We start from the raw sequence: 576,716 nt of genomic DNA, 5'->3' as shown, positions 1-576,716 counted from the left end.
TATTTGCAAGGTTATTTCCCTGAACATTCTCTTCTAAGGCAAAACATGACTGGATAATGTCAATGCATGGATTTAAATAAGAAGACATTTTGTGCTTCTGATTTCAGGATCTTCACCTGCAGTAAATCCTCTGAAGGAAGGTATCCATGATCTCAGATTGGCTGTCTATGACCTGCTACAATTGTACTTGAGTTCATTTAGCAACAGCTCAGATGCCTCTGGGAATCTGCCACAGAGTACAAAGTGCACAAAAGAAGCACGGACTGCATTAGAACATCTGCAATTCACGCTGTTTGCAGCACATAGAATCCCAGGGATATGGGTCAGCAGGTGAGTGTTGAGGAAAGTTTGAAAGATGATCTCAGTCATCCTTTCAAGTCTGATCAGTTCAGAAATGCTTATAAAAATTAAATGAACATGTAAATAATATGAAAGATATGAAACAGGTTACCTCAGTTGCTTCTTAATTTTCTGCCTTTTAGTACAGAAATTTGACCTTGATTTTGAAATCCCTTTTGTGCATTCTCCGCCAAAAAAAATAAAATGACTATAAAAGTCTGGAACAGAAAATTATGGCAAGAGCCATATGTGTAATGGAGATTGGCCTGTTTGAAATGAGGCCTGAAAGCAGTGAAGTAAATTTACAGCTTCTCCTCAATGCATTCTTTTAGATTGATGTATATTTAAAACATCACCATGCAGTGAGATGATTTAAAACCATCATTGAAACATATTTATCATTTAAAATAATGATCATATCTGAGAATTATAAGCATTACAAAATTTAATTTAAGTTTATTTTTTCTTTTCTTTGGCTTGGCTTCGCGGACGAAGATTTATGGAGGGGGTAAATGTCCACGTCAGCTGCAGAAATGTTGTTTCTATTTTGTATGAGTCTCTCTGGGAATTTCTGTCCCCAACCCCATCACTATTATTATTATGTTTTTCACCAAGCAGGAAGAGGCAGGATAGTCAATACAGTGCATGTTTCCAAGGCACTTTAAAAGTGTGAATTATTATAACACTGCAGATGTTCTCTTATCATGGACTGAGTGCTTTGCCACATGACACTGATCATTTTTCAGACCAGAAACCTGAATCAGAATATATTGTCATGAACATGTCACAATATTTGTTGTATTGCAGTACCATAACAGTACAAATGTTGCTATAAATTGCATTTCAAAAATAAATACTGCAAGAAAATAGGATAAAATGAGGTGGTGTCTGTGGTTCATTGTCCATTCAGAAATCTGATGACAGAGGGGATTGTGCCACTGATTGCTCGTCTGCAGGCTCTTCTATCTTTTTTCTGATGGAAGTCGAGCGAAGAGGGCATGGCCTGGGTGGTGGTGATAATTGAGGATAGAGGCTGCTTTCTTAAGACACAACCACCTCTCGATGAACTCGGTGGAGTGGATTGATGCCTATGATATCGCTGGCCGAGTTCTTCCCCACTGCCATCAGATTCCTGTACAATCAATGAGCCAAAGACCCTCCCTTAGTTTGACTTTTCGTGCACTATTTTTAAAACATTTTTTGTAAGGTGGTATATGAAGGTTTGCATTGTGACGCTGCCACAAAACATCGGATTTCGTGACTTGTTCGTGATCATAAATTCTGATTCTGATATCAGTGAGCGAATAGGTGAAGAACAAAATTTGAAATGGGAGATTTTTTTTTGTGAGTGTAGAGGAGTGGAATTAATCACAAAATAATTGTTCAACCACTGAAACATGGTAGCCAAGCTTTTGTTTTACTTTTGTTTCTTAGTTATGGGGCTATTTTTGTAATAAAATGTGATTCCTTTTCATGTTTGGCCTTTAAGAGATTGAGAGGCTCAGTTTACTCGTTAATCGATATCTGTGTTTGTATATGTAAACCATTGTTAATACAATCCTGATCTCTTTGTATCATTCTTGTGTTTAGTAATCTGAAACGTAATAAAAAGATTGAAAAAGAAAAAAGATTTTAAAAAAACATGATCTTATCCAATAATAGTTTTTCATTCATAAATGATCAAATATTTGGATATAATTCACTCTCTCAGTAATATTGTACTGGAATTAGGAATTGATTCCATTCATCACTATTGAAATTTGATTTATTATCCTTTTGAATTTTATTCCCCAGCCTGTAATCAGAATATGCTTCAGTTAAATGTAATTTTTCTGATCTTTGGTGCATTTTTCTCCTTAGTTTTGAGAAATACTTTCTGATGTGTTCATTGACACACAATGGGAAGGATCTCTTCAAACCAGTACAATCCAAGAAGGTTGGGACATATCGCAGTTTTTTCTACCGCATCAAATGGGATGAATTGTGAGTACAGAGTATTTTCTGCTTCGCTTGCACAAAACAGGCCTTGAAATGGTGAGAATTTGTATCAATAGTCAGTAGCCTTTACAGAAAGAGAAGTAATAATGCTTCAGGGCACTGAACTTTGACAAGTCATTGACATAAAATATTAATTGTTTACTCTCACAATTTGTGTTGCCTGATTTGTGAGGCATTTACTGCATTTTCTCTTGTATTACTTTGACCTGTTGATCGTATCGACTGATTTTTAAAAAAAAAAATATTAACCCTCTTAGAAATGCAGGCAAGTTTAATATTTTTGCATTTGCTATTCAATCTCCTGATAGTCCTATTAATTAAAAAATCAGTTTTTGTCTTGTCCAACTGTTAACTACTGGATCTGTAACTTAACATTCTTTATATGCCGTGACATCTTTGGAGTTGTTGGTGACCAGTTTTAAAAGTTGTTGTTTTAAATGATGATACGCAATTTTGCAATTCTGTATCTTGTGTTAGAAAGTGCATTATCAGCATTTTGGATGAGGACTGGTTTGATTGCAATCTATGTTCATTGATTATCTTGTTGACAACCCTGGTTTAAGCATGGAATAGAGAAATCTGAAAACTGGAGATGCTGGAGTCTTAAGCGAACAAAGAGAAGCTGGAGCAACTCAGCAGGTCAGGCAGAATCCATGGATAGAAATAGTCAGTCAAATGTTTGAGTGGTCACCTTGAGAAACACCTGAATTGTTGACTGACCATTTCAATCTATGGATTCTGCCTGACCCATTGAGTCCCTCCATATTTTAGTTCAAGCATGAAGAATGATTGTTTGGATAAGGTACCAGAACCTGATTTGATTGTGTCAAATCGTATTGGTACTATGCTTACTTCCTGCAGGATAAATAGGATCAGATAGGAAGAGGAGCTAGGGCAACAGATATTGACAAGGGAGAGATGTGGTGGGGGAAGATGGAAGAAAAGATTAATATTCCACTTTGGTTCTACTTGTATAAAGATTAACTGGAACACGATGATGAATTTCAAGTTCTTGATTCCTGAACTTTGTTAGAATGCCATGAGCAGTGATTTTAGTTTCCCTTTCATACAACAATGTATGGTTGCAGTATGAATATCAATGTTACAAAGGTTGTTTTTTCCTTTCTAATTTTAATTTAATCTTGCCATCCACATTTAATTTTTCCAAACATGGGATTCTTTACTGGTTGACCAGTTACATAACTCTTGAATTTCAAATCTTTCTGAAAAAGGAATTATTTCAATATTTGTCATTTTCTCTCCTATTAAGTTTTGCAATCTTTAAGATTGGCATGTTTAATTTGTATTAATAATAACTACCTCTGAGTGATTAAAATAATGACAGGAATGGGAATGATAGGAGAGGAACACCTTAATGGAAGAGATAACATTAAGAAATTAAGTCAACATGGATTTCCAGTAGAATAGAAATGAGTTCACTCAAGTTGACTACATTTACAAAATGGTCAAATGCTTGCATAATTGTCAGCAAGGAACAAAGTTAGTGGAAGTCAATTTTTTAAATGCTCTGAGCTTCCCATAGCTATCTTTTGCATTGACCTGTAGAGATGTTGAGCAAATAAAAGATTTGAAAGAGCTGCAAAGAGTGATTTGTGGCTTTCAATTTGATCTATCATTGTTAACTACTGAGTAAATTTCCACCCAGGTCTTCAGCAGGACCAAATCAGTTGTTTCCTTTTGATATTGTCAGCTTTCTCTCCTTGCAGTTTGAGTCAACCTGCAGGGAGATGGAGCTGTCAGTGAGTATAATAACCAAGGACTTGCTGTTAAGCACTAAAAGTTTATTTTCACATGTACCAAGGTATAGTGAGAATCTTGCAGGTTGTCCAGCTAGACATCCCAGACATGGTACAACAAGCAAGACACACTGCACAAGTGCAGTTACAGTCAAAGATAAGTTGGCACAGAGCAAAGGCAACATAATTTTACCAGCGTGACATTCGTTCAGGTGTCTGATGGAGGAAAAGAAGCTGTAATTGAATTTAGTGATGCATCATCTCACACTTGTGAATCTTTTTCCCAACGGGAAGGGGGTAAAGAGAGTGTGGGAAGGGCCTTTTAATAATTGGTTGTTTTTACAAAGCAGCAGGGAGTGTCGATGGAGAGGCAGCAGTTTTGTGTCGTGACCTGAGCCAGAGAGTGTTGATGGAGGGGCAGCAGTTTTGTGTCGTGGCCAGAGCCAGAGAGTGTCGATGGAGGGGCAGCAGTTTTGTGTCGTGGCCTGAGCCAGGGAATGTCGATGGAGGGGCAGCAGTTTTGTGTCGTGGCCTGAGCCAGGGAGTGTCGATGGAGGGACAGCAGTTTTGTGTCGTGGCCTGAGCCAGGGAGTGTCGATGGAGGGGCAGCAGTTTTGTGTCGTGGCCTGAGCCAGGGAGTGTCGATGGAGGGGCAGCAGTTTTGTGTCGTGGCCTGAGCCACGTTCACAACCCTCTGCAGATTCTTGTGGTCTGACACCTTAACAGTTCCTATACATGCAGTGACGCACCCGACAAGATGCTTCGCGATGGCACTCCATGATTGTTCATTTTAATGTTGGAGAGAATATAATGTATTTCTTTATTATAAAGAGGCGTAAACATCTTTTTTTTAAATTTGAAGATTAGCAAATTTAAAAAATATATATATTCTCATTGTGCTAAATTTCGATGACCCCCAATGAATAATCCAAGTAATATACAACTATTGGATTGATGGAGTTAGGGTTTTCACTACTCTTGAGTAGGAGCAACTTGAATGTTCATGATTCTGAGACAAGGTCAGAATTTGGTCGTAAAAGCAGAGCTGAAGTTTCCCATTAAAACTGGTGAAACCTTATTTACTTTTGAATTTTTTTTGTTCTATTCAATGCACCGTTTGACATTTTTCCAAATGTCCCTCAGTTTAAGTTAGTCCATAGAGTTGCTTTGAAGGCCTTGACATTATCAATGTAAGTTTGTCTAGTTTCCAGCCTGACAGGTCAAGTAAGCATTGCCTTACCAGAAATTTATTGCCATTGCCTTCCAGAATCAGCTTTCCTGTTCAGATTTCACAGTTGGCCCTTGAATCAATGCTGAGTCTTAGGTTGTACGGAGTTCCAAATCCCTCAGCAGCTGGCTCACCAGACTCTAACAAACAAAGAAAAGGACCCGAATACCTTGGCCGAGTCTCGATGCCTCTCTTTGACTTTAATCGGTAATAATCTATTCCTTTTCATCTTCTTGATGCAACGTGATAAAGTGGGTGACTATCCAGTTTCTCCATTATTTTTCAGGATTGTGCTGATCTTCAGCGAGGCAGATCCATAGGGAATTACTAGGTTTCTGTCGTTCTGCACTATCAGGATATCCACATTTGACCACCTGGCTGAATCCAGTGGCAGTTCCTGACGGCACTGAGGCAAAGGGCCAAATTCATTTTGTATCTGGCTGTTCACCTCTATGCCCAGTCACAGATGGAATGTTCCCCATTTAGAGTTAACCACCTTCAGTTAAAACTAAGGAGAAGCCAAGTCGATTGTTTTATTTTCCTTATGTTTATCTTGGATATGTTCAGAACACATTTATTTTGAACATTTCATATTGTTTTATTGAAATGTAGTTCAACTATTTTTGTATATTTCTGATTATTGGAAATGTGCAGAAACAATAAGAAATTCTTTCTTTCTGACCAGATGAACTGAAGGAAGACCATTGAGGTGGTCTTGCTGCCTGAGGTCTTGCTACTTGTAGACTGTTCCACAGTGTGGGGTTACCTCAACAGTGACTCCTCCAAGACCTTGGGACTCAGGTCGCTACACCTGTAAGGTGCAGTTGGATCAAGCTCAATTTGACCTATTATGTTTAATGAAAACAGGTTTGTCCTTTGCCTTCCTATCTGTTTAACAGTGTGTTGACAAGTGGAAGGAAGTTACTTTGTCTCTGGACATTAGACTTCGCTAATCCAAGTGGTGGGAACAAAAAGGGGAGCTCAATGGAGAGAGTTTTGTTGCAGGTGAGTTTAGCTCAGAGTGGAAGAAATTTAATCTGTAAAATTGTTCTCTGGCAATATTTTTGACTCCATGCACTTGTACTTATCTGGTTTGACTTTTTGCAATTAATAACTTAAAATGACACTTTGTTAGCAAAGGGAGGAATCTACCATTTTTAGAGACTGATTAAGCCGATTTTATTTAACTGAGTAAAGTTTGATAATGAGCTTGTCATAAGTAAGTGAAAAACGTACATATGAAATTTTCCTTGTTGCAGCCAAACAGATTACAAATGAATGACCAAAACTGAGGACTATTTCAGTTAAACTTGGTAATGCTGACTTGAAAATTTAAGAGGATAACAATAAACTTCAATGATACCCCCAATACCATAACAAAGTTTCATTTAATATCAAGCTGGCTTACACTGTTTTCTCTCAGAAATGTAGCTGTATGAGCTTCTTTTTAGATTGAAACAAGTACCCATATTTCCTTGCAAGCAAGTCATTACACCTTACGGTTCATTTAATAATCACCAAAGACCTTTGCTTTAATAATTTGAAACGTAAAAATAAATAAATAGATATATATATATAATATTTCTAATTGCAGCTATAAATTTAATTTAATATATCACGGTTTTACTTTGTGTATATTTTGTTGTATGCAGCAAGGAGCACAAGACGGCAGACTCTAAACTTTACCTTCATTTTTAACTCAGGTGGATTTTCCATCATTCGCATTTGACATTGTCTACTATCCTCCAGAGTCCAGTCGAATTGTTGAGCTTGGATTTGAAACACTAGATCAATGTTTCCAGAAACAACTTCTTGGTGTGTTTGCTAAAGACTTGACATTTGAGTACGTTCAGTTTTATATTTGATTTTGCTATATATTCAAGACTCCATTTATTGCAAGGTTTTTAAAGTGTAGCTTATAAAGTTCATAGTGATTTGGATGTTAAATCATTAAGTTTTTAAAATATTTTTATTAATTTTCAGCAATCATAAGTTTGTAGAGTACAATTATGGAATGTGTTGCAGAGAAAAGATGAAGAAAACCACTACAAAAGTAATCATACATACAACCACAATAATAAAGAATGGACAGAATAAATTTAAATTTTCCAAAACCACTACCCCTAAACAAGGATGAAAGTTAATATTGATAAAACAAAGTAGCTCACTCCTGAAGTGAGACAACACTGTGCCAAAATTCTGTATTAACACTGAGCCTAGAGATTATGGTACTTGTCCATGAACAGGCCCCATAACATTAGGAATCTAATGTTTTAATTGCACACCTAATTTTTTTTTTACAAGTTTAAACAGGACATAATGTCCCTTAGCCATTGTGCATGAATAGATGGGGTATTATCTTTCCACTTAATCAAAATAGCATGTCTGGCCAACAACGAAGTAAAAGATAAAATGCAACATTTAGCTGGAGTTAGTAAATCATCAGTTATGGATAAATGAAATGATCATCCTATAAATCTTTTCTTTCTTTGGCTTGGCTTCGCGGACAAAGATTTATAGAGGGGGTAAAAAGTCCACGTCAGCTGCAGGCTCGTTTGTGGCTGACAAGTCCGATGCGGGACAGTCAGACACGGTTGCAGCGGCTGCAGGGGAAAATTGGTTGGTTGGGGTTGGGTGTTGGGTTTTTCCTCCTTTGCCTTTTGTCAGTAAGGTGGGCTCTGCGGTCTTCTTCAAAGGAGGTTGCTGCCCGCCAAACTGTGAGGCGCCAAGATGCACGGTTTGAGGCGATATCAGCCCACTGGCAGTGGTCAATGTGGCAGGCACCAAGAGATTTCTTTAGGCAGTCCTTGTACCTTTTCTTTGGTGCACCTCTGTCACGGTGGCCAGTGGAGAGCTCGCCATATAACATGATCTTGGGAAGGCGATGGTCCTCCATTCTGGAGACGTGACCCACCCAGCGCAGCTGGATCTTCAGCAGCGTGGACTTGATGCTGTCGACCTCTGCCATCTCGAGTACTTCGACGTTAGGGATGAAAGCGCTCCAATGGATGTTGAGGATGGAGCGGAGACAACGCTGGTGGAAGCGTTCTAGGAGCCGTAGGTGATGCCGGTAGAGGACCCATGATTCGGAGCCGAACAGGAGTGTGGGTATGACAACGGCTCTGTATACGCTTATCTTTGTGAGGTTTTTCAGTTGGTTGTTTTTCCAGACTCTTTTGTGTAGTCTTCCAAAGGCGCTATTTGCCTTGGTGAGTCTGTTGTCGATCTCATTGTCGATCCTTGCATCTGATGAAATGGTGCAGCTGAGATAGGTAAACTGGTTGACCGTTTTGAGTTTTGTGTGCCGAATGGAGATGTGGGGGGGCTGGTAGTCATGGTGGGGAGCTGGCTGATGGAGGACCTCAGTTTTCTTCAGGCTGACTTCCAGGCCAAACATTTTGGCAGTTTCCGCAAAGCAGGACGTCAAGCGCTGAAGAGCTGGCTCTGAATGGGCAACTAAAGCGGCATCGTCTGCAAAGAGTAGTTCACGGACAAGTTTCTCTTGTGTCTTGGTGTGAGCTTGCAGGCGCCTCAGATTGAAGAGACTGCCATCCGTGCGGTACCGGATGTAAACAGCGTCTTCATTGTTGAGGTCTTTCATGGCTTGGTTCAGCATCATGCTGAAGAAGATTGAAAAGCTTCAGTGAATTAGTTGACTTTAAAAAGAGCTGAAACAATGCCAAGTTGTAATAACCCAAGTTTTGAAAATGAGTTCTTGGCTCATGGTCTGGCATTCATTGCACAATGACAGATGGCATTTTTTTTTTAAATTGAGACTGAAAAGATTAATTCTGAATCTGAAAAACAGAATGTCTGATTGAATCAGTCCTCCATCAAGACTGAAAATATCTTGCTCTCCTGCCATTTGTTGGTGAAAACAAGATGTCATTTAACCAAACAGACCAAAATAACCGAAGTTCAACATCCACTCTGCTGAGTTAGTTGATCAGAGCTGAATTGTTTATGCAACAAAAACTGGCTTCTTGGCAGGATGAAATGTGGGTGGAGCCAGGATCAAGTTGTTAGAGGTCAAATGCTTGTAACAGATGTACACAATATGTATCTATTTATTTCCTTCCTTTATCTTTTCCAATATTGTCATTTTTGTGTAGATATTGGTAGACAGTTCAAATAACTGAAGTGCCACATCTTGAAGATCACTTTCATTCTTTACCACCATACATAGATACAAATTGAATAGGACTAAAAATATAATTGAGCAGCACATTAGGTGCTTGCAATTTAGCTCCAAATAATACATTGTCTGAATTTCTGTGGTGCAAGCAGACTGGTGCAATGCAGGTGAGTGCAATATCTCTCGTTACTGTCCTAAATAGTAATTCCTCCGAGCATGTGCCTGGATAAAATGTCAGTACGTGTACATAACTATGAACCTATATCACAACTGAGGCTCATAGTGCAAAAAGGAAAACTGCTGGAGGAATGCAGTGGGCCAGGCAGTATCTGTGGAGGGAGAGGAAAAGTCAGCATTTTAAACTAGTCCTTGTATTATGTCCTTGCAGTAACCTCCCATCTGTGGCCATTTTATAACAATATGCAGTCAAGGGAGGGGGCTTTGCAGGCTGATCCAGTATTTCTTTAACCAGCCCTAATTGCCCTTGAAAATGTGGTAATGAGCTGCCTTCTTGAACCACTGAAGTCTTTGAGGTGTGCTTATGTTCACAAGGCTGTTAGTGAGAAAGTTCCAGAATCTTGACGTTGCGATGAAGGAACAGCAATGTATTTCCTAAGCAGGATGGTTTGCGGCTTGGAGGCCAACTTCCAGATGGTGGTGCTTCCATGCTTTTGCTGACCTTGTCTTTCAAGCCGATAGAGGTCACGGGTTTGGAATTTGCTGAGCTACCCGAGGAGTCTTGGTGAGTTGCTGCAGTGCATCCTACATTGATGCAAATTGATGCAACTGCGCTTCGGTGGTGGAGTGAGTGAGGGATTGTGGATGGGATGCCTACCAAGCGATCCGTTCTGTCTTGTATGATGTCAAGCTTCTCGAGCACTGTTGAAGCTGCACTCATCAATGCAGCTCTTGTGTAAAATACATCCCTCTTGGACAAATACTGGAGGAAGGGCTTGTGACTTAAGAATATCCTTGGGGGGGGGGGGGGTGTGGCGAGATGGCGTAGAGACTAGACGTGTAATTCCTGCCCTCTCTCATCAGACTTTTAAGTACCTGTTTTTTAACCCTTTATTTTAAATTTTTTAATTTTAATTTTTAGTTTGATATTTTGGTGAGCCATTATGGCTACTAACGTAAAAAAAAAACTAAGTCTCAGTTACAAAAGAAAATATAGTTTCTGGGTACAGAAGATTTGGGGCCTAAATGACCTGAAACAGCCTCGGGCTCGATTTCAGCGATCCCCAAGCTTCAGCGATCGCCTGTGGGGACAAAAGTTAAAGTAACAGCCACTCACCAGTCTCAAGATGGCGCTGCTTCGACCCGTTTTGTGGAAGAAGGAACGCGCTCCCAAGAAGTTGGGCACGAACCTGGGGGCTTGCCACAAAGAATAACCCTTTTGGAAGAGATGGAAGTGCGGAGGAAGAGAGCTGTGACGTTAGACACACAATCTATAGCGACTGGGGGTTTGAGTAGCGCTGCTAATTATGGAGGATTCCGTAATTTTATTAAAAAATGGTCTGTGGGGGGAGAACAGCGATGACCCCCTGAGGAAGTTGGGGGGGGTCGTCATTAGGTGTCCAAACTCACAGCAAAACGATTAGAATGCTGCCTTTTGAAGTACAACCAGAAGAGGACTTACCTTACTCTACCACTATACAGGAAATGGAAGAAGAGCTGGAAGAAAGTGAGTTACAAATTGTGGAACCGGATCCTGCATTGCAAATTGCATCTCAACCTGTTTACACGATGTTTGAAGGTATTGCTTCTTATTTGGATATCATTACTGGTCAATTCAATCAGCTGGTTCAAATGAATACTGATATGAGTTCAGACTTAACTGTGGTTAAGGCAGAAGTTAAAAAAAATTGGGAAAACTTTTTTAAAAATTTGAAGCTTCCTTTTCTGAATGTAAACAACAGGTACAATCCAATACAGAAACAATAATAAAGGTGGAAAAATCAGTTAAAGATTTAGAAGCCATGGAAAGAGAATTAACAAAAAAAATAGACTATTTGGAAAATCAAAACAGAAGAAATAACGTGAAAATTGTGGGTTTACCAGAAGGTATAGAAGGTCAAGATCCTGTCAAATTTTAAAAAAAATTGGATTCCCCAGATGTTAGGGAAAGAGTCTTTTCCTGATGGATTGGTATTGGAAAGAGCACATAGAGCTTTATGAAGAATACCTTTACCTGGTCAACCTCCAAGAGCTGTGATAGTTCGCTGTTTGAACTGTTTGGATAGAGAGACAATTCTTCGACTTGCAGTTCAAAATGCAAGACAAAGGCAAGCTCCATGATGGTTCAGAATAGTAGAGTTTTCTTCTACCCTGATTTGAGTCAAGATGTTATCAGACGTCAACATGAATTTAATCCACTTAAAGACGTTTTATGGCGTAAAGGTTACAAATTTGCTTTTCGTTACCCTGCTGTGTTGAAAGTGTTTTATGGAAACTATCAGTCTCAATTCTTTGAGAATGAACATGAGGCAATGGTTTTTGCTAATTCGCTACCAGATGTCAGAGGACAAAGAAGAAGTGCACCATTATCTCCTGAAAAAAAATCTGATGGTCTTGGAAATGGGAAAAATGGCAGAAATGGAAAGAACGGGAATGGAAAGAGTTGATCTACTCTTGAAATGAGTTCACCATCTAGACTGGAATCTCAAGGCTGAAATTTTTTTTTTGTAATATGTTAATATTTTTGATTGGCTAGCTGGGGAGGAGGGGATTGCACTCATTTCTTTTTTAGTCATCAGTCACTAGTGGGTAATCCACACCCAGTTTTTTTTAGGGAGTTACTACCTTTTGGTAGTTTTTGGGATTTTTTAAAATTTTTTTTTCTTTATATTAATGAATATTATTTTTATTTGGAGGGCCTATATATTTTAATTTGGGGGTTCTATATATAATTTTTTTTCTTTGTTGTTATTAATTTTGTGATTATTTTTGGTATTTAGTAATTGTATTAGATATGTCAAGTTTGAAGTTTGCTACTTTTAATGTTCAGGGATTAAACAACCCAATCAAGCATAAGAGAGTTTTGGCATATATCAAAAAGATGAAAATTGATATTGCTTTTTTACAAGAGACACATTTGAATGAAAAATAAAGTATGAAATTGAAGAGGGACAAGGTTGGACATTTCTTTTTTTGACTTCATTTAACTCTAAAGCTAAGGGAGTAGCAATTTTAATACATAAAAATTTATCTTTTGAATTACAATCAATGGAAATGAATGCAGGACGTATTCTTAAATTGAGTTGTAAGATTTTTAATGAATTTTGGACTTTACTTAACATTTATGCACCGAATGTAGATGATGAAGCATTTATTTCGGATGCATTTTTGCTTCTGGGACAAGCTAATGAAAATGTTTTGGTTGGAGGAGATTTCAACTGTGTTTTGGAACCTTTATTAGATAAATTTCCAAAAAATGTTAAAAAATCCAAAATGGCAATTTAAATTCGAGCTTTGATGAAAGATCTTAATTTAGTGGACATTTGGCGACGTCTCAACCCAACAGAGAAGGATTTCTCATCGGCACATTTACAAGGGAAAATATTTCAAGCAGAATATAAAAGTAGGGCAATTTCAGATCACTCCTTGTTGTATTTTACTTATGAGAGTTCTGAAAAAATTCATGCAGCTTCTTGTTGGAGATTCAATACGATGTTGTTTAAAAAAAACCGGATTTATTGAATTTTTTTAAAAACTAATCAATTTTTTCTTGGAAGAGAATGTTAATTCTGTTCAATTATTTGACCGAGAGCCTTGAATTAGAGAAACAGATTGATGAATTAGAAAAGGAATTTCAGAGAGATGTGACAGAAAATCAGAAGATAGAGTTATCTAAATTGAAATTGAAATACAATATGTTGCAATCTTATCAATTTGAATGCTTGATTAATAGATCTAAACAACGATATTATGAATGGGGTGAGAAAGCACATAAAGTACTTGCATGGCAGTTAAAGAAAGAACAGGTATCAAGGGTTATTAATGCAGTCAGACAAAATTCAACTGTTACTTATAAACCTCGTGAGATTAATGATGAGTTTTACTCATTTTATAAGAAACTATGTACTTCTGAGGAAAAAACAGGAGAGTCGATCGATTGATTCCTTTTTATCAATGTTGAAATTACCGGTATTAGAAGAAGAAGACATATTGGAGCTGGAGGCTCCTTTTACTGATTTAGAAATTAAATTGGCTATGATGGAAATGCCGAATGGAAAATCACCTGGTGCTGACTGGTTTTCGGTTGAATTTTATAAGGTATTTTATGATGATTTATCTACAGTGTTTGGAGATGTGATACGACAGATTAATGAACATTATGATTTACCTGAATCATGCTCTAGTGCTTTAATTACTGTAATTCCTAAGAAGGATAGAGATCCGTTGAAGGTGTCTTCACATAGACCAATTTCTTTGTTAAATGTAGACTATAAAATAATAGCTAAAGTATTAGCGAATCAATTGGGTAAAATTTTACCTAAGTTGATACATGTTGATCAAACAGGTTTCATAAAGAATAGATATGCTTCAGATAATATTCTTCGAGTGATTAGTTTGATTAATAAATATCGACAGTGCCCTGACCATCCGATGGTGATATCTCTCGATGCAGAAAAGGCCTTTGATAGAGTTGAGTGGAATTTTTTATTTAAAGTTTTAGAGAAATTTAAGTTTGGTCCTTTTTTTATTGGTTGGATTAAAGCTTTATATTAATAAACCAATAGCCAGGGTATTGACAAATGGTCAGATCTCGGAACCTTTTAAATTAACCCATTCAACTCGACAAGGTTGTCCTTTGTCTTCAGCTTTGTTTACGTTAGTAATTGAACCTTTAGCACAGCTGATACGACAAAATGTACAGATACAAGGTATGAGAGTTTTAGTTGAGGAGTATAAAATTAATTTATTTGCTGACAATGTATTGGTGTATTTAACAAAACCAGCTCAGTCACTTTTACACTTGAAGGAGTGTTTAACTCAACATGGATCTTTATATGGATATAAAGTTAATTGGGGAAAAAGTGAAATTTTACCGATAGGTGAAGGAGATTATTCAGTTTATAAGAATATTATTAATTTGAAGTGGACTGATCGAATTAAATATTTGGGTATAAATGTGGATGTTGATTATCAATCTTTTATATAAATTAAATTTTATACCGTTAATGAAAAAGATCAAAGCTGATTTGATTAGATGGAAGGCTCTTACTATAAATTTAATTGGAAGAATAAATACAATTAAAATGAATATCCTTCCACGTATACAATATTTGTTTCAGTCAATTCCGTGTTTACTTAATAAGAATTTTTTCCGAGATTTAAATAAAATGGTTAGGGAATTTTTATGGAAGGGTAAATTTCCGAGAGTAGCTTTGAATAAATTAACTTGGAAATATGCATTAGGAGGATTACGTTTACCTCGTTTTCAAAATTATTATGAGGCAGCTCAATTTAAATTTATTAGTTCTTTAATGGATTTGGAACGGCCCCCTAGTTGGGCTAAAATTGAAATGGTGAACATTTTTGAATTTGAAATGCATCAATTTTTGTTTCGGTGGAATTTAAATTTATTACAACAATATAATGTGCCCATACTAAAGCATTTAATGAAGTTATGGATGAGGAAAAATAGAATGATAAGAATTAAGGGTAAATTATTGACTTTAACACCGTTATATAACAATCAACTTATTCCTTTTTCAATGCATAATCAATGTTTATTACATTGGAAATCTAAAGGTATAAAAAATTTGGGGGATTGTTTTAAAGAAGGTAAATTTTTATCTTTTAATCAAATGAGGTAAGATTTTGGTATTAATGAGAATTCTTTATTCGTTTATTATCAACTTCGATCTTTTGTAAAACAAATATTTGGTAGAGATATGATTTTACCTAAATTGACTAAATTTGAATCTTTTCTTGTGATTGTACCAAAGAAGGGATATATTTCATTGATGTATCAAATATTACAGGAGAGTGTGGAAAAAAAGGGATGGGATAGATCTAAGATTAAATGGGAAAAGGATATTAATTTTATTTTTTCTGAGGATGACTGGTAAGATATCTGTCATGATAGTGTTACTAGATTGATAAATCTTCGTTATGCAATGATTAATTACAATTTTTTACATCAATTGTATTTAACACCTGAAAAGTTATTTAAAAAAAAATGGTTTTAGTGAATCAGACTCTTGTTTTTTGGAAAGCAATTCAATTGTTTTTGGAACATTTGTATTAGATTAAAATACTTTTAGACCCGGCAATATTTTTGTTAGATAAGTTGAAGCCTTTGAAAAATTTGGGATTAGATAAATTTCAGTTTGCTTTTATATATTTAGCTTTATCTGTAGCAAAAAAATGTATAGCAAGTACATGGAAAAATGCTAATGTGATTGATATTAATAGATGGCAAAATGAGATGAAAACTTGTTTGGTAATGGAAAAAAATCACGTTTTACATGATAATTATTCATTTTTTCTTAATAAGTGGTCTTTATATTCAGAATATTTACATTTAAATTTACTTTGATTAGATTTTAGTAAATATATTTTAGTTTTTTTTTCTTTTTGGCTCTCCTAAAGAGAGCTGGCTGAGAGGGGGGGAGTTCTTTTTTTTCCCTTTTTTTATATATTTTTTTTTATTGTTCACAATATGTACTTTTTTTACTGTATGTAATAACCTTGTTGAATGAATAAATAAAATTGTGATATGGTGAACAGTGAAAAAAAAAGAATATCCTTGGAGGAAAAAGAATCAAATAGCAGTTATAATTTTTCAGAGGAAATTGTTTATCCTTTACAATAAGCATAATGGATATTATTGTTTTAACAAGCATTTCTATTCATCTATAGACTGTCCAAGGCAGATAAAGAACTTTTGTGGGACAAGAGGCAGTACTGCTTTTCCCATGCTAACAGCCTTCCCAAGATACTGGCCAGTGCACCAAGTTGGGATTGGGATGCCCTCCCAGAGATCTACTCTCTTCTCCATCAGTGGACACCACTACCTCCCATCTCTGCTCTGGAGTTACTAGATTCCAAGTAAGATTTCTGACTTTTGTCCCAATTACCACTGTAAATAGAACCTTGGTATGACTATGTACCATTTCATAGATATATTCTCTGTTGACGTTTTGGGCTTGAGCCCTTCATCAAGGTATGGAAAAATGTTGGCAGGTGTCTGAATAAAAGGGTAAGGGGGAGATGTGATCTCAAAGGGAGGAGGTAATAGTGGAGAAGGGAGGGAGGGCGCAGCAGCAAGCAAGGGGAGGAGGGATAACTAGGTGATTGGAGAGGGAAAGGGGTGGAGAACTGACGGAGGGCAGGGAAGGGAGGGGGAAAGGAGAGCAGGTTAGCAGAAACCGGAAAACTAGGTTAATGCCGTCAGGCTGCTAACCTGATGGTGATTGTGATCAAAGGACTCCCACCAGGCTGAGGACTGCTGGAGATTGGCTGAACAGGTACCAGGTGTCAGAACAGGGATGTGAGAGGGTGTCGAGGGGCCTCAGGTGCTGAAGGCTTCCTGATCGTGTCAATTTGGATCCGGAGCTCAGGTTGCCAATGGTTTGGACTGAAGTCTATGCAGTGCTGTAGCCACAGGAGCGCTGGAGGCAAATTGGCGGACACTCTGAAGGATCTCCCTTTTCCTCCTCTTTCTCTGACTGTAAGGGACTCCAGGCAATTTCTGCTGATGGTGAATCTTTGCCTTATGACAAACTAAAGGCAATTTTGTATTATGGTACATCTATTTTATTACATGACAATAAAAGAGTCTTGTGGCTCTTCATACTGCAGCCAGTTATGGGATTTTACGATCATTGACCACTTGTACTTCAGAGTACAATTGAATTTCACTTTCTGAATAAAAGGGTAAGGGGGAGGCATGATCACAATAGTGGAGGAGGGAGGGAGGGCCCAGCAGGAGGAGGGATAACTAGGTGATTAGAGAGGGAAAGGGATGGAGGGGGGAGTGGGGTGGGGGGGGAGGGAAGGGAGGGGGAAAGGAAAAGGAGAGCAGGTTAGGCTTTCAGTTCTGTCCAAAGTCCCTTAAATTCTGAAGGTCCTTTCATGTATCCCCACTATTTTGTAAAACCAATAATAACAATCATTAATTTACATACAACCTTCATTACCAAATTATTTAAAAAAAATGCAAGGCAATTAACTACTTGTTCACCCTTTAACCTTGTGACATCTTCCTATCATACCTGTCTGCAGTGAATACAAGCCAAAGTATAATTACCAAAAAAACTTTACATTAAGTCGATGGACATCAGAAATCTTCATATTCAAATTTTTCCTATCCATCAATTTTTTTTGTAAAGCTGTAGGATGTAGTTGTAACCAGACAAAGAAATGTTGAGTGTGCATTGGAGTTTAATGATCTTTGATGCTTAATGTGCTATTTGAGGAAATCCACTTTTATTTACTTCAAAGCTAAGATATTCTTTTTGCGCCCATCTGAGCAATATTTCCCATCCCCAAAGTTTTGGATTCCTTTCATTTTCCTGGTCCACTTTTCTAGGCAATGTTTTCCCTGTCTTTAGCCCACTTTTCCCTCTGCAGGACCATACTGAAACTTGTAACATATTGGGAAAAAATGGCAAAATCTACATGCATTCTAACTTTCTCAACACTGAATTTTTAATAGAACGTATCAATGTACCATAAGGAACAATGGAAGAATGTAAGAATCCTTATGAGATTCATCTGTGTCTGGGACCTGCTCAATCTGCAATTCAACTGTAAACAACTGAGATTATATATTGTATATTTATTTTATTGGAACTGGACGGTTGAAGATTCTAATTCAAAATTCATAGTGTCATATAGCATGGAAACTGGTCTTTCAGCTCATCAAGTTGGTGCCAATTGTCAAGCACCCATTTACGCCAACTCTGCACTCATGCCATTTCATTCCCATACCTTTCCATTAAATAGATGTTCAATAATTTGCAAGTGGTCTCAGTCTGGCATTGCATTAGACCATAGACATAGCAGCATGGGAATGGGGCGGAGAATTGAAGTGGCTGGCCACTGGACGATCCATGCTATTGCAGTGGACAGAGTGAAGGTGCACAACAAAACAATCTCCTAGTCTGTGGCCAGTCTTTTCGATGGAGAGGGCACCACAATGGGAGCATCAAACGCAGTTGACGATCCCTGCACATTCACAAGTAAAGTGTTACTTCACTTGGAAGGACTGTTTTGGACCCCCTAATGGTGGGGAGGTGCCATACTTATGCCCACACCTCCTCCCTTTGTTGGTTAATTGGTGTATTTGGGTAGCATAGTCTCGTGGGCCAAAATGGCCTGTATCTCTATGCTGTATCTCTAAATTAACCTAAAAAGATTAATTTGTCTGAATCTTAAAGTAGCATGCTTTGAGTATTTGGTCATGAAGGTTCTTTACAGATTTGCAGACAAGGAAGTGAGAAGTATAGCAGTGAATTGGATTGAACGAATGACTAACGATGAACTGGTTGATTATCTGCCTCAGTTTGTTGAGGTATGTTATTTTCTTATTCATAATCTGAAAACACTTGAATGATTATGATGTAAATTCTGTCATCTACTGGAATTTTTTTATTGGAGTTTTTATATTACCTCAGAGGAGATTATAATTAGACTAAATCAGATGGGGGTTATATCCAAATTGAAACATTCTGAGTAGTGATAAAGTTATAATCCTTTAATATTTATTTATTCTGCTAAGAAGCCGTATGGCTTAAAAATAGTTACTATTCAAATTAATTAATTGTTCTGTGGGGAAAAAAGATAATTTATAAGAAGCATGAACATTTTTCTGCAGATCACACCTACACCTAGAATATATAACACTATAGCACAGTACAGGCCTTTCGACCCTCGATGTTGTGCCGACCCATAAATTCCTTATTTTAAAAAAGTACTAAACCCTCTCTACCCTGTAACCCTTTATTTTTCTCCCATCCATGTGCCTGTCTACAAGTTTCTTAAATGCCCTTAATGTTTCAGCCTCCACCACCATCCCTGGCAAGCCATTCCAGGCATCCATATCTCTCTGTGTTTATTTTTTTAAAAACATCCTTGATGTCTTTCCTAAACTTCCCTCTCTTCACTTTGTACGCATATCCTCTGGTGTTTGCTATTCCTACCCTAGTGAACAGGTGCTGGCTGTTCACCCTATATATGTCTCTTGTAATCTTGTGGACTCGATTAAGATTCCTCTCATTTTTTTGCACTCTAAAGGGAAAAGTCCCAGTTTTGCTAACGTTGCCTCATAAGACTTATTTTCCAATCCAGGCAACCTCCTGGTAATTTTCCTCTGCACCCTCTTCATAGTTTCCACATCCTTCCTGTAATGAGGTAACTAGCACTGAACACAATACTCTAAATGTGGTCTCACTAGAGCTTTGTAGAGTTGCAACATGACCTGTCTACTCTTGAATGCAATTCCCTATAAATTAACTCAATGCCCCAAGTACCTCTGAACATTTGCAATTTTTGTTTCAGACTTCCAGCATCTGATTAATTTTGCTTTTGAGTTTTAAAAAAAAAACTTCTCCATATATTTCTGATTTAAAATCATTTAGAAGAAAACATCTATACAGTTTTAAATCAGAAATATATGCAGGAGGCGGCATGGTTAGCGTGGCGGTTAGTGAAATGTTGTTACAGCACCAGAGATCAGGAGCGGGGTTTGATTCTCACGCTAAAGAATTTGTACATTTTCCCCGGGGATCTGGTTTCCTCCTACTGTTCAAAACTTACTGGGGCTTGTAGGTTAATTGGGTGTAATTGGGCGGCATGGGCTTGTGGGCCAAAATGGCCTGTTATCGTGCTGTATGTCTAAATTTTAAATTAAAAAAAAATATTAAATCTCCTGAAAAATGCTCATCACTTACAGAACATAATTTTTAAAAAAAAATTAATTGCATGCATTCCTACTGTTTCAGAAATTGCTTTATTTTAAGATCTAGAATTTAATGTTTTCCCTAAGATAGTGTGATTTACATTGTTGCTGTATATTTGATTTATAGGCTATAAAGCATGAGTGTCATCTGGACAATGCCTTAGTGAAATTTCTTTTATCTCGAGCTCTCGGAAATGTTTGTGTTGCACACCACTTGTACTGGTAAGATGATAACATTTGACCATGAATTTTGTGTGCCTAATAAATGTTACATTATCAGCTGACTTGCTTGGAAAAAGCAAGTCCTGGTAGTGGATGATTCATTTTTTGCTAAAGTTGCTTTCTCATTGTACTGAAACAAATAGAAAGGTTATGTAATGGTATTCAGTTCAATTAGATATCTGTATGCAGTTAAATCCCTGGTATCTGGCACCTATGAGGATTAGTAGGTGTTGGATAAATGAATTTTCCGGTTGCTTGAGATTGCATGTTGCGAGGTTGGTGAACTAACTGCTAGGGGTACCAATTTTAAACTTCTGTTTTTTTACCGATTTATTTTCTGCGATTTCTCTGCCATTTGTTTGATGCTGCTGGTTGCTTGAATTCTGGATAACGGGTTTTACTGTATATATTTTATTTCAAGGGACTGTGACTTCTCTGTAAGCTAATTAAAGACTGACACAAACCTCGGTTAACGTTCACTTATGCAGGAATGATTTATAGCACAGCAAGAATGTAGGTGGATATCAGAGGCCACAATGAAAATCACAAAAACTTACAGTGGCATCCAGATATATCATCGTAAAATCATAAATTTTGCTGTTCTCTTCGCAAGTGTTTACAATTTCACAATGAACTCCAGATATTGGTGTTGGTATTGTCCAAGGCCAAGTGTTCTCTTTATGTTGGAGACTACAGGTGCTGGAATCTGAAGCTAAACACTTCCTCACAACTTGAAGCAGGCTGACATTTCAGGTGTCCTGCAACGCAAGGCCTCATCTTGAGAGCTGATGCAGTGAACAGGATGGCATCTTTATAGGAGTTTCCCCCCCCCCCATCCCTTTTTGTTTCCCTTTCCCTACTCACACACTCTCCTACCTATTCTCATTCCCCCCCCCCCCCCTCTTTGGTTCTAACCCATCTCCCCACTGCATTCTTCCATGATACCACCCCTCCTCCAGCCCTCCCACTTTGGTTCTATCTCTTCTCTCTTTGTACCACCATTCTCACCTTATGTACTTGCCAGATTCCAGTACTGACAGCCTTTGTCTTCCACTCACCCACTTCACTCTGTACAATCATCTTCCTCCTTATCAATCTTATGCCCATGTCTGTCATGTTTCACCACAATTCCATGTGCCCCCTCTCCTACCATTTCCACCCTGCCCTCTTAAAACCGCTTCTCCACAATATCTCCCCAATCCAAACAAAAGGGCTTTGGCTGCAATTGTCACCCTTTCAGTTTTCAGCCTCTATCCTCGAAGACCCCCACCACCCAGGCCAGGCCCGTTTCACTCTGCTACTATTGGGGGGGAGCCTAAAGACGAGCACTCAACAGCACAAGGACAGATTCTTCCCCGCTCTCCTCAAATTCCTGAATAATCAATGAATCCAAGACCCTGCCTTACTTTTTGTGCACCACTATTTTTTTTTCTAGTGAGGTTGTAAGATGGTGATGATGTGAACGTTTGCTCTATGACGCTGCCACAAAACACCAAATTTCATGACTTGTTCATGACAATAAATTCTGATTCTAAGTGATCAACACCTCTCTCACTTCTTTCACTGATTCAGTCTGATGACCCATTCTTGAAAACGTTCCTCTGATAAACAAGCAAAATGACTTGAGCTTGTGTAGACTGTAGGACTAAGAGCAGAATGAGTCCATTCAGTACATCGTTTGCTCCACCATTCAAATGACGACTGATGTACTTTTACCTTTTCTTTTCACACCCATTCTCCACCTTCTCCCCGTAACCTTTGCCATAACTAATCAATAATCTTTCAATGTCTGCTTTAAATCTACCCAAATGACTTGGTCTGCAGAGCCATCTGTAGCAATGAATTCCACTGAATCATCACCCTCTGACTGAAGAAACCTAATCCCTGTTCTAAAAAGACATCCTCTTATTCAGGTGCTCTTACTCTGGTCCATTCTCTGCCCTCTGGTCTGTTACTCTCCCATTTCTAGAAACAGTTTCTCCACATCCACTCTATCTAGCCCTTTCAATACAGTGTTTTATTGAGTTTTCTTCCCCCTTATCCCTATAAACTCCAAGTCCAGATGCTGAGCTATCAAACACTGCTCGTATGTTAACCTTCTTATCCCTGGGATGATTCCTGTAAAACTCCTCTGGGGCACTCTCCAATGACAGCACATCCTTCCTGAGATGTGGGGCACAAAATTGCTCACAATCGTCCAAATGTGATCTGACCAGTGCTTTGTAAAGCCTTTGTAGTTTCATTTTTGCTTTTCTATTCTAGCCCTCTCAATGAATTCTAACATTGCAAGTATCCTCCTTACTATTAACTCAACCTGCACGTAAACCTTTTGAGAATCCTGCCAAGTGAAGTCAATTCGGACATCTGGTTTCTGAATTCTCCCCCACCCCCCATTTAGAAAATAATCTACTTTATTCCTTCTTTTAAAGTACATGACCATACACTTCCCAATGCCATCTGCCACTTCTTTGTCCATTCTGTCAACCTATCCTAGTTCTTCTGCAGACTGCCTACTTCCTTAGTATTACCTACCCACTCCTCCACCTATATTCTTACCATCTGCAAACATGGCCATAAAGCTATCAATTCCAACATGCAAATCATTTACGTACAACGTGGAAAGTAGCAGACCTAGCACAGACCCTGGCGGAATACCTCTAGTCATCATCAACCAGAAAAGGCCTCCTGTAATCCACTCTTTGACTTGTGCCAGTTATCCCCAATCTTCTCTCCATGCTGGTACTTTTCCTGTAATACCATGGGATCCTATCTTGTTTAACAGTCCCATGTCAAAGGCCTTCTGAAAATGCATGTGAGCAACCTGTACTCCTTTGTCTGTCCTACGTGCTAATTCTTCAAAGAACTCCAAAGGATTTGTCGGGCATCATCTCCCCTGAAGGAAACCATGTGCTTCCAAGCATTCGAAACCTCATCCTTAATAATGGACTCTAAAATTTTGCCAACCACTGAAATTAGGCTCACTGGCCTACAATTTCCTGTCTTTTGTCTCTCTCCCTTCTTAAAACAGTGTAGTAACATTTACAATTCTCCTGTCGTCTGGAACCACTCTTGACTGAAAAATCACTGTTAATGCAGACAGTCTCTTCAGCTACCTCTTTTGGGCTCTTAGGTATAGTCCATCTGGATGAAGTGATTTATCCACCTTCAGCCTCCCAAGCACCTTCTCCTTAGTAATAGTGACAACACTCACTTCTGACCCCTGACACTCTTGAATTTCTGGTATGTCATGTTTCTGACTCAGCCATTCTTCTTCATGGGTTAATATTGCAAGCAAATTAGATGATTGTTCCAGTTGCATTGCCTTGGCAGATGGTAAGCATTATTGAACCTTGTTATTTAGGTTTTTTTTTGATATTTAATGATCCTCTAACTTTACAGGCTGTTAAATGATGCGCTTCATGACCCATATTTTGGGCTGCGATATGAGCTCCTTTTGGGTGCCCTACTTTGTGTCTGTGGGAAGGGCTTGAGACAAGAGTTTGAAATGCAGACCAGACTTGTATGGAAACTGGCAGTGGTTGCAGAGAAAGTTCGTCAAGCCAGTGGATCAGCAAGGCAGGTATGGCATCAAAGTGAATAGATTCACAGCACTACATGTCTCTGCACGCTTGAGTATCGAACTGATCAAGGTTTGATAAACATAAAGTATGAGTTGGCAACAGCTTTAACTGTAGATCCACTTTGTTTTTTCAACCAGTCATGTGCTCTGCCTGTTTTCCCTTTCTCCCCTTTGTTTAATCTCTCATCCATATAGAATGACATCAGATTATTTTTTTTCAAAGAACATTCCTCTCCTGTACTTGTATACCAGCATATACTCTGCAAGCCTGAGTAGATGTGCTGTTTTTTTTTCGAAAGTGAAATGTCAGATTGCTCCCTATCTTAAAATTTAGGTAATTGAGCAATTGAAGCTTGATCTACTCTTGGAAGGTTTGCTTATATGTTTAACTGTTGAGTGCTGTTGTTCTATTTCTTCTCCATTTGTTACAATATTTTCTTCCTACTGCCTTAAGGACCTTGCGAACCCATGCTACGGTTCAGTGCTGGATGAACTCAGCAGGTGATGCAGCATCCACGATGGGAAGTGGATAATCATTGCCCATCCCTCCCCTTCCCCCACCTCTGGCCCAATGGCATTTTCTGCTGCAAACATAGGAGATGTATCACCTGTATGAGGCCTCTCCCAAGTTCCTCCCACATTGCCCTCTCACCTCCATCCAGGGATGGAAGTCTTTCCAAGTGAGGTAGAGTTTAATATGTGCCTCCTCCAATCGGAGTCCTCGATGAAACCAAGTGTGGACTAGACAACATCTTAAGCACTGTGTCTTAACACATCAGCTGAAGCTTCTGATTGCTACCAATTTTAAATCCTCCTACTATTCCCACACCAACCTGTTTGTCCCTCATTGCCAGAGTGAGGCCGCACAGCGCCTTATATTTTGCTTGGGTGGTTTACAAACCAACGACATTGAACTCTCCAAGTAACCTGCTCTCCTTCAGTCCTTTTCTCTCTCCTCTTCATTCTCCCAGGTCCTCCAGTTTATTTTCCTAACCCCACCTTCTCCACCATCCAAACACACATCCTCTCCTCCATTTCTCCCATCTGTCCTCCATCCCTCCCTGATACAAGTTCACCCAATCTCCTTCCTTCGGCAGCTGTCTCCACTTTCACTCTCTCTGTCTCTCAACTCTACCCCACCCCCACCTCCTCCTATATGGTTCCATCTGCTTGTCATCCTTCACCCCTTCTCAGCCCAAGATCACCTGCTGACCCCTTCCCTTTCTCTCTTTAACTCTGCCCTTCTTCCCTCTCCTTTCTCACTGCTGAAGCTGGTTTTTGACTCGATGTCAATAGTCTATTTCCCTCCAGTGATGCTGCCTGATCTGCTAAATTCCTCAGCAATGCTTTTTTTTGCTTTGGATTCCAGCATCCGCAGTCTCTTCTGTCCAAAATACAAAATGGTTGGCTTTTATCTATTGTCATGCATTATGAGCTTCACCATCCAGTGGGGGGGGGGGGAGCATTTTATCTTAGCCAAATGCACTTGTACTTTGATTTGCATTAAGACTGTAAAATAAATAGACCCTGTCTGCATCGAGAGCCTCCTTTTTAGTTTTGCTTATCCTTGTACTTATCATCTGTACATTGCAATGTAAAGGACACTATTTTACCTGCTAAGTTTCTCCAGCACTGTGTGTGTTTTACCTATACCTTTGCCTTGCTTCTAGAAATCAATACCATTGTTAAATTTGACAGATATTTAGCAAAGCTAATTTACTTGTAAAATGCAAGTGTTGATATATATAGGCAAAATCTACACTGGATCCTACGTTTTGGCTAACAAACAAAGCAAAATATCTTGCTGCTTGTAGTTGATGTAAAATTTCTAAACCAATAATGGTATTATATTGTAAACACGTAGGGTAATATGAACGAGTAAGGGTAGAATAACTTTACAATGTGGCTAAAATACCAGTGTTGTTGTTTTCTCTTAAAAGGCTGTCCTTCAGGAAGGCCTGGAGCGTGTGCAGGCATTCTTCGAAAATAAGTGTCGTTTGCCCCTCAATCCAAGCCTAGTAGCAAAAGAACTAAATGTTAAGGTATCTTAAACCTCATCAAAACTTGGTTAAAATGCAGATTAAACATTGACTTATCTCCTTGTTATGGGCCATCTTTTATTTTGGTAAACCATTCCAAAAATGCCTATTTATTTTGTATTTTTTGTTACTACTATATGCGATTACAATGCGCTGTGTATGTGTGTGCACTTGTGGTTCAGAACAAGGCTGTTTTGACTGATTGTATATGTACAATCTTTGTGAGGTTTTTCAGTTGGTTGTTTTTCCAGACTCTTTTGCGTAGTCTTCCAAAGGCGCTATTTGCCTTGGCGAGTCTGTTGTCTATCTCGTTGTCGATCCTTGCATCTGATGAAATGGTGCAGCTGAGATAGGTAAACTGGTTGACCGTTTTGAGTTTTGTGTGCCCGATGGAGATGTGGGGGGGCTGGTAGTCATGGTGGGGAGCCGGCCGATGGAAAACCTCACAAAGATAAGCGTATACAGAGCCGTTGTCATACCCACACTCCTGTTCGGCTCCGAATCATGGGTCCTCTACCGGCATCACCTACGGCTCCTAGAACGCTTCCACCAGCGTTGTCTCCGCTCCATCCTCAACATTCATTGAGTGCTTTCATCCCTAACGTCGAAGTACTCGAGACGGCAGAGGTCGACAGCATCGAGTCCACGCTGCTGAAGATCCAGCTGCGCTGGGTGGGTCACGTCTCCAGAATGGAGGACCATCGCCTTCCCAAGATCGTGTTATATGGCGAGCTCTCCACTGGCCACCGTGACAGAGGTGCACCAAAGAAAAGGTACAAAGACTGCCTAAAGAAATCTCTTGGTGCCTGCCACATTGACCACCGCCAGTGGGCTGATATCGCCGCAAACCGTGCATCTTGGCGCCTCACAGTTCGGCGGGCAGCAACCTCCTTTGAAGAAGACCGCAGAGCCCACCTCACTGACAAAAGGCAAAGGAGGAAAAACCCAACACCCAACCCCAACCAACCAATTTTCCCCTGCAACCGTGTCTGCCTGTCCCGCATCGGACTTGTCAGCCACAAACGAGCCTGCAGCTGACGTGGACATTTACCCCCTCCATAAATCTTCGTCTGTGAAGCCAAGCCAAAGAGAGAGATATGTACAATCAGATGATAACGAACTCAAATTTCATTACCTCCTCTGGTACCTAATTATTCAGTGGCTCTAATTGGAATTCTTTAGATTTTTGATCTTGGTAGTTTTAGAATGTTTTTTGTTGCTTTCAACTTTCAAATTGGGCTAGGATATGGGCATTTTGATTTGCATGATGAATTCTCTCAAGCAAATGTTGTACTTCTACACCTGTAAAAGTAGAATTTCTAAAATTGTGTATTTTTTTTCTTAATTTACCACAATAAAAGTTCATTTTAATGCAGACATACTGCAGAGTTAATAGATACTTTAGGGATAATTGTGCCAAAGTGCATCTCACTGGAAATCCTACATTCAAACCACATGCCCCCTTGGGGATCTTGCTGATCAGCAAAGTAGTGCAATGCACACAAATATATTTTTGTTTGCAACTAGTGGTTTTTTTTTACAATCGAAACTTGAACTGCATATTGGGCCCGATCATGCTTTATCTGGGCTGCTCTTCACTCTCCCCCACCCTCAAGCTACTCATGTCGCCATGCTTTCTGCAATGGCAATTAGTGGTGGGACCTGAGGTCCCCTTTCTGGACAGTCAAATAACTTTTTTTTAACCCTTTGCTGCTGTCAAGTCCAACTGCTGAGTGGAAGGTCAGTGTGCCAGCATGTGACCAGACTTCTGAATTACATTGCGCAGTTGCAGAAATCATGAAAGCATTGACCCATGCAGTTAACTTTCATTTTTCAAAAAACTGTCACTGGCGATCAGACTGATCTTGCTCATCAATCAGCATCAACTGTATTTAGTTCTCATTCCGGAGATCTTATGTGTATCATGCTACAGTTTATTTTTTTATAATTTTCATACATTCCAGAAAATTTATCCCCCACATTCCCTCCACCATAAACTCAGCACATCAGATTTCTTCGACTCATTTGGGGGTTGGTTTGTGTTTAGCAAAATGCTGAAATTTCGACCTCTGATACTTACAATTATTAGCGCAACTTCCTCTTTTCTAGTTATATATGTCTCCTGTTTGTTCATAGGCTTGCTCGTTCTTCAACTCCAATGCAGTTCCTCTGAAGCTAACTCTGGTGAATGCTGATCCACTGGGGGATGAAATCAATGTTATGTTTAAGGTATGTTAACGTTTGTAGTCAAACCTAAACATACCAAATTTGTGAGTGAAGGACAGAGAAGGTTAAGTAATTTTAGTTCAGATGTCCAAGTCAGCTATGGTCTTGCTCTTTCACCCTTTACTTGATCAAGCATTATTTTTCTTTCCCAACCCTTTTGAACTTTAACTATTGCTTCCACATTTTACGTTCTATATCTTGCTGACGTTTCTTCCTAACCTTCGAGTGTAAAAGGCAATTTCCATAAGAATTAGTTTAATTCACAGTTTGGCGGGCAGCAACCTCCTTTGAAGAAGACCGCAGAGCCCACCTCACTGACAAAAGGCAAAGGAGGAAAAACCCAACACCCAACCCCAACCAACCAATTTTCCCCTGCAACCGCTGCAATCGTGTCTGCCTGTCCCGCATCGGACTTGTCAGCCACAAACGAGCCTGCAGCTGACGTGGACTTTTTTTACCCCCTCCATAAATCTTCGTCCGCGAAGCCAAGCCAAAGAGTTTAATAGATTCTACACCATCAGATAATTGGGGTGAAATTTATGAATATGTTAGATGATATGCCATGTTCACAAACCAGCTTTCCAATAAGATCTGTGCAGCTGTTTGACAGTCATTGGAAAATGTTTTTTTTTACAACTTGCATTGACAATATTTCTTCTTGATCACAGATTGGGGAAGATTTGCGGCAAGACATGCTGGCACTGCAGATGATCAAGATTATGGACAAAATCTGGCTTCAGGAGGGATTGGACTTGCGCATGGTCATCTTCAAATGCCTTTCCACAGGAAAGGATAGAGGTGTGTTAGATTTAGATGTGTGCAAGTCTTAAAACTGCATATTTTTGCAACAAATTGTACACATCTTCTCTGCACTTAATTACAACCGATAATCATGTAAATGTTTTGCCCTTGCACGGTTGATGGTGGGGGGGAAATAAAAGATAAAATTTGCCCAAATTTAAATCCTAGTTAAATAGTTTGGCAAAAAATAAAAACACAGATCTTGTATGTAAATTCTGTTGCCATGTCCATTGTTCACCAATCTACTGGCAGAAATACAGATTTTTTTGGTCAGGTTTGTTGCTTTCAGATCTCCTGCCCCCAGCTACCACCACGAAGGCCACTGATTCGTGGAAACTTGTTGCCTTCTGTAAGCTGCTCAAGATGAGGCCAGATATTGAAATTATTAAATGAAAATCGATTGTGACAGAAGTTAAATGATGAAAGAATAATGGAGGAGTCACGTGATGGAGTAGTGGCCGGACGGTGAACTCCAGCCCTCTCCAGAAAAGTCAGAAAAAACAAAGCAAAACACAAAGGCACAGAAATAAAAATCAAAGTAAAGTGAATATAAAGGTGGAAAGAAGATGGCGACGAAAAAAGAAAAGTCGAAACCAACGATAAGAAGAGAGGAAGAGAAGACAACGGAAGATGAAGGAAAAGGCCTTACCTGTTCGAAGAGGCCCGCGGTGGAGAGAGAAACCTGCTCCCTCAGGTCGGTAGAAAGTGGACTACAAAAATGGCTCGCTGAGCCGAGTAAAAGTGCGCAACCGCGCATGCGCATGAAAAAAAACACACCGACGGGAGGGGTGACCAGCTGGGGAGTCGATCTCCACAGCCGGCAACGACAGCTGCAGAACACCTGCAGCAAGAGGAGAACACAGAAGACAATGAAAACAAGAAAGAAGAGAAGAAAAGGGCAACAAAGAAACAGCAGATGGCCAACCCAGAGGAAGAAGAGGAAGAGGAAGAGTACAGTGAAATAGAAGAAGAAGGGAAAGGCAAGATAAAGGATATACTTTCTCTTATTAAAGAATATATGGAGTCATTTAAAGAATGGCAAGCGCAAGAATTTAATGATTTAAGAAGAAGAATAAACAATACAGAAGAGAAAATGAATAAAATAGATATGACCTTATCAGAAGTGGGAAAAAGAATGGACAAGGTGCAAGAACGAGAAGCAGCAGTAGAAATGGAGGTAGAGGACTTAAAAAAGAAATTAGAGGAATCTAATAAAAAAGTTAAAGAGACACAAGAACTGTTAGCTCAGAAAATAGATATAATGGAAAATTATAACAGAAGAAATTACATAAAGATAGTGGGCCTTAAGGAAGATGAAGAAGGCAAGAATATGAGAGTTTATAAAAGATTGGATCCCTAGGATCCTAGGATGTCCAGAACTACAGCAAGAAATGGAAATAGAAAGGGCACATAGAGCATTGACCTTTAAACCACAATCACAACAAAAGCCAAGATCTGTTTTAGTAAAATTCCTAAGATATACTACAAGAGAAAAGGTACTGGAGAAAACAATGGAAAAAGTAAGAGAGGACAATAAGCCACTGGAGTACAAAGGGCAAAAAATCTTCATTTATCCAGATATAAGTTTTGAACTCCTGAAGAAGAGAAAGGAGTTCAATACAGCAAAGGCGATTTTATGGAAGAAAGGGTATAAATTTATACTAAAGCATCCAGCGGTATTGAAAATATTTATTCCAGGACAACAAAACAGACTATTCTCAGATCCAGAGGAAGCACGAAAATTTGCAGAACAATTACTAAATAGACTGAGAGATGAAGACGTGTAACGAGAGTACAAAAGACTGCAAACTAAAAAGACATAAGTTTTGAACTCCTGAAGAGGAGGAGGGAGTTCAAAACATCGAAAACGATCTTATGGAAAAAAAACTATTCTCAGATCCAGAGGAAGCAAGGAAATCTGCAGAACAACTACAAAACAAACAGAGAGATGAAGACATGTCTTTCTGTCTTTGGCTTGGCTTCGCGGACGAAGATTTATGGAGGGGGTAAAAAGTCCACGTCAGCTGCAGGCTCGTTTGTGGCTGACAAGTCCGATGCGGGACAGGCAGACACGGTTGCAGCGGTTGCAGGAGAAAATTGGTTGGTTGGGGTTGGGTGTTGGGTTTTTCCTCCTTTGCCTTTTGTCAGTGAGGTGGGCTCTGCGGTCTTCTTCAAAGGAGGTTGCTGCCCGCCAAACTGTGAGGCGCCAAGATGCACAGTTTGAAGCGTTATCAGCCCACTGGCGGTGGTCAATGTGGCAGTAAATGACCACGATTTATATGTATGTGGGTAAAGAGGTATATGTGTGTATATGTATAATGTGCATACATGAATGTAACTGTATTTAGAGGAAAATATAAATAGTATAGACAAGAATTAATAAGGGAAGGAAAAGGAATAGAGGGAATAAGGAGGGAATTAAAAGAGTGACCTTTGTCACATATGAAAAGTGAAATCTTTTCTGGGGGGTGCTGGGTGGGGGGGTGTTACGGTCACTGCAAAATCAGCTGACGCTTGCGAGTGAATTCGCAAATCCAAATGGAGAGGGGAGATGTGGTTGTCCGACAAGGGATAAAGGACAACTCAGGAGGGGAAGGGGGGATTGGGGCTAAAGAAGTTTTAAATAGGAGAATAAAGAAAATGTTTGATGTTTTAGGAATGTTGTCTTATAAAGGATTCAAAACAAGAAAACAGAAATGGATAAGAAGGAAAAGTAATGATGGAGAAACGGAAAGGGAAGATAAACAAAGTATAAAATGGCTATGTTGAACTATATGACTTTAAATATTAATGGAATACATAACCAAATTAAAAGGAAGAAACTGCTAAATTTACTGAAAAAAGAAAAAAATGATATAGCATTTGTGCAAGAAACACATTTAACTGAATTAGAGCATAAGAAATTAAAGAGAGATTGGGTAGGACACGTAACAGCAGCATCGTATAATTCAAAAGCAAGAGGAGTAGCTATATTAATTAGTAAAAATGTGCCATTTAAAATAGAAGAGGAAATAATAGATCCAGCAGGGAGATATGTAATGATAAAATGTCAGATATATTCGGAGTTTTGGAATCTATTCAATGTATATTCACCTAACGAAGAAGATCAAAAGTTTATGCAAGATATCTTTTTGAAGATAGCAGATACGCAAGGGAACATATTTATAGGAGGGGATTTCAACCTGAATTTGGATTCAAATATGGACAAAACTGGGAAAAAAAATTAACAGAAAGAACAAAGTAACCAAATTTATAATTAAATCGATGGAAGAAATGCAACTTTTGGATATATGGAGGAAACAACACCCAAAGGAAAAGGAATATTCATATTACTCGGCTAGACATAAAACATTCTCAAGAATAGACCTATTTTTGTTATCAGCTCGTATGCAAGATAGAGTAAAAAAAACAGAATATAAAGCTAGAATACTATCGGACCATTCACCCTTAATATTGACAGTAAAGTTAGAGGACATCCCTCCAAGAATGTATAGATGGAGATTAAACCCCATGTTACTTAAAAGGCAGGATTTTAGAGAATTTATTGAAAAACAAATTAAAATGTATTTTGAAATAATTACGGAATCAGTGGAAGAAAAGTTTATACTATGGGATGCAATGAAAGCATTCATTAGAGGGCAAATAATAAGTTATGTAACTAAGATGAAGAAGGACTATAATCAGGAAACAGAGCAGTTGGAAAGGGAAATAGTAAATATAGAAAAAGAATTAGTAATGAAGGAAGATATTACTAAAAGAAGAGAATTGGCGGATAAAAAAATAAAATATGAAACACTACAAACATATAAGGTGGAGAAAAATATAATGAAGACAAAACAGAAATATTATGAACTAGGTGAAAAAACGCACAAAATCCTAGCATGGCAGCTTAAGACAGAACAAGCTAAGAAAATGGTATTGGCATCAAGGAAAAAAGACAAACAAATTACATATAATCCAAAAGAAATTAAGGAAAACTTTAGAGAATTCTATGAACAATTATACCGAACTGAAAACGAAGGGAAAGAAGGGAAAATAGATGAATTTCTGACTAAAATTGAACTACCAAAACTACAAATAGAGGAACAAAATAAATTAACAGAGCCATTTGGAATAGTAGAAATACAAGAGATAATAAAAAAAAATTACCAAATAATGAAAGAATAATGGAGGAAAAGCAGCTTTAGCTTCAAATGTTTAGCATATTTATATAGATGCAAACAGAACTGTTCATGATCCAGTTCAGAGCAAGATAGAATAATTAAAGGAATTAGATCAGATGGGTTGAAGTATTGTTTCTCACTCGGATGTTATTCTCCCCTCTAGGAATGGTTGAACTTGTTCCATCGTCAGAAACTCTTAGAAAAATCCAAGTTGAGTACGGAGTAACTGGATCCTTTAAGGATAAACCACTAGCTGATTGGCTTAGGAAATACAATCCCACAGAAGAAGAATATGAGAAGGTGCGATGCTGCTTGCAGGAGTGGGGAGGGATATTTTTTCAACATGTGTGCACTGCTCAGAATCCTAGTAGGAAGTTCCTCAGTAAAAGAGGACTTGCTTTAGCTCCAGTTCTGGAGAGCCATGTCTTGCAACATCACATCACATGGATTTGAAGTGATATTTAGGGCCCAAGATAATGAAGTCCAAAACAATTGGAGACCAGGGTTTGCTGCACAGGCTTGGTGTGTGCACACGTGCATGGAGACAAAAAACATGCCCTGCATTTGCGCAGATGCACACATTCACTCCGTCTCACTTGCATTCTCCCTTCCAAATAGGCAAGTAACCGGGCAAGATTCCAAAAATGTTATTTTAATTGTTCGACCTGCAGGCATCTGAAAACTTCATCTACTCATGTGCGGGATGCTGCGTCGCTACCTACGTGCTGGGGATATGTGATCGCCACAATGACAACATCATGCTCAGGTCGACCGGCCACATGTTCCATATAGATTTTGGGAAATTTCTTGGACATGCACAGATGTTTGGAAGTTTTAAAAGGTACTCTTCCTCAGAATTTTAATCTGGGCGGCACGGTTAGCGCAATACCTTTATCTCGCCAGCGATCGGGACCAGACCAAGGTTTGAGTCCCACACTGTCTATAAGGAGTTTGTACCTTCTTCCCATGTCTGTGTGGGTTTTCTCCAGGGGCTCCGGTTTCCCCACCGTTCAAAATGTACCAGGGATGTAGGTTAATGGGGTGTAATTTGGGCACTATGGACTCGTGCTGAAATGGCCTGTTAATGTGCTGTACATCTAAATATATGAACTCCAATCAGTAATTTTTTTCATCTGTTCATTACCTCTAGACTTGGCTATTACCATGCACTGCTAGCTCTTCTGCTTCCCTTTACTCTTTTTAAAACTGTGTCATCCGAAATTCTCCATATCATAGTTCCATTATCTATCTAGCAACTCTATAGTTGCATTATAATTTTACAAAGATTTAAAAACAAGGAGCTAAAGACTAAAATGAGATGTGCAGGGAAATTGCATCATGGAATACTCTGGGTTTTTTCCTTTTGACTGGGAATGTAACCTGTTCATGGATCATGCTTATTTCCACTAAAATATTTTGTATGGTGTGAAACAGTGGGGAGGGAATCTAACGAGAGGCCACAAGTTGAAATTTGAAAGATTACGATAAATATTATACCCGAGAGAAGTTAATAAAGCAATCACATGGTTCATAATGAGTCTTTTGTTTTAAATTTTGAGTATTGGCTGTTTAAATTTAATTTTTTTTTTAAACAGTTTGGAATTTTGATGACAGAGTGGCTGCTTGTTTTGGATTCGAACTAATTTTGTCTCCCAATTCGAAAAACCTGTGGTTTGGTGTGTCAGCTAAAGAAGCTGGTACAATGACTGAAAGTGGGTGGGGATAGGGAAACATATCAGTTGGTTCCCACTCCTTGATCCGCAGCAGTGTTTATTGTTGGAATGTGCACTTGTGCTCAGGTTAAAGCAAGATCTTGTTTTAGAGTTGTATTGTGCAATGAAGCAGCAAAGGAAAAAGTATAAGGATTGTATTAGTTTGTGAATAAAACAGTCTTCTTTCTCCTTCAGAGATCGAGCTCCTTTTGTGCTGACGTCTGACATGGCTTATGTAATTAATGGTGGAGAGAAGCCAACCAGCCGATTTCAGTTATTTGTGGACTTGTGCTGTCAGTCGTATAATCTTCTCCGCAAGCATGCCAACCACTTCCTGAATCTCCTGTCATTGGTAATGCATACTCTGAATGATTTGGCCATCTGTCTTTGCTCAGGCAGGACTTTGGGAAAATGAAGTAGCCATTGCAATTAAATGATGCAAGTTGCAGGGGGAGCATAGCACAGTCTCTTCAACAGACCATGCCATGTTTTGGCTCCAGACTGCGTGTCAATGCACACAAGCCATTGTTTCTTAATGGGACCTAGCCATAAATAAGTTAAAATATCGAGCACTGCATTAACCTTTTGAGGATCGAGTAACTGTATTTGTTTTTGTAAGAACAAAACAGTAAATATTACTTTTTTAATTGGAAAAATACATCTCTCTGTTTTACTCTTCTATTTTGACAATTTGCTCCACATTCTTTTTCTTTGTTTTTGTGTGTCTGTGATACCATGATTCCACACTTTAAATACAGATCACTTCTGTATTGAACATCTGGTTTTTTTTTAAAGTCTTTCCACTGGTGTTTATCATGTTTTAACTTTGTTTTTCCAGATGCTCTCTTCAGGATTACCTGAACTCACCAACATGCAGGATCTGAAATATGTCCAAGATGCTCTGCAGCCCCAGACCAGTGATGCTGAAGCCACCATCTTTTTCACCAGGTAAAGTGACTACTCAAACTCTCCAAACTAAAACAAAATGAAGGTGAAGAGACCATGTAAGGTCTTGCTCCTCTGCTAAAGTACTAAATTGCACTTGGAGGAGTAATCCTCCAGCAGATCACATCCTGGAATTGTGGAGTTCAATAATCCTGGAGTACGCTGAGCACCAAAGATTTGTCCAAGGTGCGGTAAAACCTTTGGTGTTCAGATAGATGCCAGATAAATGTATTTTCCAGTTGCTTGAGACTTAGTCTTACAATGCCAATACAGCTGCACTCAGAATAAAGTGTTTTTAAAAAAAAACAAAATACTTTTTTTGTACTGACATTGAACAAACTTCACTTACGTGAATATATAAACCTTTAAGCATTTTACTTTATTTTCAGCCACATTCTTTGAAAACGTTTAACCATCACTGCACCTGCAGGTTCCTCCCCCTCCACAGAACTGCCTGAAAGATAACCAATAACATTTAAACTCTTCACCCTTTTCTACCCCCCCCCCCCTTCCAATACCCCAAGTTTACAGATAAAGCCTCTGAACAGGGTGACTCTTAGTAAACACGGATAAGCAGACACTTAAAGAGAGTCACCCCAAATGTGAGGGGCATTAACCAGTTCTTCATCCTGGGTGACACCATTGCTTTTCACCAACTTGATTCAAACAGCTGCTATGAGCAAAGCACAACCAAGCCACTCCACGAGCTGAATATTTGCTCTCATCTTCACCAAAGATTTATGTGTTAATTCAGAGAACATATTCTTTTACAATGTAAAACTTACATATTTTTACCTATTATTTAAATTTTTTAAATTAATTTTCCTCATTTTTTTGCTGGTTGCTTGAGGCTTCCAGTTGCTTGAATTTCGAATACCAGGGGTTTTACTGTATTCTGAGTAATTGAAACAAATGCAATATAATTTTTGGGTTTTTTTTTAATCTTTTTTCCCTTCAGGTTGATAGAATCCAGTTTGGGCAGCATGGCCACCAAGTTTAACTTCCTCATACACAACCTGGCCCAGCTGCGGTTTTCAGGGTTACCATCCAATGAGCAAGCCATCCTTTCGTTCTCTCCTAAAACCTATTCTCTGAAACAAGATGGGCGAATCAAAGAAGTGACTGTTTACACCTATCAGAAGAGGTACAACCCTGACAAATATTATGTAAGTACAAGGCAGCTGAGATGCTGTATATTCTACAAATGCACACAACTGCCTCACCCTCAAGTCAGCCCCCAATGGGCTTCTGTCATTCAAATAGCAGCTTTTATCTTGAGAGTGATGGAAGCAAGGGGGAGGGGGGGTATGCATGTGACTTCCCATACAGCTCTGGATGTGATGCTGTATTAGGGACATCAGGAAAAGAAATTTTTTTTGGTGAGGGAAACTGTAGATTCCTTTGGGCTGTGCACATCCAAGAACATTTAAAGATGAGCTTTTGTCATTTCAGTCAAGACCTTTGGAAAGGAAAACTCTTCTGTGCAAAAAGTATGGTAAGCAGTTCTGAGTGTTTGCACAGAAAATGGGGTGGGCAAAGGAGTTACACAATTAGCTGAGTGGACCACAGCACTACAATGAGGTTTCAAATAAATGTAATAATTTTCACTAGAATTGTGATTTGCAACCAGCAGAGATATGGTTGGAAAGCAATTCATTTCCTTAAAGCCCACCTAGAATGAATAATATCTTGGCCTCAGAAATTGCTACATTGATGTATTGAAGTCTGGGGTTCTGATTTTCAGTAGATCTGCTGTGTCCAGCAATGTCAAATCATAGATTGTTTTTATTGTGAAATCATGATTTTCTTTAAGACATTTGGCCCAATGTTTCACAGCAGATTATATTCAAGATGCAAGAAATATTATTGCCATATTGTTTTAAACAAAAGAAGCACTTGAATTTCCAGTTGGATTCTTCTGACAAAACTGCATCATGAGATGTTTAATTGACAGCACGTGTAACAGAGGGGCGAAAATAAAACTTTGGGAATGTGCTGACCTGATTGGAGAGCAGGGAAACTGCTACCAATTGAGCTGCAAAATGTTTCCCAATCAAAGTAAGATGAAGATTGAATTGGGCTTGAGTTCCCATTTGCATTTAACAGACTTGCCAGTAGAATTGCAATCAAGTGACTATTGATCAGAGTTTAGGTTTAGACCTTTGTTGTCTTAACTTGATTAATGAGGTCTTCTTATTTGGCCAGAACCTGTAAGTCTACACCTAGAAGCTATTATAACAGTACTGTTTGTTGTTGAGTCTATCAAAAGATGGCTAATTTCTATCACTCTTCCTGCCCAGATATATGTGGTAAGAATATTGCGGGAAGGACAGATTGCTCCATTGTTCATCTTCAGAACATTTGATGAATTCCAAGAGCTCCATAACAAACTGGGTATCCTCTTCCCACTGTGGAAGCTTCCAGGGTAGGTGTTGAAAATGCAGGAGAAAAATTTTAAGTGATGAACTTTTTTTGTTGATGGGAATTTAAACTAAAGCCTTTGTTTTTCCAGCTTCCCCAGCAAAGTGGTCCTTGGCCGAACACACATTAAGGATGTCGCTTCCAAACGGAAGGTGGAGCTGAACAATTATGTGCAGTGTCTGATGAATGGCTCAACTGAAGTAGCTGAGGTAAGAGTTGAAATGAATTGGGATTAAAAATTAAGACTCTTTAACACCTGATTGGATATGCTTGAGGATTCTTGGGTGCATTAGCCTTATAATTTTAAAAGAAAATCAGTAATGGTATCTTTTCATTCGTGCTCTAACACGCACTATTATTCACTAGATAAAGCTTTCAAACTGAACTACAAAAAAAATATTTTTGTTTACATTTTTCAGTGTGATCTCGTCTACACATTTTTCCACCCACTAGGTCGGGATGAAAAGGCTGAAGGAATAGATGGAATTGTCAAGCCCTCAGGTATTGCAAATGAAATTTTGTTTGCCTGGCAAATACTGTTTTGCAGTGAACTTGTGATGCCATCAATTCATATTTGTTGATCCAATATTTAGCCACTGAAAATTTAACATGTTGAGGCATGCTATTAGAAAAATTCCGTACAAGTTGTTACCATGTTTACTAACATGTTATAACCTGTTAGACAGTTTGGTGTTTCTCAAAATCCAATTTGCAGTCTTGATTTGTGCGAAAAGATGCAGGTGTGCAAGTTTCTCGTGAGTGGAACTTCTGATCAAGCTGCCAATCCTGGATCAGTTGTTAAGATTGCTATCAGACTTGTCTGCTAAAATTGTCAGAAACTGCTTCAGTCAGCAGTTTGTGGTCATGTGGCTGCTTCATTATGGTTTTTGTTCTGAAAACTTTAATCAGCATTATTTTATTACTTGGTCATTATTTTGTTGTGGAATTTACTCAGGGATATTCTGATTTTTGAGCAGGGTTTGGTCCTAAATAAGGAAATTGGACTTTCAAAGACCACCAGTATATCAGTCAATAATCAGGACTGAATGTTAGGCTTCAAAAATGATTGGTGTTGGCCGTTATAAATTTAATTTAGATGTACAGTATGATAACAGGTCCTTCTGACCCACAAGCCCGTGCTCCTCCAGTACACCAATTGACCTACAACCCCCCCATTTGTTTTGGAGGGTGAGAGGAAACCAGAGCACCTGAAGGAAACCCACACAGGCATAGGGAGCACGAACAAACTCCTTACAGACAGCACTACTAAGAGTTCACCATCATTTCATTGGACCCAAGTCTGGTGCTATAATAAACGTTGCACTACCGTGTAATATTGTACACTGCAACATTTTTGATGAATCTTGCTTCACTTGGCGTATGAGTAATCTGCATGAACTTGCATGACTCTAAGTTCATAAACTGGCACCTCCTCTCCTACCCAGACATTGTTCAGTTCAGGATTAAGTTTCTCGACTTGAATGTTTAATCCCTCTGATTTTAGTTACTTTTCATAGATTGTCAGAAACTTACAGGGTTAAAGGGGAAACATAGCTATGGCATAAATACATTTATATTATGAATAATTAAAGAATTAAATAATATTCAGGCACAGAGCCCTTGAAAAACAAACACTGAAGCATTTAACTGAAGATGAAGTTGAGGAAACATTTTCCACTTTTATTTATTTTAAGTTCTGACTCTTTTAATTTGAGCAGGCAGTATAAGGCAACATGTTGTCGTCTGAACAGCTGAGAAGGCATTGTAATGTGAACATTGGGGAACCTATTCCTTTTCTAACCCAGAATGGTATTAAATCTGTACGTAACATCTTAGCCTGACTTTTTAATCAATAGTCTCTCCACTGGAAACTCAAGAGCTTGAACTTACAGAATTCAAATGAAAACGTTTTGGTCGGTATGGAATATTAACTGGGGAGATGATATTCCCTCATTAGCTCGACTACCATTTAGATAAATGCGATGAGATAGAACAAAATGGAAATTAGAAATAGAATTGTGAATTTTTTTCCCATATTTTAGTTATTTTGGACCAATCTATTACTGTTTCCTTATCTAGGAATAGATTTTCATGCTGAGTACTGACAACCACTGAGAGTTCACCATCATCTCATTAAACTTGTTAACTCTGTCAATCCAAACTGTGGCATGTAAAATATAGCAAAATGTTTCCCTTTGTTATCCAATAGTATTACCAGCACAATCCAGGGCAAGTTACTGAAGGCATCAGGAATCGGATCTGTGACTAACTTTTTCCTGTTTTCACTTTGCACGTTCTCTCACTTTCACCATTTCCTCAGGATGCTACACTGTCTTTGCACTCTTCCTACCTTGGCTGAATGAGTTTGGGAGAATTTGGAATTTCCAAGGTTGTATGATTCATTTTAGGTTGCTGAGAAAAATTACTTAAAAATATTACTCTAAATTGAACAAAATTAAAGCAGAAGAGAGTTTGTGGTAGAAATAATTAATCTTGTAGTTGGTGTACAGTGGAGACAGCAAAGAATCACTCAAACAGAGGGAGTTGCAATTGAGTGTGTTGAGTGCAGAGTCATTACGTGAAAATGTTTATCTTGGTGGGATTACATTATCCCTGAAGGAATTTGACTTGAGCAAGGAAATTAATGTTTTATAATTCATTATCAATGGGTAATTTTAATTTTTTTATATCTTCACAGAAATTGCTTCATCTGCCAATGCAGGCCAAGTAGGTGGAGAAGTCAAACTATCCATTTCGTACAGGAACAGCACACTATTCATCATGGTAATGCACATACGAGACCTGGTAAGTACATGTCTGACAATTGCACTCTCAGTTTTTGCTCCCAAGCCATTCCCTTAATTTGTGTACAACCATAGACTGTTTTTTGTGTCCATTAGATGCAATCAAATGAAAATTGGAGTTCAAATTTCCTATTTGCTTACTCTTTTCCCCCCTTCTCTTGCCTGCACCACCTAATAGGTCATTCTCACCTCATGCACATGGGCACCCTGCCTTTCATGGACTCCTTCAATTTTTTGCCTTGTGTGTGCGCTCCCTTTTTCATTTTTTTTAATGTATTTTCTCCTGTCCTCTGATGCAAGAATTTTTGATTTTCCTCCATTACTAATTTTCAAAATGTTACATAAACTTGAGCGTTGGGAGTAACATAATACGCATTTTTTATCAGGCAGGATACCATGTCAGAAACCCTCTGTGTAATGACATTATAAGCATTTGTTGTGCAATTTTATGCAAGTTTTTAAACTGATAAAACACAAAATTTTGATCTTTTTTTTTTAAACCTTGGATATTTTGGCTATAGGTTACTGAGGATGGGGCAGATCCAAATCCTTATGTAAAAACCTACCTAATTCCTGATCCACATAAAGTAACCAAGCACAAAACGAAGGTTTCGAGGAAAACACAAAACCCAACCTATAATGAAATGGTAAGCATTGGTGTTTTGACTTCTGCTAATTCCCACAGTTTCAGTTTTTAACTTTTAGCCTAATGCTCCTTCAGGAAGTGTACCTTTTGACTTGTGAGGAAATGTTTAAAATGGGTAGATTCTGAAGAACAGTAATTGCAATGCTTTTTCTGAATGGCTGAAGTATAAAATCAATCTGTGCAAGAAGGAGAATTCCACTTAATTAAGACAAATTACTGACATAAAATGCTGTGAATTCATTGTAAACTGAGTGAGGTCTCCAGTTTTATCTGGAAATAATAGATCATCTTAACTGCTGCAGATTAAAATATTAGCTTCCGAGGAATTCGATTTACCAAGCAATGGTTTTCTTTCCCATTTTAATATTAGTGAACCAATTGGAATTTTTGATTCCACAGCTTCATAGCCTCTATTACCAATGATTTTTCCATTATTTTCAAATACCAGTTGATAGTTGAAACAATTCTCTCCCAGATTAGCGATTACAGATCTAGTCACTAAATCCTCAAAACAAAATCTGACCAGCTCCAGTTTGTAGTGGTATCCTGAGCTTATAAACACATCTACTGGAGAAAATGTTTAGTCCTGGTGTACTTTAGTGACCTTAGCACTATTAAGAATTAGAACACGTATAACAGCAACCCAAAAATCTATTGGTGTTCCTTTTTTTTGAATACCAGAAAACTTTGTGGCCACTTTATGGCCAGAGTGGTCAGTTGACAGTACAGACTAACCTAGCAGTGTGAATACAGTGTGGTCCCCTCCTTATCCATGGGGGATATGTTTCAAGACACCACCCCCCCAGCAGATTTCTGAAACCGTGGATAGTACTAAATCCTATACAGGGTATACGCCATTTAATGTCCATGCTGCGTTCTGTGAAATTAGGCATTATGCAAACACCATATCATATACTTAGCAAACATATATAGGATACTATAGTGTACTTGTAAACTTTTTATTTGTAAGTGGGGATCAGTGTGGGGACTGACACAGGGATCTGGGGAGAGAGAGAGAGGACAGTGGGATCAGTGTGGGGACTGATACAGGGCAGTGAGATTAGTTGGGACTGATACAGGAGAGAGCGGGGCAGATGGATCGGTTTCGGACCACGGTTGACCTCAGAAAAGCAAAACTGCGGATGGGGGTGGGGGGAGAAACCACTATATTAATTACCCATCCCATAGTTGGGATTGAGTTCCATTCCCTTCTAGCTAGACAGCCTTGGATTTTCGCTCTCATTCAAGTCATCCTTGGGCAATTCCTATCCTCCCTGAATATTTTTTTTTAATATCCTGGTTACTTTTAGCCAAAAGACATGATCTAATTAGATAATGTTCATTCCAAATACCTCATTCCAAATGAAGATTTGAAAACTATGTAAGATCCCTGTCTTTTCTATTAAGCAAACCACTGGTCAATTGCAACAAAATTAATAGATTGCTTGCTATGCAAAATAATACGGAACATACACACCAATTCAAAGGCTGTGTGGATCACTTACCAGAAGTTATCATAATAAACGTCTAATGTAAAGAAAAAAAATGTATATTTTTATAAAGGTTTTTCAGCTAATATTGCAGTGACTTGATGGGGAAAAAAATCTTTTTTTTTCTCAATTGTAAGATTTCTCAACTGCCAACTTGAAGCTCCTGCAAGTCATAGTAGACCGAAATTTACTTTATTTTTTTCTCTTGTAGTTGGTGTACAGTGGATACAGCAAAGAATCACTCAAACAGAGGGAGTTGCAACTGAGTGTGCTGAGTGCAGAGTCATTACGTGAAAATGTTTATCTTGGTGGGATTACATTAACTCTGAAGGAATTTGACTTGAGCAAGGAAACAGTTAACTGGTACAAATTGACTGCTGCATCCAGTAGATAACTGACCACTCCTCTCCCTATCACACCTTGCACAAAGTATGTGAGAAGTAGAACAGCAAGAGAAATCCAACCAGATTCCTGCAATTTACTTGAAAGAAGACTTTAACTGTGGATGAACAGTGATTCCAGCTGATGCACATCACCTATGGGACCAATCATTCTGAAATCACAAAGAAAATAGTTGCATGCACTTAATATCACCTTCATCTTATTTTTTTTTAAATCTCAGATTAAATGGTGGTAGGAAATTGTGTGTGCCAAAAGAAACATGGAAGCACTTCACTATTTGCAACATGATACAATGTCTTTCTCTTTTATGGCTCCTAACTCTCAGTTAAATTCATGGTGCTAAATTCACTGGCTTACTCAGAGAGACACAATATTTTCCAGGGAACAGCACAAGTCAGACCAAGCACAAAGATATTTTTGCTTTAACTTCAAAAGAATACAAGTGTTACTGCCCGAAGATTTATCTCTTTAAAAGCACAGGTAGAATATATGCTTCCAAGAAGGAGACCTATCATCTGTGATAGTAGCATCCCCATGCTTTCTGTGGTTAATGACATTGGAGAAGATTCAGGTCGAATGACCACTGCTGGCAAGCATGATGTAGTAGTTCAAAAATGAACAAAATGAGTACAAAGATGGGCTTGCACAACCATTCACTGTCTCAAACATATCATTAAATAACAATTACATGAAGCTGCAGAGATACTAACCAGAAAACACCAAAGTATGGTATAAGGGTGAAGTTATGAATTCAATTGCAGATCCTTTACTATTCTACTTGGGTCCAAAATCTAAGGTGAAAGATTCTGTGACATTGCAGTCACATAAAAAAGTATTGCTAATAGCAAAATTCAAAAGATTACAACTATTGAATGAAATGTGGATTTCTTGGATGTATTTTCTCTATCGCTTTATTGTTACAGTCCCCGACTTGCATGCAGAACAGCAAATTGTAAAACTGAAGAGGCACATCAAATATGAATGCACGGGTTTCTGTGATTTATATTTTTGTTGCTCCAATTCTTGCAAAGAAGCACCAGGAAGAGCTATTATATAAGCTGCAGTTGACTTTCTAACAACCTCAGTGGCCTGGACTCTGGGGTTAAAATCAATATGTTTGCCAGGGAAAGAAAAATCTTAAAGGGTGACAAGACTCCTAGGAAAGTGCAATGAAGATAATGTATGCAAAGATTTTTCTTTGAGAGTTGTGCATGTGTTTGTTTCTAAGATTTTGAATGACCTGGGGAAAGGTTGCTAACGTTTTCGACTGTACCACAGTGGTTGATTGTACTTGCCTTTGAACATCTTCCCTGAGTCATGGCCCTGCAAATTGACACTCTGTTGATGTACCACTGGCCTGCTATCAGTCTTTTTTTTTGCTGCTTTGTGCAAGATTTGGCAGTTAACTATGGAAATGTGGAATTGTTTGTGACAATAAAATGGAAGGGAGTTGGATTTCCTCAACTCGTCTCACAGTGGAGCTGAAGTCGTCCGTGAAGCTGTTGGACTTAACGTTTGCCTCACCCTGTACATAACTGCAGAAACCCACAGTTGCTGCCTGTGCAACCATGGGTACCTCTGAATGATGGATTTGCACAAACTGACCAAATAGTATTTTGTTTCTTTAAAATATCTTGCTGACCTTGACTGAATCAAGAGCAGAATAGCTTAGTTCATCTGTGCTCATCTTGGAGGTTTACAATTCTTTTGTTGATTTTCTTTTTCTCCACCCCACTTCAATCCAAATATTGATTTGTTGCATATATCACAGCTTACTTTGTACCAGGTAAATGTAATATCTTTGTTGCAAATCTATGTAAGATCTCTCTAACCAACCAAATTCACATCTGCACCTTAGCACATTTTGGTTTCCAATGTGTTAACATCACCTTGGGTTTTCAAGTTTCATTTTTTAATGCTTGCATATGTCCCACTGAAAATACTCTACTTTCAGCGTCACAACGACAGAGGCGAAAAATATAAGTTGAGGTTTGTCTTACGATGTGGTCCAGATGAAAATGTTGCACCTGTGTTTTTTTTTAAAAAAACAAAATCATTTTTGTGCCTTGCTCAACTTTTCTAGCTGAGGGCACACACAGCACACTAATTATTAAACATAACTTTTGTATACATTAATGAAATTTAGCTGCTCTTATCTATTGTAATGTAAATGTCCATAACATTTTAAATGTATAAATCTTCACCCTTAATGAAGATGAGTAAATAACTTTGAAAAGTAATTGATGATTTCTCAACTTGACAGGAGCTGAATGATGAAACAAAAGCATTAATTTTCACTACACTAAATTTAATTTAGAACTCTTTGAGAAAAGGTAAATTTAAGCATTAAATGGTAATAAACTGCCTTTATGTATAACTTTTTCTCTCATTAGAAAAAGATTTGCAGTGATTTTGACAAGCCTTTGCAAAGAAGTTCTTGTGGGAAACTGAAATTTTGCATTTTGCATATGACTTGTGTTGGGGACAGGAGGCCCCCCCCCCTCCCTTATGGTCATTTGATGACATTTCATTTTGCCACCACTTGATGGTATGTTATTAATTGCAACTGGAGCAAAAACATAAACCACAGTGGGGAGCAAAGTTGTTGCCTTGACTGATCTTCATCGCTTTTAGATCTAAGAACCAAATGTATGTCCTGATGATATTTGATCTTTGACTAAGTGAAGATGTACAGTATTTCTATCCAAATCCTGTCCACATCCTAATGGACTAAATGTGACTCCATAACTGGTAAATATATAACTTGTTTTTAATAAAGTTTCAAAAACCACATGTTTTTGTGTCTTCTGACTTGGTTTGCTCTTAATGTCCAGTTGATATTAGACGTATATGCGGGAAATTGGTTCCATTTTAAAATGTAATTTATCAGGCAAATGTTAGTGGAGTGAGGACTTGAAAGACGATTTTTGCAAAGAAATGGGTATGTGTGAAAAGACCTTCCGAGGATACATGGTACAAAAAAGAAATTTAAGAAGATAAGTGGAATTGTATCCCTTAGCTCAAGATAGACTACAAATTAATAGGTTGGATGGTCCTTCCACTGATGCTCAATAACCTGTGGGAAAACTGCAGCTTCAGTTCTGTCAGGAAGGACGGACTGATGTTTTAAGGAGAAGGTGTGTTGATAATTGAAGCCAAGCACTTAAAATCAAGTATTAAAAAGTGGGTTACACAAAAACCTATATTTCCTCTCCTGATAAACCTGGGCACTTTAGTCCCAGCAACTTTGTGATATCTTCCCATAGCTGGGTGACCAGAACGACACACTGTGCGCCAAGTATTGTCTGATCAATGCTTTGCACAACTGTATCATGAGGTCCCAACATTTGTATTTAGTACTTCTTCCAATGAAGGCAAGCATGCCAAATGCTTCTTCACCATTCTGTCCACTTGGGTGGCTATTATCAAGGAAATTTTCACCTATACCCTGTTCCACTTTACCATTTAATGTCCAAGTCCTACCCTGGTTTGACTTGCCAAAGTCAAACACTTCTGCTTTGAGTCAAATTCCATTCCTGCTGTATGGCTTTTATTTAGCTGAGTGATTTGGCTATCTTGATTAGCTACGCCACTGGAAAACCAAAGGCTGTTGAGATTTTAATTTGCTTATTCTAGTCTAAAAGACTCACTGACATATGATGGACACTGAGCTATCAAAAAAAATGGTGACACTGGTGCAGAGATGTGGTGCTCCTCTGTGGGATCCTAATGACGAGTCCTACTGTAACAGCTTCAAACAGTCTTTAAACTGCCAATTAAATGAGCCAATTTTATTTAAAATCCAGTGTGCACTTGGTCTGGGCCTAAGATGATGGGCACCCATGTTCGGCAGCAGCCTTGAGGTGCTGCAGATTCTAGGGGAGCAGTAGACTGTGACAGGGCACCAGTAATGGGGAGTACACCTCATTCTCAACCCCTCCCCCCAAGAATGAGAAGCAGAGGAGATGACCTTAAGGATGGTGACCACAGTGGCAGACTAGCAAAGGGCTCTGCAGCTAACGATTACACAGGTGGCAAGTTGTAGACGAGTTGCTTGTAGGCAAGGGACCCAGATTGGCTCTGGGCTGCTGGTGATGAGGTCAAAGGACTCTCCCCAGGCTGCAGGCCACTGGACATTGGCTCAGAAGAACCAGGTAGTGGAACTGTGATTCAAGAGAGTGCTGAAGGCCTCCTCATCATGTTGGAGGATTGGATCTGGACCCAAGTTGCAGATGGTTTGAACTGAACTGGAATCATATGGGGATGCAGAGGTTATGGGAATGCTGGAGTCAACTCCATGAATACTTTGTGACTTGGAGTGGGGGCTCTCGTTTACTACTTCGTCAGACTGTAAGGGGTGCCAGGCAATGCCATTGCCAATGGCAAAGCTTTGTCAGCCTTGTGCCAGACAAAGGCAATTTTGTGTAATAACATTTCTGTTTTATTACATGGCAATAAATAGTAACTGATTCTTCTTTGTCAAATTCCTTCTAAATTATCTATTGCCATCTTAGGAGTCTTGCCATTACTGCTTTAAATCAAAGACATTTTCATTCCAGTCATTCCATTCTTTCTTCTGCAGACGGCCCTTGGAACGATGCCTACAAATGATAAAATCGAACTTCAGAAAAATAGTCTGCATGATCAAAGAAATCCCTCAAAATATAAAGTTGCAAAAGTAGTGTCCAAATCAACTTGGCGTAATGGTCTCTGAACTAAGTGCTGGTCAGTGATGAGGGAATAAGTCAAAAGGAAAATTAAAACGAGATTATTCAGACCCAGAAATTTATATTCTCCTTTCCCCCCCCCCCCCCCCAATCCTGTAAATGGGAAATAATAGAGAATGTTTCCATGAGCCAAAATTCTGCTCGTGCTCTTGGTTCTTCTTGCTCTCCAACTTTCTCACCTTCCAATATCCCACCTTAGTGCAATTACCACTTTCAGACAATCATAATTTTACTCGATGCTGCACACTCAGCTGTAGCCACCACAATCAAAGTTACCATGTTCCTTCCATGATAGTCTCCAAAGCCACTCCTTCACTGCTCGCTCTTTCCTGAACTGTGTGTATCTCGGATTGTGGACATTCTTGATCAGTTTGGTTCTGCTTGATATGTATTCTTTTTTCCATTCAATGCACTAAACAAGTATTTGCTCAACTTCCTTCAAGACAAATGGCACAGAGGGGATGGGATAGGGTAATATTTGAGAACAGGCAGAGATGGAACAGATCAGGATGGTAGGCAGAGAGGGTACCAAAAGCTAGAAAATTCAACATATGATTGGATTTTAGGCGACCCACATGGAAAGTGGGATGCTGCTCCAAAGGACATGTCTGTGTGGAAATGGTGAGGGGAATTAAAACGATTGAAGGAGGAGAGGACGCAGGAGTCAAGGAGGAGTGGTTCTGCGGAAGGCTAAGAGAGGGGAGGAGAAAGGAAGATGTTAGCTGATGGTGGGATCAGTTCAAATTGGACTAACCTGTTTCAAGTTTGAGCAATGCACGAAGACAACAGGTAAATGCTTACATGTTGATTACAATAAAACAACCCATTGTTGTTACATGCTATCAAATAAATAATGTACACAGGAATGGCTGACGATATACATTGACCGATACATTGATTGCAGATGCAGGAATCTGAAGCTAAACTTGCAGGGTGTGTCCAGATACAGTAACCCACTTCTGATGCTTTGAAAGAAATGCTAAACATGACATTCAGCTTTTTTTCCCTTGGGTTTACTCAAGGTATGGAAAAATGTCGCAGGTGGCTGTGACAAGAGGTCAGAGAGGAGGAGAATGGTCCCAAAGGCAGGAGGTCATAGGTGGAGCAGGAACGGAGGGCACAGCAGCAAGCAAGGGAGGAGGGATGGCCAGATGGTATTAATGCCGACTTCTCCAGTTTCTGCCACCTACCTTCCCCATCTTCTTACCCTCAGCTCTCCACCCCTTTCGCTATTCACTGAGCTATCCCTCCTCCCCTGCTTGCTGCTGTGCTCCCCTTCCTCCACCTATTACCTCCGGCCTACGACCATGCCTCCCCCTTACCCATTTATTTGGATGCCTGTCAACATTTTTCCATACCTTGATGAAGGACTCAATCCCGAAATGTTGGTTATGTACCTTTATTTTTGCTATATACAATGTTTGACCTGATGAGTTTCTCCAGTATTGTGTTTTCACTTGATTGAATGTTATGTTTCTTTTCCACCTTTTCAAATAGTCACAGTTCACGTGAGACCAGCAGCCACAAAATGTAGGAGTGCACGACCAGGGATATCCCAACTTAACCCATTATCATAACATTCTTAATCAGTAAGATAAGGAGTTGAAACTTGTACTGATTCAATAATCCTCCATCTTGAACGAAGTAATCCCAAAGTTTTTGCTCTGGCCATATAACAAAAAAAACCTCAAAAGATCAGAAAGTAAATGAAATTTCACTTTTGTTTAACAAATGCTGTTGTTTTAACATTTTACTGAAAGTTTCAGATTTTTCTTTTACAATTGTATTTATGGCCACCGATTCCACTGACTATTCAGAGTGCTCATTTCCCAGTGTGGCTCAGGTTCGGATAAATAAGCACTCCCTGCTGGACATTTGCTGCAGAACTGTCAAAGAAAGGCGAACCTCGGCAGAATATCACAGGGCGTGGCAGTAGAGGGCAGTAGCAGTGAGCTCAAGAAATGTGAGCCTAAAACTTGCAGCATTGCACCATTCCTCGGTAGTGCTTTGGTTATTAGGATGGCATGGCAGCGGGGAAGAAGTTGTCCTTGTGCGCTGAGTGCTGGTCTGGTCTGGATGGAGATGATGGGGTCTTTTTAATGGTCCCAAATTTTTCTTCTTGTTGGACTTCCCTTAAAAAAGGTTTCTAAAAAGACTGCGTCCCACTGTATTGGGCAGGCTGCACTGCAGCGCCTATTCACAGGCACGATCCCATTACAGATCAGCACGGGGGCTTTGACCTGCTCCGTTTCCGACCTGGGCCGTTTCACCCCTCTTTATCGCACCTGGTGGTTCTAGGTTCCCCTGGAAGCACCATATGGATACTGAACTTAATGCGGATGCCCGATCGGCATAGCCCGCAGCAGCCCAGAACTCCTGGCCTCAAGCAGTCCTACAGCCTCAGCCTCCGAGTAGCCGGATAACAGGCGCACGCCACTACGCCCGGCGAGGGATTCGGTCATCGACGTTCCCCTTCAGTCTTCGCAGTCCGTGACGTCACGATAGAAAGAGGGGGGGTTTGCGTGAGTGTGCGGTCTGACGTACAACGTGGGGTACAAAACCGGCGCAGGCGCAGAGCGGGCCTTCTCGTTCCTTCCTGCCACCGCCGTCATGGGTCGTATGCACGCTCCCGGGTAATTGTTAGCGGCGGGACGGCGCGGGCAGCCGGTCACCGCTCGGGATTGGGCGAGTCTCGGCGGTTCTGCCTCCTCCCTTCTCCCGCCGGGGCCGGGCCTGGAGCCTGGGCCTCGCCGGGCGACCGCCGCCACGTTGGTGCAAGGCCCTGTCCGTTCTGGGCGGACGGGCGACTAGGCCCGCGAATCTCACACGAGGCCCCTGCAGCCTTGGGTGGGAGCTGCTGGGAGACGGTGACCCTGGTGGCGGCGTGTTTCCTGTCTGTCGTGGGCAGACCTCGTCTCCGCTCCCAGTTCACGTTCGAGCAGAAGGTCCTTGAATAGTTTGCGCTAAGTTGTTGTCTTTTCCTTCCAGCAAAGGCTTGTCCCAGTCAGCTTTGCCGTACAGACGCAGTGTGCCCACGGTGAGTGAACGGTCTTGTAGCCTTGGCTGTTAAAGGCAACAGATTATATTCTGAAAACTTCAATTATCTGTTCTGACTCTCCTTCACTTTCGTTTTATCCATACCTACCCAGTCGTTTGTACCCCCTCGTTTAAAGCCCCCCCCATTCCAGTTCGTTTAAATCCCCCCCATTCCAGTTCGTTTAAAGCCCCCCCATTCCAGTTCGTTTAAATCCCCCCATTCCAGTTCGTTTAAAGCCTCCCCCAGTCCTATTTATTTGACTGTTCAGGTGGACCCCATCCCTTCGTCACAGCGCTTTCCCCACTACTACTGCCAATATCCCATGAATTCACATCCATACTGAGCCATGCATTGACCAACACTGTCAATTTGCACGTGGCTCGTGTAGCAATCAGATTATTACCTTTTTGCTTCTGGTTTTCAAGTAGCAGGTGTGAAAGAGAAACCAGATCAGGATTCCTTCCCAGCAAGAGTGGGTCTTGTGTTTTCTTCCCCCCCCCCCCATATGCTTTGAACATTATAAACTGTACTTGCACCCCCACAGAACAGTTGTAAGATGAAACAGGATCCTTGTTAGTCAGTGGACTGACCTTGTTTGAATAGTTTTTTCCAATGGGACCACTTGATTGCCAGTATCATGTGTTCTAATTGAAGCTTCTTGCAACCATTGCGATTGCTGCAAGTCTCATGCCACTTTCCTTTTACCCCTCCATGGAGATGAGGAATTGTGAACACTCGTTCATGTGAATCATTAATGTTTTAAACTGTCAAGCTATGTTGTATTTATATTTATTTTTTTTAGTGGCTTAAACTCACATCTGATGATGTAAAAGAACAAATTTACAAGCTGGCAAAGAAGGGATTGACCCCATCACAGATTGGTAAGTGCAGTTTTTATAAATAGCTTTGATTTGAGCAAGGTTTCACCACTATGGCTTGTCACAGTTGCATCCTGAGAAACCAGGTCAATCATGAGTACGCCTGTCCTTTATGGAGTTTAGAAGAATGAGAGATCTCAATGAAGTGTACAAAATCTTAATGGGCTTTCCAGACAAGATGCAGTAAATATGTCCATTTTGTAAGAAAAATATAAATATCAGTTGAAAGGATTGGAAGGAGTCTTCAGAGAAGTAGCTTCCCAACTTGATTGATACCCCACAGGTAGTTAAGTCTTTTTGAAGCTTGCAGTGTTGGCAATTATAATGGTTATATAATTGTGACCATTTGGAATAATTTATCTTTGGCTGCTCACTGTGATGATTGTTTTTCCAACCATTCGCAGTTTCCCCCAGAAAGACCTGGTCTATGTGTTGGTTTAACCTTCCTTGGATGTCTGAGTGAGCATTCAAATATAATTGCCTTGCAATGCAGAAGGCCCTTGAGTCCATCAACATGACACAAGCTCTCAAAGCCATCCCTTCCCTCGTATTTTCTCTGTAACTGGTTTTCCTTCGTGTGCCTACAGACCATCATGATTCTCCTTCTACCCACTTATATGAGGGCTAATATATAGCAGCCAAATTTGTTTGGGGCATTTGGAAGGGAGGGACATTACCTGGGGCAATTCCTGGCAGTCAGAGGTAGCAGGCAAGCTCCACACAGGTAAGAGAAGAATTTGGAATTTAGTGCTATGAGGCACCTATACTTACTATCCTTGTATTCTCAAGCAACCTGATTTTTTTTTCAGTATTTGTATTGTGATAGGTTAGGAACAATGTTGTCTTTGGGGTTCCAAATATGATGTCAAATGAATATATTTTTATTCAGGTGTGATCTTGAGGGATTCCCATGGTGTTGCCCAGGTGCGTTTTGTGACTGGGAACAAAATCCTTCGGATCCTGAAGTCCAAGGGTCTCGCTCCTGACCTTCCAGAGGATTTGTACCATTTGATCAAGACTGCTGTAGCTGTTCGTAAACATTTGGAGAGGAATAGGAAGGTAGCAGATTTTGCATATATAATGTTTATAATTGATACATTTGTGGTGATTACTTGATAGAGTTTATCTTGGTCATTGGGTATTTTTGAACTTGAAGCTTCAATGGTCTCAAACCATGCTTGTTAGGCAGTTATTGGGTTGGACTTGATCTCTAGAAGAATCCTCCTGATGTATGCGGTGTAAGAAATGTCTTCTTGCAAATCTGTGGAATTGAGTCTTTGCATTCCAAAGTAAATTTATGCGCATCTTCATTGTTGAAGATCTGCTTATCAGTTGTCCAGGGGACAAGTAGGTTGGGAGATTTGAACTTTAAATTTGTAGATAATAGATGTTAGTTGTCTGAAAATCAAGCTGCAGGACTTTAATTTTTCATTTTGAGAGTGATTTCTGTGGATTTGGCTCACAATGATGAATGTTTTATCCACCATTCGCAGTTTCCTCCAGACAGGTTACTCTCTTATGTGTTGGCAAATCCTTCCTTGGCTAATATGCCAATTCTTGATATCTGTTGATGACTAATGCAACCAAATGTTTCTGTTCATGTATTTTAAAATTGTTCTGAATTATATTTTCATTGCAGGACAAAGATGCCAAGTTCCGTTTGATTCTCATTGAGAGCAGAATCCACAGGCTGGCTCGTTATTACAAGTCAAAGAGAGTACTCCCACCCAACTGGAAGTAGTAAGTATTCACCTGCAGAGTACAGTAAAACTCCTGTTATCCAGAATGCAAGCAACTGGCAAAAAATAGGAAAATGGATCAATTAAATTAAATAAGAATAAATTAAAAATGTAAATATTCTCTGAAACTTACACAGACTTCGGTGAAGATAAGTAAAATTTCAGCCAGTGGAGTTGCCTTTGTCATGTTTTGCTTGTAGCAACTGTTTGAATAAAGTGGTGTCACTCAGGTTGACGCTGCTCATCATTGGGGTGATTCGATCAAAGTGTTCCTTATCCTTGCTTAGTAAGAGTTTATTAAGGGGAAGTGAATTTTTCGTGTTTTCACATTTTTAAAATCCACCTCCGTGTTTTATCAGTGTCCTTTGGGTGCCTTGTTTCCTGCAGGATAGCAGTGGGGGTGCATCCCCATGCACCACCCCTCCACCCTCAGTTACAAAGCATTTCTGACTTGTTGCAATGCCATGCCTTTTATGCCAGTAGCGCCCCCTTGTGTTTTAACCCACATCTCAAAACCATGTGTACAGAAATGATTGGGAAAGACTAATTGCTGAAGAAAACCCCGCGTAATAGATAACCAAAGAAATGGTTACATATTTAGGAAGTAACTTTCTGGGGAGAATAATATTTTGTGTAAATTGCTTTGCTTAGCCATTGCATGTATTAAAATAAGTTTGATCCACTGAAAACTGCAGGTGTACATTGGTTGAGTAATTTATCTCGAGTTATTATTGGATGCAAGTTGGACAAGGGTACTGCTATAAACTTGGGGGAGGGGGGGGAGGTTACAGGAATCACCTGATTAAAGTGAACTTTATATAATTAAGGACTCCAATACTTTTTCCAAATTACTTTACATTTTGCATTCTTTTGTTTCATTAAACTCTTTATTCTTAATGTGGATGTATTAGTTAGGCATTGTAAGACTCAAGCAACTGGAAAACTTGCTTATCTGGTATCTACGCATCACGGTACATGCTGAATGCTAAGGTTTTAATGAACTGTGAATCCATTGAATAGAGCAAGTGTTAACTAATTGTTTTACTCACAATGATGATTGTTTTGTCCCACTGGCATCACTTGAGGGGTGTGGACTCTGTCAGAGGGGGTCACACCAAAATGACTGTCTAAAAATTTTTGTGTAGTGCTTCAACAGAAGTTTATCAATTTTTTTGTCAAAATATCCCTGGAGTTATTTATAACAAAAAAAAAAATTTCATAAGCCTAAAACTCTATGCTAATTTACTTTTTGAACCTTCTAATGCGCTCCGGTCAGAGCTGTAATTATTACCCAATTACAATGACACTTCAAATCATGTGGCTATGTCTCTACGCGCTACAGCACTCGCTGTTGTTTTTGTTGCTGCTGGTTTTTATTGTCGCTGCTTTTGTCAGATTTTCTGTTTTTTTTAGCTGCAATGTTGTGGTAATTAGTGTCTTTAAAGTTTAATGATAAAATCATTAAGTTTGTAATATCAAGTTCTATTGTTTTCTTACTGAATTTTCTCTTTAACCACATGAAACTATGTAAATTCATTTAGGCTGTGTATATGATATTGTAATTTAAAGGTGTAATTTTCATTTTACTAGTTTATTTCACTACTGTTGCGATTATATTCAATGATATATGGGATTTACAAGTAACATTAGTACAAAAAAAGCTAGGGATTCAGTATGGTCTGGTACAGGAGGAAGTCCATTGTGGGGGGTGACACCATGAGTTACCACCTTGGGTGACACCAACCCTAGTAATGCCACTGTTTTGTCCAACAATTCTGTCTCTACCAGATAGGTGTATTCCTTTTAGCATTTGCAATATGTCTGAGGTAAGAAGCGTGAGCTTGCTGGCTAGTAATTTTCATCTGAGTGAATCAATTGAAATGGGTGCCAAATAGTATTTTGGGTAAGAGGCAGTCCTTTATGCAGACCTTTGAATGATTGATCCTTTGTGATTTGACTGCTGTTCTCTGGTGTTCTATCAATTTTGTTGTCCTTTGCCCAACACCTTTACAGATTTATGTTTGGGGAAATCTTTTATTTGCTAATTTTTAGCTGCTGATGGCATGAACTAATTCTTTTCTCTCTCTGCAGTGAATCCTCCACAGCTTCAGCGCTTGTTGCCTGAGGAATTTGAGCCTCTGCTCTTCCAATGGGTCTTTGAGAAAATAAAATAATTCTATTTGCTGACAGAATCTGAGTTTTGATTGTCTCTCTTCCCCATGTCACCTGTGTTCACCCATAACCTGCCAACCTGTGCCCTCTGCCCCACCCTTTTATTCGGGTGTTTGCCAGTTTTTTACTTTTCCTCATGAAGGGTTTTGGCTCAATGTTGACTGGGTTTCTTGAAATGTCAAATGGCCTGCTGAGTTCCTCCAATACTTTGTATTGTGCATGTTAATTTGTCTTATTTTTAAATTGCTGGATATTTAATCTTCTTTGCAAGAGAAGGTGCAAATTTTATAAGTTGAAGTTGAGAGAACTGAAAGATGCTATTGGGAACTTTGAGCTAGAAAACTGAATATTAAAGTTCCCAGATATCTTCTGATAAACAAAAGTACTGGGGAATCTCAGCAGGTCATGTACATCGTCCATAGGATGTAAAAGTTGGTCAGCATTTCAGCTTTAGGCTTTAATTGGGAAATGTTAACTCTCTTACTTCCTATGGATGCTGTTTGATCTCAGTTTCTCCAGCACTTTTGTGTATTGCTTTAGACCCAAGTGTCTGCAGATTTTCTTGTGTACCTGGATGCCTTTCACAGTGTTTAGTATAAATAACAATATTTTGGCTCATTTCCTGTTGCTGCCAAGATGATCACCAATAGTTTAGTGTAAACCATGGTTTGAATGGAAAGTTGTATACTTAACATGAGAATTGATGAGAGGCCCACGGTCCTTCATACTGGATCTTTTGCTTTACACTTGAAGTTTAAGACCAAGGGTCCATTTATTCTCTGGTTGTGGGGATTTCACACTTCAGTCTCCTTCCTGACAGGATGGGGGAAGCCAGGGTGGGACGAGGCCTTTGGTATGTTCCCTGCTTGTCTGAACTATCAGGTCATGTAGTCAATGGAGATTTGTTACTCCTGTCATTCAGTCTTTCCACCCCAGGTCTTTTAAGTTTGCTCTGGTTTCAATCTCCTAATTCTCTCTTAGACATTTAAAATGCTGTTTTTGGAGTTTTTAGTCTGCTTCAAACTAATTGATATTGTTAATTACAAATTTCAGAATAATGAAAAGAAGGAATGTTCATCCAGTGGCGTCAATGGTGATATAATGGGTTCAAGTTTATAAAGCATAGATAGGAAGTTGATTTTAAATTGGGAGATTTGTGGTGGGGTGGAAGGAGAAGGGAATAAAGAGCTAACTGAAAAGATGGGCAGAAAGAAGGAATGTCAATAACATTACAACCCAAAACCTGGGTCAATAAGGAATTGTAAATGGAGAAGAAAGGAACCAAATCGCTAAATGCTGGAAATTTTTAAATCAGCTCTTACCTGTGGAAAGATAAACAACCGTTTGGGCTTTGTGACTGTTCATATTTCAACGATGTGGAATATGGAATTTAGAGCTTTGATAGAAAAAAAAATCTTAAAGTGGTATTGGATGTAAACAGAAATGCTGGAGGAACTTGGGTCTTGCAGCATCCATAAGAGGTTAAGATTGAATCTGAATTTATTGCATGAACGTGTGTGGTGAAATTTGTCTTGCAGCAGCATCACTGGTGCAAAATTGCTATGAATTACATTTTCCAAAATAATGTGCAAAAGAAGAGGGGGAAAAGGTAGTTTCTGGTTCATTGTCCATTCAGAAATTTGGTGGTGGAGGGGGAAGAAGCTGTTTTTGTACTATTGGGTGTTCCCTTTCATGCTTCTTCCCCAGCCAATTCCTTGGTGGAGTATTCCTGGGTCAGCCGCGCATCCCCATCTGACCATGCATCACCCTCCTTCCTGCGCATGATGATGGTTATGAGTACGATAGGATCAATCTGCGCTTTGACTACCTGGCAGGTAGCTTCAGTGTACCTAGCCTCCAAGCTGCTGATACGTGCCCTGGGAGGGTCCAATGCCTCCTGCAGGAACCTGTGCTGGAGTTCTAACAATCCAATTTGCTCATCTTTCTGAGTGCCCTGACTGCTTAAATTGGACATGATACCCCACTGGTGCCTCAGTAGGGATATCACTGGCTCCCCTTGGTTTTTGGGGATACCCCAATCCCTCCAGGAGGGAGATATTGTGGTGCACTATCTTCCTTCTGTGGGAGTCCACCGTGCTGCCAAACGGCTGAACCCTTGACTGACGGTCATTGGTCCACCTGGAGATTTTATATTCCAGCACTGGGGTTCCTTTCCTATCTGTGGGTTGCCGCTGTTGGTGAGCAAGAACACAGTAACACCTGCACATACACTCTAGAACAATCTCCCACATAGTTAGGACTCCACGTGTGTCCAGTGAAAATTTGAATCCTGCTTGCAGTGCCAATTGTTAAGAAGAGTTTCAGTCTAGGCACAAATGTTACAACCACAAGTAACTTTAATGAAAACTGGAGAAAAAAAAACAATTACCATGTTACCAAACAACTATGTAGTTGAACTCTGATAGCAGTGGCTGTCTATACTCTACACCAGGTGTGTCAAACTCAAATTCACGGAGGGCCAAAATTAAAAACTTGGACTAAGTCAAGGGCCGAACTAAATATTTATTGAAAATTTTCACCAACATCTGCATGTTTTCTCTTCTTTCAACATATGTAATGTTAAACTTTAGGATATAACTTTAGAAGGATAATGTTACAGGTCAGGAGTAGGTAGCTCAAGTTCACCCTTTGACCTAAGGGAAACATTTGGTCCCTGTGGAGATGTAGTCAGCATTCACAGGCTGTGTCCATTTTGGCCTGCATCAGGACTCAGCATTTCCTGCTCACTCCTCAGGCTCTAAGCCTCTATTCACCCTCAACCCACCATCCCTCTACCTGACCAGTCCTTTACCCAACCTCTACTCACTCCACTCGCTCTGCCTCTACCCACCCCATCCTATACACGCCCCTCTACTGCCTCTCCCCTCAACCTGTTCCTCCCTCTACCTATCTCTCACCCTCTAATCACCCCTCCCCTACTCGCCCTGCCCCTTCCCTTTTATCTTCCCTATCCACCCCTCCTACTCATCCCTCCCTCTAACTGCTCCTCGCACCACCATAACTTCCCCTGCCCATTACTCCTCACCTACACCCTCTGCCCATCCCTGCTTGCCCACCCACTCGGGCCCAGCGCACTGCCGATCAGCCTTTGCGGAACTGCGGGGGCTGTGCGCAGCCTGCCATGTCCGTCGTGCCGACAGGAAATCACAGGCGCTCACCAATCCGCCGCACCGCTCGACAGGTTGGAGAAGTGACTTGTGCGGGGAGCCTTCCAACTGGCTTGCCGGCTGATGACATCGACAGATACCTCGTTTTACAATTTTGTTTTCCCCGTTCTCAAAGTTTGCACGGTCAACCTGCAACACTCTTGCTCCCTCCGTGTCCCATGGATCTGATGCCCGGGTGTTGTTAGGATTCCCAGCAGAAGGTTTGTGGAACTTTACCATTCTGGATTCCTTTTTGAGAATATTCTGGCCATCTTTTAAAGGGGGTGGGGAAGGATGTGCAATGAAGGGGGAGGATGGTGGGGGTGACATTACCAAAAAACAGCATCGGCTCTCGCTGCAGGGCGGGCCACCTCTAATACATTTTTGAAATGATCTTGCGGGCCAAATTTGGCCTGCGGGCCAGAGTTTGACATGTATGCTCTATACGCTCACTCACGTGTACTTGCTCTTCAGATGGACTTTCATACACACTCCTGGTTCCCTGTATCAATGGGATGCAGCTCTCTGCAAGGTCTGATCTATTGCAGTACTATGGCTCAGCTTAAGTGTAGTGCACACCTTGCCCACAATACTACCAGTGATGTCCACAGTCGTTACCTGGCATGGAGTGATGTCTGGGGCTTGAACCACAATGCTATGCATTGTTGCTGTATACAGCTCTGATCTGGGTGTCGAAACAATAATGACTAGGTAATTTTAATGAGCTAATGGGTAGCTGGAGTCCAACCTTGATTGACAGGTGATGTGACTTCTGAATAAGTTTCAGACAGGGAAGACATGTGACCACCTAATTAAATAGTTCTGATTTCAACATTATCTTGTGCAGAGGTATCAACTCCAAAGCATGCCTCAAACTTCGAATCAAATTCATTTCACTGTGGCAGTCTTCTCACCAAATTCCAAAATACTGTCTAACATGAGTGACTTGGTGGCCCCAGTATCTCAAAAGGATTTTTGCTGTCATCTGTGTGGTGACCCTTCCCCCAATGAATGCTTACCTTCTGACACAAAATATTTGAATTCCTTCCTAATTTTACCAGCAGGTCCAGAACCTTTTTAAAAATTTCAATGTGTTTCATATCTTTGAATACAGGCATCTGGTATCCTTCTTTCTTTGTCCTGAAAACATGACCAGGTTTCATACAATACTGGCAAAGTGGACCCTGTTTTTATTCCTTTTCTTGCTTCCCTTCTTCTTTACTCCTAACACTACTTCTCCATTTATTTTCTAACTTAATGGAATATTCCACAGCTTCCTCTACAGTATCCTAATTAGAACTTTATGGATGGTAAGGACAGAATAAGCCTGTTGAGCCTTCCCTCTGATCATGAGAGACCAATGGTTTCTTGGTCATTTTAACGTCTCACCAACTTTTTTTAAAATGCTGAAAGTATTTTTTATCAATCTCAGCCTCATTAAATGGAGGAATTAACTTCACCTCCCTACTAGACATAAAACTCGCAAGAACCAGAGATTGATCTCCTCTCTTCCTTTCAAACTGTTTTTCAGATTCCTGTTTCTAGTTCTATCAAAAACTGCTTTTGCCTTTCAGCTTCCTCTCTTTGTTTCTCTGCCTCATTCACCTCCAATCTACTTTTTTCTAACCCCCAAATCCATTGCAGGTAGCTCAAGTTTCTTTTGTTTTCAACTTTCTCTGCCTCAAATCTTTTTTCTCTGTGTTTCTCAAATTGAAGTTTTTCTAACTCAAACTGTTCCAACTGCTGCCCATGAGATTTACCCTGAAGAAATCTATTTCACCTTCTCCTCTCTAATCTTCCCTTTTATTACATAATATTCACTTATAACTTCCTGGATCTCTTTTTTTTTTACCACTGCAAGTTCCAAATTTTGGGCAGTAGTGAACAATTCATGCTTTTTCAGCCCCTGCAAATCTGCAAAGATTGGCGATGGCAAAACATCTGCTTTTCCACACACACACACACACACAAGCCTTTTAATTGGCTTTCAAAAAAATTAATTGATCAATAAGCTCCAATTTTAGTTAAATCCTGAACGAATCCCCAATTTGTTAAAACCTAGATCAGCAGCAATAGAAATTCACAAAACAATGGTATCTTCAAATAATCATTTTTAATTAATAATTTAATATTATAAAGTGTGAGAAACAGAAGTACCTTCACAGAATTTGCTCGAGACAAAAATTGAGAACAAAGAACTTTTATTATAACAACAATGCAAAGTTGGGTGCTTCCCCTTACCCTGGGAATACACACAGATACTGGGGCTGACCCAACTTTTATACATTTCATTTCAGTACAGAGATACCTTCCCCCCCAACATTCTTCTGCCTCCTGGATTGGTTTAGCATTAGGTAATTCTGCCCACGTGGATTCTAACTTCTTATCAGTTTATGTGTCTTCCTGCAAACTTGTTAGCCAGAGAAGTATCATGTCTTTGTTCTTCACTCATTAATCAATCCCTAAGACTTGCTAAAGCTATCTACTTGTTATCCTGTTTTGAAGATCCTTAGTATATTACACTTTTACAACCCTTCCTCTTATTCCAGCATCCCTTCACCCTGATTTCACCCATAATACTTCATCTCTAATGAGCACTTGCTTGACTCCTCACATTCCAGTATCCCTTCACCTTAAGTTAACCCATAATACTTTATTCTTAATTGGCACTTGCTTCCAGTATCTCTGGACTCCTAACATTCCAGTATCCCTCACAATCCACCCTTTTTCTTTAGCTACGCTTAGTAAATCCCCATTCGGTAGTGTTCTGTTAAGCTTGGTCCTTTTCCCAGCGTGTGAGTAAACGAACTGCGGCCTCAGCATCATCAGACGGAGTTTGGGAAGCATACATCATTTGGGTTGTAGTGACCTGCCGAAGGGCCCGTTGGATTAAACACTGCACACAAGTCTTTAGGCAGGGGAGCACCATAATGGCCAGAATAGTGAGTCCAGCTGCTATAAGGGCAATGGATATCAGTCTCCAGTTACCAATAAAAAGTCTAGTTCATCCCACACCGGACCAAGTTTGCCCCGTCTGAACCTGGGCATGGGAAGATTTTCGAACTCCTGAAGAAGTGTCTTTAACCGCCTGACCGTTGTGAGCATTGTCCTTAACCAGTCTTTCACAAATGCTGCCTTCAGCAGCCAACGAGTAATCAAGAGCCAGACGGTTTTGTTGAACTGTGGCTCGTATCTGTTGTCTTTCTTCAGCCCATAAATTCAGGGCCATTGCTGTCTGTTCGGTGATGATCTCCAAGGCTGCCTGGAGTCTGATTAAACGATTCAAATGCCAAGCAGCTTTAGTATTCTGGAGCAGCTTACTTCGTTTACAGCTGGAACTCCCCTTACAGTGGTGGTTTTTTTAACATTCCGAATGTCTGTGTGACCCAAAGGATGATTTACAGGAGACCAAGTTGGGGTGGGGCGTTTCTTGTCACTTAACCTGAGAGTTGCAGCTTGTCTGCGAACATTAGCATAAGTATCACTGAGCCTGTGAGTTGCAGCCTGTCTGTGAACATTAGCATATGTATTAACTCTATCTCTGCCACATGTACAATCCTGACTACCATTCTCTCTGTCTTTGTCCCACCATCTCCTTTGTGCTATCCCTTTAAAACTCCTCTCTTTAATACCTGTAGAGGCCTAAATACAAATCAAATCTACTCCTCTAGAGCCATTCTGTTCCCCTGGTCCATGTTGGGATCCTATATTAACCCATACCCCACTATGACTATACTTTATATCTATGCCCTGTCTATATTCTAAAGGTAAATAATTGTCACCTCTGCTGCCCCTATTCCAGGAGGACTTAATACATCGTGAGTAATTTAGGGATGTCCCAAAAACGGGGAACCAACAAGTAAACAATACAGTAAATGGTAAAAGCAACATTACAGCACTTTTTCCCGGTGTAGTGTAACTTTCAGATCAGAAGGATGAAGGACAGCACGCCCGGTGGAGGGTAGATTATCAATGTCTTTAGTCCATGGATCAGCAGCTTGTTTAATTCGTTGTATTTGAGTTCACCCCTTTTCTTTCATTCACACTGCAGTGTCTGTAATCAAAAGTACACAATAGGGGCCATCCCAGACAGGTTTTAGTTGGTGATCTTGCCATGCTTTTACATATACCCAATCACCAGGTTTAATAGAATGAATAGGATACTCCAGGGGTGGGCAGTAACAGCTGCATGTCTATTATCCCCGTGAGCGCAGCCTGTTTGGCAGCTGCATCTGCCTGTCTGTTCCCCTGTGCTTCAGGACTGTCACCACTTTGATGGCTCCGTACATGAACTACAGCTATTTCCTCAGGTAATGTAAGAGCATCTAGAGATTGGACAATTAAGTTTTCATGGATCAACTTTTGTTCTTTTCCAGTTATCATTCCCCGCTCTTTCCAGATCTCCCCAAAGGTGTGCACTACACCAAAAGCATACTCTGAGTCTGTGTAGATCGTGCCCACCTTGTTCTCTAGACCCTGGAGAGCTCTACAGAGGGCATACAATTTACAAGATTGTGCTAACCAATGACCGGGAAGGTGACCGGCTTCAATCACCACTCCTTTCCCATCCACTACACTATACCCGCTATAGCGAGTGCCATCAATGCAACGAGAAGATCCATCAATAAACCACCTTTCACTCTCCTGTAAAGGCTCATCACTTAAATCATCTCTAATTTTGGTCTGTAAATCTATTACCTCTAAACATACATGCTCTAACTAATTTATGGTATTGTCAGAATTTGGAGAAACCAAGAAAGCTGCTGGATTGTGTTCTTTATTCGTAATCGGGGTCAAATCATCCCTATCCATTAGGATCACTTCATATTTTAAAATTCTAGAGTCTGTGAGTCACCTTCCAGCATGTTGTAAGAGAATATTGCGGACTGTGTGAGGGGTGTGAACTATCATCGGGGCACCAAACATAATATTTTGTCCTTCCTCATCTAAAATAGCAGTGGCTGCGATGGCTTGCACACACTCTGGCCAACCACGACAAACAGGGTCTAAAACTTTTGACAGAAAAGCAACTGGCTGTCTACAGCCTGCCCTCTCTTGTGTTAGTACTCCGGTGGCTACACCTCCTTTCGCATTGGTATATAGGTCAAATGGCTTATTTAGGTTGGGTAAAGCCAACACTGGGGCACTAATAAGGCACTGTTTCACCAAGTTAAAATCTTTAATCTCTTCCTCTGTCCAGACAACAGCTTCGCCCCCTAGAATTGTGAGTTTATCATAGAGAAATCTGACCAGACTAGAATAATTTTCAATCCAGATTCTACAGTATCCCACGAAACCAAGGAATTTCCTAAATTCTTGGGCATTCTGGGGGGGGATCTGTAATATACCACGTATCCTCTCTGGACTTATTTTCCTAGTTCCCTGACTTACCAGATGACCTAAGTATTTAACTTCTGATTGAACAAATTGTAATTTGGATTTGCTCACCTTGAGACCCTTATTCTCCAGAAAATTCAAAAGTCCAACAGTATACTGTTTAGCTAATTCATATGTTTTTCCCGTAATTAACAAATCATCAACATATTGTATCAACTGACAATTCTCTCTCCGAGGAGCCTCATCTAGTATTTGTTCTAAGACCTGACCGAATAAATTTGGTGATTCTGTAAAGCCCTGGGGAAGGACCGTCCACCGATATTGATTCTTGCGTCCAGTAAAAGGATTTTCCCATTCAAAGGCAAACATGTCTCTGCTCTCTGTTGCTAACAGACAGGTCCAGAGAGCATCTTTGAGGTCAATCACACTAAACCATTTACTATGTGGATCGATTTTACCCATTATTGTATAGGGATTAGGTACAACCGGGTGACGGGTGAGAATAATTTTGTTCAGCTCCCTCAAGTCCTGCACTAATCGATAGGTACCGTCTGGTTTTTGGACAGGTAAAATTGGAGTATTAAAAGGTGACATACAAGGTTCGAGTATACCATCTTTCACCAACTGGTCAATTACTGGCTGCAGCCCCTTTCGGCCAGCCATAGGAATTGGATACTGTTTTCGTCTAATTACTTGTTCAGAATCTTTTAAAGTAACTTGCAGGGGAGGAACATCTAACCCTCCTCTATTTCCTTTTTTTTTCACCCATACTCTAGGATTTATTATTTTCTGATCCTCCTCTGTCAGCACATAAAATTGAACCCCGATACCTGATCCCTGTGGTCTGGTACCGATAGCCAATTGGTCCTGTAAATCACGTCCCATCAAGCAAACCCCAGCTTGGGGAACTAGTAAAATATCCTCTGTTATTATCTTTTCTCCCATTTGCATTCTTACATCTCTTAATACAGGGACTGTAAAGTCTCTTCCTCCTACTCCCGAAATCATCACTGTCCCCTCTATCTTAACACCCTCGGGTGGTTGTAAAATACTAGACCGGGCTGCCCCAGAATCTACTAAAAAAAGGTCATCTTGTCACTGTGGAGTTCTATGCTTAAATTTACCAATGGTTCTCCGTGCAGCCCCACGGTGTGTATTGACTGAGAACCATGACGCCCCCCTATTCATAATCTGCTTCCATCTGTCTGACTCTGGCTTTACCCTACCCTTAATTTAGTCTATGTGTCGTCTGAGTCCAGCATGTTCATTAAATGAAGTGAAAGGAGAATCAGTTTATTTCACAGCATAAGAATAAAGTTTAACAGAGCTCTGGTTCAGTCATTAGTTCATAGGTCACCTGCACAGTGAGCTATTCCCCAAGACTGACCTCCACTGACCGGTCTCTACAGTTTATATAGATCAACCTTATACAGAACAAAAGTTGGCTTCCTTTGCTAGATTTCTTGCGTAAGATTTATCACAAGTAATTTCCTGCTCTGCAGTTATCTGGGGTGTAGATCTCCCATTTTTTTTAATCCTCAAGGTCAGAATATCCTGTTGTTTTGATCAGAAATCAATTCATACCCCATATATTTCTAATTATTTCTTTGTTCTCATCTGGCCATATTCTTCTGTTCTACTAAACACCTCCTTCTGTCTTAGCTTCTTACTGATTCCATTCTCTTTGTTTCTGACAGTCTCTGTCAGGATTCTTTTTGTTTATGCTAATCAACACCTCCTTTTGCCTTAACCTTCCTACTAAATTGTTTCATACATATCCTCTCTTTTGTATTTTGGGAGCAGGCAATTCTAAACCTACTGTAATCAGCCAACTTTGCTACATACTGTGGCTGCCTCTTACTTACATTACTCTTTCCCTTCACCATGAGGTAAATATTAAATTGTTACATAGTACTGAATTCATGTATACAAACTGAATAGTACATAAGCATATATTCTACATATTTTCTATGATTAATTAACCCCTATATCCAATCCCAACCCCAACCAACCAATTTTCCCTTGCAACCGTTGCAATTGTGTCTGCCTGTCCCGCATCGGACTTGTCAGCCACAAACGAGCCTGCAGCTGACGTGGACTTTTTACCCCCTCCATAAATCTTCGTCCGCGAAGCCAAGCCAAAGAATATTCCAACACATCAGTGCGTAAGGTCGCGTCTCCCTGGCTTGCATTGGGCATTCTCTCTTAAAATAACGCACCTCCGGACTAGTCAGGGGCACATTTACAAAACCGAGACCCCCCTCCCATGGGAACTTCCCGTAAAGGTCTCATCCAATTAGTTTCTGGCTTATCCTCTCCTTTATAATGTCTAGGTTGCTGCTCTCTGGGAAATGAATCAAAGGGTTCTGCCCTTTCTTCCCTGAGGGTCTCGCACTGCTCTCAATTAAAGTCGCCTCTCTCTCTTGTCAATAGAGGTGGTAATCGAGTACTTTGTGAAGGGTCATCATACCACCCCTACTTTCTTCTCCTTTCTTTAGCTGTGGGAGAGGAGGGGAAGGTGCAGAAGGGTAGAGCATAGGAGGGGGGGGGGAAGATAGGAGCTGGCATAGCAGGAGCATAAGGTGGAGGAAGGAAATGTAACACATCCCATCCTTGTGTTTCAGGGACAAAAGGTTCCTTATCTTTCTTGCATTCCTTTTCATTCAAAACCAGTTGATCAAACTATCCCCTGAGCCAGCAGGCTGCATATTCTCTGCTCTCAATATTATCTCTTTGATTTTGATAGAGCCAGATGTTCAGTGCCTGACACATCCAGTCATCCTCGGATCCGAGCTTTGGCCAATATACCGAATTCCCTTTTATCGGGTTTTTTAACCCATTCCAGACAGCAATACCTGACCATGGTCTGTTTGTCTTTCCCATGGGTTTTCCCCGCACCCCAATCAGATAGCATTAATCCTAACGGACTTTGCTTAGTTATCTGATTGTCCCGTCCTTCCTTAGGACTATTTCCCTTGCTACTCACACCTCCCATACTAACAAGTAAGTAAAATTTATCTTACCGGGATCCAGTAGCTATTCCTAGCGCGCTTCCTTAACATCCTCCCGTCGTTTGTTCTCAATGCCTCTTCTCGGATATCACTCGCTTCATCCACTGACAAGTCACCCGCCGTCCATGAGTCCAGCTGAATCAGCCGGGGTGCACCTACCCTCGTCGTCGGGCACTCTGTCAGTGGAGGGAGTGGGATCCCGGACGAGCCCCCATTTGTGAGAAACAGAAGTACCTTCACAGAATTTGCTCGAGACAAAAATTGAGAACAAAGAACTTTTATTATACTATTACAACAATGCAAAGTTGGGTGCTTCCCCTTACCCTGGGAATACACACAGATACTGGGGCTGACCCAACTTTTATACATTTCATTTCAGTACAGAGATACCTTCCCCCCAACATTCTTCTGCCTCCTGGATTGGTTTAGCATTAGGTAATTCTGCCCACGTGGATTCTAACTTCTTATCAGTTTATGTGTCTTCCTGCAAACTTGTTAGCCAGAGAAGTATCATGTCTTTGTTCTTCACTCATTAATCAATCCCTAAGACTTGCTAAAGCTATCTACTTGTTATCCTGTTTTGAAGACCCTTAGTTTATTACACTTTTACAACCCTTCCTCTTATTCCAGCATCCCTTCACCCTGATTTCACCCATAATACTTCATCTCTAATGAGCACTTGCTTGACTCCTCACATTCCAGTATCCCTTCACCTTAAGTTAACCCATAATACTTTATTCTTAATTGGCACTTGCTTCCAGTATCTCTGGACTCCTAACATTCCAGTATCCCTCACATAAAGTTTCTTACTTAACGACACACGATGGGGAAAAGGGGCAGCTTGAGTGTGAATAATTGTCTATAAACGTTAACATTGAGTCACTGGAAAAATCTGAGCGAACCAATGACAATTTCGCTCACACAGGGAGGGCTGGGATTCTGAGAAGGGGACTTTTTGTTTTGAATTGGACTGGTAAATGTACAAATGTCCCCGAAAAGGAAGCGCGATTTCCACCACGGGTGAATTAACCGCATGTATCGTTGTGTAGGGCGGGAAGGGGTTCATCCGGGGTGACCCGTTTGCTGTGATCTCTTGCTCTGGTTGGACTTTCCCATTTGACATTATGGAAACTGCGGCGCTTGACCATTTTGCTGATGTTTGCGTGTGATATTTCTGTAGGCGGCGGGGAGAGGGAGGGGGACTTCCCCGATGGCGGCAGACGAGAAATGCCATCTTCATTCTTTCTCAGTGTTCCAGCTTTGATGGTCGAATACAGGGCACGGCAGAGCCGACGTTCTGTTGTCCGCGGTGTTACTCCGGCCGAGTGAAAGAACCCGCCCGCGACCGTGGATTAACGGGGCGAAGCTGCATCCGTGACATGGTCCTCGCCCAGCACCTCTGCCACCGGGAGTCGGCCGCCTTCCTGGCCCGGTTGAGCCGCTCGCTCTCCGCGCTGTGGCGGGGTGCCCTGGTTCTGTGGCAACAGTGCAGGCTCCTCCTTCTCGGCGCCTTCATGAAGCTCCACACCGGGCAGCGGGAACCAGCGACGAGCAGCGGTAATCTCACCGTTTCCCACTCCATCCAGCTTTTTTTCTGTGCATTGCACTCGACACCAGCACCTGCAGTTGTGGAACTCGACGTTGGAAAGTGTTGGCGGGGTCTTCTCTCATGCTGTGCAGCGGGTGGTGGGAGAGGACCGCCGCGTTGTTCGTGGCATCGCCTGGGTTCTCGCTCCGACTGCATTGCTCGTCTGCCAGTTCTATTTTACGTTGGCAGGCTGTTCAAGACCCTGGAAAGAGATCGTGGAAGACAATCCGGCCACCTTTCAGTCTTGATGAGGGGTTGCGACCTAAAGCAATCTTCCCTCCTTCCCTCCTGTGATGCACTGCTGCAGCAGTAAACAGACAGAAAACTCAAGAAAGACTTTATTCAGTTAAAGTCTCTGTTACAGTGGCAGCTGTAGCTCGCGAGTGACTGGCTCAGGATTATATCCCGGATGGTTGATTGACAGCCGGCCAGGTGGAGTTATGTCTATTCAGGTCAGGTGATTGACAGCCGGCCAGTTGTGGCTTGTCCTCCTGTAATCTTCCCTGCAGGTACAGAGATCGCCCCCTGCAGTGGGCTAGTGATGTATCACCCCCACCCCAACTGACCTGTTGCGTTCCTCCAAGAGTTGCTTGATTTGTGCCGGAGTTATGTTTGTTAGTAATTTTCATAAAATTAGCTTACCATGGAATTAAATACCGTTGCTTGCTATTCTTGGGCAATCTATTCCTGACAATAGTTTTTTTTAAATATATTTGAGTTGCCATGAATTTGTGGAGGTAGAGGGTCCTGAGGATTTGGAAGTTCTGCTTTGCCTTTGTGGTGGTATGTATCTACTGTTCAGTGTATAAGTGGCTGTCCCTCCCACTTATGACTCAATGCCCTGTAACCCCTCCCCCTGTGACCTGGCCATAAAGGTTGACCACCCTACCCCTTTCCATTCATTGGAGCACATGGAGTTGGGCCAGATGAAATGTGTATTGAAGCCTATGGCTCCTCACATAGCCTTTGGAATCATTGATACTGCGTATCAGCCTTATCTCTCCCTCACAACTGTCCCTCTGACTCTATATTAGTTGGAGAAGATTTAAGGCAACACTGCTTCTCCCAGAGAGTAGTGAATCTGTGAAATTCTCTGCTCAACACAGCAGAAGAATCAGCCTCATTTGAATGTATTTAAGACGCAGATAGATTATTGAGTCACAGAAGAATTAGTTTGTGGGGAACAGGCAGGTAAGTGGAGCTGAGCCTCCAGCCAGATCAGCCACGAGCAAGCTCCGAGAACCAGATGGGCAGACTCGTGCTCTTATTTCTTGTGTATAAACATCTACGACTTTCAAGTTAGCAAAAAGGGCATGTAATGGCAATATTGAAATAGTTCTGTCTTCAGATTTTATTTGAAACTGACGTTATTTATATTCTACTATTTCTTCCATTGAATCTGGTCAGCATCAAGGTGTGCACATTGGTGGCATTAGTATAAGCTGTATTATTAGGAAGGGGGAAGGAGGGGTTTTGCTGGAAGATCCTAGTTGTGATAATTTACCTCAGGCTTGGACAGTCCTCACCATACTGTATTCAGGCTTACATCATTTAGTTTCAGATCTGGAAAATTGATTCATTTAATAAACATTTGAGATTGAATATATTAAATGTTTCCAATCCTTTAGGATGAATATTAAAGTTATAGCCTTTAGTTTTAATGTTTGATTGGGCCACTTCCCTTTTGAACATTTTTTTGGGGAAAAAAGTCAAAATAATTTTGAAGACTTTTTGAATGGTCTCATTTTCAGTTTGTTTCCAGCCTAATCTTTTGTACAAATTAGTCATCAAAATTTGTCACAGTCAATTTCATCTTAATCTTGTTTTGCAGATCTTCTGCTGCCCAGTTTATTGCATCTGAAGCTTACAGAAAATACACCATCAAACAATGGACAAGTGGTTGCAGCCAAAAAAGAGGGTAAAAACTTACTGAACTGGTATTGCAGTACCATTGATGCAGGTAATCTGCAGTATGGATCCATACCACCAGTCAGAGGAATTAAATCACAGTTGACCTTGAATGAATATAGTTTAAATGGTCACAAAAGAAGCTCTATGACTCCATTTATATTAGAAAATATTGCACTGCCTAGTACAAAAAATGACTGCAGGCAATATTATCTGAATGATAAATTCAACCAAGATCTCTGGATGACTGATGGCAACTATATGGATGACAGACACATTTTCAATCAATACACAATTACGAAAAAAGCAATGAGAGAATGGAACATTATAGTGGCTGATCAGGAAGAGTGCAGTTTCACTGATAATGAAGAATGGGGTGACTCTGAGGAAGAGTCTGATACCCAGTGCAACAGTGATGAATCACTTAGTGATGAGGATCAGAATGGAATCATCTGGAAATCTTTCTTTACATCAGACATTTACCATCCACTGAACTTCACAGCTCATTTCACCAGTTCTTCCTCAAAAATAGTGGGTGAAGAGCTCAAGGAACAGTGTTTAGAAGAAAATGAGAAGAACCACAGTCTAACTAAAGTAACTTTATCAACTGCACAGAATCCAATCTTATCACAGAGAGATTTGCAATATTTCTGTACTCTGAGCATGAGAGAAAATGTCAAATTATGTGTATGGAAAAAGTCATCAAAATGCAGTAAATCCGAAGAAAGCAGCAAGGCAGTGCATAAACCAGCCAGTAAAAAGGTGAGCCCTTCTCAATTAATTCTTCCTTCCTGCCATTCTGTGACCAGTCACAGGTTTTGGGCCTATCTTTAATTTCTATTAAAAAAACATATTGAAAATGCTGGAACCCTTAAGAAGTTGCATTTATAGAGATTTTCTACCATGCTTTCTGTAAAATTGGAGAATTCCAACCTTCCACACTGTTGTGAATTCAAAATGTTGATAAAGCAAGTTTATCTCTTCTGGAATCTCCTCTTTTTTGTTTGATATATTTTAATGTTTTCACATTTAGTTGGGATTTAAATACAGTGCCAATAGATTGAAGGAGAGGAGAAAATAAAGGATAAATGGTTAATATCAATTAAATTCTTGTACTCCTCAAGGAGAAGATCACAGCACAACATAAAGTGGTGAGGGGAGTGTGGGAGAAGGTGGGAATGGGAGACAGGTGTGTTCTTTGTTTAATTCCTAAAATAAGAGCAATGCCTAAAAAGATGTTCATTAAAGGCACACTTTTGTCCTACAATATTTGCATCACTCATAAGTCTCAGTTACAATAGCAAAGTAGTGGTTACCATTCTAACAGTTAGGAATGGCCTATGATTTTTGAAGGCACTATAGGTGGATGTGAAAGTTTATGGAGAGTAAGCTGTCGCTTAGGGGTATAAAAATGGGTAGGATTTAATAAATATTTAACAAAGCTTACTACAAGTTATATTTTGAATGAAACACATCACAATGAGAAATTTTTTTAAAAACTTTATTTAAGATTTTATAACATGAATAACATACAGGATTGCATTAAAAAAAATTAAGAATAAAATAATAAAATTACAATACAGTATCAGTAATCTAAATAAACTATACCCTCCCCAATAATTATTACACATTAATAACCCAACTCAAATTAGTCCAACCCCCCTTTCCCCCCCAAAATAAAGAGTGAAGAATTAATAAAGTTAATAATATATGTGAGAAAAAAAAACCCACTTACCAAAAAAAACAAAAACATAACCGATTAAAATACTAACAAAAAGAAAAGTAATTAATACTAAGATATCAGACTTAAAAAACATATTTAAATCAAACTTAAATGCATATATTTAACAAACGGAGTTAAGATGAAACATATATTTAACTCAAACTTAATATAAAAAATTAGTAAAGTTAGTAACATTATCTATCAAAAATTCTTAAACAATAATCAATTCTTAAAAAAATTGTTCTATAACTAAAATAGCAAAATAATATACACCAGAATTACCACTCCTTTCACCTTAAAGTTAAAGTTAAAGTTAAAGAAAAAATATATAAAAAAACTTATCCATCCCATTCACATTTAAATTTCAGATATTCCTTATCTACTGAATAAACTTTACAAAAAAAATCACATCAATTTTTAGTTTTTTAAACAATCAAATACTTTATGCTTTTTTTTTAATATTTAAAAAAAAACCTTCACTCTTTAATCTAATAATACAAAAAAAAGGAAAAAAAACGGGTAGGAGGTTAAAAATACCCCCTCCCGTCTAAACCTCGCAATGCGGTAACTCCCAAAATAAAATGGGTATGAGATAACTCACACGTAGCAGATGACTTTCAGGAAATAGTGCCTATCCAGTTCTCTCCCCCAACTCTCACTTCATCTTAAACTAACATCATCATTATTTAATATCCCTTTTTTTAAAAAAAAACATTAGAAAAAAAAGGACAACTCTTCTTTTAATCAGCTCCAACTGCCGAGTCACCATTACAACCATTCCTTCTTGGAGCACGACTCTTTTCTTCCATCTCTTGTCTCCTTAGAGATCGCGGCGGACTACGTCTCTGTTGAAACTGAGTAATTGGCAGCTCTTGAGCAAATGCTATAGCTTCCTTTGGAGAATCAAAGAACTTTGGTTGGTAACCATCTTGAAAAACCTTCAAAACAGCTGGATATCTAAAGGTTGCCTTGTAACCTTTCTTCCACAACAACTCTTTAGCAGGATTGAATTCCCGTCGTTGGAACATAACTTCTTGACTCAAATCCGCATAAAAGAAAACTCGATTATTTTGAATCATCAAGGGTGATTTTCTCTGTTGTGCATTTCTAATAGCCACTCGTAAAATTATTTCTCTGTCGTAATAATTCAAGCAACGAACCAAAACAGGTCTTGGACTTTGACCTGAAATAGGTCTTCTACGCAAAGCTCTGTGAGCACGTTCCAGTATTATACCTTCCGGGAAATGTTCTTGACCCAGCACCTGCGGAATCCATTCAGTAAAAAATTTTCTTGGGTCTGGTCCCTCCATACCTTCCGGCAAACCAATAATCTTTATATTGTTCCGTCTGGATTGGTTTTCCAAATAATCAATCTTTTTCACCAAATTTTTATTTTGAGTTTGTAAGTCTTCGACCATTTTGGTCACATCAAAAACTTGATCCCGTATTTTGTCTATATCTTCTTCACATGAATTAAATTTATCTCTCACTTCAAGCTTAAAAGCTCCAAACTCAGCCATCTGTTGAGAATGTATTTTCACCAGGGTATTAAACCTAGTACCAAGTTCAGTCATAATCTTAGATAATCCCTGCATTGTATAAGATAATTTAGATTCAAGATTCACAAGAATCTTTTCAATTGGAAGAGATTCTGGCTCAACAGATTTCTGCTTCTTCTGCATAACCAAAGGATCTTCTGTTCCTTCCTTCATTCTGTTTGCCTTCCTTGTAGTATGACTGCATGTGGAAACCCCAGCCACAGCCTCTCCAGCAATAACTGGAGGACGCTGGCCGGGGTTTCCCCAGTCCATAATGCATTAAGTTCTCCCAGTACATCAAGTTGTATAGGTTCTTTTATCTCAAGAGATGCAGTTTGCAGCGCCATCTCTACAGTTAACAAATGCCTTTGAGTAACTCTTTGTTCTAAAGGCTGTTTGGCACCCTCTTTAGGGGGCTCTACCAATGTAACATAGAGTTCTACATCTGAACACTGTACCTCTCTCCTGGGATCCATTTCACGCTGAGTCCCGGTGTCTTTCCTGTAGGTAGGCTCCAAAACTTGAACTTTTGGAAAATGTAGTTTTTTGATGATCTGTTGTCGTTTTTTTTGCTCTTTTCCACCAATTGTACCATCATAAGTTAAATTAACAGCACTGAAATTATCTAAACTTTTAAAGAATTTTAACGGGCATTTCTAGACAAAACAATAAGATAGAGTCAGGAGAGGACTGGAAGGCACGTCTGATCCTTACGCCATCTTGCCACGCCCCCCCATCACAACGAGAATTTGATTGTGTAAGTTTTGAGTCAGGCATTTTTAGCAGATACAGGTGTTTGGAAGCAGAAGCATTAGGCATTTAATACTGAGGGCTTGTGAGGAATATTTAATCAATGTTAACTAATTTAATTAATCAGTTAAAAAGCAAGTGGTAATTACAAAACCTATGATAAAATGTACAAAGCTCAATTTATAATAGGGTATGGGAGGTGTGCTCTATCTGTAGAATTTGTCAGCTAATGACAGGAGAAGGAAAATTAGGATGATTTAGCATTTTATCAGAGAACTACATTTGTACTTATTATTTTGAACAAGTACAAATTGGGAGAAGGAGGAGAGAAGGGGACAAGCACAGGCTTACAGTTAAGAGGTAATAGGTGAATACAGGTGGGAGGGAAGAAGAGAGCGGCTGGGAGTGACATGGCAGTAGGGCTCTCCGATTGGATAGGGAAAGGGGTGGGGAGCTGGAGTAAAGGAGACAGTGGGGTAAGGAAAGAGAGAGACCAGGGTAGAGGAATGATGCAAATTGGAGGTTAATATTGATGCCATCTAGTTGGAGACTGCCAAGAATATAAGGTTTTGTTCCTCCTAGTTGTGAGTGGCCTCAGTTTGGCAGCACACAAGACCAAGGAATGACATATTAGTGTGGCAGTAGTTCATATGATCATCATCAGACAATGAAGTATGGTAGTAACATTGATAAGGTCATGATATTTTGAGGGAGTTCCGCAGCCAGCAGAATGGGTGGTTTGTGGTGCCAGCTGAAGGTGTTGTACTTTCTTATTTTTAATCTATTCTGAAGGACTTAACCTGGCTCCTGGCACTGGTATCTTGCTAATAGATTGACTGAATTGTTGGTTTGATGCTGTCATTGCTGTACTTTCAGAGACAAGTAGTTTTAAGCATACAGTTACGAGCCCAGAGGACTCCAAAACCCAGCAGCAATAGAAATTCATCAAGACGATGGTTACTTAAACAAAAGTTCCTTTTAATTTTCTTTAAACATAACAATAGGTTCAATCTTAAACTTATTACAATTAACTGAACTTAACCTAACTTAACCCCCTTCTAATTCTAAGCGCATGTGTATGTTCAGGAAAGTTATCTGTTTCACTGTCCAATCATTCACTTTTCAGTTCTCTAAGTTCACCAGTATCAGGTAATTCTCATACTGTGCACAGAATTTAACATTTATGAATTTTCACCTGCCTATGGTGCTTAAAGTTAAATGGTTACCCCTCAGGAAGGTTCTTGTTGGTTTCAGAGAGAAATTTGTTCTTTGTTAGACACGTACAAACTGATTTCCTCCAATCAGTCACTTCTGAAGAAATGTGCCCCATCATGGGTTTTCCAGATGATAACCTCTTCTTCCAGGTCACCACAGAGTTGCTCTTGTTTCCCTTATTTCAGGAAAAACACTCTAGCCAGACATTTTCTCTTGTAAGGACAACAAGGGTTTTGAACAGGCTGAACTCAGAACTCCCAACCCATCTTCAAAATGGGGTATTCATCAAGCCAGCTTGCCATCCTGCAGCCTCAACTGCTACTGCTACTATAGAAATCATCTGTTTGTTTTTTTCTTCTCTCTGCTTGTAAAAACCATATGACTTCTTACAGGGCTCCAAACCCAATCTTTGAAAGATCTTATCAGCCTCTCTGAGCCTGGACTTTATTTCCCATACACAATAGATCAGCCTTCTTCATTGCTTCTGCAAAGTTAACTGGAGCCTCAATGTCTAGCTTCAGCAAAGCTCTTGCATTTTAAATGAGATGTCTTTTGTGGTGGTACTCTGTTTGTGAAGTATAACCTACACTAAATCCCCACAATCTATCTCTTTTAAAGACACATTTTACCCATAACTATTCTAACATCCCCTGTAACAATACACTGTTAGACTGTGACCAGGAACACAGCCCTGATCTTTATTAATCTTCCATATGGCTGTCAGGTGTTCAAATCAAATTGGTCTGACATGGTTTTCATTTTCAATATTTGTTTATGGGTCGCATGTGGGGGAAGGAAAGGAGCTATCAGAGAGGAAACTTCTTTAAGCATCTTTCATTAGTGTCGTCATTGGTGAAAATCTAGAGCCATCTTCCACAAATGCTGCAATTGCAGTTAATGAAAATTTTCACCAGGATATCTGATAATTTTTTGTTGGGCAAAGATGTGAAGCAATAAGAATTAGAATAGTCAAAGTATAAATCTATCACTGTCTGACTGATAGACTTGAAAGGGTGAATAGTACACCTTTGTTCCAGCACTGTCTCTCTGCTGGACACTACTGCAAGCATTACAATCACTCTGTAAACCAAGAACTTTCATTTTGTTTACATTTCAAATACTTTTGATTATTGTGTCTTTCAGCTGCGATTTTCTCCGATTGTTAAAGTTCACACGATGGTTGCATGGTCCTTTGCATTGCGTGAAGCTCGGAAAGGCCATTGGATGCAAATGGCTCATGACAGAGTCAGATTTATGCACAGGATTCAGAACACAGAAATGGCAATTGCTTATTGTCTCCAGAAGGATCACCGGATGAAAATTTGGGAAAAAATTCAGAGTAGAATTATGTAGTGTTTTCCACTATCTGTGACTCCAGGAAGGACTTGATAGACTCTGGTACTCCCTCCCTTCTACCATTTTACCATACAACATACAGTTGTAAAGTTGCAGTAGCAATCATGTCCTGCTGACAAGTGACATGGATGGATCTTTCCAAACTGACCTTGAGAAGATTGCCAAATATATGTAGGCCAAATGCTGAGATTTCAGGAATTTTTAATTGACAATGGTTTCCAATCTTTCTTTTGCACTGTAAACTGAGTAGATTCTCTTTCATATGGCTAAATTGCAAACAAAATGTATAATTTAACATGGGGGATGCTTTGTTTGTCATATTTTATAATATAAGATTTATTTCTTAATTTATGATAAATGTTGAAACATTTATGAAGATGTATTTTGATTCCCATGAAGTCAATGCAATGCATGAGTTTTTTTTGTTGGACCTGGTATTACACTTTGCTGGATGCATTAATATTGATACAGTGTTGCCGAAAAGTTCCTTTTATTACAACAAAGCTGTGTGTGCAGATCCACATGGTTTTGATGCGGATAAAAAAATAATCTGAACAAGTAAAACTATCTTAAAACTTAAGTCGGTAAATGTTTTAATTTTGTCTTCCGATGAGAGATTTCCCCAAGTTTTCCAAGGTAAGAGAAATAATAGAAGTGTGAAATAAGCTTTTTCTTTTTAATTTTCTTTATTGAGTTTAACATATAAATCCTACATACAAAGTCTTCTAATTACACAAATAACAGGTCATATCATCTACAGATTACAAATGAATATAAATGTAAATCAAATATCTATCCATATTATTTATTTAACAATATTTCTTAAAAATAATTTTGGATTTAAAAAAAAGTAAAACTCCATTAGACAATCTCTAGATCTAAACAAAGGGTAAATTCTGTCTAATTTAATGATATGATCTATGACAATCCATATTTAACAAGTTAATCTTAAGTAAAAAAAAGAAAATAAAAAAAACCTAAATCTAATCTATCCCCACCCTCTAATCAAGGTTACCTTGCATAAAAGGATGTAAAGATGTCGATCAAATAGCGACCTTCAGAAACTAGACAGAGAATCACTGGAACATCCAAAGTTCTAAAATCTTCCAATCGTGATCGTATTTTATGAATGGGGCCCCACATCTTCTCAAAATGAAACTTTCTATCTTTAATGTGTTACAGATTTCTGTGTTGTGTATTGACCTATGTGTTGTGTGGTTTTATGTTAAAAAGTGACAGTTTGCCTTTGAGAGCCAAGGTGAAGGTGGACTGCTGGGAGTGAGAGAGAGAGTGGGAGATGGACTGGGCATGTGCAGAAGATGATCAAGAAATTTCTGGACTTGGAAGACAAACCACCACTGGGTGTGGTTGTGGAGTGGAAGGGGTCCCAAGCAAGAGTCAGTGTCTGGGAGGCAGTTTAGAATGTTGGGCATTTTAAAAGGGAGGAACATCCCAAAGGCAGCCAGAAGGATCCGGACCAAGCCATTGTTCCTCTCTCAGCAAGCAACACAAGAAGGCCACTTCGAATTTTGTGCTCTCTCTCTCTCTCTCTCTCTCTCTCTCTCTCTCTCTCTAAAAGATCTTTTGGCTTCAGTTTATCAAACAAACTGAATTTTGTTTATGATCTTTATTTCGATTGTAATCGAAGTTTTGTGAGTCTTACGTGTTTTGTGTCTAAGTTTTTATCTGTGGGCTGGTTGGAAATATAACAGACTTTGATTAAGTATGTTATATTTAGTCTGGGGAATTTATTAGTTTTACACTGTTATAGAAATCTGTATAATAACCAGTGGGAATTGTTTTATAAAAGGGGGGATTTTGAATTAAAGTTTGAAGGTGAAATTTTGTTAATAAAGTAATTGTTCATCTTTACCCCTGTGTGATATGCCTTCTTTGTGGTTGCTGGTTTGATCTTGTAACAAACGTTGTATCTAATTTTCTCCAACCTTAAATAGGACACAACATGATGTAATGACTGTGTACGAGTCGGTGAAAAGTCATCTTTCCATTTCATTGAAATTGCTCGTCTGGCTATCAACATGATAAATCTAACATTTTCTCCTGGGAGGCAGGCAGAGGTATATTTAGTTCACGAGAAAAAACAAACAAGACAATTAAAGGCCGTGATTCTACTTTAATCTTAAAAATCATTGATAAAGTTTGGAAAATGTTTTCCCAAAATCTTCCTAAGTTCCTGCTGACCAATCAATATCACTGTTGGAGACAATTTAGGGCCCTTTCAGATAGAAAAATCAACTGCATTTCAGGAGTTTCCATATTTTAGTTTATTGAATTTGGTTAGCAGTTGTGATTTCCATTGGATCTGTTAGACTTTGACAAGGTTCACATGGTAGACTCATTCAGAAAAATCACAAGGCATGGGATCCATGGAATGTTAATTCAGAATTAGCTGCCTGCAGAAAACAGGGGGTAGTAGTAGATGGACTATATTCTGCCTGGAGGTCAGTGATGAGTTGAATTCTGCAGCAATCTGTCTGGGACAAATCTTTATGATTTTTATAAATGCCCTGGACAAAGAGGCAGAAGGATGAGTCAGTAAATTTGCAGATGACAAAGATTAGAGGTGTTGTGGATAGTGCAGAAGATTGTTGGAGGTTACAATAGGATATAAACAGGATGCAGAGTTGGGTAGATAAATGGCAGTTGGAGTTCAATCCAAAAAAGTGTGAAGTGATGCATCTGGCAGGTTGAATTTGAAGGAGGAATGCATGGTTAATGGCAGGACTCTTAGCAGTGTGGAAGAACAGAGGGACCTTGGTGCCCAGATAGATCTCTGAAGGTTACTGTGCAGATTGGTAAGGTAGTTAAGAGGGCTTATGGTCTGCTGGCCTTCATTAGACAGGGGATTGAGTTGAAGAGCCATGAGGTAATGTTCCAGCTCTGTAAAACTGTGGTTAGACCACACTTGGAATATTGTGTTCAGCTCTGATTGGCTCCTTACAGAAAGGATGTGAAAGTTTGAAGAAGTTTCAGAGGGGATTGACCAAGATATTGCTCAGATTGCAGAATGTGTCTTGAGGCAAAGTTCACAGAGCGAGGACTTTTCTGTTTGGAATGAAGAAGGATGAGAGATGAATTAATAGAAATTTACTAGATTCTGAGAGGCATAGACTGGGTGGACAGCCAGAACTTTTTCCCCAGAGGAACAGAAGCAAATACAAGAGGACATAGAAACATAGAAGATAGGAGCAGGAGTTGGTCATTCGACCCTTCGAGCCTGCTCCGCCATTCAACGAGATCATGGCTGATCTTAAAGTTCAGTACCACGTCCCCACCTTCTCTCCGTAACCTTTAATACCCTTACACTGAAGAAATATATCTAATTCCCTCTTAAATATATTTAATGAACCTGCCTCTACTGCCCTCTGTGGCAATGAATTCCACAGATTCACCACCCTCTGGGTAAAGAAATTCCTCCTCATCTCGGTCCTAAATGGTTTGCCTATTATCCTCAAACCATGGCCCCGGGTTCTGGATTTTCCCATCATTGGAAACATCCCATCTGCATCCACTCTGTCCAGTCCTGCCAGAATTTTATATGTCTCTATGAGATCCCCTCTCAATCTTCTAAACTCCAGCGAGTACAATCCCAATTTGCGCAATCTTTCCTCATAAGTCATTCCTGCCATTCCAGGTATCAGCCTGGTGAATTGCCTCTGCACTCCCTCCATTGCAAGAACATCCTTCCCTAGATAAGGTGACCAAAACTGCACACAATACTCCAGGTGTGGTCTCACCAAGGCCCTGTGCAGCTGCAGTAAGGTATCCTTGTTCCTATACTCAAACCCTCTTGATATGAAGGCCAACATACCATTTGCCTTTTTAACCGCCTGCTGTACCTGCATGCTCGCCTTCAGAGACTGATGTACAAGTACCCCTAGGTCTCTCTGCACTTCCCCATCTCTTAATCTATTGCCATTCAAATAGTAATCTGCCCTCCGGTTTGTATTACCAAAGTGGATAACCTCACATTTATCCATATTGTAGTGCATTTACCATGTATCTGCCCAGTCCCTCAATTTATCCAAATCACACTGGAGCTTCCTGATCCCCTCTTCCATGCACACAACCCCTCCTAGCTTAGTGTCATCTGCAAATTTGGAGATATTGCATCCAATCGCCTCATCCAGATCATTAATGTAAATTGTGAACAGCTGGGGTCCCAGTACAGATCCCTGTGGCACCCCACTGGTCACTGCCTGCCACTCAGAAAATGAGCCATTTATCCCAACTCTCTGTCTTCTACCTGCCAGCCAGTTCTCAATCCACATCAATACTTTGCCCCCAATCCCATGAGCCTTGATTTTGGAAGCCAGTCGTTTATGCGGGACCTTATCGAAGGCCTTTTGGAAGTCCAGGTAAACCACATCCACTGGCTCTCCCCCATCTATTTTACCTGTCACCATCTCAAAGAATTCCAATAGATTTGTCAAGCACGATTTACCTTTTGTAAATCCATGTTGACTCTGTCCGATTCCTTCTCTGCTAGTCATATGCTCCGCTATTACATCCTTAATAATGGATTCCATCATTTTGCCCACTACTGATGTAAGGCTCATCGGCCGATAATTCCCCGCTTTTTCTCTACCCCCCTTTTTAAATAGTGGGGTAACATTAGCTACCCTCCAATCCGTGGGTACTGATCCTGAGTCTATCGAGTTCTGGAAAATAATTCTTAAAGCATCTGCTATCTGAATGGCCACTTCCTTGAGTACCCTAGGATGTAGATTATCAGGCCCTTGGGATTTATCTGCCTTCAATCCCATCAATTTCCCCAAGACCATGTCCTTAGAGATGCTGATTTCTTTCAGTTCCTCCCTTGCATTAGTCTCTATGTTTCCCAACATCCTTGGGAGGTTATTTGTATCCTCTCTTGTAAAAACAGAACTAAAGTAAGAATTTAATTGGTCTGCCATTTCCTTATTCCCCATTATATATTCCCCTGATTCCGACTGCAAAGGACCTACTCTGGATTTCACCAATTTTTTCCTCTTGACATATTTATAAAAGCTTTTCAGTTGGTTTTTATATTTGCCGCAAGCTTACTTTCGTAATTTATTTTTGCTCTCTTGATCAATCCCTTTGTCCTCCTTTGCTGCATCTTGAACTGCTCCCAGTCTTCGGTTGCGGTACTTTTTTTGGCCAATTGATATGCTCTCTCTTTGGACCCAATGCTGTCTCTAATTTCCCTTATTATCCATGGTTGAGTCACCTTTTTTGGTTTATTTTTATGCCAAACCGGTATAAACGATTTTTGCAATTTCTCTATTAGATCTGTGAATGCTTTCCATTGTCTATCCACAGTCAACTCCCCCATAACACCACCCAATCAATCTTACTCAACTCCCGTCTCATACCATCATAATTCCCTTTATTTAAATTCAGGACCTTAGTCTCGATTTTAATTTCATCACTCTCCATGTCGAGTGAGAATTTGATCATATTGTGATCGCGCCTACCCAAAGGGCCTCGCACAACAAGATTGCTGATTAGCCCCTTATCATTGCGTAATACCCAATCTAAAATGGCCTGCTCCCGAGTTGGTTCCTCGACATATTGGTCTAGATAACCGTCCCGTAAACATTCAAGGAATTCCTCCTCCTCAGTATTGTTACTAATTTGGTTAGTCCAATCTATATGCAAATTAAAGTCTCCCATGATGACAGCTGTTCCCTTATTGCACGCTTTTCTAATTTCTCTTTTAATGCCTTCCCTCACCTCTACACTACTATTTGGAGGCCTATATACCACCCCCACTAACGTTTTCTGCCCCTTGCTATTCCTCAGTTCTACCCATATAGATTCCGCATCTTCTGAGTTAATATCCTTCCTGTCAATCGTGTCGGTCCCTTCTCTCACCATCAATACTACCCCACCCCCTTTTCTTTCTTGCCGATCCCTCCTAAATATCATATACCCCGGGATGTTAAGTTCCCAGGCTTGCCCACCCTGCAGCCATGTTTCTGTAATCCCAATCAAATCATATTTGTTTATCTCAATTTCCACATCTAATTCATCTACCTAGTTCCGAATGCTTCTTGCATTAAGATATAAAGCCTTCAGATTTGCTTTTTTCACCCTCCTTGCTCTTTCTGATTTTTTACTTTCGCTGCCTAACCTAACTTTTCCTGTTTTATCTTTTCTGTCCTTTGCCCTATCATACAGATTCCCACCCCCCTGCCAAATTAGTTTAAACCGCACCCGACGGCTGTACCAAACCTAGCTGCCAATATATTGACCCCTTTTGGGTTTAGGTGTAACCCATCTTTCTTGTAGAGGTCATGCCTTCCCCAAAAGAGATCCCAATGATCCAAGAAGCCCAAACCCTGTCTTTTACACCAGCCCCTCAGCCACACATTCATTTTTATTAACCTTCCATTTTTGTCCTCAGTTGCACTTGGCACAGGTAGCAAACCAAAGATCACCACCCTGGCTGTCCTATTTCTTAGTTTCTGTCCTAGCTCTCTATAATCCGTTTTCAGTACTTCCTCCTTTTTATCTATGTCATTGGTACCCACATGTACCAAGACATCAAGCTGTTTGCCTTCCCCTTTTAGAATACCCTGGACCCGATTTGAGATATCCCGCACCCTCGCACCAGGGAGGCAGAACACCATGCGGGCATACCTATCTGGCTCACAGAATCTCCTGTCTGTATTTCTGACAATGGAATCCCCAATGACCACTGCATTCCTCTTTACCTTTTGGTCCACCATGCCAGGCTCAGTGCCAGCGACCTGGTCACTGCTGCCAGCTTCTGTCAGGTCATCTCCCTCAACAGCATCCAACAAAATATACCTGTTACTGAGAGGGATATTCACAGGTGTGCTCTCCATTTTCCTGGTATTTTTCTTCCCACCCCTGACAGTTACCCACTTACCTGACACATCTGGTCTTGGGGTAACTATGTCCCTGAAAGTTGAATCTATCAACTCCTCACTCTCCCTCACCAGCCGTAGGTCCTCAAGTTGCAGCTCCAGTTCCCCAACTCGGTCCTTAAGGAACTGCATCTCGGTGCACCTGACACAGATGTGGCTATTTGGGAGGGTGGGACTCACCCATGGTTCCCATATCTGACATCCAGTACAAAGCACTAACCCCATGGGCATGACTGAGCTAAAATAATGCCACTTACCTTTCTCCTCGCCTGCTTTTGCCTAAGCCTGTTGAGCCAAAGGCTGGAAGTCCCACTCCTTCAGTGCCCCACTCACTCAGTGCGCCGCTCCTCGCTGGCCGCTCCCTCCCCTTTTACTCCTTTTACTGGCCCCTTGACCAATTAACCTTTGACCAATTAACCCAGTCACTCTCTCCAAGCTCCTGCTCCTCTGACTCACAGCTCAAACTCCAGCTGCTGCTGCCTGCTCAGACTCCCAGCCTGATTTGAGTAGGCCCAAGCCCCAGTAAGCCCTTGTATTTAACTGCTTACCTCCACGTCACTCTCTCCGAGCTTCTCCTCCTTCGACTCCCAGCTCGAATTTACATATAGATTGGACTAGCCAAATTATTTATTCTACTCACCCTCTGATGCTGTCTCTTGGCTCCTCCTCCTCTCACCCAACACCAGGCACTGACTCACTGTCTCCCCCGACCCCGAGTCTGACCTTTCTGTATAAGGTGAGGGGAGGAAAATTGAGGGGAGGAATCAGGGGTAAGAGTAGTGGATGCCTGGAATTCATTCACGGGTTGTGTTAGAGGCTGGTACAATAGGGAAATTCAAAAGACTCTTCCACAGGCAAATGGATGCAATGCAAAAGAGTTATGGGTAAGAGATAGGGAAGGTTTAGATAGTTGAGTAGGTTTATGTAGGTCAGCACAATATTGTGGCCTGAAGGGCCTGTACTGTGCTGTAATGTTCTATGATCATTTCAGCACGGTCATCCATCTGGTCTTCCCAAATAGAAGGCATTATTGACAGAATACAAGGTTAAAATGGCTTATTTGAAGTGAAAAATCCAGTTTGCTTTAACTTCTAAATCAATTTCAAGAATGTTATTACTTTACTTCTTTCCAACTGAACAGATTCTGCATCATGAGGGGTGCACTGAGCAGTATGTGGATGACGAGGATGCCATTTCCCCTCACAGTGGAGGAGAAATTGTGTTATTTTGTTGGATGACTGTGTGGGTAATGGAGCATCCTTTCAACAAGTTTTATTTAATTGCAAATTTATCATAAATTGCTCTAAGGTATTTCCTGGGAGAATTCCAAATATTATGTAAACTTTGAAATATTGGGGAAGGCAGCAGTCACACAAGTAGATTTTTGAGCAGAAGTGTAGAGAGAGGATGAGGGTAAGGAAGATGATTTCAGGGTTTCAAGCTGCAGCAGCTGAAGATACAGCTGCTAATAGTGAAGCATTCCATAATCTGGGAATGATGAGAGGGTGGAGTTAGAGGATAGCTGGATTCGATAATGGGGTTTGACAAGGATGTGGTTTTTTTTTAAGAGCGAAGCACTGAGGTAGCCTAATAAAGGATTGCACATTTTGAGAATTCTTTGCAATGTCTTTGGTATCTGAATACATACTCATATTGAAATGATGGTGGCACCTCTGATCGGCAGCAGCCATGAGAAGTTGCAGACTTTGGCAGGGCCGGATTGAGGCTGACTGATGCCCTAAGCACAGCCCAACAATGGTTCCCCCTTGACTCTTCCATTGTCTAACTGACAAGACATGAAGATTATTGGGATAAAAGTGAAATTTTGCCCTGAATGAAAGGTGATTATATTTAAAGTCAAAGGGATAGTCAGTTTCAAATGGCCAAAAGAGGGTATTAAATATCAATGTATACTTATGGACACAATTTGAAGAATTTTTATAAATTGAATTAGTTGTCTTTACTTGAAAAGATTGATTTGAAAAAATGGATACATTTACCAATAACTTAGTTGGTCAGTTAACTATTAAAATGAACATATTTCCAAGATTGCAATATCTTTTTCAAACATTACCTATTTTAATGCCTCCATTTTTTTTCAAGAATTAAAAAAAACAAGTCAGGAAATTTTATGGCAAGATAAAATGTCAAGAGCCTCTATAAAGAAATTAACATGAAAATATGAACTTGGAGGTCTACAGCTTCCTAATTTTAGAAATTATTATTGAGCAGTGCAAATGAGATTTCTTGCTTCCTTTTTTTTTGAGAATGAAAAGTCAGCATGGATTAACATAGAAACTGAATAAGGTAGGGGAGAGGAGAGCAGAAGAATTTGTATATAAGTGGCAACCGAAATTGATGGTTGCAGATAAGGAGACACCATTACTGAAACATTTGCTTAATATTTGGAATAAAATAAATGATGAAATTGGTGTAAGAGGGTCTACATCACCTAAGATGCCATTGATTCAAAATCCCCTTGTAGCCTTTTCAAGGAATAATCAGTTTTTGAATATTTGGTCTCATAAAGGGATTGTAAACATTGAAGATTGTTATGAAAGGGGTCATTTGAGGAATTGAAGAATAAATTTGCTATACCACATAATAATCTTTATTTATATTTTAAGTTAAGGGCATATTTAAGGGATCAGCTTGGACCAAGTTTTTACCAAGTTGTACCAAAATAGAACTTATTATTACGAGATGAATTGTTAAAATAATTACTTCTATGATATATTCATTTTTACAAGCAGGAATTCCCAAACAAGGACTTCATAAATCTAGACAGAGATGGGAAATAGATTTGAATATTATAATTGATCAACAAATATGAGATATATAAAGATTTTATGACTAAACACTATTAATGTTAGATATAGATTCGTTCAATATAATTTTTACACCAGTTATAATCTTACACCTCAGAAATTGAATAGATTGAAATCAGATTTATCTGATCGATGTTTTAGATGTGGCGTAGATATAGGTTTTTTACATTCAACTTGGTCTGGTCCTAATGTAGGGCCTTTTTGGACAGATGTACAAAAATTTTGGAACAAGTTACAGGATTTGATTTTCCATAAAGTCTTGATTTATATTTTTATTAGATAATATTGAAGGAATAAGACCTAATTTAAAATGATCAGTTTATTAATTGAAATTTGTTAAATTAGCTTTAGCAGTAGCAAGGAAATGTATGCAGTTACTTGGAAGTTCAACACATCTTTGGGTACGTTAGGTGGCATGCAGAGATTCAAAGCTGTATTCCTTTGGAAAAAAATTACATATAATTTGAGAATCTATACCATACAAAGTTGGCACCCGTACGCCCAAATAATAAGATTAAATTCCTATGTACCTCGACCCACGAGATTCTCCTAAGTAGTTATGAAAAATTTTGAGATATGTGCCAGATATTGCTTCTCTAGGCAATCCAAAAACTCTTTCCACTTCTTTCTTTTTTTTCTCTTCATTTTATACTTAGAGTTTTATAGCATCTATATTACATATTTTTTTGAGGGGGAGGTTGGGTGGGGTGGGGTTTGTGGGATGGGGTAAAAACCCTCATGTATGTAACCCTATTTTGGTTATTTGAAATCTTTATTATTATATAAATATTATTACTATATGTATGGACAATTTTTAAATGTTAAAAAAAGACCTGAAGATGCAGTAAGTACCAAATGTAAAATAATACATTAAAAATTCAGTTTTCTTCCAGGGTCAGACCCCACAACTATATTAAATGTAACCTGTATATATATGGTTTTTTTTCATCTATTGCAGGACTCTAGTTCAGCTGCACCATGGCAAATCCAGCACTGGAAAAAAAAACTCTGTGGTTTCCTTTCCCTAAGTACATGTTTATTTTACTTAATGGTTAATCCGGGCTTAGACTCTGAGGAAATAGAGGATTGGCGCAAGGTACCAAAAAGTGGAGAGACCTCTCCCTGTTTGAAAAGGAGAAGCAGAGGAGTTGACCCACAGGACAGTGACCAAGGTGGAGAACCATTGAGGGGCTCTGAGGCTGATGAACACACAGGAGCCAGCCTGTTGGCGACTCAAGGCGAAGTACTGTTGGCGACTGCAGACAAAGGGCTCATACCAGGCTGTGAACTGCTGGGGACTGGCTCGCGACTGGCAGAAGGAGTACCAGGAATTGGTACTTGTCTGTGAGAGGGTGCTGGAGGCTTCCTAATGTCAGAGATGTGCATCTGGACCTCTGGTTGCTGATGGCTCAGGCTGAAGGCTGTGCGACTGCGAGAGCATTGGAGGTGAATCCATGAACACACAGTGATCCTGGGTGATTCTCTTTTGCTTCTCTTTCTCTGACTGTAAGGGCCACTGGGCCATTTTTGCTGACAGCAAATCCTTGTCTGCCTTAAAGAAATTTTGTGTTGTATCACATTTTCTGTTTTATTACATGACAATAAAATAATCTTGAATCTATTTGTTATTGCTGCAAGAGCTGGAGGTCATTTGGCCCATCAAGCCCATGCCAGCTCTCATAAATATCCTGCCCTCCAATTTATTTTCCTTTAACCTTCACCGTCTCACGTACCAATCTAATTTGGAGCAATTTAAATTAAATATTAATCAGAATGTCTTTTGGATATGGGACGAAACCAGAGAGGAAGCCACGTGGTCTCGGTGAGAAGGTTCAAACTCCATTTTCTGTGTCTTTTTCCTTCCTGTTTTAAATCTAACTGTCTCCATAAGGACAGGTTTTGGCACACAGTGAACAGGCTGAGGCAGCTGATTGCAATTATTAACTAATCCACACGGCGGTGCTGTGCATTAAAAGATTGGACTTTTGAACCAATTTCTTCCACTTTGGATTCACAACAGAATCTACAGTCCCAGAATTGGTTGTTCATCCAATTACAAGATTATTGTCAGTTCGCCTTGAACTGTTGCAGTCTTTGCGATGAGTGCTGAAGTACAAAGGGAATAGTTTGCATTTGTATAATTACAGTTTCAGAGTCTTCAGCTCATTAACTGTTTCTTTGAGCAAGTTTTATTTTGTTGTAGAAAAAAAAGTAGCAGGCAACTTCCACAATAACCTCAATGTGATGCATTTAACAGTGTGGGTGAGAGCTAATCTGCTCCTTGTACTCTGAGAAATTAAACTTTCACCTGAAATGATAGATGAGGTTCTCATCTAAAATCTGGTGCTACATTCTCTGTGACTTTACTATCTTGATCCAAATTCATTTGCATTTTTCTGTGTTGCCTTTCTTAATTCCATTTGATATCAGCTGCAGAAATGCAAAATTGGGTGCTTGAATACCATTATAAATGGTAATGGCTCATGGTAATGGGAAAAATACTCTTTTTTTTTGCATTTTGTTTTCATTTCCATAAGTTGTGTTAGGAGACAATTTTGCAGTGAATCAGAATATTTTTAATAATTTTGAAATTCAAAAGACATTAGGACAAATTTATGGATAAGAAGCATTTGGACCAAATGTAGGAAAACGTGACTAGCCCAGAATGTCGAGTCAGCATAGGCGGGTTGGGCCAAAGGGCATGTTTGTTGCTGTAATTGATTCGACAGATTAATAATCTGTCCAATAATCATGGAGAAGAAATAAAGCAATAGTGAGTATATACTGAGTTCAAAGCACATTCTGTAAGAACAGGCTATTTATTTTGTTATTCCAATGAGCTAGTTTGCATAAATTACTTTTCTTTGTGGAAGATGAAAAGATTTATTTTGATTAGATCAGCCTGACCATGTAATAGGACACATGTGACACCAGAAAATGCATCAGATGAATTATTGCAGAGATTGCCTCAATTGTATTCTTGCCAAGGACAGGATGCAATGCTACTTGATGAGGAAGAGATAGTTCATTCTCCTGGAGGAAGCAGATGTGAGCTGCAGTTTAGGTAGTCTAGTGGCAGAGGCACAACACAATATTTTGAAATAATCAGTTGACAGCAAAGCAAGTAAGTATTCCTGTATTTAAATGGAACAGGTTACTTGTAGAACTGTTGTGTTTTAATAACATGAAAAGGTAGCACTGTTTGAAATTTGTATTTGCAAATGTAATTTGGAGAAGGAACATCTAGGATTGATGGAAATTTGAATTCTATCTGTGTGATGGAAGTCTTCAATAGGAAATGCGCCAAAATGTATGTTATTTTGAGTTGTTCCTTTCTTGTCTTGTAATCTCATTAGTCCAGTTAATACATTTAAGAACTCAGCATGTTAAAACATCACCAGCTAATAAGTCACACCCTTCCCACTGGTTTCAGCTCTTCAGATGGCATTGACTTGTGGGTTGAAGTCTTCTTCTTGTGATTACAACATAAAATCTAACCTGGCACTCCAGTGGGGAATGGGCTAGGTCTGTACTTCTGGTGTCCCTGGCTTTGAATGGAATGTTAAAACAAAACCATAGCTTCATGACAGTTGACGGTTGGTCACTGTGACTGGTCGAATTGAAAGGAAAAAGGAGGAAAGATTCATGGGCGTGTGGGGACTCTGATTAAGGGGGCAGTGGGTTGATTTGCCCGAACTTTTACACAGATAAAAACACAAGTACCATTTTCTCATAAAAAAAATATTTTTAAATCAATTGACAATACATAGTTAGCACAAATCACATCACATGCAACCTAAAAGAAATATTGTTTTCCTCACTGTTTTGTCTGAATTTTTTTTGGGGGGGGGGGCAGGTGGCGGTTGTCCCCCTGCCCCCTGAGTCATATTCTCATGGAAAGAATAATGACATTTTCTTGGAATGTGATGGGAAATATCTTGCAGCCTTTCTACAGTGATTTATCATTTCAGCTTTATTATGACCTGAGGCCTGAATGTTCAATGGATTTTTTTAAAAAACAGATAAAACTACCTTAAACTTGACCAAATCATTTAAGGCCCTGGCACAGATACCTTCCACATTTTAGAGACTTGCTGATTTTAATAGGTTTGAAGCGACCTTTTGTGGAGACCCAATCAGTGAGAGGTTGTGATGAGGGAAGTGATGACATTCATAGTATGTCCAGAGCAGAAGTATCAGAGTGGAGGCAGATTTTATTTGGTTAGAGACCTGATTTCAGTGGCAGGATGATGGATGGCATCTGCAAACTGCTGGGTAATGTGGGGGGCAGGGGGAGGGAGGGTGAAGATGAAGACAGCAAGAAGGATTATATCCAAGTGTGAAGAAATTAAAATTAACTGGCTGCATTGTGGCTCTAATGTATGATATACAGTTTCGAATGATTGAAATAGCAATGACAGTAAGATGTAATTAAGAGTTATTGATGAGAATGGCATGGATTTGCATGACATCCAATATATCATTGTGGTTGGCTGCTACTTAACAGAAATGCTTGGAACAAAATTACAACATTCAAATTAAATAACTGAATACTTCTGAAACCATATCTTTTTTGGTCAAATAAAGCCCATTAGCAGGAATCCATTGTTGGAATTTATATTAAATTTATCTTCTCAAGGATAAATTAATTAACAAACTCCAGTTTCTCTTATCTTCACGTTGAAATACAATGAAATAAATCTTCATTGTGAAACATGTATGCTTATTTAAAATACTACGGTGTGACAGATTCCCAGTACAGAATGGTACTAAATTCAATGTAATATAATTTTATGCAGGGAATTAAAGATGCAACATGTTCTGTTTAGAAGTTCATGCAACTAGCAGAGATTTCTGGGTTGATGTATACTGTATTTAATATGGCATGATTTAACCTGTGATTTCCAAGTTTACCTGTTAAAACTTGTGTTAATGAACTTGATATCTGGTCCTAGATCATAGCTGAGCCCAGATTCGGGAAGGACTCTTGGATCCTTAGCTACATGAATTATTTTCATTGTTCAATGGCCTCAATGATCTTCACTCAAATCCATCATCCACACCCTGATCCTGTGCTAATCCCGTAGCCCCATTTACTGTAGTAGCATGCACAGGATGGACCATGCTGGAGATGTCCACACTGAAGCAGGCTGAGCAAAGAGTGGCAGTGACACTGAGACCTGCCACCAATCTGGCATTCGATAGCCTGTTGCTGTCAAATACATTTCCACTATCATTTAAAATCATTAATATTCACAAACATTTAAAAATTGTAGAAAATTATTTAAATAATTGGACTTTTATTATTGAGGATAACAGCGCAGTAAACTAATTAATTGGAAGTATTCAATGAAATAAAGAAACTAAAACATGACTTAATATCTCATTTTAAGGTACAGATTTAACCAGCCGCTCAGCTCAGACTATTCAACAGCTATTGAAGACTCACTGTTTATCAATCTGGTGGCAGAAGGGATAGTTCTGATCTAGAAATAAGACAACACATCCAGCACTCCATTGTATGATTAATGCATCTTATAGGAAGGATTTGATTGTTGCTTTGGTGGATTTTTTAGGAAATGACATCTCCTTTGTCTCCTTTTTGAATTTAAAGACATGGATGGTTGGAAGTTCAGATTGTGGTGATCAAGAGGATCCTAGATGTGTGTGAAATAACCTTCGTATTCACTTTTCCTAATTCTTAGGCCTCACCATCTATTCCTCTTTTCAGAATGATGTGTAGGTTTGGATGTTGCCTGATCATCCAAGTGAATATTGAATGCTGATTTCCACCGTCTAGAATAGTGAACACTAATAATGTTCACATAGAACTACTTTCATAGGATTAATGACCTAGAAACAGGCCATTTGGCTTGACTAGTCCATGTGAGCACTTGAATTCATTTAAATTACTTTTCCTCTTGATTGTAGGCCATTACATCCAACAAGGCAACAAGGCTGAACACCATAAATGGCTGTGATGTTGAGCTCAACATTTTTTATGCTCACTTTGAGAAGGAGAACTCAATGATTCCTTTGAGAATCCCTGCAGAAGCTGAAGTCCCTGTGATATCTGTCATTGAGGCTAACATTTGAACATCCTTCAAGAGGGTGAACCCTCGAAAGACATCAGGGCCTAATGATGTACCTGGCAGGGTACTGAAAATCTGTGGCAACCAACTAGCTGAGGTACTCATAGACTTTTTTAACATCTCATTGCTGCAGTCCAAGGTTCCCACCTGCTTCAGAAGGGCATCAATCATCCTGGTTCCCAAGAAGAGTAGTTTGAGCTGCCTCAGTGACTATCGCCAAATAGCAGTTACATCTGCTGTGATGAAATGCTTTACGAGGTTTGCATGGCCAGAATTAACTCGAACCTAAGTAAAGATCTGAACCCTCTGCATTCCACCTCGTGTTACAATCGCTCCACTTCACTGGCTCTCAACACAGCCCTAGAACACCTAGACAACAGTGACTCATACATCAGCCGACTCTTCGACTACTGCTCAACTTTCAACACCATCATATCTTCAGTACTAGCCAATAAGCTCCAAAGCATGGATCTCTGCCCCCCACCCCCCCCCCCCCCCCCACACACAACTGGATCCTTGACTTGCTCATTGGAAGATGACAGTCAGTATGAATTGGAAACGTCTCTTTCTCACTGATGATTAACACAGGTGCACCTCAAGGATATGTTCTTAGCCCACTGCCCTACTCACTATACAATGGCTGTGTGTCCAGGCACAATTCAAATACTGTCTACTATTTTGCCAAAGACACCATGGTTGTTGGCAGAATCACGGGCGGCAATGAGGAAATGTATAGGAGTGAGATAGATCAGCTAGTTGAGAGATCCCACAATAACAACGTTGCACTCAAAGACAGCAAAACCAAGGAGCTGATTGTGGATTTCAGGAAGGGGAAATCAGTTGAACACAAACCAGTCTTCATTGATGGCTCAGCATTTGAAAGGGTTAAGAACTTCAAGTTCCTGGATGTCAATATCTCTGAGGATATGTTCTGGTGCCTCCATGTCAATGCAATCATGTAGAAGGCTTGCCAGGAGCTATACCTCATGAGAAGATTGAGGAGATTTGGTGTAGCAGCAGAGACTTTTCCAAATTTCTGCAGGTGTTCTGTGGAGAGCATTCTGTCTGGTTGACTGTCTGGTATAGAAGTGCCAATGCACAGAGGTTGTTAACTTAGCATCTGTCTCCACTCTATTGAGGACATCTACATGAGGAGATGCCTTAAGGAAGTAGCCTCTATCCTCAGGCATCTTCATCACACAAGCCATGCCCTCTTCACACTGCTACCATCGGGAAGTAGGTACAGGAGCCTGAAAATGAATACCAAATAGCACATTTGCCATCAGATTTCTGAATGGAAAATGAACTACAGACACTATCTCACTTTCTTTTATTTTTGTACTAATTTATTGTTCTTAACTGTAATTTAATGGCAATATTTTCACTGCAACCCTGCCGCAATACAACAAATTTTGTGACATGTTCATGACAATAAAATCTGATTCTAAATGTATTATCAACTCCCCCTCCCTCACCCCACTGAGTGCATCCATGTTATTTGCCTTAATTGCTCATATGGTAGAGTGTTTCACATTCTTGTCGCTCTTTGGGTAAAGAGGTTTCATTTGGATTTCCCATTGATGTTATGGACCTAGTGGAAATAATTGCACAATTTAAGGGAAAATTGGCCTATGTATCCAAATGACTGTGTTCCTGTAAAATATGTTTTGGTGGAGTTATCATTCTTTCATGCTATTATTTTCTTCAATACCTTTAATAGTTTTGCATTCATGTCTTCAGGCCTTTATGCCTAATTTATTGCTTCCTCTTTGGGATGTTATGCAAATTATCCTATTCCTCTATTTTTAAATCTGGACACAAAGTAATCATCCAACATTCCCAGCAATCCTTCCTTTCATTAACAATGTATTGATAATGATGTTTCAAGGGGACACTGTTGTCTTGAACATCTCATTTAATGGTATGTGTTGATATTGATATTGCTTGTGTTTTTAAAATATATATTTTTTATGATTTAAATTTTATCGAGTTCTTAAAAAAATTCCCAAACCCTTGAGTCAGTGTTAAAGATACAAAATATAAACTTATCCATAAAATAGAAATAAACATAGCAGCAAAAAATGTCAATATAATAATCATATGTGTCTATTTAGACCGCTAATAACAGAGAAAAAACTGCTGTTCATTAATATGCTTCGTCACTACATCCACTACCACCCAGGAAACCTAGATATTCGCTCTGTTTTTGTGTAGCTATCAAATTTATCAAGCTGTAAAACATGCGTTCAACACACTGCCAGTTTGACCATCCTGAAATGATGGTCCCCCCAAATTCTTCCAACCTCTGTCTTCCTACCATTATAGTTGTTTGAATCCAATTTTGAGAGTATTTATCCCCAAATGACCCAAGTGTGTCTCCCAAGACAAAGTGTCTGAGGAAAAAAGGAATTTGAATACTTGAAACTTCACCAATGTACTTGTGTATCATAATCCATAAATGCTTGAATTATGGCCCTCTCTATCCACCTCACAGCTCCAGTATTCAAGGGTATTTTTCAGCCCTAATCTATATAACCTTGCTGGAGTCCAATTGTGCAGAATCTTAACCTGAATGAGGTGCACTCTCCGGTCTCTTGACGTTATTTTGATATTTTTTACAAATTTTGTCCCTTTCTTTCATCTCAAACACCACACAGGTCTATATCCCATGCTCTTTTAAGACCCAACAGAAGTTTATCCCCTGAGACTTGAATTAAGGCTGAATATTAAAAAAGGAGCCTTCGTGACCTTTACCATATGTAGCCAGTACAATAGACAGAATCGCAACAACTTGTGGGGGGATTGATGTTTAGAACCAAAAGTTGTGTGTAGCACATGACACAGTTGAAGATATCTCCAAAATTGTGACCTAGATATATCATACTGTTGGATTAATTGATTAAAAGATTTTAAACTGTCACCATTATAAAAGTCTTCCAATTTTTAATTTTAACATTCCCTCCAGAAAAAAAAGGGGACTTATCAATACACAACTTTGGATTCATCCAAATACTCGAATATGAATTAAATCTGGCTAACTATTCCAGAACAAATGCACATGCAATATAATTGGGTGAAATCTTGCCTCAGGAGGTAACTTGATAGACAAACATTGTAATGGAGGGATAGGAGGAAAACCAGAACACTCAATATGATCTTTTTAATTGTGCTTGTTCCATTAAATTCAAGTATCTATGCTTATTTCTGCTTTAATTTTGCTTTTCATTGTTTTCCTTGCCCCTTTTGTCTTACATGGCGTTCATTTGCTTATCAAATTCTTGATCTGTCACAAGATTTCCCCATTAACAATGGATGGGTTCAGTTTCATTCCTAAAAAAAAATCAGTTTTACTTAAAATAAAAAACAATTAAATCATGTCCCTTCATTCTCAGCAGTTTGCACTGAGAATGAGTCTCTTGTGGACTTTTTGGGTAAAATCACAGCTTGAGTGCCATCATGAGACACAAGATGGAGACAAATTTCTGCAGGCAAAACCAAACCTGCAAATAACCACTAGCATATCTTGATTGCTAGAGACAAAGGCTTTGTGAGGTCAATAAAAATAATGATGTTAATGCTGCACTTTTCTTTGCTCTTTGAATTTACCCTTGGTGAAGAATGAGTCCCTTTTACTTCTGGATGACAAAATTCCATGCTGTGATTTGGGAAGCAGTTCTTCAGCTAGGAGGGAGAGGAAATTGGCAATGACTCTTCCACTGCGAGACTCCTTTCTAGTAACCACAGAAAAAGTTCTCTCATTGAAATTATTTTGATCACAGCTATTGGTTAGTTACCATTTTGTCAGGTTTATTTCTTTAACTAAGTCTCATGAATACAAATGTTGCTTTTCTTTATTGTGCATTTTGTCCTCTTTGATCACTCTTAAATGTAAAAAACAATTGCTAGCTCCCTTGTACTTGTATCAAAGTGTTCTAGGTTCACATCACTCAGAGACCTGCATGTACTCGACCGCATTACCCAAAATGATGCTTTATTACTGTGTGAGATGTCAAACTGAGGCCGGTTGTGGTCTTGCAAGTGGAAGTGAAGGATCCCATAAAATCATGGCTATGGTAGTGGCTGAGATTGTGATCTGGCAGTCAGAGTCCTGCACTTATTGATGAGGAGAGTCCTGCAAGGTAGTTGGGAAACTTAAATTCAAGTAATTAAATAAAACTGGAATAAAAGCATAATTTAAAGCCATTAAGAAATGTGCAGAAAAGGTGGCTATAGAATTTGGTTAGATATTAGTTATAATCTCATTAAATTAGGGTTTGAAGATTGAAAAAAGTCCACTTCCATTCATTTGTTGGAAACAATCAAACCACCTTAATATATATATATATATTTTTTTTCTTTTTTTTCTTTGGCTTGGCTTCGCGGACGAAGATTTATGGAGGGGGTAAAAAAGTCCACGTCAGCTGCAGGCTCGTTTGTGGCTGACCAGTCCGATGCGGGACAGGCAGACACGATTGCAGCGGTTGCAAGGGAAAATTGGTTGGTTGGGGTTGGGTGTTGGGTTTTTCCTCCTTTGCCTTTTGTCAGTGAGGTGGGCTCTGCGGTCTTCTTCAAAGGAGGCTGCTGCCCGCCAAACTGTGAGGCGCCAAGATGCACGGTTTGAGGCGTTATCAGCCCACTGGCGGTGGTCAATGTGGCAGGCACCAAGAGATTTCTTTAGGCAGTCCTTGTACCTTTTCTTTGGTGCACCTCTGTCATGGTGGCCAGTGGAGAGCTCGCCATATAATACGATCTTGGGAAGGCGATGGTCCTCCATTCTGGAGACGTGACCCATCCAGCGCAGCTGGATCTTCAGCAGCGTGGACTCGATGCTGTCGACCTCTGCCATCTCGAGTACCTCGACGTTAGGGGTGTGAGCGCTCCAATGGATGTTGAGGATGGAGCGGAGACAACGCTGGTGGAAGCGTTCTAGGAGCCGTAGGTGGTGCCGGTAGAGGACCCATGATTCGGAGCCGAACAGGAGTGTGGGTATGACAACGGCTCTGTATACGCTTATCTTTGTGAGGTTTTTCAGTTGGTTGTTTTTCCAGACTCTTTTGTGTAGTCTTCCAAAGGCGCTATTTGCCTTGGCGAGTCTGTTGTCTATCTCATTGTCGATCCTTGCATCTGATGAAATGGTGCAGCCGAGATAGGTAAACTGGTTGACCGTTTTGAGTTTTGTGTGCCCGATGGAGATGTGGGGGGGCTGGTAGTCATGGTGGGGAGCTGGCTGATGGAGGACCTCAGTTTTCTTCAGGCTGACTTCCAGGCCAAACATTTTGGCAGTTTCCGCAAAGCAGGACGTCAAGCGCTGAAGAGCTGGCTCTGAATGGGCAACTAAAGCGGCATCATCTGCAAAGAGTAGTTCACGGACAAGTTTCTCTTGTGTCTTGGTGTGAGCTTGCAGGCGCCTCAGATTGAAGAGACTGCCATCCGTGCGGTACCGGATGTAAACAGCGTCTTCATTGTTGGGGTCTTTCATGGCTTGGTTCAGCATCATGCTGAAGAAGATTGAAAAGAGGGTTGGTGCGAGAACACAGCCTTGCTTCACGCCATTGTTAATGGAGAAGGGTTCAGAGAGCTCATTGCTGTATCTGACCCGACCTTGTTGGTTTTCGTGCAGTTGGATAATCATGTTGAGGAACTTTGGGGGACATCCGATGCGCTCTAGTATTTGCCAAAGCCCTTTCCTGCTCACGGTGTCTTGCTGCCAAACCATTCTTGCTCAATAAATCTGCAAGTGGCTTAAAATATTCTTGGGCTGGATTTGAGTTTAGTATTCTATTAATTTTGACAGTGAAGCTCTGACCTGGAGGTTATGTGTACAAAGACAATGATATTATTCTAGGAACTGATTGATGCTATTGGTTTGAACAGACAATCTTTTTTTTTTACTGTATTTGCAAGAATTTGATGTGAATTATTTTTTTTTTGTGGCAGGTTTTGCTTCTGCCTTGGTATCCTGTTTTTTTTTAATGGCATGGGGATTGTTGTGCCTGTTCAGGAGTAAATTCAATGTTAATCAAAAAATGTATTTAGCAACTCTTGTCAGGGGAAGGAGGTGAAAGAAAAGTAAACAAACAATTGAGGAAAGGCAATGAAAGGGGGTCTAGTCAGTCAGATGTCTGAAAAGTTTTATCCTATAACGTTGGTTCCAGCTGCACACACACACACAAAGGGTTTTAAGATTGTCTCCGCAATTCAGGGCTTGCCAGCTCACATAGTTTTTCAGGTTTAATTTTTCTTTGGGTTGCAAGTATTGTGGGCGATGTTTGGCTGGGTGCAAGTAATGGATTGAACATCCCCAACCTGCAATAACTGAAATAACATCCACTTGGATAGCACCAGCGATCAGAGGCGGAGGCCTCCCCACCAATGAGAACATCTGCAGGGAATCCTGCTCTGGGAGAGCAGCAGCCACCATCAAGGATCCACACCACCCAGCACACGCTCTGCTCTGGACAGGATAGAGGTAGGGGGGTGCCCCACCAGGTTCAGGAACAGCTGCTCCCCCCACCACCACCACCATCCGACTCCTCACCAACAAACTCAAGCAGGGACTCATGTAAGGACTTTTCTACTTGATTGATGTCCCCCCCCTCTGTTTTGCACAATCAATTTGGTGCTTTTGTGTACAGTTTTTTTTTGCACTATTAACAAGTGGTAATTCTACCTGGCCCGCAAATATATATATATATATATATATATATATATATATATATAAATTGGCATCACATACAACCCTGAGATTCTGCGGGCCAGGCAGAATATATGCAATCAATCTGAAATCAGATACGAATTCTATTACAATTCATGCAGTAAAGGCAAGTCATGGAATTTGGCTGCAGCCTGTTTGATACAATGACAGGTGGAGATAGTGGGCAACAATAAACCTGACAGAATGGGTGTGATAGCTGCTCGCTATCAGTTAAATGTTTCCGCCCCCTTTTCTCCGCTGACAGCTGACGTGTTAATTCTCCCTTTAAAGGGGATTTGCCGGGGTGTTTTCACTCTCTCTCTGGCAATTGTCATTTTCCGTCGGCGGAAACCAACCTGTCCTGTCCCTTTAACACTGGGCCGTCCCTTGATCGAGGGCTGATAATCCGGGAGACGGAGCAGTTCATGGCGGCTGAGTTGAGGCGGGAGATGCTCCCCGACCGCTGGTCTTTCGGGGTTTGCAGGGACGGCCGCATCTTTTTCATTGAGTACGTTGCACACCCACCCCCACCGGCGCCAACTTTCACGCCGCCCCGCCGAGTCCCCCGCGCTTGACGTGAACCGACCCCCCCCCCCCCCCCTTTTAGTTTTAATCTGTCTGTGCCTTGTCCTCTCTCTTTGTTTCCTTCTCCCCGCAGCGATCAAACGCGGACCACCACTTGGTTACATCCCCGGACGGCTCGACCTGTCAACTCCGGCCACATGATCCGCTCAGGTGGGAGAGTTTGCCCAACTTTTTTTGTCGGGTTAGGGGTGACCTGCCTCCACCTGCTCCCTTTGTTGCGGTCTGCGACGAGTTGCGGCTGCTTGACCCGTGTCCTTCTCGCTCCTTTGCAGATCTTCCCGAAGGCTGGGAGGAAGGGTTCAGCGAAGAAGGGGCCAGCTACTTCATCAAGTGAGTTGTGTTGTTGAAGCTTTTTTTTTCTTGCAAACTTTGCAAGTTGATGATATCCCCCCCCCCCCAAGTTCTCAGGTGCGCGGAATAGACTCCGCTCCTGCTGCCAACCCACCCCTCCGACTTCAGTTCGCCCAATCTGCTTTTTTTTAAAGAAAAGCCTTTTTGTTCAAAAGTTGGATGCAGCAGGTGACATTCACTCCCGCTTCCACCCCGTGGAGAAGCGTGTAAATATCTAAGGACCCCCGCCGCCGTCCATCTGATCGTGGAATTTCAGCAACAGGTCGTCACGTGGAAGTTGCAGCCTGTGAGATCGATGTGGGGCGTTTGAACTTGGAATTGTCTCTCTTTCTCCCCCCCCCCCCCCCCCCCTCTCGCTCCCAACAGCAGCACATTTATTAGTGGCATTTCCTGGTGTGGTGCGTTTACCTTTCTTTATATGCACGTTGTAGTCCTGGGGAGGGAGGGAGGCAGGTAAAATCATTGCCCGTCAGGCTGATGTGGTAGCGTTTTGAACTTGGCATTGCCTCTTCCGAGCAGCGCATTCATTGATTTGTGGCCTTTTTTTTCTTTTCTCTGATACGTATTGAGGAAAGAAGGTAGGTAAATTCCCATTTTCCTGTTCTAATGCAAATTGGATTCCAGTTTGTGCCCCCCCCCCCCCCCCGGGTGCACGAAAGACAGCCACAATGTGCAAATTCCTTGCCTTGCGATCAAGTGGATGGGGTTGGCATGGTGGGTCACAGAAGGAGCTGGGAAATGTGTGGGCTGCTCCAGTGTACGACTAATCTTGGCTTTGTCGTTGTACAAGGAAGGTGGGGGGGTGGGGGGGAGCGTTGCAATGGCAAAATATTTTCCACTTTGCAATTTGGGAATTTGTTTAGTTGCTATGGTGATAAATAGCCCTTCATAGTGAAGTGTTCACAGGCGAATTTTAAAATGCTTTCTTCTCGCTCTTTACTCAAAGTGATGATTTTTTTGGGGGGGGGGGCATTATTTCGGGTAATCTGTGTTTGGCCGTCTTCGTGAAACCCATGGGGGTGGACTTGAAATTGTTTCACAGATGAGAGTCTGATTATGTAACCTGTCGAAACACTTACAATGGAGAAGCCCATTTATGTTCCGTCCCTGAATTTTTAGCAGCCTGGGTTTGAAAAGAATTAAGGCACTAGGTAGACTGTGATGTTCATAAAGGTTTAAACTGAGTGATTTTTTAAAAAAAAAAGTGACTTGAGACTTTCTTCTTGCTTGGCAAATAGCAAATTCTTTGGAAGAAGATGTGTTGATGCGTTATTTTTGAAGAAACCGTGTATAATCTCACTGTTGTGCCCAGGCATATCTTGTAATGGGTGGGTCTAGTTACTGTGCAATGAAAGCAGACCACACACAAGAAATTATGTCTGCTTCTCAAACTTGCCTTGAGTGAGCGAGGCAATGGAATTGGACCACACACCATGATTACACGTGCCCCGAGTGAGCGAGTTAAAGAAAAATGCACGTAGACAAAAACATATGCCATTATCTTTGTCAATGATTTCAGAATGACCTGGTTGGCTGGCATTTTCACTTTAGAAACATAAACTGCAATTTTTGGACAAAGTTGATTATTCAAGAGCTTGAGATGACTTCTACATGATGAAAGGACGCAGACAAGCCTTGAGAGGATGCTACCAGGACCAGAGGATGTGAGTTGTGAGGAGAAGCTGGACAGGCTGAGATGCTCGGGAGGCTGAGGGGTGATCTCCGACAAGTACCGTGAAACAAAATTATGAGTGGCAAGGATACGGTGAATGTCTTTTTTCTCGAAGGCCAGGGATATTTAAAATGAGAGGGGAATTATTTAAAAAGAAACCTGAGGAGCAGCTTTTTCCTCAGTGTGGTGGATATAAAGAATAAATTGCTGGTGGAAGATGTAGAGGCAGATACAATGGTGGTATGTAAAATACATTTAAACAAGTACTCGAAGAGGAAATAATCCATGGGATGTGTGCCCATGTCGAGTTGCACAAATGTTTTGTACTCACACACACAGCCTGTCGCTGCCAATTGACTGTGCCTGTTTCTGTAGGGATTCCAGGCACCTGGAATCTTTTCCTGACTTCACTTTTTGGGCAATCAAAAACCTTTTATTTGGATGCTATCAGCTTAAATGTTATCAGTTCCCCAAGTTCACAAGAATTCATTTGAATAAAGCAAACCACAAATAGATATCTGCCTATTGTTGCACCTTTCAAATCTCCTAATTTGTATTGAAAGGATGCAAATTACTCGTGTAGATTGATATTGGAGCAAATAATTGATCACCAGTTGACATGATTTTCTTTCTTTAATAAAGAAAGCTAATCTAGTGGCAGGAGTAATCCATTTAGCCCTTGAGACTGTGCCATCGTTAAATAAAAACCTGGCTGATCTGATATTGGCTTCAGTTCCACATTCTGACAGTGTGCCTCATTGCCTTGAATATATTCATTTAATGCAGTATCCACATTTCTTTTGAGAATTTGAAAGACTTAAGACCCACATCAAAAGAAATGTTCTCGTCGTCAGATTCTTTATCCCCTAGGAATGCCTGGCCCTCCAATCTCTCCGCACTAATCCCAACTTTTGTAGTCAAGGGGGTGTCTCTTTCTGGCCAAAGCCAGGTGACAACTCTCATACACTTCTTTCCACTTACCCCTCCAACAGGACCCCACCAAAACTCATCGGACCACTATCTCGCACCATCTCTGAACCCATAATTTCTGGTCATCTCCTTAGCGCGGCCTCAACTTTCTTGCTTTCCAACACTGCACTGCCCCTCTCTATCTCCTACCTAAGATTCACAAACCCAATTGTTCCAGCAGACCTATCATGTCCATGTGCTCCTGTCTCCACCTATATCTGGGTCATTTTGCATACCCTCCATCACTTCAACAACTTCCACTTCCCTGAACCTGATTGCCTCAAGTTTACCATGAACATCCAATCACTGCACACCTCCATCCTCCATACTGAAGGCCTGAAAGGCCTTTTTTTTTCTAGACAACAGACCTAACCAGTCCCCGTCCACCACCACCCTCCTCTGGCTGGCAGAACTTTTCCTCTCCCTCAATAATTTCTCCTTTGACTCATCCCACTTTCTCCAAGTCAAAGGGGTAGCAATGGGCTCCAGCTGTGCCTGTCTTTTTGTTGGCTATCTGGAAAAATCCATGCTGCAAGTCAAAGCCTATCAACTCTTCCTCTTTTACATTGCTGTATATTCTGGTGCTGCCTCGTGGACTTCATCCACTTTGCTCCCAACTTTCACCCCGACCTTAAATTTATCTCTAGAAATGCTCTCCCTTTCCTTGATCTCTCTGTTTCTACCTTGGGAGACAAGCGCTTGTCAGACATCTTCTATAGATGTGTGCAGGGTGGAAGGGTCCTCAATGATCTTGCATGCCCTCTTCAGACAACAATCCTGGTAGATCATGGCAGTAGGGGGAGGGAGACTCCAGTGACCCTCTCTGCTACACATGGTCCTGTGGATTGACCTCCGATCCATTTCTCTGCAGGAACTGTACCACACTATGATGCAGCTGGCCAGAATGCTCTCGGTAGAGCTATAGAAGGTTGACGTAATGGTGGCTGGTAGCCTTGCCTGGTTCAGTCTTCTCAGAAAATGCAGTCACTGTTGTGCCTTCCTGATGTGAGGAGATGTTGAGTGTCCACAATAAGTCACTAGTTCAGTGAACTCCATGGAACTTGGTGCTCTCCACTCTTTCTATGATGGTTGTTGATGTGTGGTGGAGGGTGGTTGTTTCTGGTCCTCCTGAAGTTCATGATGATCTTCTTTGTCTTGCCCACTTTGAGACTCCGGTTGTCTCTCTCACAATATTTCACAAGATTTTCCACCTCTTCATCGGTGTTAGTGAGGTCATCTACTGTTGTATCATCTGCAAACTTGATGACACTGTCAGAGCTGGATCTGGCATTGCAGTCATGGGTCAGTAGCATGAACAGGGCTGAGCACACAATCCTAGAATGCACCAGTGTTCAGAGTGATGGTGCTCGATATTTTGCTAATGACCCAGACAGACTGTGGTCTTTCTGTGAGGAAGTTCAGGATTCAATCCCAGAGAGGGCTATTGAATCCCATCGAGGACAGCTTCCCCACCAGCCTCTGGGGAATGATCATATTAAATGCCGAGCTGAAGTTGATGAAGAACAGTCTGGCTTATGAGGCATTGTTCTCCAGGTGGGCCAGGATGGAGTGAAGCGACAAGGCTATTAGCATCATCTGTGGAATGATTTCTTCTATAGGCAAATTGAAATGAATACAGCATCGCTGGGAGGTGCGCTTTGATGCATTCTATTACCAGACAGTCGAAGCATTTCATAATTGTGGTCAGTGCTACAGGGTGGTAGTCACTGATGCCTGTTATTTGACACCCTCTTGTGTACCGGGATGATGGTAACTGTCTTGAAGCCTGTGAAAATGATGGACTCCTGCAGTGAGGTGTTGAAGATGTCTCTGAAGACCCGTCAATTGGTTTGTGCAGTCTTTCAGTACCCGCCTAGGCATGTTGTCTGGTCCTGCTGCCTTGTGTGGGTTCACCTGCCTTCTGCTGAGCCTCTTCTGAATGGTCTATAATTCAAGTGCATCTCTGCCCCACCCATTGAAACTGCGTGCAGAACCCCCAGCTTCCCAAATTAGAGATGTGGCAAAATGTTCTTCCTTTTAAACTTTGCATTAAGGGATGTTGTTCCATTTGCCTTCAGAAGTAGTTGCTTAACTGCAGGCTAATTTTTGTTTCATGAATAAGGTTATCCAGATCCCTATAGTCCACAGCATTATATAGTCTGTTTTCACTTGAACAATATTCTGTTTTCAATTTTTAAATGGATTTAGTTACTCACCCTTGAATTATATACCTAGCAAATTTTCCCATTTGTTTCACCCGAGTTTTCCTTTGCAACCTCTGTATCCTTTGCAACTCCTATATCCTTCCAGTAACATGTTTGTAATATGAACAATTTTAGCTACAAATCAATTGATCCCTTCATCTTGGTTGTTCACATATGCTGTAAATAAAGGCAAAGCACCAATACCGACATGGCAGTCAGCGAGTTACAACTCGTCAACCTGAAAATGATCTATTTATCCTTGCTCTCAACTATTGGAATCGATGAAGAATTTGCTTCCAATAGTAGCTTTTATTGTGCAGAATCTCGTGAATATTCAAATGGATTAGTTCTCCTCTATCCCACTGTAAATGATGAATGCAAGGTCTCCACTCAATTTGTATTTGAACCAAGTGTCTGTCTCACTTTTTTTTTGACGGTGCATAAGAATTATTGCCCTCCTCTTTGCTAGTTTGGTGTTATTTCTTCAGATGGGTGGGCTATCTTAACCATGTATGGAATCTTGCAAAATCATAGAACCAGCACGTGGCCTACAGCATCAAGGACTGCAGTGCTAATTTTTTTGGTGCTGGGGCCGTGAGACCTGGACTTGGTGGCTGTCGTGTTATATTTGGCATTGTATAATTGAGAGAGAACAGTATGATGATTGAAGACTAATATACCAGTCATGGAAAAAACAGGTTCCTTGTATGTCCAGAATAGTGCTCAGCAAAAGGGTGGGGGTGGGGGTGCAGAGTGGCCCCCAACTGCTTCATGATGACAAGCACTCATCTACTCTATTAGGTTTTGCGCTCGTTGCCAACATTTTCCCCACCTCTGCCCTCTATCCCCAACCCTTCAGATTCTCCTGCCATCTGCCAGTTCATGGGACAATTTGACCCATGTTAACCATGAAGGGGGAGCACTTGAGCAAAATGCAAATTCCAAAAGCACTGCACCCAAGGTTGGGATCAAACCAATGTCTTTAGAGCTGTAAAGCAGCAGCACCAACTGCTGCATCTCAAGTTATATTTTGTGTTTGACAATTCAGGCACTGCAGAGTTTTTTCCAGTTTTTGTTCCACTGACATAGATGGGATGACTGGTATGTCTCGGTGCTGTCTTCTTTCTTTTCTTTCTTTGGCTTGGCTTCGCGGATGAAGATTTATGGAGGGGTAAATGTCCACGTCAGCTGCAGGCTCGTTTGTGGCTGACAAGTCCGATGCGGGACAGGCAGACACGGTTGCAGTGGTTGCAGGGGAAAATTGGTTGGTTGGGTGTTGGGTTTTTCCTCTTTTGTCAGTGAGGTTGGCTCTGCGGTCTTCTTCAAAGGAGGTTGCTGCCTGCCGAACTGTGAGGCGCCAAGATGCACGGTTTGAGGCGATATCAGCCCACTGGTGGTGGTCAATGTGGCAGGCACCAAGAGATTTCTTTGGTGCACCTCTGACACGATGGCCAGTGGAGAGCTCGCCATATAACACGATCTTGGGAAGGCGATGGTCCTCCATTCTGGAGGTGTGACCTACCCAGCGCAGTTGGATCTTCAACAGCGTGGATTCGATGCTGTCGGCCTCTGCCATCTCGAGTACTTCGATGTTAGGGATGAAGTCACTCCAATGAATGTTGAGGATGGAGCGGAGACAACGCTGGTGGAAGTGTTCTAGGAGCCATAGGTGATACCAGTAGAGGACCCATGATTCGGAGCCGAACAGGAGTGTGGTATGACAACGGCTCTGTATACGCTTATCTTTGTGAGGTTTTTCAGTTGGTTGTTTTTCCAGACTCTTTTGTGTAGTCTTCCAAAGGTGCTATTTGCCTTGGCGAGTCTGTTGTCTATCTCATTGTCGATCCTTGCATCTGATGAAATGGTGCAGCCGAAATAGGTAAACTGGTTGACCGTTTTGAGTTTGTGTGCCCGATGGAGATGTGGGGGGGCTGGTAGTCATGGTGGGGAGCTGGCTGATGGAGGACCTCAGTTTTCTTCAGGCTGACTTCCAGGCCAAACATTTTGGCAGTTTCCGCAAAACAGGACGTCAAGCGCTGAAGAGCTGGCTCTGAATGGACAACTAAAGCGGCATCGTCTGCAAAGAGTAGTTCATAGACAAGTTGCTCTTGTGTCTTGGTGTGAGCTTGCAGGCGCCTCAGATTGAAGAGACTGCCATCCGTGCGGTACCGGATGTAAACAGCGTCTTCATTGTTGAGGTCTTTCATGGCTTGGTTCAGCATCATGCTGAAGAAGATTGAAAAGAGGGTCGGTGCGAGAACGCAGCCTTGCTTCACGCCATTGTTAATGGAGAAGGGTTCAGAGAGCTCATTGCTGTATCTGACCCGACCTTGTTGGTTTTCGTGCAGTTGGATAACCATGTTGAGGAACTTTGGAGGGCATCCGATGCGCTCTAGTATTTGCCAAAGCCCTTTCCTGCTCACGGTGTCGAAGGCTTTGGTGAGGTCAACAAAGGTGATGTAGAGTCCTTTGTTTTGTTCTCTGCACTTTTCTTGGAGCTGTCTGAGGGCAAAGACCATGTCAGTAGTTCCTCTGTTTGCGCGAAAGCCGCACTGTGATTCTGGGAGAACATTCTCGGCGACACTAGGTATTATTCTATTTAGGAGAATCCTAGCGAAGATTTTGCCTGCAATGGAGAGCAGCGTGATTCCCCTGTAGTTTGAGCAGTCTGATTTCTCGCCTTTGTTTTTGTACAGGGTGATGATGATGGCATCACAAAGGTCCTGAGGCAATTTTCCTTGGTCCCAGCAAAGCTTGAAAAACTCATGCAGTTTGGCATGCAGAGTAATATTCATTAAAAGACATGAAAAAAAAATTACACAAATTGGAAGAACACCACCTTGTATTCTGTTAGGGCAGTCTTCAGTTAGAATCCACTTATCCAATTCTTGTTAACTCCCTGCCCTGGTTTGTCTCTCTCTTTGCCCTACCCCTTTCCTTCTCTCTCCTAAGAGAGATCTTCCCTTCTTGACCCTCTGCCTTCTCGCCTTGATCTACGTACTATTAGCCTGCGTTCCTCCTTCCACCCCCACCTAATTTGGTTATCTATCTGTTTTTCCGCATTACTGACAAAGGATTCAGGCCTGACCTGTTGGTTCCCTTTTATTTCCTTTGAATGCTGAGTTTCTCCAACACATCTACCCCAGCATCTTCATATTTTTTTGTTTACCTTCATGAACTAAAGTCAACTTGATTTTTTTTGTTCAGCACAATTTAAAGTAAATTGCTATTTGGGGTGTATTTAAGAGAATATAATCAAATATTTGACTATTGAATAGCTTCACACTTTACATAAATGATCAGCCTTTATCTTGAGTAAATAGCAACATTTGAATGGCAAGTTGCAAAGAGATAGGAATATCCTAGCTAAGTTGCTCCATGTGTGTTCACTGCTTCAGGGGATAAAATAGTCTTTGTTAACCACAGAAAGTTTTAGTTGGACTTTATTGAAATTGATCAGCACAGTAGGATAAAATGTGAAGGTCTCTGGATGATTATCTTTGGCATAAATACAATGAGGCATTGAAGTTTTAGGTTGCCCCTGCTGGAATGTTTTGGCTGGTCAGCAGTGTTTGAGCTAAAACAGAATATCCCCTTAGTTATGAAGATGCTGCAGTCGTAGAGAGCTGGCTTTATCTGTCACAAGAAGACTTGCATCAAATAAATTTTTCTCCTCTGCTTCCAAAAACCAACACAACCAACTTCATAAACCATTTTACCTCCACCATCATTCAGTCTGAACTTATAATCTTTTGTATAAAACATTGGAAGTATTGGTCCAACGTCAAATGAATTCTGGATTTAACTTTTCTATCCAGCACATTTTTCGCTCTTCAAAATTACCCACAAAAATATTTCATGCTCATTGTTTCTGTACTTTTAAATCAGATCACAGTGGTGGGGTTGGTGTCACTACTCCATGGACCTCCTCCTGTGCCAGCCTTGCAGAATCCTTAGTAATTTTTTTGCACTAATCCCTGCTCTCTCCATCCAGAATGAAGATCATTCCAAACCCAGTCATCAAGTTCCAGATACCTTCAACTTTGACTTTTAAATGACAAAGTTGACCATGCTCATTCCCAAGGGACCTGATTGGTCGTAAATTGTAATTGCTGTATATCACTGAATATAATAGCAATAGCAGTGAGATAAATTATATCCTTAAATTACAATATCATGCACAAACCCTAAATGTATTTACATTTATAGAGTTTCATGTGGTTATAGTGAAAATTGGATAAGAAAACAATAGAATTTGAAATAAATGTTTAAGAACTACATCAAAATTATGTTGATTTTTAATATTAAGAGAAACATTCATGGATTAGCTTTTTTTTATTTTCTCCTTTTCCTTTAATTACTGGTTCATTCTCAAAAATTATTGATAACGATTCACAAGTACTAATTACTGCACTATTGTAGCTAAAACACCAGAAAATTTGACAAAAGAAACAACTATAACAACACCAGCAGCAACAAAAACAACAGCGTGTGCTTGTAGTGTGTACAGACTAAACTGTGATTCGATGTGTCATTTTAATTGGGTAATAATGTCAGCTCTGACCAGAGCGCATTAGAAGGTTCAAAAGTAAATTGACATAGTTTTAGCCTTGTAGGTATATTGATGTAAGCCGGGCTTACGAAAAAATGTTTTTGTGTTCTAACTAAGTACAGGGATATTTTTACATTTAAAAAAAAAAAAAAAAAATTCTGCTGAAATACTGCACAAAAATTTGTGGACAGTCAATTTGGTGTCACTTGTGTAGTCTGCACCCTCTAGTAATGTCGGTGTCCAATCACAAACCCATGTATTTAAATATACAGAAACAATCAACGCTTTTCCTATTTTCACTTTGACTTGTAGAGCCTAAAAGTTTAAAAAAAAAGTTTGTGTCAGGAAAATGGGACCAATCAGGTCCCTTGGGAACGAGCATGGTCAACTTTGTCATTTAAAAGTCAAAGTTGACGGTATCTGGAACTTGATGACTGGGTTTGGAATGATCTTCATTCTGGATGGAGAGAGCAGGGATCAGTTTCCCATTCATCCTGTAAAGTGACTCCACTCTAGAAAAGCTTATATTTTGTGATATCCCATGCTTCAGAGAAAAAAATTGTTTTGGAGCACAATACAGCTTTCCTTGGGTGTGCTTTCCTTCCAGAGCATTCGGGATTTTACTGTGTGGTTAAGGCAATTGGGATTGTCTCCTTAGTCAAGATTAGAATGTTTGCAGTTATAGATCATGTTGTTGTTTTTCTCTTTCCCAGCTGAGCTGAGGAACTTCTCACAAATTTGCAAAGATTTAAATTCCAATTGCTCCAGTTTTCATATGAATTAGAAACTTTGCAATCTTTATTTTTAAATTTTTTTAAAATTTAAAACTTTTAAGAACAATGTAAAATCAATAGCAATAACAGAAAAAAAAAGGCTTGTATACAACATAGTAAACCCCCCACTCAGCCAGCCCCCTCAAGGGGAGCCAAAAAAGAAAACCTAAAACCTATGCAATATTTTAAGATATTTCCAAACCCATATATTCTAAATAAGATGATCACATTTTAACAAAAAATAATTATCATGTAAATTGTTATTTTCTCCATATAAATACAAGATCTCAATTTATTATGCCAACGAGCTATATTAATCTCTACATTGTCTTTCCAAGTAATTGCTACACATTTTCGTGCCACAGATAACACCAAACATACAAATGTTATTTGAACCTTATCCAACCCCCAAACCAGTCAAAGAAACCATATAACCCAACAAAAAAATCTCTGGATATAATGGTAATTTGATGTTAAATAATTTGTCCAAAACCAACCTAACTTTTTCCCAAAATGGTTGTACCCTATCACAGGACCAAACTACATAAAAAAAAAGTTCCAGTACTTAACCCACATCTAAAACAAAGATCCGAATTACTAAATCCGTATTTTTTTCAATTTCTCAGGAGTCAAGTATAACTGATGCAAAAAAAAATTATAATTAACCAAACCATATCTTGCATTAGTCAAGTTAGTTACCCCTTCATTGACACATAACCTCCCAATCCTCTTGAGGTATAGCACAAGTTAAGTCGCTTTCCCATTTATTTCTAGATTTCTCCAAATTTGTTTTTTTCAGTTTCCTGTAACAATCGATACATATCTGAAATAAAACCTCTCTTTGGTATAAAGGAAATCACAGATTTTGCAATCTTTTCTCAGTTTGGGAGGGCATATGACTGGACCTGACAGTGTGCTGGATCTACTTGAGAATAGAGAGATCTTGGCAGTAAAGAATGAAAGTTGATCTGTCATGTCAACCCTGGGACATCACTGGTGTTGTTCCTGACACTGAGGCCAATCTGCCTTAGGCTGCCTCATTGATGTCTGCCTTCCTATCATGAGGGCAGAGATGGGGATGGTTGCTGATTTAAAAAAAAAATTAGGCATATAGTAATGGGACCTTCCAGCCCATAAGCCCGTGCCACCCAAATATCCTAATTGACCTACAACCCCGTACCTTTTTAAAGGTGGGAGAAAACCGAAGCACCTAGAGGAAACCCATGCAGGGAGAACGACAAACGTGTTGCAGACAGTGCTGCTTTCGAACCTGGGTCGCTGGCACAGTAATAGCGTTGCATTCACTAACTGTGCCGCCCAATGTTGTAATGACGATCTTGCAATTCAGCTCATGCCTGATTTGACCAACACATCTGACTACAGGTACAACTGGATCAGCCACCTAAATGCTATAAAGATCAGGGGCCAGAGACTGGGTATATTGCAGTAGGCAACTCTCCTCTAGTCACCCAAAACTTTTGTTATTCCAACAAGGCATTGGTCAGGAACGTGGTGAAATTTTTCTCCACATTGCTGAATGAATGCATCGCTAAAAATACTTGAGCAGCTCTGAATCATCCAGGACAAAGCAACCTCCTTGATTTGGTACTCTAATAAACCATGCTTAACATTCGTTCTCCCTCGACCACCAATGTTCATTTGGCAATTATATGTGAAATCAACAAGACTATTGTTCCTATGCCTGACAGCATTGTCCAAACCTGCAACCTCTTATGAAGAAGCAAAGCTGCACGAGACCACCATCACACATGCAGGTTCATCTTGATCCTGATTTGGAAACCTTTCTGATTCTTCATTGTTTTTTTGTCTAAACTCTGCAAAACCAGTTAGGTAGTAACTTCATCAGAAGTACTGCAATGTTGAGAAATCAGCTTGTCAGTACATTTGAGGGCGGTTGGGAATGGACAATGAGTCCTGGCTTTGCAATCACAATGCAGATTCCGAAGAATGCTAAAAGCCCAATCTGCAACATTTGCACGCTGTTCTCGTGACTGAAGCTTGCATTAATAGCAAGTGCGGAGAATATGCAAATCCACCAATGATGCAGCCATAGCTTTTTAAAATCACTTGTAAATGACCAAGTATAACTGTTGTGATAATACTAATTTGCAGGTTTCCAACTGGTATGAAAGGCTAGAAAGCCACTGGGATCAAAGCAGACATTTGTGTTAACACCTCAATCAGCTGATGAATCAGTGTTTGAATTTCTGATTAACAGAAGAGAAATTCAAATCCTCGAAAACGTGACACAGCAAAAAAAAATTAAACCTTCAATTTATGGTGAGCTCTTGCTGATTTGAGTAGATTGTTTAGAATGGAAACCATGTTTTTTCTACAATTGCTCAGCCTATGCAATTACTTAATTGTATGCTAATCAGCTATAAATTGGTATGAATTGAAACTTTTTTTCCTGGTCTGGAACTAATGTTGCAGATAATATTCTGGATTTGATCTCTGTCTCATTCTTGTGTTTATAAAACACAACTTGCTTGTTCACTCAGCCAAGCCTTTGCATGTTTGACATTTATCCACTTTTTTTTGGTGAACTTTACTCCAAGTTAACATGTATGGGCCTTGCTGCTCTGCATTTTTTTTGAGAGTTAGCATTTTAGCTAATTCTATGAACTGTTACCCATTGGAATCATGATGTGCTGCCATCTGAAATAGTTTACCACTATAAGAGCTTTCAAATTGTGGTACATGTATTTGTGTACACAAGTAATCCTTCCCTCAATCACCCTTTTAAATTGCAGCACCTGGGTAGCCCTCCTGAGACCCTGGTGCGATTACTGGGGCAAAGGTGCTGGAAGCACCTTTCAAATTGCAGGCAGATCTACCCATTAAATCACCAACCTGGCAATTTAAGTGGGATCTCGCCCCTGCAATGACACATCATGAACTCATCGGAAGTACTGCTGGATGTTCTGATGCTGGCTGCCCGGTGACGCACTCCTTTAGCCACTGATGTCAGCGGAATAAGTGGGTCAGCCATTTTGCTTTTCAAATCGGCCGTGGATGAGACCTAGTTAAGCTTAATTGGGTTCCCTGACTACCGGTTGGGTTCCCTGACTACCGGTTGGGTTCCCTGACTACCGGTTGGGTTCCCTGACTACCGGTTGGGTTCCCTGACTACCGGTTGGGTTCCCTGACTACCGGTTGGGTTCCCTGACTACCGGTTGGGTTCCCTGACTACCGGTTGGGTTCCCTGACTACCGGTTGGGTTCCCTGACTACCGGTTGGGTTCCCTGACTACCGGTTGGGTTCCCTGACTACCGGTTGGGTTCCCTGACTACCGGTTGGGTTCCCTGACTACCGGTTGGGTTCCCTGACTACCGGTTGGGTTCCCTGACTACCGGTTGGGTTCCCTGACTACCGGTTGGGTTCCCTGACTACCGGTTGGGTTCCCTGACTACCGGTTGGGTTCCCTGACTACCGGTTGGGTTCCCTGACTACCGGTTGGGTTCCCTGACTACCGGTTGGGTTCCCTGACTACCGGTTGGGTTCCCTGACTACCGGTTGGGTTCCCTGACTACCGGTTGGGTTCCCTGACTACCGGTTGGGTTCCCTGACTACCGGTTGGGTTCCCTGACTACCGGTTGGGTTCCCTGACTACCGGTTGGGTTCCCTGACTACCGGTTGGGTTCCCTGACTACCGGTTGGGTTCCCTGACTACCGGTTGGGTTCCCTGACTACCGGTTGGGTTCCCTGACTACCGGTTGGGTTCCCTGACTACCGGTTGGGTTCCCTGACTACCGGTTGGGTTCCCTGACTACCGGTTGGGTTCCCTGACTACCGGTTGGGTTCCCTGACTACCGGTTGGGTTCCCTGACTACCGGTTGGGTTCCCTGACTACCGGTTGGGTTCCCTGACTACCGGTTGGGTTCCCTGACTACCGGTTGGGTTCCCTGACTACCGGTTGGGTTCCCTGACTACCGGTTGGGTTCCCTGACTACCGGTTGGGTTCCCTGACTACCGGTTGGGTTCCCTGACTACCGGTTGGGTTCCCTGACTACCGGTTGGGTTCCCTGACTACCGGTTGGGTTCCCTGACTACCGGTTGGGTTCCCTGACTACCGGTTGGGTTCCCTGACTACCGGTTGGGTTCCCTGACTACCGGTTGGGTTCCCTGACTACCGGTTGGGTTCCCTGACTACCGGTTGGGTTCCCTGACTACCGGTTGGGTTCCCTGACTACCGGTTGGGTTCCCTGACTACCGGTTGGGTTCCCTGACTACCGGTTGGGTTCCCTGACTACCGGTTGGGTTCCCTGACTACCGGTTGGGTTCCCTGACTACCGGTTGGGTTCCCTGACTACCGGTTGGGTTCCCTGACTACCGGTTGGGTTCCCTGACTACCGGTTGGGTTCCCTGACTACCGGTTGGGTTCCCTGACTACCGGTTGGGTTCCCTGACTACCGGTTGGGTTCCCTGACTACCGGTTGGGTTCCCTGACTACCGGTTGGGTTCCCTGACTACCGGTTGGGTTCCCTGACTACCGGTTGGGTTCCCTGACTACCGGTTGGGTTCCCTGACTACCGGTTGGGTTCCCTGACTACCGGTTGGGTTCCCTGACTACCGGTTGGGTTCCCTGACTACCGGTTGGGTTCCCTGACTACCGGTTGGGTTCCCTGACTACCGGTTGGGTTCCCTGACTACCGGTTGGGTTCCCTGACTACCGGTTGGGTTCCCTGACTACCGGTTGGGTTCCCTGACTACCGGTTGGGTTCCCTGACTACCGGTTGGGTTCCCTGACTACCGGTTGGGTTCCCTGACTACCGGTTGGGTTCCCTGACTACCGGTTGGGTTCCCTGACTACCGGTTGGGTTCCCTGACTACCGGTTGGGTTCCCTGACTACCGGTTGGGTTCCCTGACTACCGGTTGGGTTCCCTGACTACCGGTTGGGTTCCCTGACTACCGGTTGGGTTCCCTGACTACCGGTTGGGTTCCCTGACTACCGGTTGGGTTCCCTGACTACCGGTTGGGTTCCCTGACTACCGGTTGGGTTCCCTGACTACCGGTTGGGTTCCCTGACTACCGGTTGGGTTCCCTGACTACCGGTTGGGTTCCCTGACTACCGGTTGGGTTCCCTGACTACCGGTTGGGTTCCCTGACTACCGGTTGGGTTCCCTGACTACCGGTTGGGTTCCCTGACTACCGGTTGGGTTCCCTGACTACCGGTTGGGTTCCCTGACTACCGGTTGGGTTCCCTGACTACCGGTTGGGTTCCCTGACTACCGGTTGGGTTCCCTGACTACCGGTTGGGTTCCCTGACTACCGGTTGGGTTCCCTGACTACCGGTTGGGTTCCCTGACTACCGGTTGGGTTCCCTGACTACCGGTTGGGTTCCCTGACTACCGGTTGGGTTCCCTGACTACCGGTTGGGTTCCCTGACTACCGGTTGGGCCCTTTCAAACTGCTGCATAACTGGGGTGCTCACCCTGCAAATTGCCTGGTTAACCCCATTTTACATGGCAGTTTGAAAGGGTCTACTGGAACCTGCCACCTTTCATTTCGGTAGTTCTTGGCACATGCTTCAACAATCTGCCAAAACTGAAAGTTTCCTCAAATGTCTATCACTTGTGTTGTACAGAGGGAATCAATAACCTTGCCATTACTTGCTTCTTTTGATTGGGATAATAGGCTACATACACAACCATATTGTGTATAACCATCTTCCTCCCTGACTTCACAATGATCACAGAAGTCAGGCATCAGCTCATTTGCTTTGGTTAATGAAATGTTGAGCCACTGTACTCTTGCTGTGAAATGTTTGCTGTGATTGTAGTAAATAGACAAAATTGCTGGAGAAACCTGGGTCCTGTAGTGTCCATAGGTGTTTTGGACTTGAGCCTACTGTCCACATCTAGCTGTGGTTCAAGGCAGGGTCTAGCTTCCAGACAATTGTACTTGTGTCAAAGAAGTCGTCTGTGTCCTGCCTCAACGATTACTGCCCCGTTGCACTCGTATCCATCGTCATGAAGTGCTTTGAGAGGCACATCGTGGGGCACATCAAGCACCTGCTGCCCCCCCTCCCCCGCCCCACACTGGACCCCCTGCAGTTCGCATATAGATCCAACCATTCCACAGACAGTTCTATCACCACTGCCCTTCATCTAGCCCTCACCCACGACTAAATTAAAGACACCTCTGTTTGAATGTTGTTTATTGACTTCAGTTTGGCATTTAACATGATCATACCTCAGTTGGGCCTGCTGGGTTCAAATGCCTCCCGATTCTCAACTAAAGGGGAGACCTCGGGCCATCCGGATTGGAAACAGCACCTCCAAGACCATCGCACTGAGCACGAAGCCCCCATGGCTGTGTGCTTATTCCACTGCTGTTCACTCTACTAACTCACAACTGTGCAGCCAAACACAGCTCGAATCACATCAAGTTTGGTGACAACACAACAGTGTTGGGCCTGATTCGTAAGAACGAGGCAGCACCATACAGAGACGAAGTGCAGACATTAATGGACTGGCGCAGAGCAAACAACCTGAATATAAACGTTTTTAAAAAAAAGTTAAAATGGTTGTTGACTGGGATGGCGTGACTGAGATCACGCTCCCCTGACTATTGATGGCTCTACCATTGTGGTTGTCAAGTGTATCAAGTTCCTTGGAGTGCACTTGGCAGAGAATCTCACCTGATCCTTTAACACCTGCTCCATAGCCAAGAAAGCTCAGCAGTGCCTCTACTTCCTGCGAAAGCTGAAGGAAGTCAATCTCCCACCTGCCATCCTCACAATGTTCTACAGAGGATGTATTGAGAGCATTCTGTGCATCTGTATCATCTGGTTTGGAAGCTGCATCACCTTGGACCACAAGACCCTACAGAGGATAGTGAAGTCAGCGGAAAAGACCATTGGGGAACCTCTTCCTACCATAAAGGACATTTACAACACAATGCAGGGGGAGGCAATAAACATTTGTGAAAGACTTCACACATCCTGCATGTAAACTGGCAGGAGGTACTGAAGCGCTTGATCCCTTGTGTCCAGAGTAGGAAACAACTCTTTTGCCCCCCCCAAGCCATCAGGCTCCTGAACTCCTGGTACAAAGGTGGATAGTGCGCTGTGCACGTTCAGTGTATATGTCTTAATACCTTGATATTTTAACTGCTTTCCTAACTTGTATCAATGTAAATGTGTTCTGTGGTCCTGGAGACACGCTATCACATCCTCCCGTGTGAACATGTTATGATTGTTAAATAAAGTTGACTTTAATGTAGAATGTTTCCTGGGTACAGCTTGTTTACAAAAAGTAGGACACCTTCAATTGAGCACATTACCACCCAGTCATCGGTATAATAGAAGCTGTCACTGACAATTGCCCACAAACTATTGACTGAGTTTTATTTCGGGACTACATAGCCCATTCCTTAACATCCCTGGACTAAAGGGCTGAATTCTAGAGACAAAGTGGTGGTGCCTGTTCTTGGTAAGACCAGAACCTCAAATGAAACTGCCTCAAGTATTCTGTCAATAGGAACATGGCAGAGGATGGGTATCGTGGAAAATGACTTCTGTTTGACACCCAGGCATTCCCATCAGTTAGAAAACTGAAGACCGAGTGTGACGGAACACTACATTTGTTTGGCTCATCAAAGTTCCAACAACACTTTAAAGCTGCTTGAATGACGAAACTGCCACCATCAAAATCTTCATTCCCTCCACCACTGATACAGTATGCACCTTCTACAAAATCAGCTGTAATTTCTCACCTGGTGAACACTGACCTAAATCTATTTCCCAAACCTATTATCTAGAACAGGAGTGGGCAACCCTTTTATATATAAAAAAAAACCTCACATTCCACCTTGAGTAATCCCTATGCCATAAGTGCTCTGTGATTAGTAAGGGATTGGTTAAGGTGAAATGTGCATGGACAGAAAGAAGGTTTCAAAACCACTATTTTAATTGTACCTAATTGACTCATTTTCTCAAGCAAAATATTTCAGTAACAATTGGGTCTAGAGCAGTGATTCTCAACTTTCCCTTCTGACTTGCATACAACCCTGAGCAATCCCTCACAGAGCACTTGTGGCATAGGAAATATTTAAGGTGGAATGTGAGTTTTTTAAAAAAAAGGTGTTCACTCCCAATCTAGAACTACCATTCTCAACCATTTTTTGGCTATAGCCCCCTTGGGATTCTGCTCAAAGTTCATGGGCACCTTCCTTGTGAAGCAGTCAAGTTTAGTTGTTTCTGTTGTATTACTGACTACATAAAAATATGATTTCAATCCATGGCACTCCTTAAATGTACTGGGGCCTCTGTTGAGTGGCTAATCTAGAAGAACAAGAGAAAAATTAGAATCAAAAATTTATTGCCAAGAACAAGTCATGAAATTTGTTTTGCATCAGCAGCTTGGTGGAAACACTCATATATAATCATCTCAAACACAACCTGTAACTTTCTTACCAAATGATACACTTTCCTGATTTGGGGAACCACTGGTATTTGTCATCCTTAACTGGGCCAAAACCCAGGACCTCCCACTTCAGCAGTACTTGGGTGGTTCCTTTACCATGAGGCCAACCTTACAACAAGTTGGCTCAACATCATTATATTGAGACTGAGGGAAGTTCGAGATGGTCAATAAATACTGGCCTTACCACTAAAGTCCAGATCTTGGAAAAAGGAAGAATTAATAATGAAAATAAAATTGATACTATTAAACAATTTTATGAGTAGCTATTTAAAGTATTTGATGCAAAAAGATAACTGCTTTGAAAATCAATTTTAAAGCAAAGCACCATAATTAAGAGATTGCCTAGTATATGTCATACCTGCATCTGACAAACAATGTCCTATCATTTTCACTATTGTTTTCTTGTGGACTTGCACGTTATTGTGGAGAATCAGTCCTGTTCATTTGAAAGTGTTTTGCACATTTGCTCTTCTGTCATACTGTTCCCTTTAAGGATGGTACACATATACTTCACATTTATTTAAAAAAAAATGATTTCCCTGTTCACATTTTCCCTTTTTTGAGGGAAACCGGAGTGCGACAAATGTAAATTATCATTAATACTGACATCTGAATTAAAAGTAAAAGAATATAGAAATGCTCCAGGTGACATAGCATCTGTAAAGAGGGAGAAGCAGCTGGTTTTTTAAAAAATATTGTAAATATTGCTACAAAAATTGGAGACTGAGAATTAAGATAATGGCAGTAAAATATCAGCAGGGGTGACATTGCCAAACCATATTGCATTATAGGAGAATAGTGGATAAATCCTCAGGGCCTGACATGGCATCATCCAGAATTCACGGTGGGACATGGCAGGAGACTGCTGGGAAGTGAGCTATATGTTGTCAAATGCTTTGGAGAACAGCAAAGGTGGTTCCTTTTGTGTGTAAAGTATGTAATGATAGTGATCATGTTTGCATGGCCACTAGCAAGGCCTTGATTATAGTTCCTGTATGATTAGACTTGGCTGCCAGCAGGGGGCTGACACAGAGCAAGACGCAGTATGTAAGATCTGTAATGGAGACTTGCAGCCTCATAGTGCTGTTTACAACTTTAAAATAAAAAACCCTTTCCTTCATCCATGTGTTGTCTAAGAACACACACACACACACACACACACACACACACACACACACACACACACACACACACACACACACACACACACACACACACACACACACACACACGATGAAACATGGTGTCAGAAGTGGAACGAAAGAAATACTTCAAAAGAAAAATCTAAAGTCAGCAACTGATCAGTGAAGAGAAGCTAACACAGTGAAAAATGGAAGGATTACATCCACCAGCGAAATTTCAGCTGGCAGGTCATGTGGCTGAAAATTGGAACGGATTTAAACAGCATTTTGGATTGTATTTAGTGGCAGTCGGAGCTGACGAGAAAAGTGATAAAGCATCAGTTTTATTACATGTCATTGATGATAAAGCCCAGGAGGTATATATAACTTCACATTTTCTGCTGAAGGAGACAAAATAAAACTGGTAAAAATAATGGAACAGTTTGAGGCATACTGCATACCTAAGTGTAATGTGACATTTGAGAGGCACAGATTTTTCACGTGTACAGAAAACGGAATGAAAGCATTGATCATTATGTGACTAAATTGAGAAACAGGCAAAATGTGTGATTTGGTGGGCAGACTGACTTGCTGATAAAAGACAGACTTGTGTGTGGAATTCCTAATAATAGCCTAAGGAAAGACTGCCAAGAGAGCAAAATCTAGACCTGGAAAAAGCTATAGCACTCGATAGGGCTACAGAAACTGTAAAAACAGCAAAAGAGCTGTTCAGTGAAACTATCTGCAATGTGGATGCAGTAAGCAAGAATTGACATAACCTGTTTAACAAAAAGCATGCCAAAAATGGAAAGAGAGGAGTAGCCAGCGAACCAAAATGAAAGGGACAATGGAGAGCCATGGTGTTGAGGCAGTACATAACACCTACCAAAAAAGTACCCAGCATATGGTAAAACATGCTATATGTGCAACAAAAGCAACCATTATGCCCGTTGCTGTAGGAACCAAGTGCAACAAAGTAAGGTTCATGCAGAAGATGAAAGGGAGATAGAGGAATTCTATGTAGATGTTGTGACTGAAAACAAGAAAGAAAACAGAGATTGGGTGTTGAAATTAAAAGTGAATGGATACTGAAGCACAAATTAATGTAATATCAGAGACTGATTTTTAAGAAGATTAGACCGCGACCAAAGATGTATGGAACAAAACTAAAGGTAACATGATATTCAGGTACTGATATACCAGTGTAAGGAGAATGCATAGTCAAAGTGAAACTCAAGGACAAAGAGCACATCCTATCATTCATCGTGGTACATACTAGATTTAACAGCCTGTGAGAAACTGAACCTGGTAAAAAGAGTTCTCATTGTGGAAAGTGAAGGAGAGATAGTCTATGATGAACCTTCCAGGAGAACACATGATCAGAGTTGATAAGTGTATGCCACCAATAATACATCCATACAGAAAAGTTCCATTTGTGCTTCAGAAGTAACTAAAGGCAGAGTTAGACAAGATGGAAAGCCTGAACGTGATTCCAAAGATAGATGAACCAACAGAGTTGGTGAGTTCACTTGTCATTGTGTACAAAAAGAATGGAAAGCTTAGAATTTGCTTGGATCCAAGAGATCTAAACAGAACAATAAAGAGAGAACACTTTAAACTTTCAACGGTGAAGAAATCATGTCACGGTTTGCATAAGTAAAGTTTTTCAGCAAGTTAGATGCATTATCAGGATTTTGGCAGTTAAAATTGGATGAAGCAAGTTCAAGACTAGTCCATTTGGCAGATACAGATTCCTAAGGTTACCATTCGGAATTTCCTCAGCTCCTGAAGTGTATCACAAAACTATCCATATGGTCTATGAGCACCTGGACGGAGTTGAGAACTCAATGGATGACATCATATATGGGGAACCACGAGAGTGGAACATGATGAGAGATTAAGGAAAGTGCTTGAAGTAACAAGGAAAACAAACCTGAAGCTGAATAGAGAGAAATGCCATCTTGGGGTGACAGAATTAATATTTGTATGAGATATTATTGGCAGTGAGGGCATCAGACCAGATCCCAGAAAGGTGTCTGCCATTGGGAACATGCCAAGACCACAATGCAAAAAGGATATACAGATGTTTAGTGGAATGGTAAACTATATGGGTAAATTCATATCCAACCTCTCAGAAAAGGTGGCTTCATTGAGAAGACCAACAGAAAAGAATATTGAATAGGAGTGGAATATTGAGCATGAAAAATCATGGAGCGAACTAAAGAAATTGCTCACAGAGGAACCAGTTCTGAGGTTTTACGACCCAACGAGACCCATCAAGATATCATTAGATGCATCAAATAGTGGGCTCGGTGCAGTTCTTCAGCAAAAATATGATGACCGGCAACCCATTGCATATGCATCACGCTCAATGACACCCTCAAATTATACCCTCAAATTGTAAAGGAGCTGCTCAGGATCACATAAGCCTGTGAAAGATTTCATCAGTTTGTGACAGGACAAGTAATCAGTGTAGAGACTGACCTTAAGCCCTTGATTGCATGGTTCCAAAAACCATTAAATGAATGTCCACTTAGAATACAAAGACTGATGATTAGGCTGCAACGCTATACACTGAATGTAGCGTACCCTCGGGTAAGCTAATGTACACAGCAGACACATTGTCTAGAGCTGTTGACAAGAGAGAGCCTGCAAACACCAAAATGGATGAAAATGTGAATGGCTTTGTGGACATGATCACAAATGCACTACCCATATCAGATGCAAAAATGGAGCTCACAAAGTCAGAGACAAACTAAGATGAAACATTGAGACAACTGAGAAAAAACATCGTGGATGGATGGCCCAACATGAAGCAGGACTGCTCACCTGATGTTTCAGAGTACTGGAACCTCAGGGCAGAATGATCAGTGGTTGAAGACATCATCTACAAAGCAAGCAAAATCCTTATCCCAAAGATTCTGAGTAAAGAGAAGCTAAAAAGGATCCATGAAGGACATCTCAGAATTTAAAAGTGTAAGAAAAGAGCACAAGAGGTGATATACTGGCCAAGAATCAATAATGATATAACAAATGAAGTGTCAAACTGCACAATTTGCTGGAAATATCAAGCAAGCAATCCTGCAGAACCACTAAAGCCACAACCAGCACCATTCAGACCTTACCAGAAGGTAGGCGCTGACCTATTCGAATGTCAAGGGAAGAACTATCTTGTAGTCACAGACTAATACTCCCTGTATCCAGAGGTGTGTAAACTGAACACCACCACTACAGATGCTGTAATAACAGGTATGAAAGCCATATTCTCCAGTCATGGCATGGCAAGCGAGGTCTTCATAGATGATGGACCCCAGTTTTTCAATTTAAAGTTCCAACCCTTTGCCAAAGAGTTGGACTTTGTACGCACCATGTCAAGTCCTCATTTTTAACGTCCAATGGACTAGTGGAAAAATCGGTACAGACAGTGAAAAGACTGAAGAAAAAGGTAAAAGACAGTGGAGCAGACTTCTACTAGAACATGCTACTATACCGCACAATGCCTTTTGAATGTGGTATGTCACCAGCACAACTCCTTATGGGACGTAGGCTAAGATCAAACCCACCAATTCAGGAGAACCTCCTAAAAACAAAAGAGGGGGAGAAGGTGAGGAAATTCAAAGAACAAAAGAAAGAAAAGCAAAGTATTATTTTGACAGAGGAACAAAAAAAACCTACCGGAACTCTACACTGGTGACCAAGTAAAGCTAAAAGACAAAACAAACTTATGGACTCAGAAGGGAACTATCCTTGGCGAAGTCCAACCAAGATCATACACCATTCAGACAGGTGAAGGTGCTGTTCTGTGAAGAAATGGTTGACATCTTCAAATGGGACTAGTCACAGTAGATGGAAAGACTGATACTGTTGAACAACCTGAATACACAGCTGAGAAGACATCATCTGAGGCAACAACTCAGATTCAAGGACAATCCATCAGGAGATTGTCAAGAGACGTGAATCCTCCTAAGAGACTCATTCAGCAAATTTAAAGACTCCTGTTAAAGAATGAAGTAGTGCTATCTTATTCGCTCTTCAAGTTTTAGTTTATGTAAATGAAACAAAGGGCAGCGGGGATAAGCCAGGTACTTGCAGGTTATTGAAGCAAGTTTTAAAATGAAGAAGTGAGGGGAAAGTAAATGGGAAGATTGGTGATAATGGAAGGTGAGAAGGTAAAATGCAAGAAATTAAAGTGGAAGATGGTCATAATCATGAACTGAAGCCTTGATGTCTTTTTTTTTGGGGGGGGGAAAGGAAATGATGTAGAATAATCAGAAGTTACTAGCACAAGTATTAGCACAAGTATTAACAGGAAATGTGTATTGGGGTTCGGTGGAAGAGATAGCATTTTAGGAGCTGGTGTTCATGTTCAAATCTTGTTTGATCTCCTATGCTATGATATTTTAATGTTGCAAAGCAAATCCCCAAGACCTTTGTCAGTTGTTGGATAGACTGTTGGGGGTTGGTGCCAGAAAAAACTGGAGGCCTAGGTTGAGGATGGTTGTAAAAAATAAGGAAAAGTGCAGAGAAATTCCTAGTGACAATTCTGGAGATGTACATGTTTTCTGGTGGCGGGAAGCACAGAATTGGAGAAAAACCAGTATTTTGGGGTGGAGAGTCAGCGGTATGTGGGAGGGAGGCTGTGATCTGAAATGTTAGACTCCTTGATTTTTAAGTTCTAATCCTAACATTGCTTGCCTCTACCATTTTGGGTAAGGAGCAGAAGGCATTTGAAAGGATTTTTAACATGGGAGGGGGTTTGAATCTGTGGCCTGTGAATGGGTTCTATTATGGGGGTGGAAGAAAATAGCTTTGTTCCAGTGTTTTTGATTGAGATTATGTATAGTAAACAGAGAGTCTGGGGGGTGGGGGGGGGGGTGGTTAAGAGACTGATTAAAACTTGTGGAATATTCTAAGACTGACTCCATATATTGTTTGAAAAAAATAATAATCTTGTTTCAGACATAATAATCAGAAATTTTATGGATTTCTAAATAGCATAATACAAATGTTTTTCTCTCAACAAGAAGGCAATCTGCTGCACGTGAAGCAGATGGACCTCATTCCGGACCCACCAATGTGGTTGATGCTTACCTTCCCTTCGAAATGGTGGAGCAAAACTGCTAAGTTCCAAGGCCATTTGGACATGGGCAATGTGTTAGTTAGCCTTGTCGGTGAAATTTGTAAATTAGAGAGAAATTATCTTGCAAGACGTGCTTATAAAAGGAAGGTAAAATGAGCTGGCAATACCTCCAGGTGTTCATAATTATTGAGCTGTCTGCTGAAGATGGTGGGTTACAGTTTGATGTCAGTAAAAACAGTAACTTTTCATTGGGAAAACCAATGAAAGGAGCTTGCAACTTAAAAATCTATAAATATTCTAGCTTTTCCAAGGGACTTCTAGCTGTGGCTTGATCCTGTCCTCTGTTGTGGCTTGATGCATTGTAATGGAACTAATGAAGCTTACTAGTGCCACTTAAAAAGAAAATTAGTCTCTGTGGATGAGTTACTTAAGTTTGTGAATGATAATGGCCCTTGTTGAGACTTCATTGCTGTTGACTGATGGATTCCGTTGCAATTTCAAACTGAAGCTATAAATTACTGATCAATGGTTCAGTGCAACATTTATTTAAGACAAGAACTAATCTCATATTTAAGTTTGAGAGAAACACTTGAGCCGCTTTCAGACCTGTGGAATTGGCCACCTGAAAGGGACATCTGCATGGGAGGCATCTCGGAGCGCATTCCGGCTCCTGTCCCTTTGGGATGTCAGGGTTTGGACAGCCCGCGCCGGCCGCCCTGCCCTGACAATCAGGTGCTCGCCAGCTAATTGTCATCCCCTTAGTAGCTGCTTTCGGGTAGCTGCATTCAGGTGCCGGGGGGGGGGGGGTAACTTGAGTGCTCCAGTGTTTTTTTTTTTCTTTCTTTCCCCCCCCCCCCCCCCCCCGGAGGAGGGTTACAAAGTGTGCCTCACAGGCGTCTCCTGAGCTTTCAGGTGGCCTCCTGACAGCTGGATAGGGGTATAATATGCGACTTTACAGCGGGGTATTTTGGCCATTTGAAAGTGACTTAAGATTTACTTGCAGGGTTTGCTGGATGGAAGCTTAAAGGTGGGCAGATAAGTCATACTTGCCCACATTTTACTTGCTTTGCAAAGCTTCTTTGCACTCAGCAGAATAATTTATTTTCTCAAAATGCTGTGTTTAAAGAGTAATTGAAGTCTTTCAATTCTGATAAAAATAAAGTGGAAATCAATAACATCTAGAAAGAATGTAGGATGGTGTTTCAAAAATATTGATTCTTTTCCCTTTTCAGCATTAGTAAACTTGAATGTTTGCATTTTTCTGATTTGATAAACAATTTGCACTAAAATGAATCCAATGTTATTCTCTCATAACAGTAGTAATTTAAATGTGTGGAGGAAACTGATTTGATCCTTTTTCAATAAATAGAAATGTTGACTTCAATTCATTTCACCATGCCTTCTAAATTTTCTCAGTAGAAATGGGATGGGGTTTCATTGGTAAAGTCAGTATTTTATATCTATGCTGAATTGCCCTTAAAAATGGAGTTGAACTTGCTCATTTAAACGACTTGCAATCCTTCATGTAAGAAGAGGTACTTACACAGTTGACAATTCCAGAATTTTGACTTAACAATCTTCTTTTCAACTCATGATTATTTCTGACTCCTGCAGCTCGCCAGCAGAACTGAAATGTTATGTAAAATATCAATGGCATCCGAGACAGTGAATAAGTGAACAATTTAATTATAGAAATGGGATGGAAGATTAGTTTGGTATCTCTGGAGCAGTTGGAAAGAGAAATCGAACACTTTGAGCTGAGTTCATAAATGCCAGAAAGCAAAGTAACCTTTCCTGATTTTGTACTTGAAGCATCATGGAATATTTGCTCACCCTATTTTAGAAATACAGTAAAACCCCTGTTATCCGGCACCTATGGGAATTGATAGATGCCGAATAAGTGAATTTGCTGGTTGTTTGAAATTGCGTGTTGCGTGGTTGGCAAACTGACCATTAAGGGGTGCCAGATTTAAACTTTTTTTTAAAAAACCTATTTATTTTCTGTGATTTTTTTTCACTGGTTGCTTGAGGCTGTCGGTTGCTTGAATTCTAGATGATGAGGATTTTACTGGATATCATTAATTTTGATGAGGGAGTGTATGATGACATTGAATTGAAACATTTGCCTCTTGTAATGGTATTGTGATGTTATGTGAACATTTAAATCTGCTGTTTGATTCTCTATGTATTACCGTATTTACATTCATATGGCATGCACCCACATATAATGCGTAGAAAAATTTGAAATCGTGTTTAAAAAATTCTCATATAGTGTGCACACACATATACTGCTTGGATGGACACCTACATAATATGTCCTATAAAAGTCACAAAAAAACAGTGATATATGTGCAGACACCATTGTCAGCCTGCATAGCGATCACCTGTATTCAATTTAGCCTCATCACCCATAATCCAAACATTTGAATAAAAGGCCCTTGCATTTTGTGCTCCACACGTTACGTTTGAGATCTAGAGTCGTTTTGGCAATGCAAGGAATCAAACACAAATTTTACACCATTATCTTCAAACTGAAAGTAGTTATGGAGCAGAATAAACTGGCAACAGAGCGACAGCAAGAAATTCAAAGTTGGCAAACCATCCATTTGCGAATGGAGGAAAGAGAAAGATGAGCTTGAGAGGATGAATCCATGAAAACACGCATGTTGTGGCCCCTGTTAAAGTTTGACTTGAAGGAGTGGGTTTTTAATCGAAGAAGGAAAATCAGGCTGTATTTACAGTCATCATCCAGATGAAAGCAAGGCTATTGGTATGTTAAAGAGGCATCCTAGATTTAAAGGCGAGTTTTCCATGGATATCAAAGTTTATGAAGCAAAATCTTCTGTTGGTAAGAATGAGAAGAACTGTAGGTCAGCGACTTCCAGATGATGAGGAACAAAAAAACCCATTGATTTTTGCCGCTTTGTCGCCAATGAAATTTATGAACTTAGATTCACACCTTCGGACATTATTAACATGGATGAAGTCCCAATGGCCTTTGACATCCCTGCCACAAGAACTGTGGGGGTTTCTGGAACAAAAACTGTGGCCATAACCACCACTGGACATTAACTTTACTGTGCTGTAGTCTTTGGCTGCACTACAAGTGGTGCTAAATTGAAATCAATTATAGTTAAAAGAGTAACATTGCTGTGGGAAAACTGCCAAATACTGTACTGAGCCCCCTGCTCTACTTACTTTACAGCTACAACTGTGGGGCTCGGTACGATAACAACACCATCTACAAATTTGCTGACTCTACCAAGGTAGTGGGTTTGATAAAAAGGGGCAATAAGTCAACATAAAGGACAGAGATTGAAAAAAATGGCGCATCAACAACAAACCCACATTCAATGTTCCCAAAACTAAGGAGCTAATTGTTGCCTTCAGGAAGGGAAAACCAGTGGTGTACAATTCAGTGATCATTGGGGTATCAGATGTGGAGAGGGTAAGCAAATTTAAGTTCTTGGGAGTCACTACCTTGAAGGACCTTTCCTGGACCTGACACACTAATGGCATCATGAAGAAAGCACATCAGCACCTTTACTTCCTCAGGAGTTTGTAAAGATTTGGTATTACACCAGAATTCCTGGCAACTTTCTACAAATGTGTGATGGAAAGTGTGCTGACCGGCTGCATCATGGTCTGATATGAGGACGCCAATACCGCAAGTGCAAAGCCCTGCAAAAGGGAGATGACACAGCCCAGGACATTACAGGCAAAACCGTTCCCCACCATTGAGAACATCTACAGGGAATGCTGTTGTCTTAGAGCAGCAGCGATCATTGAGGATCTACACCATGCAGTACACATTCTGCTCTCACTCTACCATTGGGGGAAAAAGGTACGGGTGCCACAGGACTCGCACCATCAGGTTCAGGAACAACTGCCACCCCTTCACTGTCAGACTCCTCAACAACAAACTCAATCAGGGACTAATTTTAAGGACTCTTACTTGTGCACTTTATCATTTTTCTCTCTGTATTGCAGAGTCAGTTTGTTTACAATTCATTATTTTTTTTACCGATGTACCTTGTGTACAGTTTTTTTGCACTACCAATAAGTGATAATTCTAACTCAGCTGCATTTGTATGTAATCTGACAATAAATCTGAAACTGAATACCCAGAAAGAAATGACATACAACTGTCTGAATGGGGCTTCCTTGTGTTTGATGCATTTGGGAAATGAGGAAAATTAAATAATCAGAAAAATGGGTAAGAGGTGAGCATTGGTGAAATGCTGGAAAATTTGAATTAGGAACCAACTCTGGAGAATTAGTCCCTCTGGATGGAGAACAACTACTGCAATTCTGAAATGATGGGTGAGACGTGCAGAATGTCACAATTGGAACAGGAAGCATTTGATGGCGTCGGAGGTGGGGGATTGTACTTTTCTCCTATCTACTTGTGGAACGATTCTTTTGTTAGCCACCTAGAATGGTCTTTAGTGTCAAACAAGTTTGGACTACAGATTCTGACAGGAATATAGATTTGGTTTGAATTTTTATCAGTCCACTTTACAATCTATTGCAACAGGACACTGAATGTTACTGGTTTCTTTGGTTGGCTAGTTGGGCAAATGAGCCACATGGGCCTGCTTGTGAGAGCCATGGGGGCTTCAAAACCAAGGATATTGGCCTGGGAGGGGACACTTTTTAAAATCTCATTCCAGTGGATTTGGTGAGTGTATTGGTGATTATCCCCAATCCTTCAGATGTACCTGCTTTTGGTAGGAGGCTGAAGATCACTGCTGCCCTGCAGACTGTCAACTTTGGACTAGGTTTGAGGTCCTGGCTTTAAAAATCCATTTTGCATGAGATGGCCAAAGGTGCTGGTACACCACAGGCGGTGGTGAATTTTGTCATCAATGCCTGCAGACCTGTGGAAACAGGCACCTTTGTAATGAGTGGCTGAAGATGTAGGAATCTTTCTGCATCTCTGTTTCTTGATCCCTTGCATTTGTAACATTGGGGCCACGTGGAGTGTGCCAGGATACCAAATTGGAATTCCTTGGAGACGGCAGATGCTGGAACCTGAAGCCACATGCAGTCTGCAGGAGGAATTCAGTGGGCTAGGGAACATCAGTGGGAGAAAATAAAATGGTCGACAAATCAAGCCGGAACCCTTCATCAAGACTTGGGTTACAGAGAAGTCTGTACATAGAGTACAGGGTGGATAAATTTGGGAGCAAAATAATGTCAAGCAATTCCAAAAAAAAAAATTTTGAATGCTTTGTTGTCAAGTTGCTTTTAATTGAACTGAAGGGAGCTAAAGGCAGTATTTTAGTTGGAACCACAAAGCAACCTTCTTTTTAGCTGTTTCAGTCATTTTCTTGTTAATTCTTTCATGTTGGCCCAGGGAAGTGAAATACATCTTCTGAGCTATTATGAAATGCCATAGGGTAATTTTGAAAGTCACTGATCTGTCTTTGATGGATGTGACGTGCTAACTAAAGAAAAACAACACAGTCTTTTGCTGAGATGCAAGGAGTCTAATTGAGATTTCTCAAGCCTGATTCATTATGGATGGCAATTAATGTTTGGATTCCAAACTTGTTGCTTGACTAAGTCAAAATTGCTTTCAGTATTTTGTCCCTTTGGATTTAAAAAGCCTGTTTTGAAGATGTTAACTTGTGTTGGAGAAATAGTTATTGTTCTAACATTGTGCTCAAAATTAAATCTCATTCCTTAAAACCCTTTCAATTCTTTTGGAATTGAATCCTGTAAATAGCTGCCACCTACTTGCAGCTCCACTTGAGACATTTAAAAAAAAAATCCTGGACTCTTGGTCCTCTAATTCAGACATTTGAAATTTATCCTGCATTCTCAGAAATGTGATACACTGTGCAGGATGTAATGGAAAACCCTGATCCTCAACCACTGCAAATTTTCAATCACCCCATCTTGAAACAAAAAGTTCTTTGTCCCATAAGTTCATTTCGACTTAATGCACAAATTAAAACATGGCTTTTATAAACATCATCTCTAAATAAAATTGAAGAATTTATCTTTATCCTGTCAGTTAATCAACTGGTCATTTTGTTGTCTTGGATAGCTGTTATTTAGTATTCCCAAACCCATATAATATTGCCCAATATTTAATGCTTAGCATTAAATGCTTAGCATTTAATAAAATTATAATTTTTATATTTTCATCAAAATATCCTGCTCTCCAAACACTGAATCAAAGTGTTTGGTAAATGTTCTTTTCAATTTCTGCTTGAATTGAAACATATTGGGAGTCAGACTTCCTATTAGCAAATATGAATTTCCATTTTTTTTTGGGTAGAAAACCTTATAATTACATGAAGTTGTGCCCATATCATTCCAACTTTTAAAATGTCTTTATGTCCTGAACACCTTTTGGTGCTTCTGCTTTCACTTGGAAGACTTTTTTAAACCCCATTCAAGACCTGCTGAAACATGAAATAGCTTTTTTAAAAATAGTTTGTTCTGCACTTTTATCATCCTGTTGTTTCAAAGTACCCCTCTGTTGTTGTGCAATCTGTATCCTATCTGTATCCGTCATTGCTTCAGTTTTGTTAAGCTCAGCTTTAAACGTAAGATCTACAATGTATTTTTACTAGTGCAAGCTCAATAAATTTGGTACCTGTTAAATTGATTACTGTATGCCTCTGAGCTCAGTTAATTTTCCGCAAAAGGGATGAAACAGCAAGTCCTTTACCTCAATTTCACAACCACATTCTGGGACAGGAAGAGGGAGAAATAGAGAAGATTGCCTGCTCACTCACTCCTGTTGTGAAATGTATTATTGGGTGGGAGCAGAATGGAAGAAGCTTTGTGTGAGTTATACGCATATTGACAAGAACTATGTTGGTGTCAGGATTACAGTTAGAGTCTTATGTTAAATGGTGTCAGGAATTGCTTCCACCTCTCTCTCAAATAATGTATTGCAGGAGTTTTCTACTCTGTGTGGTAACAGGTTCTCCTCCAATCCCTTGTATCAGTTGTTGGGGAGGTTGCTAGAGAAGTTTCTGAGGGACCATGTTTGTGTCAATTGGAACAGCAGGGATTGATTTGGAGGAGTTGGCATGGTTTAATGTAAGGAAAATCATATATTACAGATTGAGGTTTTTGATGAGGTAAGAAAGAAAATTGGTGGAGACACTGATGGAAAGTGGTTTATGTGGACCATTAACGCTTTTGACAAGTTTCTATGTAATAGGCTGGTTTGGTAGGCATGTGATCCGGGATTATGGATTCGACAGTTGGCTTGGTGATAGGAGACCGAGCGTAGTGGCAGCTGGATATTTATCTCACTGAAAGTCTGCAATTGTGGTATCCCAGACGATTGGTACTGGAATTTTTACTTATCTATGATTTGGATGAGAATACAGGGAGTCTGATGAGAAAGTTTGCAGCTAACATCAAAATTAGTTGAATCACTGATGACAAATAAAGGTTTTCTAAGAATACAGAGAGAGGAAGATCAGTTGGCTGGAGCGATGGCAGATGGAATTTAAGACAGACCAGGGTGAGGTAGTGCACTTTCTGATGAGATGTATCAAATAAATAGTAGGGAGGTAAGGAGTGTTGATGTTCAGAGAGGCCTTGGGGTGTAAGTCTATAGCTCCCTGAAAGTGGTGATACAGATGATAGGGTAGTGAAGAAGGCATTTGTTATTCTTGCCTTCATTAGCAAAGGCATTGGGTATGAGAATTGGGATGGACTGCATTTGGAGTATTGTGTACAGTTCTAGGAAGGATGTGATAGCATTGACAGTGGACAGGAGATTTACCAAGATATTGCCTGGATGAACACAGCATTGGCTGTGTTTATTCTTAATGCAACATGGAAAGCTGAGGGCTGACCTTCATAAGATTATATAATATTATAAAAGCTTTTCAAACTATGAAGGTGATAGAAGTAGCTTTAATGTATTTTTGCCTCAGCTGTGGAGTCTATACCTAGGATATACAGGTAGAAGGTGAGAGGAAATAATTGTAGAAGATCTGGATGCTAAGTTATAACCCTTTAGTCTGAGAGATCAATATCAACAAATTCATCAGTCTTTGTGTCATCTCACTGATCATGCCTCCTGCATCCAAATCGTTGATTTGTAATACAAACAGTAATGGCCCCATTAAAATAGAATATGACTGAGGTTGGAGATAGTTTTTTAAAAAAATATAGGTTGAATAAATTAAGTTGTATCTCAGTTGTTCATTTCTGGTTAGAGAGAGACCAGGTTTCTCTTGATCTCGTTCGGTTAGTTGTCCAAATGCGGGAAATCATGGTCAATGAATTGAGAGGTTCTCCCCACCAAGGCCATTGTTCTGACATCCGTGGACCCCCGCAGACCCAACAATTGGTTACATTAAAAGTTCCTGCAATTTTAGTTGCCAGATCTACAAAAAGGTTATCTCCCCCAATTGCATTACCGAAACTTACATGGTTATTTGGATGGACTCGAACTAAGTCCGGCTGTCTTAAAGGGACAGGCAATTTCGAGTGTGGAGTGTAACTTCTCATTGGAACAGTACGTTGGTGTATGCAAAACCAGAGTCCATCAGGGCATGGTGGGCTTGAGTCACCTTTCCAACCGTTAAGAGGGAAAGGAGTGGTATTAGGAATCTGTATATAATGACCCATATTATTTCCTTCTTTTTCCACACAAGGGGTATATGGATGTTGGGTGGTATTTTCTGCCCAGCATTTCTCAGGAACTGAGGTATGGGAAATGAAATTACCTTCCTTTCTTCCCCAAATGTGGTCCTGAAACAGGACCACTGTATCTCTGCATTTCTTACATTTCACACCTGATAAAGACATAGGCAAACTAAGAAAAATCAAAGAACATAACAATAACATTGTGAATTAAGTCTTTTTGCGAAATCGTAAGGTAAGAGGTTTTTCTCCAGGAATACAAGTCCAATCTGAGTTCGTATCAGGGTCCTGTGGCGCCTCTACAGGTCCCTTAAATCTGGATGCGTGTATCCTCCCCTTCTCTCTTGTTCGTGCTGCAGCTTCTGTAGTTAAGAGAACTTGGTATGGACCTTCTCACTGGGGCTGGAGTTTTTCAGTCTTCCAGGTCTTGATAAGAATCCAGTCTCCTGGTTCCACTTTGTGTAAAGAAAAGTCTAGAGGCGGTGTTTGTGCCAATAGTCCTCTCTTTCGTAAATCTGTAAGAGAGCGTGATAGTGCCTGTAAATAGTTCCTAACAAATATATCCCCTTCCCCCAAGGTGGGACACCCCTCAACTGTACTCCAGAAGGGAAGCCCAAACATCATTTCATAAGGGGACAGCCCTACATCTTTTCGTGGGGCAGTACGAATTCTCAATAAGGCTAGGGGCAGACACTTTATCCAAGGCATTTTAGTTTCCACCATTAACTTTGTCAATTGGATTTTTAGTGTTCCATTCATACACTCGACCTTCCCTGAGCTTTGTGGATGCCAAGGGGTATGTAATTTCCAAGAGACCTGTAATGCATCACAAATCAATTGCTGGATTTTTGAAGAAAAATGTGGACCCCTGTCTGAGTCTATAGAATCCATTATACCATATCTGGGGATTATCTGCTCTAGGAGGAGGCGAGCTACTGTAGAGGCTGTAGTATTTATTGTTGGGAAGGCTTCTACCCATCGGGTAAAGTGATCTATTATCACCAACAGATATTTCCATCTTTGAACTTGAGGTAACTCTGTGAAGTCGATCTGGATACGTTGAAAAGGGCGTATGGCTAATGGTTGACCTCCCATGGTCCCTGTCCTCATTATCTTCTTATTAATTTTTGTGCATAGGTAACAATTTTGCACCTCTTGTTGGGCCAAGGTGTAGATTCCCTTACACACATATTCTCGAAGCACTGTGTCACATAAGGCTTGGGTGCCCCAGTGGCTCTGTTGATGCAGGTGTTTTAAAATATTGCGAGTTATTTCTTTATTTAGAACAATTCTTCCATCTGGTGTTTTCCATGTTCCATCAGGTAACTGGCTTGCGCCCAGCTGATCCATGTTCTTTTCTTCCTTAGCAGTGAAAATGGGAGCTGTCTTTATGCCTTGCCTTATTGGGATTAAAGTCAGCAAACGGACTTCTTGTTGCATGGCTGCTCTTTTGGCTTCTTCATCAGCCAGTCTGTTTCCAATTGCTGTCGGGTTATCTCCCCTTTGATGGCTTGGTATGTAGACCACTGCTATTTCTTGGGGTAATGTTAAGGCTTCTAGAGTCAGAGTAATCATCTGTTCGTGTGCCAATTCCTTTCCTCTTGATGTAATTAGACCACGCTCCTTCCAGATCTTACCAAAGGTATGCACTACCCCGTATGCGTATTTGGAATCTGTGTAAATTGTTCCAATTTTCTTTGCCAGTATTCTGAGGGCTCTCTGCAAGGCATATAGTTCACAGGATTGTGCTGACCAGCTTCCGGGTAGTCTCGTGGATTCTACTACTTTCCAAGTATTTCCTTCTATTATAGCATACCCATTTCTTCTCATTCCGTCAACACATCTGGCGGAGCCGTCAATGTAGAATTCATATCCTTCTCCCAGCGGAGTATCGCAAAGGTCTTCTCGGGTCTTGGTCTGAAGATCTGTCAACTCGACACAGTCATGCTCCACCTCTTTCTCTGTTTCACTGCCGTATAAAAATTGAGCTGGGTTGCAGCTATTAATTTTTGCAAACTGTAAATCTTCTCCAACCATTAAAATGGTTTCATACTTTAATATGCGAGAATCAGTCAGCCATCGATGGGCAGTTTGTGTTAATAAAACACTCACAGAATGGGAGGTGTACACAGTCATCTTTCCTCCAAAAGTAAGTTTACGTGCTTCCTCTACCAACAGAGCAGCAGCCGCTACTCCCTGGATACACGTCGGCCATCCGCGAGACACTGGGTCCATCATTTTGGAAAGGAAAGCTACTGGGTGTCGCTGACCGCCTTTTTCCTGTGTTAAAACTCCCACAGCTGTTCCTTGGTTATGAGTGACAAATAGCTGGAAGGGCTGTTTTAAAGAGGGCAGAGTGAGCACTGGGGCTCGTGTTAGGCGATGTTTCAAGTCCTCGAACCATCCCTCCTCCTCCTCCTGGGTCCATTTCAATGGATAGTCATTTTCATTTGTCAGTTTATCATACATAAACTTCACCAAAGCTGAGTAGTCCTCTATCCATAACCTACAGTATCCTAAGAGTCCCAGGAATTGTCTTATTTCCTTCTTATTACGGGGTAAAGGCATTCTAGTGATTCCCGCAATTCGTTCAGGGGTAATCCGTTTCTGTCCTTTACTTATCTGGTGTCCCAGATATATCACAGTTTTCTCAACAAACTGTAACTTGTTTCTGGACACTCGTAGACCCTTTTTCCCCAAATAATTCAAGAGTCTAATGGTCTCTCTCCTCATTTCTTGTTCCTTGGGTCCTGATAATAGTAAATCATCCACATACTGCATTAGTTGGGAATCATCAGATTGTGGATAGTCCATCAGGATTTGTTCTAGCATTTGTCCAAACAGGTTTGGAGATTCAGTGAACCCTTGGGGCAATACAGTCCACCGAAACTGTCTCCGTCTACCTGTCCATGGATTTTCCCATTCAAACGCAAACATATCTCTACTTTCCTCTTCTAACGGACAAGTCCAGAAGGCATCCTTCAAGTCGATAACACTAAACCACTCATGGTCTGGGGGAATCCGACTCATAATAGTATAGGGATTAGGCACCACTGGGTGGCGGGTCTGAACAATAGCATTCAAACTTCTTAGATCCTGAACTAGGCGATAGGATCCATCTGACTTTTTTACTGGGAGTATAGGGGTGTTATAAGGTGACATGCATTCTTCTAATAGTCCGTCTCGTATTAAAGTCTCAATTACCGGCTGTAGCCCTTTTCTCCCTTCCAAAGAAATAGGATACTGACGTTTCCTTACCGGCTGATGACCTGGTATTAATGTAACATGTAAAGGTGGGATGTCCAGACCTCCTCGATTTCCCTCCTTATACCAGACTCTCTCGTCAATCTGCCGTTCATCCTCTTCCTTTAAAGCGCAGAGGTGGACTCGCACTTCTCCGTCCACAGGGAGAGCACCCAAACCTAGGAGAGCCTGTAAGTCCCTTCCTAGGAGGTTAAATCCAGTCGAAGGTAATAACAGGAGGTCTTGTACCCCTTCTCTTTCTTCCAGTTTCACTGTTACTTGGGGAATTATTGATACCATTCTGGGAGCCCCTTCTATCCCAGAAATTGTCAAATTACTTTTTATAGGCTCAGTTCCGATTGGCACAGTTATTACACTACTTCGTTCCGCTCCTGTGTCCACCATAAACACTACCTCTTCTCCCTTGGGACCAATTTTTAGTTTTACCAGGGGTTCCCTCTTATATTTGGTCCCTAACATTTGGACCCCCTGACACCCCTAATCTTCTTCCATAAGTTCGAGGGCACGCAATTCCCTCTTGTATCGGGGGCATTCCCTCTTAAAGTGTCCTTCCTCATTGGAGTAATAGCACTTAACGAACCTCCGGGGTCTTCCCTCTCTTGGATATTTTGGATTGTTTAGAGGAAGGTTTTGTTTTCTTTCCCCTCTGGATTCAGCATTCATCTGTCGGATAGTCTGTACCATAACCTTTGTCGCCTTCTTTTGATCTTCTTCTTCTCTCTGCACATATACTTTTTGTGCCTTTTTTAACAGTTCACTTAGGGGTTTTTCACTCCAGTCCTCCTCCTTTTCTAGTTTCTTTCTAATGTCTTGCCATGATTTGGAAACAAATTCAATTCGAATAAGCTGTTCACCCATTGGTGTACTAGGGTCCACACCAGCATACTGTTGGACATTCTTTCTCACCCTCTCCAAAAAATCAGTAGGGGACTCGTCTTTCCCCTGGTGGTTCCCAAATGCCTTGGTAAAATTGTGACCCTTTGGCACAGCCTCCTGTATCCCTTTAATTGTCCACTCTCTATATTGTCTCATACTTGCCAATCCCTCGGGTGTTCGTTTGTCCCACCTGGGTTCATTTAAGGGATATTTTTGTTCATGGGGTCTAGGGTCCCCAGGTTGTTCATATTCCCACATGAGGAGGACAGCCCGTCGAATCATCTGCCTCTCCTGGGGTGAAAATAATGTTCCCATTATTGCCTGCATCTCTTCCCACGTATATGTGTTTGGTCCCAAGAATTGGTCAAGCTGTTCAGCCAGTCCTATAGGATCTTCCAATAACTTTTTCATTTCTTTCTTAAATCCCCGCACCTCTGTACTAGTTAGGGGAACATTCACATATCCCGTTCCCCCTCCCGGTCCTCCCATAGGAACTTCTCTCAGGGGATTTAGGTTTATTGAAAACTTTGATGGTCCTGGACCAGTCTGGGATCTTGTCCAGGGTCGGTTTACCGGTGGAAGTTTAGGGTCCGACTCCCTTAATTCATCCTTTTTATCCCGGCCCCCTTCGGGGCAATCAGATTCATCACCTTTCCCCTCCGGTAATAAGCTTTCCTCGGGCGCAGTAGGCACCGGGGGAATATAAGGAGGGGGAAGGTTGTCCAGAGGTTCCCATTTCTTTTCTCCTGCCACTCTCAATTTAAAACATTCTGTTAAGGATCCTGGCCAGGGAACCCAACAAAATGCATATGCTGACTCTTCTTGATTCACCTTTGGTCTCGAATTTACATATATGTTTAATGCTTGTCTAACCCAATCCTCATCAGATCCAAATTTCGGCCACCAGACCGAGGAACCTTTAATAGGTTGTTTTGACCAAAGGAGACAATATTGGACCATCTTTTTCTTGTTTTTGTCCCGATATCTTTTACTATCCCAATTTTCAAACATTCTCCCCAAAGGGCTGTCAAGGGGTACTCCCAGGAATTGTCCTGAATTTTCAGACGAGCCCTTAGATTTTGATCCTCCCATTTTCCCACCTAGATCTGTTTATTGTTGCTGAGGACCCTCTCGCTCTGGACCCTACTCCCTTCCTCTCAGACGCCTCGTCGGAGGTGCTGTCCCTCCTTCGGTTACCGCTGAGGTTTTCCTGGGGTTGACCCCTCTCTTCTCGGCACTTCGTCGGAGGTGCTGTCCCTCCTTCAGTTACTGCCGAGGTTTCCCTGGGGTCTATCCTAGAGTCCCGCGACAGGGTCCTCACACAACGACAAAAGATCTATACTTAATCTATTCCGTTAGGTTTTTATCCAAACAGGTGTATCCCGTTACACCTGTTACCCAATCCCCACACCACAATCGTAAGTCGTCACTTACCGGTGTCTTCCCGGGGATTGAACCGTCACCCTTTTCCTCTCCGTCTTGTCGTGTCACCCTGTCCGGATACCACTCGCTCAAGCCGCCCGAAGCGACGAGCAAGGGACTAGGAGCCGCTGAACTCAGCGGGGTGCACCACCTCCGATGTCCCTCTTCTCGCCTCCCCTCACGGCCGGAGTGTAGATCCCGGACGAGCCCCCATTTGTCAGAAATAAAACTTCTCACACATGAGTCTCTTTAAAACTGATGACACGACAAGCTTTATTTACAAGTCTGCAGAGTTGGACTCAACTGGTTTCTCACCAGTTAAGCCCCGATACATACAGTGCATTGATTTTTATACCTTTATTATTTGCCCTTCCCCTTCTTATTAATACTGTTTTAATTGGTTAGTATTACAAAAACATTCTAAGTATAACTGCATTATTAATTATCACGTTCGTTACGTACGCTGTGAACTCTACATTCACTGAATTCTGTTTCTCACACTTCTTATCAATCCTTTGTCTCCTGCATGTCTCTCACTATGACCATGAAAAGATAGGTTTAAAAAAAACATATTCAGCAGCTCCTTCTGTCCTTGACTGCTAGTAAACTCTCTGTCCGTTCTGGCTTCCCTGCTTATGATTAATCATCACATTTTAACTTAAGTCTTTTTAACCTAAATTCTCTATATCACATTCTCCCTCATTTGTTATTGGAGAATGCAGTACTTGGTAATTTCCCCCTGCTTTTTCAGAAGGTAAGTGATGAGTGTTCCAGAAATTACTTTGACATTTTATTACATTCAAAATGGTAAATGCCACACTTGGCTCCTAATTGAGCTGCAGAGTGAAATGCATCCAATGAGAAAAGTTTATTTTCTGTTTATTCGAGGATTTCCATTCTGTTTAGGATTTGGTGCCTTTTTTTTTAAGGCCAGCATTAATAGGTTTTCTCATTATTCCGTCTGGGTCTGTTGATGTGGAACAGCTCAAACTTTGAATTTGAGTGCATACCAATAAGGATCTTTTAGGTCACGTACTTCTATTTCTGCCATTGTCCATTTTGTGTATTCTTTGCCTTTATTCATGTCTGTGTTCCTGGCTGCCCTTTCTCATTCTGTCCTCAAAGTTGAGCCATGTCCTTTCAACAAAACCTCTCCACCAACTTGGACAAAGGCATCTGATGCCTGGCTATACCAGAACTTGCAGGTTCCCGTCCTGACCTAATGTACCCCTCATCATTGGGCTTAAGTATCCAACCCAACAGCATTGGCAGAGTCGGCAGGAGGAAGGCTGTGGTAGTTCAGGAAGGCTGGTCACCTTGTCCTGCAGGAGAATTTGAGTTGGCTAATAAATTCTGATCTAACCATTGATACTCACATCCTCTAAACAAATAAATAATGAAGCCATATGAAATCTGACCTCTGATTCCAGTTATGGGGAAACTACTTCAGCTAAAAGGATGCTAAACCCGAGAATTTTAAAAAAAATTTCTTGTTTTTCCATTATCCGACATTGACCTTTGCATTAATGTGGTTTGGTGCCAGATTATATTTGTAAAGGAAAATATTGCTTGGAATTGTTAGCAGGCCAGGAAGCACCTGTGAGGTGGGGGGAGGGTTGTGGAGGGAGAGAGTTGATGTGTTAGTTGATGATCTTCTATCAGTATATGGAACCAGGGCCAGTGCTAGGAATTGTTGGGCCCAATTAGAAAATTGATAGCGGGGCCTCTACTCTACAAAAGTCGAAATTGATGTTTTATATTTCGTGTAGTATGCCAGTCTTAGCCAAAAAGCATTAAATGCTTGATATACTAAATATTGAAAGGCCATATGAAAGTTTAAATTTTTTAATACAAAGTTAAGACAATTACAGACAAACTGTTTGTGCACAGGTCTTTTAGAAACAGACTTTTCTGGCTTTTGTATTTGTAAAATCTTTCAAAATAATTTCAAAGTCAATGGTTTTAGTAATGTCATTTTCTATAGATAGCATTGCCAAATTGTTTAGTCTCGCTTGTGAAATTGTTGACTGTAAGTATGTTTTAATCAGTTTTAGTTTTGAAAAACTTCTTTCGCCCAATGCGACTGTTACAGGCATTGTTAAGTAAACCCTCAAAGCAATAAAAACATTAGGAAATCGATTGTTAATGTCCAGGTATTCAAACAGAGCTTGAGGCTTAACGACACTGAAGGGAAGAAAAGTTTTCAGAGCTTCAAGTTCTTCGGCCAACAGGTAACCATCCTCGTCTTTAGTTGTTTCAGTAACTACCCCTCCATCAGTGCTCTGTTTCAGTATGGTGTCAGTTAAAGCTGCTTCAAGGACTGCTGTGTGTTTCCTTTTGTTATTTAAAAATCCAAATAATTTTACATGGCTTTTAAGCTGCTTAAATCTAGACTCTAAAGATTGAATAGTTTTGTCTAGCACTAAGCTGAAGCACTGAACTCTGTGCTTCTTTTGGATCATCTAAAGCTTGATCTTTTGCCTCATATGAAAACATTCTCTTCCTTCTACGTAGTTTTTTTTCTTGAAATTGTCTAAACTCCAATGGTAATTCAACAGCTTCAGCCAATTTATTTGCGCCTATTAGGACATCATTAAAACTGCCCTCTCTATAAATTTTTAGCCATGATAATAGTTTTTCAAATGACTCCATGCCTTCATCAATGTCCTTTGTTTCACCTTGTAGTTCCTTGTTTACATAGTTAACTTTAAAAAGTACTTCAAGCCAAAATATCAAGAAACTAAAAATTTGTAGTCTTTTAGCTGGTTTGCTGAAGATTCAGCTTTTACTTTTACCTTGGGCTCATCTGTTATCTCTGATATTTCCACAAGTGCATCATATACTTCTCCAACCTGATAACGAATAGCTTTAACACTATCAATCTGACACTCACACTTTGTGTCTCAAGGGTTTCACTGATAACTGCTCACCTCTAAGTTGATGCTGAGAACAATATGTAGATCCTTTGCAAGATCCCAAAAAATATAATAGCTTCCGGACAACACTTGGCTACATCTCTGAGTAAAAGGTTATAATTGTGATATGCACAGGGTACAAAGAAAGCTCTTGAATTATCCTTCCAACAGTCATGCTTGTACTCCAGATGTGTGACCTTTCATGTTGCTACCGTTGTCATAGCCTTGGCTTTGAATGTCTTTCACCTCTAAATTTAATTCCTTCAGTGTGTTTAATAATGTTTTATATAAATCTTCTCCTGTGCTACTTTCAATCTGCATAAACTTTATGAAATGTTCATAAACACCTGAAGGAGCCAAGTTACCATCAGACACATACCTAATCGTTAGAGGCATTTGTTCTTGGTGACTCATGAGGAGTGAAGTCTAAAATTATGGCGTAGTACTGAGCTGCTTTTACTCGTTTCAGTATCTCATTCAAAACAGTTGTAGCCATAATGTCTCTTAGTTCATTCTGAGTATCTTTTCCTAAATAGTGATTATGAATTTTGTGGGTTTTGACTTTTCGTAAATGTTCTTTAAGAACAGGGTCAAACTTTCCAAACAGCTCAAAAAGACCTGAAAAGTTTCCATTGTGTACACTTTCATTATCAACTTTTTCCTCTGTTCCTCTAAATGCTAGATTTCTGTCAGCAAGAAACTGCGCTATTGCTACTAGCTTTTTGGATACTTTCTGCCAGTGCTTTGCATGTTCATTGACGATTATTTCAAGTTCTTTGTCAATTGTCTGTCCACTACCAAGTCTTTGGTGTAACTCCCAGAAACTTCATGTGGCTTCCAAAAGGTTTTTTAGAATTTTCATGCTCACACAACCTTGTATGAAGATTAGACCAGTTGTTGAATCCACTTGTTGATAATGGACTGGTTGTGTTCTTACTAAAAAGTTTACAATAAAAACAATAAATTCTATCAGCAGACAGAATATATAATCCAAGATCTTTCAACACACTCCCCATTTGAAAGTTTCCTCTTACAGTGAAACTTTGAAAAACACAATCCTTTTTCATTTCATGGAAAGTTGTTCACTGGAATAGGAGGACCTTTCATTGTTAAATAATCTCTTACATTTTGATCTATATATGCTGGCCAGTTGGCTGGGTCATCATAAATGTTAATTACAACTGTACTCATGGATGATCCATCATTGTGTGATGTTTGGGCTTGGTCTTTTTTGGCTATAAATGAACTTTCAGCTTTGGGACTGTCTTCTGGTGTATTGAGATCATCTTCAATTTGATTCACAGCTGCGTCATCCTTTTCTAACTTGTTATCAATTTCATCATTGTATTCATCAACTGTAATTGGACTCAAGGCTGATTTGTCATTTTCTGAGTTGTTTTTGTTCATCCTCAATACATGGACGCTTCAAAGATGGAGTGACAAGGAATTTTGTGATAGCACCTCTGTTTTTCATTTTCAGCTACCTTAGCCTTGGCCAGTGCTCATTTCTGGTTGCCGCTTAAATACTTACACCCTTTGTCTCTATCTCTGCTTGTGCTTGCCATGTAAAATGACATACAAATTTTAAGCTGCTAATTCTCTGGGCTATATTTTTAAGGTAAAAGAGGAAAAAGAAGTATGTTTTAAAATGTTTAGACTTAAAATAACACAAAAAACTTGATGTTAGCAATTTGTTATAAAATTGGACTCGACATCCCTGATAACATGTCTACGTTGTTCTAACAGTGGAACAATGTTGTTACTGTTGTTGGTACAACATAAGAAACCAACGTCATACCCACGTCATTTTGCTTGTTGGCTTTACGTTGTTCCAAAGTCAGCTGCTGATCTTGGAACAACGCACCCAACTCTCAACTTGTGAATGTCACTGAACAGCAAAACAAGCAATCGATTCTGGATTTGTTGAATGACGACAACTTCGAATAAGGTAAGGATTACCTCTATTTAGTAATGGTTAGGTTATGTTAGTTAAGGATACATTCCAGAACGGGGTGAGGGGGGGGGAAAGACGCACTTTAATTTTGCTGTTTTTTTAGCTGATTTTCTAGTCAAATGTCTAGCGCTAGTTTGTCACTAGATATTTGGCTAGAAAAACGTCAGAAAAACTGATGCGTGTAACGGATGAAATTCGCCCCGAAGAAAACAATTTCTGCATGGTCAAGCTAAACTGCACCTGTTCCAAATCACCAAAAACATGAAATAGGCTATATTAAGCCCTACCAGTGCAATAGCATAGTTAGTAACAGTAGCCTAGTACTATTTTGATACTAAATGAAACCACTGCAAAATTATGAAACAATGATAGAGGCAGCCTTGCTAAGAATATCTGGATCTTGTAAAGATGAATAACCCCAAGATGTACAGTACATACCCCTATAGCTGAATAACCTTGTAAACCAGCTCGTAAAGATGTAGCCTATAACCCCCACAGTGACCTAGCCTAGTAAAGATCAACTAAACTAACCTAACTTCGGGGTTATTCAACTTTTCAAGGCCCGAATATCCTCACCAATTCCATCTACGATTGCTAACATTGTCAGAAATTCTACGCTTAGGGCCTAGGCTATTTATGTTCAGACTAACTGCTTAAGCCTGGGCTATAGGCTAGGCCCTAGGCTAGCATGACGCTATCTCAATCTCATAGTTCTCTTGTTGATTAGCCTATAGTCTGTCTTGATCTTGAATATTAAGAGATGCTTCATCAGCTCCAGAACACATCTATCTTACTGGGTCAAATGAATTCAAAACTTGAAATTTTTGGCTAGGGAGACAAAGGAGGCCTATAGCCAGTAGTTTAATTGAAGACATATTTCCTAAAAATATTTCACTGAGATAAAATGTTCAATTAAGGGCAATAACTTCACGAGTTCACTGACAAATCCCTCAGTTTATAAGGCCTATAGTATTATTATTTTCTTACCAGTTTAAATGAAGTTCGTCACAGTGTTCTCTGCTCAAGGCCTGGGCTCAAACACGTGCGCGGGGCCCAATTTGATCAAATTGGTCGAATAGGCTTAAAACCGGCCCGGTATGGAACAATGCATGAGGTTAAATGTGTCGTTGAGATCAGCTGCTGGTGGGTCATAATCTTATCAGAGTGGAATTTTAATCTTTTGTTAATAATTCTGTAAAATTGACATAACTTCAAGTGAAAATTTCCCATGAGGAATACTTGTTATCAAAAATAAAAATGCAGAAGGCTTGACTCCCTTCAATAAATGTAACTTGATAGTATAATTTTTGAATTGGGCCCTCTGCAAGTAGAAGGAAATTGCTTAAAATGTATTCCATTCTTATTCACAACTTGATTAACTTCAGAATATCATCATCCCCAACACCTCTGTAGGCACTGTATAATCTATTGATAATTGAAAGCCACACTGCATCCAAACCTATCATTATAAATCGTTAGATTAATCTGAAGGTTCTTTTGTCGAGTGGGTGAGTGCCTTAACAAGATTATAGTTTGTTGGCATAGAGGCAAATTTACGCATTTATTTTAGAATGCTCTGATCTTCAAAGGGAAATTGAATAAATGTTTGGAAGGGGAAATATTTATGAACTTGGTGAGAGAAAAAGGATGATGTGGTAAGTGTCGCAGTCGAGCACGGTGCTATTACAGTGCCAGGTTCGAATCCGGTGCTGTCTGTAAGGAGTTGGCACATGCCCATGTAGGTTTCCGCTTTCCTCCCACGTTCAAAAAACTGTACAGGGTTAGTAGGTGGATCACGTGAGTGTATTTGAATGGCACAGATTCGTGGGTCAGATGGGTTTGATGCTACGATGTTTATAAATTTAAACAAAATAAGGCCAATGGATGGGGACCGAAGAGCCTGGAATATCATAATGGGTACCGTGGCTTTCCTTCCATTATTCTGTGTTGAAGTTTTATATTGTGAGGGCTTAAATTACATATATATGTTTTAAAATTTTTAAAAAAATTTTCACACTATGAACCAAACTGACCAAAATACACACAAACATTTCCCTCTTGAATATACACAGTGTCATTTTCTCCCCTTTTCCCCCCCTCCCTTCCCCCCTTCTTCAGTCCCCCCTCCCCACTCACTCAACGTTCAACAAATATGATACATTAAACCCATTAAACAATGTTATCACACAATGAAAATAAACAAGAAATTTGTGCCTTCTACTTTTACATACCGGGTCAGTTCATTTCGTCTTCTCCTTCTGTCATTTTAGGTGGTGGAGGTCCGCGGTAGGACTTCTCTGTTGTGTTCCATGTACGGTTCCCAAATTTGTTTGAATACTGTGATGTTATTTCTTAAATTATATGTTATTTTTTTTCCAATGGAATACATTTATTCATTTCTATGTACCATTGCTACATTCTCATGCTATACTCTAATTTCCAGGTTGACATAATACATTTGTTTGGTACAGCTAAGGCTATCATAATAAATCATTTTTGTGCTTCATCCAGTTTGAGGCCTAATTCTTTATTTCTTACATTACTTAGAAGAAAGATCTCTGGATTTTTTGGTATGTTGCTATTTGCGATCTTCCCAAAACCTTTCCACTTTCTCACATGCCCAAATTGCTTGTACTGTTGTTCCCGTTTCCTTCTTACAGCAAAAACATCTGTCTGATACTGTTGGGTCCCATTTGTTTAACTTTTGGGGCGTGGTGTATAGCCTGTGTAACCAATCATATTGTATCATGCGTAACCTCGTGTTTATTGTATTTCTCATAGTTCCGGAGTATAGCTTTTCCCATGTTTCATTCTTTATCTTTATGTTTAGATCTTGTTCCCATTTTTGTTTGGGTTTACAGCTTGTTTCCTCGTTCTCTTTCTCTTGCAATTTGATGTAGATGTTTGTTATAAATCTTTTAATTATCATTGTGTCTGTAATCACATATTCAAAATTGCTTCCTTCTGATAACCTCAGACTGTTTCCCAATTTGTCCTTCAAGTAGGTTTTCAGTTGGTGGTATGTAAACATTGTACCGTGAGTTATACCATATTTGTCCTTCATTTGTTCAAAAGATAATAATTTATTTTCCGAAAAACAATTTTCTATTCTTTTGATCCCTTTTCTCTCCCATTCTCTAAAGGAAAGGTTATCTATTGTGAAAGGGATTAGTTGATTTTGCGTCAATATTAGTTTGGCAGTTGATAATTTGTTTTATTCCTTTCTACGTGAATCTTCTTCTAAATGTTGAGCAGATGGTGCAGTACTGGTGAATTCCTATGTTGCACCAGCTTTTCATCCCACTTATATAGTATATGTTCAGGTACCTTCTCCCCTATTTTAACTAGCTCTAATCTGGTCCAATCTGGTTTTTCACTTGTTTGATAAAAATCTGATAGGTATCTTAATTGTGCTGCTCTATGATAATTCTTAAAGTTTGGTAGCTGTAAGCCCCCTTGTTTGTACCATTCTATTAATTTATCTAGCACTATCCTCAGTTTCTCCCCTTTCCATAAGAATTTCCTTATTATTTTCTTTAGCTCCTTGAAGAATTTCTCTGTTTAGGGAATTGGTAACTATTGAAATAGGTATTGTATCCTTGGGAAGATATTCATTTTAATGCAATTTACCCTTCCTATCAGTGTTAGTGGTAAGTCTTTCCAATGTTCTAAGTCGTCTTGTAATTTCTTCATTAATGGCTGATAATTTAAGTTGTATAGATGGCCTAGATCGGGGTGTCAAACTCAAATTCACGGAGGGCCAAAATTAAAAACTTGGACTAAGTCGAGGGCCGAACTAAATATTTATTGAAAATTTTCAACAACATCTGCATGTTTTCTCTTCTTTCAACATATGTAATGTTAAACTTTTTCTTATTAAAATAAATGTTTAATAATAGTTTTGGATAAACTCTTTCCAGAAGCATTAACAAATGAGAAATAAAATATTCAATAAATAATATTTCTCTATAGAGGATTTGTCAAATGTTGCTAGTGTGCTGTCGAATAGTAAAATCTGAGGGCTATTGAGAATGTGGGAGAATAACATGATTCCTGAAACAATCAAATGGGTGACTGATTGTGGGCATGAACTCTAGCAGGGTTATTTGCCATGCCCTTTTTCCATTGATATAGATATCCTTTGATTGACACACTTTTCAAGTTTTATGCCTAATGAGATTGTATCCAGGTGCAGGACCATTTTTAACCAGGAATACATTTATCACTGTGACGTGAAACTATTGGAAGATCGTTTTATCCTGAGATTAAAGTTCATAATCTTTACTCAGGCCTGTGTGCGGGAGGGCGGGGGTTTGCGGGCGATCGGGTTGGACAACGACAGTGCGGGGGCATCGGCTCTCGCTGCAGGGCGGCATCTCGGCGGATCAGCGGCCCTGTCACCGTGAGTCACCTGTCGGCCTGCGGAAGGGAGGGGGAGTGGGCAACGGTCCTGGCGAGGTCAGGCCCCCCCTGAGTTTCTGCCGGACCCCCCTTGACCTGCTGAGTTTCTCCCGGACCCCCCTTGACCTGCTGAGTTTCTCCCGGACCTCCCTTGACCTGCTGAGTTTCTCCCGGACCCCCCTTGACCTGCTGAGTTTCTCCCGGACTCCCTCCCCTTGACCTTCTGAGTTTCTTCCGGACCCCTCCCCCTTGACCTGCTGAGTTTCTCCCGGATCCCCCTTTGACCTGCTGAGTTTCTCCCGGACCCAATTTGACCTGCTGAGTTTCTCCCTTCTGGTGTTTTTACAAGAACCACAGACTTTTGCTCATACATTGATGAGGGGGATCAAGGGCCAAACATTGTCAGGTACCTCTCTGCTGGATATAGCATACGGTTTAACCCGCTGAGTTTCTCCAGTGTTGGGTTTTCACGAGGTAGAGCAGGCCTGTTTCTGATCTGTAATGTTCTACGGACCCTGCTCTTCTTTCCGTGCCAGTGTCCCAGGACCTTTCCAGGGCAGTCTCCGCGCTCAGGACCGCGCTGGGATCCCGGTCAGCGGTGGAGGAGCAGGAGAGCGCGGCTAATCCCGATCTAGCCCACGTCACTCCCGAGATTGGCGGGGGGTTCCACCCTACCTGCCCGTCCAGCCTCGCTCTCCACGTGTACTCCGGGCACCCGCCATTGGTCCGGTGGGAAGGCGCAGGGCGGCCGGCGGCCGGCGCCCCCATCGCCTGGCGGGGAACCCCAATCTTCTCTCCGGTGTCCCGACTCCATCTGCAGCTCCAAGATACGCTGTGCCACTGGGGTTCCGGGTGCTGGGAAGTGGCCTTGGCTTCCCCTGACACCGGCCAGGCCGCGCTGCGGTGGGGGGGTGGGTGGGGGGACACAACAGCATGTTTATAAAACCACCCACCACTACTTTTCAAGGACCAGGATTTTTCTCTCTCTCTCTCACTCTGGGACACAGCGGTTACTGTGCATGTGCTATACTGGCGCGGCGGCCAGCGGGCCACCTCTAATACATTTTTGATATGATCTTGTGGGCCAAATATAATTGGCCCGCGGGCCAGAGTTTGACATGTGTGGCCTAGATTATTATCTAATTGTATACCAAGGTATCGAATTGCTTGTGTTTACCATTTAAATGGTGATTCTTTCTTAAACTTTGTGAAATCCACATTATTCATTGGCATTGCTTCACTTTTATTTGCATTGACCTTGTACCCTGATACTTCTCCATATTCCTTCAATTTCTTGTGTAATTCTTTTATTGATATTTCTGGTTCTGTTAAGTATACTATGATGCCATCTGCAAATAGAGTGATTTTATATTCCTTCTATTTTATTTTTATCCATCTTATTTTATTTTCTGTTCTTATCAGTTCTGCTAGTGGTTCTTTCGCTAAAGCGAACAGTGAGGGAGATAGTGGACATCCCTGCCTAGTTGACCTGCTTAATTTAAATTGGTTTGATATATATCCATTTACTGTCACCTTCGCCAATGGTCCCTTATATAATGGTTTAATCCAATTAATATATTTCTCAGGTAGGTTGAACCTCTGTAGTACTTTGAATAAATAATTCCATTCTACTCTGTCAAAGGCTTTCTCTGCGTCTAAGGCAACCGCCACTGTTGGCGTCTTGTTTCCTTGTACTGCATGGATTAAGTTAATGAACTTACAGATATTGTCTATTGTTCGTCTTTTCTTAATAAATACAGTTTGATCTAGTTTTACTATTTTTGATACACAGTCGGCTAATCTGTTTGCTAATAGTTTAGCTATTATCTTATAATCTGTGTTAAGTAGAGATATCGGTCTATAGATGCTGGTGTTAGTGGATCTTTCCCCGTCTTTGGTATTACTGTAATTATTGCTGTTTTGCATGAATCTGGCATGTTTTGTGTTTCTTCAATCTGGTTCATTACTTCCAGGAGAGGAGGAATTAATAAGTCTTTAAATGTTTTATAGAATTCTATTGGGAGTCCATTCTCTCCCGGCATTTTATTGTTCAGTAATTTTTTTAATATATCCTGTATTTCCTCTATTTCAAATGGTTTTATTAATTTGTTTTGCTCTTCTTGCAATTTTGGTAGTTAAATTTTAGCTAGAAACTTACTTATTTTGTCTTCTTTCCCTTCATTCTCAGTTCGATATAGTTGCTCGTAGAATTCCCTGAAGCTTTCGTTGATCTCCGTTGGGTTATATGTAATTTGTTTGTCCTTTTTCCTTGATGCCAATACTGTTCTTTTAGTTTGTTCTCTCTTAAGCTGCCAAGCTAGTATTTTGTGCGTTTTTTTTCTCCTAGCTCATAATACTTCTGTTTTGTCTTCATTATGTTCTCCTCCACCTTGTATGTTTGTAGTGTTTCATTTTATTTTTTTGTCCGCCAATTCTCTTCTTTTTGTTGTATCTTCCCTTGTTGCTAGTTCTTTTTCTGTACTTAGTACTTCCCTTTCCAACTGTTCTATTTCCCGATTGTAGTCTTTCTTCATCTTAGTTACATAACTTATTATGTGCCCTCTGATGAAGGCATTCATTGCATCCCATAGTATAAACTTATCTTTCACTGATTCCGTATTTCTTTCAAAGTACCTTTTAATTTGTCGCTCAATTAATTCTCTAAAATCCTGTCTTTTAAGTAGCATGGAGTTTAATCTCCATCTATACGTTCTCGATGGGATGTCCTCCAGCTCTATTGCCAATAACAGGGGTGAGTGATCCGATAACAATCTAGCTTTATATTCCGTTTTCCTAACTCTCCCTTGGATGTGGGCTGACAACAGGAACAGGTGGGCTTAAATTATATTAATGCCGAAAAGAATGGTAAAACATGATAGTCAAAACTCAGAATCGGAATTTGTAATGAAAAGTCAGAAAATTTGTTGTTTTGTAACAGCATCACAGTGGAAACATTCATATAAAACCACCTTATAAAAATAGTGCACGAAAAGTCAAAGTAAAACAGAGTCTTTCGTTCGATATTCATTCAGGAATTTGATGGCAGCAGGGAAGAAGCTGTCCTTGTGCCAGTGAGTGCTCATCTTCAGGTTACTGTACCATTTTCCTGATGGTAGCAGAGTGAAGAGGGCATGTCCTGGGTGGTGATGGTCATTGAGGATAGAGGCCTCTTTCTGAAGACACCATCTCTTGATGGAGTGGTCTGGTGCCTGTGATGTCACAGTCTGAGTTAACAACCCTCTGGAGTTTTTTTCTTGTCTTGGGTGTTGGCACATCTATGCCAACAGAGATTCAACCAGCCGGAAAACGCTACGGTACACCTGTGGAAGTTTTCAGGAGTCTTTGGTGACATACTGAATCTCTTCAAGCTTTTGTCATGACTGCCTTGAAGTGGAGGCTCCAGGACAGATCCTCGGAGATGTTGACACCCAGGAATTTGAGGTTCTTGACCCTCTCCACTACTGATGAGGACTGGATTATGTTCTCCTGACTTCCTCCTGAAATCTACAATCATCTCCTTTGTTTTGCTAATGTTGAGTGCAAGGTTGTTGGTGTGACATCACTCAATGAGCTGATCTCTCCCCATCCTGTACACTTCCTCATTGCTGCTTATTGTAAAGGTTAAAACCTTGTGTTTTTGATTCTTGTTAATTTTGTGCCTATCTCTTTAAGAAAACTATTATTTGTAGTGTTACTGTAGTGATTATGATATACTATGTCATAATATCTGCCCAGGCTAAGTGCTTGCTCTTTTTCTACAAGATGTGAAGGAAGCATGAGCATGAGAAATTTTTCTTTAAATTTTGTATCTTTATATACCTTTTGTATCTCTGTATCTTTGTATTTTTATAGCAATCTTTAGCTATTGCTTTTGTTATGACAACTTTTCACTTATGATTCTGCTGTCAACCATGGTGTCATCAGTAAATTTGTAGATAGCATCCTCAATATTCATTGGAATGACTTCATCACCAACATCAAAGTACTCGCGCTGGCAGAGTCCGCAAGCATCGAATCCACGCTGCTGAAGACCCAACTGTGCAGGGTGGGTCACGTCTCCAGAATGGAGGACCATCGCCTTCCGAAGATCATGTTCTATGGTGAGTTCTCCACTGGCCACCGAGACAGAGGTGCACCAAAGAAGAGGTACAAGGACTGCTTAAAGAAATCTCTTGGTGCCTGCCCCATTGACCACTGCCAGTGGGCTGATATCGCCTCCAACTGTGCATCTTGGCGCCTCACAGTTCGGCGGGCAGCAACCTCCTTTGAAGAAGACCGCAGAGCCCACCTCACTGACAAAAGACAAAGGAGGAAAAACCCAACACCTAACCCAAACCAACCAATTTTCCCTTGCAACCGCTGCAACCGTGCCTGCCTGTCCCGCATTGGACTTGTTAGTCACCAACGAGCATGCAGCAGACGTGGACATACCCCTCCATAAATCTTCGTCCGCGAAGCCAAGCCAAAGAAAAAAGATAGCATTGGAATTATGCCTGGCCACACACTCATAGGTGTATAATGAGTTGAGTGTGAGTAATGAGTAAAGGGGGGCAGAAGGCCAAGGTTTGAAGCTTGTTGTCCAGCACTGAGGGAACAATGTTGAAGGCTGAGCTGTAGTCGATGAAGAGCAGCTCTATGTATAAGTTACTGTTTTCGAGGTGATCCAGAGCTGAGTGGAGAGCCAGTGATATTGTATCTGCTGTGGAGTGATTGTAATTTTTCTCACTATTTAGTATTTCAGGATAACTCTCTAATGTGAACTCATTCGCTGCATGCCTGTTGTATTCTGTAACATTTAATTTATTCAAGTATTTGTGTTGTTTTTCAGAAGTCCATATTGTATTTGTTTGTATGGTTTCTGTGAGTTAATTTTGTATTCCCACAGTACTGTGTTTTAAAAAAAAAAAAAAAAAAAATTCTTTGTCAATAACTTAGAATGAAAACCCTTTGGCAGATTGTGCAAAGAGTGGGTTGTTCCCTTATTCACTTTAATTCTTTAATTCTGATATGGATAACTGTTCATCTCTGGGAAGTCAAGTCCACACATTAATCTGAATGCATTTATTTACCATGTCATCCCAGTAAATTTGGATTTGGAATTCCCTAATGGGTACTTTGGGGAACCAAAATTGGAAGTTTTCTCTCTGTGATTCTGACTAGAGTGCACCAAAATTAATACTACTTTCTTGTACATTTTGCATCTCTTTACAGTGAACCCCTGGCATCACATGAACCTTTCTGATGCTTTTTGCATAGGCAAGTTGGTTACTCCATTGACTTTCTCCATGCCTTTCTTCAATAATTTTACCCATGATTCCTTCTTTTGATTATATTAGCATTTCTTGTGTTCAAAATATGTCTTGTTTTATACTTTCTCCAGTCTATTGTTCACAGTTTTGTGAATGCACAAACTATGTTGTCATCTTTTCATAAATATTGTCAAATTCAATCATTGAAATGTCGTGCAAGGTGGGGTGGGGGGGGGGGGGTTGAAATGAAGCCAAATGTTTCGATGTTATTCTATAAGAGTTAGAGTCTACGAGAATTGGGGGGTGGGGAAGGATAAATACAGACTCTGTATGTTACATGTATGTTAAAAATATATTGTTTGAATCTTGTGAGTCTATGAAAATCAAAATATTCAAAAAAAAGAGTTGGAGTGTAGTTGGTGGTACTTGCTTGTTGATCTGTTTGCTTTCTGTTTGAGACATTTTTGTTTGTTGGTCAGAATCCTCACAATTAAACATAAGCCACATTGGAGGCTTGTTAATGAAGTTGTGTGAGTGAGTGTGTGTGTGAGTAACCCCATTTCCATATAAATATCCAGAGAGTGGAACAGTTACTTGTCATTTGGAGCCTTGATACTATTTGCAGATCAGTCAATTAAATTCAGGTAATCTCAGCAGTGATCTGCAGAGTGCGGGCAGTCGTAAATGGGGGTAAAAGTGAGTGTGGGCAGTAGGAATAAGTCAACAATGACGTTGATGCAGTTGCAAGCCAGGCACAGATTTTCAGTAACTGGGGTGTTTCTTTTCTGTCAAATCTTTGCTTTATATGCTTTCAGTAAAAATGAGTATAGGTTTCAGTCATTCTGGGATTTGGTGAAAGAAGTTAGCTCTGAATCTGGTAAGTAATTAAAATGAATTCTATTCCTAACATTGAAATGGAGGACCATCGCCTTCCCAAGATCGTATTATATGGCGAGCTCTCCACTGGCCACCGTGACAGAGGTGCACCAAAGAAAAGGTACAAGGACTGCCTAAAGAAATCTCTTGGTGCCTGCCACATTGACCACCGCCAGTGGGCTAATATCGCCTCAAACCGTGCATCTTGGTGCCTCACAGTTTGGCGGGCAGCAACCTCCTTTGAAGATGACCGCAGAGCTCACCTCACTGACAAAAGGCAAAGGAGGAAAAACCCAACCCCAACCAACCAATTTTCCGCTGCAACCGTGTCTGCCTGTCCCGCATCGGACTTGTCAGCCACCAACGAGCCTGCAGCTGACGTGGACATTTACCCCCTCCATAAATCTTCGTTCGCGAAGCCAAGCCAAAGAGAAAAATAACCACTTACAGCACAGAACAGGCCAGTTCGGCCCTACTAGTCCATGCCGTAGCAAATCCCCACCCTCCTAGTCCCACTGACCAGCACCCAGTCCATACCCCTCTAGTCCCCTCCTATCCATGTAACGATCCAGTCTTTCCTTAAATGTAACCAATGATCCCGCCTCGACCACATCTGCCGGAAGCTCATTCCACATCCCCACCACCCTCTGCGTAAAGAAATTTCCCCTCATGTTCCCCTTATAATTTTCCCCCTTCAATCTTAAACCATGTCCTTTAGTTTGAATCTCCCCCTTTCTTAATTGAAAAAGCCTATCCACATTTACTCTGTCTGTCCCTTTTAAAATCTTAAACACCTCTATCAAGTCCCCTCTCAATCTTCTACGCTCCAGAGAAAAAATCCCCAGTCTACACAACCTTTCCCTGTAACTCAGACCCTGAAATCCTGTCAACATTCTCGTGAACCTTCTTTGCACTCTCTCTATTTTGTTTATATCTTTCCTATAATTTGGTGACCAAAACTGTACACAGTACTCCAAATTTGGCCTCACCAATGCCTTGTACAATTTCATCATAACCTCCCTACTCTTGAATTCAATACTCTGATTTATGAAGGCCAACATTCCAAATGCCTTCTTCACCACACCATCTACCTGAGTATCAGCCTTGAGGGTACTATTTACCATCACTCCTAAATTCCTTTGTTGCTCTGCACATCTCAATACCCTACCATTTAATGCACATGACCTATTTAGATTTGCCTTTCCAAAATGTAACACCTCACAGTTATCTGTATTAAATTCCATCAGCCATTTCTCAGCCCACACCTCCAGCCTTCCTAAATCACCTTTTAATCTACGGTAATCTTCCTCACTGCCCACAACACCACCAATCTTTGTATCATCCACAAACTTGCTTGTCCAATTCTCCACCCCTTCTTCCATATCATTAATATATATAACAAACAATAGTGGACCCAGGACCGAACCCTGAGGAACTCCACTCGTCACTGGCCTCCAATTGGACAAACAATTTTCTACTACTACTCTCTGACACCTCCCATCCAACCACTGCTGAATCCATTTCACTACCTCTTTATTTATACCTAATGCCTCCACCTTTTTTCCTAACCTCCTGTGGGGAACTTTGTCAAAAGCTTTACTAAAGTCCAAATAGACAACATCCACAGCTTTCCCTTCATCAACCTTTTTTGTAACCCCCTCGAAGAACTCAATCAGGTTTGTCAAGCATGATCTACCCCTGACAAAACCATGCTGATTACTCCCTATTAATCCCTGTACCTCCAAAAATTTGTAAATAGCATCCCTCAGAACACTTTCCATCAACTTGCCCACCACGGATGTCAGACTTATAGGCCTATCATTCCCAGGTTTGCATTTGGACCCTTTCTTAAACAGAGGAACCACATGCGCCACCCTCCAATCCTTTGGCCAGTGACATCCTAAATATCTCTGTTAATGGCCCCACTAACTGTCCACTAGCCTCCCTGAGTGTCCTAGGGAATATTTTGTCCGGTCCGGGAGATTTATCCACCTTTATCTTTTTTAACACAGCCATCACTACCTCCTCGGTTATCCTTGTATGCTTCATGACCTCCCCACTATTTTTCTTTACTTCAACTGGTTCAACATTTTTTTTCCCTAGTGAATACCGAGGCAAAGAAATCATTCAAAATTTCCCCCATTTCCTCTGACTTCTCACTCAGCCTACCCTCGTTATCTACAAGGGGGTCCAATTTTTTCTCTCACTAATCTTTTACTTTTAATGTACTTATAGAAACCCTTTGGATTTATTTTTACTCTGTCAGCCAAAGCCTCTTCATGCCTTTTTTTGGCCTTTCTAATTTCTTTCTTAAGATTCCTTCTACACTCCTTGTAGTCCTCCTTCAACTTCTCAGCTCCCTGCTCTTTATACCTCTTGTACACCTCCCTTTTTCTCCTAATCAAATTTCCAATATTCCTCGAAAATCAAGCCTCCCTATGACTTCCAGCCTTTCCTTTGATCCACACTGGGACATAAATACTCTGTACCCTCAAAATTTCTTTTTTGAATATCCTCCATTTTTCATTAACATCCTTACCTGAATTGGTAAGGAATTGGTTGAAGGTAGTAAAAATCTAAAAAGATCATTTAAATTGTAATGACAGTGGTATGTAGGAACTCCTGCACATCAGTGTTATCCAGGACACATGTCTTCAGTAAATGTTGTTTGTGGTACATGAGCTTTGACCCTCCATCATTGAGCTGGCAACCAAGCAGTAGATACTGACAAATTAGGAAGTGGAAAATTATGTTCTGTTAGGAAGCACTGGTATCCCATGAAATGGGTTTTTAGATTTGGTCAAGGACAGGTGAGTGCCAGGGACCGTAGAGGGGAGGCAGTGCAGAAGCTTTTGGCTTTGTTCATTGTCAGCATTTCAATGAGAATGAGGACTGTGGGGTGAATGAGGTAACTGAGAATAATACTGTCATACTGGGATTCACTCATGTGGGGGAGAGATGAATAATGCAGAGATGGTTGTGGGAACTAAGGCAAGGAGGATTAATAAATATGTCTTGCAACAAGGAACAAATCAGATATTGGTTGAAAAGCCTGCTGAAGGGCTTTGTAACTCAAAAGGTTCAAGAAGTTGAGACCTATTGTTCAGATATTGGATAACTGGATAGTTTGAGGCAGTGTGCTGTTTCCACAGCACTTGGGGGTTGTGCTTGTGCTTCCAGTGCATGGAAATTATATTCTTGTTATGCTGCTTCTCCATTTTGAGTACTCATAGATCAAAGGCTCGCAGGAGAACAGTGAGGAAGCTGAATTTATTCAAGGAGGCTTTGAGTGCTTACAAAAAAAAAATCTTTCCTTCTACCTGGTCATCTCTTCCACCCTCAAGAGTAGAGTTTCTGGTTGGGAAGTCTGGTGTCAGGCATGAAAACGCCATGGCCTACCATTGCAGCTGACTGGTAACCGGGCTCTTAATACTGAGAGATCTTGTTCTGGGAAGAAATTCTTCTGGTGGTTCACTCTTCCCCCCCACCCCACAGTGAAATTGGAGGACTTTGTATCATTACAGTTTGTATGCAATCCGTGTATGAGAGACGTGTACAAAAGACAGGGATGCTACTTTCTGCAGTTCAGGTTTTCAACTTCATTGGACTGGCTTACAGTTTGTTATATTTATCCGACCCATTTAAAAATCTTTCTCTATCCACAGCCTTGCAGCTCCTCAAGAGACCAAGGCCCTGCTAAAAGGCTTATCAAACTTGATGAACTTGGCACAATTTAAGTGCTGGATCAGTCTCATTTGTGCTAAGCTTTAATTCATTCTTAACAAGGTGAGGCTGTTCCTCACAAAACCAGTATATGATCCCCCTGAGCAGGTGGTAGTGAGAAAAATTTCAGCTACAGTCATTCGAATGATTAGGCTCTCCTGATGTTGCGCTTTTGAAAGTGTTCATGGTTTGCAAGCATGAGGATTTCTAAATTCATGTTTCAAGGTGTCCAATTAAATTGTGTTTCTTGACTCTTTCCTCTTCCCACAAGATTGTACTCACAAAGGCATTACTACTTCATTGGACAAGTATGCTCAATTCATGATCTAAACTTGAAATGCTGTGGAAATTCAATAATTTGGTAATGTGCAGTACAATCATCGGGCACTCTCTGGAAGCACATTTAATGTGCTAAATGAAGGCTTCAAACACTATTCTCTTCCAAAGATGTACATTGTTAATGATGCTTCCAAAAAGTATGCATGCTTACTGACGTAATGGTATTGGCATGAAACTACGTGGAAAATGTTGAGGTAGTACTGTAATGGTCTTTGAATAGAAAATCTAAATGAGAACTGGACCAAGAGATGCAAAGAAATGTGAAATTGCCCAAGGCAACAAAAGAGGTCCATTTGTACAGATGTCTGTAAGTCGGAAATTGCACAAAACTCACTCCATGGTTACCATTGCCTCCAATGCATTGTGATGAATGGCATCAACAGCACATATGAGTGATAAGGAAGAACAACTTCTGAGTGGAAAGAGAGGAAACTAGTTCTGCCATTCACACGAACAAACCTGTGTACATTCATGAGACTTGTGATTTTAATAATATTATGGGAACTTGTTTACAGACGTGAGTGTCCATGTCGGATGTATGCAACTCGAGGGCATCTACACTTTGATTTTGTTCAAATGCTAAGAACGTGGAAGAAATGGAAGCAATATTTAGTGTTACCTAAATAATGGATAAGTAGGTCTCTGGTGGTGGTGGTGATGGAGAAGCAGTGCACGTTATACAGACTAGTTATGGAGTACTCAAATACTGTGAACAAGACCATAAATTGTAATTGGTGTGTACTTGATCACCATCACCCCACCCCCACCACTCCCTAACTAATATAACTTTGAGAGGATGGCTTTGGGGGAGGTTGGGGAGTGACTGTAAAAATAACATTTTAAAATTTCTATAGAGTGGTGTAAGAGACCAGAGATGCCAATCACCAAGGTCCAAGTGCAAAGATCGTTAGAAACCTTGTTAGCTACTTTCCATTCTTATGCAGAGTGAATGGAAAGTACAAGAGCAAAGATGCTGAAATCTGTGCACAGTACTGATTTGGTTAATTTTGAAATGTGATGTGCAGTTTTTAGAACCTGATAAATGAGGGTGGTGGGGGGCGGGGGGGGGGAAGAATCGGGGCAAGGAGGAAATGTCTGACTGAGGGTTGTGGCACACATGAGAAGATGTTGGGAAACTTGGTCTGTACTTTCTATCAGCATTGAAGCTGGATTGAAATCATTAAAGAGATTTAAAAGCTTGTCAGCAGTTGTTGAATTTTTAATGAACGAGCATGGATTTCGGATTTGGTAGCTGGAGAAAAGAGGCAAGATTGTTTTAATAAACATTTCTCTATACATGGCTTTTGAGATCGGATCACCACGTTGAAATTAACTGGCTACAGGGAATATATTCCAGATTCATCTGTGCAGGAAGATGGGAAAGAATATCGAGGAACTTAGCCCTAATTGGCAAACTTGGCTGAAGTTGCACATAATTTGTCTAATTTCATGATCAGCACCAAACAATTTTGTGTGTTTGAACATGCAGCTATGCAGTAGCTGAAGTGAATTCATTGCTCATGCACAACGTAGAGAACTTGGCTTTTGGTTATTAGCTCTATTAAATGAAATGTTGTTTGGAAACTTTTTGTTGGTGTGTGAAGATCTAATTAGGATATTTTTAGAAACAATTATAACTGTTATCCAATTAGTGTAAAGAGTTTTTTTTATTGAGATGACATTTTCTGAAAGGTGTTCTTTCAGTGATGAATCCCTCAGTACTAATAAAAGTATAATGAATGGACAGGGGTAGAATTCAATTTTAAATTTGGCTTATAATACCATTTACTACCTCAACATTTAAGTTTATTTATAAAAAAAGTACTTAGTACAGTGAAAAGGATTCTTCTCTGAACCAATCATCAATTTATCTCTAGCATTATGTTTAGCTGTATAGAACACAATTTACAGGATATAGGATTACAATTAAAAGGAAGATCATTTGATGCCACGCAAGACAGCATGTTATTGGATTCCTTCAGGAGCCTGATGGCTGCAGTTAAGTAACTGTCTTTAAGCCTGTTGGTGTGCGCTTTCACACTTTTAAGCCTTCTCCCCAATGGGAGGAGGGAGATGAATGTGTGTTCAGTGTGTGATTTGTCTTTTGTTATGTTGGCTCCCTTTCCTCAACAGCAGGAGATGTCAAAGGAGTCCATGGAGGGAAGTGGGGTGGGAGAAGGGGGTTTTATTGTTCTGAGCTGCATTCACTCCCTTCCATAGCTTCATCTAAAAGAATAGCTCCCATACCATGCTATGATGCCTCCAGCAATTCCACTTTTGATGGTTCACCTGGAGAAGTTGTTCAGGGGCAAGGTGTGATAGTACAGATTCTATCACCAATGTGTATATGTACAGATGACAGTGTAGGATGACTGTGTAGCCACACCTGCTGGCAGGTCTTAAAGGATTGCTCCTAGCCAGACCAGATCATTCTGGACTGGTCGACCTGCTTGTGATATGCTCCAGTCTTTTAGTTAATAAAAGCCTTGGTTTGGATCAACAAGTCTTTGGTTCTTTCGACGCGCATTACACAGGGGTAACGCATTGAACTCCTTTAATTCCCTGAGAAAGGAGAGGCAATGGTGTGCTTTCATGACCATGCCAATGTGCTTGCCTGTGGTCAAGTAATTGAAGATATTTATTCTTTTTTTTTTAAACTTTATTTAAGATTTTATAACATGAATAACATATAGGATTACATTAAAAAAAATTAAGAATAAAATAATAAAATTACAATACAATATCAGTAATCTAAATAAACTATACCCTCCAAAGAAGATATTTATTCTTAAGAACTTCACTCTTTTAACTTCAGTGCCATTAATGTGGAGGGTGTAGACTCTGTCCCTCTCAAGTTAATGATCATCTTTTTCATCTTGTTGACATTGAGAGTTTGCTGGACAATGCCACTTTCAATCATTTTTCTGTAACTTCTCTCATCATTATTTGATGCCCAGACCACAGCAAACTGTGAATATTAGTGTCTGCCTGTCCATCTTCTCATCCTTTTGATATCCATTGTCTTGCTGCAGCAAGTAAGACTTGCATTGCATTTGTTCATTATGTTTATGCCTGACAATAAACAAGACAATAAGTGATTTGTATTCATCCTAGCAGCTCAGAAATTAAATTGGAGTTGAAAAGTTGATAAAATGCTGGATGCAAAATCAGGGAAAGCCATTCATTCCCTTGTTCTAATGGTGTCCGATAATTTTGGCTGCACTTTGTCCATTGATTTTTCCAAACTGTTAAATATATTTTGATCTCTGATTTGAATGCAATTATTGGCTGAGCTTGAACAGCCCTCCAGGGTGGAGAAAGGCAAGCATTCACTATTTCTTCCAGAAATATCTTTGCACTTTGGTCTTAATTGGCCTACCCTTGGTACAAGACTCTGACCCTGTTGTAGCAGCAGAGTTCATTGATTTTGCACTACAGAAAAATCCAGCAATTTTTTTTGAGACCTAGAGCACAGTAACAAGCCATTATGGTCCATGAGCCCATGTCACCTAATTACACCCAAATAACCAACAATCCCGATACGTTTTGAACAGTGAGAGGAAACCCATGCAGACATGGGGAAAATGTACAAACTCCTTACAGACAGCTTGTTGGATAACTATTCAAGAGTAAAAGGGAAAAATGGTGGAAGAGTACTAAAATTGAATTGTACAATGCTTAATGAGGTTTGAATTTTGTTTTAAGATGGTGGTTTATGTGACTAATATGATGATGGATGTGAAGTTAGTTGATATTTGGTGAAGGTTTATCTCTATAGAGAAAGTTTTTTTTCATTTTTTTTCATGCTACAATTTTTTTAAAGAATTGATTATTGTTTAAGAATTTTTGATAGATAATGTTACTAACTTTACTAATTTTTTCTATTAAGTTTGAGTTAAATATATGTTTCATCTTAACTCCGTTTGTTAAATATATGCATTTAAATTTGATTTAAATATGTTTTTTAAGTCTGATATCTTAGTATTAATTACTTTTCTTTTTGTTAGATTTTAATCGGTTATGTTTTTGTTTTTTTTTGTAAGTGGGTTTTTTTTCTCACATATTATTAACTTTATTAATTCTTCACTCTTTATTTTGGTGGGGAAAGGGGGGGTTGGACTAATTTGAGATGGGTTATTAATGTATAATAATTATTGGGGAGGGTATAGTTTATTTAGATTACTGATACTGTATTGTAATTTTATTATTTTATTCTTAATTTTTTTAATGTAATCCTATATGTTATTCATGTTATAAAATCTTAAATAAAGTTTATTAAAAAAAAAGACAGCTCAGGATTAGAGTCCCAGTCACCGGCACTGTACTGGCATTGCGATAACTGCCGCACCAACCATGCTGCCCCACGGGTTTTAGGTTGGTTGCAAAGATGGAATAGTATCTGAAGATCACATGCAGGCATCAGTTTTTCCAACAGATGAAGCAGGCTCAAAGACCCTCGAGCCAAATATAATTTTATTACATTGATTTTATTCTGGAGGGACAATATGCTTCTTTTTTAATCAATAATCCTCATCTATAATAAAGTATTAATGGGAAATCTCAACACTTTGTGGGCAAAGGATAAACATTGCTGTTAAAATGGATAAAAGCAGCTGTCTAGCAAAACAATTACCACTAGATTAAAGTGATATTATAATATTAATATGCTTTACTAATAACCTGTGTGTATGATGAGTTTACATTTGGCAAAGGGATAATGCTAAGACTTTTTGAAGGAAAAATACAGAGGATCACACTCCCACTTCACCGATGATTTTGCACAATCTTTTGCATATGCATCAGAGAATTTGGCCTCATCTGCTTTATCCAGACCATACCTTTGACCATAGCACTTCTGTAGTATTGCACTTGTGTCAAATGAAAAGATTTTTTTTGCTGCTTTCCTGAAATAGCCTTTGAAGTTGAAATCTGATTCAAATGAACTAAAACCAACAACTGATAGTGAAGATCAAGATTCCTCTATTGTCATGTACACAAAGTGCAATGTTTGTTTGTAGACCATCACCCCTGTCAAGAATAGCATGAGATGCAAAGTGAGTTTCAGAGTTGTGAAGGTGGATTCTGCCCCTTCCTCGGATTCCGCTGTCACCAGCGTTTCCATAACTTCCTTAGCGGCATGGCTTCCTGCCATGGTGAACCCATTCTGTAGCAATAGGAACAAAATATTACAATAGATGAACAGTGGCAAATGGAAAATTTAAAATCCAAAATAATGCAACTGCAGCAATTTTTTTTGATTATGCAAAACATTCCATGATACTTCATGGGAGCAGAAATTTATTACTGTTGAGGTTTGCAGGTGTTTGAGGAACAGCAGTTTAAAAATAGTTATTTCTGGTAGAGTCCGGAAAAAAATAAATGACGAGGCAATTAAATATTACATTCTCTTTTTAAGCGTGAAATATTGGTTTGTAATCTGTGCAGTTTTGGTGATAAAGTAACAGCCCTGGATATTGGTAATGATCAAAAGATCACAAGGTAAAGGAACCATTTGGCCCATCGAGTCTGCTTTGTTACTCTATCATGAACTAAACCATTCTCACATTTGGTTCCAATTTCCAGACTTTTCCCCATATTTCTTGATACCTATCAATCTCCTCCTTAAATTCCCCCCAAGAATTGGGTCTCCACAGCTATATGTGGGAACAAATTTCACAAATCCACAACCTTCTGGCTAAAGAAATTTCTCCTCATCTCCGTTTTAAATGGGTACCTTCTAATTCTAAGACTGTGCCCTCTTGCCCTGGACTCACCCACCAAGGGAAACATCTTATTCACATCTACTCTGTTCAATCCTTTCAGCATTCAAAATATTTCTATGAGATCCCCTTTCATTCTTTACGTCAATGAATACATGTTCAAGAGCCAATAAACGTTCCTCATATGTAAGCCCCTGCATTTCAGGAAAAATCCTCGTAAATTTTCTCTGAACTCTCTCCAACAGCATTACATCCCTTCTAAGACCCAAAACTGCACACAGATCTCCAAATGAGGTCTCATCAGTGCCCCATAGAGCTTCATCAACACCTCCTTACTCTTCTACACTATTCCTCTTGAAATGAATGCCAACATAGCATTTGCTTTCTCTACTGCTAATCTAACTTGGTGGCTAACCTTCAGGATATACTGCACGAGAAACCCAAGTCCCTACGCACTTCCGAATTTTGAATTTTCTCCTTATCTAAATAATAATCTTTCTGTTTATTTTTTAAAAAAATGTACATTTCTCAACATTGTATCTCATCTGCATTTCTTTGCCGACTCTCCTAAGCTGTCCAAGTCTCTCTGCAACCTTTTGGTTTCTTCAACACTTCCTACTCCACCACCTATCTTGGTGTCATCTGCAAACTTAGCCACAAAACCATTCAATCCAAATCTAAATCTCATCAATATAGTGAAGTGGTCCCAACACCGACCCCTGTGGAACACCACTAGTAACTGGCAACTGACTGGAACAGGATCCCTTTATTCCCACCCTTTTCCTTCTGCCTGTCAGCCAATGCTCCACCCAATCTAATATCTTTCAGGCAATTCTATGGGTTCTCACCTTATTAAACAGCCTCTAGGCAGCACATTATTGAAGGCCTTTTGAAATTCCAAATACACAACATCCTCAGCCTCTCCCTTGTGAGATTACCTCAAAAAATTTAAATAGGTTAGTCAGGCAGGATTTTCCCTTCATGAAACCATGCTGGATTGAACCTATCATGTCATGAACCTTGAGGTATTTCATAACCTCGTCCTTGAGCATCCAATAATTTTCCACCTACTGGTGTCAGTCTAATAGGCAGGTAATTTTCTTTTTTTCTGCCTCCCTCCTTTCTTAAACAGTGGAACTACATTTGCAACCTTCCAATCCTCAGGAACCATGCCAGAGTCTATTGATTTCTGGAAAATTATTTCCAATGCCTCCACAATCTCTAAAGCCAAATCCATCAGGACCTGTGGGTGCACCTCATCCGGTCTGGGAGACTTATCTATCTTTAGTCCATTTAGCTTACCAAGCACTTTCTCTCGAGTGATCTTGATGGTACTTAATTCTATTCCCTGAGGCCTCTGACTATCAGATATATTGGTATTGTCTTCATCACTGAAGACTGATGCAAAATACTCATTTAGGTCTTCTGTCATCTTCTTGTTACCCATTATAATTTCTCCAGCAATACTTCCATTTGGTCCTATATCTGCCCATGTCTCTTTTACTCTTCATATATTAAAAAAAATCTTTGTATTCTTTTGTATGCTATTTGCCAACTTCCTTTCATTTTTCATCTTTTCTTTCCTAATGACTTTTTTAGTATCTTTCTGTAAGTTTTTAAGTTTAAGTTTACCAGTCCTCTGTTTTCAAAATTATCAAATATTGACAAAATGTCAGCTTCTCTTTTTCCACTTTGAAACTGAACTTAAACCTTATTATGATCACCACTTCCCAAAGGTTCCATTACCTTTAGTTTTCCTAATCACTTCAGGTTCATTACGCAGCACCCAATCCAAAACAGCTGATCCCCTGGTGGCCTTATCGATAAGCTGCTCCAAAATGCCATGCCGTAGGCATTCTAAACTCTTTCTCCTGAGATCCAGTACCTTCCCGACTTTCCCAATCCTTTTTCATGTTTAAAATCCCCCATAATAATTGTGACATTCTCCTTCTGACGCGCTTTTTCTATTTCCAGCTGTAACTTGTAGTCCACCTTCCGGCTCCTGTTTGGGAGCCTGATATAACTGCCAATAGGGTCCTTTTACCCTTGCCATTTCTTAACTCAACCCATAAGGATTCTACCACTTGTGACCCTGGTGATTTAATATCATTGCTTACTATCAGGGCCACACCAACCCCTCTACCAACCTGCCTATCTTTCCAGTACACTGTATACCCTTGGACATTTGCGATCCAATCACATCCATCATTAAGCCACGTCTTGGTGAAGGCCACAATGTCATATCTTTTAATCTGTAAATATGCAAGGTCAATTACTTTATTTCTAATGCTACGTGCATTTAAGTAAGTACACTTACACCTGTATCTGTTACTGATTTTGCTGTATTTCTATTCCACAGCAAATTATCCTGTTTCTTTTTCACCTGCCTGTCCTTTTTGTCACCTTTTCTGCACAGTATCTTTGACCTTTTTCTATTTTCCTCTTTCTCAACCCGAACACCCTGGTTCCCTTCCCCCTGCCAACTTAGTTTAAACCCTCCCTAATATTAATATTAAACATCCATGTCAGGATATTGGTACCCTTTGAGTTTAGTGTATCCCATCCTTTTGGTAAAGTCATACCTCCCCCAAAATAGATCCCAGTGATCCGAGAATTTGAAACTCTGTCCCCTGCACCAGTCTCTCAGCCATGCATTCATCTGCTTAATTCTGCTATTCTTGCCTTCATTAGCAGTGGAGGTCCTGCTTTTCAATTTTCTTCCTAACACCTGTCTCTTTTTCTGTTTATGTCATTGGTACTAACATGTACCATGAGTTCTGGCTGGTCATCCTCTCCCTTCAGAATACATTGGACCTGATCTGAGACATCCTGCACCCTGATGCCAGGGAGGCAACACACCGTCCGGATATCCCTATCATGCTCACAGAATCTCTTTTCTATTATCCTCATTATGGAATCCCCTATAACCACTGCATTTCTCCTTTCTTTCTTGACCACGGTGGCAGAGCCCCATTTGCCGTGTCCTTTCTCTTTCAGGTCAACCTCAGCAACAGTATCTAAAACGATACACTGATTTCTGAGGGGGACTGTTGCAAAGGTGCTCTCTACACTCTCTTTATAAGCTATCAATCACTTCCTCGCTTACCCTAATTAAGTGAAGGCTATCAAGCTCCAGCTACAGATCCCTAACATTGTCCTCAGGCAGCTGCATCTCAATGCTCCTGGTGCAGATGTAGTCCTTTGGGAGGCTGGGTAGTCTCCCAGGGTCCCCACATCTGGCATCCAAGCACAACACTAATCCGTGATGCATACTGCCCTTGCTTCTGTCTGATATTACTAAATAAATGTATCTTTAACTTACCCATTTATTTCTGTCATTCCATCATGTTCATCAGTTGTAAGACATTGAAAGAACGACATCCTCAATAAATTTTAAGAATTTTCAGAAAGAGGATTTTGTGTCTGTAACTGAGTGTAAATGTGCAGCTTGTCTGTTAGTTCATTCTGATATGTTGTGCTTGTTGGAGTGATGCAATAGTAAACCAGTTCAGTTAAATAACCTGACCAACATGCAAGTCAGTGAGAAAAGTAAGATTTCATTTGTGCAGTTGCAGGAAATAGCAATGTGCGCACAGTGCAAATTTGAAGTTGTTATGAAGAACAAAATATAATGTGGAGCTGTGGCAGTTGGGATAAGAGCGAGTTAAGGTGGCTCAGATTGGGAGAAAATCCTTGAGCACTGAAATGAAGGTTCTCTCCTGCTGGTTGCTTTGTTTTTCTCTCCCATGGTGAGGCACTTCTCTCTGCACGTTCCTGACATTGTGACCAATTTCGTGAGTTTTGACTATAGGGGCACACTATTTTAATGAGCCTTTACAGCAGAGACCAAACTTGTCCTCCTTTAAGCAAGGTTCCTATGGAAAAAAAATCATGAAGAACATCTGACTCACCCCTGATCCTACAACAGGAACTTTGCCACCCTGCCTGCTGTCCTGAGAGAAGTTATTTCAATACAGAAAGAGGATTGAACTGGGCTATTTTATGATGTGTGGCCATCAATAAAAGTACATTGTTTCATTGAATCATTTTGTTCATTAATTTTGTGTGTTTCTGAAAATTGATCTGATGGCAATGTGCCTGTATTTTGTTTCCTTTGTAATGAATCGTGATGTAATATGAATTATTTAATACTATGACTAGTTCATGTTTAAATAATGATCCACAAGTTCTGTTTGTGGAGATAATATTTGTCACATTGGCTGGTGGTTGAGAGTACAGGAGAGAAGTTTTCTGATGTTTACTGGTAGTCAACAGTTTAAGACAGGATTTTTAATGATTTAATTAAAAATTGTCTTTGTACAGTTTAATCGCATGGAATATTTTTCATGGCTTCACTATGGTGCTTTTTTATATAGATCATTAATTTATTCTGAAAGCCTAGTTACCTCACTATTAATTGATAGCATAGAATGATGCTATTTTATTGTGTTGTTTTATTGAATCTGAAAATCTGTTATTTAATAAAAGAACAATCAACAATGTTTTTCAATCTTTAAAATTATGGTTTTGTTAGTGACGGGTACAAATCCTGCGCTCTCCGTGTTCTTGCAGGCTCTGGTTTCCTCCCACCATTTGAAATGTAGCGGGGTTGTATGTCAATTGGGTATAAATTGGGTGGCACGAACTTGAAATGGCTTGTTACCATGCTGTATGTCTAAAATTTAAAATATTTTTTTAAATTTAAAAAAAATTAAAATTTGAATAGAATCACTACAAAAGAAACCATTCCGATCATGGATCTTGTATTCTGTCAAAATCCTTCATCTGTCCAATGTTTTTCCTGCATTAAAACTAAATAGTAGAAGTGAAATCAAGAACTTGTGGGGATCTGGAATTTGCTTTGAGAAGGCACCTGGTTGCCAAGTCAATTGATACAGTAAAAATTGAGAGTGTTTCATTAGACAAGGCCCAAAGGATATGAACAAAGAGTGAAATCGAGTTGAGTGCAGATCAGTTCTGAACGATTAGATTCATGGAAAAGGATCAAGCAATTGAAAGGCTTATTCCTGTTGTGGGCTCTGGTTAAGTGTCTTCCAACACATTCAGAGTTGGAAGATTGAATGGAGGGCTTTCAAACATTGAACTTTATTTTAATCTTCCATCAAAACATGAACTCTCTCCTCTCCTAGGTTAGCAACTAATGATTTTTTAAAAGTGCCTGCATTGAATGTGTTGCCTGGATTTGGTTGCTTACTTAGCTGTGGGTTTGTGCTGATGCTGGAGGGTGTTTGATTGTCAGTGGTCCTAAGTCACAGTTGTATCTGCCTATTTCAGAAGTTTGGGTGGACATTTAACACATAATGAAAGGGATCTTTATTCTTAAGGTAGTGAATTTGGCTACTTGCACCCAACTAGAAAGCCACCTCGACCAATATAAATTTGGGGATGTTAGAAGGTGGGTGCCTCCCTCAATTGTTCTTCATAGTGTCTGGTGATTCTTTGTCCCAGAACCAATAAAAAAAATGGTAACACATTGCTTTCATGTAATAATTTGTGTGGTTAATAGTGATAATCTGATAATTTTAAGTTGTGTTTGAAGTACCGATGTTTTAATGTGATGAGTGTATAATTCAAGTATTTGTATGTAAGGAGAGATGTGAATTTTATGACAAGTTCATATTTTGTTTAGTTTTAAATGTTTTTTCAATTACATGTACTCCGATTTAATTGTGTATTCCAGTATGATGACCTGGCATGTGATGGTAGAACAGTGGCATGATGCATGAGCCTTCCTCTGGAAGAGTAGGAAGCGATTTCACTTTGTTTGTGCGATGCACTGAAGGCTTGGCACAAATGTACAAAACTAATGGAAATGAACAATTGCTATTTATAAAGTGGTTTGACCTTGGGATATCCATCCTTTTGGCCTGATATTCTTTAATTTCCCCTGTTAAATAATGATTGCTTCTGATTATATTGTAGCTTTCCATTAAAAGATGTTCCAGAGCATGCTGCACTTCAAACACTTAACGGCTGCAGTTATAGTAATGGAGGAAACACAGCTGCGAGTTTGGGAAATGTGCGGTCCTGCAGAATGCAGTACAGTAACAAGATCTAGTTAGTAATCATATTTGATAAGGAATGTGTGTTACCCAAAATACAGTTGGTAACTTTTGCTCTTCAAACAAAAATAATGGAAACTCATACACTTGTTAGAGATGGCAGACAGAGCCTTAGTTTAGCTTCTTTGCAAGCTCCATGAGTACTTTAGGAAAGTAACCAATGTATGAAAGACACACTCACTCCAGTCACACCCCCTTCTTCCCTCGTCCTACCTGGCCAAAGATGCATGAGAGTTAAAATTTGCCACCAGATTCAAGCACAGGTTCTTCCTTAAACTATTGAATGGACTCTCATCAGTCAAACGGTACTGTCCTTGTACTATTTTAATGGAATAGTAAAATAAAACCTGTCTGTTTTATTTTCTTATACCTGCTCCACTCAAAGAAAAGTGGACCTTTCTGGATAATGCAAAACAGCTTTTCACTGCATCTTGGTACACGTGACAATAATTCAATTCAGTTGATGTTAACAATGCTGAAATGTTTGCTCATTGAACTTGGCATTTGAAAATTGTTTATATGGAAGTAAGAAGTTAATTTCAATGTGTAACTTAATATCTGTAACTAAATTCTGCATTTAATGTACAGCAGAGGATAAACTTCAATCTCCACATTTCTATTGGTACAGTTTAATTTTTAAAAAAATTTGGACATCCCGCACCATAACAGGCCCTTTTTGGCTTACAAGCCCATGCCACCCAATTGACCTATAACCGAATGCTTTGAACGATAGGAAGAAACTCGAGCACCCAGAGGAAACACGGGATTCGAACTCTGGTCCCCATCGCTGGCTATATAACGGCGTGCACTAGCTGCTGTGCTAACAATGCTCCCCTTCTAAACTGTGGCTAACAAAACGACCTTGCCACTGAAAGCCACAACCGTCTTAATCTGGGACAGGAGTTGCATGTGACATTTAATCTTTAAATACACCTTTGTGGAACTGTTGGCTGCATTGGCAGAGCATCATATGTCTTGATCTCATCCTTGGTTGAGAATGTGTTGGAGAGATTACGGGAAAGAAGAAAACATTTGGTGTATAGAAGAATACTGCTGAGAGATGGAGTTGCTGACCAAAATGGACGAACCATTTTCTGTCCAGGAATGTTGTTGACTGGAGCTCTGAAGTGGCTGATTTCAGCTAGAGATGCACCAACATTATTTCAGTCACATAACTGGGGGCTAGGAATGGTGACCTTGACCAATCAGTTGACCACAGAGGTTCTTCTCAAGTGAGATGTTATTCCCTATTTTACAATATTTTTTGTAACGTTGTATGGAAATTCCAGTCCTTATGACGATCTATGGAGAATACACGAGGGAGATTGATAGAAGGAATGATATGGGTCACCACAGCAAGTTTTGTGGAATGATATTGCAGGAATTTGTAGATTGGAGCAAACAAATTTGGGCATTGTTTTTGTACGATCAAAGTAGAATTAACTAGGTAAGTTGAGAAAGGCAGATTATGCTTTTTGTGAGGTGAGGGGTGGATTGGTGGTGATCAAAATATATTAAATGGTCAGCAAAGCAAGCAAAGATGGGTGCTTAAGTAACAGGTAGGTATTTTGGAGGAGGAACTAGAAGAAGTAGCTTGAAGTTGAACTTTCACATCAAGCTTGAATGCTGAGCTGAGATGTGTCATCTTGAACGTGCAACATTGTTCAGGGAGTGGGTTAGTTAGTAGATACCACTGAAGATGGTGTTCTTTGGTTTTTCGAAGGGTTTTAACAGGAGAATATTGCAGCTTATTTGCCTTGAATGTTGAACAAGTTGGTTCACAACTCCATGGCAGTCAGACAGCATCTTGTCAAGAGTTGAAAACCTAACTGCATCTTGTTCTGATGTTGTAAAGTAGCTGAATTCTAAGGGTGAACATCAGTGTGATGGTGAAAATGGTATGGGGTTGGGAAGAGACCTAATCAGCTCCAAGTAGCTTTCTCATGTGACACAGGACTATGCTTCATTGGCGTGCTATGGGTTACATTGGCGTGCTATGGGTTACATTGGCGTGCTATGGGTTACATTGGCGTGCTATGGGTTACATTGGCGTGCTATGGGTTACATTGGCGTGCTATGGGTTACATTGGCGTGCTATGGGTTACATTGGCGTGCTATGGGTTACATTGGCGTGCTATGGGTTACATTGGCGTGCTATGGGTTACATTGGCGTGCTATGGGTTACATTGGCGTGCTATGGGTTACATTGGCGTGCTATGGGTTACATTGGCGTGCTATGGGTTACATTGGCGTGCTATGGGTTACATTGCTGAATTTTGTGCTGTAACAGAAGTGGAGGTTTTTCAATTCTACAGCCCTAACAGAGTCCCTTGGTTACATCTATATGTGTACTCAAGGTAATTAAAAAAAAATGGTTGCTGGACTCTTGAGTAAACAATGAGAAACTGAAGGGACTCCGCAGTCAGACGCATCCATGGAAAGAAATAATCAGTTATTGTTTTTACTCAGGAAAAGCCCCCCATTTCCTTCTTTGAGTACACCATTCTCTGGGATGATGTTCTTCTTAGATCAGCTCACATCAACAGTATATCTGCCTGGATATTGAATGAGACTTTAGTTTTGTACACTCAACTAGTCATTGGGCAAACTTGCCAGTCATTTGTTTTCCAGAAAACAGCTTGTTCCAAAACTGAGAATGATGGGCTAATCATGAATGTGTTTGGTTGTTGGTTCTTGTGTTCAATTCAATCTCAGAATTTACATATAGATGCAGTCTGCTTGTTATTGCTAGAGTCCAGACCTCTATATTTGTCTATTAGATTGACAGGTACTACTTGCTAGATGTCACTGTGATCTGCATGTTTTCCTTAATGCAGTTTGTTTCATTCTGCAAAAACTGGTCAGATTGTCAGCAGATGGCTTTTGTCACATTTGAAAGCTTTGTCAAGTCAGAGAAGAGGTGAGAGTAAATTAAAATCTAAGCCTGTCACTGTTCAGTAAAAACTTGAAAGCACTATTCACCTTTTGTCTCTTTATATTAAAAAAAAACCTTTTTATTGCACCTGTCATGTACAAGCATGAAAAGCTGCTTACATTTTACTGGGCATAAGTTAAGCTTCCAGTGAGCTGATTTTATTTTCAGAATGTCAGTATTGCTATTTCCCCACCCCCCCCCCCCCCCCACCCCCCAACTTGAAACTTGTGTGCAGATTCAGGAGACTGGGAGGGAGGGTACAATGTTTGAAAACATTATTAATGGTAAACAACAGAGCTACTTCATAGGTCTCATTTTGACAAGAAGTGGGAAGGACTTGCCTGGCGACAAGTACATGTGAAGAGAGACAAAGTTTTGGGGTGGTTCATTGCATCATAACTGAGAAATTACGTGGTTGACATTTGATCTTGTGGTATGCATGTTATTAAATTAAAACCTAAACTGGCCCTTGGGCAATCTCATCCTGAGTGCCAGTGTATGCGGTGCTTTATACATCTGAAACAACCAGGAGGCCCTTGAAGAAAAATGGAAGAAAGGCTTCGTCTGTTGCAAAAATTCAGAACCAAGGATGTTTAGTGCTGCATTAAACTAATTATTCTAATGTCTAACATGCTGACTTAGCACAATATTATCTGATCTGATCTAAATGGTATGGTTAGGTGAGGGGGGACATGATTGAGGTATACAAAATTATCAGGGGGATAGACGTGAAGTCGGATTACTTGTTCCCAATGAGGGCATAGTTTAAGAATACAGGGTAGGCCCTTTAGGACGGAGATGAGAAAACATTTTTTTACCCAGAGAAGTGTGAATCTGTGGAATGCTCTGCCACAGAGGGTGGTAGAGGCAGATTGGCTGATTATGTTCAAAAGAGAGTTAGATAAGACTCTAGTGGGCAAAGGAGTTAAGGGATAAGGCTGGAAAGGGGTACTGATGGTAGTGATCAGCCATGATCTGTAAAATGGCGGTGCTGGCTCGACAGGCCGAAGGGCCTACTCCAGCTCCTATTGTCTATTGTCTATTGTTAGCGTGACACTATTACAGCACCAGTGACCCGGGTTAAAATCTGGTGCTATCTGTATGGAGTTTGTATCTTCTCCCCATGTCTGCGTGATTTTTCTCTGGGTGCTCTGGTTTCCACCCCCCCTCCAAAACGTATGGAACATAGGCTAATTTGGTTGTAATTGGAGGCCATGGGTGTAAATGGCCAGAATCCGCTTCTACCATGCTGTAAATAACATTTAAGAACATTTAATTTAAATTCTAATGTTTTAAGGATGTAGTTTTGACCTGTCCTGAATTTGTGTCTCTGGGAACTGTGATTCCATAAAGCTATTAATATAGTGAAGCTAGTTAGTGGGTAGAACTGAACGTAAGCCACTTTTCAACAAGGTATTCTCATAAGGATACCTTGATGAAGGGGTTGGGGCCTGAAACATTGGTTACTTTTTACTTCTGATCAATGCTGTGTTAACTGCTGAGTTTCTCCAGCATTTCTTTGCATTGTACTAGTTGATTGTCACATTAGTAAAACATGACACCATGCTTGAAGTAAAAACTCAGTGCTGGAGAAACGCAGCAGGTCAGAGTAAATTTTGTATAGCAAAGATAAAGATACATAACCAAAGTTTAAGGCTTGAGCCCTTCGTCAAAGTACGTAAAAAAAGCCAACAGGCATCCAAATAAAATGATGGAGGGGAGGGGTAGGGTGAGGAGCAGGAGGTAGTAGGTGGATAAGGGAGGGAGGGCTCACCAGCAAGCATGAGGAGGAGGGGTGGCTCTATGAATAGAGAGGGAAGGGGGTGGACAACTAAGGGAAAGAAGACAATGGGAAAGGGAGGGAGAATTGAATGTAGGTTAACCAGAGAAGTCGATGTTAATGCCACCCAGTTGGAGACTTCCCAGATGGAAAATTGAGTGCTGTTCCTCCAGTTTACCGGTGGTCTTGGTGGGATAATATATGAGCCCATGGACTGACCTGTATGGGTGTGGGATGCAGAATTGAAACTATCACAAAGTTGAGAAGGAACTTGCTGTCTTTAAATTAGCTGCCAGGCTTTTTGCTGTATTACACCAACAAATTTCAACCAAAAGGTTTGGGGCAGTTAGTGCAACACTATTAAAGCACCAGCATCTGGCCACGTCTGTAAGGAGTTTGTATGTTTCTCCCCCCCCCCCCCCAAAATTTTTTTAAAAACAGCTAAAAAGAAAACAATCACGATGTCTTGTGCCATGTTCCATTTCCAGTAGGTGGTGTAACTTGTGCACTTTTTTGGCTCAAGCAAGTATGAATTCCGCTGTATATATACACACTGCACTTGTTTGACAAAAAACATTATTATTGGGCCACAATTATTTACAATATACAATAAAACTTTGATAATCCACTTTTTCTTTAAATGTCCAGAAATCCCAATGGCTTGGTATCTGGCCCACCCATTACAGATTTCTACCCTCCATTTGAACTAAGGAGGGGCCCAAAACCAGTCCTCCCTCAAACTCATCAGTTTCAATGAAAACTATTATATTGCAGTGTAAAATCTAATTTTTTAAAAGAGCAAATTAAAAGACATGCTGGATATTAATTAGATAAACATCGAACAGTCCAGAAGACCTGCCAATCGATCACCGAAGTCGAGTGTGCAAGACAGGAAAGAGTTGGAGAAACTCAGCAGGTCATGCAGCAGTTTCTCCAGCACTTCTACTATGTATTGCAAAGTCAAGTGTCCCTGATTAAAATGTCATACTGTACATCAATGATTTAACTTTAGGATCTATTCTACAATTTAAAAGGAAAAACCTTCAACACTTAAATTACAGACCAGAGAACCCTAATAATTAAAGGCATGTCTTGAAATCGTGCATTTACTTCATTACACAAAGTCTTGTATTTTATTAATGACACACTGAATTTGAAAGCATCATACATTTTTAATCAACAAGTTATCTGAATACAATGATTATCAACTCAAAAATGGTAAAATTCTAACAAAAACAATGCAGGACGATTGATGTATTTATAACAGCTTCACATTTGCTATGAGCCCCAATCATGTCGTCTGACAAACTTGTAGTGCCTTTTCTCCATTTAAGCTCTCAGATCCACGCTGGATTGAAAAGTGGTGCATTTTTTTGCAGTCGTGATCTCCCAAGATCTTTAAATGTGTTTCATCTTGATTTGCTGTAAGAACATTTCTTAAATGTTCCAATCTTTAGCTTTTTAAGAAAGGAAGCTTTACCATTTAGTATTTTTTGAAAAGGAAGTGTCATATGTTCTAAAGATGAGTCTTTTAAAGTAAATAATTTGATGCTTTTATATTCTTCAATGCCGACAAAATAATAGAAAGAAAATCCAACAATGAGATATTACCTTCACAAATAGCATAAATAGATGATGAAACTTTTGACTTCAATAGGAGCACAGAAACAGTGGCTGTCAATTTTGGCTATCATGCAGGGTCTTGTGTGTGATTTGTTGAAGTGCAGTTGTAACCACAAAATTGGATGGATATGTTTAGAAAACAGGGTATGGCCTGGGAGCAGCAAGAACATGAGATGCCCATGGATTTGTTAACTTCCTTTCTGTCAAATGTACATTGACGGATAAATTAAATGAGGCAGATCAGTCACATTAGTTGTCCGAGGAGACCATTTAAAAAAAAATATTTTGAGCTTAACATACAAATCCTACATACACTGTAATTACACAAATAAGTCATATATACATATCACATATTAATATAAATGTGAATTGAAAACTCATCCACATTTGTTTATATGACAATCTTTCTTTAAAAATAATGCTGGATAGAAAATAAGTCAAACTATATTAGACAATCCCTAGATCTAAACAAAAGGAAATTTCTGTCTAATTTAATGATATGATCTATGACAACCATATTTAAACCCATATTTAACAAGTTCATCTAAAAAAAAGAAAAGAAAACAAAAAAAACAAAATCTAATCTATCCCCTCCCTCAAATCAAGGTTACCTTGCATAAAAGGATGTAAAGATATGGATCAAATTGTGACCTTCAGAGACTAGACAGTGAATCACGGGAGCATCCAAATTTCTTAAATGTTCCAATCATGATCGTATTTTATGAATCTTTTCAAAATGAAACTTTCTATCTTTAATGTTGTATCTAATTTTCTCCAAACTTAAATAGGAGATAACATCACGTAACCACTGTGCATGAGTAGGCGAAGTCCTCTTTCCAGTTCATTAAAATTGCTTGTCTGGCAATCAACATGATAAAACCTAAAAATTTCTCCTGGGATGCAGGCGGAGGTATATCCAGTTCACGAGAAAAACCAAACAAGGCAATTAAAGGGCATGGTTCTATTTTGATCTTTAAAAATCGTTGATAGAGGAGGCCATTTTTTTTTTTTAAAATTTTTATTTTTCACACCATACATCACATTAGCCATGAATACACTTTTTCTTTTTCACACATATACAGTGACTTTTTCTCCCCCCCCTCCCTCCTCCCAGGCCACCCCCCCACCCCCCCTCTCATCCATTTTAGGTATACAATCTAGGTTGCATTAAATCAGTCAGACAATGTTGTCATTCAACAAAAATACACCAGAAATTCTACTGAGTCCATTCTTTTCTTTCCTTCTCCTTCCATCAACTTAGGTAATGTTTGTCCCCGGTAGGTTTTCGCTATTGTATTTAATGTAAGGCTCCCATATTTGTTCGAATATTTCAATATTATTTCTTAAACTATATGTTATTTTTTCTAATGGAATACATTTATTCATTTCTATATACCATTGTTGTATTTTCAAATTATCTTCCAATTTCCAGGTTGACATAATACATTTTTTTGCTACGGCTAGGGCTATCTTAACAAATCTTTTTTGTGCATCCTCCAAATCAATTCCAAATTCTTTGTTTTTTATGTTACTTACCTATCTCGGCTGCACCATTTCATCAGATGCAAGGATCGACAATGAGATAGACAACAGACTCGCCAAGGCAAATAGCGCCTTTGGAAGACTACACAAAAGAGTCTGGAAAAACAACCAACTGAAAAACCTCACAAAGATAAGCGTATACAGAGCCGTTGTCATACCCACACTCCTGTTCGGCTCCGAATCATGGGTCCTCTACCGGCACCCCTACGGCTCCTAGAACGCTTCCACCAGCGTTGTCTCCGCTCCATCCTCAACATCCATTGGAGCGCTCACACCCCTAACGTCGAGGTACTCGAGATGGCAGAGGTCGACAGCATCGAGTCCACGCTGCTGAAGATCCAGCTGCGCTGGATGCGTCACGTCTCCAGAATGGAGGACCATCGCCTTCCCAAGATCGTATTATATGGCGAGCTCTCCACTGGCCACCGTGACAGAGGTGCACCAAAGAAAAGGTACAAGGACTGCCTAAAGAAATCTCTTGGTGCCTGCCACATTGACCACCGCCAGTGGGCTGATAACGCCTCAAACCGTGCATCTTGGCGCCTCACAGTTTGGCGGGCAGCAGCCTCCTTTGAAGAAGACCGCAGAGCCCACCTCACTGACAAAAGGCAAAGGAGGAAAAACCCAACACCCAACCCCAACCAACCAATTTTCCCTTGCAACCGCTGCAATCGTGTCTGCCTGTCCCGCATCGGACTGGTCAGCCACAAACGAGCCTGCAGCTGACGTGGACTTTTTACCCCCTCCATAAATCTTCGTCCGCGAAGCCAAGCCAAAGAGGAGAAAGATCTCTGGATTCTTTGGTATATTGTTTTCTTTTATTTTATTTAATATCTGATTGAGATCATCCCAAAATTTTTCTACTCTCTCACATGTCCAGATTGCATGAATTGTTGTTCCCATTTCTTTTTTACATCGAAAACATCTATCAGATACTGTTGGATCCCATTTATTTAACTTTTGCGGTGTAATGTATAGTCTGTGTAACCGATTATATTGTATCATACGTAGCCTCGTATTTATTGTATTTCTCATCGTTCCAGAACATAATTTCTCCCATGTTTCCTTTTTTATCTTTATATTTAAATCTTGTTCCCATTTTTGTTTAGTTTTACCATTTGTTTCCTCATTCTCCTTTTCTTGCAGTTTAATATACATATTTGTTATAAATCTTTTGATTAACATTGTATCTGTAATCACATATTCAAGGTTACTTCCCTCTGGTAAACTCAAATTGCTTCCTAATTTATCCTTCAAGTAGGATCTCAGTTGGTAATATGCCAGCGCTGTATCTCCAGTTATATTGTACTTATCTCTCATTTGTTCAAAGGATAAGAATCTACTTTCTGAAAAACAATTTTCTATTCTTTTAATCCCTTTTTTTTCCCATTCTCTAAAGGAAAGGTTATCTATTGTAAAAGGGAGTAGCTTATTTTGCGTCAATATTAGTTTTGGTAATTGATAATTTGTTTTATTTCTTTCTACATGAATCTTCTTCCAAATATTGAGGAGATGATGTAGTACTGGAGAAGTTCTATGTTGTACCAATTTTTCGTCCCATTTATATAATATGTGTTCAGGTATCTTTTCCCCTATTTTATCTAATTCTAATCTCGTCCAGTCTGGTTTTTCCCTTGTTTGATAAAAATCTGATAGGTATCTTAATTGTGCGGCTCTATAATAATTTTTGAAGTTTGGCAATTGTAAGCCTAGAGGAGGCCATTTTTGATGATAATAATTGACCTCTGTTTCTCTCTGATTGTAGGTTATTCAAACAGTTGACCTAGGCTGAGGGAAAAAAAAATCAAGTTTCTTCCCAATTGTTTGTAAAATGTTGAGACATAATCTAGATATAACATTCTAATCTTTATTTTTCTGTTTTTTATTTCTGTCTTGTGATTTTTAGTTCTCCATTTGGATCAAAATGTAGCCGATTTTTTTTTATATACACACATATATATATATATATATATATATATATAAAGGCCAAAAATGTAGCTTCCAGAATGGACACTTTGATCTTTATTTGGAGACCCATAAAAGAATGAAATACTGAAGTCCGCCATTATTTTTATGGGATGAGATGGCAATTTTGCTGGAGGATAATACCTCATTTGTTCAGAAATAAACATGTTTTTGGAATGTGTTTCAAAGGCTGACATTTCTGGACATTGGTTATAAATACTCAAACAACAATATTTCATTCAGTTGCACAAAGAGAGCACAGTATTGAGTTTCATGTTCAGTGGGCGTTGCTTCAGGATTGATGGAGTTGTATTTTTTTTTGGTGACCAGTAAATCTCGCCTTTTGTGGGTTTTGATAATGAATAAATAAGCCCTGTTTTCAGAAGTGCTTATTCCAAATATATACACTGTGCAAGATGGATCATTCTTTTAAGCAACAGCCAAAAAGAAAAGGTAGAGCACAAATTTATAGAAAGCACGCACGGTACAGAATGGAATCATATTGTAATTGTCTGCCAATTAGGCAAATGAGGACCAAAATCATCTATAGATGGGGCATTTTTGGTACAGGTAAACGGATGAAGACTTTTTACAACTCTACATTATTGGGGTAAGATTTGAAACTTTGTCAAATTTCTTCAGTGAAATGTTGGACGTGTGAATTTTTTTTAACTTGTTTAAATGCATACATTGTGAAGTAAAGTTCTAATTTTTGGGTGAGGAACTGGCAGAAGCAATTGTCAGAGAAGAAATTTGTTTACTCAAAATCAAGAAACTGGCTTTATGGTATCTGTTATTGTGTGACTAGTAAATGAGCAAGTGCTAAATCTTTTCAACCACTGATACATGGAAGCTATACAGATCAATAATGAAGATTTGTCAATGGTAATAGAGCTTTAAGTTTATAGCCAGACTGGAGGTTATTAAATTTATTTCATTTAAATTTTGGAAATTTTAAATTTAGACATACAACATGCCAGCAGGCCATTTTGGCCCACAAGCCGATGCTGCCCAATTACACCCGATTAACCTACAACCCTGGTACGTTTAGAATGGAGGAAGGACTGGAGCTCCCGAGGTAAACCCATGCATACATGAGGAGAATGTACCAACTCCTTATTGACAATGTGGGATTTGAACCCCTGTCCTGATCGCTGGCGCTGTTATGACATTGTGCTAACCGCGATGCCAACTGTGGGAAAACTAAATGAGCATCAGTTGGTGTCATGGTTAGCATAATGCCTTTACAGCGCCAGCTACATACTTACTTGATCTTCAACTCTGGCCAATGGTACAGGGACACATTTATGTTGTGAGTTGTTTGAAAGAAGGCTATTGTATTGACAAGCCAGCCCTCAGTTTGATTTGTGAAAAGGGCACGTTGTTATCCCCGATTGGCCACAACACTAATCTGTGATGTAGATTGAGGAATGTGAAGTCGACTTGATTAGTTTTACTCTTTTCCTGTGGTCCAGAGATGCAATTTGATCATTCCTGTTTATTTTTGCCAACATTCATTTTGAAATCTTTCTCTTCCTGCATGACTTGTGCAATGTGTTTAGCCAGTGGCAATAAGCTAAAGCTATTTTGTCACTCGTAATCACAGTTGCACTGTGTTCCATGTTCAGACTTGAAGGGGCTGTGGAACTAAGTTGCATAAAATGTTGGGATACCAAATGTGCACACGGTTTTGTCAGGCTACACATTCAGCATTTTCCACAGATGTCTAATATTGTCAAGGTGTTGAAAAATCATTATTGAATATATTAATTAGAAAACATCAAACATTTAAACTGCAGGAAAATACCTGAATGTTCAACAGAATAGCTTATGACAGCATGACTCCTTTGCAAATACAATGTCTTGCACTTGGGGGTTGGGAAAAAGAAATACACGTATTAAATGTTTGATAAAAGATGGCAAATAGTATTGGACTGGAATACTCAAATTTTGGAACTAAAATCATTACTCACATGCTAACCTGGTTTATTAATATTGCGATAGAGTGGTGAGTGTAACTGATATAAATTTCTGTTAAGTTTGACATGGATAGATTTTTAAAAAATGCATGAATGGAAATTTTATTCATTACAGTTTCTACAAATGCACAGAGGTGCTTTGTTTTCTTGTAATTGAACAGAAAGTTGGAATATTCAAGCCTGTAGATAACAGAAAAACCCAACACCCAACCCCAACCAACCAATTTTCCCCTGCAACCACTGCAACCGTGTCTGTCTGTCCCTCATCGGACTTGTCAGCCACAAACGAGCCTGCAGCTGACGTGGACATTACCCCTCCATTAATCTTCGTCCGCGAAGCCAAGCCAAAGAAGAGATAACAGAAAATTAATTTCTACATCAATATTATTTTATATGAAATAAACATGATACATTTGAATTTTTTTCCAATTTGACATAACTAAATGAAAATATCAATTTTATAAATGCCATATTTCTTATCATTCTTGAATCTAACTCTCCATGAAAAGAATATTGGAGAAAGGACAGGGTTACTTGCTTTTTGTAGTTTTTGCACCATCTTTAAAAAGGGAAGTTGGTGTTTGCCGCCATTTGTTGAAAATTCACAGAAGTTCAATTTGATGCTGTACTCCGTCCTGCACTTGCAACATCTAGGGGTTCTTGGGGGTGACAGGAAAACTAATGTTTAACTTAAAAAGGGTAAACCAAAAGCAAGATATTATGGATACTGGATATAAGAAATTAAGGACAATATCAAGAATATTCTTCAAGTTTGGAAGCATTATTAAGAAACATAGCAAGCACTTGCAAGCAGTGATCTTTCCTTGTCCTGAAACATGCTCCACTTTTTTTTTTACAGTGGTGCTAAGTATCTCCAGCATTTTTTGTGTTCACATAAAGATGCCACACTGAAATAGGCTAGTGGAGCATCTTCCTTATTTTGATATAGCGAGGGTTCTTTGGAATAGAGATTATAGATCAGTCACATTGCTCAATATATATGGGTTACTAGGTTCTAGAGCACACATGTCAAACTCTGGCCCGCGGGCCAAATTTGGCCCGCAAGATCATTTCAAAACTGTATTAGAGGTGGCTCGCCCTGCAGCGAGAGCTGATGCTGTTTTTTGGTAATGTCACCCCCACCATCCTCCCCCTTCATTGCACATCCTTCCCCACCCCCTAACTATCCCTTCCCCCCCTAAAATCACTCCCTTTAAAAGATGGCCAGAATATTCTCAAAAAGGAATCCAGAATGGTAAAGTTCCACAAGCCTTCTGCTGGGAATCCTAACAACACCCGGGCATCAGATCCACGGGACGCGGAGGGAGCAAGAGTGTTGCAGGTTGACTGCAAACTTTGAGAACGGGGAAAACAAAATTGTAACACGAGAAGTCTGTCGATGTCATCAGCCGGCAAGCCAGTTGGAAGGCTCCCCGCACAACCAGTCACTTCTCCCACCTGTCGAACGGTGCGGCGGATTGGCGAGCGCCTGTGATTTCCTGTCGGCGCGACGGTCATGGCAGGCTGCGCACGGCCCCCGCTATTCCGCAAAGGCTGATCGGCAGTGCGCTGGGCCTGAGTGGGTGGGTAAGCAGGGGTGGGCAGAGGATATAGGCGAGGAGTAATGGGCAGGGGAAGTTATGGTGGTGCGAGGGGCAGTTAGAGGGAGGGATGAGTAGAAGGAGGGGTGGATAGGGAAGAGGTAAAAGGGGAGGGGCAGGGCGAGTAGGGGAGGGGTGATTAGAGGGTGAGAGACGGGTAGAGGGAGGAACAGGTTGAGGGGAGAGGCAGTAGAGGGGTGTGTATAGGATGGGGTGGGTAGAGGCAGAGCGAGTGGAGTGAGGGGTGAGTAGAGGTTGGGTAAGGCACTGGTCAGGTAGAGGGATGGTGGGTCGAGGGTGAATAGAGGCCAAGAGCCTGAGGAGTGAGCAGGAAATGCTGAGTCCTGATGCAGGCCAAAATGGACACAGCCTGTGAATGCTGACTACATCTCCACAGGGACCAAATATGTTTCCCTCAGGTCAAGCAAAGGGTGAATTTGAGCTACCTACTCCTTACCTGTAACATTATCCTCCTAAAGTTATATCCTAAAGTTTAACATTACATATGTTGAAAGAAGAGAAAACATGCAGATGTTGTTGAAAATTTTCAATAAATATTTAGTTCTGCCCTCGACTTAGTCCAAGTTTTTAATTTTGGCCCTCCGTGAATTTGAGTTTGACACCCCTGTTCTAGAGGATTCTTTCTGCTGGAGCACACAAGTGGCCACGTTTTGTTACTTTTCATCCTCGATGCATATAGTTAATAAACTCAGTTTGAAGTAAATCCACTTGCTTTCATTTATCTCAACTCGCAACATGGTGTCAGAAGTATATATGAACCCATGCCTCCAGTAACACGCACTATACTTTCCCTGTCGCAAGGAAGCTAAGCCACAAGAGGTAAAAATCCCAACTTTTCAATAAAGAGACTCTCACAAAAGTTGTGCTATGACAGATCAAGCCAACCACTTCAGCCTTTAACTGAAGGATAGGTTGTCAGGTTGCAGACCCCACAAGATTACAAACATACAGCCACGGTAAAGGAGAGTTGCAAGGAGCCCAGATCTTGTTCACTCAGAAGGAAAGCTATACAGGAGGAATTGCTGATACATTCTACCTGTGCCTGCTCCAGCCCAGCTCAGTCTAAGTGACACTGACTATCAGGATCCTGGAACTGGGTCAAAAGGCTACAACATTCCAATGAGAATAGGACCGGAAAGGATGGGCACGGACCAATTTCAGGTTGAGGTGTCTTCAGCTGAGCCGCCCTCACACACAACTGAAAATCTGTATAGAACAAGCTCAGGTCATGTTTTACAGCATATGTATATGTTTGGCTACAGTAATTGATATCAGATTGTTTACATGTAGCAAAGTGTTTTATGTTTCTCACCTGTATGGTTATTATTTCAGTTACTGAATGTGTCTGCTAAATATTGATCATTCTGTGACACTTTATAAGCACTGAAGTTTAACAAGGTAATTTTGTTATGCTATGGAGCATGAACTAAGGAAAGGGGATGTCAATCAGTCACTGTGTTCCTATTCCTGTATATCTGAGTTACTGGTGGATTCTTTATGTTGGTACACCCGAGTGGCCATGTTCTGTAACTTTGCATCCACTGTGAGCTCTCTGAACCCTTCTCCATTAACAATGGCGTGAAGCAAGGCTGTGTTCTCGCACCAACCCTCTTTTCAATCTTCTTCAGCATGATGCTGAACCAAGCCATGAAAGACCTCAACAATGAAGACGCTGTTTGCATCCGGTACCGCACGGATGGCAGTCTCTTCAATCTGAGGTGCCTGCAAGCTCACACCAAGACACAAGAGAAACTTGTCCGTGAACTACTCTTTGCAGACGATGCCGCTTTAGTTGCCCATTCAGAGCCAGCTCTTCAGCGCTTGACGTCCTGTTTTGCGGAAACTGCCAAAATGTTTGGCTTGGAAGTCAGCCTGAAGAAAACGGAGGTCCTCCATCAGCCAGCTCCCCACCATGACTACCAGCCCCCCCACATCTCCATCGGGCACACAAAACTCAAAACGGTCAACCAGTTTACCTATCTCGGCTGCACCATTTCATCAGATGCAAGGATCGACAACGAGATAGACAACAGACTCTCCAAGGCAAATAGCGCCTTTGGAAGACTACACAAAAGAGTCTGGAAAAACAATCAACTAAAAAAGCTCACAAAGATTAGCATATACAGAGCCTTTGTCATACCCACACTCCTGTTCGGCTCCGAATCATGGGTCCTCTACCGGCATCACCTACGGCTCCTAGAACGCTTCCACCAGCGTTGTCTCCACTCCATCCTCAAAATTCATTGGAGTGACTTCATCCCTAACATCGAAGTACTCGAGATGGCAGAGGCCGACAGCATCGAATCCACGCTGCTGAAGATCCAGCTGCGCTGGGTGGGTCACGTCTCCAGAATGGAGGACCATCACCTTCCCAAGATCGTGTTATATGGCGAGCTCTCCACTGGCCACCGTGACAGAGGTGCACCAAAGAAGAGGTACAAGGACTGCCTAAAGAAATCTCTTGGTGCCTGCCACATTGACCACCACCAGTGGGTTGATATCGCCTCAAACCGTGCATCTTGGCACCTCACAGTTCGGCGGGCAGCAACCTCCTTTGAAGAAGACGGCAGAGCCCACCTCACTGACAAAAGACAAAGGATGAAAAACCCAACACCCAACCCCAACCAACCAATTTTCCCTTGCAACCGCTGCAACCGTGTCTGCCTGGCCCGCATCGGACTTGTCAGCCACAATTGAGCCTGCAGCTGACGTGGACTTTTACCCCCTCCATAAATCTTCGTCCGCGAAGCCAAGCCAAAGGAAAAAAAATATAGCTAATAAACTATTCTTTTGATCCCTTTTCTCTCCCATTCTCTAAAGAAAAGGTTATCTATTGTGAAAGGGATTAGTTTATTTTGCGTCAATAATAATTTTGGTAGTTGGTAATTTGTTTTTTTTTTACTTTCTACATGAATCTTCTTCCAAATGATGAGCAGATGGTGTAGTACTGGTGAACTTCTATGTTGCACCAGTTTTTCAGCCCAGTTATAAAGTATATGTTCTGGTACCTTCTCCGCTATTTTACCTAGCTCTAACCTGGTCCAATCTGGTTTTTCCCTTGTTTGATAAAAAAACATAGATTATCTTAATTGTGCTGCTCTATAATAATTCTTAAAGTTTGGTAGCTGTATGCCCCCTTGTTTGTACCATTCTGTTAATTTATCTAGCGCTATCCTCGGTTTCCCCCCCTCTCCATAAGAATTTCCTTATTATTTTCTTTAGCTCATTGAAGAATTTCTCTGTTTAGGGAATTGGTAACTATTGAAATAGGTATTGTATCCTTGGGAAGATGTTCATTTTAATGCAATTTACCCTTCCTATCAGTGTTATTGATAAATCTTTCCAATGTTTTAAGTCATCTTGTAATTTCTTCATTAATGACTGATAATTTAAGTTGTATAGATGGCCTAGATTATTATCTAGTCTAATACCTTGGTATCGGATTGCTTGTGTTTGCCATTTAAATGGTGATTCTTTCTTAAACTTTGTGAAATCCGCATTATTCATTGGCATCACTTCACTTTTGTGTGCGTTGATCTTGTACCCCGATATTTCTTCATATTCCTTCAATTTCTTATGTAATTCTTTTATTGATAATTCTGGTTCTGTTGAGTATACTATGATATCATCTGCAAATGGAGTGATTTTATATTTCTTCTCTTTTATTTTTATTCCTTTTATTTTATTTTCTGTTCTTATCAGTTCTGTCAAGGGTTCTATAGCTAAAGTGAACAGTGAGGGAGATAGTGGACATCCCTGCCTAGTTGACCTGCTTAATTTAAATTGGTTCGATATATATATCCATTTACTGTCACCTTCGCCAGTGGTCCCTTATATATTGCTTTAATCCAATTAATATATTTTTCTGGTAGGTTGAACCTCTGTAGTACTTTGAATAAATAATTCCATTCTACCCTGTCAAAGGCTTTCTCTGCGTCTAAAGCAGCCGCCACTGTTGGCATCTTATTTCCTTGAACTGCATGGATTAAGTTAGTGAACTTACAGATATTGTCCGTTGTTCGTCTTTTCTTAATAAATCCAGTTTGTTCTAGTTTTACTATTTTTGGTCACAGTCGGCCAATCTGTTTGCTAATAGTTTAGCTATTATCTTATAATCTGAGTTAAGTAGAGATATTGGTCTACACGATGCTGATGTTAGTGGATCTTTCCCTGTCTTTGGTATTACTGTAATTATTGCTGTTTTGCATGAATCTGGCTTATTTTGTGTTTCTTCGATCTGGTTCATTACTTCCAGGAGAGGAGGAATTAATAAGTCTTTAAATGTTTTATAGAATTTTATTGGGAGTCCGTCCTCTCCAGGCATTTTATTGTTCGGTAATTTTTTTAATATATCCTGTATTTCTTCTATTTCAAATGGTTTTATCAATTTGTTTTGCTCCTCTTCTTGCAATTTTGGTAGTTAAATTTTAGCTAGAAACTCATCTATTGTGTCTTCTTTCCCTTGGTTCTCAGTTCGGTATAATTTCTCGTAGAATTCCTTGAAGTTTTCATTGATCTCTCTTGGGTTGTATGTAATTTGTTTGTCCTTTTTCCTTGATGCCAATACCGTTCTTTTAGCTTGTTCTGTTTTAAGCTGCCAAGCTAGTATTTTGTGCTTTTCTTCTCCTAGCTCATAATACTTCTGCTTTATCTTCATTATGTTCTGTATGTTTGTAGTGTTTCGTATTTTAATTTTTTTGTCTGTCAATTCTCTTCTTTTTGTTGTATCTTCCCTATTGCTAGTTCTTTTTCTGTACTTAGTACTTCCCTTTCCAGCTGTTCTATTTCCCAATTGTAGTCCTTCTTCATCTTAGTTACTTAACTCATTATCTTCCCTCTGATGAAGGCTTTCATTGCATCCCATAATATAAATTTATCGTTCATTGATTCCGTATTTATTTCAAAGTAAATTTTAATTTGGCGCTCAATAAATTCTCTGAAATCCTGTCTTTTAAGTAGCATGGAGTTTAATCACCGTCTATATGTTCTTGATGGGATGTCCTCCAGCTCTATTGCTAATAACAGGGGTGAGTGATCCAATAACAATCTAGCTCTATATTCCTTTTTCCAAACTCTCCCTTGGATATGGGCTGACAACAGGAACAGGTCAATCCTTGAGTATGTTTTATGTCTACTCGAATAATATGAGTATTCCTTCTCCTTTGGGTGTTGTCTCCATATATCCAAAAGTTGATGTAACCATAAATTTGGCTACTTTGTTCTTTCTGCTAGTCTTTTGTCCAGTTTTATCCATCTTTGATTCCAAATTAAGGATAAAGTCCCCTCCTATCAATATATTTCCCTGCGTATCTACAATCTTCAAAAAGTTATCTTGCATAAACTTTTGATCCTCTTCATCAGGTGCATATATATTGAGCAAATTCCAAAATTCTGAATATATCTGACACTTTATCATTACATACCTCCCTGCTGGATCTATTATTTCCTCCTCTATTTTGATTGGTACATTTTTATTGATTAATATAGCTACACCTCTGGTTTTTGAATTATATGATGCTGCCATTACGTGCCCTACCCAGTCTCTCCTTAATTTCTTGTGTTCCACTTCAGTTAGATGCATTTCCTGCACGAATGCTATATCTATTTTTTTCTTTTTTCAGTAAATTTAATAGCCTCTTCCTTTTGATTTGGTTATGTATTACATTAATATTTATAGTCATATAGTTCAACATGGCCATCTCATACTTTGTTTACATCTCATTTCCGCTTCCTCACCACCCCTTTTCCCCTTTTCCCCATTTCCATTTCCCAGTTTTCTTTTTTTGAACACACTGTATGACAACACTTCTAAAACATAAAATATTTCAACCATTCCCACATCTACAATTCCCTTAACCCCAAGTGTCCCCCCCTCTCTGAATCGCCCCTTCACCCTTGCCGGGTAACCACAACTCCCCTCTCCATTTGGACTGCGAACCCGTTCACAAGTGTCAACTGATTTTGCAGTGACTGTTACAAGAATTTAAAGTTCTTGACCCTCTCCACAACTGAGCCGTCCTGGTTCATGTTCTCCTGACTTCCTCCTGAAATTCTCTATCATCTCTTTGGTTTTGCTACTGTTCAGTCCAACGCTGATGGTGTGACCTCCTTCATGCCTGCTTCTTCATTGCCATTTGTGTTTCTGCCAACAACTGTTTTGTCATCGTCAAACTTGTAGATAGCATTGGAATTGTGCCTGGCCACAGAGTCATGGGTATATAATGAGTAAAGCAGTGGGCTAAGCACGCATCCTTAGGGTGAAACTGTGTTTATAATCAGTGAGGAGGAGACATTGTTTTCAATTCGTACTGTGGTCTTCCGATGAGAAAATCAAGGATCCGGTTGCAGGGTGGGTGGGGGGGAGGGGGAGGTGGGGGCGGGTAACAGAGGCCTTGAGTTTGTAGCTTCTTGACCAGCACTAAGAGAGTAATGGTATTGAAGGCCGAGCTGTAGTCGATGAAGAGCAGCTGGATGTATGAATTGCTGTTTTCGAGGTGATCCAGAACTGAGTGGTGTGATTCCATATCAATGGTTGGAACACTTTTGGGTGAAATAACCTTGCACTGTTCCAAAACAAGTTCCCACCTAATTTTTAATTTAATTTTATATGAATTTAACTTGGTGGTACAGCACTTAAACAGACCCTTCCAGCCCAAGAGCCTGTGCCGCCCAAATAAACCAATTAATTGACAAACCTGCATATTTTCGGAAGGTGGGAGGAAACCAGAGCACTTGGAGGAAACATGGAATGAACGTACAAATTCCTTACAGACAATGCCGGATTTTAACCATGGTCGCTGGTCTTATATTAAGATTTCAATAGCTGTTACACTAATTGTGCTGCCCTTGAGGTTTGTGTAACTTTAACCATAATAAATTCCATTGAAATGCGTAAAACTTCTGAATCGTAATCTGCAGTTGATAATAGTGTTTGGATGAAACATCCAATGAATGGACCATAATATTTTAAAACTCTTTCAAGGGAAAAGAAAGTTTCTGCCTGAAGGGTCACTGGAGGAAAAAACATGTCTTATATTCAAAAAGACTTGTATGATCAGTTGGTATGCTGTGGTCAAAGATTTGTCTGGGTAGCTCTTTTTTTTTGTTTGGCCTGGCCATGTGCCATATTATCTTGGTGTACTCTTAAGTTTCTATTTGTGTTTCAATTCTGATCACATTGATCATGGAAAGACCCAATTGTTGGAAATGCCATGCTCTTCTGATTGCACTGAAGCTTTCTCATGTGCCTGTCTGAGTTGGAGAAGATTTATTAAGAGAAATCCCCTTCCTGATTAGTCCATGTTGACAGAACTGCAAATAGTTAGACCATGCTTTGTTTTACTGGGGTTGCATTGTGTGGTTCGAGGTGCTGAGTAATATCTGGGTCAAGCACATTCCTTGGCAAGTCTGCCCGGATTCTGCCAAGTTTAGCTGAGATGGCTTTCAATTTTAATGAATGTGTCCAAGGAATTTTGTATCTGACCCTACTCAGGCTGCAGTGGAGGGGATAGGAGGTGAGCAAAGACCTTCAGTTGCGATTTAAAACATGCATTTCCTCAGATGAGTTGCGGTTGCAATGAAAAAATATTTGCGTGATTGAACACAGCTCTTCAGTGAATGTGTCCTTTTGTCCACTGTTGGCTTCAGAAATCAAAATATTGTTGTGGCTCAGTGGAAAATGATGTAACCAACGTACAATTGTCACAGTTTGGATCCCCGTTTCTGCATCTCTGTCAATTACAAAGACCTTGTCTTCAACCCAACGGAGGCCAATTTGAGGTTTGGAACATGTCAAAAATTCCAGTACTTGATTAGCATCAAGTAAATCCTAATAGCTGAGGACAATATCCAGCACCTATGGGGATTGGTAGATGCTGGATATGTGAATTTTCTGGTTGCTTGAGGTTGCATGATGAGTGGACTGACTGCTAGGGGGTGCCAATTTTAAACTTCTGTAGTGAGTTTTTTTTTGCTGGTTACATGAGGCATGATGGGGATTTTACTGTATATTGTGTTTGAAAGTGAAATAACTCATTCTTGAATTTATTACTGGTATCAGAATGTAGATTTGCTTCCCAAGAATGGAACACCTATTTAAACATAGTAATTGGACAGAATAAACAAACTGTCTCCACTACAGGGCAGAAGGCTACCATAGCAGCTAGCACAATGCTATTATAGTGCCAATGACCAGAGTTCGAATCCAGCGGGGTCTGTAAAGGGTTTGTACATTCTCCCTGTGTCTGCGTGGGTTTTCTTCAGGTGCCCAGGTTTCCCCCCAATCTTCTAAATGCATGAAGGTTGTTGGTTAATTGGGGTATTTGAGCGGCATGGGCTTGTGGGTTGGAAGGGCCAGTTACCAGGTTGTATGTCTAAAAACCTTTTTTTAAATAAAAAAAAATGGAACTTGCAGGAGCGAATGTTGTGCAGAAATTGCTGGCTTTTGGTGCAGAATTTCATCTGCTTACATGTGGCCAGCTGCTGGTAACTTAGGCAAAATTTAAGGCTGAGTTATTGATTTGCATGCCTGTCAGTCAGTTTTGCCAGGGTCCTTGACAAGAGATGAATTGAACAACATGATTTGAAAACAAGAACCAGGAAATTTGTTATTTTCCAATGGTTTAATATTCCATGGAAGATTTTTGATTTTAATTTTTGAGAAAAAAAAGGTAACAAAAGTATAGTTGTAGAAATAATCTTAATTTTCAATGTAATATTTAGAGAATTTCATTCAAAGGGATTTCTGAAGTGTACATGCACCATCGGATCTCCACCTTGAATTTGGACAGAATCTCAATACTTCCAAAGAGTCAATATTCCCTATTTTTTTTTAGAGCCCATGACGTCTGTAGAAAAACCTCAATTGAATGAGATGTTTGTTCAAGATCCCTTGGATCCACAACTGGCATCTCAGCACGTGTTGTTGATTATAGGGCAATTGCATTTACTATAACAAAATTCCACACTTAAAATTGTTTGACAAACACCCTTGTAATGCAAGTTGTGGGGTAAGGCAACCAAAGCCTCTCTTTACAAAAAATAGTTTTGAAGAAGAACCTTGAGCCAGGAATGTCCAAACATCATGCATGACATTCCACAGTTAAGGACGAACACAGCTGAATGCATGGCCACCAGTGATGGGAAAACATGGGCTGTGAGGATGAATGAGTGGAGGATAGAGTTTTGAGGATTTGGAGAGAGTTAAGGCAATGGAGGAAATGGCAAAAGGAGATGCAAATGTTGACATTTTCATTTTGGGTGACTCCATGATTGTGTGACACATGGTTAAACTTTCTCCTTCTGGTCATTGGATACTTCCAGGGCCTGTTCATCAGCTATTTGGAGTACAAAAATTCTTTGAGGAGGTAGTTTTGGATTTTTGGTTATGTTACATGCATTCCATTAAACTCTTCAACTCTAGTTCCTTTTGTGATGCTTGGCACAAGGTTGCCTGGGGTTTCAATTAAGATCTGGACTAACATCACTGGAAACACTTAACACTGTTCAGTGTGGGAGAGCGCTCTCTCACTTCCTCTGCCCCTCCATCAGCTGAGAAATTTGCTCCTGCTGCACTGTTCAATCCAACGCACAAAACATCCAGTGTATCTCAACGTTGATTCACTGACACATTTTACTGTTAAGCCTTACAGGACCATTTGTTTATAATCTTTGAATCTATTGAGGTAATTAATACATGGACTGAACATTGTATGATTTTGAATTTGTGCTCTAAATGAATGCAAAACAGCTTTTAAACTGTAATATGAGTTAAGTTCAAAGGGGTCTGTTGAACGCCATAGATATTTGTTTCCATGCTGTTTCATTCTGCAGTGGTAGTATTTGAGAGGATTTGGCATTTGTAGGAGTTTATGTAAAGGGCTCTTTTTCTTTGCTCTCTCTGTAAAGAACCAATTGCTAGTCAAGGCGGTATGACACAATTTGAAGTCAAAGCTTTGATATTTGACCTATTAATTTTAATTTCGTAAGAGGCTTTCTTATCATTAGCTGTGGATGAGCTGCCAAGAAAAGGAAACATAATGAATGCCAAAGTAAAGCATGTTGAGATTCCACAATTTGAGTGCCTTCTTAGCAAGTGTGCTTTGAATTGGTGAACAAGTAAACATGTCTTCAGTTCATCAAATGAACAAGTAAATCAGATTGATTATAGTTGGCGCTGGCGCGTAATTAAATCTATTATCCATTCTTGTGTTAGAAGACGTGGCTGAGTATGTCTGGATGACAGAATTTAATTTCCTTCGTGCATATAATTTGGGAGCCTGATGAACAGAATCATGAACATTCTAGTAAAATCCGTGCTGTTGCTCTGTGATGCCTTTGAAGCCAGAAATTTTCTTGGCTTCCATTTTTCATTTCTAAAGAAGTTTTAATGACATACATTTTGATTCAAGATGAAGATTAAGTGATAGAACTGTTTGTAATTTAAAAGTTTTGAGTGTTGCTAATTATTTGACTCGAGGATCCTTAAGGTAATTAATATTTTCTTCAGTCGCAAAATTGTGTGCTGTAAAATATTTTTTAATCAAATACAGATTAGCCTTTTCTGAAAAATATAATGAGCTTTACAATTTGTGGGACGTGGTTTTTGCAGTTGTTTACTTAGTATGTGTACATGGATATCCAGAGCCAACAGAAAGAGAACAATTATATAATGTTTTCAAGTAATTCATGGTACTATTTTAACGGGAGGTTGGTATTCCAGTATTCATGTCTATAACCCAGGTAGGACTTGAAAATCACAGCCTGTTGCTTTGAGTTCCTGTCAATTTTGCTGTAACTATGGATCAAGTGGTTACATAAACCTTAGCATTTCTCAACCTAACAACTTAAGGATTCTGTTCCTTTCTCTCAATCTCTCCGTCGTATCTGCTCTCAAGATGAAGACTTCACACCTCCTGCCTCACCACCATTTGGGGCCCCAAACAATTCTTCCAAGTAAAATAGCACTTGTGAATCTGCACGAGTGATCTTCTGCATCCGGCCCTCCCATTGTGGCCTTCTCTACATTGAGCTGACTGGATGCAGACTGGCGATCACTTCTCTGAACACCTTCGTTCTGTCCATATCAGTGACAGGGATCTCCCAGTGTCAAGTATTTCAAATCTGTGACCTTCTCCCCCACCGACACGTCTGTCCATGGCTTCATGTACTGCCAAACCAAGGCCACTCATCCCATTTGGAGGAGCAACACCTCATGTTTTGTCTTGGCACTCTCCAAATGGAACAATTCATCTGGTTTCTGCTAACCCATTCCCTGTTCTTCCTCTCTTCCCCATCCCTCTAGCCCCTTTTACATAGAGACTTCAGGAAAGATCACCTCTGGATTTCCTACACTTTACATACCTGCGTGAATGCAAAAAAGGTGAATATGCGTGTCCATTTCCTTCCGGGTTTCCTCTGCCTAGGCACCACTGTCAGAGGTGGAGTGAAGCCGCACCACCTCCTGCCTAAATGGATGAGTGCTGAAATAGGCTTGAAAGGGGGAGGATGACGCTCTCCGCCTGCAAACGAAGTTTGTCCGTTGCTTATTGAAAACACCATGCTGAAGAAACTCAGCAGGTCAGCGTACTTTATACAGTAATGCAAAGATAAAGATGCATAACCAACATTTCGGGCATCATACATTGATGAAGGGCTGAAACCTGAAATGATTAAACTCGGATCTTTATATTTGCTACATAAAGTACACTGACCTGCTGAGTTTATTTTTACTCTCAATGTTCCCATTTATTTTGCAAAAGTCTAACGTTTAACTGAACTGAAATAAGGGCAGAAAATGCAGCCAGCAAAATATTATAAAGAAACAATTATACAATGCTAGTGTTTACTTGTTTGAACTTTTAAACTGCGTGAATGGAACTGATATCGAACGTGTTTAACTATCGGAAGCCACCTGTGTCCCAAGATCAAGTTTGCACACTGATTGGGGAAGGGGAGGGGATGTGATGATTTTGAGAGCTGTGAAATGTGAGCGACCAAAAGTTCCACGAGCTCTGACGAGCGCAGTGTCCTCCCGAATTGCTTGTATTTGTATAAGCATAACCTTTTACAGTTGTCATTTAAAATGCTAAAACCAGGGGCTTAATTAATTGCCAGTGCGAAAAAAAACTGCAAAGCTACTTGGAGAAGTGTGAGGTGTCAGTCTAATTGATTGAGATGGTGGGAGTGATGGTTGACGAGAGTGGTATTTAGGGAATGATGTTGGAGTGGGAGGGGGAGGTTTGGTGTTCATGGGAGCCATGTTCAGGGGTGGTGTTCAGGAGAGTCATGGTCTGAGGTCTGGTGTTCAAGCAAGAAAACTTAAAAAAAAACTTTTCATAAACATCTCCTCTGGTGCACCAAATAGTAAAATGTCCAACTTAAAACATCCTTTTTTAAAAAAAAAAATCCTTGTTCCTTTTCTCCCGCTCCGACAGAGAGAAAGTCAGTGTTCCTGGCACAGCCCTTAACATTGTGTTCAGAGCGATTTCATTTCCTGGCGCATATGTTCTTTATCACAGCAGAGGACGGCGCAGCTGTGAATCCCGTCCCGCCTCTTTTGCCCGGGGAGGCCAGATCGTGATGTAAAAGGACTCAGCAGCATAAACGCTGAATCAACCTTTCAGATTTCTCTTTTACATAGATCGTGAGTTGGGCAATAAGACTGCCTCTCTATGTAAAAAAGGGTTTGTGTCTCCCTGCCTCTTTTCCACCATCCTCTGCATTCACAGAGCTATTAACCATCCCCCCCACCCGTTTACTCTTGTGCCCTCCCTGCCATATCCACCTATTATCTCTTGCCTGTGCTCCTCCCTGTGCCCATCCCCCCATCATTTTATTCAAGTGCCTGCCTACATGTTACTCATACCTTGATGAGGGGCTCAAGTCAGAAACTTTGGTTATGCCCCTTTATCTTTGATGTGTAAAGTACACTGTTTTACCTGCTGAGTTTCTCCAGGATTGTGTTTGTACTTGGCATTTCTTTCATTGGTGCCACCTCTTGTGCTGGTCTATCGGTCTGTACCCAATTGTAGATGGTCACTTAAATGTTTTTCACTCTCCTGTGCAACCTAAAGCAGGTTTAGTTGCTGATTTCCATCCCCTCCTCCAGTTTTGATGTGACATCATCACCATTAGGCATTAATTCTATATCTCCTCAAATGATATTTCCAGCATTTTCTTTTTCTTATTTCAGATTTTCAGCAGTTTTACTGTTGTGCTTTTGGATCAAGCATGTTTAAAGTGTCTGATGGATAAGTGATGTACTCGTTAAATAGATTGTTCTGGAGATTGGAATTTTTTTTGCAGTTCTGTGTGCGTTCCCACTTGGAAGGACCAAACTCAACACATGGAGAATGTTGGGTTGCCAGAGATCAGCCAGGAAACTCCATAGTTGGCTCCCCAAGAAAAAAAAAACACAAAAAGAATCTAATTCAGGACATTTAGGTATAAATGCTGTGCCTTTTTTATTGATAGCCTGAAGCATAAGCTACTGAATCCATCAGTGATCTTTGGCTGCTGTAGATGGACGGAGGTCTGGAAATGTGGTTTACAGAAGCTCATTAATTAACATCGCAAATTGCTTCTTATCCATGGGAATTAAAAGGCAGTGGAGAAAATTTGGAGTTCAATCAAAATTAGAATAAAGAATTTCAGTTTCTTTATTCTAATTTTTTCAGGCAGCTAAGTATTGAAATAAACCAACACACTAGATCAACTGTTGCCGGTGTTGAAGGTGAGCTGGAATGATTTTCCAAATGTTGCAGGCAGTTGCAAAGAATACATCAGAACCACTTGCATTCCACAAACACTGACCTTTGAAGCCTAGCCTGGCAATTCATGAGCTTGATACAAATTTAACATCTGAAGAATACAACTTGAAACCAGGTCTCGCTGTGTAAGAGCCATCGAGATGGGAAAACCTGTCCTCTTGCAGATTGCCTGCCATTCTTCAATAATGATTGATGGCTGTAATTTGAACGTCTCCGAACTTCAATCATGCCTTGTTGAATATTCAAAATATTTGTCACCTAAAGGAAGAAGAAAATGCTGGAAACGCTCGACTACCTTTTTTTTAATTGGGGATGCCAAATAATTATCTGAAATTAAGAGAGAAGAACAGTATGCCAGATATAAGATTCAAAGATCTTGAAAGCAAAACATGCAAGGTTTTGAAATGATTAAAGCCCAGCGGTTGTAGTGTGTCTAATCAGGAGATGTGACTGACATTCTTGAACTTAAAATAGATTGAACAGTTTGAAAGAGAATTGAAGTGGAAGATGTTCTGCCAAATAATCAGTGGATCAAGATTTGGTTTCCTCATTGTTAGAGACCACATGATGAGAAATGTTTGCAGCTATGGATTATGCAAGGATGAGGTAAAAGACAGATGTGGAATCTCCTGCTGTGCAAATGGATTTGGGTTTTGATGGAAATAACCAGAGAGCATGCTGAATGCTGAATGGAACAATCCCTTTAGTTCGCTGAAAGGGGAGGTTTTGTGTGCTTTGTCCTGTCATCGGGAGGGGGGGGGGGTGGGGGGGGGAGGGGGCCGGTGGAAGTCACAGGGGATGATCCATTGAATGCAGATAAAGAAGGCTAGGAGGACACTATCCTGGTTCTAAGCAGGAAAAGCTTTGTGCAGTAGTAAAGGAGGGGAAATGATAGAAATGCCCTGGGAACAAATATGAAGTTTAAGAAATATGCAGCAAAAACGTTGGTGTGGAAGATGTCGAGTTGAGAAGAGTATAAGGTTATGGGTTCACAGAGAGATGAGTCTGGACATAAGTTGTTACAATCACACATAACTTTTATTAACCCATGGGAAACAAACAGGGGAGAATGTTAAACGATACTCAATCACTATTTCACTTAAGCAACGATTATAGACATTCACCCTGGACTCCAGTTGGACTCCAACAACAGTATACCTGTACTCTACTTGCTCACACACAGGGACTCTGACACATACACCTGATGCCCTGTATCAACGGGTTTGCAGCTCTCTGCGAGTACCAACCTATTGCAGTACTAATGGCTCAGCTTCAATGCAGTGCTCACCATACCCATGACACTTCCAGTGATATCCACAGAGATATCCATGGAGTGATGTCCAGGGCTTGGACCACAAGGCAGAGAGAAGGAATGTTCTGTGCATTGGCATCATATACAGTGCTAAACTGTGCTTCTAGCCAATAATGATCCTAGGTGATTTAAATTATCCAAAGGCAAGTTATGCACTAATGGGTGGCCAAGGTCCAACCTTGGTTGCAAATTAGAGTTCGGTTGGCGAATGCCTGAGAATCAAGTGGGAAATTCAATATCATCAGGGCGCTTAACTCTCACATATTCGCCAACTGAACTCCAACATGCAAATCCACCATGCATGCGCCAACCGAAGTCTCGCGCATGTGCACAGGAATCAAAATGGCCACGCCCAGCCTATGAAACCCTGGACACCAACTATCAAGGTAAGTACGCACATTCTGGCTCTTAAATGCCCTGTATCCCTGTTATAGTTTGTCAAATACAACATAAACCACATAGCGGGATGTCACGCGATGCCCAGAGGAATGACACCCAACCTTCGGATTCCTGTGGGATTAGTTAAAAAAGTACCTAGTTAGAAAAGTTTTTTTAAAAAAACTAATTACTTTTAAGGTTAATATAAAATATCTAACTAAATATTGAGGATGTCACCTAAGAAGGAAAAAAAAACACCTAAATTAACTCCTACTAAAAAGTTTGAAGAGAAGAAGAACATAAGCCACTTAAATTTTGTATTTTTTTCTTATATATGTTTTTAAAAAAAATCAGTTGTAAGTGTGGATGCACACAAGTCTCATAGTTTCGAGTTGGGGAGAACCTGGATGATTAAATTCAGGGGTGCAGCCTGGTCAAAAGTTGCATCAGCCGTATTGTGGATACAATAAATATTAAGTTAAAATTTAACAGCCACGACTTTTGTCATGGCAAGTTTGTAATTTCCTTGAACTGCCCTTGATTAAATTAGGACTCACGTTGCTTCAATGACCTTGGTATTCTCTTCTCTTCTTCACGTGGCCGGTGGAACACTGGGCAAATTGGAGCTGTCAATTGTAGTTTGATGAGGCTGCTTTTGCTTTTGTGTGATCTGTTTGAGTGAGTACTTACTGAATAAAAAGTGTTGACCCTCTTCTGACTCACTTGAGGATTCTTTTGTTCTTCTGGCCACCAGAAATAGCCCTTCACAATTCACAGCTGTAAGATGGTGTAGTTTAAAAAAAACACATGAATAATGCACACGTGCAGTTAAATTAGAAACTTTTGGAAAACAAGTACCAGGAATTAAACTATTGTGAACAGTACATAATCCAACCCAGGAATTTATTAAACGATGACTATCTTGATGTTCTTTTCTTTTGGTCCGCATTTAACGGAGTTAACCAATGGCACTACAACTTCCAATTTTCCCTCTGTGACCCTGCAAATGGCAATCACCATACCCATTCAATTAACAAAGGAATGATACGCTCTCTAGTCGAGGACTAGGTCACCCCATCCAAATGATACAGTCATGGTAAGTGAGGGGTGCTTGGGGATTTGATTCAAATTTTGCAATTTTGTGCTGGAATACATGAAAGAAAAAATTACTCAATGGTAATCAGGTGTGTCAGTCTCTCATTTGTCTTGGTACATTTCAAAGGATCACAGACCCACAATCAAGTTATGCTGAAACAAATATTTTTGTTATTCTGCACATCTTTCTACACACTGATCTTTGATGCTCCCAACCTTAGAATTTTGCCATCATTGTTCCTTTTGCTTTGTGTAAGTTGTTTAATTGATCAGTGAAGTCCAATTTGGTTTGTGTTGCAATCATCATATGGAGTTTGATGGGAAAAATTATGGTTCACATTGCATTTTGGAGGGCTTGTGTTTGGGGTCCAACTAAACCATCTGAGCCCTAAATTCTTAAAGAAATTTGTGGATAAATCCAGACTTGATAGAGCCAAGTTTACTCTTCATTGATTTCTATGGCTTGTGGATCAACTGGCCGCAGGGGCTCGGGGAAGGAAACAAAGCCTCCCTCATTTTCTTCAGCTTCAATCCTGCTTTAAAAACACTAAAGAGTTTACATACAATTTGGGGTATGTAATTTGTTAATTTTGATCTCAAAGCCTCAAAACTGCCTTCACATTGTAGTTGTTTTATTTCATGAGTTAAATGTGTTTTGCTGCATTATTATTTTTTTCAAGAAATCATCCTTTGAAATATTGTTCAGTTCTATTTAAAATCTGGTTGGAAGTAAAGAAGAGAGACCGTCAATGTTTTGATGGCATAATACAGGGAAATAGTTGTAGCATGAGTAGAATATATATTCCTCTAATCAGTGTTAAATGCTTTCTCTGCTTATTGATTTTTGGCTGGGAATGTTCAGAATAATACATTTCTAACTTTTCAAAAATGAGTGTCAGTTTTTTAAAATTTCCAAAGTTAACTTTATTCATAAAATATCTCTGCATGGGAAGCATCGTCTTTGCATTCAATGTATCTGTTATTGGGGTGGAACGGTGAGCATAATGGTAGCCACTGGGATTCGAATCTGGCACTGTCTCTAAAGAGTTTGTATGTTCTCCCTGTGTCTGCATGGATTTCCTCCAGTTGTTCTGGTTTCCTCCCAATGTTGTAGGTCATTTAGGTGTAATTGCTTAGCAGGTGAGTTGAAAAGGCCTGTTTACCATGTTGTCTGACTAAATTTAATTTAATTTAATTTTAAAAATTAACATTTTAACATTTTAAATTCTTGCCATTATTTATTCCAGAGTTATCTATGTCTTGTGTGATCAGAACTGACTTAAGAATGTAATATACATGACCCATCAAGCTTGCCCTCATTTGTTCATGATCATGTTGGTCTGGTCAGTTTCTTGTGTGTCCCTCTTAATCTTTAATTTCCCTGCAAACTTTAAAACTCCCAAGGCTTTAATGAAAGAGACCAGTCATACTGTATTCCCTGATGTGGTTGTGACAACATTACCATGTACATCTTCAGTAAGTAAACAATAGGTAATTGGTGCTGAGGCAAACCACATCTTACGTGCAACTGTCATTTCAATTAACAGTGCAGCGCATTTTGCTTGGCTGCCAATATTTTAAGTTTCAAGGAGAAACTTCTGTTGAGCTTTGATTAGGAATGAAATTGGTGGTGTCAAAATAACTTGCTGGGCAATTCATGATAATATCCAAATAGGCTAGAAAGTAGAATAAGATTTTGTTTTTGATTTCAATATTTAAAGAGGTAAACCATTTTTATTGCATTTATTGCTGGTTTGGTATGAAACATAGGATAGTTATCTCCTAAAAATATCAAGAAAGTGATTTTGGCCATATTTGGCCATATTAATGATGCCAGTGTGAATAGTTTGTTAAACTGAGGATGTGATAATGTTGGACAAAGCAACTATGGTAGAAATAAATGAGTAGCAGTGATTTCAGGCATCAAAAACCTGGAAAATCTTTCAGTGGATAAAAACAAATGTCAATTAAAGGTAATTTTGTGCCAAACTCTCATTATCAGGAGGCCTGTGTTCATCCAGCCATGTGATTTGTAACAGAATCAAGTTTGTGCCAACACAACTGGATTTACTCTTCATAGTTTTAACCATCTGCTTCCTGGAATGAATGTTGCTGGATTGCTAAAATAATTCAATGCATCAACAGCAGTGGGACGTTTCTCTTCCGGCTGCGTCTTTCATCCCTCCGCCCCAGGCATCATCATTTCTGGCGAGATTATAGTAGGTCAGCAGCGAAAAGGCAGAGTGATCTTTGGGCTGGTGAGCTTTGGAATGAAATCATAGCAAAACAGGTCTATTATGAGAGCAAATTAAAATGATTCATTGTATTAACTTGGGCACATATTATCCAAGAGTGGAATGGTAACAATTTTCATTCCTTAGAGAAAAAAAAACTTAACATTTTGTGTCAATTACATTTTTAAAAAATCTATATTTCCTATATTCTCCAATTGCAATGAAAGGCCAACTTTTCAAGATGCAGCCATTGATATTTATGATTGCTATCGTAACAATTGATAAACTGTTTTAATTGATGAAGTGGTATCGTCACGCCATTGACATAGTTGCTTGAACTACATTAACTATGTTATCAGAGTGAAGGATTCCCAAAGCAGGTACACTTGTGTTCATACGCACTCCAAGGCTGAGTTCCAAACTTTCATTGACGGTTCATTCAAGCATATGAGGGGCTCTCTCTCGCACTCCACATCTACAGGACAAAGGACTTCTACCAATCTGCCCCTGCTGTTCCTTGTTATGCTTTGATTTAGTAGAAACTTGAAAATCCACAAACCCTTAATATTTCAATTATTGGACCTCTGTATCCATTTGATACCTTCAGTGCTGACTGTTCCAGGAACAGCAGTAATTTTGGATGCCATGGCTACAGATTTTTCCTCACTAGCATCTGTCATGAATTAATTCAGAATGACCATGGCTTATGTTCTGATGTTTGTTAAAATGTACAACAGCAGTGCTGGCTTTGTAGCACTAAGCATAAACATCAGCACTGAAAACCTAATGAATGTAGGATATTTTGTCAAAAGCAAAGTTTGTTACCTGCATTTGGTTCACAGCCATCAATCTTCACATGCATTGCTGCAAAGTCTTTCTATGTTATCAAGGTGTCATATGCAAAATGATTGTAATACTCCAATTACAATCCTAGATCTCAGTGAACTAAAGGCTATGAGGTTGTAACAGTGTTAGCACATCCTATTTGCAGATTGTAGAGTCGATAATCAAACTTTACAGGTGCCTGCAATATCCCTGATTGTTGCTAACACAAACAGTGTGAGCTGCCTTGTTGGCTAGACAATCTATTTTCCTGAGGTTCTTTCTCTTGATGGAACTCAGGGAGCCTTTCAGGTCCACCCAGACATCAGTTACAAATGCTGTTTACATTTGAAGTTGTTTAGCTGCCAAGATCATCCCTGTTCTATCAGGCTAAAAAATTGGATTAATTATCAAGAGTGATCCCATGTTAAATCATATTTTGATTTAAGAAGCACCAGCAGGGATGTTTTGTTATATTTGTCACTTGTATTGTCTAATTTTTGTGGGTTGAAATGAACATTGTCAACTTTATGGCCCATGGGACCGTCTCTCCCAGCCATATATTAGAAATGTTGGATCCAATTTTGGATTCCATGTTGAGTAACTTCTGCAAAGGGCCTGCCTTGGGTATGTCTGCATGATGGTATACTTGGCAGCACCAAGCTACTGTTTTACAAAATAAAATGTGGCCATCTTTCCAGGACTTTCCCCAGTTGAAAGCTGGCATCAAGGTCTGGTATCGGAACACCAATACCCCTGAGTGTAAAGCCCTCCAAAAGGTGGAGGACACAGGCAAAGCCCTCCCCACTATTGAGTACATCCACAGGGAACGCTGCCGTCGGAGGGCAGCAGCAATCATCAAAGACCCACACCACCCAACACACACTCTGTTCTCGCTGCTGCCATCAGTACAGTGGTATTGGTGCCACAGACTTGCACCATGAGGTTCAGGAACAACTGCTACCCCTTTCACCATCAGACTCCTCAACGACAAACTCAATCAGAGACTCATTTAAGGACTCTTGTGCACTTTATTAATTTTCTTTCTTCTTTCTATATTGCATAGACAGTTTGTTATCTGTTTACAGTTTTTGTTTATATGTTTACGCTGTGTACAGTTTATTTTTTACACTACCAATTAGTGGTCATTCTGCCGTGCCTGCAGGAAAAAGGAATCTCAGGGTTTTATGTGATGTCATGTATGTTCTCTGACAATAAATCTGAACTGGAATGCCTCCACCTACTGACTGGATGAAGCAAAGTGTTGTCTGTCTGCTAAGGGCTACCCTGAAATTATTTGTCACGTGTAGCTCAACTGTTTGACCTGCCCATGGTATGCTTGCTTGAGCTTCATCTGATCTTGTTTGCTTCTGTGTAGGCAGTCATTTCAGCATTTTAAAACAAAAAATCCTTTGATTCAGAAAAGGTGAGTTGCAATTGATTGTAAAGTTTAAGCATTAATGCCTGCTCTTTGTGAAATCCAAGGCTATTAACTGATCATGAGTGTGTAAGACCCATGAAAGAGTTGATGCTTCATTGGAATTGAGATTTGATGAGTTTAAATTGAGGGTCTTTTGTTCTTAAGCACAACACACCAAAGTACTAATGAAACTCATCTGGTTATGCAGCGTCCATAGGAAGTAAAAGGCAGTCGGTGTATCGGGCCTGAACCCTTTGTTGGGAATGTGGGAAAACAGAAATCTGAACAAAAAGGTGGGGGGGGGGAAGAAGGCGCATCGGGATGAGTAAAGGCAAACTGGTGGATATGTGTGGGTACATGTGGGAAGGAAGAAGGTAAAGAAGCTGATCAAGGGAGATGGCAGAGGGCTAAGAAGAGTAGCTCTGAGGAAAAGGAAGGGAAACGGGTTGGAAACGGGGAGAAGAGAGATGGGGTAGGGAAAGTGAGAGACTGGAGGAGGATTTAACAGAAATTGGAAGGATTGATATTGATGCTATCTGTTTGGAGACTGCTGAGATAGAATACAAAGTTTGGTTCCTCTGATTTTGCAGGTTTCTTTGATTTGGCAGTGCATGACGATGTGGACAGATGGGTCAGTGTGGCAATGTGTGTATGGGATTAAAATGGCTAGCCATTGGAAAGTCCTTGCTGTTGGAGTGGGCAGAGTGCAGCTGCTCAATGAAAAAATATCCCAGTCTGTGTCCAGTCTCCCTAATGTAGAGAAGAGACTGGAGCACTGGATTCAGCAGTTGACCCTCATTCCATAATTCCATTGTTATTCATCCCTTCGCATTAATAGCCCCCTTGTTACCTCCTCCTGTAACTCTAGGAAGTGCTGCACTTTCTCTGACACCTCCTCCCTTACCATTTTACTCGAAAGGACTGTTTGGGGCCCTGTATAGTGAGGGAGGAAGTGTCAGTGATAGTACAGACCTATCACCAATGTATATAGTTACAGTATCTAGAGGGTAATGACTGTGCTTACAGCGATTGGCTGAGAACTTAGCCACGCCTACTGTCTGGGCCTTAAAGGGTTGTGTCCCTAGCCAGGTCGGATCATTCTGGACTGGTCGGCCACCTGTGAAGAGCTCCTGTCTTTTGCTAATAAAAGCCTTGGTTTGGATCAACAAGTCTTTGGTTCTTTCGATGAGCTCTACACAGGAGTAGGTACCAAGGGGGCTATTAATGGGAGGGGATGAGTAACTATGGAATTATGGAAGGAGCGATCGCTATGGAAAGTGGGGAGGTGATGGTGTCTGGTGGAGGTCTTTAGCTTTTTTTTTATAAATACATGAAGAAACTTGAGCAGAACACTTGATAAGGCCAGGCTGCTGGTCTATATTGGCTAGGACACCATTGAGAGAACCTGATTGAATTCAGTATGTTATGAAATTCTATACCTAACATGAAACTGTGTTATCCAGGTACATACTGGTACATGTTGTGTGTGGGTGCTGCCAGATGGTCAAAGATTTGTCAGTTTGTTGGTGTGTTTTACAAACCAACATAGCTGCAGCAAGCAAGAATTTAATTGCATTTGTATATTGTACATGTGTGCAAGATAATAAGCTATCATCATCACATGGACTGCTTGGAGTTTATATTTTGGAGCAAGATGCGCTTTGCATTTTCCGGACTGACCATCAATCAGCGTGAAATCTGAATTCTCGCCTACAAACAAAAATGTTGCTTCACTGTGTCAGTTGTGAGCAAAATGGACAACTGATTTATGTGGAGTGCTGCCTCATTGGAGTTAGAACTGTTATATCATCAGGTATGGAGTCGTATGTTATCAGTCCAAATTGAACTCTGGGCACCAAAATTATTCATCCCATATAGTCTCAGCAGGAGCAGTCACAAGGGTTCAATGTCATTTCTCCCAGTGTCAATGTTTTATTTTGAAAGTTCCTGTCTCATGATGGCTATTTTAAATTCATGATGTTAATAATTGTTCAACAAAAGTGCAAATTCCAGTGTTGCAATTATTGTGATTTTTTTTTTTAAACTTTGAGATGCCATTAAGTCTTAATTGTAAAGTCTGGGTTTCCACCCAACTGTAAATAGGCAAGAGTTGGCTCTTGTAATTAGGAAGGGGTAGCTGTTACTTTCTCTTCAAACAGCACGAAAGGGGGCAATTCTTGGACAGAGAAGAAATATAGAGGAAAACAGAGGAGTACTGAAATAGGATTGTGTGGCCATTGGCTCATTGGAAATAATTGAGAATAGGGGTCGGGCCTCATGAACAAGGTATGTTTGCAGAGCCTGAAGAAAGATTGGAAGGACTGTAGAATGGGAGTCATGACCTCTAAGAGGGACAAACATTTGATGTTTGACCTGATAGCAAGGGGAAGAAAGGGAAGCAGTAGAAGTGGCCAGGCAGATGGTCTTCGACTTCATGAGAAGCCCATGAGCTCCTTCCCATTGATTTCCAAGGTGTTGATGGAGGAGGAGACTAGCTAATGTGATTTTTATTTGAATATTTGAATAAAGAAACTGTTCATGGCTGGAACTGGAAAAGTGAGAGAGAAAAAGTGGTAGGTTGTTGTAGAAAGGCTAGGGAATAATAAAGATAGGATACGGGGTAGATCTCTGGGTGGGACTGTTGCCATAATAATACACCATTCATAAAGCTATCCAGCAGACATGAAATGTCCAGCAGATCAGCCCGTATCCAATCGAGGCTGTGCGGATCAAAAATTTATTGGTGCGAGGAAATCCAGGGTGGTACAGGGCAGTGGTCTGAATGGCAGCCAGTATATCAATAGTGCAGCTGAATGATAGTTGAGTAGATGAATAATTAAATTGAATAAAGGACCAAAGTCTATCAGATGTGATGGAGATAATATGGAGATGGAGATAGTGAGGAGAGGATTACGCATCAGGAGATAAATATGTGAGTGAAAGTAAATGGGGAACAATAAAAGGAAGTGATCAGAGAGGGCCATAATTTAAAGGCAATGGGAATGCCAAGGTTGAATGATGCTTAGTGACAAAAATCTGATCTGAGTGTGATGTTGCAAATTCTGTAACGTCTATTACCGAATCCAATATGAGGGGATTTGGCCCGAAACGTCAACTACTCTTTTTCTTCCCCCTAATGCTGCTCAACCCATTGAAGAATATAAAACCACAGGGTAACTCCTTTTGTTCAAGAAGGGTGGAAAACAGATGGTGGGGATGATGGGCCTGGCCTTTTCATTCAACACATATTGTTGGCCAGATGCTGGAATCGTTAATCAAAGAGAAACTAAGTGATCGCTTAGGAAAGCGAAGATAATCAAACCTCATCAATTGAGTTAAATTATGTTTTCCAAATTTGCGTGAATTTATTGAGGATGCGACAGGGAGGAATGATAGAGCAGATGCTGCAGATGTCGTGCATGTAGATTTCAAAAATACATTTGTCAAAATGCCATGTGAGAGTTAGTACATAAATTAAGAGGCCAAGATATTGGAGTTAGTGTGTTAACATGGGTTGAAAGTAGGCTGTCACATAGAACATAATTTGTTGTAATAAATGGGTTATTTTCAAACTGGAGTATTTCAGGAACTAATTATTGGCTTCCAATTGTTTACAATATATATTAATGACCTGAAAAAGTAGTGGGGGGGGGGGGGTGTGGTGGGAAAGTTTCCACGTTTTCAGCTATTGCAAAATGGGTGGAAGGGCACGTCATTATGATTCTGCTACTGAATGTGGATCGATTGAGCGACTGGGTTGAAATTATTTTAATAATTTTAAAGTGGGTAAGTGTGAGGTCTTGCATTTTGGTGGATGTGACCAGAAAGCAATATTATCTAAATGAAGAGAGATGATGAATGAGTGAAGATTTTAATTTTAAATTTTAGCCATATAGCACGGTATCAGGTCCTTTTGGCCCATGAGCCCCTGCCTCCCAATTGCGCTCAATTGACCTGCCACTTCGGTACATTATTAAGGGTGGGAGGAAACCGGAGCACCCGGAGGAAATCCATCCAGACACAGGAAGAAAGTACAAACACTTTACCGACAGGGCCGGGTTTGAACTCCGGTCACTGGCGCTGTAACAGTGTTGTGCAAAGTGCTATGCTAACTGTGCTGCCCTCAGGTGGATCTTAATATTCTAGTGTATAAATGACAAAAAAAAGTTTGTAGACACTCTCAATAAGTATATAAGAAGGCAAATGGCATGTTGACCTGTATTGTAAAATGGGTTGGAAAGTGGAACGTTTTGTGAGAGTTGTCTAGGTTTTGGTGAGGTCATTAAAGCCATGGACTACTGTTACAAAGTGTGATTCTCCTTGCCTAAAAATATAATACAGTAACATTGGAGAGAGTCCAAAGGAGATTCACCAGACTGATTCCTGGAATGAGGGGATTGTCCTATCAAGGGAAGTTAGACAGTTTGGATCGATATTCCTGGAAATTTAGGAAAAGAGGGAATTACTGTATTCAAACAAATTAGATCCTAAGGCAGCTTAACAGGGTAAACGTGAGGATTTTTTAAATTGCAAAGAGAGGCCGTAGTAAGGGGACATGCGTACAAATTCAGGAGATCATTATTTAAGATCGAGGAGAGAAGAAATTCCTTTTCTCAAAAAGTAATGTGCCTGTCCCCAAATGTATTGGAGGACAGAGTGGAGATGGACAATTTCTCATTTGTTCAGATATTGAGGGTGGCAGAGATCTGACGACAAAGGAATCTTGAAATATTGGAAGGATGCACTGAGTGGCCCAGGTAACACTGAATAAGTAGGCTAATTATCCTGATGGTGATGTTTAATGGTAATCAAAATCTCTTGCCAGTCAGAGAAATAACAGCACTCTTAGTGGAAGAACAGTCCATTTTATTGAAGGCAAATATGCAAATTATGCAGCAAACATCCCAGGACCAACAGTTGCCTAAAGTTGATGTTGGTTGAGTTTGGCATGGGCTCGAGCACTGGGACAACTGTCAAAATGTTTTCAGCACTAGGTCTGCAGGATGTAATTGATGTCTTAAAGCATAGAAGTAAAACTGCCGATGTTGTTTTCTGGATTTCACTGGAATTTGGTGTTGTACTGATAGGTGGGTGAGAGTCGGCAGCAAAGTTCATTGCCTTTTATGCTCAAGTGTATCCGTCTGCTCAGCACATAATCACACACTCCTCTTCAATCTAAATACAAAGAATTCAAGCACACAAGGTAAAAAGACATCCATTGTTGCAAAGTGCCGTAGATCCCCGATAAGACAAATGGATGTGGCTCTCAATGAATATATTGAGTAGTTAGTACACTCGAAAAGTTTGTTCCTGGAGCAGTTACTGTTAATCTCGTCAATTATGTTGTGTATGTGGAAATTCTTTGCAGGTTAAGGTTCACAATGTGTTTGTGTATCACAAGACTGACTTAAATTCCTGCTGAAGGAAGAATAAATTTAAGTCAAATGATGGTGAAATGCACTATATGTTAATTCTTCAAAGCAATTTGAAAATGTATCCATTGGAGGTATAAATATCCGCATTATTGTCTCATATCCATTGGTTCCAACATGTTTCAAAGCAGTAAATTTCAAACTTGAGAATTATGTGAACTTTTTGTGGATACATTCTGCTAACTGCCTCCAAGATGTTCATAAAACAGCAACAAATCACAATGAAGTGAGCTTAATTTTGTGGATTGTAGACCTGGGATAATAAATCAGCATATCCATGAGCATTTCTTTTTATTTATCACCAGGCACTTGCCATTTGATTTCTGCGCTTGCTCATCAGAAGAAAAAAAAAAGCACCCCAGAGTGGGAGAAATTTTGCGATACCAGTTGCATAGTCCATGGCTATTAACAACTAATTAATTAATTTGAGGGACATAGGCTAAATGCAGGCTAGGTCTGGCAAATGACTGGACCCGCATGGATGCGTTGTGCTCCAGGGCCTGTTCCTGTGCTAAGTAAGATGCCAATGTGATGCCTTCCAGCACTTGGGCTGAAGGAGTTGTTAGACAATTTGTGCAGGTGAACCTTGTTAGAAATGAGACATTTTATGCAGGAGCATTCTGTCATCCCATTCCCAACCTGCCATTCGTTAAGACCATAGCTGAGCTTTTACCTCGGTGCCTCTTTTCTGCACTAACCTTATATCCCTTGGGATATAAGGGGTTTGGGAAGTACTGCAGTGGAAGGGCAATAAGGCTACATCCATCTGTCTTCAATATAGTCAGTAACAGAGTATTGTAGCTCTCCCTTCAATGAGGAGCCCACCAATTCAGAAATGTCTCTCAGGTAAAGCCATTTTTTCATCTTTATGTTAAAGAGCCAACATTTTGAACATTGATCCCTGACTCACACTCACAGGACATGTCATCACTGCGGTCTGTCAAGTCCTGTAAGAATTTTGTAGGTTTCAATAACGTTTTAAAAGAACAGGATTGGCTGCTTCTGTACGAGCCTTGGATTCCATGTCACCTACAGTAAGCAGCTGAAACAGCACTCGGAAGACTTCATTACTAGATTCCTGGCTCAACCTCCATCTCCAAAGGCAAAAAGCAATTTATTTCAAACAAAAAAAAGTAATAAAATTAACAATAAAATTGATAATTTTTTCCATGTTATGTTTTGCTTTGCTTTACAACATAATGTCTAGCTTTCTGCATATTGTTGCAGTGCCAAACACTATATCCAAATTAAACTAAAAATCTGCTGCTTGCACCTGATCGATCTCTCTCCATTCCCATCCAAGAAAGCCTCTACTTCCTCAGGAGTTGGCGGAGGAGCTTTTGGAGTTGTTCAAGTGAACCGGTACGGACTTGAAGGACCGACATGGCCTGTTTCCGTGCTGTAAATGGTTACATGGTCACGTCATTCAATATTAACCAGTTTTCTCAATCTACTATCCCAGGAATCAAACAGGTGAACTATTACTGCACTCCCTCTGCAGCAAGATCTGTCTCGGATACTAATCCAGATGCAGTTTTATTAAAGCCAGATGCTCCTATACTTAGGTTAAAATCCTCCTGACATGAAGGCCATTTGCCTCCTTAAATGCTTGCAGCGACTGCATATTAATTTTCAATAATTTTGTGTGCAAAGATCATCAGGTCTCTGTCAACAACTTTTAATTTTTTTTTTAACCAGATTGTAATTTCCACAAATTTCGTCTGTGCTCTCACTCATTCCCATAAACTGCCTGAATTCTTCTGAAGACCCCAAATCCTTCTTTCATACCATCCTTCCACCTAATTTTGTATCCTCAACACTGATTCCCCCATTTCAAGTCATTGATGTGAGCAGGTGGCACCATCACACTGGTTACTGAGACCGCTCCACAATTTTCAAATTCCCAGACCAAAATTGTCCAATCTATTCTTATTGCTGGTCCAAGAGCTAATTCCCAATCCATGCATGTCATTTACATACATGCACTTTCTTGTGGTCTAATTTAGCTGACTCACATGAGGCAATTTCTCGAAGGCCCTAGATTTGGTCTTATCTATTTTTAGAAACTCCCAAGGTAGCTGAGAATTTCAGCAGATTTGTCATTCCTGATTTTCCTTTGTGTTGATTTTGCCCAATCCTATTATTACTTTGTACCCTTGACGACTTCTAAATTCCAGAAATTTGGCCTGTTTCTCGTCTTTGTTTGCCCTCTTATACCCTGTCTACTGTTTTGGAAGATTTTAAGTCAATGCATACATTATTTCAATAGCTGCGACTTAAAAAAAAAAAACACATTCAGTCCTGGGAATATATTACCTTTCAGTTACAGCAATGTCTTTGTATTTTTTAAATGTGTGCTTATTTCTGTGAACTCTCCATTTGACTGGTAGGACTATTTCAGGGAGGTTTTTTATGTTGGAGAAAATGTTTGTCTGAACATACTTTCACAATTTCTTCTTTGAAGGGACCCTAGATGATATTAAGTATTAAATGGAACCTATTGTATTCTTCAGTACATGGTTAATAGAGTCAGCACAAAATATAAATCATCTACAGATTGACATGCACGAGTATGGGAAGGTAAACACTTCACGTACATTTGAATTGCTGCTGACAGCATGGTCAAACTGGGACCTGAGCCTTAATTGGATAAACATAGATCAATAAATAGAAAAATGAATTATTACCAGGTTGGGTTTGGGAAGTACTGCAGTGGAAGGGCAAATGAAAGTTGGTATGTTTTTTCCCATCTCCCACAATGTCATTTCTACATGATGTGTTTTATTTGTGGCTGTTGAAACATGCCCAAATATAGACTTTGAACCTTGTAAAGAAATTTGAATTTTGCATTGAACACAGTCCTCTCAGGAATATCAGCTAAGGTAAGTTGCTATATCCACTTTTCACAGTTTAGCTGTATTAAACAGCATGGAAACAGGCCATTTGGACCAACCCATCAATGCAGACCACGATGCCTATCAAAATTATTCCCATTTGTCTGTGTTTGGCTAATATCTCTTTAAACCTTTTCCTGTCCAAATGAATTTTAAACATTGTAGTCTGCTTTCTCTTCTCGTCGCTCATATCATATACCCACCTCCCTTTTTGTGAAAGATATGACCTTCATACACCCTCTAAACCTTTTCTCTTTTGTACTTAAACAAATGCCTTCTCATTTTGGATGTTCCTACCCCAGGAAAAGATTGTAACTGTCCTATCGGTGCACATTGTAATTTCCTAACTTCCATAAGACCACTCCTTGGTCTCCTGCACTCGAGTGAAAATGGTCTAAGCCTGTCCAGTTGCTCCTTGTATCTCAATTCCCTCCCGTCTCAGCAACATTCTTGCAAATCCTTTCTGCATCCTCTTTAGCTTGACCACATTCTTCCTGCAGAGGGGTGTTCAGAACTACAACAATATTACAAGTGTGGTCAGATCAACATTTTCCATAATCGTGAAATGATGCACTGTCTTTTGTATTCAATGCCCTGTCCAATGATGGCAAGCATGCCAGATGTTTTCTTCACCACTTATCTACCAATATTTCCATTTTCAGGGTATTGTGTCAGTTCACCAACCCCTCGAGGATCCTCTCATTTACTGTGCATGTCCTGGCCTGGTTTACCTTCCCAGAGCGCATCACTTTGCACTTTTCTAAATTAACTTCCACCTGCCATTCCTTTGCCCACTTTCCTGGTTGTTCAATATCTTGTTGTAAGCTTTAGGCAGTCTTTCCAACATTAATATATATGACAAACAATAATGAACCCAGCAGCAATCTTGTGATATGAAAAACAGCCCTTCACTACTATTCTCTTCCTCCTTCCTTCAAGCCAGTTTTGTATCCACCAGTGAGCTCACCTTGGATCGCATGTGATTGAACCTTCTGGATCAGCCTATCATGTGGGACCTTGTCAAAGACATTGCTGAAGTCCATGTAGACCTCTACTTTGCTGCACTTGTCAATTCTGTTGGTCACCTCTTCATAAACATCAATCAAATTTGTCCAACAGAATATGCGGATGCACAATCATGCAGACTATCTCCAAATAGTCCTTACCTTTACAAATGTGAATAAATTCTACCCCTCTGAATCCCTTCTGTTAACTTTCCAACAACTAACATTGGTCTCAATGACCTGTTGTTTCCTGACTTGACCTTGTTGCCATTCTTAAATAAAGGTACAGCATCAGCCATCCTCTGGTCTGCTGGTACCTCATCCATGGCTTCTGCCCAGGTGGAAACAATATCCTGAGCAACAGAGTGCTGGGTGAAGAAGTTTTGTTTGTATTGAATGTCCAAGTGGAGAAGGAATAGCTTTAAATGGAGAAGAAACTTTTGTGAAGAAAAGAGGATGACTTGGTCTAACTCGTCTTGGATCCAGAAACCAGTAAATGTAAATGAGCATCTTGCTGACGTGCCTTTTTTTTTTGTAAGTTGGGGTGAGTAGAGGGAGTCTTGTATTTGGGTTAGGTGCGGTCCAGTGACAGGAGAGGAGAAAAGACTAAAACTCTGGTTTCTCAGTTTAGTTAAAACGAACCACATACAATATGAAATCCAAACAGGCGTCAGGTTTGATTTGACTTTTGACCTTCATGTAACAGTGGTATATTTTTAAGTAATTGCTGGAAACCATTAGCTTGTTCATTACTGCTACCCTACTTCAGTGACGAAGTCCTGGAGTAGATTTATTTTGCCGCCTTATCTCATATTCAAATAAGTGTCACTGCAGCTTCTTATACCTTTTGCTGCTATTGCCCAGAGCAGACTTTGCTTTCATAACCTTGTGCAAACTGCATAAAATGCTTTTTGATCAATAATTTATTCTAATATTTGACTTCAACATCAATCAAATTGAATTCAAGTGTTGCTATCATTTCAATTTATAAATATGACAAAGGATCACAAAATTAAATTTGCCTGCATGTCAAACCATGTAGCACCAAACCATTGTTGTATTTGGTTTTCACAAGTAGTTTCCTGGAGATGAGATGTGATTTTTTTTTTAGTTATGAGGGCCCTCGATGGCTATCTTTTTCAATGTAGTCAATTCGTCGTGAAGTGAATCCTTATCTTTTTGTGTAGTGGCTGTCTGCCCATACCAATTTACAGTCTAGTGCAATTCATGGACGAGGCAGTGTGAGTCTTTTAGTGAACATGTGCTGGATGTGTGCATCTTGTATTCAGGCATTCATATGCCTCTCCAATCCTTTAGTAGCACTCAAAAAAAATTCTGAGAATGTTCACCTGAAAATTACGATTAGATTTGTTTACTGTGAGATTCTCTTGCATCATTACTGTAAGTTTGGGTAATCTGATAATAAGGCAAATCAATAAAGGAATTAACCTATCAACCACATCTTAATATGGAAATGGTGCTTGCCTGGTCCCGTTGAGTGTCGGTGATTATAAAATCTCTTGAAAGTTAAGCATGACAAGTGGATATTGAGCTAATTGAGTCTTAAGGTTGGGATGTTACTGCTTAAGATGGTTTTAATATAGATGTAGGTCTCGAGTATAACCACAGCTAGAGATCTTGAGACTAACCACCTGCTTAATGATCATCAGCTTTATTTCTTGTGATGGACTGAATGGTCATGACATTCGATATGGAAAAAGATTTTGTCTTGAGTGGGGAAAATCCTAAGGTAGCAGTCATTGTTTATTTTAAGGAAGAGGTTTCTCTTTGAAGATAAATGCGACAAAATTTTGAGGCTTGAAATTCCTTTGAGCTTTTTTTTAAAAGAATGATGGAAACAGTCCCTGTAACTTGCAACCTAAAATTTGTATTTGCACTTGGGTCTTTCCATTGGCACCATCTAAGTTCATAGCGGTTTCGTCTGATTTTTTTTTAATTTAAAATTTGGATTTAAATTTAGACATGCAGCCCAATAACTAGCCCCTGAGCCTGTGCTGTCCAAATATAACAATGAACCTACAATTATTGTAAATTTTGGAGGGTGGGAGGAAACCAGAGCACCCAGATGAAACCCAGGCAGACAGATGGGTCACTGGCACTGTAATAGCATTGCACTAACTTTGCCATTAAAGTGTAAACTTTAAATTAGTCCCGTTCGTTTAATCTTTGTCCATAAACAAGATTTTGCACTTGTAATTTTGAAGAACAAGAATGAGAATCCTTAAGTGTCAATTTTGACAATTATTTCAAAAGAAATTAGCCTTCAAATGACCTCCACCTTTACTCCTCTTAAGCTTCCTTGATAAATGACCATGCTCAATGCTGCTTTATCAGAAACACTTCTGCATTTCCTGGCGCATAGACATGAACCAGGAGCTGGTTGTAAAACCTTCACAAGGAATGTTAGGTTTTGTAGCAGTGCAGTTATCAGCTATCAGTCGTTGAGTCAGATTTACCATAAGTCATGTCACACCAGTATGAAACACTTCAAAACAAATGCAGTCTTCCACCCAGCCCCCGCCACCATTCACCAGAAAATAAAATAAACTTGGATTTTTGTTTACAGATTATTTTTGAAGAGTGGATGACTGCATAAATGGACAATTTTATTTCTCAAATGTGCAAGGTTTTCATTAACCCTTTGAATAGCTGATTTGGTTTAAAAAGACAATCCTGCTTTTTTTTTCCAATCATACTGGGCTTTCAGAATGCTTTGGAATGGTTATTTCATAATGTAGAAAATACAGGAATCAACTTGTTCAAACCTCTTGTAAATAGTAACACCAATCGGATCATGTTTTTAAGAGTGTTTAAGAAATAAACTATTTCCATGTGTTGGGCATTTTGTGTTTCCCCAACCTGGAAATAGTGCCACAGGGTTTTAAAATATATAAGATTGCAGATGTGATCCTGTTTAAGCAAAAATAATTGAAAAGATAAAGTTTGTGATGGCAGTATCTAGCCAGCATTGTACACAAGATTGCCTATTTAGATATTTGTGCTCAATTTTTTGAAATAAAACTGGAGTCCACATACTCTGAGTTTAAAAACAGCAATTTATCTTCACACCAAATAAATTATTTTATTTGTCATCGTGTCAGGTCTATGGCGGCGAGAGGCATGTCAACTGATGTTGATGCTGGAATATTCCTAGACTTGCCTGAAATTTTGATTTTGGTCTTCCTTTCCATACTAGCTTGGTGCTAGTTAACAGGATAGGTTCATCACAGACCAGGTCAGCATTGTTTTTCTGCTGATAATTCCTTCTTCGGTCATTTCAGAAAGCAGATGAGAAGATCATCGGTTTGCATCTGTGATGGCTGACAAACTGGACAGATGAAATAAGTTGAGTTTCTTTCCTCAAAGAATGTTATGATGGTCTGAAGGTTAATTGGTTAGCCTCTGAATCTGTTACCATTTTTTAATCTGTGAGCACCTTTCATCACGAAATTACATTGCACTTTGTAGCCATGCCAGCAACAAATACTTTTCTGCTCCCTTCACCTTCTGGGCTCTGCAGGTTAACTTGATCATCTCTGCTAATGTCCTCTTGCCTTTTGACAGCAATTTGGGGCCACATAGTGCTTGCATGTACCCTCTCTTTTTTTCACTGTCAAGGACCATATATATTTCCCAGGTGAAATGGTGATGTACTTGCCCTAAGATTAAAATTACCAGTACATTGAATGATAATTTTTAAACCTATTAATTTTGCAAGCATGATTGCGATTTTTCTTGTCATTTTCACATTGGAAATGTGGCCAGCGAACATTGGGGGATCAGAGGTGGAGAGCATGAGCACATTTAGGTTCTTGGGACCCAACACACCAATGGCATTGTGAAGAAAGCAGAAACCCTATAGGGGTGTGGTGGAAAGTATGCTGACTGGCTGCATCACGTTTGGTATGGAACACCAATGCCCCTGAGTGTAAAGCCCTCCAAAAGGTAGTGGACTCAGCCATCAGCAAAGAGGTAGAGGTGCCACAAGACTTGCACCACCAGATTCGGGAACAACTGCTACCCCTCTACCATTGGACTCCTCAGCAACAAATTCAATCCAAACTCATTTAAGGACTCTTACTTGTGCACTTTATTGATTTTCTTTGTTCTCTCTGTATTGCACAGTCAGTTTGTTTACATTTGTTAACTGTTTACAGTTCTTTTGATTGTTCACGCTGCGTGCAGTTTATATTTTTGCACCACCCATCAGTGGTAATTCTGCCCTGCCCTCAGGAAAAAGGAATCTCAGGGTTGCATGTGAAGTCATGCATGTACTCTGTCAATAAATCTGAATTATTTTTTTTTCACTGAATGATCTTGTGCTTCATTGTTACACAGTTCAGAGAAGAAACAGCATCCAAATTTCCTACCACCCTCCACCCTGACCTTCTAGTACCTTTTAAAGTTTAGTTTTTTGTCATGCCTTCCACCATGGCACATTTTGTTTTCTCTGCACTCATTCCTTTTTCAGCTTTTTAAAATGATTTATCAGTACAAGTTCACCAACTTAAAACATTACCAGTTCCATTCACCAGAGGTTTTCTTTTTTTCAATATTTTTAGTATTTTTCCATACATGCGGTGCTTATAATTAATATAGTAGTGAAGATTTCAAAAGAAACAAAGTAAAGTTAGATACATTATGGTTTTTACCCAAAACCACCTCCCTCCTAACCTCCTCCCACCCTCAGAAAAATAATATAAAGAAAGAAAGAAAAAAAGTTTTTGGATTGCATAGAGAGGCGTTGTCTAGCACATATCTCCAGATTCTTCATAACTACTCAGTGGAGAATCTCGCAGGTCCAGATGCATAGAAAGAATATCATTACAAATTTAGGTGTTTGCTTCTATTGCAGATAGGAAATAGTCTGGGTGCAGCAGCTCCCAACCTCTCAACCGGTAATGTGCATTTGGTGATACTAGTCAAGGGAACTGACTGATTTGCTCTCTCTCTCATATTTTCTTTGAAATAAAACCTTGGGACCTTTGTTTTCATCTGAATGCAGATGATTATGATTTTTGGATCTTGTTTGGAAGGTTACTCCTTGACAATGTAGTATTTGCTCAGGAGTCCACCAGAAAGTATTTAGATGTTCTGGATCAATTAACAGCAAGTCTCGGTTTCAAGGAGATGAGGGTATCTGTGTCAACAAGATTACAAACTGAAATGGACAACTGAGCATTGGAATTTAACCCAGCTCTCAACTAACATTCAACGAAACTTGCTTCCCATCAGGAGCCATGAGATGTTGTTCAAGACTGGGACCCGGAATTGTTGCCCTTTTGAGGATGCCCTGCAAATATTTTCCACGACTCTTAGAGTTTGTTTATGGCATGCTCTTAAGATTTTTAGATTTGTAGCTGAATGTAAAATGACATTTTAGAAAGCAGAAATACACAGAGTATTTGGTTGTTTTGATTTGTCTCCCAAAATATCTGAAATATTGGGTGAGCGTTCATTTCAACTATTGGCTGAGATGAGATTAAAGTTTATCTGAGGAATGTTAAGTGTTGGCATTTTACTGGTTGTTGATCAGTTCTATGGTTGGTTCCTGGCCAAAACAGGCAGTTTGACATCATGGAGAAGTATATAATTCACTTTGCTTACATCCACAGCAAACATGTTTCACTCCCACATTTTGTGAATTTTTTTACAAAATTATTTTACGATGCAGGACATTGGTGGGATAACTTTGTATATCTGTGACCAGATATAAAGATGAACGTTTCATTGAAATCTAATCCCAATTCAGTGTGTACTTTTTTTAATGTTCAAAGTGAGTGGAAATGATGGTCAACTGTGAAATGATACACTGGTAAATATTTAGGCACAGAGGTGTTTCTTTGAAAACCGGCCTTTATTTGCAATTAAGATCTTTATTGTATGATAAAGAATTGGGGATCTGGTTAGTAGCTGCACTTCAAGTGAAGCTTCTCGTCATTTGCTGCCATTCTCTTTTCCTCTTGATCCTTGCTGACATGGGCAACGTTGCTGCATGTGAACCAGTCACTGTTTCTCATGAGCATGGGGAATGAACAACTGGCAAATTGGACTGTCCCTCTCAACAACCAGAATAGAGGACATTACCAGACATGAGAACAGTTGGATGAGAAGCATTTTGTGGCTTCACCAACATTGAGCAGGTACAATTTTCTTTTGTATTCTTGATCTCCAAGATGCAATTTTAACAGATTACAAAAAGAAGTCTGTTTTGATTATTATTATTTTCAACGAATATTGTCATTATTCATGTAAAATGGAGAATGGCAGATCTAGTCTTATTAAAATACAAACAAATATAAGCCAGAGAGTATATTGTGCACTGCCGATTGCACAAGAACAGAACAAAATCTGTTGGTTACCGTAGATTCATAAATTGGTGTCATAAATTATTTGTCCTTAATGATTGAATCAAAGATGCTGTTACCAAAATGTCGATTTTGAGTAATTGGATTTCAAACTAGATTTTTGGTTTCATTGTACATTATGCTCTACTGGAATTGGAATGACCAATCCACCATGATGCAAAAGTTTATTATTTAATTGAATTAAAGTGTTTAAATAGCACAGCTTGTCGTGCCTTGCAATGCCAGAGAAGTGGGTTCAATTCCTTGGGTGCTGTCTATGTGGAGCTTGCATATTCTTTCATTTTGCATGGGATTGTGCTGGTTTCTTCCCTGTGTCGGTGAATGATAGAATCTGGGTGTGGGTGGGGGAAGAGAGGCACAGAATTGAAGAGAATGTGGGGAGAATAAAAAATTTGATTAATGCAGATTGGTATGAATGGGAGGGTTGATGGTGCAGACGTACTGTGCCAGAAGGCCTGTTTTCGAGCTGTTTCTCTCCAAGAATCTCTGGTTGTTGAAATATTCTTGGCTGATAACTTTGTGCTTTGGCTAATAGGCTTGAGTTTCAGGACAAATTTTCTGGATAGTCGGTTTTGTAACTTTGAATGGCGTCTTCATAATTGGAATACTTTGTGAGTGGGGGAGCAGGAGGAATGTTGGTGGTCCAGTTATTGAACGATTTTAAGAATGCCATCACCAGTTAAAATGAAGTAATCGTTCTGGAATTTTAATGACCTTAGGTTTATATTGATCAAACAAAGAAGATGCAATTTATTATCCTATCTCAGCAAAAGATGAATACTTTGTGGGGGTGCCATTGGTTATTTCTGGCTGGTGTAATTTATTTTGAGGTGGTGTAGTGAGTACTAATTAAGATCGAGGTGAGAGTCAAGTTGACAGAATAGAAAGCAACAAGGCTGAGCTGTAGAAATTTAGCCTGTAAGACGATATTGGATGTTATTTCAAATCAATGCTAATGTGCATATCATGGTAATGAAGATTTTTCTCAAATAAACACCATGTCCTAAAATGTGTTTGTGTTTGTTAAGGGCATATGAAGTCCTACAAGGTGCCTGCTGATATGTTGAAGCATGGTGCATCAATTTATCATTGCTTCCCGCTGGAAAATTATACTCATTAAACTAAATGTATGAAAACATTAAAATAGGCAATAGCTAATTAGTTTTTGTACAGGGAACAAAATTCAGCTAAGATTATTGCTATTGTATGCTATAAGAAGCTGTTGGGCCTTTGTAGAAGTGTACTTTGATTCCGGTCATGTTAACCAGTTACTGTGACATTGGCTGGATTGCCCTGGTCTCATTCTGGTGCTCCATACACGTTTGACTCTACCCATCCGCAAGGCCATGACTCGGTTACTGAAGGAAGAAGGAAAGTGGAAAATTTCAAACCCTGGGCTAGTGTATCCTTCTGCCTTTGCTGTGATCACCTTACCCTGCAAAGATACCAGTGGCCATGCTTAACTCTTAGCAACTAAAATAAAGGAAGCAATTGAATAAAAGGATAGAGAATACTATGTTTCAGCCTCTGAAATATTTGGCACGGGTTTTCAACTGGTGTGATGCAGATGTGCAATTGATAAGGAACGTGCATTCAGAATAGCTTCATGATTGAGCTTTAAGGTAATTCAGCACCAATTGCAATGTAATTCCATCTGTGAGGAGCTCATTTTCTTTCATGAATATTGGTTTCCTTGCCAAAACAAATGTATGACCATTATGTTCACCTTTGCATTTCTTATTGGTACACTATGTTGAAAGTGAAGGCATATAGCAGGATACTGACAAAAAGCAGGGTCAACAGAATGGTTGTTACCATTGAGGTATCGATCTTAAACCTGATAATAAATGGCAACAGAGATTGTAAATTATGAAGTCTACACATAGTTTTGGGTGAATGATTTAATCCTTGTTTCTGACATTGTTCATGATAAGCAAGGATGTCATTGATAAATAGGCCTTATTTCATCTTCAGAGTATAATAGGCCCTGTCTCTCAAATTGAAGACACCAATACTACTGAGTGTAAAGCCCAGCAAAAGATAGCGGATGCAGTCCAGGACGTCACAAGCAAAACCCTCCCCACCATCGGGAACATCGACAGGGAACTATCAGTCGGAGAGCAGCAGCAATCATCAAAGCTCTACACCTCCCAGGGCACACTCTGTCCTCACTGATACCATCAGGAACAAGGTATAGATGCCACAAGACTCACACCAACAGGTTCAGGGACAGCTGCTATCCCCTTCCACCATCAGAGTCCTCAGCAATAAACTTAAATCAAGAACTCATTGAAGGATTCTTAATTTTGCATTTTATTGATTTATTTTTTTTTCTCTCTCTGTATTATGCAGTTGGTTTATTTGTGTTCATGTATACATTGTGTACAGTTTTTTTCATACTACCAATAAGTGGTAATTCTGCCTCACCCGCAGGAAAACTAATCTCAGGGTTGCAAGTGCCTGAATGTCATATATGTCCTCTGACAATAAATCTGAAATCTGGCATGTGCTCCAAATGTGTCGGTATAAATGAAGTGCTTATGATGTTTATTGTTTGCTTTTCATAATTACAGTACATTTCTATGCATTTGGGCCACAGTACTGCAGGGATTTCTAATCCAGAAGCAGCAGCCAGATAAGTGTTCTCCAACCTGGCTACGATTAACAGTTTCAGTAGTGTATGGATAGCACAGAAGCAGAGCTAGTTGTGATAATATGTATATACTGCTGTGTATGAGTGGCTGGCCCGCTCATTGATGACTCACTCCCCTTGTGACCTGGCCATAAAGTATTTATCAACCTCCCTTTCCCCTATCCATCCATTTGAGCACATGGAGTCGGGCCAGCCACAATCTAAAGTGTATTAAAGCCTATCGTTTCTCCCTCTCAGTCTTTGGAGTCATTGTTAGAGCGCATCACTAGTATTGCCTGCTGCCTCACAGCACCAGGCAACTTGGTTCAGTCCTCACCTTCATTGCTGTCTTCGCATTCTACTTGCCACTGCGCAAATTCTTCCTTGGTGGGAATGTGAGGAATATAGGTGTGGTGATGTACCACTAGCCTACTGCAGGGGGCAACCTGTGTACCTGCAGGAAGAGCACTGGAGGAGAAGGCAACACCTGGCTGACTGACGATCAGCTGACCTGAATGGAACACGCCCCACCCGGTCGGCTGCCAGTCACCCTCCGGGATATAAGCTACATTTGGCCCCTCGAGCTCAGTCTCAGAGCCAGCACAGCTACTCTCACAGCCAGCTCTGTGGAAGTTTGTGGGGAATAAAGCCCGTTGAACAGTCTTTATGTTTTGTGCCTGATTTTCTGCTCGATAGTGCATCGCACTAGGCTACAGAGAAAATGATTGGGGAATAAAATGATGGCACAGCCGGAGCTGCTGGTATGGACCCTGGAAGAGCAGAGTCGCAGCACTGCTCTGAAGGGTTTAACTGCTCGGTTCTAATGTTGAAGGCTCTGAACAGACTTTAAACGACCCGTTAAAGGAACTAAAACTTCTGCAACTGCTGCATCTGCGCCCAAGATGGCAGCACTTGTGCTCAGCAGCAGCTATGAGGAGAGCAGCGGACAGTCGCGGGGCACAAGAAGCAGGGAACCCCCACCCCACCCCACCTCCACCTCCAGTTGCGAAGGAGAAGCATAGAAGATGACCCTACAGGAGGGTGCCCACGTTGGCGGACCAACGAGGAGATCAGCAGCTGAGGGATTCACGGGCTGCGGGTGGTTTGCAGTCAGGGGACCCACTCAAGCTGCGGACTGCTGGAGATGGACTCCTGGGAACTATGTATCAGAGCTGGGATTTGAAAGGGCGCTGAGGTCAAGAAGGGTTCTTGGACCTTGAAGACTTCCTGATCGTATCGGAGGTTTGGATCTGGAGCTCGGGTGGCAGAAGAATCGAATAGGAGTCTGTGTGTGGCTGCAGAGGCCGGGGAAGCACTGGAGGCAAATCCAGGGACCCTCAGTGACTGAGAAAGGACTCTCTTTTTTTTCTTTCTCTCATATTGTAAGGGGCTCTGGGCAACACTAATGGCAACTCTTTGTCTGTCTTACAAGAGGCAGAAGGAAATTTTGTGTAATTTTACATGTTCCTTATTATGACATGAGAAAGGAATCTTGAATGGGAATGCTCTGAGAGCTGGCGTAGACACGAGAGGTTGAATACTTCTTCCTGTGTCATGGAAATTAAATGAAACAAAGATTATATTTTTAATAACAATTGGTTTTTCAGCAGTGGATTGTTAGACTGCAGAAAAACTTGTATATACAGTTACTAATTCATCTCTCTTCAAACGCTGCTGGTCATCTGTTGGAAAAACCCTGTAGCATTTCAGGTGATAAATTAATCGCTGTAATAAATTGGCAACTAAAAGACATTTCATTTTCTGCTATTACAAATTATTCAATTTTAGTGTCATTTAAATGATATAATAATGTCAAATCATATTTTGTGTCGATCAGTCTTGTTAAAGACTTTTTTTCCCTTGTAGACCTTGGACACGAGTTGTCTTATATAAATTGGAAACTGGGATGAAGATAAAAGGTTCAGAGTGTGGGCCATTGCTTTGATATCAAGGGTTGTCAGACCAGGTATTGTTTCTGTTGTTAGTTCCATCTTTGGTATTGGGCTCATTCCTGAACTGTTACTGGTAAATCAGTTTTATGGATGTACAGAAAAAAAAAATTACTGTGAGTAAATTCTTTTTTTTTAAAGAAATAAAACCCTTAACTATTATAATATTTTGAAAGTATTGGAATAATTTCTTGAATAGATAAATTACAAGGAATCTGTGAAGGCACAAAGCACAATCTTGAGTCTGTGCTCATTGATTTTGTTTTATTTCTGGCATCCTTGGCAATCAGGAGAAAATTTGACTCAGGATTCCAAGGATAGGTGGTTGTGCCTTCACTTTCGTGTGGACCTGTGCCTTCGATTGGCTTTAATGCACGGAATGAAGTGGATTCTGATGTTAAAGTGTGTGGCTAGCTTCGATCAAGTACCTGGAAGATTTCTCTTTTCCAAACAAAAATCCCAGCCCTTTGACAAGCTTGAAAAACTGGATTGATCATTTCATGTCGGGTATTGTGCTATTCCAGTCAAATTCCTATCCTTCGCTTTCATGTTGACAAGCAACTGAAGCACTCCACGCCTCCACATCTTGCCTTCGTTGCACAGCCGCCTCTTCTTTATGACTGCTGATTGGAATTAACTGGTTCAGACCAACTATGTATTTGCAATGAGAAGGGTCAAATTCTGTATCTTACAGCCTGGAATTCCTAACCAGCATCACTGAAGAGCAACCATTTGTACTTGGTAATTTAGCCTCCATCCAGTTGTGCTTGGTACTTGACTGTCGCTCCAATCTACAAAGGAGCTTATTTTAAGATTCCAGAAATAACGGTCTCAATGTCATGGAAAGTGTTCGGAGAATGCTGGCTGCTCATTATCTGCGATTACTGGAACATCCAAAATAGAGGAGAGAGAATGTTTTGGCAAGGATTTGCTGTTGAATACCATATCAAAAGTGGAAGGTTTATTTTTCCAGAATGCATATTTAATCTAAAATTAACACACCCCTGGAAGTGTTCCTTAGATAAACTCAGGGCGGAACTTCACATATACTGCAGTATTTCAATATGGAGAAGGCGACACTTAGAAAGGCGAAGGAAAATGGAATAAATTGACTGCTGCAAAAAAAATTAAACTTATTCCAAGTAAGACAAAATTACAAGGGTAAAGGCCAAGGAATTGCCAGAAAAAGATGGAGTTTTCCATAAAATATTTTCAGTAGCTGGTCCCTTAGTTAAGGAGCAAGGATTGATTTTTTTTTTTCAGCTGTTAATGGTGCACCATTTGCAAATCAGTCTCTTCAATCTGAGGCGCCTGCAAGCTCACACCAAGACACAAGAGAAACTTGTCCGTGAACTACTCTTTGCAGACGATGCCGCTTTAGTTGCCCATTCAGAGCCAGCTCTTCAGCGCTTGACGTCCTGTTTTGCGGAAACTGCCAAAATGTTTGGCCTGGAAGTCAGCCTGAAGAAAATGGAGGTCCTCCATCAGCCAGCTCCCCACCATGACTACCAGCCCCCCCACATCTCCATCGGGCACACAAAACTCAAAACGGTCAACCAGTTTACCTATCTCGGCTGCACCATTTCATCAGATGCAAGGATCGACAACGAGATAGACAACAGACTCGCCAAGGCAAATAGCGCCTTTGGAAGACTACACAAAAGAGTCTGGAAAAACAACCAACTGAAAAACCTCACAAAGATTAGCGTATACAGAGCCGTTGTCATACCCACACTCCTGTTCGGCTCTGAATCATGGATCCTCTACCGGCATCACCTACGGCTCCTAGAACGCTTCCACCAGCGTTGTCTCCGCTCCATCCTCAACATTCATTGGAGCGCTTTCATCCCTAACGTCGAAGTACTCAAGATGGCAGAGGTCGACAGCATCGAGTCCACGCTGCTGAAGATCCAGCTGCGCTGGGTGGGTCACGTCTCCAGAATGGAGGACCATCGCCTTCCCAAGGTCGTGTTATATGGCGAGCTCTCCACTGGCCACCGTGACAGAGGTGCACCAAAGAAAAGGTACAAGGACTGCCTAAAGAAATCTCTTGGTGCCTGCCACATGGACCACCGCCAGTGGGCTGATATCGCCTCAAACCGTGCATCTTGGCGCCTCACAGTTTGGCGGGCAGCAACCTCCTTTGAAGAAGACCGCAGAGCCCACCTCACTGACAAAAGACAAAGGAGGAAAAACCCAACACCCAACCCCAACCAACCAATTTTCCCCTGCAACCGCTGCAACCGTGTCTGCCTGTCCCGCATCGGACTTGTCAGCCACAAACGAGCCTGCAGCTGACGTGGACATTTACCCCCTCCATAAATCTTCGTCCACGAAGCCAAGCCAAAGAAGTGGTGTAAATATAAACAGTGAAGAAGTTGCCCAATTATCAAACTATTGAAGTGTCAGCAATTTCTTATCTGCTGACCAATGGAATTTTGTGGTGTTTGGATCTGAGATCAGGGAAGTCACCTCGTTCTGTTTCTAAATTCTGTTCCAACCTTCATTTAGATTTGATCAAGAACTGCTTGCATTGGAAATCATGAATGCTGCATTTTGAGTGGAGTGAGACGAATCTCCATGAATGATACTTTAAATTTGCCTACTTTTAACTGCATTGGAAGTGTTGATTTCTGATGGAAAACTTTTAAGCATGAAAGCAATCAACTTTCATTCTCAATATTTTTTCTTGTGAATAAAATTGTTCACACTGAAGGGTTAGCATCTGACCGAAATGGCAGTACAAATGTGGTTTGAAGTCAATTATTTCTTATGAACAGGGAAGATTGCTTTCATTTTTATATCGATGGCATCATTAACGGTCTCTCCAATTTTCCATGCTGTTTTAAGATTTCACTAGATAGGGAATTCATTTCTCATAAAGAATGGCTTTATAAAGAATGGTTTTCTATTTTGAAGCAGAGAACTGTTTTTTTTAAAAAACAGACTATTTAAAGATGTTTTATTTTCCTTACCGCATTCACCATTCTGCAATTACTTTCCTTAAAAAAATATAGATTTCAAGCTGGCAAGTGGTCTGGTAGAAAAGTGGTTTGGATTTGTTGACAAGTGTCTCTGATAAATAAGCCATACTTTTTTCTGATGACGTTTGAAGTAATCAGTTAAGTTTCTTGACACAATATCATGCCAAAGACAAAATGTAGATGTGATGGGAGGTGAGGACCTGGATACTATAGCTTTCATTAAAGAGTAAATGTGGGTCTAAGGAGGGAGAATTTCCCTAGCCCTGATGGAATACATCCCAAGCAAAGGCGGGTCCTATTTGACAAACTTATAGGAGCTCTTTGAAGATATAAATGAGTGTAGTAGATAGAGAGGAACAGATGGGTGTTGTTTACTTGGATTTCCAGAGGGCATTCGATAAGCTGGTGCGTAAAAGACATCCATAAGATAAGGATGCATAGAGGATTGATTAACCAATAGAATCAGAGAGTGAGGATACAGAGGCGTTTTTCTTGTTGTCAATCAGTGGGGAGCAGTGTGCTGCAGGGATTGGTGCTGGGCCCTCAACTGTTCAATATACTGTATATGATCTGGAAGAGGGGACAGGTTGTCGTGTATCTAAGTTTGGTGATGACACTAAATTGACTAGAAAAGCAAATTGTTTAGAGCACACATGTCAAACTCTGGCCCGCGGGCCAAATTTGGCCTGCGATATAATTATATTTGGCCCGCAAGATCATATTAGAGTTGGCCCGCTGGCCGCCGCGCCAGTATAGCGCATGCACACTGAAGGTGAAAATGAAGACGCCGGAGGTGTGGAGGGATCTCAGAGTCCCGAATCCTGGGGATCGGAGCGCCGCACTCAGCCCGCCCGGCTCCCGGACACACAGACGCGGCTGGAGTTGGGGACCATCCTCGCTGGGTCTGCGCTTCAGCGGCGACGACGGACCGAACGTCTCGTTGGCGATGCCTTCCCCCTTGCTCCGTGCGCGGTGGACCCTGCCTCCCGCTCCTTTTGTTGGAGACGAGCCCGGCACCGTGAGATCACAGTTTAATCCCTCTCCAACCATGGGAGGGGGGTGGGAGCAACGCGCTCTTCTCAGACAATTCCTCCACCGCCCCGGACGCCGGCGATTCAACGGGGGGTTTGGGTGCCTTCGTCAGGCGACCGACCTGTTGGTCCAAGACAAGGGGAGAGCGTACAAACTCCACACAGACAGCACCTGAACTCGGGTGAACGTGGAGCTGCGACCCCACATTCCACATCAGGACTGTGTGTAAGATTGGGAGCAGTGAGACAGAAGCTTATTTTGTTCCTGTGATTTAAGCCTTTCTTGGGGTGGGGGGGGGTCCTTCTCTGACCACTTGCCTAACAATTAAGCTAATCAAATGTGGAGTTACCACAATACAACAGTTCTCAACCTTTTTCTTTCCACTCGCGTCCCTGTGCCATTGGTGCTCTGTGATTAGTAAGGGATTGCTTAAGGTGATCTGTGGGTGGGAAGAAAAAGTTTGAAGACCACTGCTTTAATCATCCCTCATTGACTCGTCTTGTGCACGGTTTCAGAACGCTAAAGGAAATGGGCCAATGACAATTTTTCTCAAGCAAAATATTTCAGTAACAATTGGGTCTAGAGCAGTGATTCTCACCCTTTCCTTCCCACTCACATCCCACCTTAAGCAATCCCTTACTAATTACAGAGTTTCGATGGCATAGGGCACACATGTCAAACTCTGGCCCGCGGGCCATAATTATTTTTGGCCCGCAAGATCATTTTAAAGATGTATTAGAGGTGGCCCGCTGGCCGCCGCGCCAGTATAGCGCATGCACAGTAATACAACAAATCCCAGAATGCATTGGCGTCAGCCCGCTAATCGCCCCCACCTCCTCTGTTTACGTTGCAGGGTCTCACCGTGGACTCTGGTTTTGGGGCCTGGTGTCAGGGGAAGCCAAGGCCGCTTCCCAGCGCCCGGAACCGGAGGCCTCGGGCCTGACCTCGCCAGGACCGTTGCCCACACCCCCTCCCTGCCGCAGGCCGGCCCGCGACTCACGGTGACGGGGCTGCTGATCCGCCGAGATGCCGCCCTGCAGCGAGAGCCGATGCCCCCGCACTGTCGTTGTCCAACCCGATCGCCCGCAAACCCCCGCCCTCCCGCACACAGGCCTGAGTAAGGATTATGAACTTTAATCTCAGGATAAAACGATCTTCCAATAGTTTCATGTCACAGTGATAAATATATTCCTGGTTAAAAATGGTCCTGCACCTGGATACAAGTTCATTAGGCATAAAACTTGAAAAGTGTGTCAATCAAAGGATATCTGTACCAATGGAAAAAGGGCATGGCAAATAACCCTGCTAGAGTTCATGCCCACAATCAGTCACCCATTTGATTGTTTCAGGAATCATGTTATTCTCCCTCATTCTCAATAGCCCTCAGATTTTACTATTCGACAGCACACTAGCAACATTTGACAAATCCTCTTTAGAGAAATATTATTTATTGAATATTTTATTTCTCATTTGTTAATGCTTCTGGAAAAAGTTTATCCAAAACTATTATTAAACATTTATTTTAATAAGAAAAAGTTTAACATTACATATGTTGAAAGAAGAGAAAACATGCAGATGTTTTTTAAAAATTTCAATAAATATTTAGTTCGGCCCTCGACTTAGTCCAAGTTTTTAATTTTGGCCCTCCGTGAATTTGAGTTTGACACCCCTGGTTTAGAGGATTTGGAGAGTCTGCAGAGAGCTATAGATTGGTCAAGAAAATGCCCAATAATCTGGTAGTTGGAGTACAATGTTGGTAAATGTGAAGTTATCCACTTTGGAAGGAGAAATGGAAGATCAGATTATTATTTAAATGGAAAGCGATTACAGCATGCTGCAAGGCAGAAGGACTTGGAAGTTCTTGTGTATGAGTAGAAAAGGTTGGTTTGCAAGTGCAGGAGGCTATCAAGAGAACAAAGATTATGCTGCAATGCACAGGTTACTGGTGAGGTCACATCTGCAGTTCTGCATCACCTTACTTGAGGAAGGATCTACTGGCTTTAGAGGCAATGCAGAGAAGGTTTACTAGGAAGATGTCAGAGATGAGAGGATTACCCCATGAGGAAATATTGAGTTGTCTGGGATTGTAACAACTGGAATTTAGAAGAATGGGAGGGGATCTTATAAAAATCATACAAGATTATGAAAGGCATAAGGTAGAGGTAGGTAAGTTGTAGATGATGAAAGGCATAAGGTAGAGGTAGGTAAGTTGTAGATGAGACTAGAACTAAAGGGTGTAGATGTAGGACCGAGATGAGGAGGAAGTGCTTTTCCCAGATAGTGGATAATCTAAGGAATTCTTTGCCCATTGAAGCAGTGGGGGCTACTTCTGTAAATTACTTAAGATAAGGTTGGATAGATTTTACATAGTGGAATTAAGGGATAGAAGTAAAAGGCAGCAAAGTGGAGATGCATCTATCATCAGATCAGCCATGATCTCATTGAATGGTGGAACAGGCTCAACAGGCCAGTTGGCCAACTCCTGCTCCTATTATGTTCTTAACTCAGTCAAGAATAACTGAAGAAGTTTCTGACTGTTGCTCATCAAGGACTGAACTCATTGGTGTTTGTCTGTGGAGTCCTCCATGGCTTTGGTAGTGACTTGTGGAACCAAGAATGGGACACCATATGAACAGGCCCTTCGACCCATGATGTCCAAATCCAACTGAAACTCTGCTGCTTGTACCTGAAGGATATCTCTCTCCCTATCCCCTTCATATCTGTAAGCTGAAAAATTGAGGAAGAGTTGCACACTTCAGATATATGATGACAGAAATAACCTAAAATGTTGACTCTTCTCCCTTCTCAGGAGCTACTTGGCTAATTTCCTTTTGTTGTTTGAAATTTCGAGCATTGATAGTATTTTGTCGGTGAGCAAAATGGGGATGCTGTCTGCTTGCCCTGGGTAGGTGTATGTTTGTGTGACACCCTCCTGAATAGGTGCAAGGAGTGAATTGGTTGATGTTTGTTCCTCCCTCAATTTCATTTCAAAATATCATTATTACTGTTCGGGAGTTGTTTCCTTTAATTACAATTATGGCTGCATGACTGTCCAAAATATTCAATTTGATGTGAAATGCTTTAGATTTTTCAACCTCTGGTCTGTGGACCACTGGTTTCTATTGGTTGTTATAGGTGGCCTGTGGCGATAAGACAAAAACAAAAATTATTGATACATAAAACAAGTAACAGGTAAAATAAGATGGCAAATTTAACGACAAAAGAAGTAAACATTCTCAAAAAAACCCCCCAATAAAATCATTTTGGTTTTCTGGGGAGGGCTTGGGCTCATCTGACACCTTCCCCCATCCCACCATCATTGGTGGTCCACAGCTACTATGTTTGGGTCTATGGTTTGTTACAGGTGTTTGGCAAGAATACTTGAGGTAGTCTTTGGGCGGATAAAAGGCTGTGAACCACTGGTTTCAGACATCCCGAGTAGGATGTGACAGGCTCAGTATAAATTAAAGCCGTGTAGTTATCTATTGTTATTTGTGTGGACTCTGCCTGAAATCACAGCAAGTCTTGGATACAGAATTAGATATGCTCACAAATTCAGCTGTATTGTTTGAGGAGGCCGAGGGAAATTTGGATGGTTCAGTAATCCGCCAAGCAAATCTTTTCAAATTGATTCTTGAGTGGAACAGAGTTCATTTTGAGTCTGGAATTGCAGGATGCATTGAATTTGAAATGAGGGGATGCAGGTGAACATGTGCACAAGGAGTAGGCCTCTTGACCCATCAAACCTGAATTGCCCTTTAATTAGATCATTTTGATTGCAACCTCAACCCTGCGTCCCTTTCTAACTTTTCACCCTCACATTTATCAAGGCTCTTTCTACCTATGCATTGCTTAAGATAGATGAACAGGCAAAGGATGGAGGAATGTGGTATAACTTAAATTGGCAACATAGCTGGCATTGATATTGTGGGCTGAATGGGCTGTTATTGAGCTGTATTGTTTTATTTTCTTTTCCTGAAAAATATTCAAAAACTCTGCTTTTCTCCCTTCAGTTGCACTCTGCATTAACTAGTAGCTGTTTTCCATGCAAGACATAATTTCAAGTGTCAGCATTCAATTCAAATGACTGCTGATATTTGAGCCAGATTTCATCGAGTCCAGACCTGTAATTTTCCAGCATGTTAATTGAGTGGTGATGAGGGATGGGAACTTTGGTGGACTTCGGTCTCTCCTTTCACTAAGGGATGTCAAAGCCAACTTGTGCCATTTCAGAGGATGAAATTGATTGACTTGGATGACGCTTGGAATTAATCCTGGTTTCTCAGAGGACTTGGGAACTTTAACAACATTTCTTTCAGTGCACAAATGGACTAATAAGCCTTTGCAAAAAAAAAAGTTGCATATCTGTTCATGGCATGAAATCGTGCAGCGAAATGGAGCAGGAAATATCACCAAGCTAAGCCTCTGAAATCCCAATCACTGAGCTATTTATTATAGAGTACAACTTCGATTACCTGAAATCAGATTCTCCAAAATCCACGGTTCTCCAAAATTTATTTTGGAGCCAAACTGACCGGGGATGATGGGCTACTGGTGCTGGCAGTGGAGGGCCTCAAGTTCCCGGATAGGAGCATGACCCTAAGGCTCCCGGCATGAGCAGGGCCTTGGTGGGGAGGTGTCAGTGATTGGCAGTAGCCAGCACCTTTTTTGGTGAGAATTAAACATTATTTTAGCACTTAAAAAGCTTTACTTTGTTTTTTATTTAAACACTATTGCAAGTGATTTTACTGTTGCTACTGGGCTGTTTTTGTATAAAGGTTAAAAAAAATGCTACATTTTCAATCTGCTCTGGGATTTCACTATCCATTTCTTTAATTCTCTAACTACACTGTTCTTGTGTTGACGTGCTACATGCAATTTGTATTCAAGTAATGTACCCATGCATACCTGCAACCACCATGACTTGCATGGCTTGAAAGGATGGAAATAGCATTTGAGCAATGGCCACCTTCAAAATGAAAAAAAAAGAATCAAACCATCTCTTTTAATGTTCTTTGGCTTTATTATCACAAGGCACCTCAATATCCAAAGGGTCACCAAAACAGAAACACCAGCTCACAAGGCTCACTGCACAACTCCCTTGGACTTTCCACCAGCCAGAGACGGTACGAACTGGCTACACAATTGTATACTCCTCACTTGCTTTAATATGCCTACTCTGAAGCTCAAGTAGATTGGCAGCATCTGGATAAAGGCGACACACATTTAATTAGCATCTGATCAGAATTTATTGTCATGGACAAGTTGTGAAATTCAGTGTCTTGCAGCAGCATCAGACATTCATATTCTAACCACCTTACAACATGACTATAAATAAAAATTAAAAGAGTAGGGCACGAAAGGAAGGCAGTGTCTGGTTCATTGATTATTCAGGAATCTGATGGCAGCGGGGAAGAAGCTGACCTTGTGCTGCTGAGTGCTCGTCTTTCAGCTCATCTTTTTCCCCCAATGATAGCAGTGAAGAGGGTGTGGTCTGGATGGTGGGGGTCTTTGAGGATAGAGGCTGCTTTTTTTAAAAACGACATGCCTCATGTAGAGTTTATTCTTCTGAGAGTTGGCACCTCCGTACCAGGCAATGATGAAACCAGCCCGAATGCTCTCCACGGCACACCTGTAGAAGTTTATGAGAGTTTCAGTAAAATATCGAATCTCCTCAGAAACCTCACAAAGTATAGCTATTGGCAACCCTTCTTTGTGATTGCATCAACATGGAGGCTCAAGGCAGATCCTCAGAGATGTTGACACCCAGGAATTTGAAGTTCTTGACCCTCTCCACTACTGAGCCCTCAATGGGGACTGGGTCACATTTCCCTAACTTCCTTTTAAAGTCTACAATCATCTCCTTGGTTTTGCTGACGTTGAGCGCAAGGTTGCTATCATTGGGGATATGCCAAATTTCTTCAGGGTTATGAGGAAGTGAAGACTTTGGTGTGTTTTCTTGGCCATAGAGTCAACATGGCTCCACCTGGCCAGAAAGTGTTGTTGAGGATGAGGAGGAGGATGGATCAGCATGATCTATTGAATGGTGGAGTCGGCCCAGAAGCCTTTTCTGCTTCATGTACAACGCTACTGTTTTTTTAAAACAACAGAAGGAAAAGACAAGGTGAATGGCAAGCTTCAGTTTTCCTGCCTTTCATTTTAACATTCCATCCCTTCCTTGTTCTCATCCATCTTTCTCCACATCTCAAACAATGTTCATCTTCAACCATTTCCTTTGAGGTCAGAAGTGAAATGTTAATATTTTTCTCGTCATTGATGCTACTTGATTTGCCAAGTATTTCCAGCGTTTTCTGTTCACCTTGGCAATGCAACACTTGGTTAATGACTCACAAACTGGTTCCACCACAAATTACAGTAGATTTTAACCACCCTGGTTGCTTTAAAGTTCAAAATGCTCCTCAGACGCAATCATTGGTTGGGAGAATAAGTTGTTTTCGCAAACCAAACATTGCAACTCATTTCAACCTCGAAAAATTGCTACACGGACAAAGAATTTCTAACTTGAAATGTCAACTCTGTCTCTCATTCTAAAATACTACCAGACTTACATTTTCTGTTTTATCCAGAAATTCCATGAATATAAATTAAAGCAATACCCTAGTTTTCCTGTAAAGATCGATAAAGCAGGAATGTTTATTGCTGGACTTGTCAACTATGATGCACTGATTTAGATTGGGAGACAATGCCCAGAAAAAACATCGCTAAACTGCTTAAGATTTACAACAGCCTTGACATTTTCTCTTAAGATTTGGCATCAAGTTGCATACAACTTCGAAAGGGCAAGGGTAAAAATGGATCAGATTTAAACAACTGATTCATATCACAATCACTTTTTAGGACTAGAGCACAAAAGCATATGTCAAAATTGGAAACTAAATACAGTACAACTCCAATTATCCAAAATGGTCAGGACTGGGCTCATTTCAGATAAATATTTTTTTCGGAGAACTGGCCACTTTTTTTAAAAAAACAGCCCAGTAGCAACAGCCTGTGCCGCCCAATTACATACAATTATCCTATAGGCCCATACGTTTTGAAGGGAGGGAGGAAACCGGAGCACTGGGAGGAAACACAGAGCAAGCGAACCTTACAGACCACGCTGCTTTCCAACACAGGTTGCTGGCGCTGTAACCACTGTGCTAGCCATGCTGCTCTGTTGATTGTTTAACACCTTATCAGACTTTAAACTAGATTTGCTTAAAGCACAATTAGACTTCAGCAGGTACAACATTGTGGGCATAATGGAGATGTGGCTGAAGGAGGAGCACTACTGTCTTTTCAATTGAAAAGACAGGCAGGTGGGCCGAGGGCATGTAGTAGCTCCATTGGTAAAGGGTGAAATGAAATCCTGAGCAAGAAGGGAGATGGAATCAGAGGATGTGGAATCCTTGTGGGTTGAGTTAATAAACTGCAAGGATTTAAAAAAAGACTTTGGGAGTAACAGGCACAGCCTCTGCATAAAGGGATGTACCTTCAGAAAAGAGATGAGAGATTTCTTCAGCCAGAAGAACCTGTGGAATTTGTTGCCGCAGACAGATGTGGAGGACAAATCATTGGGTGTATTGTTTCTTGACGAGTAAAGGCATCAAAGGTTATGGGAAAAAGATAAGAGAATGAGGTCGAAAGGAAAAATGCATCAACCATGATTTGAATAGTGGAGCAGATTGGTTAGGCTAAATGGCCTACTTCTGCTCCGAAGCCTTATGGTCTTATATCCCCATAGTATGATGAGTTGTATCCCATGCTGGAATGGCAGTCACGGAAGAAATAACTGGGATCTGGCATAAATTATCAAATACTTTCTAGCCCCTTAAGAGTGGAACAATAAACATGGAAAAAATTCCAAACTTGTTGGCCAACATTACGAGTTGGGCAAATTGGGGGAAGGATCCTTAGGCTCAGAATTAATCCACACTTGGAGAAGCTTTGATTGCTCAGAAGTAGTTTGTATGGGTTTACAAGGAGATTCTTTCACACTGATTTAATTTTTTCCATAAGTTAAAATATGTTGATGAAGGCAGTGTGGTTAGTATAGTTTACATAGCCTCCAGTGAATCTTTTGACAATATACTGCAAGAGAGCCTGGTCAAGAAGCAAGAACCCCTGGAATTGAAATGGGCTGCCAGTAAGAGTCGGAGGGTGATGTTTCGATTGCTTTCACAATTGGGACCTTGTGACCAATGGTGTACCACAGAGATTGGTGATGGAACCCTTGTGTGGATTCTGTGAACTCTTTTGGATGAGTGTCCCATGCAGAACTTGTTCCAGATCTTGGTAAAGTCCAGATTGACTTCTTAAAAATCACAGCTCTTTGGCATAAAGGTTTATGTCTGTAGGAGCTATGATAACAAGTTTACAGATGATGTGAGAATTTTGGTTTTGCATTTGCCAGCCATAGAATAATATTAATGAGTAATTAAGTTGAGTGAAGCATGCATTTTGCAAGGACAAATAATGAGAGGATCGCCATGATGAATGGTAGTACCCAAGGGGGTACTAAAAAATGATGGTGTACACATCCAAGGATCCATTTTGTGCAACAGCACAGGTAGATAAGGTAGTTAAAAAGCTAATGGATACCAGCCAGAACATGGAAGAGCAAGGGAGTTCTTGTACAATTATATAAACTTAGTTTTGATGCAGTTAAGAACTGTGTGCAGCTCTGGTTGTCAAAATGAGGGAAGGACAACAACCTTGTACTCAATGTCACAAAAAAAAACAAGGAGCTGATTGTACATCTCTGGTTTTCCCTTCCTAAAGTCCGCAATCTACTGGTTATTGGGGGATCAGACGTGGGGATAGTGAACAAATTTAAATTCCTGGGAGCCACTAACTTAGAGGACCTTTCCTGGACCCAACATACTAATGATGTGAAGAAAGCATGTCAGGGCCTCTACTTCCTCAAGAGTTGGCTGAGGTTTGGTATGACATTGGAAACCTTGGCAAATTTCTGCAGAAATGTCATGGAGAGTGTGCTGACCAACTGCATCATGGCCTGTTATGGGGGCAGAAATATCTCAGAGTGGAAAGCCCTGCAAAAGGTAGTGGACACAGCCCAGTACATCACAGGTAAAACTCTCTCCACCATCGAGAAAATCTGGATGGAGTACTGCTGTTGGAGAGCAGCAGCATTCTTCAAGGATCCATGCCACCCAGCACATGCTCTGTTCTTGCTGCTGCCAAGGAAACAGGTCTTGGTGCCATAACTCATGCCACCAGGCTTAGAAACAGTTGCTACCATTCAACCATCAGACTCCTGAACAACAAAGTCAATCAGAGACTCATTGAATGAAACCGTTACTTTGCACATTGTTTTATTAATGAATTTTTTTTTCTGTACACACAGTCAGTTTGTTTACATTACTTCCTTTGTTTACATTTCTCTCTTTTGTTGACATCTCTTGAGTACAGTTTTTTTTTGGTACTACCTTAAGTAGAAATTCTGCCTGGCTTGCAAGAAAAAGAATATCGGGTTTGTATGTGATAACATGTATGTACTCTGGTTAATGCCAGATCCTTATCAAACAAGACTTTTATCCTTAATGAATTCTTCACCACTCAAGGGTTGGACTTCCTACTGTTGACAGAAACCTGGTTAAGCACTGGCGAGATCGCTCCATTGCACGAGCTTTGGCCGCACAACTGTGACCTTTCTGAGTATGCTCAAGACGGGGTGGGATAGCTGTTGTGTTCAAAAAGCAATACAAATGCTATTTATTCAATTCAGGTTATTTCTCCTCTTTTGAAGTCCAACTAATTAAAGTGGGGACAGTTAACCCCTTTTTAATTGTTCTGATATATCATCCACCAAAATTACCTAAGGATTTTATCACTCAGTTTGCAGACATCCTTTCAAACACCGGGCCCAACTTTGACCGAGTTTTGATTCTTGGTGATTTCACTATCCATATGTGCTGTCCAGCCAAACCTCCTGTAAGTGAATTCATGTACCTAGTTGAGTCCTTTAACTAGGAACTGGACCCACGCATATGCTAGGACATACTCGATCTAATCCTGTTGTCTGATTTATCTATTAACAACCTGGTATTAATTAATACCTGTGTGTTGTGTTGGACAATACAGCGGTCACTTTCAACCTAGTCCTGCTTTGCTCTCCAAACAAATCTCATCTTCCTATATGCTACTCTCACTACGTTAACTTGCAAACTGCAAATAGGTTCTCAGAGGCCCTTATAGCTTACCAAGTTCAACCACCATGGAGATTCCCCCGCCTCACCTCAACACAGAGAAACTTTAGTCCCTATTTAATACCACCTGTTCTTCTATTCTGAATACCATAGCCCCACTCAAGGAGAGAAAAACCTAAGCTCAAGACTGCATTTTGGCTCAATAACATCACCAAAGTCCTGAGGAGGGAGTGTAGGAGAGCCGAACATAAGTGAAAGTGAGACAAATTACGAATTTCCCTCAAAATTCTGTAAAACAGCCTGCATACATACCAAGAAACAGTAAAGGCAGGAAAAAAAACCCCAAAATTTCCAACATTAGAACTCAATCATTGGTCTCGCACTGAACACCAACTCTGATGCTTCCCTAACAAATGTAAAGAATTTAAAAAAATTCTTCATAAACAAAGTTGAGAACATCAAAACCAAGATTCACCCCCCCCCCCCCCCACCCCCACTCATAATCTAACTGTACCATAGCTCTGTTCACCCAACCTGGACTGTTTTAGCCCAATCTCACCACCCATCCTTAGAAAAATGGTGTGCGCCATGAAGCCAACAACCTGCCCCCTCGACATTAACCCCACTCCCCTCCTGAGGGATGTTTTTGATGCAGCAGGTCCCAGCATCCTCTATTATTAATAGTTCCTTACCCACTGGGACAGTTCCAATTTGCTTCAAGTTAGGATCCAACCCCTCCTGAAAAAAACCAACCTAGACCCCTCCTCACCCAAAAATTACAGACCTGTTTCTAAACTTCCACTCCTGTCAAAGGTCCTTGAAAAAGTTGTTTTAGCCAATTGATGCCCTACCTACATCAAAACTACATATCTGAAAAATTCCGGTCAGGCTATATGCCTGCCACAGCACAGAGTCGGCCTTACTAAGCGTATACAATGACCTGCTCTTTGCCACTGACTCAGGAAGCTCCGTCATTCTAATTCTCCTCGTCCTTAATGCAGCATTTGATAGGGCAGAGGATCAGTGTCGATGTCCATAAATTGGTTTAAATCTTATCTCAGTGACAGGACTTTCTCAGTCAACATGGGCAAATTTTCATCCTCGTCTGCTGCCTTTTCCTGTGGGATCCCACATAGGTCTATTCTGGGCCCCATTTCTTCTCCTTGTACATGCTTCCCTTCGGCCTTATCATCCAAAAGCATGGCATCTCCTTCCACTGATATGCTGATGACATGCAGCTCTATCTCCCCCTGAAGCCCAACGACCAAGCAAAGATAACCAGCCTCATCGACTGTCTGGAGGACATGGTGCTGGATGGCTAAAAGCCCTGCAGCTAAATGAAGGCAAATCAGAGGTCATTCTATGTACCCCCCAACTCCACCAAAATTATCGGCAATATCCTTGGCAACTTATTAAACCACATGTCAAATCCCTTGGTGTGATATTTGATTCCACCTTCAAGTTTGACAAAGAAGTGAATGCAGTAGTAAAACCTAGCTTTTTCCAGCTCTACACTATTGCCAAAATCCAATCATTTCTATCACTGAAAGCCCTGGAGAAAGTTGTTCATGCTCCCATTTTCTCCTATTTAGACTACTCGAAATCTCTTTACATGAGAATTAGTCAGTCATCATTATCCCATCGACAACTGGTTCAGAATACGGCAGCAAAGCTCCTGACGGGAGCCAAGAAAAGGGACTATATCACCCCTATTCACACCTCCCTTCACTGGTTGCCAGTACGGCTCAGGACTAGCCTCCTCCCACATCACCAACCTCTTGATGCCCTACTCCACTTAAAGGACCCTCAGATCAGTTAATTTACAGTGCTTGGTTGTTCTGAGCTCAAATTGCAAAATCAGGAGAGATTGCGCCTTCGTAATAGTTCCTCCCTCCATCAAATCAGCCCCTTCCTTTAAAACATTTAAATCCAGGCTGAAGTTGTATTTTTACTCACAAGTGTTTTGAAGTGATTGTTTATTGTTACCATGTTGTATGTACAATTCTAAACCTTGGGTACCCGTTTTATACTGCACTTTAAATAGCTGCTAAAGTTGAGATGTAATTTATGATCTGAATGGCACTTTGGTCAATATGAATTGTTTTAAATATGCTATATAACTAAACTACTCTGACGATAAATCTGTACTTTGAACCTTGAAGATGCAGATGAGTGAAGGTGGTTGAATTTGGAGTGTTTTGATTGAGGAAAAACGGGTTTGTTTTTTTTGTGTGAAGAAGGCCAAGAAAATCTAAATTTTTCAGTGCATGGACATTCCCCTTTGGAATTCATGCAGTGATGCCTTAGGCTTGAGACAACCCAGCTCCAGCTACCATAGCCACCTTCCTCTGAGGTATGATGGCAGCCAGTGTGGACATTTCTCTTTGATTCCAAGTGCATTTAATTTTTACCAGAGTTTCTTGATGACCATGCTCGCCAAAGACTGCCTTGATGTCATGCTTGGTCATTCTTGCCCAACAGAGAATGTTGCCCGGTTGCACAGCTGGTGACCAATTCAGTCCACTTTGGTAATGGTTTATAGATTTCTTGTTTTAGTTAATCAGATTGGATTTGTCTGATTTTTCTGGATAGTAAAGAGCTGTGCAATGTTTCATATTGTTTGGTGGGTGCTAATATTGTTGCTGTATTGAAATACTTGGTGGGCCAATCCAAGTTCTCAGTGATGCAACTTGGATGGAACTGGGGCCAATGCATATCTATTGTGCTCAACTGTTTCTTAATTTCACATTGTCAATTAAAAATAGATCTCACACTTGGTCACTCTGGCTTCACTCTTTGCAGCCGCATGTTGAACCCTGCCATTGTTGATGCTTAGGGAGGAGCATCTCCAGTTGGCTGTTCATTACCTCATACCAAAATGCATTACTACTTCAGAATTGGATCCCTTCCTTATCTGCTGAATCAATTCTCAACTCTCCTCTTACCATATCTAATTAACACATTTTGTTGGCTTGAACTCCTCCCCCCTGCCGCTCTTCAGTTTTTATTCTGATGCCTTCTTGTTCTTTGTTTATGCCTTGAAGAAACTTTGGTCATATTTCTTTACCTCTTAGGGATGCTGAGTTCCTCCAGCATTTCTGTGTTTTTACAACTATCACAGCATCTGGAGACTTTCATGTTTCACTCTAATCAGCCTTGTGCCACTCTAAATGAACCAGTTATGAAATTAGCAGCGTTGTCTATTTTACATCAGATTAGTAGTCTAGTTCTATGCCACAGGTGTCATGATGTGGTTGCTTCACCTTTGCCATTCCGAAGTGACATTTAAGCTGTTTGTGAAGCTCCATCACGTGGCCTGTTTGAGAACTGCAAGCATTTGCTGAATTTGGATACATTGAATGGACAGCTGTGAAGTTCGTAGTTGATTTATTGCACTTATTGATAATTCATTAAATGTGTTAATACATCATTTGAACAAGTTCCAAACGTAGAAATCTGTGATGTAACTCCATCACCCGAAAGTCTACATCTTGATGTATTCAGTTAATTGTTTAAGATCATTCCCAACTTTGCTTCTCCACGATTCAAATACCAAATAGTTGTGAACAGAAGCCATAGTGACCAAGTGCCTGTTTCAATTCATGTTGTGAAGCAATGGGTTGGTTGATTTTTTTTTTTTAGCCACGGTCTTCCAGATTCAAAATTTCAGACGATAACCTCTGCCTCCTGGCTGATGTTGCGAGGGAGCAAGTATTGGGACTGGTCTGAGTTTTGTTATTTTGCAGTCGTTCTGGATGACTTTATTTTTTTGTTCTTTTCCTGCAGTCTTTTGTCTCATTATTGTAGTTACATTCCATCTGTGACTTTCTTTCTGTTATGTTATAGACCAGCAGCAAATTAATGACATAAAATCTTATTGAAATTTAAAATGAACTCCAACTATGCGCAAATGTATATCCATCGATCCATCCATGGCCCATCCCTTTGCAAGCGAAGGTGAACACTGTGCCTTGTAGCTTTTCAGCTTTAGGCACCATGTGCCGGGGCAAAGACTTGGAGGTGAGTACTTGCCCAGGACAAAAGCCTCTCTCTGGGTCCCACACCACTGAGCCTGGCGGAGTGCGAGGCACGACAGCCAGAGTGATGTGGGATTGCCCGCAGTGGTCTGTTTCAAGACCATTCTCGCTGGCTGTTGTCCTTACGATCCTTCGCCCACTGAGTTTGCTGCTTCAGACTGCTGTGAAAACTGTTTCCTGTGCTCTGTCACAGCTGCCAGCCCCTGGTGTTGGGTGTTCTTTAGGTGAACATATTTTAAAATGACAAAGTTCAAATTTTAAATTTATTGTCCGTACATTCATGATTTCACATACCACCCTGCAATCCTCTTTTGTTCTGCCGCGCTTCATGTTCTCTATAGCAGTAACTAAACACATTGAAAATCCACTTTATTATCATCTGATTGCACAAGTACAGCTTGATGAAAAGTCCTCGGTGCAAAACATGCCGATAAACAACCAGACATAACACATACGGACAAACAAAATGTGGATTTAAATATATAATAATAAACAACAGGCATACAAGTCCTTAAATGAGTGGCTAAATGAGATAAAATTCGAGCCAAGTACTCATAAAGTAGCAAGTTTTTAAAAAAAAAAGTTTTTTAATAGTCTTGTAAGCAGCTGGACGATTTCAGCAGAAATCTTTTTACCTTGTATACAAGTTGTAGAAGGTGTGCAAGTTATTATTTGTTGATTACAATTCACAAGGGGATTTTTAAGTGAATACAGCGAAGGTAATGGAGGATATTTGGGGAGTATCTTCTCCAGAATGCTTGCTGGTGGACTCAAGTGGCATTTTCACACAGAAACTTTGGAATTATTCTGAAAAGATTAGCATACTTACCTCTGGTGTGTCCTGACGTGGTCATTTACACAAAGGCACTTTTAGGGCACTTTTACACAGCCTGTGTTGCGGAATTTGTCAGAGGGTTCATCGTATTTATTAGGCCTGTTTCTTACAGAATGGCTGCGGTCATTTTACACTGCAGCCACTCCGTAAAAATGTGCAAGGGACCCAGAGGAAAAATTACATAATAAATTCTGTCTTGACATTTTGACATTGCCACCAGAGCAAAAAATGTGAGGAAATTTTCTGCTCTTCAGCGGCTGTGTAAAAGTTCCTAAGGATGTAGTTTATTTTTCTTTATTGCCTGTAGGTTTTGCTGACAAGTAATGCCACCCCAACCAACCTTATCATTGAGAAGATGTTGGCAAACCTCTGCTTCAAAGCCTTAGAACTCTTGTATTGAAGTTTCTCCCACTATGAGTTTGAGTCATGAATTCCAGTATATAAACATAGCAAAGAAGATTTAATGACAAATACTTCTGAATCAGTACAATGAGATTCTGCCAGGAAATATGCAGGAGATAGTTATGGTTTTGGAAAGCTTCAAACAACCCTTGAAGTGCGAAATGAAAATATAAGTGTTGAAATCTCTCAGCAGGTGAAACGTTAACTGTTCCACTTCCTCACATTTTGCCTGAGTGTTTCCAGCAATTTCCTTTTTCAGTTTCCTGGCACCAATGGATGTTTGACTTTCATTGACCTTTAGGAAATGACGTGTACACAGGGTGGCACAGTTGGCATAGCCATTAGCGCAACATCTTTACAGCACCAGCGATCAGGACAGGACCGGGTTCAAATCCCATGCTGTCTGTAAGGAGTTTGTATGCTCTCTCCGTGTCTGCAAGGGTTTTCTCTGGGGGCTCTAGTTTCCTTCCACCCTTCAAAAACATACCGGGGTTAAGTCGATGGGTTGTAGATTGGGCGCCATGGACTCGTAGGGCCAAATTGGCCTGCTACAGTGCTGTAGGTCTAAATTTAAAAAAAAATAAAACACATATTCCAGACATCTCAGGGGGTGAATAATTGGAATGACACCACTCAAGTAGTCTTTACCTGAGATTGTATTTAATTTCTTAAGTATTGTTGGAGGTGCACTCGTCCAAGCTTGAACTGTAGATTGTGGAAAGACTTTGAGCCTTTCAGTTTAGGATATACTACTTTTGAACATTTAAATGGCTGGTCAAGTTAAGTTTCAGGTCATTAATTGTTCCCAGAAAGCAGAGAGTGTGAGACTTTCCAATGGTAATCCCATTATACTTCAAGGGTTGCTTGAAACTTATAGTGGATAATTGTTACCTGTTGCTTTCGGGCCCAAACGCTCCATGCTATTTATTAGCTCATGTCGAAAATTTTTCCAGGATTTCAACTGTTAATGCACTTTTTTTGAGTGCAAATAGAAAATGAGCACAATCCATTCATCAAACATCTCACCTCTAATCTTGGGAGGGAGGAACATAGAACAAGACCCGAATGTCCCGAGGTTGAGAATAGCCCCTTTTAATAGTGCTGGATGTTAGCCCTCCAGCAATAATTGCCATCTTCATAACATAACATAACAATTTACAGCACGGAAACAGGCCATTAGGCCCTTCTAGTCCGCACCGAACCAAACACCCCTTTCTAGCCCCACCTCCCTGCACAATGCCCATAACCCTCCATCTTCTTCTCATCCATATACCTGTCCAACCTTTTCTTAAATAATACAATTGACTCCGCCGCCACTATTTCTCCCGGAAGATCATTCCACACGGCTACCACTCTCTGAGTAAAGAAGTTCCCCCTCATGTTACCTCTAAACCTCTGCCCCTTAATTCTTAACTCATGTCCTCTTGTTTTAATCTCTCCTCCTCTTAACGGAAATAGTCTATCCACATCCACTCTGTCTATCCCTTTCATAATCTTAAATACTTCTATCAAATACCCTCTCAACCTTCTGCGCTCCAAGAATAAAGACCTAATCTGTCCAATCTCTCCCTATACTCTAGATGCTTAAACCCAGGTAACATTCTGGTAAACCTTCTCTGCACTCTCTCCACTCTGTTTATATCCTTCCTATAATTAGGCGACCAGAACTGCACACAGAACTCCAAATTAGGCCGCACCAACGTCCTATACAATCTCAACTTCACCTCCCAACTCCTATATTCCATGCAATGATTGATAAAGGCCAGCATACTAAAAGCCTTCTTCACCACCCTATTCATGTGAGTTTCTACCTTCAGGGAACGATGTACCGTTACTCCTAAATCTTTCTGCTCCTCTGTATTCCTCAATGCTCTCCCATTTACCACGTATGTCCTATTCTGATTCTTCTTACCAAAATGAAGCACCTCACACTTATCAGCATTAAATTCCATCTGCCATTTTTCAGCCCACTTTTCTAAGCAGCCCAAATCCCTCTGCAATCCTTGAAAACCTTCTTCATTATCCACTATTCCACCTATCTTAGTATCGTCTGCATATTTACTAATCCAATTCACCACCCCATCATCTAGATCATTAATGTATATAACGAACAACAATGGGCCCAATACAGATCCTTGAGGCACACCACTAGTCACCGGCCTCCAACCTGACAGACAATTATCCACTACCACTCTCTGGCCTCTCCCTTTCAGCCAATGTTCAATCCATTTGACTATCTTAAAATTTATACCTAAAGACTGCACCTTCCTAACTAACCTTCCATGTGGTACCTTATCGAAGGCCTTACTGAAGTCCATATAGACAACATCCACTGCGCTACCCTCATCCACATTCCTAGTCACCTCTTCAAAAAATTTAATCAGATTGGTCAAACATGACCTTCCTCCCACAAATCCATGTTGAGTGCTCCTGATCAGACCCTGTCTATCCAGATGTTTATAAGTACTATCTCTAAGAATTTTCTCCATTAATTTACCTACCACAGACGTCAAACTTACAGGCCGATAGTTGCCAGGCTTCCTCCTTGAACCCTTTTTAAATAACGGAACCACATGCGCAATGCGCCAATCCTCCGGCACTATCCCCATATCTAATGACATTTGGAAAATTTCCGCCAGAGCCTCTGCTATTTCCTCCTTCACTTCTCTCAATGTCCTGGGGAAGATCCCGTCTGGTCCCGGAGACTTATCCACCTTTATATTCTTCAAAAGCCTTAAAACTACACCTTTTGTAATCTCTATATTCCCCATATTTACCCAATTTGCTTTTTTTATCTCACATCTCCCAATATCCTTCTCCTTAGTGAATATCGAAGAAAAGAAACTGTTCAATATCTCCCCCATTTCTCTAGGCTCCACACACAGTTCTCCGCTCTGATTTTCTAAGGGACCAATTTTGTCTCTAGCTTTCCTCTTACCATTAACATATTTGTAGAACTCTTTTGGATTAGTTTTCACCCTGCTTGCCATAGTTTTCTCGTACCTTCTTTTAGCTTTCCTAATTCCTCTCTTAAGATTCCTCTTACATTCAATGTATCTTTCAAACATCTCCTTAACTCCATGCTTCTTATATCTAATATACGCCTCCCTTTTTCTTCGAACCAAGTTTCCAATATTCCTTGAAAACCACGGCTCTCTCAAACCTTTTGCCCCTCCTTTTAACCTAACAGGAACATAAAGCTTTTGCACTCTCAAAATCTGATCTTTAAAAGACTTCCATCTCTCTACTACATCCTGCCCATAAAACAAATTGTCCCAATGCACACCCTGCAAGTCCTTTCGCATCTCCTCAAATCTAGCTTTTCCCCAATCAAAAACCTCAATCCTTGGCCCTGATTTCTCTCTTTCCATAATGACATTGAAGCTGATGGCATTATGATCACTGGACCCGAAGTGCTCGCCAACACTAACCTCCGTCACTTGACCCATCCCATTTGCCAACAGTAGATCTAACACTGCTCCTTCTCTGGTCGGCACCTCTACATATTGTTGTAAAAAACTATCTTGCACACATTTCACAAACTCTAACCCATCCAGTCCTTTCACAGAATGTGTTTCCCAATCTATATGTGGAAAATTAAAATCTCCCATAATTACAACCCTGTGCTTATCACAAATATCTACTATCTCCCTACAGATTTGCTCCTCTAGGTCTCGGTCCCCTCCGGGTGGTCTATAATACACCCCTACAAGTGTAACCTCTCCTTTCCTACTCGTCAGTTCCACCCAAATAGCCTCCGTGGATATGCCCTCTAATCTATCCTTCCTAGGCACCGCTGTAATATTTTCCCTGACAAGCAATGCAACCCCACCTCCTCTTGCCCCTCCGACTCTATCACACCTAAAACAATGAAACCCAAGGATATTCAGTTGCCAATCACATCCCTCCTGCAACCATGTCTCACTAATCGCTACCACATCATACTTCCAAGAATCAATCCACACCTTCAGCTCATCCACCTTTTTTACAATACTCCTGGCATTAAAATATATGAATTTCAGAGATTTCCCAATTTTTAATCCCTGTTTTCCCTCATCTTTAATAACAACATTATTTACTTTTCCTGCCAATTGCCCTTCATCTTCTTCCAGAGCATTTCCCTTCTCTATCACCTGCCCATCCATATTCAAATACTTACTACAAACTTTCTTTGTTTGCATTCTAACCTTCTCCTTACTGCTCTGTACTATTTTGTTCGCTCGCCCCAACCATTCTAGTTTAAAGGATCCTGAGTAGCCCTAGCAAATACCTCTGCCAGGATTCTGGTCCCCCTGGGATTTAAGTGTAACCCGTCCTTACTGTACAGGTCACATCTCCCCCAAAAAAGGTCCCAGTTATCCAGAAACTTAAAACCCTGCCCCTTACTCCACCCCTTCAGCCACGTGTTAATCCTCCACCTCATTCTATTTCTATTCACACTGTCACGTGGCACAGGGAGTAATCCAGAGATTACCCCCTTTGCGGTCCTTCTTTTTAACTCCCTACCTAATTGCCTGTACTCACTTTTTAGTACCTAGTATGATTTCAGTCTTTGGAGAGGTTTCCTGCAGTGTAACTTTTATCACCGTTCCTTGATGCTAATGTCTGTCACTGTTACATTAGTTTTGAAGGAAATGACTTGCTCCTCTTTCTTGGAATTCAGCTCTCCTTTTACCTAGGGCAGCAGAGGCCTGAAGCTGAGTGGTGCTCGTTGAAGTCAATCTAATTGTGGAACAGGCATTAATGAATGTGCTGCTTGAGTGCACTATTGACAGCACGATAAATGTCACTGCAGATCGAATTTGTCCTGTTCACTTTTGGATGAGACATAAATAGGACAAATTTTTTGTTTTGTGACTGTAACCTTGCTTCTCTTACAAATTGGTAATGGATGTTACCTGGTGCTATCGGCCAGTGCAGGAATGTTGCCTGGGTCTGTTATCACATGGGCAAGAGCGAAATTATTTTCTGTGGAGCTTCAAGTAGAATTGAGCATCATACGTTGGTCATCAGATTCATTCTCCCACCAAAAGGATGGAAAGTCATTGAAGCAGCTAAAGAAGCCTGGCCTGAGGAAGTGAGGTCTCGAGTCTGGGGTGAGCCCGAGTGATAACCAAATTCCTTTGTGTAAGCAGCCATTTCAGTGATTCCCTTGATGCTTTCTTTCAGTTTTACAGGGCTCCTTGATGCCATAATGTACTAAATGCTGCCTTGATGTCAAGGTCAGAGAATCTCGCCTAATCTTGATTTCAGATTTTATTGTCAGAGTACATACATGGCATCACATACAACCCTGAGACTGTTTTTTTTCTGTGGTTGAGCAGAATTACCATTTTTTGTAGTGCATAAAAAATGTACACATTGTGTACTTGTAAACAAATAAAGAGCTGTAAACAGATAACGAATGTAAACATTCTGTCTGTGCAATAGAGAGAGAACAAAAGAAAATCAATAAAATTCCTTAAATGAATCCCTGACTGAATTTGTGGTTGAGGAGTCTGACAACTGTCCCTGAACTTGGTGGTGGGAGTCTTATGGCACCTAGACCTTTTTCCTGATGGCAGCAGCGAGAACAGAGTGTGTGCTGGGTGATGTGGATTCTTGATGGCTGTTGCTGCTCTCTGTTGATTTTCTTGAGGGTGGGGAGGTTTTTTCCTGTGTTGACCTGGGCTGTGTCCAATACCTTTTGAAGGGCTTTACACTCAGGGGTCTTGATGTCCTCATACCAGGCCATGATGCAGCCAGTCAGCACACTTTCCACCACACATCTATAGAAATTTGCCAGGGTTTCTGATGTCATACCAAACCTCCGCAATCTCCTGAGGAAGTAGAGGCGCCGACGTGAATTTTTCACGATGCCCTTCGTGTGTTGGGTCCAGGAAGGATCCTCTGAGATAGTGACTTCCAAGAACTTGAATTTGCTCCACCTCTCCACCTCTGTTTTCCCCCAGTGATCACGGGACACCTCTCGTTTTCCCTTCCTGAAGTCAACAGTCAGCTCCTTAATTTTGGTGACATTGAGTACAAGTTTGTTGTTGGTGCAGCATTTAGCCAAGTTTTCAGTCTCTATCCTGTTTGCTGACTCAACCCCTTCCTTTATACAACCCACTACCATGGTATCATTGGCAAATTTGTAGATGCTGTTATTGTCGGACTAAGTTGTTTGGTCCATCTTTGTCCAAAGTTGTGAAGGGCCAAGTGGATACAGCAAAACTCAAATTGGGCAAGAGTAAATGGGTTATTAAGTGCATTTTGGTAGCACTGGATGACAGTTTTTCATTTTCTGACTGAGCACCAATAAGTCAGATTGGATTTCTCTCATTTCTTGTGAATGAGCAATTCCTTGGTCACTTTTCTGCATGCAAGGTAGATGTAGTTGTGTTACTAGATTGGAATGGCTTGGCTGGATGTTTGATTAGTTTTGTGGTACGTCTTCTGCACCCTCAGTCATTTGTGAATTCTTGTGGAATGAATCGAATTGGCAGAAGACAGGTTTCTGTGGTGGGGATCTCAATATGTCATTGCATATTTTGTCTAATTAGTAGAGCTGCAATTTGTATTTGAGCCAAAGTGACAAATGATCTTCTATCCTATTAAGAGTTGAAAGTAATTTTGCCTGGCATAAATGGTGCTATAATGGAAAATGTGCTTTATCCTGACATTTAAGAATGGTTTAGCCTTTGGAAATCAAAGTATCTTTTTCACCTAATACCAAGGGCTGCTGCTTTTGTGTTACAGACAGATAAAACTGGCTTCATTAGTTTATTATATATCAGTTCAATTTCAAAGCCATGGCAGTACTCAAATGCTGCGAGTGGTGTATTAGCTGCAGACTGTGCTTTAATGATGAAGACAAATAAAGCTGCACTGCTGAAATAGCTTTTCCCATGACTAACAAAAAAAATTATACCAGCCGTCTCCATATTCATTAGCTGATGGAAAGGATCTGCAGTGATTGCAGCAGTTTATACCAGGTTCTGGAAGGGAGCCAGACAACTCGTGTCTGCTGTGATGATTTAGCAGGTTTCTCCTCCGGTCTTCTGCAGCATAGTTGAAGAGCAGCACGTGGAAAACAAAAATGTTGTGGATCAGAGAATGCCGAAGAAGAGGGTTTTGATGTGACCAGTTGTGTAGCTGATGGAATCCTGTGATGTTGGCAAACATAGCTTTTTGGCTTTGAGTGGAATTGTGACTGTGACAAGATGTTGGGAAAATAAGTATGCCTGAATCTGTTATCTCGAGTGACATGCTTTCTGCCAAGTGCAAGTTGTGAGTATTTGTTTCATGATTGTGCAAAGGTTTCCATTAACGACTGGCTGGCATTTGGCCCCAGTTTTTTTGAGACCAATTTAAATGAAGTTTATAATTGTGAAATTTTTTGTACCTCTTGCAAAACAATGAGAGGTTGTAGTTGGAAGTGTCTATTTTATGTGGATATTAAATTAAAAAAAAAATAATGTGGACTTGATGTTTTAGCAATTAACTTGAGATATTGTTACTCTGGCCATGTGACTATTATCTAAGCCATTGTATTGAAAATGTGCAATAACTTCTTTATAAAGCAAATCCCATTTAACCCCATTGATTATTATGTTTATATTGTCCTTAGAATAATTTTATTTATTGTGAATAATGCCAGAGAAGACTAAACAATGGCTGAAATTGAATACAACACAATTTCTGCAATCTGTTAGTAAGATATTGATTGATGAGCAATGTCAGGGTGCTAAATTAATCTTCTGATCTTTGAATCCTCATTTTTGATTCCCTCTCCCTGGCCACTGTTGTCCACCCCTGCCTAAACATGTGGTGAATTTCCTGGATTGTTTGAAATTCAACCCTAATTCTTCTCTCTACTTTGATTTTCTCTTGAATTGAATGATTCCAGAGTTGGGGAAAAAAAAAGGTACAGTGGAACCCCCATTATCTGGCACTAACAGAGTTTGCGGATGTCGGATATGCAAATTTTCCAGTTAACCGAGACTCGCTCTTTCATTACCTAGCTAATACACCTGCATTAAGAATACACCATTTAATAGACAAAATACAGGGTAAAATGTAAAGAAATTTAAAAAAGTATTGTAGTATTTAATAATGTACAGTTCACTTTAATCAGGAAATTACCGTAACTTACAAAATTTAAATTCAAACCCCAATTGCTGGCACTGTAACTACGTTGCATTAGCTGCTATGATAACTGTGCTTCAGTCATAATTTAAAACGTGTATTTTTTACTTGCTATATATGTCAGCATATAGAATGATCCAAAACTTTAAAAATGTCTCCTCAAAATCAGTTGTCTTGTATGCTGAGTCTAAAATTCGAACACTGCTGCCATCTCTTCACCCCCCCCCACCCCTCACCACCCTTCCATATTCCCGTCCTTATTCTGCTGGCTCTAATTCAAGTGACTTGGTCAGGGCCTAGGCACCCTCTACCACCTGACTCACCTCCAGACAAGTGTCCAGGTCAGGCCCTCGGCGCATCTTCCTTGTGCTGATAACTCTGCTCACTTCCATGCAGGTGGCAACAGTGAAAAGAATGTGCGTGATTCGCTAGTTCAGCGGGGCAAACCACGCATGTCCAATGAAGTTTTAGTGCTTCCCTGCCGTCTTATTTATCTGAAAACATATCTATCTATCCATTGATTAATTTATTTATTTCCTATATTTTAAAAAAAATTGCCTGTTTGAGTTTCTGGTTGATTGAATTCTAGATAATGGAGATTCTACTGTATTTGTAAAGAAGTGCTTGTGTGTCTTCATTGGGCGCTAGTGTTAGTTGTTGAGTGGGAGATAACAGGTGTTAGGATACAAGTAGCAGCGATTTGAAAATGCTCCATTTTACATGAGATGTCACTCCATCTTTCAGTGTGTTTTTTATTACTTTCAGTTCTAAAAGTGCTAATGTACTTTCTGCTATTCCTAGATTGACTGATCTCCATAAATTACGTACTGTGTGAAACTCCATTGTTGATACCCTTTCTTAACCTCAGGCTTGGTCTCTGAGACTCAGATCTGCCAGGGTCTCAACATAAAACTGCTCTCTTCTGAACTGCCCAAGCTCTATAACAATATCCAACTCCTGAAAACTCTTTTGCATCTTCTCTCCCCTTCCTTCCACCCCATTAGCTGCAGGAATAAGCCACCTGAGGCTTGACCTTGAGAATTCATCCCTGAAATGATTTGCGTGCAAGACCATTGTGAAATCATACTCTAGTCATAAATTTGTTTTCTCCCTCCAGCATCCACAATTTCTTCAGATTGCAAAATATGTCTGTAAAGGTTTGCAATAATGATTTGCTCTTAAAGCTGCTTGCATAAATTTAAGTTGGATGTGATTTCACACTTGTGTATGGCAGGAACTCCCGCTCAAAAAAAGTTGAGGATGAGGAACTGCTGATCTCCACATTGAATGGGGATCAAATTACACTGCCATTTACTTTAATCACAAATGAAAGTCTGATGGGGATCAGTTTCATTTCTCATCCTCCTCATCTGCCTAAGTGATAAAGTTCTTGTCCATTGTGACCAAATTTAGGAAGATATAGATGAATGTTCAATAATGTTGATGTTTGCTGACTGACTGCATAGTTTAGCTTTGGTTTTCAATTTTAGAAATAATGGCGATCAACAAATGTTTTGTTGTGCCATGTGTTTAAAAGTGCATATTTTTGTGTGGGGCATTCCCCAGCTTTTGTTAAAAGTTCCTTTAGTTTGAGCCAATGGTTAATAGAAATTCCAGGGAGAGGCGTGCTCTGAACCGATACTATTTATGTCTGATGACCTAGAAGGGAGTGAACCTGTGGGAGTAAGATTGCTTAACCAAGTTTCATGTGGGAATGAATTGGTGTTTCAAGACCTCAGCTCCCGGTCGGTGACTGTGGATTTTCTGTTCTCGCTGTTGCACAAAGGACTAGTTTCTGTGAATTTGCAAGGTTGGTCTCCTTTTACTCGGGTGTGTAATTTTATGAAAAGCTGTCTGGTTACTGAGAATTGATGCTTTTCTGTGCTTTTGTTATTGTAAAATTTTGTTGTTGAGCTTGTTTAAATTCCACTGGTGGGCTGTGATTGCAGCAACTCCTATGATAGCTTTGACAGCATTTTTACACTGGAGGAGGAATGAGATCGTATTGTGAGTGCCAGGTCACTTTCCCTTAAGCTTCAGTGTGAACCTATTTTTACATCAGTGTGGCAAGGCTCTTAAAAAACCACCTGCAGGCTAAAGTGTAAATAAGCCAAACCTGCAAGATCCAACGTCATTGTGGTTGTATGAACGTGAGTTTTTCATTCTCTCTGCAGTAAAAATAAACCTGAGATCCAGTTCTTCAAATTGCCATGCGGGGCTTTTGCCTGAGCAAGTCGAAGAAAGGTTGTATTCAGACTGCGATGTTGAGCTGGAGAACAATGCGTGAAATATCTGGAACCCTCTGATGCAATGAATACACCTTTTACGTAAATAGGAAGAAAAAACTGTACAGTCAAGGGTGAAAAGATTTGGCTAATATTTGAGTTTTGCTAAATCATATCAGTCTGATTTAGTTTCTCAAGCTTGTATTTGGAGAAAGTTTATATGATTGGCACATTGAAAGCATTATTTTAACTAATTGTTAAAATGATGGCATGGAATTAGATTGTCTATTTTTATTATTTTTCACGGTTGTTGTGAGTGAATATCAATGTATTATCAAACCTCTGCTACATTCTCTTAACGTGCTGTGGTTGGAATGCTTATTGCGTCCTTTACTTGCCTTTGAAGGGTGTAAACCACAGTCAGTGTTCCTGACATGCTAAATTTGAGCTCTGAACACAGTTCGGCACACTTTAAAAAGTAAGTCTTAAAGCCACATTTGACTTGATTATTTGTTATTTAATGTATTAAACTGAATTATTCATTTATTTCTACATGCCTGCTTTAATTGATAAATGTTTCACAGTGAATGAACGTTTACTAATTTAACAGTGTGCAATTTGTTTTCTTTTCCCCTAAATTTATATTATTACCCTGGCTGTAATTGGATAAATTGGCTCACTTTAGAGGTTAACGTGCAGTCTGCCATTTAGAAATAGATCACTTGATCACAGTTTTCCCTTTTTACTCCACTTCATTTGGGCGAGTGTGTATATTCCATTGCAGTCTGATTATTCATTTATTTTTTGGACATCCAGCACATTAACAGGCTCTTCTTGCCCATGCATCTGTGTCGCCTAAATATACCTCTCAACCTACAATCCCCGTATATTTTGAAGGGTGGGTAGAAACTGGAGCATCTGGAAGAAACCCACGCAGACACGAAGGGAACGTTCAAAAACCCCTTATAGACAGCGCCAGAATTGAACCTGGGTTGGTGGCATTGTAAAAGCATTGAGCTAACCACTACGTTAAAAAATAATTATGTTGGCATATTTATTCCTGACCTATGTGACCAAAAATAGAAAGGCGCAGAAGACCATTCACTAATCATGTCTGTGGTGGCTCCCCATTTGTCCAATTTCTCTTTAACCCTTTCGAGTTCATTGGGTCTTTGATTATTTTTACTATTAATCTATATCCAAGGGGTAATTAGCCGTAACCAATGAACCCAGCTAAAATTCTGAGGATGTGGGATGAAACAGGAAACACGAAACCTGGAGAAAGCCCCTCAGTACGCAAAGAAATGCGCAAATCCCTCATGCACTGCACCCAAGGCCAGGACTGACCCTGGATTCCTGCGGCTTTAAGCCAGCAGTTTTAAATCCCGCAGCACCATGCTATTCCCCTTCCAGAATTTGTTTCACATTTATTTCATTGTTCTTTTGTTAATTGGCTGCTTATTCAACGTATGGTGAATTGTTGTAATGTTTGGGGGGTGGGGGGGGGGGGGGATCCTTAAATGTGATACTCATAAGCAGATAAGTTTAATTTGGTTTGGGGAAACCAGTAAAAGGCAAGTACATCTGTGAGTGATTGCTATTGGGGTGCATTGCCTTGCTCTGATGACAATTAATTCATGATGCTGGAACTTGTTAGTATAAGTGGCCCATAAAATATCCACTGATATCAATAAAATTGGTCAGATTTTCATTCTTCCATCCGCCAACATAATTTTGAATCCTCCCCATACCTATTTTTTTGTAATGATTGAATACTTTCTCTGTTGATGGAATTTATCTACCCTTTTCTAATTATTTTCTCTTTTTCTGTCTTGTGGCATGTGCAGTGATTTAATTTATAATATTGTTACGGGTGCACCTTATGTACCTGTGTGGCTGCAACAACTAAGAATTTCAGTGCACCCAGATATTGTACTTGTGTATATGGCCATAAACTCTCCCCTCTCCCTTCCCCAGAGTCCTTTTTACTTGTTGATTCTTTAGAGACATCAGCCTTCAATTTGCCATTTAAGATGATCATGGTCTCCATCTTTCATGGTTGAGAAACCTGGAAAGGTAAAATGGATTGTTTATACCAGTGGTTCTCAACCTTTTTCTTTCTGCTGACATACCACTTTAAGTAATCCCTATCCCTGTGCTCTGTGATTAGTAAGGGATTGCTTACGGTGGAAAGAAAAAGTTTGAAAATCATACCTAATTGAATTGTTATGTGCACGGTTTCATAACTCCAAAGGAAATGGGCCAATGACAATTTTTCTCAAGCAAAACAACAATTGGTGTAGAATGATGGTACTCAACTTTCTCTTCCAACCCCCATACCTTAAGTAATCCCTTACTAATCACAGAGCACAGGGATAGGGATTACTTAAAGTGGTATGTGAATGGAAAGAAAAAGGTTGAGAACCACTAGTTTATACATTAACCTGAGCAAACAATGGAACAACGGGACAGTAACTTTTTTACTCGAGTCCCCAGAATTTGTAGAGAGTGCAAGATTCATCAAACCCCAAAGCCACGGTGGTGTTCCTACACCAGGTTAGCTCTTTGCTTCCCAGATATTCTACTATTTTGGCTGTGATTTTGAGTTGATTATTACTAAGTAGTCACCCATTTGTGGTCTTGACTGGAATCTGACTTTGTGAAATATTAACTAAGGGAAGCAACCAAAAAAAATGACTGCTGAAAGGTGGGAGGTATAATGACTTCAGATGGAAAAACTGAAGTTCCTAGCTCAGTTCAGCAGGGAGCCATGCAGTATGTTTGAGTGAGGGAAAAGTGTCAAGGGGATGCTGAATGTTTCCTTTTTCACGTTGGAAGGATTTATTGTTCGCTTGAAAATATCAATGAGATAGAATATATTTGGTTCTCTCAATGGGAATATATCTGCTTTAATGAGTATTTCTGGATTGCTGGTATTCAAAACTTTAAATTAAACCATAAAAAAGATGGTGACAAATATAGAAATAGGTAACTATTAATTTCATGTCTTGAAAGACTGGAAAAATTCAAAAAGCTGGAAATGTGAAATAAAAACAGATGTTATCTGATCCATTTACAACATTTGATGAGGGGGGGGGGGGAGAGTGGGTGTAGTGGAACCGAGATAGTTTGGGGTCAAAAATTCTTCATTGGAACCAGGAGAGAGATAATTAGTTTTGCATTAATAATGAGTTTGTTGTCATATACATTGGGCATTGTACATACGCACCAACATTCTTGCTGCAACCAAATGGGTATTAAACCAAAAAGACAGTAGTTTATATTAATTTAAAAAAGAGAATAAATGCAAGAGATGCAGAATAAATATTATCTATCTTTCTATCTAGTGATCACGACAGAGAAGTTGGTGGAGAGATGAATAAAACAAGGGTGAGGGCAAGAATAATTGTAGAGATTATCCAGCTCAAGGGTTAATGGGATAATTAGAGAAAAAAAAATGAAACTAAAGCTTTGAGCTGAAGACAAATGAAGAAATGTAAAATTACAGAAAAGCAGGACATGCTCAACTGGTCAGGATGTGCAAATGGAGAGAGAAAAACTGAGTTGTGACCAGAAATAGATGCAAAATGGTCACTTTTAAGACCGAGCAGGTGTATTACCTGAAGTGGAATGGTTCCAAACAGAGTCCATCAGGCTGCAACAGGTCCAGACAGAAGGCGAGGCAGTGCTCATCATTGTAGCCGTGCAGGTGCTCTGCCAAACAGTCCTCGAATATGCATTTGGTTTCTCTAAGATGAAGACCATATTGTGTGGGTGAAGTGAATTGCAATGTCACCCAGAAAGACTGTGTCCCTGGATGATTGAAAGAGCTAAAATTCCACCTGATGCAACTGCTGGAGTTGCATGCTTAATTGTTGCAAGAAGAAGAGCGATTGGTGAACGAGGAAAAGCATACCAAAGAGTAGAAGGGAACGGTTCACTGAAAGATGAGGGAATAGGAGATATTTGGTGTTAGGTTCTTATTGTAGTTGGCAGAAATTGCAATGTCATGCACCGTTCTTTGAGATATTGCCTATTTTTGTGATTTCCTGTCACACTTCAAGCGAACTTCAAGCATATAAAACCATGAAGTGCAACATGTCATTGAAATTTCATTTTCTGCATTCACACCTGGATGTCCTCCCTGCTGATCTTGAAGTCAGTGACGAACGTAGTGAAAGGTTTCACCAGGACGTTGCGACCATGGAAAAGCAGTTATCAGGGAAACTGGAATCCATCAATGCCGGCCGACTATTGTAAGACACTGACTCAAGAGGCATCAGATGCTGAGTACAAATAAAAATTAGGAGCAAAACATTTTTCAGTCAGTTGAACTAATCCAATGTGTCAGCATCATTATGCAATTATTCGCAATAAATTCAATAAACAATCTGAAATTATCTTTGTATCTCCAACTTTTTTTTCAGGAAGTAAACCTATTGGAAAAAAAATTGTTGTCTAGCATAATTGGTTGATTCTGGTGTCTGGTGAGGAGCAGGAAAACTCTCTTTGCTCAGCCTTTGAGCGAGATTGGGTGTAGGAAATAGAGCAGATCCAAACAAGGGCTCTGCCAACTGTGGTGGTGGGGTGGGGGGGGGGTGCAGGAGAGCCATAGTTCAGGAACAAAGAATGTCTCTGGATGATGGAAAGAGCTAAAACATCAGAACCACTTCTGCAGAAAGTTCTGTCATTGGTGAAAGTACTATGGAGATCGAAGAACTGGGACAATGAAGTGGAGTTTTTATGAATGGCATGGTGGAGGAAATCGATAGCCACGGACGGTCTGTTGGTTTACAAAGTACATTTGTTGGAGAGCTATATCCTGAGATGGAGACTGAGAAGCCAGAATGGGAAGAGTCAGGGATGAACTATCTGAAAATGAGAACAAGGAGGAAAACTGGAAAAGTAATGAAATTTTCGAGTTCCATATTAAAAAAGACCTGAGCAGAATTGAAATAAACATTTATTCCATATATCAAACAAAAAGTCTGGTGTGCCTTGGGATCATGATAGTTCATGAGCTACACTTTTGAACTGGAGCAAGTTAAATGACTTAATGTGAGGGTGACTTCATCAAGATGTCTGGAGGGCCAGGAACTGGTTGGGTCTCCAGGTTATCCTGGTCTGCGATGGCAAAGTAGAGAGATTGTACAACTGTAGAAAAAAATGAGCTATTTGGAACCAGGGAATTGGAACGTATCATTGTGATGAATGGGATTGGGAAGGTTTTGGATGTAAATGTGAAGGGACTGGACTGGGGTAAAGGGATAATTTCAGGGGAGGAAGAAATAAGTTCAGTGGGGCAAGAGCATGCTGAAGTAAAGGGTCTGCCAGACTAGTCCTTACTGATCTTGGACAGGAGGTAGAAATGGGCTGTGCACTGGTAGAAGTCTAAAGGCTGGAAGTAGTGGAAGAAAGATCTCCTGTGGAAATTGGGTCCACAACTGTTGGTGAGACAATTGCCAAAAGTTTGATGCAAGAATATTTCTGAGAATTGACAATGGCTTCTGTGAAATCAAGTTCAAATTTATCTATCACCAGATTGCACAAGTCCTACGCTATGAAACAGTGTTCTCTGGTCCTTGGAGCAAAGCATGCAAACACTCAACCAGACATAATACACATACAGGCAAGCAATATATATACATAAAAAAATAAGTATTGTTTAATAGATCGTAGTGCCTTGAAAGGTTAGTGTGAGCAGATCCCAAATCACAACAGCATCAACCTTGTTAGTTTTTACAGTCTAAAATTAAGCCCATTGCATCATATTAAATGCATCTCAGTTAATAATGGTCTGTTTTAATACTTTGCGGGAAAATTGATTGGAGTATGATTCAAGGCACTGAGATACTTTTTAGTTTGTGAATAGTAATAAAAGTATAATTGCTGAGATTTTGGAGATCTTCAATCAGGTTTTTGGAGATTTAACTGAAGATTTGTTCCAATTAAATCAAAATGCATCACAATATTGTCTGGGGACAGGCTATAATCAGATTGGCATGATGGTCAAAGAAGCTTTTGCCTGGCATTTAACCTAGACTATTTTCTTTACGAGTATTGTGCTCCAGTATAACAATTAGTTTTCAACATATTAACCAGCTTGGTGTTGACTTTTATTGAGCTGGACTTTACAATAAAGAGAATCTTATGATTTGTTCTCTTCTGATCACTGTTCCAAAATTATAATTTGCCTCACTTGACTCTTTATTTAAGTCATTTATTTCACGAGGAACAAAATAAAATGTCCGTTTGTTGAATTACAACTACAATTATTTGTACCCAAAATAGAAGCAGTTTGTATGCACAATATTTATACTTCAAAATAATTGCTAAATGCAAAGTGCTTAGCATTATGCAAAAATATTCCTGGGAGTCAACAACGTGTTATGTAACTGTAAGTCTTCCAGGAATATTTTTATCCCAGTTGCTTGAAAATGATTTCTGTACATGTACATTTTGAGCTCTCTTCATCCCAATTGTGTCTGGGATGATTTAAGGTGGGGGAAGGGGGAACATGTTCATCTGGTCATGTTAACAGTTCATTTGTTTGACTCTTTCGAATTGACAGTTCCAATTGACTCCCATTTGAATCATCGTGAGTGACACAGAAGATGGTCATTATCATGTTGAGTAGAATGGAGTTATTCCGGTTATTCTTGCTTCCCAGTTCAGCCCAGAACCTTGGAGGTTGTGGTCATCGTACACCCTTCAGAATAGTTTCACCTCCAGCATTCTTGCAGGAATTTTGCCTGTGATCTACTGGGGTGTGTCCACTACCTTTTGCTTTCTGCTAAGAGATATTGGTCTGCCCATACCAGGCTGGTTAGCACTCTTTCCACTACATATCTCTAGAAGTTTCCCAAGGTTTCTGATCTCAGAAAACCCTGGAGGAAGTCGAGGTGCTGACGTGCTTTATTCACGGTGACATTAGTATGATGGGTCCAGGTAAGATCCTGTGAGATACTGACTCCCAGACATTTAAGTTTGTTCACCCTCTCCACCATTGATCCCCCAATGATCACTGCATCATACACTTTCTGTTTTCCCTTCCTGAAGTCCACAATCAGCAACTTGGTTTGATGATATTGTAGGTTTGTGTTGGTGACAAGTTTTCAATCTCCCTCCTGTATGCCATCTCTGAAATGCCACACCAAAGGACTTCTCTCCCTGTTGAGAAGGTCACAAGGCAGGTTGATCTCCTTTCAGCTGTTTAGATCCGAGCCATGGTTTAGTTACTGGATTTTCCAGGGAAAATTTTGCAAAACTGAATCCACATCTAGCTCGTCACTGTGAAAATACCTCAGCATCCTGTGGAACTCTAGGATGGGGGCAGACATTTTGTTGATTTCAATGGATGGGGAATTGGAGTGAGGGTCACAGTTCAGTTGTAATTAGTGTGATTTGAAATGTGCTTTGAAGATTGGCTAATAATATAGAGAGGGTTAGAAACTGCAGGTCAGAAGGGACTCCAGAACAAACATCATTCTGAAATTTAAAAACAAAATTGCTGGAGACATGCAGCAGGTAGGCAGCAATTGTGAAGTATTAACATTTTCAGGTTGAAGGTCCTTTATCAGAATGAAAGCTGAGACATTAACTCTCTTTCATTTTCTACAGATACTGCTTATCCTGTAGAGCGTTCTATGGATTTTTAAAATTTCAAATGTTCAGCGACTGCATCATTTTGATTTTGATTTTTCAGAAATCGTACTATTTGGCAATGGTGCTGTGTCTGAATTGCCTCATCTGCATGGGAAGTTGTTCTCATTCATTGTGGAAATAAAATGATTTATTTTGTACAATTTTGGCAGATGTTTTTCGTATCGTAACTTGAGCCTTTTGCATTATCCATTCAATGAGTCTAATTTTCTTCAAGTCAATGTGGGCAAGAAGATAGTACAGTCTATGAAACCTGACTAGTCGATCTCATCTTCTTTTGGGTATCAGCTGCTGTATTAGAAGGAATGGATAATGGTGGATCTGTTGTCTTTGAGCCTGCTCTGTCTGCAGTACTTGAGGGATATGCTATAACATTCTAATAATGCAGGTCGGAGTGAAGAAACACCTTGTTAATATAAATGTAAGTTGGCCTTGAATCTCATTGGTTGTTTTTCCTTGATCCTCCTTTGATACGAATGGCTGTGTTTCCTAGATGTCTTATTCTGATAAATTTGAGGAAACTGTAAGCTGTAAAGTGTGTTTTGCATTACCTTGGGGCCTGTGCTGTTTGAAGGGTGAGCAGAATAGATATTTAAAGTCAGTGTTTTCACGTGAGTTGAACCATTAAATCTGCTGAGCATTTTAGCATTTGGAAGCAAGAAAATGAGCCTTTTCAAATTGTAATTGGAATCATCAAGATTGAGTGGGCGATTTTATTTCTGCTGGAAAATCAGTTAGTTTCGACAATATTTGCTTTCTTGATTATTCAAGCTATCGGGTCCAGAAGGTCTATCGCGTTACATTTGGAGATAAACATGCAGTCACTAAGTTTCCTTGTCAAGACCATGTGCTATAAAATTCAGAGTTCTCTGTGTAGTACACTCCTTCATCAGTTGTTAAACGCTGTACTGCAGAGATCACAAGTGCCGAAGTAAAGGTACTTGGAAGATTAAGTCAGTGAACAAATGTTGCACCTGAAATGAAAATTATAGCACTCTTATGTCTTTCTGCATTTAAATACGCAAGCAATGATGTGATATTTGAAATGTTACCTGCACCGGATCTACCATAACTATCAGTACCTTGAGCTAAGATTAAATATACAAGTTTTCACACTCTTGCAACAATGGATTGGAAGCAGCACTGTATCATCAAGAATCAACATTCACAGGCTTATGTGCCATGGAGCTGACATTTTATATTTAACTTGAAATTAAATTTTAATTTTTAAATGTAGACATACAGCATGGTAACCACCCATTTGGCCCTTGAGTCTGTACTGCCCAATTTCCACCCAATTAACCTACAACTCCCCCTCCCCCCCCACTATGTTTCGAACGGTGGGAGGAAACCGGAGCCCCTGGGAAAAACCCACGCAGGCATGGGAAGAACATACAAACTCCTTACTGTCAGTGTGGCATTCAAAGCTCGGTCTTGATCGCTGGTGCAGTAAAGTCCTTGCGCTAACCATTACGTCAGACGTACCGCCCTAATTCGCATTAACATTGAGATGAACTCTGGTGAAAGCAGTGCAGACTTCTGATGTTTTATCTGGAAATGACAAAACTGTGCACTATTTTTTAAATTTCTACAATTACTACATGAGAGGCAAGGAGCACGAATATGAAAAGCAAAAGAATATTGTAACTTCAGAATAGCTATTCTGCTCCTTGCTGCAGCTCATTCTAGATGAAGTTTGGGTCTTGGGAGAATGACATGCTTAATTTAGTAATTAAACTAATGTTAATGGTGGAAAGTGGGCTGTTGTGCCTTTCAATATTGATCCATTTTACACTGGAATGACTGAAAGGCCCAAAATAATATGGTCACTAGGTCTGCACATGTGCAGTTAAATATATAAATCTGAAAGCTGTAGCCTAACTTATACAGCTGCACTAGGAGTTTTCATATGTCAGTAGCCGCTTTCAGGTGGTATAGCTAGGAGAAGGTGGCTCCGGAGCCGGCTGCAGGTGAGTGCAAAGCGACATTCAGGTGGCAGCGCTGAAGGCGCTGTTCTGGCACCTGAAAGGTCCGCAGCAGGGAGAGGCGCCACAGAGTAAACGCCGGCTCCTGTCAACTGTGGTCGTAGTGCCGCCCTCTTTCAGGTGCCTGGGGGAGCACTCGGAAGCAGAGAATACACCTACCCGAGGAGGTTTGAGTAAGTACTCTTTGGGTCAGGGTTCTCCGCTTTCAGGTGGCCTCCCAACAGCCGCATTTAGGTATTTTAGGCGACTTTACGTTAGGGTATTCTGGCCACCTGAAAGCGGCTAATAGCTCTCCTGTTGACCTTGCAAAGATTTAAATGCTGTGAAAGTGGCGTCTGTCTCCATTTGAGACACATGGCCTGTAGAACAGCTGGTTATTGCACAAAAATAAAATACTGCAGAAGCTGGAATTCTGTAATAAAACAAGTTAACAGAAATACTGAAGCATCTGATGGCGATCAGCAGTTAACATTTCAGGTCTATTTTTTTGGCTGGTAATCTCTGATGCATTTTGTCTTGTGTGAGATCAATATTCCAATGGCCCAAGTTGCAGTTAATAAATTCTGCCCAAGAAAGCAAGATGATGAATTGCAGGGTTGCCAGTAGTGAATTAGTTGAGAAATAGTTGCCCACCTCACTGACAAAAGGCAAAGGAGGAAAAACCCAACACCCAACCCCAACCAACCAATTTTCCCCTGCAACCGCTGCAACCGTGTCTGCCTGTCCCGCATCGGACTTGTCAGCCACAAACGAGCCTGCAGCTGACGTGGACATTTACCCCCTCCATAAATCTTCGTCTGCGAAGCCAAGCCAAAGAAAAAGAAAGAAAGAAGTCGTTTATAGTCGTAATGAAAAATCGCCATCACAATGCAAAGAACCGGCAAAAAGAAATTGTGGAAAATAAATAGATAAGGTTTTAAATTGGCACCCTCAGCAGTCAATTTGCCAATCACGCAACACACATTCTCAAGCAACCGGCAGATTTACTTATCTGGCATCTACCAATCCCCATAGGTGCTGGATGCCAGGGGTTTTACTGGACTTTTGCAACTAGCTACAATATTACTGCTATTGTTCAATATTTCATTCCTCCTAAAAACATCTCTGTGGCTGTTTTAGAAGGATTGTGACTTTTCGTATACTGCAGTAATGAATAATAAAGTGAAATGAAATATGTAGTCATAAACATCCTTCGCTGAAATCTCATTACTGCTTAATTATTTACCTGAAAATGTGACCTGCCATTTTTATGGAGCAGTTTAATTGAAAGAGCCAACATGTCAAGCGGATTGGGTGGTAGCTACAAGTCCATTGATTTCTCTGCTTTCTGAGCCAGTACTCCAACATGCGGGGTAGGTAGATATTCTTTTAATAGCAGCACTGCTTTATATAAAGAACAAGGGCAATCACCACTGCCTTGTGCAATCAGGAGTGGACAATCAATTATTACCATCCCCATTGATGATGTCGCATATAAATGATTATGAAAGACTTGGTGAATTAGAAGAGGATGTGAAATAATTTTGCTTTCAATTTGACATGTGCTCAACTTTTGTTCCAGACACAAAAATTGAAGTTGTTGGTATTACTCTGGAAGAACTACAAGCAGTGGCTTTGTGGCTTAAGGTGTTCGCCAGGGATTCAGCCCTTGAGTTGTGAGGGAAAGGTTAACCTGTAAAATTCAGTTTGTTCATTTCACACTTACCCTATTTTCTCTCTGAATTAGTGTTGTTTCCAGGTTGAAACTTGGAATGAAGTAAATCTAAGTCATTTTGGTTCTTGCCATTGTTTCGATTTGTCTGCACCCCTCAGTACCAATAATGGGCCCCTGCAACCGATTGTATTGGAGGATTGAAAAAAATAAGGACATTAAGAAAGCAAATGTGATTCAATAAGACTGTTGAAAAAAATAGAGGGAAGGATTGAATTGAGAAATTATTAAATAATTCTTTTTTTAGACATTCAGCCCGGTAACAGGCCATTTTGGTCCACGAGTTTATGCTGCCCAATTTACAACCAATTAATCTATGCCCCTAGTACGCTTTGAATGGTGGGACGAAACCAGAGTCCTCAGGGAAAATCCACGCAGAGAGAATGTATAAATCTCTTACCAACAGCGTGGAATTCGAACTCCGGTACCGATTGCTGACCCGGTTGCACTAACTGTTATGCCAATCATGCCGTGACTTTTTAAACAAAATATAACCATCCGGCAGTTCAACTACTAATTCCCTGACTTTTATGGACAAATATTATTAGTGACAGGTTAAATAATCGATGTTAGGAACAAGTTCATTTTTGTTTGAACAAATGATAGAAGAGTGCGAATTGGCCATCAATTTGTAATAATTACATGGCAAATCCTTCATTTTACTGACCCAATTTCCATGTTAACAATGTTTCTTTTCTAATATGTGAAAGCAAGTACTATTTATTCCTTTTGAGCACCTAATTCATGAGATGAAAAAATTATTGTTTCATTTCACTCCTGCCATGTTTTGTTTCCTGCTTTTGCACTATTAATATAGATTAGAAATTAAATTGAGGACACTATATACTACATCAAAAAAATACTGCGTAACCTTTTAAAGGAAGATAAGTGAATTAATAGTGTAGGTATGATACTGCAGATGTTGAGAGCAAAAAAACAAACTGGAGAAACTTGGTGGCAGCAACTGTAGAAGGGAAAAGGCAGGTGATACCTTTATTAAGACTCTGCATCAGGATTTATGGTGCTTTGGAGTGGTAATTGAAGGGATATAAAATATGAAGGAAAATCTGTTAGTCACCACGGACCTGAGAGTGCTGACTGTGAAAATTCAACAGTTACCGGAAAAAATCAAATCTCATCAACTCTCATCTTGAGAATCAGGGTCAGAATTTATTGTTATGAAGCATGTCACGAAATTTGCTCTTTTGTGCCAGCATCACAGTACAAAAATGTCTATAAACCACATTTCAAAATAAGTAGTGCAAGCAAAATACAAAGTGAGGTTATGTCTGTGGTTCATTGTTCATTCAGAAATCTGATGGCGGGTGGTGGGGAGAAGCTGTCCTTATGCCGCTGAGTGCTTGTCTTCAGGCTCCAGTCCATTTTTCCCAGTGGTAGCAGAGTGAAGAGGGCATGGCCTGGGTGGTGGGGGACCTGGAGGATAGAGTCTACTTTCTTATTGGAAAGCCCAATAAAAATAATGACTGACCAATGTGAATGATCTCATGCTTGAATTTGTTAAATCACCAAGTTTGCATACCTTTCAGGTTGGATTCTTATGGCGTGATGTACATTTTGCAATTAACATAGAAATATGGGGAAATAATAGCAGGAACTGTTTATTTGGGTCTTTAACCCTGCTCTACCATTCTACATGATCTTCTATCATTCTCTTTGTGTTAGTTGTTGTTTTTCAGGAACCAGCAATCTTAAGTACATGAATGACGTGGCTTCTTCAACCACAGGTTCACCAGATGAAAAAATATCTCCTCATCTTCGTCCAAAATGCCTTTTCCTGTATTGAGATTGTAGCCCTAGGTTCTGGACACACCAGCCATGGGCAATATCATCCATAGAGGTCCCTTCTGATTTTCATAAGATTTCATGATTCAGACAATTTGACCCAATCTCTCTTTGTAAGAATGTCCTTTAAACGTGGGATTTAGTCTAGTGATCCTTCTTGTGTTCTGTCTTGTATGAGTGTTCTTAGATAAGCAGTGAAATTATTTTTTGGAAACAACAAAGCATTTGGACCAATATTAAAACTAATTTATTCTTAGGAGGTATGTGTCGCTGTAAATTAATTTCATTAAAGTGTGTGAGAGAAATACCTCAATCGTGATTAGTTGTTGGGCATATACCACATGAATTTAGTTTCTCCATTTGCTGTCAAATGTTCAAGCATGAAGTTGCTGCTCTCTCTTTCATTTTTAAAACCAAAATCTTCAAGTTTTTAAAAATTAACACATGAAGTGCCAACCTGCAGTATTGAAAGGTGAATCACTCTGGGTGGAGTTGGATTTTCATGCATCTGGCAAATTTGCTGCCTTGTTCTACAAATTGTCACTTTTTCTAGGTGGCATTTTTAAATGTCAAGCTGTCTAAATTGGAAAAAAAAGTGAATTGAGATGAATCAAGGGCAGCTTGATTGTGGCTAATTTCTCATGTGAGAGTTACTGATGGTGACAAAACCAAATTTTGGGTTTGAGCAAGCATTTCAACAAGATACGCAAAGTATTTTGATCCCACCACCTGACACATCCTCCTCTCTCTGCCTCCTGTAGGGACTGCTCCCTCTGTGACTCCCTCGGGCACTCAGCCCTCCCCACCAATCGGTCCCCTGGCACCTTTCCCTGTGGCCGCAGGAGGTGCCACACTTACGCCCATACTTCCTCCCTCACCTTGATCTGGGGCCCCAAACAGGCTTTTCAAGTGAAGCAACACTTATGTATCCACCAGACTGATTTACTGCCTCCGGTGCTCCCTTTGTGGCCTTAGCTACGTCTGAGAGACTGGTCGCAAATTGGGCGATTGCTTCGCTGAGTTCTCCTTCCTCTCTTTCCCCCTCCATTCGCCCAGCTATCCGTCTTCCCCTTGATTTCTGCTATCCCCTTCCTCCCTTCTCCACCAATCATCTCCTGCCTTTGCAGCCACCCCTTCTTTCGCCCCCCCCCCCCCCCCACCCATACAACCATATAACCATATAACCACTTACAGCACAGAACAGGTCAGTTCGACCCTACTAGTCCATGCCGTAACAAATCCCCACCCTCCTAGTCCCACTGACCAGCACCCGGTCCATACCCCTCCAGTCCTCTCCTATCCATGTAACTATCTATTCTTTCCTTAAATGTAACCAATGATCCCGCCTTGACCACGTCTGTCGGAAGCTCATTCCACATCCCTACCACCCTTTGCGTAAAGAAATTTCCCCTCATGTTCCCCTTATAATTTTCCCCCTTCAATCTTAAACCATGCCCTCTAGTTTGAATCTCCCCCACTCTTAATTGAAAAAACCTATCCACAATTACTCTGTCTGTCCCTTTTAAAATCTTAAACACCTCTATCAAGTCCCCCCTCAATCTTCTACGCTCCAGAGGAAAAAGCCCTAGTCTGCACAACCTTTCCCTGTAACTCAGACCCTGACATCCTGTCAACATTCTCGTGAACCTTCTCTGCACTCTCTCTATTTTGTTCAGACGCCTACTGACAGTTTCTCTTATTTTGAGGCAGGGCTCAAGCCTGAAAAGTGGGGTTGTGGCGGCATGCCATTGGGCAGGCGAACCGGTCCCGCATGTCATGCACATGGCGGGGCAGCCGGCCAAAATAGCGCCGACGGGGGTTTCTCCCTGACCTCTGCACCAGGCTCTGTGGCCCATGTGATGCCCCGGTGACATCAGGGCCCACTGCGCCGTTCTCAGCCAGGTCCGGGGTGGGAGCATAAGACCAGCCAGGCAGACCTCAATGAACGAGTTTTTGCTCCTCAATGAATGATTTTGAATCATTACTCAACCCGTTTGGCTGTGCGATCATTCAGTATGCAGAGTAGCCGCCGCTACAGGTTATTATTTTTTACCTTTGCTATATAAATGATGCTGTTTGACCAGCCTAGGTTCTCCAGCTCTCTGTTTTTACTTCAACTACAGTGTCTGCAGATTTTTGTGTTTTACTTAAAGGTGTTTTATGTAGCCAAAAAGGGTATTTTGTTTGAGAATAGAGGTGTTAATCTTGGGGATTAAAAGGTTATGGAATAAAGGGATCAAGAACAAAACAGTTAAGTGTAGCTGTTTATTTTTGTGCAGTCCCAGAAAACAAGAGTTGTATTTTGAAGGGACCCCAGCACTAGACACTTCCCCTCCTCTCCCCTCTTTGCTTTCTGTTGTGATTGCTCCCTCACGACACTCTCGACCACTCATCCATTTCCACTAATTGAACCCCTCCCCCTGTGACTACAAAGAGTACTACACTTGCACCTTCCTCGCTCACCCCCAGCAGCACTTCCCTTGTGAATTTGCAAAGGGTCATTGACTGCATCCAGAGCTCCCAAAGCAGCCTCTTCTTCAGCCTGGAGATTGGATGCAGATTGGAAAATTTACTTTGTTTTTTGAGCACCTTTGCTCTGTCTGCTGGAACTGCAGGGACCTACCAATGGCCAACTACTAAACCTCCGCACTCCATTGCCACACTGCCAGCTATGCCCATGGCCTCATTGTACTGTCAATTGAGGTCATTCATAAATTGGAGGAGCAGCACTTTGTATTTGTCTCTGCAGTCTCCAACCAGACAGCATCAATATTGACTTGCCGTTAACCCCCTATCCCAGTCTCTCTCTTTCCTTTGCCCCTTGGTCTCACCTTCTGATTTGGGTGCCAGTCTGTTTTTTTTTTTGGCTCTTCTGAAGAAGGGCTCAGGTCTGAAATGTTGTCTGCCTTTTGCTTTCTATGGATGCTGAATGACCTGAGTTTCTCTAGCACTTAGGTGCGCTGCAATCTTTTTCGCCATCGATTTACAAGGAACAGCAAGTAGCAACAATGGGAACAAAGTAAAATTTGAGGGGCTGATCGTGGTTTGATTTAAGATAACAGAAGAATCATTCGTCCTAGCCTTCAGTGCAGTGTTGAAAAACCATGGTATCCGCTTTCCCGTGCTGTACCTGCATTTCATTTTCCCATCTTCAGTTGAAGAACATGTCGCAACTTACACAACACATCATCCCTTGAAGAGGCCCTGTTAATTTAATCCATGCAAGCCACTTATCATGTTGGTTATTTGCTTAAGCAGATGACTCTTCTACATGTAACAATCCATTACAATTAGAAGGCAGTAGAAAGTTATCTTGCTGCTTTAATTTCTTTGGGCATATATTTATCATTTACTTTGCCTGTTTTAAATGAGGGCATCGACCTTGGTCACGCATTATCATTATCATTCATCATCATGAACCCCTTTTTTAAAAATCATAATCTAAAAGTAGAGTTGAAAGTGATGTGATTTGTTTGTTGAAGCAACATTCCACATTTGTCATTTTGAATCATTACTACACGGCAAAGAAAGATGTTGCAAACTGCTATGCCAAGTTTAAGCTTTACATCATTATAAGATTATGTAGACTGAAGAGAACTCAGTAATATTACTGCTTACAAGTTAACTAGGCACAACTATTGACCTATTTCTGAATGATTTTTTTTTCTTGGGGACGTTAGTTGGATTTCAAAAGGGAAGTTTTATTTCTATTACCGTTACCCTTGTTAACATAATTTTATTAAGGCTTCAATACGCAAAGAAATCTGCAATTATATAATAAATAAGGTTATTAGCTTTTATTATTGGTGAGGCATTAAATTATTAATTCCTTTGGATATCAATGAAGTGATTTTGGTCATGAAAAAAAGGGAATTCTTTATTCAATGTATTGCTGCAATGTATTTGTGAGTGAGCTGTTTGAAGCGATTGGTACAAGATTTATTGAAATGTTGTTCATAAGACTGCCATTGATTGATCTCTGAATCAAATGTATTTTAATTTTGCATGTGTAAAGTGCACTGTTTTGAGAAACTGGTTTCTCAAAGTGTTCAAATTATTAATATGGCATTTATTTTAAAAAAACAATGCTCTCAGCAATGTATTCTTCATACTTCCATATCTCCTGTCATCAGATGCGCTTTTTAAAAAATTTTATTCTGCTTCTGTTCAATTCCAAAAAGAAAGAATGGAGAGTTGTGGTGTAAAGGTGAAGATTCGTACATACTAATCTCAGTGATTCTTTTTAAAAAAACAACTGTGATATTACCAACTTAAAAATTTGTGAAAATTCTTGTCTGTCTTTTTGCTTGAAATTTTTGCACATAACACATTTACTTAACATTGTAGACAACTCGTGTGCCTTGTAATTCTGAGAGGAATATTTGCTTTTATCTCCTTGACTTTTAATTATTTTGTCAAGTAACAATTCTTGAACCTTTTTTAATCTGATTTCTCATCTTTAATAATATTTTAGTTGGTGTTTGTTACAAAAATGTTGTGCTTTATTTTAACCTTTTCAGATACAGTGGATACAAATGTTTTTTAAAAATATTTTAGCTATGAAGTAAAAATAATTGAAACCTCAAGTTTGCATTGCTTGATGAAATATAATCCAATCTCCATTTACAAATGTTGGAATATTTGGGATGAACTCGTCTTTGAAATCTTCTGAGAGATATAATTCACATTCCATTATCTAAAAATATTTCATTCATCATGTGTCTGGGCTCAGAAACTGAAATCCCAAGATTAATTTATAGCCATCTCACATTGCCTTCAACATCTTGTCAGCAACACAGTCAATGCCTGTTGATAAGAGGGAACATATATTACTCTAAGAAGAGGCAGCTGAACAGGACCTTTTTTTAGGGCAAATATGCTTTTGATAATCCGTCTGGAAAATGCTGCGTTTTTAAACTTCTGGAAGGGATTGAATGCTACGTAGTTTTACGGAGATCAATGATTCCAAAATCAATTTAGGGCGGCATGGTTGGCGTAGTGATTAGCGCAACGCCTTTGCAGTGCCAGACCAGGGTTTGAATCCCACACTCTCTGTGAGGAATTTGTACGCTCTCCCCATGTCTGTGTGGATTTTCTCTGGGGGGTCCAGTTTCCTCCCACTTTTCAAAAAAAAAGTACCGGGGGTGTCAGTTAATGGGGTGTAAAATGAGCAGCATGAACTTGCAAGCCAAAATAGCATGTTACTATACTGTGTGTCTAAATTTAAAAGTTTAAATTGAACTTACGTTTGAACTTTTGTTGAAATAAATCAATTGGAGCTGGTTTTTCATTTATTTAATATAGGTGTGTTAATACTCTTGTGAAACAGATTCTTGCACGTATACATTTTCTAGTGATTGACACGATTTTGGTTGGTTGGTACAAATCCTGTTAAACTTCTTTTGATCTCCTTTATGTCAATGGCGATGAAGACCAAACAGATTGTCCTTGATTGCCCAAATTTGAGATTAGCTGAGGAAGCACAGACCAAATATTAACTTTGTTATGTCTTGATACTTTTCTGTAAATTTAACAATTGAGCACTTGTTTCAATTTGTTCATTACTTCAACCATGTTAAGTAATGATTTTTTTTGTTATTAATATCAGGTGAACTTGACGTGGTGATTTAAATAACATGGGAGTGCCATAACCATTCAGATGATCAGCAATTAAATCATTTAGCAGTGCATTGGTTTAGCCTACCTCTGACAAAATGATACCTGTGAAAAGGGTGTGTTGCATTAGTTTTCATGGTGTGAGTTTTTGTTTTGAAATCATGATTTAATGAGTAATTGAAAAATGGAATGAGTGTGGACTGTCCTGTGCATTAAACCTGCAAAAGTTTAATAGTGGAAGGTTTTCTTTTGCAGAATTACTTTCTTTGCACTGTTGTGCATAATGTAAATCCTGGGAGATTTAATCTAGTTATAACTGAAATTTGAACTGAATTTTGGGCACAACTCTGAAAATGCATGTACTGGAGGTGGGGAAATGATTGGCAACAACCTTTTCAAATTGAACATGAATTGAGAAGCAGCGGTCAGCTTGTTATTTCCAACATTTACTCTGTGTACATCAGATCCGTTGATTGTACTGCAAATATGATAGATATTCCAGCTGCCTCTGGGTGGGGTGGGGGGGTGGGGGGTAAACAATCAAAGAAACAAAAGGATACTTTGGCTCATTACACCCAAGTATCCTTTTACAGCCCCGAGAAATTTTTTTTTAAAACAGAATCAATTTAGTTGCCTCGTATAATGTCAACACATTAAGTTGCTTCTTAGCTTTCTTTATTTTTGTGCCCAGTGGCACCTTCTGTCCTGCTTTCATTGCAGCCTTGTGACAGAATCAAAATGCTGTGGATACTTGAACTCTTAGCCAGGAGTCATTGCAGAACTGGGTATGTGTTGAGTTGTCACAAACTATCTCTAAGAGGAGACAAATCATCATCCTTCCATCTGCCCCCTCTGGTTCTGAAGCACCAGTTCAAGAAAAGCAATGGAGTTCATCTCATCTCTTGGCTTAGATCGATCTGAACAGAGAGGATCACGAGTGTATCCATCCCGCCTCATCAACATGATCTACCGGGATTGTTGTCTGAAGAGGGTGTGCAAAATCATTGAGCACTCCTTCCACCCCATCAGGAAAGAGATACAGGAGTACATCAGCATCACCAGGCTGAGGAACAGCTTCTTCCCATGGGCATTGAGAACGCTGAACGACCAAAGGAACTGCTCACCAAGGATTGGAGAATGTTGTTTCAACGGGTTGTACTTGTACAATCAGATGACAATAAATTAGTTTATCTTGTTCATTGTTTCATTGCTGTTTAAAAGTATTTTGCTGTTACCTTCTTTGATTGACAATGTCTTCAATACTTTAAAAAAACACACACACACACACTTGATCATTCAATGATGTTAGACATTAAAATATGAAAAGGTGAAAGATTTATCTTCCATGCAGTGGTTGATGATCTTTCATTTGACTTATTGCCATAGGTTTAGATCTCTAATGTTCCTGTTGTTAAACAAATCTACCTGCCTACTTTCTCCATTTGTTATAATGTTGTGCTTCTATCCAAGTGTAAATGGAGGTTGTGTTGTTTAGCAAAAGTGAAGTTTTAACAAAAAAATAAATGAGCTGCTCTACTTCAAACACCATAGTGCAAGACATCTTTTACGATAATGCAATGTTTACATTTGTTAGTGCCACTGTCATTGGCAAGATGAGGTGGTAGAGATGGCACATGCGCATTGAAGACTGGTTGCGTGGTATGGTTGGTGTAGCCCAGGGGTCTCAAAAGTGGTCGCTATTGACCTCTGGGAGTTGATGGGACTATCAAAGGGATTGATAAATGCTGGGGGTGAGTGGGGATGGGTTGATAACATTTGGGGGAGGTGTGGGGGGGGTTTGATTGGACTTTTTCAGTGGAAAGCAGGGGCCGATCAACAGGAAATAGTGCCTATGGCAGCGGTGGCCAACCTCTTGCAAGAGCGGGCCTTGCCGACCGCCATGTTGTATTTAGCTTCGTCCTTTGAATAAATTGAGAGCAAACAGGAGAACAGACTGAGTGTAGAAGAAAGATGTTGGTGCTCTTTGTACCTTTGGTAGCCCCCCCCGCCCCCCGTCCAGTGCTGCTACCCCCTCTCCCAGCCAACCTTCCACTCCTCCCCATCCAGCACCAGGATTCCATGCCTGGGGCTTGAATGAAGGATCAGGCTTTCCATGATGGTCTAAAAAGTTTGCGAACCCTTGGTCTAGCCAGACATATTGAAGCCCCTTTTGTCTTCTGATCTCCTGCTTCCAAAATCAGTTGTGGAGTTGGATGGTAAAGGTGCAATCCATTCCACCCATTGTCGTTGTTCCACAACATGTTCTTCTGGAGTATGTTTCAATGCATGATGTATAATTATCTCATTCAAAGAGACAGCTGTTATTTCAGCCTGAAACATTTAATTAATGGGTTTGATGCATCAGGAACTGAGATGGTACATATACTTTGCACTCAAAGTTGTTAATCCAAGTTACCTCATGACAGAGTTGTTTGATTTGAAGAATTCTTGCAGTATAACGCTTTTTCCTGTGTTCAGTTAATTTAGTTAATCTGGACAGAGGTGAAGATTGAAGTGGAAATCTCTTGGTTTTGCACAAACCTTTGCATTTATGCAGCAGGGCTATGACAGATGAATCAATCCCTTGATTTCCCCCAAATTCAGAATATCTCTCGCTGATTTGAATGTAAGAAGGAGCTGGAAATCTGCAACTTGCTTGAATAGAGAACTTCAAAGGTTCACCACATTTTGGGTGGAGAAATTTTTCACTTCTGAATGGCCAACCTCTGATCTTGGCATGTTGATGGTGTGTTCCCTGATTTTAGATCCATCAAATAAATGAAGCAGCCTGCCTCTCCCTATGGTTTGCGCATACATTGGAATTTTTGTTTTGTCAATAACATTTTTTTGGAGGAAGATATGATGACAGATCTCTCTCTCTCTCTCTCTTTTTGAAGTTTCTGAAATTTTTCTGAGACTTTTTAAGCTTTCATTGAGTAATAAGTTGGCAATAATGTGAAATTCTGTCAAATTCACAAAACAAGTGAAGTTAATGGAAATCTGGGCATAACTGAACAGATGGATAAGGCAACTGAAATGTCAGACTTGACAACACATTTATGGAGCGAATGAGGTGAGTTAGCAAAAGTTTAACAGATTTAGAATAGTTTGAAATTAATTTTGAAGCCACTTATTTCGATAAATGCCGTCAGCTTATTTGAAGGACAAGCTTGTCGGCAAAACAAATAGACCCTTGATCCTATGATATGACACAATCAAATAATTGTTTCTACATCTATTTTTTACCTAAGTTGCAAGCAGAAACTGAATTGCTTGTAGACAGCTGTCAATTTAGTTTGCACTTTCAACTAAAATGATATCTTGTGTTTGAGCAACGCTTGGAGTGGCAACATCTAAAATACAGATAGGTTCAATTTTTTTTAGAGGGCAGGAGGGTTTGAATAATTCCTATTTGTTGTTTTATTTTAGTTTATTTCTTCTATGTGCAGCAAACAATGGGATTTATTTTTTTAAAAAGCTACTTAATTTTCTTTGAGAAGCTGGAACTGCTTCTGGGAAGTGACTGATTCTCTTTTGCTATGCATGTAATTAATGACGATTAATGTCTATTGAAGGCACTGGTGGATATTTGGTATAAAGAAATTTGTTGTCAAACAATTAGCAAATCTTTTTGGAAAGAGGAATATTGATGTGATTGTTCTTGTTAAAAGGGGGTGTGGGGTTGTGATCTTTTGAAATTTGTCCGAGGTTCTGAATTTCAAATAAGTACAGAAGTATTTGTACAAAGCAAGTTTGAGCCTTTTTTCCTGTCCTCTGTGTAAACTGGATAAACATTCAGTCACTTAGTTTAAAAGCTGGATAAACAAGCACTTGATGGCAGTAGAATTAAAAATGAGAGGAAATGTTGGACAATATAATGCAGATAAGTTTGACACCTGGTTTTGTCATTCACTGCCAAATTTGGCAAGATAACACAACTATCAGGCCTTAAAATCTGTCAAATGCTACTCAGAATTCCACCACCATCCACTGCTGGTTCACACACAAATCTCTGCTCCTCACAGATTTTCTCAATTCCTCGTCAAATTATTTTTCACTCTCACCTCAGAGGATGGAGTTGAAGATGATGGTAACAAGATTGAGATAGGAGTTTAGAGATCAAATTGCTGGACTTGAAATTCAGGGACCTGGACTAATAATGCAGCAATGAGGTCAAATCTCACCAGAGCAACTGAGGAATTTGATTTGTTGAATTTGGGGAAATTAGTGGGGGAATGGGTTTGTTTCTTTACTCTGACAGGGTGTGGTTCCCCCCACCACCCCCACAGGTTTCAAACAGGCTTTAATTTTATCAGTGCTCAAGAATAGCGAGGTAACCTACCTAAATGACTATCGAATAGTGGCATTCTCATCCACAAATCAACAGTTTTGAGAGTCTAGTGTTGAAGCATATTTAGCTCCTGCCTGAGTGGAGACATGGATCCATTCCAGTTTGCCTACTGCAGCAGGTGCCTACTGCAGCAGGCTCTTCACACCTGGGCAACAAAAATGCATCCATCAGGATGCTTGTAATTTACAACAGTTTGGCTTTCAACACCACCATCCCCTCAAAACTGATCAGCAAGCTCCAAGACCCCACTCAAAATCCCACTGTGTAATTGGATCCTAAATTTCCTCACCTCCTGCCTCAGTCAATGTGGATTGGCAAAACACATCCATAATCTCCATCAGCAATGGTGCACCACGAGCATGCGTAGCCCCCTGCTCTACTCACTTTACACTAATGACAGTATGGCTCGGTATGACAAAAACATCATGGGCAGGTTTGCTGATGGTACCACCATAGAGGGCTGTATAAAAGGGGGTGACAAGGCAGCACATAGGAGGGAGATTGAAAACTTGGCTGAATGGTGTACTAACAACAGGCTCTCACTCAGTGCCTACAAGACCAAGGAGCTGATTGTGAACTTCAGAAAAGAAAAACCATCGGTAAACGATGCAGTAATCATTGGGGGATCACTGGTTGAGAGGATAAGCAATTTTAAATCCCTGAGGGTCACCATCTCAGAGGACCTGTCCTGGACCCAACACATTAATAGCATCGTGAAGAAAGTACGTCAGTGTCTTTACGTCCTCTGGAGTTTGTGGAAGTTCGGTATGTCATCAAAAACCTTGGCAAACATCTACATATGTGTAGTGGAAAGAGTGCTGACTGACTGCATCACAGCCTGGTGTGGGGGAACCAATACTTCTGAGTGAAAAGCCCTGCAAAAAGTAGTGGATACAGCCCAGGACATCACAGACTAAACTTCCCCACCACTGAGGAAAATCTACATGGAATGCTGCCATTGGAGAGCAGCAGCAATCATCAAGGTTCCAGACCATCTAGGACATGATATATTCTCACTGCTGCCAATCTCAGGAAGGAGATACAGGTACCACAGGATTCTTCAGATTCAGGAATAGCTGCCACTCCTCAATGATCAGACTCATTCAGAGGCTCCTTTAAGGGCTTGTTCTTAGCTCATTATTTGTTACTGATTATTTATACTTCTGCATCTTAGAGTCAGTTTGTTTATAGTTTTTTTTTCTTTGAGTACAGTTTTCACTGTGCATAATTAGAAACTCTGCTTGGCCCACAGGAAAAATGGTTATATGTGATGTCATGTACGCATGAACTCTGGCAATAAATTTGAACTTTGAACGTAGACTCAATGGGCTGAACGACCTCTTTCCTTGTCTGAAGGAGATGTGGTAAAATGTGAAATGGGTGTAAACAATGTCTGCAGGTGCAGGAGTCTCATGCAGTGTACAAAAGTTGGAGCGAAACTTTGTACCATCCATGAGAAGTGAAAGTTAGCCCCGTAGCCAAAACGTCGACTGCCTTGGGCATATGCAGTGTATTGTCTGTGTGCGAATGCCTCCCAATCCTTCTAAACCTGGGAAATTCTGATTCAGTGCACGTGTCAATATCAATTTCCAATTGGTAAAACAAAATGCAACAAACAGTTTGCCAAGCCAAGTTGCTTTGAATATCTTCCAAATCTGTCAACATATCTTTCATTGGCAATTCAACCTGATGTTCATACACTGTGTTTCGGTAAGATTTTATACATGCTACCTTGTGTGGAAAAAGCTTGAGCATTTGACTTTGAATTATTTTTGAAGTACAATAGCATGCTACTTGTGCCAAGGTGGTTGTAATCCTGTTACACAACATCATGAATTTGCAATGAAATAGTCAACTGCTTTACTTTGTACACAATGGAGCATTGAAAGGGTGATGCTGTCTGAGTTGCTGTTATGGCAGCACTACTGCTGGTGCAGTCCAGCAGAGAGTTGAGACCCAGGTCTGCTCCGATGTGTTCAACTGCCCGGTCCTAATGCTGTTTGCTCTGTACAGGGCTTAAATGGCCTGTTAAAGGCACCAACAGTGTTTGTGAGTAAAATCCTGCAGATACAGAAGCCTGTTCCCCACCCTCTGTCTCTGTGCTTGGCAGGCATGAGGGGTTGAACATTCTGGGGAGGAGCAGACTGTTGCAGGACATCAGAAATGGGAAGAACCCCCCCCCTCGAAAACCCTGTCAAGAAGGAGAAGCAGAACCAAAGGATAGGGGCATCTAGGACAGTGTCCACAGCTTTTTTAATAGGTGATAGGCCAGGGACCATTCACATTAATATTTATTGGTACTTCTATTTTGTAGATAAGGCTCCAGGGTAAACAGCAGCAAATGTGTTGTCTAATATCACTGAAGGATAGAGCAACTACTACAATGCAAATGTTCTTTGTACTGTATAAACTTGTGTAATAGTCTATTTCACATCCCCCCACCCCCCCATTTCTGGCTCCAAATTGTGTTTTTCGTATATCCTGTGTAAAAGTTGACCCCTCTCTCCACCCCCCCCCCCCCCACCAATTTTTGGGCCCAAACACCCCACCCATCCAAGCTCCCAACATTCTGACCACAGATTCTCGCCCACAACCACCTGCCCATCGGAGCTCCTGATGCTCCGACCGGGGATCCTCGCCCAGGCTGTCCAGCCTCCGGAGCTCCCAATGCCTTGACCGAGGATTCTTATCCTGGGTTCCCACCTACTGGAGCTCCCGAAGCCCCGACCATGGATTACCACCCAGTCCTGGTCATCAGAGCTCCCGAATCTTTGAACGACAAGGGTACTTACCCAAGTCAAAAGTATGACCCATGTAAAAGCTGACCCCTTCAAACCGGTCTTGAAAAATTGGTCCCCAAAACTCAACTATTACATGTGTATATACTGTATGGTACATTACTTCAAATAACAGAATGATATTCTTGTATAATGAATCTACATTGTATTATTCTTATTAAATTAGTGCTTTCATGCAAATTGAGATTTGTAATAATGAAGCAGTTTAGTTGTACAAATGATTTTTTTCTGAATATTAGGCAAGCATATATGTGCTGGGGGTTCATTGTGATTGCATTGATGCAGTACTTGCACAGCAATATTCTGATCCTAGGGCTGTAATTGAAATGAAGATGTTTCTGGTTAATGAAGGCAAAAGTGTTTTGAATCCAAATATTACTTTGGTCCAGAACCACTTGATGCACTCCACTTTTCATTTTTCATTTAAACATTAAGTCATTTAATTTTCTTCTTCAAAGATGCAAACTTGTATTGAGAATGGATACCGAACAACCTATGAGTCTGAAGTATTTAATCACACCTTTCACTTGATTGGTGGTTTTATATTTGTTTGGAATGTCTATCTTAAATGGCTTGCACTTTATAATTTTGATCATTTTCTCTTATTCCTGCTGGTAACCAATGGGCGAAGTAGGGTAACCAATGTGCACTTTTCTATTGCCTTTACACATCTTATTGTCTCTAAGTAAAACACGAATCTGCAGACACTGTGGTTGAAGTAAAAACAATGCTGGAGAAACTCAGAATGTTAAACATATAGCAAAGACATAACCAATATTTCTGGGTTGAGCTATTCATCAAGATATTGGCAAACTGATGGAGGGGGGAGGTGTTGGGGAGGCTGTAGGCAGGAGGTAATAGTGGATAAGGGAGAGAGGGCACACCAGCAAAGAAGGGGAGGGACTCTGTGATTGGAGATGGAAGGGGTGGAGAGCTTGAGGAAATAAAACAGAGGGATGGAGAAGAGAGAGGAAGAACAGAGGGAGTAGGCTAGCAGAAACCAGAGGTCAGTGTTAATGCTGGAGAGTGCTGAGATGTGGTGGCATGGTTGGTGTAGTGGTTTATGCAACACCTTTACAGTGCCAGCAATAAGGACCAGACAAGGGTTCGAATCCCCTGCTGTCTGTAAGGAGTTTGTACATTCTCCCTGTGTCTGTGTGGGTTTTCTCTGGGGGCTCCAGTTTCTTCCCATCATTCAAAATATACTAGAGGTGTAAGTTAATGGGTGTAAGTTAATGGGGTGTAAATTAGGCAGCATGAACTCATGTGCTAAAATGGCCTATTACCGTGCTGTTTGTCTAAATTTAAATTTAAAAAAAATTAGATATTGCTCCTCAAATTTACCGGTGGTCCTGGTTTGACAATACGAGACCATGGACAGACACGTCAGTGCGGGAGATTTGAAATGATTGGCCACTGGGAGATCCCTGTCACTGATGGGGACAGAGTGAAGGTACTCAATGAAGAGATCTCCCAGTGTGTGTTCAGTCTCTCTAATGTAGAGTAGAATCTTTAAGCCCTGTTTGTGTACTTAAATATTCCACCGGCAGAAAAGGATTGGCTTCACAATTGGTAAGTCACATTTTTTGCACTTGGAGAACTGTGAATATTTCATTTCTATCTTTTCAGAATTTATTGTCTCTTTTTAAGTATAGTGTTGCCATTGTTTATCCAGCTTTTTTATATACAAAGTACTGGTTTAGCTACAACAAGTAAGAATTTCACTGTGTATGAGTCAATAAACTCATTATCTGTATCATGATCAAGTATTGTTAAAAATGTGGGGTTGAATCTAGTTAATTCCTAGTTCTCAACTGTTCCAATTGTCTTGGCTTTTTTTTTGTTTATAATTCCAGTTAGTTCTTCTGCATGTCACTGATCCATCACTAGCGGGTTGTCCAATGGTGGTGGAGAAATTTTTGCAAGGCTAAAATGGTGTGTCTGTATTCCCAGTTTTCTTTGTTCTACCACACTGCTCAGTGCCCTACCATTTGCCATGCATGTCCCTTCTTGGTTTGTCTTTCCAAAATGCCACACCTCACACTGTCTGCATTAAATTCCATGTCATTTTTCAGCCCATTTTTCCAGCTGGTCCGGATCCCTCTGCACGCTTTGAAAACCTTCTTCGCTATTCACAATGCCTCTAATTTTAGTGACATCATAAAACTTGCTGATCCACTTTACCACATAATCACCCAGATCATTGATGGAGATGACAATCAACAATGGTCTCAGTACCGATCACTGGGGCACACTACTAGACACAGGCCTCCAGCCTGAAAAGCAATCATCCACCACTACTCTCTGACTTCCCGTTCAACCATTTCACCATAAAAACCTAGCGTCTGAATCTTCCCACGTGACTAACCTCTAATGTGGGATCTTGTCAAAGGCATTAATAAAGTCTACGTAGACAACATTAACAGCCTTTCCTTCATCAACTTTCCTAGAAATGTCCTTGAAAAATGCTAAAAGTTTGGTTGAGCTGCATTATCCTCCTATTTCTAAACTCAGTCACACATGGGATGTGCAGCAATCCCGTGATCACAATCCTGGTGGTCCTTTCCTTCAACGTAGCACCCAACTCCCTGAACTCTCCTTGCAGGACCTTTTGCCTTTCCTACCCACGTCGTTTCTCTACATGGATGACAGCGTCTGGCTGCTCACTCTCCCCCCTGAGAATGCTGTGAACTCGATCTGAGATATCTCATCCCTGGCTCCAGGGAGGCAACATACCATCTGGAATACTTGATCTCTTCCTCAGAATCTCTTATCTGTCCCCCTAATTATGGAGCCCTCTATCACTTCAGCTCACCTCTTCTCCACTTAGCCACAGGACCAGACTCCGTGCCAGAGGTTTGATCGCCATGGCCTGGTAGGTCGTCCACTCAACAGTGTCCAAAATGATGTACATTATTTAGAGGAATGACCTCAAGGGTGCCCTGCACTCCCTACCTGTTCCCTTTCCCTCTCTTGACTGTTACTCATCTCCCACCTTCTTCCTGCCTCCTAGGTGTGATAACATCTCTGTAACTCATGTCCTTCACCCCCTCTGCCTCCCGAACAATCTGGAGTTCATCCAATTCCAGTTCCAATTCCTTAACTCGGCTTGTCAGGAGCTGCAGCTGGATGCACTTCTCACTAGTGAGGCTTTCCTGATAACTCACATTCTGCAAGGGGAGCATTCCCCTATCTTGGCTGCTATTCCCACTGTTTATGACTAGAGGAACAAAATATGATGTATGGAACCTGCCCATACCCGTGCCTACCTGTTGAATCCTTTTATTGTTCATTGAAAATGGTGACCCTTTCTTACTTCAAGTCCTACTGCCCCTTGCCTCTTGCCTGTTCTCTTTGAAGCCTGTTGAGCCACTCTGATGATGTTCTTGATGACCACTCCCTTGATGATTTTTCACTTTGTCCTGATTTATTCATGTGCATACGGAGAAACTTGGGATGAATTAATGAAATGATCTCTAATGGATTAGGGTAGTTTGGAGTTTGCTTCTATTACAATATTAATGCAAGGTTTGCTCCCTCTACTTTTTTAATGAGTCTACAGTACAAAATAACATAATAAGGCAGGCCATGTACAAGGCAGCCCCTGATGTTCTAGCTGTAGGCGCCTGAGAATTTGTGTTAATGACCCTTTTGAAATATTGAAGATGATATAATTTGTATTTGAATTTTTTTTGTAATGTTCATCCTATTTTACTCATGAGTTACGAGCAGAAGTGGGACGATGAACAGAATTACAATTATGGAAACTATGAAGTGTGTCAATGGCACCCTCTCATGGTCAAGGCCCCTGGTGCATTCTTGTCAAGCATGTTTCTACTTTTAGTCACAAAAAGAGCACGTTTTCTTGACAGCTGAGCTCGATTGCATTCTTGTCCCCCTTTTTTATGGATCACTGAAATGTAATTTAGTATAATTGTGCATTCATCCTTTGGGGGCAATGCCCATTACAAATTCTGTTTGTTTTTCTATTGGTCATTGGCTCTATTAGTTGCCCATAAATATGATTTTAGCCCAAGCTTAAGATGGCAATGTATTAATTCACAGGATACAATGACCTTCTGGTCACAATAACAGGTATGATTTATTTTCAAATGATACTTCTCATGGTAAATTAATTGAAGGCAGGTGAACCATCATTCAAAGTGACAGTTTTCTAGTTGCTTAGATGTTGATACAAAATTAAGGTAGCCAAGCAACAGAAAAGTGCAGATTCCTAAGATTTATCAGGTAATATATCTAGTTTAGCAAAGTAGACTGAGATTGGCAGTTGATTCTTTGAAGTGCATTTTCTTTTCTGAGAAAATATTTCTCTCAAGGTTTTTTTTTAATATTATGAGCAAACATTCAACTTTGGAAATGTGTACCTAATGTTTCTAGAAATTGAATAGAGCTGAGATTTTGTTAGTAATCTGATTTTTGCATGATATTCGCTGCCACCTCAGCAGCAATTTTACTCAACTACCTATCTGCAATGATAGAAATCTTCTGCCAGGCTTGACACAATGTGTTGAATTTATTTTATAAAACATCTTTTTTGACTTTCATTGCTTGAGACATTGACCATCATGTCATTATTAGAGTGAATCTCGGCAGCTCCATTTCTTGATTCTTGTACGATACCAGACATGCACACATCTCTCAAGCTTATTATGGTCAATCAGGAGAACAAGAACTAGGGGTCAGCAGTGGAAAGGGTCAAGAACTTCAAATTCATCATATCCGAGGATTTGTTCTTGAACCTCCATGTCAATGCAATCATGAGGCTCGCCAGTGGCTATACTTTGTGAGGTGTTTGAAGAGATTTGGTACGTCACCAAAGACTCTCAAACTTCTACAGGTGTACCGTGGAGAGTCTACCGCTGGTTGCCTCACTGCTTGTTGTGGAGATGCCAATGCTCAGGACAAGAAAAACCTGCAAATGTTGTTAACTCAGCCTGCGACATTATGGGCTCCAGTCTTCACTCCTTCAAGGACTTCTACAAGAGACAATAACCCCTTTCACACTTGCAAGTGATCCTAGAAATTAACTGCTAATTGGCCCTGTAAAGTCTCTAGAGTGAAAGTAAAATCAGCTCAATGCCGACATCATCTCACTCGGGGGATTGACGGCCTTGACCCCAGTACAATCCCCAGCATCTGCAGACTGCCATTAGGCAAGTATAAAATGGGTAATTGCATTATTCGATTGAAATTACCCAAGTTTTTTCTTGAGTGCAGGAATATGAAGGAAGTAAAGATTAAAATGAAGGTATGAACTTGCTGTGGGAAAGTCACAGCGGGAGAAAGAGGGAGAGAGGAAATAAATAGCAATAGCGGACAATTTTTAAACAGAGTGGAAAAGTTAGCAGCGCTATAGTGCACAATTTATAAAGATAGTGGAAAAAGTAATGGTGAACCTAACTTCCCAGAATGCCATGTGGCAGAGAAACCCCTCCATGAATGTTCTATGCATGCAGACGTGCTTACAGCCTTTCCCTACAGCATGGCATTCTGGGAGGGCAAGTCCACCATCACTTTTTCCCCCAAGGTATTTTTAAATTTTTCCCACACTGCATAAATTGTATATGATAGCGCTACCAACTTTCCCACCCTGTTTAAAAATTGTCCACTATTGCTATTTATTGCTAGCACTTTCCCACGGTCCCTTATAAAGATTTATATAAGTTGGCACAACAATAATGAACCATAGACACTACCTGACTTCATCTTTTTTCTTGTACTGCTTTTATTTATTTTGTAATGTGGTTTATATAAATGTTTGCACTTTAATGCTACTATAAAACAACCTATTTTATGACATGTTCATGACAATAAATTCTGATTCCTTGTGAATTGACAGGTAGCAAATTTCTGACAGTAGTGCATTGGGTAGGAAACTGGTCATCTTGCTAACCAATGCAAATCGACTGCTCTGAAGTGTAGTCCGTATTCACTAAAGTTTCTGAACATAACTGACAAATTCAGAATGCTAATTACAAGATGAATTTTATAAAATGAATGCAGTTTTTATTAGAGCAAGAGCATGATGGAGTAGTGGTGAAGTAGGTGAGCATGCTGTCAGAGTGATGGACCAAAGGTTCTGCGAATACCGTATACACTCATGTTATCGTCGATATCGTGTAATAGTCGATTTCTCCCTCCTCCCTTTTTTGGCAAAAAAAATCAGGTGTTTTTGTATGACCCCCCACCACTATTTATGGTCCATTCAACCTACCCATCCAAGCACCCGACCGTAGATCCTCATGCTGGCTGCCATTCCATCTGAGCTCCTGATGCTCTGACTGTGGACTTGCCACCTGATCCCACCTTACAACATTTTGATAATTTTTTTTTAAAAATAATAGTACACGAAAAGTAAGGCAGTGTCTTTCGTTCATTGAATATTCAGGAATCTAATGGCAGCAGGGAAGAAGCTGTCCTCATGCCATTGAGTGGTCGTCTTTAGGCTCCTGTACCTTTTTCCTGATGGTAGTAGAGTGAAGAGGGCATGGCCTGTGTGGTGAGGGTCTTTGAGGATAGAGGCTGCTTTCAGACACCGCCTCATGTAGATGTCCTTTTTTTCAAACTTTATTTAAAGATAGAAAAAACATAACACACAGTCTAATAATAATCAAAAATTAATTTTACAAAGATATATATATATATATATAAAAAATCAAAAAAAACCCAATCCCACCCTTCCACCCCTTCAGCCAGCTCCCTTAAGTGGAGCCAAAAATATAAATTATGTATATAAAAAAATTATAAATGTTGAGAACATTTCAAAGTATATTTAAATGCATTTATTCCAAATATGGAGACCATTTACTAACAAAAAAGGAAGAATTATAATGTAAGTTATAGGTAATTTTTTCCTTAACAATACAAGCTTTAAATTCATTATGCCAACGTAGTATATTAATCTCTGTATTGTCTTTCCAAGTACTCGCGACACATTTACGCGCTACTGATAGCACCAAACATACAAAAGCAATTTGAATTTTATCCAAACCCAATCCTCTCAATGAAATCAAATTCTTCTTTTTCTTTGGCTTGGCTTCGCGGACGAAGATTTATGGAGGGGGTAAATATCCACGTCCGCTGCAGGCTCGTTTGTGGCTGACAAGTCCGATGCGGGACAGGCAGACACGGTTGCAGGGGAAAATTTGTTGGTTGGGGTTGGGTGTTGGGTTTTTCCTCCTTTTTCTTTTGTCAGTGAGGTGGGCTCTGCAGTCTTCTTCAAAGGAGGTTGCTGCTCGCCGAACTGTGAGGCGCCAAGATGCACGGTTTGAGGCGATATCAGCCCACTGGCGGTGGTCAATGTGGCAGGCACCAAGAGATTTCGTTAGGCAGTCCTTGTACCTCTTCTTTGGTGTACCTCTGACACGTGAGCAGGAATGGGCTTTGGCAAATACTAGAGTGCATTGGATGCCCCCCAAAGTTCCTCAACATGGTTATCCAACTGCACGAAAACCAACAAGGTCGGGTCAGATACAGCAATGAGCTCTCTGAACCCTTCTCCATTAACAATGGCGTGAAGCAAGGCTGCGTTCTTGCACCAACTCTCTTTTCAATCTTCTTCAGCATGATGCTGAACCAAGCCATGAAAGACCTCAACAATGAAGACGCTGTTTACATCCGGTACCGCACGGATGACAGTCTCTTCAATCTGAGGCGCTTGCATGCTCACACCAAGACACAAGAGCAACTTGTCCGTGAACTACTCTTTGCAGACGATGCCGCTTTAGTTGCCCATTCAGAAATCAAATTACCCAATAAGAAAATAGTTGGGTCTAATGGTAATGTAAAGTTAGACAGTTTTTCCAAAACTACTTTAATTCCTTGCCAGAATGGTTGAACTTTGATACAAGTCCAAACAGCATGTAAAAAAGTTCGAATACATAAATCTGAATTATTAAACTCATATTTTATTCTGTTTCTCCAGAGTCAAATATAATTGATGTAAAAAATTATAATTAACCATTCCATATCTTACATTAGTCAATTTAATTACATTATCCTGACACATATCCGCCCAATTTTTCCTTCAGGAAAAATAAACATTAAATCACTCTCCCATTTAAGTTTAGATTTTTCCCAATCTGGCTTATCCATATTATCTTTTAAGATTATACATAACCAAAATATAACCCTTCTTTGGTACAGAGGAAATCGACTCAAATCTCAACAAAGTAGGTAAATTCATCTCTCTACCATAATTATCCTTTACCAAGGCTCTAAGTTGGTAATACACAAACAAAGAATTTACAGATATGTCAAATCTCTCTCTCAAATGATTAAAAGAAAGTAATTGTCCCTCTTCAAAACAATCCTGTATTCTCTTTATACCCATAGAATCCCAACTCTTTAAATAATTATTAAACATTGAAATAAGCTGGTATTTATACAATGGAGTTAAAATTGATAATTTATCTTTTGATCCCAAAACCCTATTTTTTTAAAATCCAGATCTTTAGCAAATGTTTCAATACCGGCATATTATGTTCCTGTAACAAATTCAAGTTCCAATGAAATATAAATTCATGTACATCGACCTCAGAAATACAAGCCATTTCCACTTTAGCCCAGCTAGGAGGTTGATCTAAATCCATCAACCTACAACTGGGCCGCTTCATAATAATTTTGAAAATGTGGTAGCTGAAGTCCACCTAACGCGTATTTCCATGTAAGTTTATACAATGCCATTCGAGCTAATTTACCTTTCCATAAAAACTCCCACACTGTTCAATACCCAACGCAAATAAGGCTGGTGACAATGGACAGTCCTGCCGAGTTGAACGAGTCAACCTAAATGGTAAAGAAATCTGACCATTTGTCACCACCCTAGCAATCGGGTTCGAATATAAAGCTTTAACCCAACCAATAAAAAAAGGGCCAAATTTAAACTTTTCTAGCATCTTAAATAAAAAAAAATCCCACTCAACCCTATCAAAAGCCATTTCTGCATCTAATGCAACCACCATAGGATGATTAGGCTGCTTTCAGTATGCATTGATCAAAGTAATTAATCGAAGAATATTATCTGATGCATTTCTGTTCTTAATAAAACCTGTTTGATCAATATGTATCAACTTAGGTAAGTATATAGCAAGTCTATTAGCTAATACTTTTGCTATAATTTTATAATCTACATTTAATAAAGAAATAGGTTTATATGAAGACTCTATTAATGGATCTCTATTTTTTTTGGAATAACAGTTATTAAAGCACTTGAACAAGATTCTGGCAACTTCTGTTCTCAGTAACTTGTTTTAACACTTCTCCAAATACATTAGATAAATCATCATTAAAAAATTTATAAAATTCCACAGGAAATCCATTATCCCCTGGGGACTTTCCATTTGGCATTTCCTGTATAGCTTCCTTGATTTCAAAATCTGTAAATGGAGATTCCAATTCCTGAATATCTTTCTCATCTAATACCGGTAACCTTAATTTAGATAAATAAGATTCAATAGAACCATTATCCTGCTTCCCCTCAGAAGCAGATAATTTTTAATAGAATGAATAAAACTGATCATTAATTTCCTGAGGCTTATAATTATTGAATGCCTGTTCAGCTTTCAATTGCCAAGCAAGTACCTTGTGAGCTCTTTCTCCCAACTCATAATAACGTTGTTTAGATTGATTAATTAAACACTCAAACTGATGTTTGTAAAGTATTATAGCATAATTTCAATTTCGCTAAGGCAACTTTTTTGTCTTCAGTCACATCCTTCTGAAAATCTTTCTCTAACTCAGCAATCTGATTTTCCAACATTAAACTTTCTGCCATATATTGTTTATTGACTTTCGTAGAATAACTAATAACCTGTTCCCTTAAATAAGCTTTTAACGCGTCCCATACTACAAAATTACTATCCACAGAATTAATATTCTCAGTCAAAAATAAAGAGATATGCTCTTTAACAAAAGTAACAAACTCTGGATTTTTCATTAAAACTCTGGATTTTGCATTAAACCTCCATCTATATGACGAACATACCACTTCTGAACTTTCACAGGAAAAAAATAATAATGAATGGTCTGTGATATAACTCTACTTTTATATTCGGCTTGCAGTGCTTTACTCTAGGTGTGCTGATACCAAAAAAGAAATCAATCTTAGAAAACGAATCATGTCATGATGAATAAAAAGAAAAATCTTTCTCTGTAGGATTAACCTTTCTCCGAATATCTACCAGATTTAAATCTTTCATCAACGCATTGATTTGTATTGCCATCTTTGATTTCCTTATACTCTTCGGGTTTCTGTCCAATAAAGGTTCCAAAACACAATTAAAATCTCCCCCAACTAAAATATTTTCATTAGCTTGAGTTAACAATAAAAAAAGCTTCTGAAATAAACCGCTCATCATCTATGTTTGGCGCATAAAGATTAAACAAAGTCCAAGATTCAGCAAAGATTTTACAGTTCACCTGTAAAACTCTACCAGCATTTCCCACTAAAGATTCCAATTCAAATGGTAAATTTTTATAAATCAAAATCGCCACCCCTCTTGCCTTAGAATTAAAAGAAGAAGAAAACACATGTTCAACCCAATCTCTTTTCAATTTCAAATGTTCCTTTTCGGTCAAATATGTTTCTTGTTAAAAAGCAATATCAATTTTCATTTTTTTTAATATAAGCCAATACCCTCTTTTGCTTAATTGGATTATTTAATCCCTGAACATTAAAAGTTGCAAAATTCAAAGTAGACATTTTTACTAGCTACTAATATATTTACACTCTATAAAATAACGCTCCCCTTTATAATTCTTCAAAAGCAAAAAAAAACCCTCCCCTCAATAATAAAAAAAAACCCCAAAAAATTAAAAACCCACCCAAATGTAGTAACACCCTAAAAGTCTGGGTGTGGTAAGCTCACTAATGGTAGATGACAGTCAAAGCTTTCAGTGTCATCCACCCCCTCCCCCAGCCAGATACATATTCATTATATAATTAAGAACAATCAAATATAATAAATATATTCAACCCAATGATTCCAAACCCAATGATTGTTCTGGATCTTCAATGTCAAGAAAACTTTGTGTCAACTCTTCTTTCTTTCCATTCTTACCATTCTTTCCATATCCATTCCCATTTCCATTTACCCTCCTCTTAGTAGACGATGATGAAGACCGCCCATTTTTTTACAACTCTGGCAATGAATTAGCAAAAACCAAAGCATTGTGATCATTCTAAAAAAATTGAGATTGAAAATTTCCATTAAAAACCTTCAAAATTGCAGAATAATGAAAAGCAAACTTGTAGCCTTTTCGCCATAAGACATCTTTAGCCGAATTAAATTCCTGTCATCTTCTTATAACCTCTTGACTCAAATTGGCATTAAAAAAAACACTGTTATTTTGAACTATCAACGGGGATTGACTCTGCGCGCTTTCTGTACCGCCAATTGTAAAATAATTTCTTTATCTTGATATTTCAAACAACGCTCTCGGTGTTTGTTCTGGCAGTGGTTTTTTTTCCTCAATGCTCTATGGGCCCGATCCAGTTCCAAACCTACAGGAAAAAGCTCTTTACCCAGTACCTCTGGGATCCAATGTTTAAATTTTTTTATTGGATCGGAACCTTCAATGTCCTCTGGAAGACCAACTATTTTCATATTATTTCTTCGGCTTTGATTTTACAATAAATCAATCATCTTCAATAAATCCCTTTTTTTGAAGCCCCCAATCTACAAAAGAACCTTCCACTTTTTCCATTTTTTCTCTATTGCGTTCCACCTGATTTTGACATTCAGAAAAGGCTGTTTCAGTTTTTAAAAAATTACCTTGTACAATATCAACAGATTTTATACATCTATTAATATCACTCTTAACTACAGTCATTTCTTGTTTCATAGTTGACATTTCATCACACAAAGTATTAATTTTTGTTTTCACCTCCATAAATCTTTGGGTCATTTGAGTTGACATTTGTTTTGACATATTGTCCATTTGGCAAGCATACCTTCCAATCCAGATTCCATAGCCACTTTTTGAGGTCTACCGTCTTTAATTGCAGGCTCCTCCTCCTGAGCAAATTCCAATAAGGTAAGTTCCTCTTCTTCCTCAGTCACCATAGGTCCTTTGACTGTGACTGCGGGTTTGGACACCTGACACCGGCACCCTGACTTCGTTGGGGCACTGGCGTTCAGGCTCCCCCACAGCCCACACTTTCTCCAAAAGTTCTCAGACCTGGGATGCCCCACGCATGCCTGGCAGAACTGCCAGACGCGCAGGAGCGTCCTCCGAAGCTACACTGCGCGTCCCTGGGCCACCCAGCAATATAGCGGGCTCACGGGCCCCTTTGTTGGTTGGGCCGCCCGCACGCACGGCTTCACGTACTTGTGGGTCGGCAACGACTGAACTCACCAGAATGCTAGCGCCATCTTGCGACTGCAGGATTGGCACCGAGGTCAAGCTTGAATGGGCAGGAGTCCTCTGAGGCTTGGAGGCTCCCAACATCGACTCCGTGGATCCAGCGGTACAGGTAAGCCTCAGTTCTTCTGCACTTTTATATGGTAGTTTCTTCTGAAGTTGAGTTTTAGATTTCTTCACATTAGAAGTCATAATGAATCACTGTTGTTCAAAAAGCTGTACATATTATTTTTAACCACTTTTATAGTTTTTAAAATTGGGTATTTAATAATCCAACTGGGGAAAGGTGGAACACGCGTCTTTCTTCTACACCATCTTGCCATGCCCCCCACCCCACCCCACCCCACCCCCCCCCCCCCCCCCCCATGTAGATGTCCTTGATGGAGTGAAGTCTGGTGTCTGTGACGTTGCAGACTGAGTTAACAACCCTCTTGAGTTTATTTTTGTCCTGACATTTGGCCCCTCCATACCAGGCAGTGATGCAACCAACCAGTTTGCTCTCCATGGTACACCTGTAGAAGTTTACGAGAGTCTTTGGTGACATGCTGAATCTCCACAGACACCTCACAAAGTAGAGCCACTGTCGAGCCGCCTTTGTGGTTGCATCAACGTGGAGGCTCCGGGACAGATCCTTGGAGATGTCGACACCCAGGAATTTGAAGTTCTTGACCCTCTCCGCTTCTGAGCCCTCGATGAGGACTGGGTCGTGTACCCTTGACCTCCTCCTGAAGTTCACAATTTTTGCTGACGTTGAGCGCAAGGTTGTTTTCGTTACACCATTCAATGAGCTGATCCATCTCCCTCCTGTACACCTCCTCATTGCCGGTCACTTCAGAATGAGATCCAGATTTTGAATTGAAATCACAATTCTGCATTTCGATTGTACAGATGGATTAAGTAAGGGTATTTAATAAAAGCCAATGAGGGGCAATTCCACTTACGTTTTGTGTACTTCTGCTGAATCAAGCACAGTTAATGTTTAACTATTGAGACTGTGCACAAAAAGTACTTCAGCAAGAACTCTGGTTTGGAATGTGCTGAGGACAAGTTGGGATGATAATTAATGACCTTGCGAATGCCTATGTGAATGTGGATGGAGGAACCACAGTTCACAGAAGTTTATAGTAGAGAATTTTCTTATTTTGTTTGCCCTATTACAATGTTAAAGTTGTGCATAAAACTTGTGGACACAAGAGCTATGCCAATATTTGGGTCAATGAGTGCCAGACGGCAGAATAATGCTGTCGTACTCCTATTTGCCAACTAGATATTGCACCGCATTTAATATTTAGAACTTTCAAATATCCGACAGTATGGATACAAATACAGTAATGATAATCCATAATGACCAAAATATTTCTTCCCAGGCAGGAGAAGAATTGAATTCTCTCAGCATGCAGAAATGAAATAAGATGAATAACTTATTGCTTGTTTGCAGGCAGAGTAACTAATCTCATGGTCTGTTCCTGCCACTTGTTTCAATGAATGATGTTTTACTTAGCCTCAATTTGTCTCTGGACTTGTTTTGGAATCAAAAGTTAATCTTGGTATTTTTAATGGAGGTTATGAGTACTGTATATCTGAAAGCAGTTCTTTCAAGTTGATGCAGGACAACAGATTAGTGCTTTTGTTGTTTGTTATGGGAACATTGTATGGATGTTATTGCTAGTTTTGGAGTCTGTTATCTTGAATGATAACGTGGTTGTGACACAACCAAGAAGAACATTTCATTTTGCCTTGAAGCAAACAAAAAGAGGGTTTTACCATAAACGTTTGATAAACTTGCCTTGCTCATCTTAGTTACTTGCTGCAATGCATAGAGAAGGGGAGATGATGTAATGATATTTGAGCTGTCTCAGTGTCAGAAACACACGCTCAGTTGTGCTGTCTGCGTGGAGTTTGCACATTCTTACTGTGATTGCATGGGTTTCTTCCAGGTGCTTAGGTGTTGTCTCAGGTCCCAAAGATGGGTGAGTTGATGAGTTAATTGGCTGCTGTTCCCCAAGCATTTTGGAGAGTGGTAGAGTCTGTGGTGAATTGAAGTATTTTTATGTATTATATATGTGACAATAAAAGGAAACTTGACAATGTGGGGAGAAATTAACAAAACTGGATCAAGGTAGGATTACTGGACCCTCTGCAGTTCACATACAGACCCAACCGCTCAACGGATGATGCCATTACCACCTCCCTCCATCTAGCCCTCACCCACTTGGAAAATGTTGCTTATTGACTTCAGCTTGGCATTCAACACAATCATACCACCGTACCTGATAAGGAAGTTGGGCCTGCTGGATCTAAACACATCCCTCTGCAATTGGATTCTCAACTTCCTGTAGGGGAGACCTCAGGCAGTCCGGATCGGTAACAGCATCTCCAAAACCAACATACTGAGCATGGGGGCCCCCCCAGGACTGTGTGCTTAGTCCACTGCTGTTCACTCTGCTGACCCATGACTGTGCAGATAAACACAGCTTGAACCACATTATCAAGTTCACTAAAGACATGACTGTGGTGGGCCTGATCAGTAAGAATGACAAGTCAGCATACAGAGATGAGGTCCAGTTGGTAACACACTGGTGCAGAGCCAACAACCTGTCTCAGAACATTAAAAAAAGAGAGATGTTTGTCAACTTCAGGAGGGCCCGGGAGACCACCTTCTGCTGATCCTCGACGGCTCAATTCCTTGGAGTGCACTTGGCAGAGAATCTCACCTGGTCCCTTAACACCAGCTCCATCGCCAAGAAAGCCTAGCAGCACCTCTCCTTCCTGCGAAGGCTGAGGAAAGATCACCTCCCACCCTCACTACATTCTGCAGAGGATGTATCGAGAGCATCCTGTGAAACTGCATCACCGCCTGGTTTAGAAGCCCTGCTTCCTCGGAGCGCAAGACCCTGCAGAGGATAGAGGCGAGTGGAAAATATCACTGGGGGCTCTCTTCCTACCATGAGGGACATCTACACACTCGATGCAGGTGAAAGGCAATAAATGTTGTGAAGGACTCCACACACCCCTCACGTAAACTGTTCTCCCTTCTGCTGTCTGGTAGAAGGTACTGTAGCACTCAGGTCTTTATGTCTATATTGGGCAATTGTGTTTTATTCAAGCCATCAGGCTCCTGAATTCCCAGAACATATGTGGATACTGGATAGTACTGTGGACTTTTACTGTATACGTCTTAATATTTCAATGTGTTTAACTTCTATTCTAATTTACATTTATGTAAATATGCTTTGTGGTCCTGGAGAAACGCTAACTCATCTTTAGTGTGCGACCATGGTATGAATGATAAATAAAGGTGACGTGATTAATGTAAAATGGGTATTTGATGGTCAGTGCAGACTCGACAACTGAAGGGCCTTTCTCTGTGATGTATCTTATTTCACCTACATGATGTGCTGGAGTTTAGAACCACATGCTCAAATTCTTTAGTAAGTTGTCTTAGTGTCTAAGATTAATGAGTGGACGCAAAGAGATAAATCTCAGATGAAGTAGGTTCTTGTACCTTCCAACTACACATGAAGATTACTCCCTGGCCAATGAATGTTATGCAAAGCAGATTTACAATTTCCCTCCTTGCTCTTGCAAATTACACAGCTGCTAAAATCTGCCCATCAAGGATAACTAAAGGGCTAAGGGCTCTGGATCAAAGCAGAGTTCTGTGGGTCTGAAAGGTTCAGCTTTTTCATTCTTGTGTTAAGCACCCTACTAAAATTTAAAAATGAATTTTCTATAAAGTATAAAAAAAATGCCCTTTGTATTATATAGATTATTTTTCACGATGAGCTGCTCCGAATGATGTTGATTACACTTCTCTCACAGCCATGTGTGTTAATGGGCTTTCTTGATGAATGGATAACATTTTTGGAGGGCGTCGCTAAGTATTGATCAGATTTATGAACCCTGATATGTGTCCTTTTATTTACTGACTTTCCTCACTCAAAGATTCTGTATTCCCCATGTGTATTCACTTGATTTGTATCCAAATTTGATTGAACTTCCTTGCTCTGTCTGTCACCTGGTACCATGTCAGACTCACCATTTAATATTAAGTTCTTTTTTTCAAATGTGTTTCCAGCTGCTAATTTTACTTTATGACCCAAAAGTTTATGAATCCCAGCATGAGTACATATTGAAACCAATGTCCTTTTGTTTACATCTGCGAGCCAATAATTTATGGGCAGCTTTTCTGAAGAAAGGTTAATGGAGGGGTGGGGGGAGGGGTGGGAAGTCACAATTCATAATGCTTTTTACCTAATGGGGCACAGATTATAAGTAAATCTTGGCATATCTCAAGCCTAGGGGGCTTCTTTACATTAGTGTGTTGTGGGCATGACATTATCTGAAAATAGTTTTCCTAATATTAATTGAATGCTCTCCCAACAGTGCAGTTATAGATTTTCTGTGTGTAGAGCGCATCGAAAGAACAAAAGACTTGTTGATCCAAACCAAGGCTTTTATTAACTAAAAGACTGGAGCATATCGCAAGTAGGTCAACCAGTCCAGAATGACCTGGTCTGGCTAGGAGCAATCCTTTAAGACCTGCCTGTAGGCGTGGCTACACTCTCAGCCAATCACAGTCATCCTACATGACCATCTGTACATATACACATTGGTGATAGAATCTGTACTATCACACTGTGTTTTATATTTGCATAGTCCTTTTTGAGCCATGTAGCAGTAAGTTGCACAATAGGATACATGTCTCTCATGGCTAATGGCACAATATGAGGAAAATTAAGTTGTATTTGAGTTATTTTCCCCTGTGGTGTTATAATCCGTAAAACCATTGATTCACAAAGATTTGGATGTTTAGTGGCCACAAGAAGACCACCAAACAAGCAGAATATCTAAAACTCCCCCTCGCATTTGGTCGATTGTTGGTGTCCATTATGAAGGGCTCAAGAGATTGAGCTGGTGACTCCATTAAGTTCTGATTTCCACTGAGAGTGTAGTTTAACAATAATATTCTACCTACCCAGTGGCTCACATGGGACTTGCTGAGCTGTGCTTTTGCAGCAGGATTGTGTATTGAGCTGGGTTCTCCTGCCATGATGCGTCTATTAATACACGTGGCACAGTTTTTGCTTCATGTAATTGCACAAAGCCCTTCTGTGCAGTTTAGTTGAGGAACTTTTAACCATGTCGCAGGATTTCGTCTCCAGTTGCCAAGATGCATCGATTAATGGTTCTGTGTAACTTGGCTACTTGCAAGTTTGAAGAGTTCGCCTTCAGCCCTTGGTTGATCATAAAATTATCATCACTCTGGGCTACAAAGTGGCATGCCTCACGGAGCACTTCACGGCCCAGTGGCAAGCTTGGCCTTTGGTGCTGTCAGCGTGGAGATTGCATGCTCTCCCTGTGATCGCGCGTGCTTCCTCCAGGTGTGGGTTTCTTCCTACGTCCCTAACATGTACTGGATAGAATTGCTCACTGTAAATTGCCCCGAGTACACCTGTAGAATTTGGAGGAGAGTTGATGGGTGGGTTATGGGTAGGACAAGTTGAAAGAAGGGTCTGTTGCATGTTATATCTCTCTAACTCTGAAATATTTGAACTGTTGTTGAAACATTGCTTGTAGTAAATGTTCGTCTATTGTATTGTAGCTTTGTAAATTAATGCACGCTGTCCTATAAATTTATTGTAGTCTAAGAACAAAGGATCTGTTGAACTACAGCTCTGAATCTTGAAACTCATAGTTCTGTAAACTATAATTGTGCGTTTGCACTGATAATTTACTGGGAGATTTTGTATTTTATACCTGACCCATGATTACAGCAGGCTTTTTCCAATGATATCTTAAGTGGTTTGCTTCACATTGATGTTACCAAGCTAATTCTCAACTTTGTCTTCAAGCCATTTTGCTTTTAGGTTACATGAGTTTCTATTGTGGAAACTTCATTATTTGTAGTTCTAATATGAGTAAGTTGAAGGTTCAGTTGCTAATTGGGAAGTAGATTGGAATGTCCTTTGTCAGAGTAATGAAACCAATTACATAATGAATGTTGTAGGGATGGATTTAGCTTCTCAGGTGCTCCTTTTGGGAAAGAGATACAGGAGGATCAGAGCCAGTGCCATCATGCTGAGGAACAGCTTCTTCCCATGGGCAATGAGAATACTGAACGACCGAAGGAACTGCTTACATTATCAATCCTAGGCTCCCATATTCATGAAACAATATTTATTTATTCGTACAAATGAACACTTGTAGTGTTTGTGCATCTGCGTGTTCTGCACCAAGGATCGGAGAACGCTGTTTCGTCAGGTTGTACTTGTGCAATCAGATGACAATAAACATGACTTTATAACATTATGATATTAGCATTTAATGTAGTATCAAAATGGAAAAAAATAAATTGCATGTTTTCTTTTTTGTTTTGAAAGAAAAGAATTTGCGTTGATGTTAGCAAATGTGCCACATTTTCACAAGTCAACCTAGCTTTAAATAAAGGAAACTAAACTCTATGCAGAAACAAATATATTACAGTAGAACGCTGATTTCCAAAATGGTCAGGACCTCAGGACCGGGCCCATTTCGGATGAATAATTTTTTCAGAGAACCAGCCATTATTTAAAAAAAACAGCCCAGGAGCCACAGAAAATCACTTGTAATGGTGTTTATACAACAACAAACCACAAGGTAAGGCTTTTTAAAGCATTAAAATAAAGTTTAATTCTCACCGACAAAAATGCTGGCCACTGCCGATCACCGACACTTCCCCACCACAGAGCCAGGGGCCCGAGATCCGTTGCTGCCAGTGCGGGGGAGCCCAGAGGCCTGCTGCTGCTGGCACCAGAAGTCCAAGGTCAGCTACTGCTACAGCCAGGATCCTGATGTCCCCAATTAGTTCAGCTCCGAAAAACTTTTGGATAAATGAAGATTTCAGAGAATCTGATTTTGAAGAATCGAAGTTGTACTGTACTTCCCTATTCATCAAAGTGAATTGTATAATTGCCACTGTATGCTGAAGATATTTATCAATTTGCAGCTAAGTGGCAATCTATTTCATACATTCAGTATGTGTGTCGGATCGTTCTGGCTAAAGTGTTGACTGCCAAGTTTCCGTTGCTGCCCTCTTGAAGAGGGAACAGTTCATATTTTTTGTTGTCAGTTGGTAGAACCCTTGCCTTTGATGCTGATGGTGAGTTCAAGGACCGATCAGTGATTTAAGCACAAAAATCTCAGCTGAGAATTGAATGCTGTACTGAGGGAGTGAAACTGTCAGATGGACTGATTGAGAAAACTATAAAGGAAACCTCAGCTGCACTCAGGGGTGCTCGTTCAAGCAGTCAAGTTATCACGTGTCCTGGCCAATATTGCTTGATCAGCCGATCTAAAACCAATCATTTATGATAAGACACTGTGTTTACATTGTCTATTATGGTGTCACCAACAATCTACTGGAGGAACTTCATGGGTTGAACTGCATCTGCGGGGGAGAGAAATTTGTTGCTGTTTCGGGTGGAGAGGGAAGATGGCTGAACGGAAAGAGAAGAGGATGAACTGAGGTTGACGAGTAGGTAGGGCTGGGAGGGATGAGGTTGGGGAAAGAGGCAGGTAGACAAGGTGGAAATACGAGGTGGAGATTAATTTGGAGACACCAGGAGAATGATAAGTGGGACTACAAAGGCTGGAATCTGGTAAGTAAGGATGGTGATAGAGGGAATCATGAAAGAAGAAGTGAAGGATGGATGGAACCAGACAGTAGAGAGGATATGGTGGGTGAAATGAGTGCATCGTAGGTGGATGGAACCAGCAGGGAAAGAGGGATGAAAATGGGTAACAGGGGCCAGGAGGGTTAGAAAGGGGATAACGATGGGATGATCAGATATAAGTGGGGGAAATGACAGGAGATGATTATCTGAAGTTGGAAAATTCAGTGCTTATACCATTGAGCTACAGATTACTCAGATGGAATATGAGGTATTATACAATTGATCATTATAATGCTTTGTTATAATGCTTTGTAATAATGCCAACATTTCAAAAGTTTTTCATTATCTGTGAACTTTGGTTAAGATGTTTTGAATCCATTTCTAAATGCAGTATTACAAACTTCTCAATCTTGTTTTGTGATGTCCCATCATTTTTTTCCGTCTGCAACTCTAACTCCCCTACCTCTTCAACCAGTTTTGGAAACTCATTGGTGTATCGCAAAATTTATTATCTAGCACCTGACTTTTAGCTTCCTTTTTCCAAGACTGAAATCTCTTGAAAAAAGCAATACTCTCCTTGTTCTCATTTCTCTGTCTCTATCTCGGAAGACAAACTTGCTATAGGCATATTCTACAAACCAACCAACTCCCACAACTCTTTCAACTACCCTTCTTCATATCCAGTCCCCTGCAAGGATTCTATCCATTTCTTTCAATTCCTTTGTCTCTATTGCATCAGCTCCCAAGATGAGGTCCTCCATTCCAGATCATCTGAGATGTCCTCCTTCAAAAATCGCACCTTCCCTTCTCCCACAATTAACTCAACCCTCACCTGCTTCTCCTCCATTTCCTGCATATCTTCCCTGGCCTCCTTTGCTCCTAGACACACAAAGAGCAAGATTCCCCTTGTCCTTACCTACCACCTCTGCAATTTCCATCACCTACATTATGATCCCACCACCAGACACATCTTTCCCTCTCCATCTTCGATAGGGACAGCTCCCTCTGTGACTCCCTTGACCACTCATCCCTTCCCACTATTCGCCCCCTTGGCAACTTCTCCTGAAACTCCAGGAAGTGCCACACTTGCACCCATACATCCTCCCTCACCACCATTTGGGATCCCAAGCAGTCATCCAAGTGAAGCAACACTTCACTTGTGAATGTGCGGGACTCATCCTCTGCATCTGGTGCTCCCATTGTGGTCTTCTCTACAATGGAGGAACTGGGAAATTGCTTCACTGAGGACCTTAACTCTGTCCGCATCAATGTGAATCTGGCATCGCTCAAATATTTTAAAATATGCAGTACTAGAGAATGCTTTGTTAAAGTCCTTGCCCACTCTTTTCAACAGGCTTCAATCGTACCATTTCATTTCTGCACCCCAATCCCATGTTGGCATGCATTTCCAAACCAGAGCCCACTGTAAATTGGAGGAACAAAATCTAATGCTTCATCTGGGCACTCCAGTAGATGGCATAACTATCATCCTCTCTGGTTTCTGCAAGACCATTCTTTGCATTCCCTCTGTCTTTTCTCCAGCTGTCCACTCCCTTCCCTCTCCATTCTCAGAGCTATCCCCCTCCCCATTTTCTCTTGTGCCCTCCCTCCCTTATTCTCTTGCTTCTGCCCCCATCATTTTGTTCAGGAGCCTGCTTACAATTTGTTCATACCTTGACAAAAGGTTCAAGCCCGAAACTTTGGTTACGTTTCTTTATCTTTGCTGTATAAAGTAAGGCTGTTTGACCTGGGAGTTTTTCCAGTATTGTTTTTACTGAAATTCCTTTAGCCCCTGCAACAAATTCTGTCCCCTTTGCATGCATTTTATTGATTTCTGTGATCAGTGCTTTGACCTGAATAATTTGTCATTTGAGTGTATTTGGCACTTGTCTTTGCTGGTCGAGGACTGTCCATTTCTTACTAGACACGATACAATTTTATGCCCCCTTGTACTTCCACTTCTCATTTAAATGACGAATGAGCTTTTGCAGTGTGCATCCATTATTCTCTGGGCTGAACAACTATCAATCACCTTTGTTGTGCATTTTATATAACTCCTTACCTGAAACTCATAGCCTTAGTCGCACTCTCCACCTTGGTGTTGTTCGTTCCTTTTGCTTTGTCTAATTGAACCTCTTTCAATTTCCTTAAAAGTCATCCTTGGAGTCACTGAATTGAATTGACATTGAATGTCCTTATCACTTTTACCATGAATGAATGGCTGACCATCTAATCCATCATGCTCTACTTGAATACAAATCTTGAAACCAGATGGCAGAGATTTTACTATTTGACTATTAGCATAAATAACATCTGTGGTATCAGAATTTTTACCCAGTGTCCTGCAATGATGTGTATTTTGGTAAAATATTGATTGAGATTATAACATCACCTGAATAGTTGTAAATAGTGACATTTATTCTCTATTCTCAAATAACTAAGCAATATTTTTAACAACCATCTGAGGTAATCACTTTGTTATGAGGTCCGATTTAACCCATTGGAATGATTTTTAAAAAAAGGTGAAATCTTATCTGCTTATCTTTGCTATGATGAAAATGTTTATGTTGAATCAACCTGCTTGTTATTACTGCACTTGAGTAATGATTAGATGGTCAGCCATTCATTCATGGTAAAAGTGATAAGGACATTCAATGTCAATTCAATTCAGTGACTCCAAGGATGACTTTTAAGGAAATTGACAGAGGTGCAATTAGACAAAGCAAAAGGAACGAACAACACCAAGGTGGAGAGTGCGACTAAGGTTATGAGTTTTGGGTAAGGAGTTATATACAATGCACAACAAAGGTGATTGGTAGTTGTTCAGCCCAGAGAATAATGGATGCACACAACAACTCCTGCTAAGCCCAGTCACACTTATACTTGGCATCTATAATTGAGCCTAACTAGGCTCACTGAATGTTCATTGGTCAGAGAATCCTAAGGATTTCTTTTGCTCTGTGTTGCGGTTAATCAAACCAATCTATGTGACATAATTTCAGAGCATAAATTGAACAAGCTATGTAACAAATGCATTTCTCCCAGCTACAAGTCCAACTGTGATAATGAGTATTTACTGAGTGATTGATTATCGAAAAATTTTGCCAAAATTGTTAAACATGCAGCCATGTATACTTTCACTAAAAGTTACTAAATAGTTCAACATAGCATATTTGACTGGATTGAACATAGATTCTGCTTATTCCTTGAAGAAGGGCTCAGGTCTGAAAAGTTGGCAATATATCTTTGTCTCCTATGGATGCTGAAAAGACCGTCGAGTTCCCCCAGCATTTTGGTGTGTTTTTCATACATTGTTTGCCTTGGGGCATATCGTGGCTCAAAACTGAATCAAATTGGTGAGCCAATAGGGAAAGTAGCACACTTAAAAACACAAAATTTCTTATGCCTGAATATATCTGGTCACTTGCAGCAATCCCTCCTTTTCGAATTCATCCAGCTTTATGCCAATGTGTGTACGTTAACCTCAATGCAATGGGTCAATGGTGGTTTTGTTTTATTTCAGAAATAAACTTTATTCATAAAAAATATATACAAACACCAAATGCACTGCCTGATTTTATAGTGCTCTCTCTATGCTTTCTGAGCATTTCTATCAATATTCCTTGTAAGAATGTCTTACACAGGTGCTTTACACCTTTTGAGGCAAACAAAAAGATACTTTGGATTCTGACAAAGGCATGACATTGTTTGTGCCCTAGCTGAGCAGTACTGTATTGGTATTGATCATCCATTTAAACTGGCAAGTAACACAGGGTGATCAACACATCAGCTGGGTTACACTCAAGCATTCAGTCCAAAAATCTGCATGCCTGAAATCCGGACCGCCTGAGAATCCAGATATTTGAAACCTCTCACATTTTTGAAATCTAGAGATTTTGTGTGTGTGCATGCATGTGTAAGCACCACAGATGCACAATGGCAACAAGCGATCACGCTTAATGCAGGTAATCTTATCACAAATAAATTCATTTGTATACTGTATTTTTCTTTTCTACAATGTTCATTTTTAAACATAATGCATTTTTTTGTAATGAAGAAGTTTACAATTTTGTCGTGTTGACTATTTTTCATTAAAACTGCTCGTTTTGATAAATGAAGCATGCTGCATTTGCTAACGAATAAACCATCAAAACTTTCCTCTTCATCTCTTCTTAATTCCTCCTTAAATTTGAATTTCAACTGTCTGAGAATCCAGAAAATCTGTACCGACCCAATCCCTGAGCAGTCTGAATTTCTTTGCTGGCTTTTTAAATGGGGGCTGGGGTGGGGGGGGGGGGGGGTGCGGTAATGGAAGCCTTGAGTAACAGCTAGAAACAGTTAACTGGTATGCTTGCATTTCATGCAGAAAGCTGAGCTGGACCAATACCATCCTGACAACTACAGAGAGACATTCATGCTAAAATATCCAGCTCCCTGCATCATTGTGTTGCGCTTTTCCTTGCTGTGGTGCAAATTCTTGTTTGTCTGAGATGCAGACGAAGGGAAAGTCATTGAGAGTGAAGATGCAGGATTTCAAAGTGGACTGCAGAAAACAATTCGTGCAAACCCCGACCTTAGCCAAAAGGTACATGTGATTTGCAGGTTATTGTTGGATAGGGCACTCATTCAAGCTTTGAAACATACTTTGCTTGCTGTTGTGCACCTGCTTGTAATGCACATTATGCAGGAGTTCTAGCCTTGCAGTGACTGAGCACTTTATAGTAAAATAAGTTAAATAGTTTCGTCACCTCCCAGTCCTTTTCCCAAGCTTTAGAGTTATGTAATTGTTTTTAATTTTGAATGGGATTATCTGAAAGAAATGGCTGTTTATCTCAAATGTATAACTTGGTCTCTTTCAGGTATCAACGATTTGAAGCAATCTGTTGTAAAAATTCTATTGTTATTGAGTGTAAGGGAAGAATTGCCTTCATTTCTCACACCCTTCATCCCTTCACCCGTCCCACGCCCCTTCACCTGTCCTGCCCCCCCCCCCCTCCTCCATTCTCCTGGGCAGTTAGTATATTATTAATTTTGTAATTGCTTTTGACCTCCAGTTCCACATTGGTGTCAATCAAGTTCTAATGAAGTTGACATGACCACAACATATTAACCATGTAACATTCATAATTCAGGTTTATGTTGAGATGATATTTAATAGTCTTGGATTCAGAGGTCTGAGAATTGTATCTCCGTAGCACTGACTCATTAAACGGATTTCCATGCCAATTGCCATTGGTTTGTACAATAGAGGAAATACAGACAAATGTTCCCTTTAATATCAGAGCATGAATGTTGGTAGGTGCGAAATGATGAAGACTAAAATCTCCAAATCCTCCTCTTGAAATTTTAAGGTTCATATTTCCTTATGATGTAGATGGAGGCCATTCTGCTCATTGAGTGCATGCTAACTCATGGAGCAATTCCATGTAACTCCCTGTATCTTTTTTCCTTAACATCAATTACTCTTCTCCACTCCACCCCAACCTCCCCCCCACCCCCCAAAATCCATGAAGACTCTGCCACTAATTCATGTTCTGGGACAACTTACTGTGGATGTGGGACAAAACTGGAGCTCCTTGTTGAAAGCCATGTGGTGATCAGGAGAATGTGCCGTGTGGTGATCAGACTGCACCAGAGATCAGCACAGGCATATCTAGTGTATGGCAGCCATAGCACACATCCAGGGCACCACTTGAAGTTGGGGGGGGGGTGGGGGGCGCATCACTGTCCTTGCCTCGCCTGCCCAACATCTTTGCTCACTGTTTTAACCTGCTGCGCTGATTTTCTCCAGCATTGTTTCATGGTGTCTGCAGACTTTGGAGTTTTACTCCGGGGAGGATGTTTTGGTTTTTCTTGCCTGTTGATTTCCTCAGCAGCCTGGGGCCAGGGCTCCCACGGTGATTGAAGGGGTGGCTCGGGGTGCAGCAGCATGGTGTGCTGCTGGTTATGGAGGGGCCAAGGGCCTTATTTCCAGTGTTAGTCACGGCACAGCTGCTCCTTGCTCCCTGCCTGAGAGCTGGGCCATGATCGCCAAGGTCGGCCTGTGTGTGTGTGTGTGTGTGTGTGTGTGTTTGTGTGTGTGTGTGTGTGTGTGTGTGTGTGTGTGTGTGTGTGTGTGTGTGTGTGTGTGTGTGTGTCCTGGTAGATGCTGGCATCACTACCTCCCCTCTCATTGACAAGGGCTCAGCATCTTCACGGCACTGTGTGAAAGCGAGAAGACTGCCCGTGGTGCTGGGTGAATGGCGGGGGAATTGCCACTTCTTCCTCTGTCCACACTTGCTTTTCTAGTGTTTGAGTGTGAGTGCCAGCAGCAGATTTCCATGGGAGCTACCTGTTGTTATAAAAAGGCCTTTAATTCTTTATACTTGCACAAAACCATTTTTAAAAATGTATTTTCATATGGTTAAATATTGCATACAGAGGCATGGTCATCTTGTGAGTGAACAGATTGTTAAAGTGCATTCCTAATCAAAGTGTGTACATTGGAGACAAGAACATAGAATTGAAAAGACAAAAATAATGTTATATTTTAGAATACAAAGGATTCTGTCTGTGAGTTTTAATTTTTGAATTGAAATATTCACACACCCACGGTTAAACTAAGCAATGGCAATCTTCATTACCCATAATACCCCACACAGCTGGGACCACTCTGCCAGGGAAATGCAGTGCAGTTCCAGCTGCTTGGGGGATTATGGGTAAGGAAGACAACCATTTTGCCTGTGTAGGGAGCAGCTTCCAGCTGGGAACAGCAGGTAATAAGTACAAGGCTTGGGTCACTTCAACGTGGGCTGTAGCCTGAAGCGTCCCATGTCTTGGTGACTAGGAATAATAAACCTCAACGTAGTGTGGTGTGGTTCGCAATCAAGGGTTCTGTTAATATTGGGGGGGTGGGGCGGAAGGTGCTTTCCCTTACTGAAGCTCAGGCTTGGGGCTCGGGTGAGAGTTAATCTACTGGTTTACTTCTTATAAGTTACAACGCAATGAATGAAATTTACAAGGATATGGGTGGCATGGTTGGTGTTGTGGTTAGCGCCAGCCCAATTGTACGAGAAAATCGGCTAAATGTCAACTTTATGTGAGTTTTATTTTAAAATGGAGGGGGGGGGACACAATCTAAGTGCTTCCAATAGATGCTATTTTACCTAGATACGCCAGTAGCGATCAGGACTGCTGGTGCATTGAGGAGATAGCTCTGCCAGCTAAAATGCTGTGCTGGCTGCTGAACTAAAAATCAAAAAATGAACAGCTTAAGTTTAAGAAGGGAAACAAATTTGTCAAATCCACCCCCTGCTCGTTTACTTGCATCAACAAGAGGAAAGAAAACTATTTGAATGATTTAGATGGGAGCGGCAGTTGCCAAGTGATGTATTTGCAAGAAATAGCTTGTGTGGATGTAATGGAGAATAGATGCTCTGTCAAAAACTTTGTATCCAAGACGTGTTTGTAAAAGTTGATAATAAATTATGTGGTTTCTTCCAGATTTCATCGATACAAGATGCAATTTCAACATTATTTGACACAAATTGATCACTGGATAGGGTGATGATTCATTTTAAAATCTCAAATTTGAGTCATTTATGAAAAGTGTAACATTCAGATTGGCCAAGAGGAAAGGAGGGTCATTATTTTTCACATCAGCATTTATTGCCCTCCCTGGCTACCTTAGCGGATGTGATGGTGATTGATTGTCTTGAACCATTGCAACCAATTTTATCACTCCAAGGCCACTCCGACTATCTTCTTCATTGTTTCATATTTGTTTTCGGAGGCAATGTAAACTTTTGATGAAACAAATGGAAAGAAACATTCTGAAGTGTTCTCATTGAGTGGAAAAACTTTATTTTTGCTGAATCAGCAAATTAATTTCATAATTTATTGGCTTGTTAGGAATGGTCAAATTCTGGGCTAATCCATTTTCTCAGAACAGTTCAGGTGAACTTATCTTTTTTTAAAAATTGTTCCTTAAATGGTAAAGTTCTCTTAAAATTTACTGCAAACATTCTAAAATTGCAACTTGTGTAGATGACAAATACATTAAACTACTTAGGCATATGCCTGTTTCAACATCATGGGTTGTACAATCAGTTCACCATATTTGCTGCATGTCGTGCATCTCTGCAGGAAGAAACATTTATTTATTGACTCAAATATTTTAGTATAATAAAACATTGGGATGGAGAGACACAGGAGGAATATGAGTGGTTGGGGAATTTAATAATGTGAGTCCCAAATTTTCCCTATGTTCCTTAATACAAGTTCTAATATTTTAACAAATGGAATAATGGTGGCAGTGATGAACAAGTTCCTATATTCATACTGTTCAGGATAAATAAGCTGTTAATATCACAGTTTTATTTCCAGGGGTATTTGGTATTAAAGAACAAACGGTATGCATTATTTTGGAACAATTCGGGTCTGAATAGCAAGGAATGTTTCACATAAATTTCATGTTAACCAGTTGAACGGGATTTAAATAAAAGGACTTGAAGGATTGTCGTCGATCACTGATGGAGTAAGCAGTGAATATCCTTGATAGATCATTTTGAGTTGAGCAAGTTCAGCATTGTACAAAGACTACAAAATGTACTTGTGTTTTCCTGCTGGATAATTATTTTTAATGACTGCTTAGTTTTCAGAACTGTTTGCTGCATGAAATTGCTATTTTAATTTGTGTAAGATGCAATTTAATGGTGAGTTTAAACTAGTTCCTTGTATTACTTGGTCCATTTGTGGACCTGTCAGATATAATGAAAAGTAGCCCGAGGTGTTGGTGGTAGAAAGATGCTGTGCCAAATACAAGGCATTTCGCATTGCTCTAGCAGCCCCAGTTACTTGATTAGAGATTGTACCTGGAACTCTTTTATTTCATTCCACCCCACCCCCGCCCCACCTCCAAAGTTATGAAAAGGAAGCTGTATTCATTTTGTTAACTCTAGATTATTTTAACAGGCTGAACTTGTGTTTTTGTTCAGTTTGTTTGTATCTGCAGCCTCTTTCACACTGGCTAATAAGTAAATTGGCCATTCAATGAATCAGTTAAAGAAGCCGTTTTTGCTCTTCGCACTAGACCAGTGTTAGCTCGTTCTCTGCGTCCTTTCACACTCACCATCAGGCATCCCAGGGGAGAGGGGCACCTATCTTCACTAATTTGTCCCAGGATACCCCATGCTCCTTTCACACTGGGGTAACTGGCACGCAGGCGTCTGGTGGCCCTGGGGATGATACAGCCTCCCTAGGTGATCCATCCCCGGGGTGATCTGACACCTTGACATTAACTGGTGTATTTGGAGTTAATTACTGGGGTAAGGTGCCAGTGTAAAAAAGGCTTGCAGGAGTGGTTTTGACAATACCCTCAACGATCATAATATAACAATATTTGTGCTCATACTAAAAACCAGTGAATTATCTTGGATGTCACTTTAGAGTAGTACTCTGGAATGAGGGGACCTTTGTTAAACAAAATAAGATATTGAACCATATTTATCTTCAATCTAACACCACAGCAGCTGACATGAATGATTAGACAGTTCTCCCATGTCTTATCCAATGTGGAAGCTCCATCAATATAAACCATGCATGAGGTTTTGGGAATTATCAGCAAGATGATCTGCAGTGGACAAGTCACAGCAACCTCAATAATAATTGCATTTCAAAATATCTCATTGGATGGTTTGGGGTGTCTTGAAAATGCCAGCAATTGCAAATATTTTAATAGGTGGACATAGTTATGCAAAAATATTGAGGGTAGCAATGTAGATTGGCTGGGGATTAACATATTGTTACTGGTTTGGGATGGAATGATTTGGGGTAAGACATCAAAGCCTTAGTTAATTCTGGGTGTAGAAAATGGATGTGATACAGGATTTTTGCCTCTTAAAACAAAATATGGTACACAAACACATCCTTTCCCATCATGGTGTCAGAATGCCAGATTGCCCCTTTTACACAGATGGTGTTCGACACTGTTAATACCTTTTGCTGCTGAAAAAAAGCCGGGACTGGAATGGAAAGCGCCCCCCACCCCACCTCCCCATTCCATGTCTGTACCTTTTAAACAGAAGGCGTATTGTAAAAAAAAAATGCAAATATCCCAGAATGAAGTGGCTATGTAAAACGAACTAGTGATGCAAACAGCCAGAATGCTCTCCTGGTAACACCAGTAGAAGTTTTCAAGGGTCCAATGACATACCGAATCTTCTCAAACTCCTCACAAAATATAGCCGCTGGCGAGCCTTCTTCGCGATTGCATCGGCATGGAGGCTCCAGGACAGATGTTTGGAGACGTTGACACCCAGGAATTTGAAATTCTTGACCCTTTCCAATTACTGAGCCCTTGATGAGGACTGGGTCCTGTCCCTTGACTTCCTCTTGAAGTCCACAATCATCTCTTTGGTCTAGCTATTGTTGAACGGAAAGTTGTTGGCCTGACACCCTCAACAAGCTGATCTATCGCCCTCCTGTACACTTCCTCGTTGCCGTTTGTGATTCTGCCAACAACCGTGGTGTCATCGGCAAATCTGTAGATAGCATTGGAATACTGCCTGGTCACACAGTCATGGGTGTATAACAAGTTGAGCAGTGGGCTGAGCATGTATCCTTGATGTGCGCTTATGTTGATGATCATCAAGAAGGAGACATTGTTTCCGATTGATAACTGACTGTGGTCTTCCAATGAGAAAGTCAAGGATCCAATTGCAGATGCGGAGGCCCAGAGTTTGTAGCTTCTTGACCAGCACTAAGGGAATAATGATGTTGAAGGCTGAGCTGCAGCCGCATGTGTGAGTTGCTGTTTTTGAGGTGATCCAGAGCTGAGTGGAGAACCAGCGATGTTGGCCATAGTCGTTGAAGATCTACTAATATTTATGGCTAGTTGTAGTCGAAGAGGAGATTTTTAAAAAATCAACTTCTTCAGGTTTCTGTGCAGTGACAATAAAGGGGTGCATTTGTGTATAGAGGAAGCCAGACTGACACGTGAATGCTCGATGTTACTTGAAGAATAACTCTTTGAAAGGGGTTTTTCTAGCACATTTAAAGTTTTGTGTAAGGATGCATCTTTTTGAAGCAGAGAGTTCAAATAGAAAGTTGAATCTTGCTTCATAAAGTATTTTCTCATTATTCAGGACCTTCTTCTGGAACCTTGTTTCATTTAAAAATTTTAATGGATCCTGTACATCTAGAAGAAAGAGCAGAAGAGACTGGGATAGTCAGGAAAGGAGGAAGGCTTCAATGAATCAATAATTGTCAGATCAGCTCATTACTATGCTGGAACAATTTCTCAATGAACTCTGGGAGATACCTTTTTGGTGCATTTGTTCATACAGAACTTGAGCACTAAACATCTGGAGATCAAAAACTCAATCGATTTGACTTCCAGAGTAGATGGAATTTTTTTAAACTGCTTGATATTGTTGATTGCATAATTTTCATGTTTCTGATAGCTTATTACATTTTAAATTATTGGCATTTTTCAGTTCGATTGAAAATTTAGTTTAATTTATGTTGTCATTACCGGCCGAATGTAATATACAGTATGAACTGAAAACTGGCCCTAATACAGTGCTGCAGGCTGCTGGCAGATGCAACACATGGGTGCTGAAATTCAAAGGAAATATTGAAATGTAAAGTCGCTTTGCGTGATAAATCACTCCCCTGTATCCTTCTGAATGAGAATTAGTTTAAATGTGAACAACATGGAGAAAATGCTGCATCGACGATGATAAATTGGTGCTAATTAAACTTGTGATTTATTGCAGTCATAATCAACGGGCAACATCATTCAGACATCCAGTGACTGGCCAGATTTCTCCAGAGAACACAGAGTACATACTGAAGGAGGGGTAAGTGTTGTAGTGTGTGTGCGGCAAGGTTGTGTGGTGCAATGGAAAGTGTTGCATTTATGACTCTGGAAATTGAATTTTGAATCAAATATCACTGCTTTAAATATGAAAGAAATGCTAGAATTTGTTTCTAAATAAATGTGATTAATTGTTTCTGTAGCTGGCAGGTCTGTGTGTGATGCAGGTAAAGTTGATCTTTTATGCAAATTGTTTTCAATGATATGTTCATTCGAAGGGAATTGAGCCAATTAAACTTTGCTAATTAATAATATTATCCACAGGTTTCCCCCGTTGAGCAATAAACATGGGAACATTTTATGGTACACTTTCATTCCGATCTTGATTTTTGCTCATCAGGATTTTGCAATTATCTTGTTTTTCTTGATTGAAAGGGAAAATCCCCCTTTGTTTATCCCTTCTGAAACCTTATGGATAAATACCAGATGGATGTACTGTTAGTTTATTGTTATCTCAGAGCCACAATCCTCTTCCAAGTGTGTTTGAGAAGGAAGAATGGGTAGAAGCGTAAGCGGAGAGAGGGAGAAGAGCGTGGGTGTTATTTAGCATGGAGTTCAATTAGAATAGTGCATTTTTTAAAAATTAAAAGCCCTGAAACATTGGCCTGGATTATGGCAATCCCGTTTTTTTAGACAAGGAACAACTTGAGCTACCCTCCAATCCTCTGGCACCACACCTGTGGCTAAGGACATTTCAAATATTTCTCCCAGCCCCCTTGCAATTTCTACATTAGCCTCCCTCAAGGTCCGAGGGAATAATTTGTCAGACCCTGGGAATTTATTCACCCTAATTTGTTTTAAGATATCAAGCACCTCCTCCTCTTTAATCAGTATAGATTCCATGACCTCACTGCTTGTTTTCCTTATTTACAACAACTCTGTGCCAATTCCTGAATGAATCCTGATTGGGAAAAAAAAAGACATTCAAGATCTCCCCCATCTCTTTTGGTGCCATACAAATCCAACCACTCTGATCTTCAAGGGAACAAATCTTGCTATCCTTTTGGTCTTAATATTACCTGTAGAAACCTTTTGAATTTTCCTTCACATTGTCTGCCAAAGCAATCTCATGCTTTGTTTTAGCCGCCTTCATTTCTTTCTTGAGGTTTTTCTTGCATTTTTTTTACCCAAGTACATCATTTGCTCCATGCAGCCTATACCTGCTACACACCTCTTCTTCTGAACCAATTCCCCCAAATCCCTCAAAAACGAAGATTCCCTATGCCTGCTAACCTTGTCTTTAATTCTGACAGGAACATACAAACTCAAAATTTCACCTTTGAAGGTCCTCCACTTCACTCGCACATCCTTGCTCGAAAACAACTTATCCCAATCCGCACACTCTAGATCATAGAAACATAGAAACATAGAAGATAGGAGCAGGAGTAGGTCATTCGACCCTTCGAGCTTGCTCCGCCATTCAACGAGATCATGGCTGATCTTAAAGTTCAGTACCCCGTCCCTGCTTTCTCTCCGTATCCTTTAATACCCTTATACTGAAGAAATATATCTAATTCCCTCTTAAATATATTTAATGAACCTGCCTCTACTGCCCTCTGAGGCAATGAATTCCACAGATTCACCACTCTCTGGGTAAAGAAATTCCTCCTCATCTCGGTCCTAAATGGTTTGCCTATTATCCTCAAACCATGGCCCCGGGTTCTGGATTTTCTCATCATTGGAAACATCCCATCTGCATCCATTCTGTCCAGTCCTGCCAGAATTTTATATGTCTCTATGAGATCCCCTCTCAATCTTCTAAACTCCAGCGAGTACAATCCCAATTTGCGCAATCTTTCCTCATAAGTCATTCCTGCCATTCCAGGTATCAGCCTGGTGAATTGCCTCTACACTCCCTTCATTGCAAGAGCATCCTTCATTGTATAAGGTGACCAAAACTGCACACAATACTCCAGGTGTGGTCTCACCAAGGCCCTGTACAGCTGCAGTAAGGTATCCTTGTTCCTATACTCAAACCCTCTTGATATGAAGGCCAACATACCATTTGCCTTTTTAACCGCCTGCTGTACCTGCATGCTCGCCTTCAGAGACTGGTGTACAAGTACCCCTAGATCTCTCTGCACTTCCCCATCTCTTAATCTATTGCCATTCAAATAATAATCTGCCTTCCGGTTTGTATTACCAAAGTGAATTTCTTTGCCTTGGCTTCGCAGACGAAGATTTATGGAGGGGGTAAATGTCCACGTCAGCTGCAGACTCGTTTGTGGCTGACAAGTCCGATGCGGGACAGGCAGACACGGTTGCAGCGGTTGCAGGGGAAAATTGGTTGGTTGGAGTTGGGTGTTGGGTTTTTCCTTCTTTGTCTTTTGTCAGTGAGGTGGGCTCTGCGGTCTTCTTCAAAGGAGGTTGCTGCCCGCCAAACTGTGAGGCGCCAAGATGCACGGTTTGAGGCGATATCAGCCCACTGGCAGTGGTCAATGTGGCAGGCACCAAGAGATTTCTTTAGGCAGTCCTTGTACCTCTTCTTTGGTGCACCTCTGTCACGGTGGCCAGTGGAGAGCTCGCCATATAACACGATCTTGGGAAGGCGATGGTCCTCCATTCTGGAGACGTGACCTACCCAGCGCAGTTGGATCTTCAGCAGCGTGGATTCGATGCTGTCGGCCTCTGCCATCTCGAGTACTTTGATGTTAGGGATGAAGTCGCTCCAATGAATGTTGAGGATGGAGCGGAGACAACGCTGGTGGAAGCGTTCTAGGAGCCGTAGGTGATGCCGGTAGAGGACCCATGATTCGGAGCCGAACAGGAGTGTGGGTATGACAACAGCTCTGTATATGCTTATCTTTGTGAGGTTTTTCAGTTGGTTGTTTTTCCAGACTCTTTTGTGTAGTCTTCCAAAGGCGCTATTTGCCTTGGCGAGTCTGTTGTCTATCTCGTTGTCGATCCTTGCATCTGATGAAATGGTGCAGCCGAGATAGGTAAACTGGTTGACCGTTTTGAGTTTTGTGTGCCCGATGGAGATGTGGGGGGGCTGGTAGTCATGGTGGGGAGCTGGCTGATGGAGGACCTCAGTTTTCTTCAGGCTGACTTCCAGGCCAAACATTTTGGCAGTTTCCGCAAAACAGGACGTCAAGCGCTGAAGAGCTGGGTCTGAATGGGCAACTAAAGCGGCATCGTCTGCAAAGAGTAGTTCACGGACAAGTTTCTCTTGTGTCTTGCAGGCGCCTCAGATTGAAGAGACTGCCATCCGTGCGGTACCGGATGTAAACAGCGTCTTCATTGTTGAGGTCTTTCTTGGCTTGGTTCAGCATCGTGCTGAAGAAGATTGAAAAGAGGGTTGGTGCGAGAACGCAGCCTTGCTTCACGCCATTGTTAATGGAGAAGGGTTCAGAGAGCTCATTGCTGAATCTGACCCGACCTTGTTGGTTTTCGTGTAGTTGGATAACCATGTTGAGGAACTTTGGTGGGCATCCGATGCGCTCTAGTATTTGCCAAAGCCCTTTCCTGCTCACGGTGTCGAAGGCTTTGGTGAGGTCAACAAAGGTGATGTAGAGTCCTTTGTTTTGTTCTCTGCACTTTTCTTGGAGCTGTCTGAGGGCAAAGACCAGGTCAGTAGTTCCTCTGTTTGCGCGAAAGCCGCACTGTGATTCTGGGAACACATTCTTGGCGACACTAGGTATTATTCTATTTAGGAAAATCCTAGCGAAGATTTTGCCTGCAATGGAGAGCAGCGTGATTCCCCTGTAGTTTGAGCAGTCTGATTTCTCGCCTTTGTTTTTGTACAGGGTGATGATGATGGCATCACGAAGGTCCTGAGGCAGTTTTCCTTGGTCCCAACAAAGCTTGAAAAACTCATGCAGTTTGACATGCAGAGTTTTGCTGCCAGCCTTCCAGACCTCTGGGGGGATTCCATCCATACCTGCTGCTTTGCCACTTTTCAGTTGTTGAATTGCCTTATATGTCTCTTCCTGGGTGAAGACCTCATCCAGCTCTAGCCTAAGGGGCTGTTGAGGGAGCTGGAGCAGGGCGGAATCTTGGACTGAGCGGTTGGCACTGAAAAGAGATTGGAAGTGTTCTGACCATCGGTTGAGTATGGAGATCTTTGCTATCTGAGCTGCACAGCGGGCTTTAGACTTGGGGTGAGGGGCCCTACACAGCCTTTAGAACCTCGTAAAAACCCCCGAAGTCGCCAATGACCGCGCTGAGCTGGGTTTGCTTGGCGAGGCTAGTCCACCACTCATTTTGGATCTCCCGGAGTTTGCGCTGAAGATGGCTGCATGCGCGACAGAAGGCTTGTTTCTTCTCTGGCCAGGACGGCTTTGTAAGGTGAGCCTGGTGGGCAGCTCGCTTCTTTGCCAGCAGCTCCTGGATTTCCTGGCTGTTTTCGTCGAACCAGTCCTTGTTTTTCCTGGAGAAGCCCAGTACCTCTTCAGTGGATTGCAGTATGGTAGTCTTCAGCTGATCCCAGAGGGTTTCAGTGGACGAGTCCGTGAGGCGGATTGCATCCTCGAGCTTTGCTTTGAGGTTTGCCTGGAAGTTTCCTCTCACTTCGTCTGACTGCAGGTTTCCAACATTGAACCTCTTTCTGGGGGCTTTACTGTTCCTGTGCTTCGGCTTGAAGTGAAGGTTGAGCTTGCAGCCGGTGGTTAGTGTGGCATTCCGCGCTGGGCATGACCCTGGTGTGGAGCACATCTAGTTTGTCTCTTTCTCGCACCAGGACGTAGTCCAGGAGGTGCCAGTGTTTGGATCGGGGATGCATCCAGGTAGTCTTCAGGCTGTCCCTCTGCTGAAAAAGGGTGTTTGTAATGACAAGCCGCTGTTCTGCGCAGAGCTCCAACAGGAGGCGCCCATTGTCGTTGCACTTGCCGACACCATGCTTGCCCAGGATTCCTGGCCAGGTTTCTGAGTCTTTGCTGATGCGAGCGTTGAAGTCGCCAAGGATGACAACCTTGTCGGCTGTAGGGGTGCGTTGAATGAGGTTGCGCAGGTCAGTGTTGAACTTGTCCTTTTCTGCTGGTTCCGCCTGGAGGGTTGGAACATAGACACTGATGAGGGTGATGTGACGCTTGTTTTGAAGTGGGAGTTGCATGGACATGATCCGGTCCGAGTGGCCTGTCGGGAGGTTTTCGAGTTTGGAGGCAATGGAGTTCTTGACCATGAAGCCTACACCAGATAGGCGTCGTTCATCCATAGGCTTGCCAGACCAGTAGAGTGTGTAGCCCGCGCCGCGTTCTTGGAGGCTGCCTACATCTGCAAGGCGGACTTCACTGAGAGCGGCTATGTCGATGTCAAGTCTGACGACTTCATGTGCAATGAGGGCAGACCGACGTTCAGGTCAGTGGCTGTCAGCCTTGTCTAGCATGTTTCTGATGTTCCAGCATGCTAGCTTGAGTTTGTGAGCATCTTTTGAGGGGGAGGACGTGGAGGGGGAGGACGTGGAGGGGGAGGACGTGGAGGGGGAGGACGTGGAGGGGGAGGACGTGGAGGGGGAGGACGTGGAGGGGGAGGACGTGGTGGGGGAGGACGTGGTGGGGGAGGACGTGGTGGGGGAGGACGTGGAGGGGGAGGACGTGGACCTGTCCTCGGGCCTGCGCAAAGGAGCTTTTAGGTGGAGTGCAGTGCGCGCAGTACTGGCCCCACCCTTTGCACCCATGATTCGTGTGCCGTGCAAGCAAGCTGGGACATGGCAGCGAGGTCCTTGGGTCATAGGTTTTATATCGGAGTGGCCTTCTCCTATGCAGGTTTCTTACCCGGGCTGGAGGGGGTCTGCCTCCCCTCCAAAGTGAATAACCTCACATTTATCCACATTGTAGTGCATTTGCCATGTATCTGCCCAGTCCCTCAATTTATCCAAATCACACTGGAACTTCCTGACCCCCTCTTCAGAAAATGAGCTATTTATACCAACTCTCTGTCTTCTACCTGCCAGCCAGTTCTCAATCCACATCAATACTTTGCCCCCAATCCCATGAGCCTTGATTCTGGAAGCCAGTCGTTTATGTGGGACCTTATCTAAGGCCTTTTGGAAGTCCAGGTACACCACATCCACTGGCTCTCCCCCATCTATTTTACCTGTCACCATCTCAAACAATTCCAATAGATTTGTCAAGCACGATTTACCTTTTGTAAATCCATGTTGACTCCGTCCGATCCCTTCTCTGCTAGTCATATGCTCCGCTATTACATCCTTAATAATGGATTCCATCATTTTGCCCACTACTGATGTAAGGCTCACCGGCCGATAATTCCCCGCTTTTTCTCTACCCCCCTTTTTAAATAGTGGCGTAACATTAGCTATCCTCCAATCCGTGGGTACTGATCCTGAGTCTATCGAGTTCTGGAAAATAATTCTTAAAGCATCTGCTATCTGAATGGCCACTTCCTTGAGTACCCTAGGATGTAGATTATCAGGCCCTTGGGATTTATCTGCCTTCAATCCCATCAATTTCCCCAAGACCATGTCTTTAGAGATACTGATTTCTTTCAGTTCCTCCCTTGCATTAGTCTCTATGTTTCCCAACATCCTTGGGAGGTTATTTGTATCCTCTTTTGTAAAAACAGAACTAAAGTAAGAATTTAATTGGTCTGCCATTTCCTTATTCCCCATTATATATTCCCCTGATTCCGACTGCAAAGGACCTACTCTGGATTTCACCAATCTTTTCCTCTTGACATATTTATAAAAGTTTTTCAGTTGGTTTTTATATTTGCCGCAAGCTTACTTTCGTAACTTATTTTTGCTCTCTTGATTAATCCCTTTGTCCTCCTTTGCTGCATCTCGAACTGCTCCCAGTCTTCGGTTGAGGTACTTTTTTTGGCCAATTGATATGCTCTCTCTTTGGACCCAATGCTCTCTCTAATTTCCCTTGTTATCCATGGTTGAGTCACCTTTTTTGGTTTATTTTTATGCCAAACCGGTATAAACGATTTTTGCAATTTCTCCATTAGATCTGTGAATGTTTTCCATTGTCTATCTACGGTCAACTCCCCCATAAACACCACCCAATCAATCTTACTCAACTCCCGTCTCATACCATCATAATTCCCTTTATTTAAATTCAGGACCTTAGTCTCGGTTTTAATTTCATCACTCTCCATGTCGAGTGAGAATTTGATCATATTGTGATCGCTCTTACCCAAAGGGCCTCGTACAACAAGATTGCTGATTAGCCCCTTATCATTGCATAATACCCAATCTAAAATGGCCTGCTCCCGAGTTGGTTCCTCGACATATTGGTCTAGAAACTGTCCCGTAAACATTCAAGGAATTCCTCCTCCTCAGTATTTTTACTAATTTGATTAGTCCAATCTATATGCAAATTAAAGTCTCCCATGATGACAGCTGTTCTCTTATTGCACGCTTTTCTAATTTCTCTTTTAATGCCTTCCCTCACCTCTACACTACTATTTGGAGGCCTATATACCACCCCCACTAACGTTTTCCGCCCCTTGCTATTCCTCAATTTTACTCATATAGATTCCGCATCTTCCGAGTTGATATCCTTTCTGTCAATCGTGTCGGTCCCTTCTCTCACCATCAATACTACCCTTTCTTACTTCCTCAAAATTGTCCTTCCTCAACCGGAGGCCCAGACCTACTCTTCTCCATAATTAATGTGAAGTAATGTCATTAAGTTCACTGCTCCCAAAATGTTCCCCTTCGTGTACTTCTGTCACCTGTCCTGTCTCATTCTCTCCACTATTGCATTCTTTCCATTTGGTCCTTGATATATTCTTGATATTAGTTGGGTTTTTCTTTTTCTATTAGTATGGTCTGACTTTCCGGGTATTTAAAACCTTTTATGTTACTTTGAGTTTTAACTGTTTGACTGCATGTCCATTGATAATTTGCTTCTGGCCAATTAGAGAGATTCCTTTTGACCAATTAATTCATCTACTCCTCCTCCCCTTTCCGGCAGGTTAAAAGTAAAGCTGTTTTCTCTCTTGAGAAACTCAAGATCTTCAGGTGCTGGAACCTTGAGCAAACAGAAAGAGCTGAAGAAGGCCCTAAAACAATATCTTTCCATAGACCTCGCCAAAAATCCACCCCCCCCCCATGCATTTTAATGGTTTGAGTAGTAATTGGAGAACCATTTTAGAATATTATTCTCTGTATGAAATTTATTTTGTAAGGAACAAATGCAATGTATGTTTCAAAAATGTTTCTGCTGATGTTTATCAATTAGAATATTTAGTAAATTGCAAAATTATGGGCATATAATTAAAAGATAAAGTTGGTGGAAAGATGGGGTTTGGAATGTGATGAGATGAGCAAGTTTTTTTTTAAAGTATTCCACTGTAACACTGAGACTGTTGAAATAAGTATAGAATGTGGGAGGTATTTACTGTTCTATATTTTGCAACCCAGCACATTTAAAAACTGCAGCATTGAAGGGGGCTTTCTTAAAGGAACAGCAAGGCTTTTGGAAGTACAGTGCAGAGTTAATGGCCTGGTTGATATTTGATTAATTGGCATTTGTCAACAATAATTAGGACCGTTCAAAATCTACTGGAGGTTGTAGGTAAATTGGGCGGCACGGACTTGTAAGCCAAAATGGCCTGTTACTATGCTGTATCTCTAAAAAAAAGTGCCCCATCTTTAAAAATTAAATTGGAATAAGCAATATGAAATGTTCTTTGTGTGCCTTTATGGGCAATCAAAAGTAAATCAGTTATGTTCACAAAAACTGGAGTAACGTGCCAAATGTTGAAGGAACTTATTGGGTCAGGCAGCATCCATAAAAGACCAATGTTATTCAGCATTCCAGGCCAAAACCTTCACCAGGAATAGCAAGAAACAGACAGATGTCTGAATAGAAGGGAGGGGAGGGGCCGGGGAGAAGTAAAGGAGCAGTGGTTCTCAACCTTTTTCTTTCCACTCACATACCACTTTAAGTCATCCCTGTGCCATAGGTGCTCTGTGATTTGTAAGGGATTGCTTAAGGTGGTATGTGGATGGAAAGAAAAAGGTTGAAAACCACTGTTTTAATTGTATCTAATTGACTTGTCATGTGCACGGTTTCATAACTCTAAAGGAAAAGGGCCAATGACCATTTTTCTCAAGCAAAATATTTCAGTAACAATTGGGTCTAGAGCAATGGTTCTCAACTTTCCCTTCCCATTCACATACCACCTTAAGCAATCTCTTACTAATCACAGAGCACCGATGGTATAGGGATTCCTTAAAGTGGTAGGTGAGTGGAAAGAAAAAAGGTTGAGAACCATTGAACTAAAGTAAAATACGGGATTCTGCAGACAATGTAGTTGAAGTAAAAACATGTTTGCTAACGAAACTCAGCTGGTCAAACAATGTACTTTATGTAGCAAAGATATACAGGCTGGCAGGTGATGGGTGAATGCAGGTTGGGGTGGGTGGCAGGGGGAAGGAAACAAGATGCTTGGAGATGATAGGAGGAAGTGATTGAGGAAAAGGCACTCTGGCAGCAAGAAGGAAGAGAAAGGGGTGGGGCGTTGGTGGAATGAAGGTGTGGATGATGGGCAGGTGGGAAGGGAAGGAGGAGGAATGGAGCTGAAGAGATGAGGGAAGGAAGGGTGGATGGTTAGTTGATAAAACAAGGGGAGGGTTTCCAGAAACTAGAGAAGTCGATGCTGTCTGGTGGGAGACTGCCAGGATGGAATATGAGGTGCTGTTCCTCCAATCTGTGTGTGGCCTCAACTGGTGTTGAAGTAGACCATGGGCACCAATGTCAGTATGGGAGGTCCTGGATCTTGTGTCAGACATCGTGAAGACGCTTAGTGAAGCAACTCCTACAATCTGTGTCTAGGTTCCCTGACGTAGAGGAGACAGCATTGGATGTGGTAAATAAACGAACCTTGATCCTTGAATGTTCATGGTATTAGGCACTTTTACACCGCCACTGAACAGCAGAAAATTTCAGGAAAATTTCTGCTGCGGTTGCAGTGTAAAAATATCAGGAAGGAATTTCTTATGCAAAATCCATCCTGTAATTTTTCCACTCATACCCCTACACATTTTTTATGGAGTGGCTGTAGTGTAAATTGACCTCAGCCAATCCGTAAGAAACAGCCCTAATGAACACGATGTTCCCCCCCCCCACCCCCCCGACAAACTCCGCAACACATGAAGGCTGTGTAAAAGTGCCGCTGTGTAAACGACGACATTGGGTCATACCAGAGGGAAGTATGCACACTTTTTCAGAATAATTCCAAAATTTCTGTGTAAAAATGCACTGCTCAGGATTTGTTTGGCTACAGCATTACCTCTATCTGTTCAGGCCAATATTCTATAGGCTTTGCTTTTTATTTTGTGCTTGAACTAATTATGTACATTACTTATCAGGGTGACTTTGTTGTGTTATCCCCTAACTTGGATATAAATCTTGCCTCAATAAATACTGTGAATGTTTGAAACACTCGTTAGTTTGATCAGTAAATCCAAAACTCACCTGGCTCAGATGATAGTGATGCCAATTCAGTTTTTAGCTTTAACAGCTTATACTTGTCCAATGAATTTGTTAACGCTCTGGAGAATGTCTGGGAGAGGAAAATTATAGCAGCTGTGAAGTGTCTTTCTTGTTGCCCATTTCTTTCCATTGTTAATGAATGCAAATTACATAGTAATTCTTTATCAGTAATCTAACTTGAATGAAGCTCTTCCCATAATTATGATTTAACTGGAGTTAATCATAGATGTGACCTTCAGATCAGTTTTATTTGTTTATTGGAGATATTACATTATTATGATCCTGGAACATCTCGTGTTTTGGAGTGAACTAATTCTTAGATCTTCTGGCCATTCTCACTGAGTAATTTCTGGCTTTTACCGATAAGAAAAAGCAGAAGTTGCATTCCAGGTGACAGATCCAGAGTCTGTTCATGTTTTTTTTTGGGCTTATGTTGGCTGATACTCGGGTAGTATGTGAGAGGCTGTCAAGGGCTGTCTTTGTGAGGCCCTTTCATTGTTGATTTTCATGCCCTGGGTTTCAGCCATTGCTGTGGTTTTGATGTGAGGTGAATGGAAGACAGTGCAATAGTTATTGGTACCTTTCACAGTGTGGGTAATGTGGCCATCTTCGCAGGATTTTGGGCCACAATGTTTTGATCTGGAGGGTTATTGTGAATTTTTATTGTCACCTTTTATTATGTCAAAATTATACTCCTAGCATTTTTGGAAGAGGAAGCATTTTGGGAGTTAGGGTTTCCTCGTCTTGCTGGGTTGATCACACCTTGACAGAGGGGTTTATCTTTACCATCTCCAACTCTGATGTTGCCCTGGAAGATCAGTTTCTCTCAGTTTGTTTGGAGTGTATGTACTGATGACCATATTACTGGCTTCGTATGAATCAGCTGGAGAGTCATGATGTGTCCTGTTCTTGATGGTAGAGGCTACCCATGAAGGTGATGTTCCTCTTCCAGGTCTCCCCAGTACCTTGTTCTTTGAGTTGGTCATCTTCTGCTTGTCAGTGTCATTGGGTTTGAGTTTCTGAGTTACAACACCAGAGTGGCATTCTGTTCATTGCTGCTGGGGATGGCCACATGGCTCCCGAAATTCTTGGTCCCAAACTTCAAACTACAAGTTGCTCATGCACAATTTCCTTAAACTTGGGCAAATGTTCCAATCTGGTGCCATTTCTTAGTCAAATACCAAGGACTCCAAGCCTTAATAAAGTGTGATCTTAAGCAAGACTCATAAGTCAAAGAAACTCTGAACTATTGACTCATGGTCAATAGAAGGCCAGTATTGTAAGGATGAAAATAACTTAAAATCATTTGTATACTTGGCTGCCAGTTTGTGGCAGCCTTCAGTTTGTTCTGCATTCCTTTGAGTGTTTCTGTGGTTGCAGCCTGTGAGACCAAGGTCTCTTTCTGTGGTTTCAAATTGTTCTGAGTTCTGAGAAGATGGAGGGTCGTGGAATAGATCTGAAACTTTATTGACCATTTCAAGTGACATTTCAGGTTATGTATTAAGTTTCGTGTCAACCATAGAATTAAGTATAATTAATGTATATCAAAATTAATAAGTAATAAACCTTGGAAAACTCTATTCAACTTTGTCATGGATTAAGCATTTTTCTGGAAGAGCAAAGATTTGCTGTTTCCCTTCACACATCCTCTCCTTCATCCTGCTCCCCCTTAATTCTTATGTTCCTGAGCTCCTTAAAGTATCCTGTCTATATTTTGACCATCTCCAGCTTTAACTCTTCCACACCGCTATGTTCAATGTACGTACTGCTGGGTCCACACTGCTACCCACCCAAAGATGCTCCAGCAGTTTGTTCCACCATGCCTCAAGCAAAGATCCTAAGTGAGGAGAGAAAGCCTATGGCTGAAGAACAGTTTGTAGAATGAGAGAGCACAGGAAGTTCAGCTGATGGATTTACCACTGTTAAGGCCATCCATTCCACAAGTCCCCAGCCCAGTAAGACCTAAGAGAAGCGATTAATTTACCAGTGCTAGGTGGATAGTGCCAGCTGCAAAAAGAACTTGGAAGACCAACTTAACTGGCACTCTGTCCTTGGTAAGATGTTCTAGACTATCCAGTTTTGCTGCTGCCTCTGACAGACAAAATTGTTGAAAAGACCATATCCAAATTTTAAAAAAACAGGTCCGGAAAAGAAGACAATATCTCCACTGATGTTTTAAAATATGCCAGAAAGGAACCTCAGTCACAAATTTACTTCATCTACTACATCCAGGAAGAGGATGCCAAAGAAGGGAGAGGAATCTAACTGTGATAATTACAATAAATGTCCCTGCTGCCTGTCGCAAGGTAAATTATTGCTGGTGTCCACCACCTTGCAGTGGCAGAAGTGAAGCTCCTTCAAGGATGGATTCTGTCCACGGGGAGTCTTGCATCTTTTTTCATTCTTTCATCCAAACTGTAAGTTCTAAAATATGATACAACGATCCCTCCATTTTGAGTGTCAAGTCTTTGCCCCGTGAGAAATTTTCTCAGGTTTGCTGTCATCAGATGAACCTTTATCAGAAGCAGATTGCTGTTTGTAAATAACTCCGAAACGTATGGTAATGTGCTGTATCTTGTGGGGAAAAAAAAACTGGATGATCTATTTGAAGTTGACAATCCGTTGATTGTATTCTGCCACTGTTATCAACATTGGTAATCATTGGTAGTTAAATAATTCTAAAGGAAACAGTCAATTTTATTTCTTTTCAAGCCAAATAAGTGTCGATTGTGTTCATTTTCTACTGAAAGCCAGGTTATGGCCCTGCAATGTTGAATCACTGTTGCACTTAATATCAGTAATAGAGCCCCAGAGATCGAGCCACGTGCTCTGTCATATCTCATGCATTCAGTTACTATGGTAGCAGTGGATAAAAAATATAAGCACCTGGTGTACTGCGGCTGAAACTTGGTTAAGCAGGTGGGGACAACAATAATTTTTGTTTTACTTGCTGCTTAATGACAATTAATTAAGATATTGGTGGAATGGTTAATGAATCTTCAATTCAGCTTGTGGGAAGGAAATAAATCTGTAGCTTAATCTTAAGTATTGCTATTAACGTGTATTTGATCTTAATCTTGTTTTCTGCATCCTTTAAAATCAAATGTATGATGATACCTTGCAGAAAAATAACACTGTTTGATAAGGAAGATTTAAGGATCGATGTAGAGTGCAGTCCATTGCCCATTTCTCATTGCTGTGAATGTTGTCCATTTTGTTCATCTGCTGCTGTATTTGCAATGATGATTCCATAGCAGTATAAGAAAGATGTTTCTGCAATTCACGTTCGGAGAAGAAGGAGTAAGCGAAACCAAGTTCACAATGGTCTATAACAGGGGTGTCAAACTCAAATTCACAGAGGGCCAAAATTAAAAACTTGGACTAAGTCGTGGGCCAAACTAAATATTTATTGAAAAATTTCAACAACATCTGCATGTTTTCTCTTCTTTCAAAATATGTAATGTTAAACTTTTTCTTATTAAAATAAATGTTTAATAATAGTTTTGGTTAAACTCTTTCCAGAAGAAGCATTAACAAATGAGAAATAAAATATTCAATAAATAATATTTCTCTATAGCCATTAAGCTCCTTTTAAATGTATTTTTTTTCACAAGCCAGCAAGTCAAAAAAATAACAATTTGCTTCAATGAAACTCCAATCTTTCAACTATGAACAGTCCAAAGTTAACCAAAGAAAATATGAATCCAAGCTTAGCTTGCTACACTGTGATTTACTCTGATGCACCTGGGTCTAAACCAGATACTCGGCATCTCTTCTTAGATGCAAGTTCATCAAACTCTGGGGTCAGAGTTTGCCTCCCACCTGTGTTGAAAGGTCCTGTTTTCTGTCTTTCGTTTGGCCATTTTTCATAAGGGGTTTATTACATGTGAGTTGGGCGACAGGTCACAGATGCTAATGAAAGTAAAGAGAGGAGGTGGGGGCGATTAGCAGGCTGACGGGCCGGCGCCAATGCGTTGGCAAAGCTTTCTGGGATTTGTAGTATGAGCTGTGCATGCAATATACTAGAAAACTGGCCCAGCGGGCCAGCTCTAATACATATTTGATATGACCTTGGGCCTGAGTTTGACATGTGTGGTCTATAATAAGGAAAGGGAGGGTATGAGATGGTGTTTTGTATACCAAATGTAGGGAGGATATCAAATGTTCTGTGGCAGTAGCACTGGTTACACAGACTTTTTCCTGAAGGATGTTTCATTATTTGAGTGCTTTAGTTCCCTCATCCATCCAGGGTTTGGTAAAATTTCCATGACACCCCTGCCAATAATGGGAAGTTGTGAGAGGTCTTGAATTGAACTAAGTAAACAGCCCCATATAAATAAGGCCGATCTTCAAAGGACCAAAAGGAGTGGGGGCTTATCTCTTTGAAATTTTAGATATTACTATTAGGCAGTCAGTTTACAAAAGTTATTATTGCTATTACATTTTGATAACCTCAGATGATCATCCTTCTTGGGTAGAAATGAAACTGAGTTTTTCTTTTTTTTAAAAAAGCTATGTTGGCAGTTTTAGGTTCTTCTTTACCCTTTTCCTTTTCGAAACCGGTAGACAATCCAATAACAAGACAAAGGCTGAGAATTTGGGCGCGATTCAGGAAATTCTTTGGCTCTCTCAGTGTTTCTCTCACTAGCCCTATTATAAAGAAGCATCTTTTTCAGCCCTCTATTTTAGATCTAGGTTTCAAGGAGTGGGTTAGGTTGGCTACAAAATGTTTTAGGGATCTGTACATTCGAGGTAATTTTGCTTCATTTGAACAACTAACAGTTAAATTCAACCTCCTAACAGGCTTTTTTTTTTCGATACCTACAAAGTGAGCATTTTGCTCAGTCTAAACTTCCTAATTTTCCCCAGATTCCCAAAACCAATATCCTTGATTTACTTTTAGATTTAAAATGTTCTCATGGTGGATTGATAGCAATTATTTATGATAACATGATGGATTTAAGAGGATGCTCAGGGAGGGGAATTAAGAATGAATAGGAACGATATTTGAATATATCAATTCCAGACAAAGACTGGGATATCAATCTATGCACAACATTGTTTAATACAATTTAAGGTGGTATATAGAATACATATGTCTAAACTTAAACTATCTCGTTTTCATTCTGATGTTGATCCAGTGTGTGATAAATGTAAAATCTTTGAGGCCTCTGATTTGTATGTTTTGGGAATGTCCAAAACTAAAAGAATTTTGGGAACAATTTTTCTAAACTTTATTAGAGATTCATAGGATTAAATTGGAACCATGCCCTTTTATTGCTTTGCTTGGCTATTCTCCAGAGGAAAATATTTCCTTGAATATAATTTTTTAAAAAGTAGCTTTTACTTCATTGATAGCCAGACGAGAAATTTTGATGAAATGGATAACGTAGCTTCGCACCAACTGATATGCAATAGGCACAGGACATTATGTCTTCCTTGAGTTTGGAGAAAATTATTATATAACAGTAAAGAGATCAAGATTGAATTTGACAAGTTATGGGGCCCATTCATGGACTATCATCACAATTTGAATACATAGGCGGGGGTGCTCTGGGGGTTTCCTGTCCAATGGCTGGGAGCCAAGACTCAATTCTTTGCATATTATTCACTAGTGGCCTTGTTTAGTGGGAGGGCTAGGGTTAGAATGGTTTTATTTTCCATTATAAGTAGAGGAGATTAGTTCAGTTAGATAACCAAACAATGAACATGCCGTCATATTAGAATATGAGGTGAAGTTTTTATAAGGGAATTTCTACTTTATTTGAGCATTGTATACAAGAGATTCATATTCTGTTTTGCATTACATAAAAGTTATGTAACTGATATGTAGACAATATATAACATATTTCTCTCTACCAAATCAATAGAAGTATTTGAAAAATAATTAATTTAAAGAAATCAGAATACCAAGCATGTGGCAGCTAGATTTAATCATAATGTTAATGTGGTTTGTCAATTTAAGGATCTCGACAGCAATAATCTCAGAATGCTTATCTGGGAGTTGTTGGCATTGATTAGGATCAAAACTAAAGGGTGACAGAGATAATTAGAAATGTTCTGGTTGATGAGGAGTATCAGAGTACCACTTATTGTATAGTATTACCTACTTGTTCTCTTTGCTGATGCAGTCTGGAAGTAGATTGGGGGAAAAAAAATCCATTATGCACAGCACCTTTTGCATCATGAATGGTAAAATATCAGACTCAGATCTTCTGCCAGCTGAGGGAAGAGTTTTGGGATCCTGCAAGTGACAAGTTGACCTCCCATTTGAACCAAACTATTTGTCACGTCCATTATGGCACAAATTTCATGAAACTGCCAAACTTTATTCTTTAAAGAAATCTGCTTGAAGTGGAACAGAACAAGGCAATTCTCATTGTCCATCTGAGAACTATTGACGTGGGATAAAGGAGGTTGTGTGAATGAAGCAGGAGTATTTTTGGACCAAATTAAAAATCATAACGAAGATGGTCATCTCGACATTGGCATCAAGGAATGTGTGAAAACTGGCATAGGGTCTCAACAGGTCACAGATGGATACATGGCTTACAAATTGAAGAGTGGGTTTTAATTCTCGAGGTATTGGGGGAAGAGGGAGCTGTCTGTGGATGTGGGCTTCACTTGAATCATTTGAACCAATGTTGGAGCAAATCAAATAGTAGATGGGACTTGGAGCTAAATCGTTGGTGGTGCAGGATGTCACATATTGAGTGCACAGTGAGATGATTCTAGTGAGGAAATTTAGCAAAAAGACAAGAAGAATAAGTTATGGATTAATTTGTTAAAAATTTGTAATCCAGCTGTTTCAATGTGGATTGATTGAATACAATTTTACAACTTGTCAATGAACTTTCATAGTAAAGATTTAGGCCGGGACTCTGTTCTGTATTGGAGGGTTATGGGTTGAGAGGGAGGGAAGGGTGAGATTGATATGGTTAATACCTGATAGATCTCTCTCCATTCCCATCAAAGAAAGCCTCTACTTCCTCAGGAGTTTGCAGAGGAGCTAGTGGAGTTGTTCAAGTGAACCGGTACGGACTTGAAGGGTCGACATGGCCTGTTTCCGTGCTGTAAATGGTTATATGCTTATATATCTGTGGACATAACATTGTGGGCTGAAGGGCCTGTACTATGCTTTACTGTTCTATGTTCTACTATCAGCATTTCATATGGTACCTGAAAGTGCCAATAGTATGATTTGGGCCCACTTTGAGGCTGATTTTTCCCTCACGCCCCTTAATTATTCACCAATGTGAGCTGAAATCTGTTCTTATTGCGGTAATCTAACCATTTTGCTGCAAATGCATCTCCTGGGGAGCAAATGCATCTCCTGGGGAGCATATGCTGAATGGCATGGCAGCAGGATGTTGCCGATTCTGAATGAGGTGAGGTGTGGATGTGGGGGTGGTAGTGCAAGTTTCAAATAATTGTGACCTGATCCCTGAAGGTGGACTCTACAAGCAAGCAATGGAAGAATTATAAAACCAGGGCACCCTTACAACAATTTTTGAGCTAAGTTGATTCTTGTGATAAATAGCTGGGAAAATCAGAAAATGATGGTGTACAGAGCTCCTTTCGAGAATCCTTTGAACTGCGGTAATAAAAACAATGTTGAACAGCGTCCATGGAAAGAAAATTATTCTTAACCTTCCTGGTATGTCACTCCTTGCATTGTTCTTCACTCAGAGAAAACAGTTATCAATGCATGCTTGATTTTATCCAATTGATTTCTATTATTTTTGAATACATTTACTGTATCTATGGTTACAGTTTGGTGCCTGTGTACATTGTACAGTGTGTATGATAAAGAACTGGTTGTCATTATCTGTGGCTTTATGAACTACATTAACAGATTATGCAATGCCAGCAGAAGCCATTGTAACACGAGTTTTGAGGATGTTTTGAGGTACCTTATAATTTTTTAAAAATTCTCTTTTGGGCTTTTTGATTCCAGTGACACTACTTTATTTTGTTTGGTCATGTTGTGTGGATTGTGGAGGGTCATGTGACCTGTCTAGAACTGAGTTGTATCACCTGCCAATCAAAGTTGGACTCTGCCCACCCATTAGTGAACACTTGACTATTGGCACCTTTAAATCACTTAGTGATTACCTGGACCCAGACTCCCCAGCTTACTGCACTTTAAAAGCCTCCCACGCACAGCAGGCCATTCTCTTTGTTCCTTGGTCCCGACTACAACCGCTGTTCTATGCCAGGTTACTAACTGTGGACGTTGCTGGAGGAGTCCTTAGTAAGGTGTGCATAACACTGAGAGTGGACCATAGTATTGTGTGGGAATACTTAGCATTGAGCCATACTCCGTTGGTACAGGGAGTCAGGAGTGCGTGTTTAAGTCCCTGTCTTGTAAGAGTATGCCAGTTACCGATATTTCTGCACATGTAAAAGAGAGAGAGAGTAGGCGGCCAATGGAATCAGAGATCGCTGTATCTGATGTAAATGCCTATATTATGTTAATATTTTGTGTCTTCCCTGTTACGATTTCCTTGTGTGTGCAATAAAGATCATCCTTTGTTAGCTTGCTTTCTTCCCCTCCCTCTTCTTCCAGCCCCTAACTCCACCCAATTATGTTCTAACCCTGGTGGTGAGCATCTTCTCTAACATCAAATATTGTTGGTAAGTCATTTTTTTCAAAGTATTGGCAGTTCAACCTGTTTTCCAGCCGGGATCTTTGAACAGATTTTCTTCGAACCTTGACGATTCCAGCAACTGTTCTCCATGTCCCACAGTCAGCTCTGCAAATTTGGAGAGAAGCCAATTTAATTTAACCATCCATTCTTCAGACCCACCAGCTGAATGATCAAACTGAGAATCAAACTTCAGCCTTACGGATTTGAACATTTCCATTCAAGACCGTGTATTTTTGACCATCCAACTACCAAACCTTGCTGATGACATTTAAATGAAATATGAAAATTGTTTTGATGTCCAATTTTTAAAAAATAAAATTAATCTCCTTCCCAATGTTACTTTTTTTCTGCTAATATTAACAGCTTTGGGCACATCGAGAAATTGACAGCCATGAATTTCAATGAAACTGGGCATAGATGATCACTGGTTGAGGGTACATTTCAGTTAATAAATAGAATCCAAAATTACTCCACAATAATAGGATTAAGAATTGTCAGACCAAGTGAGTATAAAAAGACAATTTCATTTTATATTCTAATGATATTGTTACGGGTTGTATTATATTTTATATTAATATGTCTTTAAAAGAGATAGATTGTGGGGGTTTAGTGTAGGTCACTTCACAAACAGACATTATCATTTCACAAAAGACATCTCATTTAAAATGTAAGAGCTAGGCATATGTTGGGACTTCATGTCCACAGTGACTTACATAAACTTGTGAAGTCTCCTTAGACATTCTTCAAAGTAGGTGTTAATTGGACGGATGCTGTGGAGTAAATGGACTATTGTCTTTAAAGCAACAGATGGCCAGGTTTAGGAGGCTGATTCTGGTGCCAACAATCTGTCTGGTTGCAGGAGGGGTCATGTGGTTGTGAAACAGTGAGAGAAGACCGTTCTACAGTTGCTTTTGGAGGCTGTAACTTGGCAAGTTGGCAAGCTTTTTAAAGCCCCATTTTGAAGACGGGTTGTGTGTTCAGCCTGTTGAAAAACCCATGTAGTCCTTATAAAAAGAAATGACTGGCTAGAGTATTTCTCCTAAAATAAGGTAAACAAGAGGAACTCTGTGGTGACCTGGAAGGAGAGGTTATCATTTGCAAAACCCATGATGGGTCAAGTTTCTTCAGCAAGACACCGAAGTGAAGTGGGAGATCAATTTGTGGGTGTCCAATGAGCACAAATCTCTCTCTGAAACCAACTAGAACCTTCCTGAGCGATAACCATTTACCTTTAAGCACCAAAGCTTGGTGAAACTTCATAAATGTTAAATTCTGTGCACAGTATAAGAATTGCCTGATACCGGTGAACTTGGAGGAGTGAAAAGTGAGATTGGTCTGTGAATCAAATAATTTTACTGAACATATACACACATGCTTAGAATTAGAAGGGGGTGAATAGTAATAAATTAAAGTTTGATCCTGTGTTTATGTTTCTTCTTTGGCTTGGCTTCGCGGACGAAGATTTATGGAGGGGGTAAATGTCCACGTCAGCTGCAGGCTCGTTTGTGGCTGATAAGTCCGATGCGGGACAGGCAGACACGGTTGCAGCGGTTGCAGGGGAAAATTGGTTGGTTGGGGTTGGGTGTTGGGTTTTTCCTCCTTTGTCTTTTGTCAGTGAGGTGGGCTCTGCGGTCTTCTTCAAAGGAGGTTGCTGCCCGCCGAACTGTGAGGCGCCAAGATGCACGGTTTGAGGCGATATCAGCCCACTGGCGGTGGTCAATGTGGCAGGCACCAAGAGATTTCTTTATACAGTCCTTGTACCTCTTCTTTGGTGCACCTCTGTCACGGTGGCCAGTGGAGAGATCGCCATATAACACGATCTTGGGAAGGCGATGGTCCTCCATTCTGGAGACGTGACCCACCCAGTGCAGCTGGATCTTCAGCAGCGTGGATTCGATGCTGTCGGCCTCTGCCATCTCGAGTACTTCGATGTTAGGGATGAAAGCGCTCCAATGAATGTTGAGGATGGAGCGGAGACAACGCTGGTGGAAGCGTTCTAGGAGCCGTAGGTGATGCCGGTAGAGGACCCATGATTCGGAGCCGAACAGGATTGTGGGTATGACAACGGCTCTGTATACGCTTATCTTTGTGAGGTTTTTCAGTTGGTTGTTTTTCCAGACTCTTTTGTGTAGTCTTCCAAAGGCGCTATTTGCCTTGGTGAGTCTGTTGTCTATCTCGTTGTCGATCCTTGCATCTGATGAAATGGTGCAGCCGAGATAGCTAAACTGGTTGACTGTTTTGAGTTTTGTGTGCCCGATGGAGATGTGGGGGGGGGGGGGGGGCTGGTAGTCATGGTGGGGAGCTAGCTGATAGAGGACCTCAGTTTTCTTCAGGCTGACTTCCAGGCCAAACATTTTGGCAGTTTCCGCAAAACAGGACGTCAAGCGCTGAAGAGCTGGCTCTGAATGGGCAACTAAAGCGGCATCGTCTGCAAAGAGTAGTTCACGGATAAGTTTCTCTTGTGTCTTGGTGTGAGCTTGCAGGTGCCTCAGATTGAAGAGACTGCCATCCTTGCGGTACCGGATGTAAACAGCATCTTCATTGTTGAGGTCTTTCATGGCTTGGTTCAGCATCATGCTGAAGAAGATTGAAAAGAGGGTTGGTGCGAGAACACAGCCTTGCTTCACGCCATTGTTAATGGAGAAGGGTTCAGAGAGCTCATTGCTGTATCTGACCCGACCTTGTTGGTTTTCATGCAGTTGGATAACCATGTTGAGGAACTTTGGGGGGCATCCGAGGCGCTCTAGTATTTGCCAAAGCCCTTTCCTGCTCACGGTGTCGAAGGCTTTGGTGAGGTCAACAAAGGTGATGTAGAGTCCTTTGTTTTGTTCTCTGCACTTTTCTTGGAGCTGTCTGAGGGCAAAGACCATGTCAGTAGTTCCTCTGTTTGCGCGAAAGCCGCACTGTGATTCTGGGAGAATATTCTCGGCGACACTAGGTATTATTCTATTTAGGAGAATCCTAGCAAAGATTTTGCCTGCAATGGAGAGCAGCGTGATTCCCCTGTAGTTTGAGCAGTCTGATTTCTCGCCTTTGTTTTTGTAAAGCAACTTTTGTTCAAGTAGCCATTTGTCTTGGTGAATTTCTATTGCTGCTGGGTTTTGGGGTCCTCTGGCCGTAACAATATAGAATAAGACTAGTTGACACATTCAGTCTCTGCTGACTCTCAGATCATTCCCCTCGTTTATATTTCCATTTGGTCTCAACTCCATCCTTATCTTCTTTCCGCCATCTTCTATAAATGGCAATTTACAGTGCCCAATTAACTTAACAGCCTAGATGACTTTGGGATGTGGGAGGAAATCAGCATATCAAGAGAAGCCCATGCAGTCACAGGGAGAATGCGCAAACTTCACATAGACACCACTTGCTCTGTCATTCAGCCACGCAGCTACCTTGTAACTCTCATGTTCAAATTCCTGATAATTTATAGTTTTATTTCATAACAAGATAATGATAATTTAGTGATAACTTGCAGCAGAGTGAAGTCTAAATGACATACATTGGTATTACGATGAATTTACTCGACTCAGCTTGTCAGGTTCCCATGAGCAAGATCTTGGTCCGAGCTGAAATCCAGATACGGTACATGGAGGAAAGCCAAGGAAATGGACATGGCTCCTAAGTCTTAATAGGGTGTAGTTATTTCTTCTTCTGAGGCTAGCAATAAGTAGGAGTGTTGACATGCAATAAGTAGGAGTGTGATGAAGAATTGTCCTTCTGTGCATCCTTTGGGAGGCTTTTGCAAAGAGGATGGTGGAGAGAGATAAGTGGATGTGAAATTGAATGATCTGAAAGGGGAATGAATGATGTCTTTTGTATGAACTTCTGCTCTCTGGAATTCTGTCAATTTGTCCTTCAGTGAGTAGACTTACTTTCCTCTGTATTGGATTGGGATTAAGATTAGCCTTGCTGAGATTTGTAAGAAAGAGAAGTATTTATTTCATATCACCATATAACTGTTTACAGCACGGAAACAGGCCATGTCGGCCCCTCAAGTCCGTACCGGTTCATTTGAACAACTCCACTAGCTCCTCCGCAAACTCCTGAGGAAGTAGATGGTAAACTTTTTAATTTGTAAGTAGGGAAGGTTCACATTAAAATAACAATAGAAAGTACAGTATGTACATACCTAAGCCAGTAACAGAGGAATTTATTATGACTATCAAGACATATATATTATAGGTTATACATGTACGGTTTTTAATTTAAAAAAAAATATTTAAACATAGAGCACGGTTACAGGCCCGTGAGTCCGAGTCACCCACATATACACCCAATTGCTGTGCATGATCTCACAATCTTGGATACTTTCAAACTGGAAATGTGCAGTCTATGGGTATTGTTGCATGATAAAGATTTAGTCATTTCAGACTGTGATGTGGAGAGATTTCTTCCTTTGAAAAGCAGGAAATATTCTGAATTTACCATTCTGGAAGATTTTCAGTCCTTGGATATATTCAAGGATGTGTGATAGATTTTAAATGTTAGAGAGTGAGGGTCTTGGGGATTTGGAGAAGAAACAGGATCAGCCAACGGATTGAATGGTGAAGTAAGTTCAAGTTCACCATCAACAAGGGCGCCCCAGTAGTGCCTCTGGGAACAGTGCACAAAAAAAAACAAGAGCGCCTCAATCAAGGTATGCACTTAGTCTCCTGCTCTATTTCCTATACCCCCGTGGTTGCATTGTCAAGTTTGGCTCCAATATGATCGATAAATTTGATGGTAACACCAATGTTGATATTTGGAATTTGTAAATTGAACTTGAAACCAATGTTTTGGATTGACTTCACTTTGCCTTTGTTCTGTATTCTGTGTCATCTCTCTTTTGTTAAAATTGAGTACACATCTTTCTATATGACCCTTGGTGTGTAACCACTTTATTTCAGGACATCTGTATCCTTCACTCGTGTCAGATTCATCTAAATTCTACGGAGTTCTTAAAACACCAGCTGGCCAGCGTTTTGCACTCGTTCAATAGCAATATATTCCTTTCGTTTTGATTCCGTATGTAGCTTTCAAATAGCTTTTGTTGATGCAAAGCCAAATATTGATTTAAACGAGCTTCCTTAATCATTTTGATGAAGGAACAGGAATAGGTGAAGTTAGGTATCTGTTGCAGCACATTTACGCATGATCATTTGGAGAGGCACTGATCCTTGCAGATTAAAGGAGATCAGGAAGCAGCAGATTGCCTCAGTGGCGCAAATGTACTGTCATTAGAGGATTAAAATGCCCTAGAGAAACAAAATGCAACCGTAAAGGTGGAGATTCTCTGCCCTGATGTCACAGAGCTTACCTTCATAAATGACCCGTGAGCAACTCCAAGGCGCCAACTCCAATCCCTTTTCGGGTTTGTGGCACTCCACCTCGCTTCGTGAAATGAATTGCCGCTGCAAGCATCTGGCTGGAGGCAGGCTGATGACATCGAGATGACGCTGTCAGCCACCGACCAAGGAGCCACTACCAGGGCTCTCACGGTGATTGGTGCTGGGATTAGGGCTCCCTGCTGCCCCCTGGAAATGTCCTCTTCCCATTCTCTCTCTGCCCCTCACTCCTTAATAAAAAATAAAAGTGGAAAATGTAGGTAGGAAGGAGAGATATTAAGTAAAAATATGGAAAAGGTTTTATGGTCCAGAATTTTTTTCAGTCACTTGTTTTTTTGAGTATTCTCTTGTTCCTTAAATCAGTCCAACCTTTTTGCCATGTTTACATGGAACTCCTGAGTACATAATATTCTGATGATATCAACAACCACACAAGTGTTTAGTGTGGGGAGACAAAGTTCAGATTTATTGTCAAAGTACATACATGTCATCACATGCAATCTAAATTCTATTCTATTTCCTGTGGGCAGATTTCTACTTTCTGGTAGTGGGGGGAAATACTGCTCAAAAAAAAAGATACATCTACAAAAGAGAGAAATGTAAACAAATAAAGAGATGTCCACAAGTACTCCAATACAGAAAATAAATATTCAATAATAAATAATGTGCAAATGGTTGTCCTTAATGAGTCTCTCTGTTGTTTTGGAGTCTGATGGTGGAGGGGTAGTAACTGTTTCGGATCCTGATGATGTGATTCTTGTAGCACCTTTTTCTTTCCTGGTGGCAGCAGCGAGAGCAGTGCATATCCTGGGTGGTGAGGATCTTTGATGACGGCATCATTCTCAGTCGAATTTCTTGATGGTGGGTAGAGTTTTGCCTGTGATGTTCTGGGCTGTGTCTAGTACATCTTGCAAGGCTTTCCCCTCCTATACCAGGGGGTGATGCAGCCGGTCAGCACTCTTTGCACCATTCAACTGCAGAAATTTCCCAAGGTTTCCGATGTCATACCAAATTTCTGCAAATTCTTGAGGTAGTAGAGGTGCTGATGTGCTTTCTTCACAATGCCATGTGTTTGTTGAATCCAGGAAAGGTCCTCCGAGATGGTGACTCCCAGGAATTTAAATTTGCTCATACTCTCCACCTTTGAACCCCCAATGATTACTGGATATACACCTCTGGTTTTATCTTCCTAAAGGCCACAATCAGCTGCTTGGTTTTGGTGACATTGAGCGTGGGGTTGTTGTTCATACACCATTCAGCCAAGTTTTCAATCTCCTTCCTGTATGCTGACACAGCACCCCCTTTTATACAACTCACTACTGTGTTATCGTCAGCAAATTTGTAGATGGGATTATTGTGGTACAGAGCCTTACAGTCCTCGGTGTAAAGTGAGTAGAGCAGGGGTCTATGAACACAGCCCTGTGGTGCTCCAGTCTTTCTGGAGGTTGTGGAAATGTTCTTGCCAATCCTCATTGATTGTGGTCTTGAGGTGAGGAAATCCAGGATCCAATTTTACAGTGGGCTATTGAGGCCCATGTCTTGGAGTTTGCTGATCAGTTTTTAAGGGACATTCTCCCTCAGATAAGGGGCTCAAACTTGCTCACAATACTCCAAGTATGATCTGGCACGATGTCTGAAGCCTCAGCCTTGCATCCTTTCTTTTGTATTCTAGTCCTCTTAAAATGAATGGTAATTTTGAATTTGCATTCCTTACTACCGACTCAGCCTGCAAGTTAACCTTAAGGGAATCCTTTCTGTTTTCAGAATTCTCTCCCCATTTAGAAAATGGTCTACTATATTCCTTTCATCAAAGTGCATGGCCTTACACTTTCCTGCATTCCTTGTCCATTCTCCCAACCTGTCGAAGTTCTACTGCAAATTCTCTGCTTCCTCAACACAACATACCCCTCCACCTATCTTAACATCTGCAAACTTGGCCACGAACCCATCAATTCCAAATTGTTAATGTCTAACGTGAAAACTTGTGTACCCAGCACTGACCCCTGTGGAACGTCACTGGCAAGCCAGCCAGAAGTGACTGCCTTTATTCCACACATTTTAACCTTCTGCCAGTCAGTCAATCTTTTATCCAAGCCAGTACCTTTCCTGTAACTCCATGGACTCCTATCTTGTTTACCAACCTCATATGCAGCACCTTGTCAAAGGCCTTCTGAAAATCCAAGAGCATCCACTGACTCCTTTTTCTATCTTGCTTGCCCTCAAAGAATTCAAACAGATCAATCAGGCAATATTTTCCAAATTGTATTAATGGCAATTCCATAGAAAAGCAATATGTACTTTATTGAATTTTTGACAATTAGAATATGCTTATGTAACTGCTTTATGTTTCAAGTTCAAATTTATTATCTTACTGTACCTGTACAACCAGATGAAACAGCATTTCTCTGAACCACAGTATACACACCCACTCTCTCTAAAATAACTATATAAATACTATACATAGTAAATAATCCCAAAATATATCTGAGTTGTATGTATCTGAGAAACTATTTGAATGAAACCTGTTTCTGTATCCAATTGATTGTGCAGAGCCTTTGTCTGGGAAGTTGATGACATTGGTAAAATGCATCTACAATCACCAGGGCATCCATTTATTCTTTAACTGTGCTGTAAAATAATTCAGGGTGACACTCAAAATCCAGTGAATAGGCATAATGAGGAATAACTGGAATGATTTTCAATGTTCAGAGCAGTAAATGGCATTTAGTTTTTTTTTAAACAGTCAGTTCCTCATCATTACCCGTTGTATTGGGCTTACAATTGTACCTTTCAGGCATATTCTCTGTGCACGTTTCACAAGCTTGTGTCTATGGAATGCTGTTTGCTTCCACTGATTAAATCAATACAAACTGTAACACTGAAATGTTTAGCCACACTTCAATTTGGATTTGTTTTCATTCTTTAGACCAAATATCCACATGTCCAAACAACAGACAGACCAAAGGCCGCACAGTGTGGTCAGTGAGACCTCCATGGGATTAAGTGCATCCATCGTGGGAGCTGCTCCAATTTCAAAGGTGAGGCTTTCTTTTCTTTGATAATCTGTGAAATGAACTCGAGGCTGACCTCTCGCTGTAGAATTCCCCAATCAGTATTATTTTTATATCATATGAATATTAACTACTTTTTTCAGCCATCCAAAAGCCCCTGTTAAATTCACTAGGATCCCTGACTGGATCGGAGTTGGAATATAATTATTTTTCTTGTTGCTTACATTGTACTAACAAACAACTTGTCATCTGAAAAGCTGATTCAACTCACCAAAAAGTGGTTCCAGCACAATAATAAAACATATATTAATGCTTCACACCAGAAATATTAGAGGTGGCTTTTTCACTCAGCGAGTGGTGGCAGAATGGAATGAGCTTCTGAATGAGATAGTTGCGGCAGGGTCCCTTCTGTCCTTTAAGAAAAGGTTGGAGGTGAGGGGGTTGGAGGGTTATTGGCGGAGAGCGGAAAGTTTGAGCTAGTGGAGCTGTTCTAGTGAACCGGTGCGGACTCGAAAGGCCAACATGGCCTGTTTCCGCTCCGTAAATGGTTATATGTGGCACACTGAATTCTCATTTAAGTCCAGAATTTGAGTTTGCATATCCCATAGGTTTACTGATGGGGTGATCAACAATGGCATCTCTTGGGAGAGTTGGAAGACATGGAAGTAGGCAATTATGCAATTGTATGTTAACTGCAAAGCATTTTAAGTGGTTTGGATTCCACAGAACAGGGAGCTCCAATAGAGTAATTATCTATTTCAATTTGAAGCAACCTTTTAAGATATTCCTCATCATTCTCATTTGGTTGGTTTCTGGAAACTGGTACAATATTTAGTGTGTTAATGCACGTTAGTTATCACCTCAATTACCCCAACCTTTCCTACTGAAATATCAAACATTACCTCCAACTCGGTTTTCTGTTCTTTTCATCATTTCCATCATGTCTGGGAGGTGTGAGGAAGAGAAAAGAAAGTTAAAGGACAAATGAAGGGATTGTTATTGAAAGAAATTAGCTATTGTTATCAAATAATGACTTGGAAAAAATAGAGACATGAATTTTTGTGGTTAGAGTTGAAACTGAGCTCTGCCAAGACCAAGTGGTCTGTGGGAATCCTTTGTGATTCCCATTTACTGATGTTGGCTTTTGTCAGGTGTTAATGTAAATTAACCTTGATTATGAGAGAACAAATCTATGGTTAAGCAATCAATCACATTGAAGAATTCTCAAAGATTACAAGCCATGATGAAAAAATGTGATTTTTTTTTTGCCCATGTTTTAAATATAATTTTACGGAGGAGGATAAAAGATGAGCGCATGAATTGTGATTACATTGAATGAGTAAAACTTTTAATTTATTGATTTTGTGATACTTTGCCATAAACCAGTTTACATGACATAAACCACTTTGGATCCAGAGAACTTGCTAAGCAATATGAAATATGAAAGTCTGCAGATGTTGTGATTGTAGAAAAAAACACACAAAAATGCTGACCATAGGCGGTAAAGGAAAATGACCAGTGCTTTGGCCTGAGCCTTTTTTTAAGGTATGAGCAAAAAGCAAGCAGACGGCTGAACAAAAATGCTGGTGAGCTGGGCAGGAGGAGGAGCACAGGCCAACAGACAAAAGGTGATTATTGGTCATGGATAGGAGGACAGGAGAGGATGGGTGAGAATTGATTGGGGGAGGGGTTAGTTCTGTGAATGCAGTGTTGAAGGAAAGGTAACAGAGGAGAAGGGAAAGAGAGAGAGAGAGAGAGAGCAAGAGGAAAGGAGAAATAGGGATAGGGGGAGGAGAGCGAAGAGGTTTGGGGGGAAGAATGAAAACCAGAGAAGTCGAGGTTAATGTCTTCTGGTTGGAGGATGCCCAGAAGGAAGATGAGATGGCGTTCCTCCAATTTGCTGGCGGCTTCAGTATGACAGTGCATGGACAGATATGTCGGAATGGGGCAGGGAATTGAAATGGGTTGTCACTGGGAGATCCCTGCTATTGCGAGCAAGTTGCTGAATGAAGATGAGAGCTTAAAATGTCCTTGAAGCTTGTGAAATCATTAGGGAAAATTTACCAACTAAAAAAATCCATATTTGACTAATCTGTCAGTTAACTATATTTGCTTAATTAGGCTGGAGAAGGCTACTAAACAACAAACTGTGACGAGAAATCAGCAAAACTATGATTTGTGTGTAAAGCTGTGCATGCATGTAAATCTTGCAGTTGTTTTGATTTTTTGTATTTTTTGGCATCATCTTAATCATGAACTGAGAACTTGTCTCCCTTAATTTCATAGAACACTGTCCAGACATGAGTTGAATATTTGTTTTGCTTTGTCTTGAAAATGAATCTGTAATTTTAGTTTGTTAAAATAATATTTACATCCGGATAACACAACCTTACAAGCATATTATTATTGATGGAAGATTCATATGAGAAAAGAATGCTGCAAAAGGGGGTTTGATCAAGGCCTTTCACAATTTGAATGCCTATTTGATATTTAACTATAGCCCCTTTCACACTTGCAAGTGGTCCCAGGAATTAATGGCCAATCGGCCTAAAAAAAAGGGTCTAGTGTTGTGGTGATATGTAATTACACCACTAGGTCACCAGGGGTCACCCTGGTGACCTTGTATATAAAAGCAGTCCAGAGCTACAGTCTAGCCTTCCAGGTTTGTCTTGTATGGGATTAGGTCCTGCCATCGTCTAGGGTGGTGATATTTCGTGGGGCGGGCGTACCCAGGGTCCTGATTTCCAGGGTGGGTGGTATAGTCCTCTGGGGTGACTCGCTGGACGACTGTTTCAGTGACTGCTGCTGCGCTCCTTGTTGATCCGTAGACATCTGTGTTTCATATAACCACATAACCATATAACCACTTACAGCTCAGAACAGGTCAGTTCGGCCCTACTAGTCCATGCCGTAACAAATTCCCATCCTCCTAGTCCCACTGACCAGCACCCGGTCCATACCCCTCCAGTCCTCTCCTCTCCATTTAACTATCCAGTCTTTCCTTAAATGTAACCAATGATCCTGCCTCAACCACTTCTGCCAGAAGCTCATTCCACATCCCTACCACCCTTTGCGTAAAGAAATTTCCCCTCGTGTTCCCTTTATAATTTTCCCCCTTCAATCTTAAACCATGCCCTCTAGTTTGAATCTCCCCCACTCTTAATTGTAAAAGCCTATCAACCTTTTCATCTGTCTGTCCCTTTTAAAATCTTAAACACCTCTATCAAGTCCCCCTTCAATCTTCTACGCTCCAGAGAAAAAAGCCCTAGTCTGCACAACCTTTCCCTGTAACTCAAACCTTGAAATCCTATCAACATTCTTGTGAACCTTCTCTGTATTATCTCTACTTTGTTTATATCTTTCCTATAATTTGGTGACCAAAACTGTACACAGTACTCCAAATTTGGCCTCACCAATGCCTTGTACAATTTCATCATAACCTCCCTACTCTTGAATTCAATACTCCGATTTATGAAGGCCAACATTCCAAATGCCTTCTTCACCACACCATCTACCTGAGTATCAGCCTTGAGGGTACTATTTACCATCACTCCTAAATCCCTTTGTTGCTCTGCACATCTCATTAGCCTACCATTTAATGCATATGACCTATTTAGATTTGCATTTCCAAAATGTAACACCTCACACTTATCTGTATTAAATTCCATCAGCCATTTCTCAGCCCACACCTCCAGCCTTCCTAAATCACCTTTTAATCTACGGTAATCTTCCTCACTGTCCACAACACCACCAATCTTTGTATCATCCGCAAACTTGCTTGTCCAATTCTCCACCCCTACTTCCAGATCGTTAATATATATGACAAACAATAGTGGACCCAGGACCGATCCCTGAGGAACTCCACTAGTCACCGGCCTCCAATTGGACAAACAATTTTCCACCACTACTCTCTGACACCTCCCATCCAACCATTGCTGAATCCATTGCATTACCTCCTTATTTATACCTAATGCCTCCACCTTTTTTCCTAACCTCCTGTGGGGAACTTTGTCAAAAGCTTTACTAAAGTCTAAATATACAACATCCACAGCTTTCCCTTCATCAACCTTTTTTGTAACCCCCTCGAAAAACTCAATCAGGTTTGTCAAGCATGATCTACCCCTGACAAAACCATGCTGATTACTCCCTGTACCTCCAAATATTTGTCAATACCATCCCTCAGAACACTTTCCATCAACTTACCCACCACAGATGTCAGACTCACAGGCCTATAATTCCCAGGTTTACATTTGGACCCTTTCTTAAACAACAGAACCACATGCACCACCCTCCAATCCTTTGGCACTACCCCCGTGACCAGTGACATCCTAAATATCTCTGTTAATGGCCCCACTATCTGTCCACAAGCCTCCCTGAGTGTCCTTGGGATTATTTTGTCCGGTTCCGGAGATTTATCCACCTTTATCTTTTTCAATACAGCCATCACTATCTCCTCGGTTATCCTTATATGCTTCATGACCTCCCCACTATTTTTCTTTACTTCAACTGGTTCAATATTTTTTTCCCTAGTGAATACCGAGGCAAAGAAATCATTCAAAATTTCCCCCATTTCCTCTGACTTCTCACTCAGCCTACCCTCACTATCTACAAGGGGTCCAATTTTATCCCTCACTAATCTTTTACTTTTAATGTACCTATAGAAACCCTTTGGATTTATTTTTACTCTGTCTGCCAAAGCCTCTTCGTGCCTTTTTTTGGGCTTTCTAATTTCTTTCTTAAGATTCCTTCTACACTCCTTGTAGTCCTCCTTCAAACTCTCAGCTCCCTGCTCTTTATACCTCTTGTACATCTCCCTTTTTCTCCTAACCAAATTTCCAATATTCCTCCAAAACTAAGCCTCCCTATGACTTCCAGCTTTTCCTTTGATCCTCACTGGGACATATCTACTCTGTACCCACAAAATTTCTTTTTTGAATATCCTCCATTTTTCATTTAAATCCTTACCTGAAAATATCCTGTCCCACTCAATACTCTCCCCAAATCCCTTCTTATTCCTTCGAAATTTGCTCTTCTCCAATCCAGAACCTCAACTTTAGGCCCCTCCTTGCTCTTCCCTAAAACTATCCGAAAACTAACAATGCCTCTGCGTTGTTCACACATCTGGCCGGCGCGAGATCCCTGGTGGCCATCGAGTCTTCTCTTCCATCTGGGAATGTGACTAAGGCGTACTGAGGGTTTGCATGCCTCAACTCCACTTGATCCACCAGTGGGTCCACTTTGTGGGGTGTGCAGTGCTTCCAGAGGAGAAGAGGTCCCGGTGTCATCATCCATTTAGGCAACACTGTGCCAGTCGTGGCTTTCCTTGTGAAAGAAAATATACGGTCATGTGGGGTCATGTTAGTGGCAGTACACAACAAAGAACATATAGAGTGTAGGGCTTCTGGCAACACTTCTTGCCATCTAGTAACAGGCAGGTCTTTTGCTTTTAAAGTCAAGAGGACAGTTTTCCAGATAGTGGCATTTTCCCTTTCGACTTGTCCATTCCCCCTGGGATTGTAACTTGTAGTGCGGCTGGTAGTAATCCCTCTCTCATGCAGGTACTGCTGTACTTCTGCGCTCATGAATGCAGCACCCATGTCTGTGTGTATGTAGTTCGGGTACCCAAATATGCTGAAGATGGGTTGGAGGCATTTTATAACAGTGACTGCTGATACATCAGGACACGGGATTGAAATGGGAATATTCATCTATTACGTTTAGGAAATAGACATTTCTATTATTGGATGGGAGCAGGCCTTTAAAATCGAGGCTGAGGTGCTCAAAACGTTTGGTAGCTCTTATCAGGGTCTTTTTATCTGGCCGGTAAAATTGCGGTTTGCATTCCGTACAGATGGGGCAGCTTTTGTTCACTGACCTCACTTCCTCCACTGAAAAAGGGAGGTTTGGGTTTTAATGAAGTGAAACAGTCTAGCGACCCCCGGGTGGCCCAGCTCATTGTGCAAGTACTGCATCTGGGATGTGTAGTTAAAGATGGCACAAGTGCCTCTGGACAGTGCATCTGGGGGCTCGTTGAGTCTCCCGGGTTGGTATAGAATGTTGTAGTTAAATGTAGGCAATTCTATCCACCAGCGCAGGATTTTGTCGTTCTTAATTCTCCCCCTGTTCTGGTTATCGAACATAAAATCCACAGACCGTTGGTCCGTGTCGAGAGTGAAGTGTTTGCACGCCAGATAATGTCGCCAGTTCCTTACTGCTTCCACAATGGCTAGGGTCTCTTTCTCTACTTCTGACCTCTGTAGGGTTCGTGAGAAAAAGGCCACCGGTCGTCTGTCTTGGTTTAGGATGGCTGCCAGAGCCACATCGGATGTATCCATTTCTACTTGAAACAGGATCGACTCATCTGTGGACCGCATGGTAGCTTTAGCGATATAGTCCCTAATGTCCCTGAATGCTCTGGTGGCTGCTGGGCACAGTGGGAAAACTGTGGCTTTTATAAGTGGGTGGACCCTGTCGGCATAGTTGGGGACCCATTGGGCGTAGTAAGCAAACAGCCCCAAACACCTTTTTAGTGCTTTCAGCGTGTGTGGCACTGGGAGGTCCAGGAGATGGCGCATACGGGCTGGGTCTGGGCTGATTTCCCCGTTCTGCACTATGTAGCCTCGGAATGACAACTTCCTAGCACTAAAGATGCATTTCTCCCTGTTGTACGTTAGGTTCCATTCCTCGGCTGCCTGGAAGAAGCGTTCTAAATTCGTGTCATAATCCTCCTGAGTGTGGCCACAGATTGTCACGTTGTCTAAGTAGGGGAACACCGCTTTCAGTTGGAACTCATCTACTATTTGGTCCATTTCTCTCTGAAACAGGGACACTCCATTTGTGACACCGAAGGGAAGTTGCAGAAATTGATACAGTCTGCCTCAAATGTTGTGTAAATGCGATCGCTGTTTCTAATGGCCAGTTGGTGGTATGCTGCCTTCAGGTCTATGGTGGAGAACACCTTATACTGCGCAATGTTGTTGACCATGTCTGCTGTACGTGGCAGGGGGTAGGCATCTAGTTGTGTAAATTTGTTGATTGTCTGGCTGTAATCCACTCCCATATGCAGTTTTTATCCTGTCTACTACAACCACCTGGGCTCTCCAGGGGCTGGTGCTCTGTTCTATGATGCCCTCCTGTAGTAGCCTGCAGACCTCTGTCTTAATGAAGGCTCTATCCCTCGGGCTGTACCTCCTGCTCTTTGTGGCTATTGGTGTGCATTCTGGGGTCAGGTGTGTGAACAGTGGAGGGGGTTCTATGTTCAAGACAGACAGGCTGCAGTGTTGCTTCTTCATAAGGCGTAGTAGGGGAGGTGGTGAGGCCCGTTGTGCACTATTTTAATGGTTTCTAACTGGCACTGAAAATCTAACCCCAATAGTACCGGGGCACAGAGGTGGGACAGCTTTTGTTCACTGACCTCACTTTCTCTAGTAAAAATGGGAGGTTTTGGGTTTTAATGAAGTGAAACAGTCTAGTGACCCCCGGGTGGCCCAGCTCATTGTGCAAGTTCTGCAACTGGGAAGTGTGGTTAAAGATTTGAACCCTTTGTATTTTGTGCCCTGGATTTCTAGAGTAACCCTGCAAAACTGTTTTACCTCAGCCGCAAGGCCACTGGCTGCTAACAGGATCTGGTGCTCACTAAGGCATGTGGGGAGGGCAAGGTGGTTGACTAACCCATGGTCAATAAAACTTTCAGTGCTTCCACTATCTATTAAGCAATTTACCCTCACATCATTAATTTTGATGCACACAGTGGCATCAGATAAATTGTGTGGACTCACCTGATTCATGCATAGGGAAGCAAGTCTGGCGTGTCCTTCATGTCCTTCCATCTGATAGTACTCGGCGTCATATTCATCTCCTCAAGACTGTGTCCTCTGCTCTGTAGCATTTGTCCAAGATGGCCAACTGCACATGGCATTCTTCTTCTTCTGTTTGTGGAGAAAGAAGAGCTTTCCCGCCTCTCATTAGCATGAGAATGGGCCTTGGCTGTGGCCTTGGGGCTTCTGCAGACTTTTGCATAATGTCCACGTTTTGCACAATTGGAACAGACATTTTCTCTGGCAGGGCAGAGGGCTCTGGAGTGCTTTCTTTGACAACAGGAAAAGCACTTGGGACCCTCAAGGTGTGCTGCTGCTGTGAATTCCTGTGAGGCAGCATACTTTTCTTTTCGTGGGGCTAGAGTCCAACAGCGTGATGTTTGTCCCAGCCCCAGGGTCCTGCGAGTACTCCTCCAATTCTTTCCTGGTGCTTTCTAAAGCTTCTGCAATAGTCTCTGCCTCATCTAGCCCCACCATTCCTTTCTCCAGCAATCGATGTCTCGTCTCAGTGGATCGTATGCCCGCAACAATTCTATCCCTTATAAGGTCCTCCGCATACTCCTGGGCTGATACTACTTTAAAGTTGCAGCCTCTCGCCAAGTCTTTCAGAGAGACTATAAAGTCTCTGGCAGACTCCCCTACTTGTTGTGACCTGGTCATGAGTCTGTACCGGGAGTGGAGTTCACTATGCCCCTTACTGTCTCCTTTGGCTTGGCTTCGCGGACGAAGATTTATGGAGGGGTAATGTCCACGTCAGCTGCAGGCTCGTTTGTGGCTGACAAGTCCGATGCGGGACAGGCAGACACGGTTGCAGCGGTTGCAAGGGAAAATTGGTTGGTTGGGGTTGGGTGTTGGGTTTTTCCTCCTTTGTCGTTTGTCAGTGAGGTGGGCTCTGCAGTCTTCTTCAAAGGAGGTTGCTGCCCGCCGAACTGTGAGGCGCCAAGATGCACGGTTTGAGGCGATATCAGCCCACTGGCAGTGGTCAATGTGGCAGGCACCAAGAGATTTCTTTAGGCAGTCCTTGTACCTCTTCTTTGATGCACCTCTGTCACAGTGGCCAGTGGAGAGCTCGCCATATAACACGATCTTGGGAAGGCGATGGTCCTCAATTCTGGAGACGTGACCTAACCAGCGCAGTTGGATGGATTCAATGCTGTCGGCCTCTGCCATCTCGAGTACTTTGATGTTAGGGATGAAGTCGCTCCAATGAATGTTGAGAAAATCTTCGCTAGGATTCTCCTAAATAGAATAATACCTAGTCTCGCCGAGAATGTTCTCCCAGAATCACAGTGCGACTTTTGCGCAAACAGAAGAACTACTGACATGGTCTTTTCCCTCAGACAGCTCCAAGACAAGTGCAGAGAACAAAACAAAGGACTCTACATCACCTTTGTTGACCTCACCAAAGCCTTCGACACCGTGAACCCCTTACTGTAATGCCGCTGTAAAATGCTCATTTTACAGATCTAAGGGAGTAAGGGTGATCTCCCAGTTCGGCTAACAGCAGCATTAATAGCTCTTTATCTGATGCCTCAGCACCCTCCATGTGATTCAGAAAGCATCTCTGCCAGTGGCTGAAGTGTGTGCTCGCTCCGGGATTTCTGGGGTTGAGCTCCAGTCTGTCTGTTCGCAGCACATGGCTAAGCCACAATCTCTGGTCACTTAGGTGTAGCAAGGGTGTATCCTGGGGTACTGGGAGCTGCTGGTAGAGCCTCTGTGGGGCTTGTGTCTGCTAGAAGAGTAACCCGGGTGCTTGGGGCTGTTGGCTGAGTCTCTGGCTTTGGGACATTTGCAGCGGGCTTAGTGGGGGGATCCCAGCGGTAGTGTCAGGTCTTCGTGGTACTGGGGAAACTGCTGCTGGGGGAGTGACAGTAGCAGTGTCTGCTTTCCGTGTCTCTGGAGTGGTTGGGAATTCTGGCCATATGTGGCGAATGGGAGCACGACTTGTGGAGATCCTTCCACCTGCACTTGTAGTAGCCCCTTTCTGATCGGACCAGGGTTTGGGGTTGGTGGCGCCTGTAGCGTGAACCCACGGGCAGGCAGGGCTCTTGGCCATTTCTTACCTGCCCTATCGTACTTCTGTGGTCTTCTCTGCATTCCACCATGATTCCAGTACAGCGGATCCTCGCCATCTCTGTCCCCAGATTCCTTTCCTCAGGAAGAGTCTCCAGGTGGTCAGGAATGCGCGTTGGAGCAGATGCAGCTTCCATCCGAGTAGCTATCATATTAGTTTATTAAATTGTACTGACAATAACCACAACAGCAGTGCGAGAATAAGACAGCTATAATAAACTAATATGTACACTAAGAGGTCTTGTCTCTCTGCAAGATGAACCTGGAATGTTGGATTGTAGCTCTAGACTGCTTTATATGCAAGGTCACCAGGATTCATCCTGTAATTATATATAACCAGCAGGGTTCATCCTGTAATTATATATAACCACAACTCTAATCCCACTTGCCGATCTAACTCAACATCCTTCTGTCATCTGCTCATTTCAACACTTGTGCAGATAGTTTGAGATGTTACTGTTCAAGTTTATTATCTGACTGTACATATACACCTCCATGTGAAACCTCTTAGTATACATATTAGTTTATTAAAGCTGTCTTATACTCGCACTGCTGTTGTGGTTATTATCAGTACAAGTGTGAAATGAAAATCTTCTCAATGCTGACATGAGATGATGTCATCTCACACCAGGGACTGATGGCCTCGACTCCTGGTACAATCCCCAGTGTCTGCAGACGCTGGCGTTGCAATCGGGCAAGTGTAGAATGGGCAATTGCAATCAGGGATAGAAATGACCCAAGTTTTTGTGTGAATGCAGGAACATGAAGGAAGAAACGATTAAAATGAAGGTATAAACTTTGCCATAGAAAAGTTGCAGCGGGAGAGAGAGATAAAGTAAATAGAAATAGCAGACAATTTTTAAACGGGGTGGGAAAGTTGGTAGCGCTATAGCACACAATTTATAAAGACAGTGGGGAAAAAAGCGATGGTGGAGTTGACTTCCCAGAATGCCGTGCAGCAGAGAAACCCCTCCATGAGTGCTCCATGCATTCAGCTGTCTATACAGCCCTTTCTCTGCTGCACGGCATTCTGGGAGGGCATGTTCCACAATCACTTTTTCCCACAGTATTTCTATATTGTGTGCTATTAGCACCACCAGCTTTCCCATGACCTTTATAATTTGTGTGTATAACTCTCCCATTGTCTCTTATAAAGGTTTATATAGGTCAGCACAACAACAACTGGCTGAAGGGCTCATTCTGTGCCGTACATAAAGCTTAATTATGTTATAATTAGCCATGATTAATTTTATTTCAATATAGGATCATAATACATTGATCAGGATTTAGAGCAGGTCCACCATTGCTTGATGCATCATGACGTCACCAGTCGATGGTAGAAGAGTCCTAACCCAAGTGGTGGCTCCTTGCTAGTGTGAATGTGTGCAGTGTCCCAGTTAACAGTGGTCAAGTGTCAACAACAAAAAAGCTATTCCTATCCTGGGACACTGAATGGCCAATTTAGTGGGATCCAAGTGTGAAAGGGGCTGAAATTACACAAATCCTTGTTACTTTTACATTTGGATAGGCATCACTGAACATTTCTTTCTTTATGGATTTTAAACTGTATTGTGTTCTGTTCCTGACGTCAGTAAATATTGGCCTCTTCAGCATTCACATATTCTTATTCGTCAATCTCCCTTTAGATTATTATGCAGTTGTTTTCAAACTGCCCCCTATGCTATGTCAATTCTAATGCATACCTTAATCCTTAAAAGTTGAGAATAAATGCTCCCTCAACTCCTTAAAGAGTGCATTCCAGATTTCAGTTGCCCAAAGGATTTTTTTAAAAACTTCCACAATCCCCTTTTTAGTTCCTAACTCTTAAACACGTGATTATAGACAACCCTGCTCAGGGGAAAAGATTCTACCTACATTGAATAATTTTGTATGTCCAATGCATGATTTGAGGAGAAAGTAGAGAAATTATGTTGTGGATGAAATTAGATCAACCATGATCTGATTAAATGGTGCACCTGACACAGAGGCTGATTGACCGACTGTATTTCCTGTTTTGTTTCTTGTATTCACTTACCTGGCTGATCCAACTTTTTGTTTCACTTCCTTTGCATCTCAAAAAAAAAACAATCACTGTGAGAAATGATTGAGCTTCTCTAGCCCTTGGATACAGAATTCCAGGTTGAGCATGGCATCAGAATGCCTGGCTTCTTGACTTGAGATTTTTCTGCGTTGTCCTCCCTCTGAGGCGAGCCACCTCTCTGTCTTCTTTCTTTGACCTGACCACCAGAGCATTTCCAGCATTCAGTTTTTATATACAGATTTTATATTTCGGATTCGCAGCATTTCTGTCTATAAAAATGTTTGTACAGACACCATGAGGTCATCTGGTGAAATGAATGAGAAGGGGTCACGTAGGCAAAACAAGCTATGAACCTGGACATTGGAATTTGCAGTGGGGAAAAGTTTTCAAAATGTGGTTCAGAATTTGCAACAATAAGATTTTTGTTATGATGCATTTAATTGTTAAGCTGGTTTTTAAAAAGGCTTCGCAAAATTGATATATTAACACAATTTATGCCTTAATCATTAATAGAAATCACCTTTGTTACCTAGGGAGGCCATGTTTGCAACTGATTTCATGACTGTTTTATTTTTCTGGCTCCTGGGGATTGATTTTTTTTAACGTGAAAGAGATAATATGTAATCTACAGTATATAAATGAACTGAAATCTGTGGAAGTCATTGATAATCTGAAAGTGTTGCAATTCTCTCCCCAACTGAACTTAGTGAATCATTTTGATGCACATTTCAGTCTTTGAGAAGCCTCATTGATTTGTTCCAGGTCATATTCCTCACAGTTTACTGCAAATAAAATAAAACACCTGGTATCTAGAAATCAAGCCACAGGCAGCCTCAAACAACTGTCAAAAAAAAGGGAAAATAAATAAATAGGAATAAGATAATAGGTAAAAATTATGCAAGTTTAAAATTGTAAAAGTAAATGTTCTCTGAAGTTGATACATAAACCTTTGGTGAAGATGGGAGCAAATATTCAGCCAGTGGAGGGCCTTGGTCGTGCTTTCCTCATAGCAACTGCTTGAATGATTTGTGTGAAACAGCAATGGTGTCACCCAGGGTGATGTGCTGGTTGATGCCGCTCACTGTTGGAGTGACTTCCCTAAAGTGCCTCCTTATCCCTGGTTGGTAAGGGTGGCCCAGTCTGAGGCTTTATGTGTAAATGGGGGAGAGGGAGTGTTAATTATCTATAATGTTATTTCGGATGGCTCTGTGGAGGGAGAGGAACTTGCAGGTAGTTAAATGTTTTCAAAGAATGTTACTGAAAATAAAGTAAAATGCAAGTGAAATTTGTTAAGTGTAAGTACAGTGCAGTATTTGTCTTTTAAATTGTTTATTCGATGCAGGTATATTAATAAGACATTGTAAGGTTTAGTCTCAAGCAACACGAAAATACACTTAACTGGCATCTACCATTTCACTCCGAGCTGGAATAGTCCAGAGTCAAAATCATATTTTAGCACTTGTATCTGGACTGAATTTTCAGACTGTATGCATTCAGTCAAAGAACTCCATTAAGTTCATGTCAGCTGTATTCACAGCAGCATCCTTCTGTGCCCATTGACATTTTGTCTTTGCCTGGCAGATCTCGTCTCATTTCTGCATGCTAGGTTACCCATCAGTATTGGGTGGTGCAAGTTGGCAGAGACCATATGAGATGATGAGTGAAGAGGCCACTTGTGATATAGGCAGAAGGGCACTTGCCCCTAGTGTGAAGATTAGGTTGGTCTACTTAAGAGACTTGACCACAATCTTTTAGCTTGCACTCCAGTACTAAACCAGTGCTGGGTAATATGGTTTGAATTTTGTGCAGATTCAAGACCCTGAAGAAGATCCCATGAACTTGCTTGAGAGGATTAATTGAATTATTTTGGAGTTCAAGCCGTCATTTATTGTGTGATCATTCTTATTTCTTGGAGCTTGTGATGTGCAATTTGACTGCTGGGTTTCTGACATTATAATCTGATGTTCTTGTTCACTGTAGCATGTGATAATATTCATCAGAAATCATGGATTTTAAAATACTAGCTGAAAGTGAAAATTTTCCCCCTTCACATCTTAAATTTGCTAAGTTGAGGGTGGTGGAAGCTCTAAAATGGCATTTGTGTAAAGCATTTGAAGTGGATCTATTTGCAAGATTATAGGCAGAGGGTTTGAGGTGTGGTCCTAATCCCAACAATTTTACCTAGAAAACAGCCCAAGCGATTGGCCTCCTGTGGTGTCTGATTAGACAAAGCTGCTGCTTCAATTGATTACACTCCTTATTCAACAAGAACAATGCAGCTCTTGTGGGAAGTAAAATTTAGTGCTGCATGGTCTTCAGTTCAAAATAAAGCAATTAATCCAATTTACTGAGGATAAATTCTGTGTTGGTGAATGGGGTTAGTAGAGATTGGACTTCATGGTTGAAGGGCCTGTTTCTGTGCCGTACGACAAACTCTTTTAGATCAAGAGATGAGCTTTTGAGGAGGATGAGGGCAGAATTGGTGAGCAGTCAGAAACTGGAAGTCCAGAAAGGGGAAAGGAAAAGAGTAATTGAAACAGAAAATGGGACAAGTACTCAGCAGGTCAGGCAACATCTGTGGAAAGAGAAACGGTTAATCTTTCATGTCAGAGTCCCTTCATAAGTACTGTGAAGGAGTTAGCAACACAGACGAAGCAAAATGTGATCTTAACTGCAACTCCAACTACTATGTTATATAATCTGGTCTCAACTTTTTGGACGTACTCCTTGTGTTCTATCTCGCTTTTCTGCTGATGAAAACCAACTTATTTCCTCTTGTGAAAACTCATCTCCAGAGTCATTGAATTATTTTCCATAAAAACAGGCCCTGAGTGTTTCCAACATTTCAGATTCAGAATTTATTATCCTGAAATTCGGTGTTTTGTGGCAGCGTCACAGTGCAAACATTCATAATATGAACCATCTTACAACAATAATATATAAAAATCTTGGTGCATGAAAAGTAAGGCAGTGTCTTCGGTTCATTGGTTATTCAGGAATCTGATGGCAACGGGGAAGAAGCTGTCCTTGTGCCGTTGAGTGCTTATCTTTAGGCTCCTGTATCTTTTTCCTGTTGGTAACAGAGTGAAGAGGTCCTGGCCTGGGTGGTGGGGTCTTTGAGGAATTTTCTGGCTGCTTTTTTAAGAGACCGCCTCATATAGATGCCCTTGATGGAGTGGTCTAGTGCCTGTGATGTCGAAGGCTGAGTTAATAACCATCCAGAATTTATTTTTGTCCTGAGAATTAGCATCTCCGTACCAGGGAGTGATGCAACCCGCCAGTTTGCTCTCCACTGTACACCTGTAGAACTTTACGAGAGTCTTCAGTGACATAGCAAATCTCCACTGTCAAGCCTTCTTTCTGATTGCATCAACATTGGAAGGTAGAGGACAGATCCTTGGAGATGTCGATACCCAGGAATTTGAAGTTCTTGACCCGCTCCACTTCTGAGCCCTCGATGAGGACTGGTTCGTGTTCCCCTGACTTCCTCCTGAAGTCCACAATAATCTCCTTGGACTTGCTGACGTTGAGCGTAAGGTTGCTGACATTCTATCTCCCTCCTGTATGCTTCCTCATTGCCGTTCGTGATTTTGCTGACAACTGTGGTGTCATCAGCAAACCTGTTGATAGCATTGGAATTGTGCCTGGCCACACAGTCAAGGGTGTTTTTCTGTTTTTGTTTCAGGTGAAGAGCATCTGCAGGTTTTAATTCTTTACCATGTGGAAGAGTAGAGTGCAGGAGCAAGACAATGCAAAAGAAAGAAAGAACTGATTATACTCTTGACAGTGAGATTAAATGTGTATGAAGTATTCTTTCCCCATGAGCTTCATCATGCAAGATCCAATTTGTATTCCTAAAGTCTATAAATCTGATCATTTGTGTCCCATTTGATTGATTGATTACTATAAGTAAAAGCTATTCAAGATTCTATTTTAGTTCTTGCCAGAAATTATATTTGTGTCTATAACATCATTAAATATTTAAAAGGAATAATTGTTGGTGGTGCTGGACGTGCAGTTACCTTGAATAATAATTGTGCTTAGTTGGAATTCAGCTTATAACATTTTTATTAATTAATAACATGGATATTAAAACAGTCCCAAGGATTGACTTGATCTGGAATGTTGTCATTTTTTTCTATTATTTTTGGTGTATTTGGTTTCAATGTACCTGAAATAACAATCGTTAAAGGAACAAAAAAACAGCTTTTATTACTAATTTATTGGACATTGCCCTGAACAGTTGAGAGTGAATCTCATTGATGAATCTGGACACGAGGAAAGCAGATGGGATGAGTCATTAGATAAATCATCTCAGTGGTTCTCAACCTTTTTTGTTTCACTCACATGCCACTTTAAGTAATCCTTATGCCATCAATGCTCTGTGATCAGTAAGGGATTGCTTAAGGTGGTATGTGAGTGGGAAGGGAAGGTTGAGAACCACTGCTCTAGTCCCAATTGTTACTGAAATATTTTGCTTGAGAAAAATTGTCATTGGCCCATTTCCTTTGGAGTTATGAAACCATGCACATAACGAGTCAATGAGGTACAATTAAATCAATGATTTTCAAACTTTTTTCTTCCCACTCACATACCACCTTAAGTGGTATGCGAATGGAAAAAAAAGGTTGAGAACAACAGATGTTCTTGTCAGCAATAGCAATGTTCTGAGAAAAATGTTATTTAAAATTATGACAAAGTAAGCTCAATTGCCTTTTCATTGTAATATTCCCTTGTTACATCAGCTGAGGAGAAAATTGTTATTGGATGTTGCCATTGGTGCATTTCGTGAGATATTCGTAATAGCTTTGAATTGCTGTATTTGGAATGAGTTGATGATAACTTGGTAAAACTGAAATCTTGTTTTCAGAGTTAGCTACTAAGTTGCATTTTTCTCCATTGAGGGTAATCTCACAGGCCTCAATCTTAATGGAAGGTTGCAATCATAATGCATACTATTTGAAGTAAAGGATTGACCCTGCACTCGAGATATTTGTTTCTAATGTGAATACATTTATTTCTAATCAGGTTTTAAAATCAAGTGGAACAGTCCATAACTTTGGAAAGAGGGAGCAGTCAATAAAGAGGAATCCAAATGCACCAGTAGTAGTGAGAGGATGGCTGTACAAGCAGGTAAAGACCACACTCTAATTGCAACCGATTTTTGAACTATGGATGAGAGATATGAAGTTCTCAGTGGGAAAGGAAATTAAAAACAACATTATAGCTTGCTTTAAAACCTATAGCACAGCAGAGCATGGTACATGGAAAATGTCTTGCGTGCCTTTTATATTAAATGTCTTTTAATTATAACCCAACCTATTAAGGTCTCTTGTTCAAACCTTTACAGTGATCAGCCAAAGACTGAAAGCAATCATTTGAGAGGAAATATTCAGCATGATATCTGGTCACGCTGCATTGAAAACACCTTTTGGGCAATCTGTTCATTAGTGTGAAGGGAGATGGGAGAACGGAGAATGCTGTTTCATCGGGTTGAATTTGTACAATCAGATGACAATAAACTTGACTTAAAGTGCACCAGCTCCAATACCAATTTGCTTATTATATTTTACATTCATGATTTTGTGATTTCTGAAATGGACACGGGAGTAAGAATGTAATGCACTACCACATATAAATCAAAATTGTACTAAAATTGGAGATCGGATGATTTCGATGGCAATATTATTATTTCCATTTTAATGAAACAAAGAAAGTAAGTCTGTCAGCCTTTCTCTCAGCATTCGATCATCAGTTTTATTTTTGCTGTATTTTAACACTTGGTTATCTGGAGTTGTTCTCCCTAACACACATCTTTCATTTCAGATGGGAGAAGACCTGTTCTTTTCAGATTTTAAAAAAATCCTTATGATCGATATAACTTCTAGATGTTTTCAGGATTTTTACAATCTAGGCACTGAATTATATGTTACAGCAGTTAAATTCCACTTGTTTCTGTTGTCTCTATTGTAGTGAATAAGCAATTGAACACACCTGCTTTTATTAAAACCACTTTGATGAAGAATTCTGCCTGTTTGCATTTGCAGGATGGTTCTGGAATGCGACTGTGGAAACGGCGGTGGTTTGCACTTTCAGAACATTGTTTGTTCTATTACAAAGGTGAGTACCTGATTAGCAATTCGACATTTAAAAAAAAACCTTTGCTGTCTTGGCTACACAAAAGTTAGAAACAAAGTTGTTAAGGTCAATTTGCCTTGTGTTCCATATTCTAATTAGTCCCTGCAACAATAATCAAATTGTGTGCATAGCAAACTTCCATTTAAACAGGTTGGCTTATTGCAAAGTCACCTCAAAGCATTTTACAGCCAATGGGCAGCTGATTACATCACAGCTCTAGATACATCACAGCTCTAGATTTGGTCCTGACTTCTGTGCTCACTCTACTAATCAGATCATTGTATCAGTTAATCTGCATGCAACTTGTTCAGTTGATTTGAGGGGTTGGGAGGGGTAACAAGGGCTAATAGTTGGGCTTTCGAGTAGTAACTCTTTATTGAAGAACTAGACTAATTTATGCTGCTACCATTTTACAGCCTTTGCAGAGTTCTTTTTTCCAGGGATGTTGCTTGACCTGTTGGGTTCCTGCAGCACTTTGTGTGTTTGTCCACTTTGAGAATGGGCTCGGCTTTGGTTGTGAAATATGTTCCTTTTGCACCTGCAAACAAAAGGGCAGAGAACATTTTATTAAAAACACATAAGTGCTGGAGAAACTCCCGCAAATTTGAGGAACAGTACCTCGTATTCCATCTGGGCATCCTCCAACCAGATGGCATTAACATGGACTTCTCTGGTTTTCATTACACCCCCCACTCCCTTTCCCTCTCCTTCCCCAATCCCTATTTTTCCTTTCCTCCAGCTTTCCTGCTCTGTCATGTATTTTTACATTGACTTTGCATGATTTTTATCATTCTGAAAAGTGTCCGACATCTCGGCATTGGTCCTTCACACAGAACTGCACATCTCCATTTCTCTCTGTGATTTTAGACAGCATATTGGCATTCTGTGAACAAAAGGAGCTGGACATGTAACTCAGCATCACCGGCGTCTGCATCTAATGCCACATATAATGTACTGAATTTAATGGCATGTTAGACCCACTTGATTTAAAAAAAAAAGGGCTCAAAAATATTCCCCCAGTTTTGTATGCAAGGTTGAAATTAGGGTGATAATGATGAGTAATGCCGACATTAAAGGTGTCAGTCCCAGCACTGGCCATTGTTGTGTTGAGAAAGTGTCTGGTCCATGAGGGATGTGTCTGGACAAAAAGGTTTTGCTATCAAATGTTACTTTTAATAAAACACAACAATTAATAGAAAGAGTGGGAATAAAGCACATATGCGCACAATATGAAAGAGCATGGGGAAAAATGTGCACAACTTAATAAGACATAAGCACACAATGTATAAACGAGTGTGGGAAAAATACAAACAATTTAATAAGACCTATTGCGCACATTGTATAAAGGAGCGTGGGAATAATGATTTGTGAATCTGGGAGACCTAGCATCAAATCTAGGGTGAGGGTTAGTTTATCAATGTGTGGGCAGCAGGTTAATCATCTCCACTTTCAGGACCCATGCTTTCCACAACCTGTCCCTGTTCTAGCTCTTAGTGGGATCAGTTGTGCATTTTGATATGTCTTGGGGTAAGTTTATTGTCTGCCTAGTGGGTGACCTTATATTTGCACCTTAGGATTAGGGCTATGATTGGGGTTCTGGTTAGGATTAGGCATGGGGTTACTGTCAAGGTTAGGCTTAGCAACTCACAGCCACAGAGAGCAGGACAGTGGGTCTCCGGGGCAGAGTGTGACAGTGAGACACCGGAGAGAGCAGGCAGCTGCTGGGACAGAGTGGGACAGCGGACCGCCAGGATAGAGTAGGACAGTGGGCCATGGGAGAGAGCAGGCAGTTGTAAAGAAAATTACAAATATATGAAGAAAATTAAGATGCACAATGCACTTTGATTTGAATTGGTTTCAGAAAGCCTGCAGTTCACTTTGGACTGCATTCGTTCTGGGAAATTGACAAGGAGGTAAAATGTTGGAATGAGAATGACACCCTCTTTCCCATTCCGAGCTTTTTACACATCATGTGTTCCGGGAAAATGGGAATAATTTCCTGAAACGCAGTGGCTGCGTAAACAACATCTCTCTCTCTTTGCCCCGACCCTCCCTTCCCCTCTGTCTCCTTTCCTCTTTTGCATTCCCAGCGCCACCCTCTCCACCGTTCCTCTCCTGTCCTCTCCATGACCAATTATCACCCTCTGTCTTTTGGCCTGTGCCTAACCCTGCCCTTTCTCCCCAGCCTTTTTATTCAGACGCCTGTCTGCTTTTCACTCACACCCTTAAGAAGGACTAAGGCCTGAAATGCTGGTTATTTACTGTTACCTGCTTTCATCCAGCATTTTTGTGTTTTCACTACAATCGCAGCATCTGCAGACTTTCGTCTTTCATTGAGAAGATTTTATTCCCATCTTTGCATGAGCACATGGATGTATTCACAATTATTACTCAGCAAATTCATGACGTGTATACTGTTATTAATGGCAAAGTATTACAAAACCAATAAATTAAAAAAGCTTTACTCATTCAGCTTAATCATAGTTTATGTTCTCCTCTTTTATCCTTCCTTTTATCACAGGCATTTGCCTGTTTTTTAAAACTCACAAGCCCAAAATGTTGGTTATATAATCTCTGCTGATTTGGATGCTGTAAGACATGCTAAGATCCTCCAGCATTTCTGTGTTTTCACTACAATCACAGCATCTGCAGACTTTCGTGTTTCACTGAGAAGATTTTATTTGTACAAGCACATGAATGCATTTTGAAATGTGTGCTGGCAGGGGGAAAAGAAAATTGCATGTTGGTACTTGCATTTTGTGAATAGGACAGAAATTGCTAAGGAATAACCAAGTTTTAGTTCGCCGTGCTATGATCTTACACAAAAAATATAATAGACTAATGTAGAAAGCTTGTTTAAAAAATGGCCACTATTACATGAATTGGGAACTTATCTATATAGAAAATGCTCGTCATTTGTCTGATTTCAATGTCTTGAGCAGCAAAATTCAAATTGACCTTGACTTCATTACTTGTTTGGCATTTGACTGTGTATTTCATGATGTGACATTAAACTCCTGGGTTATCAGAAGCTAATTGGTGGGAAAATAAACAAGATTTGTGACTTGATCAAAATTTGATAAGAATGATGTACTGTCACCTTTTGTTTGCACTAGTGAATGTGTCCTCCCATGAAACAAGTTTGAATATCATTTATTTTATGTTTCACAGATAGCAGAGAAGAGACCGTGTTGGGCAGCATTCCTTTGCCAAGTTATGTTATCTCGCCTGTTGATCCTGATGATCACATAAGTCGTAAATATGCTTTCAAGGTAGGTGGTTCATAATCAATGGAGATTGTATGGTTAAGTGTTGTATGGTTAAGTGTTTCATGACCATCGCCCAATTTCCCTAAATGTACTAATGGGGTTAAGTCACTTTACCAATGGAATTTGGTTTATCATTGATTCGTCAATGGTGTGAAGCTGCTCTGTGTTACTGTTTGACCACTTCAGAAATTCACCAGTCACCTGTGTATGGGTCAAGGTAAAGCATACTGTGAGGAATATGACCTCCATTTCATTTGTGCTGTCATCATCAACAGATAAAACAATCTAAATGGTTTGGATTAAATTGCTTCCAGGGTATAAGGCTTCTTTAAACAGAGCTCTTAAACTGTTAGGAAGTTAAATGCAATTAATTTTCTTTGGGTTTTTTTTCAGTTGATTGCTCAGTGCAAGTAGACAAACGTTTTCAACAGGTGTAAATTAAAATGAGGATTCAATTACACTCCTGGAGACACAGTATTTGATGATACTTTTGGACCAGAAATATCAACAGTTGTTTTCAGCCCATTGATGCTGTTTTTTGAGTTTCTCTAGCTAGCTTTTTTTTTGCTGTTGAACTTGTACTTTCTCCTTGGCTTCTACATTGAGTTGACATCATTGGGTCTACTTTGAGCTTCAAACCACTGCCTTGTTTGAAATTTTACAATGGTAATTAAGTAGTACACGTTTAAAGATTAAAATTAATACAGTGAGAACACCTTAGCTTACCTAATCACCTTTATATTACATTTCTTTACCTTAAGGACCCATGGAAGCCACCTTTTACAATGTTGAACAAATGTCTCAAATTAAATATGAATAGCACTCATGTTATTGCAAATAAATTAATTCAGTGACTTGAAGCCATATTCTTAGATAATCATCTTCTTACTGATATTTGAAGAGATAAATGAACTATGACAGACGATAAAATGACATTCTGGCCTCTCCTATAAAATGCTATGGCGCATATCACAATACATAACCAGTTCATTATAACCAAGACTTGGTGATTTCTCAGCAAAGTGATAAAAGGGTGGCACAGTTGACAAAGTGGTTAGCACAATGCCTTTTCAGTGCCAGGTATTGGGTCCGGGGTTCGAATCCCGCACTATCTATAATGAGTTTGTATGTTTTCCCCATGTCTGCATGTGTTTTCCCCAGAGTCTCCAGTTTCCTCCCACCATTTCAAATGTACCAGGTTAATTGGGTGTAAATTGGGTGGGATAGACTTGTGGGCCAAAATGGCTTGTTACCATGCTGTATGTCTAAAAAAAAATTTTTAATCTGGCAATTAATGAAATTCTTTTCCTTCTCCTATTTCCCAGATGGTCAAAGTTAGTCATGAAGGTTTCTCTGGCTCTGAATTTCATGTCGCATTTTTCTTTAGTATGTGATCCCTGCATCAGCCTGAGTAGATTCAAGATGGATGGTCCAAGAGCTGCAAGATGGAAGGCAGAACTCTCACTATTCAACAGTGGCATGGTTACTTGTGGGCTGTTGATTTGTCAATGGCGAATCTGCAGTTTCAAAGAGCTCTTTGCTGCTAGATATGACGGTATCTGCTCAAGCTAAAACATCTTGCAAAAGCATAATTCCCAGTTGTGTTATATTGTGGCAATTCCATGTTTCACAGTGAATTTCCCAAAATTATTCTGCATGACAATTTGAGTGGTTACATACAGACATGGCATTATTTTGTTAACTTTATACCTTCAACTGGAAAAAAAATAACAGATCTCTGAATTTTTGAAAGGTAGTGGGGGCTCGAATATTTTGTTTGCCCAATAATTCTTGTTTTAAAGAATTTAGGAAATTGGCATCTACAACCTCTTTAAACTTTTACAAATATCAACTATTCTCTGAAATAAAGAACACATTTAACTTCACTCAGGCCTGGATAATGTTAATTTTTTTTTCTTTCCCATATTCCCTCAATTCTATTTCCTATTTTCAGCAATTGTTAGCTCAAAGGTATTCTGTTCCCTTCATCATCATGTAAATTTCTAATTCACTTATCTAAAAGTTCTCAGTTCCAAACTCTATCAATCTTTATTGAAGATTAAGAGATTTTGATCAGAGTTATTGCAAAAGTTCCCTGCAAGTTTGGCATCACTTACCACACAAGGAGCTCAAAAGTGGGTGTGACATTCCCTATTGAGCCCGACCCAAGACACAGCTGTTCGCCTTCTAATTAGTTCTAAATGTGAATGTTGTGAGCAAACCATGAGGAAACATTTTGCAGCATTGTTTATACTTACCAATTTTAATGAAAATAATTATAAATTGATCAGACTTTTGGAAAAACAACAGCATTGATTAACAATCTCATCTTTTTTCTCGGTACATAGTTACTCTTCCAATTGGTTACCCAGGTAAAACCATAGGATTATTTCAGGATAAGGTCTTTTGATTTTGCTTCACAAAACTATTGCAGTGTCCATTGCATTCTGGCTCTGCTTTGTGGATGGTGAAAGCCCCAGATCTAATTCCATAGAGTAGATTAATTGTGTTCCGATCAGTAATGCTTCAGCTTGCACCATTGCTTGCTGACTCATGCCGAATGTCAGTCTGCCAGTTGATTGCCTACCTTGAGTTGGCTGCTCTTCTGCTTTGTATGCCTCAGCCGCTCAGCTCACAAGTTAATTGAAGCAGAGGGGACGTGTTCAGTGTGCTTTAGTTTAATATCAGCAACCCAGCATTTACCGGGGGTGGATCACTCAGTCAAAGGGCGGCACGGTGGGTGTAGTAGTTAGCACAGTGCCTTTATAGAGTCAGCAATTGGGACTGGATTTCGAATCATGCACTGTCTTTAAGGAATTTGTATGTCCTCCCCGTGTCTGCATGGGTTTTCCCCATGGACTTTGGTTGCCTCCCACCCTTCGAAACGAACTGGGGTTGTAGGCTGATTGGATGTAAATTGGGCAGCATGGACTAGTGGACTGAAATGGCCTGTTACTGCACTGTATGTTTAAATTTAAAATGCAATCATTCATCATCATGTGCTTAAATGGCTTGTTTTTGTGAAGCCATCATAATTCGTAGATACTCTCTGAAATGGAAAATGCTGTAAGAAATGATGTTAAAATAAATAGGCCTTCCAGAGTTGACTGTGGAAGTGGATTTTGACATTATTGTGGTAGCACCTGCAAAGTTAATCTAACATTTTTTTGCTGACAAGTTCCAAATTGTGATGCTTGTTCCATGATGAAATGAGCCAACCTCACACAGAGGAACACTCTCATTCCTTTTGATGACTATCTCAGACTCTAAAGCTATCTTCAACTTTGTCTTGTCCCGTTGGAAGGATAGAGCCACTGAAAGTTCCAGCATAATGGGAGGAGAATAGGTATGGTGGAATTTGAGTCTTCAGCATTGACTCCAGGTAATATTTCAACAAAATTTTATTTGTATTTAGAAAAGCATGAGCTTTTTAGTAGATGCAACATGACTTTGTGAGGGGTGAAGACGATTGATGAGGATAAGGCAGTGGATATTGTCTATATGGGCATACTGGATTAAACTTTGCAATGTCATCATTCAATTTAAAGGACTCCGCTTTATTGTTGTCCTATCCACCACATAAAGATTTGCTCTCTCCATACGAAGCACACTACGAGTGCAAAGTTTGTCTTCTACAGGTTGCAGTCCAGCAGTTGTGTGACTTTTCTTTTAATCAGCATTGTTTCAGACCCTGAATGTCATCAGGACAATGATGGCTACAACCAGCAAGTTAAAAACATCCTAATTTTAGAATGTCAGTTCTTAATCATGTTGAAGTATTGGTAGGTCATGGCATCTTTACCACATGAATAGCAGCTGTCATATTTTACCTTGCCATGCGCTTCTTGCAGGCAATTAGTGATGTGGGATGAAAGCTGCTTTTACCCAGGTAACCTGAACAGAAAACTAACCTCACAGATGATTCAAAAAACAGCCTGTCAGTGGTTACAATCTGTGTTCATGCTCAATTAATCAGATAGATTATCAGGCTTGATAACCTGGAACCAAATTACAGCTGAAGGTGAAGTGCTTTGAGGAGAGCTGATTGGTCATTTTGATTGAGTACTTTGAGAAATTATAGTTTGGTTCATTTATTATCACACTGAACATCTTGTATACATCCAGATTGTATACACTGTTTTCTCTGTACCACAGTGCCCACAAATAATACACACTGCATGAAAATCATATAAATAAAAAAATACCAAAAAATAAACTTGTATAAATATTTCAAATTAATTTACACTTTTCAGTTATAAGAAGTCCAAGGTTAAGGGATACCGTTCATCAATCTCACAGCCTGTGGGAAGAATCTATTTCCCAGCCTGGCAGTCCTGATTTTGAAGCTCCTGTACCTACTCCCTGATGCTAGTTGGTCAAAGATCCTGCGAGATGGATGGTAGGAATCCTCAATAATTCCTGTTCATACATTCCTTTATCTCAGTCCCTGTGTCCTCCATGACCAAACTTCTGACATGCCACTGCTCTTGCTGCTTTTTAATCGACAACTTGGATAAGAAAGCCATAAGCTCTTGCTTTTCATTACTGTGCATAATCTTTCCTGCATTTGACTTCCAAAAATGCATCACTTGCAAATCGGATCACCCATACTGCCTCTTGTCATTGACCTCCAGTTAGGATGAACATCTTTTCACCATTACCTTTTGTTGTCTATTACAAAGCCAGTTCTGTATTCATCTTGGATGCCATGACATATAATCTGGATCAGCCTACCATGAGGGAATTTGTCAAATGCCCATATAGACAATATCCACTGCCTTATCCTCATCAATCATCTTCACCCCTCACAAAGTCATGTTGCATCTACTAAAAAGCTCATGCTTTTCTAAATGCAAATAAAATTTTGTTGAAATACTATAATAATCCATTCTTGTTTGAAAGAAAGTCCAGCTGCACTAGTACCCAAGCAAATTTCTCATGTCCTTCACAAATTTAGCACTTAAAATTCCACTTCTTTATAATGTGAATGAACATTCCTTTTTAGGAACAAGAGTTGACAATCAGCCCTAAATCCTTTTCAGCCGTTGGGTAAAGTGATGGCTGACATTGCACTGTAGCCTTAAACTTTTATTTATTGAAGATGTTAATCAGAATTAAAATTGATAATTGACTTTGCATCACTCAGTCAGAAAGTATTCTCTAACTTGAGTCTGAAAGTCTTGGCTCTAAATGGATTCCAAACTCATTATAGCGTACAGATAAAACATCAAATGTGCACTCCACTGAGAGATTTAGCCATTAAGCATAGTTTTAAGTGTACAGAGGTGGTGAACGCTTCCACCAGCGTTGTCTCCGCTCCATCCTCAACATCCATTGGAGCGCTTTCATCCCTAACGTCGAAGTACTCGAGATGGCAGAGGTCGACAGCATCGAGTCCACGCTGCTGAAGATCCAGCTGTGCTGGATGGGTCACGTCTCCAGAATGGAGGACCATCGCCTTCCCAAGATCGTGTTATATGGCGAGCTCTCCACTGGCCACCGTGACAGAGGTGCACCAAAGAAAAGGTACAAGGACTGCCTAAAGAAATCTCTTGGTGCCTGCCACATTGACCACCGCCAGTGGGCTGATAACGCCTCAAACCGTGCATCTTGGCGCCTCACAGTTTGGCGGGCAGCAACCTCCTTTGAAGAAGACCGCAGAGCCCACCTCACTGACAAAAGGCAAAGGAGGAAAAACCCAACACCCAACCCCAACCAACCAATTTTCCCCTGCAACCGCTGCAACCGTGTCTGCCTGTCCCGCATCGGACTTGTCAGCCACAAACGAGCCTGCAGCTGACGTGGTCTTTTTTACCCCCTCCATAAATCTTCGTCCGCGAAGCCAAGCCAAAGAAGAAGTGTACAGAATTTTATAGCTTTGGCCTGTTTATACTATTTGCCATTTTTCCAAATGAAAAAGTTGCATCTTCTGTAACCAACCTTGATTGGGAAAACAAAATAGAAAGTGTGATTCTAAGCTTTCCTCAAATTCCATGCAAAATGCAGGATACTTAAATAGTAAAAGTGAAATAATAATTACATAATTGTATTAGCTGGTGAAACAAACACATCTTTTATGATGAATAAACAGCACTTTTATAAGTTTGCAGTATTTATAAATTTATGGTGTAAATTGAGATGAGTTGAGTATATGTGCTTCATACGTGTGAAGATAAATATGTGTGTAATTAGCACGCTTGTCCAATAGTGCTCAAATTTTAGTTCCAGTATGTGCTTTGGTTGTTATTGTTGTATTCAAATTTATTGGATGGGATTCAGATATCCAATTGAATTGAATGAAGGACATTTTTGAAATGGAAGGAAGGCAGTTTCTATCCCTCACCCCCCCCCCCCCCCCCACTTTGTCTTGGTCAAAGGAAAATTCTGTAGCTTGATTTCCCATTGTAGCTCTTGCCCTGAAGCTACCCAGCCTAATGCACTTCAGATCAATATAATTTTGGAAGCCTCTGAATCTCCCTTATCAAGGTAGAGGTGCCAGACTAATGGAGCCCCTTGATGTGCTTTATGGGCAAGCGAAAGTGAACAATTTTGTGTATTGATGTACATGACAGAAAATGAACCTTGATTTGTGCGGTGATGTGCTCCATTTGCTAGCATGTAGCCTATTCGGCTTTGTCTGACGCCGGGTTCGTGCAATGTCATTAAACATTAGTAACACTGGTGTATTGACCATCCTGTCTCGTCATTCCTGTAATTCAGTCCCAAAGGTTTTTTTGGGCTAGTTTGCAGGGCCCTGACTGCCCTTATAACTACAGTCGATGACATTGAAATCAGTTGCCCAGTCCTAGAGTTGTTCCCCAATTCTGCTAGCAATGCTGTTTGAACCATGTGAACAGAGTTGATGCTCATTCTGTATCTCGCTTAATAGGTTGATCCTTTTTTATGAAATGGCTTCAACTGATGCATGAGTTTTCTGCTCATTGTGACAAAATGGTGAAAAGAAAATGATTGGCACTTCTGAAATGGTCTTAATCACCATCTTCTTTGGCTTGGCTTCGCGGACGAAGATTTATGGAGGGGGTAAAAAGTCCACGTCAGCTGCAGACTCGTTTGTGGCTGACAAGTCCGATGCGGGACAGGCAGACACGATTGCAGCGGTTGCAGGGGAAAATTGGTTGGTTGGGGATGGGTGTTGGGTTTTTCCTCCTTTGCCTTTTGTCAGTGAGGTAGGCTCTGCGGTCTTCTTCAAAGGAGGTTGCTGCCCGCCAAACTGTGAGGCGCCAAGATGCACGGTTTGAGGCGATATCAGCCCACTGGCGGTGGTCAATGTGGCAGGCACCAAGAGATTTCTTTAGGCAGTCCTTGTACCTTTTCTTTGGTGCACCTCTGTCACGGTGGCCAGTGGAGAGCTCGCCATATAACACGATCTTGGGAAGGCGATGGTCCTCCATTCTGGAGACGTGACCCATCCAGCGCAGCTGGATCTTCAGCAGCGTGGACTCGATGCTGTCGACCTCTGCCATCTCGAGTACTTCGACGTTAGGGATGTAAGCGCTCCAATGGATGTTGAGGATGGAGCGGAGACAACGCTGGTGGAAGCGTTCTAGGAGCCGTAGGTGGTGCCGGTAGAGGACCCATGATTCGGAGCCGAACAGGAGTGTGGGTATGACAACGGCTCTGTATACGCTTATCTTTGTGAGGTTTTTCAGTTGGTTGTTTTTCCAGACTCTTTTGTGTAGTCTTCCAAAGGCGCTATTTGCCTTGGCGAGTCTGTTGTCTATCTCATTGTCGATCCTTGCATCTGATGAAATGGTGCAGCCGAGATAGGTAAACTGGTTGACCGTTTTGAGTTTTGTGTGCCCGATGGAGATGTGGGGGGGCTGGTAATCATGGTGGGGAGCTGGCTGATGGAGGACCTCAGTTTTCTTCAGGCTGACTTCCAGGCCAAACATTTTGGCAGTTTCCGCAAAGCAGGACGTCAAGCGCTGAAGAGCTGGCTCTGAATGGGCAACTAAAGCGGCATCGTCTGCAAAGATCACCATATGAGGTATATAAATATCCTGTGTAAAAAGTGCATGCAGTCTGCATGAACCCCTTCTAATCTCCTTTTATAGTTTTATGAAGGTATCTGTACCCAATGTTCAGAAGAACATTGGACACAAATGATATTCCTTTAGAGGACTTGATCAGCAGTTTTACCCAGTTTAAGTGATTGTTTTGGATCTCGCTGGCCTGATTAAGCAGATTTCATTGTTGCTCAAACTGCCCATTGTGTTTGTAATGACAGAGATAATAATGACTTTCTTTCTCATCAGCAATATTTTTCCAAAGGTTATTCAGGGAAATAATTTAATTAAACCAAGTTTGCAGATGTTGTTAAACATTGAAGTCTGAAGCAGTTGAATCCATTTGGAACTTGTAAAGCTGTAACTGTGGAAGGTAAATTTCACATTTGTAATCTGCAATTTGGGTCATAAACTATTTGCTGTAGTCTTTGTAATAAGTAATCATACATGGGTTAACATAATTTTTAAATGAATAAATTGATTCAGGGCAGGAGCAGCTGAGACAGAGTCTGCTGTCTGCGTCTGTGAGTGACAGAATGGCCATCAGTTCATATTAACAGTTAAACTTGTTGAGATTAGTTTTGGCTGCATGGTTGCAGGTTAATTATAATTTCTTGGAAAGGGGCAACTGAGTTTTGATGCATTTCTGGCTCAACTGTGAAGCAAGGTGGAAGCAAACTATTTCAATCATTATTATCGACCCTATGGAACTAAATGTACAGAATGAAATTGGAACGGTCGAGATAACTGCTGGTCAACTACGGAATTAGAAAATGAATAGGACCATGTGCTTTATTGATAAGAATATGAATATACTGAATTGTTTTTATACAACATTGTGATTTGCTTTGCATATCCGAGTGAACACTTATCCTTCAGTAACAATAATATGACAAAGCTGTGTGTAGAATCTATGGTGTTGATGAGGCAGGAAAGAGACTTTGAACATTTCAAATTAGTTTGAATTTGTACCCAAGGACAAGATACTTTAGCCTCAGTTGTTATCAACAAGTTTTTCAGTTTAGATGTGACTGGAATATTTTTTTTTAAAAAAACCTCTCTCTCCCCTGCTTTAAGATACAGACTATGGTCAGGTTTAAGTTTATTTGTCACAAAATACCACGTAAATGAGAAAGGGTCCTTCTGCGAGCAGATCAATCGGTTATATCTAGTATTTCATTCAGTCGTGTAAAGAGCATAATTTACAGCATATAGGATTACTATGAGAAGGAAGATTAATTAGCATTGAGAACAGCATTAGAGCATTGTTATGGGGTTCATTTAGGAGCCTGATGGATGCAGGGAAGAAGCTGTCTTTAAGTCTGTTTTTGTGTTCTTCACACTCTTGAGCTTTCTCCTCGCTGGATGGAGGAAAACAAGGTTGTGTCATAGGTGTGATGGGTCTTTTGGTGTGTTAATTACCTTTCCTTGGAAGAAGGATGGAAGAAGATGTAGATGGAGTCTGTGGGGGTGAGGGGGGTTTATGTGATGTTCTGAGCTGCATTCACTACCTTCTGTAGTTTCTTCCGATCTTGAGCAAAACTGTTCATAAACAACGTGGTGATGTATCTAGCAAGTATTTTTCCAATATGCACCTATAGAAATTGTTGAGGTAGAGTGGGGAAAGGCCACACTTCCTTAGAATGTAGAGGCATTATTGCACTTTTTTGATTGTTGCTCCAATATGCTTGTCCCGGGTCAGGTCTTTTGATAGCTTTATTCCAAAAAAACTTACCAAAGTTATGCCTTGACCATTGTTAATCTAGACAGGAGCATGGACTCTGCCCCCTAGCTTGAAGTAAATGATAATCTTTACTCTTATTCATGTTGAGAGAATGGTTGTTATCTTGGCACCATGCCACTAGACTGTCAATCTATTGGCTGTATTGGGTGCATAGGGACTGAGTGCTCATCCTTGAGGAGCTAAAGGATTGAGTGTGGTTGTGGAGAAGATGTTGGCCATCTTCACTGTTTGTGGTCTGTTGGACAGGAAGTGAAAGACGCAGTTACAGAGGGGGGCATTGAAGCCAAGATCCCAAGGTATGAGTTTTCTTGAGACTATGGATAGAAGGCGGAGCAGTAATCTATGAACGGTAGCCTAATATCCTTGACATCCAGATATTCAAAGGCTGATGGAGAGAGAAAGAGATCTTGACATCTAGGTGTTCTAAGACTGCTAGGAGATGGTATCCACTGTGGATCTGTTTGTCTAGTGGGCAATTTGAAGTGGGTGAAAGCTAGCTGGTAGTTTAGAATTGATTTGAGTTGTATTTGTATCTATCTTCTCAAAGCATCTCATGATGGTGAATGTCAAAGCCACTGGCTGGTAGTCTTTCAATGCTGTTAATGAAGTTTTCTTCAGTACTGGTATGGTGGTGAGCTTCTTGAAGCAAGTGGGGACTTTGGGAGAGCTTGTACACGTTTTATTCAGTGGCCAATATTAACTCCACATTTCACTTATTGTCCCTTTTTTCACCCCATGGGACTCGAAGAGAGTTGTGGGTGGCTAATTATTGATGGAGGGCAATAGTCAACACTGAGCTTATCCTCATTCCTTGTAAAGAAATGATCAGGTTGCTGTTTGAGTTTACTGCACTTGTTTTTTAAAATAGCTGCTGTTTTGTTCAATACTTTCCGACCCAACATGAGTGGACCCTTAAAAGGCCTTAGCTTCAACCGATTGATTTTACAACATTTATCTGTCAACATTTAATGGAAACGAACATCAATTTCGACGAAACCATTTATAAGTTGGCCAAATAGGCTTCAAATATTGAGCTGTAACTTGCATGTTTCTCAACTAAACCAAAAATTGCAGATTCCCTAACCCAGAATTTTAGTTTGTATGAAGTTAATTGCATGTAGAATCCATTGGTACTCACCCTCTTACCACTCATTGTAAATTAAATTGGACAGGACATTATCCCCTCCAGTCTTCCTATACTTCAGGAGCATTTCTCTCGCTCAGAGGCTGATTAGAGGTGAAATTTGATATCACTAGGAGTAGGCCGAGGTGAAGTTCAGATGCACTGAAGAGAAAGCTATTATATTTGACACATTTATCGAAATTTTCATTTGGGGATCCGATAAGTTATCTTTGGGAGACCAAAAGCTTTACTAAGCATTTATTGCAATTGGCACCATCAGTTGTTTGCAGTTGATGTGCAAAATTGCTACTAAAGGCAGATGAACAAGACTTTTTTTTAAACAGTCATTGCTCACATCTACAAAAAAGTGTTCTGAAATTTCTAAGCAATGAGCTGACTGCACTCACTGCTGTCCTACATATCTTTATGGATCCCCTATGACAACTGGCTCTCCCAGCAGCAAGGTTAAAGCAGACACCATAGAGATGGTGGCTCACTGCCAGCAGGAAGTTCTCCAGCCATTTTAAAAAATATTTCTGTTGAATTATCCCGAAAACTGCAATTATCAAGAGCCTTGGTTAAAAGAGATAAGTCAATGGGAACATAGAATCTTTATGGGTAGAGATGGACAAAATAACCACTGGCATATGCAAAATGCAGAGATATTAAAAATGTTACTTTACAACTGTGGAGCAACCCAGAGATATTGAAACCCCAGCCTCTACTGAGATGTAAGAGGAGGCTTCAGGCATGGGGCATTGATTGATTTTGGTCATGCAGAATTCCCTTGCCCTTAGCAAGGTCCCTGCAGATTAGAGGGCAGTGTGTTGTACAAGATTTAAAAAAAAAAAGAACCAGTTAGACTGATATGGTAGTTCGGGAAAATATAGGGATCTCTCAAAATAATGCAGCACTTCAAATCTTATTTGTTTGGCAGATTTCACAGTCCTCTGAAAAGGGAGAATTACAGAATATATTTGAATTTGCAAAATAAATGAAATAACATGCAAGTATTATTTCATAAAATTAAGGTTAATTATGGATTGGGGTTATAAATTTTCATGCATTAAAAGTTAATTAACAGTCACAAAATGGGAGAAGGGATAAACTGAGTCACTGTGGGGTATAACAAGTTGAATGCTGGTGGGTTTTAATCTGCACATTCAATACCAGTAAATTCAACTAGGGGGAACTCGTGTGTACGGCATCCCAGTTTGCACATGGCACAGAGTTTAATTGAAAACTGACCTGCAAGAATGCAAAAGTTTCACAAGGCCTTGGGTAGATAGAAGGTTGATGGAATTTGCTTCATTTGGGAAAATGCAAGTGTTTTTCGAAGGTGGGACATTTAAGTCACAATGTCTAAGGACATGGATTCCTTGTGCACCAGTTGGAGGAAATTAATGGATAGATTGATGGGAAAGGTCTGGAGAATTATGGAATGGGTGCAGGTTAGTGGGACTCGCGGAATGATGTTTTGGCACAGACCATGGCCTGCTTTCTGGGCTGCAGTGTTCTGTGGTTCATAGGTACAACAACAATTAAGGAAGCAAACAATGTTAGCCTTTGGAGTAATCGAGATGACTCATTTGCTCTGAATGAGGATCATCCTTTTAACTGGCCTGAATTGGTTGGCCCATCAGATGATTTTGGTTTTGATACCTCTATCCAATTCCAGTTATTCTTCATGCCAAATTAATGCCAGTCAGTAAAGGATAGTTTGGCTATTATATAATCAGATTTGATGCTTGGCTTTTAACTATTATATTTCTATTCCTGTACCTTTTGTACCTTCTTAGAAATAAACTTTGAGAAGAATCCTTTCATTAAAAAGGTTAAAAATATAATAATAATTCTTATAATCAGATTTGTTTGATGTTCACCCCATTTAGAGCTGCTAATTTTCAGGAAGAGATTGTACCCAAGTTGCCACAGGATTATTTTCAGAAGTGAGAGAGTTTAAAGAAGAAGATACTAAGCTCAGTGTTTGATGATTGATTTTTGATGTAGGAGAAAGAATGTCCATGCAATCTGATGTCTGAATGAAGGAATTCAGTTTCCACCTGTAAAAAAAAAAGAACCATGTGTTTATGGCTGGGAATTCAAAATTATAGCAGGATATGGACAGAACAATTAATGACAAAGTTAATCTACTTAGGATATTTAGCAGCTTAGTCACAATCTTTTTTCACTGATACCTTTGGCAGAAAGTACAGAAGCCTGAAGATCAGTGCCTCTGGATTCAAAAACATGTTTTTTTTCTGAACAGCTATCAGACTCATGAACCACCCCTTGTTTCACTAATGGAGTTCTCCACATCACAAGAGGACTCTCTGCACTATTGCTTCATCTCATTTTTTGCACTAGGGTAACTGTGAATATTTATTATTTTCTTTGGTTTTTGTTGTCCCTTTTTAAGTATACCATTATAGTTCTTTTGTATAAAGTACCTGTTCAACTTCAGCAAGAAAGAATTTTGGTGCATATGAACATTGAACAAAGTACAGGTACTCCCCGGCGTACGACCTACTTGACTTACACCCGCACATATAACCAAATTTTAAAAAAAATTATATATATATAAAATTTACATGGTTTATGTTGTATTTGACAAACTATAACAGGGATACAGAGCATGTAAGAGACAAAATGTGCATATTTACCTTGTTAGTTGGCATTCCAAGGTCCATAGGCTGGGTGTGGCCATCTTGATTACTGTGCGCGTGCACGAGTCTTCAGTTGGCGCATGCGCGGTGGGTTCACCTATTGGAATTCGGTTGGCTCATGCATGAGAGTTGACGTGAATTCAGTATCGTCAGGGTGCTTAACTCTCGTGTCAACCAAACTCCAATCTGTGAACCCACTGCCAACCAAAGATGCTTGCATGCGCACAGGAATAAAGATGGCTGTGCCCAGTCTATGGACTCCAGAACGGCACCTAACAATGGTGGATGTTATCTATCACCCACCAAATAATAATAGTTTAGTGGCTCAGGAAATAAATAGAGAGATAAGTGAGGCATGTAATAATGATACGGCAGTAGTCATGAGTAACTTTAACTTCCACATAGATTTTGAAAATCAAGTTGGTCGTGGGAGTCTGGAAGAGGACTTCATAGAATGCATCCGCGATAACTTTCTTGAGCAGCATGTTAAGGAACCAACAAGAGAAAATGCTCTCCTGGATCTAGTGTTGTTCAATGAGATAGATAGAGTAAATGATGTAATAGTCAGAGACCATCTGGGAAATAGCGATCATAGTATGATTGAATTTCTCATTCAGATGGAAGGGGAAATAGTCAGATCTAAAACTAATATATTATGCTTAAACAGGGGTGACTACCATAGGCTGAGGGAGGAATTGGGCAGAGTGGACTGGGAGCACAGGCTAATTGATGAAACAGTTGAGGAACAGTGGAAGATTTTCAAAGAAATATTTTGTAATGCTCAACAAAAATATATTCCGGTCAGGAAAAAGGGCAGCAAGGGAGGGAAAAATCAACCGTGGTTAACAAAGGAAATAAAGGAGAGTTTAAAATTGAAGGCGCAGGTGTACAAAGCTGCAAAGAGCAGTGGGAAACTGGAAGATTGGGAAAACTTTAAGAGACAACAAGGGGTTACAAAGTGGGTAATAAGAAATGGGAAAAAGGATTATGAAAGTAAATTGGCACAAAATATAAAAACAGAAAGCAAATAATTTTATAAATATATAGAACGGAAGAGGGTGGCCAGTGTTAACATAGGACCCTTGGAGGATGAGAAAGGAAAACTGGTAGCAAAAAATGAGGAAATGGCTGAGGCATTAAACAAATATTTTGTGTCAGTCTTCATGGTGGAAGACACGTCCAGCATGCCCATTTGCGGAGTTGATGCGAATGTTGGGGAGGGCCTTGATAAAATAGTTGTTACAAAGGAAGTAGTGATGGAGAAACTAATGGGACTAAAGCCAGACAAATCACCTGGTCCTGATGATATGCATCCAAGGATTCTGAAGGAAATGGCAGAAGTTATAGTTGATGCATTGGTGGTCATATACCAAAATTCCTTGGATTCTGGGCAGGTCCCAGCAGACTGGAAGACAGAAAATGTCATGCCACTTTTTAAGAAGGGATGTAGGCAGAAGACTGGAAATTATCGGCCAATTAGCTTGACGTCTGTAGTTGGAAAAATGCTTGAAGCCGTCGTTAAAGATGAAATAGTGAAACTTTTGGAACGTAAGGGTTCAATCAGGCAGACGCAGCATGGTTTTAGAAAGGGAAGATCTTGTTTGACAAACTTGTTAGGATTCTTTCAAGATATAATGGGTGTGGTGGATAGAGGGGAACAGGTTGATGTTGTATATTTGGATTTCCAGAAAGCATTTGATAAGGTGCCGCACAAGAGACTTATCAGTAAGTTACAGGAAAGTGGAGTCCGGGGAAGTATATTGGCCTGGATTGAAAATTGGTTGTCTGACAGGAGGCAGAGAGTCGGGATAAATGGGAGTTTTTCAGGTTGGCAGAGAGTGGTAAGTGGGGTGCCGCAGGAGTCAGTGTTAGGCCCACAACTGTTCATCATTTACATTGATGACTTGGAGGAGGGGACAAAATGTGGTGTAGCCAAGTTTGCAGATGACACCAAATTGAGTGGAAGAGCAAATTGTAATGAGGATGTGGCGAGTCTGCAGAGGGATATAGTTAAGCTGGATGAGTGGGCAAAGGTCTGGCAGATGGAGTACAATGTTAGTAAGTGTGAGGTTATCCACTTTGGCAAGAAAAATAAAAGAGCAGAATATTATTTAAAGGATGAAAAACTACAACATCGTGTTGTTCAGAGGGACTTGGGAGTGCTTGTGCATGAATTGCAAAAAGTTAGGTTGCAGGTGCAACAGGTTATTAAGAAGGCAAATGGAATGTTGGCCTTCATCGCTAGTGGAATTGAATTCAGGAGTAGGGAGGCAACTGTATGAGGTACTGGTGAGACCGCACCTGGAGTACTGTGTCCAGTTCTGGTCTCCATATTTGAGGAAGGATATACTGGCTTTGGAGATGGTCCAGAGGAGGTTTACTAGGTTGATCCCTGGGAGATAGTTACATGGATAGGAGAGGACTGGAGGGGTATGGACCGGGCGCTGGTCAGTGGGACTAGGAGGGTGGGGATTTGTTATGGCATGGACTAGTAGGGTCGAACTGGCCTGTTCTGTTCTGTAATTGGTTATATGGTTATATGAAGGGGTTGACTTATGATGAAAAATTAAATCGTCTAGGATTGTATTCGCTCGAGTTCAGAAGAATGAGAGGAGATCTTATAGAAACATAGGATTATGAAGGGAATGGATAGGATAGACGTAGGAAGGTTTTTTGAGCTGGCCGGGGAAACTAAAATGAGAGGACACAGTCTCAAGATTCGGGGGAGTAGATTTAGGACAGAGATGAGGAAAAATAGTTTTTCCCAGAGAGTAGTGAATGTTTGGAATTCTCTAACCAGGGAAGTGGTTGAGGCTGCCTCATTAAACATATTTAAAATTCGGTTAGATAAATTTTTACATGATAGAGGAATTAGAGGATATGGGGAGAAGGCAGGTAGGTGGAGTTAGGTCATGAATTAGATCAGCCATGATCGTATTGAATGGCGGAGCAGGCTCGATGGGCCATTTTTGGCCTACTCCTGTTCCTATGTTCCTAATGTAAGTTTACCGATAAATTCTTATTAATATACTTAATATACTAATAAAGATAAAGACTCTTGGGAAGCAGGGATAAGGAAACACTTTGAGAGAGTCACCTCCAACGGTGAGTGGCATCAACCAGCTCCTGGCTGACGCCATTTTATTCAAACACAACTTTATTCAATCAGCTGCTACAAGCGAAGCATTACCAAGGCACCCCGCTGGCTGAATATTTGCTTCCATCTTCACCAAAGGTTTATGTGTTGCTTCAGAGAAAATTTACAATTTAAAATCAATCTATTTATTTATTTATTTATTTTCCCCCTTTTTTTGTTATTTGCTTGAGTTCTGGATCACAAGGGTTTCTGTATGTGATAATAAACATTATCATTAGGCGAAAAAAAAATAGGAGCAATAGTTTTGATGCCCAAATCTATCAGACTAAAATAGTAATCAAAAGGGTTCGTGGAGTGATGGCCTTACCTTGTATAGCAGTGGGAAGCAGATATGATGAACATCTTAGATACAATGGCCAGATCTCATCTGGAATATTACCTGGTCTGGGCAAAACGGCTGGAGAGTCTCAACAGGTCGTGCAGCATCCATGGACAGTGGAAGGCAGTCCAGTTTTCAGACTAACGCAAAACATTAATTTCCTTGTGCTTTCCATGGATGCTGCATGACCTGAGTTTCTCCAGCATTTTTGTGTACCACGCTGGACCCCAGCATCTGCGGTTTTCTTGTTTACCTGGTTCTGGGCAATGTGCCTGGAAATGTATTTGAGCTTGAACCAGTGCCGAGGTATCGAATTAACACTGTGCCCTTGCCTGTAATTACTGCTTTATATGGTGGTGATCTTTCCTCATTATCTGAGCAAACACTCATCTTTAGGTTGTTCATCTAGCATTTCTATTTACTTCATTCTGGAAAGGATGGAACATTTTCCAATATGCACTAGAAGTTCAAATCTATTACAGGCTTCAGGAAATATGAACATGCTTTATTTCTTTCAATCTACAGTACTGACATTAAGTCTGTATCTTTGGTCCAGGTTTCAGGCATATTCAATAACTTGCATCAGTATCAAATGGAGAATGTTTTTTTTAAAACTTGTATGACAGTTTGTAATTTTAAACTGGAAAAAAAAACAGTGGGTATTGGCTTCTTCGTGAGTTGGTTGAACTTGAAACAGTAGAATATCTTGTGATAAAACTCTAATCACTAATATTTGTGTGGACAAGATCTGTGATTCTTCCCCTTGTGACAAGAATGTTATTTCTGTTTTCAAAAAAATTGGGAAAGTGAAATTTATCGTGTTTAGCTTTTTGTCTCCAAGTTCAATGAATATGGGATCAACTTGGAGTGAAATATCAATACTAATGTAGCATGTGACGTGGACAAGAATGTGACATTCCTTTGTGATGGATTCTTAAAGTCCGTTCGCAACTTGAGAAGACCAAAAACATTTCCCTTGCCAGCACAGAGGTCAGCTCTTTGGCACCTTTGCATCCACAACTGAAAACTGGCTCAAATATTTTGAGATTTTTTTTTGTGTGTGTAATTCACGTCTTTCTTTTTTCAGGCTACCCATACAGGCATGCGGGCGTACATTTATAGTAAGAACTCTATTGTTGGCTCACAGACAGACCATACTGGCATGAGAACCTATTATTTCAGTGCTGATACTCAAGAGGATATGAATGGCTGGATCAGGGCTATGAACCAAGCTGCCCTTATGCAAGCATACACCATAAAGAGGTTATTCTTGATTTTTATTAAACTGTTGAAGAATACTAATGTGCATGCTTTTTTAAAAAAAAACGTGTACTGATTTTTATTCGAAAAACAATAGATTCTTTCCTTGAGAGATGATAGTAAAATTACATCCTGTTTGCTTGTTTTAGAGATTTAGGCTCATAGATTCAAGGAAGAATGGATTTCTGATGTCCAGGTCAATATAATTAATATCAACAGAAAATGGCTACTTGGTTAGTTATCCACTTGGTGTTTATGGAAAATGTACGCCACAAAATAATTGATATGTTCAGTGCATAAAAGCTACAAACTTCAAGGGGGGTGGGGGGGGAACGACTTGCCAAGGGGTTTTAGCAAGTGTCATGTGTGCTTTCAGCAATGATGAGTGAGAATAAGATTAGACTGTGAAACTTTTCTGGTCTTTTGTCAGCATTTAATGTTGCTGCTCACTGTGGTCCAACTTCAGAAAAATCACTTGCATATCATAATAGTACACTTATTGTTTGCCCAAAAAATTTGTTTCTTTGGAAACTAAAAATGGATTTACTGGGAAAATTGTAAATTTACATCTTGGACTTAGAAAATTATATGTGTATTTCTGTTCAATTGATGGAATGCTGTGTCACTGCAGATTTATGTGGTAAGCCAGTGATGCGGTAGAAGAAGACTGGCGATAGGACAGGAGTGAATCAAGAGGACAGAGCACACCTTCAAATTTAATTTCAGCTATTAGCTCAAAATTCAGTTGCATTACTTGCCGTGGATGAGCTGGTGGTTTTGTTTTAGCATTGCAGATTCAATCCCATGACTGACAACGGGGAAAACAGTCCGGGAAATCATTACCCTCCTGGAGGGATCGGAGTATATGGAGCGGGGAGTACCTGCTCAAGTTTGCAGGGCTGAGGCGAGGTTTGGTGACATCATCCTGCCAGTGAGTCGGAGAGGCATGTATGCTCTCTGGAGAGAGCATTGCAGGGGGGAAGAATCTCCCATCTTCATAACGGAGTAAAACACAAAAGTCTGCAGATGCTGTGATTGTAGTGAAAACAGAAATGTTGGAGGAACTTAGCAGGTCTCGTAACATCCATAGGAGGCAAAGTTATGTAACCAACATATTGGGCCTGTTCCCTTCTTCAAGGTATGAGTAAAAACCAGGTAGTATATTTATGAGCTGCATGCTATTTTACTCATACCTTGAAGAAGGGCTCAGGCCTGAAACCGAAGCTATATAATCTTGTCCTCACCTCACATGCCCTCCATCTCCTCCATGACATCAGATTCCCTGATCTGGACTGCCTCATCTTCACAATGGATTTCCAATCCCTTTATACCTCTATACCCCACACAGAAGGTTTGAAAGCACTCTGCTTCTTCCTGGACCAAAGACCTGACCAGTCCCCCTCTACCACCACTCTCTTCCACCTGGCAGAACTCGTCCTCACTCTAAATAACTTCCCTTCAACTCATTCCATTTCCTCCAAATCAAAGGAGTAGCCATGGCTACCCACATGGGTACCAGCTATGCCTGCCTGTTTGTGGGCTTTGTGGAGGAATCCATGCTGCAAGCCTACACAGGCAAGACCCCCCAACTCTTCCTCCGGGATATCAACGACTATGTCGGGGCTGCTTCACGCACCTGCGATAAGTTTTCCAACTTCATCCACTTCTAACCCAATCTCAAACTCACCTGGTCCATCTCCAATAACACTCTCCCCTTCCTGGATCTCTCTGTCTTTTTGGGAGTCAGGTTTTCCACTGACATATACTATAAACTCTCCAACCCCCACAACTACTGGACTACACTTCCCTCACATCGTGTCCCTTGAAACGATGCCATCCCCTTCTCTCAATTTCTCTATCTCCACCTCATCTGTTCCCGAGATGAGGTCTTCCAGTCCAGAGCTTCTGAAATGCCTGCCTTCTTCCACGAATGTGGCTTCCCTCTACCACTATCAACTCAGACCTCACCTGCATCTCCTCCATTTCCCGCTAATCTACTCTGGCTCCCCTGTCCCCAGATGCAACAAACATAGAATTCCCCTCATCCTCACCCACCACCCCACCAGCCTCCACATCCAACATGTTATCTGGCAGAATTTTCAGCACTTACTACAGGATCCCATCATCAGACATATTTTTCTTTCTCCTCCCCTCTTGGCCTTCCGCAGGGACCACTCCCTCCACATTTCCCTCGTGCACTCATCCCTCTCCACCCATTGCACCCCCACCACCTTCCCCTGTGCCTGCAGGAGGTGCAACACTTGCACCCACACCTCCTCCCTCACCACAGTCCCGTGCCCCAAACAGGCCTTTCATGAGAAGCAGTGCTTCACTTGTACATCCAATGCACCCTTTGTGACCTTCTCTACATCGGAGAGATTAATCGCAGTCTGGGAGATTGCCTGGCTCAGTACCTCCTCTCCGTTTGCAACCACAGTGACCTCCCAGTAGCCAACCATATCTTATTTTTCATCTGGGCACTCTCCAGCCATGTGGCATGAACATATACTGCTTTCCATTAAACCTGCTTGTCTTTTCTTTCCCCTCCCCCTTTTCCTGTCTTTCCAGTCCTTTCACCCACCCAGCCCAACCATCCCCCTCATTGCTGCTATCTCCTCCCTCCTTTCTCCACCTATCATCTCCTTCCTATTCCTCCACCCCCCCCCCCCACCAACTCCACTCTATTGTTCGTATGCTTACTGGCATTTTCTCATTCTTTGATGAAGAGCTCAAACCGAAATGTTGGTTATGTATCTTTACATTTGCTACTGTATTGTATATAGTTATGTTTTAGGGAGATAAATCGGGGCAGGTTTTTGTTTTAGTGTAGGTCACATACAAACACTTTAAAACAGATCATTTAAAATACTGGAGCTCTGCTCATGCTAGACATGCCAGTCCCAGAACCTTTGCAAAAGCTTTGGAGAATGCCCAAGAGACTTCACGAATGGATTGTTGTTTACAAAAAGGCAACAGATGAAAGAACTTGTTAGAGTCACAGACTGTCTGGAGGGGAACTTGCTGTTCTAAGTGGGTTATGTGGTTTTGCAAGCAGACAGAGTAAAACAGGCTCTCTCTCTGAGGGGGAGAGAGAGAGAGAGCAGTTCTACAGTTTTACAGTCAGCAGCAGCAGTTGGGACTGGAAGAGGACAAGCTAGCAAGCTTGTGGAAACCCAATTTGGAAGATGGGTTGTGAGTGTTTAGTTTAGCCTGGTCAAAGCCCTTGTGGTTCATGCAAGAGGAGAGGACTGGCTGTCTGATGTTTCACTTGAAATAACAGAAAAGGGAACTCTGTGGTGACCTGAAAGAAAAAGGTTGTTTTCTGGAAAACACTGATGGGGCAAGTTTCGTCGGCAAGACACTGAAGTGGCTAATTAAAAAGGAATCATTGTGGGTGTCCAACGAACAACAAATCTCTCTCTGAAAACCAACAAGAACCTTCCTGAGCAGTAACCATTTACCTTTCAATCACCAAAGCCTGGTGAACTTTGTAAATGTTAAATTCTGTGCACAGTATAAGAATTGCCTGCAACCAGTGAACTTGTAGGAATGAGGAGTGAGATTGGACTGTGAATCAAAGAACTTTTCTGAACTTGCACACACATCTGCTTAGAATTAGAAGGGGGTTAAGTTAGGTTAGTTAAGTCAATAGTGATAAGTTAATGTGTGATCCTGTTTTCATGTTCAAAGATAATTAAAAGCAACTTTTGTTTAAGTAACCATTTGTCTTGGTGAATATCTATTGCTGCTGGGTTTTGGGGTCCTCTGGACTCGTAACACTACACAAAGGACAGTTTGACCTGCTGAGCTTCTCCAGCATTTTGTGTTTTTACTTCAACCATGGTGTCCACAGAATTTTGTGATTTACTTTTATCTTGACCTCCTTTGGATGTTGCAAAACCAGCTGAGTTCCTCCAGCTTTTCTGTGTTTTCCCATCCTCAAATAATTACCAAATGATCTTGCCAAATATTTTTTGTGTTGTTCCTTTTAGGCTAGAGCTGTAGATATTTGTAATCTTTTGGGCCTGTCACACTGTCAATCTTCTGGGCCTGTGTGTGCATACAGATGCTCATTTATAAAAACAGAATCGATTATAAGTCAGTCCTGGTGTCTTATTTTTGACAACATGTGCACCGAATCTGTGACTTCTGTTTCAAAGGCTGAGCCCAAGAGATGCATGCAGGCATATCCCTTGTGCCATCTTCACCATTCAGCAAGGTCGTGGCTGATGATCTGTGCTAATCCCATATCGCTTAATTTCCTTAATATTGAGCAATATTTGTGGCAAATCAATTGATACTTATTTTCTCCATCATTTCCGGGATACACTTCCTAAAATTTGTGACCCTCTGGCTGAAGAAAATTCTCCTTGTTCTGTTCTGAATGACCTCATCCTTGGTTTGAGATGGCGATCCCTGGGGTTCTAGGCACACCATACAGGGGATACATCAACTCTGCGTCTATCCTGTTAAGACCACACAAAAATTTTTTTACATTTCAATGAACTCACATTTCATTATCCTTAACTTCGATGTAGGTACAGTTTGCTCACCTCTTCTTGCCTCAAATGTCCAATCTATCAACCCAGCACTCAACTCACTCTCCTTATTCCATGGGGAGAGAATCTAGACTCGTACACGATATTCCAGACGCTGTCTCGAGTGCTCTGATGCGGGGACATCTCTATTCTTGCACTCAAATCCTGTAGCATCAAAGGCTGACATATAATTTTCTGCCATGATCGCTGGCCTTGCCAACATCTTAACATTCAATGATTTGGGTACATGCACATCCAGATCTCTCACTATTTTAATCCTTCTGTTTTGTCCACCAATATGACTGGATGCCTCTTGTTTCAATGGGGGCTGCTGACAAGATCTTGCACAATAAAACATTTCCAAATTGTAGGCATGTACTTTACAACTGATCCAAATTTTGGAAAAGTGTCTTCTCATTGTGATTCTGCAAATCAGTTCTTTCTACAAGCAGCAAATCAATCCAAAATGGTTCTTCTGGTAAAGCTGCCCTCACGCATTCTGACAAGTGTCTGAATTGTTCATTTGTGATGCATAGGGCATAAAATGAGCTTTTTTTTCATTTGTATTTCAATTTTTATGTTGAGAATCAAATTGTAAGAATATTATGTGTCTTGTGTATGTGCCAAATCTCAGTGAATGATCATGAATTGAAAAGCAACTGACAGTTTTTTTCAAGGATAGATTTTTTTTTCCATTGGTTAGTAGCTTAAAATATACACTAATGTTAAAAGGCTGCAGAATTGAGCTTGGATATCACATGAAACTTTGAAAATGAGTTCTGCCACTATGATTTATATGCATGATATAAATGACACTTTGAGAATTTATTTGGTGAGGTGTCCTGAACATCACACTTGAATGATAAATTGATGCTGGTTTTGGAGCATGTCAGATAACAAGTGTTGAAAATTCAGGCTCTAGTGCCCTCTGTTATAAATTATTGTTAGGTGTGGAGATCTGACTATTTTCTTAGAAGAGGTAGAAGTTCAAGAAATATTTGTTTGCATTTTGGAAGATGGAAATGCAAGCCATTTACATTTGGGTCAAGTGCACCCCTTTGCTTTGTGGCTTTTCCATGTTGCTCTGGGAACTGATCCACATTCAAAAATTTAGCAACAAAAGAAGAAATATGGATTCAGCTTGGTATTTTATTTAATGCTACACAAAATAAAATGATTGAATCTTTTTGGTGAAATGTATGCTTGATTGCATGGCAAGTCTTAAAGTTAAGTAGTCTGACTCCTCCATAATTAAATTGTGTCGAGCATGTGTTTTCGTTTTGACCCTGATTTGTCCAAATCTCAATGGTGTGGTGGCCCGAATGCCGCGACTCAGTTCTGTGAAGATTGCCTGAGGTCTTTAATCATCATTATCTCATAACAGCTGCTTCAAGTGCATGGGTTTCAGCTGAGACCAGGAATAGAATTGCTTGTGCTGCATTTCCTGTCACTGTCAGGACTATTAAATGTGGATTTGTTACTTGCTAAAGCATGGAAATATACCCAAATGACAAATGAACTGGCATATTTTAAGATGGTTACTCTGGGGAATTGAACTTAGGAGTTCATTATGTAAAAACAAATGCAAGTATAGTTTGAAAGTCAAGTGTTGTTTGTTAATTCAGATGATTACATCCGAAACCCACTGAAAGCCAGATCACTGACATTTAAGTCCAGAGATCCAGAACAATACAGAAGGAGCAGGTATGACCTGCAAAAAGTTATCTCTTGGACAAAGTGCAAATTCCATCAGAAAATGGAAACAGCAAGGGACACTTGACAGCTGTGGCATGGGGCTATATGCCATAACCTGCTTCAAAACGGTTAGCGCAAAGCTTTTACAGGACCGGGGAGCGAGTCCTGTGTTGTCTGTAAGGAGTTTGTAAGTTCCCCCATGTCTGTGTGTGTTTTCTCTGGAGGCTCCAGTTTCCTCTCACTTTTCAAAACTTACCGGAGGTATAGGTTAATGGGGTGTAAATTGGGCTGCATGGACTCATGGGCTGAAATGGCCTGGTACTGTGCTGTATGTCTAAATTTAAAAAAATTAATGAAAAATCAAATTAAAACCAAATCCAGTGTAGCAGATGGCAAAGCTTCTCTCCCAGAGGAACTCAATGCATTCTGCACCCATTTTAACGACAATAACAGCGAAGAACAACCCCTCTGCACACCTACATCCCCTGATGATCCCATCCTGTTTGTATCCGAAGATGATGTGGCTACTGCCTTCAGAAGATGGAATCTGAGGAAAGCATCTGGCCCGGACAGAGTGCCTGGCTGAGTATTAAAAATCTGTGCTGACCAACTTACCATTGTATTCATGGATATCTTCAATATTTCACTCTAGCAGGGCATGGTACCCACCTGTTTCAAACAGGCATCAATCATACAGTGCCCAAGAAGAGTGTAGTAACCTGCCTTAACGACTATAAACCATCAACAGTGATGAGGTATTTTGAAAGGCTGGTGTTGAAGCATATCAGCTCCTGTCTGAGCAAGTGACATGTATAAGTTCCAGTTCGGCTGTCATAGCAATGGGTGGATGCCATCTCACTGGTTCTACGCAAAGCCCTGGAACACCAGGACAGTAAAGATGCATACATCAGGATACTCTTTATCGACTACAGTTTGGCATTTAACACCATCATCCCCTTAAAACTGATCAATAAACTCCGACCTGAGACTCAACACCCCATTGTGCAAATGGATCATGGATTTCCTCACCTCCAGACCACAATCAATGAGGATTGGTAAGATCTGCTCCACAATCTCCATCAATACTGGAGCACCACAAGGATGCATTCTTAGCGCCCTGCTCTACTTTACATCAACAAACATGTCACTCGGTGCAACAATAACACCATCTACAAATTTGTCAATGATACATTGTAGTGGGTTGCATAAAGAATGGGGATGAGGTGGGACTAGAAAGGGGTGTTTGGTTCGGTGCGGACTAGAAGGGCCTAATGGCCTGTTTCCGTGCTGTAATTGTTATGTTATGTTATGTTATGAGTCAGCATACAGGAAGGAGCTTGAAAACTTAGCTAAATGGTGCACTCAATGTCACCAAAACTAAGGAGCTGATTGTTGACTTCAGGAAGGGAAAACTAGAGATAGACGACCCAGTGATCACTGGGAAAATCAGAGGTGGAGAGGTTGAGCAAATTTAAGTTCTTGGGAGTCACTGTTTCAGAGGATCCTTCCTGGACCCAATGCATCAATGGCATTGTGAAGATTTCAGGCCAGTGCCTCTACTTCCTCAGAAGTTTGCAAAGTTTGGTACGACATCAGAAACCCTGGCAAATTTCGTCAGATGCACGGTAGAAAGTGTGCTGACTGGCTGCATCATGGGCTGGTATAGGGACATCAAGAACCCTGAGTGTAAAGTCCTCCAAAAGGTAGTGAACACAACCTCCCTCCCCACCATCGAGAACATCAACAGGGAACACTGCCGTCGGAGAGCATCAGCAGTTACTGTTCTGCTCTCGCTACTGCCATCAGGAAAGAGGTACAGGTGCCACAAAACTCGCACCACCAGGTTCAGGAACAGCTGTTACCCCTCCATCATCAGACTCTTTAACAACAAACTCAATCGGGGACTCATTTAAGGACTCTTACTTGTGAACTTTATGGATTTAAAAAATCTTCTCTCTGTATTGTACAGTTTGTTTACATGTGTCTCTGATCAATCAGATTGCTTTTCTTGAAAAAGGGCCTAAAGTGCATAAGTGATTTTACCAAGTGGTAACAGTTTAGCTCAAGTTAAAATGTGGAATGGAAGATGAAATGGACAGGCTGAGAAACTGAGGGAACACTAGGAATTTGACAGAGATTACTGAACTGTTTTCAAATTGTAGGATGTGGCTAGCGAAGTTGCATTTGGTGTTTGCCACTGCACTTGTGTTTCTGCAAGAGTTTTCTTTGTCATCGCAAACACTGAGATGCAGTGAAAATTTCAGTTTGGTGTGCTCTCCAGGCATTGTGAAAGTGTCTCCACTCTCTGGTACCACTTTGAATGCAATAATTCACAGAAAACCAAGTGGTAGAAGCAAAGTAACAAGGTAAATTGTGACAATTAATGAACTGGGTTTCAAGCACTTTAACATAAAGGCAAGTCAAATTCATCCACAGTAGCTTCCTGCCATTCAAGATTCCTGTATTGTCATGTATGTAAGACAGTGCAATATTACACAGAATTTGCTTTGTCTGCCATAAAGCAGATAGACTCACCATCGACCACAAGGGGTTGCGAACTCCAGAGGAGCAGTGGACTGATGCAGGGCACCAGAATGGGGAGAACACCCCCTTTGAGAAGGAGAAATAGAGGAGGTGACCCGACAGAATGGTAGCCACAACAGTGGGCCTGCGAGGGGTTTTGCGGCTGTGGGACCTGCACAGGGAGCGGATGGGAGGACCCGCATGGGTTGTGGGCTGCTGGATACTGACTCTTGGGAGCCAGATATCAAAACTGGGATTTGAGAGGGTGCTGAAGGCAAGAAGGGCTTCCGGATGGCCTTGGGCACTGAAGGTCTCCTGACAGTGTTGGAGGTTTGGATCTGGAGCTCGGGTTGCCGATGGGTCGAACAGATGTCTGTGCGGCTACAGAGGCTGTGGGTGAATCCATGGACAATCAGAAGGGACAATCTTTTGTTCTTTCTCTTACTATAAGTTGCGCTGGGCGACACCCGTGGGGACTCTTTGTCTGACTTATGGCAGGCAGGAGACAATTTTGTGTAATATTACATGTTCCTTACTATTATGTGACAATAAAGAAATCCTGAACCATTAATCTGTATCTGAGACCATTTGTGTTGTTTGCAAATGTTTATCCTGCTTCTGTATGTCGTCCTATTGGTAACTTTTCATTCCTCTGTTACAGAGAATCAGAAAATGAAGATAGACCTCGTCCTGCTCAAAGCAACCATATAAACTCGCACAAAGGCTTTACCAAACCAGAGGTACATCAGAGTAAAGAGCATCCTCAGAAAAAAAATAAGTATGGGTTTCAGAAATACGAAGACATCCTGAGAATGAGGGATGAAGAGGAGAGGTATGGCTTCCAAAAAGCCCCTGTGGAGATTTCAGCCAGAAAAGGAAACAACAAAGTGCCAGAAATTTCAACAGAAAGTGACACATTTCATGAACATCATGCCTTATCTCAAACTCAACGCAATGGAACACTTCAGCCTTTTGCAACAAGTACCGGTCAGCTGGATCAGAATGGTGCCATGGTTTATCGAAGGGGGTTTGGGGGCCAAACTGGCACAGAGAATGTCCAGCATCAAAGTTCAATGGTGCAAGTGGAACACTGGGTGAAGTCGCACAAAGGAGATAATAAAAGGTCAGCAAACATTTTCATTAAATTCTTTCTTGGCTTGAATGTGCAGCTCGACCAAAAAGGAAAAGTCTTTTTTGTCTGATGGATTGATCCATTTGGTTACTCCTTTTTACTTGTACCATTTGAGCTTTTTATTTTTTCCAAAAGTTAATAATCAACAACTTCAATTGTTTACTGATTAATGGGATTCCAACGTTATTGCTATTAGTGAGACTTGGTTGCAGGAGGGGCAGGACCAGGATCTCAATGTGCCGGGGAACCATTGCTTAAGACGAGATAGATGGGGAGGGATTAAAGGGGGTAAAGTGATATTGCTCTTCAGGGAAAATATCTCAGGTGTTGTTTTCAGAGGCCATATGGGTGGAGTTGAGCAACAGGAAAGGTGTGACCACACTGATAGGGTTGTATTATAGGCTGCCCAATAGACAGAGTGAATTGGAGGAGCAAATCCATAGAGAGATAGCAGACCAATGTAAAAAGCAAAAAATTTGTGATAGTAGATTTTAACTTTCCAAATATTGACTGGGACATATATGATGTCTAAACTTTTTTTCATGACAATCTTTTTAGGTTAATGAGTGGTTGGAGGAGGGAGGAGGTAGGGTTTGGTTGTCAGAAAATGCACTATAAGTGTCAGGTAACAAACTGGGGAGGGTGCAAGAAACAAATGCATCAATTGTTAGGGCAGAAGTTGGGAGATTGAATATTGCATGGTGCATTATCCCATATATTTTTCATCATTATCAAGCAGGAAGACGACCCTGTCTCAGTGTGCTTTGAAGCAGGGTTTTCTCTCACTAGCTTTGAGTTGTTCTTCAGTCAGTAGCCTAGTTTTCCCTGAATATTATTTAAAATCATTATACATCTGGTATTTGACACATGAAGAGTTTTTTAAAATCAGCATTTGTTGATTACATTTGAATTAAAGCCATTTATTAAGTGAAATTTAGATATGTGTTATACTCTCATACATTTCACAAAAATGAACTCAATACTTTGCTGTGTAGACACTGGTTGCTTTGTTGTTGCGAGGTGCCTTGTTATTCCTGAACACTGACTTCATTAATAAGAAAAATACAACTTCATAAACAAGGCTTTTTGCATAAAATTGTGCAGCATTTTACTCTCAACTTGCATTTCCATAGATGCAGATTTAAATTTATTCTGTCAAAAAATCTTTATTGATTGCTCAGGGTGAAGGCTTGAAAACTAAATTAGTCATTTTGCAAACTATTTGCATTTCAGGAGAATTATTTTGCATGCCAGGAAAAGTCCTGAATTGTTTTCTTGAAACCTCTAAAGGGATGATGCACTTTGCCTTCTTCTGGGTTTTTTTTTCTGAGATCCAAGTGATATCAAAGTTCAAAATTTCAAAAAGTGTTTCAATACTGCAGACTGATCTTTGGTAGTCCCAGAGTAGGTTATAATTTTGAAAATGGGTCGGGGGAAAAAAAACCTGAACTCTTAATGCCTTATAGAAACAAAAGTAGTCTGAATGGCAGTGGAGAGCTGATAGAAAATGCACATTGAAGCCAGCAGGAGGATGATTTACCACAGCATGGAACAACATATCAGATGCCTAAATAAATTACTGTTCACCTTAGAAATGACAGCAGCATAACCTGCATAGCCATCAGAATCTTTTTCACTCACAACAAAAGGTAAATGACCCAACTGTGTCTAAGGGTTGAAAAGGAAAGAAGCCAGAATATATTTCACTCTTGGAAGCAGAGCTTTTGGCAGCACTTAAAAAAACTGCAGCTGTACACTATTTTCCACCTTATTAATTCTCAAAAACAAGTTCACTTCAAGCTGGGAGCTGTTAAGAATGGCTAATGAGATCCACCGAGGAAATTCCAAAGATTGAATGGAATACAAATGTACATTATTCTTGCAGCACTAATTGTGTGCTACGGCCACAAAAATTGCCATCTCTCATGTCATTGAAGTAGGGCAGTTAGTGGGGAAGTCGGTGGCAGTTCGAAGTGCAAGCCAAATGGGAGGACAATGAAATAGGAAAGCTTCTAGTGACTGTAGGAGGACACCCTACAAATTAGTTAACCAGCTTCTCTACCAGCCTGAGATGGAGGCAACATCTGAAAAAAAAAGGTACAAAGGGAAAGAGGTTTTCAAATGATTGGGGACAATTGGATTGTTTTATTAAGTGGAAAAAAAAATTAGGTCATTTGTTCTGCAAATAATCTGTCAACTTTGTGATGGAAGACCATATTGTCATCTTATTTGAGTAGATAACTAATTGCATTTCTTAATTTCAAAATTATGTGCAGCAATTATGATTTGCCATTTACACTTTTATATCATCATATCTTTCAGCCTTCAATCAATTCAGACTCTTCCACATCGGACAGCAAATCAACCTCAGCCTTACTCAGATAGTGCACAGACTCTGCCAAAGAATATTGGGCAACCTTTAGAAAGCTCTCTTCCCTTACATTGTAACCTACCAAGTGACTACAAGTATGCCCAGGATCGAGTTACCCACTTGAAGATGACACATGAAGATCGCAGGGCTACGAAGGAGGGCACTGTATGGCAGCTGTACGAATGGCAACAGAGGCAGCAGTTTAAGCATGGCAGTCCAACTGCTCCAGTCTATTCCTCACTCGCCACGGATTTTAACTCTGGATTATCAAGATCTGCCTTTGATGTACCTCGCTCAATCTCTGTACCTCCGTCCCCCTCAGAGATCCCACCACCAGGACCTCCAAAAGCCTTGTCGCCCAGAAGACCCCACACTCCTGCAGAAAGAGTCACTGTGAAACCCTCGGAAGAAAGGTCTTTTGATATCTTGTTAACAGGGTCTCCAAGAAGACCACTTGGGCATTTGACAAAGGTAAACCACATGATTAACCCTGTTTAGAGATGATTCATGTTATTATCTATGGGAAAGCATGAGTGAAATTTTGAGATGATAACATTTAGTCTCCAATCTTAGTATCTGCTGAACAAGATAATCCCAGGTAGATGAAGAGGGCTCACTTGTATGAGAAGGTGGGAAACCCTACTTGGGTCTTAATTTCTGATCAGTGGTCATCAGGATCAGAATTTATAGTCACAAAATTTAGTGTTTTGTGGCAGCATCACATTGCAAACATTAATTTTATGAATGATCTTGAAACACTAACATATATTTTAAAATAGTAGTACACGAAATGTAAAGCAGTCTCTTTCATTCATTGGTCATTCAGGAATCTGATGGCAGTGGGGAAGAAACTGTCCCTGTGCTGCTGAGTGCTCGACTTCAGGCTCCTGTACCTCCTTCCTGATGGAAGCAGAGTTAAAAAAGCATGTGGGAGTCTTTGAGGATAGAGGCTGTTTTTTTAAGGCACTTCCTCATGTAGATGTCCTCAATGGTGTGAAATCTGATGCCTGTGATGTGGCAGGCCGAGTTAACAACCCTTTGGAGTTTTTTTTTTTGTTTTGAGATTTGGCACCTCCATATCAGATAGTGAGGCAGCCAGCTAGAATACTCTCCATGGTACACCTGTGACATAATGAATCTCCTCAAGCACCTCACAAAGTATAGCCGCTGGCTAAACGTGGAGGTTCCAGGACAGATCCTCGGAGATGTAATGAATGTGAACGATCTTGTGGGGCAAGGTTTTTCGCTCCACAAATGTTTGATTTTTTTTTGTCCATTGACTTCATTAGATATAAAATGCAGGTGTTAACCATATGAAATATAGCATTATGCAGCTAGGAGGTCTTTTATTCTTTTTGAATGTCACAGCTCTTTCTGAACAATGGCTGCAAGTACATTGCTTTCCAGTACCTCAATCAGTGGTCCATTATTCAACAGTTAGCCCTGGCAGCAAAAATTTAACTGTGCGTCGACATCATTTGGCTCATTTAACTTGATTTTTTTTATTGAATCTGCACTAACTTCGAGTTCTCCATTTTTCCCCAGAGTTCAGCACACCTCGACAGGCGTTCCATGCCTCCTATGGGCTACATGACGCACACTGTTAGTGCTCCCAGCTTGCATGGAAAGACAGTAAGTACAAGTAATGACAAATATTATCGTTACATTACAAAATTAGGGAGGGTAGCTTTAAATAATTCACCCATCACCTTCATGTCACAATCATTGTACTGGTCTGTCAAAAACACTTGCACCTTGCAATACACTATGTAAGGCTTGAAAATGAGAAATGACATTATATTTCCTCTTTATGTTTCCCTCAAGTATATGGTTTCAGACTAATCAAAATTAACAGTTGGGGGAAAAAATTGCTTCCATTTTTATTATGCTATACAGATTCAAATTTTCACAGCCTATGTAAGAATTAACGTTATTTTCAAGGATTGACATGTTGAAGTCTAAATTGGTTATGATTTAGAAAGGATCTGTTTTCTTCCATGCCCATCCCTTTCTTAAAACATCTTATTTTGTCCTACATGGCAATGATATAATTCCATTTCAATAACTGATGTGAGCTGCATTTATCAGTTTGTGCAGAAGAGTTTACAGATCCACTGAATGCCTTGGCAATGACTCAAACATACTTTGTTTCATGCATCATGAGTAGTCACCATGCTCATCATTTAGGTCTTAAAATTGGAAATGCATGGACTTCATCAAAATTACCTGTAACCCTTGACAATCTTTTTGAAATTGTTTATCATCACATTTATTTGACAGTCTGCCTCTGAATCATTATCATTCTAAAAGTCTGAGCAAAACATTCTCTGTCTGCATTTACTCAACAGGTACACTGGAACAAGCTCTTGTTTTCTGTGTACGTTTTATAGGTCTGGTGTATTGCATTGTACCAATCAGTATTGTGTGTCTATTAATGTATATAAATATCAATAATTGCTTGCAGCATTTCCTGTTGCAATAAACAATAGTTTTCTGATAAAATTCTCAAAACAGGAAGTTTAATATGGCTGCCCTCATCTTGGCTTCCTGGTGTATCTTTTGAAGTAGACATGTATTTCATGTGGAAGAACTGAGGTGGACTCAGAGCTGATAATTCTGGAAAATGTAAATAACTATGGAATGCATTAACCATCTGTTGTGTTTGCTTTGGCTGACCTTGAAGAATCAACACATCAGTCAAATTCTTTTGGACATTGAAAGGAGATTGTTGTCCAACTTTGAAAGTTGTGGTTAATGTTCATACTGTGTGAAATAAATAATAATCAACAGTTCCATGCACATCCCTTTTATAGATTTTCAGCATTTTTATGCCTGTTATAGGTAAATTAAAAATGAAACCTGATTACTTGAATTTCACTATCTCTTCTGATTGGGTCTTCGTTGTCATGGATTCATGGCAAGATTCAAAAGCCTTGAACTTTGGGTGGCATGCTATAATTGCTAATACCTCCCTTTCTGACCCACTATATTACCTGCAGCTGGAAGAACTCACTTTACTTCTCATCCAATTACGGAGACATCAGTCCAAGCTGGCTAATGTTCGAAATTACACTCTTAAGCAGTTGCAACTAAGCAAGCTGAATCAATCCAACCATCAGGTCAGCAGCTGATTGGCTTGCATATGTCACCTGATGTGATTGTTTGTCCCAGAATGCTTTGTGAGGTTACGTCTTTTGCTTTATGTGGCTGTAACTTTAATTTAATTGGTTATGGTTAGCCAGCGAATTGAGCTTTGAATGCTTATTTTCATTGATCCTCATCTGGTCATTGCTCAGATGTCTTCAAAAAGCCTGTTCTGGTTAATAATATTCAATAGCTTCAACAAAATGTCCAACCTTTTTTTTAAAAACAGTTTTATTGTTTTTGCAACAGGTTATTTGATTGTACATGATATATAGTTTAAACCAAAATCTGGACCTGCTTGTTGAGTCATTTGATAAGTATGGGAAAATCAGATAAAGTTCCCAACTTGCAGTAAGAAAGAATGTGTCACCTCTTACACAATGTTCAGATTCAATTATGAATCGAGACCAATTAGACTACCATGGAACAGCCAATGTTCCTGGTTCCAAAGCTCACTAGGAGTTGTACTTTCTGAGGAAAGGAAGACATTCATTAGTTTTAATAGCCAGCAAACCTTTGTTCACAATTAAATTCCCATTGATATTAAATCATCTTGCAAATAGAGATACTTGATTTTATACTCTTCTTTTGCTGTTAAATTACTAATTGTGAAGTTGTAAAGAATTTAATTTATCTCAACTATCTTACAAACTTTTCCTCTCACTTCATAAGCATGAATATTGTTGCCAATTATTTTAATTCAATTTTTATTTGCCCAGACTTTGGCCAGTGAAATCAGCTCTGTCAACTCTTATAATCTTTGCATTGAATTGATGTTTGTTGAGCTGTCTCTGATCTTTTTTTTCTTGTTCATGACAATGAAATGTTAAAGCTTTACAAACTAAATATTTAATTTTTATGGTGATAGATTTTATTAACTATGTTGCACTATTTTGTTCCTGCATAACCTTCCATTTCTCAAACCATGCATGTGACTGTATGAACTTTTGGCCGCTATTTTTCTGACAGAGGCAGCTGCAGTTTTATTTTACGGCATTTTGTTTGTTCTCCACAATTTGGAAAAGAGGCAGTGGAAAAGGTGCACAACATTAGTGTATTTGTGTACAAACCTGCTCATGAATATCTAAAATCCAGAACTTTGCATCTTTTAAATTTTCCTTCAAAGATGTATTTAGATGAAATGTCTTAACTCAATTATGTCATAGAACAATTATAATTATCACCAAAAAAGAAACCTATGATGTTCAAAGTTCTGGAGATGAGACTATGCTGTGGAATTTACTTTTTCCCCTTTAAAATGGGACACGGCACCGGGTTAAGAAGGAACTTGAGAGCAATGATTGAAATGATTTTGATTTTGTTTCATTTTCTCATCTGCAACATTAGGCTGATGACACATACATGCAACTGAAGAAGGACCTGGAGTATCTGGATCTAAAGGTGGGACTAGGCACTTATTGCCTACCTCCCTCTTCAGTTTTTATTCTTTCCTCCTTTGTCCATAATGACATAATTTCCTGTGGCTTTCTCTGTTCCTCTTATACTCCCTATCTGAGGCCTTATTGCTGCAGTTCAGCGAGTTAGCCAGAAGCTATCTTTCCAAGAATGTGCTGTTGCTCAGCAAATAGAAAAAACTGATTTTTTTTTTCTCTGTTGAATAATTGAGAGTTGTTTTCGAGATTCTTAAATAGTCAGGATATGCAAACATTGGACTGAAGAAATTTGCTAGCTGAAACTTGGCTCCTTTTCACAAATGCTTCATATCAAAGGAGCTGACGGCAAAAAAGGAAATGCATTTAAATTAATTCCAGAAAAAGATGCTTTAATGAAGTTGTTGGCGATAACAGGTGTAGCTATGCCTGGAAAACAAAGGGTTCATCTTGGCCTAACGTTTTGGAAACTTGTATGTGTGTCTAAGTTGATGAAAGTTAGGAGGTTTACTGAAATATTATTCGTTTACATAAATCATGTCTTACTATATTGTCTCCATTTTTTCTGCACAGTGTGGTGAAAGTTTGAGCAATAGTGGATTAAGGAATGGGACTTCTGTGGCAATTTTGAGCAAGGAATCGGAAAAAATGAATTGTTATTTTCATTCCCACAATGTGCTCCTCTGTCTATGTCCTGTTTGCGCCGAGGGGTGGGGGAGGGGTGGGGCATGGTTAGCGTAGATCTTACCGTTTCAGTGGCCCTGATTCGAATCCGGTACTATCTGTAAGGAGCTTGTACATTCTCTCCGTGTCTGCAAGTTTCTTCCGGGTGCTTTGATTTCCTCCCACCCTTCAAAACTTTGTAGGTTAATTAGGAGTAATTAGAGCAGCACAGGCTCATGGGGTGAAAAGGGCCTGTTATTGTGAAGAAAACTGAGGTCCTCCATCAGCCAGCTCCCCACCTTGACTACCAGCCCCCCCACATCTCCATCGGGCACACAAAACTCAAAACGGTCAACCAGTTTACCTATCTCGGCTGCACCATTTCATCAGATGCAAGGATCGACAACGAGATAGACAACAGACTCGCCAAGGCAAATAGCGCCTTTGGAAGACTACACAAAAGAGTCTGGAAAAACAACCAACTGAAAAACCTCACAAAGATAAGCATATACAGAGCTGTTGTCATACCCACACTCCTGTTCGGCTCCGAATCATGGGTCCTCTACCGGCATCACCTACGGCTCCTAGAACGCTTCCACCAGCGTTGTCTCCGCTCCATCCTCAACATCCATTGGAGCGCTTTCATCCCTAACGTCGAAGTACTCGAGATGGCAGAGGTCGACAGCATCGAGTCCACGCTGCTGAAGATCCAGCTGCGCTGGGTGGGTCACGTCTCCAGAATGGAGGACCATCGCCTTCCCAAGATCGTGTTATATGGCGAGCTCTCCACTGGCCACCGTGACAGAGGTGCACCAAAGAAGAGGTACAAGGACTGCCTAAAGAAATCTCTTGGTGCCTGCCACATTGACCACCGCCAGTGGGCTGATATCGCCTCAAACCGTGCATCTTGGCGCCTCACAGTTTGGCGGGCAGCAACCTCCTTTGAAGAAGACCGCAGAGCCCACCTCACTGACAAAAGGCAAAGGAGGAAAAACCCAACACCCAACCCCAACCAACCATTTTTCCCCTGCAGCCGCTGCAACCGTGTCTGCCTGTCCCGCATCGGACTTGTCAGCCACAAACGAGCCTGCAGCTGACGTGGACTTTTACCCCCTCCATAAATCTTCGTCCGCGAAGCCAAGCCAAAAAAGAAAAAAGAAGAGTCTAAATATAAAAATCTAAATTATTTGCCAGCATGTTTCATGTCACTGTTGCAATGTGATACCACATTGCCTGATGTCTATCTCTGATGATAAGATGTTAGGTGTTTGGAAGTATGTATTGGCTGCTCCCATCAAAGAGAAACCAAATTGTCACCGCACCTGCCCTTTGAGAGCTGCCGATGGGAATTCAACCAGAGCAGGAAATTGCACTTTAAAGTCACACATCTCCCATGACGTCACATAATGCACTTGTCGAATTGTTTAATTGACACTTAAAAACATGAGGTCCTCCCCCCCCCCAAGAGCCTAGGACCTAAATGAAACAGGTTCCTCAAGAAATATCATTTTAGCATTTCAAACACAAAACCTCAAGTTGCATTGATTTATATCACCTTAGAACTGGCAGACTCTCAACTTGTCTATCAACTAAACTCAGTCTAGAGGGGGTTCCCCGCAATAAGTTGTTCAACAAAGTTGCTTTCAAACAGCATGAGAATGCCCTGCCCATTGCAACACTGACAGCTATTTAAGCTGTGAGTTCAGGTTGAATTATGTGTTAAACTGCTAGAAAATGAATATCTTCACCATTTATAAGGAATAGGATCAGCCATCTTGCTCGTTGAATCTGCCTGTGGCTGATCTGGCCCTGGACTCTTCCTACCTGCCTTTTCCCCTTCACCCTCAATTCCCCAACTGTTCAAAAATCTATCCACCTGTGTTATAAATGAGACAGCCTCCACTGCTTCCTTGAGCAGAGAATTCCACGGATTCGCTACTCTCTGGGAAAAGCCATTCCTCTTCAACTCTGCCTGAAATTTATTCCCCCAATTCTAGTCACACATATCACTGGGAAAAAAAAAAATTCTGCTTCTATTTTATATATATCATAATTTTATCTGGTTCTATTAGATAACTTCTCCTAAATTCTAGCAATTATGGTCCAAGATGACTCAACCTCTTCTCATAGGCTGACCCCTCATCTCCAGTTCCAGTGGGACTGAACCTCCTCTGCTTTATCCACAACCAGTACTGTATACCCTTTCTCAAGTAAGCCTTCAAGCTGCGCACTGTATTCCAGCTGCAGCCTCACCAGTACCCTGTACAATTGCAGTAGAATCTTCATGCTTTTGAATTCCTCTATCAATGGAAGACAACGTGCTATTTGCCTCCTTGATTAACTGCAAACCAATTTTTTGTGGTTCACACTCAAAAGCCCTTTTGTATGGCATCATACTTCACCGTTTAAATAATCTGATACAGGTGCTCCCCAACTTGCAATAAATGGTTTGATTTAGGATTTTTCAAAGTTATGACGGTTCGAATCCATAGTTACAAATTCAAATTCTGATCTGTTCCCGCGCTTGCGTATGTGGTACACTACTCTCTCACGATGCTGGGCAATGGCAGCAACGTTGGAGAATACCGTACAGTCTCCAGCAAATACATGAATTGTGGTGATGCACCACTGGCCTACTGCAGGGAGCGACCTGTATACCTGCAGGAAGAGCACTGGAGGACAAGACACCCGGCCGGTTGTCAATGAACCGACCTGAATGGACCAAGCCCCGCCCACTCGGCTGCCAATCATCTGCCAGGATATAAGCCACATCTGGCCCCTTGAGGTCAGTCACTTGGAGCCACAGCTAACTGCAGCAGGGACTTTGTGGAATAAAGCCTGTTGATCAGTCTTTTAGTTTTGTGTCTGCTTTTCTGTACGACAGCACACCAAACCATCCAGCAATTAATTTTAGTTCAATGCTTCAAACATTCTTCGTGCCTAGTGTACTTTCACTTGTATACGTTAATGATTTTTTTCAGTGTGGAATAAATCAAAACTTTATTATGAGAAATGGTAAGTGCAGTATTCTTCGATGCGATTTTCTTTGACATTTTGGTTTGCCAGAATGTAAGCCCATTGTAAGTTGAGGAGCACCTGTATACATTTTTCTTTCAAACTGAGTGGCCTTGCATTTACCAACATTATACCCCATCCGCCAGACTCTTGCCCACTCACTTAACCAAAAACATTCAAATTAAAAATAAAAATTTAAAATTTAATATATATAAAATTAATGTGAGAAACACTCAGCACTGAAAGAAATTAAATCTGTTTAAATTAATACAAAACATCAAGTTCATTTGACAGATTTCCCGAATGGATCGTTATGAAATTGCAACAGAATTGGATTCCACCCCTATCTTGTACAGACTATAAAGGGAAAGATCTCCACAGGTGCTATGTGTGGGATGATATTGTTTTATTTATAAACCTATGCTTTGGAAGTTGCTGGGTGATGATTGAAGAGAACTGGTTTTTTGTGATTTATTTGTGTTATCAATTGTGCACGAAATCAAGATGCAGATTTAACCACAGATGTTAAAAGTTAATGTTCTGAAAGAAATGTTCTGAATGATAATGTAAAACATGATAAATGATTTGGAGGGACCCTTCTATTCATCTCAAATAATTTGGATGACCGGTCGCATCTCGGAATGGACGTATGTCACAAGTTGGGGAGTACCTGTATAGCTGTATTCAAAGCAGCCTTGTTAAAGCAATAGCCTGAATTCACCTGGGATTGTCTGATCTTGGAGGTGGACTGCCTAGGAACACCAGATTCTGTGAGGGGCACTGGACAAAAGTAGCAAATATTTGTCTGCCTTACGGTAGACAAAAGTTAAAGAATTTCATGTATGTTGCATTCTAAATATAGCATTACATAACAATAATGGAAACTACTTTTATTTTTTATCTGGTTTCACATATGATTTTATCAGCTCCGTTCTCCCATCACTCATCTTTAGCTCTTTGCTGTTAACTTGTTTGTCATTTGTATCCTTGACTGAACTGTTCAACTGTAAATAATTATTTTTATATAACTACAGTACCTGTAATCTCCAACACTGTTCATAATAATGTAACTACCCTGTTGTTATATTGATTCTATGAGTTGTAGTCAGACTAATGAATCCAGGCACTTGTGCTTGACTCAAGTCAAGTACCTGGGTTCTCATTCTAATCTAGTTCCCTTTTAAATGCAAGGATCATATCTTTATTAACCACACAATGGATGGATGCTGTGCATTTTTTTGTTGATCCTTAGGCAGTTAAAAGCAATATTGATTACAGTTTTAGTCCTTTGGCTTTTGACTGTCCCAGAAGGATTAATAAAAATCGACCTATCAATTCTTTCATTGACCTCATGAAAACAAAATAACTTTGGTCATTAATGTATAAAGTGCAATGATTGTTTTTTTTAAGAAAAAATAATGATGTTATTCAAAAAGTTTTTGTGATCCCAATATATACCTTGAAGTTTTTGCTTTTAAAAAGCTTTGTTATTGGTATCAATTAACAATTTGTTTATTTGTCATCAGTGCTTCTTCCCAATTATTCTTGGGAGCTGTACTTGTCTTGAAAGTGTTGAAATCCAGTTGAATCTCCAGAAATTGTGGAGGTGTTGCAAATAGTTGTATCGCCTCAGGTTTTTTGGGGTTTTTCCGTGACTTATTGGATGTGTATGTTTGGATGCCAGATGAAATTGGACTTGATTAGCTGGTCTAGAATAAATAGCATAATAATAGGTCTGATTTGAAGTCTAACGTGGGTAGGACCTGCACAGTGAATGCTAGGGATCTGGTGTGTGCTGTAGAGCAGAAGGTCTGACGAGCACAAGTACATCGTACCTTGAAAGTGGCATCACAGGTAGATTGGGTGGCCAAAATGTCTTTCAGCATATTGGCCTTCATCAGTTAGAGCAGTGATTCTCAACCTTTTTCTTTCCATTCACATATCACTTTAAGTAATCCCTATACCATCAGTGCTCTGTGACGAGTAAGGGATTGCTTAAGGTGGTATGTGAGTGGGAAGGGAAGGTTGAGAACCATTGCTCTAGACCCATTTGTTACTGAAATATTTTGCTTGAGAAAAATGGTCATTGGTCCATTTCCTTTGGAGTTATGAAACCGTGCACATAACGAGTCAATTAGGTATGATTAAAACAGTGGTTTTCAAACTTTTTCTTTCCACTCACATACCACCTTAAACAATCTCTTACTAATCACAGAGCACCTATGGCATAGGGAATACTTAAAGTGGATTGTGGTTGGAAAGAAAAAGTTTGAGAACCCCCTGAGTTAGAGTATTGAGTATAGAAGTTGGGAGGTCATGTTGCAGTTGTACAAGATATTGGTGAGGCCACATTTAGAATATTGTGTATAGTTTTGGTCACCTTGTTACTGAAAAATTGTCAAGCTGGAGCAGGTGCAGAAAAGATTCAGAGAATGTTTCCAGGACTTGAGGCTCTGTGCTATGGGGAGAGGCTGACCAATGAGGACTTTATTCCTTGGAGCACAGGATGATGAGGGATGATCTCACAAACATGCTCAAAATTAGGAGAAGAATCAACTGAGTGAATGCAGAGTCATTTGCCCAGAATATAGGAATTGAAAACCAGAGTATATAGGTATATGGTGAAGGAGGGTGAGGAATGTGAATCTAAGAGGAAACTTTACACACAGAGTGGTGGGTGAATGGAACAACCTACTAGAGGAGATAGTTGAGGCAGATACTATTGCAATTGTTACAACCTTGACCAACAGGAATAGAAATTCACCAAGACAATGGTTCTTCAAATCAATAATTTTTATTAATAATTATTAATAACATTTCTTAACTCTTAAACCCCACTATGCACAAGTGTTGTGTGTATGGAGGGGGGTGGGGGTAGATCCCAAACCATTACAGTTCAGGCACGATTCTGAAAAGTCAATTTCAAAGTTCAGTCTTATAAATCTTTTGTTGAAACTCAGAAACTTTAAACTGTTGTTCAAAAGTATTTAGGGGGCGAATGAGACACCAAGTCATCAGATTTCTCAAAACTCAAATTCTTGTAGAGTTGCTTTCAGAGAAATGTTCCTTCATATGAATGATTTTTCCACAATTCCTCTTTCTTCCATGGAGGTTATGGAATTTGATGATTTCACAAGCCCATGTAAAAGTTAAACAAAGTGACTATTACAACGACCACAGTAGTACTGCTCTCACTTGACCAAGAGGCAGTCGAAGTGGCCCTTAACTTCAAAGCCACTGATTCAGTGTTCCTTCCTTGACAAGGGAGAACCCAACAACACCTTTCTGCATCTCTGACTCATGAAGACTGGTTCAGAATATTAAAGATGCTTTCTTGAAGAGTCCCAATCACATGACATGACATCACCACTTTCTCTGTTTGAAGTTTCATTTCTTCATAAGTTAATGGCAAGTCTATACTGGCCAACAAGCAAATGGCTATTTGTGTTCACAGGTATGTTTCTGAGCAAACATCCATTGTCTTCAAAATTTCAATAGAACAATCCACTTTGATTTTCTGACTCTGCCTACTCTAGCCAAGCAGTCTCCAAAAGACTTATCTGCTAACAGAAATGTGTGATCTGTCTTTGTGTGAAAGTCTCCCTGTTTCCAAACCCACAAAATAACTTTACTAAAAATTATATACCTAAAGATTACCAACCACCGGTAAGTACAAGGTTTGTCATATATATTAATGATCTGGAGGATGGGGCGGTAAATTGGATTAGTAAATATGCAGATGATACTAAAATAGAGGGAATTGTGGATGATGAAGAGGGTTTTCAAAGATTGCAGAGGGATTTAAACTGCTTAGAGGAGTGGGCAGAAAGATGGCAGATGGAGTTTAATGCTGATAAGTGTAAGGTGCTTCATTTTGGAAAGAATAATCAAAGCAAGACATAGGTGGTAAATGGGAGGGCATTGAAGAATGCAGTGGAGCAGAAAGATCTAGGAATAACCGTGCATTGTTCCCTGAAGGTAGGAGCGCATGTGAATAGGGTGCTGAAGAAGGCCTTTACTATGCTTGCCTATATAAATCAGTGCATAGAATATAGGTGTTGGGGAGTAATGATGAAACTGTACAAGGCATTGGTGAGGCCAAATCTAGAGTACTGTGAGCAGTTCAGGTCACTGATTTATTGGAAGGATATTAATAAGATAGAGAGAGTGCAGAGAAGATTTACAAAAATGTTGCCTGGGTTTCAGCATCTGGAATACAAGGAAAGATGGAGCAAATTAAGTCCTTATTCCTTGGAACGTAGATGGCTGAGAGGGGATTTGATAGAGGTGTTTAAGATAATTAGAGGGATAGATAGAGTTGATGTGGAAAGGCTTTTCCCATTGAGAGTAGGAGAGATGGATATAAGAGGTCATGGGTTGAGAGTTGATGGGCAAAGGTTTAGGAGTAACATGAGGGGGAATTTCTTTACTCAGAGAGTGGTTACTGTGTGGAGTGGGCTTCTGGGAAAGGTGGTGGGGGCAGGGTCAATTTTGACATTTAAGAAAAAGTTGGATGAGTATATGGATGGGAGGGGTTGGAGGGATTTGGGCAGAGTGCTGGTAAGTGGAATTAGAGGAGGGTACTTGGATCATTGCAGACTAGAAGGGCCAAATTGGCCTGTTTCCATGCTGTAATTGTTATATGGTTATGATTATAACATAATTCTGTCACACAATATTTTAAAAGACATTTGGAAAGATACATGTAGGATTGGTTTAGAGAGATGTTTTCCAAATGTAGGCTGAATGGAATGAGTGTAGCTGGGGACATTTTGGTTGACGTGGGCAGGTTGCACTGAAGGGCTTGATTCCATACTTTATGATTCTGAAAAGCTATGCATTTGGCAAGGTATTAGAGGTGACCATCAGAAGAAACAGCATTAATTGGGGATCAAGCTTTTGGGATTACATAACAGAGGGAAAAATTAGAAATATTCCTTTAAGCCATAATATCCATGAAGTTACCTTATCTTGAACATTGCAAGCAGAAGAGTAAAGTGACCTCTCATTACATTCTGCTGGTGAATATTTGTGTTTTCTGACAATCAATTTTTTTAATATGTTAATCGAGTTTCTGGATATGTTGATGCTGGTCAGTGGTTTTAGGAGACATTATTTGTGATTTCTACCTCTTATATGTGAGTAACTATGAATCTGACTTTCCAATTAATTACAAATGTCAAATAAAGAACAATTGATGAGGCCTTTAGCTTGATGCTGGTTATCAAGATTGGTGTTGTCAAAATGCCCTTTAATTCTCAGTTCTTGCTGTGTTTTCATTCCTTGATCCCCCCCCCCCCCCCCCCCCCCCCCCCCGCCCCTGCTTCTGGTGAAGCTCCTTAGCAGCCCACACAGGTCCTGGGGATGCTGAAGTATGGAGTTGAAGAAATAGTCACAGAACTTCAGTGAAAAGTTTTCAAAGAACAACTTTGCAACTTTAGTACTTGCAGCTTGTGAAGCCCAGAATCTCATCTGATGTTCTAAGAGCTTTCCAAATGATAAAAGTAGCAGAAACAAATATGTAGATCAAAACATGCACTTATTTATTTTTGAAGGAAATATAACCTTGTTAATTCAGTTACTTAAAGGAATTAATTAACTCCCATGTAACTTGTATATATTGGAAATTAATCCGACTTCACCTTTCAGTGGCTTTTTGAATTTTTAATTGTTTTAGTTCAACAAAGATGTTTAAAAAAAATCTTTAAAATATTTTAGACCACTAGAAGTAAAATGGTGAAAAATAAACCATTCACCTCTGTTTAGCATTTAATTAAGGTCAGTATTCCCATTCAAATAAATAGCATCACAAATATCCCTAATGACCCTACTATAAAATTATATCCAGCAGCTGAGCTCAGGAACGTTTGGGTTTCTCCTCTGGACTTAGTGCAGTGGTGGTTTAGGAGATCAGATATGCCAGAATTTGACCTCCAGCTTGCCACTGACTTCCATATCTTCCCATTGTACAGCTCAAGTCAGAAATGAGCTGACTCTCCAATGGCTCACTGTCAGGGGTTCTTTGTAGAATTGCTGGTCAAGGGTAAATATGATGCAGCCTGACATCTGTTTAAATTTGGAATCAATGGTTGTTGTTACTGTTGTTTGACCTCGCATGTGATCTGAGCTGATGGTTTCAAATGATGTGACAGAATATTCTGCAAGATGAGAGATCCATGATTTGAGTTTTGGTGAGACCGAGAATTAGTGCCCAGATCAATGGCATCCATTTAAAAGTTTTTTGTTATTACATTCACTGGTTGGTTATCATAGACCAGAGGTACCTCTGGTGGTGAATTCTGTTTAACACTTTTGAACATAACCATAACCATATAACCATTTACGGAGCGGAAACAGGCCATGTTGGCCTTTCGAGACCGCACCGGTTCACTGATTTTGTGCGCCCTCTTCAGGCATTGGTCCCGGTAGATCTTCATTCAATAACGATGGGCGAATTCAATGCAGGTGGAATCTTATTGAAATTGAAAGCAAGATTGTTCTAGCACCACACAACCAGATTCTTGATCTCCATCCTGCTTTCTGACTTTTTTCTTACATTTGTCTTTTCTCAGACCTGGCCACCACATTGTTTGATTGGCACATTCCCGACACTTTACAACCCCCTGGTGGTGGGACTTGATCAGCATCCATTCCCTGAACTGGAGAATGAAACTTCAACATCTGTGCTTGGCACACTCCGTTACTTTTAAATGTATTAACTCTGGAAAATAAAATAAATAAAAATCTTTACTGCTCCACTAACAGCAGACCATTTATTTGAGGACTTTGAAAGTACAAGGAAGACTTACAAAATGACAAGGAAAATTTAAAGCATTACAGATATCAGCAAATTGGAGGAAAAATTAGATAATTTTTCTAGAGAACCACCACTGAAGACTGCTTGTGGAACGTTGTGATCATATTGAGCAGATTTCAGTGCATTCCACCAGTTGAATGGATTTTGCTATCTCACCATTGATGCGGTAATTTTGATTTGAGGAAGAGATGTTCCCATCATTGTAATACAATGTATTCCTCTTATGTTTGGAACAGATGAAATCTAATGTACCTTTGATCAACATGATTCACAGACTGGTAACGAAAATTACACCAAGATTGCGACCCAGTCTCCAAGTAAGGCTGCTTGTTCCAGCTGAAAATAATTTAAAAAAAATCATGCAGCTATTCCATCAGCAGCTTGCTTTTTACCATGGATGAATATTCAATGTTTAGCAATCAGTATGTCCTGTTTATCGGTGATTTGGTCATTTTTGTGAAATTAAAATATTGTTTCCAAAGATTGATCTTCCATTTCAGGCTACGAGGCTGGGTTTACTTTGTAGTGTACAAGATCTTATGCTCATACTTGTGGAAATGAGTGATTTCATTAAAGGGGCATTTGATATGGGGGTAAAATTAACAAAATTCTGATAATTCCAAATATGTATCATAACAATGCAAATTGAGTTGAAATGCAACCTTGTATCTCTTGCCTCTTCAAGGTGAAGCGAATTAGCAGTTTATGCACATGCATGTATCAATTTGCAAATGTGCTCATGCTAACATACCTACACTTGCATCATTTGATACTTTGTCTTAAAGACATTGCCCCTTTAAGGAAGACATTTTAAGCAACATGTGGCATGCTTACCATGGCAAGATCTAGCATTTTACTGTGTGCTGTAACGTTTCTGTGTTTAATTTTACCTGTACTACTTCAGCACAAAGATACAGTTAGTATAAAATTCATATTAATTCCAAATGGTGGCCTTATTTGTTTATACAATTTACATTAATCAAGTTGGATGGCTCAGGATGCCTTGTAAAGATGTTTTCAGGCACCTAGTTAATTGGAGGCTCATTTTGGTAGATTGCTGCAATAATCTGAAGAGACATTTAAGTGTTAGTCAAGCAAAATGAATATCATCGGGGACTAAATTAGAGATTGATTTGAATGAGGTTCAAGGTTAAAAGAGTGTAGTGTATATACAGTATACTAATCCGCAACACCACCTACAATCTGTACCACTCATGGTGGTGACTCAGTGTTGGAAATTATTTATTTTGAAAATATTCAGGATGAGATGTTGATGTTAGAAGAAATATTATATTTTGATAGATTGGCAAATATGTCAAAATAAATTTATTATTATTTCCTTTGTTCAAATAGACTGTATTTTCATTTATCACTGTTACAAATATTTCCCCTTCTGAAGAAAGTGAGTTTTGTTCGGTTTTGATAGCACAGTTACCAGCTGGCCATTACCAATTGACGAGTAAACTGGACATGGTCATAAGTAACATTCAAACAGCTCTAGAATTAATCCTCCATTCTCTATGTTACCTGGAGTGCTTTTAAAATGCTTGCATCACCACTGGTGATTTTGTGGATGACCATCAATTCAGACCTGAACAGCAGGTGCATCTGAGTTGTATCTTTTTTTTTCTTTTTCAAATAGACACAGGCATGTACTTTCCAGCATGGGTCACTGAAAAATGATCAGGACTGGGATCCTTGGTTGTTTTTTTTTCCCCCATCTCATATCTCTCCCTTGCAACCTCTGTCGGCTTCCTGCTGACGACTTTCACCTTCTGCAAAATATCCTGTCTTTGTATTGAAAGGCTGGGCAGAATTGTTTAGGGAGTGGTTGTTTTTTGAATATTGGTTTAAGGCTTTGTGATTTTTTTTTGCTGGCATTATTCCTTCAGTGTTCTATTACTTTTATAATTCCTTCTTTTGTCTTCTGTTTTTCCTCTTTCTGCATGATAAGCAGTGACGTGCTCAACAATTTTGTATATACAGTTTAATTTCACTGCCTGCTTTTATCCTTTTTCTCATCTTGTACCAGGTGACCGGACAAGAACCAATGAAGCGTGCTGTGAAACCAGTTAAAATTGCAGAAAGCAGCGCTGACGTGAGTCTTCTTTTTCCATCCAATTTCCTTCTGAATAGAAATAAATATTGGTATGTTCCATAGCCAATATTATGTGCTGTTAGACTGCAGACTTCAAGTGAAAGCAGGCTATTCATAGTGATTTCACTGACTGACCTACCTTTCTTTGGAACTCCCATTAAGATAGAACAGGAATACTGGCTGTCCAACTTGTCACCTGAGATGCTGACAGTGAGTATAACTGAGAGATTAAATTATTAAATCGAGGACAAGATGCTTGTATATCGTAATCTTAGTACATTTACCACCTGAGGCAATAATGAGTTTCAATCAAATGGAATTTTGATTAGATTTGAAAATCAAACCGCCAATGCAGGACATCGGAATATAAAACAGAAAAAAACTGCAAAACCCCAGCAGGTCACAGGTGCATTGGATCTTTATGTAACTGTGCAGGCTGCCACTGATCGATAGGCCAGAATGGGATGGAGAATCCAAGCAGCAGGCAATTGGGAACTCAGGGTCACTCCACTGGACTGAATGCAGAAACTCTGATAACTGATCACCAAATCTACTTGCAGTTTTTCTGATATATAAGAGAGAATCTACTGTGGAAAAAAAACTAAATGCAGATTTCAATCACCTCCGCACTGGGGAGTAATTTGAACATTCAAATACAGGCAATGCTGGAAATACACAGTAGATCGCACTACTTCTGTGGGAAGAAATACAGAATTAATATTTCTAGTCGACCAGAAATGTTGACTCTGTTTCTCTCCCCACAGATGCAGCCAGGCCTACTAAGAGTTTCTTTTGCCATTTAATTAATAATCTAATAATAAGTTTTCCTTCCAAAATGGATAACACTTCAATTAGCAACTTTGTACTCGATCTGCCACACCTTGGTCTGTTCACTTGTATCTCTCTGCAGACTCTCCCCTACCTTTGCACAATTTGCCTCTCCTCTCAATTTCATGTCATCACCAAACTTAGTCAAGCAATATTCAGCCTCCTCTTCCAAATCATTAATGTGTACCATGAACATTTGCAGACCCAATTTATCCCAACTTTCTTACTTCTATTGATTAACCAATTCTTTATCCATGCTAATATATTACCTGCCAACTTCATGCATCCTTATCTTAGGTATAAACTTTCTATAACATACTATTGAACATCTTCTGGAAATCCAAATACATAATATCTGCCTGTTCTCCTCTATCCACTGTGCTCGCTGTATATGGGGGGGGGGGGGGGGGTGGGGGGAGAAAAAGTCTAGTAAATTTGCAAAGCATGACTTTTCCTTCCTGAATCCATGCTATGTCTGCCTCATGGAACAATTTTGGTCCAGATACCATGTTATTTCTTCCTTAATGATAGCTTTACTCATTTTCCTGACTGCAGATGTTAAGCTAACTCATTGGCTTGGCTTCGCGGATGAAGATTTATGGAGGGGTAAATGTCCACGTCAGCTGCAGGCTCGTTTGTGGCTGACAAGTCCGATGCGGGACAGGCAGACACGGTTGCAGCGGTTGCAGGGGAAAATTGGTTGGTTGGGGTTGGGTTTTTCCTCCTTTGTCTTTTGTCAGTGAGGTGGGCTCTGCGGTCTTCTTCAAAGGAGGTTGCTGCCCGCCGAACTTTGAGGCGCCAAGATGCACGGTTTGAGGCGATATCAGTCCACTGGCGGTGGTCAATGTGGCAGGCACCAAGAGATTTCTTTAGGCAGTCCTTGTACCTCTTCTTTGGTGCACCTCTGACACGATAGCCAGTGGAGAGCTCGCCATATAACACGATCTTGGGAAGGCGATGGTCCTCCATTCTGGAGACGTGACCTACCAAGCGCAGTTGGATCTTCAACAGCGTGGATTCGATGCTGTCGGCCTCTGCCATCTCAAGTACTTCGATGTTAGGGATGAAGTCGCTCCAATGAATGTTGAGGATGGAGCGGAGACAACGCTGGTGGAAGCGTTCTAGGAGCTGTAGGTGATGCCGGTAGAGGACCCATGATTCGGAGCTGAACAGGAGTGTGGGTATGACAGCGGCTCTGTATACGCTTATCTTTGTGAGGTTTTTCAGTTGGTTGTTTTTCCAGACTCTTGTGTAGTCTTCCAAAGGCGCTATTTGCCTTGGCGAGTCTGTTGTCTATCTTGTTGTCGATCCTTGCATCTGATGAAATGGTGCAGCCAAGATAGGTAAACTGGTTGACTAACTAACCTATCATTAATTACCTGCCTTCTCCCTTTTTTTTTTTGAAAACAGAAGCATGACATTTACTGGGACCTGCTCGAAGTCCAGAGAATTTTGGGAAATTACCACAAAATGCCTCGACTATAACTTCTGCCATTTCTTTCAGTCACCTGAGATTCATTCCATCTGCACCATGGGCCTTACCTACATTTGGACCCACTGGTGCTATGCCTTTAGTGATCATGTTGCATCGAGGTCCTCACCTCCCATTGCACCCTTAACAGCACTCTTTGGCATGTTAGATGTGTCTTCCACTGTGAAGACCAATGCAAAACAGACATTCAAGGTCTCGGCCATTTTCCGCATGAATCTATATGATTTACCCCTTTTCATCTTCAAAGGAACCTATATTCACTTTAGCTACCCTCTTCAACTTTACATAATGATAAAACTTTGCTTTTTTAAAATATTGTAATGGATTTGTTAATCCTTAGTTTAATGTTAAAGCTATATTTTATTTAGATATGGTTTAGTAAGTAAGTTTTGGATGATCAGGGAAACAAAGACAACATATTAGCATAGTAAACACACAATGTACTTTGTAGATGGTCGCTGGCTTCAGTGTCATCAAATGTATTTGCATTTTAAACACCATTGGCCACAGAAGCCAGTTTGAAAGGTGGAATGGCTGCTGATTGTAGTTGAAGGAGAACAGATGAAAGATTTTTTTTTAGTGATGATTCTTGAGATAAGTGGGACAATGGATTGTTTGCTTGCATATATAAGAAGCCATTTTGTTAGTAAATTCCAGACAGGCAGGAACCATCAAAGTTAATTACTTTGATTCTGCAAATAAGTGGACAGCGATGCTTTAGCACATCAACTTCAAAGACAGAAATTATGTCATGTGACATGAGAGATTGGTGAGAAATATATTATCAAAATCAGACATCTTTTTGGCTCGGTTCAGAAGTCAAGACCCTCTGACTCCCATATAGGAGTTGGAACCTTGTGAAAGACAGGGTTGAATTACATTAACCAGAATAGGTGCTGTTATGTTTTACTCCTAATAAAAGGGGAACACAGAAAATAAGTGGATTTCAAAAGGGAACCCACTTTCTGACGGCTCTTTTGAAAATAAAAGGTGCAGCCTCATCATGGAAGGAAACTCCATGACTCTTAAGAATAAAACTGAAGAAGAAGAAGAATGACCTCCTGGAAAGACAGGACTTGTATTATCCTATTCACAGGAGATATAACATAAGTGGCTTTTAAATAAATCAGCCCACTTCTGGCTGCCACTTTAAGATAAAGATGACAGTTTCAACGTTTGGAGGACAGATTCCAAAAATCTTCATTCAAGAGAAGAAAACATTCATGTGAGAAAATCTCTGAGTTTAAAGAGGCCTGAAGATATGATATTTAAAAGCACTCTATAATTATATCTGAAGTGAAAATTTAAGATGGTGAAGGAAGATCAAAATGAGGTGGAAGTTTTAACATTGACTTTTCAGAGTTTGGGACGGACGGATGATCTCTCTCTCTCTCTCTCTCTCTCTCTCTCTCTCTCTCTCTCTCTCTCTCTCTCTCTCTCTCACACACACTCTCTCACACACATACACTCTAATAAGAAAGGTCATGTTGTTATGGTTTTGTGGCGGCTCATCACAAGGCAGGAGAACCGGCCCCACTTGTAAGCCACATGGCGGGGCAGCCGGCCAAAATGGCGCTGTCGGGGGTTTCCCTTCCTTCCAGCCTGGGGCTCAGAAACCCGCGCTTGGGGACCACGTGACGCCCGGATGGCATCAGCACCCTCCAGTGCGGTTCTCAGCCAGGTCCGGGCTGGGAGTATAAGTGCAGCCCAGCAGCCTGCAATAAACTAGTCTGCTCACTGAGCTCAAACCATCTGATTGCGTGTGTTATTGCAGGAGCAGTGTAGCCGTCGCTACAATTGGTGACCCCGACTGGTTCAAAAGTCTTTGAACCATCATGAGCGAGTCTGGGATCAGCGCTATAGCCATAAAACTGTCTGAATTCTGGGTTCAGGAGCCGGAGACCTGGTTCGTCCACACGGAAGCCCAGTTTCACCTCTGCCAAATTTCGTCCGACGTGACCAAATTCTACCATGTGGTCGTAGCCCTGGACCAGGCCACCACCAGATGTGTGCTGCACCTTGTTCAGCACCCACCCGCCAAGGACAAGTACGAGACCATCAAGGAGTGCTCACCGGGTCTCTCGGACTATCCAGACACCAGCGTGCCACTCGGGTGCTGCACCTCGATGCCCTGGGAGACAGGTCCCCGATGAAACTGATGGACTAGATGCTTGTGCTCATGGGTGAGCACACCAACTGCCCACTTTTCGAGCGCATCTTCCTCGAACATATGCCCGGGGACGTCTGCCCGCTGCTGGTTCAGGAGAGATTCACTGACCCAAGGAAGGTCGCCCAGATGGCCCAAGAGCTATGGCTCGCACGATTCTCGGAAGGCTCAGTGGTCCAGCAGGTCACGAGGCACAGGCACAACTACGCCAAGCCCGTCCCTAGCGCTGTGGTAGAGCACCTGGCCCCTGCAGGGGCACCCCAAGAGCGTAACCAAGGCCACAGCATCTGCTTCAGGCCTCTGCTTCTACCACCAGCGCTGGGGAGCCAATGCTTGGAAGTGTCGTCAGCCCTGCTCGTTCCAGGGAAACGACCAGGCTGGCTGCTGTTGATGGCTGCAGAGGCTGGCCAAGGACACAGCTTTCTCTACCTGCGAGACTCAGTCAGTGGCCGGCGGTTCCTCGTTGACACTGGAGCTCAGATCAGCATCACACCGGCCATGGCCATCGAATCCAGGAACTGCATATGGACCTCCCCTCCGTGTGGCCAACTCAACGGCAATCTGAATGTATGGAGACAAAGACAGTCCACTTCCAGATTGGCCAACAGAATTTCGTGTGGATGTTCATGGTCTCATCCCTCCCGATTGCCATCCTGGGTGCAGACTTCCTCCTCACACATGGGCTTCTGGTGGACATTTGAGGTAGGCGCCTGGTGGACGCCTGTACCTTCCAGGCCATTCGCCTCGACGCCTCTCGCTTGGAGCAACCGCTGATGGCCACGCCCAAAGACGAGTTCCAGCAGATCCTGGATGAGTTCCGGACACTCCTTAAGCCACAGTTCTCCACTGCCTCGCCACGCCATGGGGTGTTCCACCACATCCACACCCAGGGCCTGCCGGTTCACGCCAAGGCACGCCGGCTCCCGCTTGAGAAACTCCAGGTAGCGAAGGAGGAGTTTTCGCACCTGTTGGAGCTGGGGATCATTCGGCAGTCCGACAGCCCATGGGCCTCGTCGCTCCACCTGGTCCCGAAAGCCTCCGGCGGCTGGCGTCCCTATGGCGACTATCAATGGCTCAATGAGGCAACCCATCCCTCAGATCCAGGACTTTATGGCCAACCTGCACGGCGCGAGGGTCTTCTCCAAGGTTGACCTGGTGCGCGGATATCACCAGATCCCGGTGCACCCTGAAGACATACCCAAGACGGTCAACATCACCCCCTTTGGCCTGTTTGAATTCCTGCGCATGTCGTTCGGGCTCAAGAACGCCGCTCAGACCTTCCAGCGCCTCATGGACTCGGTGGGCAGGGTCTTGGATTTCGTCTTTATTTATTTGGATGACATCCTTGTCACCAGCAAGGACCGGGCACAACACAAGGCCCACCTATGTGACCTTTTCTCCCGGCTGGGCAACTTCGGCCTTACCATCAACCCGGCCAAGTGCCAGTTCGGGAAAGAGTCCATGCAGTTCCTGGGCCATAACATCACGGCCGAAGGAGCCAAGCCCGCCGCTGCAAAGGTTGCTGTCATCAGGGAGTTCCCATGCCCAAACAGGCTCAAGGGGCTGCAGGAGTTCGCTGGTATGGTAAACTTTTACAACTGCTTCATCCCGGGAGCTGCGCGCATCATGCAGCCGCTGTTTGCCCTCATTGCAGCCAAGTACAAGACACTCGCTTAGAACCCAGAAGTCTGCACCGCATTCGAGACCACCACGGACACCCTCGTGAAGGCCGCCATGCTCGCCCACCCGCACACCGACCTGCATATGGCACTCTCTGTCGATGCCTCTGCCTCAGTCATCAGTGCCATCCTGGAACAGCAGGTGAATGGGCATTGGAAGCCACTGGCATTCTTAAGCCGCCTGCTCCGCCCGCCGGAACACAAGTATAGTGCCTTCGACCGCGAGTTACTGGGCATGTACCTGGCGATGTGGCATTTCCACTATATTTTGGAGGGGAGGACTTTTACCATCTTCACCGACCACAAACCCCTCACCCAGGCGCTCGCGATGGCAAAGGATCCCTGGTCAGTCCGCCAGCAGCATCACCTCTCCTTCATGTCGAAGTTTACCACTGACATTTGGCACAAGGCGGGGAAGGACAATGTGGTTGCCGATGCACTCTCACGACCGGCCATCTGCGCGCTGACGCCTGGCCTCAACTTCGACCAGCTCGCCCGGGACCAGGAAGGTGATGAGGAGATGAGGGCGGTTCCGAGACCTCCCGACTCCGAGTGGCAAAGGCACTATCCTGTGCGATATCTCCTTGAGCACCCCGTGGCCAGTGGTTCCGCAGCAGTGGTGCAGGCACATCTTCCATCACATCCTCGACCTTTCACATCCGTCCATCAGGTTCACGGTCCGGATGGTGGCAGAATGGTTCATCTGGCATGGGCTGCAGAAGAAGATCGCGGGCTGGGCCAGAACATGCACCCATTGCCAGACGTCCAAGGTGCACAGGCACACCAGGGCGCCCATACAGGAGTTCGAGCACATCTGGGAATGGTTCAGCCACATTCACGTGGACATCGTCGGGCCCTTACCCATTTCCCGGGGCAACAATTACCTGTTTACGATGGCGAACCGCATCACTCGCTAGCCCGAGGTGATCCCGATGCCAAACACCTCCATGGACTCCTGCTCCCGAGCCCTGTTGCATGGTTGGGTCTCCTGGTTTGGCATCCCGGCTCACCTCACCAGCGATTGAGGTGCCCAGTTCACATCTGCGCTCTGGGCACAGCTCACCAACAGGTTGGGGATATAGCTACACTGCACCATGGCCTACCACCCGCAGGCCAATCGAATGGTCGAAAGTCTGTACCGCCACCTAAGTTTGCGCTCATGGCCCACCTCACTGGTCCCGACTGGACGGACGAACTGCCTTGGGTGCTCCTGGGCGTTCACTCCACTCCCAAGTAAGATCTCCAGGTGTCATCAGCTGAGCTAGTCTACGGTGTGCCGCTGGCACTACCTGGTGAGTTCATCAATGCACCTCACAATCCCCAGCAGTTGCCGTATGAACTGCTTCCTCACCTCGGGGCACGCTTGGACTCCTTCGAACCCCCACCGCCACCCAGGCATGGCACCCGCCCGACTCACATTCCTGGTGAGCTGCTTTCCGCAGAGTTTGTTTTCGTTCGGCGAAGCCCAACCACGGCACCTCTGCAGCAACCGTACGATGGGGCCGTAACGGGTTATACAGAGTTCCGGCTCGACGTTCACGCTGGACTTGGGCGGCAGGCATGAGCTGTTTACCATGGACAGGCTGAAGCCAGCGCACCTTGATCCCACCGAGCCCGTGATCATTGCCCAGCCCAAGAAGCTAGGCCGCCCAGCAAAAAAGGACATTGCGCCGGTTCTGGGGGGTGCTGTGTGGCACAAGGCAGGTGAACCAGCCCCGCTTGTAAGCCACGCAGCGGGACAGCCGGCCAAAATGGCGTCGTCAGGGGGTTTCCCTTCCTTCCAGCTCGGGGCTCAGAAACCTACGCTTGGGGACCACGTGATGCCCAGATGACATCAGCACTCTCCAGCGCGGTTCTCAGCCAGGTCTGGGCTGGGAGTATAAGTGCAGCCCAGCAGCCTGCAATAAACTAGTCTGCTCACTGAGCTCAACCCGTCTGGTTGCGTGTGTTATTGCAGGAGCAGTGTAGCTGCTGCTACAGTTTAATAACAAATATTATTTTGAATTTACCATTATTTGGTGAATTTTTGCCATTGCTGTTCTTTTATTAGTATTAACAAAGTCTTTTTAGTTCCTAACAAAATTGAGAGGGTTGTTAGTTTTTGAAAGTAAGCTAGCACAAAATTTTAATACAATCAAACTTTCCTTTATTTCTTGATCCTCACGTGTGTATTTTGGTCTGCAGATCATGTTCCACCACAGACAAAGAAGTGTAATCTGATTCTGAGGCCACATTGATTCATTTGGTCTCATCCAATTAGAAATGTTCCCTTCATTCTACCCATCCTTACCCCACCTTCTCATAGACCTGAACTATTAACACTTGTTTCTTTTTTCCATGGATATTGTCTGGATCTCCCAAGTCTTTGAAGCATTTTCTATTTAAAAAAAAAATTATAATTAGATTTGATTGTTTCTCTTGCATACAGGGGTGTGTTTTAAACATTCGCCCAAATTCAAAACATGGACTGAACAATAAGTGAGATATACTTGCATAAAACTGAACCGATGGTGTAGTCACTCTGGGAAGCAGGAGCTAGGAATTTTGCAAATATTCCTATTAACGGAGTATTCGTAGAGAAGACACTTCTTTATTTATAAGATCTGTATCTGTTCCTTGTAAGCGATGTTACAGCGCAGTGATTTTTCTTTCTGTGTTTTTTCTACTTCATGGCCGATCTTGATTGAATGTTTTTTGGCCCAGTGCAACATTTATGATTGTGCCAGCTGCAGAAAATTGTCTTTCAGTTAATAATCTTATTTTAAAAGTATTGTCCCACTGTGTGATGGAGAGAGAAGGAAGATGAAAAGAATGGGAATACACCATTCAGTTTGGAAAGGGGGTTTCAAAGGTTTCAAGGTTGGATGTAGGGTGGTTTATGACAGAGTAAAGGTCAATCATTTTCACAGCTGTGCATCAAAGTTGGAAGATCATGACTGAAGTGTGCACTGATGTTGTCGGATATGGTGTCAATTTTGTGATATTTATTAATTACATTGCTATTGATATTGCCAAAATATCTCTTTCTGTTCTCTTTGGTACAATAGTAAATATTATTTGGCTGTAGCAAGGACCAATGAGGTAAAACAAAACAAACTGCTGAAAATGTTCAGCCAATGTACGCGGTTAACATATCAGGTCAATGCCCTTTTATTGCATTTTTATTAGACCTTTCATTTCTCTTCACACTTTGACGTAATTTGAATGTTAAAATAAAAGAGAAATTGCTAGAAATACTCAGCAGATCTTGCTGCATCTGTAGAAGGAGAAACAGTTAATATTTTTTGTCAAAAGGAAATGTTAACTCTTTCTCTTCCTGCAGTCATGGTGTGGCCTGGTAAATGGTTCCAGCATTTTCTCATTTGATTTTGATTTCCAGCATCTGCAGTTTTAAAACAAATTTGATTATATAGTGAAACCCCATTATAACGCAATGGTTTGGCTTCAAAGAATTGCATCCTGTGTACAGTATATACACAAATCGATCGCGGCAGGACCCCCACCCCAGCCCCTATTCACGGCAGTACTTACCTTAATCAGTTAGACGTGCCACTTCTAAATATCCACTGCGCCACAGGATGGCCATCCCTGGTAATGCATCTTTTAAAGAGGGCTTGTTTAACGTCCTATCTCAAAGAACGGAACGTGGATGTTAGGTGGCGTATACCTTGTATATACGGCAGTCCAATGACTCATCACGTTATATCCGAATTCGTGTTAAATCAGGGCGTGTAAAGTCAAGGTTTTCACTGTAATTTGAGAGTTGCTTTGATTTCAGATTTACATAATTTTCAGTATTTTTTTTTAGGATGCCTGTTTACATTTTGCTTTCAATCTCTTTTTGTCATCTCCATAACTGGCATTGATTTGAGAATCAAGGAAGGGAGAATTCACAGTCGATTCATCTTCATCCCATTCTCGTGTACAAGATATGGCAGTATCTAGTATAATTTGCATTAAAACTATTGTGTTTAAATTTACAGATTCCACTGTTTCAAGTCCTATAATTTAAAAAGTGCCAAAATATTGTATTCAATATTGCCTCTTTAATAGTAATTATTTCTGCCTCCAGGCTAAGTTGACCAGGCTTTGTGAACGGGACAAAAGTCTTCAAGATCTTGAAGCAAAAGTTCGACAGCTGAAGCTGGATAAGGTATTCTGCCATAGCAAAACAAAATGCATAAAATTGCAAACAAGGACATCAGAGCAGGATTGGGCTGAACAGTGTCTTGGATTTGCATTTGTCATTCATCTAGATTGCAGCTATGCTTGTCTGTCAATATGCAGCACAATCTTGGTTTTTAATACATGCTTGGATGGAGCATCCCCATCCCTTTGGGGATGAAAGTCAAATGATTCACAACAAGGTGACTGAACACTTTTCTTTGTCCAAATTTCATTCCCTTCCTCTTCTACTTGTGCCACATATTTTTGGACCATCAGCCAAGGTACCTTCAACCAAGGTTATATTTGAACGAGGATAAAAATCATTCAATTAATACTGGCCCATTCTATCAATCTCTCTAGAATGAGCAATCTTAGCAAAGCTCAATGTGGGAAATAAATGTTAGTGCAATTAAGAAATATTGCTGATTTGTTTTAATTCTCCACAATAGAAGAGAATGGAAATGAGCAGCAGCTCAGGTATTCTAAAGCTCTGTTCACTAGGGACTCCAGCATAATTCTTCAGTGCTCCGCTTAACATATTGAGATGATGTTGTATATTGTCCATGCAGTTTTAGACCTAACCACCATGTATAATGTAGTAATGCACTCCTCACTCTATACATAACTCTGCCAAAGGCCTTTTCTCTGTAATCTCTCTAACAATGGATGGCTAGAATTGGGTGGGGGTGGGGGTGGGTGGTGGTGGAAGGAAGATCATTCTTGGGAGCAGAGGTAGATGAATGGAGGAGGTGGTTCAAAAGATAACTGGGTGTCACAGACTGTGGTACTGGGAGGAGGATGAGGATGTCTGGGAGAAATTAGTGAGGGAAAGTAAAGATGGAATTGAGGAAAAGCTCCAGGAAGGGAATGGCTCAAAGGTCGGTGGGAAAAGTGCTGGGAGAAGATCGGGAGTAGATCCAAAGGGCGATGGAGGACAATGGATTTGAATTAATAGCAGTCTGTGAGGTCTGTTGAAAAGTTAGATTTAGTCAGCTAACTGGTATGCCGGATCCAAATAGTGACGTGCTGATGACGTGCGTCCAGGAGCATGAAGGAAACAAAAGATATTCTTTCAAATGACAAGTTATAAACTTTGTATTCAATTTACTAAATTCACAATCTTGATAAATGTATTATGATCTCATATTTATGCAAAATTATTTCTGCTTAATTAAAATGTAATAAAGCATTATGTACAGCACATTATGAGCCCTTCAGTCCATGTTGTTGTGCCAACCGACATAAACCTAATCCAGTATCAGAAAATCGTCGCGGGAATGAAACACAAATGAGGGCATGGGAAAGTACGTGCACAATTTATAAAGGACCATGGGAAAATCGTAGTGGGAATAAATCAGATAATAAAAGAGCATGGGAAAATAGCAGACAATTTAATAAAGCATACGTGCACAATTTGTAAAGGACCATGGGAAAATCGTAGTGGGAATAAATCAGACAATAAAAGAGCATGGGAAAATCGCGGACAATTGAATTAAATAACTGAAATAAAGTATACTTCAAAAATTCTGTTTTAGCTTGCGGGAAGAATGCACCCAACTAATTCACTCATCTTTATTGTTTCTTGTTTTCTTCAATTATTTTATCTGCTCCTGTACGTTTCTTAGTGGCGTATCTAGGGAAATTAACGCCTATGGCAATGATTGAATTTGTTTCCCCCTCATGTTAAAACTTGCTTACAGGCATGGGGAAATGGTAATGGGATAACACACATGCACATGGTAGCGACAATAAAACACATGCGCACAATTTATAGTGAGCATGGGAAAGTCACAGTAGGGATGAAATTCACACGCTTGCAAACAATGAAATGGGTACATACAAAAATCAAGGGTAAATAGGTAGATAGAGATGTCTGCCAGAGAGAGTGGAAAGAGAGAAAGGTGGGGAGGGAGGAGAGAGAGACTGCAGGCAGGCAAGGAACTATTCATCTTTTTCTTTAAAGTCCCAGTGTGCCTTGGCATAATGAAAGGAGGCTGTTTTTACAGAACACTCATATGACACCAAACCTCCTCAAACACCTGAGGGACTAGAGGCACTGGCGTGCTTTCTTCACAATGCTGTTCCTTCTTCATCCTCTGTCAATGAATCAATCATGGCTTTCCATAATTTACTTTCAAAATTCTGTATCATTGGGAAGTTACCTTTCAATTCATGTCAAAGTTAAAAGAAGATTACAATACCTACAAATTTCATTTTGTAATTTCTTCTCAGGACAAACTGGAATCGGTGTTGGAGGTAACTCACAGACAACTGGATCAGTATAAAGGACAGCCTAACCACACTGAGAAGATAGCCTATCAGCAGCGGCTTCTGCAGGAGGACCTGGTTCAGATCAGAGCTGAAATTTCTAAAGTCTGCACAGTAAGTGCTTTTGATAAACCTTCAATTCACTCTATTTCAACATGATGTAATCAGTGATCAGATTATTCCCAGTAAAAAGTTGACCACGTGGAGCGAAGACATTAATTTGGTGTCCTATCATGCACATGCGGAGATTTAGCAGTGTGACACTTTAAACGAGAATATTCTCTGATGACAGTTTAAACATCATTTTGGATTGCAGGCTTCATTACACGTACCTGGAGAAATACTGAACCTGTCCAACAATTCTTTTGATTTTTCAGCCTGGTAACCCAACTAAAAATCAGTGGCATAAAGAACAAGATTGCTAGTCAGACAATATATCTGTAGTATATCTGAAATCTCAGTGACTAGTTAGTCATGTATAAAATTGTTTGAGCTTTGGGGCAGCACAAATAGCACACACTTTTATAGCATCAGCAATCGGGACTGAGGTTAGAATCCCACGCTGTCTGTAAGGAGTTATGGAGTTAATGTTCTCCCCGTGTCTGTGTGGGTTTTCCCCACGGGCTCTGGTTTCCTCCCACTATTCAACATGTACTGGGGTTGTAGGTCTATTGGGTGTAATTAGGTGGCACGGCCTCATGGGCTGAGAGCACCTGTTACCATGCTGTGTGCATGTCTAAATTTTGTCTGTTTTCTGATCCATTGCAAATCAATTTTGGGCAAAGTGCCTTCTTGTTGAGGCCATAATTTAATTCAAGAACCAAGAGTCGCTTATCAGTACGTTGCAGCATCTGAGCATTGAATTAATGTTTGTAAAGAGCATTGCGTTAACTGTCAATTTGCTGCTGGATGCTCCTCAATTATGTTTTTCCTGTAGATCCTTGGGTGTAATAGAAAGCACAAGGACAGGCTATCCTGTCTCTGTCACCACCACCATTGTGAGGAATGGGGGTGGTGGCTCAACATTGTTCGAAGCCTTTGTGCTCAGCATTGAATTTTAATTCACCAGAAGTTGACATTTCATTGAAAACATTACCATGTGTTGAAAATAATAGATCAATTGTATAATTATCCTTTCTCTAAGTTATGAATTCTGACAAATAAGTGTTTGCACTGAACAAAAATTCTTGAAAAGTTTGCAGTTTGAATTGGCACTAGTTCAGATGAAACTTTTCCCACCTTGGATTAAAGGGTACCTTTTGATTAAAAAAAATTGTAATTAGACCAAGAAAAGAAGCTCCATGAAATAATCAAGCAATTGAAGCTGAGATCATAAGACCCTTTTGAAGCGGTCTAGACTGTGAATCCTGTGTTTAATTTTTGGTCTCATTTCAGTGGGTTTCAGGATTATGGGATACAGGGAAAGAAATAGGTTTCCAATCCAGGTTAACAAAGACAGGTTGATATTGGATGCCACTATGATTGCAAATGCTTGAATGAATCTTTATATATTTGTGCCTTGGCGTCAGAGATGATAGTCAATATATTCTGAAGATTTACAGGAACTCTTCTCGACCATATTTAGTGCATCTAAACCCTCCTCCCCAACCCGCTTGCTTTAATTACACCACAAAATTAACCTAATACTTCTGTGCAAGGAACTGGAAAATGCATGGAAGGAATATGAACAAACAGAAAATGATGTGAACCAGCTCAAAGAGACAATCCTGGGACACATGAAGATGGTTCCAAGCCTCCAGGTAAGCTCATGGTATCTGAACTGCTATTTGCTGAGATAATCACACTGCTATTTGCTGAGATAATCACACTGCTATTTGCTGAGATAATCACTTTGATCAATGCAAGTGTGCAAAAGGTAGGAAAATATTTATTCAAAATACAAATATAAATGATAAGAGGTAAAACACGAAAGTCTACAGACACCATGGTTGAAGTATAAAGAGTTTGTCCAGCATTGTGTTTTTACACAGTTTGCTACTTAACTGCACACAGATTACAGGTTCACAAACCAGTCCTCATCGAGGGGTCATCAGCGGAGAGAGTAAAGAACTTCAAATTCCTGGCTGTCGACATCGCTGAAGATCTATCCTGAAGAAGGCTCACCAATGGCTATATTTAGTTAGGAGTTTGAGCAGATTTGGTATGTCACCAAAATCTCTTGCAAATTTTGACAGGTGCGCCAGTGAGAGCATTCTGACTGGTTGTATCACTGTCTGATATGGAGGGGCCAATGCACAGGACAGGAAAAGACAACAGAGGGTTGTAAACTTGATCAGCACGATTGTGGGCATTAGTCTACACTCCATTAAGGACATCTGCCGGAAGTGGTGTCTCAAGAAAGTAGCTTCTATCATCAAGGACTCTCACCACCCAGGTCATGCTCTCTTCTCACTGGAAGGAGGTTCAAGAGCCTGAAGACGAACACCCATTACAGATTCTTCTCCTCTGCCATCAGATTTCCCATTGGACAATGAAGCACAGATAGATCCTCACTTTCTTTCTCTTGCGTTGTACTAATTATTTATTTTTAAATCGTGCATTTAAGGAAATGTGATTTCTAGCAAATTTTGCACATGTAATGGACAATACTGCTGCCACAAAACAACAAATTTCACGACAGGTGTTCATGACAATAAATCTGATTCTGAAGAGGCAGTTTAGGTTTAAATTCAAGAGTTAAAAAAAAGACGAATGAAACAAAAATGTCATTTCCAGACTGACCGAAAACACTGGATCTTACTTGGGATGGGTACCCCATTGAACATAATACCACACTTGGGTGAAGGCACTAGAAATGAAGAGTAATGGGGCTGAAATGAAGCTGTGTTAGTGCCTCCTCTTCTGTCTCTTTCCCGACCCTCCAACCACATGTCTTCTTTCCAGATGCATCCGACCCAGGCGATTGGCTTAGATGTGGCCAATTACTAACCCTGCTTATTTTTTCTTGTGACCTTGTAACCTCTGGAGTAATCAGTGCCAAAGTCTATCTACAATTGACTTTTAATGATTTTATATTGTTAGGAGAAAGAAAAGTGGCTTATCAACAGTTACTGTAAAGCTGAGAACTAATAAAAGATTTTTAAAATTGCTTGCTGCTTTTGATCATTCAATCTATAGTGGCCATTCAGCACAATGTCTTGCTGTTTCATAATGCACTCTGAATTTTTTTTTTTAATTCTGAGGGTAGTCAGCAGGGTAGCCAATATCTGTAAAGGAAGAAACAAAGTTAGTTTTTCAACCCATTTACTTTTCAGATTTACAACATTTGCAGTTTCTTATTTTTCAAAATGTACTTCAATGTATTTAGTCTTGATTGGATAGCTGTTTTAAAATCTAGTTTATTAACCCATTTCTATTTCAAAAATTAAAGCAACCAATAATTGTGTTTCATAGCATTATCTGAATTAATTATTGTAAAGAGTATGAATTGTATTAATTTTCTTTCCCAATTCTCTGGTGCTTTTGCCAAAATCAGTGCATGGAATTTACAAATGGATAACTTTCCTTTCGGGATCTAGGATCAAGAACAGATGAGGAAGGATCTGTGGAGGATTGAAGATGTCATAGGAGGCCTCAGTGCAAATAAGAATAACTATAGAATGATAATTGAATCCATTCAGAATCCTGGTGAGTTATGGTTTAAATCAGTGTGTGAGATTTAATTTGGCAATATGAGTTGATCATATCCACCTTTACAATGCAGTAATTGTATTAAAATAAAATTCCAGAATTAAGTTTTCCTCATCAAACCTTGAGCTCTCAAAACCTCTCGTGTAAGACCTTTTGCAAGGATATTAAACTGAAGTTCTATGAATGCTTTTTTTTTCTTTTGAAAGAAATACCATTGTCTAAGACAATAATCATCCAGCAAAATTAATTTGTGTTAATGCCCAGTGTGATCCTATGATGTGAAGATTACTGCTGTGTTTCTCAATTTAGCACTGCACTTTCAGCGGTGACACGGTAAATCAACAATTATACAAAAAGTTTCACAAGGTTTCTGAAATGTTACAGATCTTTGTGGTGTTCTGGGTACTGCTTTGGTCTTCATCAAAGACATTTGTTAAACACATGTAGTAATATTTTAGTGCTGTGCTTTTTGCATTCCTTACAAGGAGGAAAAACCCAACACCCAACCCCAACCAACCAATTTTCCCCTGCAACCGCTGCAGTCGTGTCTGCCTGTCCCGCATCGGACTTGTCAGCCACAAACGAGCCTGCAGCTGACGTGGACTTTTTACCCCCTCCATGAATCTTCGTCCGCGAAGCCAAGCCAAAGAAAGAAGACATGTTTAAAAAGCCACAATCACTGCCAGCTGATTGATGTTTAAGTGATCTCAGCTTCCTCAAGATTTCTCTCTCCCTCTCGCCCCAGGCACAGATAAAAGATGCGTGATCAAAACCCTAATTTTATTTTTTACCAAACTGTACAATGATTTAATTTATATTTAATATTTTGGTTGCTTTTTTTGGTAATATTTTATTTATCATTTTAAATATATTTAACAATCATACCAAATACAAAACATCAAGAGAACCCCCACCTCCCCCCATATAAATCCTATTAAATGGAGAAAGAACAAAGAAAAAGAAACACAAAAGAAGCATCCTATTGTCAGTGTGTACGGTAAAACATATGGAAGCACGATAATACCACAGTGTTAAAATCTTTACAGAGGTCTACCGGCTAGCCAGTAGTGAGCGTAATCCTATATTGGCACCAGCGACGTACCTATATGCTCTAAATAAGGCTACCAGATTTTTAGGAGGTTATGTGCCTTCTTAAGATAGTATGTGACCTTTTGAAGTGGGATGCAGCTAATTCACCTCTGAAAACAACCTATTTGGTTGATATTCTTGGTACTTCAAAGCTGCTGCTTATAATATTCGGAAATTAATTAATGCTAGACTAGCGATGATTAATTATAATTTTATTCATCAGCTATATTTAACGCCGGAGAAATTAAAAAAAAATTGGTTTTAGTAAGTTGGATTCTTGTTTTCGATGTGATCAGATGGCCAATACTTTTTTGCATACTGTTTGGCTTTGTGATCGATTGCAACAGTTTTGGAAAGGTATTCAATCTGTTTTTATCAGTTTATATAATATCCATCTTGTATTGGATCCCGATATATTTTTATTAGGGAACATGCAATCATTAATCGACTTAGGTTTAGAGGATTATCAGATTTCATTTATTTATTTAGCTTTAGTTGTGGCTAAGAAATGTATAGCACTTACTTGGAAAGATAGAAATATACTAACTTTAGATAAGTGGTATTTGGAAATGAAATTTTATTTGACTATGGAAAGGATATCTTTTTTCAATTTAGGATAAGATGTCTTTTTATAAGTTAAAGTGGACTCCGTTTGCTAATTATATGCATTTAAGTTTGATTTAAATATATGTTTAAGTGTGATATTTTAGTATTGACAATTTTTTTTGTTGTTAGAATTTTTTTAGGTTAAGTTTTATCTCTTTTTTTTGTAAGTGGGCATTTTTTTCATATATAATATTGTCAATTTTATTAACTCTTCACTCTTTATTTTGGGGGGAGGGTTGGACTAATTTTAAGATAGACTATTAATATTATGTTACAATTAACGGGGGGGGGATTATTTTGTGTAGTTTTCTGATGTAATATTGTAATCATACATTTTTAATTTTTTTTTCATTTTTCTTTAAATGTAATTCTTTATTGTATTCATGTTATAAAAATTTTAAATAAAGTCTTTAAAAAAAAAGAAGCTGCTTATAAATATATATTGTCATCTGCTGTTTTTTCATTGGCTGTTTATGAGGGGAAACATAACCTGAGATTACAGTTTACTGTTCACATCAACAGTTTATTTAGAGGTTGACCTAAAAATGAGGAAAACCACCCAGGGAGTAAAGATGTAAAATTGCAAGTGTTAAATACATGCCAACAAATTGTTCCTTTACCCGCTGTTTGAACAGTAACATGAGTTTTGATGATTCAGTGCCATGCATAATGAAACAACAACATGACACAACTGAGAAATGTCAAAGTTGCAAAGTGAAGCTTTGGGCTTTTTTTGTTATGTGGAGGTTTATTTCTGCTAAATCCTTCAGTGCAAGAGTTTGGCAGCACAATTCTGTAACCATGTAAAATGTAGCAGGGTTGAGACATGCAGACAATAATGAATTAATAGGTATCTGATCTACTCTGAGGTGCTAACATTAAAACAAGTCCATCTCTTTTGGAAATGGTGCCCGAGTTAATTCAGTTTGAATTGATTTAAGTCTGAAATTGATTCCATAAAGTAACCTGAGCACCTTTTTGTAGGATATGCTGTGGGGCAATTAATCTAACTTTGCCTGTTCCTGTTTCACAAAGTGTCTCATGTCCAAATGATTTCTTTGTCCATCTGAAATCAAATGTTGTCCTGTGGACCCTCAAAAGTGGGAAGGGCAGTTTCTGTATTGTGGTCTTTTGCCCATGTTGCTTCACTTTTAAAATTCTTATTCTCCTTGTCAGTCTCTCCTCTTGCTTAAACTGCGGACCTCAGTGAATTCAGCCGTGCAGAAGGACTTGGGAGTGCTTGTGTATGAATCACAAAAGGTTGGTTATCAAGAAGGCAAATGGAATGTTGGCCTTCATTTGCTAGGAGGATGGAATTTAAGAGCAGGGAAGTCATGCTACAACTGGAGTACTGCGTGCAGTTCTGGTCTTCTTACTTGAGGAACGATGTACTAGTGTTGGAGGCCGCGTAGAAGTGGTGCACCAGGTTGATTCCAGAGATGAAGGGGTTAGCCCATGAGGAGAAATTGAGTTGTATGGCACTGGGCTCACTGGAATTTAGAAAAAAATGTGAGGAGGTCTGATAGAAACAAAATTATGAAAGGCATAGATAAGATAGAGGTAGGTAAGTTGTTTCCATTGATAGTGGAGACCAGAACTAGGGGACATAGCTTCAAGGTTCAGCGTTGTAGATTTAGGATGGCGATGAGAGGAACTGCTTTTCCCAGAGGGTGGTGAATCTGTCGAGTTTGCTGCTCACGAAGCAGTGGAGGTGGGAAGGTTGGGTAGATCTTTATATAGTAAGGGAATTGAGGGATATGGAGAAAAGGCAGATAGGTGTTGATGCATCCATCATCAGATCAGCCATGATCTCATTGAATGGCAGAGCAGGCTCGACGGGCCAAATGGCTCCTATTTCTGATGTTCTTATGAACTTCGAATCTCTGTTCCATCAGTTCTGGCCTCTTGTATTTTCACAATTGGCAATTGCGCTTTCAACTAGTTTGACCTTACCTCTGGAATTTCTCTTTGAGGCTACATTGTTTCCCTACACTTTGCCTGTTAAAAGAACCTACCTACCCCTGTCTTTCTCTCTCCTTGGTGCTTGGCATCAAATTTAAGTTCATTACACTTCTGTGAAGCATCTGAAGTTGTTTAACTTCCTTAAAATTACTTTGATAATGAAAGTTGTTGTTGCTGAATAAAATGTGATGGGGCCAGTTCAAGCAGTTATACTAATTCAAACCGAAAGCTGGGTTTAATATTTGCTTCTTTCTTGATTTGGGCTAAATGTAATCATTTGTTCTTTGCAGAAGAAGTACCCTTGTCTTCTTCAACAGTGCCTTCTGTATTAAATGTTGTCACAGTGCCAGAGAGGAAATCTATAACTTGTCGAAGCCCCCCTGTCAGTCCAGTGCTGCCTTCTCTAGACCCTGTGGAAAAACGAGCTCAGCCTCAGACTCGATCTCATCAACAGCCTGTTAGTCTACTGCAGTTTAAGTCTTCATTCCAACCTCAATCTCAAACTCTGCCTCACTTCAAACAAGATCCAAATTTGGTAAGTACTTTCACAATTTTCAAAGTGAGTTTTCTTTTCAGGGTGCTGAATATTTGAATACGTTATTTAAAAGTGTTAATTATTTTCCAACAGGTAGGAGCCGAGCCAAATGCAAAAAGATCAGGAAATTTTGTGTTGCTCAGCATTCTGGCTTACATGAATTCTGCTTATGAATTTAAAAATTGTTTTATTTAAGACTTCGAAGCACAACAACAACTTTTTTTTAAAACTAGACAAGGCAGTTAGCCCAATGCTATTACAGTGCCAGCAACCTGGGTTCGAAACTGGCATTGTCTGCGCATTCTACCCGTGACCTGTGTGGGTTTCCTCGTAGTGCTCCGGCCTCCTCCCACCCTCCAAAAACTTATGGAATTTCTTGGTTAATTGGTGTATTTGGGAGGCACTAGCTCATGGGTTGGAAGGGCCTGTTACCATTTCAAAATGTTTTAAAAAATCTGAACAATTAGTCTTTTTCCATTTGATCTCATCTTCACCTTCTCAGCATTTCTCCAACTCATTTCAATTGTCCATCATGATTAGTGGTTGCATGTTACTTTCACTTCTGGATCATTTCTTATATTACCTATTGAATATTAAATTGTTCTACATTTTAAAATCTTTCATTTGCCTTCAGTTTTGTTGATGTATTTTGAATTTTAAAAATATTTAAATTATGTTTTGATTGCTTAACCTCCCCTCATATTTTAGAATCCTGCGATTTGGCAGTACTCCAACCGTCATCTTTCCAGCACCTTGTTCATCTTCATTGACTTAATGTCTCCATGTTTTAATCGAATTAAAAATTCTCATGTAGCTCGAGGATCAAGTTCCTCCTCGTCCACCTCTCCCCCACATGTACAGTCCTGAAGACCAGCCACCAGCTGTACCACCTCTTCCGAAGGATGCTACAGTCATCAGACACACGTCAGTCCGGGGACTGAAACGACAGTCAGATGAAAGAAAGAGAGATCGGGAGTATGGACAATATGTGAATGGTGATTACAAAGTAAGAAATGGAGGAAAGTGTTTTTTAATACCTGGAAAAGGATATGATAGGTATGCATTTAGAGAAGATAAAGAGAATATTTTATATAATACACCAAACAATTCTAAGTACTGGAGAGGACAGTTGGCAGGTTTGGTGAATGTTAGTCCTGAGAAGAGATTGGTTAGGCTGGTGTTATTTGTAACAAAGGAGCTTGAGGAATAGTTTAATTGATGTAAATATTAAATAAATGACACTGAGAGATTCTAATCTTATCAGTAACTAGAGAGTATAGATTTAAGTTGAATTTGAGAAATTTACGAGAGCCGAGATTTGTTTTTCCCAAAGGGTAGTGGAGGTATGTCCTGAAGTTGGGAAACCGCTGTAATTTGAAGGGCTGCAAACTGATCTGAAAAGCTGTCTTAGCTGCGTGACCTGCTGAGTTTCTCCAGCACTTTTGAGTATCACATTGCTTTGTACATGTGTAAGGTGGAGTTTTCAAACCATGCTGTAGTACAAAATCAAAACCATTGTAGAGTTTTGAGCACCACAAATAAGGTCATTGGGCTCTTCTCAAGTCAGCCTTTCAGGAAGACCTTCCTTTGTCCTATTACAGCAGTTAATTGCTTAAATGATTCAGCCTTCATTCCTGATCTTCGTAGAAATGATTAAGATCAGGTTAATTAGTAGATTTACCATGATTTGTATTTCACTGCTTTTAATCAATGTCAACTTGCTGTAGCTTAAATCAAAATAATGTTCCAAATTCACACTTTCCATTCTATTTACCATTGGGAAGTTCAAGGACAAACTGTTAGGTAATTCCTGTTCATGATAAGATCTCGTTTTTAATTTTATTGATCAGATCTTTGACAATAATAATCAATTTGGTGAGTGGAAATATATGGAATAGTGTGATCTGATTAGTGAATATTACAAGGTGATCAAATCAGTTAATTCAGAAAAATCTCTTGTCTTGTCACTTGCCTGTTGATATGTGAAAAATTTGATCTTAAATGGTATATTTCTTATATTTATTTTAGGCGGAACTACGTTCATATATGAGTGACCCTGAACTTGTATCTGCAGGAAGTGGCTTTAGTATGACCACAGCTGGAGCCTTAAGACTTGACAGTAACTTACAGACATTGCCTGGTAGAGGTAGGTTAGGGATGGCTTAACAGAATGATAAAAAGACCTACTCTCTTAATGCTGGTATCTCACCACTTCTCAAAGCTTTAATTGCTTATGTTGGTTTGCTTCAATGTGTGTTTTCCACATCTACTTTATTCTTCACTTATGAGTCTAAAATCCACCACAGTAAATGTAATTGCTGCCAAATCAAATTCAGGCTGTGTTATGCGCTCAAATGCGGATGTTTCTCCTCTTAGACATTTGCAACATTCTCCTTCGACTTGGCTAAGATCAGCTGAATCTTCATGGACCAGAGATTTAATTTTATTCTGATGCACAGCAGCTACTTTTCCGGTAATCAATAGAACCATTGGCAAAAGACATGAGAAGTTGCACTCGCGGGGTTAGAATGCCCAGCAGTTATGCATTTACACTTATAACATTGTGAAATTCACAGCATAGATCTGCGGCTCTCCAGAAGGCAAAAGAGAAAATAAAATCATTTTGCAGTTTCCGGTACCTGGGTCCAGGGTGGTGATGAGAGGAATAGGTCATCAATCTTCAGAGACCTGTAGAATGGAAAATAATTCAACAGGAATAGCAAGCCACTCCACATGACCCTGCTAATGCAAGTCAAATGTTTTTTTATGAACTATGGTATTGAAATATGTGGGGAGTTCAGTGAAATACTAATGGAAACTGTTTATTAAATGCATATATTAGTGGTAACTTAAAGCCACCAATTTCTGGTGGATAGCAACGTTGACGTTTTCAGTTTAAGGTGGTTACTGCCTCGAGTCCCCGGATTGTTTGGTGTTCAAGAACTCAGCCGAAGATATGAATGATTACACCAGGATCATTACAGACTTTATAAAAACAGCTGTTGATGAGGGTGTCCCCACCTCATCGATGGATGATCAGCGCAATGCGGGACCTGCTGAGAGCTAGATCACAGACTTTTAAGTCTGGAGATCCAGAACATGACACAAGGAGCAGGTAGGACCTATGAAATGCCTTCTGACCAGTGAGGATTCTGGATGAAAATGGAAATAACGAAGGATACCTGGCAGCTGTGGCAAGGCCTAAATGACATAACCTGCTAAATAACAACTTGCCAAAAAACTAAATCTGGTGCAGTAGGAGGTCGCAAAGCTTCACTCCCAGATTAACTCAAAACCTTCAATGCCAGATTAGACCACCAGAACAAGGAAGAACCGGTATCCGATGGAGTGCGGGCAGCCTTCAGGAGAATGAGCCCAAGGATAATATCCGGTCCAGACGGAGTATCCGGCCAAGTATTGAAAACTTGTGTTGACCAACTTGCCAATGTATTCATGGATATCTTCAACATCTCACTCCAGCAGGGTATGGTACTCACTTATTTCAAACAGGCCTCAATTGTACCTGTGTGCATTGTACCTGGTAACCTGCCTAAATGACTAGTGACCAGTGGCACTAGTGATGAAAAGTGTTTTTACAGGCTACGTTGACGTATATCAGTCCCTGTCTAGTGGCAACGTGGATCCATTCCAATTTGCCTACTACAGCAATCTGTCTATGGAAAATGTCATCTCAGTGGCTCTACACTAAGCCCTGGAACACTGGACAGCAAAGGTGCATCCATTAGGATGCTTTTTATCACCTACAGTTCAGCATTCAACATCCCCTCAAAGCTAATCAGCAAACTTCAAGACCTGGACCTCAATACCTCACTGTATAATTGAATCCTAAATTTCTTCATCTCAAGACCACATCAGAGAGGATTGGTAAGAACATATCCTCGACAATCTCCTTCAGTGCCAGAGAACCACAGGGCTGTGTTCTTTGCTCACTGGTCTACTCACTTTGCACCTATGACTATGTGGCTTGGTACAACAGTAACACTGTCAACAAATTTGCTGATGAAAGCACAGTGGTGAGTTATGTAAAAGGGGCTGATGAGCCAGTACACAGGAGGGAGATTGAGAATTTGGCACCAACAACAACCTTGGAGTCAGTTACCAAAATGGAGGAGCTGATTATGGGCTTCAGGAAGGGAAAATCAGTGGTGTACGATCCAGTGATCATTGGGAGAGTGGAGAGTGGAGAGTGTGAGCAAATTTAAATTTCTGGGAGTCACTATCTCAGAGAACCTTTCCTGGACCCAACATTCTAAGGTCATCGTGAAGAAAGCAGGCCAGTACCTCTTCTTCCTCAGGAGTTTGCAGAGCTTGGCTATGTCAGAAATCTTGGCAAATTTCTGCAGATCGAAAGGATGCTGACTGCAGAATCACTGCCTGGTATGGGGGCACCAATAACTCTGAGTGGAAAGCCCTGCAAAAGATAATAGGTACAGCCCAGTATATCACAGGGAAAACTTTTCCCACCATCGAGAAAATCTACATGGAGCACTGCTGACAGAGAGCAGTAGCAATCGTCAAGGATCCACACTAACCAAGGCACACTCGCTGCTGCCATCAGGAAAGAGATATAGGTGCCACAAGACTCACACCATCAGGTTCAGGAACAGCTGCTGCCCCTCCACCATCAGACTCCTCCACAACAAACTCAATCAGAGACTCATTTAGGAGCTCTTACTTTGCATATTATTTATTATTAAATATTTATTTTCTCTGTTGCAAGTCTGTTTGCACATCCTTCTTGTTTACATTTCTCTCTTTTGTATATGTATCTTTTCTTGAGTCCTTTTTTTTGCATTACCAGTAAGTAGAAATGCTACTTGATCTGCCAGAAAAAAAAAGAATCTCAGGGCTGTTTGTGATGTCATGTATTGTGACAGATTATATAGATATGTTTTGGGGAGATAAATTGGGAAAAGTTTGTTAGAGTAGATCACATGCAAACACTTTAAAATGGATCTTATTTGAAATACTGGAGCTCTGCCCAATGCTAGACATGTTGGGGCCTCACAGCTTTTGCAAGAGCTTTGAAGAGTACTCAAGAGACTTCTCTAATGGATTGTTGTTTACAAAAGGTAACAGATGAACGAGCTTGTTGGAGTCACATATTGTCTGGAGGAGAGCTTGCTGATGTAAGAGGGTCATGTGGTTTTGCAAGATGAGGGAGTAAAACAGGCTTTCTCTCAGAAAGAGAGAGAGAGAGAGATACACAGAGATCAGTTCTGCAGTGTTACACCCAGCAGCTGGGACTGGAACAGTACAAGCTCACAAGCTTGTAGAATGCCCCATTTTGGAAGATGGCCTGGTTAAAGCCCTTGTGATTCATGCAAGAGGAGAGGACTGGGTGTCTAATGTTTCACTTGGAATAAGGGAAACAAAAAAGAACTCTGTGGTGACCTGAAAGAAAGAAGTTATCATCTGGAGAACCCTGATGGGGCAAGTTTCGTCAGCAAGACACTGGAGTGGCTGATGGAATACATCAGTTGTGGATGTCCTGGAACAACAAATCTCTCTCTGAAAACCGACAAGAACCTTCCTGAGCAGTAACCATTTACCTTTCAAGCACCAAAGCCCGGTGAACTTTATAAATGTTAAATTCTGTGCTCAGTATAAGAATTGCCTGCAACCAGTGAACTTGGAGGAATGAGAAGTGAGATTGGACTGTGAACCAAATAACTTTTCTGAACTTACACAGTTAGGTTAGTTAAGTCAATAGAGATAAGTTAAAGTTTGATTCTATTTTCATGTTTAAAGATAATTAAAAGCAACTTGTTTAAGTAACCATTTGTCATGGTGAATATCTATTGCTGCTGGGTTTATGGGTCCTCTGGGCTTGTAACACTATGTACTCTGACAATAAATCTGAACTTTGAAATTCATGATGCAATTTACCCTGTGCATTTTGATGGCCTCATTGGCATTTTCAGAGTTGTGAACCTGTACTGTTTTGGAGTTTCTTTTTCTTGCTCCAATTTATTCTCCCCACTTCTTTGGACTGTTTCATTGACATTTGATTTCACAAGTAGAACTTTCCACGCTTAGTCTGGCAAATGGTGGCACATTGATTACTTTATAGAGACTTTGAATGTCAGCAAGGTGCCTAATTCTTGAAGACCGACATGGGGGAGTTGCGCTGAAGGATCTATTTCTGTATTGTACAACTCTATGACATCGTAGTTGAATCCAATCTTTTCCTCGTCTGATAACCACACGATTCCATAATCTTCAGGCAAGACCTGAAGCCTGAAGACCAGCACTTCTAGATTCAGAAAACCAAAATACATCAGGCTTTTGAATTTCTTGTTGTTACATTAATCATGGACTGCTCAAATAGAGAAAGCGGAATGTTCCAGCGCAGTACAAATCCTTCAGCCATTGAGGTTGTGCTGACCTATGTAAACCTACTCCACGACCATCTAATTTTCCCCACCCGACACTCGTTACCCTCTATTTTTCTTACATCTATGTGCCAAAGTATCTTTTGAATGCCCCTTTTGTACCAGCCTCCACCACCACCTCTGGCAATGTGTGGTAGGTACACAGGACTCTATAAAAGAAAACCTATCTCTGATATCTGCACTAAACTTTCCACCACTCACCTTCAATAGATACCCTCTAGTATTTGGTATTGACACCCCAAGAAAAAGGAACCGAATGTCCACCATATTCAAGCCCCTCATAATCATCTCTCCTTTTGTTAAGTCATCTCTTATCCTTTGTTGCTCCAAAAATAAAACCCCTAGTTCGGTTAACCTTGTTTGATATGATCACCATCAAAGGATGTCACTTAAATCAGACTGGTAACATTGGGCTATGAACAGCTTGACTGGCTTGGGAGTGATGAATTGCAACTCAGGCCCCCTTAGTTCAAAGTTATTGTCAGAGTACATACGTGGCATCAAATACAACCCTGAGATTCTTTGTCCTGTGAGCCAGGCAGAATTTCTAATTATCAGTAACTATCAACTATTCTTGAGAAGAAAGCAACATAAAGAAAAGAAGGAAATGTAAGCAAAAGAAAAGTAAACAGACTGCAAATACAGAAAAGTAACGAGAAAAGTAAGAGACCTTTAAAAAGTCTCTGTTTGAGTCTGTTGTTTCAGAGTTTGATGGTTGAGGGCTAACATTTAGCTCAGCTAACTCATGAGAGAGCAGGTAGTTGGTTGTTTCCTGGTCTCTATGGCTTAGGGTTAGGTTCTGCTCCTCCACCATTAAATCTGCCATTAAAATTTCCAATTGATAAACTTCAAAAATAACATTGAAGTACTGCAACTACGACATTTTACTGAAAATATCCTTTTGAAGAAAATCTAATTTTATTAAACAATTTTTTTTCAGGGATGTCATCATCTAATTCAGGGCTGCAAGAATCATCCAGCATAGCCTCTTACGTCACACTTCGCCATAAAAGAGATGAAAACAGCTCTAAGGTAGAGTCATCTTGAATCTGTTTCTTGTTTGACTGTTTGTGCAAGAAAGAAATTCAAACTGTCAGCTAAATTTAAATGATGGGTGACATTATGAATGCCAAGTCTTCCATTGAGCTGTGAAAAGTAATCTCCAATACAGTTTTATGTTAAATCTCTCAAAGTGCATTGAGAAAAAAAAATACCTTGAGTTAATCAAAACTATTGAGATTTGGTTGATTCCAGGGAAAAAAAAATCAATCAGTGATTTGAAATTTCTTGTGACAGATTTTGCATCATGATAAATGTTGGCTGTGGTATGTTTTCCTGGAATCTATTAGGATTAATGAATGAAATATAATCATTAAAAACAATTCTGAGAAAATATCCAATCTATTGTTAAACAACATAGTAAGTCCTTTTTGTTATTCTTCATTGTTTTATTGTTTTGATGCATTTAGGGAAATAAAGATTTTGTTAAATCAGTTTAGGGTTAGATATGTAGGATTACTTTTCCCATTTTATATTATTGCTCAGGATCTCAGGGTTTTGGGGGAAAAGAATGCATTTTATTGCTCATTGAAATGATCCTCTTAAAGATTCTGGGGTTGAATTTCTCCTTTTCTGTTAGAATAATGAAAAGTTATGAAAATAAAAGATAAATATCTGTCGATACATTTTGACTTCTGCATTTCTTGACAGAAAACTTAATGTACATTGTCCAGTCAAGTCAAATTTATTGTCATCGGATTGTACAAGTAGAAACTGACCGAACTGTTTTCTCCGGACCTCGGTGCAAAAAATATGCAGACACACAACCAGACGTAACACACACATAGACAAATAATAAACAGCTGGTGGCTGCTGCAAACCTTGTGCTTAATTTCATCATTGTGGGCTTGTGTTTCTTGTTATTTCAAAAGAGCAAAGGGCTTTTCTTAGATTTTTCCTGAGTTGTTGGGCATTCCCAGTGCCCATTATTCTTTAGGTTGGTTCATTAATATCCTTTTTTGAGTCGTCTATTAAGCATCCCATGTGCTGAATGATCACCAATGCTTTTATGCCCTGCCTCATTCGGCACGTGATGCATATCCAGCTTTTTAATTCACTTGCATTTATCAGGTGCTGACAAAGTGAAATAAAATGATGGATGCATCTTTGTTATCTTGGTAGTTCACAGATGTGTAGTTTTCTCATACTGCTTGGCTATCCCAAAGTACAAAGTCACAAGTGGGAACTGTTTTGAAGGATTAGAAATACTATGAGTTGGACTCTTAACTTAACCATGTTTGTACGTCAGAAATAATAATTGAGGAAGTGGGACTAGGCATATATATATGCATGAAGGTAAGAGGCCTCACTTTCTGCTGCAAGAGAGAAGGTGCATCAGAGCTTCATGGAATTTGATGATGACTACATATTGATTAAAGAGTATTAGGGTAAAACCCCTGTTATCCAGAATTCGAGCAACTGGCAGCATCAAGCAACCGCCAAAAAAAAAAGTGGAAAATAAGTAGGTAAATAATACGAAAGTTTAAAATTGGCAGGCCTCACCGTTAGTTTACCAATCCCGCAACCTGAAGCAACCAGAAAATTCACTTATCTACCAATTCCCATAAGTGCTGGATACCAAGGGTTTTACTGTATATTGAAAATTAAAATGAAAGTGTGACAAGTTCCAAGTGCGTAAAGGTGATGGGTGTACAGATTTGGTACAATAATGGAGAGATTTTCGATACGTGAGGAACAGGGACAAAGTGAGATGTGATGTATGTGAGGCTTGCCTGGTAGTTGGAAGGATATATATTTGAAAATACATTCACCAAAAACTACCGCCCATTAGATTATTGGGAGCCAGCATATCTAAACTTGTCTGCCGATTCTGAATGTCTCCGCAGAGCCTCTTGGTAGCATGTGGAATCAAGTTATCTCTTTCTTCCCACTTCAAACCCTTCAGTGTGCCATCTGAGGAGTCTGAAACCTGCCCTCCCCCTTGATTTTCTCTTTCTACTTTCCCAGATCACATTCGCCTTTTGCAGGACTGCCACCCACTCTTCCAGCAGGGCTGCACCTTTTGTACTTTCCCAAATCACATTCGCCTTTTGCAGGACTACCGTCCACTCTTCCAGCAGGGCTGCACCTTTCTATTTTCCCAAATCACATTCGCCTTTTGCAGGACTGCCACCCGCTCTTCCAGCAGGGCTGTACCTTTCTACTTTCCAAGATCACATTCACCTTTTGCAGGACTGCCACCCACTCTTCCAGCAGGGCTGCACCTTTCTACTTTCCCAGATCACATTCGCTTTTTGCAGGACTGCCACCCGCTCTTCCAGCAGGGCTGCACCTGCACTTTGTGATGTGGGCTCCCTTCAGGGTGAGCAGTCTGACTTCAGCTGCGGTTGGGAACTTGTGCGCTTGAACCACTGACTGATGCTCGAAAAACCAAACAAATGCAATCTTTGCCCCAGCTGAATTCAGAGACCTTTATATGGAGCAGATGTCACAGTTTTGGCCTGCTGCCTGCATTGCAGTCGACAGGTCTGGGTTCATCATTATTGTCATCTATCCTCCATCTTTGGCAACATCCTGATTTTTTTTTTAAGCCTAAGTTTTCACTTGATGCCACTTTAATGAGAAGGAGATTGAACCAACTTGATTCTGATTTTATTGTCTCATTGGGAGTACCAATGCTATACAGCAATGTTGCATGCTTGTCAAACAATATCTCAATAATATTCTGAAACACATTCAATTGGCTACCGTTCAAAGTAAGGTGACTTCTTCCACTCCTATTGGCCTGGGATAGGATGCTGACAATGGTGAATGTTGCAGAGCTATTGCTGAGTATCTTGAGATAGTTTGCTGTCGGTAGAACAGGTCTCAGAAGCATCAGGCTCAGGAATAGACCTTCGCTTTGTGGTGTATTTGAGGTCTTGACCTTTGAGATGTTGATCCCTTTGAGGTCTTGATCCTTTTTCATCAATCAAGCAAAGCTGTACTGGTGCATTGAAGAGAATGGCAAATTTCATCATTAATATCTGCATTCGCTGAGAGGAGGTTCCTGAGATATGGGAAGTGGTCTTTGTTTTCCTGGATCTCGTAATGATCCTTAAGGTCAGAGGGCAACATTGTGCAGCAGGGACGGGTTGGGAGAGGACCTTGATCTTGGGTATGTTGAATGTAAGGCCCATCCTCTCATCTGCTTCGTTGAACGAGTCGGCAGCATTTTAGACCTTGTCTTCTGGGCTTGTGTAATAGTAAGAATTGTCTGCAAACTGCAGTTGAACCACTGACGTTCAGGCGAATTTGATTCTGGAGAGTGATATTCATTTCCCACATCTTCTGGAGATGAGCTCCAGTCCCATGGATGGTTTATTGGTGGTGAAGTTCAACTATGCATAAAGCTTCAGACAACCACAATCTCATTTTGGTTGTATTATGCAGCTTTGCACTTGTTTCCTTTATATTTTTTATAAAAATATCTTTGTGTGTCTTGCATACTTGTGAAAACAATAGTCAAAATGCATCTTAAACATGGTGTCTCAAAAGAGCGAGTCTTTTTTATTTGTTCCCTTTATTCTCTTTTTGCCACAAAATTATACTTCAGAAGCTGCAGTGCTGGAGATAGAAATATTTTGTAGAGTTGGCCATGAGCATTCATGATGGTGTGTATTCAGGTATGAATTTTACCAGAATATTGAGGAGCCAATTAGTTCCTGCCATTTTATGGTCAATGTGACTGTTTTGTTTCATAGTTTAAGTTCTATATTTTATTTAATTAACTGAATTTAATTATGTTTTAAATTTGTATCTTTATGTGACTAATCTGGCTTTTGGCTAGCAAGGCTCTTTATCACACTTCTACCATTACAAAATAAAATGTTGTTAAAATGATTTGCTAAATCATTAAAAGCAATTTAATTCTGCAGCTTCAACAATAATGGCTTCATTGTTTTTATATGGAATTACATTTTTTTTGATTGAAGTTAGGTGAAATTTTGTAAAATCTCTTGTTTTTATAAAAGATGATTCAAAACAAAATTCTTTCCCTTTTTGTGCTGTTGGTGCAGGAAAGACCGAAGAGTGCCTTGGAACGCCTCTATGGAGAACACCAAAGAGGTAGAATGAGTGCAGAAGAGCAACTAGAGCGCATGAAGAGACATCAGAAGGCTTTGGTCCGTGAGCGCAAGAGAACGTTGAGCCTTGGAGAACGGCACTCTAATTCTTCCCGAACTACGTCCAGACCATTTTCTGCTGATGTGGGCTCAGTACGTTTGTAGTAATTAAGGAATCTACTATCTGAAATAGAGGATATGTATTTCAGAGATTCCATTTAAATTCTTAGGCTGATGAAATGCATTTTCTTTTAGTACATTTTAAACAAAAATAATATTAATCGATTCATGTTGAGTTATTTTCATCAACTTTGAAATGTTGGGAAGATATTGTTTTCGTGTAATTGCAGGTAAGGTGGTATGAGTATTGTGTTATTTGAGCAGTGCTTGTGAGTTATTGGAAGGATTTAGAAAGTAATCTGCTGGAGAAAAAATTATTATTAGAATGTGCTTTTAGCATAACCCACATTTAACTTTCTCATGCACAGATCAGCTTGAGTCTTTTGAATCCATCCAGCAGTTTTATGTCCATTGCAATTTTTTTATGAAATGGGAAAATTAAATTATTTTTGAGAACCATTTTTAGAATTTGAAAATGCCAAAAATGTAATATTATACTTGTAAAATGAAATCTATTGGAATTGAATTAGGAAATGCATTTATTGCTGTTGAGTATTGTCCAGAAAATTGCAACTAAAATGCTTTTTTTTAAAAGTACCTTATATAATCTTGGTTGTGAGTGGATGCAGACCCTATAATAATTGACTGGCAGGTGGCCTCCTGTCTGTTCATTTGCATTTTCAGCTGAAGTTGCTGATAAAGCTCAGTGTTGTGGTATTGATTACTCAAGGGCAGTAAGCAACAATTCTGTAACCAGTAGAATTCATGCTTTGCTATCCTAGGAAAAATTATTGCAGGCACATGGCGATTCCTGTCCATGACTATCTTTGTGTAATTAACCTTACGCAGCACTAGAAGCTTCAAAAGACTGAGCAATAATATACATTTATATGTTCCCATATAAATGTTCTATATCTGAATCAATGCACAAGTTACTAAATTGTTGGCAGACTATCACCAATTTCTTTTGCTTTCATGACTACTCTACTTACTTGTCAGTAACATCTAACTGGATCCCTTGCTTTTTATGTATCACCAGGCCTCACTGTGTTTCTGTATGGAAAAGCAATGTGCAAGCTTAGTTTATAGTATTTACAGCTTATCTCAGATCTTCTCTTACGAACCTAGCCTTTGATTGAGGTATATAAGATTATTAAGGAAATGGATGCAATAGAAACTGATTACATGTTCCTGATGTTGGGGGAGACTAGGACTAGAGGCCATAGTTTAAGAATACAGGGAAGGCCCTTTAGGACAGAGATGAGAAAAGATTTTTTTAACCCAGAGAGTTGTTGATCTGTGGAATGCTTTGTCGCAGAGGGTGGTAGAGGCGGGTTTTCTGGATAAGTTCAAGAGGGAGTTAGATAAGGTTCTTGTGGTCAGGAGAATTAAGGGTTATGGGGAGAAGGAAGGGACAGGGTACTAATAGTGGAAGATCAGCCATGATCTAAATGAATGGCCTACTCCAGCACCTATTGTCTATTGTCTGTAATTAAGTCCCCCTCAACTCACCTTAACTAAGATTGCTAAATGGCAGTGATTTTAATAGCATTCAGTTATGTTCTGACAGGCAAGGGGAACTGTGGCTTGTATAACATTGAAACCAAGTGCCCACATATTCACTCCTTCACTGCTACCGAATTTTTATCCTTTCAGAATTGGATTGAATTGAGAATACTAGATGCTGTTCTTTTGTTACATTTGGTTAATTTTGTTTTTTGTTTTCCAAAACAAATTTAATTATATTTAAAATTGGCACCCAGAATTGGCTGCCTGCTTTAACATTAATATTTTTGCACATTGATTTTTTTTTTTACAAAAATCACTGCTGCTTTTAACCCAATTAAAATCTAATATCCAGAGGGATCAAGACAAATTGTTAAAACGTATGTACATGTAATTTCAGTGGAAACGTATTTCTAAGTAATTTTATTATTTTGAGTTATATTTACAGAAGTGTTCTAGACATAGAAAACCAATTCTGTAGATGTTTAACAGATTTTGTATGTGCATTTTCTGGTTTTCCAACATTTGTGCTCAATTTAATATTCATTTGTAAAATAACTGTAGATTCCCATGTACAAGTTGCATCACTGATGGCAAATTATTATTTAAAGAAAGACTTGGACTGTGTTCCAGAGCCAGTTCTTTTTAAAAGATTTGTGCTATTAACCAAAACAGCCACTGGAAAATTAAGGTGCAATTTGTGTACAAGTGATTTATGACTGGATTTCATAGTGGCTAATAACAAGCAACATGGTTGGGAAATGTAGATGACATTTTACATTTAACCATACACTTGCAAGTTAAATATAGTTTGATATTATATGGAAAAAATAAAGTTATTAATTAAGATGTTAATCTCTGTTGGAATTTCCTTTTCCTTTTGACTAATGCTTTTAATTGTGTTTCGATGGATTGATTTAATCTCACCACAATGAGGCCTGGTTCTGAATACAAACTATTCAGTTATGCTAGTGTTTGACTGAAAAATTTAAAAAACAAGGAATCTTAGAATGAAAGAGTTGCATGAGATCCAATATTCTGGGAGTTGAGTGAATTTATCAGAAAACGAAATTATATCTCTGAATCTTGTCAATCTTTTCTGCTTGCGTGACAGAATATATGTCTTTGAAACAAAGTGATGGAATGTCTCTTTTTTCTCTCTTTCTGACATGTCACATTTGGTGCTTGTGCATTATTTATTCAGGAACAAAGAGTAGTTGAACCATTTATTTCATATTGCCAAAATGTAGGTCGATTGGGTCGAAATGGCCTATTACTGTGCTGTTTGTCTATATGTAATAGTTTTAGTTGTCTTTTTTTTGTTGAGGGTTTTGTACATAATCTAAGAGGTAAAGTTTTATGCATATTTTATGCATATATTATGCATATATGCATATGCAATTTAGTAGTTGCAAATATGTTTGCCATTTTTGTTGAAGAACATACTAGTTAATGTGACTGACAGTTTTTCTATTGGAGATGAGTTTTTGGCTGATGGTTTGAGTGTCATGTCTCTACAAAAATGTGATTGTAGCCTATTTTAGTTGTATGCATGCACTATTATTTTTTAGCTGGCTGCACGAGTATTTCAATGTACAGTAAAACCCCTGTAATCAGGAATTTAAGCAACCAGCAAAATAAATCACAGAAAATAAATAGGTAAAAAACATGAAAGTTTAAAATTGGCAAGCCTCGCTGTTGATTCTTCAATCGTGCAACATACATTCTCAAGCAACTGGAAAATTCACTTATCCAGCATTTACCAAACTCCATAGGTGCTGGATTCCAGGGGTTTTACTCTCTAAGATTTTTAAATTGAAGAGTAAAAGCATTTTCTCCAGCCATTTGAGCCACAGGAAGGCTTGTCCTAATGGAATCATGGCTTGACCTTCTCTCCATCGTATTTTCTACATTCATTTTAAACTTGGTGTTCTCACAATAGATTGTTCAATTTATTTGGAATTGCAGTGCATTGACCCAAACGCAATAACAACTACCTCTATTTAGAAGATAAGCCAATTAAGAAGTCCATCTTGTCAGGTTTGAAGACTTGAACAAGAAAGTCTGGAGATGTTGGGGTCAAGTGCAATGCACAAATATGCTAGAGAAACTCAGCAGGTCATGCAGCATTCATTGGAAGTAAAGGGTAACTAACGATTTGAGCTTGGGCGCTTTATTTATACGCCTATCTGTTTTTTGCTTACTCAAGATTTAAATTTATTTTATCATGTAATAAAACAGAAAATGTGATGTTACATGAAATTTCCTTTATTTTACTGTAAGTTAGACAAAAATTTGCTATCAGCAAATCATCGCCCCTTACAGTCAGTGAAAGGGAAGCAAAAGAGAGGCCCCCAGAGCGACTGTATGTCCATGGATTCACCTCCAGCACTCTCTCAGTCTCTGCATCCACATAGCCTTCATTCCAAACCATCGGCAACCCGAGCTGCAGATGCACACTCTGACACGATCAGGAAGCCTCCAGCACCCTCTTGCATCTTGGTTCCAATAACTGGTACCCCTTCAACTAGTTATGAGCCAGCCTTCAGCAGCCTGCAGCACTGTGTGAATCCTTTGACTGGAGTCACCAGCAGCCCACTTCCTATGTGGATTCCTCCCCTCGAGTCACCAACAAGGATGTGTTCTTCAGCCTCCAAAGTCCTTCACTGGTTGTCCCCTCTGATTCTCCTTCTCAAATTGGGAGTGGTCTTCCCATTGTCTGGTGCCTATGCCAGTCCTCCGCTTCCCTGGAGTCTGCAACCCCTTGTGACCACTGCCGACTATAGGTGCCGCCATCTTGGGCCAGAAACAGCGCACATGGGATTTTAAAATAAATCAGCATTAACTCCTTTAACAGGCCTTTTAAAGCCTTTACAGAGCCGATGGCAGTCAGACTGGATTGTTGGACCCCGCAGAGAGAGAGGAAATTTCGCTCCTCACTCTCTGAAAGTTCCCACCAGTGACAGAGCTGCCACTACAGCAGCTTTGGCAGTGCCGCTATTTTATTTTTTAAACCCGATGAAGTGCCCAGGCCCAAAATGTTGTTCAGCCTTTACTTCCTATGAATGCTGCGCGACCTGCTGAGTTTCTCCAGATTTTTTTGTATGTTTCTTGATGTATTGCTAGATATTATCCCCTCATACATGATGGAGATTTTTTTCACCAATAGTGAAGGTCAGATATAATTGGCCCTTTGAAGCAAACTTCTAAGGCTGAGAGTAAACAACTGGTGTGAATTATCAGCATACAATTTTAAAAGTGCTCTGGGTAAACAGGTTGGTAACTATTAAACTTTGATCAGCTATCCCATCTCCTTCCTTTGTGATTATTTCTCTCCAGAGCCTGATTTTTTAAAATTATTTTCTTCTCCGACTTCCACCCTGCAATGTTTTGATTTTATTAACTGAGCTTTGATTCTGAACCCACTGTGTTCCTTCAGCGCTACACTAGACTTTGGAAAGCAAATTGTCTTCCTCTAGCTTTGGGGAAACTGTGTGATGCAGTATTTCTGCATGTAATTTTGTTGAGAGAATGATGACGATGAAAAGTAATGGGCCTTCTATGAGATCAGCCGATTGCAGATGCTAGAATCTGAAGTCGAACACAAACTGCTCAAGGAACTCAGCAGATCAAGTCGCATTAGTGGGAGGAAAGAAGGGTTGACGTTTTCTCTTTATTGAGACTGGGGAGATATAGTAGAGAAGCCATTGTAAAGAGGACATGGTGGGATAAGACCATCATATGGGATTGATAGAGCAGAGATATAATATGGACAGAGGAAGTAGAGGGGCAGATACTAGACAAAGGGAGAGAGAAGCAAGAAAAACCAAGGGGTCAGGTGGAGGAAGATGAATCGTGCAGTGTGGATTGGGGACTATAAAACCAAGGCTACCAGTGCTGGAAGCAATGAGAAGGTGAGAATGGTAGTAAAAAGAGATCAGATGGAACTAAAGTTGGGGAAAGAATGGAATTATCCAGTGGGAAGATGGGGATGGAGGGGATGGAACTGTAGAGAAGGGGGGGATGAGAATGGGTGAGAGTGGACAAAAAACAAGGGGATGATGGGGAAGAGCAAAAGGTATACAGAAGAAGAAAGGAGGGACGATGCCTAAAATTTAGAAAATGATATATTTATTCCATTGGGTTGTAGTCAGCAGGCAGAATATGAAGTGTTATTCCGTTAGTTTGTGTTGACAGTGGAGAAGGCCCAGGACAGACAGACAAGTGTGGGAATAGAAAAGTGAGTTGCAATGACTCAAAACCTGGAGCTCAGGATGGCCATTATGGATGGAGTGTAGATGCTCTGCCAAACGGTCCCCTCATCTACCCTTGGACTCATCAACACAGAGGAGGCTACACCGGGAGCATCGAATGCAGTAGATGAGGTTAGAGGAGGTGCCCCTTGATCTTCCCCTTGGGTAGAGGGGTTGCTTGGGTCTCCAGATGGTGGTGAGGGAGGAGGTGTATGAGCAAGTGTTCCACCTCCTGTGATGGCACAGGGGCAAGTACTAGGTGTCATGGAGAGGTGGGTAGGGAGGGATGATGAACAAGGGAATCCTAGAGAGAGTGATCCCTACAGAAAGGGGTTGGGAGGGGTCCATGTGTCTGGTGGTCAGGTTGAATTACAGCTGGTGGAAATGACAGAGGGTGAATGTGGAGTGAAAGGTGAAGACAACAGGAATGTCAGCTCAAAGTTTTGACCTCCTTTTCTCCCACTGATGCTGCTTGACCCTTTGACTTTCTAAAAGATTGTCTCGTCAAAAAGACACCAATAAGCTGCAACCATGGACACTTTCAATTGAAGTATTTTTCACACGGCCAATGTGGTGAATTTTGTTGCATTACTGAAGCATGAATGCTGCTTTTTAGCCTGTGGCTGGCATGAGTGTTCTGCCGTTCCACTGTTAGTTACAATATCCTGAACAGCACACAATGTGCATTCTGCCTCTCCATCTTGTTGTTTACCTGAGAGCAGGTAAGATTCCTCAGGGGGCTGGTTTGGTTGCCCCATGTGAAGATTGGCCACAGTGGAAAGAAGGACCACTGATTTGCTGCTTTTTTTTTGGATGGAAACCTGATTTTAAAGGCATTGGTCATGGCGAATAATTTGAAGGAGTGAGGTGACTAAGTACCGCAGCACCAAAAGATCAGGGAAACTTGTATTGTCGCCATGTCTGCAAAATTGCTCAAAGCATTTCTGGACAATTTCTTGAAGAACAATGTTGTTTGGAAAATGGAAGCTAAATACACACACAGAAATCTCCGAGAAAATGAGGGCCTGCCAAGATTAATCAGAGTTGAAGGATAATTATTGGGAAAATTGATCTTTGGTGGAAGTGCTCAGAATTCTTGTGCATGAGTAAATATCAAGAGTTCCAGATTGGGATTCTCCCAAGTAAGATGAATAAGAACTGTTGTGACCCGGTCAAAAGGGTGGGTTGCACCTGAACCGAATGGGGAGGGTGGCAGGGTGAAATGTGAGGAGGATGTTATGAGGATGCAGGGTGACTTCGACAGGTTGGGTGAGGTGGCAGATGCAGTTTAATGCGGATAAATGTGAGGTGATCCACTCTAGTGGCAAGAACAGGAAGGCAAATTACTATCTGAATGGTGCCGTTAGCGAAAGGGGAAGTACAATGAGACCTAGGTGTCCTTGTTCATCAATCACTGAAAGCAAGCCTGCAGGTACAGCAGGCAGTGAAGAAAACTAATGGCATGTTGGCCTTCATAACAAGGGGAGTTGAGTATAGGAGCAGAGAGGTCCTTCTGCAGTTGTACTGGTGAGACCACACCTGGATTATTGTATGTAGTTTTAGTCTCCAAATTTGAGGAAGGACATTCTTGCTAATGAGGGAGTGCAGTGTAGGTTCACCAGTTAATTTCTGGGATGGCGGGACTGTCATATGTTGAAAGATTGGGGCGACTGGGTTTGTATGCACTGGAAATTAGAAAGATGAGAGGGGATCTGATTGAAACATATAAGATTATTAAGGGATTGGACACGCTAGAGGCAGGAAACATATTCCCGATGTTGGAGGAGTCCAGAACTAGAGGCCACAGTTAAAGAATAAGGGGTAGGCATTTAGAATGGAGTTTATGAAAAACTTTTTCACCGTGAGAGTTGTGGATCTGTGAAATGCTCTTCCTCAGAAGACAGTGGAGGCCAATTCTCTAGATGCTTTCAAGAAAGAGTTAGATAGAGCTCATTAAGATAGCAGAATCAAAGGATATGGGGAGTAGGCAGGAATGGGGTACTGACTGGATGATCAGCCATGATCACAGTGAATGGCAGTACTGGCTCGCTGGGCCAAATGGCCTACTTGTGCATCTATTAAATTAGTTTGGTGGAGGGTTGGGAACCAGTATGTGAGGCAGAAAATAGAGCCGATGGTGGTAATGTTGATGTAATGTGAGTTTGTGAGGAAGGACAGGCAGTGGAGGAAGCATAAATGTAGTTAGTTGGAGGGTTTGAAATGTGTTTATTTCAATGCAATAAGTATTAGAAATAAGGGAGATGAATGGAGCATGGATCAGTCTGAAATTATAATGTTATGGCTGTTACAGAGATGTGGCTGACACAAGGACAGGATTGGCTGATGCAAGTACAAAGGTTTAGATGTTTTAAAAGGGATAGGATCGGAGGTAAAAGAAGGGGTTGGGGGGAGGGAAGGAGCATGTACAAGCATTTAGAGAAATATAGTCTTCTTGGGGATAGCATGGCTTTGTGAGGGGAAGGTCATGCCTCATGAGTCTAACAGAGTATTTTAAGGAGGTAACAAAAGAAATTGATGAATGTAGGGCAGCAGATGTGTTGAGTGTGGATTTTAGTAAGGCATTTGACAGAGTAGTCTCGTTCAGAAAGGGATCTATGGATTCTTTTCTGTGGATCTATGGAATTAGAATTGGCTCGTCTGCAGAACTCAAAGGATAGGAGTGGATGGAATGTATTCTTCCTAGAGGATAGCGACTAGAGGAGTTCCGCGGGGATCTGTTCTGGAATCTCTGCTCTTGATGATTTTTATAAATGACCTGGACAAAGAAGTAAAGGGATGGGTCAGTAAGTTTGAAGATAACACAAAGATTTGGAGGTGTTGTGGATGGTGTCATTAGCTACAGTGAGATACAGAAGTGTTGCAAAGCTGGGTGGAAAAGTAGCAGATGGAGTACAATGCAGATAAGTGTGAAGTGATGCATTTTGGAAGGTCAAATTTTCAGGCAGAGTACATGGTTAATGACAGGATTCTTAACAATGTGTAAGTACAGAGGGACTTGGGGTCCAAATCCCATAGATTTCTCAAGGTTGTCATGCAGGCTAATTGGGTAGTTAAGAAAGCTTACGGTAAGTTGGCCATCATTACTTGGGGGATTGAGTTCAAGGGTCATGAGGTAATGAGGCAACTCTGTAAAACTTTGTTTAGAGCACATTGGAATATTGTGTTTAGTTCTGGTTACTGTATTATAGGAAGGATGTGGAAGCTATGGAAAGGTTGCAGAGGGCAATTACCAGGATGTTGTCTGGATTGGATAACGTGTCTTGTAAGGCAAGGTTAACAGAGCTTTTCTCTTTGGATAGGAGGTTTCTTAATAGAGGTCTGCAAGATTATAAAAGGCATAGGTTGGGTGACAGCCAGCACTTTTATCGCAGGGCAAGAGTTGCAAACACCAGAGGACTTCTATACAAATTGAGGGGAGAATTTAGAGTAGTGAGTGTCTTGAATAAATACATTGCCTTGGGTCATGGTGGAGGCTAGTACAATAGGGACATTGAAGACTCTGACAGGCACGTGACAGGCAGGAAAAATAGAGGGTTATGAGGCTGGGTTTAAGCAGGTTTATCTAGGTTGGCACCCATTGAGAATGCCTGATATGAACCACTCATGATCTTTATCTCCAATAAATCTCCTTTCAACCTTTGCTCCAAGGAGAACTTCTCCAGTCTAATCTTACTGCTGTACTTCCTCAGCCAAAAACACAAATTGCTGGAGGACCTCAGGGGGTCAAGCTGCATCTGGGGAGGAAAACGGAAAGTCATCATTTTGGGTCGAGACCTTTCATCTACATTCCAGAACCCGCTGTCTCTTGTTTTTCCAGCTGTAGTTCCTCAACCTTGCCATGTAACAGGATGTGTGCAGCTTGATTAAGAATTCTTGAGTGGATTAAAGTGGAAAACTATTTGGGAAGTTGTACACATTTTTTTTTAATCTGCAAAATTCAAAAACTTTAGTTGCATTTTGTTGCTTGGCTTGTTGGAAAGTGACACTTGGTGGCCAGAATTTGAAACTGCATGCAGGTTCATTGAAAAATGAACTACCAGTAAATGTTTACACAGGTTCAGTAATATTAAGAGTGTGGTCCAGATTAAACATGAGGTGAGCACTACTTGCTGTTGACAACACCAGGTGAACACAGATACAAATGTGAGTGCTTGAGAGGTGGTATTTCTCTGCAAGTTGCCTAGAAGCAGTGCAGTCCTCAAATTATGTGTCTCAAATGGACATAGGTTCTCATAATAATATTGTGCATGTTGAATACATCTGCCACAGAGTTCATGAGCTTTAACCGCATCAGTACATTGACTCTCTTGAATAGCATGATGCCCAGTTGCTGCCAAGCAACTCTTACTACAACATCTCAAATTTTTAGCTCTGAGATTTTAAACAAAATTACCTTTTTAAATTATTTCATTGTTCCTGTTTATATCTTTTAATCCAATCTTTATTTCATATGTTTTGTTCTTCTATCAACTTTGACATTTTTTATTCCAGCTTAACTTTTATCTGTTGGACTTCAATCAAGGTTAGGAAATGGGTGGTTACTCACCTAATAGAACCTGGAGATCCTTTGGTGGTCACTGTTTCATTTGAATCTCCTTGACCTAAGTGGGAATGGCAAGTCTAATTTGATTCATGAATTGAATAAATTCTGGATCACTGTGCATTGTCACCCACTGAGCTATTTTAACTTTAGATTATCAGTTTAATATTTTTCCACTGTTGAAAGGGTTCTTTCTTCTTCATTATATAATGATTCATTTAAAGCTTTCCAAATATCTTAGCTACAAAAATGGACTGCTGATGTATCAAGGTTGTCAAGAGAAAAGTTGATTAGTAAAATGAGGTTACAGTTTGAAATATAAAATGTCAATATTCAAAATAGGCACTTCAAGTATGTTGAAGATTTTCAATAGAAATAATACAGCTGTTGTGGTCAAGTCCATTGACACAGTCACTCATCATCAGGAGGTTCCTACCCTGATGCTCAGCTCTGAAGTTAGGACAATCGCATTCCAAATCTCTGTATAGCCTTCTTTACGTTTAAAATGCTTCAGAGGAAAAGTATGCTCTGGATTTATTATAGTTTTTTTTTTAATTAAGAAAAGCAAATTGGAGGTTCTGGTACAAAAAGTGAACCTGCTTGAATTATGTGGTTCTTTTTCCACTTAAACTGTGATGAAGAATTTGGAACTTAATTGCCTGAAGTTTGGCTCAGGATCAAATTTGCAATGGAGGAGTGCAAAATGCCAAAGATGTAGTGAAGAAGTCATTCAACTATGAAACAGGGTAGGCACAACCCATAAGAGCCAAATTAGAGGAGGAGGATTCGACTGAATGTATTTCTATTTCTGAGTATTACCAATTTCAATGCATGCAAATTACTTGCTGCTGCTGGGGGAGCTGATAACAAAATTCCAAGTCATTGCTGTGAATTGGAAGATCTTCTGTCTGATGGATGTACTTGAGTAATGAGTAGTGTGTTTTTCTCCCCACATGGACCATCATTTGTACAATTCATCAAAAGCATGATCAAACTATGTAAACTTTTGCATATCTGAAAATTGTGAAGAAAAGTTCTGCTTTACAGTTGACAAAAAAATTTATTTTCATGTCAGCAAACAGCACTTCTGGTCCAAACTTGCACGGTTTCATCTTAGGACTTACTAATTTGGGAATAGTTCAAATGGATTGGCTGTATACTCCTTTTGGCATCTGAAATGCTTTGTCAAGGGACTTTAACCAGTTGTGATTTCAGAAGATAAAAAAAATGTCATTATGAAACTGACTTCACCTTGAATTTGTGTGTTGTAAATGATGAAGAATTGGTTCATTGGAGCACCAGGGAGAACAGCAAACTAAATACACACAACTTTACAACAAGTGCCTGTAAGCTTGCGAAAAGGGAAACATTGGCCCATTCCTAAAGAAGGAAGAGCTGAGTTTTTGGAAAGGAATTTTGAAGCTTAGAAGCTTGATTCTTATCCTAATAAATAGTTGCTTGTCTATGCCACATTATACATAACTGAAAACTTGGACTAAATAATGTAGAGAATGCACAGTTATGAAGCTCACCTCATAGTTGACTATTCTCAATGCCTCACAGATAATCTACTGTATCTAACCCCAGATTTACAAGGAGCACAGCTTGTAGCTGCCCTGTAGTCCAGCATAATTGACAAATGTGCAGAGAATCTTGGGTTCTGAGGAGAACTGAAACTGGTTTAATGAGAATGCAAGATTGATGAGCTAAAATACCTTTCAAACATTGGATATTGCTGGACTCAACCCCCATATTTCTTCAAGAAAAAAAAATCACTCTAATGCACTTGATAGCAGAAAATCCACAATATTGCCATCTTTTGTGTCTATACAAACTTTCCAATTATACCACCAACCTTCTCATCTAAATTGTTAATAAATAACACAAACATCTTTGTTGTACCCAGTCAAGATGGGGAGCATTTGTGGAACAGTGTATTGCCATCTGTGTGGTGCTTCTAATCTATGAGGTCTCCTGAAGAACAGAAAGAATCTACAAACAGCAAGCAATAATGGAGTGACTGCTTCCAGTCACAAACAGTAACTGTACCAGCTTGGCCAATAAACATCTTTTCTCAAAAAACACCAAAACAAAGTGGAAATGTTCACATTCATAATCAGCCTTTGCTAACAAATGACAAAGAAATGCCTGACTTCTTGCAGTGGAGACCACATCTAATCCAACTGAATACTGCCCAATAAATGTTGCAAACAAAATGATGGAGAATGTTGTTGACCCAAGAGACAAATTCCCAAGATGGCATTGACTACCCTTGACATTGAAGCAATGTGTAAAATGTGGATGGAAGCACCCGGGGAGCTGAAGTTGATGGGTATCAAAGGAAAAGCACCTCACCAGTCCTCATACCTTGCATGAAGGGCATTAATATTACAGATGCTGGAAATATGAAATAATAGAAAATACTGGACAAGAAAATATTTTATCAGGCAGTACATGTGGAAGGAGAGACAAGAGTTATGTTTCACACTGATAACCTTTTGTCAGAACTAGGAAAAATTAGAGGTAAAAACAAGTTCTGAGACATCTGAGGGGCAGAGAGGAGAAAATATGAATGTTCTGTATTGAGGGCAGAGAGATTAAATGACAAAAGGTATAATGAAAATCCAAGTGGAAAAAGAATGATAATGGAATGAATTAATAGGCAAAGATAAGTCCAGCAAGACGGCATTAACAGGGACTACAACACCAGATTTTCTATCTGGGCACTCTCTAGCCAGATGGCATTAACATCGACTTTTCTGGTTTCTGCTAACCTGCTCTCCTCTACCCCCTCCCCCCTTTCCTTCCCCTTTCCAGTTCTCTTCCTTCACCCAGCCATCCCTCCTCCACTTGATCTCTGCTGTCCCCTCCCTCCCTTCTCCATCTATCACCTCCTGCCTTTCTCCTCCCCCCCCCCCCCCCCACCCCACAATCTTTTGTTTGGATGCCTGCTGACATTCTTCCATACTTTGATGAAGGGCTCAAGCCTGAAATGTCGGTTATATATTTTTACCATTACTATATAAAGTACACATCCCTGCTGAGTTGCTCCACCATTGCTTTTACTTCAACCACGGTGTCTACTGACTTTTGTGTTTTATTTCAAGCAAGTTCATATAGTTGATGAATGCCCAATATTAAATTATTATTTTTTAAATTAAACATCTTTTTTTTTGGCATACAGCACGACCCACAAGCCCATGCCGCCCAATCACATCCAATTGACCTACAATCCCCGGTATATTTTCTAGGGTGGGAGAGATCCAGAGCCACTGAAGGAAACCCACAGAGAGAGCAAGAGATCCATACTCCGGTCCCAATTGCTGGTGCTGTTACAGCATTGCACTAACTACTACGCTAACCATACCACTGATATTGCTAGTAGGAGAAAAAAAAATTCTGAAACTGGTGATAAGCCATAACCTTTCACATTACTGGCCTTGCTCTTAAATTTATAATACTTGCAGAACTTGATGCCACCACCTTTCCTCCATTTGAAGAGACAGTTCCTTCCAGCATGTTCCAGGCTCACATTTCCATCTCCTTCAGTACCTGCATGTAGTCCCAGACCTTTTGCCCTCATACTGCCACTGGGGACCTAAACACATGTCACAGATGGAGCGATGACTGACAAACGACACTGCCAATTTAGTGCACTATGTTTGCTGCTCCGGGGGGGAGGGGGGGGGGGTTCTCCTCCACTGGTAAAAATCCATCAGGTCCACAAGGACTTTAGTTTCCGGTTATTTGTCACTTTGTATTCTCCAACCGACCCATTCCACTAAGCTTTCATATAAGCTTGAGAAGGAGCCCATCTCACCTTATTAGGCCAGTGCAGTCTTCAGATTTTGACTTTAAATTCAACAATTTTAGATCATCATGAACATTTGAGGGCCCAGCACTAGTTGTTGTCTCACTCAGCTAACCACTGATGGCCAACAAGAGGAACCTAATTACAACTCTCTGCTTTCTATTGGTTGACTCACTTTCCATCCATGCTAATATCTTTCCTCCAACACAAATATACATCCACCCGTTCCACCCGCTCTGATTGTTGTATCCTCAAAGAACTCCAGCTCTCTGGTCGATGACGTGGTTAGTGCAACATTTTAACAGTGCTAGCGACGTGGGTTTGAATGTGGCTCTGTCTGTGAGGAGTTTGTACGTTCTCCCTGTGTTTTTGTGGATTTCCTCTGGGTGCTTGGTGCTTGAGTTTCCTCCCACCCTTCAAACATGAATGGGGATTGTAGATTAATTGGTGGATGGGGGCTTGTGGTCCAAAAGGGCCTGTTACCGCGCTGTATGTCTAAATTTAAATGTTCTTAATGTGGCCTTTCCTTCCTGAACCCATGCTGCATTTGCCTATCCAGATATCTCTGAAACAATATTTCTTTTAAGTGGCAGGTTAATTGACCTTAACCATTTTACCTCAAACTTCAAGAAGTCTGTGAGTGACAATTTGGATCTCTTCACAGTCCTTGGTTTCCGTGTGTTGTGTTTATAGATTGACTATCTTCTCAATGGAAAATGGTCCTCTCCCACTTCAACCTTCAGCCATTGGTTTAGTCACTTGGTTTACCTTGAGAAAAACATTTCATTCTTGTTTTCCAAATAGCGATCTATGCTGCATCATTCCCATTCTTCAAATCTGCAAACTTGTTCTATTGATTTGGATCTTTGAGGAGCTTGCTGGCTCCTCCTTTGTGAAAGTTGACCTCCATATCTAATAGGCGATAAATGAAAACAGTCTCGCCTGACTCCTGATGTTGACTTTTGATCTTCCACCTCCAAATATCTTGCCAACACAGCTAATTGTTGCAGGACAAGTCCATTCGTCTACGGAGGTCAAAGATCAAAGTTTGTGCAAGGGAGAATTGTCAGTGAATTAAATTGCCAATAATCAGCAATTTGTATCCATCATGTGAGAAGGGGGTAAAAGTCATGTCCCATATTTGTTGATACATAGGCTCCAGGAAATGTCCACCTATCACCTCCTGCGTTTCTCCTCCCCTGTTGTTAAATACTTAACGCTTCCGCATTGTCCTTGTCGCAGGTTTAACTTGTTCACATTTCACACTTCAAGTATCTAATACCTTTCACATTCATGGTTTACCATCCATTATAGACCAACAAGGCACAAGTTGGGAGTTGATTGGAATATTCTTCACTTCATTGGAAGTGGGAAACACCTGCAGGACCAATCCACCAATGTGATTTGTACAACATCCACCACCTGAATCAATTATTCTGCCTGCAACCAGTCTATCATCTACAACATGCATGATGGTACTTGCCTAGGCTGTTGTGAGAGCACTCTCATCAATCTATAAAGGGGGCAGGAGCAGCTAGCACACAGAAACTCTACATCCTTGAGGTTCTGATTAAAATGACACTTTGTTGTTCATTTTTTAAAGTTTGGACGTACAGCAGAGTAACTGGCCCTTTCGGCCCTCGAGCCCATGCTCCTCAATTCCACCCAATTGATTTACAATCGGGTATGTTTTGAAGGGTGGGAGGAAACTGGAGCACCTGGAGGAAAGCCATGCAGACATGGGGTGAACATACAAACTCCTTACAGACAGCCCCAAATTTGAACCCAGGTTACTGCTTTGTTGTCACCGGGAATAAATCTTGGAACCTTCCTCAACTATTGTTGGGGAATCTGTTCATCAGATGTCCTGTACTAGTTCAAGAAAGATGGCACACCATGACCTTCTCAGTCAATTAAGGTATGATGATAAATGATGGTGTTGGCTGCATCATATCCTGATGAATGAACAAAAATGTAATTATACCAGTTGAATATAGCTAAATGATGACAAATAAGATGGCAAAAAGGAACTATGTTGAATTGTGCTGCTTTCCTATGCAATTCTGGGTTGCTTTGGCAGCAAAATGTAACTTGGCTGCTCAAACCAAGAAAATCCTGACCTCAGGAATTTGGCAGCTGAATGCACCTTGCACACAACTGAATGCTGTGGCCCGAACTGGATGAGTACAAATAGCTTGTGGAGCAGTGCCTAGAAGGTCAACAAATAGGGGGAATTTAAAAGTATTAGCTGAGATTTTTAAACTCTAGTTGTTGCTTGACTGGGAAATAAAGAAGTTCAGTGAGCAAGAAGTAACAGGTGAATAGAATGGGCGGCAGGGTTTTGGATGACCTCAGAATTACATGGCAAGACTAACTTGGAGTCCGCTGTACTAGTCAAGCTGTGGGGAATAAAGATACGGATTGCAGTTTCATTAGCTGGTGACTGAGCTAAGGACAGTCAGATACAGTCATGAAGGTGGAATGGGTTGTCTTGGTGCAGATATGTGGATTGGTCTGACTCCAACTTTACAACTGTGTTGATTTTCAGATTGTTGCCAAGAAGAGGGTTGGTGGTGCGGGGTGGAGTCTGTGGTTGGTTGAAGTCATTATCCTCAGTCCTTGGCCACGAATTCCAGAAATGTATTTTCTGAGAATATAATTTTGAAGCGGTATGTTAATTGATTGTTTTGTTTCTTTCTAGTGGAAACGTGAACAAGACTTCGATATGCAATTACTGGAAAAAGCGGCAAAAGGAGAGTATAATAGTGTTCAGGGTGGATTTACAAAGTCAATGCCGGTGGTGGAAGCTGACGTGGAACCACTGGACTACAATTTGGATCTCAGCAAAGAGGTAGTATTACATGAATTGCAAACATCTAAGCACCAGTGTTATAAATATCTTTCATAATTTGTACTTCTTAATTTATGTGACATCTTTCGCAAGCTCAGGACATCTCAAAGCCCCCTCTTCTCCCTCCCCCCCAGCTCCTCCAAGTAAAGTCACTGTCTTGTACAAATATGCTAACCACATTTCACAAACAAGGTTCCCACGAGGAGAAAAATATATATGATATTCAGTTTCAGTTGACTGAAGATTAAATGTCGTCACATTCAGCCAACTCCCATTTCAAATGATGTTGTTCCTTAAAGGAGCAACAAAAACCTTGCTTCTAATGGCAATAGCATTGCAGTTCAACTCTCTCTGTAATTATCCACATCTGTGTTTTAAAAAAAAATAATTCAAAGGATGCAATATTATCAGCAGATATAATTGATTAAATGTGTGGTGATCTGTTAATTTCCCAGGGTGATCCCTCCTCCCACAATGGGATCCTGCCATTAGAGTTTGAGCCATGAATACTTTTAACACTCTTATGAAATATCCCGCCTCCAAACAAAACTTTTGTCAAAGTTAAACTGGAAAGTCTGCAGATGCTGACGTCGAGCGCAATGCACAAAAGTGCTGGAGAAACTCATCAGGTCACACACAGCATCTATGGGAAGTACAAAGGGTAATCAATGATTCCAGCCTGAGCCTTTAGATAAGGTTCGAGCAAAAGGCAGACAGGAGCCTGAATAAAAGGGGGAGGAGCACAGGCAAACAAGAGGTCACTGGTCGATGCAGGTAGTAGAGGAAAGAAAAATTAGAAGTGATGGAGAGAGCTTTCTGATAGGAGAGAGAAGGGGGTTGGGAACTGGAGGAAAGGAAAGAGGCATAGGGAAAGAGGAAGACATGGGAGGGGTTTAAGGAAAACTGGAGGAATTGATGTTACAGGTATTGTAATGCCATTTGGTTGGAGAGTGTCCAACCAAATGGCATTAAGGTGTGTTTGATGTTCACTCGGTCCACCTTTAGCAAATCTTCCCTTTCTCAATCTTTCTGTCTCCATCTTGGGAGACAAACGCTTGACAGATATCTTTCTATAAACCTACCAGCTCCCACATTAGCTCAACTACACCGCTTCTCATTCTGTCTCCTGTAGGGATTATATTCCCTTCTCTCAATTCTTCCGTCGCATCTGTTCGGGATGAGGTCTTCTATTCTTGAAATATGAAGGATACCTTCTTCCTTCAAAACTTGAGGTTTCCCCTCTACTGCCATCAACCCAGCCTTACCTGCACCTCTTCCTTTTCACACATATCTGTCCTGGCACACTCTGCCCCGAGAAGAAACCAGGACAGGATTTCCCTTGTCCCCACCTGCCTCCACAATCAACATATCCTCCACAATTTCTGCCTACAATGTGATCCCACCACCAGACACATCTTCCCCTCTCGCACCCCTCTCCACTTTATTGCAGGGACTGCTTCCTCTGGGACCCCTTTGCCTACTTATCGTCCCCTTGGTAACTTTCCCTGTGACCGCAAGAAATGCTGCATTTTCACTTACAATTTCTCTTCCACGCCATTTGGGGCCCCAAACAGTCCTTTCAAGTGAAGCAACACTTCACTTGTGAATGTGCATCTGTCGTTTACTGCACCAAGAGCTCCCATGTGGCCTTTTCTGCATCAGTAAGACTGGATGCAGATTGGGAAGCTAAGTTTTGTGAAGCACCTTCGCTCCTGTCTGCTGCAATGGCAAGGATCTCCCAATGGCCCAGCGTTTTTATTCTCCACACCATTTCCATGCCAACATCTCCATTCATGGCCTCATGCACTGCCACCCTCAAATTGTAGGAACAACACCTTATTTTACTTCTGGGCCACTCTCTGACCAGACCAATAATTTCTGATAACATAGCTCCCCATCCCCCATCTCTCCCTTTATCTCTTTCTTTCTCCTTTCCTCCAGCTCATCAAATCCTTAGCTTCCCATTGGTCTGTGCACCCCGTCCCCGCGCGTGTGCATGCACACACACACACTCCCCCCGCCCCCCAAGGGTTTAGGCCTTTGGTAATATATCTTAACTTTCTGTGGACGCTGTGAGACCTGAGTTCCAAAATTGGAAGGCATTAATCTTCTCTGTCTACTCTTCCACATTATTTTTCATCTCATCTTTTTTTATTTTTAGTTATCAAAGCCAGACATGGTTCTAATTCCAGAGCGTTACATTGAAGTGGAGCCTGAAGAACCACTCACCTATGAAGAATGCGAGGCAAGGAGACGCAAGGTGCAAAAAATCAAAAGCATCCTTGCCAAATCGAGGTACTTGTAAATAAATGCAGGATTTTCATTGCATTTTTAATTCAGGTACTCAAGTAATAAATCGACTGCCTCTGTGTCCCAAATGTACCCTCATGTTCCCTAACCTAGACTCATCATCTGTCATCCTGCACCTTTCCCTGGTTCCCAAATGACCCCTGTCCCATCCCTTCCCACTTCTCTCCTCCTTGTACTGGCTATGTCCCTCCCCTCTTCATAATCAGTTTTGATGGTGGGGGTCAATTCAATGTTGAACATTTCTTTTACACCTACGGATCAGCTCAACCTGCTGAGTTCATCCAGCAGATTTTTTTTTTTGCTCCAGGCTTCAGCATCAGAAGTTTCTTGCCACTCAAACAATGTCTTTCTGGAAAAGAAAGCTCCTGCGATTTAATGCTGGATCTTACTGCACAAATGATCAAAATCCTGTAGTTACATTAAAATGCACCAAACGTGCTCAGATTTTCCATTTACTCACAATATTAGATCACTTAGTAGCTCCCTTTTATCTGTGATATGAGGTAAATCTGAAATATTGGAGAAACATTTTAATTATATTTGTGATAAATTACGAAAATTCACTTTTACGAAGAAATTGTAATGGGTTTTCGCTTTTACAAAAATTTGCCTCCAATTGTAGTCAATGGGTCTTCACTTTACATATTTTTGGCTTACGAATGGTTTTTCAGGAATTCTCTACCTTCATAAAGTGGGACATAACTGTATTGGTACAATTAGGGTGAAGGACTTCACAGACCAATTGTCAGAGGTCTTCATGGACATCTTTGACACCTCACTATAGCAGTCCATCATTCCTGCAGGCTTCAAGACAGCCACCATCATCCCGGTGAGGGTAACGATAACAGGCCTCAATGATTACTGCCCTGTGGCATTGATCTCTACCAATTTGAAATGCTTCAAGTGTCTGGTGATGGAACGCATCAAAGCGCTCCTCCCAAGGATGGTGGATCTATTTCAATTTGCTCCTAGAAGAAACTGTTCCACGGACGATGCTTCACTCTGTCCTGGTCCACTTGGAGAATGATGCCTCATACACTAGCCTCCTGTTCATCAACTTAATACAATCATTCCTCAGAGGCTGGTGATGAAGCTGTCCTCGCTGGGATTCAACACCCCTCTCTGTAACTGGATGCTGGACTTCCCACAGAAAGACCACAGTCTATCTGGGTGGGTAGCAGAATATTGAGCACCATTATGCTGAGCGCTGGCGCACCTCAGGGCTGTGTGCTCAGCCTGCTCCTGTTCACATGACTGACCCACAACTGCATCGCCAGATCCAACTCCAACAGTGTCATCGTTTGTAATGACACAACAGTCGTTGACCTCATCAGAAACTACGATGAGTTGCACTACAGAGAAGAGGTAGAAAATCTTGTGAAATGGTGCAAGAGTAACAATCTGAGCCTCAACATTGTTAAGATGAAGGAGGTGATTATGGATTTCAGGAGGACCAGGAATGACCATCCTCCACTACATATCAACAACCCTGTTGTAGAGAGAGTGGAGAGCACCAAGTTCGTTGGAGTTCACTTAACTAGTGACCTATCGTGGACACTCCTCACTTGTCAGGAAGGTGCAACAGCGACTGCACTTGCTGTGAAGACTGAAGCGGGCAAGGCTACTGGCCACCATTATATCAGACTTCTATAGGAGCTCTATCGAGAGTCTCCTGGCTGATTGCATCAGTGTGGTATGGTTGCTGCAGAGGAATGAATTGGAGATCAATCTACAGGACCATAAGAGTGGCAGAGAGGATCACTGGAGTCTCCCTTCCTCTTCCCATTCCCCCCCCCCCCCCACTCCCCCACCATCAATGTGATCTACCTGGATCAGTGAGGACCCCTTCCACCCTGCATACAGCATCTTTCAACTGCTCGCATCGGGATAGATATACAGGGGTATCAGGATAGATATACAGGGGTATCAGAGCCAGCACCACCAGGCTAAGGAACAGCTTCTTCCCACAGGCAGTGAGAATGCTGAGCACCCAAAGGAACTGTTCACATTAAACATCTGAGACTCTCATTTGGTTAAAACAATATTCATTTATTTATTATTGTTGATATAATATGTCCTGCAGATGTATTATTTTTCTGTATGTGTGTAATGTCTGGTTGGATGTCTTCATGTTTTTGCACCGAGGACCGGAGAACGCTGCATGCGGGGTAAAAGGGGTCCTCAATGATGTTTCGTTGGGTTGTACTTGTGCAATCAGATGATAATAGACTTGACTTGACTGGATGGAGGGGGGCCATTTTCCTTCAAGTGAAGGAGGCTCAGGGACGATCTTACAGAGGTTTATAAAATTATGACAGGCACAATAGGGGAGATCATCTCTTTCCCAGAGTTGGGGAACCTGAAACTTGAGAGCATAGGGAAAAGATTTAAAGGGGATCCAAGAGGCAAGTTTTTCACACAGAGGATGCTGGGTACAGTAAAATCCCTGTTATGTCGAATTCAAGTACCAGCAGCGTCAAGCAACCGGCAAAAGAAAAATTGTGGAAAATAAATGGGTAAAAAATATGGACGTTTAAAATTGGCATGCCTCACTGTTAAGTTCTCCATTCACACAGCATGCAGTTTCAAGCGACAGGGCAGTTCACTTATCCAGCATCTACCAATCCCCAAAAGTGTCTGATACCATGGGCTTTACTGTTTATGAAAGAGTTGCCAGTGGAAGTGGTAGAGGCGTATATAATTAGAATGTTTTTGGAAAAAAAAATGACAAGGAATGGCTTGTAGGGATATGGACCAAATGTAGGCAAATGAGATTAGCATAGATAAGCATCTTGGTCAGTATTGATGTGTTGGGCTGGAGGTCCTGTTTCTGTGCTGTAGAACTCAGAATGGGTTTGTGAAAAGAATTATATTTGAAGAAAAAACATGAGATTGTGGCTGTGAAAATAAAAGTAATTTTAGAAATTGCCAAGTAGGATTTTGTGTTGTTACGCTGAAGATTAGGTTAATTGAACTTTGAATAAAACTATTCTCGAAGCGACAAAACCTAAACTGAATCAGTTTCCAACATCACTGATTTCTTGCCAATTAAGATACACTTGTGCCAGCTTGATATCCATTAAGGGTGTTCCTCGCAGTGTCCATACCAGGGTACAGTACCTTGACTGAATTTTGTCCAACTTTAAGATCAAAATCACTATATTAATGTGAGACCATGAAAGGAAACCTTGCAGCTGAGCTGAGCTGAGAGGTCTGGGCTGTTGAGATACTTGGTATTTCAGAGAAAAGACATCTGGGTCAGAAAGTAGGCCTGGGGTATAATTGGTTTACTCTCAGTATGGAAGCTCTTGTCCAGATGCATCTCCCATAGCTAATACTTAGCAACCTGGAGAGATACTGGTTTCCTGCAGTCCGACAGAAATAGGGCAACTTGTCACAGGATTTCTGATCAACAGAAGCAATGCTGACCTCTGTGTTTAGAGAATTCAAAGCATTCACAACTCTCATCTCAGGCTGACCCCTGCCCTAACATTATGCCCTTTGGTTCTCAGCGCTGCAGCCAAGGGAAACTTTTTCTTGGCTCAAAGGAAATGCTCTGTGCCTGGACAAAATTAAAAGGGAATTTGGAGAGGGCACAGGGAAGAGGCACTTTGCCCTCTTGCTGTGTTTGAATGCTTCAGTGCAGGACCGCTATTCTTGCCCCCCAGAACTTAATTGTCTTATGACCTGTCTGCAAACCCATATCTACAATGTTTTTACATCTGCTGCTTTACCGGCTCCCTACTTCCTTACCACATTGTCCTCACACAGTAGTTGCCCTCTGCAGATCCATCCCAATCAATATCACTGTCAGCCCACTTATTTGAACTCGCTATTTCACTCTCACAAATTCTTCCCTTGCAAACAAAACATCCCTCCCTCCCCATCTCCTGTGGCTGAGTTAATGGTAGAAAGTTAACGTGATGTGTGACAGCTGTGTTGTATTTCTGAATGTGACCTCTCGGAATTTTTTTTTAAACTTCCGTGCATCAGTTTCCAGAATATGCAGACAGGAATAAACAGCAGAGAAAGTTCAGTTGATCCAGATTCACATCTGCAGGAACAGGAACGTATTATCACCATGTCGTATGCATTGGCATCCGAAGCTTCCCAGCGCAGTAAAATGGTAGCAGGTAAGTACTGGCCTTCTATTGTCAACTCAAAATACCAAATAATAGAATGGCACACACACGTGTGTGTATTATCTATCTATCTATCCTTCTTTCATATGCATTAACAATTAAGGAAGATTTGGAAAAGCTTTCCTATTCCTTGTTGGCGGTGAAAATAGGACGTTGAGTAATTCTTGAATGTTTTGGCACGTTTAATTGCTCATTAATGGTGAACAAGGATGAACTATAGAGGGAACCAGATTAGCTGCCTACTTCTCGGCTGATGAACGATATTAAAATCTGTTCAAAGGATTTATTTCTTTGTTACACTGAAATTGGCTTTGTGAAGTAGAAATTCAAAGCCTCATGAACAACAAAATTTGTGTGTAAAGTTGGTTATTTTATGTGAGATCTGAAACGAATTGCATCCACGGCAGTTTTGTCGGTCCATTTCGATGAGATTGAGCTGATGTATGAAAGCAGATTATTTAATTTCACAGTCAAGCTCATTTCCACCCCATCCAAAACCAGGTAAAATATATTTCCTGACAAGGATCACTTGATAGTAATTGAACATGGGAATCTTGTTTGACTCTTTTTTTTTCCTCTCATTGGAACTTCCCAGGTTAGAAATTAATTTACATCACTCACACTGATCAAGTCTAATTGCTTGAACAAGTGGTTTATTTATTATGAGAACCATTTTGGGCGTTGTTTTTATTTTGAAAGTATTTCCAATAAACAGATAGTTTTTTTTATGGCTAACAACTAAGAAACACAGCAACAGGTGTTAATTTTATCTGTGGTACTTGAAGCTTTTGCAGACTTGACTATTATCTCTACAATTAAAGATTTCAAACATTTTCTTTGTAATAACATTCACTCGTGCCTTACCAAGTACTTTAGAAAATATTTTTTAATTTTAATGGGGCAGTTGAAAATTGAAATTAAAATCTGCTATGTATTTATTTCAAAGTTATACATTTTCTAATTGTAAAATATGTTGTGGATTTTTTCATTTGATTACAAAGTTCTCTTGAGAGAGATTAGCCTCCATCTGAAATATCACACCCTCATGATATATTCTCACAGGTCTCACATTAGTTCTCCTGGCCAGTCAGTTCCACTCCATAACTGCAGTTACTTCCTGACAAAGAAAGACTTTTGTGTGCCTTGGAGGTTGCTATTGACCATGCCAATTTACGGTCTCCAGGTGGCAAGAGGTATTTGGTAAAGGTGCAGAATGTATGCATCTTGCATTTTTAGCTAGATTCGGCATCTCGGACTGAAAGCAGTGGTAGGCCAGGATCAAACTCAGAAAGACTAAAATTTGTAGTAGTGTAAATTCTGGGCACAAAATATGTCTTGGGAGCTTGGAAAATCCAAGCTCCCAATTTGGGTTAGTTGAACTGTGGTATATTTATTTATAGTATGTTCGGATTTTTAAATTTAAAAGGAGCTTGGTTGCTAATATTCCAAATGTCATTAGATATTGGGTGAGAATAAAAGTGTGGTCAAGTGTATGCTTGTATGATTGCACAGCCTGATGACAGTTCCTGGCGACATTTGAAGAATGCTGACAGCTAGTTAGTCAGAAGATTCACTTACACTGTGAGAGGTTTAATGATATGAAAGTTTTAACTTTTATTTTTATGGCTTATATGGTTTGTTTATAATTATGATGTAGATTGTGATTATTGTGGAGTGAGTACTGCATGTTATTAAAACAAGTACTAATTTGTTTCCAAATGTAGCCAGAAATTGAAAATTCTTTGGCTGAGATTGTAAAACTGTCATTGTCTTGGTCTAACTTTTGTCTTTAACAATTTTTGTCCTTGTCTCTGTGTATGATCCCTTCCAGCGCACCAGCAGGTCCATGTCCACCCATCTTCAGCACCTTCCCCTCCACACTCCCCTCTAAGCAATGGATTCCACTACACATTTGTCTAAGCAAAGTAAGAACTAACAACTTTTAACCTGATTTCATCACCTTGAACTAATATTGTCTTGATTACAATCTTAATTTTGCACATTATACAAACTTATGAATGCCTTCAATTATGTAATTTGAAGTTGATAGTTAACCAACAAGAGAAACACCAAGAATACTGACTAATTGTTTTGTATTCATGTCGTCGTCAAAAATTAATATTTTGATCAGTAATTTCAACTCTGGTAAATCTATTTTGTGGTAATGCTTCTTTGGTCTGCTTAATTTTAATTGATAAATATTGAAAATTGCAAACAGTCCCTTCTCAATATTTAATCTTTGAGGTTTCCCTTTTAATTTTTAATCTGACACTAAATGCTTCACCTCTGCTCTGTCTGCTTTGCTGAACTGTTCTCTCTCATTTCTTGCTGTGTGGCTGCTCTCCTCTTTCTTCTATTTCCCACTCCATCCCGCATATCGTTTAGAATGTCTTAAGCCACAGATCAGGAGTAGCAGAGTTGGTATGCCAGCCTTACTGAGAATTTAATAACTGAGACTTTTTAAAAATGGAGTTTTAGCATGTCTTCTGAAAGGAGCAGCGAACTGGCCACCAAAGGGGAAAAATAATCTTCTACAAATTTGTTGTGCAAGCTATTTGTTTTCCTTGTTTTATACCAGGAAAAGCCAAGTGAGGGAGCCAACCTGTTTCCAAACCTCAACCAGGTTTTTGTGGCAGACCACATCAGACCACACAAGTTATCCTTCCGAAGGAGTGTTTTTAATGTTGTAATTTTGCACCATTATTTTTAGGGAGAAGGACCGGATTATCTTTGAGTTTGATCAGCTAGCTATTGTGTCACGCAATCTCAAAGTCAACAATCCAAATCAGTTAGAATCAACATAAGATGTAAAATCTCGTAAAAATCGCTATCTACTTTCAGCCATATGAATGGAGAAGAGCTATTTACCACTAATCCACTCCTCCTACTTTTTCAACTTTGATAAATTGTATGATTCTTGCACACTTTCTTTGATTTTCACTTTTATTGTCCTGCTTTCAAGCAACTGGATTTACCTTATAATATTTATTATATTTAATTACCGTCCTATAATCTAATTACTACATTTATGCATCTTGGGCTTTCCGTATCAGTCGGCATCATTTTAACATTGATATCTTTCTCCTTGTGGTAGATGAACCAAAACTAAGCACATTGTGCACAGTGACATATTATTTCTGAAATTTTAACTTATTCTCTATCCACCTATTTTCCAAGGCAAGGTTTACACAAAATGTTTTGACAACTTTTTAAAAATATGAGTTGGAGGTTAAGAAGCCATATGTCATTAGCATATCAATGAATATAATAACACTGCCACAATGGCATTTTAAATCTGTTTTCATCATTGTGCAGTATGTTTGAACGCAACAATAATTTTGTGTTAATTGTAAAGATTGTGTCCCCCTAAAACTTCAGAAGGCACATTGGATTCTCCAGAACACCTAATCATCATAGCAGAAAATGAAATTTACTTTACCTCCAATATTAACGTTTAATTGAAACAGGTTGTATATTTAGTGCTAAGTAAAGTTGTAGTGCCATCTGGTGATTATGGAGCAAATTTCAAAAATTAATTACCGTACATGATTGTAACCAGACAAATCCTTACGTTTTAAAATACATTCAGGAGTAATACTGTGAAATCTAGATTATGATATGACTATCTCATGAAAAGGTTTCTGTTTTTGTGTGAAGGGCATTATGAACTGATATTCGGAAAATAATTTATGTGCAATTAATTTTTTTAACTGTAGAACACCACTGGTGAATATTAAAAATATTGCATGGTTTATATTCAGCAGTTGAAAGTCAAAGATAAGATGTTGCATAATTTTAAAATTCAATTTTAATGCTTTAATACTCTTGTCAATATCAAAATCAGAAGCCATAATTATATTATACAGGGATTAAATATTGTTGTTCATGAATGGAAACCAGGAAGATGCTCAGTGGTTTTCAAACTTTTTCTTTCCACTTTAAGTAATCCATATGCCATAGGTGCTCTTAAGGTGGTATTTGAGTGGAAAGAAAAAGTTTGAAAACCACTGATCTGTAATGGTGGGAATTTCTCAAAGCCTGAAGAGATTTGGCAGTTTTCCAAAGAACTAGGCTAATGGGATCAAAGGAAGATCATTTGGAGGGAAGGAGGCCATTAAGTCCACCGAGTCTCAGGTGGCTCTTTATAGGGCACCGCTCTCCATCCCATCCTCTGCATTTCTCCCATAACCTTGCAAATCATTTCCTTTCAAGTGCCAATCCAATTCAGTTTTTAAAAAAATGCACAGATAGATCACAACTGTAGCGTTTATCCTCACCTTTTTGAGTAGAATTTTGAATTTCCCCTTAAATCATTCAGTAATTGGTTCAGCTTCCCCTCATTTACTAATGTAAAACAATCATGATCTTGGTACACATTAATAAGCATCTCTCTGCTCCAAGTGAACAATACCTGCTTCTCCAATCTAACCTTATGGACAAAATGAAGGAAAACTAATGATCATTTGAAGCATTCAGAACAATGGATAGATTATTTTCAGTTTTGCCTGAATACTTTTATGAAACTTTGGGGATAGGAAGTTGGTTCAGCAGTCAGGGAGATTGTTATTTTGGGTGGAAACATTGTAATCTATAAAAGGGGAACAAGGTTGTTAGAACCTATTTTTAATGAAGCTGAAATATAGAGGTGAATAAAGAGGTGACACTTCATTCTTTCTTTTCCTAAATTAGCCAAAGCCCTGGCTGAACACTGAGAATGGAAGTACTGAACAAGGAAGAAAGTGGGACAAACCTGCAAAGCTGCTCTGATGGTAATTTGGTTAACCCGCACTAATGAACCAGAAACGGAAGGAATTTTGTCGACTTGGGTTTTTGTATGGAAACCAAGAAGGTTGTTCATGAGGAGACATTGAAACTGGGACTGGGTTGGTTATTTAATTTTGAAGCTATTTTTCTAAAATATTAAAACATATGGAGGCTATCTTGGTAGCTATAAGCACGACGGGAGTTTGGTGACTCACGAGGAAAATTAAAGTTTTACTTTGCACAACGGAGGTGTGTGCAGTAGGATTAATTTTTTAAGCATATATATTGTATTGCACTTTTAAAATTGTATATGACATGCACACGTACCACAAAAAAGCTGATTTGCTGTATTTTAGTCAGAATGAGTTGAAGCAGATTTTATGATACATGCAATTATTCAGAACAGTTTTGCAGTTTGTTAAATGTGTTTAATTTTATTAGCCTGGTTTCAGCTGCAATATTTTTTATTGTACATCAATGGAAACAACACATTCTGTAAAAGGGTCAATTCCCTAGTTCTCTCGCAATTTAAAGTGCTCGTCTATTTTTGAATCTAAAATTTAAAATGTAATATTCCTACCATTTTTGGATCAATTTTAAAATGAAGTTATTTTGTCTGAATCAAGCACTGCCGAATGAATTTCTATTGCCAAAACCAAATAGATTCTATGTAATTTCCACAGTCATTTGCAAAATATAAAGCCCAGCAGAAAGATTATTTTGAAAATGGAGTATTGAAATGATTTTGAAATCTGTGGAAAAACTTGCTGAATGTAAATATTAATAAAAAGATTCAACTAACAGTACTGTGTATCATGTTCTGAGAGGATATGATTTGGTGATTGTGCAGCATACAGTTCAACTTGCAACAAGCTGTGTAAGGGTGAGACATATAAAGATGAAGTCTTCCAGGAGAGTAAAACATTCTTTGATCTTAGCAGAGCTGGTATTTGACATTGCTTTGGCCAAAGGCATTACTTTGCCTTTGGTGCTTTTTGCTGCTGGAAAGTTTTATGCATCCAGATCACTATCAAGTAGAAATGTGTGAAAATGTCTCTGCATGAGTGTGATTGAATAGTCTCCACCTATTAGTGCTGAGGTCTGTATATAAAGAATGATTAAAAACACGCAGAAATGCTTGAGGATCTCTGCTGTTCTTGCAGAGTCCATAGGAGGTAAAGATATATTACCGATGTTCTGACTTTCGGGCTTGAACTCTTCTTCAACAAATAAACAAATAACAGGAAGGCATCAGAATAAAGACAAGACTAGCTGTGGAAGGGGTCCAAGGCAATAAAAGGTGTTAAATGGATAAGATAAAAGGAGAGGTGATAATTGATGTTTGTTCTGTAAAAGGAGACTGAGGGAACAGCGAAAATCAGTGCTGGTGGAATTGGGACGAAGTGAATGTGTGTGTGTGGTGGGGGTGAGGTTGGGGGGGGGGGGGGTGTTGGTTAACGGAAGCCAGAGAAGTTGATGTTCATGCCATCCAGTTGAACGGTGTCCAGACAGAAGATGAGGTGTTGTTCCTCCAATTTGCAGGTGGTCTCAGTCTGGCATTGCATGAGACCATGGTCAGACAAGTCAGCAAGGGATTGGGATGGGGAATTGAAATGGGTGGCATCTGGGAGATCAATGCTATTGCTCGATGAGGTGCTCAACAAAGCAATTTCCCAGTCTGCACCCAGTATCTCCAGTAGAGACCGCAACGGAAGCACCAGAGTAGATGACCCCCTGCAGATTCACAAGTGAAATATTGCTTCACTTGAAAGGACTGTTTGGGGCCCTGAATGGTGGTGAGGGAGGACGTGTGGGTGTAAGTGAAGCATCTCCTACGGTCACAGGGGTAGGTGCCAAAGGGACGATATAAAGAATGGTCACGAAGTATGAGAGTACTACTTTGCATGAATATGTTCTGCTGCTTTCAGAAAAAACAGGTAAGTGATTGTGATGGGTTGATTGTTTAGAAATACGCAGAAGGCAAGCTTCTGAGAATAATTGATGCATTAGTAAGCAATGGAAAAATTATTTCTACAAAATAATATTCTCAGCAGTTACGAGGGTGTATACTGTTTTTATTTACAGATGCTTAAAGACAATGCCTTGAAATATTAGACATCTCATTCAATATTTGGCATGCTTTCCCAACGAGAACCAACCACTAAGCAATGAACCAGGTCGGAATGCGAAACAGGTTAAAATTGACAGGGTTTTGTGCAATTTGATCATATTTTTAGTGAGGATGGAGAAGTAGCTGCCTTTCATCTGATAGGAACATTATCTAAAATGTTTGCTGCAGTAACAGAAAGCTAATTTTACAAAGCAATCCAGGGGAATTAAATCTTTCTTCCAGACTGAACATTGTGATAGATACATTATTACCCTTGAAGACAGGAGACAGTCAATAAACACTTGCCTTAACAGCAAAGCTCCATGAATTTATGGATTTTTAATTCCATTAAATTCTTCAGGGTGCAAAATTTGGAAAATAAATGTGAACATGGATTGTAATTATAGTTGCCCACATCTATCTCTCCCCCTTTCTTTCACCATCCCTTTCTCAAAGCACTGGCTATTGGACCTTTCCTAGCTTTGGACTTGATCTTTATGGCCTGTTGCAACTTTCTGGGAATCATTTGGGGAATTACCTGGAGGTGAGTTCCAGAAAAAAAAATACTGGTGATTTGCAGATGTGACATATAAAATTCTTTCATTAATAGAGGTGATTTTTCAAAAGTCCACAGAAGGAACTGATGTTTGGATTGGGTAAAGAACTGCAAGCATTGAGTGGCCAAGAGGGGCACCGAGATAACACAATGACTCTGAATCACAGAGTCAAAAAAATAAGCAATCTAGCCCATTCCAATGGAGAGCTGATAATGTGGAATAAGAATCTGATGCAAAATCATAAAAAAAGTGGGGCACTAGGCATCCTTTGCCATCAAGTTTCTTTCAACATGCAGGCTTTCCTCTCATGCAGAACTGTTGTAATGTGTGGCAACAGAACCCCTCTAGGTGGCACTAGATTAAAAATGACCGAGGAGTGAGAATTTGGTAAATCTACCTCTTTAGCATAAAATGTAAAATAATGGCCTTTAATTGTTGTCTTTTAAAACGGCTTCTGGAGTGCATTTTGCAGCACAAGCCTTGAAAAGTAATTACCTTTAGTTGAATGTTTTAATTTATTGAGTTCATGCCTGCAATGAGACAGAAAGTCAATGGAACAGAATGATCTCACAAGTTTTCACCATTTTAAAGAGAAAGAGGCATATTGAGGTTCTATGAAACCTTCAGAACCAGAATTCGAAATCTGTGATACTGTCGAATACTTACCCATCTCTTCACTTTGTGCCACCTACTCCATTTGCAGTTGGCTCAGTTCATTGATGCTGGTGGCTGGCAGTGGTGCCAAGAATGACTTGGACTCAGAACATCAATAGAATTCTTTTGTTCTTTAACAGGGTGCAGGTGCTTTTGGTAAGTCATTATTTATTATTCATTCACATCTTGCATAACAGACCCAGGTTGTGTCATACAAGTACAATTAGCCTTCTGCATCTGAAGCCAGGTAAACACGAGACTGGGAAGGCTACAGGTAGTGATTCTGGACAGATAGACCAGACCAGCAAGATCTGGCTCAGTGGACTGAATAGTTAAAAAACCATTGAAAAACATTAAAAAAAAGTGAAATTGTCTCAGTTTGTGATGAGTGTTTGCTGTGGAAGGTTTTAATTAGAATTAATTTGGAAATATTACCTATTTTACTTTTGTCTATTAAAGAGTTAACTGATTGAGTTGGGCAATAACATATTAAAGCCAAATGTAATTATTAATTGCCAATTCAGAATGAGAACATAGTTTTCTGGAGATTGAGGATAAAATTGATATTTGTTGGTAGTCTTTTTTCTTCTTTGGCTTGGCTTCGCGGACAAAGATTTATGGAGGGGGTAAAAAGTCCACGTCAGCTGCAGGCTCGTTTGTGGCTGACAAGTCCGATGCGGGACAGGCAGACACGATTGCAGCGGTTGCAAGGGAAAATTGGTTGGTTGGGGTTGGGTGTTGGGTTTTTCCTCCTTTGCCTTTTGTTCGTGAGGTGGGCTCTGCGGTCTTCTTCAAAGGAGGTTGCTGCCCGCCAAACTGTGAGGCGCCAAGATGCACGGTTTGAGGCGTTATCAGCCCACTGGCGGTGGTCAATGTGGCAGGCACCAAGAGATTTCTTTAGGCAGTCCTTGTACCTTTTCTTTGGTGCACCTCTGTCACGGTGGCCAGTGGAGAGCTGGTAGTATCAAAGCCCTAAAGCCTAATGGCCTTCGATTTTATTCTCTACTTGTTCTTTCTTTTACATTAACCAATCAGGTTAACCAATCTTGGTTAAATATTCACTTGCAATTAATAAAATCTCTACCTGTTCAAACAATGGCAATACTGAAAGCTCTTATTTGTTTTAATGTCTCATCCTCTTCAATTTGGGTATTGAATTCATGACATTAGTTTGACTCCTGTAACTTAAGTATTGAATTACCATTTATCTTCACCATTTATCCTAATCACATCAAAACAGTCCAACTGGAGACATGTAGTTTGTGCGGATTGTTGGTCCAGTACAAACATTTCAGCAGTTGTGCAGTTCTTTATTGAGTTAGTTCCAAAGGATTAATGTTGTGGTACTAAGCTATATAAAGCAGAATTCAATCCTCCTTTGGTGCTGCAACAAATGTTCAATCTTATCGTTGAAATGAGTGCCAGTTTTACAGACAGAAAGAATATCAGGCATAACATTTAGCTAATGTCTAAATGTGGCCTTCTACCAGATCCCATGGAGGAGAACAGGGCAGAGATTTTGCTATGATAATAATAATAATAAAGGACATCGGACTTGTCAGCCACCAACGAGCCTGCAGCTGACGTGGACATTTACCCCCTCCATAAATCTTCGTCCGCGAAGCCAAGCCAAAGAAGAAGAATAAAGGATATGATGATGGAATTTCAGTTGAACCCCTTTATGAAATAGATGTTCTCTCATAAATTAAATGATATCTAATTATCAATATGCATGTGCATTTTGTACATAATCTAAACAAATAATAGAGATTGTCATGTTTAAGTGAAAAAAAATACAATCAACATTGCAGGATTATACCCAAGATATAACTATGTGCTGGTGAATGCTCTATATTTTCCAAATACTTTTTGTTTTGATTATTTGTCCTGTTGATATGTATTGATTTTGGGTGTGGAATTGTATGTTATTTGTCCTTTTGAACTTTAATCAAAATTGAGAAGCAACCAAACCTCACCCTCTCTCCCAAATGATACACACTACTTCGAAGTAACATTTCAATGGTGACCAGCTGGCTGAAGTGGGACTGAAAAGGCCAGCAACTTGCACAAGGATTTTTTTTCTTCTTAGTACCCCTGTACAAAGAAAAAAGACAAAATGTACATACATCACAGTCCCTGCAATTCTGTTTGAACGGTGGTTCTGATCATCTTGAGCCCAACTGATGTGTAGTTTCTATTAAAATTTCTTAAGATGTTATCTGAGTTCAAAGCTTCTGCTTTTTAAAGGGCATTTTTAATTTGGGGCCCCATGGAGTATTATGCTGGAAAATATGGTGTTAACAAAGCCATAATGTATAGATGCATTTGCAGGGAAACTGAGAGCTGGCAGTGTTGTGTACAAGCTGTTTTTGTTTTAGTTATGTGCCCTGCCAAACAGTAGAAATGCTAAGCAATTGGGGAAAGGGTCTAAACCTTCAAAGAGTCACCACCTGCTTCCTCTTTCACATTTCATTCTGGAGTTCAGCCAGGAACATTATTTTGAACTGATTCTGTGCCTATAGCTTGTTCAAAGCTGTGTTTGCAGCCAATTTCAGAAAATAATACCAATGCACTGTATTTGACTGGCAGCCTATTCGCTTTCAAGCCCTTTCACTTGCACCTTTGATTCTATCATGGCTGTTCATGGCAGAAAAACTGAAAGGTCTACATGGCAGAGGTAACCAATGGACCTTGATCAAAAGCAAATCTGTTTGTTTTATTTAAAAAAACATGACCTTTAAAGGTTTCTGTGGAATTCAGTGTATGGCATTATTTGTTCTGCTTAATTTTCTCTCTCAACCATTCTTTCTAAGGTTAAGGACTGCTCGAAGACACTTAATAAAGGCAGAAAGAATAAAGATGCAGAGCCAAAAAGCATCAGGAAGGGTAAAAGCTTATTCTAAGAGAAGCCCTTTTTACACAGCTGGGTTTTTACCAAGGTAGGTAGTCTCAGCAGTGGAGCGCATTTGACTCATGGAGCTGACTTTTTTTCAGTTGTGTGAACAAGCAAGCCGGCATCCAGAGACAGGTCGTGTATACAGCAATAACACAGCTAAAGAGCACTAAAGATGAGTACTGGAGGTGACATGGAGAAATGGAGAGGGTGAAAAAATAGAATTTTGCTTACGCATGTGAAAACATTTGCCATTCATGTTGGCCTTATTGGCAGGTGAGAGGTCCACATGTTATCTGGGTTGGAAGGGTTGGTGAAGATAAGGAATCATGCTTAAGCTTCTGCACCATTGTGTTGTAAATATGCTGATCAGGAATTTATGACTACCATATCAGCTTTCAGGAGGATTTCTGACAATGAAGGCAGGGAGTTTCATTATATCATTTAAGATACCAACCCACTTCCCAAAAGTAGATTAGTGACCTACCTTTATGGCACTTTCATAAAAATGTGAAATGGGTAGGTTTGATCTGGCTTTACTTGTCTCAGTTTTTTTTCCTGTTGGGCAGCATGGTTAGCTAGCGCCAGTGACCCAAGTTTGAATCTGGCACTGTCTGTAAAGAGTTTGCACGTCCTTCAGGTGCTCTGGTCTCCTCCCACCCTTCAAAAGCGTATGGGGCTCATGGGTGGTATAGGCTTGTGAGCTGGAAGGGCCTGTTACTGTGTTGTATGTCTAAATTTAAATTTAACACTCAAAAGGTTTGTAAGTGGGCAATCATGGCTCACAAATCTGATTTTTTTTTAAAAAGCTGTGGCCTAAAAGGTTGACATGTAAAGTTCCACAAGATCGGCTGCTCTGGAAGATTAGATCACATCAGGAGAAATAGCCAAATGGAAGACGCTAGAGGGTGATGGAAGGTTGTTTTTTGGACTGGAGACCTGTGACGAGCGGTGTGCAACATGAATCGGTCGGTGCTCACCCCATTGCAGTTTGTCACTGAGGTGTCTGCCAAAAATTGCAGCAGGATCTTGATCGATTGGGCAGATGTGCAAAGGAATGGCTGATGGCATTTAATTCAGTGAAGTATTGCAGTTTGGAAAATCTAACATGGGTTGGACCTAAACATTGAATGGTAGGGATTTAAGGAGTGTTGTATAGCAGAAGACTTAAGTACAGATACTTAGTGTCTTGAGTCACAGGTAGACAGGTGGTCAAAAAGCCTTTCAGCACATTGGCCTTCATCAGTCAGAGTACAGAAGTTGGCAGGCACGTTGCAGTTATAAAAGCTGTTGGTGAGGCCACATTTGGAGTCTTGTCTTCAGTTTTGGTCATCGTGCTACAGGAATGTTGTCAAGATGGGAAGAGGATGTTGCCAAGCTTCGAGGGCCTGAGCCACAAGGAGAGATTGAGCAGGCTAGGATTTTATTCCTTGGAGCACAGGAGGAATGAGGGTGATCTGATGGAGGTGTACAAAATCAGGAGAGGGAAAGATTGCACAGCATCTTTTGTCCAAGGTAACCAGGGGACAAAAGTTAAGGTGAGGGAATAGAGATTTATAAGGAAACCCTGAGGAGTAACTTTATATATAAAGGGTGTGAATCAGGAGGATGTGACAGAGGCAACTATTATAATGCAGATACATGAACAGGATAGGTTTATATGGGCCAAATGCAGGCAGGTGGGGCTGCCTGTCTGAATGTTAGATAGCTTTGACTGCAAGGTCACCATTTTCTGACTGACAACTAAACGATAAAATTCTGAATTAGGATAATCTCAAATGAAGTTCTTTAACAATCAGATCTAAAGATGAGGTCAAGGCATGCTGGACATCTTATGAGAACAATGCATTGTTGAATTTGTCAATGAAATAATTTAAATTGCTTTAGTGAACCCTCGCAAAAAAAAAACTTAGCATAGGTCTTAATTGTACAAAAGCTTAGTGGGCAAATCTAATTGTGCTCAGGCACAGAGTTCCACCTTACTCTCTGATCTGTGCCGGGTTAAACATTTTGCAAGATTTCAATGGGGATAGTGGAGTTGTAGGGAAGAAATGTACTTTTCTTTAATTATAATTCTGCTAGCATTGATATTGCATTGCTTCAGTGTCCATGTTGCTGAATTAGTAAATTATCTACATCACATAAGAACGGGTGCATCAGGTTATTTGTGATTATTTACTTGGTGCCATTTTGCATATAGAAAAGTTGGGTGTAAATTTCATAATCTTTATGTATTGCTTATAAGTTAGTGTGGAGCTTGTTTTATTATTGTAGCTTTATGGTAAAAATTGGGTGAACAAAAATGAGAGAAACAAGTCTTCCTTCAATTGGAGAGGGTTGGAATCGATATAATTTTAAACTGGAAAAAAACAACAAGGATTTGTGGTCAACAGTTTAAAATGTGTTGGGATGAAGCAGCAGATATACAACAGGTGCAGTTTTATGTGTAGTAAAATTCAAAAGGAGCATGATAAAAAAAAATTTAACCTTTAGAAGCATTTTGTGTTGCTAGTTAGTGCCATAAAGCATCAATAAACCAGCTTGATTACTATGTGGTTATGGTGTCTTATATAGAAAGCCAATCTAAATTTAGAGAGTTTCAAATACTTGGCACCTTCCTTAAGATATGCTTTGTAATGAATGGTTTCCTATGTTTCAGCTTCCTGTTCTACAGAACTGTATTTCTCTTCTCTTCAGTCATTACCACAATGCCTCTGATGTTCCTTGGTCCTTCTCAAGGACTCATTTAGTGCGCATTCTGATCCCTGTATGTCCATCCCACAGGGCAGGATAATCTGAGATCCTTTTGCTTCTTCCTCAAACAGAGTTCTAACTATAGCTACCTTCCGCCACATTCCTTTGGTTGGCCAAACTATCTGACATTGAACGTCAGCTCATTACAACTCTGCTAATTTTCTTCAAGTCAGGACCCATTACAACTCCATTTATCTGAAAAGGTTGGGACCAGGCCCATTTTGGAAAACTGGACATTTTAAAAAAAGACAGCCTAGTAGCAACAGCAAATCACTTTGTAGCTGTGTTTAAACAACAACAATCAACCAGGTAAGGCTTTTTTAAGCATTAAAATAAGGTTTAATTCTCATCAAAAAAAAAATGCTGGCTACTGCCGATCACCAACACTAATGTTCCCAGTTAGTTTGGTACCAAATTTTTTTTTTAATAAATTGGATGACAGGATTTCGGGGAGACAGTGTATGTTGCATACACTGCGAGATCCCATTGCTGACTCTTTGCTGGCTAGATGGAACAACCTTTGTTTTAGATGTCCTCCTCAACTTTTTCTGTTAATATTGGTATTGTTCTGCACAGGTCATTATATTGAAATACCTTCACCAACTGCTCACCAGAAATCCTGCAATATTTACTATGATTGTAACTGAGCAAACACAAGTATCACTGCTCCTTCACGTTCCACACTACATTAGCTTTTAAGCCAAATTCTGTTATCACTGCATTTTTGCTCTATTTAACAGACACTTAAATGAAGTCTGCTGTGACTTTTCAATTTTGAAATTAGAAGACTGCATATGGATTGGGATTTCAACATGGTAACTTCTAATTACAAAGTTGTTTGCTGTAAAGACTTCAACTTTTATTTTATATATAAGTATATGAACAGCTAAAAATATTTCAATGAGCCTTTACCACTTGAACGAATAAGTTCTTTCTCTTGGACTTCTGTCAAAAAAATTAGACAAATGATATGCATCTATAAATTACACAAGAATGAAGTAATATTTTGTCTCAATTTAAAGCATTTATAACTCATTTAAAATGCAAAGGGGAAACTTTGCAAGAACGTAGGCACAAGATGAAAAATTCAGGACCATTTTCACCCAATAGATTTAAAAATGTAAATGAAGGAAACATTAGATACGTAATGTTGACAAGAGCAAATAACATACTAAATCAGAAAAAAAAAGTCCAATGGCATTCTTTGCTCACCAAAAGCTATAGTAATTATTACAAGCCAGAACTGTTGAAGGATAATATTAATTTGTAGATGACTTTACAAACATCATTTTATAATTGCTTTTCAGGTCCTGCTTTTTGGTATCTGCATCTTCTGACTGATGTTCTTCACAACTGGACTTCATGTTCTCTGAAGAATAATCCTTTGATTGACTTCTATTTTCAGAATCATTCAAGTTATCAGTTGGCAACTCTCCAGCCAGACTGACCTGTTGCAACTCTGGTTCTGCGACCTCCGGCTGCAACAAAGGTGAAAATAAAGTTCTCTAGTAGGGCGGTCCATTAAATACATGTAATGCATGCACTTAACATAAGCACTTTAGGATAATTTGTGATGACTATACCTTTGGAGTTTTTTTTTTAAACATTATGCACTGACTTCTTTGGGCCACCTGGAAGTCAGAGCTTCCATTCCCACTGCCACCCAGCTCCTAGCATTTTATACTAGTGTAATTATTTTTAAGTCATGGCAAAAGAATTCCGTAAAATGAAAAATAATTTGACTTGATAATAGATGAATATAGTGTTCAGATTCATGCACCCACCAGAGGTCGTTTTACCGATGGCCTTTCTTAATTAGATGGCCTGCTTTCTTGAGACACCTCTTGTAGATTTCCTTAATGGAGTTAAGACTCATGCCCAACTCTATTCTTTTCCTGTCCTGTACACTGGCACATCTATACCAGATAGTGATGCAACCAGACAGAATGCTCTGCACACCTGTAGAAATTTACAACCAAATCTCCTCAAAGTATGGCTGCTGGCAAGCCGCCTTCATGATTGCATCGTCATAGAGTCCCCAGGATAGATCTTTCACCCAGGAATTTGAAGTTCTTTCCCCTGCTGATCCCTCCACAAGGACTGATGTGTTCTCCTGATTTCCACAGTTCCTTAGTTTTGCTTACATTAAGTGCAAGATTGTTGTTGTGACACCACTCAACCAGCTGATCTATCTCACTCTTGCATGCTTCCTTATTACCATCTGCAATTCTGCTGCTGACTGTGATCTTGGACAAATTTGTAGATGCCATTTGAATTGTCAAGGATGTAGAGCAGTGGGATAAGCACACATCCCTGAGGTGCACCTGTGTTGATTGTCAGTGAGGAGGAGATATTGTTTCCAATGAGGAAGTCATGGATCCAGTTGCAGATGGAGGAGCAGAGGGCCAGGTTTTGAACCTTGTACTCCAATACTGAGGGCATGATGATGTTTAAAGCTGAGCTGTAGTTGATGAAAAGTAGCCTGATCTATGTGTGCTGTTGTCCAGGTGATCCAGGCTGAGGGAGAGCCAGAGGATTTGCATCTGCTGTGGAGCGATTGTGGTGGTTAGGGAATTGCAGTGTGCCTAGATCTTTATTTAGGTACCAGTTAATTCTATCCATAACCAACCCAGGCCAAACATCCGCAGCACAAAAACCTGATTATTAGAACAGCTCAGTACTGGGGTGCTGACAGATAGAAAACCTACTCAATGTCAATCTAATGTTCCTGTCTCACACACCCTATAACCCTCCATATTATTTTATATCCGTCTTTTAAATATTCTTATTGTTGCAGGCTCTACCCCCCCCACCAATCCATGCATTTACTACTATGTAAAAAAATACTTCCTCTGACATCTTTCTTTTGTCCACTGGTTTTGGCCCTTGCCACCCTCAAGTTTAAACTTCTAAATTTCTGGATTGAACTCCATCTGCCACTTCTCTGCCCAACTCTCCATCCTATCTCTATCCTGTTGTAACCTGTGACCATATTCCACTATCTACAACACCTCCAACCAATCTTTTCATTTTAATCAAAAGGCCCTGATCACTGCTCTAATGGCAGAGTCAAACAAGAAACCTTCCCCAATTTATAAAGTTCTACAAACAATACTCTTAACTGCATTCAAAGCAGTAACTGTGGTTCTACAGCCCATATTCAACAAGCACCCCAGAAGGCTAGATTTAAAATCAGCCTTTGGGTAACACAGAATGGACATGAGGTTTGGTATACCATCTATAAAGGTGGTAGCAAATGAATCTACTAGAGACCTAGCCAAAATGTCAACACAGTGGCAACTGGAGGGTATCAGCGGACTTGTTTAATATTGGCTATTCCAGATTTAGCCAAGGTCATCAGAACCACCATAAAGCTATAAAGATAAATCTAACACACAAAGTAGGAAATTCATTGGAACTTGGGAATGTCCCTTCTTGGTTAAGGCAAGTCTTTCCAGGGGCTAGGATTTGAGGGAAACGGTTCAAAATGGGTATGTTACTGTAGGATGAACAGTAATTTGATTTCAAATGAATCAAAATGTAACAGGCATAGGCAATGTTAAATTAATACAGCTTTTATCATGATATGTGAAAATTGAGAAATGGACATGAAGAACAAAATTCAGATGATAACTACAAAAGATATTTTTATTTGAGAGTGAATTACACACCACACAATATACTACAGTATTGAATTTTTCAACATGATGAAATGTAGAAAATCAGATTAACTCCTGGAAGTTCCCCAAAGTACTCATTCATGCAAATGCCAACACAAAGAGACAATCTGACACTACTTTAAGAAGCTCATCACCTCTGTTAAGTTTCAGATGACCCTTGGTCTAAAGATAAAAGCTTTGAAATTAGGCCAAACATATTTGAACAATTCTTTTTAGCACCAACAGACCGAATCATACGAGATACCACCAGAACTTCAGACCAAATGAATTTTCTTGATTTCACAGTGATGGAGACAGTGTATATCACGTCGGAATATAATTTTCTGAACAAAGCCTGCCACCAACACCTTGCTTATTTCAATTTCAAAAGCTTCTATTTAGGTTGTCAGTGCTCGTGCCAGAAACTGGAAAGAGTCTCATAACACCAATTAATATAAATAGAAACAACAGAATACTGGACATACCAACAAAATGAATAGAAAGCAGTTCAGATTTTAGAATCTGAAGTACATCTGGTCAAAAGGATCTCTTGACTCTTTCTTGTTGCTAGTATGAATAACTGTTTATCTGATTCTTTGTTTTACTTTACTCATGAGCACTTCCATTCAATTGCACCATCCTAGTGCTTTATGCTGTTATACCCCTTGGTATACAAATTGCATATGGTTAAAGTACTGGTCTCAAATCCAAAACTACAGATCACTGATCCAATTCAAATCCTGGGAGGGCTAAACTATTTCTTTATAAAATCACTTAATTTACCTGAAAACAAAAACATGGAAAAGGTTCAAGTTAAATTGTACTTCAGAATTGGGTAAATTAGTTTTTGGGCCTGCACAGATCTGTGTGTCCTCTCACATGTATAAAACATTCATCAGCCACTTGCAATAAAAATGTCCAATTTTATTGAAAAGAAATCCATTACCTCACTGAAGCCCAATCCACAGTGTCGCCTGTTCCTCCCCGACAGCTGACTGTCCAAACTCTGATGAAACTGATGCTCCAATTCCTCATTTATTTTCTTATCTTCATCACCTAAAAAACATACACCTTCATCACACATCTTATCAGCCATTCTTTAAACAAGTTTATGATTATTTGTTCATACACAGACCTACTATATTGTAGCCATTATAGAAACTTGATTGAGAGCAGGGCAGCTCAACTTTCCAGGGAACAGATATTTTGGATGTGAAAGGAATGCTTTATTGAGTACGGAGACTACTACTGCTGCACCAAGAGGACATTCTTGGAAGGTTTATCCAGCAAGACCATCACAAGGCATTCCAAAAGCCGACAGAAGCTAGAGCAACAGATATGCAAGGTGATCAAGGAAAGATGAAAATCAGCATCAGCGAGGCTTAGAAGAAGCAAAATTTATTAGGTACATCCAGGAGAGTTTCTTGAAACAGTAATTAGCGAGGTGGAGCATGGCCCTAGTTGAACTTGCATTGACAAAAGCACCTGGCCAGTTGATCGAAGTTTCAATGGAAATTTTTGGAAATGACAATAATTCCATAAATTTCAAGACAGTTATGGACAAAACTGGTCCTCAGATGAAAGTGCAGTAAGGCTAATGATAACAGAATAAGGCAATTAGAAAAAGTAGCTTGAGGGTGGCTGTTTGAGAGTAAATTTACATCTGACACATGGTAAACTTTTAATAGCCAGTTGACTAGAGATGAACATGTTCCTACAAGCATGGTAAAATTGGGAACTTTAGACAACAAAAGATATTGTACATTTATTCCAAAAGTAGATGGTGAGGCCTTTATTGAGTATTTTGCTCTGGTATTTATCAAGGAGGATATTGATGATAATGATTACAGAGTTTGCTTTATATTAAGATGATGTTGGGCATCTTGAAAAACATTAAGGTTGATGTCCCCCGGGCTGGATGGATCCCAGGGGCTTCGATGGAAATCTTTATAGCAGCTCAAGCAATGAGCAAGATGCCTTAAGATCAGGGAAAAATTGATGTTGTTCCTTTAAGGGAAATAGGGACAAGTCATGAAATTATGGACTGGTGAGTTACAGCAGTCTTATTTCCAAAATGTTTTATTTTATTTATTTTATTTAGGCATACAGCACGATAACACGGCCCTTTCAGCCCATAAATTCGTGCCGCTCAATTACACCAAATTGACCTATACCCCCAGTGTGTTCTAAACTGTGGGAGGAAGCCTATGCAGACAATGTACAAAGTCCTTACAGACAGTGCAGGATTCGAACCTCGGTCCTAACTGCTGGCACTGTAACAACGTTGTGCTATCCGCTATGCTAACCATGCTGCCAAACATTTAGTGACCATCAACCCCTCAAAACTGATCAGCAAACTCCAAGACTCGGGGGTCAATACCCCACTGTGTAATTGGATCCTTGACTTCCCCACCTAAAAACAACAATCAGTGTAGATTGGAAAGAACATCACTTCCACAATCTCCATCAGTACTGGAGCACCACAGGGCTGCATTCTTAGCTCCCATTCTACTTGCTTTAAACCCATGACTGAGTGGCTTGGTACGACAACAACACCATGTTAGTGGGTTGTAGAAAGGGACTGAAAACTTGGCGGAATGGTGAATCAACAGTAACTTCACACTCAATGTAACCAAACCCAAGGTGCTGATTGTTAACTTCAGGAAGGAAAAACCAGAGGTGGATGATCGAGTGATCATGGGGGGGGATAAAAAGAGAGGTGGAGAGGGTGAGCAATTAAATTTTTGGGAATCACTACCTCGGAAGATCTTTACTGGACCTAACACACAACTGCATTGTGAAGAAAGCATGACAGTGGCTCTACTTCCTCAGGAGTTTTGCGGAGGTTTGTTATGGTCTTGGAAGCCCTGGCAAATTTCTTCAGAAGATGTGTGGTGGAAAGAGTGATTGGATACATCACAATTTGGTATGGGGTCCCGAGCACAAAGCCTAACAAAGGGTAGTGGACACCACCCCCCCCCCCCCCCCCACCCCCAGACCCAGGCAAATTCCTTCTCACCAGAGAGCAGCAGCAATTATCAAGGATTGACACACCCTGTTCACGCTGCTGTTATCAGGAAAGAGGTATAGGTGCCACAAGACTCATACCACCAGCAGCTACCCCTCCACCATTAGACTTCTCAACAACAAACTCAATTTAAGGACTTTTACTTTTGCACCTTGTTTTTTTTTCCCCCTCTCCTCCCTGTATTGCACAGTTGTATACTTTTTTTTTGCAATATCATTAAGTGGTAATTCTGCCTAACCTGCAGAAAAAAGAATCTCAGGGATATATGTGACATCATATATGTACTCTGACAATAAATCTGAAATCTGAATTAACATTTGTCATAATTAAAAATATCAATATCTGAAAGGCAAAGTCAGAGCATTTACAGTACTGAGACACCAGATTACCTCCCCACTATATTATCACAAAGCTGTACTTCTGGTATCAGCTTCAGATTGACTTGTTTAGACTTTATACAACTCTATTTCTTTTCATAACGTGACCTGTATGCACTGATCCTTCCTTATTTTTCATTGAAATAGGTATTACCATATATCTCAGTGTACAAGTCTACCAGCAGATAGGTGGACCTTTTTTTGCCTAATTTTAGTGGTTTCATGGTATAATCAGGCGTACAAGTCGACCCCCCCCCCCCACCCCAACCTATGTCCGGGCCTCCTAGCAACAACCCAAAGTTTGTTACAGCACCCCAGTTGCCAAGTAACAAAACTATAAATTGAGCAAGTAAAAAAAGTTAAAAACCCTTGGCTTATTGGGTGGGAGCAGGAACCTCAGACCAACGTGGCAGAAGTGGGGACCTAGGCTCTACATTTGTCAATATTTGGGTGGGTTATGATGGCGTCAGCAGTGGCAAGGTGCTTCCAGGGTCGACTAATACGCCAAATTGGCATCAAATGGTTTTTGGCCCAAATACAAGGTCTCAAAAGTAAGATGGTGGTGCGACTGCAGTCACAACAGCAGCCATTCCAGATCCCAGGACTGCTGTAACTAACAAGAAGACATGCTGTGCACAAACCTGGATTTGACAAGAGTTCTTGGTGGAACACAGTGAGTCTGAAATGCAACCTGAATTGCCAAACAACTAGGTCACTGAGATGAAGCCACAATGTTTGCAGCTTGAGTCATGGAGTGAGACCTATTGAAGAGGCCAAGCTGCTGGGTAGCGTGATGATGTGGCCTCTGCCTTCCAGTGGTGCATGCTTCAAGGGTTGTAGAAATGGTGCAATGAGGCAGAGACGGAGGGGTTGTCCCGATATGATTGGAACAGTGCTAGCCCTGAGAAATCCCAAAGGATGTGTTGGTTGTAGTCAATGTCGATCTGAGACATGAGACCTCATGGGGTTCAGATCATCCAAGGTTTGGCGGGGGGGGGGGGGGGGGGGGAGGTGGGGGCTTTTAGGCAGTCTGTTGCTCTCCACCTTGAGAAACTGTGACTTTTTTTGATAGCTTCCCTCTTTGAAACTGGCAGACGGTAACATTTAAATCTTGTCGACACCAGTAACCAGCCCCAAGATGCTGCAGTTTGATTTTTTATAACATCTTAACAGAATTGCAACTGGGCTTATTTGTTTGACATTTATTTTTGAAATTTGATGTTTGTAGCACTGTTGTTCATTTAAAATCGAAAAGTTGCCTGTTAGTGCAATCAGAAGGAATGGGTTAGGGTTTAAATAATTAATGTTGCAAATGGGATAGTCTCTGTAAAAAGATAGCCGCGCCATTGTATTTTGGCTGCTTGTCAGTGTTTAAATAGTAACCAATTTATTCCTAATTTTATGTTCAGCGCTTTGGATCAACCTCCATTGTTAAATGCGCTATATAAATAAACTACTTCTATAGCATGCAAGTCAACCTCCATTTTTTGAGAAATTTTTGTGTTTCACGACTCAACTTATACACCGAAATATACTGTTATTTTAAAAAAGGGGACCACAAGAAAAATATCTAATATTTTTCACCACTATAAGTGTGTTTTTTAATCACCCAATTCAAATAAAATATCAGGTATGGTGGCCTCAATCTCATGTAATTGCATTTTTTTTTAATTTTTCATATTATGAACCATACTGACCAAAATACATAGACATTTTTCTCTTGAATATACATAGTGTCATTTTTCCCCCCTCCCTCACCCACCTCATTCATTCAACGTTCAATCTATATGATACATTAAACCCGTTAAACAACGTCGTCACATAATAAAAAAAAATAAGAAATTTGTGTCTTCTACTTTTTCATACTGGGTCAGTTCATTTCGTTGTCTTCTCCTTCTGTCATTTTAGGTGGTGGAGGTCTGTGGTAGGATTTCTCTATTGTGTTCCATGTACGGTTCCCATATTTGTTCAAATACTGTGATGTTATTTCTTAAATTTTATGTTATTTTTTCCAATGGAATACATTTATTCATTTCTATGTACCATTGCTGTATTCTCAGGTTATCTTCTAATTTCCAGGTTGACATAATACATTTTTTTGCTACAGCTAAGGCTATCATAATAAATCTTTTTTGTGCTCCATCCAAATCGAGTCCAAGTTCTTAATTTCTTATATTACTTAGAAGAAAGATCTCTGGGTTTTTTGGTATGTTGCTTTTTGTGATTTTATTTAATACCTGGTTTAGATCTTCCCAAAACTTTTCCATTTTCTCACATGCCCAAATTGCATGTACTGTTGTTCCCATTTCCTTCTTACAATGAAAACATCTGTCTGATACTGTTGGGTCCCATTTATTTAACTTTTGGGGTGTGATGTATAGCCTGTGTAACTAATTATATTGTATCATGCGTAACCTCATGTTTATTGTATTTCTCATAGTTCCGGAGCATAGCTTTTCCCATGTTTCATTCTTTATCTTTATGTTTAGATCTTGTTCCCATTTTTGTTTAGGTTTACAGCTTGTTTTCTCGTTCTCTTTCTCTTGCAGTTTGATGTACATGTTTGCTATAAATCTTTTAATTATCATTGCATTATTAACTCATGGTCGAAAAAAAACATTGAAAACCAAATGTTTCAATTCTCTCTCAAATATGCATTTATAGATGAAAGAAAATTGCTTGATAAAGAGCATTGTCACAAATAGTGCAATGACAAAAAAAATTGTATGCATCAATAAAAGGTTGCTTTGCATGATATTTTGTATAACTACAAGTGCTCCCCTACTTACGACGGTTCGAATTCCGATCTGCTCCTATGCTTGTGACATACACTTTAGCATCCCCACCATCCAGCAATATAACTTTAGTTCAAAGCTCCAAGCATTCTTTATGCGCAGTATGCTTTCAGCTGTGTATGTTAAATTTTTTTCCAGTGTGGAATACAGGTATTCAAAATGTAATTATAAAATAATGGTAGGTCTGGCATTATTTTTTGACTTGCGATGGGTTGGCTGGAACACAAACCCATCATAAATTGAGGAGCACCTGTACATTCAAATACATAATCTGGCATTTGAAATAACTGAGAACATCAGGGGACAAAGTTAAATCTACTTTGTCCTATAGCAACTCTGCAGACTCGCTTCTCTCTAGATTCTGAAAACTAGCCCACAACCCACCTTGCTAACTGCCACAAAAATTGAAAAGGTATTGTTTTGCTCACCTGTTCTGAAGAGGGAGGTTGACTTGTGATCGCCTGGATGTGCACGTCCACTATGATCTTTCTGCAGAAAAAAATGGATTGTTTGAAAAACTAAGGATATTAAAGTGAGCTTCAATGTTATAAAAACAAACCTACAATTATTATTTCTCACTGCATAAAACAAATTATTGAAAGCCAATCAAAACTTCCAGCCAAATTGCAGTACTCAGAAAGCATCATGGAGAAGTTAAAAGACATTGCCTAATTAAATTGCAACGCAGTGTTTATTTTAAAAATTTGACAGAGTTCTATGAGTGTGTTTGAAACTCAGTTCACAACGAAGACTTAAACGAGTCTAAAACAATGTTGGAATTATAGCAAGATAAATTTCTTACAATCAGACTTTAGAAATTGTTACAGCAGATGCACCCATTTTTTATTTTTTTTTAAATTTCCTTCCCCCCCCCCCCCCCCCCCAAAATACTTCAGGTTCTTAAACATCTTTATCCTGTATTAAATCAATAATTTCTCTGTTAACATACAGGTTATTTCCCAATTACCTTTTCTTCCCAGACATTATTTGCACACATTACTGGCTTCTGTAGTTAGTTAGTTGTGCAGACAAGATTATCTCCATAACTGAATGTATTCAAGTTATTCAGTCAAGAATTTTCTCCAAGCAATAATTTTAAGGAAATAAAATGTAACAAGTTTCCAGAATAACTACAATTAACTCCAGAATAGTTGTACTATGTCTAAAGATTTCAATATGAGCAACATTTCTTTCTCACATACCTTTAACACAATACATGCCTCAATATATAGAATTTAAAGATAAAATGGTTCAATGTTGTTTAATTCAAAATGCAATAATACTTCCTGAATTTCTGAGGACCCAAAGATCAAGAAGTGTTTGCTATCAATTAATGAATCTGAAAGGCCTCCTCTTTGATCCTAAATGCTATGGAAACAGTTCAATTTCCTGATTGATGAAAAAAGCTTGAAGACCATTAAAGTCATCTAGGCATCTTGATTTGGATTTGTGAACTATAGAGCATGTAAGCAAGACAGACTGAAGAAAATAAAACAAGATTCCATTCTAAAATTGCTATTCTCCATCACATCTACACAAGTTACAAGTCGAAGATACTAGATGTTTACCAACATCACGTAACTAAACAAAGAATAGCTGGAGGGATTCAGCCAGTTGGGCAGCATCCATGGAGATAAATACTTGAGAAATAGAAGGAAGAAAGAAACAAGAGAAATTCACAGTTCAAATAAAACTTTATAGATTTGTGTCCTCATTCTCATAATATTGGACTATCTATTCAGAAATGGCATGTTCCCCATGAGATGCATTAATGAGAAAAAAGGATTTTGTTTAAACCACAAATTTCAATTCACTCTCAAATATGGCATTTTAAAGATAAAATAAAGTTGTTTTATCAAGAGATTTGTCACTAATAGTATAATTACAAAAATTGATTATCTGCAGTGATTGGTTGCTTTCATGATATTTTTGTACAACTACTTCGATAAATTCAAATACACAACCAATCATTCAAAACATATGTAAAAACCAAGGGCTGCAACTGATCATCTCTCCATGAATGTGGTCTGACCCATTCTCGCTTTTCTTTGTTCACCCAAACATCTACACTTCTTTTGTTTCTCTACTAATGCACCATACCAACAAACATTTTAATTCATTACCATCAAAGCATCTAACCAAAGATCCAAATGAAAACAAAACCACTGTACAATTATTCTTGGGAGGTGGGTTTCAAGGATTATGCCAAAATTTGCATGTATAAAAGGCTATTCCAAAGTGAGCAACTACAAGTGATGATATTTAACAATTGGAAAGCGATTAGTGATCTTAAACCAAGGTACAAAATCTCCCATCACCACATTGTTTAGCAACAGAAGAACCTACTAATGGATTCTTGGATTTGTTCACAACTTCATTCCCTAGAATGCTCACATGTTAGTGAAGTGCAAAATGCCTGCTTTCCTGTCCATCCCAGCAAACCCATTATAGGTGCCCAGCTGGTTCACCTCTTTGCTTATATCACATTGAACCAAATGGCTCAGCTTTCTGGAGGGCAAAATTCAGAAAGCCAGATCAGTGCCGAATTAAGTTCTGTCACACTAATAAACAAACTAGATTACTGATAATGAGCTCTGTTTAACCAAAGATCTCGATAACTGGGCTACCACACAATACTCGAATTGAATGGAAGTAGCGATATTGTGCTTAGACGTGTTCCGCCAGATCATACAAATAAACAAGTAGCTTTGGCCTCAAAAATTAAATTTTTGGTCTGTAAAGACGACAGGTTTACCCACATCATTTCTCTCTCATGAAAATCCCACTCTGACTTCATTACAAAGGATTGGCAAGAAAATACTTCCATGCAGAAGACAGCTAGAATCAGGATCGTCTCCGGTGATCAGACAAAATGATCAATGGGGGCAAATCAGAGAGCCAGTACATTTTCAACTGTCCTCAACATCCAATTTTGGATTTGGATTGGTTACCAAGGCAAAAGAACTCACTTTAAAATGTGATTTTTTTGAAACTTTCCCTCAGCCCTATTGTCAAAAACTACTGTTTTCTCTCCTTCAAATGGAGAATTAACTATGGCTCGATGACAGTGTCTAAAGGTCAGGCTGGACTGCAACCAATGGTTTTCGAAACACAAGAGCATTTCAAATTATTCTCGTCTTCCCATAAAGGTTTTTTTTTTACTGTTGGTCAACCAAATAACAAACTCGATACTTAGTGAAGGCAGCGTTCTACAAAGTACCCAAAAGTCTGCATTTGTTAATGTGAGTCCCTGGCCCACTCTGCCTCAGATATTTTCACTTATCAAGTCTCCTCCCACATTTATTAACCTTTTCCAGAAGTGCAATCTTCTAAAAGCTACTGCTCCCATGATAATCCTTTGTGCGTCCTCTCCTCCCTTGACTTGGGTTTCGTAGCTGAGCTGGGTTCTGAGATCAGAAATCATTCCCAAAATGCTTTGCTTTTTCTTCCACACATTACTACTTTCCTGTCTCTTAGATATCTACCCAAACCTTTTTGATTGACATTAAATTTTTGTCAATGGAGTGCCCTGGGATAATTTTCAGTTAAAAAAATCATCAAATGCAAATTGCTGCTGTTCACGACAATAAACTCTTAAAAATGGATGTTCAGCCCACAAAGATGGAGGTGGAAAGATTTGTAATTTCTGCATCCTTGAAACAGCAACATGCCCTCCCAGGTCACAGGTTAGGGTAAAGAATGGACAAACTTACAGCGATGTAGTACCTCATCACATCCAAAGCACTTTACAGTCAATTAATTACTTCTGAAGTACATTCACGGTAATGATGCAGACAAACATGGCAGCTTGTGTGCACACAGCAAGGTCACAAATAATTAAGCTGTTTTTGGAGGTATTGTTTAATGGAAGAATGCTGTCCAGGACACCAGGACAACTAAGCTCCTCTTCTTCAAGTTGTTCCATGGAATCTTTATCATTCACCTGAAAAAGCAGAATGCGCCTTATTTTAAACATCTCATCTAGAGGGCTGCACCTGTGACAGTACAGCACTTTTTCAGTATTGTATTGGACTATCAGCTCAGATAATGCCCACAATATACTGATCCACAGCAAGTAATGTTGACTCAGCTACACATCAATTTATTAATCACATATCAGCCATTATTTTTGGGGTGGGGGGGGGGAGATCTTCAATGTATTTGGACTAATTCACGGCAGTAGTACTCCCATTCCTCTGTGAAGACCAGATATCTAGTATAGTTTTAGGTTTTTATCTTGCACAAAACACTAATCCAAGCAGCTAAGTATTGTTATTACTTTTCCTTTTGTTGACAGTCTGGATCAAGTACAAAGTACTGTACAGGTATGCACCGCTTAAATCCGTTTTGGCAACGTCCGACCACATACACGTCCATTGACCCTAAGATTATAACAGAGTTCAGAAATCTTGATTGGAGAACGGGGTATAGTGGACGTAACCGGACTTATGCAACGACTTCCCACACGCAACACCTAAACCTTTCTATCTATCCTGGCTCCCAAATGCAGTAAAACCAGTGCTAGTGATAGCAGCAGCAAGAGACAAATGAGAAGTATAAATTTGGAAGTGAAACAAAAGGTTATTAAACCACACAAAGGTGGAAAAAACAGTAAATGCTATTCCTCGCGATATAGGCATATCGCACTCGACAATCACGACGATCCTGAAAAACAAAGAGAAAATTCTCCAAGCTGTTAAAAGATCGGCTCCACTGAAAGCTACAAAGCTAACGAAAATGCGAGGGACCTATGTCAGATATGGAGAAATTGCTAATGACGTGGATTGAGGACCAAACACAAAAGCGAGTCCCTCTCAGCCCATTGACGATCACTGCTAAGGCACAAAGTTTGTTCTAGATGCTAAAATAAAAAGCAGGACCAGACTACGTTATCAAGTTTAGTGCTAGATCTAGGCGGTTCAGGTACTTCAAACGATGTTTTTCTCTGCATAATGTGAAAGTCAGTGGTGAGTCTGCAAGTGCTGATGCGAAGGCAGCAGGAGAATTTGTTGAAACCTTAGATAAACTAATTGTGGAGGGAGGTTATTTGTCCCAGCAAATTTTTAATATGTATGAAACTTCCTTATTCAGGAAGTGGATGCCTAAAAGATCCATAAGGAAGCCAAGTCAATGCCAGGCTTTAAGGCTTTTAAAGATAGAGTAACAGTGTTGGTAAAAGGCAATGCTGCTGGCTACAAGTTAAAGCCATTTCTTATTTGGCATAGTGAAAACCCCAGGGCTTTCAAGAACATTAACAAACCCACCTTACTGGTTTATTGCAGGAGAAATAAAAAGTCCTGAATGACACAAATGCTGTTTCAGAATGCCCTTCTCGATTGCTATGCCAGTGAAATGGAGAAGTACTGCTTGGAAGAAGGCATACCTTTCAAGATTTTGCTCATTGTAGACAATGCTCCAGGACATCCCCTTTTCATTGGTGTCCTCCACCCCAACATCAAAGTGGTGTTCTCCCCACCAAACACCACCTCTTTAATCCAGCCAATGGACTAACGGGTTATTGCAGCATTATTGCAGCAAAGGTCCTGAGGAGGACCTTTGCTCAGGCTGTTGCTGCAACTAATGACACTGGCAAGACACTGATGCCGTTCTGGAAGGAGTATAAAATTTTACACTGCATAAATAACCTTGCTTGGGCCTGATATGATGTGACCAAAGAGTGCATGAATGGCATATGGAAAAAAAAACTGAAGCATGCATGACTAAGGGATTTGAAAAAGACGAAGCGATTGTGAGGATTAATACAGCTGTTGTTGACATGGTAAACAACAACCTGAACCTAGACATTGATGATGAGGACATTAAAGAACTCCTAGAGGAACTAACAAATGAAGAGGAGCAAGAGTGAATAGCTGAAGATGCAAGGGAAAAGGAAACTGCAGGAGAACAGGTGCAAAAGAGGTTCACTGTTAAGAGGTTCGCCAAATGATTTGCAGGATAACAGCTTGCTTGAAGAGTGCTGAAGAGATGGACCCAAACACTGAAACCTTTTCACTGATAGAGAGGAATACTCATGCAGTGTTTGCTGCATACAGAGAAATTTATGAAGAAAATGCAAACTAGGCAAACAACACTGGGCGTATTCCTGAAGACACCTCCCCAAGAAGAGCCTCAGCCAGGTCCTTCAGGCATTACTGAGTGACAGTGCATCAATGGGATTTATATGACCTGAAACTCTTCCAGTGGAACACTATGAGGAGTTGAGAACAGTGATGTTGATGATCCTAATCCTCTTTGTTAAATTGTGTGTGATATAGGCTAAAAAAAACTGTTTACATAAAAGTTTAAAATTAATTACAGTTTAATTTAGCTTATGTTCAGTGTCCCATATAGCTTTGCTAAGTATATACAAGATGGTGTTCGCACAATGTCCACATCACAATTTTACAGAACGTTTCATGGACGTTAAGCAGCGCATACCTGTACTGCAAAGCTTTGTTATCTGAATGAATTTCTCTTTCTCCAGTTCCACATTAAAATCTAGTAAAGACAAAACTTGCAACTTACTTTTCCAGCTCCCATTAGCCTCAAGAATTTTAACTTCCGCTCATCATCACCCAAGTCAGCAGATTCCCAGGTTGTACTAGATCCTTTATCCTATACAAGAAAGTAAAGAATGGTAAGAACTTTGGAATAAATTAATAATCAAATTTACACCAATGAATATTTCACAGAAGCAACTCCAATATCCATACAAAGAGGTAACATTTTTGTATCACACCATGTATTTTAATATCCCATGGTGAAGAGCACAGGGTCAGTCTGTGTCTTAAGTATTTATGTTTTGACAGCATGCAGGTATTAATTTCACTTCCTTACTACTTCTTGGTCGTAGTAGACCCTTTTGATGTCTTTTTAAAAAAAAAATTGACATCTCTAATAACAAAAAATGTGCTTGAACATTTTCTGTCCACTCTATGCAACATTAAATGCATGGTTTTGATACTTAGCAGAAATATATACATGAAAGAATGCCAACATTGCAAAGAATTGTTATTTTTAGTTGTTGCTTAATGTATAACTGATTGTTTAGTAACAGGAAAGAAATATTTTATCCTTTTATCAAATCTGATGATGTCCAAGGAAAAGTCCTTGTTCCAGGAACAGATGACACAGGTTGCTGTTAAATTTGCTGCTGACAATTATATAAAATAGAAGGGCCGGATTCCTGCTCCCAACATGCTCAAAAATAATTATTTCTTTCTTGGTGGGGGGGGGGGGGGAAAGAGGGAGAATTTTTTTGTATAATTTTGCTATAATGCATTATCTATTGTACATCCAGTTAATGTTGGTATTGATGCAAATGATAAATGAATTTTTCAAAAGATATTTGCATCCCAAATCAAAATGCACCAAGTGTTAGCGAACTATTTTGACAGCAAATAGAGAGTAAATTTGACAACGACACAACATGCATTAGTGCAGGTGGGAAGCAGCCGCCAAGCCCTGAATAGACTGTACTGGGTCCGGCCTCAACTTTCTCTGGACGGAAAGTTTACTTCGGTACCGAGGTGGCTGGACGGCTGAGACCCGGGAGCCAACATAAAGGGGGAAGGGCACTCGAGGCGCAGCCGCGTGAGGCAAGAAGCCCGGCCGCCAACACAAAAGGCCGCTGCCCCGCAGCAGCCTCCCCTGAATGGCACGGCCACCCTCCGGGCGGGCAAACCGAGGCCAAGTGCTCCGCCGAGGCAGCCCTCGCGAACTCACGTCGAAATGTACGAGTAACAAGGGTGATTTACGTTGGGCGATGCAGGCCTTTTCGCGCTGGGCGCCCTCTGTTTACCGTCCACAGAACTCATCTTCTTTCCCACCTCCTCCCCTCCCCCCCTCTCCCCTCAAGCTCTCGGCCGTGCAAGCTCCCAGCCTGCCGCCTCGCTTTAATCCGGGTTCCCGGCACCCTCCGCTCGCCGCCGCCCCCACCCCGCTGCATTCTGGGATCTGTAGTCCCCCCCGCTGACGACGCCCGACCCGATTCTACCAGACTGGCTCGGCCAGTGGACCACAACTTCCAACGGTCACCGCGCGGCCGCTCGGTTTAGCAGAGATCGACGCAGCTGAAGTGGTCTGTGAGTTGTGTGGGAGAGTGACCCACTTTGCCCATTTTAAACAAAGCAGAATGATTCAAATTAGAGAGTTCAGATTTATTGTCAGAGTACATGCACACGACATCACATACAACCCCCTTCCTGCGGGCGAGGCAGAATTACCACCGGATGGCAGTGCAAAAATAAACCACTCAACGTACACATTTAGACAAATAAAGAAAAGTAAACCAACTGACTCATTTAAGGACTTAATTTTTCATTTATTGGTTTTTTTTTTGCACAATACAAAGAGGAAAAAAATCAGGAAAGTGCAAAAATAAGTCCTTAAATGAGTCCCTGATTGAGTTTGTTGTTGAGGAGTGCGATGGTGGCGAGGTTAACAACTCTTCCTGAATCTGGTGGTGCAAGTCTTGTGGCATCTTTCCAGATGGTGGCAGCGAGAACACACCTTCTGGGTGACGTGGATCCCTGATGATTGCTGCTGCTCTCCAATGGCAGCTATTCTCAATGGTGGTGAGGGGTTTTGCCTGTGACGTCCTACCCACTACTTTTTTCAGGGCTTTATGCTCAGTGCTTGATGTTTTCCCCCTTCCAGACTGTGATGCAGCCAATCAGTACACTTTCCTCCACAAATCTGTAGAAATGTTTGAGGGTTTCCGAAGTCATGCTGCAGTGAACTGAGATTCACTGGTTGTGTGTTATACTGATGGCTGGCTCTGCCCCCATCTACCCATCCACCGTCCTGGTTTCCCGCCTAAACCCTGCTTTCCCGCCTAAACCCTGAGCTCTTCTGAAGACCAATGTAAGACCCTACTCTCAGTTATAAGCTAATAAAAACGTATGTTCTCCTTCCAGTCATGTTACAATTTTATTAGCTTATCCCCGAGAAGATGGAAGTGCTGCTTAAGCCTGGTATGCTGCTGATAGACCCTCTGTCCCCCCCACGCGGCTGAGGAGTTCAAGTTGTGGCTAGACTGCTTCCAGGCCTACCTGAATGCGACCAGAGATGTCTTCCACACTGATGAACTCAGGAGGTCCGCGCTCGTTTCCAGGGTAGGAACGAAAGGGTATGCAGTCATCAGGGACCGCACTACATTATGATCTGTCATAGAGGCTTTGAAGACTCAGTACCTGAAGTCCCAAAATGAGGTCCTCGCGAGGCACCAACTTGCACTACATCGCCAACGGCCATGAGACCATCGATGATTACTTGCTGGATCTGTGGACGCTTGCCAAGAAGTGCAGGTATGAAACATGTACGGACTGTGTTCATGAGGAAGAACAGATCCAGGACACTCTAGTCGTGGGGGTCCACTAAAGTTACATGAGGCAGCAACTGCTTGAGTCTGGTAAGAAGGACCTGACTAGCCACGTAGAACTGGCGAAATCATTGGAACAGGCCAAGCTCGAGAACGACAACTTCGAAGCCAGCGAGCTTGCTTACCCAGGTGACCCCTTTCAAGGACCGGCTGCTCCCGCTACCCCAGCCCTAACGGCTGCCACTTCCCATACTAGGGAGCGCTCCCGCGCTAGGCAGTGTTTTTTCTATGGCAAGAGCCAGCACCCCGCAATTTTGTTGCCCGGCTAAAGACTCAGTTTGCATCAGCTGTGGCAAGAAAGAACATAGGGCGAGGGTTTGCCACATGTGCAGAAGCCTGGGAAAGTCCACGGCCTGCGCCATTCCCAGATCCGATTCTAGGCCTAAGCCGTCTGCCCCAAATTTGCCTGAACCCACTTGCTGCGCTACATGCCAACGGAGGGTGGCTGTTAGAAAACAGCATGAAAGGGCTCGGCAGCCATCTTGCCGTGACTCAAATTCAAACTCGGTGTCTTCATCATCAGAGGAGGAAGGAAGGTGGCCATCTTGCCGCGCCACAAGGTCGACACCATCTTACCCACGGGAAACCCAGGACGGTGGGGGCTACTCGAGTGAGGAGTATGGAGTCTCTGAAGTCCTAGCCTCGATGGTTCTAGATCAGGACAGACCTCACCAGCTCAGCAACACCATAGTGACTGTTAAGGTAAATGGACACTCCACTAAATGCCTAATCGACACAGGCTCTATTTAAAGCTTCATAGACTCATGGGCTGTGCAAGAATACAACCTAAAGATGTATCCTTCCAATTATTGTATATTCCTTACGTCTCATTCACACTTTACTCATACTCAAGAACATTGCATAGTACATTTGTCATTTGGGTGGGGGGAATTTTGTAAAATACATCTGTATGTACTTGATGAATTGTGTGCTCCGGTGCTTTTGGGTCTGGACTTCCTGTGTCATCTTAAAAGTGTGACCTTGGAGTATTCTGTTCCCCTCTGCCCCTAACGTTTCGGAATGGAGTGCCCCTATAATCAGAACCCACATGCAGCCTCTCCACACCGAATATTGCACCCCCCCCCCCCCCCCCGCTCTTCCTGAATCTGTCCCCAGACTGTCAACCTATTGCTACCAAGAGCAAGAGGTACAGCACTGCAGATCGAAACGTAATAAAGTCTGAGGCACAACGTCTACTCAATGAAGGTATCATTGAACCTAGCACTAGCCCGTGGAGAGCACAAGTGGTAGAAGGGGGAAAAACAAGTGCAGGCTAGTAATTGACTATAGCCAAACTATTAATCAGTACACACTCCTGGACACTTATCCCCTCCTTCGAATTGCGGACATGGTGAATGATACTGCGCAGTATCGGGTCTCTTCGACCATTAACCTGAAAACTACTTATCACCAGCTGCCAATCCTTTCTGAGGACTGTCCATATACAGCATTTGAGGCTAATGGTCATCTCTATCAATTCTGGAGGGTCTCTTTTGTTATTACTAATGGGGTTTCTATCTTCCAGAGGCAGATGGACAAAATGGTCGAAGGCTACCTTTCCCTACCTCGATAACGTCGCCATATGTGGCTATACCTTGGAGGACTTTGACGCCAACCTTCAGAGTTTTCTCCACGCAGCGAAAGCCCTGAACCTCACTGACAAGTGGATGTTCAGGACTAAATGGCTGGCTGTCCTTGGCTATGTGGTGGAGAATGGCATCATTGGCCCAGACCCCAATAGGATGCACCACCGTTAAAGTTCCACGTTCTCAGGAACACGAAGGCTTGAGGAGATGCCTGGGGTTTTTCTCATATTATGCCCAGTGGATCCCTCAATACTGATAAGGTTTGACCTCTCTTAAAAGCCACTTCTTTTCACCTCTTGGTCAAACCCCAAATGGCTTTTAACTACCTCCAAACCCACATTGAGAAAGCTGCCATGCACGTGGTGGACAGGAATGTACCTTTCCAGGTGGAAAACGACACTTTGGATGAGGCCTGGCTGCTAACTTCAACCAAGCGGGCTGGCTGGTTGCATTTTTTCTCTTGAACATTGCAAGGCCACAAGCTTCAAAACCCCTCTATGGAAAAGGAGGCTCAAGCCATTGTAGAAGCCGTGAAGCACTGGAGGCACTATCTGGCTAGTAGGAAATTTATGCTCCTCACTGACCAGTGCTCTGTCACATTCATGTGTAATAATGTCAAGAGGGCAAAATCAAAGATGACAACATTGCTACGTGGAGGATTGAGCTCTTCACCTAACAATTATGACATCACCTATCGGCCAGGAGCCCTTAATGATCCTCCAGATGCCTTATCCAGAAGAAGCTGTGCCTCTGCATGCACCGGTCAACTGTGGTGTCCCCATAATGAGTTCTGCCACCCAGGGGTTACCCGCATGGCTCATTTTGTCAAGGTGCACAATTTGTCCTATTCCATGGACAATGTCAGGGAAATGACCAGGTCTTGCCAGGTCTGCGCGGAGTGCAAGCCGTACTTCTACTGCCCCACAAAGGCGTACCTGATTAAGTCATCGAACGGCTCAGTGTTTATTTTAAGGGACATCTCCCCTCCATGAACAGGAACACTTTCTTCCTCTCAGTCATTGACAAGTATTTCCACTTCCTATTCGCCATTCCATGTCCAGACACATCCACTTCGTCAGTCATAAAGACCCTAGATTCCATTTTCACCATGTTCAGGTATCCTGGCTATATACATAGCGACCGGGGCTCATCTTTTTTGAGCAGAGAGCTACGTCAGTACCTGCTGGCAAGGGGCATTGCATCCAGCAGGACTACTAGCTACAACCCCATGGGGAACGGGCAGGTTGAAAAAGAAAAAGCCATGGTCTGCAAGGCTGTCAAACTGGCCCTCAAGTCAAGAGGCCTTCCAGACTCATGCTGGCAGGAAGTTCTTCCTATGGTGCTCCATTCCATCCAGTCACTACTATGTACAGTGACCAACGCTACTGCTCATGAGCTCATATTCAATTTCGAGAGAAGGTCGGCATTGGGAACTACACTCCCAACCTGGCTCACCACTCCTGGTCCGGTCCTTCTCAGGAAGCACGTGAGGAGAGGCAAGACTGACACCCTGGTAGAAAGGGTGAAACTGCTCCACACCAACCCCCTGTACACCTATGTGGAGTACCCAGGTGGCAAGGAGGATTCTCACCACTCCCAGTCAAGACCTCAGGGAATCCAGTTCAGGAGGAAAGTGCATCCCCCTCCATCATGGAGCTGGAGACCCCACCACCACTCCTTCTTCACAAGGGGACAAGGAGCCCAAGGCCCTCCCATGCTTAGGTGCTCCACCAGGATCTCCAGACCCCCGTATCACTTAAATTTGTAAATAACTATATTTTTTGAATTTTTTATGTATCAATGTTCTCTGTCTTCAGCCACAGACCCTAAATTCTGCAAGGTGTGAATGCAGTGAACTGAGATTCACTGGTGATGTGTTATACTGATGTCTGGCTCCGCCTCCCAGCTCCACCTCATCTACCCATATATAACTCTGGCTTCCCGCATAAAACAAGCCTTACTGAAGACCACTTTAAGACCCTCCTCTCAGTTATAAGCTAAGAAAAGCATATGTTCTCCTTCCAGTCGTGAGAGCTTATATTCACGCTACGCATACCAAACCTCCACAGACACCTGAGGAAGTAGAGGTGCTGTCCTGCTTTCTTCATGATCCCATTAGTCTGCTGGGTCCAGAAAAAATCCTCCGAGAAAGTGAGTCCAAAGATTTTAAATTTGTTCACCCTCTCCACCTCTGATAACCCCAATGATCACCTCTGGTTTTCCCTTTCTGAATTAATCAACAATTAAACTCAAGAACATAAATCAGAATCAAAAACAAAATGATGTAAACCTACAAGGTCCCTTCTCTTTTGACAGATGTTGCTTGACCTACTTCAGTGTTTCAGATTGTGAGCAGCTGCAATTTCTTTTGATTCTCGATGTGAATCACAACTTTATTTTGGGTGTCAATATGTCTTCTAAGTGTCTGTAAGTGTCAGGGCGTCATTCCCTGCATACACACCAGTTGAATGCTTTGATACCTTAATACAATTTGATGTCTTGCGGCTAGATTGCAAAGCTATTTACGTAGATCAACCTCTATATTTTGTCAAAACTATATGAAATAGATTAAAAGCTAATCTGGATAACTTAATTGAAAGAAAAAGTAATTTTAACAGTTTAATTTGAGGCAGTGTATCAAGCTGAAATGTTAACATATTTTAAATTTGTTCTGCTGTGATTGATCTACTGGATTAAGGAGAACTTGTTTCCACTTCGGTTTGATAGGTTTGGAGGTGGATAATGAGGATCTGAAGATTCCTTCATTAATTGGGAAGAAGATGCCTTTGAAAATAGGTAGTTTTGAGTTCGCCTCATTTACACACAGGGTTTCTGCATCCTCTTGATGTTTACCCTCAGAGTTTTTAATATTATCCCAAATGCTGCTTGTCTACTTTGATCAGTAGACAATCCCAGTGAAGATGTGAAGAAGGGAGCTTTTGTATGTATTCCATCTGTCTAATAATCTCTTTCTATGACAGAACCTTAGAAAAAGAGCCTTTAGTTTTAGATCTGATTTGTGAATGCTGTGGCCTGCACAACCGAGCCAGCTGAGTGCAACAAGCACCTCAGTACTGGGGATGTTGACCTTGGAAAGGGCATGAATGTTGTTTTGGGAGTAAATCCGAAGAAAAATCCATAGTCGGAGTCGTAAAGGTGGCAGACTTTGACATTCGTCGTTCCTTTGGACGTGTCATTAGCATGGGTGGGGTTCCACTGCATGGGCAACAGGCAGATCTCCATATCAACTCTGCCCTGTCGTGTGCCCTGGAGAGGCCACTCCAGTTTCTCTTTAGGTGCAGTACTCATGGTTGACCATGACCGACGGAGGCCACATCTCAATCCTGTTATGATTTGTTGCGCTTCTCTCTCTGCTGAGCCTTAATGTTTATTATCACAAGGCCATGCTCCAAATATGTTGTCAAGAGAAGGATCTTTGATGGAGTTAGTCTTCCCTTGTCCACCCTTAATGATCGCACCTTGCCAGAGGATTACGTTTCTTTCCACCCTGATTCTAAAGTCACCAGAGAAACAGTCCTCTCATTGGCAATGTAGACCAATTTTTTTTTTCAAAGCTGAGGATCTTCTTGGGTTGCGGCATATCTGCTGGTGATTGTGACGTGTTGAATCCATGTTGGTTTTCACAAACGAGTCATAAGTATTCACTAAATCTGTAAAGTGAGTCAATGCTAATGTTCGAAGTCCGAACTACACTTCATAAAGATGATTTTCCTTGTCCAGTTTGTGCCTCCAGATAAAGTTGTATCCATCTCCATGTACTTAGTGTCTTTTTTTTTTTCTTCTTCTTCTTTCTTTGGCTTGGCTTCGCGGACGAAGATTTATGGAGGGGGTAAAAAGTCCACGTCAGCTGCAGGCTCGTTTGTGGCTGACCAGTCCGATGCGGGACAGGCAGACACGATTGCAGCGGTTGCAAGGGAAAATTGGTTGGTTGGGGTTGGGTGTTGGGTTTTTCCTCCTTTGCCTTTTGTCAGTGAGGTGGGCTCTGCGGTCTTCTTCAAAGGAGGCTGCTGCCCGCCAAACTGTGAGGCGCCAAGATGCACGGTTTGAGGCGTTATCAGCCCACTGGCGGTGGTCAATGTGGCAGGCACCAAGAGATTTCTTTAGGCAGTCCTTGTACCTTTTCTTTGGTGCACCTCTGTCACGGTGGCCAGTGGAGAGCTCGCCATATAATACGATCTTGGGAAGGCGATGGTCCTCCATTCTGGAGACGTGACCCATCCAGCGCAGCTGGATCTTCAGCAGCGTGGACTCGATGCTGTCGACCTCTGCCATCTCGAGTACCTCGACGTTAGGGGTGTGAGCGCTCCAATGGATGTTGAGGATGGAGCGGAGACAACGCTGGTGGAAGCGTTCTAGGAGCCGTAGGTGGTGCCGGTAGAGGACCCATGATTCGGAGCCGAACAGGAGTGTGGGTATGACAACGGCTCTGTATACGCTTATCTTTGTGAGGTTTTTCAGTTGGTTGTTTTTCCAGACTCTTTTGTGTAGTCTTCCAAAGGCGCTATTTGCCTTGGCGAGTCTGTTGTCTATCTCATTGTCGATCCTTGCATCTGATGAAATGGTGCAGCCGAGATAGGTAAACTGGTTGACCGTTTTGAGTTTTGTGTGCCCGATGGAGATGTGGGGGGGCTGGTAGTCATGGTGGGGAGCTGGCTGATGGAGGACCTCAGTTTTCTTCAGGCTGACTTCCAGGCCAAACATTTTGGCAGTTTCCGCAAAGCAGGACGTCAAGCGCTGAAGAGCTGGCTCTGAATGGGCAACTAAAGCGGCATCATCTGCAAAGAGTAGTTCACGGACAAGTTTCTCTTGTGTCTTGGTGTGAGCTTGCAGGCGCCTCAGATTGAAGAGACTGCCATCCGTGCGGTACCGGATGTAAACAGCGTCTTCATTGTTGGGGTCTTTCATGGCTTGGTTCAGCATCATGCTGAAGAAGATTGAAAAGAGGGTTGGTGCGAGAACACAGCCTTGCTTCACGCCATTGTTAATGGAGAAGGGTTCAGAGAGCTCATTGCTGTATCTGACCCGACCTTGTTGGTTTTCGTGCAGTTGGATAATCATGTTGAGGAACTTTGGGGGACATCCGATGCGCTCTAGTATTTGCCAAAGCCCTTTCCTGCTCACGGTGTCGAAGGCTTTGGTGAGGTCAACAAAGGTGATGTAGAGTCCTTTGTTTTGTTCTCTACACTTTTCTTGGAGCTGTCTGAGGGCAAAGACCATGTCAGTGGTTAGTGTAACCTTTATAAAAATGGATACATTTTACTTTAAACTTTTCCCTTCCTGAGATCATGTTCTTGTTCTGGCATGGCTTTGCATGTACCATCAAAACAAAACTGATAAATGCCAAGTTTATATCAGAAACATTTTATGTACTTAAGCTTATATTTTGTGTATAAATTTTGTATGTTTTATTGTTAGAAAATAAAAACTATTTTCCCCAATCAAACAGTTGTCTTACACTAAATTCTGATGAATTTGCAATTGGCAGAACTTCTATGAATATTTAAGAATGGGAAGAGTAATTCAGTTCTCCTAATCTCTTTAAGTATTTGCAAATCCTACATTGTCAGAATTTGAGTAACCAAAATAAAACAGCCATTTGAGAGTCCATTTAAATTATCATATTATAACAATTTTTTTTGTTTTGAAATAGGTACATTAAAATGAAAAATATTAGCTGGAAAGGAACATGCTTTAAAATTGACGTAAAAATGACTTTCTCTAAGTAGATTACTTCTCCAATATTCATAAAAAGAAGAGAAAGATCAAACAAATTGTACAAGCTTAAATCAATGAATTTGTCTTGGGACAGTGATTGATTATAAATGAGCCTAAGTGCAAAACACTGGGTACTTGAAATTTGAAATAAAAACAGACAATACTAGAAATGCCCAGCAGGGTAGGCAATATCCGTGGTGAGAGAATCAGAATTACAGTTTCAGATGAATGATCTTTCATTAGAGCTGGTGATGTCATTGACCTGAAATGTTAACTCTGTTTCTCTTTTCATGGATGCTGGCAGATTTGCTGAATATGTCCTGCACTTCCTGTTTTTATTTTAAACTAATGGGGCTACTGAATAGAAAAAAAAGTGCTGCAGCTGACAAAAGAAGTGAAGATGCAAGAAAACAAAAGGGTATTTTGATGCAACTAATAAAATAAGTAAAATACTCAATTTAAATCAAAACATATTCATTTTCCATAATAATATTTGCTTTAATCACAGAACTGCTACAGCGAGGATGGAAGGCCATTTGAGCAATCAAGTCCACAATGACCAAATAAGGGCAATCCACTTCCCTTTTCTCTTCATTTACCCTGATTTTCTTTTCCCCCTACATATTTATGCAGCTCCTGTTTGAATGTTACATTGAACCCTCCTCCATTACCAACCCTGGTTGCATCATCCATACCTAAAAATGACAGTGTAAAAGAAAAATGTTTCGTATTACTTTTGGTTATCTTGCAAACTATTTTCATTCTATGCCTCCCAACTTTTATCAGTGGTGACAGTTCTTCTCTGTATACTCCATCCAATATCTTCAAGATTTGAAACACCTCTTTAATCCAAGAACAATAGCATTTTCTCCAGTCAATTCACATAATTGCAGCAAATCTCTTCTAAACAACAACCCCCTCCCCCTCTCGTGTCTTTATATGGTCCAAAGGTGTAGTCTCCAAAATACGGCACAATACTCCAGTTGCCGCTGAAGCAGAATTTCACGACTTTCTTGCTCTTGTACTTCATGTTTTTTTTTATAAAGCCAAAGTCATTATAGTTTTTCATCCCTTCTCATCCCTTCCTCAATGTGGCCTGCTTTTTTCAACAAACCTTGATCATTGGTTTAAATCTTTCCTCAAAGTCAAAGTTTCATTGGAATATTTTCAAGTGGAGACATCATCCTACCTTGTACAACTATGCTCGCACTCTGCTCTGAAGGTTTCTGTCAGATTCAAGTTTTAGTGGTGTATCATTGCTTTTCTCTGAGGCCTGCAGTTGGCATGGAATTTCACTTCAATGGCAATAAAATTGCAGCTCTTGTCATGCAAGATCAGTTTGATTCCAACATCAAAAGACAAAATGTTCACCTGACAGTGCTACAGCAAAGCAGGAACCTGTGACTGGACTAGTAATATTTTTTTTGTTTAAGATTAAATTCTGATGACTGTGTAACAGTTCTTTCTTTTAAAATAAAATCTCCACAGAGTTCTGTTGTATTTGGGATAAGTGGAGCTAATAAGGTAAAGGTTCCATTATTGTCACATAATACTACATGTAGAATGCAACATAGATGAAATTCTTTTGTCTACCGTAAGCCACTTTATCCAGCACTCCTCATAAAAACCTACAGCACCTGGTGTTCCTAGGCAGTCTCCCCTCCAAGTACTGATCAGACCTGAGCCTGCTTAGCTTCCAAGATCAGACAATCTCATGCAATATTCAGGCTATTAGGCTTTCTATATAGACAACCAAGCAGAAGAAGGGAGGCAGGCAGATGATCAGGAAATCTCAGAAAGCATCTCCCTTCAAAACAATCTCTGTGCTGGAAAAAGGTGGGGTGAATGCAATTTTGTTGAGCCTGGCAGTGGGTGGGGAGGAGAGGGTAGCTGCATGCCATAGGTGGTGGGAGTAAACATTCAAGGGCAACAATGATTGAAGATTCAGTAGTAAGAGGCAAAGACAAGTGCTTTTGTGGCCATGGTTATGAAATATAGGATGGTGCTAAGATGAAGGATGTCACAAAATATGGCAGGGCATTAGAAAAGAAGATGGAAAACAGCCAGTGGTTGTGGTGTACATTGGTACCAAAAGGATAGGTAAGAGATTAGGTCCTCTAACATGAATTTAGAGTGTTAGGTAGTTGATTGTAAACCAGGATCTCTTAAAACTATAGTGTCTGGATTAACTTCTGGAACCAAACACTTGCAGGTATGGCAATAGAAAGATGGGTCAGAGTGAGGTTGTAAAAGAGGTGCCATTACAATATTAATGTAGTTAATTAGTGCAGTAATGAGGAAGAATATCCCTCAAGGATTTTCAAAAGCACTGATCTTAGAAATTAAAGAGGATGATCATTTTGATGGAACTACACTACAGGTCTGTGACTAAGTTCCTGATGGGTGATTGACCCAAAAATATAGGAGAGTGTGGTGGAACATGGTAGTGCAGGTGTGACCTCACTTGACAGTACAGGCTGGCCCATCTCTGACCCTGAAACTCCTCCATGAGTCTCCTCACTCCATAGCAGCCTTGGATCCAGGGCAGCAGCATGTATAGAGGTATACAATTCAGGATATTAAAGTTTTTAATCACTTGCTTTGAGTCTGCTTGTGGTTATTGATCATACTACAAAGAGCATGGGTAGTGCCAAATGTAAAAGTTTGGTTGGTAATAAGAGGGAGGATGATGGTGGGAAGCTGTTCCTGCAATTGGAATCCTAAGTCCTGTCGATGCGGAGGCCCTTCCTGTTTATTATGCACATTAACAATAGAGTGGCATGGTTAGTGTAGTGGTTACACAAAGCTACTACTGCGCCAGTGGCCCGGTTCAAATCTGGCGCTGTTGTACATTCTTCTGTGACTCTGGGTGCTCTGGTTTCCTGCCACCCTTCAACAATATGGGATGGGTAAGTATACTGGTGTATTTGGATGACTCAGGCTTGTGGGCTCGAAGGGCCTGCTACTGTGCCATTATGTCCAATTTTTTTTTTAAAACAAATTGGATGTGAATGCAAAATGTATCATAAGTGAATTAGGAGATGACACAAGACATGCTTGTAGTTGTTAACAGTGAGGAATGTAGCCTTAGATTACAGGACAATATTGATGGATTGGTAAGATGGGGAAACATAAGGTGCACTTTGGGAGGAATGAAAAGATAAGGCATATATAATGTTAAGGCCCAGGGAATATTGATTAGCAGAGAGATCCCTGTATGCAGTAGCAAAGGTAAAGAAGGCATTTTAGAAGTGAAGCCACAGCAGAATGAATGAATGAATGAATGCAGTTTTAGTTTTAAATTAAATTTTAAATTTAGACATACAGCCCATGAGCCCTTGCCTTCCAATTATATCCAATTGACGCACAACCACTGGTACATTTTGAAGGGTGGGCGGAAACCGGAGCAATATACAAACTCCTTACAGACAATGTGGGTTTCGATCCCCAGTCCTGATCACTGGCGCTGTAACAGCGTGGCCCTAACTGCTACGCTGACCATGCTTCCCACTTTCCTTCCCACATTTTAGGAAAAATATGATTGCTCTGGAAATAATGCAGAGGAGATTCACCAGGATATTGTCTGGGACGAGAACAGTGGGAGTGAATTCAGAATAATTGAGCATATCAGATGCAGACAGGAGTTTACTGAGGAGTTGTAGTTTCAGGGAGTGGTCACACCAAAGATTTAGTCACACGGATAAGGGACCACCAGGAGGGGCAGGCAGGTAGCACTCGATAGCAAACTGGATGCACAGAAGATTGCACTGCTACTGACCATGGCAGGACCTCAAGCACTAGAGGTTTTCAACACATTTGTTTTTTTCCCATGCAGATGACCAGGGCAAGTTCAACAAAGTTATCAAGATGTTTGATGAACACTGCTCACCAAATAAAAAATGAAATGTTTGAGCGGTACATGTTTCACTTGCGCACACAGTTGCAGGCAGAGAGCTTTGATTCTTTTTTAACAGACTTGAAATTGAAAGCAAGAACATGCATTTTTGGATTGCTACAAGATTCAGTGATCTGTGATCAAATTGTGTTCGGAATTATTGGAAAAAATGTGAGGGAGAGGTTGCTACGAGAGCTAGAGCTGTGAAATATGCCACACCAGTGAATTAGCTCTGCAGTAGGTGATAAAGTTTGGTGAGAGTGCAAGGGCCGGTGAAAACGAAAATGAAGCCACAGTGTCTGAACGTACACATAACCAGAGAATGAGACATGTTGAGTATGGGATGGAATTGATGCATGGATCTTGGAAGCCAATGAAACTGGCTGTGATCAATGCTGATTTAAAATAATTAATTTTGATTTCTGGGTATTGCACTTCCAAGGTGCACAGCAGGCTCGATGCAACCTCAGTGGTATTTAAACGCACAAACTGAAAATGAATGTTATTTACTGTGGATGGATCAAAGAATCAGAATCAATGCTGCATCAGTGGAGTGGTTGCTGAATTCAATCTGGGCAATATGGATAAGTGAGAAGGCACATTTGCGTCTCACCAAGAAGCTGAGCAGCAAGCAGTAGAAATGTTATAAAATGTGATATAAAAATTTGTTCATGTACCCAATACATTTTTGTCAAAATCCTGTGTTTAAGTCCACCGCTTTCACGATGTCTTGCTAACTCTTTAACAGATTATTTCTCACATCCATTCAATTTAAGCAGCACTCAGGCTTCAATTTCAATCCAATTAATCACTTCACCATCTATTCATTTCTCAATGATATCTCTCCCAATGCAATACATCTCTATCAACTGCACGATCATTATTCTTGGCACAATATGCATGATATTGCTTTCAAAAATGTTTTAAATGAATTATAAATATATCAAACACATCACAACTATCTGATCATTGACTCAATTAAGAGATGATTCTGGTAATTATAAAATGTGCAACTGTCGCAATGAATGTCCATTGTTTTTATTTGCTTTCTGTTGCCTCCACACAAAGTGGAGCAGGAAAGTGAGTCCTCAGCTGATCTTATCCCATCTCATTCCCATTCCATGGATAGGAATGGAAAACCAGTGGTGAAACTACATTCAGCTGAAGCCGTGCTTAGCTAGATACAGATGCTCTATTTCGATTGGTATCATTATGGAAAAAAAGTAATAGCTCGAGGAGCAGCCTTACACCACATCATCTCCACAATAGTGAGAAGGATGGAGGAGTTAAATTTTGGAGGTGGGTGGTGCAGAGAATTATGAGAATGTCTGTGATGGAGAGATGATCAATGCAGCCACTCAAATACTTATGGTGGCCGTAGCCTACCATTTTCAAACAGCGTAACAAAAGCTTCATCGTGGCCATAGAATACACTGATCTCCCAATACAGTGGTTCACTTACGTCCAGTGATTAAGCTCCATCTGATCATTCCTCACATCCACTCAATTTCATACCATATCCAACCGAAATTAACTACTCATGATTGAGACCCATTGTGGATATAAATGGCGCAGAACTGTTTAGTGCAGAAGGATAGTCATTGGTGGGCATACAAGTAAATGGAGGATTTTATTTCTTATGTTTTGCTGTGTGAGTGAAAATATGATGAATTTGGCAACATTAAGAAAATCCGGTATCCAGGACAACAGTGATCTGGCAATAGTAGTGCCCTGTACTCTTCTCATCCTGCTTCCTCTCCTATATTTTTCTAATTCACCGATGAAGAACAAGCCTTTTCATCCCCCTGTCTCTAACATTTTCTCTGTTTGAAACATTGCTCAAACAGCAGCATGTCACTGTGACCCTGGACGTTATGAATGGCAAACACTGAAGGAAGCCACCAGTTTTCTCTATTATCTTCAGTATGGCAGATCTGGTGATCATGTGGCTCACATTGCAATGGCTCTGCACACTACAGCAGGCATGCTGCAGCGGTTTCCACAGGCAGTTTTGAGGAGCGAATACGTTGCTTCCCATGATCCAGCCCACGTTGAGTTCCTCGAATAATGAGAAGCTGCAGTGTAAATATTTTGAGACTCTTCCTAAGGAATCTGGTGCAGAGCTCCCGCCCAGTCTCACTGACTGAAATAAACTGATCCTTCTGGATACAACCACCTGTTTTCCCTAACACTAATGGTTTTTTATGGTGGAACTCCTGCACCATAATAGTGTTTTAAAAATTGTAAAAAAGACTGTGTTGCATGCTGGGCATGAAGTAAACTCTGAGGCATTCAGGGACTAATGTTCTGTAAATTCAAGTCTGCAACTGAATTAACCTGAAATATCCAGATACCCTACATTGGTGCTTGGTAAGCTGTGAGCATTTATCTGCTCTGGTCGTTGTTTTAGGGCAACTTTTGTTTTCAATTATTCTACCTTACTATGGAAGTGCTCTATTTATCAATGATGGTTCCCTCTATTAAGAAGAAATGCTATTCTGAGGGCCCTTTGAAATGGACAAACCTATGTTTAAATATCCACAGGATATGCAGTTCAAATTCATGCTGTTACACTGCTCATGAATGGGAAAAAGTTATGTCTAAACTAAAATTTAATTTTAATAAAATCTCCTTTCAATAACATTTGCAAAGAATATTAATTGCAGCAAACTATTCACCCGGTTCACTAATTTACATTCCAACTTAATTGAATAGTTTACTTTAAATGTCTCCATTAAACTTGGTTACTGCTGTCTTAGAGTTAGATTTGTGGTTGTCATCTAAAAGACCAATTTTTGTGAACGACCCAGACAAATCAAATTCATCCAATTGCCAGTGTTAAAATTAATCTAAAATGCATAGTGGGAAGCACATTGTTGCTACAGTGCCGGCAATTGGGACCAGAATTCAAATGCCGCACCGTCTTTAAGGAGTTTGCACATTCTCCCTGTGTCTGTTCTGGTTCCCCCCACCACCATTCAAAAACATGCTGGGGGTTGTAGGTCCATTGGGTGTAATTGGGCAGTAGGGGGTCATGGGCCAAAAGGGCTTGTCACCATCTTGAATGTCTAAATTTAAAATGCAAATTTTAGCTGTACACTGTATTTCTGTTTGGCCTATTGAACATTTCCAAGAGTTTCCATTTCATTCTATACATACCTTTGAAATGGAAGTGGTTATACAATGGAATAAGTAGATTACAACTCAAAATAACTGATATTGTGATCAATATTTCTAGTACCAGCTCTGTGAAGAATACTTATCATGTGCCAATTTGTCACTTTCCTGGAACAACTCCAGTGGTTTAAGATGGTGAATGGACTGAACTGGGGAACGAGAGAACAAATAGTTTTTGAACCATGTTAACTCTGGGTTCATCAGGGGAAGCAGGTAGTGCCTGAAATTTCTGGGCTGTGGACGAAAAAAAAGTTCATGATCTTATTCTCCAATGATATTCTTGCCTGTGCGATGGCAGATGCCTGAGCCATGACTGATGCTGATTTCACTGTGGTTCATGTTATGATCCAACAACTAATGTATGTTTACATTGGAAATTTAACAGTGAATTGGATGCTTCACAACGTCATCATTAAAAAAAACCAATCACATTAGGAAATATTAGGACAAGCCACCTAAAAATGAGGTTAAAGATATAGGGCAGTGGTTCTCAAACTTTTTCTTTCCACTCACATACCACCTTAAGTAATCCCTATGCCATAGGTGTTCAGTGATTAGTAAAGTGGTATGTGAGTGGAAAGATTAAGGTTTGAAAACCACTGTTTTAATCATACCTAATCGACTTGCTATGTACACAGTTTAACAATTGCATCCAGAGCAGTGGTTCTCAACCTTTTTTCCCTACTCACATATCACCTTAAGTAATTCCTTACTAATCAAAGAGCACTTATGGAATAGGGATTGCTTAAGGTGGAATGTGAGTTTAGGGGGGCAGTTTGAAATTGACTGGTCTAGCCTATCTATGCTTCTGATAGAAAACTTCTATCACTTCTCCCCTCTGCCTCCAGAGAAAGTAAGCTAAGTTTGTTCTGATAGCTCATATCCTCAAATCAAGGCAGCATCCTGATAAGGACATGTGTCCAAGATCATTGTATCCTAGTGAATCTCTTTTGTATTCCTTCCTTTGAGGGACAATCCATGAAGAATTCCCTGATGTGGCAGTTGTCACTTTATTCATATCACTCTTTGTAATGTTCAGAAAAGGTGAGGGAGAAAACTGCAGAAGGCAAAATACATTACAAGTAACAAGAACTAAAGGTACATTGCCAGTACTTGTCCATGGTTTCAGTCTATTTGATGGCTGTTAGAGAAGAAGCTTAATATTCTGGACTACCGCCCAGTAACACTAACTTCTACTGTGATGAAATGCTTTGAGAGGCTGGTCATGGCCAGAATTAACACATACCTAAGCAAAGATCTGGATCCACTGCATTTTGCCTATCGTCACAATTGTTCCACAGCAGATGCAATTTCACTAGCTCTCCACTCAGCTCTGGATTATCTTGAAAACAGCAATTCATACATTCGGCTGCTCTTCATCAACAACAGTTCGGCCTTCAATACCATTATTCCCTCAGTGCTGGTCAAGAAGCTATAAACTCTAGGCCCCTTTTCCCCACTCTGCAATTGGATCCTTGACTTTCTCTACGGAAGACCACAGTCAGTACAGATTGGAAACAACATCTCCTCCTCACTGATTACCAGCACAGGCACACCCCAAGGATGTGTGCTTAGCCCGCTGCTCTACTCATTATACACCCATGACACAAATGTGGCCAGGCACAATTCCAATTCTATCTACAAGTTTGCTGATGACACCACAGTTGTTGCCAGAATCACAAATGCCAATGAGGTACATGAAGGAGGTAGATCAGCACATTGAGTGGTGTCACACCAACAGCCTTGGACTGAACATTAGCAAAACAAAGAAGACGATTGTGAATTTTAGAAGGAAGCCAGGAGAACGTGAACCAGTCCACATTGAAGGCTCAGTAGTGGAGAGGATCAAGAACCTCAAATTCCAATCACAAAGAAGGGTTGCCAGCAGCAATACTTTGTGAAGTGTCTGAGGAGATTTGGTATGTCAGAAAACTCTCGTAAGCTTCTAAGGTGCACTTTGGAGAGCATTCTGGCTGGTTGCATCATTGCCTGGTATGGAGGTGTCAACTCTCCGACAAGAATAAATTCCAGAGGACATCTACATGAGGCAGTGTCTTAAAAAAAGCAGCCTCCTCAAAGACCCCCACCACCTAGGCCATGCCCTCTTCACTTTACTACCATTGGAAAAAAGGTACAGGAGCCTAAAGATGAGCACTCAATGGCACAAGGACAGCTTCTTCCCCGCTGCCCTCAGATTCCTGAATAATCAATGAATAAAAGACACCGACTTACTTTTCATGCACTGTTACATTTTTTTATAGTAATGTTATAAGATGGTTATAATATGAATGTTTACACTAAGATGCTGCCGTAAAACACTGAATTTCATGACTTGTTTGTGACAGTAAATTCTGATTCTGACTATCATCCATTCACTCTGATAACAGAGTAACTAGTGGGATGCAGAAGGCAGTACAGCTAACTGCAGCATGTTTGCAAATTGATTTCTGTGCTCCAAGGCAAAAGAACATTAATAGCATGAGGCGAGTACTGCCAGAATTTACGATCGTAAAGCTGAACGTCAAGCATGTTAAGGTTCAAGCCTTTTTCAATTAGCTAACAGATATTTCCCATAAAATTTTAACCAAATGTAAAAGGTTTTCATAATGACCAATTAAGGATGACTATGCCAGAATATTTCAGTGATTACAACTAAACTTATTAGCTAAATACTTTGTCAGAACTTGCAAACAGTTTTGCAGGTCCCATGCTACCATTCATAATGTACTTTAACCTCATTATAACAAATTGCAGCAGTAATTATCGTGGCATTCACAGGAAGTGTGGAACGTGCCGTGAAAACTTCCCAGGTCTGTTATTCTGAGTAAAGGAATAAAATCATGAAGGAAGCTCAAACTTAAGTACTTATCTGAGACCCCTGAATATAATACAAAGATGTGAACCCGGGGCTTTTCTTGGTGTGACAATCTCATAGATCTCAGATCTGTCTGTGCTTCCAGGAAATGTAGTTCTGTTTTTATTGAGGAGAGGCCCTGTTAATATCATATGGATAGAACTTGAATTCTGTGGTTGGGAAACAGCACAGCACTCAAACAGCCCTTTATTTGCAAATGTCTCCTCCAGTTAAAATTTTGGAAATTGATTTTTGCCAAATACATTAGACAGTAAAAAAAATCTGAGGTGACTAAAATGGGGTCTCAAGCTGAAAAATTCTGGTTTAGCCATCAGAGCACGAGTTAAGTCTTGGCAAAGAATTTTTTTTTTTAAATTTTGCTGGTGCATTCAAGCACTCATGGCCATTGGATTTCATTTTGGAGACAACAGGAGCAAAATATGTCATTCAATGCTGTCGTGGCTGATCTGCCCCAGGCCCCCTCTTCTGTACCACTTTCCCTCAGCTCTCAATTCCATGATCTTCCAAAAATCTATCTACTTCTTCTTTAAATACCCCCAATGATTTGGTGTTCATAGCTCTCTGAGGAACAGAATTCCAGAGATTAACTATTTTCTGAGAAATTATTCCCATGCACCTCAGTTTTAAATGACTGCCCCTAATCTTGAAACCTGAGCCCTACCTATTCCTTTAGATTATTTTCACACTTGCAGTGTACTTCCAAACAATAGCATGTTAAAAATTATTCAAAGTTCTATTCTGCTAATTTTTAACCATTTAATAAAAACCAGTCTAATAGCATTACACACATTAAGAAATGTCAAAGCATTTTAAAACAATCCCAGGAAAGTCAGAGCAGCTGTCTAGCCAATTAGGTACACTCCTAATACATGGACCTATTCTCACCTAAAACACACAGAAATGCTGGAGGAACACTGCCTGTCTCATAGCATCCATAGAAGGTAAAGAACTGATGTTTTGGGTCTGAGTCCTTCTTCAAGGAATAAGCAAAGAACAGGAAGGTGTCAGAATAAACAGTAGACTGGCAGGGGGAAAGAGTCCAAACCAACAATAGGTGTTAATTGGATATGATAAGATGAGAGGGAAGAATTGATTTTGGCTCTGTGAAAGGAGAGAGAAAAGGGAAGAGAGACAGAGTTAGAGAACGAGCTGCGGGAAAGGCAACAGGGAGAATATCTTTACCTCCTATGGATGAGGCGAGACCGCTGAGTTCTCCCAGCATTTCTGTGTGTTTTTACTACAATCACAACATCTGAAGACTTTCATATTTCACTCTATTTGCAACCAAAACTGGACAAACTATGGGAGACAATTATCTAAAATAAGGCATTTCCTCTGAGAAAGGTGGGCATTGGGGAGAAAAATCGGAGGAGAAATTGGAATGAACTGTGCATGATGAAGATACCAATTGTGATTTGAAGCTCCCATGTCTCTTGAGCTCCATCAACAGGAAGCACGCACTTTTAAACTTCAAGTTTATTTCCAGCATGCTAACTACAGGGAAAAATAATATTTTGCTCATTGAAAATGGCAGGACTTTGAATTTGTTATTTACTTTATGATATTACCCTAAAGAAGAAATATGTATGCAAGGGCCAGTTTTCCTTTCTAAGAACCCAATAATTTTGCATAGATAGTTCCACAGGATATCCTTCACCCAACTACATTACTATCCTGGGTAAAAGGACAGAAAGGTCTTTGTCTGTTCATTAAGCCACTGTGAATAAAATCCTAGGATCTTGGGAGTTGATAGCATGTTCCTGAGCCTTCTACCCTTGCCCTAGGTGGAACAGATTGTGGGTTTTGAAGATGCTGCCAAAGAAACGTACAGTTTATTGACGATGCCTCCTGCAGCCGGTGTGGTGGAGAGTGTGATTTTTTTTTAAAGTGGTTGGTGAGATGCCAGTAGAGCAGCCTGCTTTCGCCTCCTGGATGATATCAATGTGTTTGGAACTGCACTTCTCTCTCAACACTGTGTAACATTGGTTGCTTGAATAGTTGCATCAAGGTAAGAGGCATCACCATCATCACCTCGTCATGAGCAAGTAGAGATGGGAGCGAAACACTAAACTTGTCTATATGCTGTGTATATATATATATAGATATATATATATATATATATATATATATATAAATGTTAGTCTTTGTTCTCAGTAGTTTCATGTATTTTGTGTCCTTTAGAAATTACTAACATTTTGCGAGGAACAAAGTCTAATCGCTGATTGTTACCCAGGATAGCATTATAATTGCACAAAGTAAAAACTCTGAGCAGCTATTGGGCTCGCAAGAGGAAACCTTACCTTTGCATATCTGTTTCCCCCCTCCCAGTTGGGACAAATGTAGAGAAATATCATAAAGAAAATAACAATGAAATCAATCCTTCTTTCAATGAGTAAAAGGCAGAACATGTTTCCATAGTCAACAAAATGGGAATGGACTTGAATAAATGCATGGATTTAAACTGTGTTTTCTGAAAATATAATTTTGTTAGACTGTTAATTATGAACATTAACCCTTTTTGTTCATTAAAAATAATTCACCCACTAACTCATTTTAAATCGGCTAAACAAAAAGATTGACACAATAGTAGAATATTGAATATGATTGACCTAATCATACAGTCCTAAGTGAGCTGAGAACAGAATGAAGAATCAGATTGGCATTTAAGAGTCAAACACATGTTTTATGTCAAGTATGAAAGCACTGCACAATAATATTTTGAATTTTTGTAATTCTTTTGACATTTCTTTTAACGTGTGGATTTAGTCCAGAGACAGAGAAGCAATAAATATGAGTGGAGTAATTCAAATGGAATTGCTAAACTAGTTCAATGTCTGTTGAGAAAAAGCAGGGTCAATAGAAATTGTTTAAAAGAAAATCAGCCAGAGCACCCATTCTGCATTCCCATTCGTGTGGGAAGTGGTTATGCCTAATCCAGTTGAATATGTCCCTGGGGATCTCATCACGTGATCTTCAATTTCAGAATGTTCACTCACTTAAATTGCCCATTTGCTCCTCCCCCACCACACTCCACCTCTCCCCCACAGAGGGGATGGCAAATAAAATCTATTCTTAGCTATGGCAGATTGGTAGGCATGCAGAACAGTCAGAAGATAATAAATGGATGTTACAATTCCTGGAAAATGTCTGAAAAATAATTGTTCCAATTATATAGGTGCTCCCTTTTTGATTTATTAAAGTATTCACATTACAAGTAAACCCTGCTTTACAAATACTCAAACTACAAAAATTTGCTTATTTGAAGAAACCTGTGTTCTTTACGAATAAATTATAATGGGTTTTTGCTTTTACGAATTTTCGGTTTTTGAACAGTTTCTCAGGAATTCTCTACCTTTGTGAAGCAGGATATACCTGTATTGGCACGTTTTGCATAGTAGTTAGCGCAATGCTGTTACAGCGCCAGCAACTGGGGTTCAAATCTGGCGAATTTTCCCCATGTCTACGTGGATTTCTTCTGGGTGCTCCGGTTTCTTCCCACCGTTCAAAAATGTACCGCGGGTGAAATGTCAATTGTGTGCAATTGGGCAGCTTGAGCTCGAGGGCCAAAAGGGCCTGTTACCGTGCTGTTTATCTAAATTTTTAAAAATAATTTAGATGGTGAGAGCTCACTCAACTGGCCAGCTCCACTTACTATCTTCCATAAATGATTTTACAATACGTGGTTTTTAGTTCACAGACACTCTGGAGTCTATACAAATACTGGGAGCACAGGCACAATTCATTTTATATAGCTCAATAATCCATTAAATAAATGGGAAGTGGCATGTGGTTAGGTTTTATTGTGCTGACGACAGGACAATAAAACACCACGCCTAAACTTTGGGGCTAATTTAGACAATCTCTACTGTAGCCATTCCTGCTTTATTACTTACTATATGACTGCATAACCATAAATGCATATTTAAGGAAAGTCAAAGAATGTGTGTTATTGGTATGATAATATCTGTTTCACAAAGACATTTTAGTATCACAGACTTACCCCAAAACTAAATTTTAGATTAAAGGGAGGGCATGGCAGATCTAGAACTGCTTCAGAGCTCCAGTGACCCACTTTCAATCCTGACCTCTGGTGCTTTATCTATCTTCTCTGTACATTCTTCCTATGACTATGTGGATTTCCACTGGATGCTCCAGTTTATTCACACCTCCTGAAAACATATGGACTGTAGATTAATTGACCACAGTGTAGATCAGTGGTTTTTAACCTTTTTCTTTCCACTCACATACCACTTTAAGTAATCCCTTTTTAAGCAAGAGATTGCTTAAGATGGTATGTGAGTGGGAAGGGAAGGTTGAGAACCACTGCTCTAGGCCCAATTGTTACTGAAATATTTTGCTTGAGAAAAATTGTCATTGGCCCATTTCCTTTGGTGTTGTGAAACTGTCCACATAACGAGTCAATGAGGTATGATTAAAACAGTGGTTTTCAAACTTTTTCTTTCCATCCACGTACCACCTAAAGCCATCCCTTACTAATCACAGCACCTATGACTTAGGGATTACTTAAAGTGGTATGTGAGTGGAAAGAAAAAGGCTGAGAACCACTGGTAGATTTTAGGGATCAGTTAATGGGAATGAGAAAATAAAATGGGTTAGCTTAGCAGTTAGCTCGACACTGTTACAGCAGCTGTGCCCCTGGTTTCAAATCTGCTTTTGTCTGTAAGGAGTTTATACATTCTCCCCTTTTCCATGTGAGTTTCCTCTGGGTGCTCCGGTTTCTTCCCACATCCCACGACGAACAGGGTTGTAGGGTAATTGGTGTCATAAGCGTATTTGAGCAGCATGGGCTCTATTTTTAAAAAAATAAGTAGGTTGGACATGTGGAAAAATGTTGCTTGGTGGTCAACTTGGACTCCTTAGGTCAATCTGCATCCTGATGTGATCATCTTTTAAAGTAAAGACTGAGGACTAGTCATTCGGTTACAGAACATACACTGCTCTGGTTTTAGGGACAGGAATTAGTGTCGGGCACCGATTGCTTGTTTTCTATTGCATCCTGCATCCAGTCCATAATACTAAATATCAGGTATGAAAATCTGGAATGCCTGATCCTATACCATCCCATATTTTCTATGTCACACAGATCAGAAAGTTCTTTGTGAGGTTGTGTTAAAAGAAATAGATGCAACTCCAAGCGACATAATACATACACACTTATTGGGGATACATTTGACAGATTATCTGTAAAGCAAAAATAGTGGCAGCAAACAACTAGAAGATTATGCTTATGTCATCCTTGATCTTTCTGAGGAAACAACAACTGTGCTAACCTCAATAAAATTGGATTCTGAGGGTTCCAAATGTTTTTTAATAAATTTCCATGAAAAAAGGCTATAATTTAAGTTCTAAGCTCTAAAATAAAAACCCAAGGATTTGGGTTGTTTCCAGAATCAAATGGTTTTCTTGGCTTCCATAGCAGCCTCTTGTATATCAAACATTTGAAGGGAATGGTTGTTGAGCGACACTTTACAAAGTCCATGATGGGGAAGTGATATCACCCCTAAAAACCTGGTTGTGAAACTTCAAATATAGCCTTGAATGAATTTGCAGGAACATAAAAGGGTAAAAATATTTTTAAAAGATTACCAAAATAAATTAACAGCTTCATTTCCATTATTAAATCATGTCTGCCCATGCCATCAGACCTTGGTAGAAATGTTTTTTTGTTAAGTACAAAGGTTCATTGTGTGACCGGATACAAGGTGCTGGTTGTCAAAATTCATTTAGATATTATCCTACCCAAGCTCATAATTTGTTTGATTTCACTCAATGGATTTTGCACTTGTTAATCTAAATACGAGTCTCTTATGGTATTTGGTCAACACTCATCCTTCAAACAACAAGTAGGCCAGATGATCTATGGTTGGTACTTCTAAGTTCTTACCAAAAAGAAGCAAAAAAACTTCAAAAGATATTATAAACCAACAGTTCTAACAAGCTAGCATTTGAAAAAAAGCAATCCTCAAAAAACCCTAAAAAACAACTAAATTCCTGACAATATGCCGTGGATGAATCAACATCTGGAAAAGGGAGTCAACATTTCATATGCCAGGCCTTGCTTTGGAATTCATTAACACAAGCAATTTTGCTGTCTAATCCAAGCACACGTTTCAATTGTAAGACTGTATATTTTTGATGGGATATTAACAAATAGTTGCCATCATTCTTGTGCCTCGATTGACCTGGAGAAGCAGGCATGGTGCAAGTTTGTCTATTGACATGAAAGTAGGTGGGATAATATATTGTGACAAGTATATTTGGACTCTGCAATATGACATTAGGGATTTACAAATTGGATGGTAACATGAGTTTATCCTGCCAATTTGGTAGGTTTTCTACCTATGTACAGGCCAATTAGTGGCTAGAATTTAAAAAGAAACTGCACGGGTTGGCAAACCACCTCGGAGGTGGTTTGTTGACCCGTGTACAAGCACCATATAGCTGCTGCAGGTCAATTTGTAAGCGATCATGGCTGCCCAGGTCAGTGCTTGCATGCAATGGCTGTCTTCCTTACCATAATCCCCCACATTGCTGGATCAGCAGAGCAGTTCCAGCAGCATGGGGGATTATGGACAAGAAGGACAGCCATTGCTCCTGCCCCAACTCTGTTCCCCGCCGGTCCACTCCGTTCCCTGCTGGCCCAATCTGCTCCTCTGACAGCCCTCTCCATTCCCCACCTGCCTAACAGCGTTCACCTGCCGGTTCGACAGCATTCCCCGCCAACCCCAATAGCACTCCCTCACCCCACCCCCATTCTGCTCTTGCCCCAGCCACTTACATTTTGGAGGCCAACACAGGGAACAGGAGATTCCCTGCGGGCCCTACGGCAACACGTCGAGTACGTGACACTATGTCACTGAGTGCTATTATATTGCCTGGTTGCCGTTCGACTGCGTGTTTTAGGGTCCAGAGAATTAAGGGGTTGCAGGAGCCCACCTCATGGGTAGGATACATGGGTCCCAAGCAGCCCCAGTTTGTAAACGCCTATTGGACGAAAACAACAAAGATTTTAACGTGTGGAAAATGTGAGAACTTGCGATTCAGAAAATCTATTATCTAAGCAGACAATGAAAGAATGGAGTACTGGACAGAAATAAAATGGCGGGGCTGCTGGAGCTGCTGTAATGACAACATTGTCACAAGTCCAGACCTGGGAGGGCAGGAAGCGGAGTCACTCGCTGGTCCACTGGTTTGGTCACCATCCTGTAGTGTCTTCTATGCTTCTTCTCAACATGAGGGCGCTCTCCCGGTTTCTGGTGATCTGCAGAGTCCTTCTACCCAGTCCTAATGCTAATAGCTCCACCTCCAGTCCTTAAGAGGAGCTGATGATGTCTTTTTTTTTTAATCTTGCAACTTCGGGGTCTGTGCCTAAGATTATTCACTTGTGTTGGGCTGCCTATCACACGGGCTTAGAGACTCCAGGGAGAAGTTGACTGGTGCAGGGCACCAGTAACTGGGAGAACACCCTCAAGTTGAGAAGAAGCATAGAAGTCGACCCTACAGGATGCTGACCACAGCAGTGGACCAGCAAGGGCTCAGCAGCTGAAGGATCCACACAGGCTGCGGGGTGCTGATGACTTGCCCTCTAAGGACACAAACAGGGATTCGAGAAGGTGGTGAGGTCAACAAGGGCTCCCAAAGACCCTTGAGTATTGAAGGCTTCCTGATCATATCAGACGTTTGGACTCAGAGCTCGGTTTGATGATGTTGAAACTGTAGTCTAGGCAGCCACAGAGGCTGCGAGATCACTGTAGGTTAATCCACGCACTCTCAATGTCTCTGAAGAGATTCTCTTTTGCTTCTCTTTCTCCTGTTATTAGCAGCATTGGACAATGCTCATGGCAACTCAGGGTGACACTTTGTTTGCCTTATGGCAAGACAGAAGTTGAAGTATATCATGTATATTACATTTTCAATGTATTATTACGTGACAATAAAAAAGCATCTTTTAACCTTTGAGTGTTCTTGTGCAAGAAGCATATGGAAAAGTGGCTCCAGGACTCCACTCTGGATTTAGACATCCAGCTGGCAATATGTTTGTTTTGATTGTTTGTGATTGTTGTGTACTGGCTATTCTGTGTTTCCGTGCATGCTCCATAGTTTGGAGAGACACTGTTTCATTGGGTTGCATATGTACAATCAGATTTGATTGTACAATTTGATTACCAGAACAAGGAAGAACCACTGCATACTCCCATCACCCCTGATGATCCTCTACTGTCTGTATCCAAAGATGACGTGCAGGCTGACTTCCTCCCCCGGCCCTCCCCCCCCACCTCCCCATGGAATGGTGTACTACTGGGTATTCGAAGTTAACTCTTAAATTGGCACACCTTTGTCTCCCCCCCGCCCCCCCAGCTCACATGGCACTTACGGCATCCGAGAGCAGGACAGGTGGCTACGGGGCTGACGACTGCCACAGCCAGAGCAAGAGGACGGCAACATTGCGGACCAAGAAGATGGAAGATACTGCTCCTGGTGCCTTATGTGTAATGCCACAGCACGAACTCTCCTGGGGCTGTCACTTACTGGCTCCTGTACAAACAAGAAAGACTCTCTCCTCCTCTACTGCTGGCCTGAACGAACTCAGGGCCGCCTACTGCCGCCCCGTCTGAAACTTGGACTCTTGCTGCACAACCGCTCTGCCCACACTAATCCCTACAAAGGGGTTGTACAGAAGTGCCTGTCCCATGGAGAACCCAAGAGGGAGTCGCTAAACTCTCTAGCTTTTAATTTTTGCCACCCATTATACACCATACCATTGGCACACATACACTTGGTGCCCATGTTACCCATCCAGCACTGCATGGCTTCCGAAGAGGTGGAAAGTTATGGTGGAATCAGCAGTCTGCCTGAGTTCGGAAGCCACATAGAACAATCAGTCACTGTCAGGCACCACCCAACCTTTTCACCTGGCCAACCAGGTGCATGCCTGCCCACCAGCCAGACCATGCTCTGGCATTGGCCAGGCTCAGTAAAATGGGAGCCCCTGCTCCTCAGAGAGGTTTATTTAAACTACAGCCTCCATGGTCTGCTTGTGATCAACTCCTGCACTTGGTCTGGGTCGCTGTCACCACAGCTGAATGCCATCTGGAGGGGAATGTAGATAGAAATCCCAAATGCTGACCAGGGTGTCACCATCAATCAGGTAGTCATTGGTAGAGCAGCCACAGACCTTCAGTAATCAGGGATTAGAGGCTGTGTACTCCCCCTTTAAACCAAGCCACCTGTACGGCACCTCACCCAGAGTCAGAACCCTTCTCACAGGTCATTACTCCTGAGCTGTAGTGAGTTCCCATGCACACTGAGCCCCTTCCCCCAGTTAGGACACCTAGGTTGGGTGTGAGCCAGTTGCGAGTGTTGTGGATTTGTACAAGTTAACTCTGTGTGCATGTGTGTATGCGAGCGACTGTCTGTTTCACTGCTGCATCTCGTTAACTTGTTTAAACCGTTGATTTAATAACTGTGTACTCTGGGACTGCCCAGAGTTTATCTTGTTTTGTGACTAATAAAGCGCGTGTTTTACGACACCCTACTGTGTCTCGGACTGTACCCAAATGAACTAAAATCACATACTACAGTACGTGTTTGCTAGATGGCCGATGACCCAACAAGAAGGCTCATCCACCCTTTGACAGGTCTTGCTTTTCACCTTGCAGGGTGTCTAGCCATGCTCTGGTGGGGGATCCAGTTTAGTCGCCAACCACCCGACCATGTGACTAGGTTGCATGATACCAGTAGCATTCAGACAAGTGACCTGACATACTGCATGTTGCAGTAGCCCCGAACAAATCATCCCGTTAACATCCCAAAATAGGCACCATTCAATTTCTAGACAGCCACATAAAGGGATGTTCATTCGTTTTCAATTTTTTGCACATATTTTTAAAAAAATTTTGATCTGAAGCAACTGAACCTGAGAAAATTGAACAGGACCTAATTGATTAAAAATTTACAGCCCCCTTAAGCTCTGGTAAGCAGTTTCAAGCAGATCTGGCTATAAAAGTAGTATTCAAACTAAATTTATATTCCTGAAATGTGTGTTATTCTCCCACATTCTCCCCTCACATTACCACTAAAGGGGAAGGAAAATTGCCTGTGGGATTTATTGCTGTCTGGTAATTTCTTTTATATTCTAAACATCTGAAGAGTTCTGCTTTCTTTTAAATAGAGGTCTTTAATTTCTACAGAAAATGTTTATTCAACCAGACATCCCTCACGCTTGTGCTGAACAGTCCCAAATCTTACTTATTAGAAATAATAGCTATGTATCTTGATTCGATCTATTTTAACAGCTTGTAACATATGAGCATTTGCTTCTCTCTGTGAATGTATATATATTGGGGGGGGGGGGGGAAGGGGTGTGTGTGTGTGTGTGTGTGTGTGTGTGTGTGTGTGTGTGTGTGTGTGTGTGTGTGTGTGTGTGTGTGTGTGTGTGTGAGAGAGAGATGTAATGGATGACAAACATATTTTATCTGATGGAGTGCAGAATTGGAAACAATGTTTTAATACTGTGTGACAGTTCATTAGGTAAATGAGTAAATAGTTCCTTTGACCTAAACAGAACCGAACACAATTGCTGAAGTTTATTGAATATAACGATAAATCCAAACAATTGATTATTTTGTGATATTTTTTCCTTGCTCTTTTCCTCAAGGCATTGACCCTTCTCAGTTGCAGTTCTTTAAAAACTGCCTGTCCTCTGGTATTTTCCCAGAGAAACCATTCTTTATGTGTGAGTGTACATAGTACCTTGGTACCGGGGACTCTTACAGTATATGTCTTAATATTTAATATTGTGTTTAACTTATATTTATGTAAATATGCTTCATGGTCCTGGAGACATGCTATCACATCTTTACCATGTGAGCATGGTATGAACAATAAATAAAAGTGACTTGACGAGTTAGGTTACAGTAATTTTTTTGATCTGGGATATTTCAACACGTACGCACACTAACCTTTCCTTGGATATGGCTGAGTTTCTTCTGAGGCCAGGAGATGGTGCTCTATTTTTAATGAACTGGCTGGACACCTGTGCCAAATTGGGATTCTGGCAGAAAGGGAAGCAAGCGATGGTGGCTATTTTTTGACCATGTCGAGCTCCTTTTACAAATAGATCCCAATTTCACTGGATAATCACCCTCTGCCACTCTCACCTAATGTATTCAACCACTAAGGATGTAGTGAGGCCGAGGGCATTTTCAGCCAGGATTTGTTTCCCGTATGATTGTGCGTCTCTGAAGGTTTCTTTTTTGTAATATGTAATGAAAACACTGACCAGTGGGAAGCTGGCAGGGAAGACTAAGATCTGGAATATCTTGAAATATCAACAGATGCTGGAAATCTGAAGCACAAAATGGAAAATACTAGAAACTGACCAGGTCAGGGGGCATCTATGCACAAAGAGATGTGATTAATGTTTCAAGTCAAAAACCCTTTGGTTCTAACAAAGGATCTCCATCCTGAAGTGTGAATTATTTTCACTCAACGATGTCCTGAGTCTGCATGAGTTAATATTCACCTGCAACTCTTAAAGGGAAATGCATAACGATTGCAGCTACTGATGGGAATAACTTTGGAATTCATTCTGACTCAGGAAAATACAATATAAAAGAGTTGGGGCTCCAAATGTTTTTGACTCTGTACTTGAGTCTTTGTTCCAGGACATGGCTAATCTCAGAAGACAGTGGGAGCAGAACTGGTTAAAATAATTCTCCAAAGCCATTTGCAGTTATTTCCTGGCGTCTGTTAGTTATGCAGAAGTATAAGGACAGATAAAGCCAAATTGTGGACAGACAATGAGCAAAGGAGAGTTATTGTACTGTTTATTAATGGGGAAATCGGATTTGTGGTTATAAGCCATGCATTTAGGTAAGTTGCTCATTGACTGCCTAATTTTAAATAGCCTATTTGGTTAACTTCTCCCTCCTGGTTAATAGCCCCTATCACCCAGTAGTCATTACTTGTCAATGAGTGTATAGGCACCAAAGAGCAAATGAGATACTTGAGGTGTATAAAAATGCAAGAAAAAACTGAAGGATGAAATTAGGAGGGCTAAAAGAAGACATGAGGTTGCTTTAGCAGACAAGGTGAAGGAAAATCCTCAGGATTTCTACAGGTATATTAAAAGCAAAAGGCTAGTAAGGGACAAAATTGGTCTTCTTGAAGTTCAGTGTTCGGCTATGTGTGGAGGTATAATGTGGTAAACTGGATGAGCAAGTTTACAGATAAACAAACTTTGGAGGTCTAGTGGACAGGGAGGAAGGCTTTCAAAGCCTGCAGAGGTATCTTAACTACCCCTTGGTTTTGGTGACGTTGAGAGCGAGGTTGTTGTTAGTACACCACTTTGCCAAGTTTTCAATCTCCGTCCTGTATGCTGAGTCATCACCTCTTTTTATACAACCTTCTACCGTGGGATTGTAAGCATCGGTGTAAAGTGAATAGAGCAGGGGGCTAAGTATGAAGTTCTGTGGTGCCCTCCTGCTGATGGTGATTGTGCTGGGATGATGGTCTGCAAAATGGTGGATGGAATTTAATGTAGATAAATGTGAGATGTTTCCTTTGGAAGAACAAACCAAGGTTGGACATACATGGTAAACAGTAAGACACTGAGGAGTGCAGTGAAACAGGATCTGGGAATACAGATACACAATTCCCTCAAAGTCACACCTTGAGCAGGGCCATAAAGAGCGTGTTTTGCACATTGGCCTTTATAGGACTTGGGATGTTATTGCAAAGTTGTATAAGACATTGGTGAGGCCAAATTTCGAATATTGTGTGCAGTGTTAGTCACCTAATGACAGGAAGAATATCAATAAGTTTGAAAGAGTGCAGAGAGGATATTTACAAGGATGTTGCTGGGACATAAGAACTGAAATAGGACCTATTCCCTGGAGCGGGGGAAACAATTTGATAGGGGTATACAAAATTATGATGTTAATAAACAGGGTAAATGCAAGAAGGTTTTTTCGACTGAGGTTAGATGAGATTTTTTTTTAAAACTAGAGGACTTGGATTAAGGATGAAAGGGGAACATTTTAAAGGGAATGTTAGGGGGAACTTTACACAGAAAGTAGGACTATGGAGAGAGCTGCCAGCTGAAATGGTGAATGCAGGCTCAATTTTGAAATTTAAGAAAACATTTGCATATAAACATGAATGGAAGGGATATGGTCCCAGTGATTAGCAGGCTTGGCAGAATAATAGTTCTACACAGACAAGAAGGGTCGAAAGGCCTGTTTCTGTGCTGTTGTATACTATGGGTCTAGCGGGGACATCACTTGTTCAGCGAGATGCTGCAAATGCACTAGCACCAGCCTTGAAGGAACTTGATGCATTAAAGCTTTGGGCTACAGTTATAAGGACAACCAACAGTAATAAAGTCCCTAGCCAGTTGTGCGGTTTCAGTAAGGCCAGTTTTCTTGCACGCTGTTTCATTGTAGTTCAGTTAGAGAACTGTTCGCTAAATTCTCTGTGTGGTTTTGACCTCCTGCAGAGAGCCCTTCTCTTTTTCCCCTCATCAGTTTGATATACTCTGTGTTCTCTCTTCTGAGCTTTCCATTCATGTTGTATTCTAAAGAGAATACTGGTGCATCCATGGCTGGCAGCAAATGGTTTGTATAGAAACCTTTAAGTTAGAGCAGCATCAGGCACCCTGCACAGCCATGGCTGAAATGAGGAAGATCCTACCCTGAGTGAAACCATACAAAACAGTAGGTTCAGATAACATACCTGGTCGGGTGCTGAAGATCTGAGAAGCCCATAACAGACATCTACAACATCTCATTGCAGCAGTCTACAGTCCCCGCAAGTTTCAAAGCAGCCACTATCATTCCAGAGCCCAAGAAAGCCATGGTAACTGAGCTAAATGAATACCACCCAGTGGCACTAACATCTACGATCATGAAGAGCTTTGAGCAGCTTGTGATGGAATGCATGAACCGCACCTTCCAGCGACATTGGACCTGTTCCAGTTTGCCTTCTGTCCAAGTCAGTCCACAGATGATGCAAAACCTTGACCCTCCACTCCATCCAGCTAGAGAATGATGCCTCATACACCAGGCTGTTGTATATTGTCTTCAACTTGGCATTTAATATGATCATACCTCTGAGGCTGGTGGATGAACTGCCGTTGCTGTGACTCAACACCTCACTTGGCAAGTTGATCCTAGACTTCTTGATGGGAAGTCTAGAAATTGGGCAGCATGAACTTGTGGGCTGAAAAGACCTGCTGCCTTGCTGTATTTCTAAATTTAAATTCTCAAGCCCCATCACATTGAACTCTAATGCACTGAACTCTAGTGCTCACCCCACTACTGTTCACAATGCTGACTCCCTACAGCATTGCCAGATTCAGCTCCAACAGGGGTTGTAGGCCAAGTGCTGCATTTGGGCAGCTTGGGCTCGTGGGCTGGAAGGCCCTGTTATTGTGCTGTATCTCGAAATTGGAAAAAAAAATAGATACAAGTGAATCAAAATCGGGACTGCCAGGCTTCTTCCTACAGGTTGTAAGACTGATGAACAATATCCTATAACCATGACAATCATTCCAAATATTTTGATAGATTTAATTTGATTCTTTATGTGAACTTTGTGTGCTGTGTATCTGTGTTTTTGTGCATGCACCAAGGTGGGGAGGGATACGGTGTATGTACAATCAGATGATAATGAACTTGAACTTGTCTTTCAGCACCAATCCTATTGAGCCTTAGCAAGTTAAAAAAAAACTCTAGGATGAACTAAATGTTTCTACAATTGTAGTAAGGTTTATAGAAATCAACCGTCACAGAGTCGGGAAGCAAGGTCTTTCAATGGCAAATCCTTAGCTGAGACATTTTGCTGTGGAGTTTCTTCACAGGAAGTGAAGCAAGATACAGCCTCATCTTTCACAGTTTGTGAGATCTTGTATGAGCCTTTAGCTCTAATTTGCAGAGATATTTAACAAATAAATTGTTAGGACATTAATATTTATTTAAAAACATGATAAATACAGAAGAGGAAAATAACTAAGCATGCCTTTATCTTCATAATCTAGAGATCGGGAATAAGGATTACCTATCCTGTGTCAGATGTGGTTCCCATAGGATCATCAAGATGGATTTCCCAGTGTAATGTCGGAGAATCCCAGTACATATTTGACATCAACTCTGGATCAGAGGACCCGTGATAAGGTGAACTTACAAATGTACTGCAGATGACCTTCATATTTGTGAGTGGTAGAACACCAACAATATTCTTCTAAACTGGTGGCCATAGCCTTCTGGATTCCATCCAGGAATTTTCTAAGTGGATATGGGCTTAAAAATTCTTCATATACTTTATAATATCCTTGACATTGTTGATATTTAATTCCAAGTCCAATCAACTTGAAATCTTGATGTTAGACCAATTCCTAGAAGATGGAGGGAGAACAGGAGAGAGGTTTCAGTGGGAGGTAAATCTCAACAAGTTGTACACAATGGAATTTGCTGCTTTGAACCTTACCAACAAGCAAAATATGAAACCATCTGTAGTTTCACAAAAGGTCATTTTCACTGAAATCTACTATAGTCTAGTCACATTTCAGACTTGGAAACAGGCAAGGACTAAATAGCTGGTGGCAACCAAGGTCACTGTAGGTATAAATTGTAAGGCAAATGGTCAGAGCATTTTGACCAATATCATTGGACAATGAAGATTTTGGTTCCCGAACACTTTTGGTTTATTTTATGGATTTTGGACCGATGATCATGAAAATCATCTTTAAACTTTCCTATCATGTAACATTTTTAGATATAACATATTTTTGTCATATTTTAAGTCTACTTCAAGCATATAAAACTATGAAGTACAGCATGTCATTGAAAATTCATTTTCTGCATTTGCTCTTGGATTTCTTCCCTGCTGATCTTGGTGTAGTCAGTGAAGAACATGATGAAAGGTTTCACCAGGACATTGCAACCATGGAAAAGCAGTACAGAGTTGGGGGGCACAAACTGACATTCGAAAACTCACTCAGCGGGGGGTGGGGGCAGCGGATGCCATACCTGCCATGAACCTCCTCTGTGCATCACACTTCTCCCCCCCCACCCCACTCTGATGTTACAGACAAAAGTACGTGCTTACAATGCGTGGAGACAAAACCTTGTGGCGCTAGTGATGATAGTGCTGCGGGGGGGGGGGGGGCGGGGGGGGGGTGGGGAGCACAATAACTCATTTGAGTAGCATGGCCTGCGAATGCCATGCCTGAAGCAGTATCAGGGCAACTGTAATCCACCAATGCTGGCCGACTATTGTTGGACACTGACACAAAAGGCATCAGATGCTGAGTACAAATGAAAATCAGCAGCAAAACATGTTTAGGTCACTTTCATTATGTGATTAAACATGCTAAATTCAATAAAATGTTAATTTAATGTTTCTCTAATTTCCTACATGATACAGCAAATCTGAAATTATGTTCAGCTTGAGGTTGTCTATCATAATCACCAATGTTTTTTTTTTCAGGAAGCAAACCTTCTAAAAGAAAAATAATTGTTCAGTGTATTCTGTCTGCATCAAAGATGCCTTCTTTCTGCAGTAGTTTGCTGTGTCAGTCGCATTAAAGCTACCAAGACAGGCCACAGAGGGTGGCTACGAGCTGACAAAGGGCAACTGTTGATGTCTGCACAGAACTCACCGCTTCGTGCGACATGTCAAGTGGTAAAGATGCCTTAATTGTTCCATAGTTAGCTGTGGCAGCTGCGTTGAAGCCAGCAAGATGGTAGCTACAAGCTGACAAAGGATAACCATTGATGATGCCTGCACACAACCCATCCTCATGTGATACATCAAGCTTTTAATTGAAAAACTCTCCTGCAGTTTGGACTCCTCTTGATCCTTGCATAGCTCAGCAGAGTGGATAGCGAGAGATTCGGTCTGTTGCACAACTTCATCACAAAAAGAGAGCAGCCCTTGGCACAATGAAAAACTAAAGAGCTGAAGTTCCTTTTTGGCTCGTCCTGCCATAAAAAAAAACAATTTGAATATGTCTCCATTAATTTCCAAATCACCAGTAATTTTCATTTTTTCTTCCCTTTGTTACTCCGCATCATTTTCAGCTTTGTGACAAAAATCCAATATAAAATTAACACTAAAAGATTGTACCTTAAATCATGTCATTTTCCAAGTCTGCACTCACTTAGAATATGTTTTCAATGTGCTGCTTCAGTACCAGGCTGCTCAAGTGACTGTAATGGACTACAGATGGCTTTGGAGGATGGTCTTGATTAATGCCGGGTATCGGCTGTACCGACTTGATATAGATGAGAGAAGTCTCAGCTGAAAAGTGGCAGAAATTAGAAGTTTTTTTTTCTGAGAAAGGACAGCAAGTTCTTGGTTCTAGATGCCACTATTATTCTTCCAGTACTTTTAACACTCCAAGCAGTCTGATGGAGGTTGGATTGTTGGCTGATGTAACACTAACACCATAAGCTTGTCTGAACACTGAAATTCACAGCTATTAAAGTAAGAGTTTGAATTTAAAAGGCAACAAGTCTAAACCATAGCTGATGCATTAGTAGGAGTTGCAACACTGGACATCTGAAACTGCACGGTTTGTTCCACAAGTGTATGGCTTTTGTGCTCCACGTACACTGAAAGGATGGGCTTTAAGCTTATTACTGGACTCCTTCGTGCCTTTTGAAATTAAACAGAAGGCTTGTTTTCAGGCTTCCTCTACACTTTACAACTGATTGTGCCTTTCATCTGCCTTCTCTAGATTTCACATTTGAGTTCCCAATAACAAATCTCGTGTAATTTCAAGTTTTATCCTGACTTGGCTCCACACCATTTATGATGCTGATTGACTTCATGGAGGTTCAAGACTGGTTGTTGCCAGCTGTGAAATCAATGTCTCATAGTTCCTGCTATGGAAGTTCACACTGCAGTTCTACCTGAGATGTAAAAGGCACACATGCATATATTACAGGATTTGAGCTGGGCTGGCCAAGAAAGTAGTAAGTTAAAAATACATGCTACTACACCTGCATCTTGGCAATCAGCAGAATGTGTAAGTGAAGGGTACATGTCACCATGATACCAAAACCTTCACTGTTCTCAATCCCACACTTTTACCATTTGGGCTTGCTGCCGAACACTGTCTCTATGTATCCTACTGTCCTGTAGGAACACCAGTCACTTTTGGCTGGCCTGCAATACAACGTTGAAAGTAGATGATAAACATGCAGTGTTTAGGTAATGTGGCTATTTTGATTGAATAGCTTGCTTTTTTGTGGATTGAAACATGTGGATATGAAACAACGCTTATAAGTGCATGGAGGTGTGATGCTTTATATCTGGGTTTGGTAGGAAAATGATGAATTATGCAGTGTCGGTGCTAGTGTTTCAAATTTTAGAATATGACAACTAAAGATAGATTTGTTGAATTTGTTCATATGTGGGAGGTCATTAAACATCCTGTATCCAGGTCAACCTGGCAGGGCTATAGGCATTGACCTCCAAGCAAATCTGCTTTTCTCTGCCTTCTGTGTAAGTCTAGAGGGGTTCCTGATTTCTTATAGATAGAAGATACCTATCTTTCTATTTCCTTCATCAATACATAGGTAGTGCTTATGAACACCTTGAAGTGTGTCTGCCCCATGCTCTGCCATGTTTTCCCTAATTCTTAGGTCAGATTCATATCTAGAATGCATGGCACCACGAGGACAATGCAAGGCTAGCTTTATATATTGTATGCTAATTTTAACTGATCTTTACCACTCATAATACCAGGACCTTCCTGAAACACCCAGACAATGAACAAGGCAATTAAAACTCGTTTGATGGTGCTCATTATATATCAGTAGCAACTTGAATGTTATCACTAAGTACTACATAGTGAGTTAATTTCCTCCAGCTCTGCATTCACTGTGCAACTCCCTTCCTGAACAATTATCAGCTTTCCTCTCCTGTCCCCTATCCATGTCCAATTATGGCCTATTGGCCTGTGCTCTTCACCCTGCCATTTCTTCCTGCTTCCCCCAGCCTTTTAGTTCTAGAGCCTGTCTACTTTTTTCTCATGCCACGAGGAAGCCTCCCAAGGACCTGCTGAATTCCTCCAGTATTTTTGTGTTTTTAACTTTACAAGTAGGCTGAATTCTGTCTGCAGCAAACATGTCAGCATTCCCATTGTATCGTATGGATTCCCTTGCTTGATGGTGACTGCAGAGTAAATGAATGCCAGGTCATGAGTTACAGATTGTAATGGTGTACATTTCTGTCCCTGCTGATGTTTCCCAGCACCTCATAGGTGTCTCTGTTTGAGCTGCCAGATCTGCTTTAAGTCCATTTCCTTTATTATGTTCAGAGTGCAACATAAGATAATGGAGTTTTGACAGGATGAAAATGAGCCTTTCACTTTATAAGGAATGTGTGGTTGTCACATCTACCAATGTGTTCCTTCTAAGACTATCCTGGTGTATCCAAAGCAGAAACCTTGGATGAACCAAGGGATTTGCAAACTGTTGAAGATCAGATCTGTGACATTTAGGATTGGATATTTTGAAGCATCAAAAAAGCCCAGGCACAACCTACACAAAGCTATCACCAATGCAAAGAGACAAGTCTAAACCAAACTGGAAACTCAGACAGATGCTAGTCAGCCATGCAGGGCTTTCACGCTATAATATCCTCTAAAGCAAAACACATAGTATAATTAATTGTGATACATCTCTTCTGGATGAGCTCAAAACCTTCTATGCTCACTTTGAAAGGCGACGGTCAAGAATCACCGTGATCCCAAAGTTCAGTCCCAACTCAGTCTACAAATTTTGCCGATGACACCACTGCTGTTGGCCAAATAACTTGAAATGATGAGTTAGAATACAGGATGGAGATCAAGAACCTGGTTGGATGGTGCTACTACAGCAAGCTTGCTCTCAACATCACCAAGACCAAGGAGTTGACTGTTGATTTTTGGAAGGAGAAGCTCAGGTACCACACACCTGTCCACAATAATGGGACGGCGGTGGAGAGAGTCAGAACCTTCAAGTTCCTGGGAGTCCATATTTCAAAAGACACAGAAACAACACACAAAGCCAACTCTGAAGAAGGTACACCAGCACTTCCACTTCCTAAGGAGCTTTGGTATGTTGTCTGATACTTTATCAAATGTCTAAAGATGCACTGTGAAAAGTATATGGGTTGGTTGAATCACAGCTTGGTTTGGGAATTCATCTGCCCAGGAATGCAGAGGCTGCAGAAAGTAGCATATATAGTCAGGATCATCCCAAGACTCTGACCTCTCATCCATTCCAGACATCTAGGTCAGGCCCAGCCTTAAGAAGGCAGCCAACATCACAATGGGCTTCCACCATCCTGGTCACAGCCTCTTCTTCCTCTTGGGAAGAAGATACAGAAGCCTGAAAGCCAGCACCTCCAAGTTCAAGTACAGTTTCTTTCATTGATGCACTAATCATGGACAGTCTGCGCTGTTGCAAGTTATTATTTTGCACTGGGATTATGGTGAATATTTACATCTATCCTCCTTACGTATTGTCTCTTTTAATTTAATTAGCTTACTATTATAGTTTTTCTTTACAATGACCTACTCAGCTGCAGGACATAAGAATTTTTGACACAATATAGATGAGTTTGGACATGACTAGATAATGAATTAATATTTATTTATTATTTGCATATACGACTTTTTTGATCTATCAAAACAATAACTCTTTGTTAATTATAATTAACTATAAATCAATGCAAGTGGGCAATAAATTTAGGATGGCTTGCATGAGTCATTTTGTTTATTCAAGCTTACAAATTTCTCAGCTCCAATAGCTTTCAGTCTCATTACTGACTCCTTTTGTAGCATGCTCACAATTTGGCTTAAGTTCTTAATTTTTGGTTAGTGTGTTTAATCTTTCTTTTAATTGTGATTTACTCTTTCCATGTATTGGTTTTATGACAGTGGATTACTACTGTGAATTGAGAATGAGGATTAAAAGCATCTGTATCTCTATGAAAACTTTAAACATTTGTTTTGGTCACAAGTGGATTTTTCATGGCTTCACTGAACCTGTAATCAATTGTAGTTTGCAAGTAAAAAATGGAATATGCTGAAGATACTCAGCTGTATACACATCATATACATTTAGAGAGAAGCAGAATCAAGGAGTTATCTGATGGTCCATCCATGAGAATTTGGAAAAGTTAGACATAAAAAAAAGTTGTCAAGAAAGAAGATAGGAGCAGAGAATACCAAACAGTGTTATTGGTGGAAGCCAGGATAAATTAAAAGACACTAGCTATGGGGATGCTGGCTGAAAAAAAGTGGTAACTGCACTGAATTACCACGTGTGTATGGGGGAAGTGGATGTACATGGAGATGGATGAATTCTGAAATTATTATTAGAAGAAAGGAGGAAACAACTGATTAGTGGCAATCTTCTGTTGAGTTCAGAAGGCCCTTGCATGAGATTAGATCTTGTTCATTGATCTTTAGTAGAGATTTGTATATTCTGTGCAGAAAGGTTAAGGTTGGGACAACAGCTGAAAGATCAGCAACAATCTGTGGACTGAATAGGGGTTTACTGCAAGACATTCACTCAATCTGTCATTCCTGATGAAGAGCTCAAGGCCAAAATATTGACTGTCTTGTACTTCCTATGGATGCTGCCAAGTTTCTCCAGCACTGTTGTGTGCTGCACTGGACCCCAGCAACTGCAGATTTTCTTGTTTCCCACCATTCATTCAACCTGCAATTAGCTTCTCTAAAGCAGAAGCTTTAGAGCACTGAGCACAGTACATGAAGTTGGAAAAGCGAGAAATAAATTGCTCCTTCATTTGTAAAGAGTATTTGACACCCTGGGTAGCTGAAAGCTAACTTTATTGACTCAATGAAGCTCAGCATAAACTCAGGAATAACTCCTCTCCTTCCATCTAGGCATAGCATGATCTTTAAAGTAAAACAATGATTTTCTTGTGCTTGGTAGTCCTCAAATGGTAGAGTTAAACATTGAAAGTGAGAGGAGCATAAATTATTCTTATATTTTTATACAAGGTTTTTCTGAGAAGTTAATTATCAAGAACCAACAGAATAGAATTGATTAGGATGCAGGTGTTTCTAAGTGGAATAAATTAAGTTTAGAAATGCCAAACTATGTCGTTACAGTTTCACCACTATGTAATAATCTAACAGTGAGTCTGTTACCTTTTTTTTTGATATATGTGTTACCTTCATTTTGATGTTATTTTCACTGTGCTTCAGTCTTTTTTTCTAGTATTCTCCTTTCTCTATTACTTTTTCATAGTGCTTACTTTTTCCCTCTGTCGTCGTTTGTGTAACCAGTCCCTGCAACCCTAATGATGATAACTCTTTCAAATCTGTTGTTTCTTTCAGCAACAAAACCTTTTTAGGTCCGTTGAACTAACGCAATGTGTCAGCATCATTATGTGATTAAACATGCTCAATTCAATAAAAGTTAACTTAATATTTCTCCAACTTCCTGCGTGATACAGCAAATTTGAAATGATGTTTGTGTTCAGCTTGAAGTCGTCTCTCACAATCCCCAATTTTATTTCAGGATGCAAACCTAAAATTAATTGTTGTTGAGTACAGTAGTTCATCAGTTCTCAGCCATATTTTAGATATCTATTGGAGATGTATCATGCAATGTATATGAAAAATATGATTATGTACAGTGTATTTTTTTCATTGGCATGAAATAATAATTGTATTGTGCATTTTCTGGTGGCTTTGTGTTAAAAGTAAGAGAATGAGGTGGTATAGTTGGCGTAGCAGATAGGGCAATGCTATTACAGCACCAGCGATCAGGGCTGGCATTTGAATCCTACGCTGTCTGTAAGGAATTTGCATGTTCTTCCTTTGTCTGCATGGGTTTTCCCCAGCTTCCTCCCATCATTCAAAGCAAACTGAGGGTTGCAGGTTAATTGGATGTAATTGGGTGACATGGGCTCGTGGACCAAAGTGGCTTGTTATCGTGCTGCATGTCTAAAAAATAAAGTACCACAAAGTAGGAAATGCACAAATAGTGGGACTCAGGAGCTCCAGATGGGTTTATTGGTATTCTTTGGCTTGTTAACTCAAAAAAAAGACCAAGCGCAAGGAATTGTTTACCTTGGATGCTCTCTTCTTTCTTTTTGCTTTTCTTCCTCCACTCAGCTTGACAACTGCAGCGTGTGGTCTACAATATTCCTTGTGGCAGCATGACACTCCTTGTAGGTTAGCTGCATTTATGTGTATGATTGAAGAGCAGAGTCAGATCATCAATAATTTTTTTTTCTTTCTCGTAGTTTCCCAGATTTTGACCTGCATTGGTTGGACAAGTGCAGGTATTGCATTGGGTTATTGTAAAATGAAGAATAATCAAGATTACTAAAATTATTGCAGTCATACAATGCTTATTGAGGAAGAAGAATCTCTTTGGTCAATGAAAACCATCACAAGAGGCATACCCTATGCAAAGTCCCATTGCATCAAGGGAGGCTTTGGATTATTTGAACAGCACAAACCATTCGCTTTGTGATTGCTTGTGTTTGGTCAGAGGGAATATGATTAAACTGTTTTTCATGTATAAAGAATATTATTAGTGCTGGTTCACTATCTGTAGGATATTGCTTCGAATCTCCAACAGTAGCAGAGAAGGAGTCAAATACACAAGAATTATTGAACCTATTGGGCATTCACATTCAAATTTGGCTGCAGCTGTTAGGAAATTTCAGTCATGACCTTTTTGCAAAACAAAGACTTAATGTATAATTGTCTATAATGAAGCTGAGAAAAGATTTCTCGTTAAACATTTCTATGTATACAATCTGTTGCACTGAGCCCTGTTTGACTTCCTCCTCTTTCTTCCCCTCATAATGACCTAACTTTATTCTCCAATTTATATTCAACCATTGGAAGAAGAAAACCTGCATATCTGCAAGCAATTTGTTTCAGTATCTCTACCTTTCTTTCAAAATATTTTTTATTAGTTTCAAAATATAAAGTAAGATGCATGTACAAAACAATTATGGAATAAATAATATCAAGAACTTCAAATTCCTGGGTGTCAACATCTCCAAGGATCCATCTTGGAGCCTTCATGTTAATGCAATCATAAAGAAGGCTCACCAGTGGCTAACTTTGTGAGGTGTCTGAGGAGATTCAGTATGTTACCGAAGACTCTCGTGGAGACCACTCTGGCTGGTTGCATCACTGCCTGGTATGGACAAGAACCCAGGGTGTGAAACCTCTCAGGACAAGAATAAACTCCAAAGGGTTGTTAACTCGGCCTGTGACATAACAGGCACCAGACTTCACTCCATCGAGAACATCTACATGAGTCAGTGCCTTAAAAAAAGCAGCCCGTATCCTCAATATCCTGTATCCACTTAGGCAATGCCCTCTTCACTCTGCTCCCATCAGGAAAAAGGTATAGGGGCCTAAAGACAAGCACTCAATGGCACAAGGACAACTTCTTCCCCACTGCCATCAGATTCCTGGATAATCAATGAACCAAAGGCACTGCCTTACTTTTCATACACTATTATTTTTATATTTTTTTAATAGTAATGTTGCAAGATGAATGTTTGCACTCAGATGCTGGCGCAAAATACAAAATTTCATGACTTGTTCATGACAGTAAATTCTGATTCTGAATAACAAATTATAAATTTAATAACTTATCAAGCTATAAAGCATATATAACCGTAATTCAAAATTATAGCAAAGAGGAAAAAAAAAGATTTTTCCACTTACAGCATGATTCTAAACCCTATTCCCTAGCCCAAAGGGTACAACTCAAGAAAGTATGTACTTTGTTTATCAAATAAAATGGCAAATATTAAAAAAAATTAAAATTATGTCTGGAGATTATGAGATGGTCCCCACAACATTTGAAACTTTATTTTTTTAATTTTTAATTAATTGAATAAAAATTTAAATAGGATATACTGTCCCTGAGCCATTAAGCATGAGTTGGTGGGGTAGCATCCTTCCATCTAAACCAGTGGTTTTCAAACTGCCCCCCTAAACTCACATTCCACCTTAAGCCATCCCTATGCTAGAAGTGCTCTATGGGATGCCTTAAGGTAGTATGTGAGTGGGAAGGGAAGGTTGAAAACCTCTGGTATAGACCTAATTGCTTTTTTTTAATTTTTATTTTTCACACCATAAATCACATTAGCCATGATATACACTATTTCTTTTTCACACATATACAGTGACTTTTTCTCCCCCCCCCCTTTCCTCCCAAACCACCCCCCCACCCCCCCCTCTCATCCATTTTAGGTATACAATCTAGGTTGCATTAAGCCAGTCAGACAATGTTGTCATTCAACAAAATTACACCAGAAATTCTACTGAGTCCACTCTTTTCTTTCCTTCTCCTTCCATCAACTTAGGTAATGTTTGTCCCCAGTAGGTTTTCGCTATTGTATTTAATGTAAGGCTCCTATACTTGTTCGAATATTTCAATATTATTTTTTAACCTATATGTTATTTTTTCTAATGGAATACATTTATTCATTTAAATTTAGTAGTTTCTTCCTTTTAATTTGGTTATGTATTCCATTAATATTTAAAGACATATAGTTCAGCGTAGCCCTTTTATATTTTGTTTATCTTCTCTTTCCGTTTTTCCCTCATTACCTTTCCTCCTTTTCCATTTCTGTTTTCTTATTTTCAACTCTTTATAAGACAACATTCCTACAACATCCAACATTTTCCTTATTCTCCTATTTCTATCTTATTTATCCCCAATCTCCCCTTCACCTCCTGAGTTGTCCTTTATCCCTTGTCGGACAACCATATCTCCCCTCTCCATTTGGATTTGCGAATCCACTCGCAAGCGTCAACTGATTTTGCAGTGACCGCTATTTCCCCCCTCCCCGCCTCCCCTAGAAAAGATTTCACTTTTCATATGTCACAAAGGTCACTCTTTTAATTCCCTCCTTATTCTCTCTAATCCATTACCTTCCCTTATTAATTCTTGTCTATACTATCTATATTTTCCTCTAAGTACAGATACATTCATGTATGCTCATTGTCTCTATTCACTCTTATACCTCTTTACCCGCATACATATCAATCGTGATCATTTTTACCCTCATTACCCGTCTTCATCCCTCAGTCTATTTTTGTCTTTACCCACATACATATCAATCGTGATCATTTTAACTCTCATTACCCGTCTTCCTCCCTCAGTCTATTTTTGTAATTGTTCTGCAAATTTTCGTGCTTCTTCTGGATCCGAGAATAGTCTGTTTTGTTGTCCTGGAATAAATATTTTCAATACCGCTGGATGCTTTAGTATAAATTTATACCCTTTCTTCCATAAAATCGCCTTTGCTGTATTGAACTCTTTTCTCTTCTTTAGGAGTTCAAAACTTATATCTGGATAAATGAAGATTTTTTGCCCTTTATACTCCAGTGGTTTGTTGCCCTCTCTTACTTTTTCCATTGTCTTCTCCAGTACCTTTTCTCTTGTAGTATATCTTAGGAATTTTACTACAATAGATCTTGGTTTTTGTTGTGGTTGTGGTTTAGAGGCCAATACTCTATGTGCCCTTTCTATTTCCATTTCTTGCTGTAGTTCTGGACATCCTAGGGTCTTAGGGATCCACTCTTTTATAAACTCCCTCATATTCTTGCCTTCTTCATCTTCCTTAAGGCCCACTATCTTTATGTTATTTCTTCTGTTATGGTTTTCCATTGTATCTATTTTTTGAGCTAGTAGTTCTTGTGTCTCTTTAGTTTTTTTATTAGATTTCTCCAATTTCTTTTTTAAGTCTTCTACCTCCATTTCTGCTGCTACTGCCCGCTCTTCCATCTTGTCCATTTTCTTTCCCATTTCTGTTAAGGTCATCTCCATTTTATTTATTTTCTCTTCTGTGTTGTTTATTCTTTTTCTTAAATCCTTAAATTCCTGTGTTTGCCATTCTTTAAATGACTCCATGTATCCTTTAATAAGAGCAAGTATATCCTTTACCTTGCCTTTCTTTTCTTCTTCTATTTCCCTGTACTCTTCCTCTTCTTCTTCCTCTGGGTTGACCATCTGTTGTTTCTTTGGTGCCCTTTCCTCCTCTTCTTTCTTGTTTCTATTGTCTTCTGTGGTCTCTTCTTGCTGCAGGTGTTCTGCAGCTGTCGTTGCCGGCTGTGGAGATCGACTCCCCAGCTGGTCCCCCCTCCCGTCGGTGTGTTCTTTTTCATGCGCATCGCGCATACGCGAAGTATCGCGCATGCGCGGTTGCGCACTTTTACTCGGCTCTGCGAGCCATTTTTGTAGTCCATTATTTACCGACCTGAGGGAGCGGGTTTCTCACTCCGCAGCGGGCCTCTTCGGACAGGTAAGGCCTTCACCTTTTTCCTCCTTTGTCTTCTCTTCCTCTCTTCTTACCGTTGCTTTCAATTTTTCTTTTTTTGTCGCCATCTTCTTTCCACCTTTATACTCACTTTTCTGTAACTTTTATTTCTGTGCCTTTGTGTTTTCTTTTGTTTTTCCCGACTTTTCTGGAGAGGGCTGGAGTTCACCGTCCGGCCACTACTCCATCACGTGACTCCTCGACCTAATTGTTAATGAAATATTTTGCTTGAGAAAAATTGTCATTGGCCTATTTCCTATTGATATAACGAGTCAAATGTACCTAATTGGCTCATTGAGTGGACGGTTACGAAACTGTGCACATAACGAGTAATTAGGTATGATTAAAACAGTGGTTTTCAAACTTTTTCTTTCAAAGTATACATTGCTTTGGAAGTGTGCATACACACGGAAGAGACGTGATGGAGTAGTGGCTGGACGGTGAACTCCAGCCCTCTCCAGAAAAGTCGGGAAAAACAAGAGAAAATACAAAGGCACAGAAATACAAGTTAAAGAAAAGTGAGTATAAAGGTGGAAAGAAGATGGAGACAAAAGGAGAAAAATCAAAATCAACGGAAAGAAGAGAGGAAGAGAAGACAACGGAGGAAAAAGGTGAAGGCATTACCTGTCCGAAGAGTCCCGCTGTGGAGAGAGGAGCCCACTACCTCAGGTCGGTAGAAAAAGAACTACAACAGTGGCTCACAGAGCCGAGTAAAAGTGCGCAACCGCGCATGCGCGACTCCTCGCGTATGCGCGATGCGCATGAAAAAAAACACACCGACGGGAGGGGGGACCAGCTGGGGAGTCGATCTCCACAGCCGGCAACGACAGCTGCAGAACACCTGCAGCAAGAAGAGACCACAGAAGACAATGGAAACAAGAAAGAGGAGGAAAGGGCATCAAAGAAACAGCAGATGGCTAACCCAGAGGAAGAAGAAGAGGAAGAATACAGTGAAATAGATAAAGGGAAAGGCAAGGTAAAGGATATACTTGCTCTTGTTAGAGGATACATGGAGTCATTTAAAGAATGGCAAACACAGGAATTCAATGATTTAAGAAGAAGAATAAACAACACAGAAAAGAAAATAAATAAAATGGATATGACCTTAACAGAAATGGGGAAAAAAATGGACAAGATGGAAGAACGGGCAATAGCAGCAGAAATGGAGGTAGAAGACTTAAAAAAGAAATTGGAGGAACCTAATAAAAAAACTAAAGAGACACAAGAATTACTAGCCCAAAAAATAGATATAATGGAAAATTATAACAGAAGAAATAACATAAAGATAGTGGGCCTTAGGGAAGATGAAGAAGGCAAGAATATGAGGGAGTTTATAAAAGAATGGATCCCTAAGGCCCTAGGATGTCCAGAACTACAGCAAGAAATGGAAATAGAAAGGGCACATAGAGCATTGGCCCCTAAACCACAACCACAACAAAAACCAAGATCTATTTTAGTAAAATTCCTAAGATATACTACAAGAGAAAAGGTACTGGAGAAGACAATGGAAAAAGTAAGAGAGGTCAACAAACCACTGGAGTGTAAAGGGCAAAAAATCTTCATTTATCCAGATATAAGCTTTGAACTCCTAAAGAAGAGAAAAGAGTTTCAATACAGCAAAAGCGATTTTATGGAAGAAAGGATATAAATTTACACTGAAGCATCCTGCGGTATTGAAAATATTTATTCCAGGACAACAAAACAGACTGTTCTCGGATCCAGAAGAAGCACGAAAATTTGCAGAACAATTACAAAAATAGACTGAGGGATGAAGACGGGTAATGAGAGTAAAAATGATCACGATTGATATGTATGTGGGTAAAGACAAAAATAGACTGAGGGATGAAGACCGGTAATGAGGGTAAAAATGACCACGATTGATATGTATGCGGGTAAAGAGGTATAAGAGTGAATAGAGACAATGGGCATACGTGAAAGTATCTGTAATTAGAGGAAAACATAGATAGTATAGACAAGAATTAATAAGGGAAGGTAATGGAATAGAGAGAATAAGGAGGGAATTAAAAGAGTGACCTTTGTGACATATGAAAAGTGAAATCTTTTCTGGGGGGGGCTGGGTGGGGGAAAAGAGCGGTCACTGCAAAATCAGTTGACGCTTGCGAGTGGATTCGCAAATCCAAATGGAGAGGGGAGATGTGGTTGTCCGACAAGGGATAAAGGACAACTCAGGAGGGGAAGGGGAGATTGGGGATAAAGAAGATAGAAATAGGAGAATAAGGAAAATGTTGGATGTTGTAGGAATGTTGTCTGGTAAAGAGTTGAAAATAAGAAAACAGAAATGGAAAAGGAGGAAAGGTAATGATGGAAAAACGGAAAGAGAAGATAAACAAAATATAAAATGGCTACGCTGAACTATATGACTTTAAATATTAATGGAATACATAACCAAATTAAAAGGAAGAAACTACTAAATTTACTGAAAATGGAAAAAATAGATATAGCATTTGTCCAAGAAACACACTTAACTGAATTGGAGCACAAGAAATTAAAGAGAGATTGGGTAGGACATGTAACAGCAGCATCGTATAATTCAAAAGCAAGAGGAGTGGCTATATTAATTAGCAAAAATGTGCCATTTAAATTAGAAGAGGAAATAATAGATCCAGCAGGGAGATATGTTATGATAAAATGTCAGATATATTCGGAGCTTTGGAATCTACTTAATATATATTCACCTAACGAAGAAGATCAAAAGTTTATGCAAGATATCTTTTTGAAGGTAGCTAATACGCAAGGGAACATACGAATAGGAGGGGATTTCAATCTGAATTTGGATCCAAATATGGATAAAACGGGGAAAAAAATTAACAGGAAGAACAAAGTAACCAAATTTATAATTAAATCAATGCAAGAAATGAAACTTGTGGACATATGGAGGAAACAAAACCCAAAAGAAAAGGAATACTCATACTACTCGACTAGACATAAAACAGACTCAAGAATAGACCTATTTTTGTTATCAGCTAGTATGCAGGATAGAGTAAGAAAAACAGAATATAAAGCGAGAATGCTATCGGACCATTCACCCTTAATACTGACAGTAAAGCTAGAGGACATCCCTCCAAGAATGTATAGATGGAGATTAAACCCCATGCTACTTAAAAGACAGGATTTTAGAGAATTTATTGAAAAACAATTAAAAATGTACTTTGAAGTAAATACGGAATCAGTGGAAGATAAGTTTATACTATGGGACACAATGAAAGCATTCATTAGAGGACAAATAATAAGTTATGCAACCAAGATGAAGAAGGACTATAATCAGGAAACAGAGCAGTTGGAAAGGGAAATAATAAACATAGAAAAAAAATTAGCAATAAAGGAAGATACAACCAAAAGAAGAGAATTGGCGGATAAAAAAATAAAATATGAAACATTACAAACATATAAGGTGGAGAAGAATATAATGAAGACAAAACAGAAATATTATGAACTAGGTGAAAAAACACACAAAATCTTAGCATGGCAGCTTAAGACAGAGCAAACTAAGAAAATGGTATTGGCAACAAGGAAAAAAGACAAACAAATTACATATAATCCAAAAGAAATTAAGGAAAACTTCAGAGAATTCTATGAACAATTATACCAAACTGAAAATGAAGGGAAAGAAGGGAAAATAGATGAATTTTTGACTAAAATTGAACTACCAAAACTACAAATAGAGGAACAAAATAAATTAACAGAACCATTTGGAACAGTAGAAATACAAGAGATAATAAAAAATTTACCAAATAATAAGACACCAGGAGAGGATGGACTCCCAATAGAATTCTACAAAACATTTAAAGATCTAATAATACCGCCCCTCCTGGATGTAATCAACCAGATTGATGAGACACAAAACTTACCAGATTCATGTAAAACAGCAATAATTACAGTGATACTAAAACAAGGGAAAGATCCACTCTCACCAGCGTCATATAGACCAATATCTCTGCTAAACACAGATTATAAGATAATAGCTAAACTATTAGCAAACAGATTAGCAGAACAGGTACCGAAAATGGTAAATTTAGACCAAACTGGATTTATCAAAAAAAGACGCACAACAGACAATATTTGTAAATTTATTAACTTAATTCATGCAGTAGAAGGAAATAAAGCACCGGCAGTAGCAGTTGCTTTAGACGCAGAGAAGGCCTTCGACAGAGTAGAATGGAATTACTTGTTCAAAGTATTGCAAAAATTCAGTTTACCGGAGAAGTATATTAATTGGATTAAAGCATTATATAAGGGACCGTTAGCGAAAGTGACAGTAAATGGACATGTATCAAAGCAATTTAACTTAAGCAGGTCAACGCGGCAGGGATGCCCACTATCACCATTATTGTTTGCGCTAGCTATAGAACCACTAGCAGAATCGATAAGAATAGATAATAATATAAAAGGAATAAAAATAAAAGACAGGGAATATAAAATCAGTCTATTTGCGGATGATGTGATAGTGTACTTAACAGAACCAGAACTATCAATAAAAGAACTATATAAGAAATTGAAGGAATATGGAGAAGTGTCGGGATACAAGATAAATGTAAATAAAAGTGAAGCAATGCCTATGAATAACGCGGATTTCTCAAAATTTAAGGAGGAATCCCCATTCAGATGGCAAATGCAGGCAATAAGATACCTAGGTGTACAAATAAACAAAAATCTAGGCCAATTATATAAACTCAATTACAATCAACTAATGAAAAAATTACAGGACGATTTAGAGCATTGGAAAGAGCTACCACTAACACTGATAGGAAGGATAAACTGTATTAAAATGAACATTTTTCCAAGGATACTATACTTATTTCAGGCATTGCCAATACAACTGACAGAAAAATTCTTCAAAGAGTTAAAGAAAATAATAAGGAGATTTTTATGGAGAGGGGGGAAACCGAGGATAGCATTAGATAAATTAACAGAATGGTATAAACAAGGAGGCTTACAATTGCCAAACTTCAAAAATTATTATACAGCCGCACAATTAAGGTACCTATCAGATTTTTATCAAACAAGGGAAAAACCAGACTGGACGAGACTAGAATTAGATAAAATAGGGGAAAAGATACCTGAACACATATTATATAAATGGGACGAAAAATTGGTACAACATAGAACTTCTCCAGTATTACACCATCTCCTCAATATATGGAAGAAGATTCATGTAGAAAGAAATAAAACAAATTATCAAATACCAAAACTAATATTGACGCAAAATAAGCTACTCCCTTTTACAATAGACAACCTTTCCTTTAGAAAATGGGAAAAAAAAGGGATTAAAAGAATAGAAAATTGTTTTTCAGGAAGTAGATTCTTATCCTTTGAACAAATGAGAGATAAGTACAATATAACTGGAGATACAGCGCTGGCATATTACCAACTGAGATCCTACTTGAAAGATAAATTAGGAAGCAATTTGAGTTTACCAGAGGGAAGTAACCTTGAATATGTGATTACAGATACAATGTTAATCAAAAGATTTATAACAAATATGTATATTAAAATGCAAGAAAAGGAGAATGAGGAAACAAATGGTAAAACTAAACAAAAATGGGAACAAGATTTAAATATAAAGATAAAAAAGGAAACATGGGAGAAATTATGCTCTGGAACGATGAGAAATACAATAAATACGAGGCTGCGTATGATACAATATAATTGGTTACACAGACTATACATTACACCGCAAAAGTTAAATAAATGGGACCCAACAGTATCTGATAGATGTTTTCGATGTAAAAAAGAAAGGGGAACAACAATTCATGCAATCTGGACATGTGAGAGAGTAGAAAAATTTTGGGATGATCTCAATCAGATCAAATAAAATAACAGAAAACAATATACCAAAGAATCCAGAAATCTTTCTCCTAAGTAACATAAAAAATAAAGAATTTGGAATTGACTTGGAAGATGCACAAAAAAGATTTGTTAAGATAGCCCTAGCCGTAGCAAAAAAATGTATTATGTCAACCTGGAAATTGGAAGATAATTTGAAAATACAACAATGGTATATAGAAATGAATAAATGTATTCCATTGGAAAAAAATAACATATAGTTTAAGAAATAATATTGAAATATTCGAACAAGTATGGGAGCCTTACATTAAATCCAATAGCGAAAACCTACCGGGAACAAACATTACCTAAGTTGATGGAAGGAGAAGAAAAGAAAAGAATGGACTCAGTAGAATTTCTGGTGTATTTTTGTTGAATTCCAACATTGTCTGACTGAATTAATGCAACCTAGATTGTATACCTAAAATGGATGAGAGGGGGCTGGTGGGGGGGTGGCTTGGGAGGAGGGAGGGGGGGGGGAGAAAAAGTCACTGTAAATGTGTGAAAAAGAAAAAGTGTATATCATGGCTATTGTGATTTATGGTGTGAAAAAATAAAAACATTTAAAAAAAAAAGGAAGTGTGCATACACCTCTTAATTTAAGAAGATAAATAGCAATATGCACAGTCCAAGTTGACTAGTGCAACCTCTTTTGATGTTGCCTTCAATCAGATTTGGAAAATGAAACAGCAAATTTAATTTAGATTTTTCACCGCTATATTATGTTGGATTATGTGGTCGCATTCATTCAAACGTGATTACAGCTGTGCTTTGTAAGGGTGGTAGTCTTGGGCTTCTTGCCACCTTTTGAGGAAGCTTCTGTGGGGTCTTCTTCCAAAATATATTGTACAAGTCAAACTGCCCCAGAATAGAAGGTTATAAACAATTTTCAGCGATGTACAGCTATGCAGTAATAATGTTCCCTTTCCCTGAGGGGTAACCTGATACTTGACTGACTTTTTGAACCCTAATTATTGAAGAATTTGAAGTTCAAACTCACCCTTCCGCTTTAGAGGTTTCCCAGGCTATTTTCGTCATCAAGATTTAAATTTCAGCAGGCATTTGATGTGGAGATTCAGAAATTCACCTGCAAACTGCTAAACCTGTTCCTCCTCCCTGTACAGATGAATTGAAATGAAAATTTAATGCTTTCACTCATGTCACATTTTTCATGATCCAAGTGCATCTTAAAGTGCTTTACGTCAAGAAAATTACAATTGAAGCGAAGTTACCCTTGTGATATTGGGAAAGAGGTAGATGTGTGTTGCACTAGTAACAGTCACTTTATTAATTGTTTTTAAGAAAAATTTTAAGAAAATGATAATGTGAACATATAAGTTAATTGTTGGAATAGGCACTTGGCCTTTTGAATGTCTTGCCTTTTAATAAAATCTTGTTAGATCAACTTTCAATTCTTATTAATCCATTTACTGCTGCTTTATAAACACACAATGATCAGCGTGTACAGAGCCGTTGTCATACCCACGCTCCTGTTCGGCTCTGAATCATGGGTCCCCTACCAGCATCACCTACGGCTCCTAGAATGCTTCCATCAGTGCTGTCTCTGCTCCATCCTCAACATTCATTGGAATGACTTCATCACCAACATCGAAGTACTCGAGCTGGCAGAGTCCGCAAGCATCGAATCCATACTGCTGAAGACCCAACTGCACTAGGTGGGTCGCATCTCCAGAATGGAGGACCATCGCCTTCCCAAGATCGTGTTCTACGGTGAGCTCTCCACTGGCCACCAAGACAGAGGTGCACCAAAGAAGAGGTACAAGGACTGCTTAAAGAAATCTCTTGGTGCCTGCCACATTGACCACCGCCAGTGGGCTGATATCGCCTCCAACCGTGAATCTTGGTGCCTCACAGTTTGGCGGGCAGCAACCTCCTTTGAAGAAGACCGCAGAGCCCACTTCACTGACAAAAGACAAAGGAGGAAAAACCCAACACCCAACCCCAACCAACCAATTTTCCCTTAACCGTTGCAACCGTGCCTGCCTGTCCCGCATCGGACTTGTCAGTCACCAACAAGCCTGCAGCAGACGTGGACATACCCCTCCATAAATCTTCGTCCGCGAAGCCAAGCCAAAGAAGAAGAAAAGAAATAAACATTTTAAAGAAATGAGCTTCTATTGTCTTTTGAGGAAGATTAAAGATTCACAACTCTCTGAATGAAATGTTTTGCCTTATCTCTGTCTTAAATGGGCAATCCTTTTTAAAATTGTGATTCCCCAGTCTTAGACCCTCTCACAAATCAAAACAACCTCTTCTCAGTCACCCTGTCAAGATATCTGAAGTTTCAATTAAGTCACCTCTCACTCTTCTAAATTTCAGCAGATGTAAGCCTCATCTGCCACATCTTTCCTTATAACTTGCCTATTTCAGGAAGTAGCAGAGAACATCTTTTCTGAGCTGCTTTTAATTTACTAACTTATTCTCTTAAATAAGGAGACCAATACTTTGAACAGTAGTTCGGACATGGTGTCACTGCCGGCAAACAAGAAATACTGAAGATGCTGGAAAACTGGAGCAACACAAAATATGCTGGAGGAACTCAATGGGTTGGGCAGCATCCATGGAAGAAAATAGATTGTCAGTGTTTCGGGCTGTAACCCTTCACCAGGAATGAGTTCCTGTAGCATTTTGTATGTTCCTCCACGGTCTCAATGACACCCGATATAAATGAAGCATGATCTTTGTACTCTGTTGTTTCCCCTTGTAATAATGATATGCTTTTAGTTCTCCTAACTATGTGCTAGTCTTTTGCAAACCATCTACTATGACACACAGATATTCTGCTCTGCAGTCTCTCAACAAAATTTTGCTAATATGCCTCTTTTACATTTTTCCTGGTCAAATGTACAATTTCATACATTGTGCTCAGCAGCTAATTTTCTATCCATACCAATATGTTATCTCCCACATTGCATTTTCAATAACAACTGAGTTAGAACCATTTGCAATGCAGCTTTTGCAAATATTGCACATCTACCTGTTCAACACACATAGCTTCAACAAAAACTTCCAATTAATTGGGGGGAAAAAAAAATCACAACTTCCCTTTCATAAAACTGCATTGACTTTTCCTGATTTGAATCCGCTGAAGAAAAAGTATGTTTTTCATTTGCCACTTAAAAATGAGTGAAGAGAATTAGGTGAGACCACTTTGGGTCTGCAGAATTAGAGCACTAGAAAGCACAGACCCTCTGGCAAGGGCTGGCGAAAATGCTGAACTCATGATTTGTCAATGGACCCATATCTAATGTAGCACAGTACAACACACTCTACAGCACCAATTAAAGGCTAAGTTGGTGTGCAGGTCAGCGGTCACTCCATCCATAGAAGATGGTGCTTCATTTACTCAAAATTATATCTGTGGTGGTTTTTATTGATCTAGAGGGATACTAATAGTTTGCTCAATATATCAACTAGGGCAAAAATATACATACAAGAGGGAAAAAAACCTGCAGAGGTTGGAAATCTTGGAGGGAAAAAAACAAAATGCTGCAATTATTTACTAAGCTGCCAACTATTTACAAAATAAAATCAATATTGTGCAAAATTGAAGCAGCTTTCTGAATGGTAAAAACAGCAGAACCATTTTAATTGGGTGACAATGAATTTGTTGACCACAATTCTTTTAGATGGATTCAAATAAGTGCCAGTCAAAATAAGGGAGAATAATTCATTTTGAAAGTAATTACAATTTAGACTTGTATATTGCCTTTCATATCCTCTTTATGATGTTCCAGTTTGCTTTGGAGTCAATGAAATAATTTTAATCGGTCGTCACTGTGGTAATGTAGGAAGCCAGTAACCTACCTGTACATAGAATCAGCAGTATGATAATGACAAAAAAGAATGTTGCTCATGTGCTGTTTAACAGTGGTAACTTTTCTCTTTTCCTCAGAATTTTCCATGAGAACTTTTGGCTCCACTTCAGGGAACAGGCAGCATGGAACTGCTGGAAATTCCCTCTGTAACTGCCTGGGAGCTACTAAAGGGAAATGTGAAAGCATCAAACTATCTGAGTGTTGTACAGGGGTGATTTGCATTGTCTTTGAAAACCATGTGGAAGCCAAAGGGGAATACCAATTATCTTCAATTTCCCAAGACTTGGGGAATCTGTCCATCTAACTCATATGGATTAGCCTGACACCCGATCCGCAATGGAGAGGAACAGTTGCAAATATTACAACTTACAAAAATTGATTGTAAATATCAATTTGCCTCACATAGAACAGTACAGCACAGGAACATATCTGTGCCAAACATGACGCCCAACTTGAGCTAAAGTCATGCTACTTTGCTTTGGTATATATTCCTCTATTCCCTGCATGTTTATGAGTCTGTCTAGAAGCCTTTTTAAATGCTACTGTACTATTGTATCTCCTATCAGCCATTTCCAATTAGTATTCGGTTTAATTCCCAGTGCATTTGAATGGAGATTCCTGATCTGAGAGGAGGAAGAATGTATTTGCGCTCATTTTTAATGTTATAAATTAATCACAGCTATAAATGCAATTAAGATGAGGGGAGGTGAACATGTTTTTTTTTAAATGTGTCTAGATCATTCAGTTTTATACTGGAGTTGTGCCTTGGAATTTCTAGCTCTTGTATTTCAAAGGAGCCATTAACAGAGTGAAACCTCCCAAGCCTCCCCACAGAAGCTTTGCCATCTAATCACAATGAGAGATATTGTTCAGGTGATCAAATTTAAGGTCAAATTCATAACTTTTAAGGAGCCATCTTTTTTTTTTTAAAGTACAATGGAGAGACAGAATGAATTAGAAAATAAATAATGGACAAAAAGCCTTGTGCATTTGAAGGAAAACTAGTCAATAGTTGAGAAAAGGAAGCCAGAAATTGATTTATAAATTGATGCACCATCAACAACTCCAAAAGACTAGAAGTTACATAAAACTGATAGGCTTTTTTAGCAATAAAACGGAGGCAGGTCCATGCTGGTCAACTGTCCTGAACTGGGAAGGAGTCACAGGTACAATCAGCCAAAGGGGCATGTCTAGACAATTAAATATACATAGAATGGTTTACCACATTCATCCCTTGTTTTAGAAAGAGTGAAGTGAATTAGGTGTTAATACAAATTAAGTCTTTCATGTGGTCTGGTCTGCCGCTGAGACTGTCATAGTACCAGCTATAGCTGTGGTGTAGCTGTTGAGATCTGGACAGTCTGGAATGCCTGTATGTTGTTATCAGCATCGGCTTGTTGGATGCCTGCTGATGAGTCTGGCATGCCATCCACTGGGGCTGGGGTACCACACAATGGCCCTGGTGCACCACGGGTAACGATAGGTGAAGCAACTGCGGGGTGATCAGTAATGGTCTTAGGAACCCCTGAGGGCACCAGGTTCCTAACAGAGGCCATGTCCTCATGCCCATCAGGGTATCCCACAAAGGCGTATTGGGGGTGGCATGAAGGAGATGGACCCTTTTGACCAGTGGGTCAGACTTATGGCTCCTCCCATGCTTCCAGAGTAAGACGAGCCCTAAGGAAGGAAAACTTTCTTTCGTGTGGTGTGGTTTTGGTGGCTGTACATAGGTGTGATCTGATTGAGTGGAGCACCTCTGCGAGGACATCTTGCCAGCGGGACACTGGAAGGCCTCTAGACTGCAGGGCTAGGAGGGTGGCCTTCCAGACAGCAGTGTTCTCCCTTTCCACCTGCCCATTCTCTCAGGGGTTGCAACTGATGATCCTGCTTGTGGTTATGCCTCTGGCCAGCAGGTACTGACACAGCTCGTCACTCATAAAAATGGATCCCTTGTCACTATGGGTATAGCAGGGGAACCCAAACAAGGTAAGGAGATTGCATAAGGGCTTGATGACTGTGGCAGTTGTCATGTCTGAGCAGGGGATGGAGAATTGGAAACGTGAGTACTCATCAATTGTGTTGAGGAAGTACACATTACAGTCAGAGGAGGGGAGAGGTCCATTGAATTCAATTCTCAGGTGTTCAAAAGGGTGGGTTGCCTTTATCAGGTGCACCCTGTCTGGTCGATAGAAATGCAGTTTGGACTCTGCACCGACTTGGCAGTTTCTGGTCATAGTTCTGATCTCAATGGAGTAAGGCAGATTCCAGGCTTTGATAAAGTGGAAGAACCTAGTGACCCCAGGGTAGCACAAGTCGTTGTTGAGGGCCTGCAATTGATCTTTTTGTTCACTGGCACATGTTTCATGGGATTAAACATCTGGAGGTTCATTGAGTTTTCCGGGCTGGTACAAGCTATCATAATTGTAGGTGGAAAGTTTAATTATCTTCCTCAATATCTTGTTTTTGATTTCACCTCGCTGCTGATTGTTGAACATGAAAACAACTGCATGTTGGTCAGTCAGCAAGGCATCCTTCTCAGCAGTGGAGTGTCGAATTTAGGGGCCCTGGAGGCTGTGGGAAAAGAATGCTATGGGTCTGCCCACCTGGTTAAGGGTGGAAGCCAGAGAAAAGTCAGACACATCGCTCTGCACCTGGAATGGGGTGGATTCATCCACACTGTGCATCGTGGCCTTGGCCATTACTGTCCTTTCAAGGTCTGACTTGATGCGGCTGAAGGTTACATACGCATCTGACATCAGGGGAAGGGAGGTAGATTGAAAGAGGGGGTGGACCTTGTCTGCATAATTGGGGATCATAACTGGGCATAATAGAAGAAGCCTGGACACCTTTTCAAGGCTTTGAGGCTGTGGGGAAGGGAGAGTTCCAAAAGCGGGCACATGTGATCAGGTTCAGGGTCAGGGCCAATGATCCGTCCTCCATGATGCAGCCTTATTGTGTGCAAGGTTAAGGAGTTTGGCGATCTGGAGGAATTTTTGGAGGTTTGCGTTATGATCCTGCAGGTCATGGGCTCAAATTGTGACGTCCAGATACAGGAGCATGGCCTGCAGCTCATATTGGTTTACCATTTGGTCCATCTCCCATTGGAAGACCAAGACCCCATTTGTGTTGCTGAAAGGAACCCTCAAGAAATGATAAAGGTGGCCATCTGGTTCAGGCGGATGGGAACTGGTGGCGTGCTGACTTTAGATCAATGGTGTATACCCAATATTGAGCAATTTGGTTTATCATATTGGATGTGTGTGGAAGAGGGTACACGTCCAGCTACGCAAATACGTTAATGGTCTGACTGTAGTCAATGACCGTCTTGTTTTTCTCCCCATTCTTCACCACCACTTAGGCTCTCCAGGGGCTTCAATGATTCTCTTATTGAGTAGCTGCTGCAAGCCCGACCTAATAAAGGCCTTGTCACCAGCACCGTATCACCTACTTTTTTTGGCAACATGTTTACAGTCAGGGGTGAGGTTAGTGAACAACGGTGAAGGGGTGGTCATGCTCAGTGGGCAATCTCTAGGTTACTGGCCAAAAATGGTGGGGGGTAGGGTCTGGGGGGGGTTGGTTTTTCTGTTGGAGTGTGCAGTGGGCAGTTGAAAAACTGCTGGTTACAGAGAGTTGGGGGGGGGGGGGAATAGGGCCCGTGGTACTTACTCCATTGTCACACTTTTAAGGTAGCATTGAAAGTTCAGCCTTTGTAGCACAACAGCGCAGAGCTGTGACATCACCAGGACTCTGACCCCACATGGTCAGAGTCACTACACAGTAGCCATGAACATCAGCTGTATGGGACTTTGAGGTCAGAGATACTTTGTGGCTTACTGGCCTTACTGTGAGGGAGTAACACCATTCTGTGTCTGGTGGATGAAGCTCTCTGTGCTCCCACTATTGAACAGGGAATTCACCTCATGGCTGTTTACCTGGATGTCCATCATCGATCTGGAGAGTTGGTGTGAGCTACCTTGATCCAGTGTGATGGAGGCCAGCAATGGATCACTGTCTGTAGATGCGGTGGAGGATTCGGTGTATGGTCCTAAGATGGTGGCGTCCAAGATGATAGCCCCACAGCTTGCATGTGGTTCTGCTGAGTTGGGGTGACTTGGACTTGCACACTTTAGCATAATGTCCTTTCTTCCCACAGTTAGATCAAACCACCTCTTTTGCCGAGCAGCATTTCCTCGAGTGCTTGTTCAGGTGACAGAAGTAGTGCTTTGGGTGCGCACGGAGTACAGCTGCCGTGGTTGGGTCGCTGGCAGGATGTGGCGACATTCTACAGGGTTGCAGCCATCCCACGCTCCAAGATTGTGGCACTTGGGGCAACCACGAGGCAGCTGCATTGTCAGCCGAGTAGGCTTTCATACTCTTGAGGGATACCTCTAGCATGCCTGCCAGTTCGACTGCCCTCTGCAAGTTTAGCTCACCTTGCTCCAACAGTCTCTGCCAAAGGTAAATGGACTTGATGCCCGCAACACAACCGTCTCTGATCAGGTCAACCGTGTTTGCCACGGCCGTCACAGCCTTGCAGTCACAGGCCCGTCTGAGAGCTCTCAGGACTCTGGAGGTACTCAGTGCTTGATTCCCCGGGTTGCTGTTTTCAAGAAGCCAGGAGGTGTCTCACGAAGACCTCGTTTACTTTCCTCCATTACTGTCCTTTCAGGTTGTCCAGCGCCTCTGAGTATGACTGATTATTGAATATCAGGGGCCTGACCCGGGAATGTAGTACCAGCAGCTTGTCATTTTGATCAAATGAAGGTAGATGATGCCTACAGGTACACTTCAAAGCAACACAGCAACATTTCAAAGCTGTAGGAAGCTTTCAGTGATTGTGGGTCGATTTCCAACTTCTCGATTTAGGATCTTCTCCATTATCAAAATTTATTGCTAATAAAATTGATGCACCATCAATAACTCCAAAAGACTAGAAGTTATGTAAAACTGATAGGCTTTTATTAGCAATAGAATGGAGGCAGGTCCAAGCTGGTCGACTGTCCTGAACTGGGAATGGGGTTGTGGGACTGTCACCTTTATTCAGGAGTCTGTGTGGAAGGAGCCACAGGTACAGTCAGCCAATGGGCGTGTCCAGATAGTTAAATATACATACAGTAGATTACCACATAAATAGAACTAGACAGGCCCTGGGAGTTGTAAGATTGGAAGCTTTCCAGAAAAGGGAAGATGTTAGAATGTAAAGGAATTTTTTAAAAGAGGCATTTTCTTCCTAGTCATGAGAGATGGCTAGCACATTGAAATAGTTTTCTACTTTTTCAGTTTTTGTAACTGAAAAGACAAGTGAAAGGTCAGGGTCTGTAATTTGCTTGGAGTAAAATCAAGCAAAGTCACCCATTCTGGTCAGCTGCTAAATCCCCTCTTAACTTGATATCTCCCCTGGTGAAAACCCCTTCAAAGAAGCAGGCTCCAATCGGACTGTAATCACCATAATACTTTGTGAAACATCGCTAGGCTGATCTGGCTGTCAAAGCTGTTAAATAGCTTGAGTGTTTGTTAATTTAATAATGTAACTATTAAAGTTTTCTATAGAACTATTATTTCAAAAAGAGGTGAAATATCCAGAGCACTTAAAGCATTCTTTGGCTTGGCTTCGCGGACGAAGATTTATGGAGGGGGTAAAAGTCCACGTCAGCTGCAGGCTTGTTTGTGGCTGACAAGTCCGATGCGGGACAGGCAGACACGGTTGCAGCGGCTGCAGGGGAAAAATGGTTGGTTGGGGTTGGGTGTTGGGTTTTTCCTCCTTTGCCTTTTGTCAGTGAGGTGGGCTCTGCGGTCTTCTTCAAAGGAGGTTGCTGCCCGCCAAACTGTGAGGCGCCAAGATGCACGGTTTGAGGCGATATCAGCCCACTGGCGGTGGTCAATGTGGCAGGCACCAAGAGATTTCTTTAGGCAGTCCTTGTACTTAAAGCATTAGATAATACTTAAAACATTTAAGTTAATTCTTTGGCTTGGCTTCGCGGACGAAGATTTATGGAGGGGGTAAAAAAGTCCACGTCAGCTGCAGGCTCGTTTGTGGCTGACCAGTCCGATGCGGGACAGGCAGACACGATTGCAGCGGTTGCAAGGGAAAATTGGTTGGTTGGGGTTGGGTGTTGGGTTTTTCCTCCTTTGCCTTTTGTCAGTGAGGTGGGCTCTGCGGTCTTCTTCAAAGGAGGCTGCTGCCCGCCAAACTGTGAGGCGCCAAGATGCACGGTTTGAGGCGTTATCAGCCCACTGGCGGTGGTCAATGTGGCAGGCACCAAGAGATTTCTTTAGGCAGTCCTTGTACCTTTTCTTTGGTGCACCTCTGTCACGGTGGCCAGTGGAGAGCTCGCCATATAATACGATCTTGGGAAGGCGATGGTCCTCCATTCTGGAGACGTGACCCATCCAGCGCAGCTGGATCTTCAGCAGCGTGGACTCGATGCTGTCGACCTCTGCCATCTCGAGTACCTCGACGTTAGGGGTGTGAGCGCTCCAATGGATGTTGAGGATGGAGCGGAGACAACGCTGGTGGAAGCGTTCTAGGAGCCGTAGGTGGTGCCGGTAGAGGACCCATGATTCGGAGCCGAACAGGAGTGTGGGTATGACAACGGCTCTGTATATGCTTATCTTTGTGAGGTATTTCAGTTGGTTGTTTTTCCAGACTCTTTTTAGTCTTCAAGGCGCTATTTGCCTTGGCGAGTCTGTTGTCTATCTCATTGTCGATCCTTGCATCTGATGAAATGGTGCAGCCGAGATAGGTAAACTGGTTGACCGTTTTGAGTTTTGTGTGCCCGATGGAGATGTGGGGGGGCTGGTAGTCATGGTGGGGAGCTGGCTGATGGAGGACCTCAGTTTTCTTCAGGCTGACTTCCAGGCCAAACATTTTGGCAGTTTCCGCAAAGCAGGACGTCAAGCGCTGAAGAGCTGGCTCTGAATGGGCAACTAAAGCGGCATCATCTGCAAAGAGTAGTTCACGGACAAGTTTCTCTTGTGTCTTGGTGTGAGCTTGCAGGCGCCTCAGATTGAAGAGGCTGCCATCCGTGCGGTACCGGATGTAAACAGCGTCTTCATTGTTGGGGTCTTTCATGGCTTGGTTCAGCATCATGCTGAAGAAGATTGAAAAGAGGGTTGGTGCGAGAACACAGCCTTGCTTCACGCCATTGGAGAAGGGTTCAGAGAGCTCATTGCTGTATCTGACCCGACCTTGTTGGTTTTCGTGCAGTTGGATAATCATGTTGAGGAACTTTGGGGGACATCCGATGCGCTCTAGTATTTGCCAAAGCCCTTTCCTGCTCATGGTGTCGAAGGCTTTGGTGAGGTCAACAAAGGTGATGTAGAGTCCTTTGTTTTGTTCTCTGCACTTTTCTTGGAGCTGTCTGAGGGCAAAGACCATGTCAGTGGTTCCTCTGTTTGCGCGAAAGCCACACTGTGATTCTGGGAGAATTCAGCGCGGACATTGGCGACTTCAGGGGTTTCTACGAGGCTCTAAAGGCTGTGTACGGCCCCTCACCCCAAGTCCAAAGCCCGCTGCGCAGCTCAGACGGCAAAGTCCTCCTCAGCGACAAGATCTCCATCCTCAACCGATGGTCAGAACACTTCCAATCTCTTTTCAGTACCAACCGCTCAGTCCAAGATTCCGCCCTGCTCCAGCTCCCTCAACAGCCCCTAAGGCTAGAGCTGGATGAGGTTCCCACCCTGGATGAGACATATAAGGCAATCGAACAACTGAAAAGTGGCAAAGCAGCAGGTATGGATGGAATCCCCCCAGAAGTCTGGAAGGCTGGCGGCAAAACTCTGCATGCCAAACTGCATGAGTTTTTCAAGCTTTGTTGGGACCAAGGTAAACTGCCTCAGGATCTTCGTGATGCCACCATCATCACCCTGTACAAAAACAAAGGCGAGAAATCAGACTGCTCAAACTACAGGGGAATCACGTTGCTCTCCATTGCAGGCAAAATCTTCGCTAGGATTCTACTAAATAGAATAATACCTAGTGTCGCTGAGAATATTCTCCCAGAATCACAGTGCGGCTTTCACGCAAACAGAGGAACCACTGACATGGTCTTTGCCCTCAGACAGCTCCAAGAAAAGTGCAGAGAACAAAACAAAGGACTCTACATCACCTTTGTTGACCTCACCAAAGCCTTCGACACCGTGAGCAGGAAAGGGCTTTGGCAAATACTAGAGCGCATCGGATGTCCCCCAAAGTTCCTCAACATGATTATCCAACTGCACGAAAACCAACAAGGTCGGGTCAGATACAGCAATGAGCTCTCTGAACCCTTCTCCATTAACAATGGCGTGAAGCAAGGCTGTGTTCTCGCACCAACCCTCTTTTCAATCTTCTTCAGCATGATGCTAAGTTAATTAAATATAACCAAACCACATACATTAACTAAATCTTAATTCGGTGGATAATGATTACGAAAAATCTCCCACTGAGGCAGATCTCATTTACAATGTTGCAGGTTATCTTGATAAAGCTCCAGAATGCAAAGTGCATCACAGTGAATTGTTTGTTTGTAAATAATTAGTTTCACAATGGTTTCCTCCCACCATCCAAAAAAAATGTATGGGATTGGTAGGTTAATTAGGCGCATGGGTTTCAATGGCAGGAATCAGCTTCTATTGTGTTGTAAATAAAAAAAAATTTAAATGTAAACATTTAAATCAAAGTACATTTTGAGTTGTCAATCTTTCATCGAGGTGGACAAGAAGTATGTGCAGGAACAAATGGGTAACAAACCTGGCGAAAACAGTGACTTATGGATGGGGCAAATTTACAGTGGGGATTCATTTTATTAAGCATTACGGTATACCATCTCCTTCTTTGGCTTGGCTTCGCGGACGAAGATTTATGGAGGGGGTAAAAAGTCCACGTCAGCTGCAGGCTCGTTTGTGGCTGACAAGTCCGATGCGGGACAGGCAGACACGATTGCAGCGGTTGCAAGGGAAAATTGGTTGGTTGGGGTTGGGTGTTGGGTTTTTCCTCCTTTGCCTTTTGTCAGTGAGGTGGGCTCTGCGGTCTTCTTCAAAGGAGGTTGCTGCCCGCCAAACTGTGAGGCGCCAAGATGCACGGTTTGAGGCGTTATCAGCCCACTGGCGGTGGTCAATGTGGCAGGCACCAAGAGATTTCTTTAGGCAGTCCTTGTACCTTTTCTTTGGTGCACCTCTGTCACGGTGGCCAGTGGTGAGCTCGCCATATAACACGATCTTGGGAAGGCGATGGTCCTCCATTCTGGAGACGTGACCCATCTAGCGCAGCTGGATCTTCAGCAGCGTGGACTCGATGCTGTCGACCTCTGCCATCTCGAGTACTTCGACGTTAGGGGTGTAAGCGCTCCAATGGATGTTGAGGATGGAGCGGAGACAACGCTGGTGGAAGCGTTCTAGGAGCCGTAGGTGGTACCGGTAGGGGACCCATGATTCGGAGCCGAACAGGAGTGTGGGTATGACAACGGCTCTGTATACGCTTATCTTTGTGAGGTTTTTCAGTTGGTTGTTTTTCCAGACTCTTTTGTGTAGTCTTCCAAAGGCGCTATTTGCCTTGGCGAGTCTGTTGTCTATCTCATTGTCGATCCTTGCATCTGATGAAATGGTGCAGCCGAGATAGGTAAACTGGTTGACCGTTTTGAGTTTTGTGTGCCCGATGGAGATGTGGGGGGGCTGGTAGTCATGGTGGGGAGCTGGCTGATGGAGGACCTCAGTTTTCTTCAGGCTGACTTCCAGGCCAAACATTTTGGCAGTTTCCGCAAAGCAGGACGTCAAGCGCTGAAGAGCTGGCTCTGAATGGGCAACTAAAGCGGCATCATCTGCAAAGAGTAGTTCACGGACAAGTTTCTCTTGTGTCTTGGTGTGAGCTTGCAGGCGCCTCAGATTGAAGAGACTGCCATCCGTGCGGTACCGGATGTAAACAGCGTCTTCATTGTTGGGGTCTTTCATGGCTTGGTTCAGCATCATGCTGAAGAAGCTTGAAAAGAGGGTTGGTGCGAGAACACAGCCTTGCTTCACGCCATTGTTAATGGAGAAGGGTTCAGAGAGCTCATTGCTGTATCTGACCCGACCTTGTTGGTTTTCGTGCAGTTGGATAATCATGTTGAGGAACTTTGGGGGACATCCGATGCGCTCTAGTATTTGCCAAAGCCCTTTCCTGCTCACGGTGTCGAAGGCTTTGGTGAGGTCAACAAAGGTGATGTAGAGTCCTTTGTTTTGTTCTCTGCACTTTTCTTGGAGCTGTCTGAGGGCAAAGACCATGTCAGTGGTTCCTCTGTTTGCGCGAAAGCCGCACTGTGATTCTGGGAGAATATTCTCGGCGACACTAGGTATTATTCTATTTAGTAGAATCCTAGCGAAGATTTTGCCTGCAATGGAGAGCAACGTGATTCCCCTGTAGTTTGAGCAGTCTGATTTCTCGCCTTTGTTTTTGTACAGGGTGATGATGGTGGCATCACGAAGATCCTGAGGCAGTTTACCTTGGTCCCAACAAAGCTTGAAAAACTCATGCAGTTTGGCATGCAGAGTTTTGCCGCCAGCCTTCCAGACTTCTGGGGGGATTCCATCCATACCTGCTGCTTTGCCACTTTTCAGTTGTTCGATTGCCTTATATGTCTCATCCAGGGTGGGACCCTCATCCAGCTCTAGCCTTAGGGGCTGTTGAGGGAGCTGGAGCAGGGCGGAATCTTGGACTGAGCGGTTGGCACTGAAAAGAGATTGGAACATCTAACAAATGATCAAATGGTCTACAACACTCTGAGGGTAGAGCTTCATTGGAGCAAGTTTATCTCTCAATCAAAAACTGGAGGAATAATACTCGAATTAACTTTGCCCTTGCATCCAGATTATTTATTTTAGTTTCTGACCAAACATAGAGTGGGCCTTGGAGACTTTGGTGAAAGTTATAGTTGGTCAAAATATTATATGATACGAGTCTTTGATTATTAGCGTTGGTATGGCTGGCGGTGCTTCTTCAGTGCTACAAGTTGTTATAATTTAGGGAAAAAAAAGTCCCAAACTTAAAGTATCTTGGATGTTAGCAGATTAAGCAGGTTATAATTATAAAAGATAATCCTGGAGAAACTCAGCAGGACAAAACCGCGAACTTTATATAGCACAGATAAAGATCCATAACCAATGTTTTGGCCTTCAGCTCTTTATCAAGGAATAAGCAAAATGTAGCCAGGTGCTTGAATAAAATGGTGGGTGGCCACAGGCCCACAGTCTGGAGGTAGTAGGTGAATAAGGTTGTGAGGGCACAACTGTAAATGGGGCCAGGGATGGTAGGGGGGGGGGGGGGGTTCCATTTACTGTAGTGTCCTCCCTCCCTTATCCACCTATTCCTTCTTTCCTGTGGGCTTGTGCTCTCCCCCCCCTACCATTTTATTCAGCATGTGCTGAATACCTTGATAAAGGGCTGAAGCCTTTGGTTATGTATCTTAATCTTTGCTATATTGACCTGCTGAGTTTCTCCAGCATTGTGTTTCATTTCAATCACTGTGACTGAAGACTTTCATGTTGTATTTCATAGTTTTAAGGATACACTAGCTTTTGCTAAGGAAAAAAAAATAGCTGTGATATCTGCTCTGATAACCTTGTTGAAAATTAATTTATTGTCATATACATTATACAACAAAGAAAAATGTTTTTAAGATAGAGCAGACAGTCCTTTTGTGGTGTTGGAGTAGTTTATGATTAGTGTAGTAAGGTGAGGTTCAAGAACCCGATAGTTGTTGGAAAAAAAAAGTCAAACTTCAAAGTGCTGGACTAAACTTCTTCCTGAAGATAGATGGGTGCTTATTATGATGCAGCCTCTCACATAGATGTCTTCAGTGGATGGGAAGTATAAACTGAGCTATGCTTTCTATCTTTTGCAGCCTTTTGTGTTTCTGGACATAGAAATTTACTCAACCAGGCCGTTATGTAATGAGTCAGCATCTTTTCTACAGTGCACCTGTCGAAATCTAATTGCATATTTAACAACATGCCAAATTTTCTCAGACTTGTTAGAAAATAGAGGTGTTACTTTGCCTTCTTTCTGGATGCCTCGATGTGCTGGTTCCAGGAGAATTCTCCTCATATGTGGATTCCCAAGAACTTGAAGGTATTAGCCCTCTCCACCTCCATCCCATTAACATGGGCATATCCCCTTCCTAAAATCAACAAGAAGTTCCTTGGTGTTGTTGACATTGAGAACAAGTTTGTTGTTCTGGCTCCACTTTACCAGATTCCCCATCTTCATCTGGTATTCTGACTCATCATTTCCAGTTATTCGGCCAACAACAAATTTATAGATTGTAATGGAGCCATACTTGGCTACACATTCATGAGTGCACAGGAAATTGAGTAGGGGACTAAGCAGCAGCCTTGGTGCCCATGTTGATGGTCAGGAGAACAAGGTAATGTTACTAATCCACACTGTTGGGAACTGCCATTGATGGACTTGAGGATCCAGCTGCAGAGGGATAAACGGAGTCTCAGATCCCAGAGTTTGCTCATAGGTTTTGATAGCATGAAGGTGTGGTGTTGAACACTGAGCTGTAGTCATTGAACAATGATGTAGGTGTTCTTGTGGTCCAGGCGATCTAATAAAGAGTAAAGGGCCAGCGAGAGTGGCACCTGCCATTTTTATGTCATTATAATGCTGTCATTATATAATTTGCCTAAGCTCAGAACTGTCTCATGGATTTTTAAAAAAAAAACTCTTTGGATAAATTCAAATTTACTAAAAGCTTCACCCATCTTTACTCTAGAACATAAGAAAGAGAAAACAGAAGAATTGAAAAATTGTGGACAACATATCAATGACAAATCTCTGCTTCATGATTTCACTGGAGATCTCTGAGTGGATTTTGTTGTGTTCTGTCTTCCCATGTGACTAACCTCAGAATTTTCTGCTCAGTGTAATTATCAGAGTCAGAATTTATTGTAACGAACAAGTCACGAAATTCAGTGTTTTGTGGCAGCATCAAAGTGCAAGTAATTCACATTGTAAACCACCTTACAACAATAAACATTAAAAAATTAAAGTAATAGTGCACGAAAAATAAAGCCGTAGTTTTGGTTCATTGATTATTCAGGAACCTTATGGCAGCAGGGAAGCTGACACTGCGTCATTGAGTGCTCACCTTAAGCCTTCCTGTACCTTTTTCCTGATGGTAGCAGAGTAAAGAGGGCATGGCGTGGGTGGTGGGGATCTTTGAAGAGAGAGAGCTGCTTCTTTAAAATAGCATCTCATGTAGATGTCCTTGATGGAGTGAAGTCTGGTGCCTGTGATGTCGCAGGCTGAGTTAACAACCCTCTGGAGTTTATTCTTGTCCTGAGAATTGGCGCCTCCATACCAGGCAGTGATGCAACTAGCCAGAATGCTCTCCGTGGTACACCTGTAGAAATTTATGAGAGTTTTCGGTGACATACTGAATCTCCTCAGACACCTCACAAAGTATTGTTGCTGGCAAGCCTTGTAATTGCTTCAACGTGCAAGCTCCAGGACAGATCCTTGGAGATGTTGACACCCAGGAATTTGAAGTTCTTGACTCTTTCCACTACTGAGCCTTCAAGGAAGACTGGGTTATGTTCCCCTGACTTCCTCTTGAAGTCCATAATCATCTCCTTGGCTTTGTTAACATTGTATGCAAGGTTGTTGGTGTGGCATCACTCAAAGAGCAGATCTGTCTTTCTCCTGTACACTTCCTCGTTGTTGTTTGTGATTCTGCCAACAACTGTGGTGTCATTGGTAAATGATCTGTACTGTCCTCTACACATTGGCTTAATGCAAAAGTACAAAACTAATTCTTCCACAGTGAGTGTCGTTGCAGTGCTTGACATGAAAGGCTTATCCTGATTTGTTTTATTTAAATTGTTTCTTACTGCTTTCTGTTCCAATATATTAGAATAAATGGACATTATATATCTGCCAATGTAATCCAAATTATGTTTCACTCATTCTAGAGTTCAAGGAGACTTACAAAAAAACTTACATGCTTCATTAATTCCATTGAGGGCTTTACCACTACAAGTTTATTTTTATTTCAGAGGCCTGAAAAATAGTCTGTGGAAATGCAGATTTTGATTCCAAGAAAATAATACCACTGAAATGACATTAACCCTAAATGTGTTCACATAGGCCCAAATTGGGCCCCATAATTGATGAGTAGAAGCAATGGCTGTCAGGAGTTAAGTTATTATTCATTGCAAAACATGACTTGCATTAGCACTACATATTTATATATCTATATTGATATATGGATATATATATATATATACATTTATTTAAAAAAAACACTTACCTCATAACTCATTGTATCCTTAAAAAAGTAGAATTTGTTTTCATAAGGATGGCTCCCTCTTCAATATTGGAGAGGTATGAAGAGAGTGGCTCTTATCTTCACATAAGAACATTAAAGCAGTGGTTTTCCAACTACCCCCCTAAACTCACATCCTTATGCTATAAGTGCAATGTGACTGGTAAGGGATGGTTTAAGGTGGTATGTGAGTGGGAAGGTGTATTGGGAGGGTTTGTGGCTGTCATGTGACAGCACTAGTCAGAGGACATTCCAGCTGCCAATCAAGGTTTGATTCTGCCCCACTTATTAGTGCACACCTGGACTGGACTCTCCAGCCTGCCTGTACTTGGCCTTGGGCTATTGGCTGTTGTAATTGGATTAACCCTCCTGGTACTGAGCCATTGGTTCCTGATAATGATCTGGGCTGGACCCTCCAGCACTATAAAGGTGCCATGTGCTCTTCATTCTCTCTTTTTGCTAGCTTGGGGCCACCCTGCTTCACTTCAAGCCTGGAAATGTGGAAGGGCCCTTGAGAAACTGTTAGTAAGATGTGCACTGTTAAAAGGATTGGGAGCATTTAATTTGTGATTTGTGCCCTGCACTGAGTCAAGGGGTGGTGGGGGAATCATAGTGATTTTTTTTTCTTGATTGTTGTATGTACCACTCATTGTGTGTGTATTTTGTTCCTATGCTATCTTTCCTATATTTGTTATTAATTGTCTTTCCCACAGCTGCTGTAATGTGTACATGTGTTTTGCATCAGTTACCATTTCCCACACTTGCCTTCTGTAAATAAAATCCTTCCCAACCAAAACTGTGCTCAGAGTCCTTGCCTTTGAGACCTACCAAACCTGTCCTCACTCACAACAGAAGGCAAGGTTAAGAATCACTACTCTAGACCCAATTTTTACTGAAATATTTTGGTTGAAAAAAATTGTCATTGGCCCATTTCCTTTGGTACAATTAAAACAGTGGTTTTGAAACTTTTTTCCACTCAAGTTCCACCTTAAGTGATCCCTTACTAATCACAGAGAATTTATGGAATAAGGATTGCTTAAGGTGGAGTATAAATTTGGGGGGCAGTTTGAAAACTACTCTATTAAAGGAGTTAACACTCTTCTGTCAAAGGAAATGGAGGAAAAAATGTAGTTAATCCTAACTTCTCAGCTATGACTTGAGGCTGTTATTTGCTTCCTTCAGCTCATATAGTAGCAATGTGTGGATAATAGATTAGGGCTTAGTTTTAATGAGAGTTGATTAATTTTATTCATTGCTACTGTTGATTAATAGAACTCCTGCTTCATCAACAATTCAATTTAAATTTTATTAAGGAGGACACAAAGCCAAATGAAGTTCTCTAAAAATTATAAAAGACCTGGAGAATACCTACAATTGAGCAGAGCTATGGAGCACAAAATTCAAGAAATCATCAAAATATATTACATAGGAGTGGGAAAACTATAGTTGTGATGTTGAACCAAGAGGGAAACTGTGGCACACGAACAGTAACTAGATTCAGTTATTACTGGAGATCAATTAATAAAGCAAGTAGAATGATGAGCTGAGATGGCAAATCAATGAGGCATAATTCTGATGCTTTAATCAAAAAAACTGTATAATGCTCTAGCCACACTCTTAATATTTTATACAGCCAAGCTGTCAGTTACAAGGGAAATTCAAAGCTCTGGGAGCAGTACAAAGTGTGCCACGAAGCTGATGTGTGTGTCAAAGGAATGCTTCATGAACAAAGGATTGATAACTGGAATTTTTCTTCATTGATAACAATAAGATGGTGCTTAGTGCAGCTGTTTGATAATAAATTAAATAGAAAATGTTAGCCATTGGTGCTTCAGTGAAGATATTATTGATCCTCTAGCAAGGAAAAAGAGCAGTGAATTCTTCAGGTGTGTTGCCAAAGTATTCTTTCAAACTCCAGTTCAGTTACTGTTCTAGGAGTGCTCTCTGCATAAACAGTGGTGGAAATTCATAAGAAAATAAATTTCTTTGTGTATTGCTGAATTGTTTATTTTTTGGATGATTTTCCTGTTTTTCTGTGTTGCCTTTTTAAAAATCTTTCCCAAAGATTCCAATACCGGGGAGTGGGTTGTATTTATAAAAAAAAAAGGCAAGATTGAAAATTTGGCTGAATGGGGCACCAATAACACCTTGCAATCAATGCCACCAAAATCAAGGAGCTGATTGTAGACTTCAGGAAGGGAAAAGCAGAGGTACATGATCCAGTGATCATTGGGGGATCAGAGGTGGAAAAGATGAGCAAATTTAAGTTCTTGGGACTCACTACCTCAGAGGATCTTTCCTGGGCCCATTACACTAATGGCATTGTGAAGAAAGCATGTCAGCACCTCCACTTCCTCAGGAGTTTGCAGAGGTTTGGTATGACATTAGAAACCCTGGCAATTTTCTACAAGCATGTGGACAGGCTGCATTATGGTATGGGACCACCAATATCCCTGAGCATAAATCCCTGTAAAAGATAATGGGCACAGCCCAGGACATCACAGGCAAAGCACTTCCCACCATTAATAACATCTACAGAGAACATTGTCATCAGGAATGACAGCAATCATCAAGGATCCACACCACCAGCACAAGCTCTGTCTCACTGCAACAATCAGGAAAGAGGTATAGGTGCCACAAGACTCACAGCCAGGTTTAGGAACAGCTGTTATCCCTCCACTATCTGACTCCTCAACAACAAACTCAATTACAGACTCATTTAAGGACTCTTCCTTTTGCACTTTATCAGTTTGTTTACATTTGTTGGGCACTATCAGTAGCCCAATAATGATGCAGACAGAAGACTGAGGGGAGAGATAAGCTTTATTAAGCAAGAGACTGCTGGCCCAGGTCTTGGCTAGGAAAATGAGCGGGAAGGAGAAGGGACTCTACCTTTATGGCCAGGGGTCACATGGGAAGGATCAAGGGAGGAGCTAAGTTAGGGACCAGCCAGTACATACAGCCATATCACCACACATGTTCAGTTTTTTAGGCACTACCAATAAATGGTCATTCTACTTGGCCAACAGGAAAAAGAATCTCAGGGATGTATGTGATGTTATGTATGTATTCTAATAATAAATCTGAAATCTAAATCTGAGCTTCCAGCTCTTGTGGCCATGGCCAGTCACTTTCCACAACCTCATTCTTTAAGGCCGAATTTAAAAACTGTAACCATGAGATCATGAAGTTTGACTATTGAATTTGACTTAATGTGCAGATGTGCACTTTTGAGTGCATATCAACAAGTAATATTCAGAAGCTGGATAAAATTTTCTCTATTCTGCAGCTTAGAGGTGCTGAGGGCAATTTAACTCCATCCAAACTAAAGAATGCATTGTTTTTTGCCTGCAGAAGTTCATCTATACAGGCACTCCCTGATGTACAACCATAATTAGGACAGAAGGATTGGTCGTAACTTGGACTGGACACAAGTCAGATTCACCTCACCACGAAATCTTAAAGCAATGATAAAAATATAAATATTTTCAACAAATTAACCTTTAATAAAGATAATCAACATATGTACAATGCAGAACCTTTAATAACAATAATCAACATATGAACTTCTGGTAAATAATAATCTCAACACATACAGTACTTAAAATACAAAAAAATGTACCTATAGAGTAGCTTTAATAAAGATTGTCAACAATGTAATCCTCTCCCACTCGCTCCTTCAATGCCTCAAAAAGACTTCTAGCCATCAGAATAGTCCTTAAATTCAGAGGCATGTGTTTCGCTTCTCCATTTTGTGAATGGGCCCTCGCTGATGCTAAGTTAAAATTGTGCTCTTCAAACTTACAGATCCTCTTACAGCCTTATGTATTCTCTTTGTCCTTTAAAATTGTTAACATGGTGGGATGCGACAATTGTAGACTGCATGCAATATCATTGACCTTTCTACCTTCGTCATGTTGGTTAATTACTTTTATTTTGCCTCCAAAGTTGTGGGTTTCCTCGGTATTTTAGCAGATCTAACAGCAAGGGATATGTTTTTCCTCTTGCTATTGTTCTAGTGTGCCTGGAGAATTATGACTACTGTGCATGTGGACCTAATTAGCTCTATGCTGCTCATGTGCAGATGTGTATTTTTTTAAATTTTGGTTGTATGTGTGGAAGGACGTAACTCATGTAGGTCAGAAGTTGGAGTATTTGTTACAAACACTTCTGTATTTGCATGATAACCTGTCAGATGGAGTAGAGAACATGTCCTTTGAAAGTGCAGGCAGTGATCTTAGAATTTAAGAATTATTGTATGAAACAGTACATTCATGTTGCTCTATTTACTACATTGTTCTTCAGAAAGGAGTTAAAGGAAGCAGAATCCCACTGCTAAATTCAATATGCATCCCTTTAATACATATTGAATAGACAGCATTCATTAGAGCAAAGCATTTCTGTAGAATGATAGTATTTAATAGTAACATATTGTCAGCAGCTTGAAACCAGGAATATGTTTTCCCCAAAATAAATAATTGTCTGACTACAGTACAATTTGTGGAAGTGCTGCAGTCTCCTGTTCCATGGCTCAGGTTTAATTATGCCGTGTTATTATTGCCTGTGCTAGGTCTTAACTACTTATTTAATTGTTTAAAAAGGATCAGTGAAAGTATAACTGAGAAAATTAAAATGCCTCTACACTGTACACCATTATTTACCAATTTCTTAAAAATATTCTGCCTTTTTATATCTTGTTTAAATCCAAAGAAAATAATTTCCCAATTCCTCACCGTTCTCATTAGACTGAAAAGAGAACAAGTGTGGCTTGGGAAAATATAACAACTTTATTCTTGTATCTAACTTTTGACAATTATACTGTGAATATATGCAAAAAATGACAAGATAAGCTTCTAACATATTCTTACATTATTGTCTATATCGATGATCTGGATGGTAACATGGTAAACTGGATCAGCAAGTTTGCTGATGACACAAAAGGTCAGTGAGGAAGATTTTCAAAGCTTGCAGAGGGATCTAGACCAACTAGGAGAATGGGCCAGTAAATGGATGATGGTGTTTAATGCAGACAAGTGTGAGGTATTGCAATTTGGAAGAGTGAATCAAGGAAGGCCATACACTGTATATGGTAGGACACTGAGGAGTGTGGAGGAACAAAGATGTGAAGATATAGGTACATTGTTCCCTGCAGGTGCATTGCAGTTGGACAGCCTTGTAAAGAAAGCTTTTGGCATCTTTGCCCTTGTAAATCAAAGTATTGAGTATAGGAGTTGGGATGTTGAAATTTGGAATATTATGTGCAGTCTGGTCACCTAACTACAGGAAGGATATCAATAAGATTGAAAGAGTGCAGAGATTTACTAGAATGTTGCTTTGTCTTCAGGAGTTGAGTTACAGGGAAAGATTAAACAGGTTAGGACTTTATTCCTTGGAACAAAGAAGAATAAGGAGAGATAGGATGGAAGATTACAAAATTGAGGGGTATAGACAGAGTAAATGCAAGTAGACTCTTCTCTGAGATTAGGAGAGCTAAATACAAGAGGACATTGTGTTAGAGTCATGGTGAAACCACTATTGTATATATTTGCCAAATGTAAATGTCATGACCTTTCCTGGTTGATACTGCTCTCACTGGCTGGCTCCTCCCCCTTTCTTCCCTATAAAGGCTGTCATGCCACAAACCTTCCCCCAGTTTGAGTCCAGGTCAGTGTGAGCTACCAACACAGGGATTCTGTCCATCTCTTGTAAATAAAACCCTTCAGTCTCGGCAGCTTCAGTCTGTGTAATTGATTGTACATCAAGGGTGAAAGGAAAAGGTTTGGGGGAACATTAGAGAGAACTTCTTCACTCAGAGTAGTGGGAGTGTGGAATGAGCTGCCATCTGATGTGGTGAGTGCACACTTAATCTTGAGTTTTAAGAGTAAATTGGATAGATTGGTTATGGAATGGGATCAGGTTATTGGGATTAACTGAACAATGGTTGGCACAGACAAGAAGGGCTGAATATTTTCTGTGCCGTAGCATTCTATGGTTCTATTAACATTTAAATAGATTGTAGGTTATAAAGTTACAAACGGTACAATAATTTCATTAATATTTCATCCATGTGAGTATTGCATTTTCTTCTAATCCCAAGTGTAGCAATTAAAATATCTGGGGGAAAAAAATGATCTAGTACCCATTGGTTTTGCCTTGATGTGTTTTACACTGCAGAACTCTTCTGGAAGGTATTTAGATGAGGACCTTCACAGAAGACTCGATTTCCTGAGAGTTGGACCTGTGCCCATTTGGACCCATTGATCTCATGAACACAGTTACGCCCAGAATTACCTAATTGGTGAGAATAAAAAGGATAAATATATTGTCTTATCATGTCTCAGTGCAGCTAATGGAATAACATTGGAAGAACAGTCACTAATTCCAAACGGAAGAGGAACTTCATTATACTGCAGGTGTGTGTGGGGGGTGGGGGGAGTGGTTTCTACAGGAGCAGCTGCAGAGTTAATTGTACTATTTTATGAGATTAATAATGAATTAAGACTGCTCGAGGACTTGCAATGATGAAAGTTTCTTGCCCAGTATCAAAATTCAATTCTCTTCCTCCAGCGTGTATTAAATGTTATTTTAAAACCATAACAAGAATTCTGATTTGAATTCGTCGATACTAAGTATCCACACCAATTTTTTTTCCGTTGACTAATCTTGTATTGGCCAGAGAATTGTGTGCTGTGCAATATGTTACTCAATTTATCATTGATATATTCTCTCAAAAATCTTTATATTACCATTTAACTATTTTGAAATAATGGCATGATAATTCAACAGTATCATTTTAAGTAAAAGCTCTAGTGCAGAGAATTTTAACTGCAGATATCTGGAACGAATCTGATATCTGGCATCTGGTGTCAGCCTGTAAGGATATTTATGGGTGAGCCATACTACTCCCTGAAGTTATTGGAAGGGGCTAGAATACTCCCACTGGCAGTCTGCAGACCTAATGAGACTATTGAGGTGTGATGCCAATTCTTTTACACAGTACATCAATACAATTTCATGATGAACAATGTGTTCTTGGGTGATTAAATAATATTCAAAAATAATACAAGGTGACTCTTGTGAACTGATGTACAATAATTGTGCATATTATCTGGGTGGGAGAAAAGATCAAGGGCAGTTTCTTATTTTTTTCTTGAACAAAAAAAGTTGCATAAAATGCAAAAAAGAAAGTACAATCTTATGAGCCTACTTCATGAATTCCTGCCCTTTCTGCAAATAAATCAACAAATGTAAGTATAAAGTTATTGAGCAGAATTCTGATGTTTGCCTGATTTGGTCTAAACATTTTTTGACAAATATGACACCATTCTGCAATTTAACAGTCAAATTGTAAAGTTAGAAATATTATTCCAGGTTAGATCAGGAGTTGGTCAATTTTCAATGCATCACCAGAACAGCGAGGGGAAAAAAAAGTTCCGAAAGATGAGAGTGTGGTCGCTATTAGCTCCTTTTCACATTGTAACAGAGAAAAAGTATAGCCCAGGAATGTGTTCTCGTTTCCACCTAGTTTAGTTTCTACCCAAATTAAAAGGCTTGAGTTGGTATCATCTCCAGTTCAAAGAGTAGCTGCAACATGGAGAGGTTCAACCTCATCAGAAAAAATGGCTCTAGCAAAATGCTGAGGCTGTCATCTTCCACCCAGTGTAAGTAATATTGTGAGGCACCTCTAGAAATATAAAATGAAGAAGCACAAAATGAAACTATTCAGTTTATTGGACCTGTGCCTCTAAAGACTTTCCAATTGTCCTGTTGTGTCGCAGACTAGCAGCAATAGAAATTCACAAAGGAAATGTTATATTTTATCTTTTAAAACAATATTTTTATTAATAACTACTAATAATATAACACATTAGTCAAATTAACCCCAATTGTGTGTGTGTGTGTTTCACAAACACCATTATAGCTTAGGCACAATTCTGGAAAATAATTCCCATCTTACAAATCCCTTTTTGAAATGTAGACTTTTAAACTGATGTACAGAAGTAATCACGAAGGAGGTGGGAGAGACTGCCGCAAATTGACAAATCCTTGTTAAGTTTCTTCCAGAGAAAAGATCCTTTCATATGAACAGTTGTCACAACTCTGCTTTTCCTTGCATAGGGGAAATGAAATGAGTGACTTCCATGATGCTTCCAATACCCAGATATGAGTCAATCAAAGTGAATTTTCCTTTGGTCACTGTGATTCAATAATTCCCCTGACAAGGAGAATCAGCCGAATTATCCGTTTCTTACAGTGCTCCATGAGATGGCTGGTGGTCAATAATGTCTCATTTCTTCAGAATTTCACCCACATGACTCTCACATCACCGATGTCCTTGGAAAAAACAACAAATGTTCCTTTTCTTCTCCAAAGTAGTGAATTTGGGTCTAATCTGCACTAGTTGTTGCTACCTAGTCTGTGAATGGTTGCAGCCAGTGATACTCGCACTAAATGATTGGGAACATATAATACCTGTTTTTTTTGTATAGCCCTGTAAGCTTTTCTTCATATTTCACTAATTATTTTTATAGAATTTATTACTGAATCTGCTATTGCTTCTCTAAATTGCCGTGAAATCCAGATCACAACTTTGCCTATAATAATTTGCATTTGCCTGTTAGATTAATTTTTAATTATCTATTTTCAAGGCCTTCTGCCACAAAACAAATTTCAACAAATCTCCTTGTGATTGCATACACGTCTATTAAATATTAACCTTGCTGTGAGGAGAGTAATCTTAGTTCTTTTATTTGTCCCTCTCGATTTTCCTTCATCCTGGTAAAATTCCAGTGATTTTCCTGTTAAGTTTCTTTAAGGCTTTGACTTTATAAAAGTGTAGTAGCCTGAGTCCAAATGATTTTTTTTTATATTTACTTTAATTCTTTGATGGGATGTAGCCATTATTGGGAAGGGCCACATTCATTGTTCTTCCCTAGTTGTTGTTGAAAAGGTTTTGCAGATTTATCTTTTTGAACCATTACTGTTCTTGTGTTTCGAGTATTCTAAATATCTTTAAGTTGCCTATTTCACCATCCTTAACCAGCATCGGTGAATGATCAAAAAAATACCTCCAAGGTTGATGGTGTGTAACCCAAGCCCTATTCTCAAC

General features: G+C 40.6%; 5 protein-coding genes, 2 long non-coding RNA genes and 1 other non-coding gene across 24 annotated transcripts in view; 5 read left to right on the top strand and 3 right to left on the bottom strand.

The window, feature by feature from the left end:
* The window catches only part of pik3c2a (phosphatidylinositol-4-phosphate 3-kinase, catalytic subunit type 2 alpha), a 161,849-nt gene extending 115,236 nt beyond the window's left edge, over positions 1-46,613 (top strand). For 7 of the 9 annotated variants that reach the window (XM_069898189.1, XM_069898184.1, XM_069898177.1 and 4 more), the window contains 23 exons: positions 108-330; positions 2,200-2,322; positions 5,362-5,529; positions 6,222-6,327; positions 7,026-7,165; positions 16,328-16,516; positions 18,890-18,983; positions 20,497-20,591; positions 23,991-24,171; positions 26,112-26,213; positions 28,347-28,439; positions 29,105-29,234; positions 33,564-33,700; positions 34,072-34,241; positions 35,308-35,464; positions 35,951-36,060; positions 37,016-37,223; positions 38,358-38,482; positions 38,570-38,687; positions 38,898-38,979; positions 41,177-41,283; positions 41,804-41,929; positions 43,630-46,613. In XM_069898189.1, coding sequence (XP_069754290.1) covers positions 108-330; positions 2,200-2,322; positions 5,362-5,529; positions 6,222-6,327; positions 7,026-7,165; positions 16,328-16,516; positions 18,890-18,983; positions 20,497-20,591; positions 23,991-24,171; positions 26,112-26,213; positions 28,347-28,439; positions 29,105-29,234; positions 33,564-33,700; positions 34,072-34,241; positions 35,308-35,464; positions 35,951-36,060; positions 37,016-37,223; positions 38,358-38,482; positions 38,570-38,687; positions 38,898-38,979; positions 41,177-41,283; positions 41,804-41,929; positions 43,630-43,812 — 3,167 coding nt within the window. In that variant the 3' untranslated portion in view covers positions 43,813-46,613. Of the gene's footprint in view, positions 1-107; positions 331-2,199; positions 2,323-5,361; positions 5,530-6,221; positions 6,328-7,025; positions 7,166-16,327; positions 16,517-18,889; positions 18,984-20,496; positions 20,592-23,990; positions 24,172-26,111; positions 26,214-28,346; positions 28,440-29,104; positions 29,235-33,563; positions 33,701-34,071; positions 34,242-35,307; positions 35,465-35,950; positions 36,061-37,015; positions 37,224-38,357; positions 38,483-38,569; positions 38,688-38,897; positions 38,980-41,176; positions 41,284-41,803; positions 41,930-43,629 lie in introns of those variants that run through there. The other 2 variants (XM_069898227.1, XM_069898234.1) reach the window with 2 other exon arrangements.
* Positions 46,614-51,095: 4,482 nt separating this feature from the next.
* rps13 (ribosomal protein S13) lies at positions 51,096-56,393 on the top strand. Its single transcript, XM_069898173.1, has 6 exons — positions 51,096-51,180; positions 51,536-51,584; positions 52,387-52,465; positions 53,352-53,521; positions 54,102-54,202; positions 56,293-56,393. The coding sequence occupies exons 1-6, from the start codon at positions 51,158-51,160 to the stop codon at positions 56,324-56,326; spliced, it is 456 nt and encodes a 151-aa protein (XP_069754274.1). The 5' UTR covers positions 51,096-51,157; the 3' UTR covers positions 56,327-56,393.
* On the top strand, positions 52,833-52,925 carry LOC138752081 (small nucleolar RNA SNORD14). Its single transcript, XR_011350353.1, has one exon. It is a non-coding gene; the product is annotated as a small nucleolar RNA SNORD14 (small nucleolar RNA).
* Positions 56,394-69,111: 12,718 nt separating the features above from the next.
* LOC138751418 (protein phosphatase 1 regulatory subunit 15B) lies at positions 69,112-79,800 on the top strand. Its single transcript, XM_069913667.1, has 3 exons — positions 69,112-69,445; positions 71,308-72,146; positions 77,754-79,800. Exons 1-3 carry the CDS (start codon positions 69,268-69,270, stop codon positions 77,961-77,963), a joined length of 1,227 nt encoding a protein of 408 aa, XP_069769768.1. The 5' UTR covers positions 69,112-69,267; the 3' UTR covers positions 77,964-79,800.
* A 21,048-nt stretch (positions 79,801-100,848) lies between these two features.
* Positions 100,849-471,616, top strand: plekha7b (pleckstrin homology domain containing, family A member 7b). Of its 8 annotated transcripts, none has more exons than XM_069897806.1 (29): positions 100,849-100,987; positions 101,138-101,214; positions 101,337-101,394; positions 313,996-314,079; positions 341,407-341,518; positions 358,451-358,555; positions 359,470-359,542; positions 362,732-362,832; positions 380,953-381,128; positions 390,543-391,004; positions 393,336-393,855; positions 394,930-395,016; positions 396,384-396,503; positions 397,876-397,929; positions 410,447-410,512; positions 420,751-420,831; positions 423,078-423,227; positions 424,772-424,873; positions 426,653-426,761; positions 430,766-430,956; positions 431,771-431,962; positions 432,985-433,102; positions 438,313-438,404; positions 442,451-442,648; positions 459,448-459,597; positions 461,759-461,892; positions 465,901-466,040; positions 467,881-467,974; positions 470,739-471,616. In XM_069897806.1, the coding sequence occupies exons 1-28, from the start codon at positions 100,905-100,907 to the stop codon at positions 467,967-467,969; spliced, it is 3,924 nt and encodes a 1,307-aa protein (XP_069753907.1). In that variant the 5' UTR covers positions 100,849-100,904; the 3' UTR covers positions 467,970-467,974; positions 470,739-471,616. The 8 variants fall into 8 exon arrangements, with proteins under 8 accessions (XP_069753907.1, XP_069753903.1, XP_069753912.1 ...); XM_069897802.1 differs by having other exon boundaries at positions 430,712-430,956; XM_069897811.1 differs by lacking the exon at positions 467,881-467,974 and having other exon boundaries at positions 430,712-430,956.
* On the bottom strand, positions 394,711-396,507 carry LOC138743194 (uncharacterized). Its single transcript, XR_011344720.1, has 2 exons — positions 396,378-396,507; positions 394,711-394,970 (listed from the first exon to the last, which is right to left on the bottom strand). It is a non-coding gene; the product is annotated as an uncharacterized lncRNA (long non-coding RNA).
* An 8,999-nt stretch (positions 471,617-480,615) lies between the features above and the next one.
* Positions 480,616-497,505, bottom strand: c1h11orf58 (chromosome 1 C11orf58 homolog). Its single transcript, XM_069897797.1, has 5 exons — positions 497,398-497,505; positions 496,166-496,255; positions 490,069-490,129; positions 484,387-484,496; positions 480,616-481,259 (listed from the first exon to the last, which is right to left on the bottom strand). Exons 1-5 carry the CDS (start codon positions 497,455-497,457, stop codon positions 481,041-481,043), a joined length of 540 nt encoding a protein of 179 aa, XP_069753898.1. The 5' UTR covers positions 497,458-497,505; the 3' UTR covers positions 480,616-481,040.
* A 33,693-nt stretch (positions 497,506-531,198) lies between these two features.
* The window catches only part of LOC138743190 (uncharacterized), a 64,512-nt gene continuing 18,994 nt past the window's right edge, over positions 531,199-576,716 (bottom strand). Inside the window, exons 2-4 of one of the 2 annotated variants that reach the window (XR_011344716.1) lie at positions 550,487-550,602; positions 539,414-539,605; positions 531,199-531,706 (exon numbers count right to left, since the gene is read on the bottom strand). This is a non-coding gene — a long non-coding RNA (uncharacterized lncRNA). Of the gene's footprint in view, positions 531,707-533,497; positions 533,614-539,413; positions 539,606-550,486; positions 550,603-576,716 lie in introns of those variants that run through there. The other variant, XR_011344719.1, reaches the window with a different exon arrangement.

This window comes from Narcine bancroftii, chromosome 1, assembly GCF_036971445.1.
Source record: "Narcine bancroftii isolate sNarBan1 chromosome 1, sNarBan1.hap1, whole genome shotgun sequence".
Lineage (NCBI taxonomy): Eukaryota > Metazoa > Chordata > Chondrichthyes > Torpediniformes > Narcinidae > Narcine > Narcine bancroftii.
Note: the sequence above shows the minus strand (reverse complement) of the source record. Positions and strands in the feature narration are given on the sequence as shown.

Bases quoted from the DNA above. Each gene is read 5' to 3' on its own strand.
- LOC138751418 (XM_069913667.1), top strand. From the start codon at position 69,268: ATGGTCCTCGCCCAGCACCTCTGCCACCGGGAGTCGGCCGCCTTCCTG. The intron at 69,446-71,307 runs GTAATCTCACCG...CTTGTTTTGCAG, and splicing joins GGAACCAGCGACGAGCAGCG to ATCTTCTGCTGCCCAGTTTA. The intron at 72,147-77,753 runs GTGAGCCCTTCT...TGTGTCTTTCAG, and splicing joins ATAAACCAGCCAGTAAAAAG to CTGCGATTTTCTCCGATTGT.
- plekha7b (XM_069897802.1), top strand. From the start codon at position 100,905: ATGGCGGCTGAGTTGAGGCGGGAGATGCTCCCCGACCGCTGGTCTTTC. The intron at 391,005-393,335 runs GTCAGCAAACAT...CATATCTTTCAG, and splicing joins CACAAAGGAGATAATAAAAG to CCTTCAATCAATTCAGACTC. The intron at 410,513-420,750 runs GTGAGTCTTCTT...TTCTGCCTCCAG, and splicing joins TTGCAGAAAGCAGCGCTGAC to GCTAAGTTGACCAGGCTTTG.
- rps13 (XM_069898173.1), top strand. From the start codon at position 51,158: ATGGGTCGTATGCACGCTCCCGG. The intron at 51,181-51,535 runs GTAATTGTTAGC...TTTTCCTTCCAG, and splicing joins GGTCGTATGCACGCTCCCGG to CAAAGGCTTGTCCCAGTCAG. The intron at 52,466-53,351 runs GTAAGTGCAGTT...ATTTTTATTCAG, and splicing joins ATTGACCCCATCACAGATTG to GTGTGATCTTGAGGGATTCC.
- c1h11orf58 (XM_069897797.1), bottom strand. From the start codon at position 497,457: ATGAGTTCTGTGGACGGTAAACAGAGGGCGCCCAGCGCGAAAAGGCCT. The intron at 490,130-496,165 runs GTAAGTTGCAAG...TTTTTTCTGCAG, and splicing joins GGCTAATGGGAGCTGGAAAA to AAAGATCATAGTGGACGTGC. The intron at 481,260-484,386 runs GTAATGGATTTC...CCTTTGTTGCAG, and splicing joins GTGGATTGGGCTTCAGTGAG to CCGGAGGTCGCAGAACCAGA.